Here is a 450,888-nt window from a genome sequence, read left to right as displayed (position 1 = left end):
TTTTTTAATAATAATTTATCTTTGTTTTTTTTCTTCAATCTCATTTCCCTGTCCCTCAATCCAATCATTCTTTCCTCTTCTTTTTCTTTCTACACCTGACTTGACATTGATTTCACAAAATCTACTTTAAATGTGAGTCCATATTCTGTTAGTTTCACAATTCTGAAAACCAAATTGGTTAAAGTGATATTTGCATTCCTTGTCTTGTTCACTCAGTTCCTTATATCCATTTTCTTTCTCAGCACAGTTATAGCTATTTGACTATATTACATTGTTTATTGCTACCAAAATATATGAATATAATAGCACTAATAGATCTTTCCTTCTTGTTTAGAAACCGATCTGAAGATTTACATCATTTTTTGATTCTTCAATGTCCATATTCATAGTTATTTATGTTTTACTTTGCTTTTACAACTGCAACTGGCTAGTTCTTACCATATGATTATTAAAGATGTAGGTTACCACAGTACTGTTTAAACATTAATGTTCTGTACAAGTGAGATGTATTAGCCTCTCTAGTTGAACACTGGCACCTGTAGTCGTAGTAATTGTATACTATTCAAAGTTTGTGAGAAGATTTGTAGCTCGGGTGCTCGTTGCTGTGGTTCTGTTCGCCGAGCTGAAAGTTTTTGTTGCAAACGTTTCGTCCCCTGTCTAGGTGACATCCTCAGTGCTTGGGAGCCTCCTGTGAAGCACTTCTGTGGTGTTTCCTCCGGCATTTATAGTGGCCTGTCCTTGCCGCTTCTGGTTGTCAGTTTCAGCTGTCCGCTGTAGTGGCCGGTATATTGGGTCCAGGTCTATGTGTTTGTTGATGGAGTTTGTGGATGAGTGCCAAGCTTCTAGGAATTCCCTGGCTGTTCTTTGTTTCGCTTGCCCTATAATGGTAGTGTTGTCCCAGTCAAATTCATGTTGCTTGTCGTCTGCGTGTGTGGCTACTAGGGATAGCTGGTTGTGTCGTTTCGTGGCTAGTTGATGTGCGTGGATGCGGATCGTTAGCTGTCTTCCTGTTTGTCCTATATAGTGTTTTGTGCAGTCCTTGCATGGGATTTTGTACACTACGTTAGTTTTGCTCATGCTGGGTATCGGGTCCTTAGTTTTGGTGAGTTGTTGTCTGAGAGTGGCTGTTGGTTTGTGTGCTGTTATAAGTCCTAGTGGTCGCAGTAGTCTGGCTGTCATTTCAGAGATGTTCTTGACGTATGGTAGTGTGGCTAGTCCTTTGGGTTGCGGCATGTCCTCGTTCTGTTGTCTCTCCCTTAGGCATCTGTTGATGAAATTGCGAGGATATCCATTTTTTGTGAATATCTTGTATAGGTGTTCCTCTTCCTCTTTTTGCAGTTCTGGTGTGCTGCAGTGTGTTGTGGCCCTTTTGAACAGTGTCTTGATGCAACTTCGTTTGTGTGTATTGGGGTGGTTGCTTTCATAGTTCAGGACTTGGTCTGTGTGTGTGGCTTTCCTGTGTACCTTAGTGGTGAATTCTCCGTTTAGTGTTCTTTGTACCCTCACGTCTAGGAATTGGAGTTGGATGTCCTTTTCTTCCTCTCTCGTGAATCGGATTCCTGTGAGTGTGGAGTTGATGATCCGGTGTGTATTCTCTATTTCCGTGTTTTTAATGATTACAAAGGTGTCATCAACGTATCTGACCCCGAGTTTGGGTTGAATTTGTGGTAAAACTGTTTGTTCTAACCTTTGCATTACTGCTTCTGCTACGAGTCCAGAGATCGGTGAGCCCATGGGTGTTCCGTTGATTTGTTTGTATATCTGGTTGTTGAATGTGAAGTGTGTTGTGAGGCACAAGTCCAGTAGTTTAAGTATGCCGCCTTTGTTGATGGGTTCAACGCCCTGTTGTCTGTTATGTCTGTTCAGCAGGTTGGCTATTGTTTCTCTGGCTAGGGTTTTGTCGATAGAGGTGAACAGTGCTGTTACGTCGAATGAGACCATGGTTTCTTCCTTGTCTATGTGTATATTTCTGATGATGTCCAAGAATTCCTGTGTTGATTGTATAGAGTGTCTGGATCCGCTGATCAAGTGTTTCAGTTTCTGCTGTAGTTCTTTCGCCAGTTTGTGTGATGGTGTCCCTGGTAGTGATACTATGGGTCTGAGTGGGATGTCTGGTTTGTGCACTTTAGGTAGTCCATAGAATCTGGGGGTTGCTTTCAGGTTTCATTCTTTGTAGGTCCGACCTGGTTATCTGTCCGTTTTTTTGTAGGTTCCTCAGTGTGTTGTTTATCCTATTGGTGAGCTGTGGGGTGGGGTCAAACTCCCTCTTTTGGTAGGTGTATGCTACTGGACTTGTGCTGCACAACACACTTCACATTCAACAACCAGATATACGAACAAATCAACGGAACACCCATGGGCTCACCGATCTCGGGACTCGTAGCAGAAGCAGTAATGCAAAGGTTAGAACAAACGGTCTTACCACAAATTCAACCAAAACTCTGGGTCAGATACGTTGATGACACCTTTGTAATCATTAAAAACACGGAAATAGAGAATACACACCGGATCATCAACTCCACACTCACAGGAATCCGATTCACGAGAGAGGAAGAAAAAGACATCCAACTCCCATTCATAGACGTGAGGGTACAGAGAACACCAAACGGAGAATTCACCACTCAGGTACACAGGAAAGCCACACACACAGACCAAGTCCTGAACTATGAAAGCAATCACCCCAATACACACAAACGAAGTTGCATCAAGACACTGTTCAAAAGGGCCACAACACACTGCAGCACACCAGAACTGCAAAAAGAGGAAGAGGAACACCTATACAAGATATTCGCAAAAAATTGATATCCTCGCAATTTCATCAACAGATGCCTAAGGGAGAGACAACAGAACGAGGACATGCCGCAACCCAAAGGACTAGCCACACTACCATACGTCAAGAACATCTCTGAAATGACAGCCAGACTACTGCGACCACTAGGACTTATAACAGCACACAAACCAACAGCCACTCTCAGACAACAACTCACCAAAACTAAGGACCCGATACCCAGCATGAGCAAAACTAACGTAGTGTACAAAATCCCATGCAAGGACTGCACAAAACACTATATAGGACAAACAGGAAGACAGCTAACGATCTGCATCCACGAACATCAACTAGCCACGAAACGACACAACCAGCTATCCCTAGTAGCCACACACGCAGACGACAAGCAACATGAATTTGACTGGGACAACACTATCATTATAGGGCAAGCGAAACAAAGAACAGCCAGGGAATTCCTAGAAGCTTGGCACTCATCCACAAACTCCATCAACAAACACATAGACCTGGACCCAATATACCGGCCACTACAGCGGACAGCTGAAACTGACAACCAGAAGCGGCAAGGACAGGCCACTATAAATGCCGGAGGAAACACCACAGAAGTGCTTCACAGGAGGCTCCCAAGCACTGAGGATGTCACCTAGACAGGGGACGAAACGTTTGCAACAAAAACTTCCAGCTCGGCGAACAGAACCACAGCAACTGTATACTATGCCTGTGAGGGCAAAGCTGGGTTTGCATAGCAAGAAGCAAAGATCCAATGTCCTTATCTGGTTTCAGTCTGACCTTCCACTGCAATGGAAGTTGAGACATTGACTATTGACACTGCACCAGAGGTAAGAATGTGAAAGCTGAGATTAATATTTCTGAGCCTTGCAGCATTGGTTAAGTGTGTGAGGGTGAGATAGAATGTATGAATGTCAGAGATGAGTCCTATTTGATAGACATTGTCGATGGTTGACTGATGAGGGTATAGTAAATTGACTGGTGTGTATGTTTGGTGTCTGACTGGTAGGAATTGGCTTTTGAAGATACTTATCTTGACCACTCATGTAAAGTCAAATACTTTTTCTTGCGCGACATTAACAACACTAGAAATCTATCTGAGTTCCATGGTGCAATCTTCTTCTCCAAAAATTTGAAACCCATGTATTTACAGACCTGGCTTTATATATGAAGAATGCACCTGGTCGGGCAGGCTGCTTCCTCCAAGCTCCAGTGAGTACAAATTTCTTTAACCATTTGAATTATTCATAACCAACTCAAACACTTAGTTTCAGGGCTGCCTGCAGTGAGCTAGCCACACTCACTGATACCAGTAAACCTGACTGGGATAGCCAGGTAGGGCTGAATCCAAAAGGGCACTCAACTCAAAAGGTCATCTTTTGTAATTGACCCATGCAAGCCCTTGGTAGAATGTTATCAGATAGTATGTTCTAACTGTGAAGCAACATTAGTAATCTGAGAAATCCACGTTACCCATTCCATGGATGTCGACCAAATGGAACTCTTCGCTTTTAATGCAGTCAGTTGTTTCATGATATGGCATTCAAAACACAAAATGATTAAATTCATAGTACCCTGCAGAAGCTCACTGCCCAAGCTGAAGCACTCACTCTCTTACAGGAAAATGAAATGAAGCAGTGTGATCTTGCAAAAATTGCATCAGTAACAGCATTGACAATTCTGCAGGTTGAGGATTGATAGACCCTGCACAAGACCCCAGTCGATCCTTAGCAGCAACCAGTTGCATCAAAGTTAAGAGCCACTGTCACCTTGATGGGTACCTACCCCTTCAGGTCTCAGGTCTTATTCCAGCAAATGATACAGTTCTCTAATTGTGTCCCTTGATTTTCCCATTTGGTTACAGGAATGTGCCTCACTTATCTAGGGAAAATTACAGTGACAGCAATAAACTCTGGGCATCTACATGTGGATGGAATCTTCATAGTGACTATTTCATGTGAAGGCTGGGCTTGCTAAAACCTTTGTTCCTCCTCAGTTTCTCTGAGCCTGCATTATACAGCATCAAGGACAATGATACTACCACGCTATGGCAGGATCCATTGGTTACATCTCTTACGTGGAGAATATCAGAAATAAAACAGCCTCTTAATAATGTGGGAATCAGCAGTCATAGCACACACAAAGACTGTTCATAGGGCTTGCAATAGTGGGACTTGAGGGAGAGTGTGATATTGCCTCGACATGAACTTTTGACATATTAAGTCATATTTTGATGCAGGCAGCACAAACCCAGCCTTTCAAACACAGCAGGGGTTTGTAAGTTTTATATAATTACTGAAATCTCAACATCCAAGAAGCTTTGCACATGCTTACAGTTCTATAGGGGAGAAAAGCAGCTCCCCACCTTTGTATTGCTTATCAGATCTTGCAATGTGTTGGGACTTGTCAACAGCAAGTGACACTTAAATTTCACCTCTGATCACTTGTCCTTCAGACAGATTACTAGAATCAATTTGTAATGATCAACTACATGGTCAGGATTACTTAGGACCAGGATTTGTCATCATTGGTCAATGCATGCGGTGCACATGCAGCTTTCTGTGATTGCAAATGTGTTTAATTTTGAACCTATATGTACCCGATTAATGTAATTGCCCAGAAGGTCCTCATACTGCCCACAGGCAAAAAAAATTCCATCTACTCTGGGTATACTAGCAGCCATTTTCCATTGCCATTGAGAACTAGATGAAGATGACAGCCTTTCCACTTTGTGCTCGAGGGAGTGAGTTTCTGGCTCTACCTGTTATTTAAGGTGCTCCACACTACAATGATTATGTTGCTTTCCACATTCTGCATTCCCTGTTAGGTTTGCATCTTCCCTGTTAACATGTAACCCTTTATTAAAGAATTATTCATCTCCCAATTTAACTCCCCCCGCCAAGCCCTATTACATACCGCTTAGTTTTGCCCAACATAATCATCACCCCCATTGGAGTCAGGATAATGGTGACCATTGATGTCTGCACCTGCCTTGGTACCCTATGCACTCCCACTCTGTATCATCTCCCACCCTTACATCGAGTGTAGTTCCCCTTCAGAATAACTGTCCCCTTTGCATCTCAGCATGTTGTCTCAAATCCCTGCACAACCTTTTCAATTTCCCCAACACAGCACTGGCCCCTTGACATTTAATGCACAAACCCCCATTACTGACAATGGTCCAACCATTATTGACTTGGGAGGGCAGCTCTGAATGATCTGTGAGCAGTTCCCCACTGACTTACCAGGATCCCTTGTACTGGTTGGGCTTAATCTGAAGGACTGACCATGGCCCAATTCCCTAACTGGAAGGACACTGGAAGGATCTTGGGACTCTAATTGACCAAAAGGCCAAGTAACTTTGGCCAACCATCTGAACAGAGATAAGATTATGTCCTTGACTGACTCTAACAGCAACTCTTGACTGACCATTGTTCTCCTTTACTCCACTAAAGACTACTCCTTTTAGACTTCCAAACATGTCCATTTGGCTGAATTACAAGCAGTGTGTTTGCTGTGTAAGCTGCTGGAACATGCTGTAGGAGTGTCACTGATGTAACATAGTGCCATAGGGTAACACGTCCACCTCCTTGACTGTTTACTGCTGAGCAAAAGGACAAGCTGCCCAGCTTTCTTAAAAGGTGACGCAAAACACAACTATTGTGAGCCTTTAAGTTCTGAATCAAGCAGTAGTGTACAAAAAAAGCAAGATAGTGATCCCGCATGCATCCAAGTTAGCATAGCATGACTGAAAGCAAACTAAGAACCCTGAGATGCACCCAGTTCTGATTTATGATAAGCGTACCCTTCCCTGATTGCAAAGCAGGCTGGCAGCAGCCTTACTATGTAAGGTAATGATGAGGTCCAAAGTGAAGGGTTGAACTGTATCCTAACTTAGTCAGAGATGTGACGTGATGATATGAGGCTGGTACCTTGCTGCTGGTTGACTGCGGTTGATGAAATGTGCAAGCAGTCACTGCACATGGGGCATGCCTGAGATGCTGGAAAAAGCAAAAAAAGGAGGAGACCTGGAGAAGATGCCAATGACTTGCAGCTGTCAGGTACTCTGAATTGGCACAGCGTAGTTTGAAACTTATATAAGATATTAAGAATTGGAATTGTCACCATCTAGTTTCTCACCAGTCCCTGGGAGAAGAGTAACCTGCATATAAGTGAGATGAGATGAGGTAGTAATGAAATATTAATGCATGAAAAAAACCTCTCACCATTGACTGGTGAGATTCTTATATCTTCTTTAAAAATTTGAGGAGAAGACTCAGACTATTTTTCGCAGCAAGAACAATCTCACTTTTTTCATTCTTGCTGTATATTCTCAACTTAGCCTTCATAGCCCATGCCATTCAGATGCTGTGAGAATTCCACTTAGTTTTAAAATGAAATTCACCCAGGAAATCTATCACAGTCACTTCTAACTGTTATAACAGTCAGAATGAGCATCAGCCTTGAAGAAGTGCAGCGCTAGCCTTTTATGAATCTGGGGTGTCTGTCTATACTGCAGATAATGAGCATTACATTTCGTGCCCGAATGCAATTCACAGTCAAGGAAATGAACAGGCAGCACATGCCTGCATCATGTGCTTCTATTGCAGGACACATTGCTCTCTTTGTTCATGGACCACTTCTAATGTTTAGCCATCTATAATAAATTTTATGCAGAGTTTTACTGATTTTTCTAAGAATTGTGCATTGCTAGTCATTGTATTCCTAACCTGAATGAAGCAACAAAATATGTGGGTAGCACAGTGGCTCAGTGGTACTGTTGCTTCACAGGGACACAGGTTCAATTCCAGCCTCAAGCAACTGTGTGTAGTTTGCATGTTCTCCCTGTGTCTGCGTGGGTTTCCTCTGGGTGTTCTGGTTTACTCCCATAATCCAAAAGGATGTGCAGTCTAGATTAATTGGCCATGCTAAATTGCCCATAGTGTCGGTTATTAGTTGGGGTAAATATAGGCTAAAGGGATGGATTACTCTTCGGAGGGTTGGTGTGGACTTGTTGGGCTGAAGGGCCTTTTTTTGCACTGTAGGGATTCTAACTCTAACAGTGACAGGTGATTTGATGGTTTTATTTTGTGGCTTTTGAATTGTTCTTCACAAAGAATTAGAGATTTGATTATTTAGTTTTCTGTTGGTTACATTCTCCCTTTTGGTGTATTTGCTGTTTTTCATGTGACCGATTCATGTTTATCATTCTGTATGAACATAGAGTTACAAGAAATTCATTAAGCATGCCACTGAAAGTAATGATGCAGTAGGCACATCCCAGCTTAAAGACAATTATTTGTGGTAGTGAATTGATTCACTTATGTTTTAATCTGTAAAGGGTCTATTACTTAACTTCCGGTATATTTTCAGTGTATATTTTTTTGTTTATGAGAGCTTTTACCACATCCATGACATGTACAATTATGTGTTGACAGTTGCACAGGCAAAATGTTAAGAAATGACTGAATTGGCACAGTTTAGTCATATAGTTCTATGAAGTGTGAAGAATGACAGCAACCCAGATTTTGAAACTTTCTTCCCAAACATTTAATAATGGCTTTTAATAATAGTTCTAAAATAAGGAGATATATACATCAGTGGTTTTGAACTGATGGGCCACAGCACTCTACTGTGCTGCAATTAGGCCAGCAGTGTGTCACAAAATCTTTACCTACACATTAAAGCTGTGCTCCCGACTCCTCTGGAGGCTTGGTGAATATTACTGAAGGCTGTATCTGCTGACACCACATGCCCCATACCGACTGACCATGCGCAAACCACCAGAGCCATGAAGGCATTGACTTCTGATACCACAGATACGTGGAGATTTGGCACTGTGCATGCATGGACATTCACATCAGCTCATCTGAAAAAAGTGGGTGTGCCATAAAATTGTTTGTGTCATTGATGTGTGCCTCGATAATGAAAAGTTTGTGAACCACTGGCATAGAGCCCCAGTTTAATCTGCTGTTTTCTTTAAAGACAGTATTCAGTGTGGTGTGATTTTTCTCTAAAATAAATTTTTATTTGTAAACGTCTTATTTAGTATTTTCATCATTAGATCAGGTTGACGACTAATACCCCCAAGACTTGCTCATTCTTATCTCTCTCTTAAATGTTTGAACATTATATACATTCCATCGGTGAGAGGTCTCAAAGTACTTTCTAATTGAAAACTAGCTCTGAGGACTGTGGAATTGCCTTATTTGTATTTCCCTATGCCCTTCAGAGTAGCAAGATCTCATAGATCTTACATGTTGCTGAAAAGATTTTATTGAAACTTCTTATCTTGAATGTAGCAAGACAATTTGCAAGAAATAACAAAGAAAACTGTGGCTTTATTAAATGTGAGAGGAAAGTATTGATTGATTTCCAAGTGACCTCTGATTGAAAGAGCCACTGTTCTGGAGAATGTATCAGTTAATGATGACTGACAGTTAAGTGTCAAGCTTTACTTACCAGGCAGGTTGGCTTTGGTTGAGTCATTGCCTTGAGAAATGAGCCAGAAAAGACTGTCACCTATTTTGTTGAGTTTAAATAGGCTCACTGCGTGTATCTATGTTCTTTGTATGTATGAAGAACAGGCCCTGTTTAATAATATATGCAGTACATGCATATGAGCCCAACTCACAATCCTAAATAGTTGTTATTGCATTTCATGCAAATGCTTCAACCTTTGGTCTTGAAAAGTAACCAATCTACCTCAGATTACCCTCAAAAGCTTGACTAACAGGTCAAGCTAGCTGTTTTATGCTGCTACTATGCAAAAGAAAAATGAGTGGTATTCACCAAAACAAGATGCTGCCTTCAAGTCAATAAGATGTTCTCCCTCTCATACAAAGAAGTAACATAACATATGAATTTCAGTGATGATGTAATGTTTGGTATATAAGCCATATGTCCCATAGACTGACAGTAAGTGTCAAATAGCATGTCCCTTTGGTTGCTTGCAAAAAGCAATGTACTGTACACAATTAGCCCATGCTTGCAAAGGTCATATGAGATGTGATTCCATAACTGGAAAGTATTTGCTAAGTAATTCTGAATCTGAAAAAAAATTTTACACTAATAATCAAATTAGGATTGTTAGTTAGGCTCTCGGTGAGGCAAGTGCTGCAATTTGGTGGAACTTCAAAGGCTGTCTTGAAATCCAGAGCTAAAAACTAAAATGTCAGAGCTATTTCATGAAACAAATCATCAACTGTAATGGTGTTTCTTTTCATCTGAGGCACAACCGCTGTTAACATTGTAATATTTTAATGTCTTCAGTCAAGTACTCTGGTTCCAATCAGGAAAGGTTGCTGAATAAGTTTGAAAGATATTTAACCCGAATTTGCAAGGTATTGTGTTATTTCACAAAGGCATTGGACTTAAATCAAAACTGATTACAACAATGTTCTCCATAATTATTGTGAAAGGCTTTATTTATATTTCATCTGGGAGTTAACTAAAAGTCAGATTGAAGGGATGTAAAAATATTGCATCTTATAATAATAGTGTGAATTACTGATGGGTTGTAAAAATGTTTTGTCACTGTGGCACCTCAAATCAAGAAATTTTATTCTTCTCTACTCTATTAGTTGTTATTTCACAATTTCTTCATGTGCAAGGTACCCTGGTTATGCATAATGCTAGGCTTTCTGTTATCTAAGTAAGAGGATGTCATTCTTACTGAATACTGTCATTGTTTTGCAATCTACAACAATGGAGCAAAAATGTTTTTCCAACTTTGATGAGCAACGCATCAGTTATGTTTAAGTTCAAGTATCTGAACGTCTTTGCATTAAGTAAATTAAATGTGTTTGTTTTCAAAACTCAACAGGCTTCCATCATTGAGCAAAATTGATTGCAATCTTATTTTGTCATTTTCCAGCACTACAGAAGAAAACAAAACAAAATCCATCTCTTAGTGTTTGTATTCTATTATTATATCATTGTATAACTGAAGCTTGTTGGGCTCTTTTGACACAGTTAAGGCACAAGGGGACATGGTAAGACTTAGTGTCGTTTAGTTTAATGCAAGGCATCTTGCAAGTAAGGCAAATAATTTGTAAGCAGTTGATTGGGATGTGATATCATTGCAATCATGGAGACATGGTTGTGGGAGGGACAGGACTGACAGTTCATTAATCCGGGCTATTGACTCTTTAAACAAGATAGGCAGAGGTAGAAAGTAAAAGAGGAAATGGTGTCACAGCACTCATCAAGGATGATCTCTGAGAAGGTTCCTCAAATGAGGCGATATGAGTAAAACTTAAAATCACTTCACTGGGGGTGTACTACAGACAGTCATGGAGAGATTGATCGTCAGATAATAGATTAGATTACTTACAGTGTAGAAACAGGCCCTTCGGCCCAACAAGTCCACACCGACCCGTACCCCTACATTAATCCCCTTCACCTAACACTACGGGCAATTTAGCATGGCCAATTCACCTAACCTGCACATTTTTGGAGGAAACCAGAGCACCTGGAGGAAACACACGCAGACACGGGGAGAATGTGCAAACTCCACACAGAGAGTCACCTGAGGTGGGAATTGAACCCAGGTCTCTGGCACTGTAAGGCAGCAGTGCTAACCACTGTGCCACCATGTTGTCCACAGTGTAGTTAACTCCCAGAGAAGTATAAAAATAATAGAATAATAATAGGGGATTTTGAACTATTCAGTATTAACTGAGACATATAAAATATGCAAGGCTTAGAGAAGCATATAGAAAGCCCTACAAGAGAGAGTATGGTCCTGAATCTGATTCTAAGGAACATAACTGAATGAGTGGTAGATGTAGAAGCAGGGGAGCATTTTGATGATAGTGACCATAGTTCAGCAAGATTTAAGCTATTTATGGATAAAGGCAAAGATGGACCAGAAATAAAGCTGTTAAACCAGGGGGAGGCTGATATTAATAAGTTAAGTCAGGATTTGGCCAAAGTGATTGAGAACAAGCTACAATGCAGGAAAATCCACATCAGAGCTGGGAAGACATTCAAAACGTTAACAGAGTGCAAGACCAAGATTTTCCCGTATTGGTGAAGGATGGGACTAACAAATGCAGAAATCCCAAGATATCAAGGGATTTACAGGATTAGATGAAGAAGAAAGGAAGTTTATGGTAAAAATTGAAGGAACAAAACAGCAGATGCCCTAGAGGAGTATAGAAAGTGCTGAAGATTGCTTAAGAAATTCATTTGGCCAAGAAAAAGTGGACATGAAAACATGTCACTGGGTCACACTAAGGAAAATCCAAAGGCGCTTTGTAAGTATATTCGGGGCAGAAAAATAACCAGGGAAAGAGTATGGTCCATTAGGGACCAAAGTGACAATCTGGATGTGGAGCCAGAAACAGAGCTGAGGTTTTAAAAGAGTATTTGCACCTGTCTTCATAATAGAGAAGGACAATTTGGATCTAGAAATTAGGGAATAGGATTGTGACAGACCTAAACAAATTAACATTGAAAGGTGCGTTGGGTGGGGGGAGATATTAATGGTTTTAGCAGGCCTGAGAGTGCATCAATCCCTGGGTCCAAATGAGATATATTTGCTGTGGGAGGTAAAGGAAGAGATTGCAGGGCCTCCAACTTTAACTTGCAAATTCTCTCTGGCCACAGGAAGGGCCCATTGGGATTGGAGGACATCTAATGTTGTACCATTATTCACAAAGGAGATCGGAATAAATCAGGAAACCATAGGCCAGTGGGTCTAACATGAATTGTAGGAAAACTATCGGAAAGAATTCTGAGGGACAAAATTGATCTCTTCATGGAGAGGCAAATATTAATCAAGGATTGTCAGCATGTAAGAGGGAGATCATCTTTCATAAATTTTGTTGAACTTGCAAGGAGATGTCAGGGTGTGTGGATGAGGACAGTGTAGTTGATGTATTTTACATGGACTTCAGTCAGGCTTTTGACAAAGTTTCACATGGCAGACTGGTGAAGAAGAGTCCATGGGATCCAGAGAAATTTGGCAAAATATATCCAAAATTAGCACACTGGCAGAGGGTCAAATCGTGATTTTGTGACTCAAGCCTGTGGGTTTGGTGCTATGTCTGGAACGATCTAGACATGAATATACGAGGTATGATCAGTAAGTTCACAGATGGCAGGAAAATTTTGGCATAGTAAATAGCAACAAGGAAAGTCTTATATTACAGGACAATATAGACAGGCTAGTCAAATGGGCAGAACAGTGGCAAACGGAATTGGGAAAATGTGAGATGATGCTTTCTGGGAGGAGTAACAAGGCCAGGGTGTACATATTGAATGGCAGGACCTGAGAAGGAGCAGACAATTGAGAAACCTTGGTGAGCATGTTCATAGATCTTTGAAGGTGGCAGGAAGTAGAGTCACAGGTAAATAGGATAATGCAGAAGACACTTGGTATGCTTTCCTTTATTGGTCAGAGTGTTGAGTATTGGAATTGGGATGTCATGTTACGGCTGCACAGGACATTGGTTCGGCTGCTTTTGGAATATTGTGTGCAATTCTGGTCTCCTTCCTATCAGAAAGATGTTGTGAAACTTGAAAGGGTTCAGAGAAGATTTACAAGGATGTTGCCAGGATTGGAGGATTTGAGCTATAGGGAGAGGCTGAATAGGTTGGGGTTGTTTTCGCTGGAGCATCAGAGGCTGAGGGGTGACCTTATGGAGGTTTATAAAATCATGAGGGGCATGGATAGAATAAAAATACAAAGTATTTTCCATGAATCCAGAACTAGAGGGCATAGGTTCAGAGTGTGAGGGGAAAGATATAAAAGGGTCTCAAAGACATGCAGAGCATTGTGCATATATGGAGTGAGCTGCCAGAGGAAGTGGTGGAGGCTGATATGCTTACAGCATTTAAAAGGCATTTGGATGGGTATGAACAGGAAGTGTTCGGAGGACTATGGGCCAAGTATTGGGAAATGGGACTAGATTAGGTTAGAATATCTGGTCAGCATGGATGACTTGGACCAAAGGGTCTGTTTCTGTGCTATATATCTCTGTGACTCTATGACAAGAAGACAAGTTAATTAATGAGGCAGATGGGAAACTTGTTTTTATTAGTTGGGGATAAGAGCAAGGAGGTTCTGTTGGAGTTAGGCCACAGCTGGAGTACTATATGCAGTTCTGGAGTACTGTATGCATCCTTGTATAGGAAGGATTTAACTGCATTAGAAGGGATAAGGAAAAGATTCACCAGGATATTGCCTGGACTGGAACGATTCAGCTATGAAGAGAGACTTGATAGGTTGGGTTGTTTTCCTTAGAGTAGAGAAGGCAGAGAGGGGATAAATGTCAGAGGTTCATAGACAGGGTAGATAAGGTGAAACTTTTCTTTATAGTGGTGAGGTCAAGGATATTGGAGAGGGGCAGAGTTTTCAAGAAAGGTGCAGGAGGTTTACAGGGGATTTGTGGCTTTTGTTTACCAAGGCGTTTGTGGATATCTGGAACTCACTGCCTGAAAAGCTGATAGATGTCAAAACCCTCAGGACTTTGAAGAAGTTATTTAGGCGAGCAATTGAAATGCCAGAGCACACAAAGCTACAGGCCAAGTGCCAGAAAAATGGGATTAGACCAATGTGGATGCAATGGGCTGAAGGGCCTCTTTCTGTTCTGCAAAAACAATGAATCTAATTTGACTTGACTTTATTGAATGACTTATTTTTAGCTTGTATCATGCTAATAAAGCCAAATAATTCAGTGTTAATGTGAATCTCCTTCACAAAAGATTTGTTTTAGCAATTATTTGTGGCACAAAGAATACAGTGTTTATATTTGTGATCTAGTAATCCAACAAAATGGATTAATGAGATCTGAGTTTAAACCCCATTACAGTAGATTAGAATATTAACATTTAGTTTTGGGAATAAATAGATAGAATCAATAACAGTGACCTTAAAACTATTGGAAAGTCAAAAAATTGCCATTGATTCATTATATCCTTGAAGGAAGGAGACCTACAATCCCGAAGTGGCCTGATAAATCTGAGACTCTTGACTCACAGCAATGCGGTTGGCAAGCAATTGCCTTTTGAAATTGCTGCTTAGTTAGAACAAACCACAAGAACAAAGTATAGCAGAAATAAAAGCAGGCAGACCACCCATGACATTAGGTTCAGGCAGGAAAATGGTGCACACAGCCCGGTCAATCCTGCAGAGACCTCCTCACTAACATTTGGAGGTTTGTGTCAAAATTGGAAGAACTATTCCACTGACTGATCAAACAGCAGTCTCACACTGGTATCATCTTGATAACATGACACTCAGTCAATATTACAGATTCCTCCATCATCATCCCGGGTTATGCCTTGTCCCAATAGAGGTGACAGTGGTGTTCTACAATGATGAGGGATTTCTCATGAGAGGTCTTACCATTAACACTGAATCCATGAAGTCTCATGTCATCAGGTCAAACATGGGCAAGAAACACTTCCTGCCATTTGCCAACTACCCTCTGAATCTGTAAGACCCTGAGGGAATTTGACCAGGTTGATGTTGAAAGGCTGTTTCCTCTTGTAGGACAATCTAGAACTAAGGGTCAAAATTTAAAACTAACGAGGTGTCCATTTAAAACAGAGAAAACATTTTGTTTCTCTCAGAGGATTGAGAGTCTTTGGAATTCCGTTCCTCAAAAGACAGTGGATACAAACTCTTTAAATATCTTTAAGACAGAAATAGACAGATTCATGATTATCAAATGGATAAAAGATTACCAACGATGTGCAGGGATGCAGAGTTTAAGTTGAAATCAGATCTGTCATGATCTTACTGAATGGTACAGCCAAGTGCCCTCTCTTTTTCCTTGTTTGTGTGCACTCCTCAATATGGGCCAGCACTAGATGAAGCACTGAGGGTTGCAATGACACAAATTGTATTCTGGTGGAGATCTCAATATTGATCACAAAGAATGGCTTGGTGCATGATGTTAATCCTATCAACTGAGGGTAAGTCCATACAGGTAGAGGACATTTACTGCATTTAAAACAGGGTCTTGTGGCACAGTGATAGCATTTCTACCTCTAAGCCAAGAAGTGTGGGTTCAAATCCCATCTGCTCCAGAAGTGTGTATTAACATAACTAAACAGCTGATTAGGAAAAGATTCTACATTTAAAAAGACACTGGAGGGCTCTAGTGGTACTGTCCCTACTTTTCAGCCAGAAAGACCTGAGTTCAAGTCCCACCTACTTGAGAGGAGTGTCATAATATCTTTAGCATATTGATTAAAAATAAATATTTACAGAGAGACAGGTGGAGGGAAGTAAGTGATATATACCATTAATTTTCTAAACTGTAAATAAATGCATTCTAATTAAAGTCTTGTGTTGACTTCTTCCTTCACCAGCTTGTGGGCAGCACGGTGGCTCAGTGGTTAGCATTTTTGCCTCACAGTGCCAGGCACCTGAGTTCAATTTCAGCCAATGACTGTATGGAATTTGCACATTCTCCCCGTGGCTGCGTTGGTTTCATTCAGGTGCTCCAGTTTCCTCCCACAGTCCAAAGATATGCAGGTTAGGTGAATTGGCCATGGTAAATTTCCCATTGTGTTCAGGGATGTGTAGGTTAGGTGCATTGGTCAGGGGTAAATGTAGAGTAATGGATCTGGATGGGATACTCTTCAGCAGGTTGGTGTGGACTTCGTGGGGCAAATTGCCTGTTTCCACACTGTAGGGATTCTAATTCTAACTTACTATAAGGAATGACAACTGGATGAACTTGAAGAACATAATTATAAGATGGTGCCTGCAGCAAAATATGTGAGAACACAAGAGAAACACTCAACTGGTGTCACCCTCACCAGTCAACTTGACACAGCTGTAGATGTCCAGGAAAGTATTATTGGTCAGACTGACCACGCCACAGCCCTTGTTGAGACAAGTCCCATTTGAAGTGACATTTTAACATGGGAGGAGATTTACAAGGATCTTGCCAGGGTTGGAGGTTTTGAGCTAAATGGAGAGGCTGAATAGGATGGGGCTGTTTTCCCTGGAGCGTCGGAGACTGAGGGATGACCTTATAGAGGTTTATAAAATCATGAGGGGCATGGATAGGGTAAATAGACAAAGTCTTTTCCCTGGGTTTGGGGAGTCCAGAACTGGAGGGTATAGGTTTAGGGTGAGGGGGGAAAGACTTAAAAGAGACCTAAGGGGCAACGTTTTCATGCAGAAGATTGTGCGTGTACAGAATGAGCTCCCAAGGAAGTAGTGGAGGTTGGTATAGTTACAACATTTAAAAGGCATCTGGATGAATATATGAATAGGAAGAGTTTAGATGGATATGGGCCAAGTGCTGGCAAATGGGACAAGAATAGGTTAGGATATCTGGTCAGCATGGACGAGTTGGACAGAAGGGTCTATTTTTGCATTGTACATCTCTATGACTCAATGACAAATGGCTCCACTATTGTGGTAAATGGAATAGATTCAGAACAGATCCAATAATTGAAAAGCTGTGCACTTCATGGTCCAGCGTGGCTCTGAGTTTATAAATAACATCAAGCCAGGGGATTAACCCTGATTCAATGAAAGAAATGAAAAGCATGAGCAACATCAGGTCTATCGAAAAAATATGAGGGTTCAAAATGCTGAAGCTGTACTTCAGGATCACACCAGTTTATTGTGACCAGGTAAGGAGGGATTCTGGCTCTTTTTTTTAACCCCTCTTTCGAAGTCACATCAGTTATTTTAAAACGTTTTTAACACAGAACAATCATGCTTCAATTATACTTAGCTATGCAGATCCAAAAATAACGGAGAGTCAATTTGAACATTTTTTTCAAATTGAAGAACAGATTTCTTATTAGATTACTAGATCTTAGAATCCCTACAGCATGGAAACAGGCCACTTGGCTCAAGAAATCCACACCAACCTTACATGAAGCATCTCCCGGGACTCATCTCCCCCTTCCTTATAACCCAGCATTTCCCATAGTTAACACACCTAACTTATGCATCCCTGGACACTATGAGCAATTGAACATGGTCAATCCACCAAACACACACATTTTTGGACAATGGGAGGAACCCATGCAGACGCAGGGAAAACATGCAAACTCCTCACAGACAGTCGCCCAAGGCTAGGATTGAAACTGGATCCTGGGTGTTGTGAGGTAGCAATACTAACCACTGAGCCACCATGCTGCCCCTATTACCTGAAAAATAAAATCAGAGCAACAAATACCCTCACAAATACAGATAATGAATTTATAACGAAGATGGTGGAAGATTGTCTGATAGGGTGGGGAAGGCAAAAACACATGCTGTTACAGACTCTTGGATTGTGATTATGAACAAGGCTGAGTCCAACTATTAAGATATTGTCTTATTTCCTCTATAATAGCAAAGCTGAAAATGTCCTGGAGTTCTCAGTGAAGCCTTTGTTGCTGTTCCAAGTTGCTTTTTGGTGGCCAGTTCTTGAGATTTATGGAGAATAAGAATGAGAAAGAGGAGCAGTATACAGTATCTTTTCTGTAATATGCCCATGTTGTTCTCCTTTTCTGCTTTGTTGCACAAAGCAAGTGACTGAAGTATGCTTTCCTTTGTATATTCCAGACGTGGAGTTACTTTTTTTTTCAAATTGAATATTCCACAGGTAACTATTCAGTTCCAATATAAGAATATATGCAACTGAGAGTTGTCCTGGATGGTATTGAGGTAGAGTGTTGTTGGAGCAAGTGGAGAGTGTTTTATCACAATACTGATTTGATCCAAGCAGATAGTGGAAAGGACTTGAGACGTCAGGAGTTGAAAAAATGTTGTCCTTATGTCTTTTTTCAATTTTTCTTCTCTCAACCTAAAACTATACTCCTTAGTCTTGAAATTCCCCACCCTAGGGAAAAGACACCTGCCACTCACCTTATCTATGTCCCTCATGATTTAAAAAATTCTATAAGATCACCTCTCAACCTCTTATGCTCCAGTGAGAAAAGTCCCAGCCTATCCAGCCTTTCTTTAAAATTAAACCATTCATTCACAGCAACATCCTGGTAAATCTTTTCTGAACCCTCTCCAGCTTAATAATATCCTTTCTATCAGGGTGACCAGAACTGTACACAGTATTCCAGAAAAGGCCCCAGCAACATCCTGTACCACCTCACCATGATGTCCCAACTCCTATACTCAAAGGCCTGAGCAATGAAAGTAAGCATACCAAATGCAGTCTTAACCACCTATCTACATGTGACACAAACTTCAAAAAAGTCCAGTACCCGTATCCATAGGTCAACAACACTACTACAGGCCCAAATTTTAATTTGTTTAAATCCTGCTCTTGTTTGTTTTACCAAAATGCAATACCTCGCATTTACCCAACTTAAACGCCATTAGCCCATTGACAAAATTGATCAAGGTCTCATTGTAATCTTATGTAACCTTCTTCAATGTCCATTATACCACGAATTTTAGTGTCATCCATAAATTTACCAACCGTGCCTTGTATCTTCTCATCTGAATCATTTATATAAATGACAAAAAAAAGTGGACCCAGCATCGATTCCTGTGGAACACCACTGGTAACAGGCCTCCACCACTACTCTATGCCAATTTTGCATCCAGCTGGCAAACTCACCCTGAATCCCACGTGATCTAACTTTACTAATTAGTCTACAATGCAGAACCTTGTCAAAGGATTTACTGAAGTCCAGATAAGCAATGTATACTGCTCAGGCCTCATCTGCTTGGTTACTTCATCAAAAAAAACTCAATCAAGTTTGTGAAACACAATTTCACAATTATCCCTAATCATTCCTTGCCTTTCAATGCATAAAAATCCTATCTTCCAGAATCACCCTCAACAACTTACTCACCACCAAAGTCAGATTCATAGGTCTTCACTTCCCAGTCAAGAGAAGTGGGGCTGACTGTAAACAGGCTAGATGTGAAATAGTGATGTTGTCGAGAGGCAAGCATGTCAGTGAAAAAAAGAATAGATCCTCAGGGACACCAGAGGTAACAATGTGGGACTTGAGAAAAAAATGCTATTGCAGGTGATACCCTTGATACATGTGGACAGACAGGAATAATACCAAGTGAGAGTCGTCCACCCATCTCAGATAATAATGTCATCATTCGTATCAAAGGCTGCAGAGAGATTGTGAAGGGTGAGGTGGAAAGGTTTAACTTTGTCAATGCAAACCATTGCCTCTCAAGCTGGATGTCTGGCAAAGTTTGAAGCCACAAACATATACAATGTACTTTGTAATTGGCACAAGAGCACATTGGAAGCCTGATTGAAAGGTTTCAAACATGGAGTTGCGGGAAAGATGAACACAGATTTAGGAGGCAATAACGTGTTCGAAGAAATTGGAGAGGCAAAGGAGGTTAGCGATGGAGCAGTGATTTGTAAGAATGTTGGGTCAAAGACTGGTCTTTGAAGAGAAGAGTCGTAACTGCTGTGGAATGTTGTGCATATATTTGCAAAAGGGTGTATCAGTCATCACCCACCTTTAACATGCTCCCTGGCTACAGACTCTCTCCAAAGAGAAAATAACCTCTCTGCATCTACCCTGTTGAGCTCCCTAAAAATCTAATATACTCACGGCAAGTTGCCTCTCATTCTTCTAAGCTCCAAAGAGAATAGGCCCAACCTACTCAAACTCCCCTCATAAGATATCCCTCCATATTCTGGATTAACATTGCAATTTCGTTCTTCAATGCCAGTCTTAGATAAGGTGACCAAAACTCTTCACAGAATTCCAGGTGTGGTGTCGCTAGTGCCTTATGCAGTTTTATCAAGACTTGTCGAGTATTATCATCCATTCCCTTTGAAAGAAAGGTCAACATTCCATTTGCTTTCCTATTATCTGTTGGACTTGGATGCTAGATGTTTGTGATTCATGCATGAGAACCCCAAAACCCCTCTGTGCTGCAGCTTTTTCTAGCCTCTCTCAATTAAAATAATATCCAACTCCATTATTCCTCTTGCTAAGGTACATAAACTCACATTTTCCCACATTATATTGCATCTTCCAAATCTTTGACCACTCGTTTAATCTGTCTATTTCTGTCTCTAGACTCTTTGTGCCATTGTCGCAACTTGTCCTCCCACCTATTTACTGTCATCCACAAACATGGTAACACTACAATGGCTTCCCTCAGCAAAATCATCAACCTTGATTGTAGAAAATTGTGGCCACTGATCCCTTGGCACTTCACTATTTATAGTTTGCCATTCTGAAATAGTTTCCCTTATCCCAACTCTCTACATTCCATTACTTAGCTAATCCTCTATCCATTCTAATATATTACCTTCAATACCATTAATAATTCTTTTTAAATAGCCTTACATGCAGTGGCTTTACCAAAAACTATTAAAAATCCAAATATTTTACATCCACTGGATCCCTATTATCAATCCTGCTTGGTCACTCAATGAATTCTCATGGCTCCCCTTCATGGAACTATGGTTCATCATACTATGCATTTCTAAAGCTCTGCTGTTACATCTTTTATTGAAGACTCTAATATTTTCCCAAAGACAGATGTTAAGTTAACTAACCTTTATTTATTTGTTTTTGTCTTCCTACCTTTTTAAATAAGGGTGGTACATTGGCAGTTTCAATCTGCTGGGACTCTTCCGGTATCTAAGAATTCCTCAATGATTACAGGAACATTACAATGATGTCAAAATAAAGAAGGGAACCTCCCCGCTACTCAGAAATGATAGATTCCATTCATAAACTGCTTCTCTTATCCTAAAAATGTTTTATCATCAAAGTCAATATTTAGTTTGCCAATTAATCGTTGTGTGGACTGACATCTCAATGTTAAAGGACAGAAGAAGATACAGTCATTCAATTCAAATACTAAAATAAAGCTCCATCATTCATGTTCAGGTGTGAATAAAAGATCTAATTTGACCCCCCAAAATTTCCATTTAAACATTGTCTGTGACTATGTGGCATCTTCAGAATAAGACCGATGGTGTCTGAATTAGCTCGATGAAGATCTAAGAACAAGGGCATGTTACTGATCTTCGGTGGGACTTTTTTTCATTGAATCATGAAACTTATTTTTACCACAATCAATAGTATATTGCAGCGTATATTTTCCTGAGCTGTGATTAGGTTGTTCCATCTTTGTTTTTTGGAGTGGTTGGCAGTTGGGTTGACAATGGGTCAAGGTGTGCCTAGATTTTGCTGTGTCATTGGAAGGCAGGTCTGATGAAGCTACTCTTCCTATCTGCAGTTTATCACATATTTACAGAAACTGATGATTCTTACTACTTTCAGTGGCTATAAAAATCACAAGGCTGCATCATAAGGTACACTTAGCAGACACAGACTAATTAGACTTATTATTTCCCAGCTGTTTCACCACATTGATTGAACACATTGTTTAGAATTCCATTGTTTTTGCAGGAGACAGATATTCTTTTTCCCTAAATAACATTATTTTTATAAAATAATGCATATTTTGCATAATTTAAACATGGATAGTGAATCATTCACTTCATTCCACTCATGAGGAAGGTTGTCTTAAGCCACTTATTGTTTTTAACTTGTGAGTTTTCTCCTTTGTAATTAAGTAAACTATATTTATGCTTCTCCCATTGCACATCCTTAAATTATCTAAAAGGTTCACATTTCACAGCCAAAATATCTGAGTGGTTGTGTTGACAAAAGAGAAAGACAAATTAAACTCAGCTGCGGTATTTGCATAATATTCTCTGCCAAATGCAAATGTTCTGCCCTTGAAGTTGCCCTTTAATCCATTTATAATTCCGATTTCTTCTTAAGGTTAATTCTTCCCTGAAGGATGGCAGGAAACTAATTCAGCTTTAACTGAAACACAGACTTATTTTATTTTGGCATTTCACACCATAATCAACCAGCAATTCTTCCCATCGAACAAATAAAGTTGTGTTCACAACCAGTGGAAACAAAAGTTTTCTGACGTGAGATGGAATGATGACTAAAATGCTTCTTTGATAATATTGTGAACACAGAGCATTAAAAAGAAGGGACTGGTTGAAATCTTAGAAACTGTAAAAATCAAACATCCATTGTTCTTACTTGATTAAGGGGAAACTTTAACAAGTCACTACAATCTTCTGTGGGATGGTTTTGATTTTACTTTGTTTTCATATGCATCTCAGCATATGTTTTGGTTATTTTGAGAGAGACAGTTCCTTGACCTAATCCAAGATTTTTTTTTTATCAATGACGAGCTGAAATATAAATAAACATGAACAATTCAGAGGCATCATTCATTGGAGTACTAACATAATGCATAATTCAATGTTTTTCGATTGCTGAGACTTTTAAATGATGTGTTCCAAAGTACATTATATAAATTCAGCTCCTTTGGCATAGTCGATGTTTATGAACCAAAGGGGCCTCTTCCCATCATATATCCTTTCACTCCATCAGCATAATGTTCTATTCCTTTCTTCCTCTTGTACTTGTCCAGCATCCCCTAATAGCACCAATTCTATTTGCCTCAACCACTCTTTGTCGAAGCGAGTTCCATATTTTAGCCACTCTATATTCTCGTGGTTTCAGTATTGATTTTATTAGTGGCATTTATGACTGCTATTTTGGATTTGATCATAATTGAAAAAAGTTGCTAACATTTTATAGCACACTAATTTCTCTACAGAAGTGGCTACAACCAAAGTAAAAATGAACTGCGTTAAGGAAATGCTAGAACTTTGATCATTTGAAAATGGAATAAATCCAATCACACAAATCCAATCCAATCCAATCTGTTGCCTTCTATGACTGCAAGAATTTTTCTAGGAGCTTCCTCTGCTTTTGCAGTTATTTGACCAGAAAGGCAATGGAAATGCTGCAAAAATTCTAAAGAGCATGAAGTGATAAATGATATTGCTTCCTTGTGATGTCTTTATCAAAGTTCTAATCAGAGTGAACATAGAAAACAATGACAAAGATCATCTCTGCAGTTGTGTGTCAATGGAAAGTTTATGAAAGCATCAGCTACTGACCGTTCTTCATAATTATAGCTTCTGACTTGTCCGCAAAAGCTAGGGGCCAGTCTTCCCATGCTCAGACAGCACAACAAAACAGGCAAACTGATCATTTGTCTCATTGATGTTTGTGGAAAATGGCTCTTGTTTTTGCTTCAATAGTAACAGTGAAGCATTTCAAAATTAATCATTTGTACATGAAGTGCTTTGCCACATCTTCGGGGGATGTAATATGGTACTATGTGTAAGTTTTTCTTTCGATGATTAAGCAAAAATATCCAAAAATGTTAGTTAGAATTGTAACTGTTCTGTTCATTGTTAATAAGTTCTAATAACAATTACTTAGCAGCTTCAGCTTCAGTCATAATTGCACCTTTATATCGCTATCTGGTCTAGTTTGCTTGATCATCAAAAGACAATTACACATATACTTATGAAGTGGTTAACCACCATAAACATGCCAAACAAGTTAATGTGTAAAACATAGGAACTAATGAACATAACATGTTGACGTTCTTTCTCGAATGCAGAGCTAAAATTGGATTGTAACATATATTTAAACCCAGTTTTTTTTTAATTGTTCATGGGATATGGGTATTATTGGAATGGCCATCTTTTATTGCCTATCCTTAACTGTCCGGTTGGCAGTCATGAATCGAACATATTGATGTAGGCTTGGAGTTATATATAGACCAAAGTCAAGATGGCATTTTTCATTCCTAAAGGACATTAGTGAATATATGTGTTTTTAAAGCAATTAACCTGATTAAATGGAGTCACTATTGGTCCAGCTTTTTATCGAGATTTTTATACAACACAAGTTTCACCATCTGGCTTGGAAGGATTGGAACCTGTATCCCCAGAACATTCACTTGGGTTACAGATTTACTCACTCAATAATATTACCACTCTGCCACAACCTCCCTGTAACTGTTATTAAATAGATTGATTTGAGGGAATAGTGGATGGTGGAGTGAACATGAGAAACAGAAGTAGTGGTATGTTTTGATAACGTATTTAGTTCGTACTGTCATAACACATTTACAGAATGGGAACATTGAAGAGGTTGAAGTGTTTTATTTTGGAAATATTTTTATCAGGCATTGGGTTGTGAAATTCAAAAATATGTACAAGGGTAATGCTACAAATAATTTGATCAGACCTGAATGCACGGATTATTGGGGTCACTGCAATACCATTAATTATGCGTTGGAAGGGGACTGGAAATTGTAGAAACTATAAGTTAAATTATGCTCTGCCTATTTTTAAAGGCTGCATTTTCATACAATAGCAGGGAAAGTAAATTTTCCTTTAAGGTGGAGAGTAATAATGTGATGGGAGGAATTTGCTAGTCATCAAGCCTCACACCATTCATGTAAATATTTTGATTCGGTCACTAAATGGCCAATTGTTTCCCTTGTCTGTTCTTGTCCACAGTGAAAGAGAATTCAAACAAACTTTGTGAATGAACTTGAAACAATTTGTTGATTATAAAACAAAACTCAATCTTAAAAGCAAATGACAAACAGTTAGCAACTAATCTATAATGTAAAATTAGAGCTACATTTCCTTTTGATCCAAAAACAGATACTGAAAAAACATGAGACAACAAAGATGTTTTTTTTTAAAAAAAGGCAAGACAAAAACAGCTTTATTGGCCAATGGTTTAAAATGCTAATTTGATGAATTCATACTGGGTTTCTTGATGACAAAATGAATTAACAGCCATAGATGAATGGAAGATCTTCCAAACAAGGCTTCAGTTCAGATGGAATTCAAGCTGGATCCACATCTTTGGAAATTGGTCATAGTTCAGCTTTCAGGGTTTACAAGTTAACCAAAATAATGAGCTACAGATTTTTTTTTAGATTGCCAAGAATTTTAATCATGAGAGGAAGAGAGATGTCTTAAAGCTACATACCAGCTTTGGAAGTTTTCTTCTTCTGCAACCCCATAGGTTCAGGTAAACAAAGACTATGTCCAGAGAAAACTTCTGGGCAACCATTAACATCAAGGCACCTATCGTCTCTTCTAAAGCCAAGGTTTCCACCAATTAAAGGCAGTCAATGCCATTTCTTAGCTTCCTAAAATCTTTGCTGCCTATTTTGACAAAGCAGTTGACTTTCTGGAATCAGGGGATGTTTCACAGCCCAATTTTTTATTAGCCGACCATATTTCCAAGAAGCCACGTGGATTCTCTTTAAACCCTTGGTAAAAGTTCTTTTTAATTCAGTAAGTGTCTGAACAGTTCATCATCTCCCAGGTTTTTAGCAAAGTCTTTAAATATAGATATGTATTTCCATTAAGAGGGTGAGTCACCTTGTGTTTGTCTTGTATTACATTTAACAATTTCTAGCAAATATCTGGCATGCGCATTCCTTTGGTTTCAGTAGGGAAATAAACATGAGCATGAAATAAAACAATTTAGGATGCTAGGGGCATCCACATCCAATATGTGGCCAATACAGGAGCTTGCTACCTGTGGGATTTGGAATTGCAGATGTTTCAATTTCATACACAGTTGAATATTTAGCATGGCCTAGAAATGTGTATGCATGTTGCATTTCCCTTGTCAAAACAAGTGATCACATGAAAGCAATAGGAAACCTTTCAGAGTGCAACCTTGTGCGCACTTCAAATTATAAGAATGAACAATATGTTAAGTACACACATAAAATTAAAAATGATGACACAAAAGAAGCCATCATACTGAAGGAACCAGTTAACTAATGATTTTTTTTCATCTCAAAATTATAAAGCTAAAACCAAGGAGGAAACTCAAATGAAACATTTACTCTCTCTCTGTTCATAACCCACCCTTCATTCCCTGATTATTTTGGTTACCAACTGGTTCATCTTGATCTAGCCAGAATTGTTTAAATATAGGTTTTTGCTTCTATTGTGCAGAGTGAATAAATTAACCACAATAGATGCCATTACCAGCACTTGATGTGAGAGACTCAGCATTATTAGGTCTCAAGGAAAAAGTCAATACTTTTTACATTTCACTCAGTTAAATATGCTAGAAAACTTTGAATGTTTTGGGACATTAGCATTAAGTTAAATCTGCAATCTGATTTCAGTTTGAGATTACTGTACGTTGCTATAAACTATAAACACGCTGTATGTTACAGGATGATGAATTCAGTGGGAATTCTGTTTTGACTTTATTCATTTGTCAGCCTTCGCAGATTGTGTTCTTGATGGGAACACAACAAGAGATATTGGATTTAGGCTAAAACTGAAAATGATCATCCTGATAGGAATTGACTAAATGTTGCTATGCAATGCCAGAATTAAACATTTTATTAAAGTATACTTGATTTATCAGAACTATAGTAATCAACAGATACCTTGCAATAAAGTTTAGAAATTAAGAAATTCAAATCACCTCACACTGTGATGCTTAAGCTGCAGCTAAAGGATAAAAGGTTCCTCTCAGCTGAACAAATAAGATTCTGTAATCATTCCAATATTTTTAAGAAAAAATATTCATCAGAGGAAATCCACTCCCTCAATGACTTGTAGCTCATTTCAACTTTAAGATTGGATTATAACTTAAGTGAACTTTTGTTCCCTTCATCAAAACATGCTTGTGAGGAATCTGCGAAGGCTGACAAATGTATAAAGTCAAAACAGAAATCCCACTGAATTCATCATCCTGTAACATGCAGCGTGTTTCACCCTTCTCCTCAGAGTAAAAAGCTAAAATGTTTGCATTATAGTTTGTCTGGACAAAGTTACGGGACAGGAAGGAGGGATGGCTGGAATTTCAAATTCAATGTGAAGGAAAAACGCCTAGACTCTAAAACGGACAGCTTCAGCCCATTGTGCATTCTTGCTTCAGTTGCATTTCAGTCCTTCACTGACCTGATTTTAATCTGGATTGGGAAATGGGAGCAAAGGTGAGTAAGTGTCGAGGTGATACCAACAGCACCACATCCCTAGAGACTGTTACTAGTCAGGCTAGTGATTTTAACTTATGGGTGTCAGCTGCATGCTACAGGTCAGTGGCTCACTAAAATTGAATATGAAATGAGAGCTGGCCTGGGTGGAAAAAGGAATCGTCACTGATGCTTCATCATGGAGAATGTGTTTTCAGGAAGGCCAGGGGAGACTGCAAGTTTGCTTCCAGGGTTTGCAGGAATACTCCTGGTTGTCTGGGTTCCACAACAACGTTTAAAAATATGCTTTATTTTAAAGGTGGATGTTTGGGTCTTTTCTGACCCTCATTTCCTGCTGTTTTCACCAGTGGCAATATCCACACTGATTTCCCATGTTGATCTCTGGTTAAAACGATGGCAATGACCAAATGGCTCTGACCTTCATGGAATAAAAGATTCCATGGGTTCGGGTTGGGGAGCGGGGGTGGGTGCTCTCTTGGACCTGCTCTGATGAGCAACTAACACAGAAGCCAATGGAAGTTGATAAAGGATTATTCTTCCTGGCTAATTACTTCCCCACTTCCCCACCTTCCACCCAACCCCAGTGGAACATTGAAACATCCATTCTATCCTGAATACACTTCTGGACATGGTTTTGTTCAATCATATGTAACATAAATTGAAAATTTTGTGGGAAAGAGGAGAACTGAAAGACAATGAAGAGCACCAAAAAAGGCAGGAGAGAAGGCAACCTTGAGATTGATAACTGCGCTTAAATGCTAAAAGAAAGGGAGAGAGGAGAGTGGAAAGGCTGCTAGCAGCATCCCCGTCCTGTGCCACCATGTTCCCACTCCCAAGCAGACCAGCTGCATTCTGCGAAAAATACAAATATTACCTTACAGGAACCAGATTAATGATTGTTCAGTAAAAAGTTTGCTCATTTTACTTTTGAATTCTGATGATAGTAGAAGTATTTACTAATTAGAACTTAGCTAACAAATAAAAATTCATTAACAAATAATAAAGGTGAAAGTGCAAATGATGTGTTATGACAAAAGAATGTGGGATTGTTTGGCCACCAGTATACTTCCAAGGCAAGCATGCCTGCAACAAATATCTGTGCCACGAGGAACTTTAGCTCAAAGGCATAGAGATGAAGCTAGCTGCAGAAACTGCAATGCATCAGAAAGGGGGAAACATTACTGGGATGTTTTGCACCAGATGGTGGTCATGTCCCTAAGGCTAGAGTCTTCTGATTTGGACAGTGGTCAGGAACAGGACTGCCTGTCAGTGAGACAGGTAAAAGCATCAAGAGGTAAAAAATGGAGGTGCTTCAACCTTTGCAATACTCCAATAGGTCTGATGTTCTTGAAACAAATATGAATGAAAATGGGGCTGCAAGGCAGATGAGTAAACAGACCTTGGCACCAATGATTTAAGTGCCATTCATGTAGGGAAGTAAAGAAGGATGCAGTGAGATGGAGTGGTACAGTCAAAACAGTTCTCCACAGCCAAACGTGAGAGTCCAGAAAGCTGTGTCACCTGCTTATGCCAACATTTGGAACATCTGCTCTGGGATGAAAAAAACTTGCAATGGGAAAAGAAGGACTCAGTCATCATTGTCCAAGTATGTACCAACAATAAAGGTGAGAGTAGAAACTGGGACTGCTAAGAGTCTAAGAGGGGCTAAGTTAAAAGTAAAACCTCAAAGGTAATGATTTCAAGATTATTACCTGAGCCGCATGTGGATTAGCATTGCATAACTATGATTGGAGAGTTAAATGTCCGGATCAAAGAAATGGATTTCAGTTCATATGGCACTGGCACCAGTACTAGGAACATTGGGAGGTATATCACACCTGAACCATGCTTGGTGCTATGTCCTGATAAGTAGAGAGGGTTTAAAACTAAATAGTGTGGTCTATGGTATTGGCAGGATGTGGGAAAGTATCAGGTGTGGAAGATGTGATAAGTTAGAGTGAAAACAAGGCAGCAATGGTAATCAAAGTCCAACAGGTAGGGGCAGATTCGAGAGAGAGTGAACTCACAGATGACACTAGAGATTATAGAAACATAAAAAGGCACAGATTTTCTGATTGCCACTTGTCAATAATTGAGGTCTCAACTATTCACAACCTGCAATCTTCTTCCCGACCTCTCCGCCCCCACCCCAGTCTGACCTATCACCCTCACCTTGACCTCTTTCCACCTATCACATTTCCGACGCCCCTCCCCAAAGTCCCTCCTCCCTATCTTTTATCTTGGCCTGCTGGACCAACTTCCCTCATTCCTGAAGAAGGGCTAATGCCCGAAACGTCGATTCTCCTGTTCCCTCGATGCTGCCTGACCTGCTGCGCTTTTCCAGCAACACATTTCCATCTCTGATCTCCAGCATCTGCAGACCTCACTTTCTCCACAAACTATTTGTAGTTTTACAGACAGGGACTGAATGTTCAGGAGTTAAATTTGTTAAGAAATTAAATCGAATGAGGGCATAAAGATAGAATAACAATTTATTGTCACTTGTATTTATGAAAGTAGAGTGAGATGAGTATAAGTTCCCACAATTTGGAGTCATTTTAATGACAGAAATTATAAAAAGAAATACTTGAGATGAAGTTGGGATAAAGTCGATCTTCTGTTCCCACCATGGCTCTGGGACACTGCCGCCAAAGCCGCACCTGAGGCTGCCAAAGCAAGGATTTCCAGACTGTACCCGCCACTCTGATGGTGAGTCTGTGGAAATCCCTTCTCCAGAGAGCTGTGGAGGTTGGGTCATGAATATTTTAAAGGTAGAGGCGGATTGATTCTGGACTAACCAGAGAGTCAAAGGTTTCAGGGATACGCAGCAAAGTGGAGCTGAGGCCACAGTCAGATGGGGCAGATCTTATTGAGTAGCAGAGCAGGCTTGAGGGGTTGAATGGCCTACTCCATCTTTAACACAGTTTGTGCCAATTGCTAACACTATCCACTTGAGCCTTGGGAATGTTAAAGGTAGTGATTGCTTTTGAGTAATGAATGTGAATTGGGATTGTATACCAGAAACTTCACAAATCTGTCAATGATTTTGTGTACATTTTAAATCAATCTTTCCAGATATGCTATGCAACACCTCTGGAATTGATGGGACTTGAAGCTGGGCTTCCAAGAGGTACTAAAGCCATGACTGCACCGCCAGCACTTCTGTTCTTCTCTTTGTATATTTCTCGACAACCCTCCCTTTTAGCTCCCACCCTGCTCTCTTCCCTATTCTCTCCCACCTCCCACTCTTCCCTGTATGGGACCGCCGTTTCTTTTGGCCGGTTTCTCTCTGGAATGTAGGTGGACAATTTAATGAGAATGAGAATCCCGTTGACAGTCCCCCAGGCGGTAGCTGACACCTCTTTCATTGCATTTACCACAAGATGTGTTTTTATCTGTAGATTGTGAAGTGTGGGATTGACCCCATAACTTGGTGGGATCGGGAGATATTCGGAGCTGCTTCGCGAGTAGTCCAGGCTTTTTTTTTCGTCAGTTGTTGATCGCAACTGCTCACATGGTGTCCCGGGGGGATTAAACTGCCGCGGAGGAGATGGGAGACTGTAACATTCAATCAGAACGAGGGATCTGAGAACATTGGCGTGCATCATCGAGTCTCCAGCAATGCAGCAGAGCGTTATGTTTTAGTAGAGGAGGTGTAACTGGATGTTATTAACACACGCACAGTCCGGTTAATTTTTACAATTCGTGATCAAGACCAATTCGAAATTACAACCAGAAGAAGACGTTACTAAGTTACGGTCCCATTAAAAACAGGAAAAAAACCCAACCAAACTCTGAAACAATATCGCAAAACCAATACGAATTCCACGTAGTTGCCAAGGGACCATCCCACAGCAAGACGTTCACTGTCTGGAGAAGGCTATTGATTCCAACACAAAGCTAAAGTTGAACGACTAGAGGTAAGTTCGGCACCGGGAGCGATGACCGACCTCTGCCTAAAGTTTTCCCGAGTGTTTTACGCGGGGAGGGGGACGCAGTTGTGTCCTTCTGGATAATGAAGGCGGAGAGGGCGGTGCTTGGACACTCTGTTCGAGGAAGTCTCCAGTGAGGAGTGAGCAGCCCCAGGGCACTGAGTGACAATACGTTGCTGCACCTCTGGACGTGGAGAGGGAGAGAGAGAGAGACACAGGGGGGCTTTGGGGAGCTGCAAACAAAACAAGGAGACAACTTATTCTTGCCGAGTGGGAGGTTTGCAGAATGGGATTCGACCCCGAGCGTTTCAGCGGGGACGTGGATCCTGACTTCAAGTGCAACCTGTGCAACAAAGTGCTGGAGGACCCGCTGGCCACTCCGTGCGGGCACGTCTTCTGCGCCGGCTGCGTGTTGCCCTGGGTGGTGCAGCGGGGCAGCTGCCCGGCGCAGTGCCGCACGCTCGGCCCCCGGGAGCTCAACCACGTCCTGCCGCTCAGGAACCTCATCCTCAAGCTGGAGATCCGCTGCGGCAACTGGGAGCGGGGCTGCGCCAAGGTGCTGAGGCTGCAGCACTTGGCCGAGCACGCCGAGACGTGCGAGTACTCGGCGGCCGAGTGCAGGAACCCGGGCTGCGGGCAGGCGCTCAGCCTGCGGGACGTGGACGCTCACATGCGGGAGAGCTGCGAGCAGCGGCCGGTCGGCGTGTGCCAGCGGGGCTGCGGCTCGGTGCTGGTGCACCGGGAGCTCCGGCTGGGCTCGCACTGCTGCGTGCGGGCGCTGAAAGCTCAGTTGGCCGCGCTGCAGCGCCAGCTCCGCCGGCACCAAGCCAGGGCGGGCAAACGCGAGAAGTCGCTGCTCGCCCGGCTGTCGGCCGCGCAGAGTGAGCTGCAGGTGACAGCCCTCCGCTACCAGAAGAAATTCACCGAGTACAGCGCCAGGATCCGCTCCCTGACTAAGAACAGCAGCATCCCCCCGTGCAGCGTGAGTGCCCTCTCTGTCTCCTGCTTCAGGACTGACTCCACTCTCTGTCTGTCTGTGTGTGTGTGTGAGAGAGAGAGAGACCAGTTCGGGCAGGGTGAGGGTCACTGAGACAGAGAGAAAGGGCAGAGAGGGACATGGAGAGAGAGAAAGGGCAGAGGGACATGGAGAGAGTTGACAGGAGGGAGAGAAAGGGCAGAGGGACATGGAGAGAGTTGACAGGAGGGAGAGAAAGGCAGAGGGACATGGAGAGAGTTGACAGGAGGGAGAGAAAGGGCAGAGGGACATAGAGAGAGTTGACAGGAGGGAGAGAAAGGGCAGAGGGACATAGAGAGAGTTGACAGGAGGGAGAGAAAGGGCAGAGGGACATGGAGAGAGTTGACAGGAGGGAGAGAAAGGGCAGAGGGACATAGAGAGAGTTGACAGGAGGGAGAGAAAGGGCAGCGGGATATGGAGAGAGTTGACGGGGGGAGGGGGTGTGAGAGGGCAAAGTGAGTATGGAGGGGAATGTGGCAAGAGAAGGGGGTACAGAAATGGAGGGAGCAGGTGGAGAGTGAAGGGGGAAGTAGGGGAGGAGGAAGGGGTGGGTAAAGGGGGAAGGAAGAGAGTGTGGTGAGGGAGAAGGGGCTGGTGAAGGGAGGGAGGTAGAGACCAGGTTATGGAGAGAAGGAGGAGGAGGGATGATTGAGTATGGAGGTAAAGTAGATGGATAGGGGTAAGGAGGGTAAGTAGGGAGGGAGGAATCAGGTTATGGAGGGATGGAGAAAGTGAGTAAGGGGGCAAAAGAGATAGAGAGGGGATGTAGTGGGAGAGGGAAGTGTGTGGATAAGGGAAGGCTAGGGTAAGGACGAAGGGAGGGACCAGATTATGGAGGGTTGGGGAAAAGTGAGTATAGGGGCAATAGAAGGGGGCAAGAGAGATGGGGAAAGAAGTGGGAGAGGGAAGTGGGTGAGTAAGAGGGGGAGGTTGGTGAGGAGGAAGTGGGTGAGGAAGAAGTGGGTGAGGAAGAAGTGGGTGGGTGAGGGAGGGAGGGACCAGATTATGGAGAGGTTGGGGGAGTGGGGAAAAGTGAGTATGGAGGAAAGAGAAGGGGCTGGAGAGATAGAGGGAACAAGATAGGTGGAGAGTGAAGAGGGAAGGTAGGAAGGTAGGGAGAGGAGGAAGCAGGTGAGTAAGGGATTAAGGAAGAGGGAGTGGTGAGGGAGAAGGGGCTGGAGAAGGGAGGGAGATGGAGGCCAGGTTATGGAGGGAGAGGGAGGGAGGATTGAGTATGGAGGTAAAGTAGGTGGATAAGAAAGGGCTAGGGTAAGGAGGGAGGGAGGGACCGGGTGATGGAGGGATGGGGAAAAGAGAGTATGGGGACAAGAGAAGTGGGTAGAGAGAGATGGGGGGGAGAGTGAAGGGGGAAAAGTAGGGGGGAGGAAGTGGGTGGTTAAGGGGGGTAAGGACGGTGGGGTGGTGAAGGAGAAGGGGCTGGAGAAGGGAGGGTGGTAGGGACCAGGTTTTAGAGGGGAAAGAGGAGGAGGGAGGATTGAGTATGGAGGAAGGAAAAAGGGATACAGAGACAGGGGGTGGAGAGGAGAAAGTAGTGGGGGGAGGAAGTGGCAGAGGGGAATGGGTGGGGAAAGGAGTGGAGGCATAGAGTGTGAATGGAGGGAGGGAGACAGTCCACATGGCGGAGGGAGGCAAGGGGAGAGGGGGGATGGAGGGAGTTGGAAGGAAGATGGGGAAGGAGTAACCGGGGAGAGGGAGGGTTGTGGGAACAGGAGGTAATAGTGGAGTCATTAGGAATACAGCAAGAGAGACAGACAGAGACCCGGGGACAAGAACAAATGAGCAGGAAAAAGAGAGAGAGAGAAATGATATATAGATAGAGTAAAAGAGAGGGAATATAGGTTGACAGAGCAAGAGGGAGAAGGAAGTGGGGAAGTTTTGAGCGAGAAATGGGAGATTAGAAAGAGAGAGAGTGGAAGGAATGAGATCACAGAAGAATGGAGGGTTGGAATAAGTGAGAAAGTAGGAATGGAGCAAGAGAGAGAAACTGGAGGGATGAAGCAAGACACACAGAGAAAGAAGAGGAACATAAAAAGTGGGAATAAATTGAAATGAGAGAGGGAACAGAGTGAGAGATAGGGTAGAGGGTGATAAGATGGGAGAAGAGGTGATCACAGAGAGGACAATGTGTATAATGGTGAAGGAAAGGGAGCAGGGAAAAGAAGGGAGAGCTCAGTAGATAGGTTATGGTGAAATAGATGGATAAAAGTGAGCGATGAGGGGAGCAAGAAAGGGTAGGTGGAGAGAGAGAAAGGAATGAGGGCCTGGGTGAAGGAGAGAGAAAGGGGTAACTGTGGGGGAGAGACAAAACTGGAAATGATGCAAGAAAAGAGGAAGGTGGGTGGGAATAATGACAGAGGGACATGGTGAGAAAGGATGGGACTGAGGTTGATAACAATAGATGAAAGATCCGTTAAGGGTGGTGCAGGAACAGGGGAGCAGGTAAACTGTGATTAGGAAGTGCAGAGTGCAGGAAGGGTTAGTAGTTTAGGAGTATGAGGTGAGTGAGAGATTTTAAATGAAATGATACATGCAATTGCAGTCCATGAACGTTGAAGAAAAGTGTGCAGGGTGAGTGCTAACCCTGTGAGTATGAGGTAGCAGAGAGAGAACATGGTGGAAGTTACCCTTGTGGGGCACAGAGGACCATGAATCTTCCATTAGCACTGCAGTATATTGCCTTTGACTTGGATTCTGACCTGGGCTATTACATGAGCCAGGCATGCTGCATCTGCTGGCATGGTTGCCTTTGCTGGTCAGCAGGGAAAAAACAGTCCTCTTATTTTCACTACAACATCTACCAACACCTCCAGCTCCTTGTCACCAAACTGTGGAGCTATTTGCCTTTTTTGGGATCATTTCCTTGGGGCTAATACTGGAATACCACAGTGTGGAGCCTGAAGGTCAGTTCCTAGCTTGCAACTCCTGAAGTGGAATGAAGCTGGGCTTTAAAAACTAGTGTGCAACAGCATGAATGCTCCAAAGCCCTGGCAGCAGCATGGACATTCTGCCTCTCCAGCCAAGTGATTCCACACAATGGGCACCAGTGAGGCCAGCTGCACATTTAATGTGATGATGATGGGACGTGTGCATTACAAAAACTCAACATGGGTCACGGCAGACTGATACCAGGAATCTCAGTCGAGAAAATACTTTGTCAAGGAACAGAAAGATACAAACCAAGGACTGAGTGGGCGGTTCGGACAGACTGAGAGATCATAGATTCCCTGCAGTGTGGAAAGAGGCCATTCAGCCCATCATGTCCCCAGACCAGCCCTCTGAAGAGCATCCTACTGAGACCCAGTCCCTCTGCCCTATCCCTGTAACCCCACATTTAGTCTGGCTAATCCATCTAACCTGAACCCTGCAGGGTAATTTAGCATGGCCAATCTTTGGATTGTGGGAGGAAACTGGAGCACCCAGTGGAAACCCACTCAGACACAGGGAGAAAGTACAGTTACTCAATGCTTGAATCAAACTGGGTCCCTGTGAGGCAACAGTGCTAACCACTGAGCCATCGTGCCACCCAATGGAAAGGTGTTGTGGACAGAAAGTGAAAAAAAAGGGGAGAGCAGACATAGAGAAACAGAGAAGAGAACTAATTGGAGCAAGGGAGTAACAGAGGGGCAGGAAGAGAAAGAAGGACTGGAGAGAGGAAAAGAGAGAGAGAGAGACAGAAGGAGGTGAACAAAGAGAGAATGAAATGGAGAGATGGGCAGAGTGAGAGAGGTAGCAGAGGGATCACATTCATATTGTGGTGCAAAGATATCCAGCACTGATTGGACATGGGCACACCAGCTGACATATGTGGCACATAACACACAGGCAACTGGAAGTTGGACAACTTGCAGAGTCAGTTAACATAATCACACGTGTAGACGTATAGATTCTGGTTTAAGTGACAGTTCCTAGGATTAAATATATTTGCGTCTATGGATTTATGAGAAGGTAACAATTCAAGCTTGTTGGTCAATGACGCTACTTTCCATCAAAAGTTTTGAGACGCCCCATGCAGGTTTGTATATTTTGGTTTTTTTGAGATGAGGAAAGGTTCTTTGAGTCCAAACTTCATTTAGCCTATCATCGAGGTGAAAGATGTTTTGCATCCATGTCAAACATGTATGCCTAATTGAAATATAGCTGAATAGTCTTCACACCCTACCTCTCCAGTTATGCTTGTTTTACAAATGACACTGTGGCTCAATTTTCAACTTGTTTATAATGACAGAAGAAAATATTTAGTGCATTTAAAGTTTCTTTGAACAAAGCATTATTTTGGAGCTAAAGATTAGAAATATATAGCCCAGGAAAAATCCCCAAACCTGCACCACACCACTGTATGCAGTGTGAGGTTGGGGGAGATAGCATGTTTGAGTGGTATCACTCATTGTGCTATCAGACACTGCAAGATCAGTCTCAATCCAGTTTTTCCAAATGTTTAGAGCCTCAGGAGTTACAACAAATTGTGAACATATCTTGCGTGTGACTCAGTCTTTTGGTTGTTGAACTTTCAGATTTCATTCATCCAAATTATATTTTCTACTTCTGTCCATTATGACCAGTTACTGGCTGATTGTTAAACTAATTGTTCTCAGCCTGACTACCTAACATTTGAAATCTGTTTCTAGGGAGGAGAAACACTGACCATCATCATGCAACGGGACTCGGGTTCCCTGGGATTTAATATTATTGGTGGCAGACCTTGTGCGGTATGTATCTTCGTACAACCCTGTTATAAAGGTGATTCAGCAGCATTTTCAAAATGTGTCTCTTTGTTGGAACAATGATTGAGCTCAGGGGTCAGCCTTAACATTTTAGGGCATCTGATCTGTCTGGTATCCCTTGGAGAAGAACTGAACATGTTCTTTTCACTGCACTGAAGTAGTTTCCACAGCAGAGCTCCACAATATATTCATGGTTCAATTGATGATGCAAATGGAAGTACTACTTGCAGCTCCTGCAAATTTTCACATGGAAGCAGTAGCTGACAATGTTTAAATCATGCCTTTAGTAGCTGTGGCTCAATTGGTACCACTCTGTCTTTGTGTCACTGTTCCAGGATTTTCATCATACCGGAATCAAGACTGAAATCTTTCGATGTGCCTTTGAACTGACTTCTGCATAGAACATTGAACATTACAGCGCAGTACAGGTCCTTAGGCCCTCGATGTTGTGCCGACCTGTCAAATCAATCTGAAGCCCATCTACCCTACACTATTCCATTTTCATCTATATGTCTATCCAATGACCATTTAAATGCCCTTAAAGTTGGCAAGTCTAATACTGTTGCAGGCAGGCCATTCCACGCCCCAACTACTCTCTGAGTAAAGAAACTACCTCTGACATCTGTCCTATATCTATCACCCCTCAATTTAAAGCTATGTCCCCTCGTGCTAGCCATCATCATCCCAGGAAAATGGCTCTCACTGTCCACCTTATCTAACCTTCTGATTATCTTATACGTCTCAATTAAGTCACCTCTCAATCTTCTTCTCTCTAACGAAAACAGCCTCAAGTCCCTCAGCCTTTCCTCATAAAACCTTCCCTTCATACCAGGCAATATCCTAGTAAATCTCCTCTGAACCCTTTCCAAAGCTTCCACATTCTTCCGAAAAAGTGGTGACCAAAACTATACGCAATACTCCAAGCGCAGCCGCACCAGAGTTTTTTATAGCTGCAGCATGACCTTATGGGCTTTGAAACATAATCCTTCTGTTAAGAATGTCTTCTTAACAACCCTATCAATCTCAATGGCAACTTTCAGGGATTTATGTACATGAACACAGAGATCTCTCTGTTCATCTACACTATCAAGAATCTTACCATTAGCCCAGTACTCTGCATCCCTGTTACTCCTTCCAAAGTGAATTACCTCACACTTTTCCACATTAAAATCCACTTGCCACATCTCAGCCCAGGGCTGCAGCTTATCTATGTCCCGCTGTAACCTATAACATCCTTCGTCACTATCCACAACTCTACTAACCTTAGTGTCATCTGCAAATTTACTAACCCATCCTTCTATGCCCCCAACCAGGTAATTTATAAAAATGACCTACAGCAGTGGCTCCAAAATAGATTCTTGTGGTACACCACTGGCAACTGTACTCCTGGATGAACATTTCCCATCAACCACCACGCTCTGACTTCTTTCAGCTAGCCAATTTCTGATCCCTCAACACAATGCCTCCGTATTTTGTGCAGTAGCCTACTGTAGGGAACCTTATCAAACACCATACTGAAATTCAATACACCACATCAATTGCTTTACCTTCATCCACCTGTTTGGTCACCTTCTCAAGGAACTCAGTAAGGTTTGTGAGGTATGACCTACCCTTCACAAAACTCTGTTGACTATCCCTCATCAACTTATTCCTTTCTAGATGACTATAAATCCTATCTCTTATAACCCTTCCCAACACTTTACCCACAACCGAAGTAAGGCTCATTGGTCTGTAATTACAAGGGCTGACTCTATTCCCCTTCTTGAACAAGGAAACAACATTTGCAATCCTCCAGTCTTCTGGCACTATTCCTGTAGACAATGACGACATAAAGATCAAAGTCAAAGGCTCTACAATCTCCTTCCTGGCTTTCCAGAGAATCCTAGGATAAAGTCCATCCGGCCCAGGGGACTTATATATTTTCACACTTTCCAGAATTGCTAACACCTTCTCCTTGTGAACCTCAATTTCATCTAGTCTAGTAGCCTGTGTCTCAATATTCTCCTGGACAACATTGTCCTTTCCAGTGTGAATGCTGACAAAAAATATTCATTTAGTGCTTCCCCTATCTCCTCTAACTCCTCACACAACTTCCACTACTATCTTTGATTGGCCCTAATCTTACTCTTGTCATTCTTTTATTCCTGATATACCTGTAGAAAGCCTTAGGGTTTTCCTTGACCCTATCCGCCAACGACTTCTCATGTCCCCTCCTGGATCTTCTTAGCTCTCTCTTTAGGTCTTCCCTGGCTAACTTGTGACTCTCAAGTTCCCTACCTGAGCTTTCATGTCTCATCCTAACATAAGTCTTCTTCTTGACAAGAGTTTCAACTTCTTAGTAAACCATGGCTCCCGCACTTGACAACTTCCTCTCTGCCTGACCGGTACATACTTTTCAAGGATACGATGTAGCTGTTTCTTGAATAAACTGCCTTGCAATTTCCTTCCCCATCCTATACATCCTAAATCTTGCCTAATCGCATCATAATTGCCTTTACCTCAGATATGACTCTTGCCCTGCGGAGTATACCTATCCCTTTCCATTGCTAAAGTAAACATAACTGAATTGTGGTCACTATCACCAAAGTGCTCACCTACCTCCAAATCTAATCTGCTCACCTGCTTCCTGCGGTGGATGTGAAATAGTTTATGGCACAATTTCCAAGACGAGCCAATGAGTTTTCTTGGCTGTCCTGGCCTTACTTATTGCTCAATCAAAATCAAAATAACAAATGATCTTCTTGTTATCAACTTACTGTTATGGGAGCTTGCTGTGTGTAAATTAGTTGCCCTGTTTCCTAATTTAACATAGTCACTCTTCATCAGAAGTACTTCATTGGTTTTAAATTACTTTTGAAATACTTGGCGGTCAGGAAAAGTGCCATATAAATGCAAATCTTCCTTTTTTGCTGACCCTAGTTGTTGCTTTTTGTTTTGTTTCACAGTCAATATGTCAGTATACCTTTTGAGAGACACAGGATACCTTAAGAGCTATGTTCATAATATCATCATTGTGTCATAACATGTGATCACTTCATCTTAACTTGGATCATTTGAACCATATGCGTCAAAAGTTTATGTTATAACTTAATCACTTAATGTTAGCCCAGATATCTTACGTGCCTGTGAATATACTGTTTGTATATAATAAATATCCATTGGTTTCTTCAAACACTGTGCCATCCATGTCCAGTTACTTATGTTATGGAGATAACATAAGCATTACTGCATTAGATAAAATAACATGCTGGAGGCAAAACCCATTTTATGGTCAGCAGCAGTGGTCCTCTATGAAGAAAGCTGCAAAAAGTGATTAGTGGATATTTGGAAATCTCATTGAAGGCTAACTGCACAACAGCTTTGGACATCAGTGAATATGGACTTTGGATATCTCCAAATTCAGCAGCATGACTTTCTGAACTGACAGAATCAAACTGCAGCGCCAGTATGCAAATTCATCTTGGCTTCCCAAGTCTTTTATCTGGTAAACACCAATGATCCAACAGTGGAGCATGACGGAGTTCAGTCTAGTCACGTGATGAGATTCAAATCAGTCAATTGCCTCAAACACCTGTACCGGGATAGATGGATGTGCTGCTCATTTTCAGGGTAATGCTGTATTACATTTTAAGGGTGATGTAGCCCCCTTCATTGATCTACCAAGGTAGTTCAGCATTTACATTCATGAAACCTTCAAGTAGAACTTCAAGGATGGAACAAACTAGTATAATGTGAAAGGGTACCCAGCACACCAATTGCTGTTGCTCCATCACATGAGTTTTAAAGATGGCACTACATGAAAATACCTCAATCTAAGGCACATGAACCTTTCACTTAAAAGGTCTCCATGCAAGATAATGAAGTTAGAAGAATTACATTTTCTGGAGCAAGACTTTTTCCAAAGCTAGATGTGAAACATTGATACTGGTCTGTCCATATAGCATAAAAATTTCAAGAGCCTGTGACAATTAGGACACCATTTGGGCTCACAGTTTGTTTAGGCATGTTCCAGCAATATATGGATGGGATTATTGAAAATATACCTGGTTGTGTTTCATAGCTGATGGTATTGTGATCATGGATAAGATGAAAACAGAGAGCATGACTGCAATCATCATCTACAAATGACAGCAACGTGATTGGCAAGGATTAACAGTTTACAACACAAAATACAGGGTCAGTTTTAGCCAAACATACTTCTCTGGGTGTATACCAATGGAGTCTGTCTTGATTTAAGATAAAATGAAGGATGCTTAACAAATGCAGACCCTGCAGAATAAAGAGGATCTGTGATGTTGCCTCAAGTTTTGTATTCTGACCATATATTCCTAACTTCGTGGAAAAGGTACTTCTGCTGATAGACTTACTCAAGAAGGATGTCGCCTACAAGTGCTAAGATGTCCACTCATATGTCTTTGATTCTTTCAAGCAGGTTCTGTCAGCAAGATCTTGCCTGCTGCAATATGACAGTTCTCAAGGTGGAGCAATCACAAAAAGGCTGAGGCGCATGTTTTTGCAAGTTAATAAAGCTATTGCTTTTGATTTGGATACCATGTGATATGCTCAAGTGAACTATTCTAATGTTGAGCACAAGATACTTATTTAACAAGAAACTAGTCATTGAAACAGATGATAAGTCAGTAGACATGTCATGAGTGAGGTCACTACCATGTTGGCAGTATCTGCATGTCAGGGTGCAAGGATCCAACTTTGAAGTGAAAAATAAAAGCCATGTACTAGGAGAATTATGTCACGCTAACAAGGACCAATATATTTCTCTTGATCAACATGTTTATACTCTAGATAATGAAGTTGAAGATTTTATCACGATTGATCTGTTACATTTTTGCCACAGTCGATGTGAACAGTTGCAGTCAACATCTATCAAAGGTGAACAACTGCAAGAATTACAGAAGATCATTATCCAGGGATGGCATAACCGTATTAAGTACTTGAGAAGATTCATTCATTTTGGCAACACAGAGACAAACTTGTTATACCACAAGAAGTTATTTCCAAGGGCAAACCAGTTTCAGTACCAAAAGAATCATGTCACCATCTCATGTCCGTGTTATATTGGGGTATTGAATGCTCAAAATAGCTTGTGCATTTAGCTGTGTGCAGGCCAGAAATGAATGGGGATATTTAACAAGTTGTAACTGCATATGAGGCTCATCAAAGGTATCAGTGTAGCAGTGGATGGAGATCCTGCATTCACACACACTATTTCATCTCCTTTTTGGATGAAAATTGCAACAGAGTGCACAGGCAAATTACATCTTTGTAATGCGTTACTTCTCTACATTTCACATTGTTTGACCACTTAGCAACACAATGAATGTAACTGTTACTGACATAGATATCTTAACCCAATCTAGTCCCACCTGCCAGCACCCAGCCCATATCCCTCTAAATCCTTCCTATTCATATACCCATCCAGATGCCTTTTAAATGCTGCAATTGTACCAGCTTCCACCACTTCCTCTGACAGCTCATTCCATACATGTATCATACTCTGCATGAAAAAGTTGTCCCTTAGGTCTCTATTATGACTTTCCCCTCTCACCCTAAATCTATGCCCTGTAGTTCTGGACTCCCCCACCCCAGGGAAAAGACTTTTTGATGAGCACTATTTTCTATTTATTCTGTATCCTGGATCAGCTAATATCCAACAATGGATGACCACACTCCAAACAAACCATTTTGAAGCATGTGCATTAATTGGGTGTGATCCATTATCGCCTTACCATCTCACTACACACACTCACATGATTTAGCAGAATGTATAGTAAGTACTGACAAATCAATGATCATTAAGTATTAAGCGACAAAGCAAAACCTTCCTGTCGCATTGCTACATTTTCATGCAGTACCAGATGAGAAAGAATTAATATCCGCAGCACGACTTATACTAGGAGCCAAGTGTAAAAGTGCTTGCCCAGCAATTAATTGTCTAACTATTCCATGATACAGGACATTCTCCTTCAAAGGTAGAGGAAAATGAAAAAGATACACAACAAATGAGGAGATAGAGAACGACAAAGACTATGCGCTGGGCTGACAGTTTGAATTTGAAATACAAATTGATGTTCTTGGATACAAAAGTTTCTAAATATACTACCAGTCCAGATCTTGCAAAGTCATTATTGATCACGATGCTATATTGTGAAGGAAAAGGAGCCAGCTCAGGCCAATATGCAGCACACCCATCAAAGACAGTGCACAAAGACAGTAATGAAGAATTCTCTGATGTTGATGGTTTTGCAGTGATATTGAGTGCCAACATTCCACAGCAAAATAACTAGGTTATCGAATAATTGCAACAAGGAACATACCTTTCATATCTTTCCAGATGGGTGTATGATCACCTAATCAGGATGAACTGTCCAAAGCATAACATTGGTACTTGAAATGTTAGTCTTGTAAAGTCTATTTTACCTTAATATATAATTAGTAAATTGACAATTTATGCCTGTGCAGAGCCATGTGTATCTGCCTGAGATAAACTTTTACCTTTGGAAAAAAATGGATTGTTGTTTTTTCATGGTCAGTATACCTTTAAGAGACATGCTCTTGATGTCATCACTGCATCATTGCATGTGACCTGAATGTATAACAATCTCTGGATCACATGAAGCATGACATGTTATAAGGAGTATGATGTTCCATTATAACATATGTTAAGGTGACATTTGTATACAATGGCTAGTTGTCATAAATATCTGTTGGATTCTTCAATGTCACAATATCCAATTTATGTTGCGGAAGATAATGAGAGAGATTGTCACGTCAGGTAAAATACCGAGGTGGAGGCTAACCCACCTCAATTCACAGCTGTTGGTCGTCACTTCAGCCATCACTTGTTACATTCAGAGAAAGTACTGTCAGGCCTTTGCCTGTTCCATTGGATCCCATTCGCCATTTGAGTTTGGCATATCCTCCTACTAATGTCTTCACATTAATTCTATTGCATCATGCACACTTCAAATACTAATTTCATGTTTTTATTTGCTTTCATCACATTTTGAAGGAAAATCAAGAGGGCACAGCCTGTGAGGGGATTTTTGTGTCAAAAGTAGTGGAGAATGGGCCAGCTGACAAAGAAGGGGGATTACAGACCCATGACCAGATTCTGGAGGTATGTGGAAGTTATTCTCTCAAGTGCTGCTGTAAACCTGATTTAATTTGGTAGACAAAGATATCTGGCGAACATTCCATATATCATAACTCTCTCTCTTTTGTATCATGTTCAAGGGCAGGATTATGATACTGTTTTTTTTGTGTCTCTGTAAATGATGCAGTAAATTAGGGGTTTGTAAGGTACAGACCAGCACTTCTCCATCTACACACTTTAGTAAAGCTTCCTACTAATATCCCCTACAATACAAGTTGCCTGCTATAGCGTATATTTCGTCAGCGTGAGTTAGCTATAACACGATTGACAAAGTATGGATGTTGTTTCTGTAATGCAAACTTTGTACTGAACGGGTATAGCGATTTTCTATTAGTGATCTTCGACAGCATGATTTACTGTAGTGATTTTCCATGGCATGATTTTCTATAGCATGAGGTTGCAAAGGAACATGCCTGTCGCGTTGTAGTAGAATGACCTGTAATGTGCATTTTAATAATCATCATATGCCACGAGAATTAGAGATTGTTTGTTGTGCTGTGTTTATAAGAGTACTGGCAACTCGTTTGAAGCTTTATTTCAAGGTCTAGTAAAGTGGGGAGGAAAATCAGGAAAAAAAGCAGCAGGATTTCTTTGTAGAACTGAGGTGAAAATGCGCTGCTCAATTTCATTGCAAAATATGCCATAAGACTCGGTTGCCTTCACTTCAGGCTTGTTGAAGAGTACTCTTTAGCATTTCCTGTTGTGAATTACAGTTGTAGAATTGCCACGTTTAAGATAGCGTCAGTTCATCACAGTGGGAGATAACTGAATCCCTGCTGAACTTGTAAATGGAGTAACTATGAGGTTTTTTTTCAGCAGTCTGCTGTCAGTGATTCCAGATTTAATGTTTTTACAAGCTTTCTTATGAAGGGGCTTACAGTCCATAAAGTGTGAATGTAATTTTGTTTTTTTCTCCTTCTGGGTCATAAACTTTTATGATTCTTTCTAGACAAAATTGACTTTGGATTGATTTTTTGATAATTTTTAACAATTAAGTAATAATATCTTACATTATTTTCTCTGTGATATTCCAATTGTATTTTTCTCCCTGTATTGTGATTCACACATTTTCACCTATGTGCAATTATTTATTGTAAAACATTTAACTGTTGGTTAATACTTAAAATGTAAAAATAGACTGTGGACAGAGGCAAAAATAAGAAGTGCACTAAATTGTGTCGGTTTGGTTTGAAAAAGATGCTGCCTCAATCTTCACAGCTGATCGAGTTCAGTTTTCCTTTCCATTTTATTGTTTATTGTGTGCATTTATAGAGAATAAATACCTGCTGACCAATGGTTTATAGAAAGTAAACATAGTTGGTAACCACGTACTATGAGTGAGTCAGTTGCAGTTGGTTCACATTCCCTAAACTATTGATCCCTTGTGCAGACTGTATTTGTGTTGGCTGTTGGATATTCATATTTTTGACTTATTTTCCATGTCTGACCATGTTTGTAACATATTCATTGTTCAGGTGTGTAATTTAACATGGGAATTGAGGGGTTTTGCTCTTTTCAGTTGTCACCTTTGCTGTCAGGAGGATCCTCTCGTTTGCTTATGTACATGTTATCCTTTGATGAACCTAAATACACCAGTAGGGGGCCTTTTCAGCTGAGTTTCAATATTGATGTCTTGTGAAAATTGGAGCAGGAATTCTGTCCACGTTTCCTTTCTGTGCCTGCGGACAATTATAATGGACCACTGCTGCTCTGACCAGCGTAGTCTGAGAAGGTTCAACAGTTTGTATGATGTATATGGTGTTGAGTGCAAACCACTGGATTATAGGCCTACGTGTGGTGAAAGTTAATTTAAATAAAAAATCTGGTTACATGCAATTCCAAACAATTTAGAAACTTCATAGTTGAGGCAAGGGGAAAATAAAAGCAAACTTTCAAGACTTTTCCCTTCCATTACTCAAGCAATTGCACATAGATGCAAATCACCAATTGTTTTCAATTTGAAGTATTTTGGAATCCCATCACTGAGAAAAGCTATTATTCTCTGCATACGCTCAGCCTATTTGTACAATCACTCATCAGCTCGTCTATGTGTTGCAACAGCAAATTGGTCAACAGAACAAAACTTTGGATGTTTTCTTGTATTGTTTTAAGTAATTTGCATCTTGGCTACAATTTTAAACACCAGTCTTGGTCTTTAGGTTCACTTGAATATCAGTACTTTACATTTTTTTGTTATTTCTGCACTGTTTATCCACATATTAAACGTGACATCATGACCTTTTAATTTCCGGTAGCATTTTAAAAAGACAACTAGTTCATCCAACCATAAGTGCAATTCTTCACCAGGTTTAAATATGTTTACCATGATGCCTATGCCTTTTTTTGAAGGGATGCTTAAAGCGATGTATCATTAGCGTAAAATTACCTTTTTGGACGTAGGTTTGCTCGCTGAGCTTGAAGGTTCATTGACAGATATTTCATTACTCTACTAGGTAACATTTTCAGTGGGCCTCAGGCAAGCACTGCTGAAAATTCCTGCTTTCTATTTATATGTTTGGGTTTCTTTGGGTTGGTGATGTCATTTTCTGTGATGATATTATTCCCTGTGGCGAAGTCACTACCTGTTCCTTTTCTCAGGGGGTGGTAGATGGGATCTAACTCGATGTGTTTGTTGATAGAGTTCAGGTTGGAATGCCATGCTTCTCGGAATTCTCTTTGTTTGGCTTGTCCTAGGATAGATGTGTTGTCCCAGTCGAAATGGTGTCCTTCCTCATCCGTATGTAAGGATACTAGTGAGAGAGGGTCATGCCATTTTGTGGCTAATTGGTGTTCATGTATCCTGGTGGCTAGTTTTCTACCTGTTTATCCAATGTAGTGTTTGTTACAGTCCTTGCACGGTATTTTGTAAATGACATTAATTTTGCTTGTTGTCTGTATAGGGTCTTTCAAGTTCATGAGCTGCTGTTTTAGTGTGTCGGTGGGTTTGTGGGCTATCATGATGCCAAGAATCTGGCAGTCATTTCTGAGATATCTTTGATGTAAGGGAGAGCGGCTAGGGTTTCTGGACATATTTTATCTGCTTGTTTGGGTTTGTTGCTGAGAAATTGGCAGACTGTGTTCATTGAGTACCCATTCATTTTGAATACACGGTGTAGGTGATTTTCCTTTGCTCTGCGTATTTCCTCTGTGCTGCAGTGTGTGTTGGCTTGTTGAAATAATAATAAGAGCCCTTCGTCGGGAACCAGGAAGCCTTTCCTGATGAAGGGCTTTTGCTCGAAACGTCAATTTTCCTGCTCCTCGGAAGCTGCCTGACCTGTTGGGCTTTTCTAGCACCACTCTAATCTTGACTCAGATCTAGATCTTCCTGCCTTCGTTCCCACCAAGACAACACTGAATCAAGGCAATTTGACAAGGGAGAAACAGCTCATGCAGAGAGTCCCCCAGTGACAAGAGCACGGCTGAACAGAATCAGGTGGATGGGTAATTCTATGAACGCTTAAACTGGGTTTTCAAATTGCCTTTATTAACATGCATAGCATCAAATTTACCATGTGATGTGTTTCTACATTGGCTTACCTGACCAAGGACAAAGCAGACCACCTGTTTCCGCAAAAGTATGGGATAACGCACCTCCACAGCTACAGGAAATGGTCAAGCTTATGGACCCGTAGGCCTTCCACCTATTTATTCTGCTGCATGGAGGCCACTTCACCATCTCCGAATTTAAAGAGGTGGTGGTTGGGGCAGGGGGGTGGGTGCCTCCTTACAACAGATGTTGGAAACTGAAACATCCCCTGAGACTAATTAACGTGTACATCCTGGTGGTACACGTTAAGCAAACTTGACGCCACGTCCAGATTCCTGATGGAAACGGTTAAAGTCACCAAGCTGCATGATATCTTCCCCTCTACAGATGGAATACAGCGAAGATACACCTGGTCATGGCTAGGTGGGTCTATCTGCTCAAGGAGACATTTGCTGTTTGTGTCCCAAGTGTTCTCCGTCAAATCCAATGACATCAAGCCAGTGTTCTTCTCTGACCACTACCTTCTGCTGGCTGAGTGTCATCTACAGGATGACCAGCATGCTGGCAAGGGAACGTGGAAGCTGAACCTGAAACTGTTGACCCCAGAAAAACATTGAGGAACTCAAGGGATTATACAGGTTGGAGAACCTTTAAGACCCTTTTTGAGTCTCCAGTGGAAGACAGTCAAGGGGAACATCAAGAGTTCCTTTATCTCAAAGGTGTTCAGAAGACGAGAGAGAGAGGTGGGGAAAGCTGTCCAAACTCCAGAAAACTGTGCACAAGCTACTCCTGCTGCAGACAATGGGTGTCAGTGTCACAGAGGTGAATAGCCAACAAGCCTTGCTGTTTACCTTGGAGGCCTTCAAGATAATCTCCAGTCCAGGGTTTGCATTGTGGAGCAAGATGAGATGTGCTTGCATTTCTTTTTCCAGAAGGTGCGCAAAGAGAGCTTTGTGCTCAGCAACTTGAAGGAAGAAGATGGCTCAATAATGTTACCTCAGTGTGACGTCCTGAGGATCAGCAAATCCTTTTATGCCAATCTGTATGACATGAAGCCCACAAACTGTGAAGCCTCACAATTGTTCCTGTCCTCTGTCACAGAGGTCTTGGACGGCAGTACACAGGGAGGCTGGACCAGTCGTTATCTCGGGATGAGCTGACTAAGGCCCTCAAGTCCTTAGAAGTGAATAAAACTGCCAGAAGTAAAGGCTTACCGGCCAAGTTGTATTCGGCTCTGTGAGACTTGATTGACCAGGACCTGAGTATGCTTCTGGCAGGAAGTGAATGGTGTTGTCACTCCCATCAACAAGTGGGAGAGACAGGACATTAGAAATTGGCAATCAATGTCGTTGCTGAATGCACTGCAAAATTCTGTCCCAGATCATCGCCAAGTGGGTCAGATCTGTTCTGGAATTGGTGATTCACTCCGACTAAACCTGGACTGTACTGGGCAGGATGATCTCTGAGAGCCTCGCACTCCTTAGGGATACAATTGCCTAGGCACAGGCCGGGGGGGGGGGGGGGGGGGGAGATGTGATGCCTGCCTCATTAGCCTGAACTAGAAGAAGGTCTTTGACAGGATATCACACACCTACATGTGGAACGTGCTTTCCAAAATGGGCCTTGCGGAGGGAATCTGCAATTGGATCTGACTGCTCTTCACCAAAATCGTTAGTGCAGCCTCAATCAATGGATGAGAGTCAGAAAGCTTCCTGATCACATCCAGAGTCAGGCAGGGCTGCCCACTCTCTCCTGCTTTGTGTGTTGTATTGAGCCTTTTGCTGAGTCCATGAGGAAGGATGCAAGCCTGAGTGGGGTGACTATTCCAGGCAGCGGAGGCCTGCAAGACACAACCTCCCTGTACATGGATGACATCACCATTTTCTGCTCTTCTGCCCGCTTTAAATTTGACTTGGGACAAACGCAACAATATGCCTGTATTGCACTGAATTGAAACCATGAGCTAAAATCCTGTAGTCAAACTTAAAATTCTACCTTTTGACTGTACATGAGAGTACTCCTTGTTTAAGTTAGTCAAATTAACAGATGGAGATGTTTTTGATCTTAATTTCTTGTAAATAATTGCATTAACCAAATCTAAGCACATCACTATTGAAAATGAATGCGGGTATGTTATATATAAAATATTGGCCATGTGTTCAGTGTTTGCAATGTTACAACATTAGCAGACTTGATTTAATTGAATAAGGACAGTAGAAGAGTCTCACCTTCAGATGAGCTAAAAGAAATGTGCAGCTCTTTGGTCTCTGCCTAACATTGGATGGAAAGCAATATTCACCAAATGCAGAGGCAGGGATAGCAATCTTGGGATTCTAGTGCTGCCCCTAGCTTGGGTCCCTGACCCGAGCGCTGCGGCTTTGCTCCCAAACTGAGCACTACATACTCCCCCAGAGCCCAGGACCTAACTGCATGGTATCCGCCACCCAAAGACAAACTGGATTAAGCTTCCTGCCTTCGTATTTTGAATAGGCTACAGTGTGGGTTAAAGTGGAAGAAAAATATTCATTCAGTGCAATTGAAATAGCAGTTTTAATTTTGAGCAACTTCTGCAACAACTGTTTCGTGACTGGATTGCAAGTTGAAAAACTCTTATTTTCTCTTGTCTGTTTTTAAGATGAACTTATTCCACTGAGTGATAAGTAGAATTCACAGACCCAGTCATGCTGCTAATGATATCCTGATCCATCCGTAAACTGTTTTCATTTCTTCCTGTGAAATGTTTTTATGTCATCATTAGTTATCATCATTTTATCATCATTATTGATAGTTGAAATAGGATTCCACTTTTGTGCACAATGTACTGCTTTTATTTTGATGCAAATTTAAGTTGTGAACCTTAATACTCACCAAATTTGGTAATACTCACCAAACCTTAATGTCCAGCTTTTCATTGATATGGCATGAATTCTAATTCTGAATTGACCCTTTTCAAAAAGGAGAATATCACCCCCAGGAAACCTCATCTTGGACTCCCATCTGACCTGTTGAACATTTACAGAAATTTCTATTTTTATTTCCAGGGAAAAGGTTTAGTTTGCATTTTAATGTGCTGCCAAAGTAAACCCCTCTCCCTCAGTGTTTCAATCGATTTAATAACATCATGTACATCATTCTTTGGGGCACCTTTTTGGATGTAGTTTTGCGAATGTCATGTTAATTTAAGCCAGTGGGGTGTGTTTTGGGCTGGTGAGCAAAGGTCAAAGACCATTTTGCAACAAACAAGAAAGTGGTGACTGAGAAAATAATTTCACCAATAAAGCTACAAACTGAAACGCAGCATGATACAACCTTTCTCTCTTAACACTGCCTTTAAATGTGGTGAATCATAACAAATGTCATCTCCAGGTTCTCTTGTGTCTGCCAGTGTTTTGTGGAAAACTCTTGAAGTACTTTTGCATTCTGTTTATTTTCCAACCAACTAGCTTAAATGGATGTTCTGTGGTCTGTGGAATCATATGTAAATACTTCAAGGTTTGTAATGCAATGGAATATGTTTCTTCTATATTCTCAGATGAGTACTCTGAGCTAATTTGAGTTACACGGGGCTCATGTTGTAGCCAGGGATGACCTGTCTCTCTCCAGGAAGAACTGTCGTATATACTCGAGTACTGGTCAATCTCATGTAAAAGTTGACCCCCTATTTTTGGCCAAATAACCTGGAATTTCTCATGTAACCTAATTCTTCACAGATCAACATTTATGAGTCAGTGTGCCGGCTGTTATGTCCCGCTCCAACTTTCCAGTCTGCCGGTTGTTCTGCTCAGCTCCCGGTCTGCCAGTCCACTGGCTGATGTGTCCCACTCCGGGTTTTCAGAATCACCATAATTTGTTGTTTCTCTTCTTTTATTTGGTGAGAGATCAGTTGGGCTTCCACTAATGATACGGTATGAATTTTGACGCGCATGAATTTCAGCCCCTCAAAAGTAGTATCCATGTAATAGTCGACCCCATAAATTTAGCCTTAAAAAGTAGTCAAAAAAGTGTACTATTACTGGACTTTATTTGGTATCTTGTGTTTGAACTATAATCATAGCAGTGCCAAGTGTCAAGAGGTTGTTACACTGGAGATTGGATACATTTGTGAACCTGTTAGAAGTCAACAATGCAAACAGGAGAATTCTATATACTATCAAGCAGCAGTTCAATGTGAATAAGCAAGTACAGGTACACCATCCTTTGTTCGAAATCCTTGGGGCCAGTTGTTTTTCAGATTTTGGAATTTTTTGGATTTCAGAATGACATTTTCACAGTGAAATAAAACATCTTACAGAACAACAGACCCACATGTGAATAGTCCGAGCGCTGAGACACGATTGACACCTGCCACAGCTCTACGACACATCTGAGTGACATGATTCGCATGGGTCACCTGTTCACACGCCAAACAACCTTGTTATACAGAAAAAGAACTTCACGAGAATAAGTCCGGATTTCAGAGCTCTTCGGATTTTGGAATTTCAGATAACGGGTTCTGTACCTGTACTGGCCTTTTTAAATCCACACTTCCAATCTTTGATGGATACCATTGAACTGCTGGTTGAGGTGACACATAACGTATGTGTGTTGAGCAACATGCATACATTCTTCAATAAGCCCAACTTTATTGATTAGCGTTGTCTTTAATATCCCAGTTATGCTGAGAATTGAAACCACTTTTTCATGGAGTCTTGTGTGCTTTAAGCAAGACATTTTTAAGCCTCGTCGGGAGTACAGTAATCCCACCAGGCACACATGGGGAATGGGGAGGGGGTCTGGTTATATGAATCTGCCAGTTGTATGAGAAATACTGTTGGCAGCTGGGAGAATTTGACTTATCACTGCCACAAGAGGAAAGCGCATTCTAATAATGAGCAAACAAGATCACTTATATGTACTGGTATAGATTAGATTAGATTAGATTAGATTAGATTACTTACAGTGTGGAAACAGGCCCTTCGGCCCAACAAGTCCACACCGACCCGCCGAAGCGCAACCCACCCATACCCCTACATTTACCCCTTTAACCTAACACTACGGGCAATTTAGCATGGCCAATTCACCTGACCTGCACATCTTTGTGACTGTGGGAGGAAACCGGAGCACCCGGAGGAAACCCACGCAGACACGGGGGGAATGTGCAAACTCCACACAGTCAGTCGCCTGAGTCGGGAATTGAACCCGGGACTCTGGCGCTGTGAGGCAGCAGTGCTAACCACTGTGCCACCGTGCCGCCCACTGCCGTATACTGGCTGTGTTAGCTGATTCTGTCTTTGCTGATAAGGTAATTCTTGAATTAGCTTTAATAAAGCATCTAATCCCTTTCCAATAGTTAATACCAGTAAAGTTCCTGTTATCCGGATCCAAAGCATTTGGAATTCCCCTTTTGAATTTTACCCTCTGGTTACATGAGATTTCCAGGCGTTTGGGAACTGGGTAGTGAGAATTTTACTGGAGTGAGCTTCATTGTCTGTTTCTTGGGATTATTATTCTTGATCCAAAGTATTGGCTTACCAAGGTATGTATTAGCAAAGTTTAGGAATCAAAATGTTCGAAGGACACATTGTGGTTTCAATAAAAATTCATGGTAGTTTAATTTTTGTATAGTTTAATTTGTTTCATGTCAAGAATGAGTTAATGTTTTTGTAATCCATGGAACATAGATTGAATGTAAGTGGTTTTTGTTCATTCCCATAATGAAGGCATAAGTGACCAGACAACATTTATTGCCCATCCCTAATTGCCCAGAAGGCAGTTAAGAACCAACCACATTGCTAGAGTCACATGTAGGCGAGAGCAGGCGAGGATTACAGTTTCCTTCCCTAAAGGACATAATGAAACCAGATCAGATTTCCCCACCCATTGGCAATGGATTCATTGTCATAATTAGACTCTTAACTCCAGATATTTTATTGAATTCAAGTTCCACCATCTGCTTTGGTAGGATTTGAATCTATACCCCCAGAACATTATCTGGGTGTCTGGGTTAATAGTCCAGTGACAATGCCACTAGGCCATTGCCTCCCTCTGTTTATGTCAGCTATATGTAGCTTACTCAATAGCACTTTCTGTTATACAGTTGATCTTATCTGCCAAATATCTGTTCAAACAGACAGGGGAAGGAGAAGATGGTGGCACTTTTCCTTGAGCACGGAAGAGTACTTTTAACCTTCTCACAGTACTGCACTGTTTTGCATTTAACCCAGGACACTGCGCTCACTCTATTTATCTCAACCAAGGCTAGCAGAATCTGGTGGTGTGGCCTCCTCTGCCCATCAGCGGGATAAAGCACTGCCCTCCTTTCAAGCCATGGCAGCACGGCGGCACAGTGGTTGGCATTGCTGCCTCACAGTGCCAGAGACCCAGGTTCAATTCCCGCTACAGACAACTATCTGTGTGGAGTTTACACATTCTCCCCGTGTCTGTGTGGGTTTCCTCCCACAGTCCAAAAATGTGCAGATTAGGTAAATTGGCCATGCTAAATTGCCCGTAGTGTTAGATGAAGGGGTAACTGTAGGGGAATGGGTCTGGGAGGTTGCTCTTCGGAGGGTCAGTGTTGGGCTGAAGGGCCTGTTTCCATACTGTAAGTAATCTAAAATTCGCCAGCAGTTCCAGATCTCTGCCACCAAACTGAGGACCTAACTTCCTTTTTCCTGTCCATTTTCCTAGGGATAACAATGCAGCTCTGCAGTGTGAAGGCCAGTTATTGACCTGGAGCTGGGGAATTAAATATATCTTCACTGGTGTGAATGGCAGAAAGTCCCACACAGTGATGAGCATTTCTGTCACTTCAAGCACATGAGTTCACAAGCAGGACCTGAGACCCCAGTTGCATGATCAATATAATGAAAAGCAGATGACTGTGTGAGAAAAATTGAATCTCACTCAAAAAAAAAAGCACTTCCCAAAAACATACGAAAATTCAGCTTTGTACTAATGTTAAGTCCTTCAGTTAAAATCAGTGTTCTTCTCGTTAAGGTTGCATTTTGTTTTGCCCCATGTATCATTAGTAACACCTTGAGCTAAATTTTGTTCATTGAGTCTTTCTCATCAAATGGTTGTAATGATGGCTCCTTTAATGTCTCACCAACTCTCAAACTATATTCCCTAGATTAGACTGCAGTTTTGAATTTTTCTGTTATGAACCAGTGTTTCTGCCATTTAAATTTGCATCAATAACCTCAAAGGTAGGTTTATTTTAGGTTCATTTCCTTGAACTGCAGGTGAAGGAAGCTCCCTGAACTACAGGGTAAGTGTGTCTCAGTCTTTCTTAAAGGGTTAGTACCGTTGGCTTATCTTCTGGTTAGTACAGGGAGTTCAGATAGTGAGTAAGTTGCGGGGGGGAGCTATTTGTTAGACGGGAATAATTGTAATTTTTAGGTAGCTAATTAAATTGTAGTCTGATGGCCATTCGAGGGTTAGTCATGTCAGTTAGTGGGGTTTTATGTTCCGTCTGCAAGATGTGGTGAATCATGTGTACTGTGTGCATCCCTGATGATTATATCAGCAGGAGGTGTACCCAGCTTCAGCAGCTCACTGAATGAATGGGTCAGCTTGAGCAGTCGTTGGATGCACAAAAGAGCACACTAATGGTGGAGGGCTTCATAGGCAGAAGTTATAAAAGAAAAGCTCACACCCAAGGTACAGATAGATAGATGCATGACCACTAAACAGGGCAGGAAGTCAGTGCAGGAGTCCCCTGCAGCTGTCCCCCTGTCAGACTATTTCTGTTTGGGATACTGATGAGGGGTGTGGCCCATCACGTGACAGCAGCAGCAGCAACAGCCAGAGCAGTGGCTGACCCTGCACTACAGAGGGGAGGGACAAAGTGTAGTAGAACAGGCATAATTGGAGATTCAATAGTCAGGGGCACAGATTGGTGCTTCTGTGGCTGCAAGCGAGACTCCAAGATGGTATGTTGCCACCCTGGTGCCAGAGTCATGGATGTCTCTGAACGGGTACAGGACATCCTGAATTAGGAGGGTAAGCACAAATTTGTCCAAATTGGCACAATGGCATAGGTAAGAATAATGACAAAGTCCTGCAATGACCATTCACGTAGTTAGTAAAGTAAAAAGCAGGACTGTGAGGGTAGTAATCTTCGGATTACTCCCCATGCCTTGTGCTACTGAGGCTAGGAACAAAGGCAGTACAATTGAACATGTGGCTTTAGGGCTGGTGTAATGGTGAAAGCTTCAGATACATGGATCACTGGGATATTTTCCAGGGAAAGTGGACTTTGTACAAGAAAGACGGGTTGCACCTAAATTGGAGGACCACCAATCTCCTGGCAGGAAGGTTTGATAGTGCCACTCAGGAAAATTCAAACTGGTGTGGTAAAGCGGGTGGGAACTGGAGCAGCAGGTTACTACAGAGACCCCCAGGAAAGAGCTTGAGACTAAGGCAAATATGTCTAAGAGGAAGAGCAGTCAGGGAGAGGTTGTTGAGCTCAGCAGCACTGAAGGATTGGACTGTATTTACTTCAAAGCAAGAACGTAAGACAGATGAACTGAGAGTCTGGATTAATGCATGCAATAATTATATTGTTGCTATCACAGGGACACAGTTGAAAGAGGAACAGGATTGGCAGCTTAATGTTTTGGGATATTGATGTTTTTGATAGGAAGAAGCAAAAGAGGTGGGGGCAAATTACATTACTGGTTAGGGAGCATATCATAGCTGTATTGAGGGAGGACACCCTGGAGGGATCTTGCAGCAAGGCATTATGGGTAGAGTTCAGGAATAGGAAGGGTGCAGTCACAATGCAGGGATTATACTACAGACCTCCCAGATGCCAGCAGAAAATAGAAGAAGAAATATGAAGTCAGATTCTGGAAAGATGTGGAAATAAGAGGGTTGTTGTGGTGGGTGATTTTAACTTAACTCATATTGGTGGCTCGGTGGTTAGCACTGCTACCTCACAGTGCCAGGGACCTGGGTTCGAGTCCAGTGTCAGGCAACTGTCTGTGTGGAGTTTGCATGTTCTCTCTGTGATTGCATGGGTTTCCTCCAGGTACTCTGCTTTCCTCCCATAGTCCAAAGATGTGCAGGTTAGGTGAATTGGTCATGCTAAGTTGCCTATAGTGTTCAGGAATTTGTAGATTCGGTGTATTAATCGGGGGTAAATGTAAAGTAATAGGGGAGGGGAATGGGTCAGTGTGGACTTTTTAGGTCAAATGGTCTGTTCCACACTGTAGGGATTCTATGATAAATGGCAGAACCCTTAGGAGCATTGTCATGCAGGGGGATCTGGGCAAACAGGCCCACATATCTGAGAAAGATACAGCATGTTTGCCTTCATCAGCTGAGACATCAAATATAAAACTTGGCAAGTTCTGTTACAGCTGTATCAACTTTAGTTAGGCCATATTTGGAATATTGTGCGCAGTTCTGGTTTCCACACTACCAGAAGGTCGTGGATGCTTTGGAGAGGGTGCAAAGAAGGCTTAGCAGAATGTTGCCTGGTCTGGAGTGTTTAATTATGAGGTGAGTTTGGATAAACTCAGATTGTTTTCACTGGAAAGTTGGAGGCTGAGGGGTGACCTCGTCAAAGTCTACAAAATTAAGAGAGCTGAAGATAGGGTGAATAGTCAGAGTCTTTTTTCCAAGGTGGAAAGGTCAACTACAAAGGGTCCAGGCCCAAGGTAAGAGGAGGAAAGTTTAGGAGAGAGATGTGGAGAAATGTTTTCACACAGAGGGTGATGGGTCCCTGGAATGCACTGCCAGTGGAGATGATGGAAGCAGGAATATTAGCAACATATAAGATGTATCTTGACAGGCACATGAACTGGAGGTAAACAGATGGATAGATACCGCACATGGGCAATAAGTAGCGGGTCTAAATAAGGATTAGGAATTGATGCAGGCTTGATTGCCTGAAGGGCCTTTTCCTGTGATGTGTTGTATTGTACGAAGCTAGCAGCTATTGCTGTGATCTCCAAGGAGGCAAAAACATCAAGGAAGATGGTACGGAAAAGGTTTTCCTCGAACTATGTCTTTAAGCAAATGTCACTAAGCATTCATTTACTTTTAACTGGGCACCTATTTCTGTTGACGATACTCAAAATGACTCCCAGTTGAGAGTCAATTGTGAAAAAGTTCTGCCAGTCAGAGACCTGTTATAGACCTAATAGTTTTGACTGGAGGCTAAGCTCTTGCAGGTTGCAATTGCGTCCATCAAAGTCAGGCTGTCAGGAAAACCATTTAGTCAAATATGTCACAGTACCTGTGCTTTATTGTATGTGGTTTTAGCATCTCTGTTATAAAGGTGGGGAATTTGATATTGTTGAATTATGCATGGATGTGCTGACATCATACAATTTCCAGTCTGCAGTCCTTTTCACAAAAAAAATGGAACTTCATCTACAGAGCAACCTGAGTTCCACAAACAACCAAGATCTTGGAATACTCCTGTTTTGGCTAAGGCTTCTGTTCTATCATAGAATGAAGAAAAACAGCTGATAGTATTAGCTGTTTGGTAACTGTGGTTACTATTCCGAAAAGCTTCAAAAAATAGCAGCAGCTTTTAAGGGTCGGGCCCCTGTTGACCCCGAAGAATTTCATTGACAGGTGCATTGCTGGAAGGTTCCAGAGTAAAATCTTTTAAACAAAGTTTGTGTGCATACACATGTGTGTTCTTGCCATTGCAAATTGTACTTAATGTTATACTTTTTTGTTCATTGGTGTTAGTGTTGCTGGCTAGACGAGCATTCATTGCCCATCCCAATTGTTCAGGGATCAGTTAAGAGTCATCCACATGGCTGTGGGTCTGGAGTCACATGTAGGTCAGAGCAGGTAACGTTTGCAGATTTCCCTCCCAGAGGTGAGAAAACTGGCTGGTTTCCAGGGTGACCTTCCATTTGTTTCAGTTTGAGGGACAGGGTGAGGGAGGTGGGGTGTTAAGCCATCCTTCAAGTCCTTGCCCAGCCTAGGTTCCCTCTAATTTCTCCAGTCATTGAGCATCGCATTGGCTGGAGAAACCAGAAGTGAGTGCATCAGCGTGGCATCGGTACTCTGGTGTGCACGGACCCAACCACGCAGCTTGGAGAGATCATTGGCCCCCACCTTTTAACCTTTTCTTCCTTTGTTCTCCTCTATTAACTCAAATAGTTCCTGTTTTCTTCCAGAAGTATCGTTGTTTTTATTTTATTATGACATCTATCATACCCAACCTACAAACATTATTAGGATAGATACCAATAGCTTCCAACAAGGGTTAATTGGTAAAATAATGACATGGCTATATTTCCTCTCTAAACACATGTACTCTGATAAGTTACTAAATTATAGACTTGAGAAATATTCTTTATTATACCTATAACTATTGGTGATAGTTCTCCTTGAATACTTTATCAGCACTTTCTCCTCTGAATTGCAGTCCTTTTAGCAAATTGTCACCACTTGGTCCCAATCTAGACAGTTACTGTATTTACATAGTGCCATGTCGGCACTTCATTTGACTGTCTCCAGGTGATTTTCTCAGTTTTTGGAGGTTTTCTCAAATCCATCACTAGCTGTAAAACCTATTCTTATGATTCTCCTTTGTGGTGGCCAGGCCCAGAGAAAGTTGCCTAAATCTGTTGCAGGTTGTGTCTCCACAACTAGAGACGGACACCTAGCATCTTTTCCATAGCTGGCAATGCTAGCTTGCAAAGGCAAGTAACCTTTCAGCTAACTCTGCAGGATACCTCTGTATATGATATTCTTTATTTTCCTAGGGAAGCCTGTAACCTGATGTCAAAAATTATGCCCTCTGCTCTCTGAAACACTCTAACCTTGCATTAAAATAGCAGGGCTAACTAGCTATTTGTGACCTCACTTCCCTTTTCATCTTTGATGTGAATGGACAGCTTGTAGCACAACTGCTTGCAAGCTGATATCAATAACATCTTTCTGGATATTCTGGCCCTACATCTTCCAGTCTTTCCCTCCTGAGAGATCACAGGAAATGTGGTGTGAAGAGAAGGAATTAAGGTGGGATTGGCGCAGAGGAGGTACCTGTTCTGGGTTGGATGACCCATGGTTGACCTTCCTGTCCTGTTGTCAATTGATGCCTTAAAATGGTTAATTAATAACACTGAAGGACCTCCTCCAGTCTGGGCTCCAGACGCAGGTGAGACGTACAAGAGGTAGTAGTTGTCTTTTCCCGAGAATAGAGGATTCCAAGACTAGGGGGCATATTTTTCAAGTGAGAGGAAAGAGATTTTAAAAAGGCATAACAAGAAAACATTTCATGCAGAGGGTGGATCATGTGTGGAATGAACTTCCTGAGAAAGTGGTGGATGTGGATATAATTATGACATTTAAAATATTTGGAGATGCCGGTTTTGGACTGGGATGTACAAAGTTAAAAATTACACAACACCAGGTTATAGTTCAACAGGTTTATTTGGAAGCACTAGCTTTCGGTGCATGCTCCTTCATCAGGTGGTTGTCACATGATGACATTTAAAAAACATTAGGATAGATACATGAATAGTGAAAGGTTTAGAGGGATATGGACCAGGAGCAGGCAGGTGAGACTAGTTTAGTTTGGGATTATGTTCGGCAGGGACTGGTTGGACCGAAGGGTCTGTTTCCGTGATGTATGACTCTGACTGTATGTGCAGGTTAGGTGCACTGGCCATGGGAAATTGCCCATAGTGTCCAGGGATGTGCAAGCTAGGTGGATTAGCCATAGGAAATGCAGGGTTACAGGGATAGAGTAGGATGGGTTTCTAGATGGGGTGCTCTTTGGAGGGTTGGTGTGGTCTCAATGGGTGGAATGCTTTGCTTCCACACTCTAGGGATTGTATGATTTTATAACTTAGGACAGGTCTTGACTGATTGGTATGTTTATGTCAATAATCAAACCTAACCATTACTATTCAGTGAGAATTTTCTTTGCAATTAATCATTGTGTAATCTTTCTAAAATATTGCTTTTGATACCCAATTATGTGGTTAGATAATGTGCCAAAGTTACTTTAACTGGAAAATGTTTACTGCGTTTTTTTAAACCTAAAAATATTTGAGCTCATTGTTTCTTAAAGAAAATGTCAGAAAGATATACAATGAAAATTGCTCTGGTTTTCATTCACCAACGTCTTTTGAAAATATTTGTAAATATTTGATACCTAGTAGTGGTTAACAAATCCTTTTAACATTGAAAGTAAATAAACAAAAGGCTTTTGTTACATCGCTGTAATTTTTACTGCACTTTTTTTAAACAAATCTTGTTGGCTTTGACTCAGCAGCTTTTGAAGCCACAATACCTCACACGTTTTTCATTAAAATAAGATATTATGAACAGCATTTTAATCCATTCAATTAAGAATATTATATGTTTTAATGGAAATCAATCTAAAATAAATCCACATTCCAATGTGGATCTTAGTTGAACTCATGGTTTTTTTGAGTACCATAAAGGCTAAGGGTTTGAACATTACTTTTTTTTGTCGTGGGAATATGTTTGGCACATAAGGATTGACTGAAGTTGGATCTAGGTGAACATACTTGGTATTGGATCTGTAATAAATTCGAGCATTAATATTACTATGGGACAAGTATAGACTGTGTTTCAATAGCTGTAAAACAAAATTGTTCACAAAAGGTCACATTGAGTGTGACATTTATATACTGCACTTAATATTGTGAAATGCTCAGAGGGACTTGACAGAAATGTAATCAGACGGAAATTAGCACTAAATGAAGAGAAAATACATTTAGTGATAAGGTTTGATCAGAGACAGGAAGAAGAGGCGGGGTTTGGGGAGTAACTTTTAGACATTAACACCTTGATAGCTGAGGTATAGCTATCAATAATGGCACAGAAACATGACTGTCTGGACTGCAAAGTGCTTGGAGGGATGTAAAATTGGAAATGCTTACAAAGAGAGTTGGATGGAAGGATTTGGAAAGGAGGGTGAGCGTTTTAAAATTGATGCACTTGAAGGTGAAGTTAACAGACATCACCAAGCCATTTGGATACAGAACTGGCTCAAAGGTAGAAGACAGAGGGTGGTGATGGAGGGTTGTTTTTCAGACTAGAGGCCTGTGACCAATGGAGTGCCACAAGGATCGGTGCTGGGTCCTCTACTTTTTGTCATTTACATAAATGATTTGGATGCAAGCATAAGAGGTATGGTTAGTAAGTTTGCAGATGACACCAAAATTGGAGGTGTAGTGGACAGCGAAGAGGGTTACCTCAGATTACAACAGGATCTTGATCAGATGGGCCAATGGACTGAGAAGTGGCAGATGGAGTTTAATTCAGATAAATGTGAGGTGCTGCATTTTCGGAAAGCAAATCTTAGCAGGACTTATACACTTTAATGGTAAGGTTCTAGAGTATGTTGCTGAACAAAGAGATCTTGGAGTGCAGGTTCATAGCTCCTTGAAAGTGGAGTTGCAGGTACATAGGATAGTGAAGAAGGCATTTGGTATGCTTTCCTTTATTGGTCAGAGTATAGAGTACAGGAGTTGGGAGGTCATGTTGCAGCTGTACAGAACATTGGTTCGGCCACTGTTGGAATATTGCGTGTAATTCTGGTCTCCTTCCTATCAGAAAGATGTTGTGAAACTTGAAATGGTTCAGAAAAGATTTACAAGGATGTTGCCAGGGTTGGAGGATCTCAGCTACAGGGAGAGGCTGAACAGGTTGGGGCTGTTTTCCCTGGACCATTGGAGGCTGGGGGATGACCTTATCGAGGTTTACAAAATTATGAGGGGCATGGGTAGGATAAACAGACAAAGTCTTTTCCTTGGGCTTGGGGAGTCCAGAAATAGAGGGCATAGGTTTAGGGAGAGAGGAGAAAGATATAAAAGAAACTTAAGGGGGAACTTTTTCACACACAGGGTGGTACGTGTATGGAATGAGCTGCCAGAGGATGTGGTGGAGCTGGTACAATTGCAACATTGAAGAGACATTTGGATGGGTATATGAATAGGAAGGTTTTGGAGGGTGCTGGCAGGTGGGACTAGATTGGGTTGGGATATCTGGTCGGCATGGACGGGTTGGACCGAAGGGTCTGTTTCCATGCTATACATCTCTATGCTCTATGACTCTATTCAATTGAAGGGGGATATGGCTGATTGGACTTTAATGCGAGGTTAGCATCCAGACAGCTGAGCTTTGCTGAAGCTTACGGAGTGCTTAATATTTATTCTTGGGATGTGGTCCTGTTGAGACCAGAATTTATCAACCATCGAAACTGCTCTTAAGATGGTATTTGTAAGTCATGTTCCTGAAACACTGCAGTCTATAATTAGAAATCATTAATGATCTCATAATTTGGGATCCTCTTGGAAGGAGTGATCACAGTATGGTTGAATTTAGAATACAGGTAGAGAGTGTGAACATAAAATCCAATGCCAGGGTTCTATGCTTGAACAAGAGGGACTACAATAGATTGAGGTAGGATTTGGCTAAAGCACACTGGAAGCAAAGATTTTATGGTGGAGCAATTGATGAGCAATAGAGGACTTTCTTAGCAGTTTTTCAAAGTGCTCAGCAAAAGTGTGAAAAGGACTGTAAGAAAAGGGGTAATCTGCCATGAGAGTCTAAGGAAATAAGGCAGGCTATCAAATTGAAAGAGAAGGCCTACAAAGTGGCCAAAAAACAGCAGGGAACTAAAAGATTGGGAAAACTTTTAAAGGTCCACAGAAAGCCACAAAAAGGAAAGAAAGATAGAACACGAGAAAACAAAAACTAGCACAGAATATAAAGACAGGTAGTAATAGTTTCTATAAATATATAAAACAAAAAAAAGTGGCTAAAGTAAACATTGGCCCTTTAGAGGATGAGAAGGGGCATTTAGTTACTGGATGTGATGGCTGAGGCATTGAATAGGTATTTTGTATCAGTCTTCACAGTGTAGGACATGAATGACATGTCAGTAATTGACAAAGAGATGAAGGTAGGTGAGGACCTGGAAACAATAATCATTTTGGACGAGGTAGTGCAGGGCAAGCTAATGGAGCTAAGGATAGAGAAGTCTCCTGGCCTTGGTGGAATGCATCACAGGTTACTAAAAGAGATGGCGCAAAGCAAGCTCACTGGTGGTAATTTTCCAAAATTCGCTGGTCTCTGGGGCAGTCCCAGCAGATTGGAAAACAGCAAATTTGACACCACTGTTTAAAAAGAGGGTGGGTAGACAAAAGATGGGGAATTGTAGACCAGTTAGCTTAACCTCTGTAGTGGGGAAGATGCTTGAATGTATTTTCAAGTAAGGCATCTCAAGGCATCTAGATAGAAATTATCCCATTGGGCAGACGCACCATAGATTAATGAAGAGCAGGTCATGCCTAACCAATCTTTTGGAAGTCTATGAAGACATTACGAACAAGGTGGACAACAGGGACCCAGTGGATGTGGTGCACCTACATTTCCAAAAGGCCTTCGATAAGTTGTCACCCAAGAAGCAGTTGCATAAGATAAGAATGCATGGTGTTACGGGTAAAGTATTAGTGTGGATAGAGGATTGGTTGACTAACAGGAAGCAAAGAATGGGGATAAATGAGCGCTATTTTGGCTGGTAATCAGTAACTAGTGGTGTGCCTCAGGGATCAGTGTTGGGACTGTAATTATGTACAATTTATATGGATGATTTGGAGTTGGGGACCACGTGTAGTGTGTCAAAGTCTGCAGATGACACTAGCATGAGTGGCAGAGTAAAGTGTGCAGAGGACTGTGAAATTTTTCATAGGAACATAGATACATTAAGTGACTGGGCAAGGGTCTGGCATATGGTATTCCATGTAAGTAAATGTGAAGTCATACATTTTTATTGGAGTAATAGTAAAAAGGATAATTATTTGAATGGTAAAAAGTTGCAGCTTGCTGCTATGTGGAGGGACCTGAGAGTCCCTGTGCATGAATTATAGAAAGTTGGTCTGCAGGTACAACAATTAATTGCTCAAGGCATTGAGTTTAAAAGGAGGGAGATCATGTTGCAGCTGTATAGGGTGCTGGTGAGGCCACACCTGAAGTAGTGTGCAGTTATGGTCTCCTTACTTGAGAAAGGATGTACTGGCACTGAAGCGGGTGCAGAGGAGATTCACCAGGTTGATTCTGGAGTTGAGGGGGTTGGCTTATGAGGGGAGACTGAGATAATATTCATTGGAATTCAGAAGATTGTGGGGGGGGATAGATAAGATAGAAGTAGAGAGGATATGTCCTCTGGCAGGTGAAACCAGGAGAGGGCATAGCCTCAAGATTAGAGGGAGCAGACTTAGGACTGAATTGAGAAGGAACTTCTTCACCCAGAGGATTGTTAATCTACGGAATTCCTTGCCCAGTGATGTAGTTGACGCTACTTCAGTAAATGCTTTTTAAAGCTAAGGTAGATTTTTATTTGAACAGTAAAGGAATTAAGGGATATGGTGAGAGTGTGGGTAAGTGGATTTAAGACCACAAAAAGGTCAGGCATGATCTTATTCAGTGGCAGAGCAGGCGTGAAGGGCCAGATGGCCTACTCCTGCTCCTAGTTCTTCTATTCTTGTGTTATTATGTACAGTGTTTGTTCCACAATCTTCTCCTTACCTTGAAGTTACTGAGTTTTGAGATCAGGAGCTAAAATTAGACTTAGCGAAATTGCAAAGGTCAGGCTGGTGAAATTCATTATTCTTCATTATCAATGATTCAATAAATCCAAATTATCTTTGGCATTGCATCTGGAAGATGAGCACAAATGGACAAAATATTTATATATCCCTCCTCCATTTTACTTAAGTTTTGGATTGCTTTTAGGATGCATTGCGGAATAATTTTGCTGAGGTTTATTTAGTGAACTCTGTCTTCTAATTAGGATTTAATTTATCATATTTGTCAAATTCCATGTGAATATTTTGGATCAAATGACATTCTTAACTTAACCTGGCTATTCGTTTCTTCAATAAACTGACATAGTACATAAAAGAGTTGCAAGCTTTCTTCGCTCTTTAACAGTTGACAGAGTTTCCATGAAGATTATTTTAACTTATGGATGTTCATAACAGAAGAGAAAATTCACTTTGAAAATCTGCTGTTGAATTTCTGAAAAAAGCTCTAATTTTTACATACCTTCTCGAGTTTTTGGCTACGGATTGTGATTACGAATGTGCCGTACCAATGCACAACGATAATGGACAGATTCGGTTTTCCTTGACCTTCTGCAATCATGATATATTTGCGAAATGTTTCAGGTGCTATTCATTTTCATTTTCCCCTTCCAATGTATCACTAGTTTGTACAAGATTTCAAACCTTATTGCCACACACTTGCCTCTATAGAGAACCCTGTCCCTTTAATAAGTTTTGGAGGGGAAAAGAGAATTCCATGTTTCTGAACTTCATTTGACGTGTAGTGAGTTTCCATGGTTTTGCAGAGGATTGTAACAAGAACAAACCGAGCCACAAGCCTTCCAGTTGATGTTGAAGCAGTAAACAATTTCCTGGTCTCCCAACTTATTCACCACTCTGCATACCAGCTAGGATCTCCAAATAACCAATTCAGGAAACGGGGCTATGGCCTGCACTCCCCCTGCTCTGCACCCCCATACTCAACACGTGTACACATGTGTACAGGCGCACCACACATATGGGCACATGCATTCACTTGATCATTACCTTCCAGATTGCCCACCAGGCAGTGACTCATGTTTGTGGTGACAAATCATTGACTTAAAAATAGGTCAGTTATTTGTTTTAAAGAGTGAAACCATCTCTAGATTTACAAATATGTCTGCTGATGCATATCCAATTATAAGGTCCCAAGCTCTACAATATGGAAGCACTGTAGAGAGGGTGGATCTGTGTGAGGGATGTCCCTGAATCAATTAACAGGTCCTGAAAAGGTGATTTGGCACAAAATCAAGATGGGAGCCATACATTTGTGGCACGCTGTTTCTGTTTGAGCATTGGCTAGGCAAGTGTGCACTTTTTTTTGTTGAATCTTTGACAGAATAATTAATGCCACAAAATGATACCATTGCAAAATACAGGTTGAAACAGGAAATCAGTGCATCAGCCAGATGATTTGTTAAGTACAGGGGTGGTTTTGATTTGTCAGCCTTTTCCCAACTGAGCCATTAAATTAGTTATCTCCTGTATAAGCACAAATAAATTCTAGTCTGTTATTACTGTCTGTCTAAGTATTACAGAAAACCTGTGTAAGTGCACTAAGCGATATTTTCCTGCAATGTTTAAAGTTCTGTGAGATTTCATTAATGTGCATGTCTGAAAATATCCTGGATTGTTGGCGATGTTTCAATTTTGATTGGCATATATGTTTCGTAATATGTCCAGACAGTAAAACTGCTAGGATTTGCTGATGTGATAACTCAAAATTTGTATTTTAAAAGCATTCTGTTGTTGCTCAAAATTAATTTAGTGATGTGTTGCAGATTTTTCAAATGTGATTTGCAGTTTCTGGGGAGCGAACCAAGGGGTAAAATGAAGTAAGTTGAGTAAACTTAAGCTGAAACACTTGCCTGAAATAAAATGCGGGCCAAGATCCAGATGGAAATACTGATCAAAAGAAAAGGTTTTGAACTGACTAATTCCTTATAGAAACAACTGAGATTAGGACATTAAAGACCTAGCTCAGTCCAACATTAAAATGACCAATTCAAATCGGCAGTTTTCATAGCATGATTCAGAACCTGATGCAAGTGATTACTGATTGGTGGTACAGCCTGTAGAATTACATAATGTCAAGCAAAACATCACTGTACTCGCAGTACTCCTCACGCAGCCTGACTGTAATTAACATGTTGCACAAAAGCTGGTCATGTCTGAAATTTAAGTGCTGGAATCATTTGGGGCTGTTGCATGTCTGCTTGGCACACTGTAATTCAGCTGATACTCTGGCTCATCCTGCCACTTGAGCTTCGGTGTTAATTTTCCATTTCTAATTACAGTGTCTGCTGTAACATGCTAGATTCGTTAATCACTGCATTGTTACCATGTGGGATATAACTAACAGAATTCCATGTGTCTGTACCAAATAATTTATTGATCATGTCAAAACTGTTTTATATCTTTTAAAGTTGACGTTATCATGAAAACAGGAAGTTGCAGATGGCATTAGTTCTCCTGACTCGATTGCTCCTTGTTCTGTAGATGGTCAATGTTATGATTCAGTGTCACTGTACTCCAATGCTATTAATTATCAATGTGTTAGTGACAGTATCATTTCTCTGATGGTATTCCTTGCTTTCAAGTCAATAGACAATCGGTGCAGGAGTCGGCCATTTGGCCCTTCGAGCTAGCATCACCATTCATTATGATCATGGCTGATCATCCACAATCAGTATCCTGTTCCTGCCTTATCCCCATAACCCTTGATTCCACTATCGTTAAGAGATTTATTCATCTCTTTCTTGAAAGTGTCCAGAGTCTTGGCCTCCACTGCCTTGTGGGGCAGAGCATTCCATATATCCACCATTCTCTGGGTGAAGACATTTCTCCACAACTCTGTTCTAAATGGCCTACCGCTTATTTTTAAACTGTGTCCTCTGATTCTGGACTCACTCATCAGCGGAAACATGCTTCCTGCCTCCAGAGTGTCCAATCCTTTAATAATCTTTTACATCTCAATCAGATCCCCTCTCATCCTTCTAAACTCAAGTGTATACAAGCCCAGTCACTCCAATCTTTCAACATATGATAGTCCTGCCATTCTGGGAATTGACCTTGTGAACCTACGCTGCACTCCCTCAAAAGCCCTGCTGATGAACCTAGTTTTCCAACAATGTTTCAACTAACTCAGTTGTGGCTCATTTGTTTGTAAATTGTGATGTTAAAAACTTTCAGAAGTTAACCACAGAAGTTGTATAGTTTTTTTTAATATAAGAGACCTAGTTAGTTGATAGTTCTTTGCATAGTTTTGGTCACTGCATTATGGTAAAGGCAAAAACATTGATCAGATTTCAAAGAAAAAATGTGGAATCTCCCCAAATTTCACCCTCCTTGTAAATGCCCAACTCCTATTGCACCCTTTCATTATACCATGAATAGGCTAGGGCTGTTTTCCTTGGAGCGACGGAGGCTGAGGAGTGACCTTATAGAGACTTATAAAATCATGAGAGGCATGGATAGGGTAAATTGACAAAGTCTTTTCCCTGGGGTGGGGGGGTCCATAACTAGAGGGCATAGGTTTAGGGTGAGAGGGGGAAGGGACCTAAGGGGCAACATTTTCATGCAAAGGGTGGTGAATGTATGGAATGAGCTGCCAGATGAAGTGGTGGAGGCTTGTACAGTTACAACATTTAAAAGGCATCTGGATGGGTATATGAATAGGAAGGGTTTGGAGGGATTTGGGCCGGGTGCTGGCAGGTGGGACTAGTTTGGGTTGGGATATCTGGTCAGCATGGAGTGGTTGGACCGAAGGGTCTCTTTCCGTGCTGTACATCTCTATAACTTTATGTCACGTGATCTCCCTGCTGCTATTTAATCAATCATGGAAAGACCATTCATGGTGACCATTTGTGACACTGTTCACCCACGTCCCTTTCCATTCCGCAATTAAATTCTTCTGATCAGAAGTCAAGAACAAGGATATTGGGCAGGATATTTAGGAGAAAGATGAGAAATTTCTCCTCTTGGAGGGTGAGATCTGCCACCGAAGTGAAGTTTTGAATGATTTCATAGCATTTGGCAGCTGTAGTGTATGAAGATCATTGGAATCTGTCAGCATGCACTCTGTAGCCTACTGTGTTTGACTCACCATGAGGTTGGCCACTCTTTCACTCTTTCAAAGGAAGTACTCATGAGCACAATTGCTTGGAATATAACAACATTCATGCTGAAGATGGACTCGTCTATTTTCTGTACAAAGGTGGGGCGCTGTCTCTGGAAATTATGGGAGATGCTCATATATTTGCCATTGCTGCTACATTATAGTGCACTGTTGTATTCCCAGACCATAAGACCATAAGACATAGGAGCGGAAGTAAGGCCATTCGGCCCATCGAGTCCACTCCGCCATTCAATCATGGCTGATGGGCATTTCAACTCCACTTACCCGCATTCTCTCCGTAGCCCTTAATTCCTTGTGACATCAAGAATTTATCAATTTCTGCCTTGAAGACATTTAGCGTCCCAGCTTCCACTGCACTCTGCGGCAATGAATTCCACAGGCCCACTACTCTCTGGCTGAAGAAATGTCTCCGCATTTCTGTTCTGAATTTACCCCCTCTAATTCGAAGGCTGTGTCCACGGATCCTAGTCTCCTCGCCTAACGGAAACAATTTCCTAGCGTCCACCCTCTCCAAGCCATGTATTATTTTGTAAGTTTCTATTAGATCTCCCCTTAATCTTCTAAACTCCAAAGAATACAATCCCAGGTTCCTCATATGTTAGACCTACCATTCCAGGGATCATCCGTGTGAATCTCTGCTGGACACGCTCCAGTGCCAGTATGTCCTTCCTCCAAATGAGGCCTAACCAGAGCTTTATAAAGTCTCAGTTGCACAACAGTGCTTTTATATTCCAACCCTCTTGAGATAATTGACAACATTGCATTCGCTTTCTTAATCACAGACTCAACCTGCATGTTTACCTTTAGAGAATCCTCAACTAACATTCCCAGATCCTTCTGTACTTTGGCTTTACGAATTTTCTCACCATTTAGAAAGTAATCCATGCATCTATTCTTTTTTCCAAAGTGCAAGATCTCGCATTTGCTCACATTGAATTCCATCAGCCATTTCCTGGACCATTCCTCCAAACTGTCTAGATCCTTCTGCAGCCTCCCCACTTCCTCAGTACTACCTGCCTGTCCACCTAACTTTGTATCATCGGCAAACTTCGCTAGAAGCCCCCAGTCCCTTCATCCAGATCGTTAATATATAATGTGAACAGCTGCAGCCCCAACACTGAACCCTGCGGGACACCGCTTGTCACCGGCTGCCATTCCGAAAAAGAACCTTTTATCCCAACTCTCTGCCTTCTGTCAGACAGCCAATCCTCAATCCATACCAGTAGCTCACCTTGAACACCATGGGCCCTCACCTTGCTCAGCAGCCTCCCGTGTGGCAGCTTATCAAAGGCCTTTTGGAAGTCTAGGTAGACCACATCCACTGGGTTTCCCCGGTCTAACCTACTTGTCACCTCTTCAAAGAACTCCAACAGGTTTGTCAGGCACGACCTCCCCTGACTAAATCCATGTTGACTTGTTCTAATCCGACCCTGCTCTTCCAAGAATTTAGAAACCTCATCCTTAATGATGGATTCTAGAATTTTACCAACAACCGAGGTTAGGCTAATTGGCCTATAATTTTCCATCTTTTGCCTTGATCCTTTCTTGAACAAGGGGGTTACAACAGACCAGACCTCAAACTTTGTTACTACCTGAGAATGAACCATTGACCTTTGAAGTGAGCAACATGAGAAATCTTGGTTTCTTAGTAAGAATCAAGCAACATGATTCCATGGTTCGAATTAAGCAAAAGAAAGTTTACCATACATGAGCTAACAAAGCAAATGGTTGGTAATTTGGATTTTATGCTCTAAAATCAGGATAATCATGACATAAACATGAACTAACAGATGAACTGTGGTAAAATATCACCAAATGGCAGACACAACTCCAATAGATACCATGAATTTCACAATATACCAAGATGTCAGTGAGTCTCTTAGATTCTTCGAAGTCTTGTCTTCCTCAGGTCGTGGGGACCCCTTTCAAGGGTCTGGCTTCTGATGTCCTATTCAGACAGGAAGCTTTACTGCTTCTGGGATCTGTGCATAAGTGAAGCAACAGTACTTAAGCTTTGAATTCCCCAGTGACAGCTCATCACCTTGCTGCTCATTCCTTTGCCTGAGACTACATCACTCTGGATTTACTTCGCAGACTCCCAGCATCTAATTGTTATTATGATCTCAGTGATCTAGCTGCTCTGAGCAGGGCTGCTTCTATGCATCTGTGATTCCCACCTTTCAGCTGCACCAAGGAAATTTGCAGTTGTGCCGTGTTTGTTTTAAAGCAGCATAGATGTACCACCAGCATCCAGGATTTCTCTGAGCATCAATCACTCTCAAAAGCATGGAGGTATTGTTAACACTTCAGTTGCATGAAGTTGATTTCTCTCTGTCTACTCTGCATGGGCTGCTGTGTGATCTGTTGATATATTCAAATGAAGTAAACCCCTGTTCTTGTTCCCTACAGTGTGAAAGCAAGCCATTTGGCTCATCGAGTCCACACCAACCCTTTAAAGAGCACCCCACACCCCTATTCCTGTAACCCTGCATTTCCCATGGCTAGTCCACTTAGCCTGAACATTCCTGGACACTATGGGTAATTTAGTATGGCCAATCCACCTTAACGGCACATCTTTGGATTGTGTGAGGAAACCAGAGCACCGGGAGGAAACCCACGCAGACATGGGGTGAAAGTACAAAGTCCACACTGACAGTTGCCCGAGTTGAACTCAGGTCCCTGGTGCTGTGAGGCAGCAATGCTACCCACTGAGCCACCATGCTGCATATTCTCACTGGACAATGAATTGCCTTTTATGGGGGGATGGATGGGTAGGGGAAGGAGTTGGTGGGAGGAGGGTAATACTTTATTAATAACCTTATTAACTGTATATTTCACTATAACTGTAGTATATAACTTCCTATCTTACCAATCCCGCCAAGCAAACCAGATGCCATGAAATCTCAATTTAGCATTAGAGTGCATCACTAGTGACTTCACTTCATCACTGTGTTTAGCCCGGGATACTGGGCTCACAGTCTCCTTTTCTTCCTTGTCATTTAGTGCAAACACCAGGTCAGGAGGTTTGTCTTCGTTATCAGCTATCCTCAGTCAAGCGAACGGAGGCAGCCTTTGATCCGAGGGTCCTGGTGACGTATATCAGTGGGAATTTCTTTTGAAAACGGTGGGTGGTGGGAGAGGGACATGAGTCATGTGAAAGTGGCACCATAGGGGGCAGTGTCTTTCATTAATAAGGCAGATTTTTATTAAGACAGTTTACAGGGCGTCACAGAGGGTGTGAAACTTTGTGAAATTCGACAAAACTCATACTTAGGCTGAAAAACATAAGATTTAGCACTATGGTGCTCAGATCAGTAAATTCTTCATCTGAATAGAGCCCTGCTCTTCTGAACGGGACTACTGTGAGGAGACATCCCATCAGGTTTTGGTTTGACTAGACTTTGTGATGCCTTTCCCATTTAGGCACATGCCACTCTTGTCACCACTGGCATCTGTTGCCCTCCATGTGAGAGAAAATTTTTCAGTCTTGTCTGAATCATGATGTTCATTTTTCTCCAGTCTGAATCCAAATTTGTTGAGTTTTATTCTTACGAACCTTCTTAAGATTGAGCGATTAAGTGAGTAAGGCATTTCAGAAGAGTGTTGGAGTCACAGAGCCTTGACCTTAATTTTGTAATGGGGCAATGCATTATTTTCATGCTCACCATGAAGAAGTCTCGCTTTTTATTGCATCATTATCTCATCGACAGAATTTAAATTTCTGAACTTTTATAATGTGGAATTTGAACTCATTAATCCAGTTTCCAGTACACTATGTGATCACCATACTACTCTTTATGTACATACTCTGTATGTAATGGGTTTCCAAAAAAATACTTACAATTTATTGCACAGTAAACTCTCAACCAAATTCTAAACCTGGAGTCAGTGGATAAGTAGCAGAATGGATAGCAAGCCAGTTAAGAAATAAAGAGACCAAAGAATAGGGTTGGAGCAAGTTAATTGAATGTGTCTGTGGTTCAGATGTGTTCCACAATAGTTGCTGCTGGGACCATTGTTTGCAATTCAATTAAATAATATGAATTAGGAAGTGGAAGTAGGATACCTTTTTTTTTCAAATTGGAAGGCAAGATGGAGGAATAGAGGGATATGTCAGAATAGATACACAGATAGCGAGAAGATATTGTGTAGGTTAATGAGGCCACTTCAAAGCAAAGAAAATGTTGTCCTTCGTTTTGAGAAGGGTATTCTGATAATCAATAAATGACCTTGGAGAAAATACAAGATAAATTTACTGGAATGATATCAGACCTGAGGACTTGATAGGAAAGAGTGAACAGATTGGAATTGTTCTCAGAAAAAACAGGAATGATTGATTCAAGGATTTTATGATTTTTTTCAAATTGGAAGGCAAGATGGAGGAATAGAGGGATATGTCAGAATAGATACACAAATAGCAAGAAGATATTGTGTAGATTAATGCCTTTTTATCTATAGCTGTGCAATAAACTTGAATGAGGCACGAATCCTATGAGGAGGGCTAAATTCATATTCCTTTGACTTAAGAAGAATGAGAAGTGAAATTATTTTCTTGTTAAAGCACACAGTTTTTAGGAAATTTTATGGGGAAAATACTGTAAGGAACTAGAGCACTCAACCTCAGAATAACAGATTAGTCACTTAGGATGGAGGAAATTTGTTCAGTCAAAAGGCTAGGAATCTTTGGAATTTTCCATGCCAGAGAATGGTGGATGCTTAGTGGCATGACTGAGCGTGATATATTTGTGGTATTAAGGGATGTGGGGATAATGCAGGAAAGTGAAGTTCGAGGAGAAGTTTGACCTTGATTCTATTGGGTACCAGGGTAGGCTTGCACTGTCAAATAGCTTACTCCTCTTGCTCCTATTTCTTCATTTGTGTATTGAATTGCAAGCAAGACCAGAATTAGGGACCTAAGTATAACCTTTTCGCTAATAAATCTTATAGGAATTTTACTAGAGAAACTTTACTGCCAAGAAAATGGTTAGAATTTGGAACTTAATCCAAGGAGTAATCAACGTGAATTGCAGAGATGAATTTAAGGAGTGACTGAGTGTGCTCCTGAGGGACAAAAGGAGCATATGTTGCTAAGCTGTGTCCTCGTCTGTTTCTGTGTTGTGAACACTTTGTAAAGGGCATTCAATTTGTTTAGAGCCTTGATCAAATGGCAAAGCATACTCGTAACTGTGATGTGCACGTCTCATCTCCCGAAGTCAGCTGTTGGATTAATATTTTATCTAAATTATTTGTATTTTTCATTATTAGTAAGAATGGGATTGTATATGAACTTCTTCCAAATATCTGTGTGAATGGGGTTTTGGCTATTTAAGGAAAACACAACTGAGGGAAACTAAAAGGAAAACAAGGTGATATGAGATGACTTTGTGCTTATGCCACCCACTTAGATCACCCATCACCTCAGTTTATTTAAACCAGCTGCTGACCATAAATAATAATTTTCAGCAGAATGACTAGCCTGTGCCCTATGCAATGTTTTTGCTGTGGTTGAATTTGAATAGGGAGTCTTGAGTGAACAGTTGAACTCAGCATAGTGCCTATGATTTTTGGAATAGTGTAAGTTTGTTCTCTTAATTGATAGTAACCAATGTTTCCATTTAAAGCCATTGATTAATCTGGCATCAGCAATCTTTCTTCTCTTTTAGAAATGCATCTGCCTTATACTGCAATTTTCCTGATATCCTTCCTTTCTGTGTTCTTTCTAACTCCTCTCTGTCTCCTGTTTTGCAGCCTCACATGTTTTACTCTCAATGCCTTTAATTCAGCTACAATTGTATTATTATGCAATCTCTGACACCTTGTGCTGGATTTTTCTGATCTGCAGTAATGGGCTGGGAGGTTGGGCCTGGAAACGCAAGGGAAGCTGAGTTATTACCAGGGGGAACAGGGAGACAAATCAGCTGCCCTGAATGGAATTGAAAAGTCTACCGCAAATATTTATTTTTCAATGAAGGAGGTCCAGAGGGTGAACTGCTAGTCATAAACACCAGCACTGGCATCTCTTCTTTTAAGATATTTGAGATGCAATCTCTGGAAATCCTACAAGAAGAAACCTTCTCTCTTTGAACATCTCTTTGAATCTCTGTCATTTTAGGCCAAACTGTTAGTTAATGCCCCTAACAGCACACCAGCATTTTGTTTTATATAGGGCTGCATCTTTGTTGATGCACTTACAAACCAATTGATTGTGCAATCACAAATTCATATAAGACTTACTGGCCTGTGTACTTAAAAATTGAAGTGTTTAAATGGGTGATCATCTTTAAAATAGTCATTTTGTATGTTGCAGCTAGATGGCTGTTAAAACAATAGTTTGCATTGAAAATTAACTTCAGCAATTCATGGAAATGTGCTTTCAGTTTGAAACAAATGGGAGAAAGATCAAGAATGGAGAATGAATGGGTTGAGGAGTGGCTGGTGGAGTTTAATTGAGATAAATATGAGATGCTGCATTTTGGAAAAACAAATCAGAGCCAGACTTGTAAGCTTAATGTAAGGTCCGAAGGAGTGTTACTGAATAAAAAGACCATGGAGTGCAGGTTCATAGTTCCTTGAAAGTAAGTCACAGGTAGATAAGATAGTGAAGAAGACATTTGGTATGTTTTCCTTTAGTGGTCAGAGCATAGAGTATAGGAGTTGGGAGGTCACATTGTGGCTGTACAGAACATTGGTTCGGCCACTGTTGGAATATTGCATGTAGTTCTGGTTTCCTTCCTATCAGAAAGATATTGTGAAACTTGAAAGGATTCAGAAAAGACTTAGAAGGATGTTGCCAGGGTTGGAAGATTTGAGCTACAGGAAGAGGTTGAATAGCCTGGGGCTGTTTTCCCTCAAGTGTCAGAGGCTGAGCGGTGGTGTTTTACAGGTTTATGAGGGGCATAGATAGAATAAACAGACAAGGTCTTTTCCCTGGGTGGGGGAGTCCAGAACTAAAGGGCATAGGTTTAAGGTGAGAGGGGAAAGATATAAAAGAGCCAAAGGGCAACTTTCTCACACAGAGGGTGGTGCGTGTATGGAATGAGCTGCCAGAGGAAGTGGTAGAGGCTGGTATAATTACAACATTTAAAAGGTATCTGGATGGGTATATGAATAGGAAGGGTTTAGAGGGAGATGGGCCAAGTGTTGGCAAATGGGACAAGGTTAGGTTAGGATACCTGGTTGGCCTGACAAGTTGAACTGAAGGGTCTGTTTCTGTGCTGTACATCTCTATGACTCTTTTGTAGTCTCAAAAACCGACAGATAAATACAAATAATAGCTCGATCTAGTGTCTGCACAGGATTGTTCAGACCTTATATTAGTGAGCTAGCTGTTAATTGTAAGTTTTCTCAGTATATTTCCCTACTTGGAAACGTCTTGGAGAGGGGCAGAGAAGATTTCAGCGAATGGTACTGTTCTATGGTATCAGGGATGAAAGACTTCTTTTATGTGATAGATGAGAGAACCTGGGAGTGATCCCCTAAAAGGTAGGAAGGTTTAGAGGAAAGGTTTAGATGGAGCAAATAACAATTAATTGCTTATATCTGTAGAAAGACTAGTAACAAATGGGACAAAAATTTAAGATAACTATGTCGATTTTAAACTACACTTGCTGGCGTTTAATTGAATTCAGCGACATTGAGAAAATGTGTTTGGATGCCAGAAATAAATTCAAACTTTTTTTTTGTTTTTGAGTCTTGAGCATTATTGCATTTGTGTCCCCCTCTAGTCTTCAGTCCTATTGAAAGCTGACACTGTTTGTAACATGTTTTATTACTCCTACTATTTTGCTAGTGCAATCTCAACTTTCCATATGTTGCATTGGTTTTAAAAGTAATTTCCTGGGTCTCTTCCTCCAACATATGCCATTGAAATTAGCTACAGTGCTGGAACTGTCCTGAGGTTTATATTTTATGTGTAGAAAATGCAAATTTAAGAGCATAAAAGGAAGAGTATGTTCCACTTAGAGTGAGCATGTGAAATGTTTGGATTATAGTACTTTCTAATGATCTGAAAATTGTAACATGCAGTGAATCAGATAAACAAGTTGGAAGGGGAGCCCTTTAACTTGATATGGGCAAGGTATTATTTCAACTTGTTAGTTGAGAACAGATCATTAAATCTTTGAAAAATATTTTTGCAAGAGTTGTAAAGATGGATTTAGAAATAAGGCGACACACGGGCTTTGTTTATATAAATTTGTGTTTAACAGTCTTTCTGTTTTGCTTTCTTGTGCAGTGCTAAGCAGGAGGTTCGGCTGGTAAACTGCTAAATGGGCAGTACTAGTGTCATAGTTTAGTTGGGCAACTGGATAGCTTTATTTCCCATGCACCACCCCCACACCTTTTTCTGCTGTCTGGTCATACATCAATAAAGCTGATATAGGGAAAATGTGAAATAATTGCGTCTATGGCCAGAGACATTCTCAAGTTGTGTAATGGTGTGTATAAATTTGCTGTCTTCAAATCACTCTGATATGTATTGTACATAGAAATCAACCTGTTTGCCAGTACTCAAGGTGACACAGCAAAAGAAACTAAAAGAGGCTTCATGAAGACATAGACCGTGATTTTCAGACCTCCATCCATGTTGGAGTAACGACAGATAAGATTTAGAATGGGTAGTTGTGAGTCAATCCCAGAATTCTCTCCCTGCCATTCCTATTTGAAAGTTCACCCATGACAAGTTGTTGAATTTTAGAAGCTGTGAAACAAATGAGGATCTGTTCCACTAGTTTGAAGATTGGAGCTTTTGTTGACATGGATGTGCAATGGAATCACATTGCAAATGCTTGGATATGCTCGAAGTCAATCTGATAGATTGAACACAGAAGAGGTTGTTCATGCAGTTGGTCAGGAGATTCAGTTATGTTTTGAATAATCAAATCATACAGTAGAAAAGAGACCTTTCAGCCCATCATGTCTGTACCACCAAAGCTCCACTGAATCTGCACTCATTTCACCCTCCAGTACTAGGCCTTCAGCCTTGATTGTTAAGAAATTTCAAGAGTCCAGCCAAGTACTTTTTACTTTTTACCTTGCCAGGCAGTGCGTTCTGGATTCTCACGAGTCTCTGGTTGAATTTTCTTTTCCTCAAATCCCCCTCTAAACATCCTGCCTTTCAAGTTAGACTTATGCCCCCATGTTATTGACTGCTCAGCTCAGAGGAGCAGCTGCTTTCTATTCATCCTGTCCATGCCTCTCATAAATTTATACACCACCATCAGGTCCCCACCCCCAACAGCAATCAAGCAATAATTGCATATGCATTTTAATGTGTTGACATTTGAGGTATGTTTTGATCTGAATAAATCAGGGGTTCCAAATTGCAGAGGTTGCTGGATGATAGCTTGGGTCCACAAGATCCAGAATCCTAACAGTGGCAGTGGGTGGAGAGTTTAGCGTGGTATCGGCTGTGAGGTCTCATGATGCATGCACACGATTTATTTCTCTCTAGCTCTTGACTTAACATGCAATGTCCATGGAAACCTCGACTTAGAGCGATATATGTGTGAGGGGAAAGAAATGGTGCATTTGGTGGGCTGAAGCGCAAAGGTGGGATTAGGCAGCGTGAAATACCTGAAATCCTTTTCAGCATGGTGCTGCTTGCAGGTACACCATGAGCTTTATTTAGGACAGAGTTTTCACCTACAGCTCAGAGCATTCTGCCTCCTTTATAAATGAAAAGTTCATGATGGTAAGAAATGTGTTTGTAAATAGGGCGGCACAGTGGCTCAGTGGTTAGCACTGCTGCCTCACAGCACCAGGGTCCCATGTTTGATTTTGGATTAGTGGTGCTGGAAGAGCACAGCAGTTCAGGCAGCATCCGAGGAGCAGCAAAATCGACGTTTCGGGCAAAAGCCCTTGATTCACGCCTCAGGCGACTGTCTGTGTGGAATTTGCACACTCTCCCCATGTCTGTGTGGGTTTCCTCCGGGTGCTCTGGTTTACTCTCACAGTCCAAAGATGTGCAGGTCAGGTGAATTGGCCATACTAAATTGCACTATGGTGTTAGGTGAATTAGTCAGAGGGAAATGAGTCTGGGTGGGTCGGAGGGTCGGTGTGGACTGGTTGGGCTGAAGTGCTTGTTTCCACACTGTAGGGAATCTAATCTAAAAATACAACAGCATTTCCCTTCAGTGTGGATTCACGAGTGTCCCAGTCAAGAATGTCTGTCTAAGGGAAAAAGCAAAGTAAGGTCTGCGTTTGGGCTCGTAATAAAATAATAAAGGTTACTGTCCTGTTATTTTGTTGTGCCCCTGCTCAAAAATGGAATGCCTACCACCTTTTTTTAAAATTCATTTACGTGATGAGGGTGTTGCTGGTTACGTCAACATTTATTGCCCTGACCAGAGGGCAGTTAAGAGTCAACCACCTAGCTGTGGGTCTGGAGTCACAAACAGTCTAGACCAGGTGTGGATAGCAGTTTCCTTCCTTAAAGGACATTAGTGAACCAGATGTTTTTTTTTCAACAATCGACAATAGATTCATAGTCATCATTAGACTCTTAATCACCGGCTCCCCAGAACATTACCTGAGTCTCGTGATAATACCACTATGTCGCCGTCCCCCACTGAAGTGATATATTGAATAAACCTAGATTGCTGTCAAGTCTTTCATCTTTTAGAATGAATTGCAGGTTTCAGTTCATTAGTACGTAAATCCTAGAACTTCTTTTAAATTAATTTCAGTTGCATGACACTGTTATCCTTTGCTATAAATTCTGTGTCTTATGATCCCGTTCCACAGCTACCTGATGAAGAAGCAGCGCTCCAGAAGCTAGTATTTCCAAATACCTGTTGGACTATAATCTGGTGTTGTGTGATTTTTAATTTTGTCCATCCCAGTCCAGCACTGGCTCCTCCAAATCATGATTCTTCAGATAACACTTGTCTGGTACCAAACCTAGCTGAATCCACCAGGGTTATCATGTAGCCAATTTGTTCATGAGCCATTTTAAATATGGATTGGCTTCCTTTGCAAAATATAAAATGATGACATTTTAAGGCACATTGCTCAATGGGGAAGTGGGAAATACACAGTTCTGTAGATAGGTAAAGTGGTATTGAGTATTCCACACTGACATAAAGCTCGTAGAGAACACACATAACTGTTTCAATAAATGTGGAGCTGGAAAGGACTGCAGGCTGGACAGCATCGGAGGAGCAGGAAAGTCAACATTTCCATCAGACGAGAGAAATTGGCACTGAAGAGAGACTTGAGATGTGGGATTATTTGGCCTGTAGTATAAAGGCTATGTGAAAATTTTGTGGATGACTTAAAACAGTTCAGGAGTATGTGGGGAAAATTCTCTTTAGGGAACAGGTGCCAACATTTTGAAAAAAAAATCCCTTACTGTGATTCCCTACCCCTGAACTGAGGGGGCCTGGGTTCAAGTCCCACCTGCTCTTGAGGTGTGTATTGACATCTATGAATAGATTGATTGGAACAATAGTTTTTAGCATCAGTAGTTTTCAGAATTTATTTTGCATTTTGAATGTGCTTACGAAATGGAAAGTCTCATCATTGAATGTTTGAGTTGGACAATATTGTGTGTGTTAAGGAAAAATTAGATAAAGCATTAGAATCAGCAGAAGGTATAATTGTGCAGAGAAAGTGGGACAGTAGCATAATAATGGATTCCTCTTCACAGTACATTAAGACATGATGCTGAGTAGTCTCCTCTTTGCTGTAAAGCTCAGTGGTTCTATGAAATGAGCATACAAACAAAGTTAAAGCTAACGGACTGAATCATCGAAGGAGCAGTTATCACTGTCGGGTTTCTACTCTGCTCCTACTGTTTGCATTCAGAATGAGCTCACAGAGTCTTGCTGGGACTTAATGATACCAACTACTTCAGAAATATGGAGTGTAGTGAAATTCAACTATTCTTGGTGCAGCATTGCTGGGGAAATTCAGCCATGCCCTGTTTTTTAACACCTGTAATGAATATATTCTACGTAGAGTTTGAATGTTCCAAAGTTTGTGTGAATTGTTCTGTCTCCAGCTCTGTTTCCCAATCGTAAAAAATAATTTAAAGTGTGAATAACTGCTCATTATTCAATGGCCAATGCATTCTTTGTCAGTGTTAATGTTTCTCATTTCCTCAATGTTCAGCTCCCTCTTTCAACCACCCTTTCCAATACCTGACTAGTGTTCACCCCCTGCCTGTATTGTCTGATGGTACTCACACCTACCTTCATCCCCTGAGTGTTTACCCCCCTAAATTATTCAACATCTCTTTCACCTCTTTGCATTCTCACCCCAGTAAAAACCTCAAACCACCTGAAGAATGTGAAGTCTTCAGATGCCGATCAGGTAGGAGCCAGGGCTTTCAGAAAGTGAGGCAGGAGAGCAGTTGTGTGACAGGGTGAGAAGCAGCATAATGAAGGACAAGGGATGACAGTGCTATCTGCAGCCCCCAACGTGTGGTGGGTACTGTCCATGGTTTGGGAGCCGGTGAGTACTGACAGGAGTCTGGGTGTGATGTAAGAATGGTGAGGGTTGTCCATATTTTAGTGGGGGTGGGGAAGGGTGTTGACATTGTCATGTGGGGGCTGAACATTTCTACTGCTGCTGGGGAGCGCATTTATTCTTGAGCTTATTTACTTAGAGTTGCACTTCAGAGCAAGCTTTTGAACTGTGATGCAAAGCTCGAAGTAAGTCTGTGTCAAACCAGGATAAGTGTAGAACCAGCAGCCCATGTCTGCTTGATTCTGGTCAATCATGGAGCAATCTGAGCAGGATAAAACTTCACAGAATCGCAGCATTATTACGGTGTAGAAGGAGGCCATCATGCCTGCACCGGTTGTGTTTTTATGACCATCTCCTGCCTTTTTGTTGCCATCTCCCTGCACACCATTTCTATCTGAATAATCAGAATATTTGATTAACCAAATAAACTTCCTGCTTGCGTACTGTGGATGTACTTAAGTGTGCCCTTCTTCAGGGTCCAAAAGTGCATCAGCCAATACTTTAAGTCAAAGGCCTCTTATCATGTTGGAAGACTTTGGCCATTTTGTACATGCATCTTTAAACAATGCACTCCACCATTATTGTGATGAAGACAGTCCCTGATGAATTCATTGATGATCTCGGACCATGATTACTGGTTTCCAACAACTGTGACTGTCTCCCTTTGTACTGGTTATCACTCCAGATACTTTTCTGTTTTACTCAGACCGGTTCAGTGTCATTCTCGGGTGAATGCTGTCTCAATAGGAAGGGAAACTATTTTCACCTCTCTCTGGCATTTAGTTTTTGCATTCATGTCAAGATTATAATCAGGTCTGGAACTAATTTATTACAACAGAACACAAATTAATGAACAGACTCTTGGTGTACAGGTGTTGCTTGTTCATACTATTCATAATCATCTCCATTACCACTGATGTTTGGGGTTAGGTTGATAAGACAGTAAATGGTGGGTTAGCTTCTTGTGAGATCTGTGTAATGAAGCAGTCTTGCACATTGATACCAGTGTTTAAGCTGTACTGAAATGGTTCCGATAAGTTTGTAATTATCTTTGAAGTACAGGTCTTCAACCCTACTATGAGGCTTGTGATTTTGATGAGAAGCTAACCTCGTAAAGATACATATGTTGAACATTTACAAATTAAACTGGGGGAACTTTAAACACCATCTTTTTTCCCTCTCCTTGGCTGGAGGTTGAGATAAACATTATGTTCAGGCTGTGCCTGGCTAAAGTAACTGTATGACAAGGTATCACAGACTAACCAGAGCAAGGCAACCTAACTCTTGCCCTTTATATCACTGTGTCTGGCTGTTGCAGTTTTCAGTTGAACTAATTAATAGGCAGTCTAGTGGATTGAAATTTGGATTTAAAATTAATTTTGTGGAAAGCTATAGACTTGGATCAAGCTCTTCTGTTGACTTTTTTTAATGAAGATACTGTTTGTCATATATAACTATGTTGTACAGTAGCTATAGGAGGCCAGACTTTAGTCTCCAATCTGTAAACACTGTCATCTGAAAAAATGATCTTACGACTTCCAGACTCCTCACTCTGCAATTAAGTTACTGTTACTGGGAGCCACCCATTCTCCAACTCGCTTATCAAACTTTGCTGAAAACTTCATTCAGTGAAATCATGTGCATGCCTGTGATTCTTGTGTGAATAAATTATGCCGACTCAACCCATTAATAATTGGAGATGTCATTTTCCAGGGTCAAACTAATATTACTTCTCTTCAAAATAGGTTTTCTCATGTTTGAGCACACTTTTCTCTCAAGGCAGAATTGAACAATACCTTTCTAAACATCTAAGAATCTCGGAATTATATAAAGCATATTGTCTAAAGTACATTTAACATGTTAAAACCTTCCAAGTTACTTCACAAGGGTATTAAACAGTGATTATGGCACCAAGCCTCACAAGGCAATATAATGACAGAGACTGAAAGTTTGATTATAGAGAGAGAGAGAGAGAGAGAGAGATCAGGTCTTTTTTCAGCTGCAAATAGCTAATGGACATTTTACACAAGTTTACACAACTTTACACGGGTGCTTAATGAGATGGCACAGATTTTCTGGTTGGAGAATTATCTTGAAGTAAAATATGACACTGATTTTGTCAACACTGATTCAATTATCTACCTTTGTCAGGGAGAGGGCTGGATTTGGTGGCTTGGGAGCAGAGTTTGTGATGGATCAGAAGACAATGATTTCGAGATTCCCAATATCTATTTGAAGAAAATTTCTGCTCAAAGTATGAATGCTGGACAACTCAGTCAATGGAATTGTTGAGATAGAAGCAAGTGATGTTTGTTTGTTTGTGTTAATTGACATTTCACACCTATGTCCATTGTCTTTTTGTACAGTAATATATTCAGTTTAATGTTGAGATAGAGTTCTGTTGTCTTGTAACATCTGGCTTTTAAGCCATGGGGCTTGATGGGGGATGGTATTGTCGTGAAGGTCAAGCTGTTAACTCCTTCTGAAGCTTTAAGTGCCTAATCTGTTAAACAATTTAATCATTAAATCTTATTTTTTAATTTGTACTATAATTTGTTAACTTTATGGGTCATCACAGTGCCAGGCAATTCTAACAAGGCAGTATGACTGTCTTATTGACACAGACTTTGTGCACTTTGCTGACTAAGCGTCAGTGAAAACAGCTATGTCTCGGAATGACCTTTGCTTTATTGTGTAGAATTGGCTGAGAAACAAATTTAGAGTCATGTTATATAAGCAGTGTTGTATTCATCGACTTTGCAACTTAAGTTAACAGAACAGGAAGGTATTTTCAGCGAAGAATGCATCCGAATGTTTGGTTTATTGTTTTGGTTATATTCTTGCACATAATTAAGATTGTAAAATACAAATATGCAATCGTCTTATTAGCATCAGTGTTTTGAAACTGGGCCAGTTTCTTTGAGGGCTTTAGTTAGGAATGTAAGAACTGTAATTAGTCCCTGATGTTAGTTTCAGCTTACTGAGTAGACTGGTGTGAATGTCTGTTGAAAGCATATGTAAAAGGTTACCGGTTGTGTGTTGCTTTTTGTATTGACTAAAAGGAGAGTTGTGAGATTGGCAAAGTGCAATAACTCATGTCAAACCAATGAACAGGAGGTTAATATACAAAAGCTGGTGTTTTGTTGTATATAGAGTTATAATATAATTTGCATTACTTAAAATGATTGTCTTGAAAAGAGCCTACACTTCAAATCGTTGAAATGGGATTTTTGGGATATATTTTCCAGATTCTGGACAGAAAATACATGCTCTGTTAACACTATGAAATAGTGCCATGGCTTAAGAATAAATAGGCTTTCAATAATTCCTTTTTCAACAAACTTTTGCTCGTTGACATTTTTATTTTCAATTAAATTAGATTTAAATGTTTGACATGTACCTGTTTGTGATGACAAAATGTTATTACATAAGTTGAAATAACCTGAAAGTCAATTTTCAAGACCAAAACGATGGTAAGAACAGCATTATATCTAAACCGGAGGTTTAGTATATTTGCACAATGTGACTCATGGTAAAAAAAGCAGTGTTAATCCTTTACTACCTTATTGTTGTTTTGTTTGGAGGCAGCTCTTCATTTTTTGTCATACCATCTCAAAAAGAGCAGTCTCTAGATGAGGATTTCTTTTTCCCTTGTACAGTCACAAATTGTTTAAATAATCCTGCATTACTCAGTGTATGACTAAATCTCAGCACTACTTATGACATTGAAGACCTTCGTTCTGTCAGTTTTAAACAGGTGCTACCAACTGTGGGTCTCTGAGAATTATAAAAGTTTGCTTTGTGATGGAAGTACCTTTAATCTGAGGAGTTACATTTGTGAGATGATACGAATTTGAAACTTCGAAACTCAATAATGTTTACTCTGTCAGATATGGCGTTATTATTATGGGGCTTGGTGAAACATGATTTTTAAGATCTGCAGTTTCTCTCAGAAGGTCAGAAGTCACTCGACACCAGGTTATAGTCCAACAGGTTTATTTGAAATCACAAGCTTTCAGAGCACTGCCCCTTCGTCAGGTGAAAACTTGATGTCATGTGACTTCTAACCTCATCTACCCCACTCCAACACCGACACCTCCACCTCATGGTTACCATCTCTCAGGATAAGTTTGCACCTTATACCACCTGTTCTGAGCTGGTTCTCTTTTTGACTGATATTTCTGTAATGCTGGGGGCAAGATTAGAGTGGTGCTGGAAAGGCACAACAGGTCAGGCAGCATCCGAGGAGCAGGAAAATCGATGTTTTGGACAAAAGCCCTTCGTGAGGAATGAGGCTGGGAGCCTCGGTGGTGGAGAGTTAATGGGGGGGAGGGGGGAATGCGCTGGGGAGAATGTAGCTGGGAGTGTAATAGGTGGATGAGGGTGGGGATGAAGGTGATAGGTCAGAGAGAAGGGTGAAGCAGATAGGTGAGAAGGAAGATTGACAGGTGGGACTAGTCATGAGGACGGTGCTGTGCTGGAAGGTTGGAACTGACAAAGGGTCAGTTAGACTCGAAACGTCAGCGCTTTTCTATCCTTACAGATGCTGCCAGACCTGCTGAGATTTTTCAGCATTTTCTCTTTTGGTTTCAGATCCCAGCATCTGCAGTAATTTGCTTTTATGGAACTGGGGTAAGGTGGGGGGAGGGGAAATGAGGAAACTGGTGAAGTCCACATTTATGCCATGGGGTTGAATGGTCCCGAGGTGGAAGATGAGGCATTGTTTCTCCAGGCATCGGGTTGAGAGGGAGTGATGACGGAGGAGGCCCAGGACCTGCGTGTCCTTGGCAGAGTGGGAGGGGGAGTTGAAATGTTTGGCCACGGGGCGGTGGGGTTGATTGGTGCGGGTGTCCCAGAGATGTTGTCTGAAGCATTTGCGAGAAGGCGTCCAGTGTCCCCAATGTAGAGAAGACCACATTGGGAGCAATGGATATAATAAATGATATCTGGAAGTGCAGGTAAAACTTTGATGGATGTGGAAGGCTGCTTTGGGGCATTGGATTGAGGTGAGGGGGGAGGTGTGGGCACAGGTTTTGAAATTCCTGCAGTGGCAGGGGAAGGTGCCAAGAGAGGAGAGTGGGTTGTTTAGGAGCATGGACATGACCAGGTAGTCATGGAAGGAACGGTCTTTATGGAAAGCAGGTAGGGGTGGGGAGGGGAGGGTAATATATCCCTGGTGGTGAGGCCCGTTTATAGGTGGCAGAGATGTCAGTGGATGATGCAATTTATGTGGAGGTTGGTGGAGTGGAAGGTGAGGACCGGGGGTGGGGGTTCTGTCCTTGTTGCTTTTGAAGGGGTAGGGTTTCAGGGCAGTGGTGCATTGGAGGGCATCTTCAACCATTGGGAGTTCCGATCTTTAAAGAAGGAGGCTACCTAGTGTGTTCTGTGGTGGAATTGGTCCTCCTGCGGTGGAGGCGGAGGAATTGGGAATAGGGGGTAGCATTTTTAAAGGAGGCAGGGTGGGAGGAGATGTAATCCAGGTAGCTGTGGGTGTCGGTACTTCTGTAATGCTGCCTGGGGAATGTCCATGCAGTCTAAAATAAGGCAACATACCATTCTTCTGTTATTTACTCTGCTTTCCCTTGGTAGGTCTTTGTTGTCCAGTCAATGGTTCTCCTCAGGAATGATTAAGATTAATGTTGGCCTTGGGAACTACAAAATGTCTGTGGACAGAGACTGTCAAAGTGAATTTATTCATAGTATCAATCCCTTTTTATCCAGTTTTGAAGATAGTTATTGAAATATTCATTAATTCCTGTCCATTTGGTATCTGCCAGCAGTTTGATGCTATACTGTCAACTTGTTTGGAAGACTGCAGCTCCAATAATACTGAAGTTTGACAGTATTTAGGACTAAGTTGCTTCCTTAAGACCCACCTTAAACTACATCTTCTAAACCTATTTTCTACTTCTTGGAAGGGTATGGCATTAAACTCATGGGAACACCATCAGTGAAGTATAAAATCATTTTTTCACTTGGTACAAAATCTTGAAATTCCCTTGCTAATAGCACTGTGGTGGTGACTGGTGTGGTTTATGAAGAAAGTTCTATACCACTTTGTTGAGCTAAATTGCCTTGCCAACAACACCCACGTCCCTTTTTAAAAAAAAACAGAAAAAACAACTCAGTGGCTCAGCTTACATAGTTACATTGAAATTTGACATTTTAATAAGATAGAATCTGTAAAAGCCTGGCGCAAAATTAGTTGTTGGGGGTTTGATTACCCCAATCTCATCTCATGTAAAATAGTTCATGTGCTGGAGAGGATGTTGCTCACCGCCATCTTGTCTGAGTTAACTAAGCATAGGCAACAAATGCCAACAATGCTCACATTGTATGTAGGAATACAAGAAGAGTCTTTTGTCTTGGTTGTTTATCTGTTAGAAAAGTTAACTATTTGATCGCTTCCACTTTATTTAAGTACGAGGGTCTTGGCTTTTTCGCCATATTTTAAGCATTGGGAATAATAAGCCATTCAGTTTTCTGAACAACATGAAGTGTGTTACCCAATAGTGTATCTTTTAAGAAAGCTGGAAATCCACAGCTTTTTTCCTTCAAATTTCTCATTGACATGAATTCCCTGTTATATGGCTGAGTTCTTGAAAGCCAACACATTGCAGTGAGGAAACATTATGCAGATTCCCCAAGAGAACAGGAGCAAATCACAGCTATTAATTTGTCTTAGAGTGATGAATTGAAAGTCCACGGAGTGAGTCACTTTCCTCCTCATCTACAGTTGCATCTCTGGAAGAAAATGAATTGATTTTGTGGTTAATAACTTTTATCTCCCCCATCTTCTCCAGTAAAGGTTGCCAAATCTATCCACAAATAAGGACAGAAAAGCAAGTTAGTGTTCACTCATTTAGTTAAAGCAGATGTTCCCTCTTGTCTCTCTGTGACTTCATAATTTCCAGTTTTATGAAAACGTCAGTTTGAAACAACTGAACAGGCGAGTAGATAGTAACTCATTAACATGTTTAACCAGCATTGGTAGGTTCATCATTTCCACAGCAAAACAAAACCTTGCAGATTTGCAAAATATGCCGTTGCTAATTTTGACGTGAACTATTTTTTTCCCAAGAGTACAGCTTATGTCAATTTCTATGCAATGTACTAAATCCATTGGAAACAACAATTTGTGGGAAGGCACGAGGATTGTTATCATTTTTTGTCTGGTGATAGACTAGAGAATGTATGAGTGATAACTGTGCCTTCTCGTGCATGGTAATTAAAGCACTTAAACAGGGATAGTTTTGAAATGCCTTTTTAAATGTTGTATCTGGTCATTAATTATGACTTTGTTTAGCAATTTACATTTGCCCCAGACTAAGTGTCAGAAATACTAATATATATAAAAAATGTTTGCAGAGCAGACAGCTGGTTTGCTAAGACTGGTAAACCTCTGTTGGTTTCTCAAACTTGTTGACACATGACACAAAACAAGCAGTAAGACTGTTGATTTGTGGAATACTCTGAATTGTTGATGAAGCTGCTCCAAAGTGATTTGTTGGCGAAAAGTTCTTTTCAATACAGACTGACATTTTGCAGTTGGGAAAGCACGTGTGTCAACCTCTGTGTGAGGAAACAAAGAATCAAGTTGACAAAAGAATGATTGTAATTGAGAACCAAAGCTCTTGCTAAACTTTAATTGAAATGCTGTTAAATGTCAATTGGGATGCAAGTAGTGACTTAGAGAATTCCTAAGTCATATTCAGGAGGATACATAACTTGCAGTCTCTGTTAAATCTAGAGTCAGCACAGTTGGTTGGATCTTTCTTGTTCCATAATGTTCAATCCCAAAAATATTGGATCTCGAGATCCTATGACATTTCCTTTTGTGCATTGGGTGCACTTCCTTACATGTTATACCCAGGAATTTCCCCACAAAAAATTGCTTTAAACAGTTGGCTGAATTCCAGTTTCCAGCACAATAGTTTGAGGAAATTAGAGTGCAATTGACTTGCATCTATTTTTTACACCACTCCTGAATTTCATTACTCTTGTATGTTAGTTCTGCCGAACCTGCATTGACAGCCTGTATCTCATATTACCATAGTTTAGTGACCACCAAACTCCAGGTCAACTGAAGTGCATTTATTTAATTTGCAACAGTTCTGAATGTGTCATAACTAGTTTGTCCTTTTAAAAACCAGCCTACTCCCATACTCACTGACCCCACTGATGGCACTTGTCTTTGGCCACTATTGAATGACTTTGCTTTCCTGCCCTGGCTAAAATGCTTTTAGTGGTTTTCCCCTGTCTCCTCTCTTGTGGTTTATAGTTTGAGTCTAATTTAGTGATGTCTGGTGTGGCAGGCCCCTGTGCTGATAGGACTTACTCTTTTTCTGTTATGCATACCAAGTGCCATCATTAACTGAGTGGTAGCATTCTAGTCTGACTCACAAGGCTGTTTGTTCAAGCACCACTTATCTATGTGTCTGTTTGTGTGTGTGTGTGGGTGGGGGGGGGGGGGGGAGGGTGCAGGAGTGGAGAGGAGGGCCGCAGAACTAGTGTTCTGCTTGAGGTGACATCTTGCAGAAGAGATTTTAAAGATGGGCCTCAGTTGAAGGCAGATGTAAAAGATCCATTGGCATCGGCAGAGAACATCATCCTGGTATCTTGTTCAATGATCATTGCTCACTCAATACCAAAGAACAGCTGATTCAGTCAGTTATTGAAATACTGTTTATGGAAGCAAAGTGGTTGCCATGTTCCTTATATTACTGTTTACACTTCAAAGTACTTCATTTGTTGCAAAACACTTTGGTATCTCAAGGTATTTAAGCCATTGGACATGTTTCTTTTTTGCTGCTCTAAATCCACACAATTTTTAACCTTCCTTCTGTTGACAAAGCTTGTAGGAGATACAGTTAGAGCTGAAATACATGGACACCTGCAGCAAATGGGCAATTATTAACAGGCCTAACTAACCATTATTGTAATAGATACAAACTGAACCTAGAAACTATGAATACGTACAAACTGCAAATAATGGATAACCTTCAGTTACCAAGTCTGTTTCTAACATAAATCACTTGGTACCGTAGGTGAAAGTGAGGCAGCAGTGAATGGAACAAAATGGCTTGTGGGGATTAAGGAACTCTTCAGTAAGAGGTGAGGAAATGGCTCCACTTTGGAGATTGAACATTTCCAAAGTTCATCCTCTCTTATTGTGTCACGGATGTTGGAGAAATTATTTCCCATCCCCCCAAAAAGCTGGGAACTCCATCCAAACCAAAGTATTCTCATGAAATGGATTTGGGTCTCTGGGGTGCTGCCTCAAGTAGCTCAGGAAATCATTGAATTTTGTTTTTGTTCAGATAATATTTATGAAGCAATTATTGCAATCAATTTCTCCCCGCTGCGTTTCCTCTAACCACACCCCACTCCATGATGTCTCCCCAACATGACATCATGCTGCAGCCTGGAGAGGGCTACAGTCAAAACATTAGAACTTGGACAGCACACAAGGTGGTTGTTCAGCCAGTTATTTCTGTGCTGGCCTCTGAAGGAACAATTCACTTGTGCCACTTTCTTGCCTTTCCCTGGTAGCCCTGCATTTGTTTCCTTCACTGATCATGATCCAATTCGCTTTTGAAAACTTGGGTTGACTGTGCTTTCACCACACTCTCAGGCAGTGCATTCTTGCTGCTTAAAAGGTTTTCTATGTGATACCATTGTTTCTTTCACCTCAAATCTGTATCCTCTGGTCGTCAATTCTTCGACTAACATCAAACTCTTTCTTCCAATCTACATTGCCCAGACTACTCAGTTTCTGATCACATCACAGCCTTGTCCATACATGGACAAAAGAACTGAACTCGAGAGAAAGTAAGGGAGACTGCATTGGCATCAAAACAGCATTCAATCAAGTCTGGCATCATGGAGCCAGAGTAAAGTCACGATGCAATGTAACTGTCTCAATGGATAAAGTGTGGGGCAAATGAACTTTGAAGAAAGACAATAGTTGGACTCCTCCCAACTCCAAATGGTATGGGTATTGGCTTGTTAGAAGGGAAATAGGACAGGATCAGCAGAAATTAGATCTTTGACATCATAACTGGTGAAGGGCAACTCCTACTGGCAGCACTTGAACAGGGTCACAGTTTGACTTTTAAAATGGCACTGATGCCCAGAATCCTACAAGATCCCAGTGATATTTACTTCCTTCCACCAGACAAGCCATAGAAAAGTGATACTTGGGTAACAAGGCGAACTTCAGAGAATGGAGTGAGAAATCTCACTCAGATGCACAGAGATGAAACATCAAAATTGGCACTTGGCTGATTTCTGGTAAAAGTCAGCTCATTCATCCTTCAGTGTTATGCTTCACTTGTTTGCAGTGTTCCTCTGTGGGATGCTAAGAGGTCTTATATTCCATTGTCATTTGCTGGGCAGTAAGTTTTGATTGCATCTGGGCCTTTTTTGGAAGTTTGCAAGAGTTTCTTGTCAAGAGAAGGAAAGCAAATGAACTCAAGCAGTCAGTCTTTATTCCTGCCTGTGTCTTTGGAACAGCTTGGAATGTGGCTTTTTGTGAAGCTGAATCATTTGTCTTTTTTTCTCCTGCCTGAGCGCTCTTACTAAATTAGGGCTAAATTACTGTCCTACGGGCCCCTGCATGGAATCCCTTTCCGTCAAGTGCTGCAGCAGCTACTTATGGTAAGAGTTGTAGGTTTCTGGGATGGGTGAATGGTGCTAGGATGGAGTGTAATAGTTCATCATGATCAAACGTACTGGGCTGACAGTTGATCCTGCAATTACAACGGTACTTCTTTCCAGCTTCTCTCGCTAGTCATGGATTTTGTGTGAGCATGAGAGTAGAATGCCCACACAAGTCCAAAACAAAGGAAGATAATTTAAATAAAGCCTCCTGGCCCAGTCTGCACTTTGCTACTGTAGCAGATGTGTCTTCCTGTCTTTACACCAGTGGACATTTTCTTTCCAGTGAAATTGTATTGAGTCAAATCTTTTAAATTGAAAAGAAGACAACCTTTTTGAAATTCATTTATTGGATGTGGCCGTCACTGGCTGGGCCACCATTTATTGCCCGCCTGCAGTCACCCTTGAAGTTGATGTGCCACCTTCAAAAACCACTGCAGTCCATGTGCTGTAAGTAGACCCACACGGCAGTTCGGGAAAGAGTTCCAGAATTTTAACCCAGTGACAGTAAAGGCACAGCAAAATATTTCCAATTTAAGATGGTCTATGGCTTAGTGGGGAACTTGTGAGTGGTGGTATACCTATGCATCAGATGCCTTTTGTCCTAGATGCCAGTGGTTGTGAAACACCCAACCTTTTATCCTGCAAGATCCTCCAGGCCAAGCCCTGAACTCACGAATTTCCCTTGTGGCTGTATTATCATTAAGAGCCTGTTGTGCACCTTGACAAGCACAGTCAATCCACAGCTCTCTTGCATTGTTGCTGACTTTTACCCTGGACTCAGCAAAGAAGGAGAAATCAGTGCAACCAGTTCCTGCCACCTGGAGTTAAAGCACACACAGCCATCCAAAGTAGTGGCCAGAACTGTTGGCAGGAGGTCAACATCCTTCTCTATTGCACTGAGTAGGTTCACAATTTTCTCTCCGATACCTCACACTCATTCTGTCTTTCCTATTGTACACTATTTGCGCTAGGGTTCATGATCTACCACTCTTTATTGCCTGCAAAATATTCCCTCACTCGTCTCTGCATCTGCACCAACATTAGTAGCTGCGCTACCCACTTCCATTCCATGAGGAAAATAGCCAACAACAGAGCAGGAAGAGTCAAGAAAGGTGGTGTCCTGCTATCGTTGAGCTTCTCACCTCTTAGAAGGAGAAGACCCTGACTCTGACCACCCTGGTCAGGGTCTGAACTAGCCTCAGAGACTGCCCTTGCCTTACTGTGCCAGGATCTCCTGAGCGAAGTTTACCACTCCTTGACTTTACTGAGAACTGTTGATAATGATGGAAATCTTCCTAATTTTGCCTGTCAGCAAGGCAAGACCGCTTGGTTTCTCCAGCTGAGGACCAAAGTACAAATAGACGAGAGCTCTACTATATTTTATGTGTTACATAAATATAGAATAAACTTATTTCCAGGCTTTGAGAAATTCATTGCAATCCCTGGCTGAGCTTTACCTGGATTTGTATCTGTAGCAGCATCACACACAAAATGATGGGACAAAACAGAAGTTAAAAAGAAAGGTGGGCATTGACATGGTATCTTTTATGAGCCAGGATATTGCTCAGCTACTGAAGTGGACTTATTGTTGTGATGTAGGAAACAGAGCAAGTTTTGCTCTTTGTGATTTTTATAGACGACTTGCATGAGGAAATGGAAGAGTGGGTTAGTAAGTTTGCTGATAACACAAAGGTTGGTGGAGTGGTGGATAGTGTGGAGGGCTGTTGTAGGTTACTGTGGGACATTGACAGGATGCAGAGCTGGGCTGAGAAGTGGCAGTTAAAGTTCAACCTGGAAAAGTGTGAAGTGATTCATTTTAGAAGGTCGAATATAAGTGCAGAATACAGGATTAAAGGCAGGATTCTTGGCAGTGTGGAGGAACAGAAGGATCCTGGGGTCCACAACCATAGATCCCTCAAAGTTGCCCTCCAAGTTGAAAGGGTTATTAGAAAGGCATATGCTGTGTTGGCTTTCATTAGCAGGAAGACTGATTTCAAGAGCTGCAAAGTTATGCTGTATCTCTAGAGAGCCCTGGTTAGACCACACTTGGAATATTGTATTCAGTTTTGGTTGCCTCAATATAAGAAGGATGTGGAAGCTTTAGAGAGAGAGTGCAGAGAAGATTTACCAGGATGCTACCTGGACTGGAGAGCATGTCTTATGAAGAAAAGTTGAAGGAGCTAGGGCTTTTCTCATTGGAGCGAAGAAGGATGAGGGGTGACTTGATAAAGGCGTACAAGATGATGAGAAGCACAGGTAGAGTAGATAGCCAGAGACTTTTTCCCATGGTGGAAATGTCTATCACCAGGGGATATAATTATAAGGTGATTGGAGGAAAGTTTTGGGGAGATGTCAGAGGTCGATTCTTTACAGAGTGATGGTTGCGCTACCAGCAGTAGCAGAGTCAGCTAAATTAGGAATATGGATGACAGTAAAATGTAAGGTATGTAGGTTAGTTTGATCTTAGAGTGGAATAAAAGTTTGGCACAACATCGAGGGCTGAAGGGCCTGTACTGTGCTGTGTTGTTCTGTGTTCTATGTTCCCACAAACTAAACCAAGATAAGGACCAGATAATCTGTTTTTTGAGTAGGCAGCAAGGTGGCACAGTGGAACACATTGCTGCCTCACAGCACCGGAGACCAGAGGTTCAATTCCAACTTTGGTTCACTGTCTGTGTGGAATTTGCACATTCTTCCCATGTCTTTGTGGTGTTCCTCCGGGTTCATTGGTCCTCCCACAGTCCAAAGACGTGCAGATTAGATGGGTTGACCATGCTAAATTGCCTCATAATGTCCAGGTTAGGTGGGTCAGCCATGGTTAAAAACCATATGTGGGGTTCTCTGGATGGGATAGGTCTGGATTGGTTGCTCTTCAGATGGATGATAGAGACTCAATGGGCTGAATGTACTTTATTTGTGTACCTAGGGATTAAGCAATTCTATGTTTCTTGTGCTGTTGGTTGAGTGAGAAATAATTGACACTAGAAATAACTTCTTCTATTGTCTTTTGAGCAGGTTCTTTAACAGCACTTTAGCATTCACATGTGGTCTTGGTTAACTTGTAAAACTGGCATTGCCTGTAGTGCCACTTTCTTTTAGTACTGCACTCATCGTCAATAACATATTGGAGTGCCTGCCTTGATTGTCGTGCACAAGCCTTGATGTGGGACTTGAATCTAGAATCTTCTTCGTCAAAGAGGAGAGTGGTGCCCTGTGTGCCATCTGTTTGCAAGAATAAAAGTCAATAATTTTATGGGCATAGGTAATCACTGAAGAAATCCATACCCTAGCCTCTTGTCACGAAGGAGTAAAACCTGACCTACTTTTAAAAAGTAACTGTACTTCACTTATACTGATTTCATTCCCCTGGTTTTTTCCCCCACACCCACATTGTTGTAGATGTCTTTTATGGGTAAAGTGTTTCTTGGCATACCGATGCAGTGACACAAGACTCCAGGACTGTTCCAGCATTTGTTTATCTTGGCCATGAGATCATTCAGATCTCAAAAAAAAGTGCAACTCCATCGCCCTATATTTTAAAGTATTCTGAGAGCTTTCCAGTATTACTTTTTGAGTAATCAACAAATCAAAGCTTTGACTCTGGTTTAGAAAGGATTTATAGATTTTAATTTTACTTTGCGCAATGTATGGTTGTTCCTTAGCATGTAATAATATCGTTAAAATAAAAACTCTTTGCCAGTGCTATAGATCTAGTGTAATGACTGTTTTTGGCACAAACATGAGACCTAGCAGATAATAAAACATATTTTAATAACATTTAAACATTTCCAGATGTAATTGAATCTAACAGTATGCTGTTAAAGCCTGAGGTGTATTTCAAAATTTGATAAATTAAGTGCAATTGTAAATATTGTTTGTGGATAATAGGAATCCAGAGTATTGGTTGCTCGTGTCTTTCTCTCTTGCACACTTGAACAATGAAATGTGGCTTTTTAAAAACTGATCTTTCTGCTTTTTTAAAAAAAGATGCTTTTGAAAACAAGCTAATGATTTAAACCATATCAAATTATTTCCTATTTTCAGTCCCTCTTCTCAAAAAATTAGAAAAATTGCTGCTGTGCTAGCTTATTTTTATCAAGTTGCAAGAATAAGAATTCCTTACCATTTCCATTCCTTTGCTGCCTCGTCTCCCTTGGTTGTTGGATATTATTCTACATCAGACCATATTCCACAACTTGCAGAATTATCCTCCCTGGGCGAGCCTGGCTAATGATTATCAAAAGACATCTGCAGCTGGAACCAAAACTGTCCATCCCTGTCTTGCACCTCAAATGACAATTGTAGTGACTCCTGCAGTGGAGAGAATCCTAGCTGATTTCGCTATTGCACATCTCGGATGCTGTGGTCAACTGTTAATTTTATTGCCACATCATTTGAAATCGGAGACAAAAGAACTGCAAATGCTGGAATCCAAGGTAGACGAGCAGGAGGCTGGAAGAACACAGCAAGCCAGGCATCATCGGAGGTGGAGAAGTCAATGTTTTGGGCGTAACCCTTCTTCAGGACTGGGGGTTGGTGTAAGGGGAATTGCAAATAAAGGCAGAGGGAGGGTTTTGGCTGGAGAGAGGAGCAGAGTGATGAGGTAGGGATAGGTGAATGCAGGTAGTGGGTACAACCTGGTTGGTCAATGGGAGGAATGAACAGCTAACCTGACAAAGGCAGCGATTAATTTTGAGATAAGGGTAGTTACAGATGTAATTTGTAAAAGTGAAATAGTTCCATCTTTGTTTTATATGTCAACCTTTTTTTGGAGGAGAACTGAAGCTGTGCTCTTTATTAACCACTCACTGGCTTCTATGCGACTGACTATTATTCTGATTTCCTCTTCCCCTTTCTTTCCTGTTTGAAGGGGCCAAAGGTGCCTCTCTGTATTGACACATTTACAGTCTGAGTTCATCATGAGATGAACCACGAGGAATGCTTGATTCTGTGATCCAATTACACTCTCTTCCCTCTTCTAATAAAAGAAATTGGGAGCATCTGATTACAGAGCACTTCAAAACTGGAACAGCGAATCATAAATATTGATGAATTTGAGGTCTTTTGCTCAATAATTTTGCACTTAAAATTATTGGATTACAAAAAGAAGCTCTTTGCTATTTAAAAAGTACAGTGTTACTTTGTGGTCTACCATCACGGCCTATTTTTACAACCTCATGTCATTCCACAACTTTCCAACATCTCTGGAGTCTTCCAATTTTGGCCTGTCATACATCCCTGATTTTCATCACTCCACTTCTGGGGCCACACCTACAGCTGCGTAAACTCTTAGAATTTCCTCCCTAAATCCCTGTCTATCTTTCTATAAAGGCAAATCATGCCTCTTTCAACAAACCTACCTTGATCGTTTCTTACGCAACTTAGTGTCAAGTGCATTCATGATCCCGTCAAGTATCTGTGAACATTTTGCTTTGTTAAAGACACTATATAAATGCAAGTTTTTGTTGTTTTGATCAGATAGAATTATCCCTCATTGTATGTGGGTGAGATGGACACAAGTATATCATACTTATATATTAAATGTATTAAAAAGATGATAAGTATCAGGCTGTTCCAGCTATTATTGTGATCTATTTACAGAATAGAGAACTAGCACAAATCTAAAATGGTTTACTCGGGTTTGTTTCTAGACAATTTTTACAAAAAAAGATGAGCACATCACATGCAGAAAGTTTAATTTCCTGAATTTAGTTATGATGTACAGATGTAACAATCAGTTTTAATAAGTCCACTCACTAGTTCTTTCTTGAGCATTTCGGGCATGTTCCATTTTGCCCTCAAGCAATTTTCTTTCCTACTGATAAGCAAATCTGAAAAACATGTATAAGGGACATGCACTTTTCTTCTCCTTTTAATTTCTGGCTTTTGGTAGATATTTTTTCCAGTTTTATTACTTGTCAGTATGAGAAATGTGCTGACCAACTGATGCAACGCTATTAACATCCAGCAATAAAAGGGCTGGTAACGTTTTGCGAGATTCTCAGATACATAAACATTTAGATATTGAATTTTGAAATAAATCTAAATAATCTTAAAATACTGGGCCACACTTTACAAGTCTCTACTTCTGGCTGAGTTTCACAGAATGGAATTAGAAACTCAACTGCAGAATCTTAATGGACAATAAGTTGCGTGCATGCTCATTTTTGTCCACAAGTTCCAAATGCTCATGTTTTAATTTGTTTCTTAATATTTACTCTCTTTATCTTCTATTTTTGTATTTTCGGTTTTCCTTTTTCTCCTGCAGTCATTACAGCACATTACTGTGTCTTTTTTTGATGCATTTGCCTTTTGATATCTTTTTGCTGTCTGTGTTTATTTTAGCTTTTAGTTTAATCAACTTATTAATGGCACTCTTTTCATGTGTTCTTAGTGTCCCAGTCTTACATGTCAGCTATGGAACTATTGACTAAAAAATGTCAACAATATAACTGGACATCACCAGGGAGAGGTTACCAATTTATATGTGCTGCTGTGGTTGTATGAAATTGCAGTGTGACACTTATCTGCCATAGTAATTGAGGCAGGAATTCCACTTAGCTTCCAAGTTGTTCTGTAAACGTAGTTAAAGAGCAGATGAGAACATACAGCTCTAAATAACCTTGTTACAAGCTTTTTTTATAACTGCACTATGTAGTAGATGTAATGCCTACTACTGGGGTTGCAAATGCCTATTGCACTGATAGACAATGTGCAGTGTGATCATAACAAACAGTAAGTCGACCATGCATGTGGTCAGTTAAGTACCTTAGAGTTACGATGGAAAGGCATTCAGTTTGGTGAGTTGTTGCATAAAATGCACATCATTCTTGCAAGTTTAATTAGCTTTCTGTTTCCATCCATTATTAATGTTAAGTTTTCACTAGCTTGCAAAAAAACCCAGCAGAAAGTCTTCACATATTTGCAAAATGAGTAACCATAATTCCTGTAGCTTCATGCCATGATAGTCTCACTAACTAACTCAGTAGTGATGTTCCAGTCGCATCTTTATTGGTCTGGCTTTAGTGGTATAATCTTTGATAATTTTAACTCTTTGTCAATTTAAAATCTGGCAGTAAACATCTACTTAACATTAAACAATGTAACATTATTTATGTAAATCCTGATTTATATTTTTGCAGTGTGTAGATTTTTATATTGTGCAGTACCTTTGATATTGGAATCCATCACCTTGAAGCCACAAGTTTGACTAGGAAGATTGGAAATGGTGTACAAGTAGAAAATGCAGGAAATTTTCAGTGTATAATAGAGAGAGAAATAGGCCCATCTGTTTGGGCCAATGAACTTTCAACACAGCTAGGACAATAATATGGGAGACTATGGTGTGACTTCTAGCAGGCAACTTCAGTTTTTCTTTGGCTTTGGACAACAGGAATTAATATGACACAATTGAAAATTTCAAGTGTAACGGAAGTATAAAACCTTTAACTTCATTTTGTGAAGAGCTGGTAGAGAAGAAAACATAAGGAGAAATAGTAACTCAAAGGATGAGGAGTCATGATGAATGATTTCAGCCAAAAGGAAATACGTCTGAGGGAAAGTATTGAAGCAGACAAGACAAATGCATTTGAAGTATTAAGATCCATTTCTCAATCTGGAAAGGATAGAGTAACTGTGTTTCATCTATCAAAAATGCAGGCTTTAAAAAAAAAAGTTCACACCTAAGATCAATTCTGAAATTAAAAGTTGCGCCATAATTAAGAAGGCAGTGCATAACATTACTTATGTGTAATTATATACCGATTTAATAATATAATTATAGCAGTGCTTTTCTCAGTGCGAAAACAAAAGGAGGCTCAGAATCATGAAATAATGCTTTCACGTTTGGGGGTGGCACGGTGGCTCAGTGGTTAGCACTGCAACCTTACAGTGCCATGGATCCAGGTTTGATTCCAACCTCGGGCAACTGACTGGATGGAATTTGCACATTCTCCCTGTGTCTGTGTAGGTTTCCTCTAGATGCTCTGGTTTCCTCCCACAATCCAAACATGTGCACTTCAGGTGAATTGGTCATGCTTAATTGCCCATAGTGTCAGGGGTAAATATAGGGTGGGGCAATAGGTCTGGGTGGGTTAATCTCCAGAGGGTCGGTGTGGACTTGTTGTACCAAAGGGCCTGTTTCCATACTGAAGGGAATCTAATCTAATCACATAGTATTCCTGACCCAAAAGATTTTGATGTCTCCAGATAATGACACTTGGTCTCCTGAGCATTGCCGTTGGTAAATGGGAGAAATGATTCTTTAGGATTGCTCCCATCTTTTGTTTCAGATCATTGAACTTAGTTAAGAGAGTTATTTCTGTAAATTCTATAATTTTGGGTTTGGAGTGGAGGTAGGGAGTCATAGTTTGGGTTTTAAACATTGAGAAGGTAGTGTAGTGTAGCTTTTGCTGGAATGGCGGTTGGCAATAGTGCTAGGAGAAAGTGAGGACTCCAAATGCTGGAGATCAGAGGTGAAGAGTGTGGAGTTTGAAATGCACAGCCGGTCAGGCAGCATCCAAAGTGCAGGGGAATCAACATTTCAAGCATAAGCCCTTCATCAGGAATGAGACTTGTGCCCCAAGGGGGCTGAGAGATAAGTAGGAGGGGGTGGGGCTGGGGGAAGGTAGCTGGGAATGCAATGGGTAGATGAAGGTGGAAGTAAAGATGATAGGTTGGAGAGGATGGTGGAGCAGATAGATGAGAAGAGATATATATCTGAATTTGCTTGATTGTATGCTTTTAAAAAATTAATTTGGATCCAAAGAATCCTGTATTTTAAAGTAACGTCTTGTAGCTGGGCTCATTTTTTTATTGTAATATCTGGACATCTTTGCTTTGGAGTGGGAAAAGCAAGGGCTGATACAGTAATTTATCCTGTATGATTAATACAAGGTAACTTGTTGCATGAAAGGGTGGCATGGTGGCTCAGTGGTTAGTACTGCTGCCTTACAGCACCAAGGACCCGGGTTTGATTCCAGCCTCGGGCGACTGTCTGTGTGGAGTTTGCACATTCTGCATGGGTTTGCTCCGGCTTCCTCCCACAGTACAAAGATGTGCAGGTCATGTGAATGGCCATGCTAAATTGCCCATAATGTTCAGGGATGTGTAGGTTAGATGCATTAGTCAGGGGAAATGTAGTGTATACATGTAGGGGAATGGGTCTGGGTGGGTTACTCTTCGGAGGGTTGGTGTGGACTTGTTGGGTCGAATGGCCTGTTTGCACACTGTAAAGATTCTATGATACAAACTATTGGCCTACAGCTGTTTATTTTTGAGATTATCATCAGTTCTTGGACAGAAATAAATCTTTGATTCTTATCTATTGTTTTGCAGGTGAGAATCTAAACTTTTCCTTTGGTCAGTCAGCCTTTGTAAGTATTGTTTTGTCTCTCGTTCCACAAAATAGGATATGTGGTTGCATTCACGATACTTATGCAGGTTTGGATTTCCACAGCAATTTCATGTATGAAAGAGCACAGTATCTGATCATGGTTATTAGTCTGCTAGACTGTGTTAGAGCGATCCAATTCATTCTTCAGAGTTGAAGTTACAGTGAGTTGAACCCTTTTTCTCATAAAGATATTAAACCATTTGTCACAGAGTTTCAGTGCAAATTGATCTAATTTTTGGATAATCATGTGGAATCATTTGGAGTTTGTATGAAACAATGTAAATAGTATCTAAAATATCAAATACATTTGGCAACATGTTTTAATCCTGTGCAAGTTTCAAAGTGCGTTAGCTCTGCTGCTGATTTGTTAAAGGGAACATCACATTGAATCAGTTGATTCTCCTTATGTTGTTGTCAAGGTTAATGAAGTCATATGCTCACATGAGTTGGTATCCTACACATAGTTCTATTTAAATCCAGACTGAGTGTTAAAGTAATAGTCCTTCCATGCATAACAATATAAATTAAAATATTGGAATGTTGAGGTTATCATCTTAACATGAAAAAAAAGCTTGTCAGGATTAGGATAACTTGTAAGTAATATCAGTGAATCCACTTAAGTCTTCTTGTACACATAATTATTTGACTTGCTGCTCTTAAGGTCCACTGTTAAATATTAATCAGTAGTTGAATTGTTCTCACACCGCCACCTATCCATATTTAATGCAGGAATGTGTCTGTCTTAGAGTTTTACAGAAGCCTGAAATTTACCTTAGTAAAATATTTGGCAAGAATGGAACTGAAAATTGTTTAGGTTTTTAAGATCAAAAGCCTCTATCTTTGACAGGTTGCTATCCATTTTTTACCTAGGTAGAGAAAGGCTTCTTATAATCTGTGGTAGATGAAAAAGAGGATGACAAGATATAGTTCTCAGAACAGCAGTTGGAAAAGCAGTTTGACTTTGCCTGTGTTTCACTGATTGAACTAACTAACATCAGAGCAAAGAAACCCAAACCTTTTATTTTGCTGTCCATATTCCTTTTTGTATAGTTTATTTTCCAGTGTGTTTGCTTCCTTAATATGAGGAACTGATTAACATTTCACAGTCTCAACTTCATGTATCTGTTCACCTACATCCTTTTCAACACAATCTTTGCCTAAAATCATGAGCATCTATGTCTGAGGAAATGACTTTAAGATCTCAGCCTGGCTTTTTAACCTTTCCACAATCACAACCTTTCATGGTTTCTTTCAAACATATGTGAGTGCCAGTACCTTTCCAACACTAATTCTCATTTCTTCAGCTACTACCTTCTGAAACTCTTAGTATCTATCACTCTCCCTGCTTTCAAAAGCCACTGAAAGGTTCACCCCATGATAGTGTTTTGGCCCAGAAAGAGAGCTATGAAAATGTAACCAGTGTCTGCCTAAGTAGTCTTCATCCTAATTTGAGCATTTGTTATTAATTGTTCATTGGTCCTTTTCTTCCCTGGAAGATACAAGCCGTATTTACCTTGCCCTGGAGATGGTGAGCACAGTGGTGAGAAAGACAAAGTAATTGCTTGAGTTGGCCCTGGCGAGATGCTTGCCCCTTGTTGCCACCTCAGCACCAAGTCCTTGACAAGAAAGTCCATAGGCATCAGCATTTGAAGTACTTAAGGGGTTCTTGATCTGGTGAGCTATTTTGTTGGTGAGTCAGAGTTAGTCATCCAACCTCCCCCATATGAAGTACGTGAAGCACTGTACTCCTCGATGAGTCTGTTTGTTTGGTTTTTTCATTCATGTCATGTGGGAGTCACTGGTAAGGCCACCATTTTTACAACTATTTCCTTGTCATGACAACTGCTGCTGGCTCTTCGTTCCAAATTTGACTTGTTGAACTGAATTTAATTCCCCAAGCTACTATGTTGGGATTTGAACTCAAACCTCATAACCGTATGGCATTTTATCTTCAGTAACAAAAGTTTATTCATCATTGCATTACTTTCTTCCCTTTCATTTAGTACCATTTGTATCACTGTACCAATGTAAAATTGTACCATCAGCCTTAATTTTGTTGGCTAAATGTAAGAGGTATGGAGATTTTATTTGCTGATGTCAGATGAATGCAATCATGTAGTTGATTTTGAATCCACTGAGGAAAATGCTTTACCCATTTAGACTATTTTGTAGTCTGCCTGGACTTAGAGCAGTATCCTGAATCACACTCCAGAAACCTGAATATATAATTTAGGAGCTGAAAATGTGTTGCTGGAAAAGCGCAGCAGGTCAGGCAGCATCCAAGGAGCAGGAGAATCGACGTTTTGGGCATGAGCCCTTCTTCAGGAATTCTCCTGCTCCTTGGATGCTGCCTGACCTGCTGCGCTTTTCCAGCAACACATTTTCAGCTCTGATCTCCAGCATCTGCAGTCCTCACTTTCTCCTATATAATTCAGGATGCCATTTTAGAACAAAGTTAAAAATCTCACAACACCAGGTTATAGTCCAACAGGTTTAATTGGAAGCACATTAGCTTTCGGAGCGTTGCTCCTTCATCAGGTGGTAGTGGACGGATCAATCCTAACTACCACCTGATGAAGGAGCGACGCTCCGAAAACTAGTGCTCTTCCAATTAAACCTGTTGGACTATAAACTGGTGTTGTGTGATTTTAACTTTGCACATCCCAGTTCAACACCAGCATCTCCAAATCATTTTAGAACAATGCTGTCATCCTGTAGAAAACATAGGTATGCTCGGATTCATGCTGCTATTCACAGAAGAGTAAAGCATTCTCCCAGTCTTTGCCAGTATTTATCTCTGATCTGTCATTGCATTTTCTGGTTTTGCAATCATTTGTTTCTTCTTCATCTCAAAACCAGTTTATCTGAACATTTATCTCGTAAGTATTTGTGCGACCTTATTACGTGCAAATTCATTCTCTCTCTTCATTCCTTCTCTCTTTCTCTTTTATTTCTTTCTATCTTGCTTATCTTTTCCCTCTTTCTGTTATATTTCACATAACACTTGTTACAATCCCAGCTGATTTTCTTCCTGGACAAGACAGAAACCAGATTGAAATCTGGCTTGATAGATCATATTTTGTTTTAATGGCTTTAACAAGCTAGTCTTTCATTGAAACACAAATATATAATGCTGTAGATTCGGTTTAACGACAAAACAAGTTTATTACAGAAAAATGATGAAAATATAATAGTATTAAGCAAACTGTTTACATGTAAATTTCAAAACCCATGTAAAATTAAATCACATTAACTTCAATGACACTGTGTTTATAGTTCTCTTACCAGAGAGAATTTGCTTCATTTGTATTTGCCAGGATTCATTTAACTGCAGCTTCCAATCCCTGTCTCAGAAATTTGGTAATCTTTTCCTGGAGTCTTCCTACATCTGAACTTAGACTTTCTCAGTTTGGAATACCTCTTCAAAGTGTTACCAAATGCTTCCTATCTGGAATTTTTAAATTAAGTTCCTTACACTGACATAACCTCTTTCTTAATAGTTCTGAAATATCTTTCCTTTCTGAGAAACATCTATTTTACACATCCAGTTTCAGCCAGGACTTCTGCAAATTGCCCTGAGTGGAAAATATAAAGCAGTAACTCTCTAAGTTATGGATATTTCCCATTATCTTGCAAAGAAATTCTGAATGTTCTACCTCTATGCCTCATGCACTACACTATTTACTTAGATAGCTTGTAAACATTCCCAATGTCAACAATCACCATTACTCACCATTCTCTTTCTAAACTATTTTAAAAGAAATTACCATGTCTGTAAAAATGCATGCAGTTAATCATTAATCCCCTTCATACATAGAAAATCCATATGCCACTTGTTCAAAATTCAAAATCCAAAAATAAATGTTATAATGTATAAGCCACAGGTCTTACATCATATGCTGTGAATGTCAGTACACAAATATTTGCTGCAGTCAGTTAAAATATATATTTTATAGGTTACTGTCATATGAATTAAAAATCTACATGTTGACTAAGAATTTGAGAAAAAGTGGGAGTCATTGATAATCGTGATGTCCACTTTTTTTTAAAACAAGAGCTTAACTTGAAAGAATCTTAACTTCAAATAGCTTTTGTCTGATACATTATAAAAGATGCTGTTCTCGATAAAGGATGCAGAAATGTAAGCCATCTTACTGTTTATGAACTACAAAAAGTAAGCTTCTAGTTCAAGAATTTTTTAAAACAGTAAAATTAAAGTAAATTTTTTTTTTCTAACTATTTTATGGTGCCAGAGCCTTTTCAGCCTTTGAATATCAATACAATGCATTAGTGTTTGAAACTTAGATGTCCTCTGGGATTTATTAAGGCTGCACTGACGTTGAAGTGCTTCAGAAAAAATGATTGCAATTTTTGACCATTCTGCATAATTGGGTACAATGCCTGTTCGTGAACACTACCTTTGTGTGTGAGCCTGTTTTTAATTTCTTTTGAGTATTTATTCTAAAGCTCTGGAATGTGCATGTCTCTACTCTGGCAGAACTCACAATACACTGAGTTTAGTCTGCACTTTCATTGCTAGTTTTGTTTAACTGGTTGCTTGGAATTTAGAATTACCTCAAATATATGATCTTAATCTTAAAAACTGTTGAACTTTCAGAACCTTGATTTATGCATATTTTCATGAACACAATAGTAGACTATTTACTGTGATTGATAAAGGCTATCTGAACTTTAAGTAAAATTGTACACATGCAGTTTAACACTGCTTGTCACTGGAACATGGTGCGTTATAGGAAGATCAAGCTTTGAACTAATTTACCAACCATGAGGATTGAATTGTTATTTAATGGCAGCAAAAGTAGACAATGATGAATTGCCACACTGTCCACTTTGTGCACTGTCTGAACATGAATTTCACTTGTACACATTCTCTGTTTTCACATACTATTCAAGTTGATGTTGATCGCCAACAGCAAAAACCCCGCACACCCTGCCTAGTTCAAGCTAATACTCTTCCCCACATCATCCCAATACCATTAAACTTTTTCTCTTTATGTTTGTGCTCTGCATTACCATGCAGTTAAAACATATTGTTTCCTACGTCGTGTAGTGCTGTTCCTGACCTTCCCCCTTACAAACACTACTCTGGTTCCATTATTTTCCATCTTGCTTCAAGGTTCCTTGGTCCTGAGAACTATTGGAACTGCAAGGCATTTCAACTGCTGGTGACTGTAAATGGAAATTTCTTGTTTACCGTAAGCAACAGCAAGCACGCCTTCCAGGAGTATCAGGCTTTGAGTCATAGTGTCATAGAGATGCACAGTATGGAAACAGACCCTTTGGTCCATCTCATTCAAGCCTACCAGATATCCTAAGTTGATCTAGTCCCATTTGCCAGCACTGGCCCATTTCCTTCTAAACCTTTCCTATTCATAGGCCCATCCAGATGCCTTTTAAATGTTGTAATTGTACCAGCTTCCCCCAGTTCCTCTGGCAGCTCATTCCATACATTCACCACTCTCTGTGTGAAAAAGTTGCGACTTGGGTCCCTTTTAAATCTTTCCACTCTCGCCCTACACCTATGCGTCCTAGTTCTCGACTCCCCCACCGCAGGAAAAAAAGACCTTGTTTATTTCCCCTATCCATGTCCCTCTTAATTTTATAAACCTCTATAGGGTCACCCCTCAGTCTCTGATGCTCCAGGGAAAACACCTCCAGGCTATTCAGTCGCTCCCTATAGCTCAAATCCTCCAATCCTGGCAACATACTTGAAAATCTTTTCTGAATCCTTTCATGTTTCAGCCGAGAGAAATATTTTATTTGCCAGCACTAACAAATAAACTCAAGCCTTCAATTACTGTGAGCGTTGACAAAATCAACTCATCTTTAAACAGTCCCATTTAATGTAGTAATAGAACGTTGGTGAACAAGATGACACTAGGTACATGCAGTGAGGTTTAGGGAGGGCATTTGAGGTGGGAGCTTAGACAAATAAGGCACAGCCAGTCAAAGGAGTCCAAGAAGGTTCAAAATTGGAAGAATGTAACTAGTTAGAGTTGTAGGGCCGAAAGCTATTATTGAGACAGAGAGGGGTGAGGCTGCATCGTGATTTGCAAATAAGAATTAGAATTTTACTCAAACTGGAGTTTAATGAAGTCAGTAAGCATATTGTATAATGGTATACGTTGGAATGTAGGCAGGAGAGATTCGGATTAACTTGAATTACTGAATGGGGAAAAATGAGTGGTCGAAGAGGAATATTTAGGAACAGTCCAAACTAGAGGCAACAGAGATATGGTGGAGGATTTCAACAACAGATGAGCTGCAGGTGGAGTCAAGTATGGCAGTGATGTAGGCATTCTTAGTGAGGGCATGTTATATATGGCCTATATCATATGTGATTACAACATATGAACAATCCGCTTCAGTCTTTGACAGCTGCTAGGGAAAGGGATGGAGTCAGTTGCGGGGAAAAAGGAATCAACGCTGATGACCAAAGACAATAATTTTGAACTTGCTCTAGTAATAATGAAGATGGTATTGGTGCTAAACAGAATTACTGAGTAAAACTGACAACATCTTCTAGCATCAATACATGTAATTAATGTTAGAAATCTCGAAATTCCTATCAGAGATATCCTGCTTCTCTAGTAGTTTCACAACTGCCTTCTTTGCTTATGGTGTCTGTATGAAAAACTACTTCTATGTTATCACCGTAAATAAACATCCCACTGTTAATGCAGTAAAGATTGGTGAATAAGTTAAGAATTATTCTGTTAGGTGTAACCAAGTTTTAAAATATCTCAAACATCATAATGTTACTAAATATCTTATTCTGGCCCTGAAAAATTAATTTTACAATTCTCTCTTCTCATTCCATTAGAATAAAACCAAAATGATGCAGATCTGAGAATATAAAAACTAATTTTCAAATCTTTGTTCCTGTCTCCCTTAATTTTTTTATTTGCTGCAATCTTTCTTTTTCTTTCTCACTCATGATTCTAAATGGTTATTTCCTGGTTTACTATCTTTGTGGATTCTTCAATAATTTTGTATGATTGGCCCCATTTCTGCCTGCTCTTGGAAAAGGCTGCAAATTCATTGATGTTGGGAGATAAGCTGTATGTGCTTCTGCTAAAACTACAATATGCTGAAAATTAGTTAACACATTGTACTTTCACTATTAGTATGAAAACACAGGACAATACATAGAATTACAAAATGAATGGTGTACACAGAATACTTATTGAAGACTTGCTGGAGAATACACTGCATACTCTGCTGCTATCATCAAAGTAAGCATCTCTGGTTAACAAAATTAATTAATTCTACCTTAGAAGATTCCTTCCTTGGTCTCAGAGTTACTGACTGTACATCAAAGAAACCAATGAAGATGAAGTCTTTCATTTTTATCGGTTGATTTTCTAATATATTGGAGCATCTTGGTGTTATTTCAAACCTGGACAAGGGCTTCAAAACAGTGATGGATGGCGCTTTCATCGTTCCATTGATTATTAGTGACTGGTATTTAGACTGAAATTAGAATTAATTAATTTTGTTAACCAGAGATGCATACCTTGATGATAGTAGCAGAGTATGCAGTGTATTCTCCAGCAAGTCTTCAATAAGTATTCTGTGTACACCATTCATTTTGTAATTCTATGTATTGTCCTGTGTTTTCATACTAATAGTGAAAGTACAATGTATTAACTAATTTTTAGAATATTGTAGTGGATGATATAGCACAGATGTATAGTCCCTCATCCTTGTAAGAAGCAATAGCAGATCACTTTCTGCAGTTCTATAAGCAGCACTTTGTGAGTGCTTTCATGCATTATAATCTGGGCCTATCATTTTTAAACATGATTATTGGCCCATACTATGTTCACTATTATTGAGATTTGCTTTTGCAAATCATCAGTTTGCAAACTTTTCATCCTGTAAGCTGATCCAAGAAAATGTTGAAGTTAGGGGGCATCTGAGACCTTTGTGAGTGACGGCATGAAAAATTTAGTTTTTCACACCAGTGGGATTAAATAATTGAGATAGCTTGAGGAAAGACCAAGATGGAGAGTGAATTGGAGTTAAATACTAGTCCTAAGTATAATACAAGAATTTAAATCTAGCGGCACCAAACTTAATGAAATGCACAGGGACATCATGAGTGGAGTGCAAATTTCGCAAGATAAACAGCGGTGCAATGCAACAATTATAGCAAGGTACAGTGACTCACAGCTCTTCCTTTCACAAGTGTTTTGAGCAATTTATATTTTAAAGACAAATGCAATTTAAACTGAAAACTGCAGACCTTTATTGAAAAAGTGGACTTACTTTTGACCAGGTTCAGATGAAATGAACAACAATTTGTGTAATGTTATCAGTGCTATTAAAAAATAGCTAAGATCACTGAAGGAGTGTTTCTAGAGTATTTGCAGTGTCTTGGGGGTCTTCTCCTATCCCATACATAAGCCTTTGACCCATTTCATCTTATGATTATTTATGTATTCCAACTGTGCTGCACTGCATTAAAATCTCACTCGCACTGTAGACTTTCATAAAATAATATTTTCTTCAATTTATAATCTAGATTGTAAAACTGCCAGTTTATTAACTCAATCAGCAAGCTGAGATTTTTCAAACGTGAGAAGCAGTTGAATGTTGCTGATGCTTTCCTCTGGTAGATGGTTTTATCACTGAAGCAATTTGATGCCTGTGCAATGAAACTAAGGTTTAAACTTTGTTTATTTGAATACATGAATTAAGCAATATTCTTTGGTTCTGTCTGTTACTAGCAATAATAAAGCAGAATGAGATAATGTTCCAAAATGATTGGTGAGTGAAAAGTGGAGTTTGCATTTCAAAGTTGAAAGTATTTTTCCAGGCTCTAAATAAGTCCCCAGTGTATCTGTTGGAAAAGTAGCTTGTTTCTTGGATGTATATGTTGTGGCCAATACCCATAATGAAAATGTACTTGAGCTCTGATTGCTAGAATCAGAAACAGGATTTCAGAACAGTTTTATTTTTCTGCTTTGAAGTCATTGTGGAGAATTTTACAACACCTTGCTGTCAGGTCTACTTACTCTCTGCAAGAAATGCCATTTTGATTTGATGTCATGTATAAAAAGGATGTTAACTTAGGATCCGTTTTTAGAGAAAAATATATGTTATATTCAGAAAATTACACTACCATTTTGAGTCTGAGAAATGACAGTTTACCACAATTTTGTTTCCTGTTACTCAGCCAATTTTATATTCATGGAAGAGAAAGTGAGGACTGTAGATGCTGGAGATCAGAGTCAAGAGTATGTTGCTGGGAAAGCACAGCTGGTCAGGCAGCATCCGAGGTGCAGGAGAATCAACGTTTCGGGCATAAGCCCTTCATCAGGAATGAGGCTTGTGGGCCTAGGGCTGAGAGATAAATGGGAGGGGGTTGGGGTTGGGGGGAAGGTAGCTGAGAAAGTGATATATGGAAGAAGTGAGGGAGAAGGTGATAAGTCGTGGGGGGGGGGGGGGGGTGGACAGGTCAGGAGGGCAGTGCCGAGTTGGAGACTTGGCATTGGGATAATGTGGAGGGAGGGTAAATGAGGAAACTGTTGAAATCCACATTTATCCCATGTGGTTGCAGGGTCCCAAGGAGGAATATGAGGCATTCTTCCTCCAGGCACCAGGTGATAACGGTTTGTCAATGGAGGAGGCCCAGGACCTGCATCTCCTGGATGGAGTTGGGGTCGGAGAGAAGTGTTCGGCAACGGGGCAGTGGGATTGGTGGGTGCGGATGTCCCAGAGATGTTCTCTGAAATGATCCTCAAGAAGGCATCCTGTCTCTCTGATGTAGAGGAGACCATATCGGATGCAACGGATGCAGTAGATGACACTGGTAGAGGTAAAGGTAAATTTCTGATGGATGTGAAGGATCCATTGGGGTCTTGGATGGAGGTGAGGGAAGTGGTGTTGGCGCAGGTTTTGCACTTCCTGCGGTGGCAGGGAAAGGTGCTAGGAGTGGAGTGTGGGCTGGTGGGGGGTGTGGACCTGACGAGGGAGTTCCGGAGGGAATGGTCTCTCCGGAACGCTGATAGGGATAGGGAGGGAAATATGTCTTTGGTAGTGGGGTCCGTTTGGAGATGGTGGAAGTGTTGGAGGATGATGCGATGTATACGGAGGTTGGTGGGGTGGAAGGTGAGGACTGGGGTGTGGGGGGGGTTGGGGTTCAAGGGCGGTAGTGCATGAAGTGGAGGAGATGCGCTGGAGGGCATCGTCAACCACGTGGGAAGGGAAGTTGCGATCTTGGAAGAAGGAGGCCATCTGGGACTTTCTGAGGTGGAATTGGTCATCCTGAGAACAGATACGGTGGAGGGGGAGGAATTGGGAATAAAGGTTGGCATTTTTACAGGAGCTAGGGTGGGAGGAGGTGTAGTCTCGGTAGCTGTGGGTGTTGGTGGCTTGTAATAGATGTCTGTGGTTAGTCGGTCACCGGAGATGGTGATGGAGAGGTCCAGGAAGGGGAGAGAGTTATCCGAGATAGTCCAGGTGAATTTGAGGTCAGGGTGGAAGGTGTTGGTAAAGTTGATGAACTGTTCAACCTCCTCGTGGGTGCATGAGGTGGCACCCGATACAGTCATCAATGTAACAGAGGAACAGGTGGGGTGTGGTGCCGGTATAACTGTGCAAGATGGACTATTCCACATACCCAACAAAGAGGTAGGCATAGCTGGGTCCCTTGTGGGTGCCCATGGCTACCCTTTTGGTTTGGAGGAAGTGGGAGGATTGGAAGGAGAAGTTGTTGAGGGTGAGGATCAGTTCAGCCAGGCGGATGAGGGTGTCAGTGGAAGGGTACTGTTTGGGACGATGTGAGAGAAAGAAATGGAGGGCTTGGAGACCTTTGTCATGGCGGATCAATGTGTATAGCGACTGAATGTCCATGGTGAAGGTGAGGCGTTGGGGGCCACGGAAACAGAATTTTTGCAGGAGGTGAAGGGCATGGGTGGTGTCACAAACATAGGTGGGGTGTTCCTGGACTAAGTGGGGGGTGGGGGGGGTAGGACACGTTGAGGCAGGAAGAGATGAGTTCAGTGGGACAGGTGCAGGCTGAGACAATGGGTCGACTGGGGCAATCATGTTTGTGAACCTTCGGTGGGAGATAGAATCGGGCAGTGTGGGTTCACGGACAATGAAGTTGGAGGCTGTGGATGGGAGATCCCCAGAGGTGATGAGGCTGTGGATAGTCTGGGAGATGATGGTTTGGTGATGGGAGGTGAGGTCATGATCAAGAGGGAAGTAGGAGGAAGTGTCTGTGAGTTGGCGTCTGGATTCAGCAGTTTAGAGGTTGGTGCGCCACACTACTACTGCACACCCCTTGTCTGCGGGTTTGATGGTGAAGTTGGGGTTGGAGCGAAGGGAGTGGAGGACTGTGCATTGTGAGGGCGGGAGGTTGGAGTGAATGATGGGGGGGATAGATTGAGGCAGTTGATTCACGGCATCATTTTGAAATGAGGAGGTCAAGAGCAGGTAACAGGCTGGCACGGGGTGTCCAGGTAGGTGGGGTTTGTTGGAGTCGGGAGAAGGGGTCTTTGGGGTTGGGCGGGTTTCTTGGTTTAAAAGGTGGATGCAGCAGAAGAAACAGTCAAGATCAAAGCATGTGTCGAACTCATTAATCTGGGAGCATAGAGGGATAAAGGTGAAGCCTTTGCTGAGGACTGAGTGAGGAGGAGGTTCTGGAGGAATGGTAAACACATGGCAGAACTGGGAGCTAGGACCTGGAGTGGGGCTGGAGGTGGGGGTGTGGAGACAGTCACTTGAGTGGGGGCGATTATAGGGTCAGGAGTGACGTCACCAATGGAAATGACGCTCACAGAGGGGGTGGAAGTGGTCTTATAGCAATGTCCACAGGCGCGGAAGTGACATCATGAGTGATGCGGGCGACATTTCGATTTGGTTCTCGGTGGAACTGGTGGCGAATGTGGCTGGCGATAGCCTTCCGTGTCCAGGTGATGTCTTTCGGGGTGCAGGTGACTGCTATGGCAGCAACTGTGGGGTGGAAGTGATGTGTAAGGTAGGTATTGCGTCTGTGCTGGGGGCGGTGAATCTAGCGGCAGCAGTGGATCCTGCGGCGGTCAGGGCAACAGTAGTCTTCTCAGCAGTCGCAGAGGTGTTTGGGTGGAAGGCAATCACGGAGGTGGTGTGGTTGGTAGTGGCTGCAGTCCGTGTGGCGGCGAGGGCAGAAGTGATGCCATTTTTTGCCCTGGCAATTGTGGAAGGAGCGACCATGTGGCTAATGCCGTCTGGGCAGTTTCAGAGGCCAGTAGAAGGTTCTGGAAGGTTCATGGAAACCTGTGTATTGAGGGAAGTACATGAAAGTTTGCGCTCTTTTATGTCCGATTTGGTGGAGAAAAACTGTTTCTTGAGTGCATGAATCCTTCTGAGGATGCAGAAATGCAGAGGTCCATTGCAGGTCTGGGAGAGTGTGGCTCTGAGCTGGGGCAGGACGGACTGCAGGTAGAGTAGGTGCCGGCGCATGGCTGATAGAGTGGAGCGGAGGATCTGGAAAGCGAATCGTTGTTGAAGGTTTCAGATTTTTAGTGTGTATCCTGGTCAGGTCCAAACTGGGTTGGTCTGAATGTGGGATCAGAACGTTCCGTAGGCAGTCACTGAGGAAGGAGATGTGGCTGTGGTCCCCCCCAGTCCTCACTTTCAACCCCACCAATCTCTGTGTACATCACATCATCCTCCACCACTTCCACCACCTCCAAACAGACCCCACCACCAAGATTTATTTTCCTCCCCACACCTATCAGCGTTCCAGAGAGACCATTCCTTCCATGATTCCCTCATCAGGTCCAGCTCCTCTCCCCCCACCTCCTCCGCCCCACCAGTTCACGTCCCCCATCAGCCCACATCCCACTCCTGGCACCTTTCCCTGCCATCGCAGGAAGTGCAAACACTGCGCCCACAGCACTCCCCTCACCTCCATCCAAGACCCCAAGGGATCCTTCCACCTCCGTCAGAAATTTTTCTGTACCTCTACCAGTGTCATCGATTGCATCCAATGCACCCGCGGTGGTATCCTGTACATCGGGGAGTCAGGAAGTCTTCTTGCGGATCATTTCAGAGCACATCTCTGGGGTACTCACACCCACCACCCCACCGCCCGTGGCTGAAAACTTCAACTGCCCCTCAGACTCCGTCAAGGACATGCAGGTCCTGGGCCTCCTCCACCGCCAAACCATTATCACCCAACGCCTGGAGGAGGAACATTTCATATTCCGTTTTGGGACCTTGCAACCACATGGGATAAATGAGGATTTCAACAGCTTCCTCATTTCCCCTCCCTCCACATTATCCCAATCCAAGCCTCCAACTCAGCACCGCCCTCCTAACCTGTCCATCACTCTCCCCTGACCTATCACCTTCATCCCCTATCGCTTTCTCAGCTACCTTCCCCCCAACCCCACCTCGTTCCCATTTATCTCTCAGCGCCCGGCCCACAAGCCTCTTCCTGATGAAGGGATTATGTCTGAAACGTCGATTCTCCTGCTCCTCAGATGCTGCCTGACCTGCTGTGCTTTCCCAACAACACACTGTCGACAACTATATATTCATACTGACGTTGTCATTGTTATAAACTTTGCTGAGAGCCATGTTATGTGGAACTTCATCAAGTGTCTTTTGAAAGCTTGGGTGAGGGAAGAAACCCAGGGGATAAGAGCCCCTACACCTAATGCAGTTGTCTCCCACTGATTATGCATATTTGTAGACTTTCTGTGAAGACAATATTGGATCATACTGACGTACCCCTTCCATGAATAAATAGCCTGCTTTACACTTCCTGTCTAGGCTGGCAAATAAAATGTGCTTCACTCTGGGTCATGATAACGTTTCTCTCAAGTCCGTGGAGTTATATCCGATGAACCAGAATCTTCAGGAGCATTGAGGAGAAAAACAAAAGAAAAATAAAAACTTAACTTCTGGTCATACATTCTGATCAAACTGTTTGTGATAAACAAAATTCTGTCCATATACATATTCTAGTTTGTAATGAAATTAACTTGTATTTATATATTATGTTTTTATGGCTATAAGAAGTGCCATAGCACATAGAACCAACAAAGTATTTTGTTGAAGTTCAGTCCGAGTTTTGGTGGAGAAAACAGTTACTATTTGTGTAGTGATTGGATTGCGGTCAGCCAGGTGGAATCTCATAGACTGTGAGTTCCCTGATTGGAGCTGTTGACCTAGTCCAATCATGGAACTCATATTTTGAGATCCACCTGGCTGACCTTGTTCCAATCACAACAATTTCTGCACAACAAACTCCCACAAACAGCAATGTGATGATGATGATGATATCATCTGAACTTGTCATGTTGATTAACGGATAGTGATGGCCAGGATGCTGCGGATAACGCCTTGCTTATCTCTTGAAGTATTAACATGGGATTTTTTGCAGCCACCAGATTGGCAAAGCCTCAGTTTAATGTCTCATCCAAAATAAAAGCATTCTAACGATGCAGCTGTCCCTTGGTAATGCTTTGGAATCGCAACTTTGAATTCCATATAGATAACTTTCATTTGTGAGAATCATAACTTACAAAACTATTTTAATCAATTTGAGACCAGGTGTGGTCAGCTTAAGCATATGCAAGAGGCACTAAATGTTTTGTATTGATGAAAGTTTGACATTTGCAAAAGCTTAAGTGCAGAAGCTCTGGGTATGGCCAATATGTTTTGGGGTAGAATGGTTCATTGCATGTAATTGACTAAGCAGTAGTGTGAAAAACAGGTTAGGTATCCTTTTTTAAAAAAAATCTGATTGTATGTGATTCATGGCAAGATGACCGTCGTACTACTTTTTAAAAAAAAAACTGTACTTGCCCCATTTTTAAAGGGTTGAACTTGCTTGACAGATTCTAATTTGAGCATACTTCGAAACATCACTAACTTTTGCTTCAACACACCCATGAAAGCCACTTATTATCACCCTCTGAATCTCTTCCAGTAATTTTAATAGATACTGAATATTCTGAGGAGATCTTTTCTGCTTTTGATAATTAGAAGGCCTTTTCTTTTTCTTCAATTTCCACTTTGGTGGGGTGTTTTGATTGTGTCATATAAATCAGATTGTGTTCACAGAGTTCTTGAATACAATAAATATTCCTTCACTAGATGTTCACTGTAAATTCCAAACCTCTGCTTCATCTCTGTCATGTTTGAAGAACTAGCACATAAATGATTTATTACAACTAGTCAAATATTTATTAGCTGTAAAAATGATATATTCTGCTGTAAGCTTTGGTAGCACTCCATTTACATCTCCGGTGCCCCAGGTGTTTCCTGTCTAAAAGCTGGGAATTGCAGACTTAACATATGATGTGTTTACAGAAGAAAAGCATTTCATGTAATCGAAAAAGGCACCAAAGAATCTGTGTGAATGTTTTTTTTTCAGAATTGAAATTGGGACTGGCAACAGAAATTGAGCAGTGTGTATTCCCGCTATGTCACTTTCACCCATTACCTCTGCATTCACTATTCACATTGGCTCCTGATGTATGTTCACGCTGAGATCCTTGCTTTCATCTCCTTCCATTACCTTGGCTGCTCTGATTTCTGTACTTCCTTCTGCACGCGAAGATCTTTGCTCAACTCTAATTTGGGCCTCCATCACCTCCGTGATTTTCAGTCCGTCATCAGCCTCAGCAACCTGGATCTGAATTCCCCCCTTAAACCCCTCCACCTCTGCACCTAGTGATAGCATGTTGAAGTAAATGAATATAATCTGATAGCCACCACAGAGCCATGGCTTCAGGGTGAAAAGGATTGGGTCCTGAATACTGAGAGGTGTTTAACATTGAAGCAAAAGAGGAAGTTTGGCAAAGGTCCAAGAGCAGTACTGTTAATCAAGGATGGCATTTGTGCAGCACTTAGACATAATTTTAATTCAGAAGAACAGTTTGTAGAATCAGTTAAGATAGAGATGGAGAACAGTTGTGGAAAGAAATCACTTGTGAGAGTGGTCTATACTCCTCTTAACAGTACATAACATGGGATAAAGTATGCAAGAACAAATATTGGGTTAACATAAGAACCTAAGAACTTGGAGCAGGAGTAGGCCATCTGGCCCTTCGAGCCTGCCCGGCATTCAATAAGATCATGGCTGATCTTTTTGCGGCCTCAGCTCCACTTTCCACCCTCTCACCAAAACTCTTAATTCCTTTACTGTTCAAAACAAAATCTATCTTAGCGTTAATAACATTTACTGAAGTAGCATCAAACACTTCACTGGGCAGGGAATTCCATTGATTCCCGACCCTTAGGGTGAAGAAGTTCCTTCTCAATTTAGTCCTAAATCTGCTTCCCCTAATCTTGAGGCTATGCCTTCTTGTCCTAGTTTCACCTGCTAGTGGAAACATCCTCTCTACGTCAATCTTATCTGTTCCTTCCATAATTTTACATATTTCTCTATGATCCCCCCTCATTCTTCTAAATTCCAATCGATAAAATCCCAGAGTACTCAGTCTCTCCTCAAAAGCCAACCTCCTCAAGTCCAGAATCAACCTAGAGAACCCCCTCCAATGTCAGTACATCCTTTCTCAAGTAAAGAGACCAAAACTGCACACAGTCTTCCAGGTGTGGCCTCACCCGATACAGCTGTAAACATAACCTCCCTGCTTTTAAACTCAATCCCTTTTGTAATGAAGGACAAAATTCCATTTGCCTTCCTAATTACTAATTACTTGTTGTACCTGCAGACCAATCCTCTGTGATTCATGCACAAGAGCGCCTGGGTCCCTCTGCAAAGCAGCATGCTGCAACTTTTTACCATTCAAGTAATAATCCTTTTTACTGTTACTCCTACCAAAATGGATGACTTCACATTTACTAACATTGTATTCTATCTGCCAGACCTTTGCCCACTCACTTAAAGTATCTATGTTCCTCTGCAAAGTTTCACAGTCCTCTGCACACTTTGCTCTGCCACTCATTTTAATATCATCGACAGACTGCGTGTGGTCTCCAACTCCAAATCATCAATAGAAATTGTAAATAATTGCAGTCCCAACACTGATCCCTGAGGCACACCACTCGTCACTGATTGCCAACCAGAGTGGCACTCATTTATCCCCACTTTTTGCTTCCTGTTAGTCAACCAATCCTCTATCCCTGAAGAAGAGTTTATGCTCCTGCTCCTCGGATGCTGCTGACCAGCTGTCCTTTTCCAAAAAGCCACACTTTTTGAGCCTCGACCCTCTATCCATGTTAATATATTGCCCGTAACGCCATGCATCTTTATCTTGTGCAGCAGCCTCTTATGCGGCACCCTATCGAAGGCCTTTTGGAAATGTAGGTACACCACATCCACTGGGTCCCTGTTGTCCACCTTATTTGTAATGTCTTCATAGAATTCCAAAAAGATTAGTTCAGCATGACCTGCCCTTCATGAATCTATGCTGCATCTGCCAAAAAGGACAATTTCTACCTAGATGCCTTACTATTTTTTTCCTTGGTAATAGATTCAAGCGTCTTTCCCACTACAGAAGTTAAGCTAACCAGTCTATAATTCCCCATCTTTGTCCACCACCCTTTTTAAAAGTGGTGTCACATTTGCTGTTTTCCAATCTGCTGGGACAGCTCAAGGGTCCAGTAAAGTTTGGAAAGTTACCACAAGTGCACTTGCTATTTCTCCCGCCATCTCTTTTCGAACCCTGGTATGCATTCCATCAGGGCCAGGAGACCTTTCCATCCTGAGCTCCATTAGCTTGCCCAACACTACCTCTTCCATAATAATGATTGTTTTCAGTTCCACACCTACCTTCGTCTGCTTGCTAATTACTGACATGTTATTTGTGTTCTCCACTGTGAAGACCGGCACAAAATACCTATTCGATGCCTCGATAAAGGGATGACAAGAATTGTGGGTGAAACTGGAGAAACTAGATTAATCAGATTGACGGTAGTCACCAAGATGAAGAGTTCATAGAATGCTTTTGAGATAAATTCTGGAACTGAGCAGACAAGTTCTATTAGACCTGGTATTGTGTAGTGTGATAGGATTAATGATCCTAAGTAATAGCTATTACAATATATTTGAATTATGTTTATAAAGGAGAAGATTGTGTATTTTAAACCTAAGCAAGAGCATTGTGTGATCATGAAAGCTGAAGTAGCTGACATAAGCTGGTATGCTGGAGTACGGTATAGATCAATGGTGATGTTTTTAAAGGGATATTTCAGAATATTCAGCATAGTATGTTCCTTCTACAAAGAAAAAATATATTTTAAAAGGGAGGCTTCATCGTTTGCGGTTAATTAAAGAAGTTAGGAAAAGTAGAAAACTTTGGAAGAAGAATATAATTGAGCAGCAGAATGTGAAGAATAGCAGAGAATGACTAAAAGGTTAATGAGGGTAGAGCAATTAGAGTAAGAGAAAAAACTAGCTAGGATGCACAACATTAAGAGTTTCCACAGGTATTTAAAGAGGGAAAACTGAAAGTAAAATAAATGTTGGTCCTCTGGAGAGTGAGAAACAGCAGTTAATAGTAGATAATAAGGAATTGGCGGATAAAGTAAACAAATATTTTGCTTCTTTGTTCACCATTGAAAGTAAAAAAAGGTTCTATTAACAGGTGTAAATCAGGAAGTGGAAGTATGAGAGAAACTCAGCAAATTTACAATCATAGGGAAAGCAGCTCTCAGCAGGCTCATGGACCTGCAGACTGACACAGTTCTGGGTCCAGAAGGACTTCACAGAGGGTATTGGAAGAGTTTACTAATGAGGAATTAAATGCATTTGTGTTAATTTTCCAAAATTCGCTTGACTCAGGAAAGGTTCCGTCAGACTGGAAATGAAACATATAACCCCTCTCTTGAAGAAGGGAGGGAGGCAGGAAACATGAAGCTAGTGAGCTTTGATATCTGTCATAGGGAAGATGATAGGATTTATCATTAATGAGATTATAGCTGCACACTCAAAAGGTGGTGGAGTTACTATATATCTTTACATTTTAGGCCGATGATGCTTGTAAGTCAGGAGAGAAAAAGGTTATCAAGGGGAGATGGGAATGTGGAGTTTGAAACACAAACAGATCTTATTGAATGGTAGAGCTGGCTCAAGGGGCCGAGTGGTCAACTTTTGTTCCTGTTTCATACGTTTTGATGTAAATTAGATATTGATTTTGCTTTATTGATTGAAAGTAGATTTGCAACGAGATTGGCTGAAATTACTTCATCTTGTAAACATCAAGATAAACAAATATGGTTCCACTCATGGTTTCAAACATTAACTTCTCTGAAAAAAGGCCAAACTCGCTTCCTCTATTTCTATGAAAAGCTTTGTTCCTAAGCAATTATATTTAGCTAAAAAGGTTGACTATTCTGCAATATAGATGTCAGCATGTTACTCAGCATACGAATGTCACTCTGCTTAGATACTCTGCTGGTCCATCCAGATGGTATGGAATACTTGTACTCTTCACAAACAAAAGATTATTTAACCTAGTACAGTGTACTTTCAACTGATCTGGATGACAATTGCCTTGTATTCAAAGAATCACCAAGGTCAACAGTGCAAAACAAAAACCCTTCGGCCAGTCAGGTTTAAATCAGTCAAAAACAAGGACGTAACTATTCTAATCCCATTTTCTAGCACTTGGCCCATAACCTTGTATGTCTTGGCATCGCGAGAGTGCTTCTGAATATTTTTTAAATATTATGAGGGTGCCTGCTTCAACCACTCTGACAGGCAAAGAGTTCCAGATATCCACCCCCACCCTCCAGATGAAATAAACTTCCCTTCCCATTCCCTCTAAACTTCCTGCCCCTTACCTTAAACCAATCTTACCTTAAATTCTTGACAGTAATGATTGAAATTTTTCAGCCAGTTGACAAAAGGCTGCAAGGTGAGAAGCTAACAGTTCTGGCAAGCAAAAGGATCATGAAGAGTCACCTCGGGGCTGAAGGATTGCCAACATTGAGAAACTTTAGCACTTACTAACAGCTTCCCACTCTGCACTGCCTTTTTGCCTATTTTCAAATGGTGTGTAGCTGTATGGTAAGCCACCAGATAAACACGGTTGGTTCTCACAGCAGTTCCATGGTGAGAATTTGTGCTGTGCTCTTTTAATAGGCACTGCATGGCCCACCCTGGTAGCACTGATGAAACAGCCAACCCACACCCTAAACACCAACCCCAGCCTCAGCCTCAGCACTAATTGGCTGCTGCCAACAAGCTGACACCCCAGGATCCTACTGCCCACAAAAGTGGGTTCAACTTCTGCTTTTTGTCTTCACAGCAGGACTTCAGTTTGGCCGAGAAAAGTCAGCCTAAAACATTGTATATAGTGAGAGTGAATACCACATTACTCATGTTTAATCTGAACAATTTGCAGCCTAATTTCTTTGTGATTTCACTTTGCTCAGAATTCTATTTGTCCCTTACATCTGTTGGAGCACTATATTCTTATCCTTATATAGTAATTACCTGTTAGTGTTGTTGAACATAATTTAACTTGTTTGACTCCCAGATTTAACTGGTAATCTTTTGGTTCAAATATCTAAATAAAAGACTTCAGATGATTATTGTTTGGTCTATTGTTCACAGCAACAAATATCACCGAAGGAAATTAATTCACTTTTACTTCAGCAGAAACAATCTACATTATAATCCTTTAAGTATTTGAGTTCTTACAAGTTTTAAAATAAATGGGTTGATGCCCCCATTAAAATAATAAACAGAGATATTATAAGTGTTCCTTCGGTGCACTAAAACTGTAGAGAAAATAATTTCTAAGTTACAGTACTAGTGCTTTGTACCTATTTGCCTAAACTGCTTATTTGCAATTTCCTTAAAGATGCAAAATAGTTTCTTTAAAATGATATGGATATCATAAATAATGAAACAAAGATCGGAGAATGTGCAAATCAATTTGAAGAAAATGATCAATAAAGCTTTAAGATCATAATTTTAATTTTTACATCAAAGAATCCACATTTTACCTTCATCTGAAAAGAGGTAGTAGTATGTGTCAAAATCAAGTAGTCCTTTTTAAAATTAAGTACTTGTCTTTAAAATTAACTAAGATTATACACTAGATTAAACACTTGTCAACAATTCTTTGCTGATGAGCTACTCAGCTGGGTTTCTATTTATTCCAGAGTAGTGTGTATTGCTGACAACACCAACATGCGTTACCCGTCATTAACCCCCTTGAAAACGTGGTGGCTAGCTGCCTCCTTTAAAGGCTGCAGTCCACGTGATACTGGAACGCCCCCAATGCTGCATTTGCATTGATAGAGATAGCTATTCCACAAAATGCACACTCTGAGGAAGCATCTTGGTACAGTGGCAGTCACCTGTTTTTCTGCCAGGTAAGTTGGCAATGAAATGAAAAATAAGATTTTCAGAGAACTATTATCAGTGGTTTATGACTGTACCATTGGCATTGTAATGTTAATATGGGCATACCTGGCATTAATGATGCTGTATGGTTTCTTGCAATGACAAATGCCCAATCTGAGCTGTTGAATGGGTGTGATGTATCTGAAATGTAAGGTGACGGAATAATATAGTGACACTTGAAATTTTAACTAAGTAAATAGAACATGAGCAGCAGGTCATCTATGTATGATTTCAGTTGCATGATCGTTGCTGCATGACATGTGTTCTACTGTGGGTGGGAGGAGAAAAGGCTGGGGATTGGTTACTTGATGAATTGGGGAATAAATTGAGCTTTGTTGGAGTGTCCCTACCTCTGGATCAGAAGATCCAGTTTCAAGTCCAACCTACTCCACAGGTGGAGCATAAGATGTCTGAACAGGTTGATTAATAATTATCTATTAATGCAAAGTAACTGTAAACCTGTACCATACCCCCACTGCACATGTAAGCATACTGAAACAAACAAATATTTGTCTGTTTGGTAGTTAGAAGTCAAGCGATTATGCATCCTAGCAAAAGTTGACGATCATTCAAATTTCAAAGGATCTTGTGGAACAGTTCTACTTTTGAATTTCCTGACTGAATTCTGCAATAACTTAAAAGATTGCATTACTTGTTGCTAATAAGAAGTGGAACAATTGATGCCAGTTTTTCAAATTACAATGATGAAAATAATCTTTCAAAATGAAGAGCATCCGAGAAAAGAAGAAATAGCGTTGGTACTTCGATAGATAACAGCAGAATGAAAAGAAAGATCACCCTTGCGTTCTGGTAATCCAACCTAGAAAGGAAGTTGATCTCCAAATCTGGTAAATTGCCATGGAAATGTCAATTAGAAACAGGAAGAAATACGTTTAGTCCAACTTGAAGTGTTTATTTGCACAGGTGGTACATGTAACAGATGGCTGCCTAACATAGCAAAAGCGTTTGGTTTGGGGGAAATAAAGTTTATTGCCTGTTAGCATGACAATATGTTTCACTTGATTTTCCATTTACTTTCCATTATTGGATTATTAATATCCTGTTCTACTTAACACAGCTAGCACTTACTAAACCTTGCTTTACAGAAAAAAATAACTTCCTTTGAAATGCCTTTTCCAGTTTTCAAAGGATCAGTTCTCTCCACTGAATCACACATTCTATTCTTTAGATATTGCTGGCAAAACATTCTTCATGTTTATGTAAATGTTTGTCATTGAAAGAAGGTGAGCAAATGAAATGCACATTCTAAGAATCAAAATGATGTAATTTATCCAGAGTCAGTTTTGTGTCAGAACCAAACACTTGTGGATTTCTTAAAAGAATGAGGTTTGTCTTTTTATGCTCAAATTGTAATGCATTTTTATTACTTCTGTCAAGTTGTGCTTCCTTTGTCAGCCAGTGATGTTTTTGCTCTCAGATGATCATTGACAAGAGCCTGAATTTTTGCTAGTGTTAGCACATGGAATCATAGAATTCCTATAGTGTAGATGCAGAACATTCGACCCATCGAGAGCACCCTGATCCCCTGAAGAGCATCTCACCCAGACCCACTCCCTTACCTTATGCCTGTAACCCTGCATTTCCCCTGGATGGTCCACCAAGGAAAGGGCGATAGGTTAAAAAACCTTGGGTGACAAGAGATCTAGAACATCTAGTCAAGAGGAAGAAGGAAACTTACTTAAGGTTGATGAGGCAAGGACCAGACAGTGATTTCAAGGGTTACAAAGTAGCCAGGAAAGAGCTGAAGGATGAACTTAGGAGAGCCAGAAGGGGGCATGAAAAAGCTTTAGAGGGCAGGATTAAGCAAAACCCTACACTTAGATGAGGAGCAAGAGGATGGCCAGAGTGAGGGTAAGGCCGATCAGGGATAATGGAGGGAACATGCGCCTGGAGTCGGAGGAAGTAGAGGAGGTCCTTAATGAAAACTTTGCTTCAGTATTCACAACTCAGAGGGACCTTGACATTTCTGTGGACAGTGTGAAACAATCTGTGCTCAAACAGGTTGATGTTAGGAAGGAGGATGTGCTGAAAACTTTGAAAAACGTAAGGATAGGTAAATCTTCTGGGCCAAATGGGATATACCCTTGGATACTACAGAAAGTGAGGGAAGAGATTGCTGCACCTAGGGCGATGATCTTTGCATCCTCACTGTCCATTGGAGTAATACCAAATGATTGGAGGGTGCCAAATGTTATTCTCTTGTTCAAGAAAGAGAATAGGGATAATATTGGGAATTACAGACCAGTCAGTCTTAAGTCAGCAGTGGGCAAATTATTGGAGAGGATTCTGAGAAGCAGGATTTATGATTATTTTGAAAAGCATAGTTTGATTAGAGATAGTCAGCATGATTTTGAGAGGGGTAGGTCATGCCTCACAAGCCTTGCTAAATTCTTTGAGGATGTGACAAAACACATTGAGGAAGGTAGAGCAGTGGATGTAGTGTATATGGATGTTAGCAAGGTATTTGATAAGGTTCCCCATGGTAGGCTCATTCAGAGAGTAAGGAAGCATGGGATACAGGGTAATTTGGCTGTCTGGATACAGAATTGACTGGCCCATGAAGACAGAGGGTGGTTGGAAATTAGAAAGTATTCATCCTAGAGCTCGGTGCCCAGTGATGTTTTGCAGGGATCTATTCAGGGACCTCTGCACTGCGTGATTTTTATAAATGACTTGGATGAGGAAGTGGAACGGTGGGTTAGTAAGTTTACCAATGACATGAAGGTTGGTGGAGTTGTGGATAGTGTGGACTGCTGTTTGGAGTTGCAGGGCGACATTGACAGGATGCAGAACTCGGCTGATATGTGGCAGTTGGAGTTAAATATGAAAGAGTGTGAAGTGATTCTGGAAGATTGAATTTGAGTGCAGGATTCTTGGCAGTGTTTGGAACAGAGGAATCTTGGGGTGCACATCCATATATCCCTCAAAGTTGCAACCCAACTTGATAAGATTGTTAAGAAGGCATATGGTGTTTTAGCTTTCATTAGCAGAGGGACTGAGTTAAAGAGCTGTGAGGTTATGCTGCAGCTCTATAAAGCCCTGGTTAGACCACATTTGGAATATTGTGTTCAGTTTTGGTCACCTCATTATAGGAAAAATTTGGCCGTTTTAGAGATGGTGCAGAGGAGATTTGCCAGGATGTTGCCTGAACTGGAGGGCATGTGTTATGAAGAAAGGTTGAGGGAGTTAGGACTTTTCTCCCTGGAGTGAAGAAGGAAGAGAGGTTACTTGATAGAGGTGTACAAGATGTTGAGAGGCATAGATAGCGTGGATAGTCAGTGACTTTTTCCCATGGCGGAATAGTCTATCACGAGGGAGCATAATTTCAAGGTGATTAGAGGAAGATTTAGGGGACGTGTCAGAGGTAAGTTCTTTACATAGAGAGTGGTGGGTGCGTGGAATGCACTGTCAGCAGTGGTAGTACAGTCAGATACATTAGGGACATTTATGCGACTTTTGAATTGGTACATGGAAGATTGTACAATGAGGGTATGTAGGTTAGTTTGATCTTAGAGTAGGATAAAATGTCGGCCCAACATTGAGGGCTGAATGGCCTGTACCATGCTGTATTGTTCTATGTTCTATGTTCTAGCCTGCACATCCCTGGACACCATGGCAATTTATCAAGGCCAGTCCACCTAATCTGTACATCTTTGGACTGTGGGAGGAAACTGGAGTATCTAGTCACAAGGAGAATGTGCAAACTCCACACAGACAGTCACCAAAGTGTGGAGTCAAATGCAGGTCCCTGGCGCTGTGAGGCAGTAGTGCTAACCATTGAGCCAGCATTCCGCCCAAAAGAAGCTGCATGCGCTATTACAAGTGGTCAACCATGAGCCTTGGTGAGATGGAAGTGCTTTAGCACAGAGAGTGAGTGTGAGGTCGTGCAGAGCACAGAAAGTCACTAACCATCCTACAGCACTGCTGCGCTTTGTTCCAGACCACAGACAGGACACTGATCCAGTGGCTATTTTAACCATGCTGGCAATGTTTGACATGGTGCAGTGCTGGTATTGAAATGGTGTCAGTGACATGAATGGGATAAGGTCCTGACACCAGAATTTTGGCCATTTCAGAGCACAAGACATTGCTAGACAATGCTATGGAGGCGTGTTGCACACTTAATGAGCTGAGCAGAGGACAATCGCTTGGGATTACGCACAAGAGCTCACAGATAGAAACCCTCTACGAAACTTCCCGAATTTGACACTTAGTTGATCTTCTGCAGAAGTTTGCTGTCATCTGTCCATTTGTCTAAATGAGCCCTTGTGAAGTAATAGGTAAAACAGGTAATCAATATACAGCCAACCAAAAGCCCAGTAACTGGCAATTTCAAAGGTCAGGAAGGCCAAGTTAAAATCCCACCTGCTCCAGAGGTGTGTCATGACATCTCTACATGAGTTGATTACAAAGTCTTTCGACACAGCAAAGAGTATCTTGGCTCATTTGGTGGAAACTCTGTTCAATTGTGTGGGATAGCACTTCCGGATTGAAACAAAAGACATAATAAGAGCTATCAGCGGAAATAGCTCGGTTAAGAGTGCATTACACTGAAGATATAAAGAGGTGCAAGTGAGTACTGCAGATGCTGGAGATTAGAGCCAAGTGTGTGGTGCTGGAAAAGCACAGCCGGTCAGGCAGCATCCGAGGAGCAGGAAAATCGATATTTCGGGCACAAGGCCTTTATCAAGAATGAAGGGCTTTTGTTCATCATGATGAAAGGCTTTTGCCTAAAACGTCGATTTTCCTGCTCCTTGGATGCTGCCTGACCGGCTGAGCTTTTCCAGCACCACACTCTTGGCTGAAGATATAAAAAGATAGGAAGACTGAAGAATAAAAATGAAAAGCCTTAAGTTTCTAATCAAATGCTCAACTTTGTCTACTTCACAGAGAGGAGGGAGAAGTGAACGATTATTGACTTGACAACATCTACTAATGTGTAAGAGTAATGAACTCTGTAAAATCTGTGCTTTATTCTTTGGCCTATTGAGGCTGTTGAGTTGGCTGGTCAAAGACTATAATGAAATGTGGAGCAGTCTTGAATGACTGATTGGCCTACTGCTCCTATTTTCTATGTTTCAAGAATAATCCATTGGCCAAAGTGTTTTGTTTTCATAAGCCAATCACTGCAGAAGTATCTTTTTTTCCTGAAAAAGGTGTGTGTGTGTCAGATAGAGAGAGAGCTTGCTGTGTGTTTTGGGGTTATTTAGAATTATTGAATAAGTATAGTTTTGATTATTATTTTTTAAGAAACCTGGGGATATTGTTGTTCAAAACATGATATAGGGAAGGTATTTAAGTAGTCATCTTGGTAACTTTAAAAAGTATTGTTACTTGACGAGATGATCTATGGAGTAGTGGGACAAGAATGTACACTGCTCCATCCTTGATCATAACACAAGCGTCCTGAACATGTATTTGCAAAGATAGCTACAGTTTTACCATTAATATATCACAATGTGGGCATTGTTTATAATATCCTTATCACAGTTCTCATTGGCCTGCGTTCCTACCATTAGCTTATTACATACCATAATGTGAAAGCACTCTTCAGTGCCTATTGGAAAATAATGTAGAATAATGAACTCTTCCTGAGGGATTTAAATGATAACTTGACCCTAGGACTGCCAAACATCATAAATTACTTAAAGAAGCCCACAAAAAGCTTTGGAGGCTCAGTCTTTTGAGTAAATTTAAGGTGGAGAATGACGTAACAGTGTTGTAGATGGTTATGGGCATCAGTGAGTATAAGGCATTCAGCTGATTAGTCAATCCTGATGGTACTGAATGGCCTATTCTTGTTCCTACATCCATGCAGGTGAATGTCTGGTATTTTCAAAGTAAACAATATGGTGTGCAGCAATGGCTATTGGAACCTTTGCATGAACCCAGGATAGAACAAGTACTATAAACTACATGGATAAACCAGGATCCTTACTGGACAGAGTGCAAAGTTTTGAATTATCATTAAACAGAAAATTATCTCTCAGTTCAGGTCAAAACATATATTGCAATAATATTGCCTTAGACTAATTTGGAATGAAAGCAGTAGCAAGGCATAACGCTATGAGAACAACAAGATATGCTGAACAGCAATACCAGGTAAGCTATTGCTCACAGAGTTGGGTCTACCCAAGAATTGTACTGAGCTCTATGCCCATTATTACTTTTCTTTGGACAAAGTGATAACCTGTTTTGTTATTTGCCAAGGATCGCTTGTTTGATTTGGGTCATTTTTGTGAGCAACAAAACCATAAGAGGCTGCAGTGTATGTTTTAATAAAACTGTGTTCAATCAGCTGTGCATAAATAAGAATTAGTCAGAGATCTATCTAACTGTTGCAAGCTTTATGTGTAGTTTTAGCAGCTGGCATATAGTGTGAATTTCTGCACTTTGAAGAAAGAATAGAAAGGTGCTGTATTATTTGAATGGAGAGAGACTGCAGAACCCTTCAATGAAGAGGTCTAAGAGTACATGAATCATAAAGCATTAGTCTGCAGGTCCAACAAGCAATTCAGAAGACAAGTAAAATGTTGTTTATTACAATGGGAACATGAAAAGAGAGGAGTTATGAGAAAGCTGTATAGAGCTTTGTTGAGATCAAATATGGTATACTGTGTACGGTTTTGGTCTCCTGACTGAAGAATGTAAGTGCATTAGAAGCAGTTCAGAGAAGATTCACTCAACTGATTACTAGAATGCAGGGGGTTATCTGAAGAGGAAAGGTTGAGAGTTTGATCGTGCACCCATTGGAGTTTAGAAGAATGAGATATGATGCACAAGATTCTTAGGGCATTGTTTCCACTTACTGCACATCGAGAATAAGAGAACCCATTAAGTTTAAAAATTAGTGATTATCTATTTAAGATTGTGATTGGGAGAAATTATTTTCTCTGAGGATTATTCGTCTGTGTAATTCTGTTCCCGAGAGTGCAGTTGAGGTGAGTAATCAAATATTACGCAATGTCAGATTCCATTTCTTATAATTTCACCAACAAGAGTCTGAAAAGAAAGTGGAGTTTAGATCTCCTGCTCCTATTTCTTGTGCTTTATGCAAACTCCCAGTTGGGCTGTGATGAAATTCTTACGTCTGAGCTGCTACTTGATATGATCTTAGGTAGTGGCACTGAAGCTGTGCTCTTTACACTGGAGGCTCTGTGACAAGGGTTGATGAACAGCAGACCCATTCACTTGGATATTGTGTGTTGCCTGCATGCACTTGTGTAGAGGAACATTTTAATGTAATTGGAATCCTCTAGTTTTCTTCGTCGAATTTTCAACAGAATTCTTGAGAAATTTAAAGTAAAGGCTAAAAACTCTGTTTGTGCTGCTGAACCAGTGAAGTTGTTGTGGAAGACCAGAAAAACCCCTTTGACAACAGGGCTATTGTTTCATGAACCATATAAATTCTTTCCAACAATCCAAGCTCTTTACCACCATGGTACGTATAATAGAATTTGCATCAGTTTGCTATTTTTACGCTGTTGTAATTTTTTTGCTCCGTCTTCCTTAATACTTTTTTTAATGTCAGAATAGTGTTTATTTTATAATCAATGAGAACTCCCACTTTAGAGAGGGAGCTAAACATGGCCCTTGTAACCAAAGGGATTAAGGGGTTTGGAGGGAACAAGAGGATGGGACACTGCGATTTACTGATCAGCCATGATCATACTGAATGGTGGGGCAGGCTCGAAGGGCCAATGGCACCTATTTTCTATGTTTCTGTGTTCAACTTCCGGAAGAGAATGGATGTTTTTGAACATGTAAACAGGGTGATATTCTAGCTCTTGCTTGGATTGCTATGGTAAGTTAGAATGTTTCTTCTAGACATCCTCTCAACATCTCATATCATTTGACTCCAGTCCAACATTTCCTCAAATGCTCTCATAATCATGGCAGCACCACTGTCCCTGCAGCCCCCCTGCGCGACCTGCCAACTTGCTCAGGACACTTCCTACCTGCACCAACAGCCACTCACACCTCTCTTCATACTTGCTCCTCTCTCATTCCTGGAGGAAAACAACCTAGTGTAGGGCAGGAGGTGTAGAGATGGGGGGTGCGTTGCCCAACATTTGGCTGTTGGCCCTGAATAGAGAAATCTGACTCTGACCACCCTGAAAAGAGATCCTGGGGTCGTATCTGAGGCTGCCCTTGACATGCTGTGTAGGGAACCCCTGAGCCAAGTCTATCCCTTTGGGTTTGCCAGAGGTTTGCTAACAAGCATTGCTAGCTTCCTGGCTTTGTGTCTGATCAAAATGGCATAGCAAGACAGCTAATTTGAGGCTGGTGTCTCCAGCTGAGGGGGAGGGAAATGCAATGCAAGGCACTAACGTTGTGAACAGCGCGGTAGGCTGAGAGTAAGTGAGTGCTAAGAGAGCAGGTGAAGTGCCTAGAGAAGCAGCCTATTCATTTCTGCGAATTGGGTGCATGTCCCTGAGTGCAGTGTCCTTGCAGCAGCATTATAATGATGTATGCCATGACAGCCTTCGAGGCTGGCGAATGCAGGATGCCAATGTCTGTGGATGTGGAAAGTGTGTGGCCGGGTGATCACTTTTTCCCTTGGCAGATTTTCCCAACTTCAAGCTTGTTTTATGCAGCCGTTGTGGCATTAATAAATCGTTTAGCAAAGCAACAATGGCCCTTTAATTGACAACTTGTTGCTGCCTTGCAAGAATCTAGTCATGCCACTTGTAAAAAGCATAAAAGATGGTGCAAGCCACTCCAAATGTGGAGATGGGTCTTACTGCACTTGTTGTCTGATTCTGCCACACATCTCACATAGTGAGAGATCCGTGTTAAATTTTGTCCATTGTATCCATTATAGAAGAAACTGTAAATGTAGCTTTAGTTGATTTCTTTAAGATACTTTCAAGATCTTCTGTTGCTCATTCTTCTCTTGAAGGGAATGTTTCAGATATGGCACATTTATTGTGCATTTGGAGAAGCAGGAATTGCAACATCTTTTTGCCCATCCAGACTAATATATGAAAAAGTGCTTTGACTCTTGATGGAAGAAACTCGCGTGAATTATTTTCTGAGGGTTAAGAGTCTTTGAAATTTTCTTCCTCAAAACACCATTGATGCAGTCTTTCAAGATTTAAAAGCAGAGGTAGATTTTTGATTATCAAGGGAATCAAGGAAACCAAATGTGAAGTTGAGGTTAAAATCAGATCAACTGTGATCATATTGAATGGTGAAGGGCCGAATGGCCTAATCTTGTTCTTTGTTTGTATGCCTGTAATATTTTCATTGTGCATTAAAAATCAGTCACCTTTTATTCCTTCAAGCATCAGATCACCATTAGCTTTGGAATGGAGGAAAGGTATATAGTTGACTTAAGAAAATTATCCAAACAGAACAACTTGGATTTTTTTTTAACGTTGGTAAATAACAGGACTGACATTTCAAAATGAGTTCTGCTTTATTTCTATCCTCTGTGTGTTAAGGATTTTAAGCTACAGCCTGCTAACATATGTTACCTATTTAAGGTCATTTCTTCTGAGGCTTAAAATTTGGCAATTCAAGAAACTGCCTACCTAACACTTACAGTTAGAGCTGGTCTTGCTATTTGTAATCATGAAAGGTCTTGTCGATTTGTGACCACTGGAAAAATCCATTGTACAAATAGCAGACTCACTGCAATCAAATCACATCTCTTTCAATGGATGTCACTGTCTCAGTTTAGCTTAAACCCTGCAACCAAGAATAATATTGAAAGAAAATCTCTGTGTTACATATGCTATTTGTTGAATAATGTCTCCAGTTGAACTTTGCAGTCAGAGAGAAACTGTTTCATTTAGAGTTCAGGTCATTTTTGGGTTTTAAAGGCTAAAGCTTGCTCCTCCAAATTCAACGCATTTGTACTTAATATTACAAAAAAGTACTGGATACTGATCCTCCTTCACATGAAAAATACGTCATTTATTTCAAATGGAAGATATGGAAGGACGTTGGAGATGAAATAATAGACAATAGACAATAGACGCGGGAGTAGGCCATTCAGCCCTTCGAGCCTGCACCGCCATTCAATATAATCATGGCTGATCATTCCTAATCAGTATCCTGTTCCTGCCTTATCTCCATAACCCTTGATTCCACTATCTTTGAGAGCTCTATCCAACTCTTTCGTAAATGAATCCAGAGAGTGGGCCTCCACTGCCCTCTGGGGCAGAGCATTCCACACAGCCACCACTCTCTGGTGAAGAAGTTTCTCCTGAGCTCTGTCCTAAATGGTCTACCCCGTATTTTTAAGCTGTGTCCTTGGTTCGGCACTCACCCATCAGTGGAAATATGTTTCCTACTGCCAGAATGTCCAATCCTTTCATAATCTTATACGTCTCAATCAGATCCCCTCTCAGTCTTCGAAACTCAAGGGTATACAAGCCCAGTCGCTTCAGTCTTTCAGTGTAAGGTAATCCTGCCATTCCAGGAATTGACCTCGTGAATCTACGCTGCACTCCCTCAATAGCCAGAATGTCTTTTCTCAAATTTGGAGACCAGAACTGCACACAGTACTCCAGGTGTGGTCTCACCAGGGCCCTGTACAGCTCAGAAGCACCTCTTTGCTTCCATACTTAATTCCTCTTGTTATGAAGGCCAGCATGCTATTAGCCTTCTTCACTACCTGCTGTACCTGCATGCTTGCCTTCATTGACTGGTGGACAAGAACACCCAGATCTCTCTGTATTGCCCCTTTACATAAATTGATTCCATTGAGGTAGTAGTCTGCCTTCCTGTTCTTGCCACCAAAGTGGATAACCATACATTTATCCACATTAAACTGCATCTGCCATGCATCTGCCCACTCACCTACTTGTCCAGGTCACCCTGTAATCTCCTAACATCCTCATCACATTTCACCCTGCCACCCAGCTTTGTATCATCAGCAAATTTGCTAATGTTATTGCTGATATCATCTTCTATATCATTAACATATATTGTAAAAAGCTGCGGTCCCAGCACGGATCCCTGCGGTACCCCACTGGTCACTGCCTGCCATTCCAAAATGGAGCCGTTTATCACTACCCTTTGTTTCCTATTAGCCAACCAATTTTCAATCCAATCTAGCACTTTGCCCCCAATACCATGCGCCCTAATTTTACTCACTAACCTCCTGTGTGGGACTTTATCAAAAGCTTTCTGAAAGTCCAGGTACACTACATCTACTGGATCTCCCTCGTCCAACTTCAGAGTTACATCCTCAAAAAATTCAAGAAGATTAGTCAAGCATGATTTCCCCTTCATAAATCCATGCTGACTCTGTCCTATCCTGTTACTACTATCCAGATGTGCAGTAATTTCATCCTTTATAATAGACTCCAGCATCTTTCCCACCACTGAGGTCAGACTAACTGGTCTATAATTTCCTGCTTTCTCTCGCCCACCTTTCTTAAAAAGTGATATAACATTAGCCACCCTTCAATCCTCAGGAACCGACCCCGAATCTATTGAACTCTGGAAAATAATCACCAACGCATCCACGATTTCCCGAGCCACCTCCTTCAGTACCCTGGGATGCAGACCATCAGGCCCCGGAGACTTATCAACCTTCAGACCTAACAGTCTCTCTAACACCAAATCCTGGCAAATATAAATTCCCTTAAGTTCAGGTCCTTCAGCCACTGTTACCTCAGGGAGATTGCTTGTGTCTTCCCCAGTGAACACAGATCTGAAGTACCCATTTAATTCCTCTGCCATTTCTTTGTTCCTAGTAATATGTTCCCCTGTTTCTGTCTTCAAGGGCCCAATTTTTATCCTAACCATTTTTTTGCCTTGCACATACCTAAAAAAACTTTTACTATCCTCCTTAATATTCTTGGCCAGTTTACCTTTGAGGGTGATTTTAACTGCAGTTGACACATATTGTTCTAACCTCCTGCAGATAACCAAAGAGAAAATAAGGCAACAACATAATAGAACTAGCAACAGTATTTTGTTGTTACTTAATCAACAGTCCCTGCTTTGAATACCTGTCCCTGAAACCTTTTATATTCTAGACATATTTTTATAGTCTTCAACTAGAAGCTAATGCATTCCTGGTCTTATGCCCCTGTTATAAGGGAAGATTTATGGAGCTAAAATCACGATGATTCAACTCTTTAAAATTGTAAGAGCCATAACTAATGGAAAAATGTGGTGAGTATTTGACATGGTTGTGAATGCAAAACTAGAGAACACAGTTCAAAATTAAAATGCATAAGGAAAACTGCAGCTCTGAATGTTTTCTCCCCAGTACCATGGATATATGAATTTAATGCAGTGAATTTAATGCAGTTAATGCTTCTTTAAATAAGTGCAAAATGATTGTTTAGTTCAGAATAAAAATAAGCTTTAGTTGGACTTAAATATAGCCAGAGATTATGGAATGCATGTTAGATGTGCCTGTCTGATCATGCAGAAAGTATTGATTTAAAATGACAGATTTATAATACTTGAGAGGAGCAGGCAAGGTAAGGAAAATTAGTGTCACTGAGAGGAGCGGAAGAGGTGAGGAATCTCAAGCAAACAAATCAATGGCAAGGCTGAATGGGACTCAGGATATGTGAGGACAGATTTATAGTAGGATAAAGTAAATCCTACTATACTTTAAATAGGATGTTCTATTTAGTGAATGTATATCTGGGGAGCTGAAGTTGGTAATTAGCACATCATTCGCTATATTAGAGATGAAGTTTAAAATCACACACCAGGTTATCGTCCAACAGGTTTATTTGGAAATACTAGCTTTGGAAGTAAAAGCTAGTGCTTCCAAATAAACTGTTGGACTATAGCCTGGTCTTGTGTGATTTTTAACTTTGTCCATCCCAGTCCAACACTGGCACCTCCACATCATGTGAGAGATGGTCCATGTTCCTGATATTTGGAGTGACCACGCATGCAGGAAGTGTCTCCTGCTGGAGCAACTTGAGCTCTGGGTTCCCAAGCTTGAGCAGCAGCTGGGACACTTTCAGAAGGCAAGTGATTTCTGGATAGCACATTTCAGAATGTGGTCACCCTGCATCTTCAGGAAATGCATGCAGAGACAGAATGACCGCTAGGCAGAAGAGGGCGATCAGGCAGGTTGTGAGGGAATCCCCTGAGTCCATCTTACTTGCAAACCAATTTTGGCCTTAGGCAGCTTGGCTCTCGTGATTTTCTATGTGGATGCTAGCCAAAGCCAGGGCTATGGCACTGTATGTGATTCTGCTGTTCATATATGAAAGAAGCGAAAGGGCAGTAGTGGTTTTGTTAGTGAGGGGTATAGATAGAAACTTCTGCAGCCATAAATATGACTTAGATGTTGTCTTACTTATTCGGTGCCAGAGCCATAGAAGACATGTAATGGCTGCAGGTCATTCTGACACAGCAACAAAGTGCAAAGCAAACCTGAGGGAGTTAGGTAGGGATTTGAAAAGCAGGACGTCAAATGTCATCATCTCCGATTGTTCCTCATGCCTCACAGTAATGAGTGTGAGTCGGAGATCAAGAGCCTTAGTCCCACCTGCCTGTGCTTGGTCCATATCCCTCCAAAGCAAGTAGAATAAAGAAAGACCCAATGCTTCTTTTTTTAAACAAGTGAAGTACAAGAAAATAACAAGGGACAGCGTGAAGCCCATTTGGGAACATAGAGGCAACCTGTATATGAACTCAGAAGATGTGGTCATTGTCCTCAATGAGTACGCTACATCAGTTTTCACAATGGAAAGGGACAATGCAGGTGTAGACATCTGGACAGAGGATTGTGAGATACTAGAAGAATGTAGTGCACAGAATGAGAAAGTACTTGTGTGCTTAGCAGCCTTAAAAGTAGATAAATCTACAGGCCTGAATGAGAAGTATTCCAGGTTGCTAAGGGAGGCAAGGTATGGGATGTCAGGAGCCCTGTGTGTAATTTTGAAATCCATGCTGATGATAGATGAGGTGCTCGCTGTTCAGGACTGTTAATATCTCATTTTTTTAAAAAAAACAGGAAGAGATACATCAGGAAATGACAGGCTGGTTAGTTTACCTTCACTGCCGCAGAAGTAGAAAGAATACTGAGAGATGCAATATATTCACAATTGGAGAGAGAAGATTAATCAGGGTAATCACCATGAGTTTGTTACCCAAGGTCATGTTTGACAAATTTGATTGGATCTTTCAGTATAGTTGAAGGTACCGTGCTCTACATGGACTTCAGCAAAGGTTTTAATAAAGTTTCTGTTGGTGGACTGGTCAAGAAAGTGAAAACTGATGGGATCCATGGAGAAGATGCAGATTGTATTCAAAATTGGTTGAGAGAAAGTAAGCAAAGGGTGATGGTAGAGGAATGTTTCTGTGACGAGATCTGTTTCTCGTGGGGCTCCGCAGGACATGGTCCGGGGCCCTTTCTGCTTCTGGTATATTCTAATGATTTGGATTTTAATGTAGGCAGTAAGATCAAGAAGTTCACAGGAAAATTGACAGAATGAGAAAAAATGAGAAAGCTAATCAAATGCAGGAAGATATCAGTGGTCTGATCAGGTAGGCAGAACACAGTGGCAAATGCTGGAAAAATGTGAGGTAATATACTTGGGGACAGGAGGTCGAGGCTTTGGGGTGCAGATGCTCATAAAGCAAGGGATTATGCTCTGAATGGGAAGGTCCTGGAAAGCACCGAGGATAAGAGAGACCATGATGTGCATATTCTTGGATCCCTGAAGATAGCAGAGCAGCTGTGTAAGGTAGTTGAGACCACACATGGGATGCTTGCCTCTATTAGTTGAGGCATAGAAGAGAAGGGCAAGGAAGTTCCACTAGAGTTGTACAAAATGATGGTTAGGCCACAACTGGAGTACTGCGTGCAGTTCTGGTCACCATACTGTAAAAACGGTGTGATCACACTAGAGAATGTGCAGAGATATATTGGAACACTGCCTGGGCTGGAGGGTCTGAGCGTGTGGAAAAATTGGATAGACTGGTGTTGTTTTCTTTTGGAGCAGTAAAGATTAGAGTTGATCGAGTTGTATCAGATTATGAGAGACATAGGCACTCTTTTTCCATTATTGGAAGGGTCAATAACTAGATACAGAGCCTTCTACCTCTGAGCTTAAATTCAAGAGGAGGGTCGAGGAGAATTTCTTTTCACTCAGAGCATGGTAGAAGTCTGGATTTTACCTCCTGAAAGAATGATTAAGTCAGAAACTCCCATAACACTTTGACTGTATTTAGATATTCACTTACATTGCCATAACCTCCAGGGCTATGGGATAAAAGCTCGAAAACAAGATTAGTGCAATCAGATCTATGACTGGTGGAAATACTGGTGGAGTTAATTGGCTATTTCTGAGTCCATTCAGAGTTGAATTGTGAAAATTTCAGATTGGACATGCGTTCTGAAGTTTTGAGAGATCGTTTTGAGGTCAGAAAGCATTCTTGCTGTCTTTTGCCTTGAAAGTTGAATTAATGGATTGTAGTTCAAATGGAACAAAAATGTTCTTTGTATCTAAACAACATTTATGCTAAAATCAAAACGTTGCCAATCAATTACCACACGGGTACGGGTTACTTTAAGATCAGCTCAAAGCCTTGTTATTTGACTAGAAAAGGAGAGATCAGATAGGAAAAATCACAAGATGAAGCCTACAGAGCAGAAAGTATGTCAATTAAATTCACTTGAACCATCATATTTAATCGCATATTTATTTATTATTGTCAACTATTTGTGATACTTTAATATTCAAAGATAGTTGTTCATCTAACGCTATTATGAAGGGGTTGGTAATCCATCGCCTTTTAGTTTTGGAAAACTTGAAAGGGATTTACATTGTGTTTTTCTGGGTAAAATGCCTGAGAATGTTGTGTTCAATTTCCAACCAGCAGGATAAGGACTTGGCATTTTATATTATACATTAGTTAGCAGACAATATTCCTGTCCTCTCGCATGCAAACACCACAAGCATTGAGGCGATGATCATCCACCATCAGTTTCATTATGTTGGTCATATATGATTGGATGTCAGAAAGTAGGGTCCCAAATAAGATTGTCTTCTCCCAGTTTAGTCAGGGCAGACATACCAGAGACGGACAGAAGAAACACAGTTGAAAAACTAACACGAAGACATGGAACATTGACATCAACTCATTGGAGACCGCACATTGTACTAAACAAGAGGGAAACAGAGTCTGTGTAGGTGTCCCAGAATTTTGACACTCAATCATGAAGAGGAAGAGCAGCAAAAGAAACAAACTATGATCTGATAGCACATGACCTGACATCCCACACAACAACAAATACCCACCATGCCATGGAGTTTGTATTTTCTGAGTTGGCTTCTTCAGCCATCCTTGACCGAATGCTTCTGGAAGACAATCATCCTCGCCCGTGTTAATCAATGACAGTAGGCAGGCTGGCCCAGACTGAAGTAACTGTTTAGCAAACTTCTGTTTTGACTAATGTTCAGAGAAAATAAGTGGCTTTTTTTAATAGTTTGAGGAAAGAGGGAAAATAGACTTTATATCTTAATACTGATCACGTTTTTGCTCATCTTGTTGAAATAAAACCAAACTCTCACGTACTTATCTCCAAACCCGAGATTCTTCGACCCCCCATTTATCTCTCAGTTTCCTTCCCACTCCCTTCCCAGCGGAAGGGCTTATGCCTGAAACATCAACTCTCCTGCTGCTCAATCGTGCCTGACCTGCTGTGCTCTTCCAGCACCACATCTTTTGACTCTGACTCTCCAGCATCTGCAGTCCTCACTTTCTCCCAACTGTTTGCTTCATCTATTCAACTATATATTTGGTCAACTATTGAAAGTTACATGAAAGCCCATGTGCTTTAGCTATCTCTGTTACTTACTGAGATGTTGGATGAACATGAAAACGACCAGAGATTCAGAACCTGGCAAAGAATGTAATGGAAATGCCCAAAAATGCACACCATTTTACTTTAGTTTGTAAGCATTAAATGATTACATGATTTTGACATTGATTAATTTTTTAGTTGTATCGTGCAAAGTATACTTTTGGTTGAGGAGTGCTATTTCATGACAGCACAGAGAAAATGTGTCCTATTCTTTCGAATTGTAAGGAATAGCAGGAAGAAACCAAAAAACAGATTTGATCACAAGCCATTATTGTCATCAGTACGACGACATAAATATTTATTCAAACCACCATATGTTTGGCAGTGCTGTGTTTTGGAATAAATGTAACGTAACACTTACTTAACACATTGGATTTTGGGTTTGCATTTGTGAAACTCAATCTCTTATTCATTCAGGCTGCAGTATTTGGTTTGGTTGGGTGCCAAGCGAATGTACCAAAAGGAGAACTTGCATCGTCAACAAGGTTTTTATGTGCATTAAATTTTAATTGTGTTTTCTTGAAATAGTTGAAGTATTTAACAGTGGTTTCTGATGATCCCATTCTGTCACAGAATCATTATAGTACAGAAGATAGTCATTTGTTCCATCGCGTCTCTGCCAGCGCTCAATAGAGCAATCCAATTCATCCAGTTACCCTGTTGCACAGAGCTGGACATTTCTTCCCTCACATTTCCATGGAATTTCTTTCAGAAATTGTTTACCAACTCTGCTTCCTTCACTGTCATTGGCATGAAGTTCTAGGGTCATTGCCAGTCACTGAATAAAACTTCTTCCTCTCAATCTGTCTGCTTTTCTTACCAAAAACCTGAAATCTACCTTTTCAAGTTCTTGGACCATTAGCTACTGGGAACAGGTTTTTTGGTGTCTACCTTATTTAAACTATCATTATTCTGCACATCTGTTGCATCTCTCCTCGATCTCCATTGCCCCAAGGACAACAGTTGCTAAGTCTATTTAATGACAGAAAATAATTTCAAACTTAACCTGTTAATTTTTCCAGTAATGATTAATTGAAAGAAAATTTGAAAATGATCAAATATTTGCAAATTTTAAATTAAACAAAAGATCTTGTACTTTTCAGTCATGGCTGTGATTTGGTAAAATTAATCAGCACTACACACAAGGGATTAGTTTGGTACCTACTGCTATTTTCTGATAATTAGTTCACTTTGCTATAAAATGGAACCACATGTTGACATGGAATTATAAATGTTGACTGGCCTCTGCAGGGCCTGTCAATTGGTGTGTTTATCTTTTGATTCATTACATGCTCCAGAAGGATTCATAGTTCACATGTTTTTGGAAGAAGCTGTGGTTCGAGATGCAGTCATTGTAAGAGTATCAAATGGGCTGTGTTCATATGTTAAGTGACAATAAAATCACTGAAGGATCATTCAAACATAGAACATAGAAGAATACAGCGCAGTACAGGCCCTTCGGCCCTCGATGTTGCGCCGATCCAAGCCCACCTAACCTACACGAGCCCACTATCCTCCATATGCCTATCCAATGCCCGCTTAAATGCCCATAATGAGGGAGAGTCCACCACTGCTACTGGAAGGGCATTCCATGAACTCACGACTCGCTGAGTAAAGAACCTACCCCTAACATCTGTCCTATACCTACCCCCCCTTAATTTAAAGCTATGCCCCCTTGTAATAGCTGACTCCATACGTGGAAAAAGATTCTCACTGTCAACCTGATCGAAACCCCTAATCATCTTGTACACCTCTATCAAGTCACCCCTAAACCTTCTTTTCTCCAATGAAAACAACCCCAAGTGCCTCAGCCTTACCAGGCAACATCCTGGTAAACCTCCTCTGCACCCGTTCCAGTGCCTCCACATCCTTCCTATAGTATGGCGACCAAAACTGCACAAGATACTCCAGATGTGGCCGCACCAGAGTCTTATACAACTGCAACATGACCTCAGGACTCCGGAACTCAATTCCTCTACCAATAAAAGCCAGTACGCCATATGCCTTCTTCACCGCACTATTTACCTGGGTGGCAACTTTCAAAGATCTGTGTACATGGACACCAAGATCCCTCTGCTCATCCACACTACCAAGTATCCGACCATTAGCCCAGTACCCCATCTTTTTGTTACTCTTACCAAAGTGAATCACCTCACACTTAGCTACATTGAACTCCATTTGCCACCTTTCTGCCCAGCTCTGCAGCTTATCTATATCCCGCTGCAACCTGCCACATCCTTCCTCACTGTCTACAACTCCTCCGACTTTCGTATCATCCGCAAACTTGCTCACCCAACCTTCTAACCCCTCCTCCAGGTCATTTATAAAAATGACAAACAACAATGGTCCCAAAAAAGATCCTTGCGGAACACCGCTAGTGACGGCACTCCAAGATGAACCTTTGCCATCAACTACTACCCTCTGTCTTCTTCCAGCCAGCCATATCTGTCATTGCCTTCAATTGCTATTCAGATCATGTAAAATTTAGGACAAAATGGTTTCAAGTTACACTTAGCATTCAATATTGTTTCTGCCAATGAAACCAGGAATTATTCTTCAATGCTTCTGTCTAGCCATGAAAATTTGACTGTTAAATTGTGCGAACTTAAAATTGTTCTATGTATGATTCCATACAACTTAAATAAAGTGTTGCAAAATTCACACGTGAATTTAGAAAATGATTTCATTTAATAAATGAAGCTGCTTAAAATCCTATGGGACAACATGGGATATTATTAAAAATAAAAGGGCACATAGAATACACTAAAGAAATCTATATAAAGCTGCTCGGCAATATCTTATGCCTATTTGCGTACATTTTTTAAGTAAAGTGTTCAGCCTAAATTGGATTTACAAGGTCACCTCAACACACAACTGCTCTGTAAATTGAAATCTCAGGTCTTCATATTTTCACTTAGAACTCATATGGATTTAAAGCATGACCAAAGTTTGGGTGCTAACATTTTTGAGTATTCTTCAAAGAACTGAGCTCCGAAGCCTTGATTTATTCAATGAATGGTGATGTGAAATTGACAGTGATTAAATTTTATTGGGGTGTGAATATCAGCTGAGGGATTATGACAGGAATTTGAGGTTTAGGCAGTGCATGTCATCCAAGGACAGCAGATTGAGCACCCTTGATTAGAAGAATGTTGGACATAGCTTTGGCATCCATTTATCATGACTGTGTGTTTATCCTGATAAAGTGTTTATTCTTTGACCAACGTCACTAAAGCAGATTATCCAGTCTTTATCACATTTCTGTTTGTGGGATCTTCCGTACATCTTGGCTGCAATATCTCATACACTGTAATATCGACTTCACTTTAAACGGACTGCAATGACTCTATAACGTTTTGAAATGAGCTGAAAGGCACAATAAGAACACAGGTTTGTTATTCTGTCAGATAGTGATGGCCTTCTGTCAGATAAAAGTGAACTCTGAAGCCTGTCATGTTTCCCTTTCAGACTGAAATAACACTGCAAAACGTTCATATGATGATGTGATTTTTCACCTGCCATCTGTTCATCTCTTAATTAGGGTAAGGTACTCTGGTTTGGCTCATAGTTCAGGGTTGTGGTCCATGTAGTTTCCAAGAATGTAGATAGAACTAAGAAAGACGTTCTGCTAAGGAGTATGAGTGGCCAGGGGCTAAAACAGAAAACAGCTTCAAAAGTGCTAATCTCTGGATGATTACTTGAGCCAAGAGAAAATTGGCAAGTTTGAGTCAATTAGAAAGCTGAACACGCGACTAAAAGATTGGTGTGGAAAAATGGGTTTTGATTCATGGGGCCATAGCAGCAGCCCTGGGTAGAGTGGGAGTGGGACGAATGAAATGATCTTCACTACTGGGCCCACCTTTCTGGCAAGTTGTGTCACTAGGATGCTGGAGAGGATTTTAAGGTAAATAGCAGCAAGGGAGCAAGGTAGCGGTTTGGGAAATAATGCTCAGAGAATGGCAGAAAGGGGCAGTGCACAAATTTGAGTATACTGGGAGAAAAAATTAGAGGTTACAAAAATGTTAACAAAGACAGAACTTAAAAGAAAAACTCTGTCTCCGAACGGCACAAAGTATTTGTGACTAAACAGGTTCCTTGACAGCACAAACAATAATAACTACATACGATTTAATGGCTGTTACAGGGACATGGCTGCAAGAAGACCACGAGTGGGACCTGAATATTCAAGTATATGTAATGTTTAGGAAGGATAGAAAGGTAAGTTCTGAATGTCAAGACAAGATTCACGCTCGTGAGCATTTTAACAGGGGATTATTGCTCCTTATGACTTACTAATCCTTACTTCATATTGCCTGATTGATGTGCCATTTTCCATTCTCCCAGCTGCCTGTTAGTGTCGAGATATAGAGAATTCCTGACCTGTAAGTCAGAGTGTGGACCTGTTGCTCACAATTTCCATCTTGGACTTATTAATCCAACACATCAGGGAACACTTCATGCAGTGATCTCATGCATCCACATCCACAGCCATGATGCCTTCTACGGAGGAGAAGGGTTCAGTGCCCATGCAGCACATATAATCTCCAGCTATCTGTTTGCCACAGGACTCTTCAAAGTAAAGTCCAATGTTGAAGTGACCAGATGAGTCATTTTGTGATCCTTCTTTGGAATGCTCCATATCCCTCTCTTCAGAGGAATGTTAAGTGCCATTTGTAGGTGATGCGAATGCCGACTGCTCACATTCCTAACAACTTGTTTGTTGTGAATGAATCCAGTGAAACCAATGAATCTAGCCACAGCAGGGATTATGGTTGCTGTCGCTGTGATACAGTGAAGGTGTGGAGAAATGGAAGAGGATCCAATGTGCCAGTAAGCCCAGGAACCACAGCTGCTGAGCAGCCTCCACAAAAAGAGCTGAGAGCTGAAGGGCCCATTTCAGGTTGTGCAGGAGATATATATAATATATATATATATATATAGGAGGGCCAGTGTGTTTTGTCCTCTGTAAATTCAATAAGTTTGTGACTGGCCTGATCGTAACTTTATTTCCATGTTCACTCCTTTTGACAAAGGGAGTTCCAAAGACTCATGACCCACAGAGAAAAGTGTTTGTTATGACACTGTCTGAAAGTGGTGACTGTTCACTTTTAAAACAGTGAATTCTTGTCTCAGGACAAGAGACCGTCTATAACTTGCTCACATGTGGTGACATGCTTCCACTTTGATATTTAAGTGATCCAGGAGTTTGACTCTGTGACAATGAGGGAACAGGGATGTATGTCAACCTGCAACAATAAGAGATTTGAGTGGCAGGTCTGGAAGTTAATAAGTTACAAAGTAACTATTGTACTTGTTACAAGTGGTGCAAGTTGCAGATTTGGAAGGTTTTGCTGAAGAAAAGTGATTTGCTGCACTACATATTGTAACTGTGTCGTTCTGAAGGTGGGTTGAATGGATATCCGGTAAAACGTAGTGACCTTCAATCAAGTTTAATAGTTGTGTTAGTTTGCAACTGGTCTGAGTTCTTCTAAGGCCATTCAAGTGAATTGGGAGGAATTTTGATTTGGCTGGTGAGCAGATGACAAGTTCATTTATGATCCTTCAACTGTACATAATTCTAGTTCAGCTGCACCCTGTCAGATATTCCAAGATTTTCAGGTTAAAGTTGGACTGCTTCCATCTCATTGCCAATGACTCGCAGGGCCTGTAATGGACACAACAGTGCAATGAACTTTTGAACATAATAGTTATTTCAGTGAGAGAAATCAATGAACAGAAGTATAGTTACATGATATTTTGAGTGTGCCATTTTGTGTAATAATAACTCGCTGTTAAACCGGGAATTGGATTTTTTTGTTCATCGATGTTGTTGATTTTCACTTTTTATTTAAAACCAGTAGGTGGCAATAATGTACCACTGACGAAAGCTGGGCCAGTTCTCAGAATGGGCTTAAAATTTTATTGTTGAGGAAATCAAATTGCTTTCTTTTGTTTTTTGACACATTTTACGCTGCATTTGCTAATATATTGCAATAGTTTCATATGTTATCTGTTTCTAGAAACTCAAGAATTAGCCATTCCATTGTTATTTATTCACTTGTATTGAATTTGCAGCCATTTTTTCTAGCACCAACCTATTTCAGTAAGAATTGTTTTTAGATTTTTTTTATTTTGAAACCACTAAGGATGTATTTTAAATGTTGTAGTTTAGCTGGCTATTATAATTTAATGTAAATCATTGCAAATTTAATATATTTGGTATTATCATATGAAGACTTTGCAGACATACCTTATGAACCAGACAAGGTTAATAACATTGACAGAATAATACTTTGCCTATTGACTGGTGACAATGACAACACAATTTTAATGTCTCATTGTTGTTAAGCTTTCACTGCAGGGGGGTTGGCACTGATTTTGATAGAAAATGCCTTGAGGTAGAAGAATCAGAGTCCTTGGGTGGGCTCCTCTTGCTCAGCTCAGTGATTTCCCTAAGTTAGTATCTGCGCAGCTTATCTACCTTCCTCGAAAATTGAATACTTGTTAAATAGACAAGATGTTTCAGACAATCCCAAAAGCAATATTCTAAGAAGAAGCATTTTGATTTTGAGGCAAAGCAACACATCATAGAATGTTGCACTGGAATATAGAGGTCAAATTTGATATGTTTCCTCAAATCTTGACATCATTAAAGGCAGCAGCTACTGTCCATAAATATTGAAACTTGGGCCATTTTTTGAAGAAGTAGAATTCCCTCAGACTCTCTGTATTGTTGCACAGTCAAAGAGTCATATAATATGAAAAAAGACCCTTCAGCCCAACTAATCCATGCCAACCATGTTTCCAAACTAAACTAGTCCAACTTGCCTGTGTTGGTCCATATCCTTCCAAACCTTGACAATTCATGTAAGTATTGCTGTCTGTTCCTGTATGTTGAGGGCAGAGAATATCTGTTTTTTCTCTCATGAAGTCAGTTGTCCACATTACCTGCAAACTGGTGCCTTTGGTTTCATGTTCTTACTACAATGTAAATGTATTAGTTCAACACCCATGTTTAATTGATTCTGGAAGACCCTTTGTGCAGCTTTCTGCAGTGAAGGGAGATTGCACTCTTTGCACAACTTTGAATTGTTCCCAGTGGGGCCTATTAAGCTAACCAGTGAAGGTAATTATCACAGCAAGAATTCATAAGTATCATAAAGCATTAATGAAATACAAATTTCATAATGGTTGAAGCTTTTATTGGCCAGGCAAAATACTGTGGAAGCTTTAAATGTTTTTGAGACCCTTATCTGTTCATTTGAAAAGCTTGCTGATGTCAGTTTCTTGCTGCATGTCATGTACATTTTATTTTCTTCAGAATATGAAGCAGATATCAAACATTATTGAAAACCCATGAGCCAATTTTATATGATTGACATTTCTTTGCAGGAGCAATGTTCAGTTTATTCCTGAATGTCTGTCTTCTGTGAATAATGCCACATTGTCATATGAATCTAAATTATTTTAGATTTCACTTTGATAAATTGGTTTCGGTCACAAAATCCATTGTAACATGCAGGATAATTAGTCAGGTTTAATTGATATTGATTGGAACTATATGAAGATTTAAATCCTATTATTACATTTTGGAAAAGTTTCAATTCATTTGGCGGCGGCCTGCTGGTACATGTGTATAAAAAGGCAACGTGTTATCCTTAACTGATTTAGACTTATCCTGTTCATAAAATCTCTACAGATTGGAAACAGGCCCACACCGACCCTCTGAAGAGTAACCCACTCAGCCCCATTCCACTACCCTATATTTGCCCCTGACTAACACACCTAACCTACACATCTCTGAATCTATGGGCAATTTAGCATGGCCAATTCATCTAACCTGCACATCTTTGGACTGTGGGAGGAAGCCAGAGTACCTGGAGGAAACCCACGCAGACATGGGGAGAATGTGCAAACTCCATACTGACAGTCACCCGAGGCTGGAATGGGACCCAGGTTCCTGGCACTGTGGGGCAGCAGTGTTAACCACTGAGCCACCCTATTATCTATCTCACATAAACATGCTTGACACTTGGTGCTTTCTGAAGTACTGGTATTTATTTGTGCATGCACCATGTCAGAACAGGTAGGAATAAGAAATAATTGCTGGTTTTGTGTGTGACGGACATATTCTGAGATGAAATATATTTTTTACAAAGTATCTTAAAGTTTGAACTGTGTACGATATTTGTGCAATTTTGAAAAAGCTGAGAAAAAGTGAGGACTGCAGGTGCTGGAAACCAGAGTTTAGATCAGAGTAGTGCTGGAAGAGCACAGCAGGTCAGGCAGCATCCGAGGAGCAGGTAACTCGACGTTTTGGGCAAAAGCTGGGCCCGACAGTGACAGTTCATGATATGTGCAATAGAATGGTCTTGACCTAAACAAATTTAAAAATCGCACTAAGTCTAACATTTCTCCCTTTAGTAGTTGTAGTTTTTTTATTCTTCTCCCTTCTGCCTTAGTACTACAGATGTTTCTGAATAGTCGTTTGTTCCAGACTTTGTTTCATGATCCTTCATTCGCTTGACTTTCCAAACTGGGGTATAATTTTCTAATTCTCTCCTCCATCCAGTTCTCAGAACCAGCTTTAAACTGTGAACTTTAAGTCGTCATTGATGCGCTAAAGTTGTTAAATATCACACTACTGTGGGCATGTTTTAACTTGAAGTAGGTAAGGTTGCTGTCACAGTTTGGAAATTTTGACCATTTATCCATTGAAATTATCTTCAAGGCAATTCTTGTCAGAAGGATGCTTTTAAACTGAGTTAAATTACATTGAGATTGCAGAAGTTTAAAACCTAGCATTCAAGCCCAATACTGCTATTATACTACCCTTGAAATCATGTCAAACATAAGCAACAGGTATCATCTCATTTAACAGTACTCCGAGAAGACAACCACGTCTTAAAGAGATTAAATGTCCCTTTCTGTGGTGTTTTACTGGAAATAATTTCCAACTGATTTAGAAACATAGAAAATAGGTGTGGGAGTAGGCCATTCAGCCCTTAGAACTTGCACCTCCTTTCAGTATGATCATGGCTAATTATGCAGCTCCTGCTTTCTCCCCATAACCTCTTGATCCCTTCAGCCACAAGGGCCATGTCCAGCTGCCTCTTGAATATACCCAACAAAGCTGGTCCCAACAGCTTCCTGTGGTAGAGAATTCCACAGGTTCCCAACTCTGAGTGAAGAAAATACTTCCTCATCTCAGTCCTGAAGGATTTACCCCTTATTCTTAGACTGTGACCCATAGTTCTGGACTTGCCCAATACTGGAAACATTCTTCCCACATCTAGACTGTCCAGTGCCGTCAGGATTTTATGTTTCTGTGAGATTCCTCCCCCCTGCCCCACCCCAACCCTAACCCCAACCCCAACCCCAACCCCAACTCACTCTTCTAAATTCCAGTGAGTACAAGCTCAATGTGTTGCTGGGTGGAGGCATTTCTCTTATACCAACCATAAAATATGAAGGATGAGAAAGGAAATAATAGAAATAAGTTCTTTTTGCTGCAAGTTGTTGATGTGGTTTACTGAGAGGTAGAGACTAAAACTTAGATTAGGAAATAAAGTGAAAAGAAGTCTGCATTGAACACTTGTTCTGAATTGAATGCTAAGATTGACTGATCAAAATACACTTAGCTCAGAGAGAAACCATTTAGATTTTCAAATGTTCTCATTCTTTTGTTTTATCAGGAGGGATTGAGATTAATTTAAATCAGTGGCATTTGCTTTAGCATTAACTCATTGTATTCAATGAGAAGGAAATAAACTATCTAAATGATTTGTAATTGATCACATTTCAAAAATTGTAATCATTCTGTTTCACAATGATAGTGAGAGGATCATGAGATCCAGTTTCTACATTAAGCAGCAATCTTTTGTATAATTTCCTCAGCCATAGTTGCACTGTTACTCCCTCTGCATGTTAATTTCCATGTATTTACAAGGCTCACAGTGAGCTGTCATCCACTAATTGTGAAAAAGAGAGTGGCGGTTGTGCAAAAGTGAATGAAATGCATACAAAAACAAGAAGAACTATCAACCCGTCAGTTGCATCAAGTAGGAAATAATAGTGACCCAATTGCAAAGCTAATGTACTCCCATGAAGCATGCAAACACTTTAATGTAAAGTCGCACATCTTTGAATCTTTTTTTTTCCCCACACTACCACCTAACTGCGGTAGTGCTTATTTTTTTTCCCCAGCACCCATGGTGTGTGTGTGCAGGTGTGAGACACAGTGAGAGACACAAGGTGCATGAATCTTTATTCAAATTCCACCACCAGGAAGATAGGAAAACACCCGAGTGGCCAGTGACAAACACTGCCCTTCACATCAAAGGGCAGTGCTGTGTGAATCTCCTGGTTACACTTTTTTTTTCTTGGCAGTGCTGTGTGAATCCCTATTTTTTTTTCTTTCTTTTTTTTCTTTTTCCCCTTTCTTTTTTTAACCCCCACACTACCACCTAAGTGCGGTAGTGCTTATCTTTTCCCCCAGCACCCATGGTGTGTGTGTGCAGGTGTGAGACACAGTGGAAGACACAAAGTGCACCAATCTACATCTTTGAATCTTAACTAAATCCTAGTGCTACCTATTGGTTATGCAAAGATTATTTGTGGGCGTGGCTGTGTGCAAGCAGCCAGGAAAGTTGTGTATCTTGTGGCAGTGACCACATTTGAATCAAAGTGTCACATTTCTGGTACTGGCCTTTGGTAAAATGCATGTGGATTGCCAGGGTGCTTGACAAAATAAACTTGGGTCGAATTTTCAAACTTGAAGGTGGCACGATGGCTCAATGGTTAGCACTGTTGCCTCATAGCGCCAGGGACCCATGTTCGATTCCACTTTCAGGTGATTATCTATGTGGAGCAGGCACATTCTACCCCGTCCATGTGAGGTTTCGGCAAAGTGCTCTGGTTTCATCCCACAGTGCAAGGATGCGCAGGTTAGGTAGATTGGTCTTGTATAGGCTCGGTGGACTGGCCTTGTACAGGCCAGGTAGATTAGCCATATACAGGCTAGGTGGATTGGCCATGTACAGGCTAGGTAGATTAGCCATGTACAGGCTAGGTAGATTAGCCATATATGAACTAGGTGGATTGGCCATGTACAGGCTAGGTGGATTGGCCATGTACAGGCTAGGTAGATTAGCCATATGTGAACTAGGTGGATTGGCCATGTACAGGCTAGGTGGATTGGCCATGTACAGGCTAGGTGGATTGGCCATGTACAGGCTAGGTGGATTGGCCATGTACAGGCTAGGTGGATTAGCCATATACGAGCTAGGTGGATTAGCCATGTACGGGCTAGGTGGATTGGCCATGTACAGGCTCGGTGGATTGGCCATGTACAGGCTAGGTGGATTGGCCATGTACAGGCTAGGTGGATTAGCCATATACGAGCTAGGTGGATTAGCCATGTACGGGCTAGGTGGATTGGCCATGTACAGGCTAGGTGGATTGGCCATGTACAGGCTAGGTGGATTGGCCATGTACAGGCTAGGTGGATTAGCCATATACGAGCTAGGTGGATTAGCCATGTACGGGCTAGGTGGATTAGCCATATACGAGCTAGGTGGATTAGCCATGTACAGGCTAGGTGGATTGGCCATGTACAGGCTAGGTGGATTGGCCATGTACAGGCTAGGTGGATTGGCCATGTACAGGCTAGGTGGATTAGCCATATACGAGCTAGGTGGATTAGCCATGTACGGGCTAGGTGGATTGGCCATGTACAGGCTCGGTGGATTGGCCATGTACAGGCTAGGTGGATTGGCCATGTACAGGCTAGGTGGATTAGCCATATATGAGCTAGGTGGATTAGCCATGTACGGGTTAGGTGGATTGGCCATGTACAGGCTAGGTGGATTGGCCATGTACAGGCTAGGTGGATTAGCCATATACGAGCTAGGTGGATTAGCCATGTACGGGTTAGGTGGATTGGCCATGTACAGGCTAGGTGGATTAGCCATATACGAGCTAGGTGGATTAGCCATGTACGGGCTAGGTGGATTGGCCATGTACAGGCTAGGTGGATTAGCCATATACGAGCTAGGTGGATTAGCATGTACAGGCTAGGTGGATTGGCCATGTACAGGCTAGGTGGATTAGCCATATACGAGCTAGGTGGATTAGCCATGTACAGGCTAGGTGGATTGGCCATGTACAGGCTAGGTGGATTAGCCATATACGAGCTAGGTGGATTAGCCATATACGAGCTAGGTGGATTGGCCATGTATAGGCTCGGTGGACTGGCCTTGTACAGGCCAGGTAGATTAGCCATATACAGGCTAGGTGGATTGGCCATGTACAGGCTAGGTGGATTAGCCATATACGAGCTAGGTGGATTGGCCATGTACAGGCTAGGTGGATTAGCCATGTACGGGCTAGGTGGATTGGCCATGTACAGGCTAGGTGGATTAACCATATACGAGCTAGGTGGATTAGCCATGTATGGGCTAGGTGAATTGGCCATGTACAGGCTAGGTGGATTGGCCATGTTCAGGCTAGGTGGTTTAGCCATGCACTGGCTAGGTGGATTAGCCATATACGGGCTAGGTAGAATAGCCATATATGATTGGCCATGTACAGGCTAGGTGGATTGGCCATGTACAAGTTAAGTAAATTGGCCATGTACGGGCTAGGTGGATTGACCTTTGCTTGAAAACCAAATGATCTTCTTCAGCACTATAGCGATGCTATGATTCTGTGAATAATGCATAGAAAAGCATCCATTTCTTTTTGTCCTCTAAGTGTGACTGGGAAGACTTAATCTCACAAAATTTAGGGTGTTTATGACCTTCCTGCTGCTGAGTAATGAGGTGTGGCTGGTTGACTCGACATGTCTCTATCGCAGACACTTTATTGTGATGTATTTAACGTATTTATTTAATGTATTTGTCTTTGATAGCTGACTATGTTGTGTTTTACTGACTGGGCTAGTCAGAGCTGATTTCTTCATCTACTCCCTATAGTCCTAACTAACTGCTGCTGGACCAGGGACTAGCCAACAACAGCTACCCTGCTATGAGACAGAAAGTTCCTTAACATGATACATCAAAGGTTTTGCTTCGTTGCTTCACTCTGGTGCATAACCTGTACACGTTCTTCACAGCTCTGCTTAATGAGACTATAATTAGATTTTTTTTCTACTTTTATGATCACAAATTAAATTAGGAGTGCTATTTGTGTATAGTTGAAAAGGGTAAAGAGATAGGTAGGAGAAAGTGAGGACTGCAGATGCTGGAGATCAGTCGAGAATGTAGTGCTGGAAAAGCACAGCAGGTCAGGAAGCATCCGAGGAGCAGAAGAATCGATGTTTTAGGCATAAGCCGTTCATCAGGACTTATGAAGAGGCAGGTATGCTTTAAGTGTACACATGTTTTAATGCATATCATCACCAACAATGCAAAGTACAAGGAAAAATTGTTTCAGATGAGTTGTTATCTGTGGTGTTAAGAGTTGTCATAGTTGTGCTGTCGATTTATTTTTCAATCTATTACCAGATGCTGGCTATTTTATTCTTTTTCCAATTTCAACTGTTGATTATTCTATAATGAACCTGCAGAGAGATTATGCTGTGATCATGAATCCATCAATATAGACTTTGCACATTAAGAACAATAGGTCATTGCCTTGTGTGTTGACAGCAGCTGGCAGCAAAATAGGAACTAAATTACACAATACTGATCATAATATTGATTATACCCAGCACAATAAACAGAAGAAATTTATGGTGTCAGAAAATGGAAGAAGTAATTATCTTCTGGATTTCCTTATTCTCTGCCATTTCATAGTATTGAGATTCCACAAATCCATTTCAGAATTGCAACATATTCTGTTTTAGTGACATTTCATGATGGAAAACATTCTTTTTTGTTGTTTTCTGCGATCAGAAATCTGCATCAGATATTTTGATGTTATATCACCGGTTTTATTACGTACAATTGATTGTGGATAAAGAATTGTACACAGTGAAGCAAGCAGAATTCACTCATCTATTTGGTATTGCACATTCATGAAGAATCAAAATTATGTTTGAATGAGAGTGATTCTTTTCTATTGCCTTCTTTGGATAGGCTTTAAAAACTTAATTCATTTTATTGGTAATTTTCAGAAGATCTTGCTTATCGATGAACAATCTTCCTGTCCAGACTAGATTTATGGCCTGCTTCATGTTTCCAACCAATATCATTCATACAAACTTTATGTAAAGTTTTAGTTTGGCTGCAAACATGATCCAAGATCCTGTCCACACCTTGAAGTGAGCATGAAATGTTCAAAGAAACAACAGGGCATTTCTTTGATATCATGACCAATGTATGTCCTGCGACTAATACGACCATAACCTAATGAACTGGCTATTGGTCATTTGTCTCATTGCTGAATATGGGAACTTACTGTATGCAGATTTGATGTCACATTGCCTACGTAATGTCCATGATTACATTTCAAAAACAGCAAAATGATTTCAAAACTGTTGTTCGAGATGTCAAATCGCTCGACAGCCTTATTTAATTCTTGGCATTCCCATGGTTATGTTCTCCACAATTCGAGCATTGGGCTATCACTGCTCCTCATGCTGTACTACATGTTGCCATTTCCTCAACTCTCTTTGCTGTCTGGTTGCTTACACCTTGCTATTTCTTTCGCTGCTTCATTTTTCACTTCAATCCTTCCCCTTTGTGCTTAACATCAGCCTTTTAATTTTCAATGTTATGAGTGATTTCCATGTATCTTTCCACATGAGGCATGTGTAAAATGCAAGGATTTAAAGATCCTGGAGTTCAAGCCCATGAGGCAGCGACCATATCGGAAACTGCAGGATCATTTTCTTGACTACGTCAGTGAGGGTTCTTCGTCAGCCCTGTTCCTACCACTATATGGTCCACCTAGGACTTTTCCAAGGTACTAACCAAAGGAAGATGAAATGATTTGAAATGGACAACTTAAAGCAGGTTTTTGTTATAAATCACCTCTTTGCCAGCTTATGCATCATTATTTGGACAAAATGTCACAGGTTTTCCATAGAATGTACCGGAAAGACTTCCCAGATCTTCCCTAACTGTCCCCAGTGGATTTCAAAGGGCAACTGAAAATGATGCAGAATCCAGTACAACCAGATTTCACATGAAGTTTCTGGCCTTCCTCAAACAAAACAAATGCCAGATCATTAATTGCCATGGAGATTTTTGCTGATCTGCTCCTAATAATTTCAATTTAACAGTAAAAAGTGTAAACATCCAGTATTTCAAATTAATTAACACAAAAGTGAACTTAATATTTCAGCACTTGCCTCAGACTTGAGTACTTGTCGGACACTTAGTCCGAGACAGACTTTCAGTATTAGTGAACAGGTTTTGAATATGAGCTGTTTTCACTCTGTGGTCAGTTTCACTGCAAGGACACAAACTGGAGGTTAGGAGATCAAAATGAGACAGTGGTTTCAGCTGTGCTTGTTGGATTGCAATTGAACCAGCAGAGGGAGCCAGAGGTGTACCTTCTGCCAAAAGTCTGCCAGTGTTTCTCTCATCACAATTTGGGTTGGAAATGCTAGGATAATTCGATACTGACGGTGTAAGAAATCATTGTGCTGCTTCAATATCCCAATACTATCTATTCAGTCGACTTTTCCAAATATTATGCCAAGGATAATGCATTGGGAATATGAATCAAAATCTTAGCACAGCAGCTGGCATTGATATTACATCAACAATGATGTTCCTGAAATGATCATCAATTGTTATAAAAACAAAAATACCCCATCTGATTCACTCATTCCCTTTTAAGGAAAGAAACCTGTTGTCCCTACCTGGTCTGACCTACCTGTGACTCCAGACGCACATTATTGCTGCTGGCTGTTAACAGTGGTATAGTAAATCAGTCAGTTCAAGGGGTGGGTAACACATGCTGGCCTTGCCAGTGAAGCTGACATCCTATGAAAGAATAAATAAAAACAATTATTCGCATGCGATCAGCTGTGAATAGTGCACTGAGATAACTTTGCCAGATATCAGCAAAACTGAGATTGCAGAGGTTGGATTTTCCTTTTGGGGTCAGGACAACATTTGGGACCCGACCCTGCTGCACATTGCAAATAGGTTCCAATGTGATTATTTTCAGTCGCATGTTCAGAGGGCATTGCAAGATGGAGTGCTTAACCTCCAATTTAACGTGATCAGGCAGGCTTCCTTTAGACCTATCCTCTCTGACCTTTTTCACCCCCACCTTCATCTACCTATCACATTCCCTGCTACCTTCCCCCCAACCCCACTCCCCTCCCATTTATCTCTCAGCCACCCTGGCCCACAAGCCTCTTTCCTGATCTCTTGTCGACTCTGATCTCCAGCATTTGCAGTCCTCACTTTCTCCCAGCCTTGCTTTAGAACAAAACAATGGCAGTCCCTGTGTCTGAATTGAAAGTGGCAAATGTGTGTGAGAGAGAGAGGGGACCTCAAAATTGCGGGGACCACTGAACACTTTTTAAAACTAGAAAAAGGCACATCTACCTCATCAACTTCACAGCGGAGAATCCTTCCACAAGGTGACATGCAAATGCAGTTGTTGCTATTGAAATTTGCAGTTGGCACAGAAAAGTGGACCAGCTTTCTGCCCCCTACTCTGCCTTTTTCAAATTAGTTCTAGGCTGGAACAGTACATTCAATTATGTCCTTGTTAGGTATTATGACACGGGCTCGACCCTCCTGCTTAATTTAAACCAACAACACAGAAAAGATTTAACCTGTGCAGTAACCTGTGAAAATTTGAGAGGCCAAGAACTATTTAAAGCAAAAATTAACAACTGTATTTCTTAAAATGTAACAGAGAATAATTAACTAACAACTATATACAACTCTTTCCTCTAACCTATCTTTTACTTTCCTCTCTACAATAGTGATCAGATAAAAATCCTGATTAAGATTTACAATCACAAAACTTCTTATCTCAAAACAAGGCAGCTTTCAGTTCTTCTCTGTCTTCCTGTCTTCTTTTCTTCTTCTTGGGGATTCTATTTCACAGGTTACTGATTGATAAAGGTACCTTTAAGGAAGCTATTTTTCAGGAGTCTTTACATGCTGGTGGCTTGGCAGCTCTCCTCCCAACTGTTCAGTTTAGTCTTCAGTCTTATACCGCCAAACCATTGGATTGTGTCATTGGCTTTTAAGATTGTCAATATACTAAATTCAAACTTGATTGGAATTTGGTATTTTTGGAGCCTAATTTGAATCTCTTTTGTTGTTTCCAGGCAACCCAGCTAATCTACCATTTGACCAAGCGTTGCATTGTTACCTTATTGAGAGGTAATAATTCATGCTGTGCTAGCGTCTAACTCTCTTAAAGATACAGTACACCCACATCTTCATAACATAGGCCTCAAAATTTCACATGAGAAGTTGGATTATGATTATCTGCGATTCTTTTTGGGGAAAAGAAATGTCGTGTCAGTCTTGATGCATCCCAACTTTTCCAACCCATCTCCACCATTCCCCCACCACATGCATTCTTTGTTCGTGAAAAGTGGGCAAGGTCAGCATTTATTACAAATTTCTCATTTGGCAAGGTGGTGTTGAGCTGCCCACTTCAACCATTGTAGTTTATGTACTGTAGACGGAACTGCTAGGGAGGCAAATTCAGCTTTTTGACCTAGCGTCCATGAAGGAACAATAATGTATTTCCAAATCAGGATAGTGAGTGGATTGGAGGGGAATTATTGCACCTTTTGTTCTTCTTCTTCTTCCAAACTGTAAGAGATTGGAAGGTAAGTTGAAGGAGCCTTGGTAAATTGTGGCAGTGCATCTTGTAGATGGTACAAACTGCTGCTGCTGTTTATTGGTGCTGGAGTGATAGAATACTCAAGGTGGTGAGTGGGATGTAAATCAGGTGGGGCATAAATCAAATGGACTGCTCAGTCCTGAATGATGACAGACTTCTGGAGTGTTGTTGCAGCTGCACTCATCCAACAAGTGAAGGGTGTTCCATTACACTCACCTTTGTAGAGGTTGGGAAGTGTCATTAGTCAGAAGATAAATTATCACAGAATGGCCAGCCTCTTAATTTTCTCATGTTGTCACAGTCTTTGCCCTAGCATTCAGAAGAAGTAACTAGCTTGGCCTTTGCAAATGATATTTCGAAATTGTGATAAATATAATCTGTACGTTGAGGAGATGATAGACCTGAGCTGATTTAATCAGTAATCAAATAAAGTTTGCATTTTGAGTTGGACCATTTAATATTTTGATTGCCTCATTAAACACAGAAATGAAATATGGATTAAATTGTTATGAAAGTAATTGATCGTATGAAACTTTTGCAAATATTTTTCCTCTTTTTTTCACACTTGCTTATTTAGAGAAGTGCATGAGGTGTTTTTTTTTCTTTCAAGACGCAAACATTGATATTCCAAATTGACAAAATATTTAACATGACTGGAAAATTATATGAATGTTTTCAAAAATGGTGGGTAACTGTTAGATTTTTTTGTGCTGTATTTCTTTTCAGAAAGAGAACATTTTTATTCATCTGCCAAAGAAATGTATCTGTTCCTCATGTGACTTTGACTGTTTGAAACCTTTCCATAGTTGCTCATTCAATCATTTTGCAAGGGCATGACATTAATCATTGGGCATATTTCTTGAAACTGATTCAAATGGATTCAAAGTAAAGGTATTCTGTGTTATGATAGATTTTGGACAAAGGGTATTTAATTTGAATCTTCTAATTGGTTTGAAGTATGCATCTGTTATTGTTACATTGTCTGAGAAAACACTGTATTCAATTTAATCTGTTTAGATTAGATTCCCTACAGTGTGGAAACAGGCCCTTCGCCCCAACCAGTCCACACCGACCCTCCGAAGAGTAACCCATCCAGACCCCTTTCCCTCTGACTAATGCACCAAACACGATGGGCAATTTAGCATGGCCAATTCACCTAACCTACACATCTTTGGATTGTTGGAGGAAACCGGAGCACCCAGAGGAAACCCATGCAGACATGGGGAGAATGTGCAAACTCCACACAGACAGTCGCCCAAAGCTGGAATCGAACCTGGGACCCTGATGCTGTGAGGCAGCAGTGCTAACCACTGAGCCATCGTGACCAGTAATACAGTGAATTGAGTGGCTGGTCTGTCTGCATGTGAATGGCCAGGTCATGTAACCGTGCTACTTTCAAAGAAGCACTTGTGGGAAAAAGCTGTGGGAGGAAAATTGCACCAGGGAGGTAGTTCCATTGCTGTTTACACAATGGAATTCCATCGATTGTCTGCCAGACTGCAGAAATTCCATCTGGAAATTCCCCAATCTGTGATGGCATTAAAGTTATGAGCTGGAAATGTGTTGCTGGAAAAGCGCAGCAGGTCAGACAGCATCCAGGGAATTGGCATAAGCCCGAAACGTCGATTCTCCTGTTCCCTGGATGCTGTCTGACCTGCTGCGCTTTTCCAGCAACACATTTCCAGCTCTGATCTCCAGCATCTGCAGACCTCACTTTCTCCTTAAAGTTATGAGACTATGTCTGAACTGAATGCTTTATCTGACTTTTAGTTTTGAAGGGAATTGAAATACGCGGACAAAGCACAGTGTTAGAACAAATGTTGGAAGCACTTTGCAAACAAAAAATCCTTGCAAAGCATTCCTTTCCAGCACAAATCACATTGCAGTTGTGGACACTTGGCCACACGGTAGGTGGTGCTGAGGACACCTTGAAGTCCAAAGGTGGTGGTGAAGGGTGCTTTATACTCCACAGTGGTCTTGTTCATGATATGTTCAAAATCATTAAACCATTTAAATGCTCCACAAGTGATAGACCACTGCAAGAAAGAACTGCCAAGAAAACACCGTGAGAAAATGAAAATTGGTGAAATGTTTTAATTTCAGGTCTCACATTGTACTGAAATATGAATTTAATAAATGCATTTAATGTTCACAACTGTTTTTTATGAACCAAGCAATGATATTAATTGATAATTAATTAGCTAAATTAGCTTAGATGGCTACCTCCTGATTAATTAAGTGACTGAGCCAGTGAGGTTTTCCTGCTGCAATTAAATACAATGTTTTTCTCTGCATTAGGGTCACATATAGGACAGAACCATCTGTCCTACATCAGATGCCCATACAATAATCAATGAGAAATCAGATCTACTAAAGCACAAAAGGAAAATTCTCACACCACTGCCACTGAAAAATAATTGACTGGACTGAAAATGGCATACACGAGCATACATTTAAAACAGATTTGAAATCTGAATCAACACAGTCTCAGTTATAATGTAGTCTTGAGATGTGATCCCCACGGACCATGATAGAGCAGGGCTGCAGTATATTTGGATTGGTCCCAAGAATGGATGACTGCACAGGTTTGAAATCGAAAGTGAGTTGAAATTTTATTTTTCCAGAATTAGCAATAAATTTGGCATCATTGCCAGTACGTTTTGACTAAATTACGAATACAACCTTCTTGATGAGATGTGTATATATCTAATAATCATTGTTCATTACCGGTGAGATAGGAACTTAAAAAGACAGAATATTTCTTGTTATAATTGTATTGTATTAATGTTGAAAAGAACCGTTCTGTACAGCTGGTATTCTGTCAGTAAAGGATGGGGCAGGAAATTTGTGCAAACCTTTTTAATAAGAAAATCTATTTTGAAGATAGAATTATCTTCCAACATTTGTCTTTTTCTATTACAGTATCATAGTTTTGGTATCTCACTGTAAATGGACAGATTGCAACCTTAGCAAATTATGGATCCTGACATCAAAGATGTTTTGCTCTGAAACAACCCTAAACATGTTCAAAATGAAGTGCCACAGTAACAGACAATAACAAATCTATTGTTTCTATGGCAACAGCTGGCCATATTCTGAGGAATTGAAGCTACCTGTTTTCCATTGCACACCTCATTAAAGTGATGTTCGTTCAGTATCTCCACCACAGTGATAGCAGCCTTCCAGCCATGTGGCTGTAGTAATGAGCAGCAATCATTTCTGCTTCTCACAATTATAGCAAATTCAAAGACAGCTGCAGATGGGGCTCTTAATAGTGCCCTGTAGTGATTCACCAGTCATACCTATCCATGTTTAACTTTCCTCTAGGAGATCACAAGTCACTTTGACAGGTCTCTTGTTCTTTCACCGTGAAGGCAGCACAGATGTCTCCTAACATGTTAGACTTCAGCTTGAGTGCCTTCAAATATTCAATACATATCTTTCTTTCCTCACTATTGTTCCATTTCAAAACCACCAGCATAGATGAGTGGAATTTTAAAGAACAAATCTAAAAATAATCACTTGTTTTCTCAAATTTAATGGCACATTGTGCTTATTGCTATTTCTTTGTCTACTGAGTTGTAATTTTTTTTAAGTTATTATCAACATCAAATTTCTAAAGAATCTTTTACCAGTGACTGCTGAATGAAGCAAGTTGTTGATGAATCAGAAAACCGTAGATGTTAAGACACGAGAGACCGATCGACTTCTATGTCTAATAAAATATCAACTCCTAATTTTGGTGGCTTTTATTTAGGTTACTTGCTTTTGAATTTCTAATTTGTTTCTTAAATAATTCTTAAATACAGAAGAATGTTTGACAACATAGCTTCAGTAATGATGTATTTTGACCACTATAAGTAAGTTTCTTTAAGTTTATCATCTACCCTATAGCACTACAACTTAGGTATATAAAGCTAAATGCTGAATTCAAGACATGTTCCAAGGCGCTTTTACAACTTAGGGATGCGATGAGTTTGGGAGGCAACTTGTTCAGTATACATAGAAAGGAAAGCTGGATTGAAAATGTTCAGTCATTCTATTAACTTATTAAGCAATCGTGTAATGCCAACAGTTTTGAAAGGATGGGGATTAGTATTTTTAGAGAAAGAACAATGTCTGATTTTAATACAATGGATGCCAGAAAGGGAAATTGTGTGGTTAACAGTTTATTGTGAATTGCCTAAGAAATCCAAAAAAAGGGGTCTCATGGGCAAAATGAAGTTGGAAAGGGGAAAGTTAAGAAAGTGCCCATGTCAGGGAAGGTAAGGGGGCATGATAGGCAGGATGTGTTAAATACCAGAGCCTTGTCCTACACTTTAATACTGGGTTTCAATTCTAATTCACACTCCGAAAACTGCAACAAACTGATTACTTGTTTCTCATATACACACACGCAGTTCTGACTTAATTATGCCTTGATTGGCATATAACCATTATCTGTTCCCTAGTTCTATTTCGTGTCGGGCAACACTGCCAGATCCTACTAGATAACAAGGTGCAGGGAGGTGATACAACCGAAAGGATGATTTTGTCGTGACAAAGGAGCCTGACTTCTCACTCTTTATGTTTGAGCATAGATTAAGCAGAGTAAAGGGTGGAGGAAGACTGGTGGAGCAACGTAAATGAAGGGTTATCTTTGATGTCCAGCATGATCTTGGAGTTGAGTGGATCTACTTTCCTTTTATTCTTTATTCTGGTATAGAGTAGTTCCACAGGATATCGGCCACATAAATCTCTCAAATTGACATTTTAAGGATTGCGCTAAATCATTGTTATAAGTAGTCTCAACAAGTGTAGAAAGCTAGTGAGCCATGCCTAACCATTCATGTCTCTGTTGCTTAAAAACTCAATTTTGTTTTAAGATTAAGGCATGACACAGGTTTAATGGGAATGTCATTGAACCTCAGTCTGAATTCCACTGTCAGATATGGTAAAATTTGAATTCACTAAAATAGAAATTTAAAAACTGACTCAGTGGTGACCATGGAACCATTATTGATTGGTGTAGATGGTTGGCTGACACTTGCCAACAGACCCGTTGTGTTTGTAACTGCTCTGTGGACAATAAGGGATGGGTACCAGATGCTGGCCTAAGAAAAGATGCTCCCATTGCATGAACAAATAAACTGAAAAGTTTTGTTGCTTTTCCCATCGTCACGAGTATGGAAAGCATGTCCACCTAAAAAAACGTCTTCCCAGAGTTTGCTAATTGGCTGTTATAACTTTGACCCAAGAATGTGGGCACACAATGTTCCATATCCAGGGAACTGGGCATTCATCTGCCAGATTTACAGCAGACCGTCACAACATGAGAAAATTCCTGATTTCCTGCATTTGTGCACTTATTGTTATTGGAATTTTTGCAAAAAGCTTAATCACCATGCAAATGCTTTGATATTTACTTCAATAATGTGCACACAAATGATCAGAAATAAAGCATTTATGTTTGTAAAGCAAGGTTTCAATGCTAAAGTAGAGGTTTACTTTAAACAAAGTGGCCGCTGTTTTCAGGTCTGTGAAGTTGATCATTGCCTATTAGTCTGCTATCACTGGACAACCAGACAAAGTTTGTATACAAATGTCAACAGTTTAAAAGACATGGTCCATTTGGAAAATTAACATTTTTTTTCCCTTTTGTGTGTTTTGAACTTTTCTCATGCATTCTACATGTTGAATAGACAATAGATATGTTTTTAATCCAAGTGGAAAGAACATCAATGAGATATTTCATGTTTCTGTTACGGATTTCAGCTGATGACAGTGGACAAAATGGCTGAAGAGATGCTATTTTAACATTAAAGTCTCTGAATCGGTGCTTGCTTATGAGTAATGTTTTTAACGTTTGCATCCTTTGTTATGTTAATATGCCAAGACAGCCTTGAAGAAGTACAAAAATCTATTTCTGTTCTGTCTGGCAACTTTATTCTCTACAATTTTAATCAGTCATTTTTACTTTTTTTCAGTTAGCATGTAACCAACTGATAATTTGTAGTTCCACCATCAAGACAGTGTACTGCAGTGCATTGCAGCCAATGTGATATGTTGTAATATCCGATATTTGTCTCTCTACATGGTGAGTCTATAATCATAGCCATCTTATTCGGTATCTTCCCACGATATAGGAAAAGAGTTGGACTTGATGTCTTGGGCACTCATTTACCCCAGTTAATTGTCATCTGTGTGGCAGAGGAATGAATATTCAAGAGGAAGAGTTGTAAGTTAAAACCTGTTGTATGTCTGCTATTTTTTGAGGAGACATTAACAGGTGTATGCTTGGGTTGTACACTTAGTGTATGGTTGTGGAATGCACATGGATTAATGATACTTGTGTAAAAGAGAAAAGGAAAAAAGAATTTCCCATATCCTGGTTAGGAAACAAATTGATATAGATGAAGAATTTCAAGACTGCCATTTGATTTTAAATCCATGCTGTTAGATATTCACTGTTATGACTTATGAAATGATCTGGGTTCATTGATATTGCCATATCCAATCTTTATTCTAAATCGTGTCTTTGCTATCACACAAATGCTTTGCATGGAGGTGCTTCATACTTGTACTGTGCGATTGTGTGGTATAAACCTCCTGGCCAATAAATAACAAAAACTTCCTGGGTCTAAAATTGTGCCACGCCATCTATTCTGAATCTGACCACCTGGTATTTTCATATTTTTGTTAGGAAAACTTTTCTGCTGTATAAATAATTCAGTTTAGCCTCAAAGAATGTAATGCTCTGGGCATGTTGAATGGTACACGTTCAAATTCAGTTCAGTTCAATTGGTACTGATTGGAATGTAACTTAACAGGATGCTGCGAGTGCTGTACCAGTGTTTCATCAGTGCTGATGAAGTGGTTCATGCTGGCTTAGCAAAGTACTGAAAGCCTTCTCAACACAGCCTCAGTACCATATGCTGCTTATTGAGTCACTTAACAGCAACACAGTAAGTAAGTACTAAGTTATTTGACATGATGATTACACGCTGTTCAGTACAATATTCAACACATGGTATGGTGCAGTACTCCATGCATGCATACAAGACTGCATAGCATTCAGGCTTGTGCAGATAATTGCCAAGTAGCAGTTAATTCCACACAACTACTGGGAAATAACCATTTCCAACAAAAGAAAGTCTAACTATCTTCCCTTGGTCCATCTATAAGACACTTTAGAAGTGAGTTGGGGTAATCTTCATTTGCTTCGATGTGTGCAGCTCCAACAACATGAGTTCAACTATCCAGACAAAGCTGCCCATTTGTTTGGACTTCCATCCACCCCTCCCCAACCCCCCCACACTCCCCGAATATAGACTCCCCCTGCCATTTGTATACAGTGGGAGTGATGGAGAAGTCACATTCAAGAGGACGTTGGATAATTATTTGAATCAAAGTAAAGTACAAGGGTGGGTGAAAAAGTAGGAGATTGGCACTAAGTAATTATGATCATTTAATGAGCCAGTGCAGTCAAGATGGGCTGAATGGCTGCAACTTTCATTGTAATATTTCTATGATTGTGATTCTGTGTCTGTACCAATTTGCCAAACCTTCTACAAAAGTGCCTTCCACAGCCATGGTCTCTACCACCTAAAAGGGTAAGGACAGCAGATCCAAGAGAAATCCACTACCTAAAAGTTCCTGTTCCATATGTTTCACGTATTATATGGAACAATAACTAGATTTCTTCACTGTCTGAGTCAAAACCCTTTATTTAGCTTCCCTCCTAACTTCATTTGGATTACCGTGCAATACCAAGGTGTGTAGTTGTTGAAGAAGAATTCCCCCCCCCACCTTGTCAATGACAATCAAGGATGGTTAAAAAATCTGGCTTTGTCAGAGATGTACATACTATTTGAATAACTGAAAAAAATGTTGGTGATTAACTCTTGTCCATTTTGCGAGCTGGCATTCGTGTTTAATACTGATTTCAGAAAGCTATCATATGCATTTTGGACCTTCAAAATTTTGATGTTATTGTATGTTTTGACATCTGGACAACTCAGTTTATGAAGTGGGCTGGTGGGGAGGGCGACCATGCCTTTCGAATTGCTTAATAAAATGAAAACTGTGATGTAGTGCTCTTGTCTTCATGTGTTTCTTTTTGGAGGATATTAATCACCATGAACAGACAAGAGACTACTGACCTATTGGCCTTTTGCTGATAATATATTTTTGGATACACAAGTTTCACAAGCTTAGCACGTTACAAAACACTTGACACCCCACCAGTAGGTTTTGTGCTGTGTGGTCAGTATTGTAAATGTTGAGCATCTTTGTAGCAAATTTGCAAACAGCAATGAAATAAATGACCAATTAGGATGATCAATCTGTAGTGGTATTGGTTGAGGGATGAAGGTTCAACAGGGAACAAGGAAATCTATACTGTTGTTTTTTTTTAAAACAGTACTTTAATCCTGGTTTAATGTTTCATTTGAAAGATGTTATCTCCATTCCTTTTGTACTAAGCTTGAAGTGTCAGCTGGGATTATTTGCTAGAGGTCTGGTGTGATCCTCAAGCCCACAGTTTTCTGTTCTGAGGGGTACCACCAAACATCGTTCTGTGTTTGTTAGTCAAAGAAGACAATGGCATTCATTTTTCTACATCTAGAACTGTTCAGTATCTGCCTGTAATTGGCAAATTGCTTTTGTAAAGATTAGCTTTATTGCCATTAGTTTAAATGGTTGAAAAGCAAATAGTATCTGATCAGATTCTCTACAGCTCACATGATAACACTAATTTGGAAGAACTCCGAGCAGTGGTTAAGGATTTAACAAAATAAAATCCTGTGGGAAAAGGCTATATTTTTAAATTATAAAATTGTCTTCCTTCAGTGTCTTGGATCTCACTTTGGAGAGATGATACAAATGTCTCATTATAAATATCTGATTGGTTCATTACTGCCTTACCCTAGGGCCAATTTTTCGAGCACTGTCCACTTGACTGATGTGTATCGCATTAATGGTCATCTTTTGTCCCAAGCATCCTTATATGCATGTATTAAATTCTAATACAAATATCTAGTTTGCTATATTTTACACCAAGTATAGTGTTTTACTTGGAAATGTTGTGAAAGACTTACTGATATTTGATAGGCAAAGAAAGCTGTTAAAGGGAGCTTTTCAATTTTTGCAAATTTTATTCATTCTTGTCACCGTATTTGGGATAACCAGTGTACAGGAAATGTGACCATTTTATATTTTGGAGTTGGCATCATGCGACATAGTAAAGAACTTATATATATTAATTGGCATGGACCAGGGCAAAAAAAAAACTTTCTTTAGTGAGCTCAGTCTTTGAGGGCAGTACTGGTATTATTGTTCTGGATTGCTCAATGATGAATCAAAGATTCTCACCTATTTTCAATAGTATTAAATTCCTCAAGAATGACTTACCATGAGTTATACTGATAACAAAAAAGCTGATATATTCCAAGCTTCTGTTAGATTTTGTGATTCGCTCAGACCTGTGGATATTTTATTTTAATTGGCAGAGTGCAACATTTTACATGTACAGATGGTGGACTGTGTTGGCCTAATGTAGGATTCATTTCACAGCATGATTCCTTATTGCACCTGAAGTTTTATCTATCCTGTCAGCTGGCAAAAGATGTTTTCATTTTCATTTTTTTTATCAAAATTTTTTTAGAGGGCTGAGTATAAATGGGCCACATGCTGTTCTCTTTTTGTCCTATCTTCTGTCCTCTTTTCTTGGAAGTGCATTGTGTCAACATAATAACAGCATTTTATGAATGCACTTGCATTAAATGAAGTTTGGAGAGGACGAAAATTATAAGCCTCGGTTTTCATATTTGAAAGTGTTTATTTCGCAAGGTTCAGTTGTAAAGTTATGACGGAAATGGAATGCTTTGTCAGTATCAAACTGACTCAGTCATCAAATGCCTGTTTGGGTTGAGTCAAAACATTCTATATGACATATTTATAAGCATTAAGATAGTCAAGCAGTTTCAAGTCAGGACAAATTTTGTAATTTTAAGATTTGATTTTCACTTTCAGTTGCTAATTAGTGAAATCACATTTCATATATACAAGTAGTCTATATTTTTATTTACAAACATAATTGAATTTTATTTGCATCTGGCAGTAAGGAATGTAAAAAGCAGTTTGAACAAAGCACTATTACAAGGTGATGTTAAGACATAAGGGGGAACAACAACTCAAAACAAATGCATTTCTGATGTAGTTTTACATGACTTCTTCAATTGTGCTTCAATAAATTTGCAGAATTCATTTAAATGAAAGCATAGCACGCAATTGGTGAATGAAGATTGAACACCCAATAATACCAAGTGTTACAGATTATTTTTTAATCATTATTAATTTGGTTATGTACTCACCTAAAAACCTTGGTATATTTAAATATGTTAAGAGAAGTGATGGACCACATTGCTGAGAGTATGATAAATCTTTCTTTGATGCAATGTAATTGGATTATTGAATTTTCTCATCTTCTAAATGTGGTTTGCATTGTTTTACTTCTGTGTTTGAGATGGAGAGAAGGTCATTAGTGGCCATTGTAACTTAAATGCAAAGGGCACATTTGGGTTAAAGTGATTTTGAATGACCATTGAGGTATGAGTCAATTAAAATAAACAGCAAGTAAGATGCTATACAGGACATGTGCACTGACTGGTCAATGTTAAGGTCCCAATGGCCCACTTGGTACAGCTATAGCTCATGCTTTTGTAAATGTCTGCATCTGCCTGGGGCATCTTAGCAATGACAAATTACTCTTGTAATATGTGACTTCTCAATGTGAGAATGACCAGAAACAGATTGTAAGCATGTACGAAAGAATAAATGTGATAAACCATTAACTTGTCATCTTGGACAGAGATTCAGCTAAACAAGGCTGTGTTCAATTCATATGATTCCCTGAACTGTCTTGCATATTGAAAGCATTTATTGTCTCCCTAACCTGAGTCAAGCAAATAAATAAACCTGAAATTATTTAAGTCACTTTTCAATTGCGATCAAACATCAAGTTTGAAGTGGCAATCAACTTTGCATTTTTTTTAAAAATTAACTGCGCGAGCCTGTAGCAGTTTGCCAAAAAAATATTCCACTGCTTCTTACTATTGCTTTGCCGTGTCTACATATTCTGCCAAAACCCAGGAATGAACCAGGAACCATTATATCTTCAGACTGATACACTCTCAACTGAGCTATTTCTGCTGATTGCTCTTGTATCTTTTTTTTAATCCAGAAGTGCTATCGCACACAATTGAATGGCTTTTCCCACCAAATCAACCAGGATATTCTTTGTTGTGTCTAGATATTTTGTAATCAACCTGTGTAGGAATGTTATGACACACCTCTGGACTAGGTGGGACTCTAACCTGGGCCTTCTAACCCAGAGGTAGGGGTACCACTGCTAAAAACACAAGGTCGCTGACCCTTCGCCTTGTCTACTTTTGATTCAGTTAACATCACTGACCTGTGAAATTGTCAATTACTGGGTTTTTGTTTGGCTGGATAGTGATTATCTGTTCTAGCTATTGTTTCAAGAGGGCTCACCTGAGACAAATGGACAGCTGACACCAAAATTCTCCCAAAAATCAACAAGTGTGTCAAATTTAGGAAGTTTCAGAGAGGGTTTCTTTCTGTGAGCTTGAGTGCGTAATCCTAGGTGATTGTCCTCTGCTCACCACATTAAGTGCACAACACATCTCCATGAATCTGCCCTGCAATGTCTTGCGCTCTGAAATGGCCAAGGTCCTGCTGTCGGGACTTCATCCCATTCATGTCACAGACAGTGTTTAAATACAAACAGTGCACTATGTCAAGCACTGGTTAAAATAACCACTAGGTCATTGTCCTGCCTGTGGTCTGGAGCAAAGCACAGCAGTTCTGCAGGATGCTTAGTTACCTTCTGTCCTCTGTGAGACCCACACTCACTCTCTGTGCCACAATACTCCCCTCCACCAAGGCTCATGATTGACCACAAGCAATATCGCATGCCACATCTTGCCCCGATGGTTCTCTCCCATCCCATACTCCCAAACTCCTAACCCAATTAACCCTACACTCCCAATTCACTCACGCACTTGTTACTTTTCCTGACTGATGAAGGACCAATCATCTTACTAACCATGCACCAGGGACATTTATTCTTCAATGTAATGCACTGTCAATTGAGCTATTTCCACTGATTGCTCCTTTTTTAATCACCTAACTAACCCTTAACTCTTTTTTACTGCCAAACATGACATCTGTCTCTGTCTGCAGTAAAAAAAAGTCAGAAGCTGTGAGAATCCGAGTGACATAGAGTGTGTGAGTGCTCAGAAAGCAAGCTGTGAGGCCTATGGTGGGTGCCTAACCCAGTGTGCAGTACAGACTGACAGCGGCATTGCAATGGAAGGTGTCAGTGAGCTCTAAGTTATTGAAGAGTGATATTACATTAAAATTAAATTCCAAAATTGCCTTGACGATGTGGTGAGGCTGGTATTTTGCTGATGTGAATCTCTACAGAAGGAAGGTGAGGGTAGCCACTGTCAAGAAGCAAATTTGATATGTTGAGCGACTTGCAGCCAGCACTTATCTGATTTTTGATTATCAATCATAGTTGCTGTCTGGTTTCACTCCAAAGTGTGGGAAAATTACAAACTGCATGTAAATTAAATGAGATTAGCTAATCATGAGATGTTAACACATTTGTAAGTGGACTGTCCTTGTCACTCAGTGCCAGCTCTCAGAGTAAACAGAACCTCTGGTACTCTTGTTTATATCTGTCAGCCAGGGCTCCCTGATTGTACCAGGCTAACAACCCCAGTCAGGGAACTCATATTCCATGAGGTCCACTTGGCTGATCTCATTACAATCACTGCAATATCCACTTTTTAACATTTTCCCTCTATTTGTCTATGTGTTTGATGTTGCGTCTCTATAATTACTTTTCTTGGGGTTAACAACGAAGATCATGCTTTTCCTTTCACTGTATAAAACCTTATAATTGGATTCTTAAGATTTCTGGTGAATGAGTTAACTGCATTAATTAGAGTGGGCTATTTTAACCTGCTTAAAAAAATCAAATCTTCTTTGTGGACAACCAAGGAAGTTGAAAAGAGGGAGTCAATTTATCCCTCCTTAACAAAATGCATTAACTTTATTTTGGTTCAAAAATAAATTTATTTACTTTGTTTTAGCCATAAATCAGTAGAGGCTCTGAGCTTTACTTGCAAAAATCCATGTGCTAAAGGTCATTGAACTAGTTCATTTCAATATAAGCCAGAACTAGCATTTATTATCTCATTGTGGAGCCTAAAATAGGTTTTGGGTTTTAAAAGATGCGTTCTCATGATAACTGCCATAACTACAGTTGCCAGTACAGTAGCAAAAATGTTCTTCAGATATTCAAATACGACTGCTACAGTTTTTCACTAGAGAATCATTCAACAGTTCAATTCAAGAAATTTTACCTGGATCATTTCAGCAATGTGTTTCACTTTATGATGCATTCGATTTTCTTTTCTCTGTTAGCATTTCTTTGTGTTCCGTGTTGTCCTTACGATTCAATTAACTAAGTTTCTGATATGTTGCCTCCATTGTCATTAGCTGAAACAACCATAGAACCATTGGTAACATTGGTGCAATCACATATGGAAAAACTAATCACATTGCTGCTTAAGTTGACAAGTTAATTTGCATCTAAGAAAGTCAAGTTTGCAAAGTCAAGCATTTCATTTTAGATATTACATTCACCAGCAGCCTGGAGGATATTGACATGAATCTGCTCTGACTAGTCTGATTTCATTCCAATTGCAGTATAGTTGTAACTGGTGAAGTAAAACACAAAAAGGTCTTTGACTGTCAGAATGCTTTAAATTTACTTTTTTCATTATTTTATATTAGTAGAGAAGTTGTTGTATTGCATGCTGCTTTAAAACTGACCAGCATTTTTGGACATTCATTAGCTCCTCATTCTTTCGTAAGAGAGCATGATTCATCTGACATTGCATTGCCTGAGATTAGATTAATTAGACGATAGGCATGGTGTTGGTTTGAGACTGTTGTTTCTATTTTATTTTACTTGGGGCAAGATCTCCTGCATTTGAAGCTGAATGTACAATCTGCCATGCTATGTGAGATTAACTTCATGAACTTGTCATTTAATGTTTTCCAATCTATAAGGTAAATGCATGATAGACCAGAAAACACTGCAGGGTTGCATTCCAGATTTATATATAGATTTGAATTGAATTCCGCCTTAATGAAAAGAAAGGTGAGTTTATCTAATACAGCAGTGGATTGTACTCGGCACAAAGATCCTTACTCATCAAAAATCTTAAAATTTCCTGCAGCTGGTGCTTGCTGAACATATGTTGACAATTTAGTTTCATATATATGAATTTCCAGTTTTTAAGCGATGTGTTAAAGATTTGCAACTTGGATTTTGAAACAGTTACTTGTCAAATTTCTTTTCTATAAGCATTTACTTTCAACTACATTGTAAGATGATTGAACTGAGCATATTCCAGATTAATTCCAAAATCTTTAAGTGTCAAGTTAAATCCAGACAGCATAAGATCATTCGTAAGTAAGCCATTCAATCCATCAAGTTTACTCCACCATTCAACGAGATCATGGCTAATTTGATAATCCTCAACTTTATTTCTCTGTCTTTCCCCATAAACCTTTGGTTCTCTCAATGACTCAACATCCGCCTATGTCTAGGTGAAAATGAGGACTGCAGATGCTGGAGATCAGAGACAAGATTAGAGTGGAGCTGGAAAAGCACAGCAAGTCAGGCAGCATCTGAGAAGCAGGAAAATCGATGTTTCAGGCAGGAAGGGCTCCTGCCCGAAACATCGATTTTCCTGCTCCTCGGATGCTGCCTGACCTGCTGTACTTTTCTAGCACCACTCTAATGTGCCTATGTCTGCCTTGAGTATATTAACAGACCAGCCTCTACAGACCTCTGTGGTAAATAATGCCACAGATTCACTATCCTCTGAGAGAAATAAATTCCTCCTCATCTCATTTAACTCCTTATTTCGGGTGTAAACTCATTGGTCCTAAACATAAGAGGCAGTACACATTCCACACCTACTCTGTCTCGCCCCTCAGAATCTTGCATGTTTCAATAAGGTCTCCTCATATTCTCCTAAACTCCAATGAGTACAAGCCCAACCTACTCGGCCTTTCCTCATAAAATCCATCCATGCTTGGGGGATCAACTTCGTGAACTTTTGTCTGATTGCCTCCCAATGTCTGGTTGTCTTTCCTTAGATGAAGAAACCAGAACTACTTCAGTAATCAAGCTGTGGTATGATCAGTGTCCTGTATAGTTTTAGCAAGACCACCCTACTTTTGTACTCCATTCCCTTTGAAATAAAACCCTACATTTTGCCAAACCCCTTTCCCAGTCCACTCCAGCCAACTCTGCAGTGTTATAGTTACTGTTCTAAAGGGGATCTTTGATTCTGAGATCATTTATTGATCAAATTGCCAGATCTAAAATAGACTGATCCCCGGGTTAGATCCACATCGTTTTGATGCAGGAAACTGTTCTGAATGCACTTTATGAATTTGTCCTCATGGCTACCTCTACTGAATTGATTTCCCCAGTCTATAAGAAAATTAAAATCCATTGTGATTAATGTACTGCCATTTTTACACATTCTCATTATCTTCTGATGTATTCGCCGTCCTAAAGAACAGCAACTGTTAGGGGGCTTATAGTCAATTTTTTTGACCCTTCATATGATCATCAATTTAAGTGTTAGTTCTCTTTGTTTCTACTGATTCCTGACTGGCTGTATATTTTCAACATTTTTATAAGGTATTCTGATGCACTGTTTGACCCTATCTTATTCATTCTTGAAAAATGATTTAAAAACAGTTTAAAATTGTCAGTCTGAATTTAGCCTTTATATCTTTAGTCATCCAGGGAGCTCTGGTTTTGGACGTGTTTTGTTTTCCATCCTGTAGGAATGTGCCTGCTCCATACCTGAACCATCTCTTCTTTGAAGATCTCCCACTGTTCAATTACTGTTTTGTCCACCAATTTTGCTTCCAATCTATCTGCATCGCTGAGATATTTTGTTTTATTCTGTCAGAATCAGAAAATATTGTTCCAGTACTATATATTAGAACTGAGCCAGAGAGAGATTCAGATAAAATTGATTTATAAAACAGGGTTTTCTATTGCGTGACTCACTGGTAACTTGTTTTTGACTCCATAGAGTGCCATCCCTGAGATTTAAACATATGTTCAAAAGCTGTGTTATTCTTTCAGTGATATCACCTTTTAGCTAAAAAAAATTAAACTGATGCCTCACCTTTTTCTTTCAGATGGGCTTGAAGCATCCCGTGGCACTATTCAAAAATAAAACAAAATTAGATCTTTCAATTCAAGACCGATACTTATCCTTCATCTTAAAGCACTGAGCCAGATTACCTGATTAACATGCTACTATTTGACTTTGCCAACACACTTGTGGCCAGTAGGCCAATACTACCCTCTGCAAATTTTGTTGCCTGTGTCATACCTTGCAACAAGTTCCAGTTCCCCAAGTGTCCCTTTGTTTGCTGAGCAACACTTCTTGACTGGCAGTTAATGTCTTGACTTTCACACTCTTGTCCTGTTTGTAAATCCTTTCAACTTCTCTCTCTCTCTCTCTCTCTCTCTCACACACTCACACTCACACACACACACACACACACACACACACTCTCACTCTCACTCTCACTCTCTCCCTCTCTCTCTCTCACACACACACTCTCTCACACGCACACTATCACACACACAGTCGGACACTCTCACACACACACTCTCTCACACTCATATTTACTTCCACCTCTAGGGTAGTAATCGTCTCCAACCCAGAAATATCTGCACACCTGGAATTCCGCCATCTTGTGTATCCCTGATTTTAAATGTCCCACCCAGCCTAGGTCTGAAGTTTCTGATTACCCTTCGTCCACCTCAATGCCTGCCTACCTCGGTTTCTTCCTTTTAGGTACCCCTCATAATGGTACCCTTTACCTAAACTTCTGGTCATCTGACTCAATGTCTACTTAAGTAACTTAATGTCATATTTTATTTTGTAATGGCTCTATAAAGTCATTTGGGATACTTTATAAATATGATTTCATGTCACTGTCAAAATTAGCTGATGAATCACTCCACATTACAGCTGTGATTACGCTGCAATAGTCATTACTTAACTGAGGCACTTTGTTGTGTGAAAGGCACACAATAGAGTTCATTTGTCTGGATTTTATTTATGGTTCTGACTCGATGTTCTAACTCGATACTCTGACTTGAAGCAAGAGAGGTGATAAGCAATATTGTTATCTGTTGCTAAAACCCTCATCCATACCCCAGTAGCCACCAGTCTCAACTACCAAAGTTCTCCTCGCACGTTGCGTCCTTAATAAACCTTAGCATGACAGTGCCTCAATTGTTTTAAATCTCTTTTATATTTGTGTTCAAAAGCCTGTATGTGTCCACCATTCATAGCCATGCCTTCAGCTTCAGTGGCCTTAAGCAATAAAATTTCTTGCCTAAACCTCGACCTCTCTACCTTTCACTTCTCTTTTAAATCTCTCTATGAAATCCACTTCTTTAACTGAGCCCATGATCATCTGTGTTAATATCTATCAATGTGACTCACTAAGTTTTTGTTGGGTAAAGCTCCTGCATAGAACAACTATATTAATACAAGTTGTGTTCTTGTGATATTGGTTCACTTTGTGAAACAGCACATGACTTTTAGAACATGAATCAATGAAGACTTCACCTGTGGTTCACCTGAATGTTTGTATGTATCCCCTGTGGCATCTGTGAATATGTTACATAAAGTATTGTACTCGCAATCACAACCATATGTTCCCTTGATAGGGGTACATCTGACGAGAGATGCTTAACTTCAGCTTTCTCCTTCATATTTGGATGCTCTGGACAGAGAAAGAAATAAAAATAGTATTGAATACAGCTTGGTTGAAGCTCAGTATCAGGAAAATTAGATGTTAATAGATTTTTAAAATGCAGCCATACGGTCATTGAAGCTTTATTGTTGAAGTGATATTGATAAAAATATACACACATGTAGATCCCTTTCAGAGTTCATTAAAGTGGATTAAAAAAATCTTTTCCACTTATTTACTTACGTTTTCTTGGAAATGTAGAATGTAGAATCAGAAGTGAATTTAATAGTTGTTAGATTTTTGAGCCTTACTTTTGTTATTTCCTGTATTGTGAGCCTTTCACACAACATCATGACAAAGAATGTTAAATTTCAGATGTCAGCAGTTCTTGAAACCACAGTGTTTCCAAAACATAATGTTTGTGTTTGGTTGGGTCTAGACAGTATAAATACCCTGACAAAGTTTTATTGGTTGTTATGGGGGACTTTAACTTTCCTGATATTGATTGGGAAAGCTATAGCTCAAGTTCGTTAGATGGGTCAGTGTTTGTTCAATGTGTGCAGGAGAGTTTCCTGACACAATATGTAGACAGGCCAACAAGAGGTGAGGCCATACTGGATTTGGTTCTGGGTAACGAACCAGGCCAGGTGTTAGAATTAGAGGTAGGTGAGCACTTTGGGGATAGTGACCATAATTCGGTGATTTTTACTCTCGTGATGGAGAGGGATAAGTGTGTACTACAGGGCAAGAGTTATAGCTGGGGTCAGGGAAATTATGATGCGGTGAGGCATGACTTAGGATGTGTGGCTTGGAAAAGTAGACTCCAAGGCAAGAGTGTAAATGATATGTGGAGCTTGTTCAAGGAGCAACTATTGAGTGTCCTTGATAATTATGTACCTGTCAGGCAGGGAGGAAAGGGTCGTGCGAGGGAGCCGTGGTTTAATAAGGAATTGGAATCCCTTGTTAAATGAAAGAGGGCGGCCTATCTCAAGATGAGACGTGAAGGTTCAATTGGGGCGATTGAGAGTTATAGGGTAGCCAGGAAGGACCTGAAGAGAGAGCTAAGAGCAGCAAGGAGGGGACATGAAAGGTCCTTAGTCGGTAGGATTAGGGAAAACCCTAAGGCTTTCTATAGGTATGTTAGGAATAAAAGAATGACTAGGGTAGGAATAGGTCCAGTCAAGGATAGTAGTGGGAAGTTGCGTGTGGAGGCGGAAGAGATTGGGGAGACACTGAATGAATACTTTTCTTCAGTATTTACTCAGGAACAGGGCATTGTCGTCGATGTGAATACTGAGTCACAAATAAGTAGAATGGATGGCTTTGAGGTATGTAGAGAAGAGGTGTTGGAAATCCTGGAAAAGGTGAAAATAGATAAGTCCCCTGGGCCTGATGGCATTTATCCTAGGATTCTCTGGGAAGCAAGGGAGGAGATTGCAGAGCCATTGGCCTTGGTTTTTATGTCCTCTTTGTCTACTGGAGTAGTGCCAGAAGACTGGAGGATAGCAAATGTGGTTCCCTTGTTCAAAAAGGGGAGTAGGGATAACCCTAGTAACTATAGGCCAGTGAGTCTCACTTCTGTTGTGGGCAAAGTCTTAGAGAGAATTGTAAGGGATAGGATTTATGCACATCTGGATAGGAATAATGTGATCAAGGATAGTCAGCATGGTTTTGTGAAGGGCAGGTCGTGCCTCACAAACCTTATTGAATTCTTTGAAAAGGTGACGAAGGAGGTTGATGAGGGGAAAGCGGTAGATGTGGTATATATGGATTTTAGTAAGGCGTTTGATAAGGTTCCCCATGGTAGGCTACTGCAGAAAATACGGAGATATGGCATTGAGGGTGAGTTGGAGGTTTGGATTAGGAATTGGCTGGATGGAAGAAGACAGAGGGTAGTAGTTGATGGCAAAGTTTCTTCATGGAGTGCCGTCACTAGCGGTGTTCCGCAAGGATCTGTTTTGGGACCATTGCTGTTTGTCATTTTTATAAATGACCTGGAGGAGGGGTTAGAAGGTTGGGTGAGCAAGTTTGCGGATGATACGAAAGTCGGTGGAGTTGTTGACAGTGAGGAAGGATGTGGCAGGTTACAGCAGGATATAGAGAAGCTGCAGAGCTGGGCAGAAAGGTGGCAAATGGAATTCAATGTAGCTAAGTGTGAGGTGATTCACTTTGGGAAGAATAACAAAAAGATGGGGTACTGTGCTAATGGTCGGATACTTGGTAGTGTGGATGAGCAGAGGGATTTTGGTGTCCATGTACACAGATCTCTGAAAGTTGCCACCCAGGTAAATAGTGCAGTGAGGAAGGCATATGGCGTACTGGCTTTTATTGGTAGAGGAATTGAGTTCCGGAGTCCTGAGGTCATGATGCAGTTGTATAAGACTCTGGTGCGGCCGCATCTGGAATATTGTGTGCAGTTTTGGTCGCCATACTATAGGAAGGATGTGGAGGCACTGGAACGGGTGCAGAGGAGGTTTACCAGAATGTTGCCTGGTATGGAAGGAAGATCGTATGAGGAAAGACTGAGACACTTGGGGCTGTTTTCATTAGAGAAAAGAAGGTTTAGGGGTGACTTGATTGAGGTGTACAAGATGATTAGGGGGTTAGATAGGGTTGACAGTGTGAACCTTTTCCCGCGTATGGAGTCGGGTATTACAAGGGGGCATAGCTTTAAATTAAGGGGGGGTAGATATAGGACTGAAGTTAGGGGTAGGTTCTTCACTCAGCGAGTCGTAAGTTCATGGAATGCCCTGCCAGTAGCAGTGGTGGACTCTCCCTCTTTATGGGCATTTAAGCGGGCATTGGATAGGTATATGGAGGATAGTGGGTTAGTATAGGTTAGGTGGGCTTGGATCGGCGCAACATCGAGGGCCAAAGGGCCTGTACTGCGCTGTATTCTTGTATGTATGTATGTATGTATGTATGTTCTATGATTCATTAAAGTCTATAGCCTCACACATGATGCATATTGACTGGTTAATATAAATTTTTATTTAAATTGTGCAAACTGAGTCTCTCCATGAACATCCAAATCCAGTCTTTGAAACTCAAGTTGTTCATGTGTTCTCCCCATCAAAAATATATTCGAAAACAAGCTGAAACAACAAACAAACAACTCCGGATGCTGGAAATCTAAAACATAAACAGAAATTGCCAGCAAAACTCAGCAGGTCTTACAACATCTGCGGAGAGAAAGTAGAGTTAATGTTTCGGGTCTAGTGACCCTTCTTCAGAACGGATTGTTGCTCAGGAAAGGTGTCGTTTTGTTTACACTAGCAAGATGCCACCACAAGGCACACTTTTCCCTCTCCTCCCTTGTCAGCATTCTACAGGGACGGTTACCTCTGGGACACCCTGGTCTGCTCCTCCTCCACTCCCAAGGCCTCCACCATGGCACCTTACCAGACAATCACAGAAGATTGTCTGTCTGTTTATCTCCTCATTCCTCGCTATCCAAGCCCCCAGATACACCTTCCAGGCGGAGTAGCAATTTACCTGCACGTCACTCAGTTCACTCTACTGCATTCGCTGCTCACAATGTGGTCTCTTCTACCATTGGAGAAATGAAACATAGACTAGGCAACCTGTGCTCTGTCCATTAAAATGGCCTTGAGATTCAGGTTGCCTACCATTTCCACTCACCGCTGTGTTCCCTGGCCAAAGATTCTGCCTCGGGCTTGCTGCAGTGTTCCAGTGACGCTCAGTGCAAGCTGGAAGATCGGATTTTCATTTTCGGCTTGGGAGCACTGCAACCTTCAGGACTCAATATTGAGTTGAATTCTTTTTAGTGCCTGAGCACCTTTTTCCATGTCGTTTATACACTCCCACATCCATGTCATCACTTGGGCTGTTTTCATCATAGTCACCCCATTTTCTCCAACTCAGTCCCTTTTATCAGCTTTTCTTACTCCATGACTCATCATTGTCCATCCATTTGTCTGCCAAACCGCTGCTCTCTCTCTCTCTGGGTTCAATCTCTATATATTGCTAACTCCTAACCCCCAATCCCTGTACTCAGTATAATACAGTCCAAAAATGTGCAGGTTAGGTGAATTGGCCATGCTAAATTGCCCGTAGTGTTAGGTGAAGGGGTAAATGTAGGGGAATGGGTCTGGGTGGGTTGCGCTTCGGCGGGTCGGTGTGGATTTGTTGGGCCGAAGGGCCTGTTTCCACACTGTAAGTAATCTAATCTAATCACATATCTATATCACCCTTTCCTAACTGCATTTAGTTCTGAAGAAGGGTCACTGGACCCGAAATGTTGACTCTGCTTTCTTTCCAGACCTGTTGAGCTTTCCAACAATTTCTGTTTTTATTTTATAAACAAACTTGTCATATTCAGAGTGGGTGGGAGGGGTAATGTGGCAGGTAAATTCAATTTAATTTCAGCAGATATAATGGTTCCCTTTTCCATTAATACTCCCTCTTAGTGTTTTACTGATTCCTGTAACCCTGAGAATGTATACTATTCAGTCCCTACACCTTAGCCCCCCCACCCCCCTCACCAACATCCCCAGTCCCCATATGCATATGGACGGACATGGAGGATAAATGTGTGGTGTCCTGTTCCTGTGCTACTTATTCTACCTTATTCTATGGAAGCATACCTGCACAGTATTCTCTTTTGGTCCACAATTCAAATTCTCATTTTGCATTGCTCTTTTCCTCCTGCCAACTTCCAATCTGATCTGCAAATCCTGGTGTAACATTGACCGCAACCTGATGTTTCTGTGAAGCTTCCTGACTCCTGACCAAATTCAAGTGGTGAACAACTAGCCAGCGTATTCAGTCTCGACTGAGATGTAAGGAGTCCAGCAGATGCAATTGGAATGTGCAATCAGAAAATGGATATTGATTAATCTATAGATCAGCAGTAGAAGAGAATTAAGAATGAAACAGCTCCAATAAATGTGGCTTTGTAAAAATAGTGACGTGAAGTCAAATTCTCTGATGATTTAATGTACCGAAAAGAATTATTGAAAATTCAATGCCATCTGGTGTTGAAGTAGCAATTCGACCGGTACTTATATTAATATTTAAAATTTTCAGACAGTATTTTATTAAATTCTAAAAATTAATGTGAGAAAATCAATTTGATATTCATTTACACATGCCTGCTTTTTGTTTCATTAGGCCATTGTGATTTTATTGATTTTTCATTAATGTGACAAATGTTGATCTGAGTAAAATTCCAACATGTATCTTCCCATCTCCTCACTACACACTTAACCACCTCTGTATAACTATCTCATCTTCAGAATATATTTTGAACCGCAGGTCTATAATATAAATTTCATGCTCTGCTCGGCCTCAGTCCCCAATTTTCTTTTGCCTTCAAAAATAGAATTGGCTTGTCCTTTGTGATCCTGAACTGACTTGTACCTTCCTCATATGGTAATGAAAACATCTTCTGATCAGAACTTTGATGAAGATGTTTCCAGGGTGGTAGAATTTTATGTTTTTTTTTGTGAAGTAAAGTTGAAGATCAACCATAAATCTGAGGAATGAGTTGAGATGATTTTCCTTAGCATCTAAGGGGAACAGTCCAAGCCAGATCAATGTGATAGCAAGATGAAAAGGCATAGAGTCAAACAGCACAGGAGCAGATCCTTCAGTCCAACTCAGCCATGCCAAGCAGGTTTCCCAAACTAATCTATTCCCATTTACCCATATCCCTCTATAAATCTTTCCTATTCATGTACCTGTCCCAAATGTTTTTTTACGTGTAGTAACTGTATCTGTCTCTACCACTTCATTCCATGTATGCACCAACCTCTATGTGAAATAGTTGATGCTCAGGAATCTTTTAAATCTTTCTCCTCTCACCTTAAATCTATGCCATCTATTTTTGAACTTCCCTACCTTTGGGAAGAGACCTTTGCTTTTCACCTTATTTATGCCTCCATAATTTTATAGACATAAAAAAAGACACAGGCACATAATAACAGGCATACAGTAAAACTATGTGGGAGAAATATAGCATACCAAATTTGCAGAATGAGACATGGATAACAGAGAGTTTTTTTTAAAGTTGAGAGCAAGTTATAGAGCTGATAGTGAAGGAATATGGAAAGCCAGCAGAAAGGGATATGAAACAGTAGAAAACAGAATAGGGAATAAGCCCTTCCTGATGAAGGGCTTATGCCCAAAATGTCGATTCTCCTGCTCCTCGGATGCTGCCTGACCTACTGTGCTTTTTCAGCACCATACTCCCGACTCTGATTTCCAGCATCTGTAGTTCTCACTTTCTCCTTTCTCCTGGAATAGGGACTAGGCAAAGATACTGTTACAGGCAGAAAAGTGCCTGAGAGGTTTAATAATTTATTGTTACACTGCCGGGGTATGTCAGATCAAGTCTGAAATTACAACAGGAGAAACTTGTAGATTCCAGCAGCTAAAGGAGAACAAGAGAAGACCAATGATGAGCACTATGTGAATACTTTTTGTGGCAATTGGTCATCTCAAAACATTTCACAATGAATGAAGTGCTGATGAATTGTAATACTGTTGTAAGGTGAGAAATGTGACCACTAACCTATAATCAGCACATTCCCAAAACAACAGTGTGATGATGACCAGATTTTTCTTTGTGTACAATGGTGATTGAGGGATAGGTATTGGTTGGGACAAGTCTTTGATTTAATGTCTCATCCAAAAGACATCCACGTCAACAGCGCAGCACAGCTTTAGTACTGAAATGCTGAAGCAGGATTTGATCTTGGAATCTTTGATTCAGAGGTGAGAATGCTGCAAACAGGTCCAGCTCACTGAGAAGAGAGCTGTGAAATGCTGGACATTGGTTGGGATGATGTTTGTCAAGCTCGCATTGAGTTTCATTTCAACAGTGCATGAAACCGAGAGATCAAGCCAGATTAAGGATTGTACTGGGAATTGAAGTGGTTGGTAGCAGGAGGTTGGGTTGCAGACTGAAGTGAGATTTTTTGGCAATGTGGTCATTTAGTCCTTGTTATTTCTAATGTTAGAAAGACTACAGCTCCAGATTGTTCAGTGATATAAAATGGCTGAACCTTGTAAATGCAAAGTTATCAATTTGCATCTTCAAAATTCTTTTTTTTTGACATTTTTTTAAGGAATCTAAGAACCATGCAGAATCTGTAAAGGCCATTTCCAAAATTCATATCTGTTTTTCTGCTCTGTCCTCACTGATTGATACTTAGTATCCAGGTTGTAGAGATGAAAAACTGGCCTTGAAGCCGATGAGCACGATATCTGAGAGATGGACGTGTCGTGTGGAAACCTCGGCTGTTTGGATATAATTAAGTACAAACTGTGATTATGATATGCTACATCCCAGTCACTATACACACAAAGTTAAGCTCATGAAGAGCTGAACTAATTTATGGAAACCGTCCTTTGCAGTAACTAAGTGTTGGCAGCTCAAATTGCAGTACTTATGACGACATTTGTTGTTTAAGCAGCATGTTGAAAACCATCAGGTCAGAAAGTAACATATAAATTTAATTAATATTTCCAAATTTCATATCTAAATGGCGCTGATGGTGACAATAGCACCTTTAGGCAATTGATAAATGATTGGAGTAAGCATCTGCTTGTTTGACAGCTGATGAGCAAAAGTCATAGCATTAACTGTGGACCTGAAGTCTGCACTTTTTTTTTGTATGGTGAAGCATCATCTGCTGCTTTCCATCTGCAGTTTAATGAATTAAAAAGTAAATAAATGGATGAGAGCATTTTCAGTCCTCCACAGACACCTAATGTTCTGGTTATCTATCTTTTTTTCCCTGTTACTCTGCATTACTTTCATCGCATTGTCAACCAAGAGTGCCGTAGAGACAACAATCAGGCAATTAAAGCCAAATGTGTCAGGGTTGTGCCCTTGCCAAACTGAATCTCACATTTTCAGTTGGCAGCTGTTTGAATAAGGTCTTGTCTTGTGGGATTTCAACACAGTGGTTTACCTGCTGGTTGACATGAAGTGCACTGCAATTTGAAAGGATGGTCGTAATATATGATGAGAAAATGATCTGAAATACTTAACGTGAGACAGAAATCTCCCTTTTGCAGGGTACACGTTGTTCACAACACAGTTAGTACTTCGATATTAGTCAGTGTCAGGAAGAAAATGTTGCCCAGGTTTCTTGCACCGTAATGTGAGTGTGATTTCGGAGTTGAAAGCTGTTAATAAAAAAAACTTGTTTGAAAAGAAAGGGTTAGGTAAATTCTGTAATCATCTTGGAGAACATGAACTGTAAGATGTGAGTGCAAGTATGATTCATGTAAATTTTACTTGCATTGTGTCATAAGTTTTTATTATAATATTGTCAAAGTGACTTCTAATAGTGTTCCACTTTACATTCAATAAATGTAGATGACATGCAGAATCTTCTGGTGTGTGGCAGAATCTAAACTGCTTTCTGTTGGATGTCATTGTGGTAAGTGCAATGTAGACAATCACATAAAAATATAGACAGCTTCCTTCTGTTTATTCACATTTTTGGCTTCTTGAGGTTTATGGCCTGGAGGGTAACACATACTCAGAAACTTGTTTAGGCAGCACTCAGTAATGTCCATGTATTTTAAGAGTCTCTCAAATCCACTGGTTTTGGTTCATGGTCACATTTTGCCATGAACATTTGCACTGAGAACTCAATTTAGATTAGATTCCCTACAGTATGGAAACAGGCCCTTCAGCCCAACACGTCCATACCTACCCTCTGAAGAGTAACCCACCCAGACCCATTCCCCGACATTTATCCCTGATATTTACCCCTACATTTAAAAAGAAGCAATTGTAAATGGAAGTGATGCAATGCCTAGTGATGTGTATGCACACAGCTAAATTGTTACAGAGTAAGATAGCACTGACCATATAATCACATGACCACGGCCGAGACAAACGTGTCAGCATTAGAGTTCAGAGCTGAAAACATTGCAGTAATTTTCAAAAGCAACTTCTTCACACTTAGTCTATATCATCTACACAGACCCCAAGCTAGGCCTTGCTGTTCATCTGTCACTCACTCCAAGTTCTAGCTCCAGTTCCCATTCAACTGTGCCTCTTACAAACAGCCTCGAATTCCACCTGAACTGACCCAGATTCTGTAAAGATCCCTGGGTCTCTATAATTTTGAGCTCATCTATCAATGTGCTACTGGAAGTAGATTGCTATCTCTGTAGTCTTCTGTACATTGTCAATCATGTACAGTCATGGGAATGTGTAGACTTTAAGAGCACAAATTCTTATGCATTATGTGGTCCCAACAGAAATCTGACGAGATGTGTGGTTTGGGAGTGTGATCTTCTGGAATATAAATCATTACTTTTCAGCCACAGAAGAAATCTTCCCCAGCAAACATGCTGATGTGATAAACAAATCTTTTACCAAAGGACCATCCAAATTAAGTTGCACATAAATGTATGGCAGTGCAATAATCAGGGCCTTGACATGTCCATCCACATTCAAGAAAGAATTTCTTCCAAGAGTTGATACTGAGTTGTTATTTATATTCAAGGCTAAGGTAGACAGATTTTTAATCAGTAAAGGACTCTAGGGTTGTAGGGAAAAGAGAGGTAAGTAAAGTTGAGGATAATTAGATCAGCCATGATCTCATTGAATGGTTCAGCAGACTCAAAAGGTTGAATGCCCTACTTCTACTCCTGTGTTAAATGTTATCGCTAGAGTGGATTATTGTGAGTTTTTCTTAAAAATAGCTTTTGAATTTGTAGCCGAGCAAATCCTCTTGCAATATAGAACATAAAACAGTACAGCACAATACAGGCTCCTCAGCCCTCGATGTTATGCCAGCCTATTATCCTGCTCTAAAATCAGACTAACTGACATATCCTTCATTGTACTATCTTCCATGTGCATATCCAAGAGTCACTTTAATGTATCTGGCTCTAGTACTACTGCTGGCAGTGCATTCCACATACCCACCACTCTCTGTGTCAAGAACCTGCCTCTGACATTTCCCCTAAACCTTCCTCCAATCACCTTAGAATTATGCCTCCTCATGATAGACATTTCTGCCATGGGAAAAAAGTCTCTGGCTATCCACTCTATCTATGCCTCTCAACATCTTCTACACCTCGATCAAGTCACCTCTCATCCTTCTTCATTGTAATGAGAAAAGCCCTAGCTCCCTCAACCTTTCTTCATAAAACATGCCCTCAAGTACCGGTAGCATCCTGGTAAATCTCTGCATCCTCTCTAAAGCTTCACCATCCTTCCTGTAATGAGGCGACCAGAACTGAACACAATATTCCAAGTATAGAGCTGCAGCATAATCTCGCGGCTCTTAATCCCCCTACTAATGAAAGCCAACACACCATACGCCTTCTTAACAACCCTACCAACTCGGGTGGCAACTTTGAGGGATCTATGGACATGGACACCAAGATTCCCCTGTTCTTCCACACTGCGAAGAATCCTGCCTTTAACTCTTTAATCTGCATTCGACCTTCCTTCAATCTTACCAAACTTGTCTCACTGAGTACCTACATCGCCCCTATCATGTCCTTCACATCTAGTTCCAGCCCAAGCTTGCCACGTGCCATTTCCAGAACAACTAGCCGCAGCCTGGATTTCCCGGAATTAACTGTCGGGGAAATGGATGCCTCACTTTCTAGCCACGGCTGTTGTACCCTACAGGGGTGTGTATAGGCAGGACATCATGCCAGCCTGCTCCGAGGTTGCTGCCTAGGTCCAAAGCAGTCTTAGTCATCTGAAGGAATGCCCAACACAGTAAGAAGAATGTCAATGACCTTTCTCCCTCCACCAGGGTAAGTGTCACCATCTTCTCTCTGATGCCGAATGCTCACCCCATCTCTGGGACTGTAACCACCTGCCACCGAGGCTCACACTGTATCATTTCCACTTGCACATCTTCACTCACTGTGTCACCCATTCCAACCCCTGACTCCACAAACCCTGCATGCCCTCTGTGCTGCCTACTCCTTTGCTTGGGACACTTCCCCATCTGCACCAAAAATGCTGTCTGTGCCACCCGCTTCCATCTCCCATAATACCTGCACCTCCCTCACTCCAGGAAGGAAACAGTCCACAATAAAGCAGGAAGGATGGGTGATAACAGATATTTGCCTCTGGACCCCTGGAATACTGCATCCAGTTTTGGTTACCCAGTTATAGGAAGGATTTGATTAAGCTGGAAAGGGTATCAGAAGAGATTTAGCAGGATGATGCCAGGTATTGGAGATATGAGTTATAAAGGAAGATTGGGGGCTGGGACTTTTCTCACTGGAGCGTAAGAGATTGAGATCAACCTTATAGAAGTTTATAGAATAATGAGGGATATAGATAGAGTTAATGGTAGATGTCTTTTCCCTAAGATAGGGAATTTCAAGACTAGGGGGCACATTTTTAAGGTGAGAGGAAAGAGATTTTAAAAAAGACATAAAGGGCAAATTTTTTTACGCAGAGGGTGGTTCATGTGTGGATTGAACTTCCTGAGGAAGTGGTGGCTGTGGGTACAATGATTAAATGACATTTGGCTGGATGCATGAACAGGAAAAGTTTAAAGGGATATGGGCCTGGAGCAGGCAATGGGACTAGTTTAGTTTGGGATTATGTACGGCATGGACTGGCTGGACCGAAGGGTCTGTGTCTGTGCTATATGACTATGACTAATGATGGCTTCGACTTAGAGTGTGACCAACAGATCTGACAAGCTTCCTGCCTTTGGGTCTGCATTAAATGGCAAAGCAATGCTGAAGTAATATGCAAAATAAACAAAGAATTGCAGTTGCTGGAAATCAGAAACAAAAACAGAAATTGCTGTAAGAAGAGTTTCCATTTCGGTTCTAGTTCTTAAGAAGTGTCACCGGACCCAAAATGATAACTTTGCTTTCTTTCCGCAGGTGCTGCCAGACCTGCTGAGTTTTTCCAGCAATTTCAGTTTTTGTTACAGAAGTAGAATGAACTTGTTAACTTGGCTGAGGGGCAAAAGATAAAACAAAAACAAGATAAGACAAGGCAATATAAAACAGGGATGCTGTCGGCATCCAGGTATGTTCAGACTGAGTGGGCAGCATGACAGTGAGTAAAGAGCCTGGTCCAGTCCATGGGCTGGGTGCATGTTCCTGCAGCACGACACTGGTAGTTCTTGGTGCGGACCAAGGTGCAGCATTGAAGTGCAGAAGCATCCTCTAAGTGATTCAAAGATGTGCCATGACTGATTCCTGGTACATATCAGAAACCAATGCCCATGGATGGGGTGCATGTGTGGCACATACCATTGGAGCATGTCTTGAGATATTGATACTCAGTATCCAACACGGAAGTTGTTTGGAGCAGTAGCGAGCAGTATTTGCCAACTCCTACTCTGATTTCCATGTCAACCTTTCTCAATGTCTAGCTTGTTTGTTGTATTTGGTAAGATTGAAAGCTGAATATTATTGAGGTAAGTAGGGTTATTAACCAGCAACTTACCGCTGCCTAGTAAGAAACCCATCTTGTCAAAAGCATAGAAGATGGAGCAAGATGCTCTTGACATTGAGATCAGCCTTGCCAGATGTCTTGTTTGATTTTACCACACATCTCACCGCAGCCCAAATTGCTTTGGACCCTATAATATTTCCCCCCAGATTTTGTTTCAGCAGAATATCCTTATTGAGATTCTACAAACGGTATCTCTGTTACCAACCGTTCATGGTAACATAAGAAGAAAACTAGATAGATATTTTGGATTATGTATTGATAGTAGAAATTAACTCACATTATAATATGGAAGATGGGTTTGAATTTGTTCCACTGATGGAAGCTGCTTCAGTGTTCTTGTAAAATTGCCCCCATTTTGAACAGGTATGAGCCATTCCATCATGCATCCTTCTGTCTGATGCCTGATATATTGTCAGGATGCCTTCAATCCTACCTTACGCTCTGAAAAAGAGTAAAATCCTCCGATGCTAAAACAGAAGCTTGAGAAATTTTGCACTGCTCAGTCTGGTTCCAGTGCACATTATTATTGAGCAGTCATTAAAATGCCCTGGTGAACCTAGCAGCTCTCTGTGTGGTTCTTGTCAAGGAGTGACATTGCAATCCTTTTCCTTCGACTGTGCATTTACGATAGCTCTCCACTGTGTCAGTTTGATATTATGCTCTGATCTATGTTCTCCATAACATGGACAAATATTTCATCTAATTGGTAAGCCGATGTCATTGCCTTTCCGCCCCCTGCTATGTGCTTTTCTCCCACTCAGGAGCCATAAACTCTATCCACTGCTGTGAATGCTGTCTGTGCTTGAACATGACTGTTCAAAACCTTGGGTCATATCCCCTGAGCCATCACTAAAGCTGCCTGTTTCGACCTTTCCCACCTGTTCCCACTTTTCCCCCATATCCTTTGATTATTTGCATCTCAAGTGCTACATCCAACTCTTTCCTGAAATCATAGAGTGTTTTGGCCTCGATTGCTTTCTGTTGTCATGAATTCCATAGGTTCACCACTGTCTGGGTGAAGAAATTTCTCCTCATCTCAGTCCTAAATGAATTATCGTTTACCTTAGACTGTGACCCCTGGTTCTGGACTCCCCTTTCATTGAAAACATTCTTTCTACATTAATTCCTTTAGAAATTTATGGGGATATCACAGCCAAACTCCACCATTGCCTCAGCTCAGCTGTTGAAAGCCTCATCCTGTGATCATACTGCCCCTTTAACAAGGTTATGTTGTCTTTGTTTTTTTTTCCAAGAGGGGTTGTAAAGGCAGAGGTTTCTATATGTCGGAAATGTCTATTTGTAAACAGTGGGTGGGGAGTGGCCAGTTTTCTCAGTTCAGGTTTGTTTTCAGTTTGGTTTAGTTTTTAGCATGCAGTCGGAAAACTGCTGGTAACAGAGAAGCAGCTACAGTGAAAAGCGGTTCCATGTTTCAACCAAGGTCTTGCCTAAAAGAAATGAGAAAGTTAGGGTCTGGGCTACCTTCTTAAAGCATGTTGAGCGGGTCTGGCCTGGCTGATAACAATCCATACCACCAGACCAGATTGTTCCAATGTTGAAAAGTGTGGCGCTGGAAAAGCTGAACGGGTCAGGTAGGATGCTCCTCAGATGCTGTCTGACCTGCTGTTCTTTTCGAGTGCCACACTTTTCAACTCTGACCTTCATATATCTGCAGCCCTCACTTTATCTTTGTTCCAATGTTGTCCTGGCTGACCTGTCACAATGTCCTGTCCCTGACCTTGAGATCCCCCAAGTATCTGTCGTCATTGTCCTACCCTAAACTGTCCCATTCATTCATCAACATTCGCTCATGGAACCACATAGGCTCCCACCAAATCAGTATTTCAGTTCTATCATTCTTCACTGCCTCACCACCATAATCTCTGTAATTTCCTGCGGGATTACAGACATCCAGTTTCTAAGATATTCAAATGTGGAGCTCATAGGCATCCATAATTTCTGTCACTTAGCCATTGGTGCTGGGAGCTAGGACAGGAGTTTGGCTCGCTATGACTAATTCCGATCCCCTATGTCCAGTCCCTGAATTGTACACTGATTAGCTCAAGTTGAAGAGCCCACCCCTATCTCCAAGCTGACAGTCTATATCCGCTGGTCAGACAGTTGGTTAGGTCAACTCTTTCTCACCCTGCCTGGAGATGAAATAATTGCAGCCCAGGTAGCATGAGGGCTTTGAATGGTCATTGCTTGACCATTTCAGGGACTCAATTGTTGGTGGGCGAGCAAGATCAAATTTGGCCCTTCACACCTCGACCTTTAATCCAGATTAAGGTCGGAAAGGTGGCAGACTTCTCGATTGTCCCGCTTAATTCAACTCACTTTCCACCTCCAGGCCCCTGTTTCCAGGCCCAGAAGGTTGTACCCATTGTTTCTGTGAAGAGCTTTGAAATGTTTTATACTGTGTTAAAGGCACTATAAATACAAATTGTTTTGGTGATGGTGTCAGGATTACTATTGCAATTTATTACATTGTTACAGCGCTTGGCAGAGACCCCCTCTGGCTGTCCAGCAAAAGATAGCAATCCAGAATTTTCGATAAGCATAATGATGAGGCTATCACAATTCACCATTATTAAAGAATAAATCAGACAGTGACATCTGGATATGTGCAGTTAAACGTGGAAATCAGGAAGGACTGACTGAGTTCAGCTGCTCCTCCAGAAATTGTGTGATAATGGTATCTCACTGACAGACTAGCCATTGAAATACGGTCTGAAGTTGCAGATTTACCCACTGAACAAAAGCGAAAAGGCTAGGGTTTGACCATTGAAGTGTAAGTAAATATTTAACATGATAAATCTTTATTTATAACCTCGCTGGCATAGAAAATTTCTTTTTACAACCGTGGTGCCTCATTTCTTCAGAATTCTATTATTGTTGGACATTTTAAAAATTAAGAATAACTTTGTTCTCTCGCTTTTGTCTTGCTTTCTCTATGTTGCCCTCTCAATCTCAACTTTTCCTCTATTTCACTTTAAGTACAGGGTTGACTTTTGAATGAACTATTCTAGCACTTCCTAGTTAGGCTCCACAGATAACTTCCACTCTAATATGGGAATGAAAATGAAGATGAGTGAACGTGCAATTTTGTTCGAGACCGGATCCAAAGTGGAATGGCAATTTTCTCACAAACAATGGAGCGGTTATTAACTCAATTATTAAGGCAATTACTGCCAAAGCCTGGGTCAGTGTTTCACAAAGCTACAGATGATACAAAGGGAAGTTAACTGTAAGAAGGATGCAGAGATGCTTCAGTGTTGCTTGAGCACGTTTTGTGAGTGAGCAAATGCTTGGCAGATGAAATGTGATGTGAATAAATGTGAGGCTATCCACTGTGACAGCAAAAATAGAAACACAGATTATTATCTGAATGGTAATAGATTGAGAAAGGAGATGCAATGAGACCTGTCTGTCGTCTTTCACCAGTCACTGATGGCAAGCAGGCAGGAGCAGTAGGCAGTGCAAAAGGTAAATAGTATGTTGGCCTTTGATGAGAGAAGATTAGCATACAGAAGCAGGGATGTCTTGCTGCAATTGTACATGGCCAGCATTTGAACCTGATTTTGGGACCCCAATCCAGAAAGCAAAATCCTGCCCTATGTCTCAGTCAGGATTGTTCAGTCTCTATGGTGGAAGAAACACACATGCTGGTTTTGATTCTCAGAGGGTTCCAGTATGTAGAAGCTGTGGGTTATTTTGCTTCATCACATTTGAACATACCAGGCTGGAGTTATTTAATGAACAAGCATGTGCGGTCATACTCATACAGCATTCATACTCATTCGGTCCAACCAGTCCATGCTGAACATAATCCTAAAGTAAACTAGTCCCACCTGCCTGCTCTTAGCCCATATCCCTCCAAACCTTTCACTATTCATGTATCCGTCCAAATGTCTTTACCACTTCCTCTGGAAGTTCATCCACACGTGAACCACCCTCTGCGTAATAAATTTGCCTCTCCTGTATTTTTAAAATCTCTCTTCTCTCACCTTCAAAATGTGTCCCCTTGAAATCCCCTGTCCCAGGAATACGACAGTGACCATTAACTGTACCGAGACCTCTTTGGCCAAATATTTGTCATTTATCATCTTTGGAATCAAAAATATTTTTGGAATATTCAAAACAATGTCTTTGTGTTGAAGGCAATGTTTCAAGTCTGTATTTTCTAAACAGCATATCTTAAACTTTTCTTCTTGTGAAAACTATTACTCTGGAAAACATTTCAGATTTGTCATATTCCTCTCTGCTGGATAATCGACTGATACTGGGTTGATGATCCTCGGCAAACTTGAAACAGACACTTTCAATCTTCTGTGCAACAGTGCCCCTCTTGGGATAAAATAGTTTTACTGTTGATGAACACATAATTAACCATAGCTTAAAATAAGCCATTTCACACTGCACCTATGCAAACCTCTGCAGTGGTCTGGTACACTCAGTCAAGTCTTGTGAAGTTCTCTTACAGTTCGGTTCTTGTCTGTCTTTTGGCATTCAATTTGATGTGTTTAGTTTTATTACCTATAATCCTAAAAATGCATTCTTGCTGAATCTTGTGTGTTAATAGTTTAAACATTAGGTCAGTGGTTGCTATGATAATGAGCAGGAACAAAAGTGTGCAAGGGAAAAAAAAATCATAGAATCGCAGAAGAATCATTAGAATCCCTACAGTGTGGAAGCAGGCCATTCAGCCCATTGAGTCTGTACTGACCGTCTGAAGAGCATCCCACCCAGACCTAGATCCCCCCCCCCACCCATCCTTTCCCTATCACTCTGTATTTATCATAGTTAACATGCACATCACTGGACACTACAGGTAATTTTGCATGGCCAGTCCACCCAATCTGCACATCTATGGAAACCAGAGTAACCGGCAGAAGCCCACACAGACGCAGGGAAAACATGCAAACTCCACACAGACTGTGACCCAAGGCCGGAATTGAACCCAGGTCATTGGTGTTGTGAGGCAGCCGTGCTAGCCACTGCACGTCTGAATTCAGCCTTGTCTGATCCAATCCTCTGACTGTTAAGGATAGATCAGCAATTGTGAGAGGTTAATAAAATGGTCAATGCTTGATTATAAAAACCTTCTTTTGGTAATTGGTAGAGAAGATTATGCACTGATGGACAACAATCAGAAATAATAACTAGCTTCTCTGCGATATTAGCAACTGGGAAACAATGGGGAACATAAAAAGTCTCATATCTTCAGTAATTATATTATGGGGAAGTGTCTGGACTGTTCACTCTATTATCAGAAATTGGTGAATTTTGATACTTGAGTTAGTTCAATTTCCAATCTTTAAGTAAGCAAGGGAAGTACATATGCCCACTGATTTTTTTCTGAGTGGTTGTCTTGCTCTTTCCAAAGTGCTCATTTATAATCAGTGAAATTCTGTCTGGCTTTAATGGTTTATTTTTTTCAGATAGCTGGTTTTGGTCTTATGTCATGGAACCTTTGATTGCACAGACCTTGGACACATTATTTTTGCCATTTTGAGAGATATGTGTATACCACTGCACGTGTTTCATGGCAGGGTACATTGCATCAAACATAGTATTGCATATCCACCTGCTTGACTTTTCTACACAGATCATTGTCATCCAAGAAAAACGTAGTTGTTAATCAGACTATTTTACAGTTGATGGAAAGGAGTTAATCTGAACCCCTACTCCTTTGTCTTAAAGTACAAAGCTTTCAATAAGATGATGACCGCTGAAAAATCCTTAAGTGAATTCTGGGAAGTAATAGTCAACAAGGTAATGCTGGAGCTTGTGCAACTGTGCAAACTTTTCTCAAAGTTTACTTTTTCAGCTTAGAAAGACACAAAGGTCACTCCTATCTACTAGCTGTGAAAGTCCTGTCTGAAAAGAATTTGGGCAATTTCATTTCTTTTGTGAATGGATTAAGCAGTTCACAGGATAAAACTGTTCGAAATTTCATGCTAATTCATATCCTGAACAATAAATTACTCTCATAGCCTTTCTCCTCTCTCATTTTACAGTTTTCTTCAGTCTTTATGCTCTCTCAACTATAGTGATAATGCATTCTTCTGACTCAACCTTTTTTTGGCACCACCGCCCCTTTCTCCCCAATAACCGGTTGCATGTTCTTCAACCACTTCAGTCACAATTTGTGGAACATCTGTGCCTGCCTCTTTGGCATCTTTATCCCAAAACCATTTCCAAAGCATTCTGATAACCCCTCCAAACTTGTTCATTTGTAAAGCACCTTGGGATGGTCTTTTGCATTGTTAAAGTACAAACTATTCTAATTGCCATCAATTGAGGAACCTTGGGTTGATTTAAGAAACAAATTGAAGCTCCTGTTGTCAGATGCTTCCTGAACTTGAGTTTGAGGCATGACTTTAGAGTTACAGTAGAAGAAAATTTTTTCGATGGATTTGGTCACGCTCTACTTAACCTGGGGTACTCCGTTTGGAAATTATTTTGATAATTACAAAATTCAATAAAGAAAATGCTCACATCAAGCAGCAACACATACACGAATTGGAAATGAATTCACAGGCCACTTCATGTTTGACTAAATAATTTATGTTCTGTTAAATGTTGTGCATTACCTAATTTTGTTAATGGCTGGTAGATTAACGAAGGTATTTTAAAATGTGTAGCTGGGATGTTGGCCAATAATTTGGTAATGTTTTGGTATTCTGTGTAGAACGGTGAAGATTCTTACCATCAAATGTCCCTTGATTTACCAGGCTGATTTGTTCAATTCTGTTGTCCCTTGAAGACTGCTGTACATCGGCACATCTGAAAGGGAATATCATTTGTGTATGGCCAGTTGCTCCCCATTACATAACAGCTTAGAGGAAATGTTGTTTGTCACTTCCCAAATGGCATATTCATTGCGCTTTCAGAATTGTTAATCATAACACTAAATCGTACATTTGCAATGCTGTTTGGTGTGTAATGTTTGAGAGTGAGAACACAATGCTACAATATTACTTGCAAAAAGCTTTGTATTATGTTTTATTGGCCATACGCCAATTTTGATTGTCTACTTCCCTTTCTAATGAACAATATCAATGTCTGTTTGTCTATTCTGTTTAGAAAAAAACCTTAGTTTAAATGGTTTGAAAGCAGTTGTTAGTTGTGTAGTGTTTGCAGAAGAAGTGCCAGCTCACGTTTGACAGCTGTCTGATAAATTATGCAGTGGAACACATAATCGACAAGTGTAACAGACTGCAAGGAATAGTAACGTTTTGCTAAAGCTCATTAAGTTATTTGCCAATTATGCATGTTGTGGCACCTCTCTTAAACCCCCATTACAAAATAAAATGAAAATTAGCTCAGTGGGTCATGCTACAGCAAACCAGAACTGTCAATTTCCCATCTCTAATTCTTCATGTTCTATGTAAATTAGCATGAAGTAGTCACAGACTGTGAATATTCTAGCCAGTGCAACATAATGTTAATTATTTAAGAAAACAGAAGAAAGCTGCACTGAAACCAGCTGAAGTAGTTTCTAAAGATCATCACCTTTTGGATTCAGACTTTAATGTAACACAAACAAACATTGATAGATTCATTGCTAATGATGTTGACAAAATTAGTTATTTGGATGTGAAATTGGCTGGAAGATGGAAACAGAAGGGTGGTAATGGAGAATTGTTTTCCGGATTGGAGGCCTGTGACCAGAGGTGTACTGCAAGGATCAGTGCTGGGTCCACTGCTTTTTGTCATTTATATAAATGATTTGGACGTGAGTAACGGAGGAATGGTTAGTAAATTTGGAGATTACACCAAAATTGTGGTGTAGTGGGCAGTGAAGGTTACCTCAGAATACAGTGGGACCTTGATCAGATAGACCATTGGGCTGAGGAGTGGAACTTGGAGTTTGATTTAGATAAATGTGAGGTGTTGCATTCAGGGTATGACTTAGACACTTAACGGTAAGGTCTTAGGGAGTGTTGCCAAACAAAGAGACTTTCGGGTTTAGGTTTATTGCTCCTTGGAAGTGGAGTCACAGGTAAACAGGATGATGAAGAAGGCATCTGGTACGCTTGCCTTTATTTGTCAGTGCATTGAGTATACGGATCAGGATGTCATATTGCGGCTGTACAGGGCATTGGTAAGGCTACTTTTGAAATACTGCATTCAGTTCTGGTTTCCCTACTATAGGAAAGATATTGTTAAACTTGAAAGGGTTCAGAAAGGATTGACAAGGATGTGGCTGGGATTGGAGCGTTGAGCTACAGGGAAAGGCTGAATAGGCTCGGACTATTTTCTTTGAAGCATCAAAGGCTGAGGGGGTAACTTTACAGAAGTTTATAAAATAATGAGGGGCATGGATAGGATAAATAGACATGGACTTTTTCCCAGGGAGGGGAATCCAAAACTAGAGGGCATAAGTTTAAATTGAGAGAGGAAAGACCTAAGGGGACACTTTTTCATGCAGAAGGTGATGCGTGCATGGAATGAGCTGCCTGGGGAAGTGGTGGAAGCTGATACAGTTGCAACATTTAAAAGGGATCTGAATGGGTAGATGAAGAGGAAGGGTTTAGAGGGATATGGACTAAAAGTTGGCAAATGGGACTAGATTAATTTAAAATACCTATTTGGAATCGACAAGTTGGATGAAGGGGTCTGCTTACCTGTTGTACAGTTCGATGACTTGACTCCCAACAGTTCCCACAGTTTGTTCAAGTGACTTATAATTGGAACTCCTATTGATAGAATGGTAGAGCAGATTCAGTGGTCAGAATGGCCAACTACAACTTCTAAGCCTTGAGATCTAATATTTTTTGTGGCTTTACTGAAATTAGACTGTCCACAGCATGAAATCTTTGCAACAAAAGTGAAGTGTTTTATCTACAATCTCACATAATGTTGGCCCTTTGAATTCTTTTGTCATGTGGCAGTGGATCAAAGCAAACTAGCTGCAGAAATAGAGATGATTTGTTAAATAGAGATGATGTCTAAATAAAATGATTGAATTGTTTGAAGTGCTAATAAAAAGCCTATTATCTATGTGAATTTCAGCAAGACTTTTTATAAGCTCCCAAGTGGCAGATTAGTTTTGAAGCTGAGCACCTGTGGAATTCAAAGCAAGTGACAAGTTGCATCCAAAATTAATTCAGAGACACAGTGATTGTTTTGGTGACTGGAAGGCTGTTTCCAGAGGTGTTCTCCTGGACTCTGTACTAAATCCCTGGCTTTTTGTGTTGCTTTATGAACTTTTCGAACAGCAGGGCCAATCAAAGGCTCTGGGCCCACATGATCGGTGTTTAGTCAAGAGGAGAAAGTGGCCATCCTTTTCCTGTAGTTTGACCACATCCTGTTTTGCCTCACTAGAGAAGTGTGCTTGGAGCAGTGCAAACTTCCCAGCAGGACACCTGTCCGAACACCTTTCATCAATCACTAAATCTCTGTCCCACATTCACTCACACACCATCACCTTCACAACTTTGCTTGCTCATCAAAGCAACTCAACATGTTTATCCAAAGAAACTGACCAACTGTCAATGGGGCATCCAGTAGTAGAGATCATGGTAATGGGTAGCTAAATAAAATGTTTATTTCTTCAAATAAGCAACATGAATTATATTCCTATGATGTACTAACCATTCAAGTGAATCCCTTTGCACCAAAAAGAACTTGGCTCATATGCTTTCTATTATTCCCATATGATGCTGGATGTTTTCTAACTAACCCGTTCAGAGAAGTTATTACACCTCTATGGAGAAGGTGGGACTGGAACCTGGGCCTACCATGCATTTCCTACAGAGTTGAAGGCGGTTCCTCATTCCTCTCATTTGGTTTGTGCAGTATACATGTCAGACATTGTCTGGTTTATCTATCCAAAATAAACCTATCATTGGGGCGTGTGTGGCTCTGTCAACTGCAAGAAGGTACTTAAGGTCTGAGGTATGGGGGATATGGATGTCTTGAGAAGAGCATGCACTGCTATCTACATTTCTCCATCTTCCCACCAAAGAACTATGTGCACTTTTGTATTAGCCAAGATCGGGAGAAACTTGACTGTGAACTTTATGAATTTATTCAACGAATGTGAGTGTCAGTGGCAAGATCAGTATTTATTGCTCATATGGAATTGCTCTTCTTGAACAGACCATATGATATTGGTGCATAGTGAAGGAATGACAGGATAGTTCCACTCATTCGCAGGTTGATGTGTGACTCAGAAGGAAATCCTGCTGGCAGTGGTGTTCCCAAGTATCTGCTGCTCTTGTTCTTTTGATAGAGGTCATGGGTTTGAAAGATGTTGTTGAAGGAGCCTGGTGATTTGCTGTAGTACATTTTCTAGATTCTTTAAAAAGACCATTTTTTTTTTCTTATCATACTCAATAAAGGAATAGAAGAGATCAGTGTTTCAAACCAAGGACTAGGGAAGGAATTGGTGTGCTTGATAAACAAGTTAGTACAACTCATTGTGTTTGGGAGTGAGAGTGCAGAGTGAGCTTCAGTCAGCATCAGGTTTTGTGAAATGGTAACTAGTTGTAGGTGTCAGAGGTAATCAACTTGACAGCATTGTCTGATTGGTTCTTGGGCAGGTAACTAGCTTGTGTGTGTGTGTGTGTGTGTGGTAATGCTTCAGTGACGAAAGGTTTTCAGGACTGAAAAAGGCAGGATCTATCTCTCTGCACCAAAATAACTCAAGCCGGTCAGTTATTTTCTCCCACCAGTTGCCTCTAACCAGTGAGTGTGAAAATGAATAATTAATGTTTAAATCCCATTACTTTAGCAAAAAACTGAAAATTGGGAAGGAAGAAGTTGTTGTGGTTCTGCTCGCCGAGCTGGGAATTTGTGTTGCAGACGTTTCGTCCCCTGTCTAGGTGACATCGTCAGTGCTTGGGAGCCTCCTGTGAAGCGCTTCTGTGATGTTTCTTCCGGCATTTATAGTGGTTTGAATCTGCCGCTTCCGGTTGTCAGTTCCAGCTGTCCGTTGCAGTGGTCGGTATATTGGGTCCAGGTCGACCACTGCAACGGACAGCTGGAACTGACAACTGGAAGCGGTAGATTCAAACCACTATAAATGCCGGAGGAAACATCACAGAAGCGCTTCACAGGAGGTTCCCAAGCACTGAGGATGTCACCTAGACAGGGGACGAAACGTCTACAACACAAATTCCCAGCTCGGCGAACAGAACCACAACAACGAGCACCCGAGCTACAAATCTTCTCACAAACCTTGGGAAGGAAGAACTTTGGAGAACAGAAGGTCTCGCGAAGAGAAGGGAAAACCTCATCTAAGCATGTGTACACAATTGAATTATCAATTCCAGTGTTTTACCTCTACCCAAAACATCCTTTTTTGCTCATCTGTGTCTGTGTGTGTGTGTGTATCAGTCTTAAAGGGAACAAGAGTTTTAACTAGTAGAGTTGTGTTGTTAGTTCATAACAGTGGTTAGAATTGACCTATTTGTCAAAAATAGCACTTCTTTCTGAGTGTAGGAACCCAGTCAGTGTCTATCTGAGTCCATCAGACAGATAAACTGGGGACTTTATGTACTTTGAATCTTCAGTTTAAGTATCTATCCCAGGAATAGTGGGACTTCAGCATCAAAGCATTCTCCCAAATAGGTTGTAACAGTATACACTGCTCGCACTGTGTCTGAATGGTGGAGGAAATGAGTGTTTAACTTGGTGAATGGAATGATAGCTAAGTTGCCTTCTTGTCCCGGACAGTGCTGTGGGAGCTATACTCTGCCAGACCAGTACAGAGTATTCCATTGTACTCCCAGCTTGTGTCTTGGAGACATTAGTCAAGCTTTGGGGCATCAGGAGGTGAATTACTTGATGGAGAATTCCCAATCTCTGACCTGCTCTTATAACTATAGTATACATTGGTTTGTCACTGTCCAGTTCAGTTTTTGGTCACTATTAAACCTTAGGATATTGCTATTGGGGAATTCAATAGTAGTACAGAGAAATCTCGATTATCTGAAGGACTCAGGCAGGGAGTATTTCATTCGGTTAATCGAATTTCGGATAATCGGATACCGGATAACATAGTTTAGCCGAGCATCGGGACTTTGCGATCTTCCCGATAATCCGATATTTGGTTAATCAAATGCCAGATAATCGAGGTTCCTCTGCAATGCCTTTGAATGACCACTGTGCCACCATATTGCAGTCATTAGCAAACATTGCCACTTCTGACCTTAAGATGTTCAGGATTTATCCTATTGGAAATGGTCAATGTCTAACTGGCACTCGTCTGATGCAAATGACACTGGTAACCTATCAGTCCAAATCTGAATGCTGTCTGAGTCTTGCTGCATGCACACACAGGCTGCTTCCATGGCTGAATAGTTTAAAAATCATAGAATTTGAACAGTGCAGAAAATGGTAATTCAGTCCATTGAATATACACTGACTCTCCAAATAGCATCCCATCCAGAACACCCCCCATTCCTGTAACCCTGCATGGAACTTTTACTATGGTAGGCCCATCTGCACATCTTTGGACTGTCAGTGGAAACTCACACAGACACACCGAGAACATGCAAACTCAACACAGACAGTAGTGTTAGGCTGGAATCAAACTCAGGACCCTGGTGTTGTGAGGCAGCAGTGCTTACCACTGTGCTACACTATTTTAGTCATCAGCAAATATTGCCATTTCTGACCCTTACGTGGCAGGAAGGTAATTGATGAAGCAGCTGAAGATAGCTGACCTTCAGAAGCTCCTTGATGAAACTCCTACAACATTGTCCTGAGATTGATGTGTTTGTCCTCCAGTCTCCGCAATCATCTTTATAATAAAGTCAGAAGTCACACAACACCAGGTTATAGTCCAAGAGGTTTATTTGAAATCACAAGCTTTCGGAGCGCTGCTCCTTCGTCAGGGGAAGTGAACCTCGTGTCATGTGATTTCTGACTTTTGTCCAACCCAGTCCAACGCCAGCACCTCCACATAATTTTTTTCTGGTAGTTATGAGTGGAATCTGCCCAGTCTATGAAGGACATCGGTCACTGTGAGAAAATTGGGTGATATATCCAATTAGGGATTCTGGATGTTGGGACCATTAAGTCCCATTTTTTTCAAGCAAGTGTTGAATAGCAACTCAAGATTGTCGCTTGAGAGTGTTAAGATGCCTGTTGGCATGAATTATCAATCATTAGTTGCCTCTTTGTTCCTTAATCCCACCACATGACTATGCAGTTTTCCATTCATCCATCTACCATTTAAAAATAAGACACAAGCAACTCCAACCGCCCTTGGGTTTTTCCAGACTTCCATTTTGGACATCTGGCACCAACATCACAGGATACATTCCATGTAGGCATCCCTTGTCCACAGACCTTGCTGTGAAACATGTTTCAGCCACACTGCATCATTATGCCCAGCTCCAATCCACTGATAGTGTGGTTCTGCACTTCAGTGCTGTAGTTTGCAGAGTGCTGGCACACTTGATTGCAATGATGTTCCAAGGATGCTGTGTGTGCAGAGTGTACATGCATCTCATGAATTGGGCCGTGCTGCATCTTGAAGATACATGCTTACTTCAGTGTTCTCAGCATTCCTACCCTGCCTTGCCTAGTATTTCAGCGCTTTGCCTCATTATCTTTACTTTAAAGACTTAAAGGACGTATGTCTGCCATGCTGTTAAACATAAACACAAATGAAACCAGGTAGGTGGTCCTGGTTGTCAGCAGTCCTGGGCTGGGACATGTTGCTAAATGGCACTGTGCTATGTCAGTCTTACACCTACAGTATGCATGGTGAGCATAGAGCATGTGGATTAACCAGAAGGCCATATCTCCAGGTCTAAGGGAGTAGACCTCAGTCAGGTCACGAGGTGCTGCTATCAGTCAAGGGCATTATCTCTTCACAATCCAGGGGCTAGGGTAAGGTCAGTTATCCACTTGGAGTTGTCAGGGCTCTGACATTTCAGTCTGAAGATTGGCCCCTGGTTAGTCCTGCAGGTCCAATGCAAGTAGTTTGGCACTTTGCTAAGCATCAATAAGGGTGCTGCACAGAGATCAGTCAGTGTCTGGTCGCTCATCGGCCGGAGATATCTGTCCAGATCTATCAAGAAGTGAGCGATAGTCAGGTCTGACGATCAGCTCAGTGAAAGCCATGTGGGGTTATTAGGGGACACTTGTCTTCGGGAAGTGGGGATCTCAACACTGTGGATTGGAGGCAGCAGCCTGCATTGCAGAGGGGATGGTGACGGTGAAGGGGGGAGCGCCCTCAGCGCACGAGAGAGGGAGATGGTAGAGCGTGGAAGGATGTGGGTTGCTGCAGGCGTGGGAGCTGTCAGTGATTGCTATCACTGTGGCCTCAATGTCAGGAGTGTACGTGACAGTGTGTACCATATCACAGAGTCAGTTTGTCAAGTGATCCTTTTATTGCTGCTTTAGGTGCTTCATCCCAACTGCTGTACCTGATTGGTCAGGAAACCTGGAAGTGGGCTGATAATTGTATTAATCTGGAAAACAACAAACAAGGTACATCAATAAAGTACTCAGGTTCCTGCTAATAGTCCTATCATTCCAGCAAGAACTACGTTCATTTGACTCTGCTTCATATTTCTGGGCGATAACTAATGACTGAATAAGAGAAGAAAAAATTCTGGAAGAGTTCAGGGTATAATTTAAATTACGGTTCAGCAAAATAGTTAAAAAATATTTCTCACTGCATGAACTGTCAATTAAAAAGAATCAAAGTGCAGCAAACATTTGGTTATGCTAATACTTATATTTGATTAAGGCAGTGGAAGTCTGAGCATTGGATTTGTATGATGCTACTCTACTGCATTCTGCTGATTCGCTGGATCATATCTAAGCTTCAAAAAAGACCAATAGCTTAAATAATTTGAAGTGTCTTCTGTTCATTCCTTCAGTTCACTACTTAGAAATATGAGCAAGTTTGAATAATCTCTTCTGGAAAACCAAAAGCTTTGGCTAAAATATAAGAGCAAATGAAAAAATGAATGTCAATAACTGAAGTGAAGCAGTGTGATGGATGGTCTCAGAATGTCACTCATCACACTACGCTGATGTTACAAGGCGTTTCTAGAGGCATCATCCAATCCTTGCCATCATTCTTTTTGTAGTCCCCAGTTCCAGAGAGATGTCAACTGTTGTAAACATTGGGGTTAAACAGGAATCAGTGCTGGAACCACAACTGTTTACAAAATATATTAACGATTTGGACAAAGAAAACTAATGTACTATGGCCAGATTTGTCAATGACATAAAAATAGGTGGAGAGGCAAGTTGTGAGAGAGATATCAACAGCTTTACTGAAAGATGTTGATAGGTCAAGTGCGCAAAACCATTAACAAGTGGAGTATCATGTGGGAAATGTGAAGTTGTTCATTTTGGAAGAGAGAGAACAAAAGGACAGGATTATTTCAATAGAGAAAATCTGTGGGAAGTTGCAACACGAAGGGACTTGGAGGTACTTATGCACAAAGCACAGAAAGCTAGCAGAGGTGAGGCAGATAATCAGGAAGGCAAATGGAATGTTGGCGCTTATTTCAAGGAGGGTGGTGTGTCAGAATAGGGAAGTCTTAGTGCGACTGTACAAGGTGCTGGGTGAGAGCACATCTGCAGTACTATGTGCAGTTTTGGTCGCCTTATTTAAGGAAAGATATCATTTCATTGGAGGCAGTTCAAAGAAGGTTCTCTAGGTTGATCCCTGGTACAGAGGGATTGTCTTATGATCAAAGGCTATACAGATTGAAACTCTACACACTGGAGTTTTGGTGATCCAACTGGCACATATAGGATTCTTAAGGGGCTTGACACAATTAATGTTGAGAGGATGATTCCCCTCTTGGGAGAGTCTCGGACCAGAGAGCATAGTATCAGAATAAAGAGTATCAATTTAAAGATGAGATAAGCAGGTATTTCTTCTCTAAGTTGAGTCTTTAACTCCTTGCCACAAGGAGCTGTGTATTCCTGAGAATCAACCCAAGGAAAGCAATGGGACAAGGCGGAGTCCCCAGCCATGTATTTAGATCCTGTGCAGAGGTATTCACTGACATCTTCAAACACTCCCTTCTATACAAGCCAAGGTCCCTACTCACCATCATCCCAGTACCAAGGAAAACACATCCAATGTGCCTTAATGACTACCAGTGGCTCTGACCTCCATAATCATGAAGTGCTTTGAGAGGCTGCTCATGGTCCACGTCAACTCTAGCCTGCCTCAATCCCCTGAAATTTACCTACTGATGTAACAGGTCCACAGCAGACGCCATTTCCTTTTTTCTACACTCATCCCTGGAACATCTGAATAACAAGGACTTGTACATCAGACTCTTATTCATCAACTACAGATCCACCTTCAAGATCCAGGGTAATCTCAAAACTCCAAGACAATGGTCTCAGCTCTGCTATTTGCAACTGGATCCTCAGCTTACTGACCCACAAACAGTAATCAGTGAAGATAAACAACAGCACCTCCTCCACGATAACCCTCAACACTGGAACTCCCCAAGGATATCCCCTACAGTACTCACTGTACACCCATGACTGTGTAGCCAAATTCCGAATGAACACCATCTACAAGTTTGCTGATGACACAACCATACTCGGATGAATATTAACAACTGAAAATGTGTTGCTGGAAAAGCGCAGCAGGTCAGGCAGCATCCAAAGAGCAGGAGAATCGACGTTTCGGGCATGAGCCCTTCTTCTTCAACAACGATGAGCCAAAATCCATGGAGGAGATAGAGGGCTTAATGTCATGGTGCAGTGACAACAACCTCTCTCGCAATGTCAACATAGCAAAAGAATTGATCATTGACTTTAGGAAGTTAATGGAGCTGATGTGGAGAGGGTTGAGAGCATCAACTTCCTAAGAATGACATTAGCCGGCAATCTGTCCTGGACTTCCCATGTAGATGCACTGGTCAAGAAGGCACAGCAACACTTTTTCCTTAGCTGGCTTAGGAAATTTGACATGTCCATACAGACACTTGCCAACTTTTACAGATGCGCCATAGAAAGCATACTATCCAGGTACATAATGGCCTGGTGTGCCCAGGTCCATAAGAAACTACAGAAGGTTGTGTGCACAGCCCAGACCATCACAGAAGCCAACCCTCCATTCACGGACTTCATTTACACTTCTCATTGCCGTAGAAAGGCTGCCAACATCATCAAAGCCCCCTCCCACATCAGTAATTCTCTCTTCCAACCCCTTCCATCAGGCAGAAGATACAAAGCTTGAGCACACATACCAATAGGTTCAAGAACTGCTTCTTCCCTGCTTTTATTAGATGCTGAATGGATTCTCAAATAATGTTGATCTTGCTTGCCTTTGCGCACCTCCTGTGCAGTTGTAACCTGGATGTGTTGCTCTGTCTAAGCACCCTATGTTCTGTGTGTCCTTGTTTCTGCCTGTGCTGCTCACAAAACAAGGTTTTTCACTGTACTTGGGTACATGTGACGACACTAAATCAAACCAAAGGGGCAGAGACCTTCAGTACATTTAAGTCTGAAATAGATTCTTGATCAGTTGGGGAATGAAGGATTGCAGGGAAAAGACAGTAAAGTGGGCATGACAAATGTCAGATCAGCCATGATCTTATTGAATCGCAGAACATAGAGCCTAAAGTCTATTCCTGTTCCTATTTCTTACAGTCTTATAAAATTCCAACAGTTGTAATGAGCAAACACATAAATTGATCTTGTCGTGTGCCATTGCCAATCTGAAACAAGAGTGAATAGTTTAGTTCAACCAACGCCAAACTGATATGTTGCCTCATGATTGGCCTGAATGCAAAAGGCATGCGTGTGCAATCTTCCCCATTATTATTACCTGTAGAGTGTTAAGTATGTGAATGTTATATGGCTAAAACTGGTCTGTAGACGGATGGCTAATGGCCCTTAAATTAAAATACACAGGATTTAAAACATAAATCAGCAAGAACATTTCAAAGTTTGTGATTGAAAAATATAATATCTTGAGGGGACTTCACAAGATGTCTACTGAGAGGTTACTTCCCCTTGTGGGAGAGATGAGAACTGGGGGACACTCATTAAAAATGAAGGGTCCACATTTAAGATGGAATCGAGGAAAGTTTCTTTCTGAGGTTCATTTCTCTTCATCATTGTCTTCTCCAAAGATTGGTGGAGGCAGGGTAATTGAGTATTTTCAAGGCTGAGTCAGATTCTTTATTAACATTGGAGTCAAAGAGTTATAAGAGTTAAACAGAAAAACAGAGTTGAGACGACAATCAGTCACAATCCTATCAAGTGGCAGAGCAGGCTTCTGTGGCTCCTAATTCATCTGTCCATATTAATAAAATAACACTGTAATAACTAGACAAGTAAGCATAGCAATGAAGATGTGCTTATTTCAGGTGTAGAAAAAGTGCAGTATAACTATTGCTGCCTTTCTAAATAACTGGTTAAGGAAGATGGACTTCTTTATAAGTATCAAGGAGATTACCTTATTTTAGTTTCTTGAAGAGGCCTAATGGGAAACTGACTGCTCCAGGTAACAACAGTAATGTCAGTAGAGAGCTGCAAAGGATGACAGCAACAGACTATTGTTCCATTGGGAATAAGACTCTAGTTTTAATCCAAATACTACATCAATACACATAACGTGGCTTGTGTGAGTTACATCTGTGATAAATTATTGTCATTTAAGATTTTCTTTTCTGAACTGAGTGACATTGATCTGTTTGTGAATATTCTTATACACCTTGAACATTGCTGAAAAAAAGCACATGTTGAAGATTTTGAACTTGCAGGTTGTGCCCTTTTAGATTTAATAGTGTGGTTTAAGTTTAAACAAAGCTTTGCAGTTAATGGGCAGTCATCTTTAACTGGTGTATTCTTCCCGGCAATGCCTCTATCAGAGTCCCCTTGCTGACTATAGAGTCATACAGCATGAAAAATGACCTTTTAGTCTAACTCATCCACGCTAACCAGACATCCCAGTCTGACCAAGTCCCATTTGCCAGCACTTTGCCCATATCCTTGTAAATCTTTCCTATTCATATACCCATTCAGATGCCTTTTAAATGTTGTAATTGTACCCCTTCCACCACTTCGTCTGTCAGCTCCATCCATCCATGCAACACCCTCTGCATGAAAAAGTTACCCCTCAGGTCCTTTTTAAAATGTTTCCCCTCTTACCGTAAACCTATGCCCTCTAGTTCGGGACTCCTGTACCTGAGATAAAAAGACTTTGGCAATTCACCATATCCATTCACCCTATTCAGCCTATTCTCATGATTTTCTAAAACTTTACAAGGTTTACAACCTCTCAGCCTCCGATGCTGCAGGGAAAAAGGCCCCAGTCTATACAACCTCTCTGCACAACTCCAATCCTTCAGTCCCAGCAACATTACTGTAAATCTTTCTTGCACCTTCTGAAGTTTAAAAATATCATTCCTATAGAAGGGCAAACAGAATTGCATGCAGTATTCCACAAGTGGCCTCACCAAAGTCCTGTACAGCCACAACATCCCAACTCCTATACTCAATGCACTGACCAATGAAAGCAAGTGTGCCAAATGCCCTCACCACCCTGTCTACCTGTGATTCAATTTTCAAGGAACTGTGCGCCTACACCCCTAGATCCCTTTGTTCAACAACACTCCCCAGACCTCTACCATTAACTGTATAAGTCCTGCACTGGTTTGTCTTACCAAAATGCAACACCTTACATTTATCTAACTAAACTCCATCTAACTAAACTCCATCTCCCTTGGCCTATCGACCCATCTGATCAAGGTCCTGTTGTACTCTGACATAATCTTCTTCGTTGTCTACTGCACCACCTATTTTGGTGTCATCTACAAACCTAAGAACCATACCTCCTATATTCTCATCCAAATCATTTATATAAATGACAAAAAGCAGTGGACCCTCCACTGATCTTTGTGGCACATCACTGATCACAGACGTCTGTTTGAAAAGAAATCCTCGACCAACATCTCTGTCTGTTGCCTTCAAGACAATTTTGCATCCAATGAGCTAGCTGTCCCTGAGTCCCATTACTAGCCAGTCCACCATGCAGAACCTTGTCAAATGTTTTGCTAAAGTCCATATAGACAATATCTACAGCTTTGCCTTCATCAGTCCTCTTTATTGCCTCTTCAAAAAACTTAATCGAGTTAGTCAGACATGATTTATTTTGCACAAAGCCATGCTATCTCTTACTAAACAGTCACATCCTTAATCAGTCCAATCAGCACTCTACTCATTAATTTTGTTTTTAAAAGTTGTTTCCCTTTACTTTGGCATTCTTACAAAAGCCAACAAAACCATGAGACATAGAAGCAGACATCGGCTATTCAGCTCAAGTCTGCTACTATTCAAATGAGATCATTGTGGATATGATAATCCTTAACTCCACTTTTCTGCATTTTCGCCATAACTCTCAATTCCCTTACCAATTAAAGAAAAGCCTGTCTATATCAGCCTTAAATGCGCTTATAATGTTAAGTGTTTGGAGCAGGGAAGCATTTTCTATAAAAGAATATTGCTGTTCCTTCCCACTTTTTAAAGATGCAAATACAATATATATTCCCCTTTATATTAACTTTCTTTTCCTCAATATTTTGATTTTAGAAATGAATATTTAATTCTATTTCTTTATCCTTGTCTGATCAATGTCAGTTTGCGAACACTTCAAACCTCAAACTGACAGACCTTTGGCTCGGTTGTGTCATTTGGTCAGAACAATACTCCCTATGGACAATATGCACAATCATTATCTTAAACAATAATAAATGTTAGTCTTTCACTAATGGTCAGCCAGTATAAGCTCAGAAGTCCATGGGGATTTCAATATTTTAATATTTGTTCTTTAATTCTCATCAGTCCATACATCATAGCACCTATTCTATTTCTGCTCTTTAAAAGAAGTGAATCTATAATAAAAGGAAACCAGATAATTTCCAAGGGAATGAATGCAGTTGTTACATTTTGAGATGGTTAATTAGTACTATTTAAATCATGGTACTAACCAGATAAAGCAAATAATCAGGTGACATCAGAATGTTAATATATAATCACTGCCAGCCATTTTCTATATGCTGTTTTAAATGACACTGCAAGTAGGAACAAATATAACATTAAAATATATCTTTTACCCTGTTGGTTTTTGATTGGAAAACTGCCATCTATTATCAAAATATGTAGGTTAAGAAATGACTTAGCATGTTATGAGAATGTTACAATGGGAAATGCTGAAGATATATTTAATGTGGTATTGATTAATAAAAATAGTCTTTGCAAAAGATTTCATCCTGGTAACATTAAAAAAAACACAATCGAATTAGCCGTATTGTAACATTTTTCTGAACAACAATAAGTTTGAAAACATTCTCGTCACTCCTTCACGTGACAAGGTGACAAAATGAAATTTAAGAGTTTAGTAACCATTGCTATATCGTGGTTACTCTCTCCAAATCCTTTAATCAAGTATTTTGTAGATATTTAAGTGTGCAATGGAAGGAGTATAATGAAAAAGTTGTAAGTAATCTTTTTTCAATAAGTCCTTGTAAGTAATTAATGCAAAATCAATAGATGTCTCTGAAGACTTTTCTACAACAGTGAATTATCAAAAACAGAGGTGGGTCTGACTTAATTTCCCTATGAATATTAATCCTGCTGAGGACTCAAGCTAAGCCCCGTTGAAACAACAAAATGTTTTAACGGTACCAAGGGGCCAAAAGCTCAGAGCATCATATGCTGTAAAATAAATATTCATAAGAGACCACACCATGTAGTTTTCACTTGGATCCATGTGGATTGTGACAGCTGAGAAATTTAGTCAGTTAATTAGGAGAAGATGGGTCCCAGAGTGTCCCTAGGTACTGTCTTGCCACAACTTTCATTTATAAGTTCCAGTTTTGACAACTAGATTAGATCATTACATTGAGGTTCACCTATTTGTAACTGCATAACACTAGAAAGATTTGAGAGTAATGTTTCCATCTGAATTGAACTTGGCATTCAGGTGCCAATCAGTCTTTCAGTGCAGTGGAAGTGCAAAATAATATAGCCAATAATTACAAATGACATGCATTCTTTGAATATATTGTGGGAAGCATTTTAGTTCTCTATACGCTATACTTCACCACAACATCTTTCAACTCCTTCACCATCTGATTTGTCACATGACCTGCCCAACATCTACCTCAATATGCAGAAACAAAACACTAGAAAGACTAAAGCAACAGGCTCTGCTTCTTAACCCTCAATTCCACTCTTCTGACCTGCCACTATTTGGGGAAAAACTAGAAGGTTTGCAACCTTGGATTCTTATTTGATTGAGCTGAGCTTCTCAATAATTAGCAATCAGCAATTCTCTCCTGTCAGTCTTCCATATTTTAGCTCCAAAATCTATACCCTAATTTTTCTAAGAATGAATGATAATCTCACAACTTAGCATTTCAATTATGATGATGTACAATGCATAAGAGACTAGGACATAGGAAACAAAAACGTGATGAACTTATTCAAAAGTATGCTTTACAATGCACCTAAGTGTAATAGCCTTGATTTTATATGATACTTGATGCAATTATAATCTTACATCTACGTTGTTGGAAAGCTTGAATGGTGTAAAGACAAAGTTTGGGAGGAAGTGACTTATGCTATCCGTTATAGTGCTAGACCATGTGTAACTGGTTGTTTATCACCTAATATTCATCATTCTCAATTAAAAGAATGGGCGCCATGGATTCGCTTCACTTTGCATATACCTGCCCTTTAATGTTGTTGCCAGAATCATTTTGTTAAAACTAAATGATTTTATGTTAAATTTGCTGAACAATCAAACATTAGTCAGTTTGAGGCAAGATGAACAAGCATCTCTATTCTCAACTTCATAATGTGCTAAATGGAAGCAAGCTGAGTGGTTCTATCACAAGTGGTGAGACTTGGAGAAAGCTATTTTGGATGTGTCACTTTCCTCACTTTTCTGCAAAAGTCATGTTTAAAGGTGAGTTAATAGTTTTAAAAATGTGATTTAAATACAATGTTTCTCTTTTTTTCTGAGAAAACTAATTCTTTTCACAAGGGTTATATGCGACAAAATTCCCCAACAGACCCCCATGTCATAAATAGACATGAATTGATATGCAATGTCATTGCTTTCCCAGTCTTTCTGTAGATGATTCTCTAAGTCTGCAAATCATTGTCAACTGTACTATGCTTAGTGTTACTGCCAGACCCCTGTACAAAATTAAATTGAAGTGTTTTACCATGCTTAAAATTAATGGTTTAGTGGAAAAAATGAAACTATCTTCTTTATTCATCCATTTATAGCACCAAATATTTTTGAGTTTCAGCTTCAGCAAGAGCAAGAAATTAAGTGTGGAGTAATGAATGAGTTATGAAAAGTTAGAACTGCCTAACATTTCTTGTCATCATCTGACGAAGGGGCAGTGCTCTGAAAGCTTGTGATTTCAAATAAACCTGTTGGACTATAACCTGGTGTCGTGCGACTCTGACCTTGTCCACCCCAGTCCAACACGGCACCTCTATAATTTAGAAGGGTCTTGGGCATCATTTGGAGAGACAACATCACCAATGAAAGAGAGATGGTCAAAACACATAGATAGCATCCCAGTGGAAATATGAATGAGACTAACATTTGCTCTGCCAGAGTGGCAGTTAATTGAGCACCATCAAAAGGAAAAAGAAGATTGAACCGGCCACAGATTGGCAAAATATACATTTAAAAATGAACAACAAGAACAGGACACCATCTACACTGTAGCAAAAGGAATACGATGGACCAGGCTGATGGTGGAGTGTTGCTGCTCATTGTTCCATACTGGATCAGCAAAAAAACTCTGAATCACAGAGTAATAGATCTGAATATAAATCCACATTTGTCCATAAATTGGTTCTTGATTACATCCTTACACTCACAAGATCTCAGAGGTCGGCACTTCATAATCCTGACTTTAGAGTGTAAGTTACAAAACAAATCACCTGAGATTGGGATTACTGCAGGCCTGTGAATACCCACTTCTTGGGCAATCAGTCATGGATAGTGTAAAACTGAAAACAGAAAGTATGGTCTCAATGTTACTGTGTTCAGGTTTTAGTATTCCCATTTAAATATATATGATGCCTGGAATGTGCAGATTGAGAGCTACTTTTCCAAAGAGACAACTCTTCATCTGTGAGCCCAACAATTTGTGTTAGTGGATACTCACTGTGGAGGCAGCACAGCTGAACCCAGAGGTTTTAACATTCAGGTCTTGCCAATTTTAAAACACAAAAACCTTGGCCTCCATGTCAAATGGGAAAAGTCATTTATATTTGCAGATTAAACGATATATTTCAAACGATAGATTGGGATGAGAATTAAAAATGCAGTAAATCACAGGACTTATAAAGGTTTTGACAAATGAGAGGCTACAGTTAACATAAAGAGTAAACTGGTCATAAATGCTCTTGTAATCCACTCAGAAGAAAATAAGAACTAGTTAAACTGGTCTATATTTATCATGGCAAATAACCGACCAAAGGTCGTGAACTTTTATTAATACCACAATCAGCAAGGCTTCAGACACCGCTTAACACGTATATATCTTTGTAATTTAATTCCTCCTTCATTAGTTATCATGCTGCTTGGTGATTCCCAATCAGGCACATAAGATGTGACCTGCTTCCAGGTCTTTGCTAGTGCTGCTTTTGTACTGGTTCAAGAATATAGATTCACACAGCATGCCTTGACTTAGCTCTTTCAGGGAACCTTATGCTTACTAACACAAACACCATACTATCTCCAGTGTGCTAACTTTGTAGAGCACAGACACAAGCACGGACCCATATTCTGCGGCACACTGTGGAGTAGAGCCCATCCTTGTCACAAACTGTCCATTTGATTTCCCAGCTGCTGGTTTCAAAAGTGAGTTATGCTTTAAAGTTTTTGATCATAATGTATTAGGCACAGGGCACAAAAATGAAAGAGTTGCAGGATTTTCTGACCTTGTTTGAAGTGCTGCTCAGTTGAACCCTATTCACAAATTTGGGTGCTGCAGATGTTGTATTTACGTAGAATTTATAAGAATTGAATGTGGCAAAAACATTTTAACTTTTCAGTTCTCTACAGTTCCTGCTTTTGCTTTCGTCAGTCTGCTGTGACTAAGATATATCCATGCACTTGTCCATTCTAAATCACTTCAATTTAGCCTGTCCCAGGGCTATGGTCATAAGGCGAGGTTGTAATCTTTGTAGAGCTACATTTGATTAACCCCATGGCAGAATTACAAGACCTAGCCACCTGTAAGATAGAAATGAATTTTATTAGGCTGTTAGCCAGAGATGGAAAAGTTAATACTGGAAGCATCAAAGCCCAGAGCTGCTGAATTCTGAAAATCATTGTGTTCCCACAGGGAAGAACTATTCTTTCTGTAGATCTGTCTGTATTTATTTATTTATTTAGAAGTAATGATAATAAGTAAAACAAAGGAAATTGGCTTCTCAGCACAGGTTTATTTCAGAGAACATGTTTGGTGCCACAAGCTGTTTATCATTTGACACTTGTTTACAATGGTGGTTTATTTTTCTTAATTAGATGTAGAAAAATGGTTTAAATTTACTGGCCCCTCCATTGGTACAATTTCATACCAGCAAAATAGAGGGCATCTATAGCAAAAAAGCAAGTAAAATGGCACATTACTTGGCATATTTCACTGACATTTCCCGATGAAGAGCTTATGTTCGAAACATTGACTCTCCTGCTACTCAGATGCTACCTGACTGGCTGTGCTTTTCCAGCACCACACTTTTTGACTCTGATCTCCAGCATCTGTAGTTTTCACTTTCTCCGTGTTTCACTGACAGCTGATCAACTTTAGTAGCATTTCAGAACATAAGTTTTTATTTGTACTCGAAGATTTTGTTATTTAAAACTCAAAGTTTTATTTTGAATACTGTTGGTGGTCTAACATTAAAATGGTAGGATAAATACAATGATTTGACAGTTTGAAATAAAAGTAACAGCCATATCCTTTTGTTAGTACAACATATTTAGTCAAAAGTAAGTACCTCCATCAAAAACTGCAATTTAAACACATTCCCTTTGAACATGGCACATGCTGTCAGTAATTTTAAAGTTCCTGCTTTTTCAATGTGTTTCCCACTTCACTTGATTGAAATCACAGCACAGTAATTGTGTATAAACTTAAGTATGAACCAGTGATTACTTTTGTAATCATGCAATCATAGAAACTTACAGCGCTTAAGAGGTATTAGTCCATTGTGTTTGTGTTGGGTCTTTGAAGGATAAGTTGTGCTTTGTCCTCAAGCTATTACATATGTTTCCGATATGTAACCATGTAAGTTCTTCCTAAAATGAATTCCCTTATAAAAGATCAGTTTTGTCATCCTTTTTGTTTTGGTAAAGCGTTCCTTGTTTCTCAAGCTCTGAGTGGAAAACATTTCTCCTCAACCCTCTCTCAAATCTATTGCCAAAGACTTTGATTGGAGAATGTTGTTTATTGTGACAATTTTTATCAACTCTTTATACCAAAAATGAAATGAAGCCCCACTACAACTTGTTCCCAGAGTCAAAACTTTAATGCAGTTAACTTTTCAAAAAATGTTCTCCAACATCTTTGTTTGATAATTTAGCACATGAATCAAAAAAGCATCCAGTCGGAACAATTCTTAAGTTGGTAAGTATTGCAATGAAAAAAGTCATGTTCAGCATGTTTTATAGTTGATTTTTATGGAGTGAAGCTTCTAAATGCATGCATGACATTATTTTGCATTAGTTTTAAACAAATATTAGGTATAGTGGCTCAGTGATGAGTACTGTTGCCTCACAGCACCAGGAGCCCGGGTTTGATTCCAGCCTCAGGCAACTGTCTGTGTGGAGTTTGCACATTCTCCACATGTCTGCATGGATTTCCTCTGGGTGCTCTGGTTTCCTGCCACCATCCAAAGATTTGCAGGTTAGGTGAATTGGCCATGCTCAATTGCCCATGCTAAATTGCCCATAGTGTTTAGGGATGTGTAGGTTAGATACATTAGTCAGGGTAAATGTAGAGTAATAGGATAGGGAAATGGGTCTGGGTGGCTTACTCTTCAGAGGGTCGGTGTGGACTTGTTGGGCCAAAGGGCCTGTTTCCACACTGTAGGGATTCTGTATAAAAAAAAGATTCGATGAAAAGTGTTACATCAATCTACACATAATGAACAATCCAGTCAAATAATGACAAGTAATGCCATTTCTATTGGTTTTGCTGAGATTTAGCAATCTGTTTCTGCATTCTAATGACAAATTAAGCACTTCAGCTCATATCTGTTTTGGATGAGATCAAACCCCCTTGAGACCCTAACTTTTTCTTATTTTAAAGTAAATGTAGGGTGTTGCATTCCAGGTGCAATTTGATTGGTGAAACTACTAGATTTAAAGCAAAACACACTTTTTATTCATCCACTGTAGTTAAATTACAATGAAAGAAAGAAGGAATTAGAATAACTTAACTCTATTGGAAAACTTAACTGAATAATAGACACAATAATGATTACTAATTACCTATTCCAATATAGTAACATCCCATAAATACACCTTTGACAAAGGGCAAATTCAGAACACAGGTTGTCTCATAGGCAACTCCCATAGCAGGCAGTGAACCCTCAGCTTTTGGATGTAATCGAGAGAGGGAAAGAATAGCTTCGACTTATTCAAGACCCCAGCAGCAACTACTGAAAACTAAAGATCCTGGTTCTGTGAGAGTTTGACCACACCTACTCAGGCTATTTCGATTGTTCCAATTTTTTAAAAACACCAAGTCCTCACAAGCTGTTTACCATTGTGGATCTGGTAGACTACTCCATACCTCTGCCTTAAAACCTCTATTCAAAATATAAAGGATAAAATAACCTCTTAAAGCCACAGCATCATCACGGCATGGTGGCACAGTAGTTAGCTACTGCTGCCTCACAGCGCCAGAGACCTGGGTTCAATTCCCGCCTTAGGCAACTGTCTGTGTGGAGTTTGCACATTCTCCCCATGTCTGCGTGAGTTTCCTCCCACAGTCCAAAAATGTGCAGGTTAGGTGAATTGGCCATGCTAAATTGCCCGTAGTGTTAGGTGAAGGGGTAAATGTAGGGAAATGGGTCTGGGTGGGTTGCTCTTCGGAGGGTCGGTGTGGACTTGTTGGGCCGGAGGGCCTATTTCCACGCTGTAAGTAATCTAATCATATCCCATTCACAATTGATAGCTAAACTTGATTGCCAAGTAAGTCTTAGCTGGCTCTCAGTAGAGTTTCAAGATGGAAGTAAAGTGGTGACAGAAATTTGCATCTTGAAGACACATGGGGAAGATCAGAGTTTAGTAACACACAATGTGCTTAATTTATTAATCCCCCAGTGCAAACATATAGACTCCCCCAATGGTGAGTTTGAAAGTCGTGGAAAAATCCAAGATGGGAAAGCTCATGAACAGTATTTGGAATCGAGGCTCAGTACAGGGCCTCATCCTGTCATTTCAGGTTGACCAGAGAGCAAACCTTGTTAGCGACCTTGTCGCCTCCCGTGGGCAGTAGTGGTGGGTGGGTGGTTGGGTGACCCTTGTTCAAAGGTGCTTTTCACTCCTGTGACCTGGCATTGGAAAGCGGGTAGGTGGTGGCCAAGAGATCTGGCTTTCGGGACATGCTGAAAACTGACTGCATCTTTTTTTCTGACACTCCTTATCCCCAGCAGACAATCCTCAGCACCATATGATGACAAAGATATACAGATGGTTGAGATATAAAGGAATTTTGACTTCTGTTTGCTTGATCTTCTGGTTAGCAGTCATTGACCGAGGTCAGGATGAATAAAACGCCAGAAAAACACGTTATCTTCTGATGTTAAAGTAACAATGTATCATCAAATTCATAACATATCTAAAATTTCATTATATGTTTTTAACAGTAATAGTACAAGAGATGCATTGTGCTTGTGTTTCATGTCATAACTGCATTCATGGCTTTGCAGATTTTGGTATCTGTAAGAAGGATTTGTCAGTGCTGATACTCTTGAAGAGAAGTATTGTAAACCTGTTAACAAAGTGTCTGCTCCATGGAAAGCAGAGTTAATAGCTTTGGGTTTTTTATTAGTTCGACAAAAAAAGCATGAGTGTGTGGAGTTAGGCTCACACAGACCCATGGTTTCAGTTTTTGCTTTCACTTGTTGACGTTGGGCTTTAGAGTTGAAGCTGCCGGGTACAGCTCTCTCTCTGCTGCTGCAAAAGCCTGAGTTCTCTGTCAGGGTTCCTTCTTATGGACTGGAGAAGAACACAAGTGAGAAAAATCTTTTTTGCCAAATTTGTTTTTGTGTTTATGGAATGCAGCTACCTTGGAACAGTTAATGAGTAGTCTTTAAATAATATATTATTTTGTTAACTTTAATTCTTTTAAAATACTTCTGCCAATTCTTTTTTGTTTTGCTTGTATTTTAACTGTGATGTAAAAATAATATGTGTTTTTCTTAAAGCCCAGTCATTTGACAAATTGAATCACATCTGGAACCCAGCATCTTACAGTCACTTTGAAATAAGTGAAAAATCTGAGTCCAGGCTGTATCCTTGATATGTTTTGAGGAGAGCTGGTCTGATGCATAACAACAGCACGCAGGAAATCCTCCATAGCACCAGCTAAATGTCTGGGTTGGCTATCTCTATAATTTAGATTAGAATATATTCACAATCAATCACATTTTGCTGTAGATCAGATTTCTTTTATGTTGATATATGTCATAATGTTTTCTTGAATTTATGATGTTTTTAATCCCAAGTTCAAATCTTAGAATGTAGAACATAGAACATTACAGCGCAGTACTGGCCTTCGGCCCTCGATGTTGCACTGACCTGTAGATCCAATCTGAAGCCCATCTAATGTACACTATTCCATTCTTGTCCATATGCCTATCCAATGATCATTTAAATGCCCTTAAAGTTGGCGAATCGACTACTGTTGCAGGCAGTGCGTTCTAAGCCCATACTACTCTTTGAGTAAAGAAACTACTTCTGACATCTGTCCTATATCTATCACCCCTCAATTTAAAGCTATGTCCCCTCGTACTAGCCATCGCCATCAGAGGAAAAAGGCTCTCACTGTCCACCCTATCTAACCCTCTGATTATCTATATGTCTCAATAAAGTCACCTTTCAACCTTCTCTCTAATGAAAACAGCCTCAAGTCCCTCAGCCTTTCCTCATGAGCCCTTCCCTCTATACCGGGCAACATCCTAGTAAATCTCCTCTGAATCCTTTCCAAAGCTTCCACAGCCTTCCTATAATGCGGTGACCAGAACTGTACGCAGTACTCCAAATGTGACCGCACCAGAGTTTTGTACAGCAGCATAATCTCATGGTTCCGAAATTCAGTCCCTCCACCAATGAAAGCTAACGCACCTATAGAACATAACCTTTTTCAGGATTTTTCCTTCACTATTATCATGATAGCGAGACTGAACCCACCTCTTTGGGAGGTGTTAAGATAAGTGTCTCGAAGAGGAAATAATTCTCGGGAGAGAAGCTCACCCTTCCACCCCCTCCACCCCCTTCCCCGGCCAAATGCTTTTTTCACCACCTCTGCAAATAAGTACCAAAATCAGAAATTGCTGGAAAAACAGGTGTGAACTGAACTGAGGTTCTGTTAACTTTCCTCTCTCTCCACAGATGCTGCCAGACATGCTTAGTTTTTATCAGTAATCTCTGACTTGTTTTCTGATTTCCAGTATCTGCAGTCCTCGATTTTCTGCAATTAAGTGCCAGGCAAAAGTTCCAATAGGAGCAGTCTTGACTGCCCAGCAAATAAGACCCTTAAGTGGTCGATCAGTGACCTCAAAGGGCCACACCTCAGCATCACCTTGATTACTTGCTTCCCTCATGTGTCAGAAATCTGGTTAGTTTCCCAATTGGAAAGCAAGGTAACCTAACTGCTGAATTGTTATTGTTAAGTTACCCAAGTGCAGGGACATTTGGAGGCACAGATAGCAGGCAAGTTGATGGCCTTTGCAAACTATCCTTCCCTGCCTCTGTCCCCCGATCACAAGGATTAAAAAAAAGCTTGTCATCTTACTGTTGGAGCCCCTGCAGAGTCGGCTTCAACTGGTGTGCTTGAGGACTCAGAAGCTACTGGCTTCTGGTTACCAAGACGACCAGTGTCGAGACTTGTGATAGGGTGAGATGTTCACCTCATTTGGCTTCAGCTGTAACAAGCTGATTGATAGAAAGTCCAGGACGTTATCTCACCTGGTGTCACCATCTAGCATGGAAGCTCCATACTTAACAAAACAAATAAATAAGTTTTGCCCAGTGTTTCATAATCTGATATGGAGGTACCGATGTTGGACTGGGGTGGACAAAGTCAGAAGTCACACGACACTAGGTTATAGTTCAACAGCAAATCATTCACAGCAAACTGCCCAGTCTTCAGGACAACATCTACCACAATGCCACATAACCCTACCATGGCAAATTCCACAAAGTATGTCACATCATTGCCATGGATACTATCATCACACGTGGGAGCACCACCCACCATGTACACACCAGATACTCATGTGACTCAGCCATTGTTGTATATCTCGGGCAAGGATGTCCCAAGGCATGTTATATTAGCAAGACCATGCAGAAGCTAGGACACTGCGCAACAATGGCCAGACAGGAATGTTCCCTCCCAGTCAGGGAATACTTCAGCAATCAAGGACATTCAGCCTCCAATCTTCAGGTAAGCATCCTCTAAAGTGGCCTTCAAGATACACAACAAGGCAGAATCGCCAAGCAGAAACTGATAGCCAAATTCTGTACCCATGAAGACGGCTTCAACTGGGATCTTGATTTCATGTTGTGTTATATGTGACCCCACCATACTCTTCTGAATCTGTAAAATCTTCCTTACTGTCCTGTTTTGACACCATCACCTTAATAAATTGTTATGATCTCTCTACCTTAATAAATTAACAGTTTTGGATTACTTCTTACCTTGGCATGTGACTCTTATACCTTATCATGTTAGTCCAGTCATTTAGTTTGTCTCCAGCACCACCTTACTTTTATTTTTTTTGTAATTATCTCTGCCTCATTTAATCAGATTGGAGGTCATCCCTTCGCTTATTATTCAGCTGTTGACCTTCAACTCATGCCATCTGACACTTTTGATCACCTGCAGAACACTCCATTCACACTATTTGTATGATCTTTTGATCTCTCTGCCCTCTCTGCAATCTCTTTGCCTATAAATTCTGTACCTGTGTACTTCTGTTGCTTCACCTGACGAAAGCTTGAGATTTCAAATAAATCTGTTGGACTATAACCTGGTGTTGTGTGACTTCTGACTTGCATAAGCTAATTGTTCCAACTATCAGGAACATTGCAATGTTGCAAAATTAGCTTTTATTTTATTGGCTCATGTGATGTGGGCGTCTCTCTCCAAGACAAACTAGATCAGTCATGATTATATTCACTGGAGTTTAGAATGAGGGGAGGTTTCATAGAAAACTGTAAAATTCTCATCGGACTGGACAGGCTAAATGGAAGAAAGATGACCGGATCCAGAACCAAGGGATACATGGTAGGCTATTTAGGATTGAGATGAGGAGAAATTTCTTCATCCAGAAAGTGGTGAGCAAGTGGAATTCTCTGCCGCACAATGCAGTTGGCACCAAAATAGCGAATGTTTTCAAGAAGGAGTTATAAATAATTCTGAGGGCTAAGAGTCTCAAAATATATAGGGAGAAAGTGGAAAGAGGGAACTGAGTGGGGTGATCAGCTCCAGTTGTACCCCTGGTGAAATAGGCTCAAAAGGCTGAATGGCCTACTCTTGTTCTCATTTTCTGTTCCTCTATGTTTCTATTTCTGGCAATACCATCATTTCTTTCCCATCTCTGATTATCCTTTGAGTCAATCTCTGGAGTTGCTGCAGTCTGTGTAATATGGTTACCCATGGTGACGTGAGGGAAGGAGTTCCATGGTCTTCACTTTGTGACATTGAAGGAACAGGAGAACGGTTCCATGACAAACAATGTATAAATTGGAGGGGATCTTGCAAAAGGTGATGTTCCCACTCATTTGTTGGACTTGTCCTTTACAATGGCTGAGATTATGGAGTGTATTGTTAAATATTTAAGATGGTAGCTCTAGATGTGTTGAACTTTGAGTGTTGTTGAAGGTGCTCTCAGCCATTGTATTAACGATTATGCCTTGTAAGTTTTTACACATCGGGGTTTCATAAGGTTCTTGCTGCAAAATCCATACCTCTTACCTGCTCATGTAACCACAGTATTTGTATAGCTGGTTCAGTCCAGTTTCTGGTCAATGGTAACCCCAGGATAGTTGATAGTGGGGCTTTCAGTGATGGCCATATCATTGAATGGTTAATGGAAATGGTCAGATTTATTATTGGAGATCGTCAATGCCTGGTGCTACTTATCTGGGTGGACTGAATGTATGTTGAAACTTTATTGCTGGAACAGCACAGCAGGTCAGGCAGCATCCAGGGAACAGGAGATTCGACGTTTCGGGCACAGGCCCTTCTTCAGGAATGAGCAGAGAGTGTTCAGCAGGAGAAGATAAAAGGTAGGGAGGAGGGACTTGGAGGAGGGGCGTTGGAAATGTGATAGGTGGAAAGAGGTCAAGGTGAGGGTGATAGGTCGGAGTAGGATGGAGGCGGAGAGGTCAAGAAGAAGACTGCAGGTCAGGAAGGCGGTGCCGGGCTGGAGGGATTCGGCTGAGACAAGGTGGGGGGAGGGGGGATGAAGAAACTCCCCCCACCTTGTCTCTTCATCCCCCCTCCCCCCACCTTGTCGATGAACTTGGACTTCACCAGTTTCTTCATCCCCCCTCCCCCCACCTTGTCTCAGCCGAATCCCTCCAGCCCGGCACCGCCTTCCTGACCTGCAGTCTTCTTCTTGACCTCTCCGCCTCCATCCTACTCCGACCTATCACCCTCACCTTGACCTCTTTCCACCTATCACATTTCCAACGCCCCTCCTCCAAGTCCCTCCTCCCTACCTTTTATCTTCTCCTGCTGAACACTCTCTGCTCATTCCTGAAGAAGGGCCTGTGCCCGAAACGTCGAATCTCCTGTTCCCTGGATGCTGCCTGACCTGCTGTGCTGTTCCAGCAATAAAGTTTCAACTTTGATCTCCAGCATCTGCAGACCTCACTTTCTCCTCCTGGACTGAATGTATCCCAGTCTTGCTGCATGCAGGCACAGACTGTTTCAGTATCTGAGGAGTCCTAGATAGCATTGAACACTCTTCAAAAATCCCCATTTCTGAACTTGTCCATGGTGCTCAGTATGTGGTTAATTTTCTCAAATTATTAAAGGCCTGCTATGGTGGGTATTGACCTTGTGTCTCCAGATAATTAGCCTGGGCCTTTGAATTACTAGGAGAAAGTGAGGACTGCAAATGCTGGAGATCAGAGTCAAAAGGTGTAGTGCTAGAAAAGCACAGCCAGTCAGGCAGCATCTGAAAAGCAGGAGAGTCGACGTTTCGAGCATGAGCTTTTCTTAAAGAGCTCATACTTGAAACGTCGACTCTCCTGCTCCTCGGATGCTGCCTGACCAGCTGTGTTTTTCCAGCACTTCTGAGTTACTAGTCCAGTGACATTATCACAATGCTACCAAGACATTTATGGTAATGAGTGAGACAGATCAAAAACCCTTTGTACCGCGTGGAGCTTATTTTTAAAATGCAGCAGAATGAATAATATTTTCAAACTAAAATTAATGATACCTGACAGATTTGAGTGATTAAAATTTAGCAGTTGACTAAGCTTTTCACAAAATAAATGTAATTAGCCTTAATTTTATAGTGGATTACCTTACAAATATAATTATACTTTTAGACTAACATCAAGATTTAATAACACAGTGGTGAGAGTTTTTCCAAAACAGAAGAGAGATTTTACAAAGCTATTTATTATCAATAAATATTCCTTATAATAGAGAATCTTCATCTTACTGTTTGGGAAATTACATTCAGATATGCTGTTGACTTGCAAGAGATTAACTGAAGATCTGGCAGGATGACTTTTGCATTATCAGTGCTGTGATGTACCTGTCTTCCTGAATTACTGATTGCATGTTGTGCTTGGCTGATTTCCATACCAGGGTTCAAATGGCTTAGCAGTGGGTACTATTTGATGTGTTATTCCTTGGGTTAGAGCTCACTGCATATTTCAAAATAAATGAGTGGATGAAATATAAAACTTCACACTAAAAGCAACCACAATATGTCAGCATTGTTGTCACTTCTGTAACCAGGGCGACCACTGCTATGTATAAACAATGACTGGAAGAGAATGCATTTCTCAAGGTAATTATATGATGTAAATCTATGTATATAATGCCTATTATTCTCAAATTGTTTTTTTTAAAAAAAGTAGGGTTGCTTGTGTTTTTCAGCATTGCATCTCTTTTGTATACTATGGATGAGACATTTATCTTTGATTAACATTTGATACTTTGTTTTATGTGAAGAGCTTTGAAGTATCAGCAGACATTAGGAAACAATGCAACTATCTTCAGTCAAGATTACATTAATAGATTATTTAGAAAAAAAATTGTGTTTACTGTTTGAAGAAATTGGAAGTTCGACAAGTGAACAAATGAGCAGTGTTTCTGACTGATACCTATAGGGTAAATTCAAAATCTCTACTTTGTTCTATTCCAGGCAAGTGCAGTTTACCCTTGCAATCTGGGGTTTTTTCTTGATTTGGAGGTGCTGGTGTTGGACTGGGGTGTACAAAGTTAAAAATCACACAACACCAGGTTATAGTCCAACAGGTTTAATTGGAAGCACTAGCTTTCAGAGCACTGCTCCTTCATCAGGTGGTTATGGAGTATAAGATTGTAAGACACAGAATTTATAGCCAAAGTTTACAGCGTGTCGTAACTGAAATTATATATTGAAAAAGACCTGGATTGTTTGTTAAGTCCTTCATCTTTTAGAATAGGTATGTTGGTTTCAGTTCTTTCATATGTAAATCCCAGAACTTTTTTAAAGTTACATTCTCAAGTGAACGTTAACAGTAGGTGCCATGTCAGCCCAGATAATGCATTGAAGGTGTGAGGTTCCCTGTTTGAGGCTGTCTGTGTGCCAATGTTCAGACTGATTCTATTTCTAAAACAAAGGGATTTACAGAATCTTACATGGATTCGTGCAGGTTTTGAGCAAAATAAAACCGTAATTCTGCAAGTTCTTCTCACTCTGTTTGTGTGGACATTTGTCTTTCTGTCTCTGACTGTCATGTTTGTAAGTCTGTCTGCTGCATGCAATCCCCATTTCTATGAAAAATATTTTTCCAAGAAATTTCTTGAAGAAAATAATTTATGAAAATTATCAAAAGTCTCAAACCATTTGCTTCAGTTCATTTGTGGTACTGTTGATGTATGACCAGCAGGACACACCTGAAGTGAGATATTTCTCCAGCACATTGATCACTGTTTCAATAAAGACATTAAATTGCAAATATTCTGATCTACATGTGTACAAACCTTGGTGAAAACAGTAGCAATAAACTGTTAGGGGGATGGATTTTTATTGTCTCAATTGGAACCAAACTCAGAGCAGAACTCTTGACAGTTTTCATGAGGAAGAGGGAGAGAAGGAGGCATTTCATTGCATTGTGGGCACATTGAGAGCCTTCTGGTATGTTTTTTCTTCAATGAGGTAACCTACCTTTAGCTGTGTTAGGTTATATGTGAGTTGCATTGGAGTTCAAACTATGGATTGAAGGTGAGAAAACTTTACAAAATAACTCAAGCTCCGATTCCCACCTTCAGCATGAAAATCCACCACTTAAAAGTTTACTTATGGTTCATAATGTGGACATTCTTATTAACAGCCAGTCAAACAAAGGCCCAGTTAATAACGTTGAAGAATCTAATGCCAGTAATGGACAGAACTTTTAAAATTTTTCACACGAGGGACTGAATGGCTGGATTAGGTCTGCCTGGTTTGATCCTGAAGAAAGGGTCATTGATCTTGAAACATTAACTCTGCTTTTCTTCCACACACGCTGCCAGAGCTTTTCCAGCGATTTCTGTTTTTGTTTCCAATTTCCAGCACCCACAGTTCTTTGTTTTTTTTTAGTTTGGTGGGCAACTTTTACTAGTCCCGTGGGAGATTCCCAATATTAATGACCCTGATAGCAAAAGTGCCATCTGCCAAGAGCTACCAGCTAGCCGAAGGCTGACAGCTCCTCAGTGCCACACCGGGAGCAATAGCAGCCACCAGAGGTACAGCATTGCCAAGGCACCCCAGAGTGATTCTGGAATGACAGCAATGAAGCTTCTGGGTTATAGGGGGAGGAAGCTGGGACAAAGACAAATGGCTTTTATCACCCAATATCCCTCCCACACCACTCAAGCTAAAGCCAATGGGGCAAGGTTTGTTCTGTGGCCTGCAGAAGGTACAGGAAAATTCCCATATCATCCCTGAGCTGTCACTGAATTGAAGTGGTTGCAGGTAATTGCTATCCATTGACTAATTAATGAGCATCATTGACTTCCTGCCAGCAGGAGCTAGGAATCCCATGCCAATCTTTACTGCCATCGGAATTATTGGTGTGCGTTATTCCATGGACTCTGCACAATTATGTGGACCTTGCCACCGATGTTCCCACAAAAACAGATTGCATTGAATTCAGCCCAATAAACTTCTTTTAAATAATCTTTTTAAAGCCACTAACACAAAGGCAATCAGCAGAAAGATCAACATTGTGTTGGGATATGTGGCATTATTGAGCTCAAATTGCAATGGACTCCCCTCTGTCACGATCACCTCACCCCGTATTTTATGCTTTTCACAAGTAACATGACGGGATTCTCGCTGGGCAAGTTGACAGTTGTTGGCAATTAATATCTGCTGAGGTTCTTCTTGATGGTCCAACTGCCTCTTTTGATATCTTGGTTGTGATCTTGCCAAACCCTCCCAACAAACTAACCATCGGGAAAAACCCAATATAGAGACCAGAGTGGATGCCTGGTGGGTTCAGTTCACCATCTCTTCTGAACAATTTTCAACCTGTCCAGTGGCCAAATAATAGAGCAAGGCACAATCTACAAGCACCAGCCACATGTACTCTTCTACCACAGATGCCAGCACACAACATTCAGCGAGTCATTGCCACTACCCAGGAATTGGCGCCCCCCAAGCTCATTCTTGCCTAGCAGGGCACACTGGCAACCAGCAATGTATGGCAGCATCAGGTATGTTGCCACACAGGAGCAAAACTACCTTCAAGGGCTTACTCCCTGCTCACTCAGTGCACATTCACTTGATGCTTACTGGCATGTGCACACCATTCACCTCTTGTGCTGCTGTGCCGTGCATTGGCAATTGATGCACTCTTAAAACCAGGCAGGGGGCCAGATTCCTGATGAAGGGCTTTTGCCCGAAACGTCGATTTCAAAGCTCCTTGGATGCTGCCTGAACTGCTGTGCTCTTCCAGCACCACTAATCCAGAATCTGGTTTCCAGCATCTGCAGTCATTGTTTTTACCTAGGGGGCCAAGCCATGCAGCAGTCCTCAAAGGTGCACACATCAGTCTGTTAGCCAGTCCAGCACCTCACTCACGTAGTTGGGGTCAGGTTTAGTGTTTGTGCACCATCAGTTAGATATAGCTGAAAGATTTTGAGAAGCAGATGTGAGGAAGTCTGTGGCAATGCCCATTAATCAAGGGCAGTGTCACAAACCAATCCCAGGCTTCAGCTGTGATCAAGCTTCCAGTCAGGAGGCTTTGCACAGGGAGGACCATGCCCCTGTGCTCCAAGGCTCCATGAGGTCCAGTCCAGATGAGGTCTGCCAAGTCAGGGACACGTGTGACCACTAGTCATGGCAGGTCATGTTCCTCGTGGGGGTGGGAGGTGGGCCGTAGTTGTCTTGTCACCTCTGTTTGTAGAGTTAAGGGGGAATGTGGGGAGGACTTGGACAGGGGTATAGATCAGTTAGTGTAAGCACATGTACACAGCCTGGGAGACTGCGAAGCCTGTGAGGTCAACAGGATGGGCATCCAGGAAGGAGAGGATGATGTTCGTCATTCTGAGCAGCACATTAACTCAGGCTGAAAGCCTGTAGCAGAGGGCTGTTTGTTGTTATTTCTGTTGTCAAGCACTTGGGAGGGAGTGGGATGGAAGAAACACCAGTGAGGAGAACAACCCTGAGGATGTGGGGATTGTAAGTGAGCCAATATGTGAAGAAGGGGACTGTGGCTGCACCCAGTCACTGGATGTTGAAGACATGATATGTTAGTGTCACAGAACTGCAGCATGTCTACTCCCAGCTGTCCTGCAGCATTGTTACAACACGGGGTCAACTCCTTTGCTAATTTAAACCTGATACACGGAGAAGTTCACCTCATGCCATAATCTGTTAAATTTCGAGAGACAAAGAACGATCGTCGATCTCACTATTTATAGTCCAAAAAAAATTTTATTCTTTAAGTCCAAATGAGAACATTAAAATCACAATTATTTACAACTCCTTTCTCTTAAACCTATCTTTTACCTCCCACTCTGCAATACTGGTCTGATTTTTTTAAAAGATTTACAAAAAATTAATAATGTTTCAAAAACCAGCCAGCTGTCGATTCTCCTTCATATATTTTCCTCCATAGATTTTGTTCAGTTTTCTGCTGCACAACCTTTCTTACAGATAGCTACCTTTCAGAGAGCTATTTAGGTAGAAGTCTATTCATGTCTCTCCCTCTAACTGTTCAAAATGTCCAAAACATCTGATCTTTTCATTGGTTTGATGTCATCCCAAACAGTAAAATTCAAATTCGATTGGATTTTGGTCTCTGGGCCTAATTTCAACTGATTGGCCGAATTTGAATTTGTTTTTTGCTCCATGGCAACACAACTCCAGCTATTTGTTTCAACCAACTGTTTCATTTTTAAATTGTTCAGCACACTCTGTGCTCTCAGTCAGTCCTTGCCAGCTTCCTCTCTCTCTTAAAGGAACAATACACAGCTACACCTTCATAACAGCATTGATCCTCTCTGTGTTGCAGCTCACTGTCATTGCTGGGGAAGTGCCTGAGATATACACTCCTGTGCACACAGCCAGCCAAGCAGTAGGCAGTAGCGATGTGGAGGGGGGATGGGGGGCTGAGATTTCAGAGTGATCCAATGCTGTGTACAAACAGTGCTATCCCTGCTCCGACATGTTGTAACTGACACTCATTGCAGACTCCCAACATTAGTTCTCTGCAGGGCCATACACAGAGACAGGGAAAACCACATGACTAGTAAAAAAAAAACATTTATGAAGAAAATATTAACTGTTTAAAACTGTGGCCCTCATGGCCCTTCAGTACATTTTCTTCTTCCTGTCCCTCACACTGCACTGCACTGAGCTGCTCTGATCTCCAAATCAGGTGGAGGAATGCTGTCAGCCAAAGAGGACAAAGATGTGTCCTCTGGGCCGTATCCTCTGGGGGGCATGACTGGTTCTCTGCAGATGTGTCTGAGACATTAGCTGCACCTGTAAAACGAGGCTGATTCCAAGTGGTGCTCGCTGCCTGACACTGTCCTCCCGGGAATGTCAGTACTTCAGTCCAATGACAAGCGATACTTACTCAGTTGCCAGGACATGGTTGGCTGTGTAACTCCTCAGCAGTGATCTTGGTCTTCTCCTATGAGGCCATGTTTCTCTCCTTCAGGGGATGAAGACAGACCCACCTGTACAGCATCACTTCACCCTGTTATGGTGTATCTTCTCTTGTAATGACATCAAATGGAGAGATGGGTTAAGCACAATTGGATGGTACTGTCATTCGTGGTGAGCATGTGGCGGTAAAGTGTTGAGGTGTTCCAAGGGAGTGAGAACGAAGCATCGAGGGGATGTAGGGTTAGCGGAGTGGGAGATTGGAGTGGATGGTTAGGGAGTAACATGATCAGGTGAAGAAATGTGTTGCCTGCACCAGAGGATCTGCCAGAGGATGAGCTTTGATGTGAGCTAGGATAGAGTGTGTGTGAGGTTGCACAGAATTGACTATGGCACTTACTGTGAATGGGAGAATGTCATTGACCCTTTTCCTGCCCTGCAGCCTATTCCTTCACCTAGTCAACCTCTGCACCTGACCTGGGTGGTGATCTCCAAACAGGCCGGTATTAGGCGGTGGCATAGTCTCCTCTGGAGGTCCTCTAGATTGTGGATCCGTCTGATCTGCATTTGACCAGGGCTTCCAGCTCCCTGTTTAAGAATGATGGTGCCAACTTCCCCTTTTCAGGCCATCTCTCCTCAGTCCCAGAAATGAGCAGGCAGTTTTCAAATGTTAGTGCTCACGCACATGCTCAGTTTGCGTTTCAAAGATGATATGGATGCAAGGAATGCTGGTCTTGGGAACGATATCGTGTGACTGGTGCATTGTTCCTGGAACAGTGTGTGGTCAGATAGGGGAGGAAGTCAGATGTCGCATGCGCACATGCACACACATACACGCACACATTAGCGAAAATGGCAATTAAGGTGCAGCAAGATAATTCACTCGGCCTTGTGGTGAGAATTCTTCCAACCAAATTTCTCGTAACTCGCACTTAAAAAAAATAAGATTTAGCCCTAAATAAACGCACAAATAAATAAATACTATTACAGCAAGAGCATGAGACATCTTAGGGAATATCATTGTTCCCGTGTGTAATAGCCAAAGTTTTAGTCAATTAATGGACAATGACAAATCTTCTATTCCCGCCCCCCCCAAAAAAAAATTGACATGCATGAACATCATATGTGGCAATTTGAAGAAAGAGATCTTGCAGGAAGTTTGTCTTACAAAGTTGTGAGCAGCATGTGATTGAATTGCACCATTAGTGTTTTTGTACACATTGCATACTGCTTCATGTCATTATAAACACAGCACTGAAAATGAAAATGTTTGCTTATTATAAGACAGCTGCTTGCAGAGTATTAAAGAGGCAGCAACATTACCAGAGCAGTCAAATGAGAACACTCTCCATCGCATCAAACAGCTTCACTTTTTAACTTAAATCCATGAGAAGCTCAGATATACAGCGCTGCAGCCATGTAGTGTAAACAGCAAGTAAATACAAATTAAAAGGTTATGAAACAACAGCAGGGAAAGTAGTTGAGAAGACAGGCGATGTAGTACTGAAGCCACATGTGTTGAATGGCTCTCTTTTGTCAACTGATGATACACACCTTAGGAGGCCTGCTTGTCAACAGAGATTGCTACAACACATGCACCATGTGGAGCAAGCACTTGACACTATACCCACAGCAGTGGAACAGATGGAGAAACAGTTGTCTGCCCTGCTGTCTGCAGAACCACTGACAACTGTATTGGCAATTTCAGTTATGTAGGCCATAGCTATAGCAATAGGAGTAACTTTCAGAAATGCTCATGTACCTGCTGTGTGTGCTTTGGTCTTCATAGAAAGAAAAAGTAAAAAACCTGCATTTATATTGAATCTAGTCATGCTTCAAGCTTTAAAATGAATCAATTACTTTTAAAGTTCAAGCACTAATTTTATGTTGGCAAATGTTTGTGTACAGCATGTGCCAACAAAGGCATATGTATGGACGATCAGGAGAATGCTCTATCTGCTGATGGTTGAGAGGAGAATGGTGTTCAGTACACCACAAGAATTTAGTGGTGAGGTCCGAACATTGTCATAGACCGTCTTCTACTTGAGCAGGAGTTCAGATTAATACGTTTACCTGAAAGACAGCATCCCTTCAAATACAGCACAAAGGTGTCATTCTGCATTCACATGGCATGTGACTGATCAGTCAGTCAAGGCTACTATTCTCTCAGCTGACAATATCTTAGTGAATGGAACACCTGAGTAGGCAGCAAAAAAAGAACTAGCACATACATATTTTCTTTCCTAACTCTGGGATTCCCCCAAAGTGTTTTGCAGCTGATTTGGTATTTCAAAGAGAAGGTGCTATTGTAATAGTATGATATTAGGCAGTAGCCAGTTTGCACACAGTACATTTCTGTGAGTACTCTTAAGGCAAATAACAGCCACAGGTTTATGTATAACACCTTTATCATAATACAGTGTTCCCAGACATTTCACAGGAGCATTTCGGCACAAAATATGACATCAAAGCACATCAGGGTTAGATGACCAAAAAGCTAGTCAAAGACGTGAGCTGTAAGGAATGCCATAAAGGTAGTGAAGCAAAAGGTGTATGCTTGGAATTCCAGAATTTGGGGTCTAGGAAACTGAAACCAGTTATACTGCAGTTAAAATTAGAATGCTGAAGTGGCTGGATTTAGAGAAATGCAGATGTAGTCAGAGAAGATTATAGTGATAGGAATAGGAAAGGCCCTCCGAGGATTTTGAAATCAAGAAGATGGAGCCAAAAGGCGGATTGAACTTGCTGGGAGTGAAGACATGAGCACCTTGAGTTTTAGCAGTTCTCAAGTTTATGGAAGGTGGAATGTGGGAGACCATCCAAGAATGTGTCGAAATAGTGAAGGAGTGGCGTTTTGAGCAGGGGACAAAAACAATTTTTGAGTCTGAGCAATATTTAATTGAAGAATATCTCAGCATATCCAGAATATCAGGTAAGCAGTCTGGCAACTTAGCAATAGTGGAAGAGCCGAGAGAGGTAGAGGAAGAGAAGCCATTGTGAGTGGTATTTCAGCTATCACGGGGAACCAGGTTAGACTAATCCCAGCCAGTTGGACAACACTAGAGGCTCATTAAAGGAGAATGGTTTGGGTGCCTACATCAAAGGCTATCGACACTGCAAGAAGTTTAAAGAGAGGAAATTTACCTTTTGTCACACAGAATATCAATTGTTAACTTGTCTGGAGCTGTTTCGGTACTGTGACATTCGCTGGCAATGTTGGAAATCTTATGTCGTGAAAATGAAGAGGAGTGGCAAGCTTTATTGCCATTGGCACAAATGATTGACTGCCTATTTAAAATATTGAAGCAAAGGAATATTAATATTTGTGTATGTTATTTAAGTTTATTTGAACAATTGATAGATTGCTGAAGGCACATTGTGTTTTTTTAATAATTTAATCTTATTTTTAATAGTATTAAAATTTCAAATTTAATAAAGTGATAATGAATCATTGACTCTCAAGATCAGCCTGACTTTGTGTAACATCTCTAAACTAGTTACTCATTTCTTGTCCTTGTGAAAATATTAAGTAGCCTCTGCATTTTTGTATGAATTTAAAGAAACAGTGCAGGTAATTTTCAACTTTATTACATGGGCAGTATCTTGGGACACAGGCTGCCCATCCACTTTAATACTCATTGGTTTCACTGAAACGATATTTGAGCAGATAAATAATTTGAACAGGTTACTTCCCAAGCAGTGGAAGTTGAAAGTGATTCCCATTGTTACATTAGTGAACTTTCAAGTAAAGCTGAAACCGCAGCATTAAGTATGTAAAGAAAGACAGATGCTATGACGACGGTACACTCCATAGCTGAGAAAAGCTGTAAATGCTCAGATGGGGCACACTTATTTAATGAATTTAAATAGCATTCACAAATTTTAATATTGCTTTGCTTTAATATTTGAAAGTTATAAATTCGTGATGAACAAATGCTCATCATTGAATGCATAATTTTAAATTAACCTGAGAAGTATTCATTAATTAAGTTGTGTTTTACTACATTACGTCAAATGATGGTTCACACATATTTTTGATGTCATTAACTGGAAAGCATTGGCATCTGATGCGAAATTAACATGCAAATTGCAGTGACTGTGAGTTCAATACAAACATTTCTCAGTCACCAGTAATTGTGTTAGATGCTTGATCAAATATCTTGGCTGGCCAAAAGAGATTGAATGTGGGTCTTTTCCGTGGTGGTGTTTTTGTAATGTGACGTAAAAGCTGAAAAATTTCTGCCAAGTACTGCACTATTTAGTCCTGGATGTTAATTAGAATTGTTCTTGATTGTATTTATTGGCAGCAAGTGCTTCCGTCAGCAGTGACGTGGATTTGCAGGTTGGAAACCTGAGATTTATGTCAAACTCTGTAATTCAATGATCGAGTATATTGTGACATCCTGATCTCAGGCAGACTTCCCACGTTTCCATTGTGTGAAATTTGCTAAGTAAATGTCCGTGTTCAACAGTCACTGAGGAATGCTGATGGAGAAACTGCATTCATTTTTCTGTATCCTTCTGGTTTGGCTCAAATCCAGGCAATTACGTAAAATTAAAGGGAAGAAATCAGATTATTAGGCCCCCTGAGTGAGTGCTAATGAGCATCATCAACACTCACCTCCCTTTCTACAGAGCAATAGTCTGTTGTATGATTTACCAGACAGACATGAGAATAGAAGAACATCAATGTTACGTTCATCAGTGAACACATTTCCACTTTGACATACAAATGTAGGACATCCTGAAGCTCAAATAAAGGTACTTTTTCTCAAAAAAAAAGTTACTCAAGCAAGGCATTGTTCATGTATTTTATAGAACATAGAAGAATACAGCGCAGTACAGGCCCTTCGGCCCTTAATGTTGCGCCGATCCAAGCCCACCTAACCTACACTTGCCCACTATCCTCCATATGCCTATCCAATGCCCGCTTAAATGCCCATAATGAGGGAGAGTCCACCACTGCTACTGGCAGGGCATTCCACGAACTCACGACTCGCTGAGTAAAGAACCTACCCCTAACATCTGTCCTATACCTACCCCCCCTTAATTTAAAGCTATGCCCCCTTGTAATAGCTGACTCCATACGTGGAAAAAGATTCTCACTGTCGACCCTATCTAAACCCCTAATCATCTTGTACACCTCTATCAAGTCACCCCTAAACCTTCTTTTCTCCAATGAAAACAACCCCAAGTGCCTCAGCCTTTCCTCATACGATCTTTCTACCATACCAGGCAACATCCTGGTAAACCTCCTCTGCACCCGTTCCAGTGCCTCCACATCCTTCCTATAGTATGGCGACCAAAACTGCACACAATACTCCAGATGCGGCCGCACCAGAGTCTTATACAACTGCAACATGACCTCAGTACTCCGGAACTCAATTCCTCTACCAATAAAAGCTAGTACGCCATATGCCTTCTTCACCGCACTATTTACCTGGGTGGCAACTTTCAAAGATCTGTGTACATGGACACCAAGATCCCTCTGCTCATCCACACTACCAAGTATCCGACCATTAGCCCAGTACCCCATCTTTTTGTTACTCTTCCCAAAGTGAATCACCTCACACTTAGCTACATTGAACTCCATTTGTCACCTTTCTGCCCAGTTCTGCAGCTTATCTATATCCCGCTGTAACCTGCCACGTCCTTCCTCACTGTCTACAACTCTTCCGACTTTCGTATCATCTGCAAACTTGCTCACCCAACCTTCTAACCCCTCCTCCAGGTCATTTATAAAAATGACAAACAGCAATGGTCCCAAAACAGATCCTTGCGGAACACCGCTAGTGACGGCACTCCAAGATGAACCTTTGCCATCAACTACTACCCTCTGTCTTCTTCCGGCCAGCCAACTCCTAATCCAAACCTCCAACTTCCCCTCAATGCCATACCTCCGTATTTTTTGAAGTAGCCTACCATGGGGAACCTTATCAAACGCCTTACTAAAATCCATATACACCACATCTACCGCTTTCCCCTCGTCCACCTCCTTAGTCACCTTCTCAAAGAATTCAATAAGGTTTGTGAGGCACGACCTGCCCTTCACAAAACCATGCTGACTATCCTTGATCACATTATTCCTATCCAGATGTTCATAAATCCTATCCCTTACAATTCTCTCTAAGACTTTGCCCACAACAGAAGTGAGACTCACCGGCCTATAGTTACTAGGGTTATCCCTACTCCCCTTCTTGAACAAGGGAACCACATTTGCTAGCCTCCAATCTTCTGGCACTACTCCTGTAGACAACGAGGACATAAAAATCAAGGCCAATGGCTCTGCAATCTCCTCCCTTGCTTCCCAGAGAATCCTAGGATAAATGCCATCAGGCCCAGGGGACTTATCTATTTTCACTCTTTCCAGAATTTCCAACACCTCTTCTCTACATACCTCAAAGCCATCCATTCTACTTAATTGTGACTCAGTATTCACATTGACAATAATGTCCTGTTCCTGAGTGAATACTGACGAAAAGTATTCATTCAGTGTCTCCCCAATCTCTTCAGCCTCCACACGCAACTTCCCACTACTATCCTTGACTGGACCTATTCCTACCCTAGTCATTCTTTTATTCCTGACATAACTATAGAAAGCCTTAGGGATTTCCCTAATCCTACCAACTAAGGACCTTTCATGTCCCCTCCTTGCTGCTCTTAGCTCTCTCTTCAGGTCCTTCCTAGCTTCCTTATAACTCTCAATCGCCCCAATTGAACCTTCACGCCTCATCTTTACATAGGCCGCCCTCTTCCATTTAACAAGGGATTCCAATTCCTTATTAAACCACGGCTCCCTAACACGACCCTTTCCTCCCTGCCTGACGGGTACATACTTATCAAGGACACTCAATAGTTGCTCCTTGAACAAGCTCCACATATCAATTACGCCCTTGCCTTGAAGCTTACTTTTCCAAGCCACACATCCCAAGTCATGCCTCACCGCATCATAATTTCCCTGCCCCCAGCTATAACTCTTGCCCTGTAGTGCACACTTATCCCTCTCCATCACTAGAGTAAAAGTCACCAAATTGTGGTCACTGTCCCCAAAGTCCCCAATATTTTAATCAGCACTATAGTAGCATTTGAACTTGTCATAGCCTAGCCATTTGGGGTGATGTTTGTTTTGGAGAAAAGTTAACTACGAGTGAATGACACCTTCCATTCTTCATTGTTTTTTTGTGAATATATGATCAAGAAACATTTTTAGTTACCTTGGCAAACATGAAGTATAAATCAGGTTGAAGTATTAAACAAGTAGTCATGACAGCAAATATATGTTCTGATTAATTCTGTCCTCAGAAGTGAAATAATTGAATGCATCTGATCTGCTCTATTCCATGCACCACCGCCTCCCCAAACCCAAAATCTCTCATCTTCTGTCTCTGCACCCTCATCACTTAATTCATAACTAGCAGTTGTGCCTTCAGTCTTAGATTCTATGCTAGAAATTTTATTGCTAAGTCCCTCTTTTCCACCTTTCACACTCTCCTTTATCAACCTCTGGTCAGTGTTGCCGATTTGACTTGACCTCTGTTTTATGCATTGTACCCTGACATGCTTTATTTGGGTTTAACAGACTGTACATGAATGCAAATTGTAAATTGTAGATATTGACTGGATTTGATTCGACTTACATGGCAAAGTTACTTGCCATTTATTACAATTAAAATGCTCACATCGTGTCTCCTGCATTGAAATGATAGAACAACCCATTTATCAATCAGTGTTTGGGATGCAACATAATTGAAAATGTGGATTACTGAAAGGTTAACTGAACTCAGCCATAGTGGTAATTGAGGTCCTGGCATTGGCCTCTGTATCCTCAGGCCAAGGAGGGAAAAATATCATCCAGCATCCCTGTCCTGATCACTGATGTCCCTGCAGGAAACCGTGTGTTGAAAAATTTGAAGTGAGGACAGATTGTTCTTGTCATGCTTCATGGAACGGAATCGCCTACAGGCACTCACTGTTGTGGCTGACTTATGAAGAATGGTACTGAAGAGTGTCTATGAACCTGACAAGGGTGGCCATGGAACTGACTCGCACATGAGGTAATGGCTCCCCAGAAAAGGAGGGTTACAGCAAGAGAAGGGAGTTGTATTTTTTTGATTCCAGGTTGAATTATTTTGGAATTCTGGGATAATCGCACACATGAAATGTGCAATATCACCTGCCAGGAAATCATTTTTCATAGTCCATTCATGTTTGGGCTCCTCCCCATTTGAAAAGTGACAAGAATGCCTGCTTGCTTCCAAAAAACAACTGTGCTTTTTTTCGCTTGGTGCTAATTGCCTGAAGTTCCAGCACCTTTGTATTAGCTGCATGTTCCCACTCCTAACATCCTGGAACAATTTACCCTCAGGCAACAAAAATTATTAAGTTCACTGCTGCATTTCTTAAATCCACAGCAACTGATAGAGCTAGATAATTGGATGTGCTGCAATTTGAAATATCAAATGTGAACGAATTGGGTTAATTTTTTTACGAGTGTAAATGTACATCATAGAAAAACCATTGAGCTTTGAACAAAAGGGTTAAATAGGACTTTTGCATCAAGCAACATAATTCTCCTCAATTACCCTATATTTTGACACATACATTAACGCAGTGGTACTTCATAGCATGCATTTGTCCAGTGGGATCCTGCCATACTCTGTACTTGCAAATCTGACTGAAAGGAAATAAACTTAAAATCAAGAGTTGCTGTAATAAATTGCAGTCATTCATGGTAAACTGAAATTTCATAGCAATGTGACTAATAACTTGAATTTTTTTTTAATAATGCAGGTCATCCTTGCATTTAACTTTCTGATCGCAAGTCTACTTTAAGAGAGAAAAAAATGTTTATTTAATTTAACAGTTACAGCATAATGAAGCCAACAAAGAATTCCAGTGAGGAAATGCCATTTTTTTTCCAACAGAAGGTGAAACTAGGCTTTAGAAATAAAAGGTGTTAATATTTGTCTGGATGTTTTGTCATAATAGAGCAGTTGATTCTTAATTAGGGAAATTTCATCTGTCATAGTCAACAATTATGACCTCCTGTATCATGGTTTGTCATGAATAATCAATGAAGGCTGATTAATATGCATGAGCAGTAGTCTATATAGAGTGCGCTGAAGCACGATACAGCTGCTTGACTAAAGCAGAGCAGAAAGCGTATTGGAGAGTCAGCAACAGAGAGAAAGAGAGAGCGAGAGAGAGAGAGAGGGAGGGAGGAAGGGCCAGTTGTTTTCTGTGACCCGGGCTGTCTCTGCTACCAGTGTGATTTGTCTCAGCTGAAGTGAATCACCTAGGTTACTTCAAGTGATATCTACATGAATGACAGTTAACTCTGAGCTGTTTTAACTACAAGATCTGGACCAGGAAGGCTTCCAGTCCATACTTCACCAACATGGGGTGCAACTTGTGTTCCCTGCAGAAAAGAGAAGAGCAGTACAAACTCCTGTATGAAGTTTGTCAGGTAATCATGAATTATCAGGTTTCTGTTTGCATGTGTTGAAGGACACTTAAATTGTATAGTCTTTTCATTGCCTGCTCATGCATATTTGAAATTAGGAAGTACATGAACAATTGGAGATGCAAGTAAGATTTTTAGACAGTTACAGCCTTACTTTTAGAAGTCTTCACTATTCACTAGTGTTTGCCTTTTATTTTGTTTTTAACTGAGATTTTTCTCACAATATTAGTATTTGCTAATCTTAAAACTATAGAATAGGATACTGCATTAATTGAAATGTTGTATACATTTGGATATATGATAAGCGTAAGGGTGATTTATAAGTAAGGGTTGATTTACAGGTAGAGTGAAAACATGTATGTCTATCTCTGTATTTTCTAGATTTAAGATATTGCAGAAATCAGTGTTTCAATTCTTTGTTTAGGTGGAGTCTGTGAAGTTTGGCATATGCAAATGCATTTTGGTGTTGCAGCACTATGTCATATCATAGTTACAAATGCATCGGAAATAAAAGTGTCAATCCCAGGAGAATAATAAAATCTGGATCATTTCTCTCAAGTACTGCACTGTTCAGCTTCACTGTGCCTTTGTTTTCTTCATCAACTCTAACCAACAATTTCTGGTTCCAAACTGAAGAGAAAAATGGTTTGTGTACATTAAAATTCTTGAGGTACTTGTACATCAATTCAGTCTTAAGTTTATCCTGCCCCTTACCTATTGCACTGTTTACATAACAGCAGTGGGGGGCACTGCAGTTCAGTCTGGCAAATGAGTGGTACTTAGGTTTAGAGTCACTGCTTCACATTGTGTAAAAGCTATCCACTTACTGAAAATGTTATACACAGATGCATTAAGATAGCAAGTTACAATGTTCTCTTCTGAATTGAAAATCAAACTTTATTTTTGGCTGCAATTTTACTGAATAATGAACGTATTCAAGCTAAAACTGGTAAAATGGCATCTTTTATCAGTACGATCTTTACATTAAAATAAAAACTAAGAAATGCTTCTTGCTTTCTATTATACACAATGATAGAAATGCATTCTCCAGCATAAGACTAGGCTGTACAAGCATTTCATCAGCCTTAATCATCTACCAATCAAACAGCAACTATAGCAACTGAGTGCAAAGACTACTGTGCCAAATACTCTTCTTGTTCCAAAGATACACAAAAGGCAGAGGCAGAGTAAACTGTGCTTTGCAGTAGAAGAAGGTAAACTTGCCATTGATGCTTGTACTGTAGTATAGAAAGAACAGGAAGCATCACAAACCTCTTTCACTCCATCCTGTTTTTGGCTAGCTGCTGCAACTCTCCTCAGCTGACAACCATTTCCTGGAGATTTCTTTGTGTATTTTGTTGCTAGAATAATCCTGAGTGCAAGATTAAATCAATTGGGCAACTTTTGTTCAAGCCATTCACTGACCAGGAGTTCTTTTGTTCTTTCTTGGACCGTGTTCAGATATTCCCAAGTGGTTGTCATGCACAGTGGATTTCTCCACACCCAAGGACAGTAACAGTTCAACAAGGCAGCTCATCACCATCTTCTCCAGGGCAATTAGGAATGAGTGCTAAATACTGGCTGAACCAACAGCACCCACATCCCATGAATGAATTTAAATATATTAATGCAAAAATAAAAGTGTCTTTGTGTACCTTTGATCATTGCCCAGGTTTCAGTGACAAATCATAATGTGCATAAGACTTTTAACTTGTCTGATGCAGTGTAAACTTTTGTATTGAAGATGAATTTGATGTTAAACCTCTACAGTTTGTTTACGGCTTTCCTTGCTTTGCCAATCTGACCTGAAGATAGAGTGCTTTGATTTTATTGATGCCTGTCATTAATACTGTACAATCCTTATAACTCCAGATTCTTCTTTCCCTTTCACTGAGGTGCATTATTGCATTTGCTGCTGTTCATTATCAAGTCTGACATATTCTCCCATATCAAGGGCTTTCTTGAGATTGATGTAATTATTGCTGATTTTGATGTCTCGTGGCTTCTCCAAAATGCTGCATAATATAAAATGTTAATCATGACTGAATCTTCCATTTCATAATTAAACCTGTTCTTCTTGTGTTTTTTTATCTGTGCTTTAGTGGATCCTATTTAGCAGCATGATATTAAATTTGTTGCTAGAGACTAATAGTAAAGTTGTCCCCATTGTGGTAGCTTTGTACATGAGGTTTCTCTATTATAATTGTGCCTGCCTGGTTAAGTCTTCCTTTTGCAATTGTCTACCAACTTTGTAATGTGACTTTCTCTTGCTTATTTTTTAGCTGCCACTATCTTTGCAATTTGCTTCTTCATAATATTCTTGACAATTCTAAGTTCATGTTGCCATAATTTTATTTTTTTTTTCATTGTTATATCTAAAATCTTCATTTTGACTATTCAGAAAATATTCCACGACCATTAAATGGTGTAACTCTTTTTTGTCAAAATCAAATCTGCTGAAGTCTTCTATGGAGATTGATCTTTGTCTTTTTTCTGCTGATAGAATCTTTGTTGTGTTACAGAGTCTCAACATTGTGTTTGGGCTAGACAATGCTTTCTTTGCTTGCAGCGTGCTGAGCTTCTATAGCTTGCCTGTCCATCCAGTTCTCTTGTCATTTCTTGCATTTTCTTCTAAATCGTCATCTCTACAAACTTGCCCTGTTCCCTTTATTTTTGGGTCCTGACAACTTTCAGCTTCCAGCTGTTCTGCGTTTTGTCTGGAATTAGTTATGTCATAGATTCATCCACTCATAGATGTACAGAGCATGGAAGCAGATCCATCAGTTCAACTTGTCCATGCCGATCAGATATCCTAAATTAATCTAGTCCCATTTGCCAATGTTTCACTCATATCCCTCTAACCCCTTCCTATTCATGTACCATCCAGTTGCTTTTTAAATGTTCTAATTATACCAGCCTCCACCACCTCCTCTGGCAGCACATTCCATACATGCACCAGCCTCTGTGTGAAAAGTTGTCCCTTAGATTCCTTTTAAGTCTTTCTTTTCTCACCTTAAACCTATGCCCTCTTGTTTTGGACTCCCTACCCTGGGGGAAAGACCTTGTATATTCACCCTATGAAGGCCCCTCATGATTTTACAAACTTTTATCCGGTCACCCCTCAGCCTCTGAGGGAAAACAGCCCCAGCCTATTCAGCCTCTGCCTGTAACTCAAATCCTCCAAACCTGGCAAAATCCTTGTAAATTCTTTCTGAGCCCTTTCAAGTTTAACAATACCTTTCCCATAGCAGGGAGACCAGAATTGAACACTGTATTCTAAAAGTGGCCTCAGCAATGCCCTCAACCACAACGTGACAATCCAACCCCGAAACTCAATGCGCTGACCAATGAAGGCAAATGTGCCAAATGCATTCTTTGCCAGCCTTCTGCAGCTTTCCTGCACTGTATTTATGTGACAAAACTATTACTAGGTTTGAAGTACTGCATCCTCTCCCAGATAAATCATCTGTTCCTTTTGTTTGATATGCAGTGACCTTTAGGGTACTAAAGTGTTGGTCACTTTTTAAATACCATCCAATTTTATCATCCATAGACAACAGCCCATCATAATTAATGGGTGTACGTCTGATCAAATTTTCACAAATATGACTCCAGGTAACTTCTCTCATTATCTCCCAGTGTAGGTTGTTCTGTAAACACTATGTCACTATGTAAAACAAATGTGTTAACCAATATTGCAAGTAAACTTCAAACCTGGGTTATCAAAAGTGACAATTTAATGTTTGGAAATGCATAAATTTTATTCATTCCTTGCAATTGGTTGCTATGAGTGGCATGAGAATGCAATTCAGAAAACCATTGTTACATTACCTCCCTGTGAAATTGTTATTGCTATGATTTAAATGCTTCATGTTGAACCGTTAGCAGAAATACAGTATGTTTGTCAAGGTATCAGACACATAACCTTTTAATTTGCAATTATTTTATTGGATGCATCCTGCAAACACAAGCCTGCATAATGTCCTCTCTTGTTGAGGACTTCACTATTACTGAGCCTACTTAAGGTCCTTGGCTACTAGAAGAAAGATCAATGGTTACATTAATGCCAGTTTAGAAATGTCACTAAAAACCTATTGGGGAAAATCAGCAAGAAACTCATTTCGAACAACTAACTCGGCAATGCTTATGAGTTCCCTGCTGATTGCCTGACAACAACAATGTGGAAAATTAAATAGCTGGCTTTGGTGCCATTTCACACTGTGGGCAGATCAAAAACTGGCTTACTGCCAACAAAGATGTCACTTAGACAACCCCAATTGGGAAAATAAACCAAGTGTTTTCAAAGAGATGACCTCACTTTCCAGTTGACATTGTTTTCAATTCCTTGGTAATGTCATTGAATCTCAGCAACACAATTGGCACTCAGTGCATAATACCAAATGCTTATTCAAAATGGGAATGTAGTGTTGGAAAGGTTTGCTGTGTATTCAGAATTTGTTCATCAGGCTTCTGTAAGAAGATAAGGGCTGTCATTATTTCTGAGCAATCTTGGAGATCTGATGAACCAGCCAATTAAAATACCTGAAGTCTGACTTCAAATCCAGCACACATTGATCACAGAACAGCTGCGGTGCAGAAGTGAGCCATTTGACCTTTCATAGCCACACCTGTATTCTACTTGAGCATTTGACTTTAAACAAATCTCCTGCCTTTTCTGTGTACCCCTGCACATGTTTCTATTCAAACAATCATCTGACTTGAACACCCTCTTGAATGTCTTGATTGACCCTGTCTCACCACTCTTCCAGGCAATGCATTCCAAACTTGAACCATTGTGTAAAAAAATTTTGTTCACACGTCACATTAGTTTCTTTTGCACATAACTTCAAACCTGTTCCCTCTCACCCATCGTTTGGATTGTCTCCATCCCATTTCTTATGAATATGGCTCCTGCACAAACCTCTGCTATGTTGTGGTATGTCTTTGAAGAATTTTTTTCACTGCAGGAGGATGTTCTGAGTTTGGTGTTAAGGTGTGATATCAGTGCAGAACAAAGAAATCTTTATTCATCCTCCTGATTGAAGGAAATGGCTGTGCTGCTACCGGACAAAGAGGCAAAACTATTTTTGAAGAAGTGCACAACAAATGTTTAGCAAAGTTAAATAACGCCTTTACAATTATCAAGGTTTCCAAATGAAATAATCATTAATTATTTCTCCCTATGATGACTTTAACCAAATTTATCCAGGTTTACACAGAAGTGGTTTGGTGGTTCAGTGGTTAGCACTGCTACCTCACAGTGCCAGGGACAGAGGTTTAATTCCACCCATGGGTGACTGGCAGTGTAGGGTTTGTACATTCTTCATGTGTCTGCATGGGTTTCCTCTAGGTTTCCTCCCACAGTCTAAAGATGTGCTGGTTAAGTGGATTGGCTGTGCTAAATTATTCAGGGATGTGCAGGCTAGGTAGATTAGCTTTGTGAAGTGCAAGGTTACAGGGATAGGGTCGGGGGATGGGTCTGGGTGGGATACTCTTCAGAGGGCCTGTGTTTACTTGATGGGTGGAATGGCCTGCTTCCATATTGTAGGGATTCTATTATTCTTTCACCAACTAGCCAAACTTTCTATTTTGAAAGATCTCCTGAATTTCTGCCCATATTACCTTCGCAAAATTAACTTTCTGGAAAGCCTGAAGCAAAATAAGAGTTCTATCTGTGATTTGAATCTACTCCATCAATACTTACTGTTCCCAGTCTGGAAATTCTTTGAAAATGGTAACACAGACTGCATAGAAAATGAATTTATTTCAAATAAATTGCAACATTTAAAAAGCATTTTGGATGGGTATATGAATAGGAAGGATTTGGAGGGATATGGGCCAGGTGCTGGCAGGTGGGACTAGATTGGGTTGGGATATCTGGTTGGCATGGACGGGTTGGACCGAAGGGTCTGTTTCCATGACTCTATGATACTTTCCTGTTCTTATGAACCTGAATTATATGTATGCTAATCTATCCTACTGAAAGAAAGCAGGTCACCACTACCACCTCAAGGAGATGAGCATTAAATACGAGCCTAGCCAGAGCCTCCCATGTCCTCTCAATGAATTTTTAAAAATGATTCTGTTGTGAGTAGTTTACTTTGAACTGCATATCTACACAATGTTCAAAATACTGATTGGCCTTGACGCAAAAGGAAGAACACATTTGTATGGAAATTAGGGAGCCCAGATTTTGTTCACAATTCGAGATGTGCAGCCCTCAAAAATAAAACATGCTGAACTACACTTACTCAGAAGTGTTTCTGCAATAATCCAATAATGACACCGATTCAGAAATTTCAGAACAGCAGAATGTTAGATAAACTAATGCTCAATGGACTTGAGCACCTAAGTGGTCCTCTCTAAACCAAGTGGAATTCATTCAACTATCCACATAACTGAATCAGACTAAATAGGTTTTGTTGCACATTGTCCTGGATATTATGTTGAGTCCTAACATGTTACTTTGGATTGTGATAGCATAAACATCTTGAAAAATATTGAAAATCTAGTGAAATAAGCATTAATTAATAAGGCTTCAGACATTATATCGAGAGGCTGGTCAGATGGGCTGGTCAGAGGCTAATGGAATTCAATCTGAATGAGTATGAGGTGATGCACTTGGGCTGGACAAACAAGACAAAGGAATACATGACGAGCGATGGGACCCTGAGAAGTACTGAGATTCAGAGCAACCTTGTTGTGCATGTACAATGACATGGTTCCTCAGCCATTGAAACTAGGGTGAGTCCAGTTTTGAAGCTAAGCCTGTGTGCATGGTGTGATGTTGGTCAGGCAGATGTATTAGCACTGGAGTGTGCCTTGGTGTCCCTGAATCAGGGAGACAGGAAGAACCAACAGTATTTGTGCCACTAATTGCTGCCCATTGATCCTTTATAAAATAATGAGAGGCATGGATAGGATAAATAGACAAAGTATTTTCCCTGAGGTGGGGAAGTCCAGAACTAGAGGACATAGGTTTAAGGTGAGAGGGGAAAGATTTAAAAGGGACCTAAGGGGCAAATTGTTCACGCAGAGGGTGGTGCATGTATGGAATGAGCTGCCAGAGGAAGTGGTGGAGGCTGGTAGAATTACAACATTTAAAAAGCATCTGGATGGGTATATGAATAGGTTTGGAGGGATATGGGCCAAGTGCTGGTAAATGGGACTAGATTAATTTAGGATATCTCTTCGGCATGGATGAGTTGCACTGAAGGGTCTATTTCTGTGCTGTACATCTCTGTGACTCTATGACTGAGGACCAAATCTCAGTTGGCTCTAGTGTTACATGTGGCTGAGAAAAGAAAAGTGGGCATTTTGGTGATGTCAGGTTGGGTGGCAGGCACTATGTGTTCTCAATAGAGGGTGAAATTACAATCAAACCTGACTGAGAATGTTGTTTTATTTATGTTTTCATGTAAAAGTCAGTTTACAACTTGTTAACTCTTGTCATATTTTTCAATGTACAAGAAGAGGTTGCAGCTAATACTTGGGTACCATTCAATGCGCAAGTATTGGTTTATAGTGACAGTCCGACTTGATATTCTTATGATTTGTCAGCTTCAATCACTGTAACAAATGCAAATATTACTAGGATTTCTTCAAAAGCAGTTGTGTAACTGAAATTGCACATTATGTTTTTACATAGATTTAAATAGCAGTAACTCTTTAAGTGAAAGTTTATTATATGATTAAAAATATAACTAATAATCCATTTGAGAGGAACACCATAGTCCTGCACCATTAACTGCAGATAGCTGTGAGAATAAATTACAGGCAATTGGCCAATGCCTTAATGAAGCGAACCTCAGCAGTATCTGTGCATTAGTCAGGGATTAGACCTGGTGACCTGTATATTTGATCATCTTCGTTTAGTCTATTCTTAAGACATATGGACCTAGACTCACTGGACCTAGACTCACTGGACCTATTGACATTTTCAATGTATTTGAACTGTTTGTTTCCCAGGGAGAAGTAGTATCCTGATCAGATTATTTTGGTCAGTTAAAATCTATCACTATAATCCTTAATAATTCTGGACTGTCTTAATTTGTAACTGTGCATTCTAAATAGACTTTGAGTCTTATAGCTTTTAATAGCTTAAATTTATAATGTTGAACAGAGCACTCAGCCCTGATTGATTCCACAGCCTCAGCTATTTGGATTGAAGGGTTCTGCTGCATGGAGTTTTCTCATTACGCTAATCATAATTATTTTTTCCTTAACCTGGCATGTTATTAAAGCCACTCACCAACATATAGAAACATTTCTCTTTAGCACTGTGATTGATTTAGGGAAATATTTATTCAACGCTCTCCGAGTGCACTGTATAGTTTAACATTGTCAAAAACCTTTTTGTACTTGGAGACTCCAGTGATTGTTTTATCCTGTTGTTTTGCGTTTTCATGCTAAATTATGTACTAAATTCTTTTGTTCATTGATTTTGAAGAGGGTCACTAAGCCACCTCAGTAAAGCACCAGAATGTAAGGTGCATAATTGCTTCTTTTATCTATCAATAATTTGTAAGTGGGAGAAAAAAAACACTTGCCTGTGCAGTCAAAATTGAGTATGGTATGTGGTAATTTCAAATACACATTTAGTGCAATATGTTCAAATATAAAACAGAATTCTAGTTTATATGCCTCATAGATATACATGATATTTGATGTACGCAATTGTGAATGTTCTTTTAATTGCGCACGTCAACAAGCAGGTTAACTATGTCTTTTGGCTTATGTTGTTACCACCTGTCCCTCATCGAATGAACACATGCCCAGGTGCATTTCTGCTTCATTAGATTCTTAACTTTACAGATGGTTATTGTAACAGATTTGTTGGATCAATTTGGTTGTCTGGAGCTGATTTCTGGAGCTGGTTTTGTCAGGTCCACCTGGCACTACTGTTTTCAATTCTTGTGATAAATCAAAGGAATTGTACAGGTTGTCTCTATTCAGGAGCTTTTGTCAATTAATACATGGAGCATAGTCAATTAAGTGAAAATTTTCAACGCCTCCTCTTGCCACCACTATTACTTTGAACACAGCGCAATTACCTGAAAGTAGGCAGGTATTTGTTTAAACAAGGTGATAGTTCACAAGGGCTTTCTTTCTGCGTGAGGTATTTAATTTCAGTTTTCTAGCCACTGATTTACGTTAGCCTCAGAAAAGACTCTGTTTGACAGACAGGAGACCTGTAATCTTCAGAAACTGCCCTTTAATGATGGTGGCGCCTGTCTGTAGCTCAGAAGTTCCCTTCTTAATTGGACGTTTGTGAGAAACTGGCAATTGAAATTTTCCACCTGAGTTGACCATGAATAATTTATGTGATCCACTGACACACATAAGAAATAAAATGCTTAATCTGGATTATTAACTTCATTCAAGGATTCTAAATGTATTCTAACTTCCTGTTCAGGCTAAAATTTCAGGACTTTTATCTGCTGAGTTCAGTTTTGTTATTTTTATTAGTTACTTAGATTTAGCAACACCCAGAGGATGAAATGCATTCCTTTCCTAAAGGTGACAAATAACTGACTCAACGTTTTTGAATCTAATGTTGTTCTAAGCATGCTTTTGACACACTTAAAGTTAAAAACACCAGCAATTGAAAGTTAAATCAAAGAATTTGAAAATATATTTTGCATACTTTTGTGAGAATTAACAACTCAAGAAAATCAGACAGCAAAAGCAGCCATGTTAAAAGTCTATTGATTTTGCATTGTTACACTTAATGCAATATTTTGAAAATTCTAAGCTTGCTGAGTGCTTCATTGACACTTGGAAAATTTGATTGTTTGCATCATTTGTAAAATAAAAACAAGCTGCAGGATATCTTTTGAGATGGCTGATATTTTCACCGAAAAAGGATTTCATTCAGTGTTTCTTAACATCATAAGTACAATGTTATTATTGTACTCTGCAGCTTAAAATGTCACATTTCCTGTGGCTATAATGTGGAAAAATTATTTCATGAACAGTATGACAGGTTAACTGGAGATACAAGTATCAAGACCTCATAGTCCCAGCTATATTATCAATCTGAATTTAAACCATCGAAAGTAAATATGTCTGACAGGGTGCCTGGGATAGACATTAAATTGCCTCATGATTTTTTAAAAATATAGTAATTACAATCATTGATAGGTAATTTTTAGTTCCATTCCTAATCAATCTTCATTTTTTTTTCAATAGACATGCTTAGATTTCAGTCTCTTGAAAATTGTGCTGGTACATCTACACATCTGTCCAATGCACTAACGCAGGTGGTAGAGGTCACAAGGGAGGGAAAATTGGAGTCTGTCATCATCGCCACTCAGATATTAGACAATGCCAAAAAAAATCAGCTGAGGCCAGAAAAATGCTAAGACTCTGAAATTGTTTTGCAACTTCACCAATTCCCTACCGAGGTGGCATGGTGGCTCAGTGGTTAGCACTGCTGCCTCACAGGTTTGTTTCCACTTTCAGGCGATTGTCTATGTGGAGTTTGCACATTCTCAGCGTGTCGTGAGGATTTCCTCCAGGTGCCTTGGTTTCCTCCCACACTCCAAAGATGCGCAGATTAGGTGAATTGGCCACAGGATACACAACTAGTAGAAAGTGAGGACTGTAGATGCTGCAGTGTCAAGAGTCGAAAAGTGTGGTGCTGGAAAAGCGCAGCAGGAGAGTCGACATTTCAGGCATAAGTTCTTCATCAGGAATCATGCAAGGTTACAGGGATAGGCTCATGGGGGTGAAGGGAGGGTGTTGGGTCTGGGTGGGATGTTCTTCGGAGGGTTAGATTGGACTTGATGTGCCAAATGGCCTGCATCTACACTGTAAGGTTTTTTATGATTATATGACACTAGCTGTTCGTGTTATTTGTCTGAAGCCTTGGTCATTTTGCTGTCAGAGTTACAGTGGACAACCAGTGGAGCTGCATGAAACTTTATCTATTTTTGATTGTATTGCTGACTGTATGTCTAACTCTACTTGTGATGTATTCCTCTATCAGCATTAGCACATATGAAGTGACAATTATTATAAGTGGTTTTAACAAAACTCTATGCATCCATTGAAGATTTTCTCCTCATTAAAGCATCGTTCTCAAAATATTCTATTAAAAGCCTTACCTGGGTTAAAAACAATTAGTTTACAATGGATATTGTGTGCTTGAGTCCTCATATGTAGCAGAAAGGCAATGGTTACAGACTATATTGATACTGTTAAAACTTGCAGATTGCAAATATCAAATGAAAGTAAAACTTTCTTCTCATTTAAGGAATAATGCAATATATTTCTGGAAGAACGTCCCATACATCCATCATACTTCACTGGAAATCTGGGAAAAGCAACATAATTACTGTTTATGCCTTTATTTTCCCCCAGAGTTCCATCTACACATTCTACCAAAGTAGCAGCAAGCAAGTAGAAATTGTTCACAGAAATTTGCCTTTCATATTTTCCACTTTCTTACACAATTCCCTTCATTTCTAGTCTTATTGAAGAGTTACCAAATGTCTTTTTAAGACTCTTACTTTAGACTTAATTTATGATGTTTCGGGCATAAGCCCTTCATCAGGAATCATGCAAGGTTACAGGGATGGGCTCAGAACGGTAGAGGGGGGAGACGTGGATCCGGGTGGGATGCTTCTTTGGAGGTTACATTGGACTCGATTGGCCCAAATGATCGTAATTTAGATTTTGGAATTCGCTTGAAATGAAAACTCAAAGATACATAATGGTCATCCGTTTTACATGATTACCTAAAGTCAAAATTATGTTTCGAGTGTTTGACATTGGGAGTGCTATCTATCTACTATGATGACATTTCCCATTGGCAGGAACCTCAGTATTTTTGCCACCCAAGGGTGGAGGTTGCTGGAGATCAGTCATGTTGGCTGCAGGACATCTCTGCAGCAGTTCCTCAGAGTAGTGGCTGAGTCCCAACTATCTTCAGCTGCTTCCTCAAAGACCTTTCCTCCATCATAAGGTCAGAAGATCACTGATGATTGGACAATGTTCAGCACCATTTGCAGCAACATAGATCGCGAAGCAGTCCATGTTAGAATGCAGCAAGACCTGGAGGACACATAATTCGGGTTGCTAAGTGACAATTAACATTGACTCCATGTGTGCCAAGCAATGACCATCTCCAGTAAATACAAAGGAATCCAACTTTGCCTCATGATATTCAATAGCATTATCATCACTGAATCCCACATCATCAGCTCCTCCTGACTTCTCAAATCCTGCCCACCGTCTACATGTCACAAATACTTACAGTCCAGGGAGCTTTTACCTGCATTAGTAGTGCTACCACTGCTTGGGGATATTTCCAGGTAAACCATGTGATTTCTCAGTGGGTTCAAAGAGATGTGTCCTCCTTGATGGACCTTCTTCAGCACACCAAGGTACCACACCAGCAACACTCGCTTGTTTTCTTTCTCAATTTTATGATGCTCACCTGATAAGTACACACCACACAACTACAGTGCTGTCTTGAACTCACCAGCAGCAGAAGTGCCTGAAATTTCTGAGTCCTTTGCCACTGCCAAGTTTTAAACTCTATTGGGCCAAATGCTGCCAGTCGCAAACAGCCTTTCCCAGTTGGGAAGGATTGCCCCCGAGATGGCCACGAAAGGAAATTGGCATTGAATCACTTTGCTAACAGGGACCTGGGGGTACTGGCGGACAGCACAAGGCTACACCCTCTTTCCTCAGGACTACCAGAGGAGAGCACTGTGTGCCAGCCAGGTCTGAAGTTGCCATATGAATCAGTGTGATATCCATGTTCTGCACGAGTGCCAAATGATGCAGTAAGGTCTGTGATCTTCTGCACTCCACAAAGGTAGCTACCGCCATCTTCTATCTCCCACATCATACTCAATCTAACTCTGCCACTTGACTCACCTCCGACAAAGTCTCATACCACTCTCACTATTGCAAGCAATATGTTCTCTCACCCACCCCAACCTCTAGACTACACACCCTCTGTGCTCCTATTCACTCTGCCCATCTCCCCACCCTTCCTCTGCATGCACTAATTCTCAGCAACTTTCTTCCCACTTAATCCATACCTTTGTCTCATTGCAGGAAATATACAGTCCAGAGTAGAGAGCACAGAGGACCAAGATGGCTGGTGGTGGTGATGGTGGGTGGGGTGGGGGGTGTGGGTGGTGGCGGCCTCATAATTGTCCCCTTTTGAGAAGAGAACGATCCTCTCAGTGGGAGAGGACAGTATCCACTCATGGTGTTCTGAGACTTCAACTTTGAGCCTACTCAGAAATCTTGATGTTCTGTGCTGTGGCTGCTCACCCATTTACCACCACTGTAAATGTAATCAAAATATGCCCAAGCTTCCAATTCACAGCTCATTCCCTATCTTGTCTTCTGAGACCTGAGTGGCATGTGTACAGCCTCCGCCCTGAAAAGACTACCCTCCCTGAAAATCAGCTCCTTCCCGTCCAACTCTGAAGAAGAAAAAACAGATATCTCAAAGGAAGTATTGGCTAGGCTCTCTCCTGCACCCTCAGCCAGTACAGATACTAACATTAGATAATTTAGAACTGGGAGCACATTCTGGTGAGCACATCCCTGCCATGTCTCCACAGCTAACTAAGGAAGCAACACCCCAGGTCACTGGTACTATGAGGACTGCCAGAGACCAGGCACCGACTCAGCCAACAGCAGGAGACTACCCCATGGTGTTGGCCATTAATGATTTGATTAAATGAGCAAGTACACACCAGAACAGCAGGCAGGCTTGATGGAGACTCTTGAGAAGAGTTGAAAGAGACGACCAACTCCATCTGTGCCATACTGCCTCCAGCAGGTGTGTGTCTGTCTGTCTCCATGGACAGGTCGGTGCCTCAGTGTCTGTCAGAGATGTATGCAGATCTGCACTCCATGACTTTAACCTCTTGGTTCTGAGCACCAGTGACAAGAAGAGACATGGACAGAAGGACTTTGACTTCATTTCCATTTTCCCCTCCTCCTCACAAGGGGACACAGTGGTGCAGTCGGGCAAAGACCCATATTTGTCAATATGTTTTCACTTTATGATATTACCTGTCAGGTCAAGTGTCATTTTAGCTGCAGCTACAAGAATGAAGCTGGAGAGGCTACCTTTCCTTATCTCCACACAATATTAGAATCCTGTCTGAAGGACAGTTGTTCTTTTCCTAGCACACATACTAACATAAGTAAGTGTGATCTTTAAATGTGGGCACGTCAGAAAATAAACAAAAACTTTCTTTGCATTTGGGAATGAACAGGGGCTGCTTGCATTTCCAACATCAATGCATTCACCATCGATGAATGATGGCTTCACCAGTCTCAGTTCCATTGGAAGCAGATATCAATTAACTCCTGACTGGCTTCTTGTACTCCATTCTGTCATGGTGAAAGTGATTTTCCTTCTGATCAGCGCCCTCTTCTTCCTTCTCTGCAGTATGCTGCCACTCTCTCGGCTGCATATCATCCAGCAGAGGAACGCGTTATAGATTGACAAGTTGAGCCTGCAATCTAGGTGCCTGCGTCCCCGCACCACCACTCCCCACACACACACACTCCTAATCCTTCATGTTCCTTTCTTCCTTGCACTTCCTGTCAGCTTATACAGTCTGCTTGTGAAGCATGCATTACAACACTTCTCACTGTATCTCAGTACATGTGGCAACAATACATCAAACTCAAACATTTTCATTTAATGTTCATCTCCCCACTGTACCCATTGAACTTTGGATCTTCAGCTTAGTTATACTAAACATAGTTGTGCACAGTCTTTCCCTCCTCCTGTTCCCCTCTCCATTGAAATGAGGGTGGTTTTGACATTTTTAATTCATTTATTGGATGAGGTGGTTGCTGGCTGACCCTGCATTTATTGCCCATTAAGAGACAACCACATTGCTGCAGTCACATGTAGGCCAGACCAGGTAAGGATCACCTGAAGAACATTAGTGAACCCGATGGATTTTTCTCACAGCCAACAATGGCTTCAAGGTCATCAGTGGACTCTTTTTTTTCCAGGTTTTTATTGAATTCGAATTCTACCATGTGCAATGTAGGATTCAAACCCAGGTCCGCAGAATGTTAACTCGGTGTCTGTATTAACAATCCAGCAATAATACCACTGGGCCATCATGCCACCCCTCCCTCGTTGATGGCCCCCCCCTCCCACACTTAGTATCATTATTTGTTGAGTGTCCCTTCTGACAACTATTGCCCTCTCTGCCTCCCAGCATGCTACTTTCAATCCGCACAATTGACATTCTGATTTCCTACCACAGCATTGGCCCCTGATAACATCTTAACTTTCAGTGAACAGAACCCTCAGCCCTGACGGTGACCCTTCCTGTGACTGATTTGGAAGGGCCATTCTGACTGACTAGTGACCAGAGCCATGACTGGTCTTCGACTGATTTACCACTACTCCCTGGACTGGGTACATTGACTGACTATCACCCACTACTCAAAGGGTAATTGTATGGAACCCTTGACCTTGGATGCCCTAAGGAGCTAACTGACTGTGTCCAACCCAATGGACTAAAATTGGACGATGGCTTGACTGATTGTTGTGGGACTGTTCCCTGACCCACATGATTAATTGAGGTTTTTGAATTTCAGACATGGCCATTTGGTTAAAGCACACATGCCGTGTGTTTCCCACATAAGCTAGTGTTGCATAAAGACTTTGATGTAACAGGGTGCAATGCAGTAACATGTCTGTCCACTTGACTCATCATTGCTGACAAACATGGCAGGCTGCCCGGCTTTCTTTCTGTACTAACCAGTAAGGCAAGGCAGAAAGACTGCAAGCCTGTAAGTTGGTAAGTTGTAAATGAGTCAGCCATCCACACTAAAGCAAAGTAAGGCAGCGATGCAGTGAGCATCAAAATAAATGCAAAAAGAGCAAGTTAAGAGCCCTGAGATACGCCCGGTTCTCAGTGGCCTGGCAACACAGTGTGTGGTCAGTCAGCTCCAAACTGCATTATTGAAGTGTTGAGTGATGATATGATGAGACCGCCCCTTTGCTGATACTATCCTCCATGGTCAAAGATGTTTGGTGGGCACTACCCATGGAATGTGCTCTGAGATGTTGGAGAATGCTGAAAAAGGTGGAGGTGCGGAAACCCCCGAGAATAAGAAGCTTGTGAGCTGCAACCATTTGGTAACCCATCTGACTTTCATATTGAGAACTGATCCTCTCTAGTCTCCCTCCTCTGTCTGGGAAAATAACACCCTACAGGTAAGTGAGCTGGGAGTACGTGGTCATGAGATGTTAATGCAAGCAAATGTGCCGTTTGCTTCTCAACTAGCAAGATGCTGTAAAATTCAATGCCCAAAATCAGAATATTTTTCTCACTGTCGCAAATCATACTTTTTCTGCTCTTGCCATATTTTCCAAACTAGCTCATCGTTGACCCCGTTGTTCCGAAGCTGGAACGATTCCACACTTTAGAACTGCAGGCTCCTCGGTCTCAAATCGGTGATGAGAAAATTGCCTGAGACCGTTGTTGAGGACAAATATAGTTCGCACTTGGAGAAGCATGTTTTTGTAAAGGACAGCCGGCAGTGATTTATTAAAGGCAAATCAATTTTTGATTCACCCGATTGAGTTCTTTAATGGATTAACAGAGGGTTGATGAAGATAATGTGGATATTGACCATGGGCGCTTTCAAAAAACATTTGATAAAGGGAAACTGTTCATAAAATAAAAACACATGGCATGAAAAGGGATAATAGAAACCCAGTTAATCAATAGCAGGCAGGGAGTAATAATGTGCACCCACTTTTCTGAAGAAAGTGGTATCCTCCTTGATTCGATCTTTAAAATATTTTTCTTTGTTACACAAAAATGACCTCAACTTAGGTTTAGGAAGCATGATTTTAAATTTTACAGGTGATTCCAGTATGACATAGCAGTTTGTAATAATCAGGGTAGTAGCAGACGTCAGAATGATGTTGACAGAATAGTAAAATATGCACATAAGTGTCATTTGCGCTCTGGTAAGTGTGAATTGATGATCTTCTGATAGTAGTTTAATCTGAATGGTATTATTCTGAGGAGGGTGCGAGAATCAAAGGATCTGCATATTCACAAACCTTCAAAGATGGTAAATCATGTTGAGAAAACAATAAAGTGCATCCCATAGGTTTTCCAATCGTTAAAAGACAAGAAAGTGTATGGGAAATTAATTAGTGGCTAATGGTATTGAATGCAATGGCATGGAAGTCATGCTACTCAAGGCAGTTTTCCGAGACCTGGAGAGGGAATAGGAATGTATCGGTAATGAAGGACTTCAATTGAGAGATTGGGGAAGTGGAGATCATCCTCCTGAGAGCAGAGGCAATTAATGTGAATGAAATTGTGAGGGTGTTCTTGTGTAGCAAACATATACTGTATCCTCCAGCAAATGAGTCACCAAATTGAGCTAATAGATTTAAAATATGATCAACAATGGAAAAGAGAAGAAATTATTTTACAGACAGCATTGTTGTGATTTTGAATGTACTAGCTGAAAGCAGGGTAAAACTGGATTACAAAAGAACTTTAAAAGACAATTAGCTGCTATTTGCAGAGAATTAATTTGCAGTGTTATGGGGTGAAAGTTTAGGAATGGGATTAAATTAAACAGTTCTTTCAGTGTCAACATGATGCCTCAGGTTAAATGCATCCACAACCCCCCCTCCTCGCCCATCCCTCCCCTTTGCAGTAAGATTCTCTGATTCTGAGGAAAATGCTGTCAAAGGGAATCTGTGATAGGTACCATGGCAACATTGTCAGCTCAACATTTTGAATGAATTACAATGTCAAAAATAGAAATGCTTTTTCCACCTCTCATACTTTACACAAACTGAACATTTTCTGCCTACTTTAGCCATTTCCAGTGTTGTAGTTACACAGATGGAAGGTGAAAACTACAACTTCCTTGCTCTGTACACCATACAACATTTTTGACAAATAACTTGAACTGCCAAACGCACATGAAACTCTCAACTCCCAAGTGTAGACAGGAAGCAAATAATCACTTTACCTAAAATTAGTTGTTTACTTTTCAGAATTATGTAAGTCAATCTGTCAAAATTGTTAGCTTGCATGCCTGAGAATGGAAATGATGGAAAGAAAATTGAATGAAGAAATGGTTTTTGTCCATTTGGTTAGCCATTTTGCTGCTGATTCCTAGATCATGCATGACATAAAGAATGTTGGATTTAATCTGCCATTTCTGTACTTATGTGTTGCCTGAAATAACTCGAGAGGCCAGTATCCCCACCACTAAATGACACTTTATTTACAGATAGAAACACCTTGACACTAATCAAGCTTCCTCAGAGTTCGCTCTCAGAATGAACAGAACGTCTGACTCTCCTGCTTATATCTATCAGCCAGCGCTCCCTGATTGGATCAAACTAATAGCCCCAATCAAGGAACTCCCACTCTTTGAGGTCCACCTGAATGGCCTCTTTACAAACATTGTCCAATTATGCTTTCTGAATTTTTTTACTTGACCATTTGAAGCAGTTACTATTTTGTTGTCCAATAAATTTTTGAATAATTTGATCCACTATTGTTTTCATTTGGTTTCCAGGTTCACTCAGCTTCATATTTTTTGACCTTCTCTTTGATGATATCAAATAATTGACTGTTGAGGAAAGTTTTGAAAATGAATGAGTTTCCAATTGTGAAATAATATGGTTCAGTTTTAAAAATTAGTCGACTTTCTCAATCTGCAGTACTGATTTGCATGACTAAATTAAAATGTACAAAAAGCAGCATTAATGTGAATAATACAAGTGACGATAATTACATAATACAATGAACAACTTCTTTGTCTTTTCTCCTGGCTTCTACACCATTTATTCCCCTCAACCCTCTTCTGCCTCTGTCAAAAATATAGAAATCACCATTTTCCAACCCCTTTCAGATCTGGAGACAAGTCACACTGGACTCAAAACAATAACTATGTTTCTTTCTCTACAGATGCTGCCTGACGTACTGATTTTCTCCAGCACTTTGTGTTTAGTTTGCATTTCCAACATGTACAGTACTTTGTTTATGGTACTTAAGGTTTGAGTAATTGATTGAAACTCATTTAGGTTGGCAGGACAAGTGAAATGTCAATACTGAAGCACTTTAGATCTTGATCTTTGTGATCTAGGAGGAGAAAGTGAGGACTGCAGATGCTGTAGATCAGAGCTGATAATGTGTTGCTGGAAAAGCGCAGCAGGTCAGGCAGCATCCAAGGAGCAGGAGAATTGACGTTTCGGGCATGACCCCTTTCCTGAAGAAGGACTCATGCCCGAAACGTCGATTCTCCTGCTCCTTGGATGCTACCTGACCTGCTGCGCTTTTCCAGCAACACATTATCAGCTTTGTGATCTAGGGCAAACATGTCTGCAATAAGTGTTCGAAGATCGAGATCTTTGGCTCAGAGTTTAGGATAGAGAATTTTGATTTGCTAAGTGCAAGGCAATTGAAAGGTGGTGACCGCAAAAGAGGCAGGTACGGAGACCCAGAGGGCAGGATTGTCAACTTCTGAAATCGTGCAATAGGTTTGAGGTTGTTTGGATAAGAGATTTTGGCTGCAAAGTGGATAAACAAAATGACCGTAATACAAGAAGTCATTAAATCCAGTGGGGTGCATAAGGGACCAAAAGGAGCAGGAAATTCGGAAGGATCGACAATGCTCTCTCTGCAGCAAAGAGAGAATCCAGATGGTTGTGTTGACTGTCCAGAAACAGAGTCCCTGATATTTGCTCAGAACTGCAGAGGGACCTGCAGTGGAAGGGAGATGATCCAGTTGTCATGATACACATGGGTTCCAACAAGATAGATAGGCATTGCTGGGGACAGAGAATTTACATTGAGTGAGTGCACTCAATGCATTTGCATTGCAAACGATCCCAGCCTGATGAACTGGATTGTTACTGATGATGTGGCCATAGTGTGAAATAAGCTTGGGCAGTCTCAAATCAGTCATCAGTGGCCTTTGACCTTTAAAGGAAAACTGACCAGAGTTGAGTGCTGATGGTGGGGCAATGACAATTGTTGTCAATGGTGTCATATGTCTCTCAACGTTGGGGTGCACTCGACCTCGGCACGTTTGATTATGACTGTTCAGTATGGGAAAAGTTAATCTTATCTGTTCGTTGACTATATCTTACTATACTTGCTATGTTTACTATATCCTTTTTATAAATAAAATAAAATTCTGGAGTAAAAACAACCAAGAAACCGATTCTGCTCATAAGGAGCGAGGCACTAATTTGAAAAGCAGAACCTCGGAGGTTATAATCATGGAATTATTTTCTGAGCCATCTGAAAATTAACACATTGTACATAAAGTTAAAGAGATGAATACATAGCTTCAAGGTCGTTGTGGGCAAAGTGGGTTCCAGTTTGTTCGGCATTGGTGCAGATACTGCAGGAAGTGGGGACTTGAGCATTGAGACATGACTGTGCTGGAACCAGTACTTTTGTAAACCAAATAGCCAGAGAATTCGAGGTGGGTTTAAGCTAAATCATAGTGTTGTGGAGGGGGTTTTGGTACAGTTGTGGCAAGAGATCAAAAATGGAAAGACGTTTAATATCAAACAGTAGAGGTGATATGAAGTGGGAAATTAAGGTCAGAGAATGGCAGGGAATGACAGAGAGGAGAAGAAAACAAAGAATGCACCAACAATCAAGCCAAGCTGTGAACAAGACGCCAAAAGACAAAATTATAGGCTCTATGTTTGAATATTGTAGCATTCAGGTCAAGTATACAAATTGATATTGCACATTGAAGTAAATAACTATGATCTTATGGGGATCTTACCAGTTCCAATACCGTACAACCCAGATGGCCTCCTTCTTCAAAGACTGCAATTTCCCCCCAGACGTGATCGACAATGCCCTCCACCGCATCTCCTCCACTTCCCGCTCCTCCGCCCTTGAGCCCCGCCCCTCCAATCGCCACCAGGACAGAACCCCACTGGTCCTCACCTACCACCCCACCAACCTTCATATACATCGTATCATCCGTCGTCATTTCCGCCACCTCCAAACGAACCCCACCACCAGGGATATATTTTCCTCCCCTCCCCTATCAGTGTTCCGAAAAGACCACTCCCTCCGTGACTCCCTCGTCAGGTCCCAACCCAACCTCCACTCCCGGCACCTTCCCCTGCAACCGCAAGAAATGCAAAACTTGCGCCCACACCTCCCCCCTTACTTCCCTCCAAGGCCCCAAGGGATCCTTCCATATCCGCCACAAATTCACCTGCACTTCCACACACATCATTTACTTCATCCGCTGCACCCGATGTGGCCTCCTCTATATTGGGGAGACAGGCCGCCTACTTGCGGAATGTTTCAGAGAACATGTCTGGGACACCCGGACCAACCAACCCAACCACCCTGTGGCTCAACACATCAACTCCCCCTCCCACTCCACCAAGGACATGCAGGTGCTTGGACTCCTCCATCGCCAGACCATAGCAACATGACGGTTGGAGGAAGAGCGCCTCGTCTTCCGCCTAGGAACCCTCCAACCACAAGGGGTGAACTCGGATTTCATCAGTTTCTTCATCTCCCCTCCCCCCACCTTGTCTCAGTCAAATCCCTCGAACTCAGCACCGCCTTCCTAACCTGCAATCTTCTTCCTGACCTCTCCGCCCCCACCCCCACTCCGGCCTATCACCCTTACCTTGACCTCCTTTCACCTATCGCATTTCCAACGCCCCTCCCCCAAGTCCCTCCTCCCTACCTTTTATCTTAGCCTGCTGGACACAATTTCCTCATTCCTGAAGAAGGGTTCATGCCCGAAACGTCGATTCTCCTGCTCCTTTGATGCTGCCTGACCTGCTGCGCCTTTCCAGCAACACATTTTCAACTGTGATCTTATAGCCATTACAGGAATTTGATTGATTTACTATTGTCACATGTACCAGGATACAGTGAAAATATTGTTTTGTGCACTATCCAGACAAATTATATCTTAAGTATGTCAGGGTAATAGAACAGACTGCAGAATATAGTGTAATAGGTACAGAGAAGGTGCAGAGAGAAGATTACCTCTGATATATAAGGGTTCATAAGTTTGCTAAAAGCTGTTCTTGAATAAGTTGGTACATGTTTTCATATATTTGTGTCTTCTGCCCAATGGAAGAGGGTGAAAGAGTGTGGAACTGGGGTGGGATGGGTCTTGGATTATGTTGGCTGCTTTCCCAAGGCAACAAGAAGTACAGATGGAGTCAATGGAAGGAAGGATGGTTTTCATGATGGACTCGGCTGCGTTAGCAACTCGAATTCCTTGAAGTTTTGGGCAAAGCAGTTGCCATACAAAGCTGTGAAGTAATTGGACAGGATGCTTTCTGTGGTGCATTTATAAAAATTGGTAAGAGTGCTTGTGGACGTGCCGAACTTCCTTAGACTTCTGAGGAAGTAGAGCTGTTGCTGTGCTTTCTTAACAATAGTGTCGAAGTGGATGAAAGAGGACAGATTGTTGGTGATTTTTACTCCTAGGAACTTGAAGCTCTTGATCACCTCCACCTCAGTACTATTCGTAGAGGCAGGGGCATGTCCTCCACTCTGCTTGCTGAAGTCAATGGCCAGCTCCTTTGTTTTGATTATTTTGAGGCAGAGAGAATGTTGTCTTCACAATAATCTGTGTCAGATTTGGTGCAGGCAGATTAGGTCCTGAATATTGAAAGGTATAAGATATTCAAGAAAAGATCAAGGATAGAAATTTATATAACAGTCAGTGATAACATTGATACATTGGAAAAACAGTTTCGGTGGAGATGCAAAATAGTGGGGGGAAAACATTACTAGTAGGAGTGATCTACAGGCCCTCTACCAGAAAGCACAATGTGGATAAAAAGAAATTGTAAAGAATGGCACTAATCATAGGTGACTTTATTCTACATATAAACTGGTAAAATCAACTTGACAGTTGTAGCCTAGTTCATAGAATTCTTTCAAAATACTTTCTTAGAACAGCACATTTTGAAACTGACCAGAGATCATGTTGTATAGTATTAAGACTAGATATTGTGTTATGGGGCATAATTAATTAATTAATAACTTAGAATTCAGGCAACCTGAAGTAGCAGTGATTGTATCATTGAATTGTACATCCAGTTTGGTCTACTATTACGCACAACCATTATTAGGCACGAACAGACCCCAATAATAAATATTCACCCTCCTAGCCAGAATGTTACCCTATCCTTTGACTGCTCAACTGTTCTTTTGTCCCTTTGGCTCTATACCCACCTATCATTTAATCCGCGCCTCCATTCCCCCCCCCCCCCCCCCCCCCCCCCCATAATCTTCTGCATGTAAAACAACATTTTCTGAGCTACAGTCAGTTCTGAGAAAAGGTCACGGGACCTGAAACATTAACCCTGATTTCTCTCCACAGGAGTTGCCAGACCTGCTGAGCTTTTGTTTTTGTTTCTGGTTTACAGCAACCGCAGTTCCTTCGATTTCTATTCAGTTTGGCATTTGGGTCAAAATAAATAAACCTCAATAAAACAAAAAGAACTGCAGATGCTGTAAATCGGAAACAAAAACAGAAACTCCTGGAGAAGCTCATCAGGTCTGGCAGCAACTGTGGTGAGAAATCAGAGTTAAGGTTTCAGGTCCTCCCTCAGCTGAGTTATCTTAAATGAACTGGCATACTAGGCTGGATCAAGAGAAAGTCAATGGCAAACTTTGAGGAGACATTTCAGAATACTCAAGCAGAATCTTCCTAGGACCAGAGCAATCTGACCTTTGGTGAGATTTGAGGCAGGGTGGGGCCAGAAGTCCGTGAGGCTGATCTTTGTGTAGAGAGCAATGCAATGCATCTTTTGTGCATCTGCTGAGCAGCAAATTGTTTTTCACAACACAGTTGCTCATTAAAAAAGGATTATAGCTTGAAAAACACCTTATTACTAGATGGAAAGCTGGAATGAGGAGGTTGTCTTATGAAGAAAGGTTGGAATTTAGAATACTGAGGAGTGACTTGTATGAAATGTTTAAGATCCTGAGTAATCTTGACAACATGCATTTGAAATGGTGTTTCCTCCTGCGGGTGAGTCCAGAACTAGGGGGCACTGTTTGAAGGTTATGGGGATTCCTTAGGACCAAGATGAAGAGAAATTATTTCTCTTAGAAGGTAGTGCTTTGGAACTATCTGCCTCAGAAGACTAAAGAAGCAGTAGCTTTGAACTTTTTCAAGGTTGATTGATCCCTGTAAGGCAAATGCATTAGTACTTAACATAAGTAAATGGGAATGTGGAATTCAAATCTCAAACAGATCAGTCACGATCTTATTGAATCGTGGACGGGTTCGAGGGGGCTGAATGGCCTACTTCAGCCCCTAACTTAATAAGAACCAAAAGAACTGTAAATCAGAGACAAAAGTAGAAATTGCTGGAAAAGCTCAACGGGTCTGGCAGCATCTGTGGAGAGAAATCAGTTAACGTTATGGGTCCCTTCCTCAGAAGTTCTGAGGAACTGAACTGCTGAGCTTTTCAAGCAATTTCTATTTTTGCTTCAGCTCCTACCTTGTTTACTCATGTGAATGAGTGTGCAATTGTTTTCTGTTTTGATGATGGAATGACTCTGAGACACTTGCTGGCTGGTTTACCAATGAAACGTAGCTACTTTGTTGAGTGATAGTGTGCTGTTAGAGCCTTGGATTGTTGACTAGCATTAGCCACCACTTTCAAGAAAGTAGATAGATTGACAGGAGGTTAACTCCAGTAATAAACACATTTGTTATAACTCTGATGGATGTCTATCATATTAGAGGAGTAACTGGATTCTGGAAGTTTATCCTTGGAGTTTCTTTTGCTCTATGAAGAGGTTTATGAAGCATGATCATGCTTCATAAATTCAATTGACTGCTGCATTTGTAGGCTTTATTACCTTTTTTAGGTGTCCCTTTTTCAATTCAATTGCTTTCCATTTCACATACATTGGTTTAAAATTGCTCCAGCTTACAAGATTCTGGATGCAATTGCCAAACTCTTTCCTCCAAAGAAAATGAAAAAAAGCTAATCTGGGGATGGCAGAAATTGTTTCTAGAGCAAAAGCAAATAATTGTTCTTTGGATAATATTGAATAATTGTATTTAAATATATTCTCCCTTGAGATCTTGCAGTAAGACATTTTTTTCATTAGTTTCATGTTAGGGATGATCAGAACATGTCACATCTTCATCTTAATCCATGCAAGTTTGTTTTGCGAGGAACAGGAGAGATAACAAAACAATCTGTGAGAAATCACTGGTCCTTAGCTGTGAACACAAACTTTTATTCTGCTTTCATTTCATTTTAGCAAAAACTAGGAGTTCAGACTTTGAATCAGACATGTCACAAGACTATTCTTTACCTTAAGTTGTGGCAGCTATATAAACACTTGACAAACTGTAATACACTGGATATAATTTTGTAATATTGACATAATTATAACCTGGAAAATACCAAATAGCTGAGATCATATTTCATGGCTCAGACATAGTTTGTTCACAATTCTCAACCATGATTATCTATAATGCTGCTTATTTGTAAGTGATAGAGAAGCAGGAGACAATATCAGCAATTTTCACACTTGGCTGGAGCACTGTTTGATAAAACACTGATTGAAATCTCACTGTCCTGTGTAAGACGTAATGTTAAATCAAGGATTCTTAAAAACATATTGATTGCTCTGTATTTAATTGCCAAACTCTGTCCTCTGTCAGAGACTTACCAATGCAATTTTGCTAAAGTATAATCATATTGTTGATAAATGCTTGTCCAAGTTCCTGTCAAATTTATTGTATCAATAGGAACAGCATGGTTATTATCCAGGAATTGCTATATGCATATTGGAAATGTGTAATGATGCTGATAAAGCAATCAGTTCAGTGATATCTGAGACAACACAAGAATACGTTAATGCGTTGAACATATTATGAATAGTTGAAAGAAGAATTTGCAAGAATTAAAGTATTTCACTGCTAATACCAGTAGTTTGGATATAGTTGTCCATGAGACTGAACAGCCATCCATGCAGTTATTCAACAAAACTCAATTTAGAACCATTCTCCAAATGTTTAATAAATCTGTAGCTCACCCTTCATCTCTGGGTCACCTTGATCTCTGAGTATTGATCTCACCTTGTTTTTAATCATTGAAGGAAAATAGGCTTTCAGATTTATTTGGAGCACCATTGTTTAAAAACATTTTTGTCTAATAGGTTATATTAACGTTCCTTCTTTTGCCCTCATCACAAAGATGCCAGTGTTTAAACTAAAAATTTCTAGATTGATTTAGTATCAGACTTCCTCACTGAATTTATTTAGTGGTGTCTTCAGGACTGCCCAGTACACTAAATGTACAATATTCCTAAATGCACACAGATTCTCTTACAAATATCCCTGGAAGATTGGCAAATTTCACAATCAGCCATTTCACTTAAAAATTAAATGCCACAAAGTTGGAAAGTAAAATATTTAAATCAAACACAGAGAATGCTGGAGAAACTCAGCAGGTCTGAGGACATCTGTGGAGAGAAATAGAGTTAACATTTTGAGTCTGGTATGACACTTCTTCAAAACAGACTTTACAGATGCATACCTGACTTTAAACTGAAGTATTTAATTTCACGTATACTTCAATTGAAGCCTGGGTGGCAAAGGTAATACAATAAAAATAATACTATGGGGCAATCTTATCAACAAAAACATAACAGCAAATGCTTACCCAGCAAATTTGCAGGCCTAGCCTCACTCCCAGAAAAGCAGTTCCAAATGTGTTGAAAATCAACTTGTGCCTGAAATACTCTGTCCTGGAAAAAGGATCACCATGTTCACCTTATCTTAGCAACAGGCATTTCCTTAATATTCCACTTGTTGACCTGAATGTAACTGTTAATACTTTTTAAAGGGACACATGTACTTCAGCATCAAGTGAACAATTTAACATTGACATGCCTATTTTCAGAAGGTTCCTCTTTTGGAGAATTGTTTTTGATCCTGATGTTGACAAAATCCATTTATTGACTCATCAATTCTTTTGATCACACAAACATTAAAGGAACTGAACTCTTCAAATGGCCAAAAATATTCTATAACTGAGTAGTGCCCAGCTTTTCAAAAGCATTTCATAGCCATGTAAGTGAACAATAGTCAGTTTTATCAGTGTTTCTGTTTCTCAGAACTTCTGGACTGCATAATTTCCATCTCCTTCACTTCTTTCCCTTTTCCATTCATTTTGCTTTTCACTTCTGCTCTTTCATCATTTCTCTCTCCCTGTGTCTCCCTCCCCTTTCAGTCAGTGTTTCCCTGTCTTTATTTGATGTCGCTTGCTACTTGTTTTCCCTCTTCACTTCCAACTTTCTCTCCACGCCACCAGTTGCAATCTTCTAATTCATCTTTTCTTTCAATTTGTCTGCATTCCCAGGCATTTCATCAAATTATTTTTGGAATGTTGGCATTGCCGGCAGGCTTGGCATTTAGTGACCATCCCTTGTTCTCTTGAAAGCAATAGTAAGTCACCTTGAACTGCTGAAGTCTGTGGATGAAGAGGCTGTGTTAAAATTATGGGGTAAGGTCAGAAGTCACACAAAACTAGATTATAGTCCAGCAGGTTTATTTGAAATCACAAGCTTCCAGAGTGCTGCTGCTTCACCACTACAATTATGGAATGTAAAAGATTATTTTTTGTGATACGTCTTTTAAGATAAAATGAATAGTGCCATGCGACCTTTTTTGAGGTCTATCTGACAGAAAGCCTGCATTATTTGTTTGTTAGAGAATAATGGAGCCCATATTGTTTGACCATTGAAGAAGGTGAAAGGTGTTTCCACTTGCAGGTAATCACGTCAGCCTGTGTGCTAATAATGGATAAGACTTAGCCTGCCAAGTTCCATTAAAGTGTGGAGAATGTTATGTACTGTCGTGCTAGACAGTTATTTTGTTTCCAATATATAAGACTAGTCAATATTTCTACCTGGATACAAGGTCTATGTGATGCGTGAATCTGAGCTTTGAGACAGGAAATGTTCAAGATATTCCCGAAAACTCTCAGATAAAGTTAGTTTGCCAACATCCACAAACATCAAAAGGCAGGAAGAAGCTATGGTTCAACATACAGAATGAGAGTGGGAGCTCAAGCTTAGTGTGGAAAGACAAGATTTAAGTAGTCTGAAGCAAGACTTGAAGATTTAGCTAACTTGCACTCATGGAAGAATGTCAGAGAAAAGAAGAATCTCACTACGAGAGACAATTTTCCTTTAAATAGTCGCATAATTTCCCTGGAACCAACCCAAAGTGATACTTAGCTCATGGAGACTGAAGTTACAAATTCCAATGCTGAGGAAGGAAAAGAACTCAAGCAAGCTCCTAGGAGCTAAGAATAATTTTGGGATGTTCAAGGACAATTGTGAGCCTATCTAAAGGGCAACTCCAAGTCACTCCTGTGAAGTGCACTTTTAGTTGTACCAAAACTACAATGATTTGGAGCTGCCAGTGTTGGACCGGGATGTACAAAATTAAAAATCACATGACACCAGGTTACATCACACCATAAACTTTTGCTATAAATTCTGTGTCTTACAATTGTGTACTCCACAACCACCTGATGAAACTATAATGAAAGTATTCAATTTTGTGGTCTAAAGCCTAAGTTGCCTACAAAGGTAGCATTAATTCTAAAGTATCTTTAATATTTTGTTACATTTTAAGTCTTAGAGACAAATCCTGTTGTGTGATCCCTTCATCTATTAACAGGAATTTCCAACTTCTTTTAAAACCTTATTGATGGTAGTTTGGAGAACATAACTCCTAAACTGCTGTGTCAATTAAGCAGTTGCAACAAATAGCAACGGCAAATAGCAATACATTTCCAAGAATGCATACCACATGTTTTGATGGGGAATCAGGTGATGCTATTCTGATTCACCTACTGCCCTTGCCTGTCTCACGGTGGACAGGGATTGCAGGTTTGTTGCTAAAGAAGACTTAGTGAGTTGATAGGTATGGGGATTGAAACAAGACAGTGACTGAAACAGACATAGCGCTGTGTGTGAATATTTACCATTACACTCTGGGTGTTCAGAATTGTTTGCGAAGAGAGCAGTGTAGCATTTGAGGATTGTATGTCAGTCAGTGTCTGCAGATTTAGCTATTAATTTAATGAATAAAATATTGGGTAGGTTTCGGTAGCCATAAGCAATCCTCCCAGCCTTACTTTTGTCAGTATTAGGCTGGGAGGATTGTGAGTAAAGGTTGAATAGGCTGGGGCTATTTTCCCTGGAGTGTTGGAGGCTGAGTAGTGACCTTTCAGAGGTTTAAAAAATCATGCAGGGCATGAATAAGGTAAATAGACAAGGTCTTTTCCCTGGGTTGGGGGAATCCAGAACTAGAGGGCAGAGGTTTAGGGTGAGAGGGGAAAAATACAAAAGAGACCTAAGGGGCAACTTTTTCACTCAGAGGATGGTGCATGTGTGGAATGGGCTGCCAGAGGAAGTGGTGGAGACTGGTACAGTCGCAACACTTAGAAGGCATCTGGATGAGTATGTGAATAGGAAGGGATATGGGGCAGGTGCTGGCAGGTGGGACTAGATTGGGTTAGGATATCTGGTCGGCATGGACAAGTTGGACCGGAAGGTCTTTGTCCGTGCTATACATCTCTATGACTCTATGGTGGATGATGCAGTTCCCAAATGGACTTGCTGAAAAGTTGTTAGACAAAACTTGATCAGAAAAGCTCCAGAGTGGAGCAATACGTACAGAGGAAAATTTGACAGGCAAGACCAGACAGACAGTTTCATTTTGAAATTAATTAACACATTGAAGCTGCAGAATACTTAGGGAAAATATTTGATACTGATACAATGCTGCGGTTACATTCAGAAATACATGTGGAAATATATCACAGTGGTAAAGTAATGACTACAGTTTAGGCAATCGGATCTCATTTTATCTTCATTTCAATTAGCTGTTAAATCTGATATGTTTTTAGGGCATATTTAATGAGGTAGAAATTCGGCAAAGATTCTTTTGGACCCCTACCATTGTTTCAGAAATTGATTGGTTAGAATTGTCCAAACATAAATGTCATACTGCCAAATGGGTTCAACTTCTCATTCTTATCCTTCCAGTACTGATGCCCTACCCCCCCCAAAAAAATGAATTCTTTTGCGCTCTGTGTTCCATTTGGTAACACCAGAAAAAAAATACTATCCAATTGGTCAATTCGCAATGTCACATTTCCTCATGCATATTCACATTGAATCAACCGATAAACCTGAAGGCTGATCAACTCATCCATGCAGCAACCTTAATTATGCATTAAATAGTTTGAAAAAAGCTGATTTAACTTGCAACTTCTGCATGACCTTTTGATGTTATTTGCATATGTCCTTCTTCGATGCTTACAATTTGGATTATACATAAGGTGCATTAAATCTTTTCGTAATTAAAACAGCTTTATGAAGAAGTCAGTTTAATTAAGCAGATTGCCATCAGGAGAACACCATTCAGTGAAATTCATTTCATTGTCATGAAAAATATATTCTGGGCAAAATATATTTAAAACTGGTAGCTATAAATTGCTTATCTGATGAACGAAGAGAGACCAAGAAGCTCAGTTACACTTACAGTAAATATTCTATTAAAGGATGAGGATTCAAACATGGAACAATTATGTAATATTTCATCACAAGGTGATATATTCTTGAGACAATATTCCCTGTTATATGTAAACTGAATAATTTTGAAGGAACATTTGAAGATCTAAAGTGCAAATTCTTTTCAAATTCTCATTTCATTCTTTTTAAGTGTTTAATAATTCAAAACTTATGCACTTTATTGTCATAGTTTGGCATCTGAAATCTTTACAATGAATTCTCTCAAGTAACATGTTAAATGTGTACTGTGCTGAACATTCAGATTTTTAAATATTTTTAGAGGCTGAATAGTTACCTTTTGATCTGTACTATAGCTTTGTAGCCAGTACGTAATACAACTTATTTCGATGTTAATAGTTTCTGTAAAGGTTGAATAATTAGAAAGTAGTTTAGTATCCAAGCAGTTTTGTTCATACAATCTATTACAACTTTCTGTGAATATTCATTTTAACAACTTATATTAAACCTTCATTGGCATTTTGTTCAGTTTGTACAACTGTGCTTTAATAGTGTTTTCCCAGTGCTAACTGAAAATGAAAATTGAAGAAAACTCCATAAACAACAAATTGTCAGTGTCAGAGCAAATTGCTGCAGATATTGCAATCTGTACTGAAAACAACATGTTGAAAATTACAGTGAGTCAGGCAGCACCCATAGAGAAGAGAGCAAACTGTTTCAAGTCTAGCTGACTCTTGTTAGTTTGCTCTCTCTCCACGGATCCTGTGTGATCCGCTTGATTCCCATCATTTCTCTGTTTTCAAATTGTCAGTGTTGCTTGGGTCAAAATAAGGCAACACCAGCTAGCACTTGATTAGTATATTCCACATTAAATAAGATTTAGACAGCATGATGAGCAGTTAAGAGGATGGCTTCAATGATTAGAAAGGAGTAAAAGGAGTTCCATTTATGTAGCTCTTAATAACCTTCAGGGTCATACCTTGGCACCTCTAAATCAATAAGTGGAATTTAATCCTGTCAAGTCCTAAAAGGCTGGCAGTCCATCACATAATGGCCAAGCATTGAGGGGAGGTGATGCATGGGATCTGTCTGCTTTAAATGGTGAGGGCAAACCTTTTTGCTGCTTCTGCCTCTGAACTAATGATGGCATCAGTACCAACTTTGATGCCTTTTAGATGCCTTTTGATGCTTTCCTGAGCACAGCTCTTCCAACTTGATCCATCCACAGTATAAAGTTTGCAATCACCATAGACTTGATTTCTGCCCTTTCACTGCCTGCTGCCTTGGAGTTTAAAGTGTCAATGTATACCCTCCACCCCCGATGGCCCTCAGGTTAAACCGTCACCATTTGTTTCTGTGACTGAGCAGTCATATGGTCTAGTTGGGCTATTACAGTGCAGTGCAGGCCCTTCAACCCTCAATGTTGCGCCACCCTGTGAAACCGTCCAAAGCCCACCCAACCTGCCTATTTCATTCTCATCCATTTGCCTATCCAATGACCACTTAGCAGCCTGTAAATTTGTTGTCTACAACTACGACTCTCTAAGTAAAGAAACTGCCTCTGACATCTGCCCTATATCTATCACCTCCCAATTTGAAGCTATGCTCTGTCATGCTAGTCATCACCATCTGAGGAAAAAGGCTCTCCCTGTCCACCTGATCTAACCCTCTGATTATCTTGTCTGCCTCAATTAAGTCACCTCTCAACCTTCTTCTCTCAAACGAAAACAGCTTCAATTCCCTCAAACATTCCTCGTAAGACCTCCCTTCCATATCAGGCAACATTCTCGTAAATCTCCTCTGAACCCTTTCCAAAGCTTCCACATCTTTCCTATATTGCGGTGACCAGAACTGCACGCAATACTCCAAGTGCAAATATATCCCTTTGTAGACTCCTTATATCCTCTTCACAGCTCACTTCCTACCTATATTTGTGTCTTCAGCAAATTGAGTTGCCATATATCCAAATTATTTATATAATTTGTAAAGAACTGAGGCCCCGGCACTAACCTTCTGGCACACTACTCATGACATCCTGCCAGCCTGAAAAAGATCCATTCATTCCTAACAGTCACTTCCCAATAGCTTGAGCTTTTACATTCCACATTATGGCACCTCAACAAATGTCACTGGATAAATCTAAATACAGTATGTTCTCTGGATCCCCTTGATGTACAACACCAGTTAATTCTTAAAAGAACTCAAATCAATTTTTTAAACATGAATTGACTTTGACAAAACCATATTGCCTTTGCCTGAATACCTTGAACTGATCCAATTGCCCTGTTGTAACATTCTTAATAATAACCTGTAATGTTTTCCCTATAACAAGTGTTGAGCTAACTGACCTGTGGTTTCCTTCATTCTGCCTCCTTCCCTTTTTGAATAAGAGGGTTGCATTAGCTATTTCCATTCAAAAGGAACCTTCCCCAAGCAGCTTCATTTCCCTCTTCATTCCTTGTGCCTTCTAAATGTTTTTTCTTCAGCTGTGCACATTTTTCTTACCCATTCTGGTTTCTAAGATGGTGTTCCAAATCCAAAGGAGCCCACTCACAAAAATTTATACTTCTTTCGTTTTGACGGTCACAGAGGGTGTCTTCAGTGTCTAAATATTTTTTTAAAATTAAAAGGATCAATTAGTTGTGCAGAGACAAAAAGAAAACTGTAGCTATAGGGTAACATCATTTGATCTTTGTCAGCATGCCATTCTTTCAAAGAATATCATGCCTTTCATTATAGAACTGACAAAGTTAAAAGAATAAATGAAAATTCTAACAGCAAAGAGGATTTTCAACTGATGTACTGAAAATGTAATTGCTGTTCATTGTGTAGGTTTCTTTTGAAGTAGTTTCCATTTAAATTCTGTCTAATATTCATATTCTGGACAAGATTACTTATGGACAGTTATTATGACTGTTCAAATACAATTAATTGCATTTTTGATTTAAAGGGAGTCAAGGGATCTTTAAAGTTCTCAATCCTAATCTTTGTCAAAATTAGATTAACTATGTCTGACAAATTAGCATACATTTTTTGAAAAGTAAAAGTCAACCATAATGATTTAACATTAAAAAGGACTTCATATGGTGGTGGTATGAGAACGTTTTTCATCAAGTATGACTTTTGATCAGGTCTTGCACCCTTGTAACTCAGAATAGCTTTTATCTATCTCACTTTCACAGAAGCTTAAGATTGTTTCCATTCTAAACCTTTCCTATTGTATTTTGTCACAAGTATTAATATTTCAGAATTGTGAGTAAGAAATTCTTATAACAAAAAAAATTTCAAGTAAGATGATAGAATAATGAGTATAAGATTTATGATTCAAATTTCTGCTTTTCAATATTTCAAATGTATCTTTGAATCTAACTCACTTCAACATAATTTGAAAATGATAAACATTGAATTGTTAAGAGTCAATGCTCAGACACAGCTTGAATTTCAAAAGATGAAAAGCATTTGATGGATATGTTCCACTTATTCTTTCCTATGGAAATGAAACTATATTTCCATATATTGAATATTGTTACAAAATACTGTGAAAACTTCAGCCAGAATGAGTTTCATATCTGGTAAGCTATTCACTCTATTCCTTGAAATTCTTTTTCATTCATAGATAATGGCAAGTTAAGGGCTGGAAATTTTTCTGTTCTTCTGCAAGCTGAAGAAATTGGTTGACTAATTAGTTAACTTGTGTACAGTCAGTTCTGCTGTAACCTGGTAGTTCATTTCTCGTGCAATCCCATGCTATAAGAATATTGTGTAATAGCAGCACCATTTAAACTAATCGAGCCAGAACTGGGTTATAGCAAATGCATGCTTTAGAAGTTCATGCTATAGAAAGTGTCCTCAATTTATCAATCATGTTATAGCAAATTTGCATTAGCGAAACACATATTATAGCAGAACAACCTATTCATGAAATTTGAGAATCCAAAACAAAGGAGTGTATGTACATTGACAGATTATTCCTAGACATGTAGAAAGCTCTACTTATTTTTTGAGCAAGTGCTTCAGATGGTTTCTCACTGGAATACCTTGTATTGAAGTTTGAAGAAAAGCTTTGTGTATTTTCATCTTCTGCACAGTCCTTCAGCAGTTTTGAGTTTCTCTCTCTTGGCTTTGTATATAGGGAAATACTGGCATATTGGGAGTTATTGAAGTTGTTAATTAGATCATAAATGGCTTATTAAAAATGGGAATGCTGTGGTATATTGGAACAAACTATTTCTGGTGGGTTTCTCAAGGATTTGTGTAATTCTCTCAAGGCAAAATTGCTTCTGAAGTTAGAAGATACATTTTATTTTTTAAATTTGGTAAATAAAACCAAGAACAGAGCAAACAGGCATTTTATTATTATATTTGCTAGTATGTTCATTACATTTTACCCTTAGCTTATTATCATGTCTGACATTTGAAAACTAAAACAAAGGAAGGATCTAAAAAGAAATTTCTGAAATATTTGAAATGCATTGAGTCCAATTTTTCTGAATTCCAATTTTGCTCTGATGAATGTTAACTTTATCTCGGTCATTAATTCTACAATCTACAGAATGCCTGATGTCACCTCCATTAATTAAAATGAATTCATGCAAATTAAGTTTTTCTGATATGCTTCACATTCAGCAATAAACTTGTGGAGCCATTTACCTCATAGAGTGGTTGACGCAAATATCTTGGAGTCATTTGAGACAAAGTACTTGAGAAGCAAAATATTGAAGGTGGTATGTTGATTGTTGAAATTAAACAAATATTGTAAGAGGAGGAGGTTCCTATGGAGTATAAACACTGTTACACCAAAGAACCTGGTCTGTGCTGCATGTTCTGTATAAGTACATGTAAGGTATTTTTTGACAGTTCTGACTTGAAGATATGCAACGGTGACAAATATTCTTCCTTTGCCCTCTTTTCCAGAGCATACCTAGCTCTCTGAGCACATAGCAAACAGACTTAAACACCACCACTGTCACAGGAATGGAACAGCTTTGCACATTATCTAAAACATAAGTCCCCAAAACAAGCATCTGCCAGTTTTACCAAGAGGGAACCACAGCGAGTTAGAGTTCACATCTGTCATTCACAGAAGCACTTACACATGTCTTCAAATAGGTCCAATTTTCATACGTGAAATGCCCAAAACTCAACTCATGGGCTTTACACATTTTTTAGAAAAGGTGTAACAATATTCTTTAGGATAAGCCCAGGAATTGCTTTTAGGGAAGTAAAGTGCTCTTTCAGATTTGTTAGAATTGAACATTAATCTGTGTACAAAGTGGAAATATCGAGCTTTCAAAGCTTTTAAATCTCCTATCCTAAATTAGGAAAAAGATCTGCAGCTTTATCTTGTTCATTGGCTGATAGGATGTGGGCAGCGCTGGCTGGGCCAGCATTTATTGCCAATCCCCTTTTGGCCTTGAGAAGGTGGTGGTGACCTGCCTACTTGAACTGTTACAATCCATTTGGTGGATTGACCCACAATATCGTCATAAAGAGGGTTCTAGGATTTTGATCCAGTGTCACTGAAGAGACAGTGGCATGTTTCCAAGTTGGGATAGAGAGTGGCTTGAACGGAATATAACAGGTGGTGGTGTTCTTAAATATCCAGGGTCCTTATTCTTCAAATTATAGTGGTTGTGGGTTTGGAAGGTGCTGTCAAAGGAGTCTTGATGAATTTCTATAATGTATCTTTTTGGTGGTGTATATTGCTTGTATTGTACATTTGTGATGCAACAAGTGAATGCTTGTGGATGTGGTGCCAGTCAAGCAGATAGCTTTCTGCCAGATGGTGTCAGCTTCTCAGGTGTTGTGAAGCAGGGTCACTGAACAGGTTAGCTCCACTTTCTCTCCACTTTCTGCCAGACCGGCTGAGTTTCTCCAGCAATATCTGTCTTTGTTCTTGAATATTATGTTGTTGGAGCTGCACTCATCCAGACAATTGGGAATATTCCATCACACTCCTAATTTGTGCCTTGTAGATAGTGGACAGATGATGAATTACTTATAGAATCATAGAATCTCTATGGTGCAGAAAGAGGCCATTGAGCCAATCAAGACTACACCAAGCCTCCAAAGAGCATTCCACCTACACCTAGCCCCCTACCCTATGCCCATAACCCCACATTTAGCATGGCTAACACGCCTATCCTGTGCATCCTCAACACTATGGGCAATTTAGCATGGCCAATCCACCTAACCTGCACATCATTTGATTATGGGAAGAAACCAGAGCACCCAGAGGAAACCCACACAGACACTGGAAGAATGTGCAAACTCCACACAGACAGTCTCCCAAGAGCTGGAATTGAACCCGGATCCCTGACACTGAGAGGTAGCAGTGCTAACTACTGAGCCACTGTGCCATCCATACATGCTGGGGAATTCTTAGCCTCTTACCAACTTTTGTAATTAAATGGTTAATCCAGTTCAGTTTCAGGTTAATAGTAGCTCCAGGGATGCCGATAGCAGGGTTTTGGAGATGGCCATGGTTTTAAAAGTTAAGTGTAATAGTTTGACTTTCCTTTATTGGAGTTCGCCATTGCCTGACATTTCTACATGCTAGAACTCATTATTATTTTTAATCTTTGAAAATCATTTCTGGTTTAGTGTTGTGAGCTGAGAGTTGGAGGTGACCTTTGACCTATGAGTAGCAGCTTATTTTTCTAAAAAAATGAACAAACTGATGTTTATTAATGAGACCTGGCTTGGGAGGTTGATGCAGACTCACCATTATTCAAAGAACACTGTAGATGTTTCAGCTCTGGAGATGCATCATGCTCAACTGTTGGCATCATAGGGAGGCTGGTGTCAACCAGTCTAACAAAGAGACTGTTGAAAAGAACAGAAAGAGGTATCAAAGTTTGAGAAATATTTTCTTTTTGTCAGAGGTATTGTGGCTGCCAAAGCTGCAGGACTTCTCTTTGATTGCTCCCTGTTATCCTCACATTATCAACTTATTAAAAGCTCGAAGAATGGAATCTCAGTTATTAAAATTCAATAAATGTTCCATGGGGCCTACTGGAAGCTTTTTCCATTAGGCAGTGTCTTCAGAAATCGAGCAAGATACAATGCCAGGTCCCTGTGATGTTATGTATCATGGAAACTGCTTTAAATGAACTGGCCAGTTGTATCTCTCTCTTCTCTCTTTTCATTTATCACTTAACTATGTCTGCCTGTTTTTCTGTGATAGGGGGCTACAATCAAATATATTTGTGTTTAAATCGTAGACATGTAATTAAATTATTTGTTATTTTAACTTAGCTATGTTAAGGTTAGTAATAAATTCTTAATTATTTATTTAACCTGTAAACTTTGTGTCTGGTATCAGTTATTCACAATGTCTGGATAGGGGGAATTTTGAGGGCAGTTGAATGTTCAATATTTAACTTTCCTGTGTTGTGAATACAAGGATATGGAGGCTGATGTGATTTGCATGTCTGCCTCCATGTTGTAACATGTGGTACAAGTGTTGTTTGTCAGCTCAAACCTGGATAGTATCTTGGTCTTGCTTCAATTGGACGCAGATTGCTTCAGTATCTGAGGAGTCGTGAATGGTGCTAAACATTGTGCAATCATTGGCGAACATCCCCACTCCTGACCTTATGGTGGAGGGAAGGTCATTGATGAAGCAGCTGAAAATGGTTGGGCTGAGGACACTACCCTCAGGAACTCCTGCAGAGATGTCCAGCAGCTGAGATGTTTGACCACCAACCACTACAACCACCTTCCTATGTGCCAGGTATGATTCCAATGACTCCAGAGTTTTCCCCCAATTCCCATTGACTCCAGTTTTGTCAGGACTCCTTGATGCTGCACTCAGTCAAATGTGGCCTCGACATCAAGGACAGTCAATCTCACCTCAGTTCTGGAATTCAATTCTCTGTCCATATTTGAACCAAAGCTGCAATGAGGTCAGGTGCTGCATGGCCCTGGCAGAACCCAAACTGAGCATATGTGACCAGGTTATTATTAAGTAAGTGCTGCTCAGTAAACCCTTCCATAACTTTACTGATAAGTGCAAGTAGCCTGATGAGACGATAAATGGCTCGGTTGCGGTTGTTCTGTTTTTTGTGTACAGGACACACCTGGGCAATTTTCCACATTGTCAGGTAGATGCCAGTGTTGTAACTGTTCTGGAACAGCTTTGCTACATGCCTAGCAAGTTCTGATGCACAAGTTCTTCACGACTATTTCTGGAATGTTGTCAGGGCTCATAGCCTTTGAAGTATCCAGTACATTCAGCCATTTCTTCATATATCATGGATTGAATTGAATTGATTGAAGAGTGACATACATAATGCTGGGAACAGCGGGGAACTTCAGGATGGATTATCTGCTTAGCATTTCTGGCTGAAGATTGTTGCAGATGCTTCAGCCTTATTTTTTGCACTTTTGGATTGGGATCTCCCATCATTTAGAATGGGAATGTTTGTGAAACCTCCTCCTTCTGTGAGTTATTTAATTTTCCACCATCATTAAATTTGGGAGGACTGCAGAGTTTAGATCTGATACCTTTTTTTTGAGGAGTAGCTTAGCCCTGTCCATCACTTGCTTCTTATCATCTTTGGCACACAAGTAGTTACAGCTTCACCACATTGATGCCTCGTTTTCACAGATGCCTGTTGCTGCACGTGGTGTGCCCTGCTGCACTCTTCATCGAACCAGAGTTGATCCCCTGATTTGATGGTAATGGTCGAATGGGCTATAGGCTGGGCCGCCAGGTTGCAGATTGTGTTGGAGTGCAATATTGCTGCTGGTGGTCCGCAGCATTTCATGGATGCCTGGATTTGAGATGCTGAATCTGGTAGGATTCATGCAGCCTCACCGATTCAACAATCTATGTATCACAGAGGCAGTTCCCAATTTGGTTCATGGCTCCAAGTGGTAATACAGTATTTAATGTGGGGTTGTGAATACAAATGCGTGTTCTTTTTCAAGGATTAAGTACTTGAATAAAATGAATTAAAATGTATCCAATGAGACTTTTTAATGAATGTGTTTTATTTCAAGAAAGCCTCCAATAGCTGCAGAGAATATGAATTAGTTTGAAATGAAACAAAATCCTGAGATCATACAGTCACAGAGTCATACAGCAATGAAACAGACCTTCAGTCCAATTAGTACACGCCGACCATGTTTCCCAAACTAAACGAGTCTCACCTTTGGTCCATATCCTGCTTAATCTTCCCTATTCATGAACTTATACAAAAGTCTTTTAAACAGTGTAACTATACCTGAATCCACTTCCTCTGTTAGAACATAGAACAATACAGCGTAGAACAGGCCCTTCGGCCCTTGATGTTGCGCCAACCTGTGAACTATTCTCAGCTTGTTCCCCTACACTATCCCAAAATCATCCATGTGCTTATCTATGTGTTCATTCATTCCATACACGAACCACCCTCTGCATGAAAAAGTTGCCCCTCAGATCCCTTTTAAATCTTTCTCCTCTCACTTAAAAATATGCCCTGTAATTTTGAACTTCCCCACCCAAGGGAAAATGGGGTTGCTATTCACCTTATCTTTGTCCCTTATGATTTTATAAACCTCGATAAGGTGACCACTCAACTTCCTGCACTTCAGTGCAAAATGTCACAGCCTATTCAACCTCTCCTTATAACTCAAACCCTCCAATTCTGGCAACATCCTTGTTAATCCTTTCTGAACCTTCTCCAATTTAATGATGCACTTCCTATAGCAAGGCAACCAGAACTGTACACAGTACTCCAAAAGTGACCTCGCCACTCTTCTCAACAGACATCACATTCCTGTACTCAATGGTCTGAGCAATGAAGACAAGTGTGCCAAACGCCACCTTAACCACCCTGCCTACCTGTAACGCACCTTTCAAAAAATTATGTACCTGAACTCCTAAGTCTTGCTGTTTGACAACACTAACCAGGGCCCTAGCATTAATTGTATAAGTCCTGCCCTTGTTCGTTTTACCAAAACGCAATACCCTACATTTATCTAAATTAAACTCCATCTGCCATTCCTCAGCCCATTGGCCCTATTGATCATGATCCCTTTGTAATTTTAGATAACCTTCTTCACAGTCCACTCTTCCACCAATTTTGGTGTAATCCATTCTACTATTGTTGACATGCATTGAGCTACCTAGGCTCTATACACTGGATTCTTTCCTTATACCTTTCTGGCTCTTGTTTCCTTTACTTATCTAAACCCTCCTTTCAAACCAATCTCTTTGACAAAGATTTTGTTCATCTTTGCTGATATCACCAGCTTGTGATTTCTCAGTAGCTTGGAAATATACAGAGGTGATTCATAATACTACTTGCAAACATATATAGAGACTCTGATTAGGTTGCAGTTTGTGTAATACTCATTCTTTTAAGAATTGTGTTTGGTAAGGATTTCTTAGTATGCTAAGCAGCTCTTAACAAGCATAATAGACTTTTGGAGGAAACTAGTTCTGAGTCTAGTTCAGAACACGTGAAACCATTTGAAGTTGCAAATCTGCCAGCCTTGATTCAAACCTACATCATTACGACAAACAAGTAGATTGAATTTCCTGTTGACCTTTTTATAAGTTGATGCATTATTTCACTAATCAGCTCCAATGGCACTGAATCAAAATCTGGTCATTTTTTTCTGTGCTTGACAAAAAAAAAGCTGCATTTTTGAGACGACAGTTACAATTTTGATTGGTTTTTGTGTGTTCATCAAAAACCATTTATGACATAGCTGCCTTCTGTCCTTCAATTCAGCAAGTTCATGTTCAAAAAAGCATCTTAAGTCCATTTGTGGCATTGTTGGCTCTTCCAAATGGAAGTTTCTTTATGTCTCCGCTTAAGTTTAGTTTAAAAGTATGAGGAATTTATAATCTAAGATTATGCCCACTAACAGCTCGTTGGTGACTGCTAACGATAATTAAAATAGTATCTTACAATGAGTAGAAAGTGGTGCTCACTGTTTGGACCAGTGCCCAAATAGAAAAGATGTCCATTGCCTAATCCTAAATACATTAACAAATGACAGTTCATCCTATATTTCATCAGCATAGATGAAGGAACAGCAGTTGCTATTGATCTTGCTGACTGCTGTACGTAGGTTGTATGAATATTTTGAACAGATTTGATTTAACCTGGATCTGTGTTGTTATAATGCTGGAGAGGATCTCTGCATTGCCAAACTGTTACCAATAGCCCAAATAGAGTCATAGAGGTGTACAGCATGGAAACAGACTCTTCGGTCCAACCCGTCCATGCCAACCAGATATCCCAGCCCAATCTAGTCCCACCTGTCAGCACCTGGCCCATATCCCTCCAAACCCTTCCTATTCATATATCCATCCAAATACCTCTTGTGTTGCAATTGTACCAGCCTCCACCACTTCCTCTTGCAACTCATCTAGAAGTCTCGCTCTCAAAAGTGAGGACTGTTTTTGCTTTATTTTCTGGTTTTCAATTTCCTGTCACCTTTACAAAGGAATGCAGATGTTTAAAACCTGCATTGCATTGACTTCAGTGCATATAACCATGAAGAATGTTGTAGCACAGCATCTGAAGAAGTGCAGCATTTCTGGCATCAACTTGTGTATAACTTGGCAGGTAAGTTGCATTCATTTTACTCCACTATAACTGCAAGCATTGTTAACTTCACTGTTTTTACTTACAAATGCATTGCCTCTTACTTAAATGAAACTATTTTCTTGTGTTTATCTCTATATTGCTAGTTTAAGATTTGATGTGCTACAGTTTAGTATTACTTAAAAATAAGGGAATGAATTGTCCATCACCTCAGCAAAATTTTACTTAAAAGTTGAAACAGAATTTATTTACTTTTTTTCCCTTTTAAATAGTTCCATTAATTGGCTGTGGTAGTTCATGGAAGTCTGGCTTTGTCCTACACTTGCAGAATGCTGCTCCTCAAGCTACATACTCTATGAATGATTCTCTCTCTCTCTCCTCTCTCTCTCTCTCTCTCGGACAGAGGTGCTTCTGTTTCTCAGGGAACTAAAACTAATTACTTCCTTACTGGCTACAAGGAAATGTTGTCTTGCTAACTAACAGTTAAGGGAACTTAAAATGACCCAACAGAATTGTAGTAAGCTATATGGCAGCGCAATGCTTTATTACTTGTACACTGGATGAACAAGTTATATCTAAAAAAATTGAAACAATTATCCGGGTTTAAATGTACAAATGTTTGCCATTTTCATCTGAAACTGAATGCTTCTTAGAAAAATAGCAGGATGGACTTTTGGAGAAATAATGATATCAAATGTGCTCGCACTGTGTATATATCTAGTTAAGGACTTCCATATAGCATCGCCTCCAGCTGAGTGTAACTGACTGTCTCTCTGGAAATAGCAAAGGGATTACTTGAGGAAATATTGTTTACCACCACTGTGGTGCTAGTGAGATCTTTAATTAAATGTGGTATGCTCGGAAGTGAGTAGTATAATAGACACCACGTGAAAAGGCGTCCCTTGATACATCACCTAAAATTGTGAAATTTTATGACTGCATAAATGAACTCTTGTTGGCTTATTCCAGACCTCATTATTATTCTTTTAAGCAGGAGAATGCACAGGCACAAAGCCCATCAAAACCAAATGACAGCAGTTTAATAAAACAATGTGGACTCACAGGTGTAATTTGTTGGTGCAGCCTGTCAGTCCGAATGGTAACACGATGAGCTTCTTTGAGTGTGGGGTCACAAGTATTCTTCATTATATTTGAGAAGTACTTTCACTTACCTTTATTTTTACGTAAATGGCTAGGTTGAAACTTAAAGCACAATACAATTCAAATACTCAAATATTCAACTTCAAAGATTGACCTGTTTTCTGTTTAGTTCTGTTTGACCTACAGTAATGTTGTTAATTTTCAGTCAGATTTTTGATTCAAGAAAGTAAATAATAAGTGTTAAAGTGAACAGAGATATCTGTTCTCTCCTATTGATGAATTCTTCAATAATTAGGCAGATGGGACTCGTTTAGAATGGCATTCTGGTCAGCACAGACATGGTGGGCCGAAGGATCTATTCCAATGCTGCAGTGTTCCATGTTCAATATGTGTTTTTTGGGTATGCAAGGATGCATTTTATTGGAAAGGCAGTTCCCTGGCAATTCAGTGACATTAATACACCAGAGTTAAGTATTTTCAAAGTGAATTGATGTTATGCTTCCCCAAAGATGATGATGAGATACATAAACAGAGCTCCAAATAAGCTTTCTTCTCTTCTTTTATTGTACATGAAATATACAGACAAACTATTCATTGTTTTAATTTTCATTTTACCTGCTGGTGCCCGCATGCCAAAATAAGGATTTTCCATTTAAAAAAAAAATCATGTTTTCACACCCAACACTATAATAATAACAGTCCAGCTGTTAAGATGATTCACACTCTTTAAACAACATGTGGATTTCTGTTCCAATGAGTCAAATTAAAATTAAAATTCCGAAGAAAGATTTCTGCACCTGATGTTGCTCAAGCCATATCTGTTTGTGTTCTTATTTCCAGCATCTGCAGTTGTTTGTTTTTTTGAGTCAAATTAAAATTAACATGATGCAAATATAACTCAGTTTGCTCATGACATATCTATTGATGACTATTTTCCAGTTTCTAGTTACTAGGAAGGAGCAGAGGATTTCAGTATTCAGTTACACAGATCAGCAAATGGTAGTGCCCAGGTACAGAACATAATCACAAAGGGTAACAACATGTTGGTCTTTACCTCGAGGGGCTTGGGGTCCAAAGGTGAGGGCGGAATGTGTTTCGTGGTATAGAATTCTGGTCAGACTGTATCCATTGTATTGAATTCTGTCTTAGAAATGGTACCTAAGGGAAAATACATTGGCCCAAAAAGTTTATAATGCAGATTCAACAGAATCATAAAAGCAAACTACTGTGGATGCTGAAGATCTAAAATAAAAACAAAGTGCTGGAGCAGCTCAGTGTGTCAAGTAGTATCTCCTCCAAGCCAGTCTCCAGACTTGGAAATGGATCATCGTTCCTTCACTGTCGCTGGGTAAAATCCTAACGGTATTGTAGGTGGACCAACAGCAAATAGACTGCAAGAGTGTAAGAAGCTAGCTCACCACCAACTTCGCAAGGGCAACTGGGAGTGAGCAATTAATGCTGGCCCAGACAGCCTCCAACTTTTGGCTAGTTTTATTACAACCAGGTCCAAGTACCTGTCCCTGAGCAATAAATGCTGACCCAACCAGTGATACCCACATCTCCTGAATGAAGAATAATAGTAACAAATGAAGAGAGAAGTTGGAATCTGAGTACAAAACAACACTTTTCTGCAGAATCATACCAGGGCTTACATTTTGAAGACTGAAAATAAACTCACCTTGAGTTTAGAAAATTAAGTTATCCAGTCAAGGTCTTGATTTGAAAAAAAAAATGTTTCCTCATGACACTAGGTTGGTGGTAATCTTCATGACGGAGAGCAAGAGACTTTTATTTTAAGTAAGAATTCAGTATTAAGTGGCAGATCATCAAAGATCTAATGAAATGACATCACAAATTCTAGCGATTGAATTTGCTTAATCATGTTTATCAAAGGGAATAGGAACACATTGAAGAGCTTAAATGTTGGTTAGACACAGTCCAAGTACAGACTTTTCTAGTGAGTTTTATTCCACCTTTCACATCTAAAGCTACTGCTTCCTTGTTCCCCTGATATACTTGGTCAAGTTCTCACCCAAGTATTCCACCTGTTACTGAGTTCCATTTGGCCTCCGGCATCTCCAGGCCACACGCCCCTAGATAATAGCATCACTTCTTTGTTCTGTTGCCCTCTTATTAAGTAACTGATTCCAGAGCTCAGATGTGTGCTGCTGTATGTTTAGACGACATGAACATAGAATCAACAAGTCCCTCTGAATGCCCTCATACAGTACAGATAGAGGCCTTTCAGCCCATCAAGTCAGTATTGGCCCTCTGAAGAGCATCCTAACTTGACCCACTCCCTATCCCAATAACCCCACGTTCACCAAGGCTAACCAAGCTAGCCTGCACACCCCTGGACACTACAGGGCAATTTAGCATGGCTAATCCACCTATTTTGCACATTTTTGGACTGTGGGAGGAAATAGGAGCAGCCAGTGGAAACCCATCAGAGAGACACACAGAGAATGTGCAAGGTTAACGTTGCAAATGCTTGTAATCCTTGACAATGATAGGCAAAAAGACCATCAAAATTCACTCTTTTTGTGAAAAATTGATGGAAAGTCTTTAATAGAAATGAATTAAGCAAGGAGGCAGTTTAAACTCCAGGATGTGATATAAGAGAGCTGACTGAATTCTATCTGAAGTTAGAACATTGCTGCAAATTAAGAAATGAAAGCAAGAAGCATGCCTGAGTGTCTCAACCAAGTTTTGGGGGCCTGCAATTTCTAAGGTGTCCTCCCGCTGGCCCCCTTAGATTAAATAGTATGAATCAGGCAAATGCAAACATTAGCATAGATGTCTGGCATTTGCACACACGTAAGGTATGGTACAGATCTCCCAGCCTAGAAATCAGGATCATGAAGACGAAAGGAGTGTAGGAATGTGGCTGTATGTTTCAATGGTATCTCGATGAAGCAACAATCTAGATAGTAATTTGCTGATAAACACCAGCAAACAGCCTCCAATTTTTGTCTAGTTTTGTTACAACCAGGTCCAAGTGTTTGTCCCTGAGTTCTACAGTCTTTACCACATAGTGCAGGAGTTGGTTACATTTTGGGATACCCCTCCAGTGGCCAGCTTCTTCAAAGTGGAAGGCTAGTCTTTGGAAACGCCAATAATTCTTGAAATGGGAAGAGAGTGATTTGTTGTTATTTGTCTGTTAAAGGGAGGAAGAAAGTTTCAGGTGTGTGCAGACACTTGAAGTAACTGCTGTTCGGACAGATGGGTATTAGTTGTGTAAGAATTCAATCAGAGTGATATATGAAGAGATGGTTATTTAACAATTCTTTTCCAAGGCTGAAGTATGTACTGACTCCCAAGGTGACTGGACAAAATATTATCTTGCCTGACTTAATTGGATCATTGAACATTTGTAGCCATGATTTGTAGGGTCAAAGGTGAGGCTCTCAGTGCTAGTGCTCACTCCCTGCCTGTGTGTTTGTAACATTTCTGGCAGGTGTGTTCCTTTACATCCAACCATCTGTGATTTTGAACCTTTTTGTTTTACATTGAGAAATGCTTGTAGGTCATCTGTGGTATTTTTCATCTGAATTCTCTTAATGCCTTATATGAATCTTCTTTGATTCAGCTGCTGGTGGATTAGTCATTCTTGAGAAGTGACTGCAGTCATAGAATCCCTACTGTGAGGAAACAGGCCATTCCGCCCATTGAGTCAGCACTGACCCACTAAAGAGCATCCCACCCAGACCCACCCCCCCTACCCAGTCCCATGGCCAATCCACCTAACCTGCACATCTTTCGACTGTGGGAGAAAAGCCACACAGCCACTGGGCGAATGTGTAAAGTCCAGTCGTCTGCCAGAATTGGAATTTTCAAAGGCACTCTAATTCTTTCCATATAAGTCAGCAGATAACTCTGATTTTACACGGAATTTATTGCAATCACTATTTCTATTCGTACGGCAAATGAATCACTCCTGGAAATGTATATTCTGACCCTTGCTGAGTACAAATCTCTTTCTATTGCTGAATGAAAGTACCAAGTTAGAATTCTGCCAATATTTTAGAATTAGAATCCCTACAGTTTGGAAACAGGCCATTAGGCCCAACAAGTCCACTCTGACCCTCTGAAGAGTATCCTACCCAGACCCATTCCCCTGCACCTATTACTCTCCTTTTCCCAAACTAATGCATCTAGCCTACACATCCCTGAACACTATGGGCAATTTAGCATGGCCAATTCACCTGACCTGCACATCTTTGGACTGCGGGAGGAAACCGGCACACCTGGAAGAAACCCACGCAGACATGGGAAGAATGTGCAAACTCTGCACAGATAGTCGCCCGAGGTTAGAATCAAACCTGGGTCCCTGGTGCTGTGAGGCAGCAGTGCTAACCACTGAGCCACCATGCCACCTCCAATTTTCCACATTATGACTTAATAAATTTAATGAATATTTCATTAATCATAATTTACTGTTTGGAAAATTCAGTATGTTTTTAAGTTTTCCCCTGACACCAAAAGAATGTGCCTTTTTTAAAATAAGATTTTCACTGTGTCGTGCTTTTATTTCTGCAAACATATAACTCCAATTTAGCCATGGTTCATCCTACTTTTGGTTGAGTGAGTGCCCTCACTGGGAGTGGCTATACATTGTTTGGGTAGCTGTCTTTGTGTTACAGTGAAAAGCTTGAGCAATGATGAAAGCTATTGTAGGATACAGAAACCATGCTTGTGAATGCCAGAAGAATTTCAATACATAAGACAAATCCGTCTTTCACAGCTGAGATGTACTGCACTAACTGTTCCCTTGAGGACTCTGGGGTGACTACAATTGGTGCATTTATTGAGTAAGGGAACAAACAGTGAATCATTTGTGGCATATTTCCCAACAGGACTAAGCAATTACACCAAATAAAACCAATTGATTTCTTTGCTGTGAGGAAAGTACACAGCATGTAAAATGATGGTAAACTGATAGTTATTCTTTTATATAAGCTAGCTACATGATACTGCTTTTATTGTGTCAGAATTATCATGCTTAATATCCACTAAACATAGACTATACTGTGTAACATAAAGTGTATTTGACAAGTCAAAAATTTATTTCCCTCACTGAGCATCACAAAGTAAGATTGGAGGAAAGTGCAGGAACCGTATTCTAATTTGTACATTCTTCTAAGTGTATTCCAATAACTTTGTTTAAGAAAAAGAAACATTAATCACAGTCATGGTTGTTGACAGGTTCCTAATTCAAAGGTTAACCACTGTTTAAAAAGTGCATTACTTTTTATACATTTGGGTATCAAGGCTAAGTTTCTCATTCTGCACACCAATTTCCCAGGTGTCCACTATGAATTGTTGCGTTACATTTGCAAATAGGAAAGATTTGGAAGAATATTGGCCAGGAGCAGCAGATGGGACTAGTTTAGTTTGGGATTGTGTTCGGTAAGGACTGGTTGGCCCGAAGGGTCTGTTTCTGTGCTGTATGACCCAAATGGATTGTATATGACCAGAAGTGCACACAATAACTCTTGCATAATTCTTAAAAATTCAAATTGAAAGACTTGCAGGACTCCAAAACTTAATATAAAATGTAAGAATTAAATTTAACTACAAAATACTTAAATGAGATTGTTTTCTTGAAATTGCTCCTGATGATCTCTGGCCTTTGTGCAGCCATGCACTGTTGTTACCAGATGGGTTGTTCTCAACCTGGATTCTTCAGGCCCTGAGCAAGTGCAAAAATCTTCCAGGGAATCTGCAGTGTAGTGCCACCCCCAGACAGTCATTATGGGCAACTATCAAAGGTTCTATTGTGGACAGGGAGCCAGTAGGTGGAGTGGCTGGAAGCCATGTCCTGCGGTCTCCTACTCTCTCCTGATTCTACAATGCATCTTCAAGCTTCAGCTCTCCCTCCTCCCTCCAACTTGCACCTGCTTTCAGCATGGTATCTTTCCCATTAGTCCTGATCTGCGGTTGCTCCCCGAGCGCTAACAATATCCTTGCAATAGATCGACAGACTACTCCATTTGAAAATGGGATCTTCATCTGAACTGAAAATCCCTGAGCATTGAGTCAGTCTCTTCTTTTGATGTTACATGTGTCGAATCAAAATTATTGCAAAAGGCATTATAGTCCGAATTTTGCTGTTGGCAGTGAGCAAACAGCTCCAGTTATACTAGCCCATAGACAATGGGATTCTGCTCTGAAACTGAGTGTCATTGGAAAGCCAGCTTGACACCTTCTCCAGGGAATGTGGCAATGAACTGTGTATTTCCCTAACCAACCAGATTGAAGATGCATTTATGAGACTCTGAACAGGAAATGCAATAAGGCTACTTTTGAATTGAATGTCAAGGCCATGGAAAATGACATAAAATGCAGAAACTGCACTAATTTACCTTTTCCAGTGTCTTCCCATCGGTTTGCTATTTTTGTGCAGCCGTTGTGCAGATCTGAAGGGCTTAGGTTCATGACCCCACATGTGCCCTTTCTGAGTTTGGGGTCACCACAGTAAACCCTGCAGGAAATTTGAGTTTTCTCCATCATTCATGGCTACTTTTTTATGCAGGAGCAGACTTTTACAGTCCTAAATATAAAACCTTTCTATGAATGCTTGACTAGTTTTCAAAATATGCAAGAGCACACATTTAAGCAGGGGTCTGGGTTCCCATTTTGATGGTTTGAAACAATTATTAAAGAATTATCTGTCTTTGCTCTAAGTGAATAAATATTTGTTCCTACTATGGATTGATTACTTGAAAGTCTATAAGTATGTAGAATTTCTTCCATGAATGAGAGTGATTGAATGACCATTGTATTAGACCACAAGCTTCTTTTTAAATATCCATTTCAAAGACATCCTGACTGGCTATTGAGAATGCATGGAAATATAGGGGTCATGCAGGGTGGGTGGGTGAGGGATGAGGTTTTAAGGGGCAGAAGAATGTTGTTGACTGCTAATTTATTGTCCTCATGAAATAAGACCATTATACCCTCTAGATCTATATTCCTAACTAGCAGAGGAGTGGGCCAGCTGTCAGGATGGAATGAGGCAGAATGCCAATTCTCTGACATGTCCTTTTACCTTCAATTGGATCATGGCTCCACCATCAAACATCACACCATTTTTTGCAGGCGTGTCATTATCGTCACCTGAAGATCCTCCCTCCACCGCACTCCTTAGAAGGACGAGGAGTGATTTAACTTAAGCCTTTGGGATATTAAGTGAAACTGATCGGGTTGTTTGAGAGAAACTAGTTGGAAATTGCTGCTCTTTGGGGATTGGAAAATGTGGAAGCAACCAAATTGGCTAATCTCTCATTCGAGAGTGACAGCTGGTCATGAATGTAACCTCAGGGCCACCATACCTCAGGGAAGGGGTGAGGACAAGAATGTGAGATCTCATGGTGACCTCAGCTGGTATGGGAATTGAATCCACACTGTTGGTGCCACTCTGCATCACAAAGCATCTGCCTACCATCTGAGCTAACTGACCATCAGTATAGGATTGACTGTAACGGTGGTGGAGGGCTTCATGGTCAATGGAATTGAAGCTGGGTCTCATTTGGAGTGAAATTGGGAAACATTCCTTCAGACAAAGCGTGCTGGAAATTTGAAACTCCTTTCCACAACTCCTTTGCTAATGCAAAGAGAATGCTGAGTTAAAACTGAGCTTCATAGATTGTTCTTATTCAAAGGTACCAATGGATATGGGGAAAAGACAGACATGGAGAATACAACTGCAGATCAGTCATGGTCTTATCAAGTGTGAAATAGACTCAAGGGCCTCTATGGCCAACTCACTCCTGTTCTTATCTTGACTATATTCCCTTCCAACCCATTTCCTCTCCCATTCTCCCAGTTTCTCAGTCTCGACTGCACCAATGATGTCACCTCCCACTTCAGTGTTTCCGACATATCTTTCTTCAGCCTGTACTAAGGATTTCGCTTGCTGTAATTGATAAAGCTATCTATTGTGTAAGCTTGGAATTTTAATTCAGTGTTAAGTCTGCTGAAGGAAAAAAAAATAACAAGTATGGTATGAAGAGAGAGAGAAAGAAACAAGGCAGCAACGTTTTTTTTCTTAAAAATTCCAACAGTAATTAAAATCGAAAGGAAGAAATTTCCACACTTCTACAAGTTAGCTTGCAGTTCCAGACTAGTTGTTTCACTGTATTTACAACTTGTTATATCTTTACATAGAATGAACAAATCAAAATGTCTCTGGCATTTTCAGTTGGTAAAAATTGCCATGTGCACTGTTCGTGTCATCATTATTTCCACAGCAAACTGTCCTACTCCCATACTGAGTTACATTTACAAAACATCACTGCAAGATTCATGTTACCTGGGAGCTTTAAGTAGGATGTTACTCTTCCTCCTCCCCCCTCTACCACCGGACCTGACAATCCTTCTCCCCCAGGAGAGATACATGCTCCCTCACTCCCCTCCGGGAGCTGACACCACCCTAACTCCTTTGCAACACCTTCCTGTACCCTCCACTCCACTATCCCCTGTGGGATATGGAAGACCTCCTGTGATAAAAGGGGCCATGGTTTCCCCTTTCCTGAATATCCTTGTTACAAGGAATCTGTCAGGCATATGGCTCTGCATTTCTGAAGGAGTCCTGATCGGAATCTCTTGTCAGAAAAGCAAAGCTCGCTCTTTACTTAAAATGGAGCACAGTAGCAATATGAATGTGATAACCATGCCTTGCTGAATCTGACCCAATGTAATGGCAGTCAACATTTTTCTCTTTCTGCTGCACTTATATGAGTTTGATAGTAAGACTCTACTACTTGTCAGCACTTACACATGTGTAGATGTGTTTTGCTCCAATAGAAATTCTCCAAGTCTCCATTTTTGGTGTATGGGAGAATTTTTTTCTACTCTTAGTAGGGTCTGTAAATGTGAACATTACAAATAGGTTGAGTAAGATATGCATTGAAAACTTGGTTGCCAAAGTTTGTTGTTGTGCTACTTAATACCTTCTGGCCCGAAAAAGGAGGGAGTGAAGTTGATAGCCAATTTTGGTTTTTTTGCAATAATTTAGAGTTGCCTGGTGAAACCCATTAGCCTCTGTTCAGTGAAAGCCACAGCCAATTTCTACTGACAAAATGAACACAACTAAACAAGAGTTAGTTCACCCACTGAATGAAATCTGATTCAAAAGGTGAAAGCTAGGCCATTCAGCAAAGTTACTGTTCCACGTGGATTGTGGTGAAATTCTTCCATTAATTAGTTTAAAAGATCATTCGGTAAGAGAAAGCTAATATGGAGCAAAGACTATATCAGTGATTAGGTGCATACATTGCAACCTATCATAAAACTTTGTCACCTTAAATAAATGAGCAATAAAATATTTCAGAGCTTGAAAATAATGCACAGCTATAAGTGTTATTCCTGGCTAATGGGAAATTGAAAATCATATGGCTTAAATTTGTATTGAATAGTAAAGGCATAGGGAGGTCCAATGTTATTTTCTTCCTCTCATGGAATGTGAGCATTGCTGGCAAGATTGGTATTGTTACTATTCCCTAATTGCCCTTTTAGTTTTTTTTTGGTGCTAAAATTTAAAATAATTAAAATTTTCACTGCAACTAGTGAAAATTTGTGCAATGCATTATATTTTCCTTTTGAGTTTTGATTTCAAAACCGAAAAGTTAATGGAGCACACAAGCCATTAATTGAATGCGAATTTATCGCCTCCTGCATTGTCACAACTCTGTGTTCTGTGAACTTCTCCAACCTAAACGTATAGTTAAAATTCCTCAAACCTGAAACTTTTCTGGGTCAATCTCTTCTGCATCCTTTTGAAGTTCTTTGCATGCTTCGTAACGTGTGGTAACCAAAATCAAATACTCTACTTGTGGCCCGACTAGAACTTTATTCATGTTCAGCATAACTTTGCTTTTGTTCTCAATATATTTGTATTTGTGAAGCCCAAGGCCCCACATGTTTCACAAATTACTGTCTCAGTACATCCTGCCATCCTCACAGATGTGAGCACATGAATCTCAAGATCTCAATGCTCATGTAAAGTCTTGAGAATGGTGCCACTTAATGTTTACTTCCTCTTCCAGTCCCTTCTGCCAAAATGCATTACTTCATATTTCTTCAGATTAAATTCCATTGTTTTTGCTGGTTGTTTTCCTTGGAGTGAAAGAGATTGAAGGGAGATTTGATAGAAGTGTGCAAGATAATGAACTGGTTAGAAAAGGTAGACAAAGCAAAGCAGTTCGAAGTAACTTTAACTTTGATACAGGGAGGCAGAGATCTAACGGTTTGGTCAGAAGATACAAGGGAGAATGTGAGAAAGACTTTTTTCATGCAACTCACTGAAATTATTAATCCACACCTATCACTCAGTAGGGGAACCTGGATAAGTACTTAGATGATCTAAACTTGCAGATGATGGAGGTAGAGTAGGGAATGGGACTGACCGGATTTCTCTACATGGAGAGCTCACACTAACCAGCTGGATAAATGGTCCTATTCTGTGCTGGAGTTTTAGGGCATTTAGCTTCAGGCCTGTACTACTGTCTGGGTTTTAGGCCACAGTCAGTCCTTGGGGTCAACTTAATTAAAGTAAGTGGAGTTTATCCAAGGTCACTGCTGTGGGAGAGGTCAATTAGAGGGATTGAAGGCAGCATGCTGGGATGAAGAGGGGACAATATTGTAAAGGGGAACTGAAACACAAAGGTGAGAGACAATAGTGAATTGGAAAACATGGATTACGGAGGGAAGGGGAATGTAATCGATAGTCAAAGGCAGATTGGCATTGACTGGGGGTGGGGGGGTGTGGTTACTGGTGGGTGATGGTTAACAGTACTGAGCTGCAGGCTACACTGTCATTGGTTAAAGAATAATACTCTCTAATTCAAGGAAGTATCACTTTTGGTGAGTAAACTGTGTACTTTGATTCTTATCAAGGAATACATTTATGCATGTGCACTTGTATTTGTCATGAAGCCCTGAGAAAGCTACCTTTTTGGCTCCTCTCTGACTAGTTGTATACTGAAGATCAGCCCCTAGCTGGCAGCACTTGCTCTGATGCATATCTGGACAATAAAAAAGACACTAATGCCGGAAGGTTGAGGACATCTTGGCAATGACAAGTACCTCCACCTCGGGTGAGACAGCAGATGGTGTGAGCAGGATGACATAGGAGCGTAATGCCTAGGTAATGAGCTGAGCTTTAGAGAATAGAGTGAGGCTCACAGAAAGACACCCTTCCTGAATTTGCCAGAATAAACATTTAGCTGATTCTGGTAAAATTCAGCCCTATGCTTTCAATCCAAGAAGAAAATAAGTGTTTCTCGATTTGATTTTTAGGAATTAGGGCCAAATAAATCACGTGTCAGTCATGTACCATTAAGGGATGGTAATTATTGTGTCATGAGCTTTATAAATTTATAAATATAAATTAGCTTTATATTGCTATATAAATTGAAAAGGAACAATGCAGAGTAAGAATGACTGAGTGGGGGAATAGCCAATCGAAATGGGAAGAATGGATCTGAGTCAGAAAAATTGAAATGGAAGGTTATCAGGCAAAACTAGAAGTGAAAATGGCTGCCTGTAAACAGAGAGTGTTCAAGCACAATCAACGAACATTCCCATGAAGGTGAAATATAGAGCAAACAAATCCAGAGCTCCCTCTATGACAAATGAGATAGCGATAAATATGAAGAAGAAAATGTTGCCTCATAACAAGTGTGAAGTGGACAATGGAACCAAGAATATAGATTGAAGAATCAGAAGGGAAATGGAGCAACAGTTAGGAGAAGCAAAGAAGGATTGTGAAAAGGCACTGGCAGCTGACATATTAGGGAATCCAAAAGATTAATTTAGACAGAGAAGAATAAAAGTGGGGCCAAATAGGGATCAAAATAGGCAACAGGGGCATGACTGAAATATTAAATGAATATTTTGCATCTGGCTCTACCAAAAATAAGTTAGTTCAGATACTTGGATTGTTTAAAATTGATGAGTAGTATGCATTGGTTAGACTGTCAGGATTAATGTCAGCAAGGCCCCAGGATGAGGTGAACCATCCAAGGATACTTTGTGAAGGTTCAGTCAAGAGAGTAGAAATAATAATGACATCTGCCAGAATTCGCTAATTTATTTGCACTCAGGGTGGTGGCAAGAGATTGGGGAATTGCATCCTTGTTTAAAAAAGATATAAAGACAAGTCCAAAAAAAAATGATCATTAAAGATAAATTCACCATAGTCCTGCAGAAGAGGGACAACTGCTTGTGGTTTAACCTGAAGGACACCACATTTCAGGCAAAGGAGGTGTGAGAAGAAGAGTTCTTCATGGTAACGTTATTCTTTGTGGGAATTGAACCCATGCTGTTGGTATGACTCTACATTACAAATTGGTTGTCCAGCCAACTAAGCAGACCAGCCCTCAAGAATGATAATTCGGGACAAAACTAATCATCTCTTCAGGACATGCAGGCCAATTAAGGAAAGCCAGCACAAATTTATTAAGGGTAAGCAATAAATGGGTTAAGAATGGGTTTGCTAATTTCCTTGAGTAATGAGCTAACAAAGAGAGTTAATGATGATAATGCTTTTGATGTGATACACACGGACTTTCAAAAGGCATTTAGTGAAGTGCTGCACCACAGGTATCTGAGCTAAGTTGTAATTCATGGGAAAAAAAGAGAAGAGTAGCACCGTGGACATGAAATTGACTAAGTGACAGCAAACAATGAATAATAGTTCATTAATGTTTTTCAGACTGGTGAAAGTTTTATAGTGGAACCTCCAGGGATTGGTTCTGGATCAGTGGTGCTGGAAGAGCACAGCAATTCAGGCAGCATCCGAGGACAGGCAAAATCGACGTTTCGGGCAAAAGCCCTTCATCAGGAATAAAGGCAGAGAGCCTGAAGCGTGGAGAGATAAGCTAGAGGAGGGTGGGGGTGGGGAGAGCGTTTTACCTGCACATCCACTAATATCATCTATTGTATCTGTTGCTCCCGATGCGGTCTCCTCTACATTGGGGAGGCTGGGCGCCTCCTAGCAGAGCGCTTTAGGGAACATCTCCGAGACACCCGCACCAATCAACCAAATCGCCCAGTGGCTCAACATTTCAACTCCCCCTCCCTCTCTGCTGAGGATATGGAGGTGCTGGGCCTCCTCCACCGCCGCTCCCTCACCACCAGACGCCTGGAGGAAGAACGCCTCATCTTCCGCCTCGGAACACTTCAACCCCAGGGCATCAATGTGGATTTCAACAGTTTCCTCATTTCCCCTTCCCCCACCTCATCCTAGCTTCTAACCTCCAGTAACTTGATCCCCTGACCTGTCCGGACTTGTCCGACCTGCCCAGCTCCTTTTCCACCTATCCACTCCACCCTCTCCTCCCTGACCTATCACCTTCATCTCCTTCCCCACCGACCTATTGTACTCTATGCTACTCTCTCCCCACCCCCACCCTCCTCTAGCTTATCTCTCCACGCTTCAGGCTCTCTGCCTTTATTCCTGATGAAGGGCTTTTGCCCGAAACGTCGATTTTGCCTGTCCTCGGATGCTGCCTGAATTGCTGTGCTCTTCCAGCACCACTGATCCAGAATCTGGTTTCCAGCATCTGCAGTCATTGTTTTTACCTCCAGGGATTGGTGTTAGGGCCTTGCTTTTTCTGACATGTGTGAATGACTTAGATGTCAAATGCACCGGGCACAATTCAAAATTTGTAGACATCGAAAAATGTGGGAGTATTGAAAGCAGGAAAATATAGAATTTCAAAAGGATACAGGCAGGTTAGTGGAATGGGCAGATAAGTGGCAGATGAAATTTAATACCAATATGTGTGAAGTGATTCATGTTGTTATACAAAGAATATCGAGAAAAACGTAATGTAAAGGGGACTACTCAAAAAAAGGCTGTAGGAGCAGAGGAACCTCAGTGTATTTGTGCTAAAAATATAAAAGGTGGGAGGTCACATCGAGAGTGGTTAAGAAAGCTGAGGGCACTTTGGGTTTTATCAATAAAAGCAAGGCATATAAATAAAATTTGTATAAACCACTGTTTCAGTCTCAACTATTGTGTCCAATTCTAGGCAACATGCTTTTGGAAGGATGTGAAGGCATTTGAATAGGTGCAGGAAAGATTACTGCATGTGAATCCAGTGAAGAGGAACTGCAGTTATACAGACTGGAGAAGTTGAGACTGATTTCCTTGCAGGCATTTCACAGGATATAGTGAGAGACATTCAAAATCATGAGGTTTCTGGATAGAACGTATGAACAAAAACTACAGAAGGATCAAGAACTAGGCAGTGTAGATTTAAGGTGACTGGCAAAAAAAAAAGTAGTGATGATATTAGACAAAACCTTTTTCCCTGGCAGCAAGTGTTCAGGATCTGTAATGTACAGACTGAGATTGCAGTGGAGGCAAGTTCAATCAAGGCATTCAGCAAAGATTTGGCTTGTTAGTTGAAAAGAAAGAGTATGCAGGGTTTATAGGGAAAAGGTGAATGTGGGATCAAGTAAACAATAGGTGCACTCTCCCTTCAAAATAAAAATTCACAAGTGCTGCTGTGCCTCAATAACTACCACTGAGTCTAAGCGTCACAAACTGAAAACAACTGCTGGACATCATTCCAGCATTAGCAGTAATTTGCTCCTAAGAGTCACAGCATTTGGGAACACGTTACCTACTCGCTGTCACGTTGTACGCATGCTGTATACTTGTGAGATACATTAATGAAAATCTGATGAAAGTCGGGAATTAAATGCTAGCTCATCCAGAGAAACTGCAAATAGTAGTCTTTTGTCACAATCTCAAATTAATTTGTGGTGCCTCATAACATTATTGATATAATTAATTACTAATGCTGTAGGCAACATGATTTATTTAAATGTGTTCATTTAAAGACTTGGTGTCTTTAATCAGAAATTCCAGAAAAGGTGATCATTACATTATATGTACAAATTACCATCAGATTATGAAGTTAAAAGAAATAATTATTATATACTTGCTTCAGATAGCAGGTAGTGTTGATTAAAATACATCAGAGTAACTAGGAATTTTAATTAAAAAAGGAGATTAATGTGATTAAATCTTGCTGCACACTATCTGTAAAATAGGAACTGAAACCATCTGTAAGACAAAACCTTTTTTAGAGATGACAACATTTGTAATTTGTAAGTTAACTTTTAGTGTTAAAATGATTTGTATGGAGGCTTATTTTTATAAGTGATTTGATTGGGCAATCTTCATTGTTTCATAAACTGAATTTACTCAGTGTCTGATTTAAGCACATTTGCAACTTCCAAAACACAAATTTAAATGTGATGACCTGTTGTGTGTGTATAGATGTATGTATATATACATACCGTAACCAATGCAGGAAGATTTGCGGTTTTTTGGACAGATATTCATGTATAGTATATTTGAAAGGATAGGAATTTTTCCTCACTCAATCAGAATTCTGATCATTACACCTTCAAAAAAAACACAGCATAGTTTGTGATTTCAATACTTACCACATTCTGAAACATACTGTAACAATTTGTGAAGATATCTAAACAGTGTTCACAAGAGCAAACATATACTCATCACCTGAACTGAAAATATATCATTTGTTTCTAAAATATAAGAAGAAATAGACGGCAAAATATGAATGAAGTGCTCTTGATATTAGATTAGATTCCCTACAGTTTGGAAACATGCCCTTTGGCCCAACAAGTCCACACCAACTCTCCGAACCTGTATTTACCCCCTGACTAATGCACCTAACACTATGGGCAATTTAGCATTGTCAATTCACCTGAAGTGCACATCTTTACATTGTGGGAGGAAACCCACGCAGACACGAGGACAATGTGTAAACTCCACACAGACAGTTGCCCAAGGCAGGAATCAAACCTGAGTGCCTGGTGCTGTGAGGCAGCAGTGCTAACCATTGAGTCACCGTGCATCTGAAAGCTAAGTTATATTACATTACCCACAAACCGCACATCATGTGATAATGCAAACAAGAATTTTAATGTCATGAAAATAATCTACAACAGACTGCACCACTGGATATTTAATATTTTTGACTGATTCATTTTACAGTAACTTTTGCCTCTCAGAAGAACAACTGTTTCTGTTTTAATGCACACAAAAATGTTGCTTTCACACAAGTATCTCGCTTGCCTCTAATGGGAAAATTTCTGTTCCATTACCATTTAAACGATGCATATTGGTAGGGTTAGAGGACTTGCTCCATAGGACAGGACTAGATTTGAATGAAATCTTCAAAGGGAGGCCACTTGGCCCATCATTTCAGAGCCCATTCTCTGCTAACAAAGACTCGATTTGTCTTACTCCTTTCCCTGCACCTCTCAATTTTTGACCTTCGGTAATTGTCCAAATAGCTGGACTTAAATCAGCTTTCACCAACCTCACAGACAGTGAATTCCAGATCTGAATCAGTTGATGCATTCTTTTCCCCTCATTCCACATTGGTTTATTGTGCCAATCACCTTAAATTGCTATCTCCAGTTCTCACAAGATTATTAGGATATTCAATGATTATGCAACCAATTATTATCTTTAATGCTTTTCATTTGTTCATCACATAAATCGACAAAGTCTTCTCCCTGGGGTGAGGGAGCCCGGAACTAGAGGACATAGGTTTAGGGTGAGAGGGGAAAAGTATAAAAGGGACCTAAGAGGCAACTTTTTCATGCAGAGGGTAATGCGTGTATGGAATGAGCTGCTAAAGGAAATGGTGGAGGCTGGTACAATTGCAACATTTAAAAGGCATCTGGATGGGTATATGAATTGGGAAGAGTTTAGAGGAATATGGGCCAAGTGCTGGCAAATGGGACTAGATATCTGGTCGACGTGGACGAGTTGGACCGAAGGGTGTGTTTCCAATCTGTACTTCTCTATGAGTCTATGACTGTATATATATTTACCAAAAGAACGAAGATAAAAATTGAGAGAAAGACACAAAATAATCCGTTTCTGAATTATTTTCCCTTTCCTTCACTGATATACTTCATTGGCCAGATTTGTAAAACCGTATTTCTCCTTTTTCTTCCCTCAAGAAATAATAAATGACAACAGCTAATTGGATGTTACAGGAAGTATTCTCTTCCAAATTGACTAAGTGACAGACAGATGTCACCTCCCATTCAGAAAGCTCAGTGCCCAGGCATAGACTAGAACTTGTCTTATATATTTCCTTTTTAGATTTTCATTTAGCGATTAGCTACATTCATTCTAATACATGGAGTTTTTCTCATCTGTGGTGATAGTGATTTAGTCAATTTCCAACATGCTCACCCATACACCTTGTCATAGAATAGTGCAGAACAGAAATAGACCCTCCGGTCCAACTTGTCCTTGCTGACCAGATATCCTAAACCGATGTAGTCCCATCTACCAGCACTTGGCCCATATCCCCCTAAAAAAGTCCTATTCATATATTCATCCAGATGCCTTTTAAGTGTTGGTATTGTACCAGCCTCCACCACTTCCTCTGGCAACTCATTCCATACATGCACCACCCTCTGCATGAAAAAAATGCCCCTTAGGTACCTTTTTAAATCTTTCCCCTTAAACCTATACCCTTTAGTTTTGGACACCCCTATCCTGGGAAAAAGATAGTCACCCCATCCATGCCCTCCCTGACTTTATAATCCTCTATAAGGTCCCCCCATAGCCTCTGACACTCCAGGGAAAATAGCCCCAGATATTCAGCTTCTCCCTATCGCTCAAACCTTCCAACCCTGGCAACATTCTTGTAAATTTTTTCTGTATCCTTTCAAGTTTCACAACATCTTTCCTATAGCAGGGAGACCAAAGTTAAATGTGTCATTCCAAAAGTGATCTAACCAATGTCCTGTGTCGTCACAACAAGACCCCCCCCAAATCCTACACTAAATGCACTGACCAATAAAAACAGTGAACCATATACCTTCTTCACTACCCTGTCTACCTGTGACTCCACTTTGAAGGAGCTATGAACATGCACTCAACACTCCCCAGGATCTTACCATTAAGTGTATAAGTCCTGCCCTGATTTGCCTTGCCAAAATGCAGCACCTTGCATTTATTTAAATTAAACTCCATCAGCCACTCCCCTCATTGGCCCATCTGATAAAGGTCTGTTGCACTCTGAGATAACCTTCTTCACAGTCCACCACATCCCCAATTTTGGTGTCATCTGCAAACGTACTAATCATAACTCCTATATTCACAAGCAAATCATTTGTATAAATTACAAAAGAACAGTCTGTGAAATAAAAAGTCGCAAGCTATGTCCTTGTGGCCACATGTAACTGGCAGTATTTCTTATTGAAAAACACTGACTCCATTGGTTTCATTGCAATTTGGCTTAACATCATTGGCACTCAGCATTCTATTCACCACAGATACTCAAGTAACTTGCCTCAAACTGCCAGGAAACATTTCACTCTTAGTATTGGCAACTTCTTTTTGCCACTCAGATGAACTTCTTATGTTATTGAGTCCTTAATTGTTTAAACCAGACTTTGCACTTTTCCCTAAAGAACAGGGTATCTCGTCTGTTCAAGGTACCCTGTAAGCAACTAATGTTTGCATTTTCTTGTGATGCAAGTTGGTGTAAATGCAGGAAATGTATCTGAGTTGGGTTATCCAGGTAAACCACCTGGAGGAGGGTTTCGAGAGACATATTTCAGAAGTAGTGCAAACAATCAGAATATGCACTAATTATTTTTTCCCCCACATTAATCAGTCCTCAATAATAAATGATTCCTTTTCACTTGTGCGTGCTAGTGAAACCGAAAGCTTCCAGATCCCAAGCTCCCGTATTCTGCTGAAATATTGCATTAAGAAGTCGTCACCAGTTACATGTAGGAAATTGCTTCTCTGTTTATCGCTTATCAGACCACTTTACCTCAGGGATATTGAAATCCCCTGTGATTATCCTATTTTGATTTCTTGCAGCCTGTCTTACTTGCCTGAACGGCTAGCTATCTACCCGCTCAGCTTGAACGTGTGACTGATAGCAGTTCCCAATTGCTATTCGTTCTTCTTATCATTACCAATTTCTATCCCAATTGCATGCTGTCATCTGATTCTGTTCAATCCACCTTCTTGACAATTTGTATCATCTTTTACCAAAGTAGTTGAGCTTTGTGGGTGTATTTTGAGCAAACATTCTATCCTGCACAGCTTCTTCACGTCATATTTAACCCTCAGTCCTCAATATGTGATATTGATCATGGTAATTCCAGGTAGAAATTCTGTTGAAATGTGTAAAAACAATAAATGAAAGTAAAGATATTGTAATCTTCACCATATAAGGTGCATGCAATACTGGATTATTTTGGTATTTCCCCCGCCATGTTAGATGATAAAATAACAATGTATCATGAGAACTCATCCAATGCACATCCAAGTGCTACAAGACAAAAGACACAAGGCCAAACAGCTGAAAGTTTAGTCATACAGTTAGTTTTGAGAAGTGCCTTAATGTGCAACTGGAGCAGGTCAAAGTAACTATGAGGATAATTCTGCCATTAAGTTAATTCTGAGTTGTATCCTGCACTGATGACCTCAAAACTGAATAGGAATCAGCTCTGACAGTAGTATTATCACATATAAACAAATGCAACTTCACTTATTCTTTTTGAATTTTAAAATGTGTAGTGATGAAATTAAGAAATAAGACTGGTTTAGATTGCTAAGTGAGTGAAAACTCTGATGAAAGCAGACATGTAGGCACTCACGGAAATAGTACTTCCTGATCATCATTGTGACCCTCTGCGATGTAGTAGAGGATAACAATAGAAGAAACTTTCACCTCCCGGTTTGGCATGAGCAGACACGAGAAAGGTATTAAAATACGGTGAGAATGAAGGACCAGATTCTTGACATCAAGGACAACATTTCCAATTTTCCCCTCAAATCATACGTAGTAACTTCAGAATCTCTCCTTTGAATGCCTCAATACATCATATTTCTATGCCACATTGCAATTCGCCTCTCTGTCACCGAGAAACTAGACGGTGGAAGTCCCCAATGTGTAAATTGGAGCAGGTTTCTGCTGACTGCAGCTCAACAAATGCTTGTGCTGACCATTGTGCAACTGCTTTCTTCTGCACAATGTCAGGTACCTGCACTCATTCCAACTTCTGTGTCTTGCCATGCTTTTCAGCACAGATGGGGACAGTGGGAAGCACTAACCAGTCTCGGGGTACATGTATCCCCATGTAGCAACATGAGTGTCACAACTGCAGCATCACACCGCATACACACTGCGTGTGCTTCAAGCAGATGGCCCTATGTGAATGTCAAAGTGGGGTCAAGAGGAACTAAGGTCAGTCAGTAGGTCACAGAAATTCAGGTAATTGGTCCTCCAAGAGTCCAGGGATAGGACCACAATCAAGTCCACCCAGTCCAAGGATTACAGGTATGTCATTTGGGGTGCTGTGGAGCAATGGGCCTGCAGCAATGGGCCACGGTTACTCGAGAGTATCCTGCCAAGTCACTTTGGAGTTTGTGAAGCTTCAGTCTCAGTTTAAGGTTGTCCTGGCCCATCATCACCCAATGGTGAAATCTGTTGGAGTCGAATCTTTGCACAGAAAAACTGGGTCCTATCCAGTGCATATTGATGCTACGCCTGCCTTGAAATTGTCTGCCAGAGAGGCTTATTTCAAGGAGCAGCTCATGAACCTATGTGTCATCTCCCAAACCTGGGGGACCCGCCAACTGTATCTGAGTTGACACATGCCATTTCCTCAACAGCACAGTCATTTATTGCTCCCACCCCCCGAGGTGAGAAGTGGAACATTCCAGGCAGTGGAATTCTTTATCATCATTAGCTTTACTCAACTAAACTCACATTGCTTTGACAATGTCCAATTACTAGCCTGCACAGCTCAGCAGAAAAACATTTCCACTTTATCATTGTACAGCTTAACTGTGACAATCGCAGCCACATTCTGAAGATTGGTGCCAGCTATTGTGGGAACTGCCAAAATTACGTAATAGAGAAGCTGTCATTTACTGTCTCATTCCAATGTCTTTGGGCCATACAGGGAAAGCAAAAGCTACCACGGCCAAATATTTTGCATGACACCATCACAAAACCCTAAGACTGAAGCAAAGCAAAGCTACAGTGCTGTTCACACTTGCACCAAGGCCCTAATGGAGCAGACCATTCGATGAGATTTGAATGTGTGAACCACTGTGGTGGAGGCTGTGCACTGTAGTCTAAAAAAGGTGCACTGCATCATCATAGCATGCTATGCCCTTCACAACAGGAGCTGACAAGAGGGCGATATTCTACAGGCAGACAAAATGAGGGAACAACAACAATCTTCTCAGTATGAAAATCAGGACATTGATCAAAAGAAACATCAACAGCAAGGGACTCTTGGAATAAGGTCAAAGTCCCCCATCTTCCTCTTGCACTGCCCGTTAATGCTGAGCACCTATGGCTGGTGTGATAAAGTGTGCGTCCATACACATGTGTGGCAGGCACAGTGTGTGCAGGTCCTGGCTTTCAATGACAGTCACAGAACCAGCCAATCACATGAATGCCAGAGCCAGCACAGCCCCAGTAATATTGATTTACCCCCCATTCGTTGATCCAACTTAACTAATGCTTCTGACAAAACTGCCTGTCTCCAGCAGCACCCTGAGTGTCAGAGACCTGAAGCATTTATTTCTTCAGCCAACAGCAGAGATATCTCAATGATGATGTTGCTGGGCTTTAAATATGGCACCATTGGCATATACACCAAAAGTCTCAGGAGTAGCAAGCACCTCTTTCACTGTGGCCAGCCGCTTCCCTGAGAGTGAAGCTTCAGAGCCTGATTGTGTACGAATGGTAGCTCTTAGCCAGGTTGGACTCGGCGCCATGAATCTCACTCAACAAAGCACCTCCACTGAAAATGGGAAAGTTCTGCCAATGACATTCTTAATAATGGTTTTTAAAAGGTCACTTATTACATTTCTGTATGGAAGGCTTTGGGTAATTTGTCATTGAACTAGTGAGTTAGAACCATTTTTACAAATAGTTTTCAAAGAGATGAAATTGAGATTTGAAAAATTAATTGAGGGTCTGTTTTGCGTATTTCAAGTTGTCAATAAAGAGCAACTGCACTCTGATTAATTAACTGTGGATTAGAAGAAAGGTCATGTACCATGGTGGTGTTGTACACACTCAAATAAACAAAGCTTCTGGGATTTTTTTCCCTCTATATTAAATGACCATCACAATGCAGCCAGAGGTCTAACATTTCATGAATCTGTCTCCGAAAATTGTTACAAGTGCAGAAGCTCTTGTAAAGTTCGTACTGAAAGGTTTGCAGTCGTTAAGTTCAACCTTTGGCACTCGGAGCTCTGTCCATCAGACAATGCTTGAGTCACAGTTGAGACAAACTGACAGGTGTCAACAAGGTTTCATTACAAAGACAGTGACACACTGCTGGAATGTGCTGTATTATATCCTGAAAGGATTAACACTTGATTGAGTGCACTGAGCAGCATGTTCTGTGATGACATCACTAGGGCTTAGTTAGAGAGTGAAGTGACTGAACTGAGGCCAGTGTGCTCCCTGTCATATGGATCATATTCATCTAACTGTAATGCAATAAACTTCATCTCCTTCATAATTTATGACTCTTCTCTCAGACCAGGAAGGCAGCTATCCTTAACTTTCTATCTCACCATTCATCCAAAAGAATAAATTATTAAGAAATTTGTTTAAGGCTCAGATCAAGATTCTACAGGAAGCAACTAGATGCTTTAATAGAGCTGTGGGTTCTGAAAGAATGAAGAAAATAAGAGTGTTGGAGAATTACTGTAATGTGGTAACGATCATTCATTCACATGTATCTTGCGACAACCTTGACTAAGAGTGGCTAAAATATACTGTGGATCTTGTGAAAGAGAAAAGTGTTGAGAGTATTTGAAACCATTAGTATATTTAATACAGGCAAATTGTGGTTCGCTTGATCAAGTTGTTTGAAGCAAAGACTTGGCTTGATAAAGATAGTGTGGTCAATATTATGTGTATAAACTTTCAGATACTTTTGACAGTACCATACAGGTTTGTCAGCAGAATTGAAGCCTGTGGGATTAAAGAGACAGTTGCAAACTGGATACAGATTGTGTCCCTGAGATAAAGTAGAAAGTAATGCTAAGCAGTTTTTCACAGTGGAAGAAGATACACGTTAGTATGGCCCACTGGTCAATGTTGGAACCACTTCTCTTTTGGATTTGGCTATCCAGAATGCAATTTCAATGTTTTAACATGAGACAAAAGTCAGAAATGTAATAAGCAATGAGTAGGATTGCAAGAATTCAGAAGGACAAAGATCAGTGAAATAAGTAGAGACACAGCAATCAAAATTTAATTCAGGGGAGTATGAAGTGGTATATTTTGGTAGGTAGAGGACAACGAATATGAACTAAATGGTGAAACATCGGGGACTGCAGGAACAGAAAGATAGCTGTAAAGTGTGTAAGTGTGTAAAGTTAGGAAGTTATTGAAATGCATAAGTAAACCTTGGTTTTAGTAATAGACGAATAAAATAAAACAGCCTGGAAATTATGATAATCCTTTATAAAGTACACGATGATGCCAAAGGAGCAGTACAGTGTTCAATTCGAGGAACTGTAGTTTAGGAAGGATACCTAGACCTTGACGTGGTACAGAAGAGATTTACTGCATTGATAATAAGGACAAGGAACTTCAGCTGAGTGAAGAAAGTCAAGAAGCTGAGTTTGTTCTCATCGGAACAGAGAAAGTTCACAGACAATTTGAAAGAGTTGCTGAAAATTCTTAACTGTATTGAATGAATAAGGAAAACCTGTTTCCAGTAGCAGAAGAGTCAGTAACTTGAGATGACAAATTTAAGGCCATTGAATTATGAGCCAGAGGTGACATGAGAAAACTTGTTTGCCCTTGCAAGTTGTTGTGACCTAAAAGGCACTATTTCAAACGTTAGTTTGCTCTCTCTCCCATGGATGCTGCCTGACTCGCTGTGATCTCCAACACTTTTTGTTTCCAGTAGAGATTCCAGCATCTGCAGAAATTTGCTCCTGCGTAGGGTTTGGAATTAACTGGTTAGCTCTATCAAAATAAGACAACTTAAGCACAGTGAACTAAAAAGCTGTACTATACCATTCTACAGTGAAGCTTCTTCAACAAAAGAAGTAAAGTGAGAATCTGTATTTTAATCCAGTTTCTTGGTTGCAATGTTTTTTATATCTCATTTTACAACTTGAAAGGCCCTTCAATAGAATTAAGTTGTAGGTCCATTTATCATCATTTTACATTTGCCCTCTCAGTCTAAAGAGCAGCTTGCCATGATTTATCACTTGTATTGAATGCTCTCCATAAAATTATTGATCATTGTGTTTCATTTCTTGGCATAGATATAATGTGTAAAAATACATTTACTGCAATGTGGAAAATCACAAATATTGATGAAAGTTGATTTTGCTAGAGCATGTCACATTATAGTTATGTCTTGAGTGAAATGCAGATGTTTCACAAATGAATTGTCACTTTACACAACGCACGGCACGGTGGCACAGTGGTTAGCACTGCTGCCTCACAGCGCCTGAGACCCGGGTTCAATTCCCGCCTCAGGCGACTGACTGTGTGGAGTTTGTACGTTCTCCCTGTATCTGCATGGGTTTCCTCCGGGTGCTCCGGTTTCCTCCCACAGTCCAAAGATGTGCAGGTCAGGTGAATTGGCCATGCTAAATTGCCCATAGTGTTAGGTAAGGGGTAAATGTAGGGGTATGGGTGGGTTGCGCTTCGGCGGGTCGGTGTGGACTTGTTGGGCCGAAGAGCCTGTTTCCATACTGTAATGTAATGTAAGAAAAATGTAATAGCAATAGAATATAAAATGCGATAGCCCCTATTGTAATGGTATTTGTCAGCCACATATCTTGCATGTATGTGGTTTCTTGGTACAGAAAGAATTTTATCATGTATTCATGATTTTGACATTTTGCTTGACAGGTTAATGGTAAGGACCTATCCAGAGCAACCCATGAGCAGGCAGTAGAAGCTTTCAGAACAGCCAAAGAACCCATTGTCGTACAAGTATTGCGAAGAACTCCGCGGACAAAAGTGATTAATGCATCTCACGAATGTCAGCTGGTAGATATGGGCACTCAGACAGACATCACTTTTGAACACATCATGACTCTGGCTAAAATAAGACCACCAACTCCACCAGTCGTGGTACTAGACCAATACCTTTTGCCTGAAGAGTAAGTTTATGTTTATCATTATTATTATTATTATTTTTATTATTGTTATCTGAGGTAAGGAGCAAAATAATGTTTTCAAGTTGCTCTGATGTGTACAATTAAGTTGAACCGTGAATTGTTAGCTTAGGTATAGTTATGTATAAAAGAGGATAGATTTAAGGTAGTTTGCTGGTCTGGAGGTAGTGCTATTCAAATTGGTATCTCGAACTAATTTAAATCATGTAAAACCCACCACCAGCATGACTTAGTTGGAAACCTATTAATTACTTTCGAGAGCCCTGGAGGTGTTCCGTAATATTAGATTTTATTGAAGGTGGACAATAATTTATGGTCTAATCTTCTCAGTTTGTTTTACAACTATTACTTAAAACCCCAACATGTATTACTTTGAAAAAATAGTTTCAACTTGGTTGAATTTTTTAGCCAATTATATTAGATAACTTGAATATATGTAAGTCTTTTGTTTTGAAAGCATGGAATTATGTTGTATTGTTTAACTGCAGCACATAGAGTCATAGAATCATGCAGCACCTAAAAGACCCTTTGTCCAATCAAACCATGCTGAACATAAACCGAAACTAAACTAGTCCCACCTGCCTGCTTCTGGCCCTTATTCCTCCATACATTTCCTATTCATGTAGTTACCCAAATGTCTTTTAAATATTGTAATTGTACCCACGTCCACCACTTCCTTCAGACGTTCATTCTACACGCGAACCACCCTCTGTAAAAAATTTGCTCCTCTTGCTTTTGATCAGTTCCCATGAATTAATGTTTCACCTTTGCATGGCAGTGCTGAGTCAAGAAAAAAAAATCCAAACACTCTTCAAAAAGATTACATACTAGGAAATTCAACATTTGCCCAAAGCACATGCAAAAGCTCAGTGGGAGCCGGTGCAATAGTAACATTCAAAAGAGAATTGAATAAGCACTTGCAAGAGAAAGAGTTACAGAGGTTTAAGGAAAGAATGAGGGAGTAGGATGAATTGCCCTGCTCTGCCAAAGAGCCCAGAGGCTCAAATTCAGTTTTGGATCTTATTTAATGCACCAGCAGCACCAGCCTGACAATCCCTGCTATAGTTCACTGCTCAAGGAGGTTGGCTTTGAAGAAAGCTGCCCAGACAGATCTACCATTCTCTGTGATATGGATTTCATTTTTCCTGACATACATTTTATCCCAGAGTCAGCTACAAGATCTCAGACATCCGACAATACTGATGTCATGAAGAGGTTTAAACAGAGAATCGATTTAAAGATTTTCAGGGGTAGCAAATCAGGAACTAAGAGGCAACAATTCTTCTTCACTTTTTAATAATTTTATAGAGAGCAAGATAAACATTGAAACTACACAGGAGTTTTCTTATAATCATAGGATCATACAGGGCAGAAGCGGCCCTTTGGCCTATCAAGTCTATCCTGCCAAAAATATACTACTACCTACACTGGTCACACTTGCCACACTAAGCCCATAGCCTTGAATGTTATGATACTTCAAGTGCTTATCCATGTACTTTTTCAAGTTGATGAGGTTTCCTGCCTCTTCTACCTTTACAGGCAGCGCATTCCAGACTCCCACCACCCTCTGGATGAAAATGGTTTCCCTCAAATCCCCTCTAAATCTCCAGCCTTTCACTTGAAAATATTGCCCCCTTGCTAATAGGAAGCAGCTTTTAGATAGAAATTTTTTTAAAATTTAGCCATTCATGGGTTTGTGGATGGTATTGACAAGGCCAACATTTCATGTTTGTTCCTAACTTGCCCTTGACAGCAGTTGAGAGTCAGCCACATCACAAGATGTTTGGAGTCACATATGGGTCAGACAAGGAAAGGCTAGCAGATTTGTTGCTCAAAGTACATGTGTGAACCAAATAGATTTTTAACACAATTGATCAGTTTCCTGTTCACCGTACCAAGACTACCTAATAATTTGATAATTTTAAAGAATTGAAGTAAATTCCACCAACTATTGTGGTGGAATTTGAGCCCATTCTCGCAGAATATGAGCGTGGACACCTAAATTTCTAATCTAGTGACATTACCACTGTGCGACCATCTGCATAATTACTCTGATCTAAATTTGTAATTATGACGTATAGTGCCCTTCAAAACCCAATTGCACCTTATTCAACAAGGTGTAACCTTTAACCGTGAACTTGTAAAAACAGGAGGTTTCCATCAAATCAAACTGTTGCTCAAATTTAACCTACCAGATCTGCTTCAGGAGAGGAGCAAGCAAATCACTGACACCAGTGACTGGATTTCCATGTTTAATTCTGCAGATGCAGGTGTCAAAATACACTGTCAGTTTCAGAGTGTTGTTGCCAATGTTGATATGTTAGCCGTCATTACAACTGCTAATTCTGGGTCAGTGTTTCACAGATGAAATACACAGTACAAAATTAAAAGGAGTCAAGCATGTTAATATTTCTGCTTTTGCTGTCTAATAACTCATTCAAAACATTGCATGAGAAACCACTAGCTCAAATAAGCATTCACTATGCCCAACCATATCCTGAATTATTCTAAGTTGCCATGGATCATTTCAGAGGTACATTGTGAAAACTGCCCACATTTCTTTCTGTTGGTAATGGGCATTTTCTCCAATGTAGCTTTGACAATGGGAGTTACGATCAATTAATTCGGCAAACAAAAATCAACTATTAAGAAAATCCTGAGTTGGAATGTTTGGTTGAGTTGGAATGTATGAATAAACATTTACTTTCAATGGGACACATGGTTTCTTTAGTTTTCATCCTTAAGTATGAGACCTACTCGGAGAGGACTAAATGGAATATCAATATGTCCTTAATTTAAAGCCAGCTTTAGAGAAATGTGCTTGTATCTATTTATTTCTTGGCTATCTTCTCAGTGTATCAATAATAATAAAGATTAAATATCTGGCATATTTAGGTATCTCAAGGAATAACAAATAGTGAAGTACAACATCTCACGCAGCCATACAGTATAATGACCTTTCAATATATTTGTGCAAAAGAATATTTATTTTCTCATCCACTATCCACTCTTAAAGGCTTTGAAAATTGGATAGAAAAGCATTAATCATACTAACTGTTTTATAGGTTTATATTGCAGCCTTATATCATTTGTATTATATTCCCTCCTGGATTTCCCTTCCAAACATATATTGCAAGGTGATGAAAATTGATCTTTTAGCTAATAGTATAAATGCTCAGAAGCATGTGAGTGTATGTTCTCGTCATTTCTGAACAGATTTCACTGAGGAAAGAGCAAAATTTATAAGCGCCATTTATCATTTCAGATTTTAAAAAGTTACAGTCCTCAATTTTATGTGTTGTTAAATATATACAGCATTTTCAATTTCTTTTCATGTAACAGGAGACCCATAATTTGGGGAAAAAAATTGAATGAGGTTAGTAAAAATGTATCACTATACCGAGAGAACTCTTTAAAATTATATCGTACTCTTAGCTGCAATTTTGGAAACATTTCTAATTAATAAACAAAATTTATTTCAAGTGCATGCATTTATTTATTTATTTTAAAATTTATTTTCAAACTTCAAAGTTTGTGAGAAGATTCGTAGCTCGGGTGTTCGTTGCTGTGGTTCTGTTCGCCAAGCTGGAAGTTTTTGTTGCAAACATTTCGTCCCCTGTCTAGGTGACATCCTCAGTGCTTGGGAGCCTCCTGTGAAGCGCTTCTGTGGTGTTTCCTCCGGCATTTATAGTGGCCTGTCCCTGCCGCTTCCGGTTGTCAGTTTCAGCTGTCCGCTGTAGTGGCCGGTATATTGGGTCCAGGTCTATGTGTTTGTTGATGGAGTTTGTGGATGAGTGCCATGTTTCTAGGAATTCCCTGGCTGTTCTTTGTTTCGCTTGCCCTATAATGGTAGTGTTGTCCCAGTCAAATTCATGTTGCTTGTCGTCTGCGTGTGTGGCTACTAGGGATAGCTGGTCATGTCGTTTCGTGGCTAGTTGATGTTCATGGATGCGGATCGTTAGCTGTCTTCCTATTTGTCCAATATAGTGTTTTGTGCAGTCCTTGCAACACCTCACCAGAACGAAGGACCCGATACCCAGCATGAGCAAAACTAATGTAGTGTACAAAATCCCATGCAAGGACTGCACAAAACACTATATAGGACAAACAGGAAGACAGCTAACGATCCGCATCCATGAACATCAACTAGCCACGAAACGCCACGACCAGCTATCCTTAGTAGCCACATACGCAGACGACAAGCAACATGAATTCGACTGGGACAACACTACCATTATAGGGCAAGCCAAACAAAGAACAGCCAGTGAATTCCTAGAAGCATGGCACTCATCCACAAACTTCATCAACAAACACATTGACCTGGACCTAATATACCGGCCACTACAGCGGACAGCTGAAACTGACAACCGGAAGCGGCAGGGACAGGTCACTATAAATGCAGGTGGAAACACCACAGAAGCGCTTCACAGGAGGCTCCCAAGTACTGAGGATGTCACCTCGACAGGGGATGAAACGTTTGCAACAAAAACTTATTTTCAAACTGTTCCACAATACATATGTTTGTCTTTTGAAACTGTTCTTGTGAATGTTGCTTTGGGTTACAATGCAAAGAAATAGAAGTTAAATTTTGACATTAACTAATTATCTCAATGCCAATCAGTTGCATCCGTGAGACAATTATTTGACCATTTCTACAATTATGAAATGGTAGAGAGTCAGACAAAAATACATTGCAAGAAAATTTAAACATTTCCTTTTCCTAAGTTGATTTTGCTTCTAAAAGACCAAGTTGAATTTTGAATGTAAACGAAACCTCTTGGAACAAGGAGAACCACATGGCCCCAAGAACGTTCACTGACTTCATTCAAAATTTACAATGCTTTGGGAAAACAGGCAATTCTGTTTAATGACTGTTCACTGAGATTTGCCTTACGCATGTTTAGTTTGAAGCAAGATCTGATGTTGAAGAATGGACCTGACGAGTGATACACTTTCAAGTTCAGTTAGTCATAGAGTTGTACAGCATGTAAAAAGACACTTCAGTCCAACTCGTCCATGCCGACCAGATGTCCTAAATTAATGTAGTCCCATTTACCAGCATTTGGCCCATATCCCTCCAAACCCTTCCTTTTCATATGCCCATCCAGATGCCTTTTAAATGTTGTTATTGTACCCACCTAGGTCGTTCTATACACGCATCATCCTTTGTATGAAAAAGTTGCCCCTTAGGTCCCTTATAAATCTTTTCCCTCTCATCTTAAAACTGTGCCTTCTAGTTTTGGACTCACCATCCTTGGGAAAAAGACCTTGGCTATTCACCCTTTCCACGCCCCTCATAATTATATAAACCACTATAAGGTCACCCCTCAGCATCTGATGCTCCGGGGAAAATAGCTCTAGCCTATTCAGCCTCTCCCTTTAGCTCAAACTCTCCAACCCTGGCAATCCTTGTAACTGTGCTCTGAACCCTTTCAAGTTTCACAATGTCCTTCCAATGTCAGAGAGACCAGAATTGCATGAGTATTCCAAAAGTGATCTAATCAATGTCCTTTTCACTGCAATGTGACCTCCCAACTCCGACACTGAATGCACTGACCAATAAAGGCAAGCATACCAAACACCATCTTCACTATCCTGTCTACCTGTGACTCCACTTTCATGAACTATGAACCTGCACTCCACCTTTACGCGTTTTCATCCAGCACCACCACCTATTTAATATCAGTGTTTTTCAAAATGTCACTATTTATTTCCCCACATGCTCTGTCTTCCATATCCTTGCCCACTGTAAACACTGGTGCAAAATACTCATTTAGTATCACCATATCTCCTGCAGTTCCACATATAGGCAGCTTTGCCATTCTTTAAGGGGTCCTATTCTCTCCCTAGTTTCTCTTTTGTCCTTAATGTATTTGTAGAATCCCTTTGGATTCTCCTTAACTCTATTTGCCAAAGCTACCGCTGGTCCCCTATCTCCCCTCCTGATTTCTCTATTGAGTATATTCTTCCTGTTTTTATACTCACTCAGGAATTCACTCAGTCCCTGCTGTGTGTACTTGACTTATGTTGCTTCTTGTTCTTGATGAAAACCCCAATTTCTCGAGTCATTCAGCCTTGCCCTTTACCTTGCAGGAACATACTGTCTCTAGACTCTCGTCATCACCTTGATTTTTTTTTGCATATTTCTGGTCATTCAGAAATTCAGAACAAATTGGAATTAATTTGTCCAGCAGTGGGGAAGGCTGAAATGATTAAAGTGGGCCCCTTATTAACCAGGAATTTCTCAGTGACCATGTCATTTGTGGTACATGTGTTTTTTCTCATGTTGTTGGGATCAGTAATTCTGCCTCACCAGGACCTGAAATATAATTGACATTTAGTGATTAAACAAAAATAACACAACAAATATGCAAGACTGCATTCAGTACGACACAGTCAAGTTGATCACAGTGTTTTCTCACAACTTGTAAATTGTTTTCCGAGAGATTTCAGAAGAAAAGCTATAATCACGCAAGTATATGCATCAAAAGCTAAACTTTGTATGAAACTGTTAATCGATATTCAACATAGTATTTCCAAAATTGCAGGTAAGAGTGGGATATTTTAAAGATTTCTCTCTCCATAATGGCTCTCGGGATACAATTTTTAAGTTCTGTCAGCTTGTTAAGTAATTTCATTTAAACAACTCATGGAGAAATTAATGTACCACTGGTTTGGAAAAGATACTGAGCCAGGCAAAGTACAAGAGCTAATTTAATGACATCCTGGATGACAGCAATATCCTGATGTGAATTTGGCTCCCTAATGCTGACGGTCCTGTTATGTTGAAGTTTATGTGGTCAGCATTTGATTCCACAGAAAAGTTAAAACATGGTACCAAACAAAAAATGCTGTATGTATAGGTGATTCTTTGTCAGCAATTAATGTTTATTTTTTTAAATTTGCAAGTTATATTAAATTATGTTAATAATTATTAATTATTATAATTTTAAAATTGCACATCATGCATTCGCCATATTTTTGACAGTGAAACAAATCTTAAATAGAAATGTTTGTACAAAGATTAATCTAAAAGATATTTTTATAAGTGTGGGAAAGGTTTCCAGCTTTTCTCACAAAGAACAGAAAACCTGACCATTGATAATGCATTAACACTGCAGGACATACAAAGTTGTTCAGTATAACACACTGTTTTGAAAAAGCAGACCTATGAAGAGATTCTTTCAGTAGCTCTAATAGTGCAGGCCACAAAGCTGGAAGAGTTGTACTTCACATTTGATTGAAATTACATTGGCTCAGAGCAGACAGAGGTACTGTGTCACATGTTAAAGTGATACTGAAATGTGGTGAAAAGGAGCAGAGTAATGGGATTGGAGTTCTACTCAAACAAATCAGCAAATAGCACTTAAAGAGGATAAAGACCTTGGGTGCTTTTCTATAGCCAATGCATTAAAGAAAATAATTTGAATTAGAAAAGCTGCTAATGCATTCATTTTAATGCCAAAGACAGTGAGGAAATTGGTCAGTACTGTCAAAGTTTGCATGATACACAGACAATTGAATTTTCAGGATGTGTTATTTTGGTTCATAAAGAAGAGGATTTTGATCACAAATCAGTAGAGAAGTATTAAACCTATATTTTAATATGATCACAATGATTCTTCAGAGGAGTCAATATGCTGGATCAATATCTTGGAATCCCTGACCTGTTCTTTTTGGCAGTCTCTCAAGACCGAGAATGACTTTCTTCCACTGCTGAGTTATGGATCCTGAGATGATTTTACATGATGATGGAGTTGCATACATTGCCACAGACGAAGCAGGTGGTGTTTGAAGAAGTGGTGTTAATCCTCACTTTGTAACTGAGTCTTAAATCCAGGCCACAGTGCTGAGAGCACTGAATCCTATGCACTATACCACAAGGAAATTAGTGACCTAACACCATAATGGGAGCAACAACATGGCATGTGCTGACACAGTTCAGTGTGAAGGCTGTTCTCTACCTTCTAAAGACAACTAAGGGATCCTCAATAATAAGACCTGTCAAAACTGCTCAAGTCTCAAACATATAAAAGGATCAACAATTCTGCTAGGAGGGTTTCACTAAAGTTTGGACTGAGTCACCCCACTGAGATTGAAAGATTCCTTGACTTCAACTCTCTTTGTCTGAATTAACGAGAATTTCTGTCACACAATAAAAAAAATGTTCATGGTGTTCTGTTTGGGAAGTATAATTATTGGGCAATGCCAGCAGTCAGGTTTCCTGCAGATCCTTTTTGTTTGAATTGTGTTTTATGATAAATATTAATTTGCAAGATGTTCTTGTGCTTTTTGCTTCATGAAAAGCTAGCAAATGTGTGCTGTGTCAGGCAGGATGATTTAGAGAGGACAGGGGTACGCTTTATTATAAGTTGCAATGCAATATGCACTGCACAAAAACAAAACATATGATTGACTGCTGAAACTCCTTCTCAGCTATTAGAGCCTGGATGGACTATGACTAATTCAATCCCTTTTGCTTGGTTGTTAAAAGATATTGCAATAAAAATAAATGGTTCTATGACTTTTATGTGTTGAAGTCTACATTACTGTTGCTTCCATCTTTTCTAATTATTTTGTTGTGGTACTTGACTAACATTAATTTGAAATGTGAATCATCTTATTCACATTTGTTTTCACGGTAGACATCCATCAGGACAGGATTATTACGATCCAAATGACTACTTGGGTTTGCAAACTGAAATGGACAGAGAAGAGTTAGAATACGAGGTGAGTTCTCTTTGTGAAGGTCATTCAGAATAAAAACCTATCAAGTACAGTGTATTTTAAAACTTGGAAGATTTTCTTCACTTTATTGTAAAATACCTTTTTGATGTATGCAGCCATTCACACTCAGTCATCTTGAACATTTTTCCACATGCAATCATAATTCTTAAGTGCAAATCTTCAGTTATGGTTGATCTATAATTGGTAGGAAAATATGTAATTTATTTCATAAAGTACAAACTTTGTTTTGAAACAGAAAGATTTCAAGTACGTATGTCTTCAAAACATGTCAAGGCTTCAAGTAAAACAGAACAAAGATTTTTATTTTCTCGTTTCTAATGCATAATCAACAGAATCTTTAATTATGTCACCACTGAGAATATATTGCGAGTTGTAAATTGGTGCTGAAGTATGCTTCATCTTCAGGGTACCAGTGGAATGCTTTGAGCAAGTGATGAGTTTTAATAATTCTCCACCCTGTTCTGTGCAGCTTTTGATAATAATGTCTTCTCTGGAAAGATTAAGCTTCAGCTTCTGACTCGGCATTTCCTATTATGTTGTGAAGCATTCATTATACTCTAACTTCACAGTAAATTGGTACACTTTCAAAAGTCATTAACTGCATAACAAGTTGAGTGTATCTATTTTCAGGTCATTAATTTCAAAATTGCTATTTTGATAACATATATCATCAACACATCAAAGCAGCTGAAATTAGCTCAGAAATTATAACAGTTAATAATTAAATTATAAAATTAATGCGACATGAAAAGAAAAATATCACGCTTGAAATAGTGAAGCTTTTTGCTGTTCATTCTTTTGTGCTGATGTATGCCAGACCATTAATAATAGTGACTTTGATATACTGTGTGGTGGCTAAAGGTGAGCAGCACAATGACACAGACAGCTGAGCATTGGGAAACTCTTAATGCCCTGATAGTATGGCTTGAGCCACTAAAGAAGCTTGTTCAAATCTTGAAGACGAAGATCAATGGAGAGGTCAAAGTACTAACAAAGCAGAGCTCCAGTACCTTTCTCAGTTACTTTTTGTTGTCCGTTGATAAATGCTTTTGAACAGACTACAGAGACACTTGTTCCATTTACTGTAATGGAAATGTCGAACTGTGCAAGAAAAATATCAAGTCAGCCTTATGGGGTTTCTCTCCAATGAACGTGCATGGAATTTAGTTTTGTTAGTAATGTAAGGAACAGCTATTTTCTGCAAACATGTCTGTATTAAATCAACAGTTTAGTGAAAGAAAGCATAGGCAAAATATCTTTTTGTAGTTTTTATTGTTTATTTCTAACATTTAAATTCCTTTATAATTTATAAAATTGCATTTCTAAAGAGATAATATGGCATTAACATAAGATGTGAATGTTGTTGCATAGCTTAAAATTCTGTATCATCTGCTCGACAGAAATTAGTCAGTTGAAGTTAACGCATAAACCTTAAAAAAAATGAAAAACTAAAATGAAGGTTTCTCGAGTCGTCAATTCCTGCAATATCATAAAAAAAAACTTGAAAATGTTGACAGACTGAAGTTAATTTATTTGACATGTGCAAGTACATAAAATTATTGTACATTATGCATTGTTAAATGCAGAATAAATAGTCCAGAAATCATGGGGAGTTAAATGTGATTTGCTATTACTACTTCAGAGGGATGAAATGCAAGAATTAGAAGACATATGACAATAAAGAATTGAATTGGGAAATATTATTTCCAAAGTTGGTTCATTCTACCTGATTGGCTTACTTAGAAAATGCTGTGGAATGCAACTTTGTTTTAAAATATAATATATGCCGCTTGAAGCATACCAATCATAGTAGAGAACAAAAACATTCACAATGAAATTCCAAGTCAGGGTTCCAGAATATATTTTGTTTGTTGGCTTACTAGTTATAAAGCACTGTATTGATTGTTTACATTCGTTTTAAATTAAGGGTCCACAAATGTTGCATATAGTTGGTATAAAGTAATGGGAACTTGAGCTGTTGTCTATAATCTGCAGTTCAAAGAAGAAAGCTGGATAGTAATATGACTATCTAACATTGATTAATAACTAAATTGCAATTCACAGCCCCAACGTTGGGTTATTGTTACCACTTTATCACCAGAACTACAATAACTTCTATCCCATTTAATAGGCTCCTAACTGTCATTCATTTCTGCAGTTGGCATTATCGCTAATAATTTGGATTTTGAATCTCATGTAATACTCCCTTTCCATTTTACAAATGATTTATGTTGTTTCAAAAAGAACACTTAGCAAATTGATTTGAGCTTATGTAAAAATAGCAGAAGTATCATGGAAGAGTGAACTTATTGAGCAAGTTTCAAAATTTGGCAAATTTAGAAAGAAGATTGCTGGTTTGACTATCTCTGCCTGACAGCGGTCATACAGAGCTATCATAATGTATTTTTCAGTTTGTTGATGGCTGTCCGAGAATCAGTGATCTACATACCACCAAATCAGTAATTGTGATGTACGCACACCTTCTAGTCAAGTGTATTTGCATCAGTTTTCTTGTGCTATGTGCTAAAGACTGCAAAAATGATTTTGATATCTCTTACCATGGAACAGTAAGAAATAGGAACAGGAGTAGGCCGTTCAGTCGCTCGAGATTGTTCCACCATTCAATAGGGTCATGGCATATCCCCATTAACTACAACTCCTTGAGTTGCAATTCACTCATGACATTACATTGTCATTGTGGAACGCAGTTTCAATGATACATGTTGTATTCCAGGTCCCAAGTTGTTGTTTCATTTAAAGCCTGACATCCCCCCCCCCCCCCCAACACACACACAATGTTTGTACAGACAATATTGTTTTGCCCCTCTTTGTTGGAAATTTGACATTATAAGGAAAGTTTAGTGATAAATGGTTGTCAGTGTAGATTGATTTAGAGATGTATGTTTGAAGATGACCCTGAACTGAACTGACATAGAGAACAATAATAATGAAAATATATCCTTATTTGGGATCATCAATAATGTGCAGAAAAATATTTTTTGATTCTCATTGAATTTCAGGTTCTTACATGTTTGGCTTGTTAAAAGAATTACATAGGCTCACTTTCCATAATGAGGTGATATCCAAATTTTGTGCCCTGCTGAAGTCAAATTTCACACCAATTGAATGTTGAAAAGCGCAATTTTATATATATATATATGTATATAGCATAGATAGATATGTATGTACGTATATGCAAAAGGGTAAAATTCAAATCAATTGTCAAAGTCATGTTACCTTTTAAGGTTAACGCATTTGGAAGCCTGAGGTGTTTTCTATGATGAGCTGATTCAGGAAATGAAATACAGTCCATATCAAAGAGACTTTTTCTACACACTAACCCAGGGTCACTACTTGAAAATGTGAGGTTTCAACAACATTTATTGCAGACTTACCTTAAAGACACTGGAAAGCAATTGAAGAAAAATGAATGCATTTTGACACAGTAAAACACTGACTTTCTCATCAAGTAATGGTAGGCATCTGAAATTGGTAAAAATGCATTTTTTTCTTTCATTAATTGTTGACATCATTTTTGAATGCCATACAAAATTTATGGACATGTCGGTTATCTTTGTATTAATGCAGTTTGTATATGAATCTGGCATACTAGAATGAACTGACCTGAAGACCACCAAGATCTTTGTTGCATGGTGCATAGGTTCATGTGAGTGCTTGCAATGTCACTATATTGTGCGAAACTCAACCTAAGGAATATTAAATCTGAAGCATTGTAACCAGAGCTGAATATCTGATCTGAATTTGAGTGAAAAGTCTCAATTTGGTTCAAATGCCTTGCTGAATTCTCTCTCAATTTGTCTTTGATTAGGAAGTAGACTTGTACAGATTACACAGTCAAGACAAGCTTGGTCTCACAGTTTGCTATAGAACAGATGACGAAGATGACTTGGGAATATACATAAGTGAGGTAAGAAGCACATGTTGCATTCACTAAGTCCTCACTTAACATTGTTACGTTTAATATTATTTCCTTTACCTTGTGCAGCTAGTGGGTGTAACTTCTTGTTGAACATCCTGAGGTTTGTTTTAACATTATTTCCTGCCTGACTCCACTTTCATGCATTAGTCACAAAATTTGCACATTCTCCCCATGTCTGCCTGGGTTTCCTCCGATTGCTCTGGATTCCTCCCATAATCCAAAGATGTCAGGTTAGGTGAATTGGCCTTGCTAATTGCCCATAGTGTTAGGTGCATTAGTTGGGGGTGAATGTAGGGGAATGGGTCTGGGTTGGTGTGGACTTATTGGGCCGAAGGGCCTGTTTCCACACTGTGGGGAACCTAATCCAATCTAATCAAACACTAAATTGTTCCTCCCACACCATTGACCATGTGACTCAATTATACGAAGCACTAAAAGGATTCTGTAAATCCTGCACCAGTACTACATGCGAATTCACCTGCAATAGGCTAAAAATGGCTTGCCCGATGAGGTTTGATATCAGGGTTCCACGTGAGCAAACACATTGGAAATGAATGATACCAGCAAGAGGAAGGAGTTGCTTTAGCTATTTTATTGTAATAAAACATGTTGTGCATGGTTTTCTGTTTGTCAGAATACCTGAGCAGGACTGGTACCTGCTAATATCCCTCCAGGTCACTCACCATCCTGATTTGGAAATATATTGCCGTTCCTTCTCTATTGCTGGATACAAATCCTGGAATTCCCTCGCGAAAGGCATTGTGAGTCCAGCCACAGCACATAGACTGCAGTCATTCCAGAAGGCAGCTCACTACCACCAGTTCAAGGGAAGCCAGAGACAGGCAATAAACGATGACCGAGCCTGCGACATCCATATCCCACAAGAGAATTGTTGATGAAGTTGCAGGAAATGAATGTCCTCATTCATATTGGACTTCTAACTTAAAAAATAAACCAAAACTGCCTTTATTTAAGGGGGTATCAGAAAATTGTAAGATGTGAATTTGCCTACATAATTACCTCCATATTGATTTACCAGGTTTATTTTCTCTGTCAAAAAAGTTGGAAAATCTGAATAATAACAGGTAAACCTACAAATTGTCAGTTGCAGAACAGCATGGCGAAGAAGTATGAACAATACACCTACTCTACAGGCCTTAAATGCTGTTTTGTGCAAAATGGCATCTAAAAATTAAAACAGAAATTTACCATTTACTCTTTACTCATAGATTGATCCCAACAGTATTGCAGCGAAAGATGGCCGCATAAGGGAAGGAGACCGAATAATTCAGGTAAAGAACAGCTCTCTCTACTATTGTTTGTTTACTTTGTTTATGTATGCATTGTATTTTCCACAAGTTATCTGAATGTGGTGATTCAATTGTGATGCATTTAGAGTGAACTTTACAAGGAACATTCAAAGTTTTTGCAACGAAGATTGTCCTAAGGCTGCCCTGGTACATTTTACATATTGTTAATGTTGTCGAAAAGGAGTCGGGCAGTTTGATAAATACAATGATTCAACTCTATCTTTGTGTCTTGCGCTTTTTAAAATAATTACTATTCTTATAAATGGTAGTTCCTGCCATTCTAGCACCATATGCTGGCACCTCTGTCTTTCTTTCTGTGAGGGAAAATGGCCAGGGGCTGACTCCTACGTTTTCATTCGTGAGTTGGAGTTGTGCTGAGATCAACCACATTATCAGACCAAACATACTTTATATGCTGTAATTTTTCAAAAATGTGTCCATCAAATGCCACTTAGAATTATCTGCTGGATTACTGAGGTTGGAGTACTTGAACAAACAGATATTTGTTTTTGACTTTATTTAATCAAGTTAGTTTGGAATTCTATCATTTGTAATAGATTAATTATGTTACTTGTCAAAAGCTGCACAGTTTGATGGTCAACTTTATACCTCTTCAACAGCAAGACTTATTATATTTAAGTCAATTAAGTTGCGTTTCTATGTTTTCTATAGATAAATGGTAATGAGATTCAAAACAGAGAGGAGGCTGTGGCCCTGCTGACCAGCGATGAAAGCAAGAACATTTCTCTGCTTTTGGCACGGCCTGAGATGCAGGTAAGGGAATTTAATCTTTTGCCAAAAGGATTGGTCACCAATGAAATATACAATTTTTATGCAACTGCCACTTAGCTCACTTGAATGTGCATGCATTTACCCTCTTACATTAGCAAATCTCTGTGATGATCACAATATGTTGAACTTGTTATGAATGAATATTTAATAACTCCAGAATTAAGGAGGAAATAAAAAACAAACATAATATTATATGCATTAGATTATTTTCAGGAAACACAATCAAACTTTTTCTTTTATTAGTATCGTTCAGGGTGAATTAAAAATAATTAAAATGTTGAGCAGTGTAAAAATTGTCAATTGTAAAATGTCTATTGTCGGTCCCCTCTCATAAAGAAACAGGAATGAGCGCAGAATAGGAATTACCAGAGGGCTTCTTGTAATCAGTCACCATAATTTTGTAGTAGGTACAGTCATACCAGCTGATGAAGCCCTGAGAAAATTCCTGGTGAAGGTTTTGAATTTGTACTTTTATCTGTAGGTCTAAAGTCCATGTATCCCTTTTACCAACATGAAGGGACTATCATTTCAGTTGCTGGTATTGTTTTTTCTTACTTTGTCTGCATTCGTATTGGATATTATCACATTTTGAGAAATCTTTTAACCGTCTTCATAGATTGGTAGAACTTTGTCAGTGATTTGGAGGCAAAATCTGGATCATTCAGATTGGGAACATTACAGAAAGGTTAATGGGTTAGGATCTTGATGTAATCCTGCTTTCTTGCAGCTTTCCCCTGAGCTGCTTGCATCCAGCAAGGAACTGCCATGGAACTGGTATGAAGCAATTGTGGTACTTTAATGAAATTAGTAGCCCTTTAAAGGAAACCAAACTGACATGAAATGAGAAGAATGAAGAGTGAAGCCAATAAGTTTCGAATGAGACTGGAAGGCTTGCACTGAAAGGAGCATTACCCCCTGATCAACTCACCGATTTTGTTGGGACTACAATTTTGTGTCTTTGTCATGTCTAAGGGTGATCTTACCTTAGCGCCTACATTGGTTCCCTCTGCCATGGGAGTGTACCTATTCTGAAATTAGTTAAACCTCTGAGAAGGATGTGCAGCTTGCGTTAGCTCAGCAGTCATAGCAGTGGGGCAATAACTTCAGCAGATGCCTCTCCACATCTACATGCATCTGCGTGTTCCAGAGAGGATAGATATGGAGCTGTACCCCGAAGGAGGTAATACCCTCATCGAAGGGTCAATACACTAAGGGTTGGCTTCCAAGCCCTTTCTGATAACAGTGCTTCTGAAGGCTCAGACATTCATGAACATGATCACAAATCTTTGCATCCTCTTGGAATAAACTTTGCTAAAGAGGAGTAGGTGGCTGTGGCCCATGGCTGTCAAGGTATCCACGGTACTCAATGACTTTGCATTTTTGTTCTTCCAGTACTTAGCTGCTAGAATATGTAGACTGTCACAATCTGCAACTCCCTACAGCATTAACTACACTGCTGAAGGCCTGTTTGTAACTTCCAAAGACAGGAGTGTGCGACACATTTTGAAAATATATATGCAGCTCCTCTTTTTAAATATCTGCTGTATTACTTTTGTTGCTATTGAACCTGACAAAGTCATGCCAATATGGGAAATAAGCCCTAAAGATCTCAAGAATGAAAGAAGTTGCAATAGCCAAGCATTGTTCATTTCCCACCATCAACTTACTCCTTGATTGCAGATGACAACAGAGGTGAAGGAACCTGAACTGTGACTAATGATTACAACCAATTTAGCGTGGATAATACTGAGGTTAAAAGCAATATGCAAGAATTGTGTTTGGAAATGACCTGCACGCACTCTGCACCTACTTTGTGTATGAGAGTATGGAATCAGTCATAAATCTATACATCATTGGCAGCTGTCAAAAGGATCCCTCTGCCACTCAAGTCTAGGAAATACACAGTGGGCCACGTCACATCTCCATTCTCCCTTATAGTGCACTGGCCTGCTGAGAAAATCTGGACAAAGCATGACCTCTCTCAGGTTCAATGGTGTTTCACAAGAAGCTGAAAACTTTCAAGACAACTTTGCAGTCTATCACACTCTGAAATCTTGATGGTTAACTGATGATACCAAAGCGAAGCTAGCAATATGAGCGAATTCCATCACGTAGGGTGCTTGTCTCTCCTTATCACAGGGGAACAATACAAATAGGTATGATCTGCAGAAAAATGGCACTAATGACATGGGGTTGAGGGTTGAGAGGTGCCACACACGTTCATAGTTGCTCCTTGAATTGAGCTGATGACATGACATTGCAGAGCAGCAAGCGACTACTGGGCTGGGATGGCCACCAGTCCTTCTGAGCTCTGAGTCCTTCTGCTCCTACAGATAACACAGGCCGATGATGATGAGGCTGGAAATTCTTCATCTGTGCCTATACTTTCTTCACACAAAAGCTGCATTAAATGACAGTGAGGCCTGTAAATGTGGCACCTCATCATTCCACAGAGGTGAAAGCACGGCCAAAAGTTGCTGACGATTTGCATCATTGAACTTTTTACACTCCATAGCCATTGAAATGTCCTCAGAGTGTCACTAGGAACAGTTATCTTGAAGGAGGGTGAATAAGACCCATCTCCTATCCCATTGGCAAAGCATCCTGAGTGTGACTAGGGTTCTCAACTGAATGGGAGAATGTAATTCGGTGTAAATGCTTGATGTGCCCAGATGTAATCCAAACCTATAAGCCAAAATCTACAGGAAACTGGAAATCACTCACAATGACCATACTTGGGTCACTTGGCATGTAGAAATGACCATGTGACAATTGAAGCCAACTAACCCTTTGTTTGTTGAGATACCTATTTTCTCTACAGTATACAAGAAAATTGAAGGTATGAAGCAAGATCCTGGCCTTTCTCTCTCTCTCTCTCTCTCTCTCTATTGGTTTTAGTTTTCATATGTCCCAGATTGGAAAAAATAACTGAGCACAGCAGTTGCTGCGTTTGAATCAGTTGCACAGAATGATAGGCTGTCTTAATAATTTAAAGACAAAATACTGTGGATTTTGGAAAAAATCAGGACAAAAAACAACGCGCTGTTGAATACTGCCAGATGTGCTGAGTTTTGCTAGCACTTCCTGTTTTCTCCCCCCATTTATTTGACAAAGACACTGTGCCTGAATATCAGATCCATTACACCACTGGAAACCACAATCTGGAAGCTGGATCACCTCCTGATGAAGCACAGAGTGCTGCCAATCACCTTCACCATGGCCTGGGTCGCATACCATTTTTGAGAAAAGCACTGATGTAGGTGTCCCTGTGTCCTGCAGAGGCAACTGATTCGGTCCCTATGGTGATGCCTTGCAGCAATGCCAGCTAATGTGATGTGACATTAACAAATTTGCTTGTTAGTCACGAATGATCAAACTTTCTTTTGCAAGATGGGCCGAGACTATGCTAAGAGTGAGTCAATATGTTCAGTGTTTTTGACTGGCTTATGATGAGCCTGGGTTTCATAGAACCCCTACAGTGTGGAAACAGGCCCTTCGGCCCAACAAGTCCACATCGACCCTCTGATGAGTAATCCACCCAGACCCATTCCCCTATCCTATATTTACCTCTGACTGATGCATCTAACTTATGCATCCCTGAACGCTATGGGCAATTTAGCAAAGCCACTTCCCCTAACCTGCACATCTTTGGACTGTGGGAGGAAACCGGAGCACCCGGAGGAAACCCATACAGTCACGGGGAGAATGTGCAAACTCCACACGGACAGTCACCCAAGGCGGGAATCAAATCTGGGTCCCTGGCACTGACAGGCAACAGTGCTAACCACTGAGCCACCATGCCACCCCACTGTGAAGTGCTGAGCTGCTGTCTTTAGAGCTGTTTTTCACAGGCTGATATTTTCAGTCAGCACTGAAACTGGATCCAGTGATGGGACCTGTGATAACAATGCTGCATGGTCTGCAATGTGAGCAAGAATTGCAGTAGAGATGGCAGAGAGGTGAAGCTGTACAAGAATGGAGATGGCGGACGATATCTATGGAAGACCCTACACAAGTCAAGAGTGTGGTGTTGGAAAAGCACAGCAGGTCAGACAGCATCCAAGGAGCAGAAGAATCAGCGTTTCAGGCATAAGCCCTTCACCAGGAATGAGGCTTGTGGGCTGCGTGGCTGAGAGATAAATGGGAGGGGGTTGGGGTTGGGGGGAAGGTAGCTGTGAATGCGATAGGTGCGAAGACCCTACCCAACACAAGTATTCAGAGAGCGCTTATCAAATCTATAACTGATCCAGCAGCACAGCTAATGGAAACTTAGCTTCAGCAATGAGGTGGTTGTTGGTCTGCAAGCCTTGCCCTTCCGGAGGTTGTAAAATTCATTAGCTCCTTCTATTTCCACATCAACAGCTCCTTTCACGCGCAGGAGAGAAACATCATCAGTGATTTACAGTATATCTCCTATTGCTGCATCTAAGAGATTACAGAGGATAACTGCTCAAGATAAGGGCAGTTCTTTCCTGAGGACAGACAGGCTGGATGAAAGGCCGTGTGATTTGGTCAGGATAACTTTGCCAGGTAGCTAATGGAGCAGGATCATAGGACACAGAATTTATAGCAAAAGATCATGGTATCATAAAACTGATACGATATATTGAACAAACCTAGATTACAAGTAGGAAAGCACTTCAGTGCAATCTAAAAGAAGGCTCCAAGTTTGTGATTGTTATGGACACCACAGCAAATATTGTTATTTTGGGTCTACAGCCATGGATCTGGAGGGGGCAACTCAAACCAAAAGGAAATGGGAGAACAAAAGATGGCATCTTGAATCCTTTTAAACAAGATGGCCAAAGACCAAGTAGATGTGTTCACATCGATATAACTACCCCAGTCCATAATGGACCCGATGTTCCCTTCATGTGAGAGGCTGCATCGCAGCATCCACTGACCCACGTCAAAAAATGAAAGCCACCCACAAAAATCTTTTCATGTCATCTTGATTCAATAACACGTCCAATTCAAATAAAACAGAATTTGCCTACTCACTCTCGGCATTTGCTTAGTACCTGTCTTTCAGGTGTCTTTACCAGTCCTAGTGCTTCTGCACAGTGTCACTTCAGTGGCTGCAGCAGATACCTACTTCCACAGGGTAAACTGCAGATGACCTTACAGCGTGCCTTCAAGCAACTCAAAGAATTGGGCAGTACCACCTTAGCATGAGTGGCAACAGTTTCGGTGTCTAACTAACCAGCAATAACAGGGGCACTGATAGTTTGGTGGTGCTAGAAGCATTGACACAATTATATTGAGTGACAACCACAGGTTTTTGCTCCACAGAGCGTCTCCCACTCCCACCAAGTAGTGCCTGAGCAAACCTGTTGAAGGACAGTTGAGTACTGCAGCATGTGATGGGAGTGTGGTATATTGAAAAGTATGATGGCCTGGTAATTTACAAGATAAAAGGTCATGTGAAAATATATTCACCGGCTTTGATCATGTGAATGAGGTCATAGAGTAATAGAGTCATTGAGATGTACAGCACGGAAACAGACCCTTCGGTCCAACCTGTCCATGCCAACCAGATATCCCAACCCAAACTAGTCTCACCTGTCAGCACCTGGCTCGTATCCCTCCAAACCCCTCCCATTCATATACCCATCCAAATGCCTCTTAAATGTTGCAATTGTACCAGCCTCCACCACTTCCTCTGGCAGTTCATTCCATACAAGTACCACCCTCTGTGTGAAAACATTGCCCCTTAGGTCTCTTTTATATCTTTCTCCTCTCACCCTAAACCTCTAGTTCTGGACTCCCTGACCCCAGGGAAAAGACTTTGTCTATTTATCCTAATCATGCCCCTCATAATTTTGTAAACCTCTATAATGTCACCCCTCAGCCTCCGACGCTCCAGGGAAAACAGCCCCAACCTGTTCAGCCTCTCCCTATAGCTCAAATCCTCCAACCCTGGCAACATCCTTGTAAATCTTTTCTGAACCCTTTCAAGTTTCACAACAATCTTTCCGATAGACAATAGGTGCAGGAGTAGGCCATTCTGCCCTCCGGGCCAGCACCACCATTCATTATGATCATGGCTGATCATCCTCAATCAGTATCCTATTCCTGCCTTATCCCCACAACCCTTGATTTGCATGCAATATTCCAGCAGTCTGTCACCACTCTCAGAGTCTGAACACTTATTTTCATTGCCACCTATTCCCAGTCCCTTCTGCTCACCCAGTCAAAACCTTACCCTACTATGGAAACACAGCCTCTCAACTAGCTTCCCCTCCAACACTAGGGTCTCCAGTAAGGCAGCTGAAGGCTTTGAACCCTGTAGCATCCTGGGACACTCTAACTAGTGGCCCATGTTCCTTCCCAATTCCAGTGTTTCAGTGAGTTATTTATAGCCTTCAGTTATTCGACACTGTTTCCTTTTAAAATGGACAGTTCTTTTAAGAGCTGTAGGCTGTTTGGAACACATGCTGACCTCTCACACCCCTAGGCAACCTTTTATCGATACAGCTAACCAGCCATCTGCATTGTACTGGGCTGCACACCATTATCATTTAAGTGAGACATCGGAGAAAAGTCAAATGCTATCTATCTCCACTGAAGCCAACATAGATCATGAATCATAATGCCCATGCTTGAAAAATAATACAAATTAAAATTGTTTCTCAGTAACTTTGTTCTATGCCAAATTAACTAATCTTATGAGTGCAATTGAAGAGAAGCGATTTTTAGTTCTTCTGGGTTTGAGATTGGAAAATGGCAAACGTTACCAGATTTGTCTTGCAGAAATCTATGAAAGTGTTAAAGGTTCAGAGAAACTTCACCTTAGTTTTCTAAAGTTGACCATTATGGTTCATATTAACTTTCAGAACTGACTTAATGATTCGTTATCTATTAATTTAACATTTCCTATGTCAAAGCTTTTGATATGGTAACAAAATTCTGTTTGATCGAGAGATTTATCTGTTTTTTGAAGGAGCTAATGGTCTCCCAGAGGGCATTAGTCATGATCCTGTCTTAATGTCTGAATCAGTATATAGGATTTGAAAATGTTTTCGGGTGGCTTTGAAGACTGAGTAACTTAGCCGCTCATTGCATCCCATTTTCTAATACTGTCATGTTAAACTCCATTTAATGCAGTGTCAGCATGCTGTTTACCCATAAACTGAATTTTGAACACTATTCTCTGCATCATGAGGACAGCCTATTCTCTAACAATGTTCACCTCCAGCCCCACCTTAGCAACTGTTGCTGGAGTCGTCATCTTTGTTGCTTCTGGATTCAACTATTCTCATGCTCTCCCACACAACCTTTGACCTGCTGTAAACTCTGCTGTTCATCGTTCATCACTTCTAATAATTTTTCTGTTGTGCCACTGATTCATTTTAGTGTGTGTGAATTTTTACACAAGCATGAACATTCACCATCTTGAGGGAAAATCTTCTATGCAGCCATTGTGATTACTTCTGGGTTGTTGCACATGCACATAGATTAGAGGGACAGTGCCGTCTGTATCCTAATCTATACCAAGCCTGCTGACCTGCCAGCTGTCATTGTTCTACATTGAATCTTGGTACTGCCTCAGGTTGAAAATATTTATCACTGTTTTCTAAAACGCTTCAACCTGGCTCAGATTTGAATCCCTTTCGCAGATTTCTTGGGTTCAACCCTCATGACTTCACCATTCATGGTTGTGATGTTAACAGCCTAGATGTAGCATTCTAGAATTTTGTTTCATAATCTTCCCCATTTCCCATCCATGCTGAAGACACTTCTTGAAGTTCACCTTTGTCACCAAGGTTTCGCCATTCTTCCTTCGGGGCTGAGTGGCATGCTCCTCTTCCAGTGTTCCTCCTATAGCTCAGTATCCACTTATTTGAAGGACCATAGGAAAATATGATTATGAAAATCATTCCATAAATGGAAATTGCTATTGCTTTACATTATGCTATAGATAGGAATTGGACTGCAGAAACACTATAACCTATTTATATTGCCTTTATTGATGAAATGCAGTTGGATGAAGGCTGGATGGATGATGACCGAAACGATTTCCTGGATGGTTTGCATATGGACATGCTAGAGGAACAGCATCACCAGGCTATGGAGTTTACAGCCAACATGCTTCAACAGGTACTGAGAGCATAACTTGATTAACTGTATCTAAAGCAACATCATGGCACAGAAATTAGATTCCACACTGGCTACCATCCAAACGCAGCTTGCCAGAGGGAAATCCTTCAATGTTAAGCTGCCTACTTCACTGACAGGAGCCATCTGGTAGTCCTGGAAAATTGGTTTGAATGACCTAGTGGAGAGATCCTAATGTCTGTGAAGCCAGGACAGCATTATTTGATTTGGTTTATTATTGTCTCATGTACCTAAGTACAGTGAAAAGTTTTTTTTTAATTTGCATGCAGTACAAGCAGATCATAATACGCAGGATGATTGAACAGAGGGAGGAATACAAAGTTACAGCAGCAAAGAAGGTAAATTAAGTTTTAAAAGTGCAGAATAAGTGTAAAGAATGTGAGAATAAAATCTGCTGTAGAAAGCTCACAGAATGTCTTCATGTGTCAGTGCCATCTTGAATCACAATCAGTGATTGGAAGAATGCTTAGTAAGGCAGACCCTATCACTTTGCTACTATCACTGAAGGAAACTTCAACAAGCATTAGGCCTGTAATTGGCAGTTTCAGGGAATCGAACCTTTGTGAGCCTAAAACAAATGGACCCAAATGTTTTAGATGTGGAATCGATAGCAATGCAGATTTAGCATGGCCTTCCACTCTTAAATTGGTTTAGATACAAAGTCCAGTCTTATGTTTTTAACATTGGGTGTTGTGCATAATTATTTGGTTCAAATATTATCTGTAATATATCTAACCAATGAACAAGTATGACTCTTGAAACTTTATGACAGAAAGGACAACAAATAAAGGTCTCAGAATACTTTAAAATATATGCAGCACGAAAACTGTGTTCACTCCAGTTAATAATGAATATTCAGGTTTGTTTTTGGATTGTACTCGTGACATTAAGGGGTGTTAAGTTTAAAACTCAGAAATCACTTCTTTCAAAGAGTTGAGTCTGTGGAATTCACAATCCCAGAGTGTGGTAGATGCTGGGACAATGAATAAATTTAAGGAGGAGATAGATGTTTAATTCATTGTGTGTGGAAGAGTTATAGAGAATGGACAGGAAAGTGGAGTTGAGTCTGAGATGAGATCAGCCAAACTCATGTCAAATGGCGAAGCAGACTGGAGGGGCTAAATTACCTGCACATGCTGCGATTTCTTATGTATGTTATGCATATGTTGTTTCTCATGACTGTAATTTCTGGGCTTGTGTTAGTGTTTGTGTTCGGGGAAAATCCTTTTTGTAAATTTAGAATTGCTATGAATGAGTAATGGAACATCCTCTCCTCCTTGACATGGCTTCACACATTAGCTAAAAATAAATTCCTGGCAATCCTTGTACGAAATTTAACAATGTCAATGATTACACTATTACTGCATTACACAACTCATCTGGAATACCTTAGAACTGCTTTCAAGCTTCATACAGCTAACCTTTCTTTCTCTCACTGTTACCATCATACTCTTCCCTCATTTTCCCTGAATACTAACCTGTTTCACTATTTCACCTGACAGCCTGCCTTATTTTTCAGAATTTGTCCTCATTTTTCCATTGTCATTTTGTATTTTCTTAATTATCTTTTGAGACTCTGCAGAGTTCCTATCTCATATCATTTCACTTTGCCTTTTCTTGCCTTTTCTCAGAAGTCAAACTAAGGAGCAAGATTGGCATTGTCGCAACACCTAGTGACATGTTTACCCTATCCATGCCTCAGACTGCTTCTGTCTTATAAAACATCAAATTACCCATATAAATATGGATGTTCTTCTTGACTATTGACCCATAAAATGAAGCATATGATATGAATCAGTGAATTACTGAGCTGTGATTACAGAAAATTACATATGACAGTGGTCAGTTTTTGAACAATCTGCCTACACGAGAAAGTTTCTTTTTGTTTTATTAAAAATGCGACATTAAATTTAATGATCATCCAGCAAGGTTTGGGCTGTTAACACATTTGTTCTGAATCTGTTGTAACATTTTCCTGCAAGTGCTGTCCAATACAATCCAGCCAGAAAATTTTGCAAATTGTAATGTAGCAACAGCGGAACCTGTTTGACAATTGCTGTCAATGTTCGACCTTGTTATCCATCAGAAATATCCTTATGTCTCCTGTATCGTCCAATTTCCCATCAGTTTACATATAATAACAGAATGTTTAGACTAGTGTAGATTCTAAAGTAAGCTAATTTCTTTTCATTATCACTTGTTTCTTTGAAATTTTTAACAACTACACTTGATACAATTAGAACTGAAACTTAATTTATAAAGTACATATTCACAGCATCTGGATTTCATGTTGTGGTTCTGTTCGCCGAGCTGGGAATTTGTGTTGCAGACGTTTCGTCCCCTGTCTAGGTGACATCCTCAGTGCTTGGGAGCCTCCTGTGAAGCGCTTCTGTGTTGTTTCCTCCGGGCATTTATAGTGGTTTGTCTTTGCCGCTTCCGGTTGTCAGTTCCAGCTGTCCGCTGCAGTGGCCGGTATATTGGGTCCAGGTCGATGTGTTTGTTGATAGAATCCATGGATGAGTGCCATGCCTCTAGGACATCCCTGGCTGTTCTCTGTTTGGCTTGTCCTATAATAGTAGTGTTGTCCTGAATCACACACACCGGATCATCAATGTCACACTCACAGGAATCAGATTCACTAGAGAGGAAGAAAAGGACAACCAACCCCCATTCCTAGACGTGATGGTACAGAGAACACCGAACGGAGAATTCACCACAAAGGTATACAGGAAAGCCACACACACAGACCAAGTCTGTGGGCGGCACGGTGGCACAGTGGTTAGCACTGCTGCCTCGCAGCGCCAGAGACCCGGGTTCAATTCCCGCCTCAGGCGACTGACTGTGTGGAGTTTGCACGTTCTCCCCGTGTCTGCGTGGGTTTCCTCCGGGTGCTCCGGTTTCCTCCCACAATCCAAAAAGATGTGCAGGGTCAGGTGAATTGGCCGTACTAAATTGCCCGTAGTGTTAGATAAGGGGTAAATGTAGGGGTATGGGTGGGTTTCGCTTCGGCGGGTCGGTGTGGACTTGTTGGGCCGAAGGGCCTGTTTCCACACTGTAATCTAATCTAATCTAATCTAAAAAAGTCCTGAACTATGAAAGCAACCATCCCAACACACATAAAATAAGTTGCATCAAGACACTGTTCAAAAGGGCCACAACACACTGCAGCACACTAGAACTGCAAAAAGAGGAAGAAGAACACCTCTACAATGTATTCGCCAAAAACGGTTACCCCCGCAATTTCATCATCAGATGCCTAAGGGAAAGACAACGGACTGAGGACATGCCACATCCCAAAGGACTAGCCACGTTACCATACATCAAGAACATTTCTGAACTGACAGCCAGACTACTATGACCACTAGGACTTATAACTGCACACAAACCAACAGCCACTCTCAGACAACAACTCACCAGGACAAAGGACCCAATACCCAGCATGAGCAAAACCAACGTAGTGTTCAAAATCACATGCAAGGACTGCACAAAACTCTACATAGGACAAACAGGAAGACAGCTAACGATCCGTATCCATGAACACCAACTAGCCACAAAACGACACGACCAGCTATCCTTAGTAGCCACACACGCAGATGACAAGCAACATGAGTTTGACTGGGACAAGCCAAACAGAGAACAGCCAGGGAAGTCCTAGAGGTATGGCACTCATCCACGGATTCTATCAACAAACACATCGACCTGGACCCAATATACCGGCCGCTGCAGCGAACAGCTGGAACTGACAACCGGAAGTGGCAGAGACAAACCACTATAAATGCTGGAGGAAACATCCAGAAGCGCTTCACAGGAGGCTCCCAAGCACTGAGGATGTCACCTAGACAGGGGACAAAACGTCTGCAACACAAATTCCCAGCTTGATGAACAGAATCACAACAACGAGCACCCGAGCTACAAATCTTCTCACAAACTTTGATCTGGATTTCATTTTCATGGGTTTGTTACGAGCCTGACAGAAGCATTTAAACAATCTAAGAGTAGATGTCATCTGCTCCCATATGTAGAAATGCACCAACTATTCTGAAAATATTAAAATTAAACAAGTATTTTCTTAGCCACCCCAGTGTGATACAGCTCTATGGCAGGTAAAGTTCAACTGAGCCATTCTGTCCCAGAGGTACAGAGACTACCAACACAGTGCAGGATCAATATTTTGGTTACATCAACTAGAACCAATTAATAGCAATGTACATCTTGGAACAAGAGAATGGTAAATTGTGATTTTTCAAAGGAGTACATTACTCTTAACAGAAAAAGTTATTTCAATTTGTTGTAATGCTTGTACAATTCCGTTGTGAAAAATCTGGTGATCTAATAATTTATTTCTGAAACAAGAACCATTATTGCAGCCTGATCACGGGCAATAGTTGATAATCACTGATGTTGCTTTTCACATTAAGATCACCCATCCTGATCTTGACGCTTGTTCTGCACGATAAGGTAGCTGCATCAGTTCTTTCTGATGCTGTGAACTTCTGAACTATATTTGGTTGTCTGGGTGAGATTCCAAATAGAAACAGAGGAAGTCGGGGGGGGGGGGAGGGGGGGAAATGCAATTGAGTATAGGTAACAACACTCAGATGCTACAAAAAAAAAATTTTAAATGACAAACCAATAGTTGTTCCTGAACATAATCAGGAGAATTCACACTGAAATGAACAGGTTATACGTATAGCATATTTATCATTACATATATAGTATTTGTGTTGAATTGTATGCAGGTAGTGAGCATTAACTCAGGTTTAATTTGAACCATTATTAGTAGAAACAAGTTAAAACTGTGGTTCTTGGATTAGGAGGTATATGCATGTAACATGTCATTATGTTAATAAATGTAAAGTAGATAAAGATTGGCTCCAGTTTAATCTTCACCAACTGGTGAATAATCTGTTTGGTCTGCAAGGGGAATAAGAAAAGTAACTGGTGAAATTGTAAACTGGTGTATCACTATCACAAGAATTACATCTTAAATGACAGCAGCCACTATGACAGAGCTCTTTCTATTAGACTACACTCCTGCTCCCTAAACAGTAGGTTCCATTGTTCTGACATGAAAAATTGTCAGCTTTAGATTAACAGACTCTGATTTGAATAGTCAGGTGGCAGGAAGGCTAAGATAAGGGCAGCGAATGTATCCCCTCTGATCCTGCTGGCTGTGAAATATGAGCAAGGGTAGACCATTCAGCCTCTCAAGCCTGCTTGCCATGTTCTATCTCAGCTCCATTTTCTCACCTCCCATTCCATATTCCTAAGAGACCAAATATCTATTCATCGCGACCTTGCATGTAATCAATGATGGATCATCAAATAATTCCAAAGGTTCACAATTTTCAGAGTAGAAATGTTTCTTTTCATCTCCATCCAAGATGACAGATCCCTTATCCTGAGAGTCTACCTCCATAATCTAGGTTCTCAGCAGTCAGGGGAAACAACCTCTGGGTATCTATTCTACCAAGCCCCTTCAGAACTTTGTATATATGAATCAGATCACCCCTAATTTTTGAAGTACCCAGTGATTATCAGATCAATTAGCCTCTCATTTTAGGCCTTTCCAATGTATCCTGCTGTTAACATACATTTTGAACAAATTACCAGCTAATAACATCTTGTTTAAATATATGCATCAGAGCTCAATTCCTCTGATTGTCTACTTTCATTTAGGCTTAAGTCTACAATGTTGATGACCTCCCTGTGGGATCAAACATAGTAGAAGCAAAATCACGGCCAAAAGAGGCCTGGCTTCCTATGTGATATGATTTTCGTTTGGGTATCCTTGTGGTTGCCGTGGGTCCGATATTTTAGAGCTGAAAATGTGTTGCTGGAAAAGCGCAGCAGGTCAGGCAGCATTCAAGGAACAGGAGAATCGACATTTCGGGCATAAGCCCTTCTTCAGGAATCATCCGATATTTTAGCTCTGGATATTACTCATTCATGACTCCAAACCCTTATCCTGTTCCCATCTGAAGCCCCAACTCCTTGCCTGATGGCTGAGACCACTTCTGCAAATTGTTGGTTGCAGGGGATGGGCTCTGTCTTGGTTCAGGTGGATGTTAAAGCATGGAGAGAGGCCAAGTCTCCAAACCCTTTAACCCTTCCCCATTTTACCGGCGCTACCACTTGCGTGCTGCATGCCTGCACTGCAACTTCACTCCATCTCACTTGCTCACACTCACTTCTAAGATCAGGGTAGGCACAGTTCATGACTACATATTTTGAACAAACCATTCAAAATCCACAGTAATTTGTTTGCAAAGTTAATCAGATTCTGAAACAATGAGCTACCTCTGTTTTATTTCTAATTTCTGTTATTTGTAATATTTTTTACAAGATGTTAAGTTGTAGTGCAGAGTGCTTTCCCACACAACTGCTTCCTAACTGTTCATTTTACTGCATTCTATTAATAGGACTCACTTCAAATCAACTACATTTCAGTTGATGTGAAAGCTCTGAGCCTTGTTTTTTTTTTATTGCCTGCTCTCTTCAATTCTTTTGTGTTTCAGACAAAGCAAGAAGAAGAAGAAGGCACGACAGATACAGCCACGATATTGTCAAACCAGCACGAGAAAGATAGTGGTGTTGGGCGTACCGATGAGAGCACTCGAAATGATGAAAGTTCAGAGCAGGAGAACCTCGGAGATGAGCAAACGACTTCCAATAGCCTCAGTCGCCACATGAAGCTCATGTACAGCCAGGACACTCTTGGTAGTGGCGACATGCCTTTCAGCAATGAGTCATTCTTGTCAGGCGACTACACGGATGTGGATTTTCTTGGCATTCCAGCTGATGAGTGCGAGAGGTTCCGCGAGCTACTGGAGCTAAAATGTCAGATGCAGAGTGCCAACCAGTACAGCCTATACTATCAAAGCAGCACCATGGATATGAGTAAGAATGATCAGGAAAGTGTTGACCGAGAGCTTGAAATGTTGAACGAGGAATTGCGCAACATTGAGCTGGAGTGTCTGAGCATAGTGCGAGCCCATAAGATGCAACAGCTGAAAGAGCAGTACAGAGAGTCATGGATGTTGCACAACAGTAGTTTCCACAACTACAACACCAGCATTGATAGCCGCCGGCATGAACTCTCCGACATCACCGAGCTGCCTGAAAAGTCAGATAAGGATAGCTCCAGCGCTTACAACACTGGTGAAAGTTGTCGAAGCACACCGCTGACATTAGAATTGTCTCCCAACAACTCGTTGCGCAGAACAGCTGAAGATATCAACAGCGAAAGCACTGACGGAACAGCCAGCAATCCTACTTCCAACAGCTCAGCTCAAAAGCCGCTACTGTCCCTTGTGAGAAGCCAAGAGAATAACCCCATAAAATCCAACTCTGTGACCAAGGAGTCTGACCATGGCCACCTGTCAGAGGGGAAGGAGGAGACAAGTCTTGCCGAGGGCACCAAAGGCCATGTTTTCACCCAGAACTCAGGTTCACGAAACATGCCATATCCAACCAGATTCCACCATTCCCCATACAGACATGCTCATATCCCAGCACATGCTCAACACTATCAAAGCTACATGCAGTTGATACAGCAAAAATCTGCCGTGGAATATGCACAGAGCCAAATGAGCCTTGTGAGTATGTGCAAAGAGCCACCTTCTCAGGAGTCCTCACATCAATTGGAGCCCAAAATGGAATGGAAGGTAAAAATCCGAAGTGATGGAACAAGATACATTACCAAGCGGCCCGTCAGAGATAGACTCCTGAAAGAACGTGCACTGAAGATTAAAGAAGAACGGTGTGGTATGACGACTGATGATGATGCAATCAGTGAGATGAAAATGGGCCGTTATTGGAGCAAAGAAGAACGAAAGCAGCATCTGGTGCGTGCCAAGGAGCAGAGAAGGCGGCGTGAATTCATGATGCAGAGTAGATTGGAATGTTTAAAAGAACAGCAGAGTACAGATGAGAAGAAGGAAGTGAACATAATCGAACTGAGTCATAAAAAGATGATGAAGAAAAGGAGCAAAAAAATATTTGACAACTGGATGACAATACAGGAACTGTTAACCCATGGCACTAAATCACCTGATGGAACAAGGATATATAATTCCCTGTTATCTGTCACTACTGTTTAAGTAAGCTTTTCCATGGTGTACATTTAATACTACCATTTGAGGTAGAAAAGATCTTGCCTCGTTAAAAGTGGCATATTCTGTAAATATATAAAACAAGTCAGTAGTCCCTATGTGAATGGAAGTGCTATATACATACCAGAAGTTGATTTGATTATTCCTTTATAGTGTACTTTAAGCAACTACCTGATATCTCGTTTTCACATTGCTTAGAAGTTATTACCTACAGGTTATTACTTTTGGAAATTCATGTGCCAATAGACTTTAGTCCTTGTTATTGTTTTATATAAATTGGAGACTCCAATGAGGTATTTAGGTATGAAATGCTATTTGACTTGATCACACAACAATCTGCAATCATGTATCTGTTTATACAGAAAACGATCTTGTATCTTATAATTTCTTGCTGTTCTACTTGTAACTTGAATCAGTTTTCAGCTGGAAGAATCTTAAAAAATGTAGCCCTGGAATGTGTGTAGACTTGAGCATTTCTGCTGGCAAAACAAGCTGCAGTAAGTTAGAATCAACATACTACAAATGCAGGAAATCTGAAATAAAAACCAAATGCTTGAGAAACTGAGCAAGTCTGACAGCATCTGTGGAGACAGAAACAGTTCATGTTTATGATGCTGTATGCCTCGTATTCAACTTAAAACATCAGTGGTTTCTCCTTCCACAGATGTGTCCAGATCTACTGAGTATTTCCAGCACTTTCTGTTTTTATTGCAGTATATTAGAGCTGTTTTCTTTGCATGTACATACATATAATTTGTTTATGTGAAACAGATTGTGTAATTGTGAAACCCCTTGTAGTTAATTGTGCGCTTTGTAGGCCTTGGTGAATTGACCTATTACAGTTTAATTATTATTTAGTTAGTTACACACTTTTGATGTCTTGTAAAGGATGGAAATAAATTATTGTTTTATATATGAATTTCAGTTGTGTGTCGTAGTGCTTTAAATAAACAAATTTGACAGCAGTCTCAGTTTCAACACTCGCACTTTACAGCATTTACATCTGAAAACTTGCACTATTAATATTCAATATTTACATCACAGCTGATGTGTCTCAGGTAGCTTGACAAGGAAATTAGTACATCTGAATTTGTCCTTTTTCAATCTCACTCAAATGGCTAATCTAGCGAATCAAATTTAGATTTAAATGTCATTCTTGCTGATAACCAGTGAAAATTATTTTATTAACTTCATGACAACCTCAAAGACTGAGTTATAACACAAACTTATTCTTAAGGCTTCTAGCATTTAATCCCATTACATTCATGCAACTATTCGATATTATATTACAGAAAAATTACCTCAATGCAAATAAATAATAAATTTCTCAGAATTGCAATCATAATGCAGTGCACTGATGACTAATGCAGTCACCAATTATTTACAATTTACTGGTCCACCCTTGAAACCTATTTCTGAACTCTCTTCTGTACCTTGGATAGCTTGGCTATCTAAATTGTTTGCCATTTCAAGCTATTTGCTTCACACAGGCCAGTATTTGTTATATTTTGGTCCCTTTAAACTGCACGCAAAAGGCATTTTATTGTTATCTTGGATCCAACACAATCCAGTAATCCTAAATCTTAACTACAATAAGCTTGCTTAAATTAAAGGAATATATTTTTGTAAAATTATTAATCCGTTTAATCTTTGCAAGAAAGATGAAGAACAGCTGACTATTTCTGCAGTGTCAAATGAGTCAGATTTTACTGCATAAATATTAGTGAGGTGAGCAGATTTGTGCAGTTAAATGTGGAAATCAGTAAGTTGCCCCGTTCCTCCTCAAATTATGACTGATTTTCTGCTGGCCAGACAGTTGCTTTTCCAGTGTGGATAGGAGTTGCACGTGGGGACCCTGTGGAATCCCCACCTTAGCAGACTCTGAAGGAATGGCCTGGAAAATCAAACTTACCTGGGCAATTCCTCCATGCCTGGAACCTTCTGAAAGTTTGCACTTAAACTGGAGACTTTTGAAAATTCAAACAAAATTAGAAAGTAGTTACTCAGGAAAAGTTATGCTGCTAAATGCATCTTAGTTACACAGTCTAACACCCAAGTAACTATTCAACTGGCGCCATATTGCTGACATCCTCCCCGCCCACACTCCCACCCACCCACTGACACCTGTGCTAGATCACCTATACCCCCAGATCATGACCTGCCCCCACCCTCCCACCTCCACTGAAGCCAACTTGACCCACTTCCCACCTCTGCAGTGGTATCCTATCATTGAAACCCTACAACTCCCCTCCAGCTAACATCCTACCTGTCATCCTTCCTCTCCCTCCATCCCCCCCTCCCCCAAACTCATGGGATGCCCTTGCTTCTCAGCACTTGTCAAATATAAGAGCTGAAAATGTGTTGCTGGAACAGCGCAGCAGGTCAGGCAGCATGCAGGGAACAGGAGAATCGATGTTTCGGGCATAAGCCCTTCTTCAGGAATGAGGAAAGTGTGTCCAGCAGGCTAAGATAAAAGGTAGGGAGGAGGGACTTTGGGGAGGGGTGTTAGGAGTGCGATAGGTAATGTAAGAGCAGCTTTCAAAATGACTGTCAGGATTTTCAAATTTCAGAGTCATAGAGATGTACAGCACAGAAACAGACCCCTTCAGTCCAACTTGCCCATGCCGACTAAATTAATCTAGTCCCATTTGCCAACATTTGGTCCATATCCCTCTAAACTCTTCCTATTCACACACCCATCCAGATGCCTTTTAAATGTAACTGCCTCCAGTGTTAACTCATTCCATACGTGCACCATGCTTTGCTTAAAAACTTGCCAGTTAGGTCCCCTTTGTATCTTTACCCTCTCACTTTAAATGCATACCCTCAATTTCTGGACTCCTCTATCCTGGTGAAAAGACCTTGACCATTAACCCTATTCATGCCCTTCATGATTTTATAAACGTCTGTAAGGTCACATCTCAGCTCTGATGCTCCAGGAAAAAATGGCCCCAGCTTATTCAGCCTTTCCATATAGATCATTTCTGAGGCAGCTGAGTGGAACATCCTCTTAGAAATGCAAAAAAAAGGCCAGAGTAGCAATCTGAGAGAGATTACCACCTCTTGAAAAATCCAACCCCAATATCTGTCCAAGAGATATGGCATTCAAATACGTGGGCCAACGTAAAGTTACTTTCCTTGTCTAAACATACCAAACTCACCAGAGAAAGTTGCAGTTTGTTCATTCCAATGTAAATTGGGAGGGGAGGCAATGGCCTAGTTATGATATGCTGGACTATTAATGTAGAAACTTAGCTCATGTTCTGGGGACCTGGGTTCAAATCCTATCACAGCATCTGGTAGGATTTGCATTCAATGAAAGTCTGGAATTAAGAGTCTCACAATGATCATAAATCAATTGTCAGGAAAACCTATCTGGTTCACTAATGTCCTTGAGCTAAGGAAATCTGCCATCCTTACCTGGTCTGGCTTACATGTGACTCCACATCCAGAGCAATGTGGTTGACTCTTAACTGGCCTCTGGGCAATTAGAGATGGACAATAAATGCTGGCCTAGCCAGAGACGTACTCATACGTGATTAAGTAACAAAAAAGTTAGAGTATTGTATGTTAAGTCTTAATCATTGCCAAACATCGCCTCTGGTGGAAAATTATCATTTGCAAGTGTAAAGCAAATGAGTTTTGCATGTTTTTAATTTGTTTCTCTTGATCCAATTTTTCCCATATTTACTTGACTTTCTACATGTGAACTGACACTGAATTAAATATAGAGACACTTCCTAGTTCAAACATCATCATTCAATAGCAGTTCTTCAGTCTGAATGTTTGTTTGGTTAAGGAGATATGGCTTCTTGCCTAGATGTTATGAAATGACTCTGTCTACAGCAAGTTCCAGCACAAAATTCCATTGTCACTCTATGGGCAAGTGCAATGTAATAATCAGCTGAGATCATTTATTCACTTCTAAGTTCAAATCCCTCCACCAAGACAGTATGAGGAGAGGTGCCACAAAAGGGGCTGGTTTGAATGCAACCTGTCATAGAGAGAACAATAGCAGCTGCACTTTATAGCGGGAGAGGCAGCACTTACCAAGAGCATGTTCAGACTAAACAGTAAATGCTGGCTTTGCCAATGATGTCCACAGCCCAAGAATGACGTCGTTTTATTTTCATTGTTTTTATCAACTAATCTGCACAGAGAAAAAGGAAGTATCATGAGTTATTTCTGGATTTCTGTTTGTTCTGTGTATATGTACACTGCTGGAGATGTTAGTTTCAGTGGTGCAATGTTCTTGAATGAATTCTGACTATTTCACTGTCAGTACCTCTGCAAAACTTTCGGTCAATAGGTTCTCAGTTATTGAGAGAGAAATTCAGGTTTTTTTGGCTCATGTGTTGGATGCAAATGGACTGCAGTTGAATGGATTTCAAGTGGAGAATTTCTGTGCCCAATCTCCCATAGTGTGTTGACCACCACATTGGATTTGGGCATATTTAGACCTGAAATCTCATGTGATTTTGTGATCTCATGGGCATATTTCCCTAGAATGGGAACCTTCTTAAAATAAGGACCCTTCACCTGTGGATGGGGCCCTTTCCTTTCAGTGATTTTTAGGAATGCCTAAAATTGTTTAGTAATTCCAGTTATTAACAGTCTGCAGGCTATATCAGCATCACAAAAAAACATAGAACCAAGAATAGGCCAATTAGTCTCTCAAACCTGCTCTGCCATTCTAGTTTCTGGCTGAATATCTACCTTTAGACCATTTCCCCATGCTATCTTTTTATTAATTGCTATTGTTTATATATATATAAAAATTCCCATTTCCATCTTGAACATACTCAAAGACTGAGCCTCAACAGCCCTCTGGAGAACAGATTTCCACAGATTCATTGCTCTCTGAGTCAAAAAGATTCTCCTAAGTAAAAATCCTTTTATCCTTGCCTTTTATCCTTTATGCATCTACCCTTTTCTAGCTAATTTCAATGAGAGCAGCTTTCATTCTTCTAAACGTTCACTAGTACAGGCCCAGTCTCCTCAGTCTCTCCTCAGTACAGTTCCCTGCCATCCTAGGAATAAGTCCAGTGAACCTAACTGCTCTCCATCGGGCGACTGTTTCTTTCCTTTGGTACGGAGGCCAAAACTTCACTCAATACTTCAAGTTCCCTCAAGATTCTTTGCAATTGAAGAAATACGTCTTTACTCCTGCATTTAACTCAGCTTCCAACAAGTCACCTGCCTTCAAAATAAATCGGTCTCTGGTTGGTCTTTGAGAGCAACTAGTGAATTTTTCGGCCTTGTTTTACCTGCGTTCCAAGCATGAACATTTTGGGGGGGGGGCCTTGAATATGTGATCAGGATTCTATTGTGGAGATGGTGGCCTTGCTCCTCAGACTGAGAGGTCAGCGGAAGTCCTGTCATATCTGTAGGGACTGGGGGTGGGGGGTTGGGGGGTATTGCAGGATTTGGAAATTGAGAAGCCGTCAGCTCTTGTGTGGCAATCTTCAGGCATTTCCTGTGATTGAGATTTCTGGCAGTGGAAGCCAGGCCCAAGGAGAGCTGCCAGCCAATAAGAGATTGTTACCTCATGCCACCAATGGGATGAGTGGCTGCTGGCAGCAACACATCCAACCAGAGTCAAAGGATCATTGTGGGACTGTGGACCAGAGATGGTATCAAGGTCACAAGAAGGGAGATGTCAAAGACTAGGACAGAGGGTGACTCAACTGATGCTTGACCCTTTAATTGAACATTGAGTCCCTGACCATAAGATTCTTCTCCCACCCACCCTATGAATCCGCTGATAAATCCTATAGGTTTTGAGGGGCAGCTCTCTTAAGGACATGAGTGAGCGATATGACCACCATTCAATTCCTGATTTACTACTAAATTACAATGGTCTTGAATAATCGGCTGCAGTCAGCTGATTAGTGAGCCTAATTGATATTCCAAGGGAGGCTGATGATGGCTACCAACATGCAACTTAAATAGGGATGTTTCCTAGTGCCAGGAGACTGAAGTTTGGCCTGCCATGCGATTATGTGAGCCTGGCCACCATGTTTCTGTCTGTGAGAAATTTGACAAAATTCAGCGTGTGTAACCTGATTTACCATTGGAGCTGGAGGATGAATCAAGGTTTAATAACAAACAAGGAAGCAGACATCTGAATCTGTTGCAAGAAGAGGCGGAAGGGGAGAAATCAGGAAGACAATTGTCTTCAATAGAATCCCCCCTACAGAGGGGAAGGAGGCCACTCGGCCCATCGAGTGTACATTGACCAAACTGAAGAACATCCTACCCAGATGCAGCACCCCACCCTATCCCCAACAAAGCTGATGATCTGAACTTAACTGAGAAACAGTATGTCCAGTGACCCCACTTCATCAGGGCAGATCCACATTATGTGTGTAGCACGAACTGAAGCTGAGCACCCACGCACAGGTGCCACTGCCTTATGGATGTAAAAGTGATTGTAACACTCAAAGGCTCTGACCCAGCTTTCCAAGCTATAGCCTCACAACATTAGACAATTATTAACTCCTTGCTACAGCAACCAAGTCATGGATGTACTCAAAGCTAAGTCGATTAGTTAATCACCTTCCCAAAGAGACAGACCATCAAGAGGAAGGAGGTCCAAAATCCGCCAGACACGCTAATATCCCAAGTTGTAGAGCGTCATTGTGTATACTTGATTTTGCATAATCTATAGACATCTAACATTTTTTGAACAGAACTAAGTTCTGCTCCTTGAATGGTCAACTGCTGTGCGATTAATGGTTAAGTCCCAGTTGTCTCTCAGCTGTAATGATACCTATTAGTTCTTCATTCCACCCACACTCGCCTCCACTTCTGTTTCATCTATCCAGTGTCAAGATATCGATTTTGTTACAGGCTGTTTAGACAAGGGAGAGTCTAGAGATCACTTGTCTGATAGAATGATTGCTGAATTTGTATGTACTATCAATTTTGACATTGGATGGAGATTTCACCCCAGAAGAAGTAGAATTAGAAATTGTTTTATTTACCTTCGGGACACCCCAGTCAGTAACTCCAGAACAGAAGCTAACAGGAAATAAATGTAAACCATATTTCATACTGAGCTCTGATTGAACACTGATCTCCTGTGCTTTTCCAGCACCACACTCAACTCTAAACAAGCAAGTGTCCTTCTGAAGCAAAGCCTATCTGGTCTGGTAACATCAGTCAGTTCAATCATGAGAAACTCTCTAATTTCATAGCAACAACATTTGAAATCTTGTCATTGCAAAGAAGGCAAGCTTGGAGTGACCTCATGTGGAAGAAGTGGAGGAGCAGGAAAATGCTCTGGATCGTGGAAGAGTGAGAGTTACTAATGGGTGCCACTGAAAGAAACTCCACAGCAGCAAATAATGAATAAATGGATTTGTTGAATTGTCTCTTAAACCAATAACCAAGTATCCAACCCATTGTTGGACCCCCTCCTTAATTTCATAGTATACATCAAACAGATACTCTCACAAAAAGAAAATCATCATAAATGGTTCATTTCATGATTACAGTGAAGTCAAAACTTAAAATCACTCGAGTTCAAATTTCTAGTGTCTGTAATCTGATGATCACATGAGGAGCTTCTCTGGTAGTCACAGTGTAGGAAGTAGAAGCATGTTCAACTTTCACTGAGAGCATGTGGGATCATAATAAGCAGGTTGTATTGGTGAAAGGAGTAACAGGGAAATGGACATGCTTTTTTCTCTTGATGAGGACAGTATGAGATCACAGTTCCAGCATTGTCACTTGCAAGAGGTTAGGTCTGAGCATTCCCATGATTCTGTGAAAGTACACAATGCAAGTGAGTTGGGAAGTTCTCTAAATCTGACACACACTATCCTGCACACTTTAAAGGTCAAAGGAAATGCTGGAAAATGCCAAGGTAGCAGTAATGATTCTTATAATAGTAGCTTATTCAGAGAATATAATTTTATTTACCACATCTACGCAAAGATTCAACACTGATTTGTTAGTATTTCTGTCCTGCGAGCTTTCAATATCGTGTTATGGACAAGGAGGAACATGGGAATAGAAACTTGTCTCCGGCAATAGTGTAAAATAGCAATGAGTCAGCTGTCTGTTTTACATAGAGACTGCTCTATAATTCCATTGACTGCAGTGGAGCTTAATATCGGTTACTGTTGATATTGAGTGGTAGATCTGATACCACCTGATTTGAACTATCAACCAAGACAAATTTCTACCCCAAGGTACCTACAATCTGTTTCTAATGAGCATATTGTTGTGGGCAGCATGGACCTAAGAAAAATATTTTCATTAGGCTACTGTAAATTAAGCACCAGCATGTTGGTGGGGATGCACTTGGAGTATTCTGTTTTCAGTTTTTGTCACCTTGCTGTAGGAAGGATATTATTAAACTAGAAAGAATACAAAAGAAATTTACAAGGACTCAATGGTCTGAGTTATAGAGAGAGGTTGGACAAGCTGGGACTTTTTTTTCTTCAGAGCATAGGAGACTGAGGAGGGATCTTATAGAAATGTATAAGATCATGAGATGCATGAATAGAGTTAATGCACACAGTCTTTTTCCCGGGGTTGGGCAATAGTTTAAAGTTACAGGGGAAAGAATCAAAGAGAGCCTGTGGAGCAACCTTTTTACACAGAGAGTGGATTGCACAGGGAATAAGCTGCCAGTCGAAGTGGTTGAGGTAGTAACGTTAACAACACTTAAAAGGCATTTGGGCAAATACATGAATAAGAAAGGTTTATGGGCCAACTGCAGGCAAATGGGGTTAGCGTTGACGGACATTTTGGATGGCATGGACCAGTTTGGGCCTAAAGGGCTTGTCTTGGTGCTGTAGGACTCTATATAAAACCAATGACAAAATTGCACATCAAGTAATTTACTTAACAATTGTATCAATTTCAGCTTGGATGTACAATTGAAAAAAGATATTTTCATATTTTCATCACCACTGAATAAATAGTAGTTAAAATGAATTTATTTTTCTTCCAGGTTCTTAAAAAAAATGTTGTTTTTTGTTGTGTTACACTGTTCCATGGTTTGTTTTGCTGATCGTAGATTTTAAAGTAGACCGTTATTAGACCACTCAGCATCTTGATCTACTTAGCAAGTGAACATTTATGAGCATGTCAGTTTGCATTCATACACCAAATTCACTTTTGTTGAATTTCTGGATGCAAGTTAGATTTAATGGTTGTGGCGGGGTCCAGTGGTGACTCAGGAAATAAGAAACTGCACCACCTTAGGTGTTTCCAGGAGCACATATCCATGGTGTAGTGAACTGCTGGGTGGTGGGACTGTGCAATCAGGACTTCTGATCTCTGCTGGTTCTACCCAACTCAAATCAGCTGCATTGAAGCTGTTGTGGAGCTAGTCTCAGTGATGTCTGAATCACCAGGGTGAGATATTCTAACCACTATGAAAGGGAAAGAGTTGTTGGTGAAGGGTAAGGGGGAGCTGTTTCTGTGGAGTGACCCTTGCCTACTTGGAAAATATCTCACTTGAGTCACAAGATGCACATTCAGGAGAGTCCCCACAAAGCCTGCAGGGAATACCAAAGATGCAGGAAGAAGCTGTGATGTCCCTTAATTGGCCATTTATGGGCCTCATTTTAGCTCCACATGGATTGATCATTCCCAACCATTTCCTCAACTACACCCAAAATCTCCTGTAAGACCATTCAATGGTGCCAGGAATGAAATGGGCACTCTACCACTTCCAACTCTCCTCCCTCCCCCACTCCACCGTCACCCAGATTCTATATCCTTTCACCAGTTTGCAACAGTGACCCTCATCATTCCCCCTTACGTTGCCATTTTTCTCCAGCTGCAGAAAGGCTGCTTTTCCACTTGGGATTTAAGTTAATGTCAAATCAAGAACCAGAAAATAAAAAAACACAAGTATTTTTCAAAAGAGAAAAAGAACAAATAAAAGTCAGAAAATAGAAATAAAAAATGTTTTGAAGTCTTCAGCACCAGTTCATAACCTTTACTTTGCAATTTTAGAACTTTATTTTCTGGAAGAAAGACTTTGGTTGCCATTAACAATATTAATGCTAATATTGTACTTAAATTATTAATTACTAGACTTTATGTTTTTCTGGTAAGTTAAATTTTAGCTTGAAATGTTTGAAGATTGTCAGAAGAGTGAAAGCTGAGAAGGTTCGTAGTTTCCCAATTTTTGGTCTCTGGGAGAGAATTCCATTGGAACAATATACTGTGCTCTCGGTTTTAATTTTAATATAATAAATATTTGAAAATTTTGCGTGGTTTGGAAAGTTTGAGTTATAAAGAAAGGCTGGATAAACTGGGACTTTTTTCACTGAAGTGTAGAAGGTGAGAAGTGACCTTATATATGTTTACACAATTATGAGGGACATAGAATAGGGTTAATGGTAGCTGTCTTTTTCCTAGGATAGTGATTTTCAAGACTTAGGGGAGCACATTTTGAAGATCATAGGAGAGAGATTCAAAAAAGACATGAGGAACACAGAAGGTGGTTTGTGTGTGGAATGAACTTCCTGAGGAAGTGGTGGATGTAAGTACAATTACAACTTTTAAAAGACATTTGGATAAGTACATGAATAGGAAAGGTTTGGAGGAATATGGGGCAGGAGCAGCAGGTGGGACTAGTTAAGTTTGGGATTATGGTTGACATAGACTGTTCAGACCAAAGAGTCTGTTTCCATGCTGTTTGGTTCTATGACTGTCCTGAGGAACTCTTGTTAACGCTTGATTCCACCATCAGTCAAATGGTTCTTAGAATCATAGAGTTTACAGTACAGAAGCAGGACATTCAGCTGTTCTGTACCAGCTCCTGAAAGGACTATCTGGCCACTCTCATTGTGTAGCCCTATCTCCAGACCCCTCTAAATTCATCACTTTCAAATACATATTCAGCTGTCTTGTGAAACCTCAGATGGAATCCACCTAGCTATAAAATTACAGAATTAAATCTTGATGGCAAGAGCAGTCACTCTCACATCAACTGGTATGACAAATGTATTGCTCCAGACTATACATTTCAGGAGAATCTGCAGATTTACTACTGGTTTATAAACCACCAGTGGCACATAACTCTGAGCTTTTAAGATGCTGACTTCAAGTCTTTGTCATACCTGTGATACAAATACAAAGAATTAAACGTTGGAGGTTTTCCATGCCTTCAACCGTGTGAGTAACGGGAAGAAATTTGCAAAAAATAAGGTAAGAATAAGGAAAAGTCTGATTCTTGATTGAGAAAATTATTTCCAAGCTCTCCCTTTGGTTTTAAATGGCATGTTCTGCACGTCACTATGAGATGAAGACTTTCCATGCATTTACATTTCAATATTGGCTAATCTCACCCAATTTCTACATATCTCCCAACTCTTCCCTCCCCTCCTAAGAAACCAGATGGTGCCTATTCCCAACAGGAATGTCAGAGCTATAAACTAACAACAAAGTCCTTGCTGTTTCAGGCCCTCACACAAGCTCACCATCACCATTTCCCTCCACACTCCATGGACACCATCCTCCTCCACCCATCCTGCATGCAAATGGGGCATTGCCATGTTAACAAATCCTCACTTCTGTCCATATGATGAAGGAAAGGTCAATGATGAAGCATTGATGATTGGGCCTAGGATACTACCTTGCAGAACCTGTGCAGAGATGTCCTGGAGCTGAGATGACTGACCTCTACCAACCACAACTCAGACAGCGCTTCAGCCCTTCAGGACCTCACTTAGAATGGGTTGAATGGCCTCTTTCCACATTGTAGGAATTCTATGATTCTATGACACTTATGATTTGCATGTTTCTGTGTAGTCACTCTACATGCAGAGACACATGGAGATAGGATTAACCTGATGGCTCTTAGCTTCATTTTTCAGCACACACACTGCGTACTGATTTGGATGCTGTCTCCCTTTTTGGCTTGCGTTGAGCTTTAGTGTATAGGCTCTCTATTCATAACTTACAGGCTGTCAGATCCCAGAGCTTGCATTGCTGTTTAGCTCAGAGGGAGAGGCGAGCAACTTGTCACTATTCAGAGAACTGAACAATCAAGTGGTGTAACATGCTGCTACACAGCATTGTGCTCTCTGTCAATGTCACACCGACAGCAAATGTGAGCAGCTTGCTCACTAAACACCTTGCATGGACAACCAAATAACCATGTCTGAAAGTCAAAGGAGACTACACCTTCATGATATGAAGAGAGACTGTGGTCAGTCAGAGGCTGTCACCACACTCATTTAAGGGGCTCATCCAAAGTCAGTCCAGGGAGAAACATAGTCAGGCACTTGGCTTTGCCAGAGTGTATCTGTGTCCTTGCAGTCCAGAGATTTTTTTAAATTCACTCATAGGACATGGACCTTGCTGGCTAGCCTGCATTTATTGCCTGTCTCTACTTGCCCTTGAGAAGGTGGTGGTGATCTGCCACCTGGAACCACTGCAGTCCCTTTGCTGCAAGTAGACCCACAGTACTGTTCAGGAGGGATTCCAAGGTTTTTATCCAGCAATACTGAAGGAACAGTGATATATTTCCATCAGGATTGTGAGTGGCTTGGAGGGGAATTGAAAGTGGTAGGGTTCTCATGTATCTGCTTCCCATGTTTTTCTAGTTGAAGGTTGTCATGGGTTAGGAAGGTGCTGTCTGAGGATCTGGTGAATTTCTGCAGTGCATCCTGTAGATAGTACACACCTGATTGTCAGTGATGGAGGGAGTGGATGCTTGTGGATGTGGTGCCAATCAAGTGGGTTTCTTTGTCCTGGATAGTGCTAAGTTTCTTAAGTAATGTTGGAGCTGCACCCTTTCAGGCAAATGGGGAGTCATCACATTCCTGACTTGTGCCTTGTAGGACAGGTTTTGGGGAGTCTGGAGGTTACTCACCAATGTATTCCTAGCCTTTGACTTGCTCTTGTAGCCACTCTTATTGTGTGGTGATTCCAACTGAGTTTCTAATCAATGGTGACCTCCAGGATATTTATTGTGGGGTATTCAGTGATGGTGCCACCACTGACTATCAAGAGACAGTGGTCAGATTTTCTCTTGTTGGAGATGGTCATTGCCTGGCATTTCTGTGGTGCAAATGTTACTTGTCACTTGTTAGCCCAAGCCTGGGTATGGTCCAAATCTCATTGCTTTTGAACATGTACTGCTTCAGAATCTGATGAGTCACAAATAGTGCTGAATATTGCACAATCTTTGGCAAAAATCCCCACTTTATAATGGAGGGAAGGTCATTGATGAAGCAGGTGAAGATGGTTGGGCCTAGGACAACTACCCTGAGGAATTAAGGCAATGATGTCCTAAAGCCGAGATGACTGACCTCCACCAACCAAAACTGTATTCCTATGTGCCAGGTATGACTCCAACCAGCTGATATACCCCGATACCCTTTGACTCCAGTTTTGCTAGAGCTCCATGATGTCATACTCGGTCAGATATGGTCTTGCTGCCAAGGGCTGTCACTCTCACCTCACCTCTGAAATTCAGCTGTTTTGTCCATTTTTGAATCAAGGCTGTAATGAGGTCAGGAGCTGAATGGTCCTGGTAGAACCCAAACCGGATGTGACTGATATTGCTGAGAAGGTGATGCTTGATAGCACTACTGATCACACCTTCCATCACTTTATTGATGATCAAGATTAGACTGATGAGGCCGTCCTTGTTTAGGTTGGATTTGTCATTTTGTTTTTGTGTACAGGACATACCTGGGCAATATTCCACATTGTTGGGTAGATGCCAGTGTTATTTCGGTACTGGAAGACCTTGGCTAGGGGAGAGGCAGGGTCCGGCACACAGATCTTCAGTACTATTGCCAAAGTATTGTCAGGGACCATAGCCTTTGCAGTATCCAGTCCCTCTAACAGTTCCTTGGTATCACATGGAGTAAATTGAATAGGCTGAAGACTATTCTCTGTGATGCTGGGGACCACTGGAGGAGGTTGGGATGGATGGTCATGGCTGGTCCTGCAGATTAAGTACAACCAGTCTGGGGATTACAGGTACATTAATGTGAGGTGCTGCCGGAAAATCTGACCCTTGGGTGAGTTGCTCCTTGTCAGGGATATCCTATCCTTTCAAAACAGGAGCTAGGCCCCAGTCATTCCTGATGGTTTATGTATCAATGGTCCTAGAGTCCTAAGTAAAGAAGGAAACTCACATTTGGCCTCAATGGTCTGGGTTAGTGTGAGGATAATGATGCTGCAAGGAAGCAACTTATAGAAGGGGACTGGGTGCTATGAAGGGGATTTCTCACAAGACACAATTACCGTAGGTGGAACGGTGACTCAGTGGTTAGCACTGCTACCTCACAGCGCCAGGGACCCAGATTCGATTCTAGCCTCGGGCGACTGTCTGTGTGGAATTTGCACATTCTCCCCATGTCTGTGTGGGTTTCTCCAGGTGCTCCGGTTTCCTCCCAATTCCAAAAAGATGTGCAGTTTAGGTGAATTGGCCAAGATAAATTGTCCGTAGTGTAGGTTATTAGTTGGGGTAATTGTAGGGGAGTGGGTCTGGATGGGTACTCTTCGGAGGATCAATGTGAATTTGTTGGGCCGAATGGCCTGTTTCCAGGGATTCTAATTCTAATTCTACTCTGGTCTTCGCATGAGGAGAGTGAGCAATCAACAAGGCAGTTGAAAAATTGGGAACATAAACAGTTGCATGAAGGGACAGGAGAGGCTGAAAGATCATTAGGAGCATAGGATGTCACTCATGCCAATTTCCAGATTATGCCAGTTTTTAATATTCCCTCATAACAAGGAGAGTAACTCAGGCAATGGGACTCCATATGACCATAAGATGTAGGTATAGATATAGATTATTTGACCCATTGCTTCGGTTTCACTCTTTTATTTGATCATGACTCCAACATTATTGGCATCCCCCAGGTTCAGGGTGCTATTGACTGCACCATGTGGCTTATCGCCAATCTGCAGAGGTCACCTGAAAAAGCTTCCACTCCATCTATGTATCTGTGAGATTAGTGCCAGATTTTAAGGTGTGCATCAGAAATCCTGGGAGCTGCCACTGATGCACACTTACATACTGAAGAGCTCACAGGTGTCTGCCTCCTCCAGTATCCTCAGGCTATATGATGATGGCTGCTGAGAGACAAAGGGTATCCCTTCTACACATGTCTGAGGACACCTTTAGAAAATCACCAGATGGACACCACATGAGAGAAAACCGTGCTCATGCTTCCCCAGGGCCTTACAGACTTTCTTCAGATCAGGTTTCAATACCTGGACTGTTTGGTCAGGGCCTTACAGTTTAGCCTAGAAAAGGTGTCCCTCATCATTGTGGTATGTTGTGTCCTTCATAACTGGAGCTGACAAATGGAGATGCCCTGGATGCAGAGGAAGCGGGGAATGGTGATCAATCCCCTGAGAATAACGATCAGAATATTGACCGGGAGGGGCATGCAAGAGATGACAAAAAAATTGTGCACCATTTAGCATGAAAGACTAGACAGAATGTAATTGAAACCCAATTCCAGGAGGAATAACTTGGGTTTGGACTTTCTTTCATTTAACTTTCTGTTGACTGTTGATCCGTTAACTATGGTAAGCAGCCTCTTGTAAGTCCATGGTATGTTTGGACGCAGTTAATGCTGCAGTACTTGAACTTCTCTGGTTTGGATTAAATGTTCTCTGATATTTATGAATGAACACTTGGTATCTTTGGGTGATTTCACCTTTAAACAACTGCACATTAAAGGTCCTACTCACCATCAGGAAGAAAGCAGCAGTCAGTGAGACAGGATAGTAATATGCATGGCACTAAGTTTAAGGCATCAGTCAGTATAAAATATTTGAGTGAAGTCTCTCATAACAGACAATAGGATGGATGTAATTCTGTGGTGCCTTCTTTCCACCACCCTGTGCCAGCACTTCCATTTGCTTATCTGTAAAGTGAGAGGCCATGCATCATGTTCTCAGCAATAGAAGTCAAAGGGCACATTGCAAGACAGCTTATGGCTTGCAGTATCCAAAGGACTGTGGAGCTGTGGCTTAAAGATGACACCGATGGCATGAATGCCACAAAGTCCTAGTAATGGTCAGCAGTTCCAGCTCTCCAACTGCACGACTCAATGAGAGGGGGGTCAGTTGTGTAGTTGGTGAGCTGAAGTGCGGATGATTATGTGAAAAAAAGTCACACTGACAAATTTTGTTGGTGCTTGTCTTTGAATGACACAGACTTGATTGGCTGAAGGATCTTTTTCTGTTACAATATACACATACAGCCCAAATGCTGAATCACACCCAATGTGCCAATAAAAGAGAAAATTCAGCTCAATCTGTCTGAAGAAATGAAATGAAACCTTACCACTTCAGTTGTGGACATAGATACAATGAGGTGCAATATTTTTTGAAAGCAAGCTCTGCATCTTCCAACACTGTTATTTTCACTCTAGATATGACCCTTTAAGATATGAACAATGTTTTTTTAAAAAAATGAAAATGAACCCATCAAAAATTTGTAATTCACCTCTGAAAAACTTCACTCTGTGTCAGAATAATAGCTATTTGATTACATCAGCTTAAAGGGATATATCATTGTTTCTGGTGTAATACTCTTGTCTGACTGGGCACTTGGTCATACAAAATGTACATGATTTTCATTGTTTCTATATCCATCATCAATGTACAACATGACATTCAGTTTCACACAGATGCTCAAGATTTAATCGTGATCATGCTCGTGTGCTACTTGAAGAGAATCTGCATAACTTGATTTATTTGCCTCCACACTTCAATAGATCACAGCAACTGTAAAATGTTAAGCATTCTCTATAATCTATGCATTTTGAATTACTGACAACTTTATTGGCAATAAAGAACATCAATTTTATTATCCATTTGAAATCTGTAAATTATGTTATTATTCAAAAATTGTAGAGAATATGATTATTGTTCCAGTACTAATAGCTAAGTAATGTGTTAATTTTCCACAGAGGCCACAATCATCATCATAAATGATTATAGAAAAAAGTTTTGTTGGTTTTATTACATTAAAATGTAGACTGTTCATTATTTTATACTGCCTTATATTGTCATTGAACGGGATGGAATTTTTATGCTATTCCAGTGTTTATGGTCAAGCTTCATTTCCATGTAATTGGTGAGCTGTTTGCACATTCAACGAGGAACCTGTTTGCAAAAAGCGGTGGTATTTTAATTATTTAAAAGATTTTTGAAAATCATTCAGACCTGTTACAGAGAGACTGCAAAGGTCTCTTTACGACATGTTGACTAGGTTGCTAAAAGAAAATGAATAGCATAGCATACATCTGGCACATCCCATTGTCCATTGAAAAATCTGAAAATTGCTTTAGCGTTTCACTGATGTAATGGGACTAATTCTTTTGTGTGAACTAATAAGGTACCTACATATCTTTCTTTTATTCTTGCACCATCCATTCTAAGACTTTACCAAGATAGCAGCAGCCCTGGCACACTAGCATTTGCTTTCAGTTGAGCCTCAAATTTAGCCCCATTCGGTTTTGATCATGATAGGCTGATTATACAAATATAAAGCTTAAATATCTGAATTAAATTGCATTTTGATGTGCTTCAATAGTTCTTCTAAAGTTGCTATTATTCACAAGAAAAAGGGCTGTTCCATTGACCACTTTGTGGAAGATGGACATGTAGCAATAGTAGCAGGCTAGATTAGTTGCTTGTTTGAGGTATTGACAACACCTTTGTTGCAGGCATCAAAATACAGCAATCCAGCCAAATCTGTCATTGGTGAAGTTTGTTGCGCCTACCTTGAAATTGCCCAGCATTTCTTCACATCTACAAAGCGTGTGACAGCAAATGACAATAAGCACACATGCACAGAAAGTCTGCTTCCAAAATCCAAGCCAGACCCAGGCAACGACCAAGGTCATATAATATCACAATGCAGGCAGCATGGAAGGTCGTCCAAACATGCATAGAATATCAATAAACGGAACAGCCAGCAAACCAAAAAGCAACATTTCGAAGCTGACCAAACCTCAGGCACCACTTCGACAGTATGGGACGATCTGAATGTTTTACAACAATCAACATCAAATGACCACAAAAGATAGGCTGATATACCTTAAATGTCAAAATTGTAACATACTACTACTACACATCCTAAAAGAAATGTACTCCCAACAAGTGGTGCTCCATTATACAATCTATAAAAGACCATCTCACAGCATATAAACAATACCAATCTATGCAGTGACAAAATCACACTACAGTGCCAATATAAATGTGCAGTTTTGGTTCCTGAAATTTCCTATCTGGTAGGTGTCAATGATCCAACAGTGGTAGACTACCAGTGCGCATAAAAAAAGTCTCAGCATCATAACTGTTCACGAGATTCAAGACACATGTATTGTGGCAGAATCGACCAAATGTGATATAATCAGGTCAATAATCTCAAATGTACCCAGACCACTTCTACATGATCATGAATTTTAACGATCACGCAACTTTGCATCAAAAGTACAATGAAGACAATTGATGAGAAGCCTCAAGTGGAACTGCATATCGTTTGGAAGGTCGACTACCACACAGATGTTTGGCAATCCATCGCATGTCTTAAAGGAAGTTTGCACCATAAGTGCATGTCTAGATCAAAGGCACCCTAATCTCTCAGTTACAAACAGCCCACATACAATACCAATATTGGAAGAATTAAATGCTGCATGTCTGATGCCAGGTTCATACGAAGCACGAAGTTCATCCATCTGGTTCATCCACCCATTGGTGGCTCAGTGGTTAGCACTGCTGCCTCACAGTGCTAGGGACCTGAGTTTGAGTCCCACCTTGGTACCTGTCTGTGTGGAGTTTACACATTCTCCCCGTGTCTGTGCAGGTTTCCTCCCACAATCCAATGATGTGCAGGTCAGATGAATTGGCTATACTAAATTGCCCTTAGTGTTAGGTATGTTAGTCAGGGGTAAATATAGGATTGGGGAATGGGTCTGGGTGGGTTACTCTTCGGAGGGTCAGTGTGGACTTGTTGGGCTGGAGGGCCTGTTTCTATACTGTAGGGTATCTAATCTAGTCGGAAAATCCAAAGAGCTCACAACATTTCAGATGCCATTTGGATTATATTGTTTTCAGACTATCAATAAGCTAAAATTGATTCTAACAACACATGGCTAGGATTATTGAAAATATTTCTCTCTATATTTGCAAAACTGCTGATCATGTGATCATGATTCAGAAAAAAACAGAGATTCTGAACCATGACCACACTCTCACCTCCTAATGGCATCAATATAATGACATGGATTGTCACTTAAAGCACAGACTGTCAGGTCAACACTGGCCAGGTAAACATTTTCAGATTCATGTATTTTGCCCATGTTGTCCATTTCAATCCAAGCAAGATCAAGGATGTTAAGCAAACACTCACCCCAAAGGTATGGGCATTTTTCAACTTCATTTCGCTAAATTCCCAACTTCGAGGGAAAGATTTCTCCACTGAGAGATTTGCTCGAGAAGGATGCCCTGATGTGGCAAGATGAGCAAAAATATGTCTTTGATTCTCTCAAAGAGTAACCCACCCAGACCCATTCCCCAATCCTATATTTACCCCTGACTAACATACCTAACACTAAGGGCAATTTAGTATAGCCAATTCATCTTTGAAAATGACTTGTTGTGATGTACCAAATTCACTACTGTCAGGCCAAAGTGATCAAATGTTCTCAGGAACTTCTTTAATGTTGGAGATTGGCAAAAGGACTGATGCTCCTGCCTTTGCGAGACAAAAATGCTATTTGACAAGAAATCATCATTCAACTAGACCATTTGCCACTAGAAATGATCTACCAAATAACACTAACAATTGCACCAACGCTTTTGCAGTTTTCACTTGTCAAGGTGCAAGGATATGATCTTGAAGTTTGATATAAGCCAGGTCATTAGATGATCACACTGAGTACAATATGCAAACCAATCAATGACAAGAGATCTCTCTTGCTGTACACGTTAATGCTATAGAGCACGAGATTGAAAACATTCTCAAGGTTGATTTGTTACATCTTGGCCAGAACCAGTTCTTTGCCAGAACTGCCAAAGATGATCAATGACATGTACCTTAAAAGACTTTTTCAACAAAGTGGCCTGGCAACATTAAAGAAGTTCCTGAGAACATTTGATCACTTTGGCCTGACAGTAGTGAATTTGGTACATCACAACAAGTCATTTTCAAAGATCAGCAAGTCCTAAAACAAAATGCACTTTGCCAAACTATCATGATCATGTTACAAGGACATACGTGTATTGAATGCACAAGAATGCACAGTAAATCTGTGTACTGGCCAGGAAAGAGCCAGGATATCCAATGACTTTTAATGCATGTGAGGCATCCCAAACACACCAACTTCAACAACAAAGGGAACCTTTACATCCACTAATGTTCCTTCCACAACTTAAGAAGAAAGAGAAACTAATTTATTCATGGTCCACAAGGAATATTATGTCATTGTGATGGATAACTTCTCCGAATTTCCCATTGTTCAACACTTTAGAAAAGCAATCAATTTACACATCACTGAAACAATGATCCCATTTTCAACTTAATCGACATACCAGAGTGGATAATATCTGACAATGGACTGCAGTTCATTGGGAAATCATTCCAAGACATGTGTACTAAGTGGGGAGAGATCTATATCATATTGTCACCCTACTATCCATACTCAAACTGTCTAGCAGAATAAAATTGATGATCACCACATGTCCAGCAACAACGCAAGATTTTCACATTAGGTTACTCCATTTTTGTGCAACACTGATGGAAGAGGCACTAACATTCTCACCTCAAGAAATGTTCACAAGGCAAGTATAAGCAATCGTGCCTAGCAACCTAGTCTAATCATATGCTGACAAAGAATATCCTTCCTAATGGCTCAGGAAGAATGAAAGAGATGCATGACCAGGGAGCAAGTAGAGAACTGTCATAACTATGTACTGGACAGAATGTGTGAGTCCTAAATTCAGTCATTAGTACCTGGATATCAGCCAAGTTTCTAAGATATGCAATCAACCCTGGTTGTATGACATCATGACTTTGCTACATTGCAAAGGAATACTCGTCACCTCAAACTAATCTACAGAATGCTAATTATGTGCTAAGGGAGGAAGGAACAAAACTCCAATGCTGATGAGTATGCAATGATGCTGAGTGACTGCAATCAGCAGCAAAACAACCAAGATGTCAGTCAAGAGCAACTGAGAATGACACATAGCTCTCCATGGATGTATGATCAACAGAGCAGGATGAGTTGTTAAACCTCTAAAACACTAAAGTTCAAATTATTGATTTTGTTAACTCTGTTTTTACCTGTCTGTACAATTGTTGAGTTGACAACATGTGCCTAAGTACAGTGACATAAATGTTTGGAATATATTTCCTTTGGGAAAATGGAGGACTTGTGTTATGTCTTGCAGTAGATATCTGTTATAATTTTAAGGGATGATGATGTCATCACCATATCATTGCAAATGATTTATTGGTATAAAGCTCTCAGTCTCCATCTTACTGAGTTCTATCTTCTTGCAGCATGACACCAAAAAGAAAACGTGCCATGGTATTGCCCAATTGATTAGCTTGAACACAGTTATGTAAGTGCCTGTGGATGTAATATATAGATGTGTGGATACCAAGGGCTGTAATAAAAGTTAATAGAATTCTGCAGTTGCACATGGCCCACATTTCATTTATATGTTACAGGAGCTAATAGAAGTACCAATCATGGAAGGTGAAGATCATCTACTGGATAATTGTTTCAATAAGTTACCCTACCATTTAAATTAAACTGACTGGTCTATAATTGCTGGGTTTATCCTCACAGCAGTTTTCTTTGGAACAATCATGTTATACTTGCAATTGTTGACTTCGCTTGCTTCACTCCTGAACTTGGGAGGTTTGAAAGATTGCCACCAGTGCCTCAGCAATTTCCACTCTCTCTTCCTTCAATACCCTAGAACACACCTCATCTCATCCTGATGCATTATCAACTTGAAGGACCAATAACCTATTGAGTACCCTCCTCCATTTAAATTCTAAATCCTTCAACTGACTGAGTTTCCTTCTCGATCACTGAGTGAACTCCTTCCTCAATAAAGACAGATGCAAAGTATTAATTTAATACCACAGGCTTGCCTCTTTCTTCCACATCCCTAACCAGACCTACTCCTCTTTAACCATCCCCTTACTGTTTATATGCTCATAGACAACTTTGAGATTTCCCTTTATTTTAGCCCTGGGTCCTTTTTCAAAATCCCTCATAGAGGTTAGTGCTAAATATTCCCTCATATTGTTTTCCTCTGCATGGATCTCTGAGAGTCATGTGCAACAAAAGCATCCAGAAATAGAAGCCAATGCAGCAGTGTGTGAAATGGCGTATAGAACTTCCCAGTGGCTCCGCAGCTTAGATGGAATAATGGTGGTGCTGAAGGCACTCCAGCATTAAATGTTTCAGATCTTTACACCCTTACACAACAATCACCACTACCTTCCAATTAATACATCCAATTGAACAGACAGCGCTGACTTCAGTGTTTATTTAATCTATTTAATAATGCAACACTCTGTACTTCAGTGGAGTGATAGCTGAGTTTTTGTGCTCTATTTATGCACTGCAGCTTCATCTCACAACTTTAAAACTTACAAGAGAGTGTATTCATTAAACTGAACCTTGCAAACTCCATGATAGGCCAAGATAAGAGAATTACTAATTTAATAAAAATAATGCAGTAGCTGCAGTCCAATTCCTTTTTAAATAAGCAGCAAAAGTGAACTTCAAAATTACTGGATGACCTGGACAAATGATGACCTAGAAACATTGTCACACCTTTATTTCAATAGCACTTCAGACAATACCAGATTAATTTTCACAGAAGTATTTTATGATGCTGATTGGATGCAGTATGAAGCAATCTCATAACAGTTGAGCAATTAAATTAAATTGAAGTATGATATACAGGCCACTCACATTTTCATTCTTATTGCAGAGATATGAAGTTTAATTTGGTTGAATGTAGGAGTGATTTCTTTCTGTATGGACCCTGAATGTAAAAGCGGAACTTCATCCTAATTTTAAAATGACATCTGAATGATTTCTTCAAATGACTCCTATAATGAAAAAGTGAGAACATTAATATGTCAGATTTATGTATACAAACACATTCTGATTGAATTGAATTGCAGATGAGCAGTTTTTAGATTAGCAGTTTGCCCATGGTATAAATAACATGACAACCTTAAATATCAATGTTATTTCCCAAATATCCTTTTCAAGTACAATTCTGTAATGATGCAGTGACTAAATTATAACAGGCCACAGCAAATAATCTGAATGCTGTAATTCAGGAGTCATTTGATCATAGTACTTTCTAAAACAACCTGCGTATTGCTCAAAATGTCACGTCTCAGTAAGTAATAAAAATAACAAGGTATGGAAGAAATTATTGTGAAAATAATCTCATAGTTAGATTCATGTGCCAATATATTACTTGCCTTTATTCGTGTACCTTTCATTATCTGTATTCATTCTATCTGTCCATTATTCCCAATTCAATATTTAAGAGAGATAACTGACAATATTATTATTAAGTGTATCTGTAATAATCAGGATCTAATTTGTATGAAAAATAAAGCTATATGAAAGTGTTTAAACAACATTGAACATCAAGAAACTACCTTAAATATATTTAATGGCATATTTATCCCATTAATCACAATCTTAGTCCAATATCATTGAAAGCTTCAATTGCCTTGTTAACCTATCATGCAATGAAAATGTGAACCTGCATAACTAAGATGCTGCAAAAGAGTATGTAAAGCAACGTGGTTCAACAGCCATCTGTTCAATACAAACTGGCTTGCTGCCCAATCTGCTGGCTTGCATTGTCGGCTATACTCTAGAGAGATGCTCAGCAGAAGCCAAAAACTTAGCAGGAAAGACAAAACACTTTACAATGTCACTGACTCTTTCTAAAAGCAGTTTGGAAGAAGCCCATATGCCCAATTAGTGGTATTCGTCATAATAGAGGTTAACGTTCAATTTTTCCTGTGTATTACAGCAAAGGCAGTGATAGATCCCAGCTTTATATCTTTGATAACTGAGGCAGCATGAGACACCATCTATGAATAATGCAGTCTTCTATGTTCCTGCAACTTTTGATCTTTCAATCCAGAGACAAATGGTCTGAAATAGATATTGTACTGCAGTTTCATGACATAACAGCTTCAAGAAGCAAATTAAAATATTAGACTCTGGCGACTGAACTACAGCACAACCTGGACATGAATTGCACAATTATTTTGTATCTATGATATTTGTAACCATGATTACTTTCAGTGTTAGTAAATACAATGTTTTCCTTGACAAATCTGGTGCAGTGTCTCATCAGTAGTGCAAATCCCTTACGGGCTGTTGCTGAATGACATCTGACCCCAGAATGACAACAAATATAAATCTATGCCACAAGAAAGTGACCTTGGAAGGAAACTATATTCTGCAAAAATAGGCCCAGAAGGCGTTCCAGTTATCGCAAATATTAATTCATCTCATGCAACATATAAGTCTCTATCTTTAGCATTTGAATGATCTGCTCCCTAATGAAACATATCCAAGCTGTTAAAGTTCAGCCTTCTTTTCAAAAACGTTATAATGAACCTACATAAAAAGTGGAAGAAGTTTATTGATTTACTGTTGACTGCTCCTGGACCATCTTTCTTGCATTAGGGTCTTTCTTAAATCTTTAACATTTGCCTTTTCCAATCAGACATTAAGTAAGTCCATAGTAGTTCATTCTTGCATTACTGCTTGTCCCAAGTGTAACAAGAGTGAGCAGGAATGTGTGAATGGTGTTACATAAAATGCAGATAGAGTAGCTATGACAGGTGATTCCCTACGATTAGTGATCCAGTTAATTGTATCTGACAGTCCACTTGCTCATGTTCACTCTGCTACTTGTCCACATTATGATCATCTTTTATTTCAGAATTCCATTTTACAATTTAAGCATAGATTTCAACTTTGACCTCTGTAATATTAGGCCATACACACTTGTTGAACTATAGTAGCTATGCACTATGTCAGGTCGCTGTATCAGCAGAAACTGTAGAATGGAGTTTTTCCACTTTGTAACACCATGTCAGCTGACTCATTCATTTTTGTCTCTCATACTAACAATTCAAATATCTGCAGAAAAATGTCATTATCAGAAGGTCTCTCTCCCTCCACTCCACTTTGAAAAAAGCTTTGATTTAATAAAATGGTGCACTCCAAATGTAAACTGCATTGATCTCCATTCATTCCCTTTGTATTGTTCTTCATCTTGCCTACATTGCTTGAGCTGTCTCTGAAACTCACACTCTTTAGTTGACATCCTCTCCATCATTTCCACTTTGGCCCCAAGGCTTGCTAATGCGCATTCAATCTATTTTGATTTCAGTTTTTGTCCTTGATTCTGTTTGCTTTAAAGTGTTAAGTCTAAAGTCAAGGAAGTGATCATGAATTGATCCAAATTCTGCTCTCTTATGGTTATGTAAATCTAACTGGTTTTATTACCCCTGCAACAACCAGATGTCTGTCAGATCAAGCCTGCAGAGTTCTCAGGACAAAAGATTTCCAAAACCAAGAGGAGTGAGTTGCTTATTATTTGAAGTTTTTGGGGAAGGAAAATCAAACTCTGGCTCATTTGAAATGTCATTCATCACTTTTTTATAAATTGTGTAAATATTCCTTGCTTTACAGCATGACCCTTACATGTCACTTTTAAAGAAGCAAGAAGAGAACTGAAAGCATGCATGCTTAAAGGAATGAAAAGGGTGAGAAATTCACTGGGAGATGCACATGACATTAGTTAGGCCAATGTGTATAGCTCTGGTCGTCATATTGTAGGAACGATGCATGAGAGACAATACAGAAGAAATTCACCAGGATGCTGTTAAGGCTACAATGATTCAATTGTGAAGAGACACTAGATAGACTGAGGTTGTTTTCCTTAGAATAGAGAAGGCTAAGGGGGTTATCAGATTAAGATGTGCTGAGGGTCATACACAGGGTAGATAGGGAGAAACATTTCCACTTAGTAGTTGGATCAATAGCTGGAGACCACAGTTTTTAAGATAACAAGACTTACAGGAGATTGAGGCTATTTTTTACCCAGTGGGTTATGGATAACTGGAACACACTGCCTAAAAGAGTGGGAGAGATGTAAACCCTCAAGACATCTAAAAAGTATTTAATGAACACTTGAAACACCATAACATGCAAGGACATGGACCAAGTGCTGGAAATAGGGGATTAGAATAGTTGGATGTTTGATAGCAAGTGCAGTTATGATGGGTTGAAGGTCCACTTTCTGTCCTGTAAAAGTTCTTTGACTCTATATAAACTTGTTAATACAGCGTCACTTCCAGGAGCATTGGGCCAAATACAAGGACAATTAGCAATAACATTCAACAGGGCAGTGCAGATTTTCAACACAGGTTTTCAAGATACTGTCTGGCCCCAAGAAATCAATGCAGTCTAAGTATTGAACTAGAACACATTTTTTCTCATATTGTTGAAATTGGGGAGGAGAGTGAAATTATACAGCAAATATTGTTATGTAATGCCATGCTTCACAACAATTCTAAAGGTACATCAAAGCTGCACCCAAACAGATTGGCATAATCTTTACTGTGGATTTCAGAATGCCTTTTCATAACAGTTTGAATTATATGCTAAGAATTATTTTGTTCATGGTAGCTTTCTAAAAACAATATATCAAGGTGCAAGGTTTTAATGAACTGGCACTGTAAAGCAAGCAACATTACTAATCTGTCTTCAAGGGCAACTTGTAACTTTTATTTGTGTGGAAAGGAATTGTGATTACTCAGTTACTGAACAGAGGAGAAGTGATAATTTATTCCACAAGTCATTCTCTATGTTATACTCCCAGTTTATGGTAATAGTCAGACTCGAGAGTGAAACTTGTTTTGATAGACCATGAGTTTTATTTCTGCACTTTGGTTTCTATAGTGGTCAGTCACTGAACATATTTCCATGAAATACCAATATAGGTTCAACAAAAGAACACAAGCTTATTATAGAAATAAATTGTTAAAAACTAAAATATGAAACAAATTTGGGAAGGCCCATCATAAACAACAAAAGGTAAGTTTGCTTTATTTCCAATAATATCCTTTACAGATATTCAACCCCAATGAAGTATCACTGCTCTCTTCACTTTAAAATTTCTACTCAACTGATAAGTTCACTCACATTTTATTTTGTTGACAATTCGCACTTTCACTGGATGTGATTTTCTCCATCTTTCCCCAAACCATACAGAAAGGCTAACTTATTGTTAGCCAGCCTTCTCTCTGACTTTGATTACTTTGAGGTTATTAAGACTTCTTTCCATTTATCTGGAGGGTACCAAAACCTAAACTATTGTCATGGTGGTTAAGATCTTCCGTATTCAATCTGCATGTGAATCTTGAGGACGTTTGAGAGCAATGGGTTTATCCTCAATGGAGTTTAGAAGGTTGCAGGGGAATTTAATTTAAACATTCAGAATGCTAAATGGCTGATCATAGTACATTTGGGAAGATGTTTCCATTGGTAGAAGAGACTTGGACCCGAGGGCATAGCCTTAGAGTAAAGGGAAGACCTTTTAGCCAGAGACTGGTGAATCTATGGATTTCATTGTCACAGTTGGAGGCTACATCACTGCGTATATTTAAGACTGAGATAGATAAGCTCTTGAGTTACAGGGGCATCTGGGGTTACGGAGAGAAAGCGGGAGAATGGGGTTGATAAACTTATCAGCCATGATTGAATGGTGGAGCAGACTTGATGGGCTGAATGGCCTAATTTCCACTCCTATGTCTTATGGTCTTATGGCTGTCTGTTTTGCTGTTGGTTATTTGTTAAAACTTCAGTCAACAGTAAGTAGTAATTATCTCACCAGGGAGCTATTGAGACATTTAGCTGAAGTCATATAATGTTTTAAAAAGGTAATCTATTCTAAATGACTTTCTGATCCTTTCTTTAAAAACATATCTTCATCACACTAAGCCCACTTATCTCTACTTTAAAATCCATATTCCCAAAGTAATAATAACTTTCAAAACATTCATAATTCCCAATTTCTGTGAAGCATGGTAGATATGCCGCACAGTAATGATAATGATGATAATAATAATAATAATAATGCAAATGATATGTAAATGCATGTGTAAATAAGATTTAATTTTAATTTTTATAGTCAGAATCATTGATGACCTTTAAGCGGCAATTGGATAGGTACATAGATAGGTGCTTAAGCTAGGACAAATGTTCGGCACAACATCGTGGGCCGAAGGGCCTGTTCTGTGCTGTATTATTCTATGTTCTATGTTCTATGTTTGACTGTTTTTGCTATGGTCCCTATACACTCATAAATGATTAAGTGTTTCTAACAATGCTATTACCAAATCAAAAACCAATAATATTTTAACAAAAATGAGACACAGTTACTGTTGCATGTTAACCAAAGCAAGAGTTAGCAATCCAGTCATATTATCTGGGCTGCTTTATGATAAATGATCAATGCTGCATTGCCAACAGGAAGTCATAATCTGCCTATGTTGGCATGATTAAGCTGAGTTTTCAATGAAGCAATAAAGCATTATAGAATTTGTTTATGCTGCCATTTTTGGGCAATATGCAAAGGACTTGTTGGAAACTGGCCCAAAGGAAGGTCAAGTTTCCAGGCTGCCAAACTAGCATAGTGCAGTGGGCATTGATCAGGACATACATGACTGCATCGCAGATGTTATATCTGCTGAAATCAGGGAACGAGGCTGCCAGGTGGAGAAAAAGGGGCTCACCGAGAGTTCCAGATTTGGGTTGTGGTTATTCATACCATAGAAGATTCAAAGACTAATTATAAAGAAGGCTGATACTTTTTTTTCCTGTGTATAAACAAAAAATGTGTCCCCAACTGCTGCCCCTCCAACCTTCACCACCAATGCAGCAATTTTCAGTCTCTTCAGTGAACACCTCCACAACGGATGCGAATTAAGGAACCTTATCCTTGATCGTGGATCAGTGGTTAGCACTATGCCTCACAGCACCTGGGTTGATTCCACCCTCAGGTGACTGTCTTACCCTGGAGTGGGGCAAAGGAAACAAAAGATAGGTCTCATTAACAAGTTGAGGCCAGCGATGTGAAGGAAAGTGAGAAACAAAATAGAAAACTCGCAGGTTCTGGTGAAAGCAATTGAGGAATTTATTGTCTCTTCAGTTTCAGGAAGATGAAAAGCAACAAAGAATCAATAGATTGTTTTAATCTTTGTGACAAGGATGTCTATTAATATTTCATATGCTTTTCTGGAGTTGTCAATAAACAGGAGTGATTTGAGAAATACTTGGTAGTGGATAAGAGAAGCCATGCATTATGTTTATTCTCCAGGATGTTTCTAATGGCCAGTAGCTACTGTGAAATGTTGCTTTCATCAGAGGTTCCGAAATAAGCTTGGGTTATAGTATCGGAGGATAGTATTATTTGGTTGGGTATTGCTATACTCAAAAATGACTTATGTTTGGTATTCATGGAGAGAATTTTCCAATCCCTTGATTGGTATGTGCGATGGTGAGAAATTGGGAAAATATCATGAAAATAAGAAAAAAATCCATTTCTTCATTGAGAGAATAAATTCTATTTTTGTCCATAAGAGTTAAATGCTGAGTTCAGAATGTCATTAATGAGCAGCAACTACCTTTTTCCAATTCCTTTGCAGCTCATAAACTTACTCCCTTGCAGCCTATAATTCTCACCCCCATTCTTGGAAAACTGCACGATTTTCTTGCTCACTTCTCACTTTTCCATGCCTTCATCTAACTTTGTTTTTATCACAACTCCCTGTGTGCTCCATGGACACTGTCCTCCATTACTCTATGTCCAGGCAAGTCAGAAATGCCAAACCTCCTGCCTTGTCACACCATTATTTTTCAGACCAAATAACACACCACTTCAAAATGCTTCAGTTTAGAGCTCAGGGCTTTTCTGACTTGCCAGTTCCAGCCAGGTCACTTTGTGCACATCTCATGAAGTGGCTTTTAGATTCATTTCTTAGCACTCAAACACTTTGCACTTAATTGAGACTGCCAGTTTCTGTGGCTTGCTTCACTTGTTAGTCCTTCAGAGCTCAATTACAAGCTGTCAGCCTATGTGTATTAATTTGCTTTCTAATGTAGAGGGAGAGGCAGGCAGCTTGTCACATTCAGTGCACTGAACAGTCAAGAGGGTGGACATATTGCTGTATGACGCCATCAGACAGACACTTGTCCGAGCAGAGTTTGAGATTATGGGATCTTGTAGTCTGGAGATTGGGTCACAGCCAGTCTTGGGTCAAGAGCAACCAGTCTTCAGGTTTATAGGTACGTCAGTCAGGGTGCTGTGGTGATGCCCATCCACAGGCTGGACTGTGATCAGGGCTGTCTGCAAAGTCAGTCCAGAAAGTGTGCAATGCTCACTCCGGGGCTTTAAGAATTAATGGTCAGGGTGCTTGTCAGGAGTCAATCCATGAAGTTCTGGGGAAGCTGGTAATCTCAAGTTTGGGGCTGTGTAGCATTGGACTGTGTCACTGAGGAAACTATTACAGTGAAAGCGGACAATTCAAGATAGAAGGGTAGAAGCTCAAACAGCATTGGAGGGGAGTGGGAGCTCTTGTCTTGGGAGTGGGACTCATAATTCATCATTAATCTGGCCTCAACAGAAGGAGAGTGGTTGGTCAACAAAGGCAAGGATGATTTAGAAATCCACGGGTGCAGGATATAGATTGAATGATTCAACTGTTAAATAAAGGAGCTGAATGGACGCAGAAGGAGTCTGAAAAGTCATCGGGGTATAGAGATAGCAACACAAAAGGGAACATGAGATTGTGTGGACCATTCTTGCCTCACAGGCAGAGGTTGCAACTCATTCACATGAACACAAAGTTAAAATCGAGAGTCAGCTTCACTAAATTAAGACAAAATGGATGCCATATCACATGGGCAGAATTAGTTATTGGTTCTCCCTTTGGGCTAGACTATAATTGTTTTGAATTGAATTTCTACTAGCAGCAATTCTGCATCCACTGACTCAGTCATTCTACGCATCAGCGATCAACATACATTTCATCAGTAGGTCATTCACTTTCTAATAATGAGTATTACACATTATGGTCTCAAGCAAACATGATCGTTACAATGTTTACACTAATTGCCTCCTTGTTATGTCAACTAAAGAAATACAAGCAGATGCTAACTTTAAGTCTCATCTCAGCTTGGCATGGAAGGCAATGCATCTAAGCTGTAAGGACATCTTCCATAAAGTTCAAGGTTGGATTTTTTTGAGTTTGGGGTGGGGGAAATGATATCACAGAATTTCACTTGCCCAATATAGTGTGAACAATTTGGTCCTGCAACATACATCTTGTGTAAGCAAGTACAAGCACAGCAGTTGAGAAACCCCAGGCACACTCTATCGTCCTCCTGTACATAATGTGATCTCTGGTTTAGATATACAATGCAGTTGACTTATAAATGCATTGAGAAATAACAAGAAACAGATGGAAGATTGATGATAAGGATACATATCAAAGAACATGGCATGAGTCAAAAAACAGGACAAATCCAACTGGTTAATTCCAGCTCTGTCAGTCTACTCTCAATCAACAGTAGTGTGGTGGAAGATGACAGCAACAGTGCTATCAAGCAGCACCCGCTCATTTATAACCTGCTCACTGATACCCAGTTTGGATCCGCCAGAGCTACACAGCTCCTGACCTCATTATAGCCTTGGTTCAAACATGGACAAAAGAGCTGAACTCCAGAGCTGAGGTGAGAGTGACAGTCCTTGACATCAAGATTGCATTCGACTGAATGTGGTATCAAGAAGCTTGTGCGAAAAGGGCAAACCCTTTGCTGGTCGGAGTCATGCTGCTACACAGGAAGATGGCTGTGGTTAGTGGAGGTCAGTCATCTCAGCTCCAGGACATCGCTGCAGAAGCTCCTCAGGGTGTTCTAGGCCCAAACATGTTCAGCTGCTTCATCAATGACCTTTCCCCCATCATAAAATCAGAAGTGGGAATATTCATTGATGATAGCACACTGGTCAGCACCATTCATGACTCCTCAGATACAGTTTAAATGCAACAGGACCTGGACAATATCTAGGCTTGGGCTAACAAATGATAAGTAACAATCGTGCCACACAAATGCCAGGCCATAACCATCACCAATAAGAGACAATCTAACCACCAGCCTTTGACATTCAATGGTGTTTATCATCACTAAATCCACAACTATCAACATCCTGGGGGTTATCATTGACCAGAAACTCAACTGGACTCACCACATAAACACAGTGGCTACAAGTTCAAGTCAGAGGCTAGGAATACTGCAGTGAGTACCCACTTCCTGACTCCCCAGATCCTGCTCATCATCCATAAGGTACGAGTTTGGAGTGTGATGGAATCCTCCCCACTTGCCTGGATGGGTGCAGCTCCAACAGGACTCAAGACTCGTGGTAACATCCAGAACAAAGCAGCCCACTTGATTGGCATTACATCCACAAGCATCCATTCCCTCCACCACCGATGTTCAGTATCAACTGTGTGTACTATCTACAAATTACTCTGCAGAAATTTATTAAAAAATCATTAGGTAGCACAGTCCAAATGCAAAACCACTTCAGTTCAGAAGGACTAGGGCAGCAGATACATGGAAACACCACCATTTACGAGTTTCCCTCTCGGTCACTCACCATCCTGATCTGGAAATAAAGCATTGTTTCTTCACTGTTGCTGGGTCAAAATCCTAGAACTCCCTTCCAAATGGCATTGTGGGTCAATACGTGGACTTCAGTTTTAAGAAAGCAGCTCACCTCTACCTTTTGAAAGGCAATTAGCGACAAACAATATATTCTCACCCAGTCAGTGATGTCCATGCCCTGAGTGAGTAAAAACTAACATTGGCCTCACTGCAACACCTGCATGCCACACTGTGTCAAGGTTTCATTGTGATTGATGTGAGGTCTCAGAAATACCTGAAATGACATTCCCTTTCTCACATTCCCCACAGATTATCTGCCCATGCATCTAAATGAACATCACAGTTGTTGTTAGTTCTTGTGGCCTTGGTTCACAGGTGGAGGGATTGTAAAGGAGAGAGAACATTCTCAGCAAGTCCAGTCAGAACAGTGACCTCCACTAGCTGCTGTGGAGCCTCCACAGAGTGAAGCTGCAGAAGGTGCCCCTGCGAAAATTGAGGGGAATGACTAGACCTTTCATATTCTGACCTCATGACTATTATCTCTTAAAAACCTACTGAAGGTGCAGACTGAGAATTTCCCTTAGTCATACCCTAAATTGTGTCATCTCATGTCCTGAGGCAGGACTTGCACTCAGAAGGATTGGGTGGCAGTTTCATTTTTAAGTTTTGGTTAATGTTACCTTGACAATGATGCCATCAAATTTCATCAAGTAGCAACTGTGCAATTACATGCTATCTCCCAGTCCTTGACATTGAAATACATTGGGATATCACCGATGCAATTTTCCACAGTATGTATCTTTTTATATTCTTACCCCATGACAAGAAGCATTATGCAGCTCAGCTTGGGATTCTCCACCAGCCCTGTCTTTCCCTAGGTGCTGCAAACTGCATCCTCATTACAAGGGTAGAAGATTGTGTGAGAAAAGTCACCCTGGGCACGATGGATGGGGCACCAAGAATCTCAGCCAATAAATAGGAACATTTAACTCTATACATTTAAGTCGAGACCTCATCTATTGTTCTCTGAAAATGTTGCCTACTCTATTCTTGTCACTATGCATCAGACATTAAAAAGGCATCAATATGGGACCTGACCAAAGTCTGCACAATTAGCTTTGTCCATTCTTCATTCTTTGCAAAGCTTAATGCTTTTTGAAGGCCTGAGTCTATCAGGAAGTGATGTTAAATTGATAATCTGGACATTAGAGACATAATTTTCTGGTGTAATCAATTCATATGAACACATAAGACTGCAAATCCCTGTAAATGCTATTTAAGGCAGCATACAATCCTTAAAATAACACCAGAGGATCAAAGCACATTAACACTCAATGAAAGATTGGAAAATATTCTCTTTTATTTGATTGTTTTTAAAATGATTTTTCAAATATTTCAACAAAAGAAGTTTCCATTTGGTCCACTATGCCTGTACTCTTTCCCAGTCCAGTTATTTCCACAGCTTGTACAGCTTCAGAGCTAATCAAATAAACCTCAAAGTCTGGAAAGTGCCTTTATTTTTCTCAAGAGTTAACTCTTGTAGTGATCTAATTAAAGTACAAAGAAATAAGAAAAGCTACTCAACATTGCACTTTGATTGCTGCTGCTGATAAGGGAATGGCATTGCTGATAAGATAAAACCTTACCATGGAGCTTTACTGCTCCGTAAATAAAGAATTTATGTGGAAAATGACAGGTCTTAGATTGGATTGAACAATTTAAGAGCACTGCTGACTTCTGTTTTAGTACTGAATTTTAAGAAGCTGAAATGCTGAGGAGTATTTTAATATTTATATATTCTCTGTTTTATCTAGCCTTTTTCCCACAAACTGATGCTGACTCCCTGCAGGTTCCTCTGATGATATCACAAGTCAGGGAAGGAAAAGAAGGAAATTCTGTCCTTGCGCAAAATTGTTATTTGCATAAATTATGCTAAATCATCAGACTTAAAAGGGATGAGAGATTGGAGACAACTATCTTTCGTAAATGTTTTGCCTGTCCCAAATTCTATGCAATGTCCTCTAGTGCCATGGAGTAATTTGTGACAGAAGAGCATGCATAAAGCATGTATTCTGAAAGATCGAAGCTATGCCACTCCTAAATCAACTAAACAAGACTCATTTTGCACAACTCTACCTTCCCTTTAGCAGATTAAGAGTTTCATTTTGATTTGCCATCGCTGAAATGGAGAATGAATTCTGCGAGGTAATTCAAAGACTGATTTTTACAATGATGAAAGAAACCCCTGTCCTGCTTTAAATTTCAGAATTTCATTTAATTGTATCCAGGTTCCAAAAAAAAGCAAGTGACTCAGAATTTTGCACAAAAGTTTAATTCAGCACAAATGCTGTAAGTTCACCAAACTGACTGCAAATTTCCAAAAATCAAAGCCATTTCTAATAAACACAAACTGATTTGTATCGTTAAGGCAGCAGTTTTCTTTCTCAAATATAGCAAGCTGCTCTTCAAATTCAGGAAGTTCTGCCAAGTAACTTTTGGGGCTGTTTAAAGAGTTACCACTATTGGGATGTGAAAGCAAGTGTGGAATTTCCAAATGAAGAAGTTCAGATTAGCACTTGCAACTTGTCAAGGTAAGAAATTTGAATCTTCAAGGCTGCCAACTGCATCCATAACTCAATTTTCTCAACCACATTCAACCAGTTGATGCCATTCTATCAATCAGCACTCAGTCATTAAAATCCTGCAGTCTACCATAGTTTCACATTCTTAGCATTTTACAAACCTTGCATCTACAACTCACAGCTTTCACACACTAATAGATATTAGATCATATTATCCATATCATGCAAGCACATTATAAGACATTCATTGATTCAATTGATTCTTTCTTTTTGGAGAAGGTATAACTAAAGTAAACAGCGAAGACTGGGAGTAGATGAAGATATTTCCTGTTTTAAAGACTCTTTTTACTTCCTTTGCTCCCTTCACCACAACTAACCATTGACCTTTTTGTCATTTCACATACCCAAGAATCAGAACTATCCCAGTCAAAGAAAGAAAATAATGAAAATGAAGAGGCATATTCACTAGACCTTCACAACCACCAACTCCGAGATTAGCAATGACGATAAGTGATGTATTTCACAACAAAAATCTTGGTTCACTGGAAAGCTGCTCAAAAAGTCTGCAGTGATGAAAGGTATGTGATTAATAAATATTAATATATTGTTCTGGAGTTTGATTTTAAACTAGTGACAAATAGTGTTGCTCTGTATGTATTATGGGTTTAGTAATGAATTAGGCTAGTCTTATGAGAACCATATGTCAGAGAGCAGATGACTGAGACTTCCTATAGTGTTAATGGAAATTTGTTTATATTGTGGGGAATTACAACAGGAGAAAGAAAACATTGAAAGATGTTTGTTTGTTTTTGAGTTCACAACACTCAAGGATTGACTTCAGCTTAGAAAACCCCAAGAGTTTGGAAAGATTTGTGTTAGTTCAAAGAAGGCTTGAATGGAGTTTGATATCAGTATATTCTATCCAAAATAAAAATAATATTCAGACCAGTTAAGGGAATAGTTTACCTTAGGGAAAGAGTTTGATTCGTGAAATTTTACAACAAGGAGTGCTTGTTTAGAGTCTGCATTGGTTATTCAAAGCTGAGAAAGTTTAAGATCTCAGTTATGTGAGAATTCAACAATAAAACTTCACAGGACTTAGGAGTGCAACAAGAGAAAAAAATACACATTCAATGAAACCTACAGGTTGGGCAAAGAAAGAAAATTGATCTAGTGTTTCAGTGACTGTAAAGTGATGGTATTGAGGAACAAATGGAATTTTGTTTTGTTACGTGTCTGGAAATCTTTCAAACTGTTATTTTCAAATAGCTTACCTTGGTTTATTTTATTTACTTATTTTGTGTAATAAACTCAAATTTTATTCTTAAAACCAAATCTGAATCCCAATGTGTTTATGTTTTAACAAAAGATCACCACATTAAGAATGAGCACACTATTATTGATCAAAACTAACTTCAACTTGAATCTGATTTGTCCAGATTCAACATTAGCTGAGATTACACTGCACACAACGGTAAGGAACATGGAGGAGTTAAAAACCATGTTCACGGTATAGGCATCCTATCCCTTTATTAAGTTGACGTCATGTGCATTTTCTACATTCTGAATCACACTTTCAAATTTCACTTGTCTGCCTAATGGTGTAGTGTGGGCATCCGGCATGGTATTTTAAGCTAAGCTGTGACAATGCTCTATAAAAATCAAAAGAACTGCGGATGCTGTAAATCACAAACAAAAACTGAAGTTGCTGGTAAAGCTCAGCAGGTCTGGCAGCATCCGTGTTTCAGGTTCAGTGACCCTTCCTCAGAAGTGGTCTGAGGAAGGATCACTGGACCCAAAGTGTTAACTCTGGTTTCGTTTTACAGATGCTGCCAGACCTGCTGAGCTTTTCTTGCAACTCCTGTTTTTTGTTTGTGACAACGCTGTGTTGTCTCCTGTAGTATAAGAAACCGGGTATCAACATGTGGCGTTGAAGAACCAACAGATATTTGTTACAGCTAACCATTACGTAATAAGTATTTTATCTAACATTATAGAGTATAACATAGCAGCATGTTTTCAGTCACATATCATGCTTTAAGTCATCTCAGGGTAAGGTGGAGCATGAGATTGTTATACCCTCAGGCCACAAGCTATAATGCGGTGATGATATCATGAGCAATATCTTTAATGATAAAGTGACATACTGCCCATGAGACATAACACAATAGTATTTAAAAAAGTTTAACTTCCATGAATTTTGAAAATAAATAATGAGGGAGAGTATTTGAATGTTTTCTTCAGATTTGTCACAAATAGTTGCTATAAGAAACTAAAAGGAAGCTTGTATTTTGACAAAATGCTATCCCTAGTATTGCAGTAATGTTTTCTATAACTATTTGGGACCTCAGAGAAGTAAAGTTGGTGTGATCATTCTGCGTTGGTTTGGCCAAAAAAAAACACTCCTCCAACTGCAGATTCAGAGAATTGATTTTTTTCTAGATCTACAGTATAGTTTAGATGAAGGACAAAACTAATTTGCATTATGGAGTAGACATTAAGTACCTGCATATGCGTGAAAAAGTACCTTGTGTACAAACAGGCATAAATACGACAAATCATCAGATATCTGAAATCTAAAATACTTTATTATTTTATGCTGCTTTGCCATTTTGTTACAGAGTAGATATGTAAGTTCTTTGTGAGTGATTGTGAATTGTGAATGATCTCCACATTAATAAAATGTGTTAAACAGGCAAAAATACTGTTGACAAGAACACTCATGATTTAAAGTCAGTTGCTTTCACTGAACAGACCGCCATTGATGCCATTCTATTTGAGAGATCATCAAACACACAGTAATAAAAATATATCAAACACATTTTTAGGTACTGTTTTCTGGACACTTGCTGTGTCTTCTGCAAAATATGTGTCAAGCAGATGTAAAATGCCTGCCATCAATAAAAAAATTCTTGTACCATTCCTACATTGTCAAAACTGCATCCATACATTTACTGTGCGAGCATTTTATGTTTGTTGTACATTATCACATTTCTGCCAGCCAATAAATTTCCAAAAAGAACAGGATTAAAGCCATCACTTGATGATTCAAACTGGGCTAACAAATAGGAATTACCACACACCTAATAATACAAAGTTATAAATTATTTTCTTTCAGAGCTGGAGTCTACAACAATGCCTCCAGGTTAGATGAGCAAGATGAAAGCTGTATATCTTGTGCTTCCAGATTGATTAACACATGTTAATACAAATAATGCAGAAGAAAATGTCATTCTTGATCTCTTCATATGTTGACAGAGTAATTGAGCCAGATGTAAGAAGCTTTATCAAATAATCATTAATCTCCCTCCTGCAGTTGTGAGCGCAGTATTGATTTCAGGTTCTATACCGAATTATCCAAACAAATTTACCACATTTGCCACAGCTGGCTAGTCATTAATTTTAACAATTATTCAGGGCAAGCTCAGGAACAAGCAAAACCACTCTCTTATTCCCCTCTTGAAAATAAATCCTAATTTCTTATGGCAATGACACATGTCCCTTAAGGGAAGAACGATTTATTGGAGTATTCTGGGAGAAGTAATTCAATGTATTAACATATACTGTGAAAGTGATATGCAAACATGAAGTTAGCATACATTTCTGAGATATATTTTGACTTCAGACATGTAAAGTAACCTTACCAATTAATAAGCTGTGAAAATGCCATTAACTTCTTTTGTGATTTCCTTGGATAATATATTTTTAAAAATATATAATTTTTTAACAGCAAAAATACCAATTACATCAATGAACAGTTCTTATTAGTTTTGAGGTTATTATGCAAGGCTCTATTTTTTTCAAGTATGACACAAAATTCCATTTGAAGAAAGTACCCATTTTAAATCAGAATTAGTTAACATTTGGCATGAAACATGAAAGATTTAGAAAGATATTCTCGACAAATGTCCAACAAAGAAAACAACAATCCTAACTTTAAGATTTTATAATGGAATAAGTTGCCACAAAATAATCATGATGGTTGGCATTTAGTATGTTGACAAGCAACAAGCTATTGGCCCTTGATCCTCTATCAATATATAGCCAGAATATTCATCAGTGTCCTTGGCTGTGAAATTTGATCATTTCTTAAAATTAGTGCAGGGATTGCAATGAGCAATAAAAGCAAGACCATTCCTTTCAATGCAAGAAGACCGTGAGCTTTGTATTTCCTGTCCATTTACATGATTGTAATGTGCAGCCCGTGCTAAGGACATTGGGTGGCATTACATCTGAATTGGTAGTGAAAATTGTGAGACACCAACATGCATGCAAACTTGCACTACTGGTAAAAACCAACTACTAAAATCTTTTGACAGGAACAAATACTCAAAATCATTCTGGGTTGTGAAAGATACTGAATAATGTGACCGAACAGAGAGATGGCTCCAAGCTTTTCACATGACACATTAGGTAGACAAGGAGAGGTCTCCTCTGTCCACAAAGGTGCAGGCACCCCTCCAGTTTGACATGTGAAGGCAGTGGCAGGAGGTAGCCATTACAGTGGATATCAGGCATGCAGGCCTGAGGGTCAGGATGCAGTGTTACAAAATGTTCAATGGCAGGACAAACAAAAAGCAAGTGTAGTTGCGAACTCACTGAAGGACATGGTCTCACATGAGCATGCTCCAGTTGATAACTTCATTGGAATGGTCTTCCAGTCCAAAGCTGATGGTTAAGCACATTGGCATGGCTGCTAGAAAGTATGATGCCACTGTCAAGAAGCAAAGAAGGGTCCAGCAAAACCTTGTACAAGGCTTTGCTCAAGGCTAGAGTCCAGCCTTTCTTGTATGGGCATTTTTGGACCCCACAACAATGCAGCAACTGAGAGCTGATGTTACAGCTTCCACTGTAGCACAGCCAATGTCTAAGTATTACAGCGGAAACTCAACTAGCCATGTGAAAAGGAGCTTTCAGTGTCTTGCAACTGTCCAATAAATAGAATTCCAACAAATTGCTGGGAAAGCTGAGGCTTGTAGTGGCAATGGTGTCATGCAGCATGAACTTGCTGTTCTCTCTAAGGATGACAGAATGCCTTGAGGACTGATGTCCATTCAGGGAATCTGCAGCTGATCTTGCAGGATAACCTTAACCAGCTTTGACTCTACAGTCCTCACCCTCAAACTGCACCATATCAGCATTGGGTAAGCAGCAGTTAACTGGATGACAGGCATGGGACCAGTTATCATGCATGGGACCACCTGGCGGCTGTACCCTTACGGGGAACGTTCTTGATCAGTTGCATCATGATTTACACAAATCTCATTATAGCACAGTTTCTCTATTTTGTCTACATTATTCCAGTAGTTTACTTTTTCTCATTTGTATGGTCATTGTGATGATTTACATGCGTATTAACTTAATTATCACCATTTATCCTACCTACTTATGCTAAGTTGCACAGATCTGGATGATCTGAAATTCTGACTGGTCATCATAATCAAGTTTGCTTAAATTCCACACATTACCAATGGTGACGTACAGTGTATCATTCAGTACAAAATTTATATGGCTATACCTGTTTATGGCTATCGCATATCTTGTGGTAGTCATACTCGGCTTCACCTTTTGCCTTCCTGTTCCCCTTAAACGCTCCTTTAGTCATAACTGTGTACAATTGTGGTAATTTGTCTATTTCCTGTCCCTTAGTCAGACTTTTTTGCCCAAGTTTGATAGAGTTTTTTTTATCTTGAACTGTACCACCTCTGCTGCATTTCACGATGGCTGTTCTCTTAGGTTTTACTTCCTCGTGGTCTTGAGAGGTTATTTTTGGCTTGAGATTACATTCTAAAACTTGAAAAAAAATTAAAATCCACATTGTGCGCTAGCTCTACAAATTTACAGGGCAATACCATTGAATAATGGGAACTCACCAGTGGAGTTGTTAATGGAGAAGGGATTAAAAATAGATGTATTAGTTTGATGTAACATCAAACATCTCAAAGTGAAATAGACTGGTTTTCATACTCTGTCAATTTGCACTTGAATACAGATACTTACTCATTCTATGGATCAGGTGTCTGTGGTAACCAATAGTAATGAACCTAAAAGTACTGGAGCACCAGGAGATAGTAGCTTTCCTTTAATCCTTTCAAAAGATACTGTCTGCTCTTGACTCCAATTCCATTTTTGGCCCTTTATTCGAAAGCTCTTTCATGGTTTGTGTAAAACTAGCAAGTTAGGGATAAACTTCCCTCTTGATTTATCATGCTTAAGTAGCACCATATGTTATTTACACTCCTTAGTGTCAGAAGTCCAAGGTTGTTGTGACCATTCCAGAGGATTTGCATTTCTCATTCAGTTTAACACCTGCATTGTTTTGTTTGTTTAGATTGGATAGAAGTTTTCAAAATCACAAGGAGTCTGAATAAAGCAGATAGGACAAAGATATTTTTTCTTGTTCTGTATGTGGATGTACCTATCAGAGAAGGAGCAAAACTTGATCTTCTCCAGGGAAATAAGGCAAGGCAAGTGGGAGAGTGCTGTGGGGCCAGTGATCATAATTCTATTAGGTTTAAAATAGTGTGAAAAAGGATAAACCTGACCTAAAAGTTAAAATTCTAAATTGGAGGAAGGCAAATTTCGACAGTATTAGGCAAGAACTTTTAAAAGTTGATTGGGTGATTATTAGAAGGTAAAGGGACAGCTGGAAATTGGGAAGCCTTCAAAAATGCAATAGCGAGATTCCAGAGACAGAATGTTCCTGTTAGGGTGAAGGATAAGGCTGATAGGTGTAGGGAATGCTGGATGACTAGAGAAACTAAGGTTCTAGCCAAGAAAAAGAAGGAAGCATATACCAGATATAGACAGCAGGAATTGAGTGAATCCTTAGAAGAATATAAATGCAGTAGATGGAAATCAGGAGAACAGAACGGGGACATGGGATAGCTTTGACAGGTGTATCCCAGAACTTTGTGGAAAGCTAGCGAAGCAATTGCTGCAACCCTTGCAGAGATATTTGTATCATTAATAGTGACAGGTGAGGCACCAGAAGACTTGCTAATGTTATGCAATTATTTAAGCACGGTGGTAAGGACAAGCTGGGGAAGTATAGACCTGTAAGTCTGATGTCAGTGGTGGGTAGGTTGTTGGAGGGGATTCTGAAGGACAGGATTTACATATATTTGGAAAGGCAAGAACTGATTACGGATAGTTAGCATGGCTTTGTGCTTGGAAATCATGTCTCACTAACTTGATTGAGGTTTTTGATAAAGTGACGAAGAGGATTGCTGAAGGCAGAATGGTGGCTGTGATTTGTATGGACTTTAGGAAGGTGCTTGATAAGGTTTCGCATGGTAGACTGGTGAGCAAGGTTAAATCACATGGAATTACAGGGAGGACTAGCCATTTGGATACAGAACTGGCTCCAATGTAGAAGACAGAGGGTGGTTGTGGAGGGTTGTTTTTCAGACTAGAGGCCTGTGACCAGTGGAGTTCCACAAGGATCGGTGCTGGGTCCTCTGCTTTTTGTCATTGACATAAATGATTTGGATGTGAGCGTAAGAGGGACAGTTAGTAAGTTTGCAGATGATACCAAAATTGGAGGTGTAGTGGACAGCGAAGAGGGTTACCTCAGATTACAACAGGATCTTGACCAGATGGGCCAATGGGCTGAGAAGTGGCAGATGGAGTTTAATTCAAATAAATGCGAGGTGCTGCATTTTGGGAAAGCAAATCTTAGCAGGACTTATACACTTAATGGTAAGGTCCTAGAGAGTGTTGCTGAACAAAGAGACCTTGGCGTGCAGGTTCATAGCTCCTTGAAAGTGGAGTTGCAAGTAGATAGGATAGTGAAGAAGGTGTTTGGTATGCATTCCTTTATTGGTCAGAGTATTGAGTACAGGAGTTGGGAGGTCATGTTGCGGCTGTACAGGACATTGATTAGGCCACTGTTGGAATATTGCGAGCATTTCTGGTCTCCTTCCTATCAGAAAGATGTTGTGAAACTTGAAAGGGTTCAGAAAAGAGTTACAAGGATGTTGGAGGATTTGAGCTATAGGGAGAGGCTGAACAGGCTGGGGCTGTTTTCCCTGGAGCATCAGAGGCTGAGGGGTGACCTTATAGAGTTTTACAAAATTATGAGGGGCATGGATAGGCAAAGTCTTTTCCTTGGAGTTGGGGAGTCCAGAACTAGAGGGCATAGGTTTAGGGTGAGACGGGAAAGACTATGGTTAGTATGTTTGCAGATGACACCAAAATTGGAGGAGTGGTGGATAGCGAAGCAGGTTATCTCAGAGTTCAAGTGGACCTTGATCAGATGGGCCAATGGGCCAAGGAGTGGTAGACGGAGTTAATTTAGATAAATGTTAGATGCTGCATTTTGGAAAGACAAATCAGGGCAGGACTTTTATACTTAATGCTGGGGTCCTGGGGAGCATTGCTGAACAAAGAGACCTTGGAGTTGAGGTTCATTGCTTCTTAAAAGTGGAGTCACGGGTAGAAAAGATAGTGAAAAAAGCTTTGGCATGCTTTCTTTTTTTGGTCAGTGCATTGAATATAGGAATTGGGAGGTCATGTTGCAGCTGTACAGGATGTGGTTAGGCCACCTTTGGAATACTGCATTTGATTTTGTATCCTAGCTATAGGAAAGATGTTGTGGAACTTGAAAAGTTCAGAAAAGATTTACAAGGATGTTGCTCAGATTGGAGTGTTTGAGCTATAGGGAGAGGCTGAATAGGCTGGGGTTATTTTCGCTGGAGCCTTGGAGGCTTGAGGTAACCGCATAGAGGCTTATAAAATCATGATGGGCATGTTTAGGATAAATAGACAAGGTCTTTTCTCCAGAGGAGGGGAGTCCAAAACTTAAGGTGAGAGAAAAGACATTTAAAAGGGACCCAAAGGACAGCCTTTTCATACAGAGCGTGGTATGTGTGTGTGTGCAATGAACTGCCAGAGGAATTGGTGGAGGATGGTAAAATTAGAACATTTCAAAGGTATCTGGATGGGTACATGAGTGCGATGAGTTTAGAAGGATATGTATGGGCCAAATGTTGGCAAATGGGACTAAATTAATTTAGGATATGTGATTGGCGTGAACAAGTTGGACTGAATGGTATGTTTCATGTTGTACATCTCTGAGTCTATGCTCTCACTAGTAAACAGATCAAGAACCAGAGGACACAGTGTTTTGCGAAAGAGCAAATGGCCATAATGCAGTTGTAGAATGATGCCATTTGACCATTGAATCTGCTGTAACATTCGATCATGGCTGATCTATTTCTCCACACCATTCTCCTGCCTTCTCCTCATTATCTTTACCGATCCCCTTCCCCTTACCAAACAAGAAATATGAGGAGAGAAAAATCTTTATATACTAAGAGAGTAGTTAGGATCTGGAATGCACTGCCTTGAAGCATAATGGAAGCAGCTTCAATGAGATAATGGACAATTATTTAAATAGAAACACTGTGCAGACTTAGAAGCAAAAGACAGAAGATTGGCACTGCTAAAATGCCCAGAAAGCCAATGCAGACACAAAGGGTCAACTGGCCTACTTCTGCACTGTAACAAAGCTGTGAATTCCATTAATCCATTGAATATGCCCTCATCCCTCTGGTCAGGCTTCATTTATCCTGGGAAAGTAATTATCACTTTAGAGAATTGGTAACTCTCATTAGCAAAAGGCTTGCATTCACATGTGCCTTTAACATATCCCTGACCCTCTGAACTTATTTATTCTTTATTTTACCATGTACTAAGCTAATGTCTATATAACAAATGGTTCCCCATACTCTTTCCAGCATTGTAGATATTACCCTCGAGAAACTCTCTGGCACAGAGGAGATCCAAAGGGAAGATGGTTGAGGTAATACTGCTCAAAATATATTAATTTGGCTTTGGTCAACAGAAAAATAAAATCCTAAATAGATGAAGATGAACAAAAGGCTGTGGCTAACTTTCAAGATATATAAATTTCCATGTGCTCTTGTTGAAGCTTACATGCTTTGGAAAAGAGAAACTGCTATTTCCAATGTGCCTGGAACCCATAAACAGGCCACCTCACTTTATTGACCAACAGGGCTGCAAACTTGTATGTAGCAATTCACCACCAGCCACCTGTGTCTCGAACACAAGGCCATCACATCAGAGTTTCCAAATGTGACCTAGTCTTCTTGTGATTTGTCTATTAGTTTTCTTTTTATCTGATTTAGAAAAAGGGGCATTGCCACTTCGGCCTCAATACTCCTTTTAAAAATTTACAATGGACTAGTGATATGTTAAAATGAGATGCATAAAATGCAATGGAAGTGAGGTGATTTTGAGCCTGAAGGCTATTTAAAGTTTGAATAACAATTATCAAGGTTATTGGAACAAATCTGTTTTGAGTCTAGATTGCTTTAAACTGCCTGACAATTATGACACTCAGGCTTTCCACACCCCAACCCAAAGATTGAAAATATTAAACTCCTTCTAATGTCCAGATTTGGAGATAGATGCAAATGGGCAAGTTAATCCAAACTTGATTGAGGGCAGTGAATGAGAAAATTTCAAAATTTTCCCATGGGCTTTTGTCAGTCACAGAGTTATGGAAAAACAATCATGAGCCAGTTCAGGTTGAGCTGAGAAATCCAGCTCAGTGAACAGTGGTCTCAGTGATTAGGTATGGAAGTCAGTGGATCCAGTCTGCCAGTGGAGGGGAAGTGACATCCAGAACAATGGAAAGCAGGTGGAAACCAGCACAGCTAAGGTTATTCAGCAGAAGTATATCAAAATTCCTTGCACGATGTGAACCAGCGGGAACAGATCAGAGCGAGCTTAAAGTCGAATGCAAGGTTTCCAGCCAAGAAAATCAATACGAGAACATTCTGCGAGTAAAAACAGAAAATGCTGGTAACAATGCAGGTCAGGTAGCAGCTGTTGAGCAACATTTGGTCAGTATTTCAGATTGATGACTTTTCATCAGAACTGACAAATGGTCATCAATCTGAAACATTAACTCTATGTAACTTGACACCTACACTGCCTGGCCTGCTTAGTGACTGCAGCAATTTCTGTTTTGTTTCATAAATTGCTTTTTGTTTTATAGCTTGAGGAATATTAGGATTTAAAAACCTAAGCGCATAATAACACAAACACAGTATTGGACTGGCACATCATCCTTTGAGGTGAAGCTGATCAAGTCCATTATCCTGGGTGTTTGATAGTGTTTTGATGGGTATGAAAGTGACTCTTAAAACAAACCAGCAACCGGTACAATCTGATGAAAACAGGACAGAATTTCAATGGCAATTGAGTTTTGTGAAGCTGCAGGTTCAGAATTTCCTCTACTTTCTTGGTCTTTGATATGTGCTTGTAAAGGAGGCTGCATCCTATTCTATTTGGTTGCTCTAAGAGCAGCAAACCAGATGAACCATTCCCAGGGCCATTCCAATATAAGAATTTCTAAGTGTTCAGAGTATTCTTACAGTATTACCTTTGATCACTGTGGCAAAACACCACAGACTCTCTGCAAAAGATTCATTTCGGTGGGTGAATGTTGGGCATTCTAGCTGCATGATGAGCTCAACTCAACTGTGACTGTCTCAACATGGTGCTTTCAACCTTTAACATTAATTAGGAACTGGATTATTGATGATATTGGGCATTACGTACAGGACTGACTGAGTAATTTCAGTTGACGGCCATATTAATCAAGACCTGAAAATCCTAATTATACAACACGATGCTCATACAAAATGGCAGATCATTAGCAGAATATGACTGTATTGTGGTTTATGCTAATAGACTTCCAGTCTAGCTGGTTACCCAATTAGGAGGCTAGTTAGCTCAGATGGCTAGATGGTTGCTCTCCAATGCCGAGTGATCCTAACAGCCTAGGTTCAATTTCATAGATACCCCATTCTCAACCTCTTCCCTGGGCTGAGCTGCAGTGATCCTCATATTAAACTGTCACTACTACTGAGAGAATGGCATTATGATGACTTTAGATAGATTGAGTTTAATTTTTACCACGTCTGTTCAGGTGTCTTTGGAAGGTGAGAAAACTAAAAGCCATTAGGTTATCAGCTTTTTCAGGAAGAAAGTTGAATTAATCTGGAAAGCAATGGTCTTAGACATAGAACACAAAGTAGCTTTCATTCATATCAAGCAATTAGCAATAAAAGGGGCAGTGTTGATGTACCATGATATCGATGACAAAGTCACTGTGGTATGATGGCAGCGACGAGGACTTGAAGAAATCCTCATGCAACAGGATAATGTAGCTGCACTTACATCCAAAGCTTTAATCTAAACCAAACAATGATATGGACAGATCACAAAAGAGTGCTGAATATTTTCTTTGCTTGTGAACATTTCAGCCAGTATTTCTGAAGGACAAAGTGAGGTAGAGTCTGACCACAAATCACTTCAAAGCATCTTTTGTAAACTGCTTCCAACTGCTTCAAAGCACCTGCAAAGGATGCTACTTCATTTGCAAAGATATGATTTGGAAATGAAGCATGAGCAAGGGAAGTACATGTACATTGCTGACATACTATTAAGAACAATAAATCCTTTGAAGGAAGTTGATGGTACTTGGACAGAGGATTCCCTGGTTGTGATCTGGTGATGGATAAGCTGTTTGAGAATCGTTGATCCATTTTTGTTTTAAATCTGAACCCTAGCAAATGTGTGAGAGACTGTACCACCATGGTGTCAGTTGTGTGACATTGGTAGTTGCAATGAGGTGATATATATTGATTGCAAATGAGGCACCTGTGATGTTGCTTTTTACCTGGTCTCTGACACCTTGAGGGTTGAGTGGCGGTGATGAGCAGAGGTTGAATGATGCTTCTGGGCTGCAGAGAATGAAATACTGCTTGAATCTTTTGTAAATATGGCTTGAAGTTCAACATTGGCCATATGGATTCTCAACATTCTCAATGGATCTTGGGTTGGGGAACGAGCCTGGGCAAGTGGTCAAGGTTTCAGTGGGGAAGAATTTTAGGAAAAGTGATCATAATTCATTAAGTTGTAAGGTAGTTATGGATAAGAATAAGACAGACCTTAAAACTGGGGGAATTGCAATAGTATTGGGCAGAAACTGGAGAAATTTAATTGGGGGGCAGTTGTTTGAGTGTATATCCATATCTGACATTGGAGTCTTTTAAAGGGCAATTGATCAAAGTTCAAGACTAGCATGTTTCTGTGAGGATGAAAGATAAGGATGGCAAGATTTGGAAACCTTGGACGATAAGAGACATTGAAAATGGAGTTAAAAAGAAAAAGGAAGCATTTATCAGGTTCAGGAAAACGAAATCACACAAGACACTTGAAAATAACAAAAATAGGAAAGAACATAAGCATAAAAGGGGCTATGAAATGTTCTTGGCAAGTGAGATTAGGAAAACCTCAAAGCATTTTATATCTATATGAGAAGGAAGAGGGTAGCCAGGGAAAGGGTAGATCCACTCAGGGACAAAGGAGGCATGGAGCCAGAGGAAATTAATGAGGTCCTTAATGAGTACTTTCCATCAGTATTCGCCAAGGAGCGAGGCATGGATGATGCTAAAATTGGGGAGGGTAATGTTGACATTCGAGGACATGTCGATATTAAGAAGGAAGTTGTGTTGGGTAATTTAAAATTCATCATGGTAGATAGATCCCCAGGGCCTTATGGGATCTATCCCAGGATACTGAAGGAGGGAAGGCTGGGGCCTTGTAACCTCTTTAACTACAGGTAAGATCCTAGAAGACTGGAGAATAACCAATCTTGTGCTTATTTTAAGAAAAGCAGCAGGGATAATCTAATAAATTATAAGCTGGTGAGCCTTATATCAGTGGTAGGAAAATTATTGGAGAATAACTTTCAGTCCAACCTGTCCATGCCGACCAGATAACCCAACCTAATCTAGTCCCATTTACTAGCACTTGGTCCATATTCCTATAAACCCTTTTTATTCATATACTCATCTAGATGCCTTTTAAATGTTGCAATTGCACCAGCCTCCACCACTTTCTATGGCAGCTTATTCCATACTCGCATCATCCTCTGCATGAAAAAGTTACCCCTTAGGTCCCTTTTATATCTTGTCTCTCTCACCCTAAACCTATCCCCTCTAGTTCTAGACTTCCCCACCCCAGGGAAGAGACCTTGTCTATTTATCCTATCCATGCCCCTCATGATTTTATAAACCTCTATAAGGTCACCCTCAGCCTTCAACACTCCAGGCAAAACAGCTCCAGCCTATTCAACCTCTCCCTATAGCTCAAATCCTCCAACCCTGGCATACCTTGAAATGCATAAAGGTGGATAAATCCCAAGGACCTGGTCAGGTGTACCCTAGAACTCTGTGGTAAGCTATGGAGGTGATTACTGGGTCCCTTGCTGAGATATTTGCATCATCGATAGTCACACATGAGGTGCAGGAAGACTGGAGGTTGGCTAACATGGTACCATTATTTAAGAAAGGTGGTAAGGACAAGCCAGGGAACTATAGACCAACTCTCTACCTCCATCCTCTGTCTTCTATCTTTGAGCCAGTTCTGTATCCAAATGGCTAGTTCTCCCTGTATTCCAAGAGATCTGACCTTGTTAACCAGTCTCCCATGGGGAACCTTGTCAAACGTATTACTGAAGTCAATATAAATCACGTCCACCACTCTACCCTCAACAATCCTTTTTTTTACCTTTTTCAAAAAACTCAATCAAGTTCAAGGGATACGGTTTCCCATGCACAAAGCCACATTGACTATTCCTATTCAGTCCTTGCCTTTCCAAATACGTGTAAATCCTGTCCCTTAGGATCCCCTCCAGCAACCTGCCCACCACCAATGTCAGGCCCACTGGTCTATAGTTCCCTGGCTAGTCCTTACCACCTTTCTTAAATAATGGTACCATGTTAGCCAACCTCCAGTCTTCCTGCACCTCATGTGTGACTATCGATGATGCAAATATCTCAGCAAGGGACCCAGTAATCACCTCCATAGCTTACCACAGAGTTCTAGGGTACACCTGACCAGGTCCTTGGGATTTATACACCTTTATGCAGTTCAAGGTATCCAACACTTCCTCCTCTATACTATGGACATTTTTCAAGATGTCACCATTTATTTTCCCACTTCTGCACAGTAAACATTGATGCAAAAAAATTATTTAGTATCTCACCCATCTCCTGTTGTTCCACTCAAAGGCTGCCTTGCTGATCTTTGAGGGCTCTTTTTCGCTTCCTAGTTCACCTTTTGTCCTTAATGTATTTGTAAAAACCCTTTGGATTCTCCTTAACTCTATTTGCCAAAGCTACCTCATGTCCCCTTTTTGCCCTCCTGATTTCCCTCTTAAGTATACTCCTACTGCCTTTGTATTCTTCTAAGGATTCACTCAATCTCTCTTGTCTATACCTGACATACGCTTCCTTCTTTTTCTTAACTAAACCTTCAAGCTCTCTAGTCATTCAGCATTCCCAACACCTACCAGCCTTTCCTTTTACCCTAACAGGAACATATTGTCTCTGGATTCTTGTTATCTCATTTCTGAAGGCTTCCCATTTTCCAGCCATCCCTTTACTTGTGAACATCTGCCTCCAATCAGCTTTTGAAAGTTCTTGCCTAATACCATCAAAATTGCCCTTCCTCTAATTTAGAACTTCAACTGTAAGATCTAGTCTGTCCTTTTCCATCACTATTTTACATCTAATAGAATTATGGTAGCTGGTCTCACAGTGCTCCCCTACTGACACCTCAGTCACCTGCCCTGCCTTATTTCCCAAGATTACATCAGGTTTTGCACCTTCTCTAGTAGGTGCAGCTACATACTGACTCAGAAAATTTTCTTGCACACTCTTTACAAACTCCTTTACATCTAAACCCTTAACACTCTAGCAGTCCCAGTCGATGTTTGGAAAGTTAAAATCCCCTACCATATCAACCTTATTATTCTTACAGATAACTGAATTCTCCTTACAAAATTGTTTCTCAATTTTCCACTGACTATTATCATCCCTTTCTTATTTCTCAGTTCCACCCAAATAACCTCCCTGAATGTATTTCCAGGAATATCCTCCCTCAGTACAGCTGTAAGGCTATCCCTTATCAAAAACGCCACTTCCCCTCCTCTCTTGCCTCCTTTTCTGTCTTTCCTGTAGCATTTGTATTCTGGAACATTAATCTGCCAGCCCTGTCCATCCCTGAGCCACATTTCTGTAATTGCTATGCTATCCCAGTCCCGTGTTCCTAACCATGCCCTGAGTTCATCTGCCTTCCCTGTTAGACCTCTTACATTGAAAGAAATGCAGTTTAATTTATCAGTCCTACCTTGTTCTCTGCTAACTTCTTGCCTGTCCTGACGGTTTAGCTGACTTCTTTTCTCAACTATACCAGTCTCAGATATATCTCTTTCCTCAGTATCTGACATTTCCTCAGTAATTTACTCACGTTTGGAGGAGAATGGACACATCAGGGAATATCAGCATGGCTTAATGTAGGACAGGTCTTATCTCACAAATTTGATTGAATCTTTGAACAAGTGACAAAGTGATGAGGATAGACAGTGGATGTTGTCTATATGGACTTTACTAAAGTATTTAACAAGGTCCCTCATGTAAGCTAGTCCCAAGTCACATGGAATCCATTGTCAGTTGGCAAGTTGGATATAAAATTAGAATCCAGAAGGTTGTTGTGGAGGGGTATGTTTCTGACTGGAGGTCTGTGACCAGTGCTGTTCCACAAAGATCAGTGCTGGGATGTCTGTTGTTTGAAAATACATATAAATTATTTGGATGACAATATGGGTTGTGTGATTATTAAGGTTGGGAATAAGTGGCCACTGCAGAGTTGAAGAATGTGGTGCTTCAAAAACACAGTCGGTCAGGCAGTATCTGAGGAGCAGGAGAATCATTGTTTCAATAGGAAGATGAAGAGCTCATGCTCAAAATGTCAATTCTCCTGCTCCTCGGTGGCTACCTGACTGGCTGATTATTAAGTTTGCAGAGGACATGAAATTTAATGGATTGTGAGGAAGATTATCAAAGGGTACAACATGATATAGAGCAATTAGAAAGTTGGAAGGAGAAATGGCAGATGGACTTTAATCTGGACAGTTGTGAGGTCAAATGTAAGAGGAAAGTATGCAGCTAATGACAAGATCCTTTGGAGCATTGATATACAGAAGGATCTTAGGATTCAAGTCCATAGTTCCTTGAAAGTGGCAACACAGGTGGATAAGATGGTGAAGAAGGTATGTTTACCATCATCAGACAGGGCATTGAGTATAAAAGTTGGCAAGTCATGTTGAAGATATGTAAGACTTTACATCAGCCACATTTGGAGTATCGTGTACAGTTCTGGTCACCATACTAGAGGAAGGATGTGGAAACTTTGGAGAGATTGCGAAGGGAGTTATGAGGATGTTGCCTGGATTGGATTGTATTAGCTATAAGGAGAGATTGGACAAATTTGGATTGACAGGTTCAATCTTGTGGGCATCACAGAGATGTGGCTGCATCTGGATCAGTGCTGGGAACTAAATATCCAAGGATTCATGTACTATCGAAAAGGTAGGTAGATGAGTATTTGGAGGAGGTTTGCGGCCAGATTACCTTGTTAATAAGAAATGAACAAAAAAAAATTCCCGATGTGAGTCATGTACAGGTCTCCCAGCAGTAATCAGGATGTGGGGAAGAAAGTAAATGAGATAGAAATGGCATTTAAGAAAGGCACTATTGCAATCATCATCAAATCAGGTCAGTAGTGGACCTCAAGGAAAGGAATTTGTGGAATATCTACAAAATGATGTTTTTGGAGCAGCTTTTGGTCGAACAGACTAGGGATAATTCTGAATTTGGATATGTGTAATGAGGCAGATTTGATTAGGAGCTGAAGGTTAAGGAACCACTGGGGGCAGCAACCATAATCTGATAGAATTTGCCCAGCAGTTTGAGAGGGAGGAGCTGGATCAGATGATAATTGAGTAAAGGTAACTACAAATACATGAGGGAGGAGGTGGCCAAAGATGATTGGAAGGTGAGCCTGGCAGGGAAGATGATGGAGCAGCAATGGCAGTAAGTTCTGGGGGTAATTTGGGAAGCACAGCAGGAATTCATCATAAGCCAGAAGTAACATACTGAGGGGAGAAAGAGGCAACTATAACTGACAAGGGAAGTCAGGGACAGCATAAACGCAAAAGAAAAGTCATACCATATAGTGAAAACTAGTAGGAAGCCAGAGGATTTGTAAATCGTTAAGAATCAGCAGAGGATAACTAAAAAAGCGATAAGAAGATATGAGAGTAAGCTAGCTTATAACATGGACAAAAATTGCAAAATTCTTTTAGACATCTAAGAAGTAAGAGCGGACATTGGACCATTGGAAAATGAGGCTGGAGAAGTAGTAATGGGACACAAAGAAATGGTAGAGGAATTAAATCGGTACTTTGCCTCAGTTCTCACAGTGGAGAACACCAGCAACATACTAAAGCTTCAAGAGAGTCAAGGGGCAGTGGCCATAATTAAGGAGAAGGTGCTATGGAAGCTGAAAGGTCTGGAGGTGGATAAATCACCAAGATCAGATACACTACGCTCCAGAGTTCTGAAGGAGATAGCTGAGGAGATTGTAGCGGCATTGGTGGCGATCATTCAGGAATCGTTGGAGTCAGGGAGGGTCCCCATAGGCTGGAAAATGGCTTAGTGTAACAACCCTGTTTGAGAAGGGAGAGAAGCCAGGAAACTATAGGCCGGTTAGGCTGACCTCAGCTGTTAGTAAGGTTTTAGAATCCATTTTTAAGGATGAGATTAAGGAGTACTTGGAACTGCATGGTAAATTAGGGCTTCATTAAGGGGAGGTCATGCAATTTAGACAAAAGAGAACCAGTGAATTTCCAGAAGACTTTTGACAAGGTGCCGCATAGGAGGCTACTAAATAAGATTAGAGCAAGGTTCGGGCAGGGTACTGGCATGGATAGAGGATTGACTGATTAGTAAGAGGCTTCTGCAGGGGTCTGTATTGAGACCACAACTAATCACAGTATACATTAACGATGTGGACGAAGGAACTGATGGCATTAATGCTATTTTTGCAGATGACACAAAGATAAGTGGAAGGACAGTAGTGTAAGAGGCTGTGGAGGCTGCAGAAGGACTTGGACAGGCTCAGAGAGGGGGCAAAGAAGTTACAGCTGGAATGTAATGTAGTAAAATGTGAAGTTATGAACTTTGGCAGGAAGATTGGAGGCATATTTTCAAAATGGGGAAAGGTCTTGGTAATCTGATGCACAAAGGGACTTGAGAATCCTAGTTCATGATTCTCATTAGGTTAACATGCAGGTTCAGTTGACAGTTGTGAAGGTAAATGCAATGTTAGCATTCATTTCAAGAGGGCTAGAAGGCAAGAAGGCAAGTGCTGCTGAGGCTGTAGAAGGCTCTGATCAGATCACATTTGGAATATTGTGAGCAGTTTTGAACTATCATGGAAGATCTGCTAGTGTTGAAGGGGGTCCAGAGGAGGTTTACAAGAATGATCCTGGGATAAAGGGCTTGTGTTCTGAGGAGCGATTAAGGACACTGGGTCTGTACTCAATGGTTCAGAAGGATGAGGGGAGAAAAGATTGCAACTTACAGAATACCAAAAGCCTGGATAGAGTGGACGAGGAGAAGATATTTCCATTAACAAGAAATACTAGGACCCGAGGCCAAATCCTCAGAGTGAAGAAACAACCATTTAGAACTGAGATTTAAGAAAATTCATTCAGGGTAGGTAATCTGTGGAACTCATTGCCACAGAAGGCTTTGTAATTGAGTTATTGAGTGTTTTTGAGCAGAGAGAAATGGGTTCTTTATTGGTAAGGGATCAAAGGAGGTGAGGAGAAAGTAGGAGAATGGAGAAACATATCGGCTCTGATCAAATGGCAGAGGAGACTTGATCGATTACTTCTATATCTGATAGTCTTATGGTCTTATAGTTTGTTTTGGCTAGAGTGCCAAAGGCTGAGGGATGATTGATAGAACTATACAAAATTATGAAAAGTATGGATGGATGGATTGTTGGAGTCTTTTTCCCACTGTAGATATGTCAAATGCTCAAGGTCATGGGTTACATGGGAAAAGCTTAAAGGAGATGTGTGAGGAAAAGGTTTTTACACAGGCATTGGTAGACACCTGGAACACACTGCCTGGAGATGCGGTTGAAGCATATACAATTGTAATGTTTAAACAGTATTTAGACAGACAGATAAGCAGACAGGAAATAGAGAGATACAAACCTTGTGCCAGCAGATGAATTTAGTTTAGAATGGCATCATGGTCGGCATAGACGTGGTGGGCTGAAGGGCCTGTTACTGCATTGTACTATTCTACGTTCTATGTGTTCTATATTTGGAATGGATTACCTCATTACAGTTGACTATTTGGAGTTAAACCAGCTGGTCATTGATGACCAGTGAAAATATTCACATCTCTCAACTAAATTCAACCCACATGGCAACTTGGGACCTCTATACAGAAGTTGTCATCATTATATGCTGTGAAAGTGAACAATTCAATAACTGTTGCAACAGCAGACATATACATGAAACCAAGCTGCTCCTTCACAGCAGCACTTAATGAGACAGATTTGATTTCACTAACAGAGCAAGGGCTGAGCAGTCATAAGTCCCAGAGGCCAACCAATTCCAACAAATGCAACAGATGAGCAGCAACAATTACTGTAGCATCATCACTCATTATGAGCAGCAGCATGCGCCAGAGAAGCAGTATGAACCCAGGAACCAAAAAGATACCAAATCAATATCCAAAAACTCATACACATATCATGAAAAGATCTTTAAAGGTTGTGGGTGCAAACCATGTGTCGGGGCAGACAGAAAGGAAACACTTTAGTGATCGTAAAAAGGTCAGCCAGGTGGACCTCATAGAACATGAGTTCCATGATTGGGGCTGTTAATTTGGTCCAAGCAGGGAGTGCTGGCTGACAGATATAAACATTGTCAAAGGTTCTGCTCATACTGAGAGCAGGCTCTGAAGAAGCTGCACCCACATGTGAATAAAGGGTTGATGGACTACCAGCATCCTCTGAAGTTATTGCAATTAGATATAAGCAGAAACTTGTTCATGTTCTATAACTTTTCTTATGGGTTATAGATGAGGATGACAGTATAAACAAACCTTTTTATATAAAAAGGGAAATGTTTGGATAAATACCTTTGTATGCTATGAGTTGCTATTATCCTGAAACCTCTGAAGTATTTAGAGCAGCAGCAATTTTATGCACTGTATGGAAAAGGCTTGTTGTCCTTAAAAGTAATCAACGGTGGATGCTTGAAGCCTGAAATAAAAACAGAATGTACTTGAGAAACTCAGCATGTCTACCATTGTCTGTCACAATAGAAACAGTCATATGTAATTCGAAACATTAACTTCATTTCCCTCTCTGTAAGTGCTGTCAGACCTGCTGAGGATTTTCAAAACTCTAGTTTATATCTGCTGCACTCACCCTGGTCCATGAATCACTCCAATTTCACACCAACACAGCTGATTCAAAACAGCCCTGAAGTGGCGGAATGGATCTCTCCATTGTATTAAACTACTACAAAGACCCACCACTGTCTTTTGAAGGTTACTAGAATTGAACAATAAATGCTACCCACATCATAAGTATGAATTTTTAAAAATGCAGAACTTCAGAAATTATTTTCACAGGGGAATACAAAAAGAAAGTCCAGTTAAGACACATACATGTAGAGTAACATAGATAAATATCAAACGTAGGTAATGAGTAATTCTAAGAAGTCAGGAAACCTGAGACAAAGCATTGCGTAGGACACTTAGACTTTCATGTGCAGTCACCATTTTATTTCAGGGACCATGTAAACACATCATAAGTTTTATTTGTAGAAAAATATTTTTCATTGACTAATACATTAAAAAAGATGAACTATTTTCATTAGGATTAAAATATCACAAGTAAAGGGCCCAGTTAGAGACAATATAAGGTCATCTGCAACATAATGTGAGAAGAAGCTTTTTTATAGAGTGAGGAGTTAGGATGTGGTGTCTGGAGGTGTCTGGAAATGCGGTGGAGGCATCTCTTGCCACGGAAGGTGCCTGAGTATATCAAGGGTTTTCTAGTTTACTTTACAACTGGATATTTTGCCACTTTGCTATGTTGCAATTCGTTGTGCTTTTTTTTCCCACAGATACAAGTTCCTATTTTAAAGCTTATGGAGTCATCAACGTTTAGATGGTGGGACAGCAAAATAATCTTATTCAACTGAAGGCTGATGGGGCTGTTTCAAAAAGTATATCACATTGATTGTTTGTAACAGGCAAAAGACTGATTATACCCAACTAGTCTGCCCTTGCAACACTCACAGCACAGTATTCAATATTAGAATTAATTCTATAATTGGACATAGTCAAGAGTCTGCAAAGAATAATGCTAATAATCAATTTAGGATTATCAGTCAGGTGCACTTGCATATAGTATAAGCAAGTTGTACTAATATATAGGACTCAATAGCATGCAGCCATTCCAGAGTTCCACATACAATGATCGGGATTGGCACACTGTTCATGGCAGTTTCTTTCCATTCAAGAAATCATTACCACACATGAACCTGGGAGGCCTGCGCATCCTGAAAGAAAATTAGAAGGAATGTTGATAGGACTTTACTGTTTGCAGACAGAACATGCACCTTTCCCATTGTTACAAAATAGGTGATAGACAAATCTCTAGCCAATTTTTCAAGGTGATGCTTGCTTTGTTTGGAATTTAAACAACGTCTGGCAATGCACAGTCAATCATCACTAGCTGGTGTATTCTAATGGCAATGTGTCTAAAAAAGAGAATCCACTTGCCAACCAATCTACGGTCTCCTTTCCCACAGCATAAATTGAATGTATTAAAATAAATTTTACCAAAAATTGGTCAATTGTCAATTTTGGGGATTTTCATGAAGAGTATCTTTCCATGAGCTCTGGTGAGTTACGTGTGCACCACAACAGGTTGACAGAGAGTGCAAGAAAAAAAGGAGAATGAGGTATTAGGGTGGGGATGGCCATTGAGATTAACTGGTTAAGTCTGTGATTCCATCTGTGAAATGTAACTGCCTTCCACACTCAGCCACATTATAAATGCACACAAAATTAAAAATGACAATGCAACTGAATGTTCCCTCAGGCTATGCCAGGATTACAGGAAGCCCTCAGGCTGCCATCTTCAATGTTATTTCCTCCAGATGAGTGAGATGCAATGTCATTCAGGCTTAGGATGTATCAGCACATTATGATAAAACTGTGTCACCCACTGTACCTGGACTTAGGAACTGAAGGAGTAGGTGACCATCACATGACAATTCCAAAGTTATTCCTCTTGTATTATGAAGACAAATTCTCGATGGCATTGCAGGTCGATCTATATCAAAAGGTCTGCAGCCATTTAAGAAGGTAGCTCACCATCACTACCAAAGGCATTTAGTAATGGGCAATAAAGGCTAGCCCAGCCAGCATGCCCATATCCCATGAACGAATAAGAAAATATGTACTGCAACACCTTCCCTGGACTGAAGTGATACAGTTGTCTGACACTGGCTGCCTATGTAGCCAACTCACCATGAGCAAGCCTCCGGACTGAAATAGGATGGTGTCCTTGACTGACTGTGGTGGAACCTTTTGATTGGCCATGGTGGAAAACACCCCACCCCCCACTCACTGAATGACAAAAGTGCCCTTTAACTTAAATGAAACTACCCGCTTTACTTCAAGGCAAGGCCATTTGCTTCAAGTGCATGCAGTGTGCTTCCTACCTATGCTGTTGCCACATGGTGCAGATTGACAGAACATGATTGCACATAGCAAGATATCCAGTCCCTGGACAGATCACTGCTGACAACCACAACAAGTTGTCTGGCTTTGTGCCTGTACTAAAAGGCAAGACAAGACAGAAGTACTGTGAGCTTGTGAGTGCTGAATGAAGTGGTAATGCATAAAAAGACAAGGTAAGGCAAAAATGTTGAGAGCATCTAAATAGGTGTGAAGAGAGTGAGTACTCAGAAATCAGGTTAAGATTCCTTAATATGCACCCTCGTACAATGTACAGGAAGTGTGCCCATCCCTGGATACAAAGTGCCAGCAGCAGAATGTTAGGTGTCAAGAAGCTCCAAGGTCTAGAGTTTGAAGACCTAGACCAAGCTAGGTCTAGGTTGCATTGAAGTGGAGAGCTATATTCTCAGTGCGTCGGAGATGTGCCATGATGAATTGGTGGGGATGGTGCATGTCCAATATAAATCTCTTTGGATACAGCAGTCATTACCCATAGCTATCCATGGAGATTCTACAGAATGCTATCCAAGAAGGAGGCCAGAGGAGCAAGCAGTGACCTAGAGTTACTTGTTACCCACTTTGATATCCATTTCAGTAATTATCATTATCTAATTTCTCTCTACCATTTGGGAGAATAGCAAACTTTGTATGAATGAGGCAAGAGTAGAGAGTAATGGGATATTAATGCAAGCAAATAGACCTCATACCATTTATTATTGAGATTCTCATCTCATCATTCAAACCTTGAATGCAAAATCAGACTTTTTTCCGAACGTCAAGAATCTCATTTTTCAACTCTCATCATATCTTACCTACTGACTCATCTTTGACTACCTCGCGCAGAGACTGTGAGAATTCCACCCATAGTTACGTGATTGAATTGATGTAAGATGAGACTAAATATGCTAGTTGCAAAACAAAGTAGATATTAACAACCTAAAGTACATATAACATTTAAAAATCTGAGTCATAGAGTCATAGAGATGTACAGCATGGAAACAGACCCTTCAATCCAACCCGTCCATGTCGACCAGATATCCCAACTTAATCCAGTCCCACCTGCCAGCACCTGGCCCATATCCCTCCAAACCCTTCCTATTCATACACCCATCCAAATGCCTCTTTAATGTTGCAATTGTACCAGCCTCAACCACTTCCTCTGGCAGCTCATTCCATACACGTACCACCCTCTGTGTGAAAAAGTTGCCCCTTAGGTCTCTTTTATATCTTTCTCCTCTCACCCTAAACCTTTGCCCTCTAGTTCTGGACTTCCCCACCCCAGGGAAAAAACTTTGTCTATTTATCCTATCCATGCCCCTCATAATTTTATAAACCTCAATAAGGTCACCCCTCAGCCTCCGATGCTACAAGGAAAACAGTCCCAGCCTGTTCAGCCTCTCACTATAGTTCACATCCTCCAACCCAGGCAACATCCTTGTAAATCTTTTCTGAACCCTTTCAAGTTTCACAACATCTTTCCAATAGGAAGGAGACCAGAGTTGCACCTAATATTCCAACAGTGGCCAAACCAATGTCCTGTACAGCTGCAACATGACCTCCCAACTCCTGTGCTCAATACCCTGATAAATAAAGGAAAGCATACTAAATGCCCCAAAGTGCTCCCCCACCGACACCTCACTGCCCTGCCTTATTTCCCAAGAGTAGGTCACGTTTTGCAACTTCTCTAGTAGGTACATCCAAATATTGAATCAGAACATTTTTCTTGTACACACTTAACAAGTTCCTCGCCATTTAAACCCTTAACACTATGGCAGTCCCAGTCTATGTTTGGAAAGTTAAAATCCCCTACCATAACCACCCTATTATTCTTACAGATAGCTGAGATCTCCTTACATGTTTCTCAATTTTCTTCTGACTATTAAGGGTTCAATACTACAATCCCAATAAGGTAATCATCCCGTTCTTATTTCTCAGTTCCACCCAAATAACTTCCCTGGATGTATTTCCAGGAATATTCTCCCTCAGTACAGGTGTAATGCTATCCCTTATCAAAAATGCCACTCCTCCTCCTCTCTTGTTTCCCTTCCTATCCTTCCTTTTGCATTTGTATTTTGGAACATTAAGATGCCAGTCCTGCCTATCCCTGAGCCATGTTTCTGTAATTTATATGATATCCCAGTCCCACATTCCTAACCATGCCCTGAGTTCATCTGCCTTCCCTGTTAGGCCCCTTGCATTGAAAGAAATGTAGTTTAATTTATTAGTCCTACCTTGTCCCTGCCTGCCCTAACTGTTTGGCTCGCTTCTGTTCTCAACTGTACCAGTCTCTTTCCTCACCATCACCCTGGGTCCCACCCCACCCCCCAGACCTTATTAGTTTAATTCGTCCTGAGCAGCTCTAGCAAATCTCCCTGCCAGTATATTAGTCCCCTTCCAATTTAAGTGCAAACCATCCTTCTTGTACACTTCTACCCCAAAGGAGATTCCAATGATCCAAAAACGTGAATCCTTTTCCCATACATCAGCTCCTCAGCCATGCATTCATCTGCTCTATCCTTCTATTCCTGCCTTCACTCGCTCGGAGCACCAGGAGTATTCCAGATATTACTACTCTCAGGACCTCCTTTTTAAATTCCTGCCTAACTCTCTGTAATCTCCCTCCAGAATCTCAACCTTTTCCCTTCCTATGTCATTGGTTCCAATGTGGACAATGACCTCTTGCTGGCCCCTCTTCCCCTTGAGAACATTTTGCACCCTCTCTGAGACATCCTTGATCCTGGCACCAGGGAAGCAACACACCATTCTGATTTTTCACTGCTGGCCACAGAAATTTCTGTCTGTACCTCGGACTAGAGAATCGCCTAACCCAATTGATCTCTTGAAACCTGAACTACCCCTCGTTGCATTAGAGCCAGTCTCAATATCAAAAACCTGGCTGTTTGTGCTACGTTCCCTGTGGGTCGATCACCCCTTACATTTTCTAAAACAGCATACTTGTTTGAAATGGGGATAACCACAGAAGACTCCTGCACTACCTGCCTACTTCTCTTACCTTTCCTGGAGTCAACCCATCTACATGACTGTATCTGAGATTTTCCCCCTTCCTATAACTGCTGTCATCACACATTGTTGGTGTTGCAAATTCCTCATTATCTCTATCTGTCTCTCCAACCGATCCATTCAATCTGATAGGATTCTCAAACTATAGCATTTATTGCAGATATAGTCTGCAGCATCCTGCAAACTCTCCTGAAACTCCCATATCTGACAAGAAGCACATATCATTCTACCAAAGGCAATTTTTGCTCCTTCACAATCTACAGACCCAGAAAATATCACCGTCTTATTCTTCTACAAAGCACTGCCCCAGGTTAAATTAATAGTTATGGCTTATATTTTAAGTTTAATCAAGAGACATATCTCAAAAAACGTATAATCAAGAAAGAACCCATTCTACTTACTACTGCAGACTTACTGTAGACCACACTGAAAACAATTCACTTATTTGTTTCTGTGCTGTGACTTCACCCAAACAGTTCCTCCAAGGTCAGTTGTGAATTTCACTGTTTGTTAATTTTCCCAGATGCACTCCAATGTCCAGCGATACATGAATTCAAACAGCAAAGGCAGTAACTGTGCTGGTTCACTGTGGTGTCAGTTTCTCTCTCTCTCTCTCTCTCTCTCTCTCCTGCACTGACCTCACCATGTTCTTCCTTTGTCTGTTCTTCTCCCTTTTCAAACTGCTGTTGTTCTGACTTTTTTTTCCAAAGTTCCAAAACAATGCAACAGCATATAAAACAGTATTTGGAGGAAATCACCTCCAACACCTAAAATACCTCAAAAAAGGAGCAGCTGTTACAGCCAGAAATTTTTCCCGTCCTCCTTCTTGGATTGAGGGGTAAACATTACCAAATGTATAGAAATGAATACAATTCAAAGCCGAATTCTTTATGTTGATACAGTGAAAGAGCATCGGAATGAAAGGAAGGATGAACGTGTAGTACAAAATAAAAAGTTAAAAACACTTTAGACTGAATGCATAGTTGATTTGGATGTTTTTTAAAATGACTGTGGTAATTTGGTTACGCAGTTACATGGAAACCTAGAAAATAGGAACAGGCCCTTGAGGCTTTTCCAGCATTCATTATGATCATGGACCATCCAGCTCAATAGCCTGTTCCTGCTTTTCCATGATAATCTTTGATCCTTTTAGCTCCAACCGCGATATCCAACTCCTTTTTGAAGTCATACAATGCTTTGGTCTTTCTGTGGCAATAAATTTCACAGGCTGATCACTGTCTGGATGAAGAAATCTATCATTGTCTCAAGTCTTAAATGGTTTACCTCATATTGTTAGATTGTGACCTCTGGTTCTGAACTCTCAGAACAAATCCTTTCTAAGGAATTGCGTCTATATCAAAGTAAGAATAATTATATCACCAGATTACATCTTACATCTGGTTTGAAGCAACACCACCAAAATAGATTCACCGCTCCTTCATTTTGATATCTTCTGGAGAGTCCTACTATCTGAAACTCATGTTTACTTACATAACATTTCATTTTGAGGAGTAATTCTATGAAAGTTTTTTAAAATATGTGAGACATGATAAGTTGCCATATAAAAATAGCAGTTTATTTATATTTCTGAAACACAAACAATTCACATTTCTGAAGGACTATAAGTAATGAAAAATTTTGTTTTGTGCAGCTGGAAGTTTAGAAGGAACATTTGTCTAAATCATCAGAATTTTCCTTTGTTTTAATATATTCAGTCATTTGTCTACATCTGGTGAGGATGGATATGCTGATAAAAGTAATTCTGCTAAATCACAGAAACATAATATGATGTAAGTACAGGACAGGGCCACTTATATTTTACTTTGTACGGATTTCTCCAGTAGGAGACACAAATGAGTCCCATGTGTGTTATATAATAATATCAGCTTAAACACATGAATTTCATCATTTAGCATTTTCCAGATCAAAAGACTTGTAGCAATGCTGCAGAAGTAGTAAATTCTAATAATTTGGCACGTGCACAGATCTGAAAAATAATTAACCATTAGGGAAATTACATACAGCACTTTAAAGCAGTCATTATAAACTTGCAGAAGCAACATGCCATTGTTATAACCCTTAAACATTATATGTTTGAATTGTGCCGTTCACAATTTGTGACTTATTTGCTGCCAGAAGAAAATAAATGTACACATTTAAATCCCTTCAACTTCCAAAAGACATGAAGAAAATAAAAATTGACTGTTGGCCAGGAAACTCTTCATAGCCGATCTAGTTCCACATCAGTTACTTTGTCAATAGTGCAGCAGAGCCTCCATTTCTGTTCAATTTGCAGTCATTATCTCAATGTAAATTACAATAATTTAATTACTAAATTTCTAACAATGAGCTAACGTTAGGAAATGTAAGATGCTCTGAAATGTTATCAATTGAGAAGAAACTTATCAAAGGACAAGGGCAGCCAATACATGGGAACACCATCACCTGCAAGTTCCCTCCGAGCCATTCACCCTCCTGACTTGGAAATATATTGCCGTTCTTTGACTGTTGCTGGGTCAAAATCCTGGAATTCCCCTTCGAATGGCATTATGGGTCAACCCACAGGACAGCGAGGAATGGACAATAAATGCTCACCAGCCACATCCCATGAATGGATAAAAATAGAAGTGACTTTCCTGGTGAAAAGCTGTTCGAAATACATAGAAACTGGTAGAAGTCTCACCAGAAGGTATTGTGCTATTGTCAGTCAATTTTCATGAGTCAGATTTTGGAAAACTTTAAAGAACACTTTAAGTCATTTCCCTTGAGGTTGAAGGGAGAAAGGTCTAAGAAATAACATGCAAAATTAAATGAAAGAAAACGAGCTTTCTGCAGACCAGTGAAAGAGTAGCCCAGTAGCATGTCTAACAGCTGCTGAAGTAGTTGTGATATCTTGTGACTGTGAAGGGAGTAGCTCGCAAGGTATCAGTCACATAATCAGCAGCAGCTTTTTAGAAGGAGATGGAACCAACCTGGAGAATATCACTGCTTGTGCTAGCCCTATGAGCATTTTAGCAGACTTCTTCGTGACATCAAATGGCACCAATCAGAATTTGGCTCTTTGTTGTCTTGAAACCTGTGTAAAAGATCCCTACAGTTATTGGCATGCAGTCATGACAATGCCTGCAAATACTGCAGGTGCCATCTCCGTGGGTGCAGCCAAGATGACTTTGCCTTTCAATGACTTCCCTGTCACATCTCCTTTCATGGAGCAACTCTGGGCATACCGTTATTGTCGCGCTTCTGATGAACCATTGAGCATAATCATGAATTAAAAACAAAATACTAGGAATGCTGTAAATCTGATATTAAAAAGAAGGAAGTGCTGGAGAAGCTCAGCAGGTCTGGTAGTATCCATGGAGAGAGGAATAGAGTTGATGTTTAGAGTCCAGTTTGGAACTGCTCTAAAGAAAAATCATTGGACTGGAAACTTCAACTTTGTTTCTCACTCCACAGATGGTGCCAAGCCTGTTGAGTTTCTGCATCATTTTCAGTTTTTATTTCAGCATAATGGTTAGTTAGGCTTATCAGTGTTACCAAATCTGCTGTTGCAACTAACAGCAGCTTCTGTGTGTAGTATCAAAATCTGTCTCTCCACAGAGATTGATGGGAGAGTTAAGGGGAGGACACTGCAGCATGGATAGCATGTGGCTCAGTGGTTAGCACTATTACCTTACAGTGTCAGGCACCTGGCTTCAATTCCAGCCTTGGGTGACTGTCTGTGTGAAGTGTGTATATTCTCCCTGTGTCTATATAGGTTTCTTCTCACAGGCCAAAGATGTGCAGCTTAGGTGGATTGGCCATGCCAAATTGCCCATCGGGACCAAGGATGTGCAAACTAGGTGGGTCATTCATGGGAAATCCAGGAATAGGGTATGGGGGTTGGGTCTGGGCGGCTGTTTTTCAGAGGGTCACTGTTAACTCAATGGGCTGAATAGCCTGCTTTCACACTGTCAGGATTCTATGAATGCTGGCACAGTCTGATTCATTGTTCAATTTGGGACCACTGCGTACTGGAAACTTTCAAAACATTCCCTTTCATTCAGTAGCAGCAGCAGAAGAGAGAGAAAAAAAACAAAGAGAAGCTTGATCTGTCTCCAGGAATAGAAACGTACTACCTGCCTTTGAACACCAACTAATTTTGTCAATGAGTGATCACTGCTTCCAGCTCAAATCTGCTGGAACCAGGCATCAATTTAGTCCTGCCTGGTTTGTTGTACTTGACACTGCAACACTCTACCAATGCTGAAGGCAATGCTCCTCCTGCTCAATGTCCTCATCTCACTCCCTGGAGTGCCAGTCTCTGAGCTTTTCACTGTCCATACATCCCCTCATTGCCCATTCCTGTTGTGGAGACTGCAGTATGTTAGGATAATATGGCACACTGTGTGGAATGTACTGCCAGGTCCCCCCAAGACTGATCCAACTTCAAAACCTCATCTGCATGAAGCCTATTGCCTGCCCCACCATGGCCTTAGTGGAGGAAAGGGGTGCATTATATTTAACCTCCGCCTTAGTCAAAGGGTTGAATATGTATGTCATCAGCCATGGTTGCAGAGGATAGCTCTTGTCTCCCCATAAACACCCTTGTAAGGCATCTGGTACTTGAATGAGGTAGGAACATGAGAGTTAAGAAGGATATTAGTATCATGGCAGATTTCCGGCTGGTTGCTGCAGTCTTCGAAGATGTGTTACTGATGATCACAAATGACTTGCACATTCATGGAATGGAAAACTTTCTATTGATGACCTCAATATGAAATGGTGTTCTGGACAGTCTACTATGCCCCACTTCTAGGGAAACCCAGCTCCGTTGGCAAAGCCTCTTACCCAGTCTGCAACACTGACCTCGTCGTGGGGAATTGAGATGAATTGGTGTGATCTGGTACAAACTGCAATGGTAACAGCTTTGATACATTTTTGTGTTTAGGATTGAGAGCACCAATCACAAGCACCACCCCCCTATCCCCTGAAAGTCGCCAGTCACGTAAAATGTTAGCACAGATGTTACCTTGAAAGCCACTGGGATAGGGTGACTATCCATCCCTTTAGATCACAGCTTCTACTCTAGTAATTGGCACAGTTCAGTCTACAATGACACTGTACCTCACTCACTTGGAGGAGGTAACATCAAGGACAATAGACTCTGGCCCTATTGTATGTCCTCCACATCCTGAAGAGACCTTCAGGTGTAACTTCTCCATGTGGAGGCTGTTCAGTATCCATTGGAAGTTACTGCTGGTCCTGGGCTTGCTGGCCCTTCTGTTCATCCTCCATTTCTCTGCACCTTCACTGTATCACAGGAACAATGATGACAACCACTGTTGTAACTGGATACACTAGTCTCAATGAACCTATGTTTGGAACATTAGAAACAAAACAGGGCCTTGGAAATGTGAGCAGCTGGTATTTGTATCACTCATAAGTGACAGTTTTTCATAGTCCTCTGTGAAATGGATCATCGATGATACTGACAAAGGAAGGCAATGGAATGTGCCTAGATGGATCTATCACATTATTACTTTTTACTGATGAATGCAGCACAAGTCCCATCGCACTGAGACAGTATTAGACTGTAAAATTTGCCGGATGAGTGCTGAGACCTTGACCCCCCAGCTCCATGTCACACAAGAAGGTATCTTTGCTTATAAGGACTTGTGGTAGTGAGGTAGAATTAATTCCATTCCTCTGTGCAGCCTATGATATCTCTCATTAGCTTTACATGTTGGAGCAACATTTAAGGTCATTTCTGATTACTATTGTTTTACAGAGATGATCAGCTCCAATTTATAATGATTAATGACATGGTGAAGGTTTCCCATGACTAGCATTTACACTCTACGCAGTTAGAGCATGCATGAATTTCACATGCACAATGTAATGACTATGTGGTTTTCAACTCTAATCGCAAAAAATCTGATTAATACAAGTACTCTTTGAAGAGTCTCATGTTTCTCCCAAGTAGAGCTCTCATCCCCACATAGACAAAGAAAACAGACTCCATCCATTCTAGGTATAATCTATTTATAGTGCACATTAATGAGTTGCATGAGGATTATTGTGGTACAGTCGTAGCGTCCTTACCTCTGAGTCAGGAGGCATGGGCTCAAGCCTCACCTGCTCCAGAGGTGGGTAACAGTATCGCTGAATATATGGATTAGAAAATGTCTGTTTGGTGTTTGTGAATCAATGTGAAAGATAAAATGAGTTGCATGAAAGTGGCAGTGTTGCCTACTCATGGACTGGGAGATCTGGGTTCTAATCCCACCTGCGCCAGGGATGTATTAGAAAAATGATTAAATTAAATTATTTTTACAAATCTAAAGTTTGTGAATATTAAAGACAACACAGGTCATGCTTGGCAGAGTGAGCCTTACACTGAGCCTGGTAACAAAGAATAGACAACTGGACACACAGACTCTATCATCAGCAATGAACCACTAGTGGCTTCACACAACATGTGGACCTTTGTCTTCAGCTCTCAACATTACCACTGAGCCCCTGACATGCAGTGTGGCAACACCCCCCCTCCCCTCCCTTTGTGTTACACTCTCTCCCCCACATCGAGGCTATGTAGTGATGACCATCGATAAGCCCATCCCACAATATCCTATGTCTTCCAAAGCACCATTGTCTCCCACATTTAAGAGTTGAGTTTCCTCTTTTTACAATGGCCGTCACTGCTGTATTGCAGCACGCAACCTTCAATCCTCAAAATCAGTTTGTCCTACTTCCCTGCCATGGAGGTGGCCCCTGATTGCTTCCCTGAATGTTAATTGAGCTGACCCCCAGAACTGACTGTCACCTATTCCACTGACCAAATTCCACAGTCATTCCTGATTGATAAGTGACTGACCCCTGTGATCTGTGTACAATTCCCTGACCGACTTACTATAAAGCCTCTGACTGGCTGCACTTCCCCTGCAGGACTGACCATGATTCATACTCCAGGTCATAGTGATGTGGACCCACTGATCCTGACCATCACACGTGGATTGACTGAGCAAGTGAGGAGCCCTGAGATACATCCTGGTCCAATTCCTGGGATGAGCTCCTGTCCCTCTGCGTGAAGTATCTTGGCAACAGCATTGCAATAAAAGGGCTGGCTCATTCAAAGTGCAGCATTTACGTGCAGAACCACAAAAGAAGTTAATAGAAGATAAGCTATAAGAGTGTGGTGAGACTGGATTGTGCCCAATATGAACATTTGTGTATGGATGTTCCATGTGGTCATGACCCATGGAACATGCACTGACTTGGTAGTGGAAGAGATGGAGGGCCAGAGTGAAATAACTCCACAGATGCCAATATCCTATCACCAAGTCACCCTTTATTTACACGTGGAAAGTCCCTTGCTCTGGTACAGCCTCATCAAAATCAACACCCAGAGTGTCAGAATATCTGACACTCCTCTTTTTATCTGTCAGCCAGAGCTCCTTGATTGGACTAGATTAACAGGCCCAATCAGGGAACTCAAATTCTGTAGGTTGACCTTGCTACAATCATTTCATAGAGGACTAAGTGTAGAGGTAATGTCACCAGGCAAATGCTCTGACTTTCATGTCAGAAATTGTCACCATTTAGTATCTATCCAGCAGGCGGGAGAATAGGAAATTGCATATTAATGAGGTGAGATTAGTAAATAATTAAATGTTAATATATGCATGTTGTTGCAGATAGACCTCTCGTCATTCATTAGCTCCACGCCTCATTGGAAAATAGGACATTTTGCTCTTCACATTGAGAAACTCCTCACTGGCCAACTCACAAGATTTTCCCAACTTGCTTATGTCATTCAGTACCTGAGAGAATTCCTCCCTCTGAGAATTGGGTCCAGCTCCTATATTCTGATTTGTTGAGCATATGTGATCGCATAACTAACATGAACGTTACTCTCAATATCTAAGATGGAATAAAATGTCATGAGAGGCTCTTTGGAGTTAATACAATAATTTATTTTACCTTAATATGTTTTATTAATGTCTACTGGCAAATACATCTGTACGCATTGCACTGACCTTTAGTTCTTATTTTATGCATGTGAGGAAACAAATTCTAGTGTGGGACTTTTGTGTGCAACAGTTTTCCTATATGAAAATATATGCTCATGAAGGCAGAAAATGTAATATGAACGTGAACAAGAGCAGCATCCTCAGGCAATAAATATTGTACAGGTGTGTCACCATCTGGCTGCATTGCTGTTCTTATTGCCTCGACAGTATTAAACCACTAACAATTCTGCAAAGCTGTTCGTCATCTTCTATTGATGATGATGGAGTCATAAATAGAGGTATACAGATTCAACATCAAATCAGTTCACATGGTGGTGTTATAGTCATGAGCTGGTACTAACCACGGTTATATTAATCCATTGAGATTTTGAAATGCATGAAAATAAATCATGATATAAAGGTATGGTATATTGTAAAATCAAAGGAAACATAAACCAGAAGTACAGTGTGATTTAAACAATAATTCTACATGTCAATGTGCTTTGCTGGAAATGAGAATTGGACAGCAAAATAAAGAAAAGCTGGGAAGCAGAAATCCACCTCAGGCAATGGAGCAGAACTGGCAGTATTGGATAAGCAGCTTTTCATACCCAGCAACTGAAAGTGAATTCCATTGACTGCGATGAATTTGACTAATAGTCACTACATGTATTCAGTGGGAGATCTAATACAGCCACTGCTGGAGTCAAATTTCTGTTCGAAAGTTATGATTGTTTCAATTTTCATGACAGTGCATATAAAATTCATCACAGTTATTCAATTCATGGAAGCAGGTCTTTTTCTTAAAATAAAATAAAATGAGTAATTATCAGGAGTTTAGGTTTGAGACAACCTAAAATAGAACACAGCCCGTGTTACAAAATTATTTGTTAAAGTATCCGCTGATATATTTCCAAGGATGATCAGTGATCAAACAGAACACATGAAAAAGGCAATTACATTTTCAAAGAAAGCCATGAAATAAAATTTTAAAAATTCACTTGCAATAAAGTCTGCTCAGCTAAAATATGTTCAGTCCCATTTTTAAAAGTTATTCAACATCAGCAGAAAATAAACTTTGCTATAACAGATGGAAACATTATCCCCATTACTCAGTTGTACAAGTGTTTGCCTTCCTTTGCCAAAAATTGACAACAGCCATAAAAAGAACAAACTCTTTTTAGTCTCTCTTGACACTCACATTGATACCTCATATGCTCCCACTGCCATCTGGCACTTTATATGTGAATCGTTATCCCTGAGAAAGACAACTGATCTTTCCCTTAACGAGTTATCTCTACCTATTCAATAGCAATGCACCACAACAGGATAAGCCCAGAACAATTTCTATCTTTGAGCAACAAGGGTGAATTTCAAAATATATAATGGTTTATTAACAAAATGCTATCAACACCAGTAGTCCCACAGCAGAGAAATATGTAAGTAGCAAACTTGCACAGTCAGTCAATACAATGCCAATTATCACAAAAAGCCCAGAAAAATGAAATCAGATTTGAGTGACATACATTTTGTAAATCAGTTAATTTGTATAGTTTAAATGGTACTGATTAGTTGGGAAATGAACTCTCCCTCCAGAGGTAAAAACAAATTATGTCATTTCTGAGTGGGTAAAATTATAAAATCATATATAAAACACACATGCAATATTATTTTGCATGCACACAGAGGAAATGTTTTCATGGCATACACTGTGACTTTGTTTTCTATTAATTGTTAATACTTCAGTCAACACTGAAATGCACCCAATCAGTCTGCCTTAAAAACAGCAGGTGTGTTGGATTATCTTTCAAAATTGACATGGAATTTATTTTGTTTTAAATTGGTATTATTTTATGTCGGTTAATCTTAGATTTCTAAATAGAATGTTGATCATTGTTGTGGCCATATTCTGGGTAATAAATATCAATAAAAATATCCATTCCTGGAGGCTTTTACCCAACATCAACATTGATCTGAAATACATCTGATGCCATGTTGAAAATATTGACTTCAGGCATCCTGAGCAATCACTTCAAAACCAGCATTTCACTTGTTGTCATATTGTACTTTACAGAATGTTCAGGATTATCAGATCAGTCATTATGTCATTGAATGGGAAAGCATGTCTGAAGGATTGAATAGCCTACTTTGCTCCTGCATTATATGGTCTCATGGATTCTCAGGCTGTAAATCTTTCTAACGTGTCTGATGGCAGGCCATAAGAGTGGGAGAGTTTCCTGGTCAGTCAATCTGCAAATGGCAATAGCAAACCACTTTTTTCCAAAAGTGTGGACCAATCTAATGGAAGTGCATGGCCTGAAATGAGGATGGGAGAGAATCCGCACAGACTAGCTATGTACATTCTGGAGAAGAATGAGGTTACATCATTGCTAACATATCTTCCCAGGTACATTCTTCACAGCTCACCCTTGGATAATGAGGGCATAATGCTTGCTCATGGACTTATCAGTAACTTTTGTCACTGCTCTATGATTACTCTCAAGACCCTCTTTTTGTTGTTCACACTACTCTCTCTTCCAGCTCAAGCATAAATGCCACTACCAGGAAAGCAAAATCAATTGGTCCACAAGACCAAGTTTCCTCAAGAGGCACCCACAGCACGTCCTGATCATTATTAAAATATGCAGCTTGATGTCCATTTAGTGGCAAGTCTTGGTCCTCTTGTTTCAGCAATACTTTGGAAGCACATCACAATTTATGCACTTTGCAGTGAATCATTTCTACATCAGTGGCTGTTTTTTTGATAAATCACAAAATAATGCAAAGATGAAAACACTCTTAATTAATCACCTTGAACCATAATGTGTCAACGCACATTAAAAATGAATAAAGTATGATGCCTGAATTTTATTGTTTCATCTGGGTATTTGCATTTTAAACACCCTCACAAATGTAACATATTTATCATTAATGTTTGATAAGTTACAGCACATAGGAACCAGCTGCCTAAAGAGTTTGGTTAACATTAATACAGAATGCATTAAGAACAAATGTTATTGAACTTAAAGGAATGCCAGCTATTTGGTCCTCTTTGGGTTTCTGCATAACTTCAATAAGGCAACATCGGAAGGTGTTCGACTATGCTGGAAATACAAAACACTCGATTGTGGCATCCATTTGGGATACTTTCCAAGAGGGAATATCAGAGTGTCTTCAGGATTTTCAGAGAAACATGTTGACTCTGATATAAAGATGGGTTATTACATTGATACAATATAAAAAAATTAAAATCTCAAACTTACAATAAGATCTAATAACTGCTATTAAAGTTCTAAGTGTAAATCAGATGAGTTTTTAAAATCATATATGGATAAGCTTTCCATCAGTTACTTAGGTGTGTAATAAAGCAACCCGTTTGAAATGGAAGTGGAGTGGGAGGGTTAGGGATGGGGGTGAAGGACAGAAAGTACACATCATGAGACTGAAGAGAAAAGAAACCAGGCCACACAGAACAAACATCTTGAATCAGTTCACCAAACTAGAGACCATATAGTCAAATTAATTAGAATGTGAGTCAGTAGCATTTATATGTGAAACACTGAGAAATCCTGTTTAGCATTTTTCAATAGAGAACAGAATACCCCATTCCTTGTTACGTCTGTTTAGCCAATGCCCATCTAAATGCTATTGAGTCATTGAAAGCAAATTGCCCAGTAATGACCTGTGAGCTCTGACAATCTAACCTCTGAATCCCAGGCAACTCAATCTTATTTTGTTCTTAAATTTTCATGTGCCTGGAGGATTGGAAAGAAATAACATTAGTGTTGTTGGTGGATACATCCACAAACAGAATTGCAAGATTTATTATTGTCATCAATTTAAGATATATGAGAATTCACGGGTACATACTCTTTATCCATGACCCCCCTCGCACACCCATGTTCCTCGCCAGTTGGCCCATGCAGCCACAAAAATTTAAAGCCTGGAAAATTCTGCCTTAATGGATCCACAGCTTCCCTCTTGGCACAGTAAGATTCATTGGGGGTAATTTTGTCTTTTATTACCCAGTAAAAAATTCAGTAGCCTGTTTTACAACTCATCGATGGAAATGAAAATTAGTGAGGTGTAAAAGGCTTGCTGATTCACTCTCACCAGTTTGTCATACTGTGATAAAATTTAAAATTATCTCTATGTTGAGAGATATGTCAAGGTCTATCTCCTACTAAATATTCAGATCATTTGATCCTGATTCAGACCCACTGAGATATGTTTTTGTTCAGAGTCAACCATTGTATCATTATCTATTATGACTGGTGATTTTAAAGTGATCTCATAAAAATTATTTTTTACTTTTCTGAAGAGATGTGCAAGCAACAATGCAATATGCATTTAATTATCTTTACAGCAGCAATGTTTCTATTTTCAGCATCTCAAGTTAGCCATACCCATGTAACTCTTGTAAGTTGTTTTTCCAATGCAAAATGAAAACAAGAGTAGCAACTCGCCCAAATGCCATCGCATGAAATGATTATTTTTTTCCAGTAAGATAAAGCTCCGGCTAAATTTTGTGTAAAGACAAAACTAAAATCAGCTTGAAGTTTAAGATGAAGTGGCAACACTGAAATTAAGTCACAAATTAACTCCAGAGGCAAAAAAACTTCAGTGGTTGCATTGGGCCATTCTGATTGGAGTAATATGAGGTTTGCACATGTAAGTGACCAACTCCAGGATTTATTGGATGTAGTTGTTTCAAGACAATGGTAAAAGACATTTTACTCTGAACCATACAGCTACAATTCTATGTGGTCTAGTATCACTGTGAAATAGTTCCTTTCCCACATTCCTGGTACCTCAACTTCATTTCATCTCCATGAGACAGGGAGGTGTCAATAGGCACAAACAGAGAGGAGGAATGCAGTCAAACACTTGGGCCAGAGAGGCCCTGCCTTACCCTCTGCCATCGACATCATTGCCTACAATGGGGCAAGCCGAGGAAGATAAACCTATGTCTGTGCTGAAGACCTTCAAAACCATCACAGTCACCAGAGGGTGACAAGCAGCAGGCTGCCTCCACTTCCGCTGGGGATTTAGAGCAGCATCATGTTGTAGCGGTAGGCATAGAAAAACAAATATATTTGAGGATGCCTGCATGGCATAAGTGTTCATTTTATATATTTAGCTAGCACTTCTGTAAATGTTTATTCACGTGCACTGTAAGAGTCTCTGTGATCCAGAGGAATTTGGTAAATTGGATCCACAATTCAATGTTAAGATACATATACCTACGAAGTTAAAATTTCGGAATTAACCTGTTCGGAGATGTTATTGACAAACATCCAGAGCATGTGGAATTTAAACCTAGGCCTCCTTGTTCAGAGATAAGGACACTACCACTGTGTCACAAGAGCCCCATACTTCCAAACTAAATCCAGTGAGCAAATGCCTTTCACGGAGGCAAAGGAGCAACTCTGAGATTTGAGTATTTAACGTATTTCTTGCATGTCACAAGTTCAGGGCGCTCAAACAGTGTCATCATTTCACTTTGGTTTACCTGTCAAATTCCAGGAAGGTAGGGAAATCGATCCACTCACTGTTAAATTCAGGATTCACGGTTAAAGCATCAGATATAGAACACTTGACATATTTAAGCTGCCTGTCCCATGGAATATTTCCCTATGCAGATTAAAGTGCTGTCAAAGTGTTTCTGTGAATGTCTAATATGCCAGCAATTTCAGCATTTTTAATCTGCCACTCAATTGCAATCTTGGCAAATTGAACTTTACCCTGTTGAGCTGAGAGGAACTCATTGTGATTTCAAAGCAAAGCTTCTCACTCCCTCCAATCTCCTTTGATCTTTTAATCCACAGCAGATCAAACTGGTTTGGTGCATAGTGATGGAAGCAGATGAGAATTGGTTTTCCTCAGATCTCAGTAACCTGAAGTTGGTGCTCTAATATAATTAGGCAAGTGGTTCTTCACAATGCAAAAGTTTTAAAAAACACAGTGGGAAGCATCCTGTGATTCAGCGTGTGTGAGGGGATGTCACTTAATTACATGAGGTGGTAGTATCCCAAAACCTCACCACTTCCCTCTTCCTACCAGAATTAAGGGTGTCAACCTACTCACCTGCCATTGAGGTCCTTCAGTGGCCAATGAAGGTGTTTTAAAGAGCCTCATCCCACCACTAAGTGGGCTCATGCTTCATGTAGCATGCTGAACAGATCAACCTGTACAGGCAGCTTGGCGTTGGGGGCGAGAGGCTGGTGAAGGGATTCATTCAGTTAAAGGAAAATAGATTCAGGGAGTGGACCTAAGGCAAGACGTTCTCCTCTTTGACGATCCAATCTTCTGCTTTATGTTCCAGATTCTCTTCCTTTAAGAATGCCTTCCCTCTTTCCCCCAAACTCACACCCCAGTCTCTCTTTCTCTCTCTCTCTCTCTATTTCTCTCTCTCTTTCTCTCCCAAATAGCCAAGCTTTCTTTTCATCTCCTCTGTTTGCCTATATCCCTTCTGTCCTTCCTTTCCCATCCCTGATTGCCCAAAACCTCCCCCCTCCCATTGCTGACCTCTAGTCTGAATCTCTCACTCTACCCTCAAGCCACTCACTTATTACTCTGAGCTCCATTTCCTGAATGACAGTAACCCTCTCACCCCCATTCATCATACCCTCAAATTCTCTCTCTCTCTCTCTCTCACTTACTCTCTATCTCCCTCTCTCCCTCTCTGCAGTTTCTGTATCTGGGATCTGCCCTGTCTTATGAAGTTGTTGGTTTGGGACCTTCACTGAACAATGTGATGTTATCGAGGGAAAGTGAGATATTGTTGCACCAGGAAACTTAAAAGTTTACATATATTTGGGCAACCACAAGTTCTATTCAACACATTGACAATAATCCTTTACCCCTACAGAAGAAAGCATTTTGTCTTTATATTTAGACAGTCACATCTAAGTTGCCAGAACAAATGTTTAATACAAAAACATGACTTAAACAAGATAAAAAATGACTCATTACTGCCTACATTTTTGGGTGATGCAAAGTGTGTATGTGGCACACACACACACATACCTTTCAGAGGATTCTTGTCCAATAATAGATGGGTAAGACTGTCATTGTGGCTGCAGTGCTGAAATATCCAGCCAATTCATGAGGTGCATCAGTGTACAACATTGATTTAACACCAGCAGTGGCATTTCTGAGCTCAAAGCCTTGTGCTCTTGTTCCTCTGGCACTCACTTCACTGCAAGGCTGAGGTGGCAAAGTGGGGACATCACTGCAAATTTTGCCTTCTCTTTGTTGTGTGCTGCAGGATTCCTCTAGACTGGTCCCAGGCAGCAGGAATACATCCTCAAGATATCAATGGTCTACCATTACACATGGAAGTTTGGTTTTCATCATATACAAGCTCTTTACATATGGGTTATCAACAAGGGTCATTGAGTATTTCATCAGCAGACAGTTTGTTATGGACAGACCAAATCCCCTCATAATATATTAAGATAGCCTAGATCCTAACATTTTCTTACATTTAAAGGCAAGTGTAAGGCTTTACATTCTGGATGGAATTTAGTTGGTCAAACAACCAGGCTGAAAGCAAAACATTCTTTATTCTTATACTACAGGTAAAGTACAGACAAATAAGACATTTTTTAAAAAATTAACTGGAATTTTATCCAAATACTTCACAAGATAATATATATGTTAATTATCACTGATTAGCTGTTCCAAGATGGTAACAGCCTATAAACACACCCTTGGCAGAGGCAATTTCAGTAAAATGGATTGTCTCACATGTAATTCTCACAGCAAAGAGAACTCCAACTGGAGAGAGAGAGAGAGTCTCCAGTTCCAAGACGCCAGCAGCTTCTGAAAGTTAAACTAAAATCCTGGTTCTTTGGGAGTTTGACCGCAATCCTTTTTGCTGCTTCTATTGTTCCAATTTAAAAACAACAAAGCTAGTTGGGCTCAGAGCAGTTGGCTCAGTTCCAAGTTTGTTTGAGTGCTGCAGGATTTCTCTAGACTTTTCCCAGGTAGTGGGAGTACTTCCTCAAGATGTCAATGGTTTACTATTACACATGGAAGTTTGGCTTTCATTATACACAAGGTGTATACATATGTATATGGGTTATGAACAAGTGTAAAAAAGTATTTCATCAGCAGATAGCTTGTTATGGACAGACAAAATCTCCTCAAAACATATTAAGAAGATGTTTCAAAAGAAAAATGACGGAACAAATCCTTCTCAAAGGGACATCACATAGCAAGCGTTCTCTACTAAGAAGCGACCCTTTGGTGTGTGATGTGAGATGTGGCTCAAATGCCACAGTGGACTGCTAAGGAATGAAGATATTGCAAATGTCACCAGGATACTGGGCATTGTCTTCCATGATCCATTGCCTATACTCACACACCAGTTGAGTACTGATTAGAGAAAATCCCTTCAATTTCCAATTAAGTGCAGACCTGATCACAGCACCCAGACTGTGTGCAGTGAATCACGGTGGTGGGTAGCATGGAGATAGCACGGTGGTATGTAGAAGACTGAATCAGGGTCTCTTATTGTGCAATGGTTGTGTCCCTAACTTTGAAACAGGAATCCCACGTGCTCTAGAGGTGTGTAATAACTTCTGTGAACAGGTTGATTAAAACACATCTGTGGAGAAGGCTAAGGTCCTAATAAAGCCACGTGTTTGCGATACTGCCTCAATCAACCAATAAAGATTAAAATTGTTTTAAGCTCACATTAAATCAAGTGCTTTGGGGAACTTCTTCATGCAACAGCAGAAAGCAAATGGTACAATGTTGCATATGTCTCCATCACCATCTTGGAAGGAGCCAGATGTTTAAAAGTTTATTTAAATTGCCACCTTTGTGTCCATTGACAGTGCTGTCCTTACCCTAAGCTGAGGTTGCAGATGTACTTGCAACAGGTGACAGGTTTCAGTGAGGATGGCCTTAGTGAAGCATGGCTGTCTCTCACATTGTTCCTCATGGAGGCTCCGGCAGGAGAATTGCTTCCTGGGCACCCTGGACAGATATGCTTTACCACCACATTTACGCTGATGTAAAGGACCTATTACCGAACATCTTAAGTGACTGTCAATCTTAAGAAATAAGCAAGAGTTAGAATCATTGCAAAGCACCCCTGTCATCCTCTCCACTTGCTGCAATTAATTGCATGGTTGTGACAAATTTAAGATCGGCCTCATATATTGGTCTGGATTTTATGGTGGGAATGATGATGAAACTGTCAACGTTTGTCATCCTTACTCTATGGAAACCGACAACAATTTCTGGAGGTCAGACTATCACAGAATAGTGTAAAAACCCAGAAATTTCTGTCAGTGATTCTATACTCAGCAAATGAATGCATTTTCGAGATTCCCTCAGGCTGGGTGAGCATTAGGAAATCTTTGAACTGATGAAAATATTTTCTCTGATATTGTTTGTCTCATGGAAAGAAACAAAAACCTGAAAAACGTTAGCCTTAATGAATGAGGTATTGCAGGGTTTTAATCGCACATTAAGTTCATAATCACTCTAAATACCATCATTGCCCCTGACAAACTAATGTTACACATTGTATTTTTAAGTTATGATTTAAAAAAAACAAAAATGTTAAATATGACTGAAATTTGTTTGATTCTATTTTAGCTGCTGTCTGAAGTAAATCATAATCAATTATTTCACAACTTGAAATGTGAAATTAAAAGAAAAAGGATTCAGTGTTTTAACTTACAGGTTTGCTCTGTATGAAAATATTTCAGTGTGACTGGCTGTTTTATTGTGTTTGCTGACTGTTGCTGGACACATGGAGATTCTCTTGACTTCGTGCACACTTAAACAACCGTCGAGAATGAAATTTCTGCAGCAAAGAGATCACCAAACCTGATTGTTTGGCACCTCTGGTAGCCCCAGCCCTGGAGTGTCAGGGATTGAAAATGACATGGCTAACAGAGAGCAATAAGTCTGGGGTTTTTGACAGGAATGGATTGGGGAAGCTTTGGAGGAGGGAATGGTGAGTGACTTGGGGCAGGGAGGCAGAAAATGTGGGGTATATTCTTGGAGGAATGCCCCTGATTACATGTAGGGCACCCCTGAATGATGTATGCACCTGCCCAACTAACTTTTCCTTCCACTATTTCAACAAATCCTATGGGCCAACTTTTTTCACGCTGATGGTGGTGCATGTACAGAATAAGCTGCCACAGGAAGTGATGGAGGCTGGCACTATTACTACATTTAAAAGACATCTGAATGGGTACATGAATAAGAAGTGTTTAGAGGGGTATGGGCAAAATGCTAGCAAATGGGACTGGATTAACTTAGGATATCTGGTCAAGTTGGACCAAAGAGTCCATTTCTATGCTGTATATCTCTATGACTCTAATTTTTTAAAAAAAAGAGCCTTTTGACTCTCACCATTTTGCCCACAGCAATTATATTATGACAAGACATCATAGTCAGGTAAATTTATTTCTTAAGTTAACCTTCAAATGATGAGCAGGCTATCAACTTTGGTGCCACAGACATACCATTGGGAGCAGGCAAAAAGCTGCCCATTCGCCATATTTGACATGGGGGTTCAGTTGCAATATAAAATGCAGCTCATAAGGTGCTTTAGAAACAACCTCAGTAAGAAGATAACTAGAACAGAGAAAGTTCTTAGTTACATTCATATTTTACTATCAACTTTACAGGGGAAAATGTTGTGACGTATAAAGGTGTCAGGTTTTCTAAATCAGTTAAGCATATGTCTCATCTGCTTCTTGATCTTCTATCTATAAGGTCAGATTGGAGATACTGAGATTGTTTTTCTTGGAGCAAAGGAGGATTAGATTAGATTACTTTACAGTGTGGAAACAGGCCCTTCGGCCCAACGAGTCCACACCGACCCGCCAAAGTGCAAACCACCCATATCCCTGCAGGATGAGGCAGCATTTGATAAAAGATTCCAACAGGGTTAGATAAGACAGACAAAAGAAAATTACTGTAATTAGCTCATCATAGCTAATGGGTGGGGGGGGGGGGGGAGCAGCTTTTGGGTAAGAGATACAAGGACAATGTGAGGGTTTGATCTGGGATGAGGTGAGGAGAGGGGAGATGAGGAAATTGTTGAAATGATTTGCTGTCCTAAGAAATTGTCCTGAAAACATACAATAAATTCCTCATCGCAACTACTTTTTCTCATCCGAGTATTCCAGTTTATTTGTAGTTAAAATTCCCTTTGACGTTGGTATACTTGTATCCTTTTGACAAGCTCCTACCAGTTCTTCCATGATACCCTCTCCTACCCTATGGTTACCTTTTGAGAGCGGGAACACAGTTCCCACAAGTTGTAAATTTAAAGAAGCTAATTATTTATTTTTCTTTCTGTCTGACTCTTTTACTCCTGTCTTTTAATCCAATTTGTCTTCCCCAATCTTTATCCTGTTTGCTGTATGTGTTTTAAATCTAATTTATATTATGTGCCTTCTACTTCCTGGTTTAGACTTTGCAGGGGTCATTTTTTCAAATACTTTGGGCACAAGGGAGGCATTGATGAAATCAAGATGGGCCTTTAACCGAGAACACCTGGTTAGCCTTCATTTAGTGCATGACGCCAAGTCAATAAAGGAGTTGGTTTGCATCAGGACGATCGTTAAGGGCTGACTGAGAATTAAATTGCTAGCTACAGCTCATTAAAAAAGCTACATGGCATTATGTAGATAGAGCTAAAATTAATGATCTTTCCTAACACTGATCAGCCATACATGAGTAAACAAGGGCACTTGTGGCAAAGTGGTAGCATCCCTGCCTCTGGGTCAGAATGTTCCCCTGCCCTGGAGGTGTGTAATGACATGTCCAAACAGTTGCTTCACAGGACTAAGCACATTTTAAACTGAGCATTTTTAAAGCCATCTTTAGCTTTTATTTTCACGTGTGACAGTAGATAGGTGATTCTCTCTTCACAGATGCAGAATTTCTCTCGCATTTTCTGTTTATTTCAGATTTCCTGCATCTGCAGTATTTTGCGTTTATTGTGTGGACAAGACTGCATTGATTCCTTCATTTCTGAGGAGCCAAATGGTTGTGAATTCAAACTGCTGTATCGTCTGAACTGCTGGCACTTTAATGGGAGGGATAAGTGAATAGATTCCATTTGTGTTTTCGGAAAAGAAAGTGATTCAAAATATTTTTCTTTCATACGTTAAGCATCCTTGACTCCAAGTGAATAACTTTGAAAACTCTGTTGTTTCTGCCAGTGTCCTTCTTGAGCCAGTTGAAAGCATTGAAGTGTAATCAAATGGAAACCTGACAAAATTGCCTCATTTCTATTGGTAGAAAACTTTGGTTGAGTTTGCACTCTAGCCAAGTTCCAAAAGTTGCCATTTGGAGAAAGCTTGGGTATGAATTTGAGTTAAGATAACCTCTTCTGACAACATTTTCAATACATTTCTTTTTTTTATTACCTAACTTATTGCACATTTGCATCAGTTACAGTATAAGGCAGCAAGAGATATTCTCAGCATAAATATAAACAAAGGTAATCTTTGTAACAACACCGAATCTATGTGAAATATGTTTCGAAAGGGAATGGAAATCTAAGCTGCAGGATGATTTTATTGCCTCAAGCTGCTTCAACAGACAAAGGCAGAAGTTTTATATCCATGGAAACACTTAACTGTAGGATTGAAAAAGCCACAGAGACAGCAGCTGTGGTTATCCTGCAGATCTTCAGTGTCACTCTAGTGACACTGTGAGTATTAATCAAGCTTTTATTTCTGAGTTAGTTAGTCAGGTAATGTCTGTTTGGAAATGGATAACAGATCAGTTAGCCTTTACAGATTGTAAAATAATACAAAACAAGAAGAGGTTATTTGACTATTGGATTCTCTGCCAGCTCTTTTAAAAGCCATCCCATTACTCTTCTTCTTTTGAGCTTTCCTGCATTGTCGCAATATTTCTCCCGTAAGTATTATCCAGATCTTCATTGGGGGATGACATTGAATCTGTGTTCACCATTTTATCAAACAATCCATGCCATATCCCCACCGCTTATTATATCAAAACTCTTTCTTCTCATGTCATCCCTGTATCATTAGCCCATCATCATAAATCTCTGCCCTTTGGTTATTAAACCATCAGCAATTGAAAACAGTTTCTCTTATTTGCTCCATCTAAATCCTTCATGATTTCCTCTTAGGATTTTGTGCTCCAGGCAAAACGTCCAGGTCCTCTAATCAGTCAATGTAACTGTAACCACTTTCATCTGGGAACCATACTCATAAATCTCATCCACACCTTCTTTAATGTCTTAATATTTTTCCGAAAATGTGGGAGCCTGAATTGGACACTGTAGTCCAAATGGAGCCAAATAACTGGTTTAGCATAACCTGCTGGCTTTTGAACCCCATGTTTCTTTTATAAAGCCCAGGTTCTCATATGCTTTGTTTTTTAACCTGATCGGCGGCCTTCTAAAAAGATATGTGCTCTGTCACTTTCTGTTCTTGTGCTTGTACCATTTAGAATTGTAGTATTTAATCTTGTCTTGTTTCTTTTCACTTTTCCTTCCTATATATATATCTCATTATATTCTAAATAGAATTCCATCTGTTTTGTATCCATCCATTCCCTAGCCTGTATTAAAATCTGTTAGTATCTTCCTCAGTGTTTACCACACTTCCAAGTTCCATGTCAGCTGCAAACTTCAAAATTGCACTCTGTCCATTTGCGTGTGTGTGTGTGTGGCCACTGAGGATTTGTGAAGGGTGCTAAACCCCTGATATAAATGGAGGTCTGTAAGATTCCAGCCTCCTGCGACACCTCCCACAGTCAGCAGTCTGCCACTGCATCCCCAGGCTACAACCCTCTGCAACAGCCTGTGACATAGAAACTAAGAGCAGTCCATTTGTCTCATTAAGTCTGCTCTGCTATTCAATACAATGATATCTTATCAACCAACTCAGTACCCTTTTCTCAATTTCTCCCCATACCCTTTGATCCTTTTAGCCAAGAGAACCGTACCTCGCTCCTTCTTGAAAAATGTTCTGGCTTCAGCCAAAAACTTCAATAGGTACACTCTTCATCTCAGTCCTAAATGGCCAACCTCAGACCCATTGACTGTGACCTCCATCAACTGTGGGAGCTGTGAACTTCACATCATCCATGGTCTAGTGACTAGTCATAATCCTTGAAAGGAAAATGAAGTGGAAATAGTTTTTTTTTATCTACAAGGTCCTGAGTGGCCACACATCTCAGCGATGATTCACTGCAGGTTTTCATCCAGGCTACCCTGACAGGGCAGGGAGTCTTGATCCACAGGGATAAGAGGAGCAAACGTCCAGCGGGCAATGAATATCATTGAACAGGCACAACCTGCTCAAAGTTTCCTTATAAGGCAACCCCTTCAGTCCAGGAAACAGCTGAGTGAACACGGTGATTGCTGTGCTGTCTACATTTGGAATGTGGATTGATATGTGGTTGGATGGCTGGAGTTGTAAGTGTCAGTTGAAGCATGTGATTATAAATGCCTCCCAAATTCTCCATTCAGAAAATCTGGGCATGCTCTGTGTGACATCTGTATGACTGATAGAATGCGATGACTCCTCTTCAGCTCATTCATCATCATGTCTAAAGATGCTTTGTGCTCCATTATGTCTTCTGCAGCCAGAGCCTCCACTTTTACAGCACAATGTTGTACAAAATGCAGTGGATAACCACTACCTGGGAGACCCTCAGTGCAGCACATTGGAAAGCATCATTTGAAGGCCCAAGCACCTGAATCCTATTTTGAGGATACCATGGTCTAAAGTGTTCCTCTGCCTCACTGACGTCAGGAGGCTTCCCTTTAGCACATATTCACTGTTGGCAAATATTTAGTCTTTCACAAGTAACCATGAACACAAACCTGTAGGATCCTTTGCCATGTTGCATATAGATTGGGAATTTGGGGCAATTAAATCCCTTCCAGTTATCTGAAGGCTGTTGGCTGACTGGTAGGAACATTAGTGGCTACATGTGTGCACTCTATGAGACATTTTACTGGAGGAATCCAGCTTTGGCAACATAAGCTGTGCCTCTCTCAGCCCTGAATGTCCACATTGGTTTTGAAATTGATGTATTGATAGGACATCTGACAACTTTGAAATGTAGTGATGTGTGTATTTTACTTAGAGCAGTATTTTCTAGAGCAAACTATGAAGCAGGCTATGCTGGACTGGTAGTGTACAGTGAGACAGGATTAATTAATAACCTGACCGTAAAGGTGCTCTAGGGAGCAATGATCACAACATGATTGATTTTCTCATTCAGGTTGAGCAAGAGAAGAGTGGATCTAGGTCTAGTCTCTTAAACTTAAATAAAGACCATTATAAGGTATAAAGTTGGAGCTAGCCAAAGTGAACTAGTTAAGGGGTTTGTCAATGGAAAAAGAGTAGTAGAACATAAAAATAAACCAGCAAGAAATGTAAAACACAATTGTAGAAGAGTATACAAGTGTGCAAACAGGAAAAAAAAATAACATTTATGAATGTAAGCCCTTCTCAGACAGAAGTAGGAAAAATTATAATAGAGTAGAAAAAATATACAATTCTATGTGGTGTATATGGATTTCAGCAAGGCGTCCGATAAGGTTCCCCACAGTAGGCTATTATACAAAATGTGGAGGAATGGGACTGTGGGAGACACAGCAGTTTGGATCAGTAATTGGCTTGCTGAAAGAAAACAGAGGGTTGTAGTTGATGGAACATGTTCATCTTGATGTCCAGTTACTTGTGGCATACCGCAAGGGTCGGTGTTGGGTCCACTGCTGTTCATCATTTTTATAAATGACTTGGATGAGGCCTTAGAAGGGTGGGTTAGTAAATTTGAGGACGACACTTAAGGTCGGTGGAGTTGTAGATAGTGACAAAGGATGTGGTAGGTTGCAGAGAGACATAGATAGGATGCAGAGTTGGGCTGAGAGGTGGCAAATGGAGTTTAATGTGGACAAGTGTGAGGTGATACACTTTGACCGTAGTAATCAGAATGCAAAGTACTGGGCTAATGGTAGGATTCTTGGGAGTGCAGGTGAGCAGAGAGATCTCGGTGTCCATGTATACAGATCCATGAAAGTTGCCACCCAAATTGACAGGGTTGTTATGAAGGCATACAGTGTTTTGGCCTTTATTAATAGAGGGATTGAGTTCAAGAACCAGGAGGTTATGCTGCAGCTGTACAAAGCTCTGGTATGGCCACACTTGGAGTTGTGGTTCTGTTCGCCAAGCTGGAAATTTTTGTTGCAAACGTTTCGTCCCCTGTCTAAGTGACATCCTCAGTGCTTGGGAGCCTCCTGTGAAGCGCTTCTGTGGTGTTTCCTCCGGCATTTATAGTGGCCTGTCCCTGCCGCTTCCGGTTGTCAGTTTCAGCTGTCCGCTGTAGTGGCCAGTATATTGGGTCCAGGTCGATGTGTTTGTTGATGGAGTTTGTGGATGAGTGCCATGCTTCTAGGAATTCCCTGGCTGTTCTTTGTTTGGCTTGCCCTATAATGGTAGTGTTGTCCCAGTCGAATTCATGTTGCTTGTCGTCTGCGTGTGTGGCTACTAAGGATAGCTGGTCGTGGCGTTTTGTGGCTAGTTGATGTTCATGGATGCGGATCGTTAGCTGTCTTCCTGTTTGTCCTATATAGTGTTTTGTGCAGTCCTTGCATGGGATTTTGTACACTACATTAGTTTTGCTCATGCTGGGTATCGGGTCCTTCGTTCTGGTGAGTTGTTGTCTGAGGGTGGCTGTTGGTTTGTGTGCTGCTATAAGTCCTAGTGGTCGCAGTAGTCTGGCTGTCAGTTCTGAAATGCTCCTGATGTATGGTAGTGTGGCTAGTCCTTTTTTGTATTCTTATAAATTTTTAATTGTGTCGAGGAACTTACCTTGCATGAACCATGACCTCCCCCACTCCTGGCCCTGCAAGAAGGAGTTAGATATAGTTCTTAGGGCTGATGATGCCAAAGGGTATGGACAGAAAGCAGGTACAGGATACTGGATTAGATGATTGGCCATGATCATATTGATTAGAGAACAGTCTTACAGCCTACTACTGTTCCTATTTGCTGTTACTCTATGTTTCATTGCAAAACTGGGAGGGGCCAGGTACGGGGACAGGACTTGCAAATTCAGTTAAATTCAGACATAGTCACCAGGTCCAAGGTGATCTCTGTCCTAGTGAAAATCGAGCTCCTGAGTCACAAATCTCATTAAAGTGTTGTCTATTTCATAAGGGATTTCTATTCACCACATTCAAAGATCTCGTCCTGAAACTCCCTCAAAGCCTCTCGACCATGGATTGCCTTAATGACTGATTGCCTTCAGTGGCTACAATTCTTTTCTCATGCTTGGACTGTGAGATAATTAATCAGACAGTCTCACTGCACAATACCTGATCTAAAATAATTTGTACGCTAGTTGATTCTATGACATACTGCTCTAGCAAACTGTCTCAAAAGTACCCCTCTTCTATAAGCTAATTTATCTAGTTTATTTTTCTTAGTAATGCTTCATTTGTTTGTATCGCAACTTTAATTTAACTGTGTTAGTAGTTTTCCCTGATGTGGCCTCAATGCTATCTCCATTGTTAAATTCTCTTTCTTTTCCTACCACAATCTGCTTGACTGTCCTGGAAAATGCTCTTTAGTTGTTTTATTCCAGAACACATCAGCACTTGCAGCTCTTCATTTCTTTTGCAGTTGCCATACAGTTAATTTTACTACAAATTACACATTGTGTGACTGAACTGAAAAACCCAGGGCATTTTTGTAAAGTTGCAGTCGTCCATGAACCACTTGAACAATGGTAAGAAAGCACACTGTTGTGGGTTCACAGTGATTCCACTTGCCAATAGTGCATGTTTCAAAATTGTGCATTCCCGTGGTGATATCAACAGTTCCCTCACAGACATTTGCCATTTTTTTTTCCCTTTTAGAACTGTTTGGCTCAATTAGTTTAATACCACACCCAAAATTTAATGAGGCAACCTGAGCAAGCAGATGGTCCAAAATAAGGATAAGCATCAAAGTAGGCGAGAGAACCAAATGCATCTGAATCTGCCCAATTCAATCAATTCAGCTGTAATTTGTAACCATGCTGAATACAAAACAAGACAACAAATTAGACAATTGGGAATTAATCACTCAACAGATGCTAGTTTTTTCTTCCCTTCAAGCCAACGTATGTGGGCTAGAGATGTATTGTTGTAAAACTCTCAGCTCAGTCTGGGGCAATTCTTAACTGAGTTTTTTTTTAATTATCTCTATACCTCAATTGTAAGAATGTGGAATACTTTCTCTTTAAATCATCAAATATTTACTATTGAAGGAGAAAGAGCTTAAAGTATCTGTCACATTTTGTAAAGACAAAAATAAGTTAGAAATGATTAGGTAAGAATGTATTTCAAACTTCAGTACGCATTAAAATAAATACTTCGATTAATATACACAAGCTTTTTACCATTATAATAAGCAACAGATGTTATATTGTAAATCACAATCTACAAAATCCAGAACATATACGTTAATTTATATTCTTCCCTGATAAATTTATAGTCTTCCCTTTATGTTATTCACATTAATGAGCTGCTAAGGCTATTGTTATATCTAATCAAATCATACAATAGAACAAGTGAAAGAAAGTCTTGCATTTATATTCTGTTTGTCACAGTTTCTATACAATTGAAAACACTTTATAGACACTATGACGCTTTTCACTTACAATCACTTGTGTAATATAGGTAATATGGCAAGTAATTTGCATGAACCAACTCAATTAATTGGGGGGGGGGTTAATATTGACTCGAATACTAGGGATTCTCCACTGTTCTATTTCCAAATAGTCCAATTGTATCTTTCATGTCTACTCAAGAGGTTAGATGGGAGCAAAGTTTAATGTCTTATTATAAATGATGGCAGCTCTGATAGTGCAGCATTCCATCAATCATACAGTGGAGTGTCAGCATTGACTTTTGTGATTCAAGCCCCGCCGTTAGAAAGGGGGCAATATAGTTTAAAGAACTGTAATTATTTATCAAGCTGTTATTTAAAGTTACAGATTATTTTATTATTATTTGAACATAATTAGTTTACCAAATCAAAATTATATGCAAGTTGCATTTTTGCTGATATTTCACTGGGTAACCCATTTTTTAATAAGAGTGAATTCCATGTTCTGTTCAACAAAGGATAGATCATTTCCAAAGCAACATGTACCATGACACCATATAGAGTCATAGAGTCATAGAGATGTACAGCATGGAAACAGACCCTTTGGTCCAACCCGTCCATGCCGACCAGATACCCCAACCCAATCTAGTCCCATCTGTCAGCACCAGGCCCATATCCCTCCAAACCCTTCCTATTTATATACCCATCCAAATGCCTCTTAAATGTTGCAATTGTACCAGCCTCTACCACATCCTCTGGCAGCTCATTCCATACACGTACCACCCTCTGCGTGAAAAAGTTGCCCCTTAGGTCTCTTTTATATCTTTCCCCTCTCACCCTAAACCTATGCCCTCTAGTTCTGGACTCCCCGACTCCAGGGAAAAGACTTTGCCTATTTATCCAATCCATGCCTCTCATAATTTTGTAAAACTCTATAAGGTCACCCCTCAGCCTCCAATACTCCAGGGAAAACAGCCCCAGCCTGTTCAACCTCTCCCTGTAACTCAGATTCTCCAACCCTGGCAACATCCTTGTAAATCTTTTCTGAACCCTTTCAAGTTTCACAACATCTTTCTGATAGGAAGGAGACCAGAATTGCATGCAATATTCCAATAGTGGCATAACCAATGTCCTGTACAGCCGCAACATGACCTCCCAACTCCTGTACTCAATACTCTGACCAATAAAGGAAAGCATACCAAACACCTTCTTCACTATCCTATCTACCTGCGACTCCACTTTCAAGGAGCTATGAACCTGCACTCCAAGGTCTCTTTGTTCAGCAACACTCTCTAGGACCTTACCATTAAGTTTATAAGTCCTGCTAAGATTTGCTTTCCCAAAATGCAGCACCTCGTATTTATCTGAATTAAACTCCATCTGCCACTCCTCAGCCCCTTGGCCCATCTGGTCCAGATCCTGTTGTAATCTGAGGTAACCCTTTTCGCTGTCCACTACAACTCCAATTTTGGTGTCACCTGCAAACTTACTAACTGTACCTCTTATGCTCGCATCCAAATTATTTATGTAAATAACAAAAAGTAGAGGACCCAGCACCGATCCTTTTGGCACTCCACTGGTCACAGGCCTCCAGTCTGAAAAACAACCCTCCACCACCACCCTCTGTCTTCTACCTTTGAGCCACTTCTGTATCCAAATGGCTAGTTCTTCCTGTATTCCATGAGATCTAACCTTGCTAATCAGTCTCCCATGGGGAACCTTGTCGAACGCCTTACTGAAGTCCATATAGATCACATCTACTGCTCTGCCCTCATCAATCTTCTTTGTTACTTCATCAAAAAACTCAACATGTACATCCTGTCCCTCAGGATCCCCTCCAACAACTTGCCCACCACCGAGGTCAGGCTCACCGGTCTATAGTTCCCTGGCTTGTCCTTATCACCCTTCTTAAACAGTGGCACCACATTTGCCAATCTCCAGTCTTCCGGCACCTCACCTGTGACTATCGATGATACAAATATCTCAGCAAGAGGCCCAGCAATCACTTCTCTAGCTTCCCACAGAGTTGGGTACACCTGATCAGGTCCTGGGCATTTATCCACCTTTAACTGTTTCAAGACATCCAGCACTTCCTCCTCTGTAATCTGGACATTTTGCAAGATGTCACCATCTATTTCCCTACAGTCTATATCTTCCATATCCTTTTCCACAGTAAATACTGATGCAAAATATTCATTTAGGAACTCCCCCATTTTCTGTGGCTCCACACAAAGGCCGCCTTGCTGATCTTTGAGGGGCCCTATTCTCTCCCTAGTTACCTTTTTGTCCTTAATATATTTACGAATCAAACTTTCCATTTTGTTTCTATTATTAACAAATAGAGTAGAAACTGGGGGCAAATTCGGCTGGGGGCAAATATCTTAGTTATTTATGTGCAATGATATGAAATAAAAAAAGTACAATGTTTTAAAATGTTATTAAAACTTATGCTTCATTTCTAATCAGCCTGCCTAGTATTGAGGAGAAACATGCATTTTATTTATGTGTGATAGAACACATTTGTTAAAGCTTCAAGAATTAAAGCATACAAAATGAAACATTTATGATGTAATGTTTGAAGGAAGGTTGCAATTGGTCTGTTTATCAATGGAAATAAATAGGTACTAGATAGACCATGAGTAAGGTGCAAAACAAAAAGCAATTGTGATCAATTTCACATGACATTTTAATGACCAAGAACTATTAATTGATTTACTCCATCCTACTCCACAGCTTTGGTGACAGTATTTGAATGATCTCAATGGATGGCCTAGTAGAGTTAAGTTGATAGCCTATGGGACAAGTTGCTGGAAGATATCTAAATAAATTGAAATCAAATCTCCAACTTGGTTTTCCTTTCCCAAATCTTCATGTATGCGACTACAGTCTACAGAACTTTGTGATCCTGATGATGAAGATCAAGATTACAGTACTCAAATAGAGTTGGCGTCTAAAGGAAATATAAGACAGGAATTAAGGGGAAAGGTATAAATATTTCTCAGTTCAATGGAAAAGCTACAATACTTCCAACATTCTTTTGACTTCACTTCTGATCACTTGGCTATAACCTTGACAAAAGTTTATTATCCATACAATTTATTTAATGCAGTTGGTCATTTATATAATATGCAAATTGGGAACAGATTGTTTGATGTTTATTTCCTAAAGTTACTCATCGTTCGTTTAGATTAAGCCTGGTCTGCTTTGTTCAGCAATTTACGTAGCATAAGCACATAATGCCTTAGAAAACTGTACATCAATTGTAGTGAGAAACTTAAGTTACTGGCACATGATGAGTCACATATTTTATAAACCGGAACATCGGGATAAATCCAAGATTCATGATCAGGTTACATTCATGACAATTTAGTTTTTCATATCACGTTTGACATGTGTTCCCAAGAAAATAAAGTCGATTCAACATGAAAATATACCATAACAGAACATTCAAGCACATCTGCAGAAATTGCAAAGAGAGTTAATTTTAAAATTAACCTAAAATTAGTTTAATACAGTGACATAAAAATATCAATTTAGTTGGTTTTGGTTGATAGGATTAATTTGAAGTTTAAATGAAAGAGAACTATTCGCTCTGCAAGTGATATTCTGAAGATTACTTAAGTGGCTGCCTGAATTATGATGTCAAGGTATAATCCTTGCTGTCTTCCCTGTATTTCTCAATCTAAAGCTGAAGTCTGAGTTAGTTTCAGAGTAAATCACTTTTAAAATAAACTTTGAAATATAGTGTCACAAAAGGGCACAGAGACGTTGAGAAATGGTTCACTGAAAAGGTACAAACATGGAGAATGCTGGAGAAGCTCAGCAGATCTGGCAGCATCTGTGAGCAGAGAAACAGAATTAATGTTTCAAGTACAGTATGAGTCTTCTTGAGTTCTGAATAAGTCACACTGGATTCTTAACTCTGTTTCTCTCACCACAGATGCTTCAGATCTGCCGAGCTTCTTCAGCATTCTCTGTTATTGTTTCAGATTTTCAGCTTCCACAGTATTTTACCTTAATGAAAAATTATGACTGTTGCCTGCATATTATTTAGATAATATTGTTAAACTATGCAATTACTTCAATTTGGAATTTGTAGCATAATTTGAAAATGGTGACTTAGCCACTGTCATTTTACTTTCAATCAAAAAAGGTCATTGAATATTAACAATATTTATGCAAAGTGTTTTTAAAGGATATTGGTGCTCAGTTGGTCCTTTAGCAGAGTAGTTTGTTGGAGACACAGGGCATGGGGAGACGGAAAACCAATATTTTAACATGCATTGCTTTAAAAATTATCAAAGTAGGTTTAAAAGTGCACCAATAATCTTCAATGTTTTGTACAATTTTCACAAGAACCATTATTGATATGTCATGAGTACACTAAATGAAGGAATCACAATTCAATCTCACATGTAAATAATGTTAGAAATGCAGGAAATGATTCAGAAAGAAGGATTATTTCTGTCCACAAAATATTACTTCAGTTCAGTTTATGTCTGATTCCATTAGAAGCATATATTGGGCTGTTATTAGAGCTAATAGTGCTTTAAATAATGCATTCTTCAATACCTTTAGTGACTAGGTTATCCATTTTGAGGGGATTCTACCATTGTAAGTATTTCAATGACTGTGCTTTTAAGCAACCTTTCATTATTTTCAAAGTACTCTGAGATGGGGTTAGGAAAGTGCTCTAAACCAGTAGAGTTAAAGCAATTCGTTAGAAATAACATTTCAATGAATTAACCATTTCATAGAAAGTGACCATCCGTTGAGTAAGTCATGATTTGTTGCATCTTATTTTTGTTGCAATGAGGGATTATAATTTATTTTTGAGTAATATAATTCTTTCAGATGTCACACGATGTTTTTAATTTATAGAGATAATCTATATTTCTAATTAAAAGGAATGAATCAATTTGTTACAATGTTGCACAAGGACATTGCTCCTTTAGCAGATTTGACAATGTTATATTGTTTTCATTTTAAGAGTTTTAGCCTTCACAATCAATTTTTAACTAATGCATGTGACTCTACATGATTTCATTATCATTGGTAACCAAATCAAGATGATGGAAGTCAACAAAAATAAAAACCTAATTCAGAAATATTCTTTCTTCACACAAAAAACATTGTGTAAGGAAATTTATGAGTGGTTACGAAATTAGCTGGTATTGGTTAATGAACCTATCATTAGGAATATTACAATGAAGTGTCAGTATTACTGTACTGAAATAGAAATGTTATATTAAGGTCATTTCTCTGGGACTGATGTATACTGCGTTTGATTTGTTTTAAATGATTAAAACTAAAATCGGCTCATTCAGAAGCAAGCTTGGTAATGAAAGAGTTGGCAATTAAAACTGGAGATGACTAAAACTGTAACCTCTTTAGTATTTTTTCTCTAGACAATTACACTTCACTCAACACCTATTCCCTCTAAATTTACCAACAGTTTTAAAATTTGAAGAGGTTAAAGAACAGTCTTCCGAGCTGGGCGAGGTTGTACTACAGCAGATACTGGCCAAGAGATTCTGGTATAACACAAGCTACAGCAATTAAAATAACCACCAGTTGGATCAGAACAATTGTACCAACATAGAACTGTCCAGCTCAGTTGTGCTGCTATGGGCAGTTTGCTGGTTACAGTTGGGAAGGAAGAGAGTGCAACAAGATCAGCCAAATCAGATGCAGACCACTGGCCTCAGTACATGACTCTGGCAGGGGAAGTGATCAGATGGGGCAAGAGGTGGTTGACAATGAATGGACAGTCATTTTAACTGACAGATAGGAACCTCTTGATGCCATGATAAAGTAAATTAAACATATTAAGCCAAACTATTGGGCAGCTGCTTCCAGCAGATCATTTCAAAGTACAGCTGTTTCAGCTTATGCCCAAAGAAACTGACCGTATCAAGCACCAAGACATTGTTTGATATTTGTCAGATTATCTGAGTTAGGGTTTCAAATCTGCGAAGCAAACTAAATTGACAATTAAGGGAAAATAGCGTCATGAATTACAAATGTACCAAAATCTGCATTTATATAGAATCATTAAATATCAAGAAATGTTTGGAGAGGTAGTGGCATTCTGGCAATGTAACTGGCTTAGTATTTCAGATGGCCAGATTGGAAACAAAGGGTTGATTGGCAGACGGTGAAATAGAATAAGGGGTATCAATAGAAATAAGGAATAAAATGGAAGCCAATACTTCCTTTGAGACCTCAGTACTCTTGTCCTCGAAGGCCAAAGAGGACGTGATTGGGGAATCTGGGTGCTTCTTTCTGAAGTTCAAAGGCTGGTTGTAATGGCAAGACACAAGAGAGAGATTTCGCTGCAGTGAATGGTTCGAAGCAGCGGGCAATGAATGAGGCTAGCAGCATGGTTACTGGGAGAGTGGCAGTGGCTTGCAGTTGGGTACTTCCTTCTTTGATGGGACATGGATGCTTTTGTATCCTTGCAGGAGTGGTCCCAATCCTAGCAATATCACCCCTCTCACCCAGCACCTTACAGGCTCATTCTGCCCTATTATTGTCTTCTCCTGTAAATAGGGGAAATTGAGTTAGATAACAGTGGTTGTTTGTGCTGCTACATGTAGGGGAAAGCAGGTGAGGTGTTCAGAAGGTCTGAGAGGCAGCACAGAGGGCATGTCATATCAGTGATGGAAAGTTGGGAAGGTGAGAATAAGTGAGAGAAGGTATTGCATGAGATTAGCAGAGCCTGAGCATTGGTGAGAAGTGAGCACATTGTAAGAGAGTCATTGACTGTCTGAGGCACTGGTAGCCATTCCTCTACATTCAGGTGATAGTACTGACCCAGGTAGTGACCTTGGATCAAGCTGGCACAGTCTGGAGGCATGGCCTCCTCTCCTGGTTCTCTGGAAAGAAGATGCCTCTCTTCTTCTGGACGACTGTCATATTCCAACTTAGTCCTTGACTGAGCAGGGCAACTTTGAAATGCCAGTGCTCCTTCAGATTCATGTCAACCCTTTAAAGATGTCACAAATGCCAGCCTTTTGACAGATATCCACTGAGTGATAAGTTCTGGTAACAGTATGATGAGATAGAAATTGGACGTGAGGTATGGTAGGTAATTTATGCAGGAAGTTTGATAAAATGTGGCTAGAAAACTCATTAGCCCTTAATGTGAAGGAGCTTCCAAGAAAAATCCAGATGTAACTTAAAGTTAACCCAAAAACTTGTCAGGTTCAGCCATGTGGAACTGTATAGTTCATTGCTATAATATACCTTTCACAGTCAGCTCATCTCAATGATTAATAAATATACAGCAGAATATATAGGAATGTTGATGCATTATAAAAAGATCTTTAAAATTAACATTGCTTCAAAAAGAAGAACAAAGCTTGAATAAATCCCTCCCTGGTATGGAATGGCAAAGTAAGAAAGTTGGAAAATATATCAACCATAAAACAGAATTCCACCAAGGTTAGGACAAGTCTCCACGTCAGGGAGTTTCATGTAAGGTGTCTCTCTGGGAGCTCTAGTAAGTGATCTCGCACCATTCTCCACTGCTTACCAGCAGGAGATGTACTTGGCACTACCAGGACCTCTCAGCATTCACACTACTGGCACCAGCTGTGCACCTGGTCAGTCACTGCCAGCCATGAATTACCTTTCACAATGCACAGAGTGAGAGAGAAATGAACAAGAAGGCTTCCGAAGGCATAGACATAATCGGCACAGGAGACACTTCATTAAACATTCAAGCTCATAGTCATGGTTATATTGCTATTTTACATCATCACCTATCTGATTATCTGTCTTTGTAAGTGCAGTTGCACAATCTACCTGCCCTTAGCACCATATCATATTACAACTCTGTCAAATGGAGCCCTACTCTTTCCCTACCGCTGGCATTGTTCAGAGTGGGAGCATCACAGGATCAATAGCATTCAAACATTTGAAATAGTAGAGCGGCAGCAAAAGCAAAGAAAATGTGAAAACAAAGCTATTTGCTCCTAGCTGTAAGCAAGAGCTTCTTGCGTTTTGATCAACAACCCAATGAATGATCACTTTTTTGAATGAAGCTGTGTGATCAGTCACCAATTGTGTCAGTAACAGCCTTGATACATCTGTGGGTTGAGGGTTGTGAGGGCATCCCCAGTGGATAGATACTCTACAGTATGGAACCAGACCCTTTTGGCCCACACCGACCCTCCGAAGAGCAATCCACCCAGACCCATTCCGCTTCTTTATATTTACCCCTGACCAATGCACCTATCACTACGGGCAATTTAGCATGGCCAATTCACCTGACCTGCACATCTTTGGATTGTGGGAGGAAACCCACGCAGACACGGGAGAATGTGCAAACTCCACATAGACAGTCATCCGAGGCTGGAATCGAACCTGGGTCCCTAGTGCAGTGAGGCAGCAGTACTAACCACTGAGCCACCGTGCTGGATCTTTGGAGGCAGTCAGGTGTATAAACCTTTGATGCAGCTGTCACCTTGACAACCACTGGGACAGGTTGGCTCTCCAGCTCTTCTTGCTGCAATTCACTGACAGTGTCCTGGGTCATCCTTAGTCTACAGTGACACTTCTTCTCTCTCATCTGAAGGAAATAGTATCAAGGCTGATAGAATTTGGGCCTTGTGTATCTCCTTTCATCCTGACAGAACCTTCAGCTGTAACTGCTCCTTGAGAGAAGGCTGTCTGGCAAATGCTCGAGGTTGATGCTGGCCTTGGACTTACTCGTGAATTTGTTTCTCTTCCATTGACAGCGACCCCTGTTGTGGCTGGATCCCTTGCTCATAATTCCAATGAGTATCTGTATGGGGAAAATCAAACACAGAACTGATGTGAGCCCTCGGAATTTGCATTATGCATGATGTTTCGGCATAGTCCTATGTACAATGGGACATGGAACACTCGGACAAAGAAGGACATGGAATGCCTTAACATACACCTTTGATATAAGGACTTTGTTCCAATGTATGTAACACAAATCATGTCACGCAAATACTGTCGTAGATTGTAAATGTGGTGCAACTACTCATACCTTCCTGTCACTCCCACCCTCCCATATGACCCAAGAAAAGCAGCGTTGTGTGTGGGCAAATATGTACAGCTGCAGGTGAGCAGAAATCAGCTCTGTGCACTCTATGAGACCTCGCATTGTCTTTGTGTGTTGTGGTCTGCAAGTGACACTTGCAATGATATCATGTTAGCCTGTTGGAAGAATTCTACTCGCATAACTTGAAATCATTGGCTGTGCAATGTACGTTTCAATAATGGTACATACCTCAGTATTCCTTATGAAGGCATGACATTTTGACCTCCAATGTCACACTGTGTGAAGGCATAATATGAGGATTTGTTGTGATAGATGTGAAAGCTCAGGCACCGCTTCAATAAAACGGTGTTATTGTTGTGATCTTCCCTGGAGATTATCAGTTCATTCGCCTAATACAGACATTGCTGTGGCTGGGGTCCTTCTGGGCTGGCTTCAAATCTAAAGATGGAATAGAAGGACACATCAATACAGCATTGTCAATAAGTCTAGCAAGAACAGAAACCTCCCGTAGCTTCTACATAGCCTTCAGAGGAAGAAGCAGCAAGTGAAGATCCACCAAGAAATTGGGGGAGAATGCTCAGCCCCAGAAGGAGAGGTGCTGGCCTAGTGGCTTGGTCACTGAACTAGTAATTCAGTGGTTTAAGTAATATTCTGGGGTTTGGGTGCTGCCATCACAGCAGATAGCAGAATTGGAATTCAATGTTTAAAAAAAATTGTAATTAAACATCTAAAGATGAATCATGTAACCACTATTGATTGTCATACAAATCCACCTAATCATCCTTTAAAAAAGGGAACTACCATGCTTTTCAGTCTGTCCTACATGTAACTCCAAATCCATTTCAATATGGTTGGCTCTACACACCCCGCTGGGCAAGAAATGCTGGCCCTGCTGGTACCACCCACAAGAATGGAAAAGAATGAGTGCGAATGAAATCGCATTTACAAAATTAAAAATCACACAGCATCAAGTTATAGTCCTACAGGTTTATTTGGAGGTACAAGCTTTCAGAGTGCTGCTCCTACATCAGGTAGCTAGTGGAGCAGGATCATAGGACACAGAATTTATAGCAAAAGATTATAGTGTCATACAACTGATGCGCTATATTGAACAAACCTAGATTGTTGTATATCCAGATAAACCTGTTGGACTATAACCTGGATTGTGTGATTTTTAGCTTTGTCCACCCCAGTCCAACGCCAGCACCTCCACATCATATTAACAAAAGTGCGAAGTTATTTACAGTTATGTGAAGGACATGCTTTCTGTGTACACACAACACATTTTTTTCTTCCTCCCCCTCCCACTATACCCAGAGCAGGCCCAACTTCAGCAACTGGAGTTGTGGGGGAGCCTACACGTGGTTGGAATCTGGAATTTTGGGCAGACATCCCCTTAGGCATTTTGGCCTCGTGGCAAGGCTTACAGAAAGCATCTTGAGTGAGTGCATGCTCACCCAACTCTCATTGGGCATCTACTGACTTTGGCATCATAATGTGGGGAGGAAGAGAGGCCTGTGGGTCCTGAGACAAAGCATCTCAGGGTCCTTTGTATCGCACATCCTCCCCTTGTGTTTTCCCCTGAAAGGAAGGGGCACCTGGAGTCACGTCAAGGTCCATCTCCTCCTTTCAGTTGGATACTGAAGGAAATTGGATATCCCATGGATACTGAGTAACTACGACTAAAATGGAGAACCATGTACATTTCCAACAGTCATTGGGCATGCTTGACTTGGGTCTCAGTGGTTATTGTTAGTGTGTCCATGGAATTAGCCATTCACAAAAATATGGCAGATTCGATATATTATATATATATAACTTTGATGGACTCTTCCAAGCCAGCTTACTGACTGTCTCTGATAAACCTCCCTGCTGTACATGTGCCCATCTGTGCATTTCATCAGTCATGAATGGCTCAGACCATGGGATCATCCTCTGCCTGGGGCTGAGAAGCTCCCTGGTTTCTGGTGGCCCTCCTGAACACCAGGCATGTAGCGTTTTTTCCTTGACCAGCTCTGGAGATGTATCAGTGACGTACTCACCAGATTGTGCTCCTGAGTGTAATCCAGATGCCTCTTTCCAATAGTGAATCTTTGGGTGTGTGTACTGCCTGACAAGGGAAGAGAGAAAATTAGTTGTGCAAGAGGTAAAGCTTTGAGTAAATTCGAAATAAGTTAGCATGCATTAGTGGATTACTCACCCGTTGTGATCTCCCTGAGCTTTACATGAATACTTGTGCTCTTCTGCAGTGAAAATGAGTATCTTCTCTAAAGGTGGGAGCTTTATCATGCTGATTTTTGGCCAGTTTTTCCTTGCATGAGACAAAGTGAAGGATTAATTCTGATGGAAGTAATTGGAAGAGCTGTTGGTGGCAATACATGGGCATGAGAGGTAGATAGTGAGTGAGTAGGATGCATGGAGGACAGAAAGGGGTTTGTAGTTTGAGGAGATGAGTTGAATGAGAGGCATTGGCCAGATGTGAAGCACGCAGTAGTGACAGTTGTATTCCAAGAGCCTCAATGAGGTGTGTGTGCAGTGGCTGAGTTAGAGTACCAGTGTTCTAAGTGTGAGAAAAGATCATTGACCTTCTTCCTACACTGGAGGAGAAAGTGAGGACAGTTTGTCCAGCAGGCTAAGATAAAAGATAGGGAGGAGGGACTTGGGGGAGGGGCGTCGGAAATGTGATAGGTGGAAAGAGGTCAAGGTGAGGGTGATAGGTCAGACTGGGGTGGGGGCGGAGAGGTCGGGAAGAAGATTGCAGGTTAGGAAGGCGGTGCTGAATTTGATGGATTTGACTGAGACAGGCTGGGGGGAGGGGAAATGAGAAAACTGGTGAAATCCGAGTTCAATGAGAAAACTGGTGAAATCCGAGTTCAATGAGAAAACTGGTGAAATCCGAGTTCAGTATGAGAAAACTGGTGAAATCCGAGTTCAATGAGAAAACTGGTGAAATCCGAGTTCAAATGAGAAAACTGGTGAAATCCGAGTTCAATGAGAAAACTGGTGAAATCCGAGTTCACCAGTTTTCTCATTTCCCCTCCCCCCAGCCTGTCTCAGTCAAATCCATCAAATTCAGCACCGCCTTCCTAACCTGCAATCTTCTTCCCGACCTCTCCGCCCCCACCCCAGTCTGACCTATCACCCTCACCTTGACCTCTTTCCACCTATCACATTTCCGACGCCCCTCCCCCAAGTCCCTCCTCCCTATCTTTTATCTTAGCCTGCTGGACAAACTGTCCTCATTCCTGAAGAAGGGCTAATGCCCGAAACGTCGATTCTCCTGTTCCCTAGATGCTGCCTGACCTGCTGCGCTTTTCCAGCAACACATTTCCATCTTCTTCCTACACTGCTGTGCATTCCATTTAAAATGTCCCAGGCTTCAATCTGCATCCAGGCTGGCTCTGTCCAATGGCATGGCCTCCTTTGGCAATCTGCAGGAAAAAGGACTACCCTCATTTCCACAATCCCGTCTCACCAGCATTTCCAAGTCCCTGACTGAAAAATGGGAAGCTAACTTGCTTTTAGAGCCAATTCCTTAGTGGGAATATAGCAATTGGCAAGCAATTCCATTAAAGGGCGAGGAAGTGTTCCTGGTGTGCAGCTGGGCCTGCAGTGTGAACACTGGATAATCTGGGCAGTAGCCAGCATTTCCACTTCTCCTGCCACGCTCATTCCATGAGAAAGGAATTGAAGAGCACCGTCGATGAGCAGGACATTGTATGGAAAGTTACCATAAGCCAGAGTGGACTAGACACCATGAACCTCACTCCACAAATACGTAACTCAAAATGGGAGCATTCCACCTGCTGTGTTTATTGCTATCACAATAAGTTTGCTTTTTGACAGAAGATTCAAATAAAATGACTATTGACATTGCTAATGGACTTACAATATAAGCTATAATTTGCTCATCATTTAATTCTTTTGCTTTTTGGGGGAAAAAATCAGAAGTTATCAATACATCAGACCATGGTATTTACTTAAAATTCTCTATCACCCTAAATTAAAATTGTGTCTTATTGAAGGTGAAAGTATTATTAAATTCTTTGAAGTGAGTTATTTTTGGTTGTCATTGAACACCAGACTGAACAGAAATCATTGTCTGTGAAAAGGAGCAGGATGGTGTATGGCGGTTCAATGTCATTATTGTTGAAATGGTTGACAGGCAGACTATTTTAAAGAGCCACCCAGCCTTCACTTTACAAGCAGTACCAGCATCAAATCTCATTATCTTTCCTGATACAATGAAATGTACAGCACAACACTGATCAATATCTGTCAAATTTGTGATTCAATACAACCACGATTTTTAAATTAAACAAGTGGTAATACACTGAAGTCCTGGTAAGATTAGTACAAATTGATAGACTGAAACAAAATCAATCTATTAACCCTTCAGGAATTTATTTCAAGGAATTTTAAAATGACTTTTTTGTGGAATAGCTTTTCAGTTTCTATACTGTTTTGGCAGCCATAAGGACTGAACAATAACAATATGAATGACATTACCAGATTAGCAACTCCACTATACTCATTCCAATTTGATATTATTTCAATGAAAAATGGAATTTCACCATCGTTGGATATTTCACAACAATATTTTGGAAGTACAAGATTTCCAGTAACAATTTCATACAAGGTCTGTCCATTGAAACATGAAGAAGGGGTGGCACGGTGCCACAGTGGTTAGCACTGCTGCCTCACATCGCCAGAGACCCGGGTTCAACTCCCGCCTCAGGCGACTGACTGTGTGGAGTTTGCACGTTCTCCCCGTGTCTGCGTGGGTTTCCTCCGGGTGCTCTGGTTTCCTCCCACAGTCCAAATATGTGCAGGTCAGGTGAATTGGCCATGCTAAATTGCCCGTAGTGTTAGGTAAGGGGTAAATGTAGGGGTATGGGTGGGTTGCACTTCAGCGGGTCAGTGTGGACTTGTTGGGCCGAAGGGCCTGCTTCCACACTGTAATGTAATGTAATCTAATCTAATCTAAACCTTATTCTCAATCCATTCAAGATGTTAATGTGTAATTTGAGATTCGCTAAGAGTGATGGTAAAGATCTGTCTACAGTAATTACTTAGTATTACCAATGCTTTTAACTAGTGCTCCTGTCTTCTTTCACCGATGAAAGAGAGAAAACAGATTTCCAAGTATTTCCCATTAGAGCCCTCAATGTTATTTCTCATTCAGCCCTCAGTGACATAATGCATCATGCTAGCCATATGATTTGTGAATGAAGCTTTTTTCCAGTCAGTGATACAATGATACTGTCTGCCAGGAAGTTAAGAATAGCCTATTATAACTTTGCTGTCATTATCAGTCTAGCATGCTCTCCTTTGCACCTCCAACTTCTCATTCCACAATCAGTGAAAGACAATACTTAAGTGGACAAAGCCAGTCAGTAACTTCATAATGAGCAAATTATAAGTCTGAGATGCCACTAGTATATTGACTGGGGCACTGATTTATAATGTGGTTTGCTGCTGATCTCTGCAGTCAGATGGTGTACTCTGACAGTAAGTGAAGAAATAATACCCAGCAAAAAAATTTCTTCAGTCATCTAGGTCTATGATGACATTCTTTGGCTTCCAGCATCAGTGGACATGACAGGAAACAATTGAAACTAGGAAGTGACTTAACCTTCCAAACATTGGTTAGTGGGCCACAAGCATGATACCCATGACATCACTGGGTATTATGAGCTAAATATTGAAAAGGAAAGGAGATTTGTCTGAGACAAACGAGACAGCAGCATCAATGCAAGACCTAGAGTCATTAAAAAGGCCTACCATTACCTTCTTCGGCAGCAGCACTATGAAGTCATAGAGTTAATGCTGCTTCAGCCAAATGATGCTCTGCAGCATCTCTGTTAATTTCCCAAAAGAGTTTTAGGGGCAATACTCACTTGATAGCAAATTTAAGTGCTACTGCCAGCCTTTCTGTCAAAAGAATACTAAATTTTGTCATGATCCAAACAGACAGAGGTGCAGAAAACCCACTGGTTACTGAGTCAAATTCTTACAAGGCCCATAACTTACAAAAAACCCAAACTTACAAGAAATAATATTAACGACATAAATCTAACATTTTCCATCACAGTGTTCAGAGAATTTTTGGTGAAGAAAATCAGAAATTTGCACTTGCAAACAACTATTTATCAACTTTACACGTTCATCTTTGCTTACTACTTTTGCTAGTCTGTGTTGCAAATCCAACGTATTCTAAATCTGGCATGTAAAATTTCCAAGTTATTGCTTTTCAGTTTCACTTAAAGGACTCAGCAATACAATGGGGTCAGGGGACTGACCGAGCTAATTTCAATTAGAACATTACAACTGCTCACATAGTTGTTGGTCTGGACTTAAATCCAACTCTCAGAGGTGAAGGATCGGGGTCTCCACTGCTAAGTCCTCTTCTTTAATTGTCCTAATCCATTACTAAGACTAATTATTCATCCATCAATAGTTTAGCTTCTTAAAGGTTATTTGGTAAATATAAGTTGCTCTCAAGAGTTCAATGTACCTCATTTAATCTAGAAAACTCCCTTAAATCACATGGATCAAAGGGCAAATTACTGAAGTACACACTGATGAATTGCAACAAAAGACCTTCTTGGAATGTACACAAGTAAATTGCATCAGGTCATCCACCTTCAATACACGAAATGCCATTCTGACAGTGTTGGCAATCCTGAAAAATTGCTTTTTTTCTTTTTCACAAGTATTATTACTAATTTCATTTGTGAGATTGCTTGTGCTTTGTGGATTATTCTGTAGCAGTGATTTACTGTGAGGTTTAAGACCTGTATGCTTTGTGCTATGCTTGGAGGATGGTTTTCAGCTCACTCAGTTTTTTTTTTGTGACACAATTGATTACATTTAAGTTTCCAGGGGATTAAAACACAACCAAAAAGCAAATGTGACTTGCTGCTGCAGCAATACCTGACAAAAACGCCACCTCAAAAAAATCAAATTTTAAAAATGTTTTCTTACAAGGTACACCAGCAATATTTTCAGTTAAAGAATAGAATTCAAGATAAAATTAAGCAAATCAAATTAGGAACACGTTCTGAGTAAATTCCCAACAAATTTGCAATGTTCAATATAAGGTTCAGTAAAGCGCTACATGCAATGATTTGCTTTTGTTGTGTTAATGCAATGCTTTTAACAGAGAATTTTGGTTTTAAAAAGCCCAGAAATTTGAAAATATACCAGTATGAACTGGATGCAAGGAATGACCTCTACCTTTCAAACTTTAGATTCAAGGTGCACCTAATATTTTGTTTACATCTCACTTACATGAGATCAGCAAAGGAGGCTGAATTGAAAGTATTATATCAAAGTCACGAGTCCCCACACATAATACAATGAGGTTGTATTAATAGTTGGTGGAAGTTCAACATTAAATATCGACTCTAACATTCCACGTGAGTGATATGACAGAGCACAGTACTACCATCTCCCATTAAACATATTGTGTCAGTAGCATCCCCAGATCTTAGTTATATTATCCATTGTAATAAAATACTGCATAAATTTCTCCTACAAGCAACCCCAATGCTGACTCTAGTTAGTTGATTTCTAAAAGCAAGATTTTACCAGTCCGAAGACACGGAAATATTGTGCTAAATTGGGATTTAGAGTCTGGCTATCAGGCTCTTAATTGACTTGAATGTGAGACTCCAGGTCCAAAACAGCAGTAAGTCTTGCCTCCAAGCGGTGTCAGCCAATAAATTAGCCGGTAGTGTACTGGCCTCAGCAACACCACCTCAAACTAAAGCCATTGCTGAGACTACAAAAGGGATCTGAACTGCAATGGAGCTATGACAAAGATAAGGTCTCACTAGAGCCAAGTTAGCAGGCCTCATTGAAGAGGATAGGGGTTGGTGACAGGGCCAGGGGGGAAACAGGAAACCTTGTGAAGAATACCTTTGAGACAGTCTCGCTCATTTAGCATGGTCTGCCTGAAAATGATGTGGTCTCCCTGTTTTGCCCAGCTGCAGGTTCACCTAGCTGGACACTTGATGTTGGGCTCCCATGATACAAATAAACTCCCAGCAAGTGGAGGCGGTAAAGCAGCCATGAATTGGCTACTTAAAGACTTCCAGTGATCTACAGATGATGCCGGACCTACTGAGCTTCTTCTGAAATTTCTATTCTTGTTTTAGATTTCCAGCATCGACAGTTCTTTGTTTTATTTACTATCCAAAAGAAAATGGCCAGCAGATACGTGGGAACAGCACTACCTGCAATTTCCCTCGTAACAGCCTTGTGGGTGTGCCTACACCAACAGATTGCAGTGGTTCAAGAAGGTGGTTCACCACAATCTTCCCAAGAAAATTGCTGGCCCAGCCAGTGGCATTCATAGATGAATAAAATAAAATCTGCATCACCATGGACGCCACAATGCAAATTAGCAACAGAATGAATGCTGCATTGGTGTCACCACTATTTTTTACTCCATGCAAGCTGACAGCTTAACATTGAGGTCATCATCTCCAGGAGAATCTATGCATCCTGGTATAGTATGGGCAATGCAGAATTAGATTTCAGTCAATAAATGTGGCACACAATTAAAGCAGTTTAACAGTATCATATTCAACCCTTTTCTCAAAAAGAAATTATTGCTGAATTAGTGCCTTTTTTATTATTATGGATAATCTTTTCCTGCAGTAATATAAAAAGAAGAATGTTAATTAGAATGATATTCAGTTTGTTGAATACAAAAGCATCAATCTTTGTAGAGAACAAAATGTAATTACCTGAAGACAGCCATTGTCATTAAAACATTTTCACTACCTTCAAGTCACTGAGTTTTCTGCCTTCAGCTGGGACAAAGGGATGTTCGTCAATGTTACTCCACAGATCAAACACAGAGTTCTTCTGTTCTCCAGAGTTAGTCCTCAGAGTGGTCAATGTGAGAATTAAATTCCAATGACAGAAGTTACTGTTCAAAATCCAAGACACCAGTACAGAACTGTTGTACAGCTAGATCTACTAATCATCACTGGGTCAGTTTTAAATCTCAGTTTAGCAATGTTTGAAATGTATTTTAAATGTTCTTTTTTACTAGTTTAAAACTGTATCTGTTGGAGATTATTATCTCTATCATTAGGAGATTATGTGAGAGATGAAGACTCAAAACTCAAACAAGGCACGTTTTTAATGCAATTAGAAATAATTTTCTGGATTTACTTTCCACTCCCTTAACTATTTTTTGCTCGTCCTCTGATCAACTTTTGTACATCTCCTTTCTAAACTGAGAAACACTCTTTATTGATGGCTTCATAACTCTCCTATGTACTGCCTCTATCATCTGAAACAAATTCCTTATATCGTTCTCTTCTTTCATTTCTTCTTTTACCAAAGCCATTTCTTTCTTTGTCCACCCTCTTTCCAACTCACTTTCAAAGCCACTTCCATATGCTCAGCTACCTAGTCTTTGGTACTCCTTTAATCCAGGCATTTTATCAGCTATCAACCTGCTAAAAAAAGTTATGAAGAGTTGTGATTGAAATATTATTTTTATAGGAGGTTATATGAATACAAAATTGACTGAATGATTAGAACAGTCAATGAAGTTTTTCATGGTGGAGGCAGCTTTGAAGTGAAGTTCCCCAGGGCTTGGTATTGGGTTTTCTGCTTTTCCTGATCATAGAAACAGTCTATATTTTGATGTCTAGGGCACAATATCAAAGCTTGCAGATCATATGGAACTTGAAAACATTGTATACTGTGAGGAGAACAGTTTAGAACTTCAAAAGGACTTGGGCCAGTTGGTGCAGTGGATAGATGCATCCCAGATGGAATTCAATGCAGAAATGATGCATTTTTTGTTGGCAGAACATGGGGCACAAGATATTATAATGGGTTCAATTCTAAAAGGGGTGCAGGAGCAGAGGGATTTGGCTGCATTTGTGCATAGATCACAGTGAATGGCCGGGCAGGTGGAGGGAGGACTTACTAAAGCAAACAGTATTTCCGGCTTTATTAATAGGGGTATAGAGCACAAGAGCAAAGAAATTATGCTGAACTTGTATTAGATGCTTGTTCGACCTCAGCTGGATTATTCTGTACAGTTGTTAATGAAGAATGTGAATGCATTGGAACGATTGCAGGAGTGATTAACAAGAATGGTTCCAGAAATGAGAAACTTCAGTCTTCAGGGGGTATTGGATGGGTAGGAAGAAGGAGAGGTTGGAGAAGAGGGCTAAAAGAAACTTTGTTAAAAGTTTTCAAAACCATGAGAGGCCTGGACAGAATAGGCAAGGAGAAACTGTTCTGTCTCATAAAAGAATCAAAAATGAAGAAGTACAGATTTGAAGTGATTTGCAAAAGAAGCAAATGTGATGTGATAAAAAACATTTTCAAATGAGGAATAGTTAGCTCTGGAATGTACTGCCTGGAAGCATGGTGGAAGCAGATTCAATTGAGGCATTCAGGTGGGTTATTTCAATAGAAATAGTGTGCAAGGCTGTGGGGAGGTTGGCATTAAGTCATGATGCTCATTTGGAGAGCCAGCACAGACATGATGGATCAAACTGTCTCCTTCTTGATTGTGAGCCCCTCTTTCCTTTTAACCTGCAAGTTAGTTTCTGTGCAGGTTTTGACTAGTTTCTGAATTCCACGAGAGGCTTCAAAGAACAACGTTTGGCTGGTGCTGGACTTGTTCATGTCTGCTTTTCAGAGAGTCATTCATGACGTGCTGGGTCTACCTTTGGGACTGGAGAACAAGGAGGGCACACAAAGTAGAAAGTAAAATCATCTAGCAGAAGAACGAGAAGCAGGAGACCATATCCACGGCAGGTTTTCTCACACCTCATTGTCACTGTGGAACAATGTATGAGACACCCTTGCTTAACCTTTGCTTGGTGATATCACTAAGCAAAACACGAGAGCTTCAAATCAGGCCATTGACCACACTGCCAGGATTTGTCAAGAATCCTGTGGCTTTACCTTTTATGCTATGTGGCTTTTCAAAATTGTCAAAGGTGACAATAGGGACATGCCACTTACTTTATCAGTGAGGTGACAGAGACCAGACCAATCCATCAGCATTGCTGGTATCCTATCCCCAATCTAGCAGCGGTCAATAGTTTACCATGTGATGACCATTTATCTGGTTTAACTTATAAAGAATGCTGAGCTTGTGCTGTGCCAGTTGTGCTGCATATTTAAGCAGACTAATCCACTTTCCTGGCATGGTCCTGCATATTTTCAGCACCAGAACTGGAAGAGTGCAGCATGGTTGGCTTCTAGTCAAAAGAGAGAAAGCAGAGAGATGTAACTGATTGCAGAAAGCAGCTACAGTATATCACTGTATTGAGTGAGTCAAAATTAGATGGTAAAAGAGGGTATGCAGTATCTCCTGCAGTATTTGTTATGTGCCCATGGGAAGCACTGGCTAGTACGTCCTGCACACCTTATGGTACATAGTGAGTCTGTGCTGCCTGGAAGCAGGATTAGTTCATCTCCAGGATCCAATCTACAGCTTTTACCTGTCTGCAGCAAGATGCATTTCTCAGAATCAGGAAGCAAGGTGTGCAGGGGAATGACTTTGTTTTTCTATTCATTCATGAGATGTGGGCATTGTTGGCTGAGAGTACTTGAGTGAGAAGCCAAAAACCTCCTCCTCAGGTTGACTTCTACTGCCTCTTTTTGACTTTGTGCCACTCTCCTGCCTTCTTCCTGTTACCCTGCACATTGTTTCTATTTAAATAATTATCTCATGTCCTCTTGAATGCCTCTATTGAACATATCTCTACCACAATTTCAGGCAATGCATTCAAGATCCTGAATGCCACTGCATGAAACTACTTTTTTCTCATCCCATATTTAATCCTGCATATCCATTTGAAGAGTATCTTTTATTTTGCATTATATCTCATAGAAGACTTTAGAACTTATCTTTATGTCAGCTTCCAGTTATTTTCATAATCCCTCTTTACTTCTCACATTTGCTTGTTTACCTCCCTTTGGAACATTATGTTTTTCAACTTGTTTCTCAATTTTACCAGCTGATACCCTTTTAAGAAAACTTTTTTTTCTTTTGTTTAACTTCTATTTCCTTTATCATCCAACAAACTTTGGATTTTGTTTGGCCTGCCTTTCCATTTTGAGAGTACATATCTCAACTTTCCTGTACCATCTTCTCTTTGATGGTAGGAGAAAGTGAGGACTGAAGATGCCTGAGAGTCAGAGTCGAAAAGTGTGGTGCTGGAAAAGCATAGCAGGACAGGCAGCATCTGAGGACCAGGAGAGTCGATGTTTCTGGCATAAACCCTAATTCCGGATGAAGGGCTTATGCCAGTGCTTTTCCAGTGCCACACTTTTCAACTCATCGAGTCATAGAGATATACAGCATAGAGACAGACCCTTCAGTCCAACTCATCCATGCCGACCAGATATCCCAACTTAATCTAGTCCCACCTACCAGCACCAGGCCCATATCCCTCCAAACCCTTCTTATTCATATACCCATCCAAATGCCTCTTAAATGTTGCAATTGTACTAGCTTCCACCACTTCCTCTGGCAGCTCATTCCATACACGTATCACCCTCTGCATGAAAATGTTGCCCCTTAGGTCTCTTTTATATCTTTCCTCTCACCCTAAACCTATGCCCTCTAGTTCTGGACTCCCCCACCCCAGGGAAAATAATTTGTCTCTTTATCCTATCCATGCCCTTCATAATTTTGTAAACCTCTATAAGGTCAGCCTTCAGCCTCTGACAGTCCAGGGAAAAGAGCCCCAGCCTGTTCAGCCTCTCATTATAGCTCAAATCCTCCAACTCTGTCAACGTCCTTGTAAATCTTTTCTGAACCCTTTCAGGTTTCACAACATCTTTACAATAGGAAGGAGAGCAGAATTGCACACAATGTTCCAACAGTGGTCTAACCAATGTCATGTACAGCTGCAACATGACCTCCCAACCCCTGTACTCAATACTCTGACCGATAAATGTTTGATGGTAGCCCATTCTTCAGCTACTGTTCCTTCCGCTAACCTTTGTCTGTTTTCATTGCTGCTGGGTTAAAAGCCTGGAACTTCCTGCTTAATGGTATTGTGGATCTACCTACACTAAATGGGTTGCAGAGGTTCAAGAAGGTAGTGCACCAACGTACTGGGGGTCACCTTTCTCCAGAAATTGAACGGGGCTAGCGACATAAATATTGTGATTACAAAAGTAGGTCAGATGCTAGGAATCTTGCTAGGAATCCACAATCATAACTTGGAAATATATCTGTTTTATTGCAGTATTGCTGGATCAAAATCCTGGAATTCAGGCTCTAACAACATTGCGGATCTATACTGCAGTTGTTCAAGAAGAGAGCTCATCAGCACCTTGTCAGGAACATCTAGGGGTGGGCAATAAATGCTGGTCCAGCCACATCCCATGGATGAATAACGAAAAAATTCTTACTTTGATTGATCAATGCCACTTTTCTTCTCATCCTAAACCTGATGATACCAAGATCACTGTCCCCTGATTGTGACCCTACTGTCACTTGATCTACTTGGCCACCTCATTCCCAAGAAGCAGGTTCAACAGCACATACTTACTTGTTGGACTGGACATTAACTGCTGTAGGATATTCTCTGAATACCATCCAGAAATTTGTCCCTCACTGCCACTTACACTTCCACAATCCCTCTCTAAATCATGGCAATCCCCCATCATAATTACTGTATGATATTATATATCTGTACTTTCCTTCTAAAACTGTTCCTCTGCATCCATCCCCCAGTGATCTGTATATTAAACAAGCAATGTTATTGCACCCTTCTTATTTCTTGGCTCTGACCAACTAAGTACTTGAATGCGGTTTGTTCATTACTGCAAATCTCTTAACTATAAATGCCACCTCTCATCCTCTTTTAACCTCCCATATCTTTGCTGAAGTCTTATCCTTCTTTGAGTCAGGTCTCCAATATTGACACAACATATTAAACCAAATGGCATTCTATGCCTGTAACTCTCCAATTTTGTCAGCTATACCCTGTACATTCACATACATGAAATGTAGTCCTGATTTAGACTTGCTTACTCTCTTCCTTACACTAACTCTATCCATTGCTATTCTCAAGCTTTGAACTATCTATCTCTCCCAGCATTTTGTGCATCCTGGTATTATGTTTTAAATATTCTCTTTTAGTTCCCACACTCCTGATTTGCTTGTTTAAACTTTCCCAACTGCCCGAACAAAATGCCCCGCGAAGAATTCAGTTCTAGCTCTGTTCATTGAGTCTTCTGATTCCCAATTTATAAAGAAGCAGGATAAGGCAATATTTGCTGAACTTTAGAGTGAGTAGTTGATGCTTTGTCCACCTTGGAAAGCATCCTTTAAAGCCATGGCATGATTGACATTGCATGGCAGTAGTGTAAGCCGCATTATGCATGGAGAAATGATAGAGAGAAGGAGGCTACAGTGTGATGGACGCAAGTCAAGTAGGTTGGTTAAAGTTCTGTCTGACCAAGTGAGGTGGGCTGACTGTGGAGGTGGAAGGCCCAGGATATTTAGCTGCAGACATCCATACTGAGACCCATATTCTATTGCTACAAGGTTGCAAGGATTGAACAGATGTCTTCATGTTTGTCCTTCACATATGGCACCAAGATTCTCAACCTCTTAAGCAACTAATGGCTGGGGCAGGGACACCTCCTCCATACCCGCTACAAGATTTGCCATCCTCCTCATTCATTCATGACAAATTGAGAACCGTGAGATTGTATGAGATAAGCTAAATCATCCACTTGGGTGGCATGGTGGCTCAGTGGTTAGCACTGCTGCCTCACAACACCAGGGACCCAGGTTTGATTCCTGCCTCGGGTGACTGCGTGGATTTCCTCGAGGTGTTCTGGTTTCCTCCCACAGTCCAAAGGTGTGCAGGCCAGGTGAATTGGCCAAGCTAAATTGGCCATAGTGTTAGGTGCATTGGTAAGGGGTAAATATAGAGTAGGGGCTGGGTTACTCTTTGGAGGGGTGATGTGAACATGTTAGGCCAAAGGGCCTGTTTCCATACTGTAGGGAATCTAATCTAATTATCCTCTCACCCCCACTTCCAAGTGGGAATGACTGATGGCAACCATCAAACTTAGTCTCACAACAGAAAATTCTTCCAAATTTTTTCAGTGAATGTTTCTTCTGAAATAATAGTAAACTGAATGCAATATTAAATAAACACAT

General features: G+C 40.4%; 1 protein-coding gene across 5 annotated transcripts; it reads left to right on the top strand.

Annotated features, from left to right (window-relative positions):
- Window positions 1-31,667: 31,667 nt before the first annotated feature.
- pdzrn3b (PDZ domain containing RING finger 3b) lies at window positions 31,668-338,880 on the top strand. Of its 5 annotated transcripts, XM_043708359.2 has the most exons (11): window positions 31,668-32,519; window positions 37,199-37,279; window positions 44,325-44,432; window positions 306,666-306,919; window positions 315,580-315,664; window positions 319,512-319,610; window positions 320,852-320,914; window positions 321,605-321,706; window positions 329,708-329,824; window positions 330,112-330,180; window positions 336,361-338,880. In XM_043708359.2, exons 1-11 carry the CDS (start codon window positions 31,824-31,826, stop codon window positions 337,942-337,944), a joined length of 3,258 nt encoding a protein of 1,085 aa, XP_043564294.2. In that variant the 5' UTR covers window positions 31,668-31,823; the 3' UTR covers window positions 337,945-338,880. The 5 variants fall into 5 exon arrangements, with proteins under 5 accessions (XP_043564294.2, XP_043564295.2, XP_087850584.1 ...); XM_043708360.2 differs by lacking the exon at window positions 330,112-330,180 and having other exon boundaries at window positions 31,670-32,519; XM_087994458.1 differs by lacking the exons at window positions 31,668-32,519; window positions 37,199-37,279; window positions 44,325-44,432 and adding an exon at window positions 130,925-131,004.
- The last annotated feature ends 112,008 nt before the right edge of the window (window positions 338,881-450,888 follow it).

Source organism: Chiloscyllium plagiosum, unplaced genomic scaffold (genome assembly GCF_037043375.1).
Source record: "Chiloscyllium plagiosum isolate Xiang-an unplaced genomic scaffold, Cpla_swu_hap1 HiC_scaffold_14, whole genome shotgun sequence".
NCBI classification, from domain to species: domain Eukaryota; kingdom Metazoa; phylum Chordata; class Chondrichthyes; order Orectolobiformes; family Hemiscylliidae; genus Chiloscyllium; species Chiloscyllium plagiosum.
Note: the sequence above shows the minus strand (reverse complement) of the source record. Positions and strands in the feature narration are given on the sequence as shown.

Excerpts from the sequence above, each read along its gene's own strand:
- pdzrn3b (XM_043708359.2), top strand. The coding sequence starts at position 31,824 with ATGGGATTCGACCCCGAGCGTTTCAGCGGGGACGTGGATCCTGACTTC. Across the intron at positions 44,433-306,665 it reads CCCATGACCAGATTCTGGAG|GTTAATGGTAAGGACCTATC; the intron begins GTATGTGGAAGT and ends TTTGCTTGACAG. Across the intron at positions 330,181-336,360 it reads AAGTTACAGCAGCAAAGAAG|ACAAAGCAAGAAGAAGAAGA; the intron begins GTAAATTAAGTT and ends TTTGTGTTTCAG.